The sequence below is a fragment of the Hyperolius riggenbachi genome, chromosome 9 (assembly GCF_040937935.1).
Source record: "Hyperolius riggenbachi isolate aHypRig1 chromosome 9, aHypRig1.pri, whole genome shotgun sequence".
NCBI lineage: Eukaryota > Metazoa > Chordata > Amphibia > Anura > Hyperoliidae > Hyperolius > Hyperolius riggenbachi.
In genome coordinates this window covers 67,745,788-68,322,503 of record NC_090654.1, presented here as the reverse complement: position 1 = coordinate 68,322,503, position 576,716 = coordinate 67,745,788, and the positions used below count along the sequence as shown (strand labels likewise).

The 576,716-nt window shown below is 44.1% G+C and overlaps 1 long non-coding RNA gene across 1 annotated transcript; it reads left to right on the top strand.

Annotated features, from left to right (window-relative positions):
* Window positions 1–96,076: 96,076 nt before the first annotated feature.
* Window positions 96,077–569,737, top strand: LOC137531624 (uncharacterized). Its single transcript, XR_011023685.1, has 5 exons — window positions 96,077–96,224; window positions 199,943–200,094; window positions 310,037–310,188; window positions 402,906–403,057; window positions 569,660–569,737. It is a non-coding gene; the product is annotated as an uncharacterized lncRNA (long non-coding RNA).
* The last annotated feature ends 6,979 nt before the right edge of the window (window positions 569,738–576,716 follow it).

The following is a 576,716-nucleotide window of genomic DNA, read 5'->3' as shown; positions in this document are numbered from 1 at the left end:
TCCAGAGAATGAGAATGGCGTTCTAACTGCCAGCAAAATGTTACACGCAGTGCACTTTTGCGATATACGCACATCACAGGCACTGCAAGGATTTACCGCAGTGCTTTGCTGAATACCGGCTATCAGCAAAGAGCAGAAAAACTACTTATAAAAGCACCCCAAGTGTGAACTGGCCCTTAAGAGAACTTTATTGGTGATTACAAATTGTTGCAACCTGCAATGTAGAACTCAGGGGCGTATTTAAAATGATTTAAATATACCCCCAAATTCTAATAATGGCCTCCTCCTCCCCATAGCCATACCAATCCTCACCAAAAAGGTACAAAGCATAGAACTGCAAACAAAACAAAAAAAGATGCAGGCCAACAATTGTAATTCTGGAAAATACCAATTGCACTAGCAAAAACCCGGCAATGCAATTCACATGTTCATCGCCGTGCTGTTGCTATTGGAAAAATGTGAACGATACAATTTTTAAATCGAAACATGCTTAATAAAAAAGGGCGCTAATTAGTTAATCTCCATCTAAGATAGTTTATTATATTCTTTTTTTAACAGAGTCCTTTGGCTAATCCAGTTGGCTAAAACTAAATCACATTTTGGCCAATAGGATTGTAAGCAGGCCCACCATGGTAAGGTAGACTCTATTAGGGCGGGTTAGGTGATGGGAGTGAGAGAGGAATAGAGTATAGCGTTTTGGAGAGGGAAGAGGGGGATAGGTGGTCTTAAAGGGTTCCACTCTTACACCATCAAGTGCAAAGTCGGGGAACACAACCACCACCTGATAAATAATTGGGATCCAGCTGGTCCCCCTGAGGCCGGGTTCAATACTGGGATTGCAAAAGGCAAATCGCAATCACCTATGGAGTGTAATTGCATTTCTACCAAGCAATTGTGGCTCCATGTTACAGTGATTGCGTTTTTCTGTCTCATTCCAGAGAATGAGAATGGCTTCTAACTGCCAGCAAAATGTTGCACGCAGTGCACTTTTGCGATATACGCACATCACAGGCACTGCAAGGATTTACCGCAGTGCTTTGCTGAATACCGGCTATCAGCAAAGAGCAGAAAAACTACTTATAAAAGCACCCCAAGTGTGAACTGGCCCTTAAGAGAACTTTATTGGTGATTACAAATTGTTGCAACCTGCAATGTAGAACTCAGGGGCGTATTTAAAATGATTTAAATATACCCCCAAATTCTAATAATGGCCTCCTCCTCCCCATAGCCATACCAATCCTCACCAAAAAGGTACAAAGCATAGAACTGCAAACAAAACAAAAAAAGATGCAGGCCAACAATTGTAATTCTGGAAAATACCAATTGCACTAGCAAAAACCCGGCAATGCAATTCACATGTTCATCGCCGTGCTGTTGCTATTGGAAAAATGGGAACGATACAATTTTTAAATCGAAACATGCTTAATAAAAAAGGGCGCTAATTAGTTAATCTCCATCTAAGATAGTTTATTATATTCTTTTTTTAACAGAGTCATTTGGCTAATCCAGTTGGCTAAAACTAAATCACATTTTGGCCAATAGGATTGCAAGCAGGCCCACCATGGTAAGGTAGACTCTATTAGGGCGGGTTAGGTGATGGGAGTGAGAGAGGAATAGAGTATAGCGTTTTGGAGAGGGAAGAGAGGGATAGGTGGTCTTAAAGGGTTCCACTCTTACACCATCAAGTGCACAGTCGGGGAACACAACGACCACCTGATAAATAATTGGGATCCAGCTGGTCCCCCTTAGGCCGGGTTCAATACTGGGATTGCAAAAGGCAAATCGCAATCACCTATGGAGTGTAATTGCATTTCTACCAAGCAATTGTGGCTCCATGTTACAGTGATTGCGTTTTTCTGTCTCATTCCAGAGAATGAGAATGGCTTCTAACTGCCAGCAAAATGTTGCACGCAGTGCACTTTTGCGATATACGCACATCACAGGCACTGCAAGGATTTACCGCAGTGCTTTGCTGAATACCGGCTATCAGCAAAGAGCAGAAAAACTACTTATTAAAGCACCCCAAGTGTAAACTGGCCCTCAAGAGAACTTTATTGGTGATTACAAATTGTTGCAACCTGCAGAGTAGAACTCAGGGGCATATTTAAAATGATTTAAATATACCCCCAAATTCTAATAATGGCCTCCTCCTCCCCATAGCTATACCAATCCTCACCAAAAAGGGTCAAAGCATAGAAACGCAAACAAAACAAAAAAAGATGCAGGCCAACAATTGTAATTCTGGAAAATACCAATTGCACTAGCAAAAACCCGGCAATGCAATTCACATGTTCATCGCCGTGCTGTTGCTATTGGCAAAATGGGAACGATACAATTTTTAAATCGAAACGTGCTTAATAAAAAGGGCCCTAATTACTTAATCTCCATCTAAGATAGTTTATTATATTCTTTTTTTAACAAAGTCCTTTGGCTAATCCAGTTGGCTAAAACTAAATCACATTTTGGCCAATAGGATTGTAAGCCGGCCCACCATGGTAAGGTAGACTCTATTAGGGCGGGTTAGGGAATAGGAGTGAGAGAGGAATAGGGGATAGCGTTTTGGAGAAGGAAGATGGGGATAGGTGGTCTTAAGGGGTACCACTCTTACACCATCAAGTGCAAAGTCGGGGAACACAGCGACCACCTGATAATTGGGATCCAGCTGGTCCCCCTTAGGCCGGGTTCAACACTGGGATCGCAAAAGGCAAATTGCAATCGCCTATGGAGTGTAATTGCATATCTACCAAGCAATTGTGGCTCCATGTTACAGTGATTGCGTTTTTCAGTCTCATTCCAGAGAATGAGAATGGCGTTCTAACTGCCAGCAAAATGTTACACGCAGTGCACTTTTGCGATATACGCACATCACAGGCACTGCAAGGATTTACCGCAGTGCTTTGCTGAATACCGGCTATCAGCAAAGAGCAGAAAAACTACTTATAAAAGCACCCCAAGTGTGAACTGGCCCTTAAGAGAACTTTATTGGTGATTACAAATTGTTGCAACCTGCAATGTAGAACTCAGGGGCGTATTTAAAATGATTTAAATATACCCCCAAATTCTAATAATGGCCTCCTCCTCCCCATAGCCATACCAATCCTCACCAAAAAGGTACAAAGCATAGAACTGCAAACAAAACAAAAAAAGATGCAGGCCAACAATTGTAATTCTGGAAAATACCAATTGCACTAGCAAAAACCCGGCAATGCAATTCACATGTTCATCGCCGTGCTGTTGCTATTGGAAAAATGTGAACGATACAATTTTTAAATCGAAACATGCTTAATAAAAAAGGGCGCTAATTAGTTAATCTCCATCTAAGATAGTTTATTATATTCTTTTTTTAACAGAGTCCTTTGGCTAATCCAGTTGGCTAAAACTAAATCACATTTTGGCCAATAGGATTGTAAGCAGGCCCACCATGGTAAGGTAGACTCTATTAGGGCGGGTTAGGTGATGGGAGTGAGAGAGGAATAGAGTATAGCGTTTTGGAGAGGGAAGAGGGGGATAGGTGGTCTTAAAGGGTTCCACTCTTACACCATCAAGTGCAAAGTTGGGGAACACAACGACCACCTGATAAATAATTGGGATCCAGCTGGTCCCCCTGAGGCCGGGTTCAATACTGGGATTGCAAAAGGCAAATCGCAATCACCTATGGAGTGTAATTGCATTTCTACCAAGCTATTGTGGCTCCATGTTACAGTGATTGCGTTTTTCTGTCTCATTCCAGAGAATGAGAATGGCTTCTAACTGCCAGCAAAATGTTGCACGCAGTGCACTTTTGCGATATACGCACATCACAGGCACTGCAAGGATTTACCGCAGTGCTTTGCTGAATACCGGCTATCAGCAAAGAGCAGAAAAACTACTTATAAAAGCACCCCAAGTGTGAACTGGCCCTTAAGAGAACTTTATTGGTGATTACAAATTGTTGCAACCTGCAATGTAGAACTCAGGGGCGTATTTAAAATGATTTAAATATACCCCCAAATTCTAATAATGGCCTCCTCCTCCCCATAGCCATACCAATCCTCACCAAAAAGGTACAAAGCATAGAACTGGAAACAAAACAAAAAAAGATGCAGGCCAACAATTGTAATTCTGGAAAATACCAATTGCACTAGCAAAAACCTGGCAATGCAATTCACATGTTCATCGCCGTGCTGTTGCTATTGGAAAAATGGGAACGATACAATTTTTAAATCGAAACATGCTTAATAAAAAAGGGCGCTAATTAGTTAATCTCCATCTAAGATAGTTTATTATATTCTTTTTTTTAACAGAGTCCTTTGGCTAATCCAGTTGGCTAAAACTAAATCACATTTTGGCCAATAGGATTGTAAGCAGGCCCACCATGGTAAGGTAGACTCTATTAGGGCGGGTTAGGTGATGGGAGTGAGAGAGGAATAGAGTATAGCATTTTGGAGAGGGAAGAGAGGGATAGGTGGTCTTAAAGGGTTCCACTCTTACACCATCAAGTGCACAGTCGGGGAACACAACGACCACCTGATAAATAATTGGGATCCAGCTGGTCCCCCTTAGGCCGGGTTCAATACTGGGATTGCAAAAGGCAAATCGCAATCACCTATGGAGTGTAATTGCATTTCTACCAAGCAATTGTGGCTCCATGTTACAGTGATTGCGTTTTTCTGTCTCATTCCAGAGAATGAGAATGGCTTCTAACTGCCAGCAAAATGTTGCACGCAGTGCACTTTTGCGATATACGCACATCACAGGCACTGCAAGGATTTACCGCAGTGCTTTGCTGAATACCGGCTATCAGCAAAGAGCAGAAAAACTACTTATTAAAGCACCCCAAGTGTAAACTGGCCCTCAAGAGAACTTTATTGGTGATAACAAATTGTTGCAACCTGCAGAGTAGAACTCAGGGGCATATTTAAAATGATTTAAATATACCCCCAAATTCTAATAATGGCCTCCTCCTCCCCATAGCCATACCAATCCTCACCAAAAAGGGTCAAAGCATAGAAACGCAAACAAAACAAAAAAAGATGCAGGCCAACAATTGTAATTCTGGAAAATACCAATTGCACTAGCAAAAACCCGGCAATGCAATTCACATGTTCATCGCCGTGCTGTTGCTATTGGCAAAATGGGAACGATACAATTTTTAAATCGAAACGTGCTTAATAAAAAGGGCCCTAATTACTTAATCTCCATCTAAGATAGTTTATTATATTATTTTTTTAACAGAGTCCTTTGGCTAATCCAGTTGGCTAAAACTGAATCACATTTTGGCCAATAGGATTGTAAGCCGGCCCACCATGGTAAGGTAGACTCTATTAGGGCGGGTTAGGGAATAGGAGTGAGAGAGGAATAGGGGATAGCGTTTTGGAGAAGGAAGATGGGGATAGGTGGTCTTAAGGGGTACCACTCTTACACCATCAAGTGCAAAGTCGGGGAACACAGCGACCACCTGATAATTGGGATCCAGCTGGTCCCTCTTAGGCCGGGTTCAACACTGGGATCGCAAAAGGCAAATCGCAATCGCCTATGTAGTGTAATTGCATATCTACCAAGCAATTGTGGCTCCATGTTACAGTGATTGCGTTTTTCAGTCTCATTCCAGAGAATGAGAATGGCGTTCTAACTGCCAGCAAAATGTTACACGCAGTGCACTTTTGCGATATACGCACATCACAGGCACTGCAAGGATTTACCGCAGTGCTTTGCTCAATACCGGCTATCAGCAAAGAGCAGAAAAACTACTTATAAAAGCACCCCAAGTGTGAACTGGCCCTTAAGAGAACTTTATTGGTGATTACAAATTGTTGCAACCTGCAATGTAGAACTCAGGGGCGTATTTAAAATGATTTAAATATACCCCCAAATTCTAATAATGGCCTCCTCCTCCCCATAGCCATACCAATCCTCACCAAAAAGGTACAAAGCATAGAACTGCAAACAAAACAAAAAAAGATGCAGGCCAACAATTGTAATTCTGGAAAATACCAATTGCACTAGCAAAAACCCGGCAATGCAATTCACATGTTCATCGCCGTGCTGTTGCTATTGGAAAAATGTAAACGATACAATTTTTAAATCGAAACATGCTTAATAAAAAAGGGCGCTAATTAGTTAATCTCCATCTAAGATAGTTTATTATATTCTATTTTTAACAGAGTCCTTTGGCTAATCCAGTTGGCTAAAACTAAATCACATTTTGGCCAATAGGATTGTAAGCCGGCCCACCATGGTAAGGTAGACTCTATTAGGGCGGGTTAGGTGATGGGAGTGAGAGAGGAATAGAGTATAGCGTTTTGGAGAGGGAAGAGGGGGATAGGTGGTCTTAAAGGGTTCCACTCTTACACCATCAAGTGCAAAGTCAGGGAACACAACCACCACCTGATAAATAATTGGGATCCAGCTGGTCCCCCTGAGGCCGGGTTCAATACTGGGATTGCAAAAGGCAAATCGCAATCACCTATGGAGTGTAATTGCATTTCTACCAAGCAATTGTGGCTCCATGTTACAGTGATTGCGTTTTTCTGTCTCATTCCAGAGAATGAGAATGGCTTCTAACTGCCAGCAAAATGTTGCACGCAGTGCACTTTTGCGATATACGCACATCACAGGCACTGCAAGGATTTACCGCAGTGCTTTGCTGAATACCGGCTATCAGCAAAGAGCAGAAAAACTACTTATAAAAGCATACCAAGTGTGAACTGGCCCTTAAGAGAACTTTATTGGTGATTACAAATTGTTGCAACCTGCAATGTAGAACTCAGGGGCGTATTTAAAATGATTTAAATATACCCCCAAATTCTAATAATGGCCTCCTCCTCCCCATAGCCATACCAATCCTCACCAAAAAGGTACAAAGCATAGAACTGCAAACAAAACAAAAAAAGATGCAGGCCAACAATTGTAATTCTGGAAAATACCAATTGCACTAGCAAAAACCCGGCAATGCAATTCACATGTTCATCGCCGTGCTGTTGCTATTGGAAAAATGGGAACGATACAATTTTTAAATCGAAACATGCTTAATAAAAAAGGGCGCTAATTAGTTAATCTCCATCTAAGATAGTTTATTATATTCTTTTTTTAACAGAGTCATTTGGCTAATCCAGTTGGCTAAAACTAAATCACATTTTGGCCAATAGGATTGCAAGCAGGCCCACCATGGTAAGGTAGACTCTATTAGGGCGGGTTAGGTGATGGGAGTGAGAGAGGAATAGAGTATAGCGTTTTGGAGAGGGAAGAGAGGGATAGGTGGTCTTAAAGGGTTCCACTCTTACACCATCAAGTGCACAGTCGGGGAACACAACGACCACCTGATAAATAATTGGGATCCAGCTGGTCCCCCTTAGGCCGGGTTCAATACTGGGATTGCAAAAGGCAAATCGCAATCACCTATGGAGTGTAATTGCATTTCTACCAAGCAATTGTGGCTCCATGTTACAGTGATTGCGTTTTTCTGTCTCATTCCAGAGAATGAGAATGGCTTCTAACTGCCAGCAAAATGTTGCACGCAGTGCACTTTTGCGATATACGCACATCACAGGCACTGCAAGGATTTACCGCAGTGCTTTGCTGAATACCGGCTATCAGCAAAGAGCAGAAAAACTACTTATTAAAGCACCCCAAGTGTAAACTGGCCCTCAAGAGAACTTTATTGGTGATTACAAATTGTTGCAACCTGCAGAGTAGAACTCAGGGGCATATTTAAAATGATTTAAATATACCCCCAAATTCTAATAATGGCCTCCTCCTCCCCATAGCTATACCAATCCTCACCAAAAAGGGTCAAAGCATAGAAACGCAAACAAAACAAAAAAAGATGCAGGCCAACAATTGTAATTCTGGAAAATACCAATTGCACTAGCAAAAACCCGGCAATGCAATTCACATGTTCATCGCCGTGCTGTTGCTATTGGCAAAATGGGAACGATACAATTTTTAAATCGAAACGTGCTTAATAAAAAGGGCCCTAATTACTTAATCTCCATCTAAGATAGTTTATTATATTCTTTTTTTAACAAAGTCCTTTGGCTAATCCAGTTGGCTAAAACTAAATCACATTTTGGCCAATAGGATTGTAAGCCGGCCCACCATGGTAAGGTAGACTCTATTAGGGCGGGTTAGGGAATAGGAGTGAGAGAGGAATAGGGGATAGCGTTTTGGAGAAGGAAGATGGGGATAGGTGGTCTTAAGGGGTACCACTCTTACACCATCAAGTGCAAAGTCGGGGAACACAGCGACCACCTGATAATTGGGATCCAGCTGGTCCCCCTTAGGCCGGGTTCAACACTGGGATCGCAAAAGGCAAATTGCAATCGCCTATGGAGTGTAATTGCATATCTACCAAGCAATTGTGGCTCCATGTTACAGTGATTGCGTTTTTCAGTCTCATTCCAGAGAATGAGAATGGCGTTCTAACTGCCAGCAAAATGTTACACGCAGTGCACTTTTGCGATATACGCACATCACAGGCACTGCAAGGATTTACCGCAGTGCTTTGCTGAATACCGGCTATCAGCAAAGAGCAGAAAAACTACTTATAAAAGCACCCCAAGTGTGAACTGGCCCTTAAGAGAACTTTATTGGTGATTACAAATTGTTGCAACCTGCAATGTAGAACTCAGGGGCGTATTTAAAATGATTTAAATATACCCCCAAATTCTAATAATGGCCTCCTCCTCCCCATAGCCATACCAATCCTCACCAAAAAGGTACAAAGCATAGAACTGCAAACAAAACAAAAAAAGATGCAGGCCAACAATTGTAATTCTGGAAAATACCAATTGCACTAGCAAAAACCCGGCAATGCAATTCACATGTTCATCGCCGTGCTGTTGCTATTGGAAAAATGTGAACGATACAATTTTTAAATCGAAACATGCTTAATAAAAAAGGGCGCTAATTAGTTAATCTCCATCTAAGATAGTTTATTATATTCTTTTTTTAACAGAGTCCTTTGGCTAATCCAGTTGGCTAAAACTAAATCACATTTTGGCCAATAGGATTGTAAGCAGGCCCACCATGGTAAGGTAGACTCTATTAGGGCGGGTTAGGTGATGGGAGTGAGAGAGGAATAGAGTATAGCGTTTTGGAGAGGGAAGAGGGGGATAGGTGGTCTTAAAGGGTTCCACTCTTACACCATCAAGTGCAAAGTCGGGGAACACAACCACCACCTGATAAATAATTGGGATCCAGCTGGTCCCCCTGAGGCCGGGTTCAATACTGGGATTGCAAAAGGCAAATCGCAATCACCTATGGAGTGTAATTGCATTTCTACCAAGCAATTGTGGCTCCATGTTACAGTGATTGCGTTTTTCTGTCTCATTCCAGAGAATGAGAATGGCTTCTAACTGCCAGCAAAATGTTGCACGCAGTGCACTTTTGCGATATACGCACATCACAGGCACTGCAAGGATTTACCGCAGTGCTTTGCTGAATACCGGCTATCAGCAAAGAGCAGAAAAACTACTTATAAAAGCACCCCAAGTGTGAACTGGCCCTTAAGAGAACTTTATTGGTGATTACAAATTGTTGCAACCTGCAATGTAGAACTCAGGGGCGTATTTAAAATGATTTAAATATACCCCCAAATTCTAATAATGGCCTCCTCCTCCCCATAGCCATACCAATCCTCACCAAAAAGGTACAAAGCATAGAACTGCAAACAAAACAAAAAAAGATGCAGGCCAACAATTGTAATTCTGGAAAATACCAATTGCACTAGCAAAAACCCGGCAATGCAATTCACATGTTCATCGCCGTGCTGTTGCTATTGGAAAAATGGGAACGATACAATTTTTAAATCGAAACATGCTTAATAAAAAAGGGCGCTAATTAGTTAATCTCCATCTAAGATAGTTTATTATATTCTTTTTTTAACAGAGTCATTTGGCTAATCCAGTTGGCTAAAACTAAATCACATTTTGGCCAATAGGATTGCAAGCAGGCCCACCATGGTAAGGTAGACTCTATTAGGGCGGGTTAGGTGATGGGAGTGAGAGAGGAATAGAGTATAGCGTTTTGGAGAGGGAAGAGAGGGATAGGTGGTCTTAAAGGGTTCCACTCTTACACCATCAAGTGCACAGTCGGGGAACACAACGACCACCTGATAAATAATTGGGATCCAGCTGGTCCCCCTTAGGCCGGGTTCAATACTGGGATTGCAAAAGGCAAATCGCAATCACCTATGGAGTGTAATTGCATTTCTACCAAGCAATTGTGGCTCCATGTTACAGTGATTGCGTTTTTCTGTCTCATTCCAGAGAATGAGAATGGCTTCTAACTGCCAGCAAAATGTTGCACGCAGTGCACTTTTGCGATATACGCACATCACAGGCACTGCAAGGATTTACCGCAGTGCTTTGCTGAATACCGGCTATCAGCAAAGAGCAGAAAAACTACTTATTAAAGCACCCCAAGTGTAAACTGGCCCTCAAGAGAACTTTATTGGTGATTACAAATTGTTGCAACCTGCAGAGTAGAACTCAGGGGCATATTTAAAATGATTTAAATATACCCCCAAATTCTAATAATGGCCTCCTCCTCCCCATAGCTATACCAATCCTCACCAAAAAGGGTCAAAGCATAGAAACGCAAACAAAACAAAAAAAGATGCAGGCCAACAATTGTAATTCTGGAAAATACCAATTGCACTAGCAAAAACCCGGCAATGCAATTCACATGTTCATCGCCGTGCTGTTGCTATTGGCAAAATGGGAACGATACAATTTTTAAATCGAAACGTGCTTAATAAAAAGGGCCCTAATTACTTAATCTCCATCTAAGATAGTTTATTATATTCTTTTTTTAACAAAGTCCTTTGGCTAATCCAGTTGGCTAAAACTAAATCACATTTTGGCCAATAGGATTGTAAGCCGGCCCACCATGGTAAGGTAGACTCTATTAGGGCGGGTTAGGGAATAGGAGTGAGAGAGGAATAGGGGATAGCGTTTTGGAGAAGGAAGATGGGGATAGGTGGTCTTAAGGGGTACCACTCTTACACCATCAAGTGCAAAGTCGGGGAACACAGCGACCACCTGATAATTGGGATCCAGCTGGTCCCCCTTAGGCCGGGTTCAACACTGGGATCGCAAAAGGCAAATTGCAATCGCCTATGGAGTGTAATTGCATATCTACCAAGCAATTGTGGCTCCATGTTACAGTGATTGCGTTTTTCAGTCTCATTCCAGAGAATGAGAATGGCGTTCTAACTGCCAGCAAAATGTTACACGCAGTGCACTTTTGCGATATACGCACATCACAGGCACTGCAAGGATTTACCGCAGTGCTTTGCTGAATACCGGCTATCAGCAAAGAGCAGAAAAACTACTTATAAAAGCACCCCAAGTGTGAACTGGCCCTTAAGAGAACTTTATTGGTGATTACAAATTGTTGCAACCTGCAATGTAGAACTCAGGGGCGTATTTAAAATGATTTAAATATACCCCCAAATTCTAATAATGGCCTCCTCCTCCCCATAGCCATACCAATCCTCACCAAAAAGGTACAAAGCATAGAACTGCAAACAAAACAAAAAAAGATGCAGGCCAACAATTGTAATTCTGGAAAATACCAATTGCACTAGCAAAAACCCGGCAATGCAATTCACATGTTCATCGCCGTGCTGTTGCTATTGGAAAAATGTGAACGATACAATTTTTAAATCGAAACATGCTTAATAAAAAAGGGCGCTAATTAGTTAATCTCCATCTAAGATAGTTTATTATATTCTTTTTTTAACAGAGTCCTTTGGCTAATCCAGTTGGCTAAAACTAAATCACATTTTGGCCAATAGGATTGTAAGCAGGCCCACCATGGTAAGGTAGACTCTATTAGGGCGGGTTAGGTGATGGGAGTGAGAGAGGAATAGAGTATAGCGTTTTGGAGAGGGAAGAGGGGGATAGGTGGTCTTAAAGGGTTCCACTCTTACACCATCAAGTGCAAAGTTGGGGAACACAACGACCACCTGATAAATAATTGGGATCCAGCTGGTCCCCCTTAGGCCGGGTTCAATACTGGGATTGCAAAAGGCAAATCGCAATCACCTATGGAGTGTAATTGCATTTCTACCAAGCAATTGTGGCTCCATGTTACAGTGATTGCGTTTTTCTGTCTCATTCCAGAGAATGAGAATGGCTTCTAACTGCCAGCAAAATGTTGCACGCAGTGCACTTTTGCGATATACGCACATCACAGGCACTGCAAGGATTTACCGCAGTGCTTTGCTGAATACCGGCTATCAGCAAAGAGCAGAAAAACTACTTATTAAAGCAACCCAAGTGTAAACTGGCCCTTAAGAGAACTTTATTGGTGATTACAAATTGTTGCAACCTGCAGAGTAGAACTCAGGGGCATATTTAAAATGATTTAAATATACCCCCAAATTCTAATAATGGCCTCCTCCTCCCCATAGCCATACCAATCCTCACCAAAAAGGGTCAAAGCATAGAAACGCAAACAAAACAAAAAAAGATGCAGGCCAACAATTGTAATTCTGGAAAATACCAATTGCACTAGCAAAAACCCGGCAATGCAATTTACATGTTCATCGCCGTGCTGTTGCTATTGGAAGAATGGGAACGATACAATTTTTAAATCGAAACGTGCTTAATAAAAAAGGGCCCTAATTACTTAATTTCCATCTAACATAGTTTATTATATTCTTTTTTTTAACAGAGTCCTTTGGCTCATCCAGTTGGCTAAAACTAAATCACATTTTGGCCAATAGGATTGTAAGCCGGCCCACCATGGTAAGGTAGACTCTATTAGGGCGGGTTCGGGAATAGGAGTGAGAGAGGAATAGGGGATAGCGTTTTGGAGAAGGAAGATGGGGATAGGTGGTCTTAAGGGGTACCACTCTTACACCATCAAGTGCAAAGTCGGGGAACACAGCGACCACCTGATAAATAATTGGGATCCAGCTGGTCCCCCTTAGGCCGGGATCAACACTGGGATCGCAAAAGGCAAATCGCAATCGCCTATGGAGTGTAATTGCATATCTACCAAGCAATTGTGGCTCCATGTTACAGTGATTGCGTTTTTCAGTCTCATTCCAGAGAATGAGAATGGCGTTCTAACTGCCAGCAAAATGTTACACGCAGTGCACTTTTGCGATATACGCACATCACAGGCACTGCAAGGATTTACCGCAGTGCTTTGCTGAATACCGGCTATCAGCAAAGAGCAGAAAAACTACTTATAAAAGCACCCCAAGTGTGAACTGGCCCTTAAGAGAACTTTATTGGTGATTACAAATTGTTGCAACCTGCAATGTAGAACTCATGGGCATATTTAAAATGATTTAAATATACCCCCAAATTCTAATAATGGCCTCCTCCTCCCCATAGCCATACCAATCCACACCAAAAAGGTACAAAGCATAGAACTGCAAACAAAACAAAAAAAGATGCAGGCCAACAATTGTAATTCTGGAAAATACCAATTGCACTAGCAAAAACCCGGCAATGCAATTCACATGTTCATCGCCGTGCTGTTGCTATTGGAAAAATGTGAACGATACAATTTTTAAATCGAAACATGCTTAATAAAAAAAGGGCGCTAATTAGTTAATCTCCATCTAAGATAGTTTATTATATTCTTTTTTTAACAGAGTCCTTTGGCTAATCCAGTTGGCTAAAACTAAATCACATTTTGGCCAATAGGATTGTAAGCAGGCCCACCATGGTAAGGTAGACTCTATTAGGGCGGGTTAGGTGATGGGAGTGAGAGAGGAATAGAGTATAGCGTTTTGGAGAGGGAAGAGGGGGATAGGTGGTCTTAAGGGGTTCCACTCTTACACCATCAAGTGCAAAGTCGGGGAACACAACGACCACCTGATAAATAATTGGGATCCAGCTGGTCCCCCTTAGGCCGGGTTCAATACTAGGGTTGCAAAAGGCAAATCGCAATCACCTATGGAGTGTAATTGCATTTCTACCAAGCAACTGTGGCTCCATGTTACAGTGATTGCGTTTTTCTGTCTCATTCCAGAGAATGAGAATGGCTTCTAACTGCCAGCAAAATGTTGCACGCAGTGCACTTTTGCGATATACGCACATCACAGGCACTGCAAGGATTTACCGCAGTGCTTTGCTGAATACCGGCTATCAGCAAAGAGCAGAAAAACTACTTATAAAAGCACCCCAAGTGTGAACTGGCCCTTAAGAGAACTTTATTGGTGATTACAAATTGTTGCAACCTGCAGAGTAGAACTCAGGGGCATATTTAAAATGATTTAAATATACCCCCAAATTCTAATAATGGCCTCCTCCTCCCCATAGCCATACCAATCCTCACCAAAAAGGGTCAAAGCATAGAAACGCAAACAAAACAAAAAAAGATGCAGGCCAACAATTGTAATTCTGGAAAATACCAATTGCACTAGCAAAAACCCGGCAATGCAATTCACATGTTCATCGCCGTGCTGTTGCTATTGGCAAAATGGGAACGATACAATTTTTAAATCGAAACGTGCTTAATAAAAAGGGCCCTAATTACTTAATCTCCATCTAAGATAGTTTATTATATTCTTTTTTTAACAGAGTCCTTTGGCTAATCCAGTTGGCTAAAACTAAATCACATTTTGGCCAATAGGATTGTAAGCCAGCCCACCATGGTAAGGTAGACTCTATTAGGGCGGGTTAGGGAATAGGAGTGAGAGAGGAATAGGGGATAGCGTTTTGGAGAAGGAAGATGGGGATAGGTGGTCTTAAGGGGTACCACTCTTACACCATCAAGTGCAAAGTCGGGGAACACAGCGACCACCTGATAATTGGGATCCAGCTGGTCCCTCTTAGGCCGGGTTCAACACTGGGATCGCAAAAGGCAAATCGCAATCGCCTATGGAGTGTAATTGCATATCTACCAAGCAATTGTGGCTCCATGTTACAGTGATTGCGTTTTTCAGTCTCATTCCAGAGAATGAGAATGGCGTTCTAACTGCCAGCAAAATGTTACACGCAGTGCACTTTTGCGATATACGCACATCACAGGCACTGCAAGGATTTACCGCAGTGCTTTGCTCAATACCGGCTATCAGCAAAGAGCAGAAAAACTACTTATAAAAGCACCCCAAGTGTGAACTGGCCCTTAAGAGAACTTTATTGGTGATTACAAATTGTTGCAACCTGCAATGTAGAACTCAGGGGCGTATTTAAAATGATTTAAATATACCCCCAAATTCTAATAATGGCCTCCTCCTCCCCATAGCCATACCAATCCTCACCAAAAAGGTACAAAGCATAGAACTGCAAACAAAACAAAAAAAGATGCAGGCCAACAATTGTAATTCTGGAAAATACCAATTGTACTAGCAAAAACCCGGCAATGCAATTCACATGTTCATCGCTGTGCTGTTGCTATTGGAAAAATGGGAACGATACAATGTTTAAATCGAAACATGCTTAATAAAAAAGGGCGCTAATTAGTTAATCTCCATCTAAGATAGTTTATTATATTCTTTTTTTAACAGAGTCCTTTGGCTAATCCAGTTGGCTAAAACTAAATCACATTTTGGCCAATAGGATTGCAAGCAGGCCCACCATGGTAAGGTAGACTCTATTAGGGCGGGTTAGGTGATGGGAGTGAGAGAGGAATAGAGTATAGCGTTTTGGAGAGGGAAGAGAGGGATAGGTGGTCTTAAAGGGTTCCACTCTTACACCATCAAGTGCACAGTCGGGGAACACAACGACCACCTGATAAATAATTGGGATCCAGCTGGTCCCCCTTAGGCCGGGTTCAATACTGGGATTGCAAAAGGCAAATCGCAATCACCTATGGAGTGTAATTGCATTTCTACCAAGCAATTGTGGCTCCATGTTACAGTGATTGCGTTTTTCTGTCTCATTCCAGAGAATGAGAATGGCTTCTAACTGCCAGCAAAATGTTGCACGCAGTGCACTTTTGCGATATACGCACATCACAGGCACTGCAAGGATTTACCGCAGTGCTTTGCTGAATACCGGCTATCAGCAAAGAGCAGAAAAACTACTTATTAAAGCACCCCAAGTGTAAACTGGCCCTCAAGAGAACTTTATTGGTGATTACAAATTGTTGCAACCTGCAGAGTAGAACTCAGGGGCATATTTAAAATGATTTAAATATACCCCCAAATTCTAATAATGGCCTCCTCCTCCCCATAGCCATACCAATCCTCACCAAAAAGGGTCAAAGCATAGAAACGCAAACAAAACAAAAAAAGATGCAGGCCAACAATTGTAATTCTGGAAAATACCAATTGCACTAGCAAAAACCCGGCAATGCAATTCACATGTTCATCGCCGTGCTGTTGCTATTGGCAAAATGGGAACGATACAATTTTTAAATCGAAACGTGCTTAATAAAAAGGGCCCTAATTACTTAATCTCCATCTAAGATAGTTTATTATATTCTTTTTTTAACAAAGTCCTTTGGCTAATCCAGTTGGCTAAAACTAAATCACATTTTGGCCAATAGGATTGTAAGTCGGCCCACCATGGTAAGGTAGACTCTATTAGGGCGGGTTAGGGAATAGGAGTGAGAGAGGAATAGGGGATAGCGTTTTGGAGAAGGAAGATGGGGATAGGTGGTCTTAAGGGGTACCACTCTTACACCATCAAGTGCAAAGTCGGGGAACACAGCGACCACCTGATAATTGGGATCCAGCTGGTCCCCCTTAGGCCGGGTTCAACACTGGGATCGCAAAAGGCAAATTGCAATCGCCTATGGAGTGTAATTGCATATCTACCAAGCAATTGTGGCTCCATGTTACAGTGATTGCGTTTTTCAGTCTCATTCCAGAGAATGAGAATGGCGTTCTAACTGCCAGCAAAATGTTACACGCAGTGCACTTTTGCGATATACGCACATCACAGGCACTGCAAGGATTTACCGCAGTGCTTTGCTGAATACCGGCTATCAGCAAAGAGCAGAAAAACTACTTATAAAAGCACCCCAAGTGTGAACTGGCCCTTAAGAGAACTTTATTGGTGATTACAAATTGTTGCAACCTGCAATGTAGAACTCAGGGGCGTATTTAAAATGATTTAAATATACCCCCAAATTCTAATAATGGCCTCCTCCTCCCCATAGCCATACCAATCCTCACCAAAAAGGTACAAAGCATAGAACTGCAAACAAAACAAAAAAAGATGCAGGCCAACAATTGTAATTCTGGAAAATACCAATTGCACTAGCAAAAACCCGGCAATGCAATTCACATGTTCATCGCCGTGCTGTTGCTATTGGAAAAATGTGAACGATACAATTTTTAAATCGAAACATGCTTAATAAAAAAGGGCGCTAATTAGTTAATCTCCATCTAAGATAGTTTATTATATTCTTTTTTTAACAGAGTCCTTTGGCTAATCCAGTTGGCTAAAACTAAATCACATTTTGGCCAATAGGATTGTAAGCAGGCCCACCATGGTAAGGTAGACTCTATTAGGGCGGGTTAGGTGATGGGAGTGAGAGAGGAATAGAGTATAGCGTTTTGGAGAGGGAAGAGGGGGATAGGTGGTCTTAAAGGGTTCCACTCTTACACCATCAAGTGCAAAGTTGGGGAACACAACGACCACCTGATAAATAATTGGGATCCAGCTGGTCCCTTTTAGGCCGGGTTCAATACTGGGATTGCAAAAGGCAAATCGCAATCACCTATGGAGTGTAATTGCATTTCTACCAAGCAATTGTGGCTCCATGTTACAGTGATTGCGTTTTTCTGTCTCATTCCAGAGAATGAGAATGGCTTCTAACTGCCAGCAAAATGTTGCACGCAGTGCACTTTTGCGATATACGCACATCACAGGCACTGCAAGGATTTACCGCAGTGCTTTGCTGAATACCGGCTATCAGCAAAGAGCAGAAAAACTACTTATTAAAGCACCCCAAGTGTAAACTGGCCCTTAAGAGAACTTTATTGGTGATTACAAATTGTTGCAACCTGCAGAGTAGAACTCAGGGGCATATTTAAAATGATTTAAATATACCCCCAAATTCTAATAATGGCCTCCTCCTCCCCATAGCCATACCAATCCTCACCAAAAAGGGTCAAAGCATAGAAACGCAAACAAAACAAAAAAAGATGCAGGCCAACAATTGTAATTCTGGAAAATACCAATTGCACTAGCAAAAACCCGGCAATGCAATTTACATGTTCATCGCCGTGCTGTTGCTATTGGAAGAATGGGAACGATACAATTTTTAAATCGAAACGTGCTTAATAAAAAAGGGCCCTAATTACTTAATTTCCATCTAAGATAGTTTATTATATTCTTTTTTTTAACAGAGTCCTTTGGCTAATCCAGTTGGCTAAAACTAAATCACATTTTGGCCAATAGGATTGTAAGCCGGCCCACCATGGTAAGGTAGACTCTATTAGGGCGGGTTCGGGAATAGGAGTGAGAGAGGAATAGGGGATAGCGTTTTGGAGAAGGAAGATGGGGATAGGTGGTCTTAAGGGGTACCACTCTTACACCATCAAGTGCAAAGTCGGGGAACACAGCGACCACCTGATAAATAATTGGGATCCAGCTGGTCCCCCTTAGGCCGGGATCAACACTGGGATCGCAAAAGGCAAATCGCAATCGCCTATGGAGTGTAATTGCATATCTACCAAGCAATTGTGGCTCCATGTTACAGTGATTGCGTTTTTCAGTCTCATTCCAGAGAATGAGAATGGCGTTCTAACTGCCAGCAAAATGTTACACGCAGTGCACTTTTGCGATATACGCACATCACAGGCACTGCAAGGATTTACCGCAGTGCTTTGCTGAATACCGGCTATCAGCAAAGAGCAGAAAAACTACTTATAAAAGCACCCCAAGTGTGAACTGGCCCTTAAGAGAACTTTATTGGTGATTACAAATTGTTGCAACCTGCAATGTAGAACTCAGGGGCATATTTAAAATGATTTAAATATACCCCCAAATTCTAATAATGGCCTCCTCCTCCCCATAGCCATACCAATCCACACCAAAAAGGTACAAAGCATAGAACTGCAAACAAAACAAAAAAAGATGCAGGCCAACAATTGTAATTCTGGAAAATACCAATTGCACTAGCAAAAACCCGGCAATGCAATTCACATGTTCATCGCCGTGCTGTTGCTATTGGAAAAATGTGAACGATACAATTTTTAAATCGAAACATGCTTAATAAAAAAGGGCGCTAATTAGTTAATCTCCATCTAAGATAGTTTATTATATTCTTTTTTTAACAGAGTCCTTTGGCTAATCCAGTTGGCTAAAACTAAATCACATTTTGGCCAATAGGATTGTAAGCAGGCCCACCATGGTAAGGTAGACTCTATTAGGGCGGGTTAGGTGATGGGAGTGAGAGAGGAATAGAGTATAGCGTTTTGGAGAGGGAAGAGGGGGATAGGTGGTCTTAAAGGGTTCCACTCTTACACCATCAAGTGCAAAGTCGGGGAACACAACGACCACCTGATAAATAATTGGGATCCAGCTGGTCCCCCTTAGGCCGGGTTCAATACTGGGGTTGCAAAAGGCAAATCGCAATCACCTATGGAGTGTAATTGCATTTCTACCAAGCAATTGTGGCTCCATGTTACAGTGATTGCGTTTTTCTGTCTCATTCCAGAGAATGAGAATGGCTTCTAACTGCCAGCAAAATGTTGCACGCAGTGCACTTTTGCGATATACGCACATCACAGGCACTGCAAGGATTTACCGCAGTGCTTTGCTGAATACCGGCTATCAGCAAAGAGCAGAAAAACTACTTATTAAAGCACCCCAAGTGTAAACTGGCCCTTAAGAGAACTTTATTGGTGATTACAAATTGTTGCAACCTGCAGAGTAGAACTCAGGGGCATATTTAAAATGATTTAAATATACCCCCAAATTCTAATAATGGCCTCCTCCTCCCCATAGCCATACCAATCCTCACCAAAAAGGGTCAAAGCATAGAAACGCAAACAAAACAAAAAAAGATGCAGGCCAACAATTGTAATTCTGGAAAATACCAATTGCACTAGCAAAAACCCGGCAATGCAATTCACATGTTCATCGCCGTGCTGTTGCTATTGGCAAAATGGGAACGATACAATTTTTAAATCGAAACGTGCTTAATAAAAAAGGGCCCTAATTACTTAATTTCCATCTAAGATAGTTTATTATATTCTTTTTTTTAACAGAGTCCTTTGGCTAATCCAGTTGGCTAAAACTAAATCACATTTTGGCCAATAGGATTGTAAGCCGGCCCACCATGGTAAGGTAGACTCTATTAGGGCGGGTTCGGGAATAGGAGTGAGAGAGGAATAGGGGATAGCGTTTTGGAGAAGGAAGATGGGGATAGGTGGTCTTAAGGGGTACCACTCTTACACCATCAAGTGCAAAGTCGGGGAACACAGCGACCACCTGATAAATAATTGGGATCCAGCTGGTCCCCCTTAGGCCGGGATCAACACTGGGATCGCAAAAGGCAAATCGCAATCGCCTATGGAGTGTAATTGCATATCTACCCAGCAATTGTGGCTCCATGTTACAGTGATTGCGTTTTTCAGTCTCATTCCAGAGAATGAGAATGGCGTTCTAACTGCCAGCAAAATGTTACACGCAGTGCACTTTTGCGATATACGCACATCACAGGCACTGCAAGGATTTACCGCAGTGCTTTGCTGAATACCGGCTATCAGCAAAGAGCAGAAAAACTACTTATAAAAGCACCCCAAGTGTGAACTGGCCCTTAAGAGAACTTTATTGGTGATTACAAATTGTTGCAACCTGCAATGTAGAACTCATGGGCATATTTAAAATGATTTAAATATACCCCCAAATTCTAATAATGGCCTCCTCCTCCCCATAGCCATACCAATCCACACCAAAAAGGTACAAAGCATAGAACTGCAAACAAAACAAAAAAAGATGCAGGCCAACAATTGTAATTCTGGAAAATACCAATTGCACTAGCAAAAACCCGGCAATGCAATTCACATGTTCATCGCCGTGCTGTTGCTATTGGAAAAATGTGAACGATACAATTTTTAAATCGAAACATACTTAATAAAAAAAGGGCGCTAATTAGTTAATCTCCATCTAAGATAGTTTATTATATTCTTTTTTTAACAGAGTCCTTTGGCTAATCCAGTTGGCTAAAACTAAATCACATTTTGGCCAATAGGATTGTAAGCAGGCCCACCATGGTAAGGTAGACTCTATTAGGGCGGGTTAGGTGATGGGAGTGAGAGAGGAATAGAGTATAGCGTTTTGGAGAGGGAAGATGGGGATAGGTGGTCTTAAGGGGTACCACTCTTACACCATCAAGTGCAAAGTCGGGGAACACAGCGACCACCTGATAATTGGGATCCAGCTGGTCCCTCTTAGGCCGGGTTCAACACTGGGATCGCAAAAGGCAAATCGCAATCGCCTATGGAGTGTAATTGCATATCTACCAAGCAATTGTGGCTCCATGTTACAGTGATTGCGTTTTTCAGTCTCATTCCAGAGAATGAGAATGGCGTTCTAACTGCCAGCAAAATGTTACACGCAGTGCACTTTTGCGATATACGCACATCACAGGCACTGCAAGGATTTACCGCAGTGCTTTGCTCAATACCGGCTATCAGCAAAGAGCAGAAAAACTACTTATAAAAGCACCCCAAGTGTGAACTGGCCCTTAGGAGAACTTTATTGGTGATTACAAATTGTTGCAACCTGCAATGTAGAACTCAGGGGCGTATTTAAAATGATTTAAATATACCCCCAAATTCTAATAATGGCCTCCTCCTCCCCATAGCCATACCAATCCTCACCAAAAAGATACAAAGCATAGAACTGCAAACAAAACAAAAAAAGATGCAGGCCAACAATTGTAATTCTGGAAAATACCAATTGCACTAGCAAAAACCCGGCAATGCAATTCACATGTTCATCGCCGTGCTGTTGCTATTGGAAAAATGTAAACGATACAATTTTTAAATCGAAACATGCTTAATAAAAAAGGGCGCTAATTAGTTAATCTCCATCTAAGATAGTTTATTATATTCTATTTTTAACAGAGTCCTTTGGCTAATCCAGTTGGCTAAAACTAAATCACATTTTGGCCAATAGGATTGTAAGCCGGCCCACCATGGTAAGGTAGACTCTATTAGGGCGGGTTAGGTGATGGGAGTGAGAGAGGAATAGAGTATAGCGTTTTGGAGAGGGAAGAGGGGGATAGGTGGTCTTAAAGGGTTCCACTCTTACACCATCAAGTGCAAAGTCGGGGAACACAACCACCACCTGATAAATAATTGGGATCCAGCTGGTCCCCCTGAGGCCGGGTTCAATACTGGGATTGCAAAAGGCAAATCGCAATCACCTATGGAGTGTAATTGCATTTCTACCAAGCTATTGTGGCTCCATGTTACAGTGATTGCGTTTTTCTGTCTCATTCCAGAGAATGAGAATGGCTTCTAACTGCCAGCAAAATGTTGCACGCAGTGCACTTTTGCGATATACGCACATCACAGGCACTGCAAGGATTTACCGCAGTGCTTTGCTGAATACCGGCTATCAGCAAAGAGCAGAAAAACTACTTATAAAAGCACCCCAAGTGTGAACTGGCCCTTAAGAGAACTTTATTGGTGATTACAAATTGTTGCAACCTGCAATGTAGAACTCAGGGGCGTATTTAAAATGATTTAAATATACCCCCAAATTCTAATAATGGCCTCCTCCTCCCCATAGCCATACCAATCCTCACCAAAAAGGTACAAAGCATAGAACTGCAAACAAAACAAAAAAAGATGCAGGCCAACAATTGTAATTCTGGAAAATACCAATTGTACTAGCAAAAACCCGGCAATGCAATTCACATGTTCATCGCTGTGCTGTTGCTATTGGAAAAATGGGAACGATACAATTTTTAAATCGAAACATGCTTAATAAAAAAGGGCGCTAATTAGTTAATCTCCATCTAAGATAGTTTATTATATTCTTTTTTTAACAGAGTCCTTTGGCTAATCCAGTTGGCTAAAACTAAATCACATTTTGGCCAATAGGATTGCAAGCAGGCCCACCATGGTAAGGTAGACTCTATTAGGGCGGGTTAGGTGATGGGAGTGAGAGAGGAATAGAGTATAGCGTTTTGGAGAGGGAAGAGAGGGATAGGTGGTCTTAAAGGGTTCCACTCTTACACCATCAAGTGCACAGTCGGGGAACACAACGACCACCTGATAAATAATTGGGATCCAGCTGGTCCCCCTTAGGCCGGGTTCAATACTGGGATTGCAAAAGGCAAATCGCAATCACCTATGGAGTGTAATTGCATTTCTACCAAGCAATTGTGGCTCCATGTTACAGTGATTGCGTTTTTCTGTCTCATTCCAGAGAATGAGAATGGCTTCTAACTGCCAGCAAAATGTTGCACGCAGTGCACTTTTGCGATATACGCACATCACAGGCACTGCAAGGATTTACCGCAGTGCTTTGCTGAATACCGGCTATCAGCAAAGAGCAGAAAAACTACTTATTAAAGCACCCCAAGTGTAAACTGGCCCTCAAGAGAACTTTATTGGTGATTACAAATTGTTGCAACCTGCAGAGTAGAACTCAGGGGCATATTTAAAATGATTTAAATATACCCCCAAATTCTAATAATGGCCTCCTCCTCCCCATAGCCATACCAATCCTCACCAAAAAGGGTCAAAGCATAGAAACGCAAACAAAACAAAAAAAGATGCAGGCCAACAATTGTAATTCTGGAAAATACCAATTGCACTAGCAAAAACCCGGCAATGCAATTCACATGTTCATCGCCGTGCTGTTGCTATTGGCAAAATGGGAACGATACAATTTTTAAATCGAAACGTGCTTAATAAAAAGGGCCCTAATTACTTAATCTCCATCTAAGATAGTTTATTATATTCTTTTTTTAACAAAGTCCTTTGGCTAATCCAGTTGGCTAAAACTAAATCACATTTTGGCCAATAGGATTGTAAGTCGGCCCACCATGGTAAGGTAGACTCTATTAGGGCGGGTTAGGGAATAGGAGTGAGAGAGGAATAGGGGATAGCGTTTTGGAGAAGGAAGATGGGGATAGGTGGTCTTAAGGGGTACCACTCTTACACCATCAAGTGCAAAGTCGGGGAACACAGCGACCACCTGATAATTGGGATCCAGCTGGTCCCCCTTAGGCCGGGTTCAACACTGGGATCGCAAAAGGCAAATTGCAATCGCCTATGGAGTGTAATTGCATATCTACCAAGCAATTGTGGCTCCATGTTACAGTGATTGCGTTTTTCAGTCTCATTCCAGAGAATGAGAATGGCGTTCTAACTGCCAGCAAAATGTTACACGCAGTGCACTTTTGCGATATACGCACATCACAGGCACTGCAAGGATTTACCGCAGTGCTTTGCTGAATACCGGCTATCAGCAAAGAGCAGAAAAACTACTTATAAAAGCACCCCAAGTGTGAACTGGCCCTTAAGAGAACTTTATTGGTGATTACAAATTGTTGCAACCTGCAATGTAGAACTCAGGGGCGTATTTAAAATGATTTAAATATACCCCCAAATTCTAATAATGGCCTCCTCCTCCCCATAGCCATACCAATCCTCACCAAAAAGGTACAAAGCATAGAACTGCAAACAAAACAAAAAAAGATGCAGGCCAACAATTGTAATTCTGGAAAATACCAATTGCACTAGCAAAAACCCGGCAATGCAATTCACATGTTCATCGCCGTGCTGTTGCTATTGGAAAAATGTGAACGATACAATTTTTAAATCGAAACATGCTTAATAAAAAAGGGCGCTAATTAGTTAATCTCCATCTAAGATAGTTTATTATATTCTTTTTTTAACAGAGTCCTTTGGCTAATCCAGTTGGCTAAAACTAAATCACATTTTGGCCAATAGGATTGTAAGCAGGCCCACCATGGTAAGGTAGACTCTATTAGGGCGGGTTAGGTGATGGGAGTGAGAGAGGAATAGAGTATAGCGTTTTGGAGAGGGAAGAGGGGGATAGGTGGTCTTAAAGGGTTCCACTCTTACACCATCAAGTGCAAAGTTGGGGAACACAACGACCACCTGATAAATAATTGGGATCCAGCTGGTCCCCCTTAGACCGGGTTCAATACTGGGATTGCAAAAGGCAAATCGCAATCACCTATGGAGTGTAATTGCATTTCTACCAAGCAATTGTGGCTCCATGTTACAGTGATTGCGTTTTTCTGTCTCATTCCAGAGAATGAGAATGGCTTCTAACTGCCAGCAAAATGTTGCACGCAGTGCACTTTTGCGATATACGCACATCACAGGCACTGCAAGGATTTACCGCAGTGCTTTGCTGAATACCGGCTATCAGCAAAGAGCAGAAAAACTACTTATTAAAGCAACCCAAGTGTAAACTGGCCCTTAAGAGAACTTTATTGGTGATTACAAATTGTTGCAACCTGCAGAGTAGAACTCAGGGGCATATTTAAAATGATTTAAATATACCCCCAAATTCTAATAATGGCCTCCTCCTCCCCATAGCCATACCAATCCTCACCAAAAAGGTACAAAGCATAGAACTGCAAACAAAACAAAAAAAGATGCAGGCCAACAATTGTAATTCTGGAAAATACCAATTGCACTAGCAAAAACCCGGCAATGCAATTCACATGTTCATCGCCGTGCTGTTGCTATTGGAAAAATGTAAACGATACAATTTTTAAATCGAAACATGCTTAATAAAAAAGGGCGCTAATTAGTTAATCTCCATCTAAGATAGTTTATTATATTCTTTTTTTAACAGAGTCCTTTGGCTAATCCAGTTGGCTAAAACTAAATCACATTTTGGCCAATAGGATTGTAAGCCGGCCCACCATGGTAAGGTAGACTCTATTAGGGCGGGTTAGGTGATGGGAGTGAGAGAGGAATAGAGTATAGCGTTTTGGAGAGGGAAGAGGGGGATAGGTGGTCTTAAAGGGTTCCACTCTTACACCATCAAGTGCAAAGTCGGGGAACACAACGACCACCTGATAAATAATTGGGATCCAGCTGGTCCCCCTTAGGCCGGGTTCAATACTGGGATTGCAAAAGGCAAATCGCAATCACCTATGGAGTGTAATTGCATTTCTACCAAGCAATTGTGGCTCCATGTTACAGTGATTGCGTTTTTCTGTCTCATTCCAGAGAATGAGAATGGCTTCTAACTGCCAGCAAAATGTTGCACGCAGTGCACTTTTGCGATATACGCACATCACAGGCACTGCAAGGATTTACCGCAGTGCTTTGCTGAATACCGGCTATCAGCAAAGAGCAGAAAAACTACTTATTAAAGCACCCCAAGTGTAAACTGGCCCTTAAGAGAACTTTATTGGTGATTACAAATTGTTGCAACCTGCAGAGTAGAACTCAGGGGCATATTTAAAATGATTTAAATATACCCCCAAATTCTAATAATGGCCTCCTCCTCCCCATAGCCATACCAATCCTCACCAAAAAGGGTCAAAGCATAGAAACGCAAACAAAACAAAAAAAGATGCAGGCCAACAATTGTAATTCTGGAAAATACCAATTGCACTAGCAAAAACCCGGCAATGCAATTTACATGTTCATCGCCGTGCTGTTGCTATTGGAAGAATGGGAATGATACAATTTTTAAATCGAAACGTGCTTAATAAAAAAGGGCCCTAATTACTTAATTTCCATCTAAGATAGTTTATTATATTCTTTTTTTTAACAGAGTCCTTTGGCTAATCCAGTTGGCTAAAACTAAATCACATTTTGGCCAATAGGATTGTAAGCCGGCCCACCATGGTAAGGTAGACTCTATTAGGGCGGGTTCGGGAATAGGAGTGAGAGAGGAATAGGGGATAGCGTTTTGGAGAAGGAAGATGGGGATAGGTGGTCTTAAGGGGTACCACTCTTACACCATCAAGTGCAAAGTCGGGGAACACAGTGACCACCTGATAAATAATTGGGATCCAGCTGGTCCCCCTTAGGCCGGGATCAACACTGGGATCGCAAAAGGCAAATCGCAATCGCCTATGGAGTGTAATTGCATATCTACCAAGCAATTGTGGCTCCATGTTACAGTGATTGCGTTTTTCAGTCTCATTCCAGAGAATGAGAATGGCGTTCTAACTGCCAGCAAAATGTTACACGCAGTGCACTTTTGCGATATACGCACATCACAGGCACTGCAAGGATTTACCGCAGTGCTTTGCTGAATACCGGCTATCAGCAAAGAGCAGAAAAACTACTTATAAAAGCACCCCAAGTGTGAACTGGCCCTTAAGAGAACTTTATTGGTGATTACAAATTGTTGCAACCTGCAATGTAGAACTCAGGGGCATATTTAAAATGATTTAAATATACCCCCAAATTCTAATAATGGCCTCCTCCTCCCCATAGCCATACCAATCCACACCAAAAAGGTACAAAGCATAGAACTGCAAACAAAACAAAAAAAGATGCAGGCCAACAATTGTAATTCTGGAAAATACCAATTGCACTAGCAAAAACCCGGCAATGCAATTCACATGTTCATCGCCGTGCTGTTGCTATTGGAAAAATGTGAACGATACAATTTTTAAATCGAAACATGCTTAATAAAAAAGGGCGCTAATTAGTTAATCTCCATCTAAGATAGTTTATTATATTCTTTTTTTAACAGAGTCCTTTGGCTAATCCAGTTGGCTAAAACTAAATCACATTTTGGCCAATAGGATTGTAAGCAGGCCCACCATGGTAAGGTAGACTCTATTAGGGCGGGTTAGGTGATGGGAGTGAGAGAGGAATAGAGTATAGCGTTTTGGAGAGGGAAGAGGGGGATAGGTGGTCTTAAAGGGTTCCACTCTTACACCATCAAGTGCAAAGTCGGGGAACACAACGACCACCTGATAAATAATTGGGATCCAGCTGGTCCCCCTTAGGCCGGGTTCAATACTGGGGTTGCAAAAGGCAAATCGCAATCACCTATGGAGTGTAATTGCATTTCTACCAAGCAATTGTGGCTCCATGTTACAGTGATTGCGTTTTTCTGTCTCATTCCAGAGAATGAGAATGGCTTCTAACTGCCAGCAAAATGTTGCACGCAGTGCACTTTTGCGATATACGCACATCACAGGCACTGCAAGGATTTACCGCAGTGCTTTGCTGAATACCGGCTATCAGCAAAGAGCAGAAAAACTACTTATTAAAGCACCCCAAGTGTAAACTGGCCCTCAAGAGAACTTTATTGGTGATTACAAATTGTTGCAACCTGCAGAGTAGAACTCAGGGGCATATTTAAAATGATTTAAATATACCCCCAAATTCTAATAATGGCCTCCTCCTCCCCATAGCCATACCAATCCTCACCAAAAAGGGTCAAAGCATAGAAACGCAAACAAAACAAAAAAAGATGCAGGCCAACAATTGTAATTCTGGAAAATACCAATTGCACTAGCAAAAACCCGGCAATGCAATTCACATGTTCATCGCCGTGCTGTTGCTATTGGCAAAATGGGAACGATACAATTTTTAAATCGAAACGTGCTTAATAAAAAGGGCCCTAATTACTTAATCTCCATCTAAGATAGTTTATTATATTCTTTTTTTAACAAAGTCCTTTGGCTAATCCAGTTGGCTAAAACTAAATCACATTTTGGCCAATAGGATTGTAAGCCGGCCCACCATGGTAAGGTAGACTCTATTAGGGCGGGTTAGGGAATAGGAGTGAGAGAGGAATAGGGGATAGCGTTTTGGAGAAGGAAGATGGGGATAGGTGGTCTTAAGGGGTACCACTCTTACACCATCAAGTGCAAAGTCGGATAATTGGGATCCAGCTGGTCCCCCTTAGGCCGGGTTCAACACTGGGATCGCAAAAGGCAAATTGCAATCGCCTATGGAGTGTAATTGCATATCTACCAAGCAATTGTGGCTCCATGTTACAGTGATTGCGTTTTTCAGTCTCATTCCAGAGAATGAGAATGGCGTTCTAACTGCCAGCAAAATGTTACACGCAGTGCACTTTTGCGATATACGCACATCACAGGCACTGCAAGGATTTACCGCAGTGCTTTGCTGAATACCGGCTATCAGCAAAGAGCAGAAAAACTACTTATAAAAGCACCCCAAGTGTGAACTGGCCCTTAAGAGAACTTTATTGGTGATTACAAATTGTTGCAACCTGCAATGTAGAACTCAGGGGCGTATTTAAAATGATTTAAATATACCCCCAAATTCTAATAATGGCCTCCTCCTCCCCATAGCCATACCAATCCTCACCAAAAAGGTACAAAGCATAGAACTGCAAACAAAACAAAAAAAGATGCAGGCCAACAATTGTAATTCTGGAAAATACCAATTGCACTAGCAAAAACCCGGCAATGCAATTCACATGTTCATCGCCGTGCTGTTGCTATTGGAAAAATGTGAACGATACAATTTTTAAATCGAAACATGCTTAATAAAAAAGGGCGCTAATTAGTTAATCTCCATCTAAGATAGTTTATTATATTCTTTTTTTAACAGAGTCCTTTGGCTAATCCAGTTGGCTAAAACTAAATCACATTTTGGCCAATAGGATTGTAAGCAGGCCCACCATGGTAAGGTAGACTCTATTAGGGCGGGTTAGGTGATGGGAGTGAGAGAGGAATAGAGTATAGCGTTTTGGAGAGGGAAGAGGGGGATAGGTGGTCTTAAAGGGTTCCACTCTTACACCATCAAGTGCAAAGTCGGGGAACACAACGACCACCTGATAAATAATTGGGATCCAGCTGGTCCCCCTTAGGCCGGGTTCAATACTGGGGTTGCAAAAGGCAAATCGCAATCACCTATGGAGTGTAATTGCATTTCTACCAAGCAATTGTGGCTCCATGTTACAGTGATTGCGTTTTTCTGTCTCATTCCAGAGAATGAGAATGGCTTCTAACTGCCAGCAAAATGTTGCACGCAGTGCACTTTTGCGATATACGCACATCACAGGCACTGCAAGGATTTACCGCAGTGCTTTGCTGAATACCGGCTATCAGCAAAGAGCAGAAAAACTACTTATTAAAGCACCCCAAGTGTAAACTGGCCCTCAAGAGAACTTTATTGGTGATTACAAATTGTTGCAACCTGCAGAGTAGAACTCAGGGGCATATTTAAAATGATTTAAATATACCCCCAAATTCTAATAATGGCCTCCTCCTCCCCATAGCCATACCAATCCTCACCAAAAAGGGTCAAAGCATAGAAACGCAAACAAAACAAAAAAAGATGCAGGCCAACAATTGTAATTCTGGAAAATACCAATTGCACTAGCAAAAACCCGGCAATGCAATTCACATGTTCATCGCCGTGCTGTTGCTATTGGAAAAATGGGAACGATACAATTTTTAAATCGAAACATGCTTAATAAAAAAGGGCGCTAATTAGTTAATCTCCATCTAAGATAGTTTATTATATTCTTTTTTTAACAGAGTCCTTTGGCTAATCCAGTTGGCTAAAACTAAATCACATTTTGGCCAATAGGATTGTAAGCCGGCCCACCATGGTAAGGTAGACTCTATTAGGGCGGGTTAGGTGATGGGAGTGAGAGAGGAATAGAGTATAGCGTTTTGGAGAGGGAAGAGGGGGATAGGTGGTCTTAAAGGGTTCCACTCTTACACCATCAAGTGCAAAGTCGGGGAACACAACGACCACCTGATAAATAATTGGGATCCAGCTGGTCCCCCTTAGGCCGGGTTCAATACTGGGATTGCAAAAGGCAAATCGCAATCACCTATGGAGTGTAATTGCATTTCTACCAAGCAATTGTGGCTCCATGTTACAGTGATTGCGTTTTTCTGTCTCATTCCAGAGAATGAGAATGGCTTCTAACTGCCAGCAAAATGTTGCACGCAGTGCACTTTTGCGATATACGCACATCACAGGCACTGCAAGGATTTACCGCAGTGCTTTGCTGAATACCGGCTATCAGCAAAGAGCAGAAAAACTACTTATTAAAGCACCCCAAGTGTAAACTGGCCCTTAAGAGAACTTTATTGGTGATTACAAATTGTTGCAACCTGCAGAGTAGAACTCAGGGGCATATTTAAAATGATTTAAATATACCCCCAAATTCTAATAATGGCCTCCTCCTCCCCATAGCCATACCAATCCTCACCAAAAAGGGTCAAAGCATAGAAACGCAAACAAAACAAAAAAAGATGCAGGCCAACAATTGTAATTCTGGAAAATACCAATTGCACTAGCAAAAACCCGGCAATGCAATTTACATGTTCATCGCCGTGCTGTTGCTATTGGAAGAATGGGAACGATACAATTTTTAAATCGAAACGTGCTTAATAAAAAAGGGCCCTAATTACTTAATTTCCATCTAAGATAGTTTATTATATTCTTTTTTTTAACAGAGTCCTTTGGCTAATCCAGTTGGCTAAAACTAAATCACATTTTGGCCAATAGGATTGTAAGCCGGCCCACCATGGTAAGGTAGACTCTATTAGGGCGGGTTCGGGAATAGGAGTGAGAGAGGAATAGGGGATAGCGTTTTGGAGAAGGAAGATGGGGATAGGTGGTCTTAAGGGGTACCACTCTTACACCATCAAGTGCAAAGTCGGGGAACACAGCGACCACCTGATAAATAATTGGGATCCAGCTGGTCCCCCTTAGGCCGGGATCAACACTGGGATCGCAAAAGGCAAATCGCAATCGCCTATGGAGTGTAATTGCATATCTACCAAGCAATTGTGGCTCCATGTTACAGTGATTGCGTTTTTCAGTCTCATTCCAGAGAATGAGAATGGCGTTCTAACTGCCAGCAAAATGTTACACGCAGTGCACTTTTGCGATATACGCACATCACAGGCACTGCAAGGATTTACCGCAGTGCTTTGCTGAATACCGGCTATCAGCAAAGAGCAGAAAAACTACTTATAAAAGCACCCCAAGTGTGAACTGGCCCTTAAGAGAACTTTATTGGTGATTACAAATTGTTGCAACCTGCAATGTAGAACTCAGGGGCATATTTAAAATGATTTAAATATACCCCCAAATTCTAATAATGGCCTCCTCCTCCCCATAGCCATACCAATCCACACCAAAAAGGTACAAAGCATAGAACTGCAAACAAAACAAAAAAAGATGCAGGCCAACAATTGTAATTCTGGAAAATACCAATTGCACTAGCAAAAACCCGGCAATGCAATTCACATGTTCATCGCCGTGCTGTTGCTATTGGAAAAATGTGAACGATACAATTTTTAAATCGAAACATGCTTAATAAAAAAGGGCGCTAATTAGTTAATCTCCATCTAAGATAGTTTATTATATTCTTTTTTTAACAGAGTCCTTTGGCTAATCCAGTTGGCTAAAACTAAATCACATTTTGGCCAATAGGATTGTAAGCAGGCCCACCATGGTAAGGTAGACTCTATTAGGGCGGGTTAGGTGATGGGAGTGAGAGAGGAATAGAGTATAGCGTTTTGGAGAGGGAAGAGGGGGATAGGTGGTCTTAAAGGGTTCCACTCTTACACCATCAAGTGCAAAGTCGTGGGAACACAACGACCACCTGATAAATAATTGGGATCCAGCTGGTCCCCCTTAGGCTGGGTTCAATACTGGGGTTGCAAAAGGCAAATCGCAATCACCTATAGAGTGTAATTGCATTTCTACCAAGCAATTGTGGCTCCATGTTACAGTGATTGCGTTTTTCTGTCTCATTCCAGAGAATGAGAATGGCTTCTAACTGCCAGCAAAATGTTGCACGCAGTGCACTTTTGCGATATACGCACATCACAGGCACTGCAAGGATTTACCGCAGTGCTTTGCTGAATACCGGCTATCAGCAAAGAGCAGAAAAACTACTTATTAAAGCACCCCAAGTGTAAACTGGCCCTTAAGAGAACTTTATTGGTGATTACAAATTGTTGCAACCTGCAGAGTAGAACTCAGGGGCATATTTAAAATGATTTAAATATACCCCCAAATTCTAATAATGGCCTCCTCCTCCCCATAGCCATACCAATCCTCACCAAAAAGGGTCAAAGCATAGAAACGCAAACAAAACAAAAAAAGATGCAGGCCAACAATTGTAATTCTGGAAAATACCAATTGCACTAGCAAAAACCCGGCAATGCAATTCACATGTTCATCGCCGTGCTGTTGCTATTGGCAAAATGGGAACGATACAATTTTTAAATCGAAACGTGCTTAATAAAAAAGGGCCCTAATTACTTAATTTCCATCTAAGATAGTTTATTATATTCTTTTTTTTAACAGAGTCCTTTGGCTAATCCAGTTGGCTAAAACTAAATCACATTTTGGCCAATAGGATTGTAAGCCGGCCCACCATGGTAAGGTAGACTCTATTAGGGCGGGTTCGGGAATAGGAGTGAGAGAGGAATAGGGGATAGCGTTTTGGAGAAGGAAGATGGGGATAGGTGGTCTTAAGGGGTACCACTCTTACACCATCAAGTGCAAAGTCGGGGAACACAGCGACCACCTGATAAATAATTGGGATCCAGCTGGTCCCCCTTAGGCCGGGATCAACACTGGGATCGCAAAAGGCAAATCGCAATCGCCTATGGAGTGTAATTGCATATCTACCAAGCAATTGTGGCTCCATGTTACAGTGATTGCGTTTTTCAGTCTCATTCCAGAGAATGAGAATGGCGTTCTAACTGCCAGCAAAATGTTACACGCAGTGCACTTTTGCGATATACGCACATCACAGGCACTGCAAGGATTTACCGCAGTGCTTTGCTGAATACCGGCTATCAGCAAAGAGCAGAAAAACTACTTATAAAAGCACCCCAAGTGTGAACTGGCCCTTAAGAGAACTTTATTGGTGATTACAAATTGTTGCAACCTGCAATGTAGAACTCAGGGGCGTATTTAAAATGATTTAAATATACCCCCAAATTCTAATAATGGCCTCCTCCTCCCCATAGCCATACCAATCCTCACCAAAAAGGTACAAAGCATAGAACTGTAAACAAAACAAAAAAAGATGCAGGCCAACAATTGTAATTCTGGAAAATACCAATTGCACTAGCAAAAACCCGGCAATGCAATTCACATGTTCATCTCCGTGCTGTTGCTATTGGAAAAATGTGAACGATACAATTTTTAAATCGAAACATGCTTAATAAAAAAGGGCGCTAATTAGTTAATCTCCATCTAAGATAGTTTATTATATTCTTTTTTTAACAGAGTCCTTTGGCTAATCCAGTTGGCTAAAACTAAATCACATTTTGGCCAATAGGATTGTAAGCAGGCCCACCATGGTAAGGTAGACTCTATTAGGGCGGGTTAGGTGATGGGAGTGAGAGAGGAATAGAGTATAGCGTTTTGGAGAGGGAAGAGGGGGATAGGTGGTCTTAAAGGGTTCCACTCTTACACCATCAAGTGCAAAGTCGGGGAACACAACGACCACCTGATAAATAATTGGGATCCAGCTGGTCCCCCTTAGGCCGGGTTCAATACTGGGGTTGCAAAAGGCAAATCGCAATCACCTATGGAGTGTAATTGCATTTCTACCAAGCAATTGTGGCTCCATGTTACAGTGATTGCGTTTTTCTGTCTCATTCCAGAGAATGAGAATGGCTTCTAACTGCCAGAAAAATGTTGCACGCAGTGCACTTTTGCGATATACGCACATCACAGGCACTGCAAGGATTTACCGCAGTGCTTTGCTGAATACCGGCTATCAGCAAAGAGCAGAAAAACTACTTATTAAAGCACCCCATGTGTAAACTGGCCCTTAAGAGAACTTTATTGGTGATTACAAATTGTTGCAACCTGCAGAGTAGAACTCAGGGGCATATTTAAAATGATTTAAATATACCCCCAAATTCTAATAATGGCCTCCTCCTCCCCATAGCCATACCAATCCTCACCAAAAAGGGTCAAAGCATAGAAACGCAAACAAAACAAAAAAAGATGCAGGCCAACAATTGTAATTCTGGAAAATACCAATTGCACTAGCAAAAACCCGGCAATGCAATTCACATGTTCATCGCCGTGCTGTTGCTATTGGCAAAATGGGAACGATACAATTTTTAAATCGAAACGTGCTTAATAAAAAGGGCCCTAATTACTTAATCTCCATCTAAGATAGTTTATTATATTCTATTTTTAACAGAGTCCTTTGGCTAATCCAGTTGGCTAAAACTAAATCACATTTTGGCCAATAGGATTGTAAGCCGGCCCACCATGGTAAGGTAGACTCTATTAGGGCGGGTTAGGGAATAGGAGTGAGAGAGGAATAGGGGATAGCGTTTTGGAGAAGGAAGATGGGGATAGGTGGTCTTAAGGGGTACCACTCTTACACCATCAAGTGCAAAGTCGGGGAACACAGCGACCACCTGATAATTGGGATCCAGCTGGTCCCTCTTAGGCCGGGTTCAACACTGGGATCGCAAAAGGCAAATCGCAATCGCCTATGGAGTGTAATTGCATATCTACCAAGCAATTGTGGCTCCATGTTACAGTGATTGCGTTTTTCAGTCTCATTCCAGAGAATGAGAATGGCGTTCTAACTGCCAGCAAAATGTTACACGCAGTGCACTTTTGCGATATACGCACATCACAGGCACTGCAAGGATTTACCGCAGTGCTTTGCTCAATACCGGCTATCAGCAAAGAGCAGAAAAACTACTTATAAAAGCACCCCAAGTGTGAACTGGCCCTTAAGAGAACTTTATTGGTGATTACAAATTGTTGCAACCTGCAATGTAGAACTCAGGGGCGTATTTAAAATGATTTAAATATACCCCCAAATTCTAATAATGGCCTCCTCCTCCCCATAGCCATACCAATCCTCACCAAAAAGGTACAAAGCATAGAACTGCAAACAAAACAAAAAAAGATGCAGGCCAACAATTGTAATTCTGGAAAATACCAATTGCACTAGCAAAAACCCGGCAATGCAATTCACATGTTCATCGCCGTGCTGTTGCTATTGGAAAAATGTAAACGATACAATTTTTAAATCGAAACATGCTTAATAAAAAAGGGCGCTAATTAGTTCATCTCCATCTAAGATAGTTTATTATATTCTATTTTTAACAGAGTCCTTTGGCTAATCCAGTTGGCTAAAACTAAATCACATTTTGGCCAATAGGATTGTAAGCCGGCCCACCATGGTAAGGTAGACTCTATTAGGGCGGGTTAGGGAATAGGAGTGAGAGAGGAATAGGGGATAGCGTTTTGGAGAAGGAAGATGGGGATAGGTGGTCTTAAGGGGTACCACTCTTACACCATCAAGTGCAAAGTCGGGGAACACAGCGACCACCTAATAAATAATTGGGATCCAGCTGGTCCCCCTTAGGCCGGGTTCAACACTGGGATCGCAAAAGGCAAATCGCAATCGCCTATGGAGTGTAATTGCATATCTATCAAGCAATTGTGGCTCCATGTTACAGTGATTGCGTTTTTCAGTCTCATTCCAGAGAATGAGAATGGCGTTCTAACTGCCAGCAAAATGTTACACGCAGTGCACTTTTGCGATATACGCACATCACAGGCACTGCAAGGATTTACCGCAGTGCTTTGCTGAATACCGGCTATCAGCAAAGAGCAGAAAAACTACTTATAAAAGCACCCCAAGTGTGAACTGGCCCTTAAGAGAACTTTATTGGTGATTACAAATTGTTGCAACCTGCAATGTAGAACTCAGGGGCGTATTTAAAATGATTTAAATATACCCCAAATTCTAATAATCGCCTCCTCATCCCCATAGCCATACCAATCCTCACCAAAAAGGTACAAAGCATAGAACTGCAAACAAAACAAAAAAAGATGCAGGCCAACAATTGTAATTCTGGAAAATACCAATTGCACTAGCAAAAACCCGGCAATGCAATTCACATGTTCATCGCCGTGCTGTAGCTATTGGAAAAATGTAAACGATACAATTTTTAAATCGAAACATGCTTAATAAAAAAGGGCGCTAATTAGTTAATCTCCATCTAAGATAGTTTATTATATTCTTTTTTTAACAGAGTCCTTTGGCTAATCCAGTTGGCTAAAACTAAATCACATTTTGGCCAATAGGATTGTAAGCCGGCCCACCATGGTAAGGTAGACTCTATTAGGGCGGGTTAGGTGATGGGAGTGAGAGAGGAATAGAGTATAGCGTTTTGGAGAGGGAAGAGGGGGATAGGTGGTCTTAAAGGGTTCCACTCTTACACCATCAAGTGCAAAGTCGGGGAACACAACGACCACCTGATAAATTATTGGGATCCAGCTGGTCCCCCTTAGGCCGGGTTCAATACTGGGATTGCAAAAGGCAAATCGCAATCACCTATGGAGTGTAATTGCATTTCTACCAAGCAATTGTGGCTCCATGTTACAGTGATTGTGTTTTTCTGTCTCATTCCAGAGAATGAGAATGGCTTCTAACTGCCAGCAAAATGTTGCACGCAGTGCACTTTTGCGATATACGCACATCACAGGCACTGCAAGGATTTACCGCAGTGCTTTGCTGAATACCGGCTATCAGCAAAGAGTAGAAAAACTACTTATTAAAGCACCCCAAGTGTAAACTGGCCCTTAAGAGAACTTTATTGGTGATTACAAATTGTTGCAACCTGCAGAGTAGAACTCAGGGGCATATTTAAAATGATTTAAATATACCCCCAAATTCTAATAATGGCCTCCTCCTCCCCATAGCCATACCAATCCTCACCAAAAAGGGTCAAAGCATAGAAACGCAAACAAAACAAAAAAAGATGCAGGCCAACAATTGTAATTCTGGAAAATACCAATTGCACTAGCAAAAACCCGGCAATGCAATTCACATGTTCATCGCCGTGCTGTTGCTATTGGCAAAATGGGAACGATACAATTTTTAAATCGAAACGTGCTTAATAAAAAAGGGCCCTAATTACTTAATCTCCATCTAAGATAGTTTATTATATTCTTTTTTTAACAGAGTCCTTTGGCTAATCCAGTTGGCTAAAACTAAATCACATTTTGGCCAATAGGATTGTAAGCCGGCCCACCATGGTAAGGTAGACTCTATTAGGGCGGGTTAGGGAATAGGAGTGAGAGAGGAATAGGGGATAGCGTTTTGGAGAAGGAAGATGGGGATAGGTGGTCTTAAGGGGTACCACTCTTACACCATCAAGTGCAAAGTCGGGGAACACAGCGACCACCTGATAAATAATTGGGATCCAGCTGGTCCCCCTTAGGCCGGGTTCAACACTGGGATCGCAAAAGGCAAATCGCAATCGCCTATGGAGTGTAATTGCATATCTACCAAGCAATTGTGGCTCCATGTTACAGTGATTGCGTTTTTCAGTCTCATTCCAGAGAATGAGAATGGCGTTCTAACTGCCAGCAAAATGTTGCACGCAGTGCACTTTTGCGATATACGCACATCACAGGCACTGCAAGGATTTACCGCAGTGCTTTGCTGAATACCGGCTATCAGCAAAGAGCAGAAAAACTACTTATAAAAGCACCCCAAGTGTGAACTGGCCCTTAAGAGAACTTTATTGGTGATTACACATTGTTGCAACCTGCAATGTAGAACTCAGGGGCGTATTTAAAATGATTTAAATATACCCCAAATTCTAATAATCGCCTCCTCATCCCCATAGCCATACCAATCCTCACCAAAAAGGTACAAAGCATAGAACTGCAAACAAAACAAAAAAAGATGCAGGCCAACAATTGTAATTCTGGAAAATACCAATTGCACTAGCAAAAACCCGGCAATGCAATTCACATGTTCATCGCCGTGCTGTTGCTATTGGAAAAATGTAAACGATACAATTTTTAAATCGAAACATGCTTAATAAAAAAGGGCGCTAATTAGTTAATCTCCATCTAAGATAGTTTATTATATTCTTTTTTTAACAGAGTCCTTTGGCTAATCCAGTTGGCTAAAACGAAATCACATTTTGGCCAATAGGATTGTAAGCCGGCCCACCATGGTAAGGTAGACTTTATTAGGGCGAGTTAGGGAATAGGAGTGAGAGAGGAATAGGGGATAGCGTTTTGGAGAAGGAAGATGGGGATAGGTGGTCTTAAGGGGTACCACTCTTACACCATCAAGAGCAAAGTCGGGGAACACAGCGACCACCTGATAAATAATTGGGATCCAGCTGGTCCCCCTTAGGCCGGGTTCAACACTGGGATCGCAAAAGGCAAATTGCAATCGCCTATGGAGTGTAATTGCATATCTACCAAGCAATTGTGGCTCCATGTTACAGTGATTGCGTTTTTCAGTCTCATTCCAGAGAATGAGAATGGCTTCTAACTGCCAGCAAAATGTTGCACGCAGTGCACTTTTGCGATATACGCACATCACAGGCACTGCAAGGATTTACCGCAGTGCTTTGCTGAATACCGGCTATCAGCAAAGAGCAGAAAAACTACTTATTAAAGCACCCCATGTGTAAACTGGCCCTTAAGAGAACTTTATTGGTGATTACAAATTGTTGCAACCTGCAGAGTAGAACTCAGGGGCATATTTAAAATGATTTAAATATACCCCCAAATTCTAATAATGGCCTCCTCCTCCCCATAGCCATACCAATCCTCACCAAAAAGGGTCAAAGCATAGAAACGCAAACAAAACAAAAAAAGATGCAGGCCAACAATTGTAATTCTGGAAAATACCAATTGCACTAGCAAAAACCCGGCAATGCAATTCACATGTTCATCGCCGTGCTGTTGCTATTGGCAAAATGGGAACGATACAATTTTTAAATCGAAACGTGCTTAATAAAAAGGGCCCTAATTACTTAATCTCCATCTAAGATAGTTTATTATATTCTTTTTTTAACAGAGTCCTTTGGCTAATCCAGTTGGCTAAAACTAAATCACATTTTGGCCAATAGGATTGTAAGCCGGCCCACCATGGTAAGGTAGACTCTATTAGGGCGGGTTAGGGAATAGGAGTGAGAGAGGAATAGGGGATAGCGTTTTGGAGAAGGAAGATGGGGATAGGTGGTCTTAAGGGGTACCACTCTTACACCATCAAGTGCAAAGTCGGGGAACACAGCGACCACCTGATAATTGGGATCCAGCTGGTCCCTCTTAGGCCGGGTTCAACACTGGGATCGCAAAAGGCAAATCGCAATCGCCTATGGAGTGTAATTGCATATCTACCAAGCAATTGTGGCTCCATGTTACAGTGATTGCGTTTTTCAGTCTCATTCCAGAGAATGAGAATGGCGTTCTAACTGCCAGCAAAATGTTACACGCAGTGCACTTTTGCGATATACGCACATCACAGGCACTGCAAGGATTTACCGCAGTGCTTTGCTCAATACCGGCTATCAGCAAAGAGCAGAAAAACTACTTATAAAAGCACCCCAAGTGTGAACTGGCCCTTAAGAGAACTTTATTGGTGATTACAAATTGTTGCAACCTGCAATGTAGAACTCAGTGGCGTATTTAAAATGATTTAAATATACCCCCAAATTCTAATAATGGCCTCCTCCTCCCCATAGCCATACCAATCCTCACCAAAAAGGTACAAAGCATAGAACTGCAAACAAAACAAAAAAAGATGCAGGCCAACAATTGTAATTCTGGAAAATACCAATTGCACTAGCAAAAACCCGGCAATGCAATTCACATGTTCATCGCCGTGCTGTTGCTATTGGAAAAATGTAAACGATACAATTTTTAAATCGAAACATGCTTAATAAAAAAGGGCGCTAATTAGTTAATCTCCATCTAAGATAGTTTATTATATTCTATTTTTAACAGAGTCCTTTGGCTAATCCAGTTGGCTAAAACTAAATCACATTTTGGCCAATAGGATTGTAAGCCGGCCCACCATGGTAAGGTAGACTCTATTAGGGCGGGTTAGGTGATGGGAGTGAGAGAGGAATAGAGTATAGCGTTTTGGAGAGGGAAGAGGGGGATAGGTGGTCTTAAAGGGTTCCACTCTTACACCATCAAGTGCAAAGTCGGGGAACACAACCACCACCTGATAAATAATTGGGATCCAGCTGGTCCCCCTGAGGCCGGGTTCAATACTGGGATTGCAAAAGGCAAATCGCAATCACCTATGGAGTGTAATTGCATTTCTACCAAGCAATTGTGGCTCCATGTTACAGTGATTGCGTTTTTCTGTCTCATTCCAGAGAATGAGAATGGCTTCTAACTGCCAGCAAAATGTTGCACGCAGTGCACTTTTGCGATATACGCACATCACAGGCACTGCAAGGATTTACCGCAGTGCTTTGCTGAATACCGGCTATCAGCAAAGAGCAGAAAAACTACTTATAAAAGCACCCCAAGTGTGAACTGGCCCTTAAGAGAACTTTATTGGTGATTACAAATTGTTGCAACCTGCAATGTAGAACTCAGGGGCGTATTTAAAATGATTTAAATATACCCCCAAATTCTAATAATGGCCTCCTCCTCCCCATAGCCATACCAATCCTCACCAAAAAGGTACAAAGCATAGAACTGCAAACAAAACAAAAAAAGATGCAGGCCAACAATTGTAATTCTGGAAAATACCAATTGCACTAGCAAAAACCCGGCAATGCAATTCACATGTTCATCGCCGTGCTGTTGCTATTGGAAAAATGGGATCGATACAATTTTTAAATCGAAACATGCTTAATAAAAAAGGGTGCTAATTAGTTAATCTCCATCTAAGATAGTTTATTATATTCTTTTTTTAACAGAGTCCTTTGGCTAATCCAGTTGGCTAAAACTAAATCACATTTTGGCCAATAGGATTGCAAGCAGGCCCACCATGGTAAGGTAGACTCTATTAGGGCGGGTTAGGTGATGGGAGTGAGAGAGGAATAGAGTATAGCGTTTTGGAGAGGGAAGAGAGGGATAGGTGGTCTTAAAGGGTTCCACTCTTACACCATCAAGTGCACAGTCGGGGAACACAACGACCATCTGATAAATAATTGGGATCCAGCTGGTCCCCCTTAGGCCGGGTTCAATACTGGGATTGCAAAAGGCAAATCGCAATCACCTATGGAGTGTAATTGCATTTCTACCAAGCAATTGTGGCTCCATGTTACAGTGATTGCGTTTTTCTGTCTCATTCCAGAGAATGAGAATGGCTTCTAACTGCCAGCAAAATGTTGCACGCAGTGCACTTTTGCGATATACGCACATCACAGGCACTGCAAGGATTTACCGCAGTGCTTTGCTGAATACCGGCTATCAGCAAAGAGCAGAAAAACTACTTATTAAAGCACCCCAAGTGTAAACTGGCCCTCAAGAGAACTTTATTGGTGATTACAAATTGTTGCAACCTGCAGAGTAGAACTCAGGGGCATATTTAAAATGATTTAAATATACCCCCAAATTCTAATAATGGCCTCCTCCTCCCCATAGCCATACCAATCCTCACCAAAAAGGGTCAAAGCATAGAAACGCAAACAAAACAAAAAAAGATGCAGGCCAACAATTGTAATTCTGGAAAATACCAATTGCACTAGCAAAAACCCGGCAATGCAATTCACATGTTCATCGCCGTGCTGTTGCTATTGGCAAAATGGGAACGATACAATTTTTAAATCGAAACGTGCTTAATAAAAAGGGCCCTAATTACTTAATCTCCATCTAAGATAGTTTATTATATTCTTTTTTTAACAAAGTCCTTTTGGCTAATCCAGTTGGCTAAAACTAAATCACATTTTGGCCAATAGGATTGTAAGCCGGCCCACCATGGTAAGGTAGACTCTATTAGGGCGGGTTAGGGAATAGGAGTGAGAGAGGAATAGGGGATAGCGTTTTGGAGAAGGAAGATGGGGATAGGTGGTCTTAAGGAGTACCACTCTTACACCATCAAGTGCAAAGTCGGGGAACACAGCGACCACCTGATAAATAATTGGGATCCAGCTGGTCCCCCTTAGGCCGGGTTCAACACTGGGATCGCAAAAGGCAAATCGCAATCGCCTATGGAGTGTAATTGCATATCTATCAAGCAATTGTGGCTCCATGTTACAGTGATTGCGTTTTTCAGTCTCATTCCAGAGAATGAGAATGGCGTTCTAACTGCCAGCAAAATGTTACACGCAGTGCACTTTTGCGATATACGCACATCACAGGCACTGCAAGGATTTACCGCAGTGCTTTGCTCAATACCGGCTATCAGCAAAGAGCAGAAAAACTACTTATAAAAGCACCCCAAGTGTGAACTGGCCCTTAAGAGAACTTTATTGGTGATTACAAATTGTTGCAACCTGCAATGTAGAACTCAGGGGCGTATTTAAAATGATTTAAATATACCCCCAAATTCTAATAATGGCCTCCTCCTCCCCATAGCCATACCAATCCTCACCAAAAAGGTACAAAGCATAGAACTGCAAACAAAACAAAAAAAGATGCAGGCCAACAATTGTAATTCTGGAAAATACCAATTGCACTAGCAAAAACCCGGCAATGCAATTCACATGTTCATCGCCGTGCTGTTGCTATTGGAAAAATGTAAACGATACAATTTTTAAATCGAAACATGCTTAATAAAAAAGGGCGCTAATTAGTTAATCTCCATCTAAGATAGTTTATTATATTCTATTTTTAACAGAGTCCTTTGGCTAATCCAGTTGGCTAAAACTAAATCACATTTTGGCCAATAGGATTGTAAGCCGGCCCACCATGGTAAGGTAGACTCTATTAGGGCGGGTTAGGTGATGGGAGTGAGAGAGGAATAGAGTATAGCGTTTTGGAGAGGGAAGAGGGGGATAGGTGGTCTTAAAGGGTTCCACTCTTACACCATCAAGTGCAAAGTCGGGGAACACAACCACCACCTGATAAATAATTGGGATCCAGCTGGTCCCCCTGAGGCCGGGTTCAATACTGGGATTGCAAAAGGCAAATCGCAATCACCTATGGAGTGTAATTGCATTTCTACCAAGCAATTGTGGCTCCATGTTACAGTGATTGCGTTTTTCTGTCTCATTCCAGAGAATGAGAATGGCTTCTAACTGCCAGCAAAATGTTGCACGCAGTGCACTTTTGCGATATACGCACATCACAGGCACTGCAAGGATTTACCGCAGTGCTTTGCTGAATACCGGCTATCAGCAAAGAGCAGAAAAACTACTTATAAAAGCACCCCAAGTGTGAACTGGCCCTTAAGAGAACTTTATTGGTGATTACAAATTGTTGCAACCTGCAATGTAGAACTCAGGGGCGTATTTAAAATGATTTAAATATACCCCCAAATTCTAATAATGGCCTCCTCCTCCCCATAGCCATACCAATCCTCACCAAAAAGGTACAAAGCATAGAACTGCAAACAAAACAAAAAAAAGATGCAGGCCAACAATTGTAATTCTGGAAAATACCAATTGCACTAGCAAAAACCCGGCAATGCAATTCACATGTTCATCGCCGTGCTGTTGCTATTGGAAAAATGGGAACGATACAATTTTTAAATCGAAACATGCTTAATAAAAAAGGGCGCTAATTAGTTAATCTCCATCTAAGATAGTTTATTATATTCTTTTTTTAACAGAGTCCTTTGGCTAATCCAGTTGGCTAAAACTAAATCACATTTTGGCCAATAGGATTGCAAGCAGGCCCACCATGGTAAGGTAGACTCTATTAGGGCGGGTTAGGTGATGGGAGTGAGAGAGGAATAGAGTATAGCGTTTTGGAGAGGGAAGAGAGGGATAGGTGGTCTTAAAGGGTTCCACTCTTACACCATCAAGTGCAAAGTCGGGGAACACAACGACCACCTGATAAATAATTGGGATCCAGCTGGTCCCCCTTAGGCCGGGTTCAATACTGGGATTGCAAAAGGCAAATCGCAATCACCTATGGAGTGTAATTGCATTTCTACCAAGCAATTGTGGCTCCATGTTACAGTGATTGCGTTTTTCTGTCTCATTCCAGAGAATGAGAATGGCTTCTAACTGCCAGCAAAATGTTGCACGCAGTGCACTTTTGCGATATACGCACATCACAGGCACTGCAAGGATTTACCGCAGTGCTTTGCTGAATACCGGCTATCAGCAAAGAGCAGAAAAACTACTTATTAAAGCACCCCAAGTGTAAACTGGCCCTCAAGAGAACTTTATTGGTGATTACAAATTGTTGCAACCTGCAGAGTAGAACTCAGGGGCATATTTAAAATGATTTAAATATACCCCCAAATTCTAATAATGGCCTCCTCCTCCCCATAGCCATACCAATCCTCACCAAAAAGGGTCAAAGCATAGAAACGCAAACAAAACAAAAAAAGATGCAGGCCAACAATTGTAATTCTGGAAAATACCAATTGCACTAGCAAAAACCCGGCAATGCAATTCACATGTTCATCGCCGTGCTGTTGCTATTGGCAAAATGGGAACGATACAATTTTTAAATCGAAACGTGCTTAATAAAAAGGGCCCTAATTACTTAATCTCCATCTAAGATAGTTTATTATATTCTTTTTTTAACAAAGTCCTTTTGGCTAATCCAGTTGGCTAAAACTAAATCACATTTTGGCCAATAGGATTGTAAGCCGGCCCACCATGGTAAGGTAGACTCTATTAGGGCGGGTTAGGGAATAGGAGTGAGAGAGGAATAGGGGATAGCGTTTTGGAGAAGGAAGATGGGGATAGGTGGTCTTAAGGAGTACCACTCTTACACCATCAAGTGCAAAGTCGGGGAACACAGCGACCACCTGATAAATAATTGGGATCCAGCTGGTCCCCCTTAGGCCGGGTTCAACACTGGGATCGCAAAAGGCAAATCGCAATCGCCTATGGAGTGTAATTGCATATCTACCAAGCAATTGTGGCTCCATGTTACAGTGATTGCGTTTTTCAGTCTCATTCCAGAGAATGAGAATGGCGTTCTAACTGCCAGCAAAATGTTACACGCAGTGCACTTTTGCGATATACGCACATCACAGGCACTGCAAGGATTTACCGCAGTGCTTTGCTGAATACCGGCTATCAGCAAAGAGCAGAAAAACTACTTATAAAAGCACCCCAAGTGTGAACTGGCCCTTAAGAGAACTTTATTGGTGATTACAAATTGTTGCAACCTGCAATGTAGAACTCAGGGGCGTATTTAAAATGATTTAAATATACCCCAAATTCTAATAATCGCCTCCTCATCCCCATAGCCATACCAATCCTCACCAAAAAGGTACAAAGCATAGAACTGCAAACAAAACAAAAAAAGATGCAGGCCAACAATTGTAATTCTGGAAAATACCAATTGCACTAGCAAAAACCCGGCAATGCAATTCACATGTTCATCACCGTGCTGTTGCTATTGGAAAAATGTGAACGATACAATTTTTAAATCGAAACATGCTTAATAAAAAAGGGCGCTAATTAGTTAATCTCCATCTAAGATAGTTTATTATATTCTTTTTTTAACAGAGTCCTTTGGCTAATCCAGTTGGCTAAAACTAAATCACATTTTGGCCAATAGGATTGTAAGCAGGCCCACCATGGTAAGGTAGACTCTATTAGGGCGGGTTAGGTGATGGGAGTGAGAGAGGAATAGAGTATAGCGTTTTGGAGAGGGAAGAGGGGGATAGGTGGTCTTAAAGGGTTCCACTCTTACACCATCAAGTGCAAAGTCGGGGAACACAACGACCACCTGATAAATAATTGGGATCCAGCTGGTCCCCCTTAGGCCGGGTTCAATACTGGGGTTGCAAAAGGCAAATCGCAATCACCTATGGAGTGTAATTGCATTTCTACCAAGCAATTGTGGCTCCATGTTACAGTGATTGCGTTTCTCTGTCTCATTCCAGAGAATGAGAATGGCTTCTAACTGCCAGCAAAATGTTGCACGCAGTGCACTTTTGCGATATACGCACATCACAGGCACTGCAAGGATTTACCGCAGTGCTTTGCTGAATACCGGCTATCAGCAAAGAGCAGAAAAACTACTTATTAAAGCACCCCATGTGTAAACTGGCCCTTAACCACCTTAGCGGTATGGACGAGCTCAGCTCGTCCATTACCGCCAGAGGGTGCCGCTCAGGCCCTGCTGGGCCGATTTACATGAAATAAAGAGCAGCACACGCAGCCGGCACTTTGCCAGCCGCGTGTGCTGCCCGATCGCCGCCGCTCTGCGGCGATCCGCCGCGAGCAGCGGCGAAAGAGGGTCCCCCCAGCCGCCTGAGCCCTGCGCAGCCGGAACAAATAGTTCCGGCCAGCGCTAAGGGCTGGATCGGAGGCGGCAGACGTCAGGACGTCGGCTGACGTCCATGACGTCACTCCGCTCGTCGCTATGGCGACGATCTAAGCAAGACAAGGAAGGCCGCTCATCGCGGCCTTCCTTGTTTATTCTGGGCGCCGGAGGCGATCGGAAGAACGCCTCCGGAGCGCCATCTAGTGGGCTTTCATGCAGCCAACTTTCAGTTGGCTGCATGAAATATTTTTTTTTTTATTTAAAAAAAACCCTCATGCAGCTGCCCTGGCGATCTTAATAGAACGCCAGGGTGGTTAAGAGAACTTTATTGGTGATTACAAATTGTTGCAACCTGCAGAGTAGAACTCAGGGGCATATTTAAAATGATTTAAATATACCCCCAAATTCTAATAATGGCCTCCTCCTCCCCATAGCCATACCAATCCTCACCAAAAAGGGTCAAAGCATAGAAACGCAAACAAAACAAAAAAAGATGCAGGCCAACAATTGTAATTCTGGAAAATACCAATTGCACTAGCAAAAACCCGGCAATGCAATTCACATGTTCATCGCCGTGCTGTTGCTATTGGCAAAATGGGAACGATACAATTTTTAAATCGAAACGTGCTTAATAAAAAGGGCCCTAATTACTTAATCTCCATCTAAGATAGTTTATTATATTCTTTTTTTAACAGAGTCCTTTGGCTAATCCAGTTGGCTAAAACTAAATCACATTTTGGCCAATAGGATTGTAAGCCGGCCCACCATGGTAAGGTAGACTCTATTAGGGCGGGTTAGGGAATAGGAGTGAGAGAGGAATAGGGGATAGCGTTTTGGAGAAGGAAGATGGGGATAGGTGGTCTTAAGGGGTACCACTCTTACACCATCAAGTGCAAAGTCGGGGAACACAGCGACCACCTGATAATTGGGATCCAGCTGGTCCCTCTTAGGCCGGGTTCAACACTGGGATCGCAAAAGGCAAATCGCAATCGCCTATGGAGTGTAATTGCATATCTACCAAGCATTTGTGGCTCCATGTTACAGTGATTGCGTTTTTCAGTCTCATTCCAGAGAATGAGAATGGCGTTCTAACTGCCAGCAAAATGTTACACGCAGTGCACTTTTGCGATATACGCACATCACAGGCACTGCAAGGATTTACCGCAGTGCTTTGCTCAATACCGGCTATCAGCAAAGAGCAGAAAAACTACTTATAAAAGCACCCCAAGTGTGAACTGGCCCTTAAGAGAACTTTATTGGTGATTACAAATTGTTGCAACCTGCAATGTAGAACTCAGGGGCGTATTTAAAATGATTTAAATATACCCCCAAATTCTAATAATGGCCTCCTCCTCCCCATAGCCATACCAATCCTCACCAAAAAGGTACAAAGCATAGAACTGCAAACAAAACAAAAAAAGATGCAGGCCAACAATTGTAATTCTGGAAAATACCAATTGCACTAGCAAAAACCCGGCAATGCAATTCACATGTTCATCGCCGTGCTGTTGCTATTGGAAAAATGTAAACGATACAATTTTTAAATCGAAACATGCTTAATAAAAAAGGGCGCTAATTAGTTAATCTCCATCTAAGATAGTTTATTATATTCTTTTTTTAACAGAGTCCTTTGGCTAATCCAGTTGGCTAAAACTAAATCACATTTTGGCCAATAGGATTGCAAGCAGGCCCACCATGGTAAGGTAGACTCTATTAGGGCGGGTTAGGTCATGGGAGTGAGAGAGGAATAGAGTATAGCGTTTTGGAGAGGGAAGAGAGGGATAGGTGGTCTTAAAGGGTTCCACTCTTACACCATCAAGTGCACAGTCGGGGAACACAACGACCACCTGATAAATAATTGGGATCCAGCTGGTCCCCCTTAGGCCGGGTTCAATACTGGGATTGCAAAAGGCAAATCGCAATCACCTATGGAGTGTAATTGCATTTCTACCAAGCAATTGTGGTTCCATGTTACAGTGATTGCGTTTTTCTGTCTCATTCCAGAGAATGAGAATGGCTTCTAACTGCCAGCAAAATGTTGCACGCAGTGCACTTTTGCGATATACGCACATCACAGGCACTGCAAGGATTTACCGCAGTGCTTTGCTGAATACCGGCTATCAGCAAAGAGCAGAAAAACTACTTATTAAAGCACCCCAAGTGTAAACTGGCCCTCAAGAGAACTTTATTGGTGATAACAAATTGTTGCAACCTGCAGAGTAGAACTCAGGGGCATATTTAAAATGATTTAAATATACCCCCAAATTCTAATAATGGCCTCCTCCTCCCCATAGCCATACCAATCCTCACCAAAAAGGGTCAAAGCATAGAAACGCAAACAAAACAAAAAAAGATGCAGGCCAACAATTGTAATTCTGGAAAATACCAATTGCACTAGCAAAAACCCGGCAATGCAATTCACATGTTCATCGCCGTGCTGTTGCTATTGGAAAAATGTAAACGATACAATTTTTAAATCGAAACATGCTTAATAAAAAAGGGCGCTAATTAGTTAATCTCCATCTAAGATAGTTTATTATATTCTTTTTTTAACAGAGTCCTTTGGCTAATCCAGTTGGCTAAAACGAAATCACATTTTGGCCAATAGGATTGTAAGCCGGCCCACCATGGTAAGGTAGACTTTATTAGGGCGAGTTAGGGAATAGGAGTGAGAGAGGAATAGGGGATAGCGTTTTGGAGAAGGAAGATGGGGATAGGTGGTCTTAAGGGGTACCACTCTTACACCATCAAGAGCAAAGTCGGGGAACACAGCGACCACCTGATAAATAATTGGGATCCAGCTGGTCCCCCTTAGGCCGGGTTCAACACTGGGATCGCAAAAGGCAAATTGCAATCGCCTATGGAGTGTAATTGCATATCTACCAAGCAATTGTGGCTCCATGTTACAGTGATTGCGTTTTTCAGTCTCATTCCAGAGAATGAGAATGGCTTCTAACTGCCAGCAAAATGTTGCACGCAGTGCACTTTTGCGATATACGCACATCACAGGCACTGCAAGGATTTACCGCAGTGCTTTGCTGAATACCGGCTATCAGCAAAGAGCAGAAAAACTACTTATTAAAGCACCCCATGTGTAAACTGGCCCTTAAGAGAACTTTATTGGTGATTACAAATTGTTGCAACCTGCAGAGTAGAACTCAGGGGCATATTTAAAATGATTTAAATATACCCCCAAATTCTAATAATGGCCTCCTCCTCCCCATAGCCATACCAATCCTCACCAAAAAGGGTCAAAGCATAGAAACGCAAACAAAACAAAAAAAGATGCAGGCCAACAATTGTAATTCTGGAAAATACCAATTGCACTAGCAAAAACCCGGCAATGCAATTCACATGTTCATCGCCGTGCTGTTGCTATTGGCAAAATGGGAACGATACAATTTTTAAATCGAAACGTGCTTAATAAAAAGGGCCCTAATTACTTAATCTCCATCTAAGATAGTTTATTATATTCTTTTTTTAACAGAGTCCTTTGGCTAATCCAGTTGGCTAAAACTAAATCACATTTTGGCCAATAGGATTGTAAGCCGGCCCACCATGGTAAGGTAGACTCTATTAGGGCGGGTTAGGGAATAGGAGTGAGAGAGGAATAGGGGATAGCGTTTTGGAGAAGGAAGATGGGGATAGGTGGTCTTAAGGGGTACCACTCTTACACCATCAAGTGCAAAGTCGGGGAACACAGCGACCACCTGATAATTGGGATCCAGCTGGTCCCTCTTAGGCCGGGTTCAACACTGGGATCGCAAAAGGCAAATCGCAATCGCCTATGGAGTGTAATTGCATATCTACCAAGCAATTGTGGCTCCATGTTACAGTGATTGCGTTTTTCAGTCTCATTCCAGAGAATGAGAATGGCGTTCTAACTGCCAGCAAAATGTTACACGCAGTGCACTTTTGCGATATACGCACATCACAGGCACTGCAAGGATTTACCGCAGTGCTTTGCTCAATACCGGCTATCAGCAAAGAGCAGAAAAACTACTTATAAAAGCACCCCAAGTGTGAACTGGCCCTTAAGAGAACTTTATTGGTGATTACAAATTGTTGCAACCTGCAATGTAGAACTCAGTGGCGTATTTAAAATGATTTAAATATACCCCCAAATTCTAATAATGGCCTCCTCCTCCCCATAGCCATACCAATCCTCACCAAAAAGGTACAAAGCATAGAACTGCAAACAAAACAAAAAAAGATGCAGGCCAACAATTGTAATTCTGGAAAATACCAATTGCACTAGCAAAAACCCGGCAATGCAATTCACATGTTCATCGCCGTGCTGTTGCTATTGGAAAAATGTAAACGATACAATTTTTAAATCGAAACATGCTTAATAAAAAAGGGCGCTAATTAGTTAATCTCCATCTAAGATAGTTTATTATATTCTATTTTTAACAGAGTCCTTTGGCTAATCCAGTTGGCTAAAACTAAATCACATTTTGGCCAATAGGATTGTAAGCCGGCCCACCATGGTAAGGTAGACTCTATTAGGGCGGGTTAGGTGATGGGAGTGAGAGAGGAATAGAGTATAGCGTTTTGGAGAGGGAAGAGGGGGATAGGTGGTCTTAAAGGGTTCCACTCTTACACCATCAAGTGCAAAGTCGGGGAACACAACCACCACCTGATAAATAATTGGGATCCAGCTGGTCCCCCTGAGGCCGGGTTCAATACTGGGATTGCAAAAGGCAAATCGCAATCACCTATGGAGTGTAATTGCATTTCTACCAAGCAATTGTGGCTCCATGTTACAGTGATTGCGTTTTTCTGTCTCATTCCAGAGAATGAGAATGGCTTCTAACTGCCAGCAAAATGTTGCACGCAGTGCACTTTTGCGATATACGCACATCACAGGCACTGCAAGGATTTACCGCAGTGCTTTGCTGAATACCGGCTATCAGCAAAGAGCAGAAAAACTACTTATAAAAGCACCCCAAGTGTGAACTGGCCCTTAAGAGAACTTTATTGGTGATTACAAATTGTTGCAACCTGCAATGTAGAACTCAGGGGCGTATTTAAAATGATTTAAATATACCCCCAAATTCTAATAATGGCCTCCTCCTCCCCATAGCCATACCAATCCTCACCAAAAAGGTACAAAGCATAGAACTGCAAACAAAACAAAAAAAGATGCAGGCCAACAATTGTAATTCTGGAAAATACCAATTGCACTAGCAAAAACCCGGCAATGCAATTCACATGTTCATCGCCGTGCTGTTGCTATTGGAAAAATGGGATCGATACAATTTTTAAATCGAAACATGCTTAATAAAAAAGGGTGCTAATTAGTTAATCTCCATCTAAGATAGTTTATTATATTCTTTTTTTAACAGAGTCCTTTGGCTAATCCAGTTGGCTAAAACTAAATCACATTTTGGCCAATAGGATTGCAAGCAGGCCCACCATGGTAAGGTAGACTCTATTAGGGCGGGTTAGGTGATGGGAGTGAGAGAGGAATAGAGTATAGCGTTTTGGAGAGGGAAGAGAGGGATAGGTGGTCTTAAAGGGTTCCACTCTTACACCATCAAGTGCACAGTCGGGGAACACAACGACCATCTGATAAATAATTGGGATCCAGCTGGTCCCCCTTAGGCCGGGTTCAATACTGGGATTGCAAAAGGCAAATCGCAATCACCTATGGAGTGTAATTGCATTTCTACCAAGCAATTGTGGCTCCATGTTACAGTGATTGCGTTTTTCTGTCTCATTCCAGAGAATGAGAATGGCTTCTAACTGCCAGCAAAATGTTGCACGCAGTGCACTTTTGCGATATACGCACATCACAGGCACTGCAAGGATTTACCGCAGTGCTTTGCTGAATACCGGCTATCAGCAAAGAGCAGAAAAACTACTTATTAAAGCACCCCAAGTGTAAACTGGCCCTCAAGAGAACTTTATTGGTGATTACAAATTGTTGCAACCTGCAGAGTAGAACTCAGGGGCATATTTAAAATGATTTAAATATACCCCCAAATTCTAATAATGGCCTCCTCCTCCCCATAGCCATACCAATCCTCACCAAAAAGGGTCAAAGCATAGAAACGCAAACAAAACAAAAAAAGATGCAGGCCAACAATTGTAATTCTGGAAAATACCAATTGCACTAGCAAAAACCCGGCAATGCAATTCACATGTTCATCGCCGTGCTGTTGCTATTGGCAAAATGGGAACGATACAATTTTTAAATCGAAACGTGCTTAATAAAAAGGGCCCTAATTACTTAATCTCCATCTAAGATAGTTTATTATATTCTTTTTTTAACAAAGTCCTTTTGGCTAATCCAGTTGGCTAAAACTAAATCACATTTTGGCCAATAGGATTGTAAGCCGGCCCACCATGGTAAGGTAGACTCTATTAGGGCGGGTTAGGGAATAGGAGTGAGAGAGGAATAGGGGATAGCGTTTTGGAGAAGGAAGATGGGGATAGGTGGTCTTAAGGAGTACCACTCTTACACCATCAAGTGCAAAGTCGGGGAACACAGCGACCACCTGATAAATAATTGGGATCCAGCTGGTCCCCCTTAGGCCGGGTTCAACACTGGGATCGCAAAAGGCAAATCGCAATCGCCTATGGAGTGTAATTGCATATCTATCAAGCAATTGTGGCTCCATGTTACAGTGATTGCGTTTTTCAGTCTCATTCCAGAGAATGAGAATGGCGTTCTAACTGCCAGCAAAATGTTACACGCAGTGCACTTTTGCGATATACGCACATCACAGGCACTGCAAGGATTTACCGCAGTGCTTTGCTCAATACCGGCTATCAGCAAAGAGCAGAAAAACTACTTATAAAAGCACCCCAAGTGTGAACTGGCCCTTAAGAGAACTTTATTGGTGATTACAAATTGTTGCAACCTGCAATGTAGAACTCAGGGGCGTATTTAAAATGATTTAAATATACCCCCAAATTCTAATAATGGCCTCCTCCTCCCCATAGCCATACCAATCCTCACCAAAAAGGTACAAAGCATAGAACTGCAAACAAAACAAAAAAAGATGCAGGCCAACAATTGTAATTCTGGAAAATACCAATTGCACTAGCAAAAACCCGGCAATGCAATTCACATGTTCATCGCCGTGCTGTTGCTATTGGAAAAATGTAAACGATACAATTTTTAAATCGAAACATGCTTAATAAAAAAGGGCGCTAATTAGTTAATCTCCATCTAAGATAGTTTATTATATTCTATTTTTAACAGAGTCCTTTGGCTAATCCAGTTGGCTAAAACTAAATCACATTTTGGCCAATAGGATTGTAAGCCGGCCCACCATGGTAAGGTAGACTCTATTAGGGCGGGTTAGGTGATGGGAGTGAGAGAGGAATAGAGTATAGCGTTTTGGAGAGGGAAGAGGGGGATAGGTGGTCTTAAAGGGTTCCACTCTTACACCATCAAGTGCAAAGTCGGGGAACACAACCACCACCTGATAAATAATTGGGATCCAGCTGGTCCCCCTGAGGCCGGGTTCAATACTGGGATTGCAAAAGGCAAATCGCAATCACCTATGGAGTGTAATTGCATTTCTACCAAGCAATTGTGGCTCCATGTTACAGTGATTGCGTTTTTCTGTCTCATTCCAGAGAATGAGAATGGCTTCTAACTGCCAGCAAAATGTTGCACGCAGTGCACTTTTGCGATATACGCACATCACAGGCACTGCAAGGATTTACCGCAGTGCTTTGCTGAATACCGGCTATCAGCAAAGAGCAGAAAAACTACTTATAAAAGCACCCCAAGTGTGAACTGGCCCTTAAGAGAACTTTATTGGTGATTACAAATTGTTGCAACCTGCAATGTAGAACTCAGGGGCGTATTTAAAATGATTTAAATATACCCCCAAATTCTAATAATGGCCTCCTCCTCCCCATAGCCATACCAATCCTCACCAAAAAGGTACAAAGCATAGAACTGCAAACAAAACAAAAAAAAGATGCAGGCCAACAATTGTAATTCTGGAAAATACCAATTGCACTAGCAAAAACCCGGCAATGCAATTCACATGTTCATCGCCGTGCTGTTGCTATTGGAAAAATGGGAACGATACAATTTTTAAATCGAAACATGCTTAATAAAAAAGGGCGCTAATTAGTTAATCTCCATCTAAGATAGTTTATTATATTCTTTTTTTAACAGAGTCCTTTGGCTAATCCAGTTGGCTAAAACTAAATCACATTTTGGCCAATAGGATTGCAAGCAGGCCCACCATGGTAAGGTAGACTCTATTAGGGCGGGTTAGGTGATGGGAGTGAGAGAGGAATAGAGTATAGCGTTTTGGAGAGGGAAGAGAGGGATAGGTGGTCTTAAAGGGTTCCACTCTTACACCATCAAGTGCAAAGTCGGGGAACACAACGACCACCTGATAAATAATTGGGATCCAGCTGGTCCCCCTTAGGCCGGGTTCAATACTGGGATTGCAAAAGGCAAATCGCAATCACCTATGGAGTGTAATTGCATTTCTACCAAGCAATTGTGGCTCCATGTTACAGTGATTGCGTTTTTCTGTCTCATTCCAGAGAATGAGAATGGCTTCTAACTGCCAGCAAAATGTTGCACGCAGTGCACTTTTGCGATATACGCACATCACAGGCACTGCAAGGATTTACCGCAGTGCTTTGCTGAATACCGGCTATCAGCAAAGAGCAGAAAAACTACTTATTAAAGCACCCCAAGTGTAAACTGGCCCTCAAGAGAACTTTATTGGTGATTACAAATTGTTGCAACCTGCAGAGTAGAACTCAGGGGCATATTTAAAATGATTTAAATATACCCCCAAATTCTAATAATGGCCTCCTCCTCCCCATAGCCATACCAATCCTCACCAAAAAGGGTCAAAGCATAGAAACGCAAACAAAACAAAAAAAGATGCAGGCCAACAATTGTAATTCTGGAAAATACCAATTGCACTAGCAAAAACCCGGCAATGCAATTCACATGTTCATCGCCGTGCTGTTGCTATTGGCAAAATGGGAACGATACAATTTTTAAATCGAAACGTGCTTAATAAAAAGGGCCCTAATTACTTAATCTCCATCTAAGATAGTTTATTATATTCTTTTTTTAACAAAGTCCTTTTGGCTAATCCAGTTGGCTAAAACTAAATCACATTTTGGCCAATAGGATTGTAAGCCGGCCCACCATGGTAAGGTAGACTCTATTAGGGCGGGTTAGGGAATAGGAGTGAGAGAGGAATAGGGGATAGCGTTTTGGAGAAGGAAGATGGGGATAGGTGGTCTTAAGGAGTACCACTCTTACACCATCAAGTGCAAAGTCGGGGAACACAGCGACCACCTGATAAATAATTGGGATCCAGCTGGTCCCCCTTAGGCCGGGTTCAACACTGGGATCGCAAAAGGCAAATCGCAATCGCCTATGGAGTGTAATTGCATATCTACCAAGCAATTGTGGCTCCATGTTACAGTGATTGCGTTTTTCAGTCTCATTCCAGAGAATGAGAATGGCGTTCTAACTGCCAGCAAAATGTTACACGCAGTGCACTTTTGCGATATACGCACATCACAGGCACTGCAAGGATTTACCGCAGTGCTTTGCTGAATACCGGCTATCAGCAAAGAGCAGAAAAACTACTTATAAAAGCACCCCAAGTGTGAACTGGCCCTTAAGAGAACTTTATTGGTGATTACAAATTGTTGCAACCTGCAATGTAGAACTCAGGGGCGTATTTAAAATGATTTAAATATACCCCAAATTCTAATAATCGCCTCCTCATCCCCATAGCCATACCAATCCTCACCAAAAAGGTACAAAGCATAGAACTGCAAACAAAACAAAAAAAGATGCAGGCCAACAATTGTAATTCTGGAAAATACCAATTGCACTAGCAAAAACCCGGCAATGCAATTCACATGTTCATCACCGTGCTGTTGCTATTGGAAAAATGTGAACGATACAATTTTTAAATCGAAACATGCTTAATAAAAAAGGGCGCTAATTAGTTAATCTCCATCTAAGATAGTTTATTATATTCTTTTTTTAACAGAGTCCTTTGGCTAATCCAGTTGGCTAAAACTAAATCACATTTTGGCCAATAGGATTGTAAGCAGGCCCACCATGGTAAGGTAGACTCTATTAGGGCGGGTTAGGTGATGGGAGTGAGAGAGGAATAGAGTATAGCGTTTTGGAGAGGGAAGAGGGGGATAGGTGGTCTTAAAGGGTTCCACTCTTACACCATCAAGTGCAAAGTCGGGGAACACAACGACCACCTGATAAATAATTGGGATCCAGCTGGTCCCCCTTAGGCCGGGTTCAATACTGGGGTTGCAAAAGGCAAATCGCAATCACCTATGGAGTGTAATTGCATTTCTACCAAGCAATTGTGGCTCCATGTTACAGTGATTGCGTTTCTCTGTCTCATTCCAGAGAATGAGAATGGCTTCTAACTGCCAGCAAAATGTTGCACGCAGTGCACTTTTGCGATATACGCACATCACAGGCACTGCAAGGATTTACCGCAGTGCTTTGCTGAATACCGGCTATCAGCAAAGAGCAGAAAAACTACTTATTAAAGCACCCCATGTGTAAACTGGCCCTTAACCACCTTAGCGGTATGGACGAGCTCAGCTCGTCCATTACCGCCAGAGGGTGCCGCTCAGGCCCTGCTGGGCCGATTTACATGAAATAAAGAGCAGCACACGCAGCCGGCACTTTGCCAGCCGCGTGTGCTGCCCGATCGCCGCCGCTCTGCGGCGATCCGCCGCGAGCAGCGGCGAAAGAGGGTCCCCCCAGCCGCCTGAGCCCTGCGCAGCCGGAACAAATAGTTCCGGCCAGCGCTAAGGGCTGGATCGGAGGCGGCAGACGTCAGGACGTCGGCTGACGTCCATGACGTCACTCCGCTCGTCGCTATGGCGACGATCTAAGCAAGACAAGGAAGGCCGCTCATCGCGGCCTTCCTTGTTTATTCTGGGCGCCGGAGGCGATCGGAAGAACGCCTCCGGAGCGCCATCTAGTGGGCTTTCATGCAGCCAACTTTCAGTTGGCTGCATGAAATATTTTTTTTTTTATTTAAAAAAAACCCTCATGCAGCTGCCCTGGCGATCTTAATAGAACGCCAGGGTGGTTAAGAGAACTTTATTGGTGATTACAAATTGTTGCAACCTGCAGAGTAGAACTCAGGGGCATATTTAAAATGATTTAAATATACCCCCAAATTCTAATAATGGCCTCCTCCTCCCCATAGCCATACCAATCCTCACCAAAAAGGGTCAAAGCATAGAAACGCAAACAAAACAAAAAAAGATGCAGGCCAACAATTGTAATTCTGGAAAATACCAATTGCACTAGCAAAAACCCGGCAATGCAATTCACATGTTCATCGCCGTGCTGTTGCTATTGGCAAAATGGGAACGATACAATTTTTAAATCGAAACGTGCTTAATAAAAAGGGCCCTAATTACTTAATCTCCATCTAAGATAGTTTATTATATTCTTTTTTTAACAGAGTCCTTTGGCTAATCCAGTTGGCTAAAACTAAATCACATTTTGGCCAATAGGATTGTAAGCCGGCCCACCATGGTAAGGTAGACTCTATTAGGGCGGGTTAGGGAATAGGAGTGAGAGAGGAATAGGGGATAGCGTTTTGGAGAAGGAAGATGGGGATAGGTGGTCTTAAGGGGTACCACTCTTACACCATCAAGTGCAAAGTCGGGGAACACAGCGACCACCTGATAATTGGGATCCAGCTGGTCCCTCTTAGGCCGGGTTCAACACTGGGATCGCAAAAGGCAAATCGCAATCGCCTATGGAGTGTAATTGCATATCTACCAAGCATTTGTGGCTCCATGTTACAGTGATTGCGTTTTTCAGTCTCATTCCAGAGAATGAGAATGGCGTTCTAACTGCCAGCAAAATGTTACACGCAGTGCACTTTTGCGATATACGCACATCACAGGCACTGCAAGGATTTACCGCAGTGCTTTGCTCAATACCGGCTATCAGCAAAGAGCAGAAAAACTACTTATAAAAGCACCCCAAGTGTGAACTGGCCCTTAAGAGAACTTTATTGGTGATTACAAATTGTTGCAACCTGCAATGTAGAACTCAGGGGCGTATTTAAAATGATTTAAATATACCCCCAAATTCTAATAATGGCCTCCTCCTCCCCATAGCCATACCAATCCTCACCAAAAAGGTACAAAGCATAGAACTGCAAACAAAACAAAAAAAGATGCAGGCCAACAATTGTAATTCTGGAAAATACCAATTGCACTAGCAAAAACCCGGCAATGCAATTCACATGTTCATCGCCGTGCTGTTGCTATTGGAAAAATGTAAACGATACAATTTTTAAATCGAAACATGCTTAATAAAAAAGGGCGCTAATTAGTTAATCTCCATCTAAGATAGTTTATTATATTCTTTTTTTAACAGAGTCCTTTGGCTAATCCAGTTGGCTAAAACTAAATCACATTTTGGCCAATAGGATTGCAAGCAGGCCCACCATGGTAAGGTAGACTCTATTAGGGCGGGTTAGGTCATGGGAGTGAGAGAGGAATAGAGTATAGCGTTTTGGAGAGGGAAGAGAGGGATAGGTGGTCTTAAAGGGTTCCACTCTTACACCATCAAGTGCACAGTCGGGGAACACAACGACCACCTGATAAATAATTGGGATCCAGCTGGTCCCCCTTAGGCCGGGTTCAATACTGGGATTGCAAAAGGCAAATCGCAATCACCTATGGAGTGTAATTGCATTTCTACCAAGCAATTGTGGTTCCATGTTACAGTGATTGCGTTTTTCTGTCTCATTCCAGAGAATGAGAATGGCTTCTAACTGCCAGCAAAATGTTGCACGCAGTGCACTTTTGCGATATACGCACATCACAGGCACTGCAAGGATTTACCGCAGTGCTTTGCTGAATACCGGCTATCAGCAAAGAGCAGAAAAACTACTTATTAAAGCACCCCAAGTGTAAACTGGCCCTCAAGAGAACTTTATTGGTGATAACAAATTGTTGCAACCTGCAGAGTAGAACTCAGGGGCATATTTAAAATGATTTAAATATACCCCCAAATTCTAATAATGGCCTCCTCCTCCCCATAGCCATACCAATCCTCACCAAAAAGGGTCAAAGCATAGAAACGCAAACAAAACAAAAAAAGATGCAGGCCAACAATTGTAATTCTGGAAAATACCAATTGCACTAGCAAAAACCCGGCAATGCAATTCACATGTTCATCGCCGTGCTGTTGCTATTGGCAAAATGGGAACGATACAATTTTTAAATCGAAACGTGCTTAATAAAAAGGGCCCTAATTACTTAATCTCCATCTAAGATAGTTTATTATATTCTTTTTTTAACAAAGTCCTTTGGCTAATCCAGTTGGCTAAAACTAAATCACATTTTGGCCAATAGGATTGTAAGCCGGCCCACCATGGTAAGGTAGACTCTATTAGGGCGGGTTAGGGAATAGGAGTGAGAGAGGAATAGGGGATAGCGTTTTGGAGAAGGAAGATGGGGATAGGTGGTCTTAAGGGGTACCACTCTTACACCATCAAGTGCAAAGTCGGGGAACACAGCGACCACCTGATAAATAATTGGGATCCAGCTGGTCCCCCTTAGGCCGGGTTCAACACTGGGATCGCAAAAGGCAAATCGCAATCGCCTATGGAGTGTAATTGCATATCTATCAAGCAATTGTGGCTCCATGTTACAGTGATTGCGTTTTTCAGTCTCATTCCAGAGAATGAGAATGGCTTCTAACTGCCAGCAAAATGTTGCACGCAGTGCACTTTTGCGATATACGCACATCACAGGCACTGCAAGGATTTACCGCAGTGCTTTGCTGAATACAGGCTATCAGCAAAGAGCAGAAAAACTACTTATTAAAGCACTCCAAGTGTAAACTGGCCCTTAAGAGAACTTTATTGGTGATTACAAATTGTTGCAACTTGCAGAGTAGAACTCAGGGGCATATTTAAAATGATTTAAATATACCCCCAAATTCTAATAATGGCCTCCTCCTCCCCATAGCCATACCAATCCTCACCAAAAAGGGTCAAAGCATAGAAACTCAAACAAAACAAAAAAAGAAAATACCAATTGCACTAGCAAAAACCCGGCAATGCAATTCACATGTTCATCGCCGTGCTGTTGCTATTGGCAAAATGGGAACGATACAATTTTTAAATCGAAACGTGCTTAATAAAAAAGGGCCCTAATTACTTAATCTCCATCTAAGATAGTTTATTATATTCTTTTTTTAACAGAGTCCTTTGGCTAATCCAGTTGGCTAAAACTAAATCACATTTTGGCCAATAGGATTGTAAGCCGGCCCACCATGGTAAGGTAGACTCTATTAGGGCGGGTTAGGGAATAGGAGTGAGAGAGGAATGGGGGATAGCGTTTTGGAGAAGGAAGATGGGGATAGGTGGTCTTAAGGGGTACCACTCTTTCACCATCAAGTGCAAAGTCGGGGAACACAGCGACCACCTGATAAATAATTGGGATCCAGCTGGTCCCCCTTAGGCCGGGTTCAACACTGGGATCGCAAAAGGCAAATCGCAATCGCCTATGGAGTGTAATTGCATATCTACCAAGCAATTATGGCTCCATGTTACAGTGATTGCGTTTTTCAGTCTCATTCCAGAGAATGAGAATGGCGTTCTAACTGCCAGCAAAATGTTACACGCAGTGCACTTTTGCGATATACGCACATCACAGGCACTGCAAGGATTTACCGCAGTGCTTTGCTGAATACCGGCTATCAGCAAAGAGCAGAAAAACTACTTATAAAAGCACCCCAAGTGTGAACTGGCCCTTAAGAGAACTTTATTGGTGATTACAAATTGTTGCAACCTGCAATGTAGAACTCAGGGGCGTATTTAAAATGATTTAAATATACCCCCAAATTCTAATAATGGCCTCCTCCTCCCCATAGCCATACCAATCCTCACCAAAAAGGTACAAAGCATAGAACTGCAAACAAAACAAAAAAAGATGCAGGCCAACAATTGTAATTCTGGAAAATACCAATTACACTAGCAAAAACCCGGCAATGCAATTCACATGTTCATCGCCGTGCTGTTGCTATTGGAAAAATGTGAACGATACAATTTTTAAATCGAAACATGCTTAATAAAAAAGGGCGCTAATTAGTTAATCTCCATCTAAGATAGTTTATTATATTATTTTTTTAACAGAGTCCTTTGGCTAATCCAGTTGGCTAAAACTAAATCACATTTTGGCCAATAGGATTGTAAGCAGGCCCACCATGGTAAGGTAGACTCTATTAGGGCGGGTTAGGTCATGGGAGTGAGAGAGGAATAGAGTATAGCGTTTTGGAGAGGGAAGAGGAGGATAGGTGGTCTTAAAGGGTTCCACTCTTACACCATCAAGTGCAAAGTCGGGGAACACAACGACCACCTGATAAATAATTGGGATCCAGCTTGTCCCCCTTAGGCCGGGTTCAACACTGGGATTGCAAAAGGCAAATTGCAATCACCTATGGAGTGTGATTGCATTTCTACCAAGCAATTGTGGCTCCATGTTACAGTGATTGCGTTTTTCTGTCTCATTCCAGAGAATGAGAATGGCTTCTAACTGCCAGCAAAATGTTGCACGCAGTGCACTTTTGCGATATACGCACATCACAGGCACTGCAAGGATTTACCGCAGTGCTTTGCTGAATACCGGCTATCAGCAAAGAGCAGAAAAACTACTTATTAAAGCACCCCAAGTGTAAACTGGCCCTTAAGAGAACTTTATTGGTGATTACAAATTGTTGCAACCTGCAGAGTAGAACTCAGGGGCATATTTAAAATGATTTAAATATACCCCCAAATTCTAATAATGGCCTCCTCCTCCCCATAGCCATACCAATCCTCACCAAAAAGGTACAAAGCATAGAAATGTAAACAAAACAAAAAAAGATGCAGGCCACCAATTGTAATTCTGGAAAATACCAATTGCACTAGCAAAAACCCGGCAATGCAATTCGCATGTTCATCACCGTGCTGTTGCTATTGGAAAAATGTAAACGGTACTATTTTTGAATCGAAACATGCTTAATAAAAAAGGGCGCTAATTAGTTAATATCCATCTAAGATAGTTTATTATATTCTTTTTTTAACAGAGTCCTTTGGCTAATCCAGTTGGCTAAAACGAAATCACATTTTGGCCAATAGGATTGTAAGCCGGCCCACCATAGTAAGGTAGACTCTATTAGGTCAGGTAATGGAATGGGAGTGAGAGAGGAATAGGGGATAGCGTTTTGGAGAGGGAAGAGGGGGATAGGTGGTCTTAAAGGGTACCACTCTTACACCCTCAAGTGCAAAGTCAGGGAAAACAACGACCACCTGATAAATAATTGGGATCCAGCTGGTCCGCCTTAGGCCGGGTTCAACACTGGGATCGCAAAAGGCAAATCGCAATCGCCTATGGAGTGTGATTGCTTTTCTACCAAGCAATTGTGGCTCCATGTGGCAGTGATTGAGTTTTTCAGTCACATTCCAGAGAATGAGAATGGTGTTCTAACTGCCAGCAAAATGTTGCACGCAGTGCACTTTTGCGATATACGCACATCACAGGCACTGCAAGGATTTACCGCAGTGCTTTGCTGAATACCGACTATCAGCAAAGAGCAGAAAAACCCCTTATTAAAGCACCCCAGGTGTGAACTGGCCCTTAAGAGAACTTTATTGGTGATTACAAATTGTTGCAACCTGCAGAGTAGAACTCAGGGGCAGATTTAAAATGAGTTAAATATACCCCCAAATTCTAATAATGGCCTCCTCCTCCCCATAGCCATACCAATCCTCACCAAAAAGGTACAAAGCATAGAAACGCAAACAAAACAAAAAAAGATGCAGGCCAACAATTGTAATTCTGGAAAATACCAATGGCACTAGCAAACACCCGGCAATGCAATTCACATGTTCATCGCCGTGCTGTTGCTATTGGCAAAATGGGAACAATACAATTTTTAAATCGAAACGTGCTTAATAAAAAAGGGCCCTAATTACTTAATCTCCATCTAAGATAGTTTATTATATTCTATTTTTAACAGAGTCCTTTGGCTAATCCAGTTGGCTAAAACTAAATCACATTTTGGCCAATAGGATTGAAAGCCGGCCCACCATGGTAAGGTAGACTCTATTAGGGCGGGTTAGGGAATGGGAGTGAGAGAAGAATAGGGGATAGCGTTTTGGAGAAGGAAGATGGGGATAGGTGGTCTTAAGGGGTACCACTCTTACACCATAAAGTGCAAAGTTGGGGAACACAACGACCACCTGATAAATAATTGGGATCCAGCTGGTCCCCCTTAGGCCGGGTTCAACACTGGGATCGCAAAAGGCAAATCGCAATCGCCTATGGAGTGTAATTGCATTTCTCCCAAGCAATATTGGCTCCATGTTACAGTGATTGCGTTTTTCGGTCTCATTCCAGAGAATGAGAATGACGTTCTAACTGCCAGCAAAATGTTGCACGCAGTGCACTTTTGCGATATACGCACATCACAGGCACTGCAAGGATTTACCACAGTGCTTTGCTGAATACCGGCTATCAGCAAAGAGCAGAAAAAATACTTATTAAAGCACCCCAAGTGTGAACTGGCCCTTAAGAGAACTTTATTGGTGATTACAAATTGTTGCAACCTGCAGAGTAGAACTCAGGGGCGTATTTAAAATGATTTAAATATACCCCCAAATTCTAATAATGGCCTCCTCCTCCCCATAGCCATACCAATCCTCACCAAAAAGATGCAGGTCAACAATTGTAATTCTGGAAAACACCAATTGCACTAGCAAAAACCCGGCAATGCAATTCACATGTTCATCGCCGTGCTGTTGCTATTGGAAAAATGTAAATGATAAAATTTTTAAATCGAAACATGCTTAATAAAAAAGGGTGCTAATTAGTTAATCTCCATCTAAGATAGTTTATTATATTATTTTTTTAACAGAGTCCTTTGGCTAATCCAGTTGGCTCAAACGAAATCACATTTTGGCCAATAGAATTGAAAGCCGGCCCACCATGGTAAGGTAGACTCTATTAGGGCGGGTTAGGGGATGGGAGTGAGAGAGGAATAGGGAATGGCGTTTTGGAGAGGGAAGATAGGGATAAGTGGTCTTAAGGGTACCACTCTTACACCCTCAAATGCAAAGTAGGGGAACACAACGACCACCTGATAAATAATTGGGATCCAGCTGGTCCCCCTTAGGCCGGGTTCAACACTGGGATCGCAAAAGGCAAATCGCAATCGCCTATGGAGTGTGATTGCATTATTACCAAGCAATTTTGGCTCCATGTTGCAGTGATTGCGTTTTTCGGTCTCATTCCAGAGAATGAGAATGGTGCATGCCAGCAAAATGTTGCATGCAGTGCACTTTTGCGATATACGCACATCACAGGCACTGCAAGGATTTACTGCAGTGCTTTGCTGAATACCGGCTATCAGCAAAGAAGAGAAACACTACCCACCAAAGCACCCCAAGTGTGAACTGGCCCTTAAGAGAACTTTATTGGTGATTAGAAATTGTTGCAACCTGCAGAGTAGAACTCAGGGGCATATTTAAAATGATTTAAATATACCCCCAAATTCTAATAATGGCCTCCTCCTCCCCATAGCCATACCAATCCTCACCAAAAGGTACAAAGCATAGAAACGCAAACAAAACAAAAAGAGATGCAGGCCAACAATTGTAATTCTGGAAAATACCAATTGCACTAGCAAAAACCCGGCAATGCAATTTACATGTTCATCGCCATGCTGTTGCTATTGGAAGAATGTGAATGATACAATTTTTAAATCGAAATGTGTTTAATAAAAAAAGGCCCTAATTAGTTAATCTCCATCTAAGATAGTTCAATATATTCTTTTTTTTAACAGAGTCCTTTGGCTAATCCAGTTGGCTAAAACTAAATCACATTTTGGCCAATAGGATTTTAAGCCGGCACACCATGGTAAGGTAGACTCTATTAGGGCGGGTTAGGGAATAGGAGTGAGAAAGGAATAGGGGATGGCGTTTTGTAGAGGAAAGAGGGGGATAGTTGGTCTTAAGGGGTACCACTCTTACACCCTCAAGTGCAAAGTCGGGGAACACAACGACCACCTGATAAATAATTGGGATCCAGCTGGTCCCCCTAAGGCCTGGTTTAACACTGGGATCGCAAAAGGCAAATCGCAATCGCCTGTGGAGTGTGATTTTTTTTTTGCACGATTGTGGCTCCATGTTTTCGATTACTATTCCAAAGAATGGGAATTGCATTCCAACTGCCAGCAAAATGTTGTATGGAGTGCGTCTTTGCTATATATGCACATCGCAAGCACTGCAGGGATTTACCAAAGTGCTTTGCTGAATACCGGCTATCAGCAAAGAGCAAAAACGTTCCCCACCAAAAGCACCCCAAATGCCAACAAATTTCTGTGTGCGATACAAAGTAAGGAAAAACATAGAGTGCATTGTAATACAGAAATTGGTAAACATCATAAATAAACACTGGCTCAAAATACAGAATTGGTTGACAAAGTAAGTACAGTGACAAATGTTACATGATGAATAAAATGTAGAACACATTACACACAAAATGGTGAGAGAGCCGTGTCCTTGTGAGCTTCCTATCTATGGGAATGGGAGGATGGGGTAGTAAACAATATGTATACCAAGAGGTGATGTGTTTTTAGGTTACCTAATGAGGAGCAAAACTTGGCCAAAGACTGATGAGGGAATGGCCTAAGTTGGAGTTTGTTTCTCTGTTGTATGAAAGAACTGGAAAATTATCGCCACCTTGTCATCCTTTAAGTTGTGACATCAGACTACTCTATTGAGTGTGACCATTATTTTAGGGCCATATACAGTTGTCAATCATTTGTGAATGGTGGTGATAAATGACTTTGGGTACCTCTTCCATTTGTAGTGCTGCAGGACTGTCTTACAGGATGTATTCTCTGCAGAATCCTGCACCTGGCCTCCAGTACTACAGAGTGACCAGGAGCTGCTTTCCATTCCTCCCTCTTCCCCAATGTGTATCCAGACTAGAAAAGCAGTGAAAAGCACCACCTGAGAGGGCGTGTGCCAGAGACTCCCAGCATCCTCTATCTATACCCAGCTTAGTATTGTGAGGCCATAAAGAAATCCCAGCATCCTCTATCTATACCCTGCTTAGTATTGTGAGGCCATAAAGAAATCCCAGCATCCTCCTAGCTGAGTATTGTGAGGCCATCAAGTAATCCCAGCATCCTCTATCTATACCCAGCTGAGTATTGTGAGGCCATCAGGTAATCCCAGCATCCTCTATCTATACCCAGCTTAGTATTGTGAGGCCATAAAGAAATCCCAGCATCCTCCTAGCTGAGTATTGTGAGGCCATCAAGTAATCCCAGCATCCTCTATCTATACCCAGCTGAGTATTGTGAGGCCATCAGGTAATCCCAGCATCCTCTATTTTTATCCAGCTGAGTATTGTGAGGTTATAAGGTAATCCCAGCATCCTCTTTTTATACCCAAGTTGAGTATTGTGAGGTCATCAGGTAATACATAAAACAGCTGTATCTGGTTGGTGATTTTTTTTTTAATCTGGAAACACATCAGGATTGCAGCACATCAGGATTGTTTGAATTTCATTGATAGTCTGTTCTGTATTGGAGATGGGCAATTTGATGCAAATAAAGCCAAGTTGGTGCAAAATTATGCAACTCTAATGCAAATATATGGCTTGACCAAATAAAGGAAGGCTAGGTGGGATTTGATTGCTTACTAAAGTTTGCATAATTCTGCATCAACTCAGAACTATTTGCATCTCATTGATCATCCTCATTCTGACCCAGATCATCCCATAACCAGACAGGAAGAAACAAGTGGGATAATACCTGACGTAATACCTATCACTTGAGGAGGTGGGAAATAATTCTGAATTGATGCAGAATTATGCATCTTAAAAATTGGCCTATTACATTCCCCCAAGGTGGAATACTATTGGTCCATTTTTAAAATGCATACATTCACATAATTCTACATCATCTTAGAATTATTTTTTTTAGAACTAGGTTAAGGTCAATGAGATGCAAAGAATTCCAACCTGATGCAAACTTTGTATGCTGCTAAAAAAAATTACCACTGGAATTCCAGCTTGTCAGGATTCTATTGGTCCATTTTCAAACTGCATAAATGTGCATACAAAACCTGCATCAACTCATAATTATTTGCATCTCAATTGCCACGCCCAATTCCTAACCTGACACTGTAGGAAAATATGATCTTCCTACCTTTCACAGGTTAAAAATGAAAAGCACCACCTAAGATTTCTAGTCTCTCACACTGTGTGGATCTGTGAGCAGAGACAGGGTGAAGTCCCCCTCAGGATAAAGACACCGATCATGTATATTTGCTATCAAAAGGAATTCAAGGCAGTTTGTTATGTTTTTCTTAAGTAATCGATCAGCTCAGGATAGCTGCCATAAACCCATTTCTGTTATTAGAAATCTAATGCTATCGCCTCTATCCTACCTCACTGTGTAATTCCTGCTACCGGCCGCTAGGAGGAGCTCCGGGATAACTGCTTGTTCCTTCCTGGAGCGTCTGCCGGAGAATTTCGGGCTGAGAGCTCCTGGCTATCGGGGATACAGAGAGAGACGCAGCACGTCTGTCTCTAATGCTGCCGCAGCTCTGTCTGCGAGGAGGATGAGTGCCTGGGTGACGTCATAGAAGCTATTGTGACGCATGTGTGCAGGTGGGCCTCACGTGTACCGCTGAGGATGGCACCTGCAGTGACACGTGACCACGCCCCTCTGCTATTGCTGTGACAATGCTAGTGGATGGAGGTGAGGCATTATGTGCAATAGGGAAAGGTGAGGGAGCGTGTGCTGCGCTGTATATTCTGCTGTACATGCATCATGCAGCTATGTACTCAGTGAAGTGCATATGCCTATCCACACTCAAGCTTGGTACACACATCCAATTTTGATTGGCCAATTGTATCACGGCCATGTCGTATGAGAGGCTTACTTGCACAAGCTGGTCTTAGTATTTAAAGTCTCTCACTCTACATTGAGGTGGTAAAAGTGGCTAGCAATTGGCCAATCAATTTTGGATGTGTGTATGCACCCAAAGTTACTTTCCCTCTATCTGCAATGCTGGGGTTATGTGATATACACAGGGCTCGGCTGTCTAGAGTACTCTGGCCCGCCCCTTAGAATGTGGCTGCTCCTCCCCTTCTTAGGCCTCTATTCATAAAACTTTTTCCGCCAGTTTAACGCTCAAAACAGCTGACTTTCCCGTCCATTTAGCAAAATGGGCATTCATAAAAGCTGTTTCCGCATGATAAGCTACAATTCCCCAGCAGAGCGAGAAATTTCCGCCTTGTGCTGTGTTTTTCTAGATTTATCTAGAAAAAGTTACAAAACGTCAGTTCATAAACATTAGAGGAAGTGGTATGCGGACGGGAAATGCTGCTTCCTCTGATGTAGCGAGAAGAGTTCGGATTACATGAAAGTGAATGGGACAGACCTCCCAGAGAGAGCAGCGCACGGAGGGACTGCCGGCTTCAGTGTTTCCGCATGCCTTCCGACAGCTTACCGTCAGCCTTCAGTGGGAGATCTCCGCACTTGTATCACAGCTGGCAAGATTTTTATGAATGACCACCCAGAAGTCTAAAATACCGCTGGGGTATTTTACCTCCACGAGTTTTTTCTCCACTTTTGTTTTATGAATAGAGGCCTTAGTGCTGTCAGACTGGGCAGCTCCACCCCCTGATCTCCAAACAATACAGCAGAAGCTGTCACCTTGTTAGCCACAGCTTGGCACTGACACACTGGCCTGCCCTTCAGTATGTCGCTGCTCCTCCCCTCCTCAATGCTGCTGGTGCACCCAGAGAAGCATATAGTAAAATATCTGTAGATTTAAGGCCTGTATACACTGAAAATCACCAAACGCAGTGTGGTGCATTTTGCTGAGGCTATCTGTTGCTGGTTTTGTGATTGTTACGTTATAAAATGCAATGAAAAGTACCAGTATGAGCTGCTGGGCGGCAGGGAGAGCACTCCTGTCTGCTCAGTGAGAGGCGCCCTACAGCCATACTACAGAGGCAGTATCAGGAAGCTTGGGAGGCCCCATTCACCTGTAGTGTCGGGGGTTGGGGTGAGCAGCACAGGCAGCCTGCTGTGGACAGTACTTCTTCCCTACAGTGACCTGCGCCACCAACACAGGCCTACCCTGCAGTCACTGATGTACCCAGCAGTCACCTTGCTTTGATGATTAAACCCCCATTGCACTGTGTTTACCTAAGCAGCCTGCCATGTGCAGCATCAGCGCCCCTGATCACGTGCAGCTCAGTCTGCAGCCACTTGCATCCATATACAGCCGCCCTGTCCCTTCCAGCAGCCTAACTACTGTATTCCCCAGACTCACACCATACACAGGTTCTCAGAGGGCTCCCATAGAACTGGCTCCTAACAGCATCTATTTACATCAATAAGACATTCTATAGCGGCCACACGGGGGAGCTCCGCACACAAGTTCCATGGACATTTTTACAGTCCGGCCACAAGAGGGAGCTCCACACACAATGCTGCCAGCTTACATACGCGATCCTGGTTCCTGGCTGCTCCGTTTGATGCCTCCAGAAGGTAGGCGGATTCTCTTCCTCGGCTGTGCAGAGCGGAGACTCGTCCACCTCCTCCGGCTGTCAGTCTCTTGAGCATGCTGTGTCCACGGAGGGCGTGTTTCCGGTCACCTCACCTGTTGCAGATGCCTCGCGCTTCCAGCTCACCCAGCCAGTGCTATATGTAATGTATGCAATAGCATTGCTGACTATACTGTAATATATATGCTGTATATTGATAGAAGATTAATACTAGGCACAGCATATATTGTCAGGCTGTATAATGGTAAAGCACAGCTTTTATGCAATGATTTAACACTTGTTTCTGCAACTGGGTTTACAATCATTGCCTTTGTGCTGTTACTGTGGACTTATCATTCTGGTGGACTATATTTACATTGATAACACAGTCCACTTCAGCTTATAGGAGGGCTATCTAACTCTGGGCTCACCTCCATCTCTTTCCCTGAACTCTAGCAATCATTAGGGCTCTTTCACATCACAGAACGTGTGCAGGAACCAATTTCGTGCACGCATTATTACCTGCGGCATGAAAGTCGGGAAGTTGCGGTGCAACGCTCATTAGTGGCGGTAGTTCTAATTCACCCGACGGGAGAACGCCGAGGCTGGACGTTACGAAGCTCCCACATGTGTTACAGCGTATTGGCTCTGGAATGCTTTGTCTAATGTGAAAGTTAACATGAAAGTCAAATAGGCTTTCATGTTACCTTCCTAAACACAGTCTAGGAGGGATCCGTCAAAACGCACAGTGCAGCTCCTAGTGTGAAAGAGCCCTTACTGGTTCAGCTGTATCACACTGTAGATCAAGTTGCACAGCTGCTGAGTCATAAAACATCACCTGCAATTCTTCTTAGGGCTCATTCACACTAAGTGCTGCGCTGTCAGTTTTGACGCATTGCACATAGTGTGCCATCCACATGGTTACATGAAAGCCCATAGACTTTCATGTTACTATTCACCGTACAGCTGTGCGTTCCCTGGCATTGCGATATAACGCGCCTGGGAACATCTTATCACACAATGAATGCGTTTTCCCAATGGGTTCTACTGTGTTGCTGCTGCCAATGTCTGCGCTTTGAGACCCCTCGATGTGCATTCCGTGCGATGGAGACGCATGCACAAAATCGCTTTCATGCATGTGTTCTGTAGTGTGACTGAGCCCTTAGCAATGGTGCTGGGGATATCATGTTTAATAGAGGACTCCTGACCTGAATCTCGGGCCTGTCACCTGGCATACTGTGATCTTCTGGGCTGTGTCTATAACCTGAGGTCTGTGTATGGGGCGATATTGAGCGATATTATACCTGAGGTCTGTGTATGGGGCGATATTGAGCGATATTATACCTGAGGTCTGTGTATGGGGCGATATTGAGCGATATTATACCTGAGGTCTGTGTATGGGGCGATACTGAGCGATATTATACCTGAGGTCCGTGTATGGGGCAATACTGAGCGATAATATACCTGAGGTCTGTGTATGGGGTGATGCTGAGCGATATTATACCTGAGGTCTGTGTATGGGGCGATGCTGAGCGATATTATACCTGAGGTCTGTGTATGGGGTGATGCTGAGCGATATTATACCTGAGTTCTGTGTATGGGGCGATGCTGAGCGATATTATACATGAGGTCTGTGTATGGGGCGATGCTGAGCGATATTATACCTGAGGTCTGTGTATGGGGTGATGCTGAGCGATATTATACCTGAGGTCTGTGTATGGGGTGATGCTGAGCGATATTATACCTGAGGTCTGTGTATGGGGCGATGCTGAGCGATATTATACCTGAGGTCTGTGTATGGGGTGATGCTGAGCGATATTATACATGAGGTCCGTGTATGGGGCAATGCTGAGTGATATTATACATGAGGTCTATGTATGGGGCGATGCTGAGCGATATTATACCTGAGGTCTGTGTATGGGGCCATGCTGAGCGATATTATACCTGAGGTCTGTGTATGAAGCCATGCTGAGCGATATTATACCTGAGGTCTGTGTATGGGGCGATGCTGAGCGATATTATACCTGAGGTCTGTGTATGGGGTGATGCTGAGTAATATTATACCTGAGGTCTGTGTATAGGGCGATACTGAGCGATATTATACCCGAGGTCTGTGTATGGGGTGATGCTGAGCGATATTATACCTGAGGTCTGTGTATGGGGTGATGCTGAGCGACATTATACCTGAGGTCTGTGTATGGGGCCATGCTGAGCGATATTATACCTGAGGTCTGTGTATGGGGTGATGCTGAGCGATATTATACCTGAGGTCTGTGTATGGGGCGATGCTGAGCGATATTATACCTGAGGTCCGTGTATGGGGCGATGCTGAGCGATATTATACCTGAGATCTGTGTATGGGGTGATGCTGAGCGATATTATACCTGAGGTCCGTGTATGGGGCGATGCTGAGCGATATTATACCTGAGGTCCGTGTATGGGGCCATGCTGAGCGATATTATACCTGAGGTCTGTGTATGGGGCGATGCTGAGCGATATTATACCTGAGGTCTGTGTATGGGGCGATGCTGAGCGATATTATACCTGAGGTCCGTGTATGGGGCGATGCTGAGCGATATTATACCTGAGTTCTGTGTATGGGGTGATGCTGAGCGATATTATACCTGAGGTCTGTGTATGGGGTGATGCTGAGCGATATTATACCTGAGGTCTGTGTATGGGGCGATGCTGAGCGATATTATACCTGAGGTCCGTGTATGGGGCGATGCTGAGCGATATACCTGAGGTCTGTGTATGGGGCGATGCTGAGCCATATTATGGTGCAGTTTGGGAAGGGGAGGTGGGGAGTTTAGCTGGCAGTGTGTAGGGCTGGAACATATTCCACAAGGTGGCTGCTATGGTTTCAATACGCTGAAGCTACGTACACACATGCGAGAAATGTCACCCATAAGAGATCGAGAAACGATCCCTCGGACAATAATTCGGGGAATGATGTTGTACAGACACGTCCCTAGCCTTGAGGCCAGCAATGTGCTCTGTTGCTATGTAGGAGGGCAGAGGGACAACAATCAGCGTATGACGGAGGTGCTTTAATTAATGGGCGGGGCTAGTAAAAAGCATTGTGAATAGTTGTGCTCAGGCATCGGGGATCGTTAAACATCCTACAGGACGGATCTTCAATGTTGCCCGAGCAATAGCGATCTGCAGCCTCTGTACACACATAATGATCGTCAGTTGAAACTGAAACAGCGGATAACGACAGACGCATGTTTGTGCGTAGCTTTAGGGTGCATATACACATGCAGTTTTGATTGGACAATAATTGACACATTTTTCCACCTCTATGTAGTGTGAGGGCCAATAGACTGCATAATATGAGCAGACTGTGTAGGTAAAACCTCATACTGCACGGAAGTAGTAAAATTGGTCGATCAGAAGTGAAGCAGGCACGTACAGGGAGCAGTTCTCATGCTCACTGTCCCCCCCCACCCCCATTCACCTCTATCCCCCTCTGTTCTCTCCTAAATGCCAGCAGAAGCTGCTTCAGGGTTGGTAGGCACTAGGCCCGGCGTGTGCGCGTCATTGACTTGTGCACAATGATGTGTGCTGCCGGGCCTAACGCTTGCGCACTGCTGCTGACCCGGAAGCAGCTTTTGCTGGCTTCTAGGAGAGAGCAGAGGGGGATAGAAGTGAATGTGGAGGGGGCGGGGGGGGGGGGGGGACAGTGGGCATGAGGACTACTCCCTGTACCTGCCTGCTTCAATTCTGATTGACCAATTTTACTACTTCCATGCAGTATGAGGTTTGAGGCTTAAGTGCCTCTTGAAAGCGGATCAGAGATGAAAAACTAACTATAACAAGTAACTTGTTTATATATCTTATCTAAAGTTTAGATATTTCACACAGCATATCTAGCTGCAAACAGCTTCAAAAGTTTATGATTATTTATTCCTATGATACAATGAGGGCAGCCATGTTCTGTTTGTCACATTGTCACTGGCTGAGGGCTGGAGATGCTATCAGTCTATAGCGGCGCTCAGTGAGTAACGTCGGCTCCGTCAGAAGACGGAGCCGAAGTTGCTTAAAAAACACAATAATTCGGCCTCCAGCAATCGCTGGAAGCCAAATTATTTCATTCCCCCACTATCCATGGCGGCCTGGAGGGGGAATAGTAATTAAAATGGCCCGGACTTGTGCAGCAGCAGGATCAGCCATATACCGCTGTATCCTGCGCCCAAGTCTACCGGCGCCGATTTGAAATGTACTGTATTGAGGAGCCGCATGTGCGCAGTGGCCAGTCATTCTGGAAGAGGATCGCTGAGGGGGACTGGAGGGCAGCTTAGTGATAGCGTGGGCACAGGGCAGCTGCAGGGGGCTGGTAGAAGCCCCAGGTAAATTAAACCTGGTTTGATTTCTTTTTTTTTTTTTTTTTACTTAATACGATTCCCTTTAACTCACCTCTCCAAGTTTGCATCCAGCTGCACACAAGCATATGACTGTAGGCGGAGCATAACAGACATTGGAGGTGGGGCTTATTGTGGACTAGCGGGGGACGAGGCTGTGGTTCGATTTAGAGGCAGAGATTTGCAAGGGGACATTGGGCTCTATTCTCAAAGACTTCCCGCATGCGGTAAAGTGCATGCGGGAAGTTACCGACCAAAACACCGCCACATTGAAATTCTGAAAAGGTTCCGCATGTTTTTCCGCATGCGGAAAAAGTGTGGTAAAAGTGCGGGATTCATGCGGAAAAATTTCCGCAAAAGTCGGTATTTTCCGCAATAAAAGATCAATTCTCAAAAATGTTCAGGCGCATCATTTCGGCGTTAATTACCGATTTTTCATCACCTACAAGTAGTAGGTGATATATTCCGCATCCCATTGACTTTAATGAAGTGTGGAGGCTTAAGGGCTGTGCTTGCTGGACTTTAACTTTTTTTTTTTAAACACATGAATAATGGCTGTTTCCGCATCTTTTTTTCCCGCATGCGTAAAACATGCGGAAAATATTAGTGAAATGTGGAAAAAATGCGGAGTTTACCGCTGGCGGGAATATAGCGGTAAAATTTTGCGGAAAATTTGGCTCTTTGAGAATAGAGCCCATTGTGGTCAATGACCGCTGCTCAGGGTAAAGTCCCCCTCAGGATAAAGACCCTGACCATGTATATTTGCTACCAAAACGAATTCAAGGCAGTTTTTTTTTTTAAGTAATTGGCCAGCCCAGGATGGGTGCCATAAACCTATTTCTGTTACTAGACATCTGATTGGATCGTATCCATCCTACCTCACTGTGTAATTCCTGCTACCGGCCGCTAGGGGGAGCTCCGGTATTACTGCTTGTTCCTTCCTGGAGCTTCTGCCTGAGAATGTCGGGGCTGAGAGCTCCTGGCTATCGGGGATACAGAGAGAGACGCCGCACGTCTGCCTCCGATGTTGCCGCTGCTCCGTCTGCGAGCCGAGGAGGCTGAGTACCGGGTGACGTCATAGAAGCTATTGTGACGCGTGTGCAGGTGGACCGCTCGAGACCGCTGAGGATGGCACCTGCAGTGACACGTGACCACGCCCCTCTGCTATTGCTGAGTCATGCTAGTGGATTGGTGAGGCATTATGTACAGTAGGGAAAGGTGAGGGAGCGCGTGTGCTGCGCTGTATATACTGCTGTACATGCATCATGCAGTTATGTACTCAGTGAGGTGCATATGCCTATCCACACTCAAGCTTGGGACACACATCCAATTTTGATTGGCCAATCATTGGCCAATTTTATCACAGCCATGTCACGAGAGGCTTACTTGCACAAGCTGGTCTCAGTATTTATAGTCTCTCACTCTACATTGAGGTGGTAAAAGTGGCTAGCAATTGGCCAATCAATGTTGGATGTGTGTATGCACCCTAAGTTACTTTCCCTCTATCTGCAATGATGGGGTTATGTGATATACACAGGGCCCGGCTGTCTAGAGTATTCTGGCCCGCTCCTTAGAATGTGGCTGCTCCTCCCCTCAGTGCTGTCATACTGGGTAGCTCCGCCCCCTGATCTCCCAGCAATACAGCAGAAGCTGTCACCTTGTTAGCCACAGCTTGGCACTGACACACTGGCCTGCCCTTCAGTATGTCGCTGCTGGTCCCCTCCTCAATGCTGCCGGTGCACCCAGAGCAGCATATAGTAACATGTCTGTAGATGTAAGGCCTGTATACAGTGAACATCACTAAACGCTAGGCCTGAACGATTTTAGGAAAAGATTGAATTGAACGATTTCTGCCAGAAATTGCGATTTCGATTCAATACACGATTTTCTACTCACAACGATGGATCAGATCGCTCTGACCATCCATGACACAAAACCTCAACGTGTGTGAACCCAGGCTTAACCCAGGTGTAGAATTTAGTAATAGGTGCCCCTTTTATGCAGCTTATTACTACTGGAAGAAAAAAATATATATAAGGCAGCACAGTGGTGTAGTGGTTAGTGCTCTTGCCTTGCAGCACTGGGTCCCTGGTTCAAATTCTAGCCTGGTCCTAGCCCTGCGAGGAGTTTGTATGTTCTCTCCATGTCTGTTTGGGTTTCCTCTGGACACTTCGGTTTCCCCCCACATCCAAAAAAACCTACAGTTAAGTTAATTGGCTACTGAAAATTGGCCCTATACTATGGTACATATATTGACATATGACTATGGTAGGAATTAGATTGTGAGCTCCTCTGAGGGACAGTTAAGTGACAAGACAATATACTCTGTACAGCGCTGCGTAAGAGATAGAGAGATAGAGATATATCTATATATTTATAATCTATATTACTATACATTTCTCAGTACTATGTGACATCACATGACAACAATGACTCCCCATGTAGCCTATCAGGGTGACATTTTCAGTGTCAGTCACTGTCACCCAGGCACGCAGCAGCACACACCACAGGGCATGCAGAGAGGGGACCACAGTAATAGTAGTTTGCTGACTGTCCCCTGCCAGGTAGAGAGCAGACAGAAGTGTTAATTAATTACTGCGTGAACGGTAGTGATGGGTCGTTCGCGAACGAGCCGGCTCTAAGAGCCAGCTCTTTGAAGTGAATCACAGGAGCCGATGCTCACTCTGAGAAGAGCCGATGCCTCAGCCGCCCCTTTTAGCTCTGCTTTGCTCCGTAATAAAGGGCGCTGAGGCATTCTGGGAGATGTAGTCCTCCTCTTGCAGCTTGTAGAAGTGTTTGGGGCGGAGCAGAGCAGTAGCAGGAGGGATTGCCTCAGTCAGAAAAGTAGTCTGGAGTTGGCATGGAGACGGGGGCGGGGCTTTTAATCCAATTCTGAGTTGTGTCTAGTGATATTTAATGAAGAGCCGATTCAGAGCCGTAAGAGCCGGCTCTTTAATAGGAGCCGATTCAGAAGTGCCGATTCTCTGAGAAGAGCCGGAATTCCCATCACTAGTGAACGGCTCGGCTCCCCGGGCAGTGCGTGCGTCTCTCAGGCTCTTCTCATTTTCCGGGCGACGGGGGGCGGGACAAGCCCATCCTTCCTGTGTATGCCTGTCTGCCCCATTAACCAGCCTGGCTGTCACCCGGAGAGGGAGCGGGAATGATCCGACTCATTAACCCCTCACTGGCCTCCTCTCCAGCACCTACAGGGAGCATTTCTGCTTTTGCTATACGCGACTGAGGAGGAGGGAGCCGGAAGCAGAGCAGGAATCAGCAGCTGCAAAAATCGCAGCTCTAATGATCTCAAGATCGTCACACTGCTGATCGCGATTTTCGGTTTAAAACCGAAAATCGTTCAGCCCTACTAAACGCAGTATGATGCAATGTTGCTGAGGCTATCTGTTGCTGGTTTCATAATTGTTAGGGCGCGTTCAGATCACAAATGCGGATGGCCAGCGTGCGGAACGCGTTTGGACCGCAACGCGTACGAACGCATGGCCATCCGCGTTTGTGTGCGTTGCGTGGCTGATCCCATCACTGAAAAGTGAATGGGACAGCCACGCGTTTTGTCAAAATCTGCGTGCAGCATGCGTTCCCGGACCGTACAGGTCCGGAACGCATGCAGTGTGAACATCAGACATTGCACTCTATGCAATGTCTGATGTCGTGCGTGTCGGCCTCCTGCACGCGTTTCCAAAACGCGGCTGAAAACGCGTGCAGTGTGAACGGATTATAAAACACAATGCAAAGTACCAGTATGGGCTGCTGGCCGGGGGAGAGCACTCCTGTCTGCTTAGCCTGCCATGTGCAGCAGCAGCGCCCCTGACCACGTGCAGCTCAGTCTGCAGCCACCTGCATCCATATACAGCAGCTCTGTCCCTTCCAGCAGCCTCACTCACTACTGTATTCCCCAGACTCACAATATATACACAGCCCTCCCATAGAACTGGCTCCTAACAGTGTCTGTGTACATCAATAAGACTTCTATAGCGGCCACACGGGGAAGCTCCGCACACAAGTTCCATGAACATTTTACAGTCCGGCCACAAGAGGGAGCTCCGCACACAATGTCGCCAGCTTACATACGCGATCCTGGTTCCTGGCTGCTCCGTGTGATGCCTCCAAGGGCGTAGGCGGGACTCTCCTCCTCGGCTGTGCAGAGCGGTGACTCGTCCACCTCCTCCGGCTGTCAGTGTCTCGAGCGTGCTGTGTCTGCGGAGGGCATGTTTCCGGTCACCTCACCTGCTGCAGATGCCTCGCGCTTCCAGCTCATCCGGCCAGTGCTATATGTAATGTATGCAATAGCATTGCTGACTATACTGTAATATATATGCTATATATTAATAGAAGATTAATACTAGGCACAGCATATATTGTCAGGCTGTATAATGGTAAAGCACAGCTTTTATGCAATGATGTAACACTTGTTTCTGCAACTAGGTTTACAATCATTACCTTTGTGCTGTTACTGTGGACTTATCATTCTGGTGGACTATATTTACATTGATAACACAGTCCACTTCAGCTTATAGGAGGGCTATCTAATTCTGGGCTCACCTCCATCTCTATACCTGAACTCTAGCAATCATTAGGGCTCTTTCACATCACAGAACGTGTGCAGGAACCAATTTCGTGCACGCATTATTACCTACAGGCGTGAACGTCGGGAAGTTGCGGTGCAACGCTCATTAGTGGCGGTAGTTCTAATTCACCCGACGGGAGAACGCCGAGGCTGGACGTTACAAAGCTCCCACATGTGTTACAGCGTATTTGCTCTGGAATGCTTTGTCTAATGTGAAAGTTAGCTTAAAAGTCAAATAGGCTTTCATGTTACCTCTCTAAACACAGCCAGGGAGCGATCCGTCAAAACGCACGGTGCAGCTCCTAGTGTGAAAGAGCCCTTACTGGTTCAGCTGTATCACACTGCAGATCAAGTTGCACAGCTGCTGAGCTATAAAACATCACCTGCAAGGGCTCATTCACACTAAGTGCTGCGCTGTCAGTTTTGACACATTGAACATAGTGTGCCATCGACATGGTCTATGGACTTTCATGTTACTTTTCACCGTACACATTTTCCCAATGGGTTCTATTGTGTTGCTGCTGGCAATGTCTGCGCTTTGAGACACCTCGATGTGCATTCCATGCAATTGAAACGCATGCACAAAATTGCATTCATGCATGTGTTCTGTAGTGTGAATGAGCCCTTAGCAATGATGCTGGGGATATCATGTTTAACAGAGGCCTCCTGACCTGAATCTCGGGCTTGTCATCTGGCATACTGTGATCTTCTGGGCTGTGTCTGTAACCTGAGGTCTGTGTATGGGGCGATGCTGAGCGATATTATACCTGAGGTCTCTGTATGGGGCGATGCTGAGCGATATTATACCTGAGGTCTGTGTATGGGGCCATGCTGAGCGATATTATACCTGAGGTCTGTGTATGGGGCCATGCTGAGCGATATTATGCATGAGGTCCGTGTATGGGGCGATGCTGAGCGATATTATACCTGAGGTCTGTGTATGGGGCGATGCTGAGCGATATTATACCTGAGGTCTGTGTATGGGGCCATGCTGAGCGATATTATACCTGAGGACTGTGTATGGGGCGATGCTGAGCGATATTATACCTGAGGTCTGTGTATGGGGCCATGCTGAGCGATATTATACCTGAGGTCTGTGTATGGGGCGATGCTGAGCGATATTATACCTGAGGTCTGTGTATGGGGCCATGCTGAGCGATATTATACCTGAGGTCTGTGTATGGGGCCATGCTGAGCGATATTATACCTGAGGTCTGTGTATGGGGCGATGCTGAGCGATATTATACCTGAGGTCTGTGTATGGGGCCATGCTGAGCGATATTTTACCTGAGGTCTGTGTATGGGGTGATGCTGAGCGATATTATACCTGAGGTCTCTGTATGGGGCGATGCTGAGCGATATTATACCTGAGGTCTGTGTATGGGGCGATGCTGAGCGATATTATACCTGAGGTCTGTGTATGGGGCCATGCTGAGCGATATTATACCTGAGGTCTGTGTATGGGGCGATGCTGAGCGATATTATACCTGAGGTCTGTGTATGGGGCAATGCTGAACGATATTATACCTGAGGTCTGTGTATGGGGCAATGCTGAACGATATTATACCCGAGGTCTGTGTATGGGGCAATACTGAGCGATATTTTACCTGAGGTCTGTGTATGGGGTGATGCTGAGCGATATTATACCTGAGGTCTCTGTATGGGGCGATGCTGAGCGATATTATACCTGAGGTCTGTGTATGGGGCGATGCTGAGCGATATTATACCTGAGGTCTGTGTATGGGGCCATGCTGAGCGATATTATACCTGAGGTCTGTGTATGGGGCGATGCTGAGCGATATTATACCTGAGGTCTGTGTATGGGGCAATGCTGAACGATATTATACCTGAGGTCTGTGTATGGGGCAATGCTGAACGATATTATACCCGAGGTCTGTGTATGGGGCAATACTGAGCGATATTATACCTGAGGTCTGTGTATGGGGCAATGCTGAGCGATATTATACCTGAGGTCTTTGTATGGGGCAATACTGAGCGATATTATACCTGAGGTCTGTGTATGGGGCAATGCTGAGCGATATTATACCTGAGGTCTGTGTATGGGGCAATACTGAGCGATATTATACCTGAGGTCTGTGTATAGGGCCATGCTGAGCGATATTATACCTGAGGTCTGTGTATGGGGCGATGCTGAGCGATATTATACCTGAGGTCTGTGTATGGGGAGATGCTCAGCGATATTATACCTGAGGTCTGTGTATGGGGCAATACTGAGCGATATTATACCTGAGGTCTGTGTATAGGGCCATGCTGAGCGATATTATACCTGAGGTCTGTGTATGGGGCGATGCTGAGCGATATTATACCTGAGGTCTGTGTATGGGGCAATGCTGAGCGATATTATACCTGAGGTCTGTGTATGGGGCAATACTGAGCGATATTATAACTGAGGTCTGTGTATAGGGCCATGCTGAGCGATATTATACCTGAGGTCTGTGTATGGGGCGATGCTGAGCGATATTATACCTGAGGTCTGTGTATGGGGCGATGCTGAGCGATATTATACCTGAGGTCTGTGTATAGGGCGATACTGAGCGATATTATACCTGAGGTCTGTGTATGGGGCGATGCTGAGCGATATTATACCTGAGGTCTGTGTATGGGGCGATGCTGAGCGATATTATACCTGAGGTCTGTGTATGGGGCGATGCTGAGCGATATTATACCTGAGGTCTGTGTATGGGGCGATGCTGAGCGATATTATACCTGAGGTCTGTGTATGGGGCGATGCTGAGCGATATTATACCTGAGGTCTGTGTATGGGGCGATGCTGAGCGATATTATACCTGAGGTCTGTGTATGGGGCGATGCTGAGCGATATTATACCTGAGGTCTGTGTACGGGGCAATGCTGAGCGATATTATACCTGAGGTCTGTGTATGGGGCAATGCTGAGCGATATTATACCTGAGGTCTGTGTATGGGGCAATGCTGAGCGATATTATACCTGAGGTCTGTGTATGGGGCGATGCTGAGCGATAATATACCTGAGGTCTGTGTATAGGGCGATACTGAGCGATATATTATACCTGAGGCCTGTGTATGGGGCGATGCTGAGCGATATTATACCTGAGGTCTGTGTATGGGGCGATGCTGAGCGATATTATACCTGAGGTCTGTGTATGGGGCGATGCTGAGCGATATTATACCTGAGGTCTGTGTATGGGGCCATGCTGAGCGATATTATACCTGAGGTCTGTGTATGGGGCGATGCTGAGCGATATTATACCTGAGGTCTCTGTATGGGGCGATGCTGAGCGATATTATACCTGAGGTCTGTGTATGGGGCGATACTGAGCGATATTATACCTGAGGTCTGTGTATGGGGCGATGCTGAGCGATATTATACCTGAGGTCTCTGTATGGGGCAATACTGAGCGATATTATACCTGAGGTCTGTGTATGGGGCAATGCTGAGCGATATTATACCTGAGGTCTGTGTATGGGGCAATACTGAACGATATTATACCTGAGGTCTGTGTATGGGGCAATACTGAGCGATATTATACCTGAGGTCTGTGTATGGGGCAATACTGAGCGATATTATACCTGAGGTCTGTGTATGGGGCAATGCTGAGCGATATTATACCTGAGGTCTGTGTATGGGGCAATACTGAGCGATATTATACCTGAGGTCTGTGTATGGGGCGATGCTGAGCGATATTATACCTGAGGTCTGTGTACGGGGCAATGCTGAGCGATATTATACCTGAGGTCTGTGTATGGGGCAATGCTGAGCGATATTATACCTGAGGTCTGTGTATGGGGCAATGCTGAGCGATATTATACCTGAGGTCTGTGTATGGGGCGATGCTGAGCGATAATATACCTGAGGTCTGTGTATAGGGCGATACTGAGCGATATATTATACCTGAGGTCTGTGTATGGGGCGATGCTGAGCGATATTATACCTGAGGTCTGTGTATGGGGCGATGCTGAGCGATATTATACCTGAGGTCTGTGTATGGGGCGATGCTGAGCGATATTATACCTGAGGTCTGTGTATGGGGCCATGCTGAGCGATATTATACCTGAGGTCTGTGTATGGGGTGATGCTGAGCGATATTATACCTGAGGTCTCTGTATGGGGCGATGCTGAGCGATATTATACCTGAGGTCTGTGTATAGGGCGATACTGAGCGATATTATACCTGAAGTCTGTGTATGGGGCGATGCTGAGCGATATTATACCTGAGGTCTCTGTATGGGGCAATACTGAGCGATATTATACCTGAGGTCTGTGTATGGGGCAATGCTGAGCGATATTATACCTGAGGTCTGTGTATGGGGCAATACTGAGCGATATTATACCTGAGGTCTGTGTATGGGGCAATGCTGAGCGATATTATACCTGAGGTCTGTGTATGGGGCAATACTGAGCGATATTATACCTGAGGTCTGTGTATAGGGCCATGCTGAGCGATATTATACCTGAGGTCTATGTATGGGGCGATGCTGAGCGATATTATACCTGAGGTCTGTGTATAGGGCCATGCTCAGCGATATTATACCTGAGGTCTGTGTATGGGGCAATACTGAGCGATATTATACCTGAGGTCTGTGTATAGGGCCATGCTGAGCGATATTATACCTGAGGTCTGTGTATGGGGCGATGCTGAGCGATATTATACCTGAGGTCTGTGTATGGGGCAATGCTGAGCGATATTATACCTGAGGTCTGTGTATGGGGCAATACTGAGCGATATTATACCTGAGGTCTGTGTATAGGGCCATGCTGAGCGATATTATACCTGAGGTCTGTGTATGGGGCGATGCTGTGCGATATTATACCTGAGGTCTGTGTATGGGGCGATGCTGAGCGATATTATACCTGAGGTCTGTGTATGGGGCGATGCTGAGCCATATTATACCTGAGGTCTGTGTATGGGGCGATACTGAGCGATATTATACCTGAGGTCTGTGTATGGGGCGATGCTGAGCGATATTATACCTGAGGTCTGTGTATGGGGCGATGCTGAGCGATATTATACCTGAGGTCTGTGTATGGGGCGATGCTGAGCGATATTATACCTGAGGTCTGTGTATGGGGCGATGCTGAGCGATATTATACCTGAGGTCTGTGTATGGGGCCATGCTGAGCGATATTATACCTGAGGTCTGTGTATGGGGTGATGCTGAGCGATATTATACCTGAGGTCTGTGTATGGGGCAATACTGAGCGATATTATACCTGAGGTCTGTGTATGGGGCGATGCTGAGCGATATTATACCTGAGGTCTATGTATGCGGCAATGCTGAACGATATTATACCTGAGGTCTGTGTATGGGGCAATGCTGAACGATATTATACCTGAGGTCTGTGTATGGGGCAATACTGAGCGATATTATACCTGAGGTCTGTGTATGGGGCAATGCTGAGCGATATTATACCTGAGGTCTGTGTATGGGGCAATGCTGAGCGATATTATACCTGAGGTCCGTGTATGGGGCCATGCTGAGCGATATTATACCTGAGGTCTGTGTATGGGGCGATGCTGAGCGATATTATACCTGAGGTCTGTGTATGGGGCAATACTGAGCGATATTATACCTGAGGTCTGTGTATGGGGCGATGCTGAGCGATATTATACCTGAGGTCTATGTATGCGGCAATGCTGAACGATATTATACCTGAGGTCTGTGTATGGGGCAATGCTGAACGATATTATACCTGAGGTCTGTGTATGGGGCAATGCTGAACGATATTATACCTGAGGTCTGTGTATGGGGCAATACTGAGCGATATTATACCTGAGGTCTGTATATAGGGCCATGCTGAGCGATATTATACCTGAGGTCTGTGTATGGGGCGATGCTGAGCGATATTATACCTGAGGTCTGTGTATGGGGCGATGCTGAGCGATATTATACCTGAGGTCTGTGTATGGGGCGATGCTGAGCGATATTATACCTGAGGTCTGTGTATAGGGCGATGCTGAGCGATATTATACCTGAGGTCTGTGTATGGGGCGATGCTCAGCGATATTATACCTGAGATCTGTGTATGGGGCAATACTGAGCGATATTATACCTGAGGTCTGTGTATAGGGCCATGCTGAGCGATATTATACCTGAGGTCTGTGTATGGGGCGATGCTGAGCGATATTATACCTGAGGTCTGTGTATGGGGCGATGCTGAGCGATATTATACCTGAGGTCTGTGTATGGGGCGGTGCTGAGCGATATTATACCTGAGGTCTGTGTATGGGGCGATGCTGAGCGATATTATACCTGAGGTCTTTGTACGGGGCAATGCTGAGCGATATTATACCTGAGGTCTGTGTACGGGGCAATGCTGAGCGATATTATATCTGAGGTCTGTGTATGGGGCAATGCTGAGCGATATTATACCTGAGGTCTGTGTATAGGGCGATACTGAGCGATATATTATACCTGAGGTCTGTGTATGGGGCGATGCTGAGCGAAATTATACCTGAGGTCTGTGTATGGGGCGATGCTGAGCGATATTATACCTGAGGTCTGTGTATGGGGCCATGCTGAGCGATATTATACCTGAGGTCTGTGTATGGGGCCATGCTGAGCGATATTATACCTGAGGTCTGTGTATGGGGTGATGCTGAGCGATATTATACCTGAGGTCTCTGTATGGGGCGATGCTGAGCGATATTATACCTGAGGTCTGTGTATAGGGCGATACTGAGCGATATTATACCTGAGGTCTGTGTATGGGGCGATGCTGAGCGATATTATACCTGAGGTCTCTGTATGGGGCAATACTGAGCGATATTATACCTGAGGTCTGTGTATGGGGCAATGCTGAGCGATATTATACCTGAGGTCTGTGTATGGGGCAATACTGAGCGATATTATACCTGAGGTCTGTGTATGGGGCAATACTGAGCGATATTATACCTGAGGTCTGTGTATGGGGCAATACTGAGCGATATTATACCTGAGGTCTGTGTATGGGGCAATGCTGAGCGATATTATACCTGAGGTCTGTGTATGGGGCAATCCTGAGCGATATTATACCTGAGCGATATTATACCTGAGGTCTATGTATGCGGCAATGCTGAACGATATTATACCTGAGGTCTGTGTATGGGGCAATGCTGAACGATATTATACCTGAGGTCTGTGTATGGGGCAATACTGAGCGATATTATACCTGAGGTCTGTGTATAGGGCCATGCTGAGCGATATTATACCTGAGGTCTGTGTATGGGGCGATGCTGAGCGATATTATACCTGAGGTCTGTGTATGGGGCGATGCTGAGCGATATTATACCTGAGGTCTGTGTATGGGGCGATGCTGAGCGATATTATACCTGAGGTCTGTGTATAGGGCGATGCTGAGCGATATTATACCTGAGGTCTGTGTATGGGGCGATGCTCAGCGATATTATACCTGAGATCTGTGTATGGGGCAATACTGAGCGATATTATACCTGAGGTCTGTGTATAGGGCCATGCTGAGCGATATTATACCTGAGGTCTGTGTATGGGGCGATGCTGAGCGATATTATACCTGAGGTCTGTGTATGGGGCGATGCTGAGCGATATTATACCTGAGGTCTGTGTATGGGGCGGTGCTGAGCGATATTATACCTGAGGTCTGTGTATGGGGCGATGCTGAGCGATATTATACCTGAGGTCTGTGTACGGGGCAATGCTGAGCGATATTATACCTGAGGTCTGTGTACGGGGCAATGCTGAGCGATATTATATCTGAGGTCTGTGTATGGGGCAATGCTGAGCGATATTATACCTGAGGTCTGTGTATAGGGCGATACTGAGCGATATATTATACCTGAGGTCTGTGTATGGGGCGATGCTGAGCGATATTATACCTGAGGTCTGTGTATGGGGCGATGCTGAGCGATATTATACCTGAGGTCTGTGTATGGGGCCATGCTGAGCGATATTATACCTGAGGTCTGTGTATGGGGCCATGCTGAGCGATATTATACCTGAGGTCTGTGTATGGGGTGATGCTGAGCGATATTATACCTGAGGTCTCTGTATGGGGCGATGCTGAGCGATATTATACCTGAGGTCTGTGTATAGGGCGATACTGAGCGATATTATACCTGAGGTCTGTGTATGGGGCGATGCTGAGCGATATTATACCTGAGGTCTCTGTATGGGGCAATACTGAGCGATATTATACCTGAGGTCTGTGTATGGGGCAATGCTGAGCGATATTATACCTGAGGTCTGTGTATGGGGCAATACTGAGCGATATTATACCTGAGGTCTGTGTATGGGGCAATACTGAGCGATATTATACCTGAGGTCTGTGTATAGGGCAATACTGAGCGATATTATACCTGAGGTCTGTGTATGGGGCAATGCTGAGCGATATTATACCTGAGGTCTGTGTATGGGGCAATCCTGAGCGATATTATACCTGAGGTCTGTGTATGGGGCCATGCTGAGCGATATTATACCTGAGGTCTGTGCATGGGGCGATGCTGAGCGATATTATACCTGAGGTCTGTGTATGGGGCGATGCTCAGCGATATTATACCTGAGGTCTGTGTATGGGGCAATACTGAGCGATATTATACCTGAGGTCTGTGTATGGGGCAATGCTGAGCGATATTATACCTGAGGTCTGTGTATGGGGCAATACTGAGCGATATTATACCTGAGGTCTGTGTATAGGGCCATGCTGAGCGATATTATACCTGAGGTCTGTGTATGGGGCGATGCTGAGCGATATTATACCTGAGGTCTGTGTATGGGGCGATGCTGAGCGATATTATACCTGAGGTCTGTGTATGGGGCGATGCTGAGCGATATTATACCTGAGGTCTGTGTATGGGGCAATGCTGAGCGATATTATACCTGAGGTCTGTGTATGGGGCAATACTGAGCGATATTATACCTGAGGTCTGTGTATAGGGCCATGCTGAGCGATATTATACCTGAGGTCTGTGTATGGGGCGATGCTGAGCGATATTATACCTGAGGTCTGTGTATGGGGCGATGCTGAGCGATATTATACCTGAGGTCTGTGTATGGGGCGATGCTGAGCGATATTATACCTGAGGTCTGTGTATGGGGCGATACTGAGCGATATTATACCTGAGGTCTGTGTATGGGGCGATGCTGAGCGATATTATACCTGAGGTCTGTGTATGGGGCGATGCTGAGCGATATTATACCTGAGGTCTGTGTATGGGGCGATGCTGAGCGATATTATACCTGAGGTCTGTGTATGGGGCGATGCTGAGCGATATTATACCTGAGGTCTGTGTATGGGGCGATGCTGAGCGATATTATACCTGAGGTCTGTGTATGGGGCGATGCTGAGCGATATTGTACCTGAGGTCTGTGTACGGGGCAATGCTGAGCGATATTATACCTGAGGTCTGTGTATGGGGCAATGCTGAGCGATATTATACCTGAGGTCTGAGTATGGGGCAATGCTGAGCGATATTATACCTGAGGTCTGTGTATGGGGCGATGCTGAGCGATAATATACCTGAGGTCTGTGTATGGGGCAATGCTGAGCGATATTATACCTGAGGTCTGTGTATGGGGCAATACTGAGCGATATTATACCTGAGGTCTGTGTATGGGGCAATGCTGAGCGATATTATACCTGAGGTCTGTGTATGGGGCAATACTGAGCGATATTATACCTGAGGTCTGTGTATAGGGCCATGCTGAGCGATATTATACCTGAGGTCTGTGTATGGGGTGATGCTGAGCGATATTATACCTGAGGTCTCTGTATGTTGCGATGCTGAGCGATATTATACCTGAGGTCTGTGTATAGGGCGATACTGAGCGATATTATACCTGAGGTCTGTGTATGGGGCGATGCTGAGCGATATTATACCTGAGGTCTCTGTATGGGGCAATACTGAGCGATATTATACCTGAGGTCTGTGTATGGGGCAATACTGAGCGATATTATACCTGAGGTCTGTGTATGGGGCAATGCTGAGCGATATTATACCTGAGGTCTGTGTATGGGGCAGTACTGAGCGATATTATACCTGAGGTCTGTGTATAGGGCCATGCTGAGCGATATTATACCTGAGGTCTGTGTATGGGGCGATGCTGAGCGATATTATACCTGAGGTCTGTGTATAGGGCCATGCTCAGCGATATTATACCTGAGGTCTGTGTATGGGGCAATACTGAGCGATATTATACCTGAGGTCTGTGTATAGGGCCATGCTGAGCGATATTATACCTGAGGTCTGTGTATGGGGCGATGCTGAGCGATATTATACCTGAGGTCTGTGTATAGGGCCATGCTCAGCGATATTATACCTGAGGTCTGTGTATGGGGCAATACTGAGCGATATTATACCTGAGGTCTGTGTATAGGGCCATGCTGAGCGATATTATACCTGAGGTCTGTGTATGGGGCGATGCTGAGCGATATTATACCTGAGGTCTGTGTATAGGGCGATACTGAGCGATATTATACCTGAGGTCTGTGTATGGGGCGATGCTGAGCGATATTATACCTGAGGTCTGTGTATGGGGCGATGCTGAGCGATATTATACCTGAGGTCTGTGTATGGGGTGATGCTGAGCGATATTATACCTGAGGTCTGTGTATGGGGCGATGCTGAGCGATATTATACCTGAGGTCTGTGTATGGGGCGATGCTGAGCGATATTATACCTGAGGTCTGTGTATGGGGCGATGCTCAGCGATATTATACCTGAGGTCTGTGTATGGGGCAATGCTGAGCGATATTATACCTGAGGTCTGTGTATGGGGCAATGCTGAGCGATATTATACCTGAGGTCTGTGTATGGGGCGATGCTGAGCGATAATATACCTGAGGTCTGTGTATAGGGCGATACTGAGCGATGTATTATACCTGAGGTCTGTGTATGGGGCGATGCTGAGCGATATTATACCTGAGGTCTGTGTATGGGGCGATGCTGAGCGATATTATATCTGAGGTCTGTGTATGGGGCAATGCTGAGCGATATTATACCTGAGGTCTGTGTATGGGGCCATGCTGAGCGATATTATACCTGAGGTCTGTGTATGGGGTGATGCTGAGCGATATTATACCTGAGGTCTCTGCATGGGGCCATGCTGAGCGATATTATACCTGAGGTCTGTGTATAGGGCGATACTGAGCGATATTATACCTGAGGTCTGTGTATGGGGCGATGCTGAGCGATATTATACCTGAGGTCTCTGTATGGGGCGATGCTGAGCGATATTATACCTGAGGTCTGTGTATGGGGCGATGCTGAGCGATATTATACCTGAGGTCTGTGTATGGGGTGATGCTGAGCGATATTATACCTGAGGTCTCTGTATGTTGCGATGCTGAGCGATATTATACCTGAGGTCTGTGTATAGGGCGATACTGAGCGATATTATACCTGAGGTCTGTGTATGGGGCGATGCTGAGCGATATTATACCTGAGGTCTCTGTATGGGGCAATACTGAGCGATATTATACCTGAGGTCTGTGTATGGGGCAATACTGAGCGATATTATACCTGAGGTCTGTGTATGGGGCAATGCTGAGCGATATTATACCTGAGGTCTGTGTATGGGGCAGTACTGAGCGATATTATACCTGAGGTCTGTGTATAGGGCCATGCTGAGCGATATTATACCTGAGGTCTGTGTATGGGGCGATGCTGAGCGATATTATACCTGAGGTCTGTGTATAGGGCCATGCTCAGCGATATTATACCTGAGGTCTGTGTATGGGGCAATACTGAGCGATATTATACCTGAGGTCTGTGTATAGGGCCATGCTGAGCGATATTATACCTGAGGTCTGTGTATGGGGCGATGCTGAGCGATATTATACCTGAGGTCTGTGTATAGGGCCATGCTCAGCGATATTATACCTGAGGTCTGTGTATGGGGCAATACTGAGCGATATTATACCTGAGGTCTGTGTATAGGGCCATGCTGAGCGATATTATACCTGAGGTCTGTGTATGGGGCGATGCTGAGCGATATTATACCTGAGGTCTGTGTATAGGGCGATACTGAGCGATATTATACCTGAGGTCTGTGTATGGGGCGATGCTGAGCGATATTATACCTGAGGTCTGTGTATGGGGCGATGCTGAGCGATATTATACCTGAGGTCTGTGTATGGGGTGATGCTGAGCGATATTATACCTGAGGTCTGTGTATGGGGCGATGCTGAGCGATATTATACCTGAGGTCTGTGTATGGGGCGATGCTGAGCGATATTATACCTGAGGTCTGTGTATGGGGCGATGCTCAGCGATATTATACCTGAGGTCTGTGTACGGGGCAATGCTGAGCGATATTATACCTGAGGTCTGTGTATGGGGCAATGCTGAGCGATATTATACCTGAGGTCTGTGTATGGGGCAATGCTGAGCGATATTATACCTGAGGTCTGTGTATGGGGCGATGCTGAGCGATAATATACCTGAGGTCTGTGTATAGGGCGATACTGAGCGATGTATTATACCTGAGGTCTGTGTATGGGGCGATGCTGAGCGATATTATACCTGAGGTCTGTGTATGGGGCGATGCTGAGCGATATTATATCTGAGGTCTGTGTATGGGGCAATGCTGAGCGATATTATACCTGAGGTCTGTGTATGGGGCCATGCTGAGCGATATTATACCTGAGGTCTGTGTATGGGGTGATGCTGAGCGATATTATACCTGAGGTCTCTGCATGGGGCCATGCTGAGCGATATTATACCTGAGGTCTGTGTATAGGGCGATACTGAGCGATATTATACCTGAGGTCTGTGTATGGGGCGATGCTGAGCGATATTATACCTGAGGTCTCTGTATGGGGCGATGCTGAGCGATATTATACCTGAGGTCTGTGTATGGGGCGATGCTGAGCGATATTATACCTGAGGTCTGTGTATGGGGCGATGCTGAGCGATATTATACCTGAGGTCTGTGTATGGGGCAATGCTGAGCGATATTATACCTGAGGTCTGTGTATGGGGCGATGCTGAGCGATATTATACCTGAGGTCTGTGTATAGGGCGATGCTGAGCGATATTATACCTGAGGTCTGTGTACGGGGCAATACTGAGCGATATTATACCTGAGGTCTGTGTATGGGGCAATGCTGAGCGATATTATACCTGAGGTCTGTGTATGGGGCGATGCTGAGCGATATTATACCTGAGGTCTGTGTATGGGGCGATGCTGAGCGATATTATACCTGAGGTCTGTGTATGGGGCGATGCTGAGCGATATTATACCTGAGGTCTGTGTATGGGGCGATGCTGAGCGATATTATACCTGAGGTCTGTGTATGGGGCGATGCTGAGCGATATTATACCTGAGGTCTGTGTATGGGGCGATGCTGAGCGATATTATACCTGAGGTCTGTGTATGGGGCGATGCTGAGCGATATTATACCTGAGGTCTGTGTATGGGGTGATGCTGAGCGATATTATACCTGAGGTCTGTGTATGGGGTGATGCTGAGCGATATTATACCTGAGGTCTGTGTATGGGGCGATGCTGAGCGATATTATACCTGAGGTCTGTGTATGGGGCGATGCTGAGCGATATTATACCTGAGGTCTGTGTATGGGGCGATGCTGAGCGATATTATACCTGAGGTCTGTGTATGGGGCCATACTGAGCGATATTATACCTGAGGTCTGTGTATGGGGTGATGCTGAGCGATATTATACCTGAGGTCTGTGTATGGGGCGATGCTGAGCGATATTATACCTGAGGTCTGTGTATAGGGCGATACTGAGCGATATTATACCTGAGGTCTGTGTATGGGGTGATGCTGAGCGATATTATACCTGAGGTCTGTGTATGAAGCCATGCTGAGCGATATTATACCTGAGGTCTGTGTATGGGGCGATGCTGAGCGATATTATACCTGAGGTCTGTGTATGGGGTGATGCTCAGCCATATTATGGTGCAGTTTGGGAAGGGGAGGTGGGGAGTTTAGCTGGCAGTGTGTAGGGCTGGCTCATATTGCACAAGGTGGCTGCTATGGCTTCGATATGCTGAAGCTATGTACACACATGCGAGAATTGTCGCCCATAAGAGATCGAGAAACGATCCCTCGGGCAATAATTCGGGGAATGATGTTGTACAGACATGCCTCTAGCCTTGAGGCCAGCAATGTGCTCTGTTGCTATGGAGGAGGGCAGAGGGGACGACAATCGGCGTATGACGGAGGCGCTTTAATTAGTGGGTGGGGCTAGTAAAAAGCATTGTGAATGGTTGTGCTTGGGCATCGGGGATCGTTAAAAATCCTACCGGACGGAACTGTACTCTTGCCCGAGCAATAGCGATCTGCGGCCTCTGCACACACATAATGATCGTCAGTTGAAACTGAAACAGCGGATAACGACAGACGCATGTGTGTCCCCATTCAACTCTATCCCCGTCTGTTCTCTCCTAAATGCCAGCAGGAGCTGCTTCAGGGTTGGCAGGCACTAGGCCCGGCGGCAGGGCCGGGCCGAGGCAGAGGCTGAAGAGGCTCCAGCCTCAGGGCGCAGTGTAGGAGGGGGTGCACAATTCATTCAGCTGTCATTCCCAATTGTGTTTGAAGCACAAAGAAATAACAAAAGGGCATACATAGCAGTGACTGCAAGCCAGATAACTAGAGATTAAGGTGTTGGGGACGCTGGGGGCCCTGGGGCGCCTCTTAGTCTAATAGCAATTAGTGTGTGATGGCTGGGGTGGGAGGGATGCAGGGGCGCACTTTGCTGTCTCTGCCTTGGGAGCTGAAGGACCTTGTCCCGGCTCTACCCGGCGGTGCGCGTCATTGACTTGTGCGCAATGATGTGTGCTGCCAGGCCTAACGCTTGTGCACTGCTGCTGACCCAGATCAGCTTTTGCTGGCTCCTAGGAGAGAGCAGAGGGGGATGGAAGTGAATGTGGAGGGGGGGGGGGGGCAGTGGGCATGAGGACTACTCACTGTACCTGCTTCAATTCTGATTGGCCAATTTTACTACTTCCATGCAGTATGAGGTTTGAGGCTTAAGTGCCTCTTTAAAGGACTTACGACGAGGCGAAATTAAGAAAAAAAGTTAATCACCTGCCTCATCTTTTAAGGCACGGAGGACGCTGTCCGCACCCTCCGTGCCGATCTGCCGGGTCCCCCCGCTCATTAGCCCCCCGGGCCGGCTGCCGACCCCACGGCCCGGGTCGGGCTCTCCTGCCTCTCGTAAAATGGCCGCTTGCTCTGGCCGCGGCTGCATAGCGTGGATCGGGGGGGATGGCCCTAGAGCTGCGCAGCCGCACTCGCGGCTATGCGGACTGCGCAGCCGCAGCCAGAGCAAGCGGCCATTTTACGAGAGGCAGGAGAGCTCGACCCGGGCCGTGGGGTCGGCAGCCGGCCCGGGGGGCTAATGAGCGGGGGGACCCGGCGGATCGGCACAGAGGGCGCGGACGGCGTCCTCCGTGCCTTAAAAGATGAGGCAGGTGATTAACTTTTTTTCTTAACTTCGCCTCGTAAGTCCTTTAAAGCAGATCTGAGATGAAAAACTAACTATAACAAGTAACTTGTCTATATATCTTATCTAAAGTTTAGATAGTTTACACAGCATATCTAGCTGCAAACAGCTTCAAACGTTTATGATTATTTATTCCTGTGATACAATGAGGGCAGCCATGTTCTGTTTGTCACATTGTCACAGGCTAAGGGCTGGAGATGCTATCAGCTTGCCTGTGTGTAAATGTAGTCCCCTCTCCTCCTCCATCCTCCCCTCTACCTCTGAAATCAATGTCTAGTAACAACCTCCTCCTCCTCCTGCCCAGACTGAGCTCCCATAAGCCCTTGCTACAGTGCCAAGGCACAATAGGAGCTGTGGGCGAGGCCTGTTTAGTTTTAGGGAATTTAGAGTATTAAAACAAAACAAAGTATTTGGCTTGAGGAATGCCCCATAAACTATATGAAAGGAACACAATTATGCAATGAGTAAAAGTTTATCTCGGATCCACGTTAAGTTTTGGGTAGGTTGGAAAATGAGAAGCGCCTTTAAAGACCCTTGATGTGACAGAAAATGAGAGAATGTATCTAGGATCCCGCAACTGAAAATTTAAAATGCAAATAAACTTTTTTATTGTTGATTGTGTCCTCACTTTTATAACAGTCCGGTATAACAGGGAGGTAGAGTGTGTAATATGTAGCTGCTGTAGCCCCCTTCTGGTTACTTATATTTTATTTAGTGACTTCAGATCCAGATAGACATCTGCTGATGGTTGTGTAGCCTTAGGGCTTCTTTCCATTGAAGCGCAGAGCCCAGTGGCTACACGTCACACTCGGCGGATGAGCGGGGCTTGCGACGGGCTAAAGCACCCCGAAATGCAGCAAACCATGAGCGATTCAGCGCTGAATCACCGTGCATGAATGGTAATGGCAGACAGTGCAGTCTATGCACTGTCTGCTGTCCCTGCGATTGCATTTCCATAAGTGTACATAAAAGTTCACTATATGGAAACGAGCCCTTATTTTGTATTTAGTGCCAGTAGAGAGGGTTAGCACACAGCTGACTTCCATGCATCCAGATTTGCTTGCCAATGCTGTCCCTTTCTTCTGTATCAATACAAATGTCTCTCAATTTCTGTTTTTGCCTAGAAAAAGTGTGATCACCTGACCAGTCTCCTCTTCTTCCTCCTACCCTAGACCGCTCCGCAATGTTCATCCCACTGGCATTCTGGGACATACAAATCTGCCATGGCACTCTATGGGGCTCTACATCATTACCTTTGGATGCAGCCCCTGGCTCACCAGAAACAAGATACACTGAGGACAACATTATCTCTGAGAAAAAAAAGGTATGAAAGACCATCTTTGAGTAAAACAAAGCAGAAAAAAATGAATACCTTAAGGCCCCTGTCCCCCCCCCCCCCCCCCCCGCCCACACCGCACAGGTTTACTGGGAGATATCCAGATAGCAACTATCCGGGCATCTCCCGGATCCGGATTTGAGCAGCACTGTTCACATGCACACATCTAAATTCAGAATTGCAGCCTATTGAAATCAATAGGCTGCTTCACAATTTGTGTGCATGAAGAAAAACAGAAGCACTGCTTTTCTTCTTTCTCTGCCTGAAAGAGGTAATATTGTATTATGCAACTAAAGGTGCCCATACATCAGGCTATTTGGCGGTCCATTGACCAACCAATTCGATTATTATCGAATTGGTTGAAAATCAGTGCCGTCAAGTGCAGACCCAATCGATGATACAACCCATTTAAGACCGAAAGTTGGTTGCTCGGGTGTGCGGCGGTATGGCGGCCGATTTTGAAATGAGCACGAAACCCCCGCCGCTGCCGCCTTAATGTATAAATGTGCCCACTTGTGTGTGCATTTATACATTACCTGTCCTGTAGCAGCCTCCTCACGGTGTCTGTAACCTCCGGGTAGCCTCCGTACACGCCACCAGCGCACAGCGTGTAACGCCAGACACTATGCGCCAGTGGCGTGTACAGAGAGCCGCTCGGACGTTACGGACACCGCGCAGAGGCTGCTAGAGGACAGGTAATTCATAAATGCACACACTGGGGGGGCACATTTATACATTAGGAGGGCAGCAGCGGGGCGGACGCGGTGGGCACAGCCGATTCCCTTAAGATTTCATGCTTAAATCGGACGGGAATTGGCCTGCAGTATATGGGCAGCTTTGGTTAACAGACAAATTTATCTAATCAGATTCGATTAGAGTTCAATTTGTCTCTTTGTCGAATCTGCCCATGATCTCCTGATGTATGGGCACCTTAACAGTTTTTCTCCAGTCAGGACCCAGTGCGACTACTGATAAGGAATTACAGCCATAAACTACTTTACTCTAGGAAGCCCAGTTCTCTGCCAGGAGAGGATAGAAATAAAAAAAGGTCAATATTTCATAGTGGCTCAACAGAGTACTAGTGGCTGGATAGTGTACTGGTTAAGGGCACTGCCTTTGACATGGGAGACCAGGGTTAGAATCCTGGCTAGGGTCAGTACCTATTCAGTAAGGATTTCAAGGCAAGACTCCCTAACACTGCAGGGTGGCCTCTTGAATGCGTCCCAGTGGTTGCAGCTCTTGAGCGCTTTGAGTCTGAAAGGAGAAAAGCGCTATATAAATGTTCGGATTATTATTATTATATATTTCAGCACTCTAAGGCAGGGGTCCCCAACCACCGGGCCGCGGCCCACTGCCGGTCCGTTGGCAGTTTCCAGCTGGGCCGCGGCGGGTCTGTCATCTTGCCCCTGGTCCCCCCCCCCCCGCGCCCGCCACTTCTGTTACATTATGTGCGGGCGGCCGCTTCCGGATTCCCCCAGGATGCATATCGCCGCTACAGGAAGCCGCTGCCCCGCCTCCTTCCCTCCTTACAGCAGACGCAAGACGCGCTGCTGTTATAGGAGGAGATAGTACTGCATGCATGAAGGAGAGCGGCGCCTGGGGGAATCCGGAAGCGGCCGCCCGCCCGCTCATAAGGTAACAGAAGCGGCGGCCGCGTGGGCACCACCTACCTATACTGGGCACTTTACTAGCCATGCTGGGCACTATACTAGCCATGCTGGGCACTATACTAGCCATGCTGGGACACTATACTAGCCATGCTGGGACACTATACTAGCCATGCTGGGACACTATACTAGCTATAGCTGGGCACTGTACTAGCCATGCTGGGCACTATACTAGCCATACTGGGGTAACCATACTAGCCATGCTGGGCACTTTACTAGCCATACTGGGGCACTATACTAGCTATACTGGGGTAACTATACTAGCCTAGCCATGCTGGGCACTTTACTAGCCATACTGGGGCACTATACTGGGCACTTTACTAGCTATACTGGGGCACTACCTACCCATACTGGACACTATATTAGCTATACTGGGCGCTATACTAGGGCACTACTGACCCATACTGGGACTATACTAGGTATACTGGTCACAATACTAGCTATACTGGGGTAACTATACTAGCCATACTGGGGCAACTAAACTCCCTATACTGAGGCAACTATGCTAGCTATGCCGCCGCACCCCAGCCCCTCCCCCCGTAACCCGCTGCGCACGACACTGTCCACTAGGTCGCGCGCGCAGTAACCCGCCCCCACCATATTTATAAATATGGCAGCCTCCATGTGCTGCTTTTATCATAATTTAGGCTTCGTCTTTTAATGGCGCCCAAATTACTGACTGAGCGCTGCTATAGCCGTAATTCACATGGCACCTATTGCAGCACCCAAATCTCCAGCGCTGTTCTTGCCCGATTACCCCTGAGACTGATCCCCGTCCGTCCAGGAAACTGCATACTGCATTAGAGGACCCTTTGTTTCTCATAAATCTACCCCCTTCGGGTCCCGAACCAGCTGCAGAGCGAACTCACCTGTCCGGCGACACGCTCCTCCATCAGTCCATGCGCTGCTGTCTTCCTCTCTGCAGGGGCGCCTCTGCACCGTGACCTGGCGGTATGTTGTTATGTAATAATATGCCATGAAGAGGCAGCTAGAGGAAAGACGGGAGCACACATACTGACGGAGGAGCGAGCCGGCCGGACAGGGGAGTTCACTTTGCAGCTGAACACTCTGCAGAGTACAAGAAAGTTGGGGAGACCTGGGGGTGTGGCAGCGGGCTCAGGGGCCCTTAGCTTTACCCTATGAAAATGCCGGCTCTGGGTTTGTGAGGCTGAACCTGAATTTTGCAGAAGCTAAACAGATATGGGAGCTGCAGAGTTACACCGCCGACAGATAACGCATCTTAATTGTACAGTTGTTCTGCACTCTCTATTAGTCGCTGTGCATTTTCCTGCACATTTGTATGTATTGGGCCATAATGCATAAAAAGTATATGCAGCAGTGCGTTGTGAAAAGCTTTTATTTAAAGGGATGCTGAGCAGTCGTAAAAAATTAAATTAATACTCACCTGGGGCTTCCTCCAGCCCACCATAGGCTGCAAGGTCCCCCGGTGTCCTACTGGCTCCTCTCCCAGCCCTGCTGGTGGCTCTGTTAATGGCGACTTTTGGGCTGAAAGTTGTCCGTATACTTCCAGGAAGACCATGCTCTGCGTCCTCATGCCAGCCGCTACGCATCATCACGCTGGCCGGAGTGACAGTCCTGCGTCAGACTGTAACATTGGCCGTCATGCTGACACAGAACGTGGACTTACTGGAAGTATATGGACAACTTTCAGCCCAAAAGTCACTGTTAACGGAGCCACCAGCAGGACTGGGAAAACAGTTCAGCTGAGGATGGGAGTGGCTACCAAAAACCAGGCCTGCTGCAATGCATAGATGCTGCCAGGTACACACTTTCATGAAGTCAAGAGGACCCTGGGGGACCTCGCAGCCTACAGTGGGCTGGAGGAAGCCCCAGGTAAGTACCAATTTCATTTTTAATTCAGGGTCCCTTTAAAACACATAGATGCAGGGCTGGTTTACACTGAATCAGCTGCTTTCAGCTATATCGCAATGTACAATTAATGCTCAGTGCAGGTAAAGGAATTTTCCATGTTTCCCTAAAGCCCGGTACACACTTTCAATCTTGATTGGCCAATCACTGACCAATTTTATCATCTCCATGTAGTATGAGTTTCAACAGATATTGAAAACTACGAACAGATTGGGTAGGTAATCTCTCATTACTACACCCATTTGGTAAAATTGGTCAGTGATTGGCCAATCATAATTGAAAGTGTGTATCTGGCAGTTTACATCTATGTTTTTGGTAGCCACTCCCATCCTTAGCTGAACTGTTTTCAGCTAAGGATGCCAGCAAAATGTTGCACGCAGTGCACTTTTGCGATATACGCACATCACAGGCACTGCAAGGATTTACCGCAGTGCTTTGCTGAATACAGGCTATCAGCAAAGAGCAGAAAAACTACTTATTAAAGCACCCCAAGTGTGAACTGGCCCTTAAGAGAACTTTATTGGTGATTACAAATTGTTGCAACCTGCAGAGTAGAACTAAAGGTGCGTACACACATGCGACTATAGTCGTTTGTAACGATCGTTCCCCGATCTTTACCAACGACGATCGTTACAAAAAACGAACCACCGACTATTAAGTCTAACGACGAACGAGCCAAATCGCTACAAAAGAAAGTTCTGTCTCGGCGGATTTTAACCAACGACGATCGTTTGCAAAAGTAGTACATCGTTGGAAACGATCGTTTGTACCAGGCTGGACATGCGCATTTCACTTTTTCTCCAGGGAACTTTACAATTTTATGCGCAGGCGCATTAAGTGCTTTTACGTGGTGTAACGTTCGTTCTAACGATGTGATCGTTACACACTTTTTAGAACTAACTTTACTCCGGTCGTTCTTTCGTCAATTAAAAGATCGTTCGTCGTTAACAACGAACGATCGTTGTCGCATGTGTGTACGTAGCATTAGGGGCATATTTAAAATGATTTAAATATACCATCAAATTCTAATAATGGCCTCCTCCTCCCCATAGCCATACCAATCCTCACCAAAAAGGTACAAAGCAAAGAAATGCAAACAAAACAAAAAAAGACGCAGGCCAACAATTGTAATTCTGGAAAATACCAATTGCACTAGCAAAAACACGGCAATGCAATTTACATGTTCATTGCCGTGCTGTTGCTATTGGAAAAATGTAAACGATACAATTTTTAAATCGAAACATGCTTAATAAAAAAGGGCGCTAATTAGTTAATTTCCATCTAAGATAGTTTATTATATTCTTTTTTTAACAGAGTCCTTTGGCTAATCCAGTTGGCTAAAACTAAATCACATTTTGGCCAATAGGATTGTAAGCCGGCCCACCATGGTAAGGTAGACTCTATTAGGTCGGGTAATGGAATGGGAGTGAGAGAGGAATAGGGGATAGCGTTTTGGAGAGGGAAGATGGGGATAGGTGGTCTTAAGGGGTACTACTCTTACACCATCAAGTGCAAAGTTGGGGAACACAACGACCACTTTATAGATGATTGGGATCCAGCTGGTCCCCCTTAGGCCGGGTTCAACACTTGGATTGCAAAAGGCAAATCGCAATCACCTATGGAGTGTAATTGCATTTCTACCAAGCAATTGTGGTTCCATGTTACAGTGATTGCGTTTTTCTGTCTCATTCCAGAGAATGAGAATGGCTTCTAACTGCCAGCAAAATGTTGCACGCAGTGAACTTTTGCGATATACGCACATCACAGGCACTGCAAGGATTTACCGCAGTGCTTTGCTGAATAACGGCTATCAGCAAAGAGCAGAAAAACTACCTATTAAAGCACCCCAAGTGTGAACTGGCCCTTAAGAGAACTTTATTGGTGATTGCAAATTGTTGCAACCTGCAATGTAGAACTCAGGGGCGTATTTAAAATGATTTAAATATACCCCCAAATTCTAATAATGGCCTCATCCTCCCAATAGCCATACCAATCCTCACCAAAAAGGTACAAAGCATAGACATGCAAACAAAACAAAAAAAGATGCAGGCCAACAATTGTAATTCTGGAAAATACCAATTGCACTAGCAAAAACCCGGCAATGCAATTCACATGTTCATCGCCGTGCTGTTGCTATTGGAAAAATGTAAACGATACAATTTTTAAATCGAAACATGCTTAATAAAAAAGGGCGCGAATTAGTTAATCTCCATCTAAGATAGTTTATTATATTCTTTTTTTAACAGAGTCTTTTGGCTAATCCAGTTGACTAAAACTAAATCACATTTTGGCCAATAGGATTGTAAGCCGGCCCACCATGGTAAGGTAGACTCTATTAGGGCGGGTTAGGTGATGGGAGTGAGAGAGGAATAGGGGATAGCGTTTTGGAGAAGGAAGATGGGGATAGGTGGTCTTAAGGGGTACCACTCTTAAACCATTAAGTGCAAAGTCGGGGAACACAACGACCACCTGATAAATAATTGGGATCCAGCTGGTCCCCCTTAGGCCGGGTTCAACACTGGGATCACAAAAGGCAAATCGCAATCACCTATGGAGTGTAATTGCATTTCTACCAAGCAATTGTGGCTCCATGTTGCAGTGATTGCGTTTTTCGGTCTCATTCCAGAGAATGAGAATGGCGTTCTAACTGCCAGCAAAATGTTGCACGCAGTGCACTTTTGCGAAATACGCAAATACAATTTTTAAATCGAAACATGCTTAATAAAAAAGGGCGCTAATTAGTTAATTTCCATCTAAGATAGTTTATTATATTCTTTTTTTAACAGACTCCTTTGGCTAATCCAGTTGGCTAAAACTAAATCACATTTTGACCAATAGGATTGTAAGCCGGCCCACCATGGTAAGGTAGACTCTATTAGGGCGGGTTAGGTAATGGGAGTGATAGAGGAATAGGGGATAGCGTTTTGGAGAAGGAAGATTGGGATAGGTGGTCTTAAGGGGTACCACTCTTACACCATCAAGTGCAAAGTCGGGGAACACAACGACCACCTGATAAATAATTGGGATCCAGCTGGTCCCCCTTAGGCCGGGTTCAACACTGGGATCGCAAAAGGCAAATTGCAATCGCCTATGGAGTGTAATTGCGTTTCTACCAAGCAATTGTGGCTCCATGTTGCAGTGATTGAGTTTTTCGGTCACATTCCAGAGAATGAGAATGGCGTTCTAACTGCCAGCAAAATGTTGCACGCAGTGCACTTTTGCGATATACGCACATCACAGGCACTGCAAGGATTTACCGCAGTGCTTTGCTGAATACCGGCTATCAGCAAAGAGCAGAAAAACTACTTATTAAAGCACCCCAAGTGTGAACTGGCCCTTAAGAGAACTTTATTGGTGATTACAAATTGTTGCAACCTGCAATGTAGAACTCAGGGGCGTATTTAAAATGATTTAAATATACCCCCAAATTCTAATAATGGCCTCCTCCTCCCCATAGCCATACCAATCCTCACCAAAAAGGTACAAAGCATAGAACTGCAAACAAAACAAAAAAAGATGCAGGCCAACAATTGTAATTCTGGAAAATACCAATTGCACTAGCAAAAACCCGGCAATGCAATTCACATGTTCATCGCCGTGCTGTTGCTATTGGCAAAATGGGAACGATACAACTTTTAAATCGAAACGTGCTTAATAAAAAAGGGCCCTAATTACTTAATCTCCATCTAAGATAGTTTATTATATTCTTTTTTTAACAGAGTCCTTTGGCTAATCCAGTTGGCTAAAACTAAATCACATTTTGGCCAATAGGATTGTAAGCCGGCCCACCATGGTAAGGTAGACTCTATTAGGGCGGGTTAGGGAATAGGAGTGAGAGGAATAGGGGATAGCGTTTTGGAGAGGGAAGATGGGGATAGGTGGTCTTAAGGGGTACCACTCTTACACCATCAAGTGCAAAGTCGGGGAACACAGCGACCACCTGATAAATAATTGGGATCCAGCTGGTCCCCCTTAGGCCGGGATCAACACTGGGATCGCAAAAGGCAAATCGCAATCGCCTATGGAGTGTAATTGCATATCTACCAAACAATTGTGGCTCCATGTTACAGTGATTGCGTTTTTCAGTCTCGTTCCAGAGAATGAGAATGGCTTCTAACTGCCAGCAAAATGTTGCACGCAGTGCACTTTTGCGATATACGCACATCACAGGCACTGCAAGGATTTACCGCAGTGCTTTGCTGAATACCGGCTATCAGCAAAGAGCAGAAAAACTACTTATTAAAGCACCCCAAGTGTAAACTGGCCCTTAAGAGAACTTTATTGGTGATTACAAATTGTTGCAACCTGCAGAGTAGAACTCAGGGGCATATTTAAAATGATTTAAATATACCCTCAAATTCTAATAATGGCCTCCTCCTCCCCATAGCCATACCAATCCTCACCAAAAAGGGTCAAAGCATAGAAACGCAAACAAAACAAAAAAAGATGCAGGCCAACAATTGTAATTCTGGAAAATACCAATTGCACTAGCAAAAACCCGGCAATGCAATTCACATGTTCATCGCCGTGCTGTTGCTATTGGCAAAATGGGAACGATACAATTTTTAAATCGAAACGTGCTTAATAAAAAAGGGCCCTAATTACTTAATCTCCATCTAAGATAGTTTATTATATTCTTTTTTAACAGAGTCCTTTGGCTAATCCAGTTGGCTAAAACTAAATCACATTTTGGCCAATAGGATTGTAAGCCGGCCCACCATGGTAAGGTAGACTCTATTAGGGCGGGTTAGGGAATAGGAGTGAGAGAGGAATAGGGGATAGCGTTTTGGAGAAGGAAGATGGGGATAGGTGGTCTTAAGGGGTACCACTCTTACACCATGAAGTGCAAAGTCGGGGAACACAGCGACCACCTGATAATTGGGATCCAGCTGGTCCCCCTTAGGCCGGGTTCAACACTGGGATCGCAAAAGGCAAATTGCAATCGCCTATGGAGTGTAATTGCATATCTACCAAGCAATTGTGGCTCCATGTTACAGTGATTGCGTTTTTCAGTCTCATTCCAGAGAATGAGAATGGCGTTCTAACTGCCAGCAAAATGTTACACGCAGTGCACTTTTGCGATATACGCACATCACAGGCACTGCAAGGATTTACCGCAGTGCTTTGCTGAATACCGGCTAACAGCAAAGAGCAGAAAAACTACTTATAAAAGCACCCCAAGTGTGAACTGGCCCTTAAGAGAACTTTATTGGTGATTACAAATTGTTGCAACCTGCAATGTAGAACTCAGGGGCGTATTTAAAATGATTTAAATATACCCCCAAATTCTAATAATGGCCTCCTCCTCCCCATAGCCATACCAATCCTCACCAAAAAGTTACAAAGCATAGAACTGCAAACAAAACAAAAAAAGATGCAGGCCAACAATTGTAATTCTGGAAAATACCAATTGCACTAGCAAAAACCCGGCAATGCAATTCACATGTTCATCGCCGTGCTGTTGCTATTGGAAAAATGTGAACGATACAATTTTTAAATCGAAACATGCTTAATAAAAAAGGTCGCTAATTAGTTAATCTCCATCTAAGATAGTTTATTATATTCTTTTTTTAACAGAGTCCTTTGGCTAATCCAGTTGGCTAAAACTAAATCACATTTTGGCCAATAGGATTGTAAGCAGGCCCACCATGGTAAGGTAGACTCTATTAGGGCGGGTTAGGTGATGGGAGTGAGAGAGGAATAGAGTATAGCGTTTTGGAGAGGGAAGAGGGGGATAGGTGGTCTTAAAGGGTTCCACTCTTACACCATCAAGTGCAAAGTCGGGGAACACAACGACCACCTGATAAATAATTGGGATCCAGCTGGTCCCCCTTAGGCCGGGTTCAATACTGGGATTGCAAAAGGCAAATCGCAATCACCTATGGAGTGTAATTGCATTTCTACCAAGCAATTGTGGCTCCATGTTACAGTGATTGCGTTTTTCTGTCTCATTCCAGAGAATGAGAATGGCTTCCAACTGCCAGCAAAATGTTGCACGCAGTGCACTTTTGCGATATACGCACATCACAGGCACTGCAAGGATTTACCGCAGTGCTTTGCTGAATACCGGCTATCAGCAAAGAGCAGAAAAACTACTTATTAAAGCAACCCAAGTGTAAACTGGCCCTTAAGAGAACTTTATTGGTGATTACAAATTGTTGCAACCTGCAGAGTAGAACTCAGGGGCATATTTAAAATGATTTAAATATACCCCCAAATTCTAATAATGGCCTCCTCCTCCCCATAGCCATACCAATCCTCACCAAAAAGGGTCAAAGCATAGAAACGCAAACAAAACAAAAAAAGATGCAGGCCAACAATTGTAATTCTGGAAAATACCAATTGCACTAGCAAAAACCCGGCAATGCAATTCACATGTTCATCGCCGTGCTGTTGCTATTGGCAAAATGGGAACGATACAATTTTTAAATCGAAACGTGCTTAATAAAAAGGGCCCTAATTACTTAATCTCCATCTAAGATAGTTTATTATATTCTTTTTTTAACAGAGTCCTTTGGCTAATCCAGTTGGCTAAAACTAAATCACATTTTGGCCAATAGGATTGTAAGCCGGCCCACCATGGTAAGGTAGACTCTATTAGGGCGGGTTAGGGAATAGGAGTGAGAGAGGAATAGGGGATAGCGTTTTGGAGAAGGAAGATGGGGATAGGTGGTCTTAAGGGGTACCACTCTTACACCATGAAGTGCAAAGTCGGGGAACACAGCGACCACCTGATAAATAATTGGGATCCAGCTGGTCCCCCTTAGGCCGGGATCAACACTGGGATCGCAAAAGGCAAATCGCAATCGCCTATGGAGTGTAATTGCATATCTACCAAGCAATTGTGGCTCCATGTTACAGTGATTGCGTTTTTCAGTCTCGTTCCAGAGAATGAGAATGGCGTTCTAACTGCCAGCAAAATGTTACACGCAGTGCACTTTTGCAATATACGCACATCACAGGCACTGCAAGGATTTACCGCAGTGCTTTGCTGAATACCGGCTATCAGCAAAGAGCAGAAAAACTACTTATAAAAGCACCCCAAGTGTGAACTGGCCCTTAAGAGAACTTTATTGGTGATTACAAATTGTTGCAACCTGCAATGTAGAACTCAGGGGCGTATTTAAAATGATTTAAATATACCCCCAAATTCTAATAATGGCCTCCTCCTCCCCATAGCCATACCAATCCTCACCAAAAAGGTACAAAGCATAGAACTGCAAACAAAACAAAAAAAGATGCAGGCCAACAATTGTAATTCTGGAAAATACCAATTGCACTAGCAAAAACCCGGCAATGCAATTCACATGTTCATCGCCGTGCTGTTGCTATTGGAAAAATGTAAACGATACAATTTTTAAATCGAAACATGCTTAATAAAAAAGGGCGCTAATTAGTTAATCTCCATCTAAGATAGTTTATTATATTCTTTTTTTAACAGAGTCCTTTGGCTAATCCAGTTGGCTAAAACTAAATCACATTTTGGCCAATAGGATTGTAAGCCGGCCCACCATGGTAAGGTAGACTCTATTAGGGCGGGTTAGGTGATGGGAGTGAGAGAGGAATAGAGTATAGCGTTTTGGAGAGGGAAGAGGGGGATAGGTGGTCTTAAAGGGTTCCACTCTTACACCATCAAGTGCAAAGTCGGGGAACACAACGACCACCTGATAAATAATTGGGATCCAGCTGGTCCCCCTTAGGCCGGGTTCAATACTGGGATTGCAAAAGGCAAATCGCAATCACCTATGGAGTGTAATTGCATTTCTACCAAGCAATTGTGGCTCCATGTTACAGTGATTGCGTTTTTCTGTCTCATTCCAGAGAATGAGAATGGCTTCTAACTGCCAGCAAAATGTTGCACGCAGTGCACTTGTGCGATATACGCACATCACAGGCACTACAAGGATTTACCGCAGTGCTTTGCTGAATACCGGCTATCAGCAAAGAGCAGAAAAACTACTTATTAAAGCACCCCAAGTGTAAACTGGCCCTTAAGAGAACTTTATTGGTGATTACAAATTGTTGCAACCTGCAGAGTAGAACTCAGGGGCATATTTAAAATGATTTAAATATACCCCCAAATTCTAATAATGGCCTCCTCCTCCCCATAGCCATACCAATCCTCACCAAAAAGGGTCAAAGCATAGAAACGCAAACAAAACAAAAAAAGATGCAGGCCAACAATTGTAATTCTGGAAAATACCAATTGCACTAGCAAAAACCCGGCAATGCAATTCACATGTTCATCGCCGTGCTGTTGCTATTGGCAAAATGGGAACGATACAATTTTTAAATCGAAACGTGCTTAATAAAAAGGGCCCTAATTACTTAATCTCCATCTAAGATAGTTTATTATATTCTTTTTTTAACAGAGTCCTTTGGCTAATCCAGTTGGCTAAAACTAAATCACATTTTGGCCAATAGGATTGTAAGCCGGCCCACCATGGTAAGGTAGACTCTATTAGGGCGGGTTAGGGAATAGGAGTGAGAGAGGAATAGGGGATAGCGTTTTGGAGAAGGAAGATGGGGATAGGTGGTCTTAAGGGGTACCACTCTTACACCATCAAGTGCAAAGTCGGGGAACACAGCGACCACCTGATAATTGGGATCCAGCTGGTCCCCCTTAGGCCGGGTTCAACACTGGGATCGCAAAAGGCAAATTGCAATCGCCTATGGAGTGTAATTGCATATCTACCAAGCAATTGTGGCTCCATGTTACAGTGATTGCATTTTTCAGTCTCATTCCAGAGAATGAGAATGGCGTTCTAACTGCCAGCAAAATGTTACACGCAGTGCACTTTTGCGATATACGCACATCACAGGCACTGCAAGGATTTACCGCAGTGCTTTGCTGAATACCGGCTATCAGCAAAGAGCAGAAAAACTACTTATAAAAGCACCCCAAGTGTGAACTGGCCCTTAAGAGAACTTTATTGGTGATTACAAATTGTTGCGAAATGCAATGTAGAACTCAGGGGCGTATTTTAAATGATTTAAATATACCCCCAAATTCTAATAATGGCCTCCTCCTCCCCATAGCCATACCAATCCTCACCAAAAAGGTACAAAGCATAGAACTGCAAACAAAACAAAAAAAGATGCAGGCCAACAATTGTAATTCTGGAAAATACCAATTGCACTAGCAAAAACCCGGCAATGCAATTCACATGTTCATCGCCGTGCTGTTGCTATTGGAAAAATGTGAACGATACAATTTTTAAATCGAAACATGCTTAATAAAAAAGGGCGCTAATTAGTTAATCTCCATCTAAGATAGTTTATTATATTCTTTTTTTAACAGAGTCCTTTGGCTAATCCAGTTGGCTAAAACTAAATCACATTTTGGCCAATAGGATTGTAAGCCGGCCCACCATGGTAAGGTAGACTCTATTAGGGCGGGTTAGGGAATAGGAGTGAGAGAGGAATAGGGGATAGCGTTTTGGAGAAGGAAGATGGGGATAGGTGGTCTTAAGGGGTACCACTCTTACACCATGAAGTGCAAAGTCAGGGAACACAGCGACCACCTGATAAATAATTGGGATCCAGCTGGTCCCCCTTAGGCCGGGATCAACACTGGGATCGCAAAAGGCAAATCGCAATCGCCTATGGAGTGTAATTGCATATCTACCAAGCAATTGTGGCTCCATGTTACAGTGATTGCGTTTTTCAGTCTCGTTCCAGAGAATGAGAATGGCGTTCTAACTGCCAGCAAAATGTTACACGCAGTGCACTTTTGCGATATACGCACATCACAGGCACTGCAAGGATTTACCGCAGTGCTTTGCTGAATACCGGCTATCAGCAAAGAGCAGAAAAACTACTTATAAAAGCACCCCAAGTGTGAACTGGCCCTTAAGAGAACTTTATTGGTGATTACAAATTGTTGCAACCTGCAATGTAGAACTCAGGGGCGTATTTTAAATGATTTAAATATACCCCCAAATTCTAATAATGGCCTCCTCCTCCCCATAGCCATACCAATCCTCACCAAAAAGGTACAAAGCATAGAACTGCAAACAAAACAAAAAAAGATGCAGGCCAACAATTGTAATTCTGGAAAATACCAATTGCACTAGCAAAAACCCGGCAATGCAATTCACATGTTCATCGCCGTGCTGTTGCTATTGGAAAAATGTGAACGATACAATTTTTAAATCGAAACATGCTTAATAAAAAAGGGCGCTAATTAGTTAATCTCCATCTAAGATAGTTTATTATATTCTTTTTTTAACAGAGTCCTTTGGCTAATCCAGTTGGCTAAAACTAAATCACATTTTGGCCAATAGGATTGTAAGCAGGCCCACCATGGTAAGGTAGACTCTATTAGGGCGGGTTAGGTGATGGGAGTGAGAGAGGAATAGAGTATAGCGTTTTGGAGAGGGAAGAGGGGGATAGGTGGTCTTAAAGGGTTCCACTCTTACACCATCAAGTGCAAAGTTGGGGAACACAACGACCACCTGATAAATAATTGGGATCCAGCTGGTCCCCCTTAGGCCGGGTTCAATACTGGGATTGCAAAAGGCAAATCGCAATCACCTATGGAGTGTAATTGCATTTCTACCAAGCAATTGTGGCTCCATGTTACAGTGATTGCGTTTTTCTGTCTCATTCCAGAGAATGAGAATGGCTTCTAACTGCCAGCAAAATGTTGCACGCAGTGCACTTTTGCGATATACGCACATCACAGGCACTGCAAGGATTTACCGCAGTGCTTTGCTGAATACCGGCTATCAGCAAAGAGCAGAAAAACTACTTATTAAAGCAACCCAAGTGTAAACTGGCCCTTAAGAGAACTTTATTGGTGATTACAAATTGTTGCAACCTGCAGAGTAGAACTCAGGGGCATATTTAAAATGATTTAAATATACCCCCAAATTCTAATAATGGCCTCCTCCTCCCCATAGCCATACCAATCCTCACCAAAAAGGGTCAAAGCATAGAAACGCAAACAAAACAAAAAAAAGATGCAGGCCAACAATTGTAATTCTGGAAAATACCAATTGCACTAGCAAAAACCCGGCAATGCAATTCACATGTTCATCGCCGTGCTGTTGCTATTGGCAAAATGGGAACGATACAATTTTTAAATCGAAACGTGCTTAATAAAAAGGGCCCTAATTACTTAATCTCCATCTAAGATAGTTTATTATATTCTTTTTTTAACAGAGTCCTTTGGCTAATCCAGTTGGCTAAAACTAAATCACATTTTGGCCAATAGGATTGTAAGCCGGCCCACCATGGTAAGGTAGACTCTATTAGGGCGGGTTAGGGAATAGGAGTGAGAGAGGAATAGGGGATAGCGTTTTGGAGAAGGAAGATGGGGATAGATGGTCTTAAGGGGTACCACTCTTACACCATGAAGTGCAAAGTCGGGGAACACAGCGACCACCTGATAAATAATTGGGATCCAGCTGGTCCCCCTTAGGCCGGGATCAACACTGGGATCGCAAAAGGCAAATCGCAATCGCCTATGGAGTGTAATTGCATATCTACCAAGCAATTGTGGCTCCATGTTACAGTGATTGCGTTTTTCAGTCTCGTTCCAGAGAATGAGAATGGCGTTCTAACTGCCAGCAAAATGTTACACGCAGTGCACTTTTGCGATATACGCACATCACAGGCACTGCAAGGATTTACCGCAGTGCTTTGCTGAATACCGGCTATCAGCAAAGAGCAGAAAAACTACTTATAAAAGCACCCCAAGTGTGAACTGGCCCTTAAGAGAACTTTATTGGTGATTACAAATTGTTGCAACCTGCAATGTAGAACTCAGGGGCGTATTTAAAATGATTTAAATATACCCCCAAATTCTAATAATGGCCTCCTCCTCCCCATAGCCATACCAATCCTCACCAAAAAGGTACAAAGCATAGAACTGCAAACAAAACAAAAAAAGATGCAGGCCAACAATTGTAATTCTGGAAAATACCAATTGCACTAGCAAAAACCCGGCAATGCAATTCACATGTTCATCGCCGTGCTGTTGCTATTGGAAAAATGTAAACGATACAATTTTTAAATCGAAACATGCTTAATAAAAAAGGGCGCTAATTAGTTAATCTCCATCTAAGATAGTTTATTATATTCTTTTTTTTAACAGAGTCCTTTGGCTAATCCAGTTGGCTAAAACTAAATCACATTTTGGCCAATAGGATTGTAAGCCGGCCCACCATGGTAAGGTAGACTCTATTAGGGCGGGTTAGGTGATGGGAGTGAGAGAGGAATAGAGTATAGCGTTTTGGAGAGGGAAGAGGGGGATAGGTGGTCTTAAAGGGTTCCACTCTTACACCATCAAGTGCAAAGTCGGGGAACACAACGACCACCTGATAAATAATTGGGATCCAGCTGGTCCCCCTTAGGCCGGGTTCAATACTGGGATTGCAAAAGGCAAATCGCAATCACCTATGGAGTGTAATTGCATTTCTACCAAGCAATTGTGGCTCCATGTTACAGTGATTGCGTTTTTCTGTCTCATTCCAGAGAATGAGAATGGCTTCTAACTGCCAGCAAAATGTTGCACGCAGTGCACTTTTGCGATATACGCACATCACAGGCACTGCAAGGATTTACCGCAGTGCTTTGCTGAATACCGGCTATCAGCAAAGAGCAGAAAAACTACTTATTAAAGCACCCCAAGTGTAAACTGGCCCTTAAGAGAACTTTATTGGTGATTACAAATTGTTGCAACCTACAGAGTAGAACTCAGGGGCATATTTAAAATGATTTAAATATACCCCCAAATTCTAATAATGGCCTCCTCCTCCCCATAGCCATACCAATCCTCACCAAAAAGGGTCAAAGCATAGAAACGCAAACAAAACAAAAAAAGATGCAGGCCAACAATTGTAATTCTGGAAAATACCAATTGCACTAGCAAAAACCCGGCAATGCAATTCACATGTTCATCGCCGTGCTGTTGCTATTGGCAAAATGGGAACGATACAATTTTTAAATCGAAACGTGCTTAATAAAAAAGGGCCCTAATTACTTAATCTCCATCTAAGATAGTTTATTATATTCTTTTTTTAACAGAGTCCTTTGGCTAATCCAGTTGGCTAAAACTAAATCACATTTTGGCCAATAGGATTGTAAGCCGGCCCACCATGGTAAGGTAGACTCTATTAGGGCGGGTTAGGGAATAGGAGTGAGAGAGGAATAGGGGATAGCGTTTTGGAGAAGGAAGATGGGGATAGATGGTCTTAAGGGGTACCACTCTTACACCATGAAGTGCAAAGTCGGGGAACACAGCGACCACCTGATAAATAATTGGGATCCAGCTGGTCCCCCTTAGGCCGGGATCAACACTGGGATCGCAAAAGGCAAATCGCAATCGCCTATGGAGTGTAATTGCATATCTACCAAGCAATTGTGGCTCCATGTTACAGTGATTGCGTTTTTCAGTCTCGTTCCAGAGAATGAGAATGGCGTTCTAACTGCCAGCAAAATGTTACACGCAGTGCACTTTTGCGATATACGCACATCACAGGCACTGCAAGGATTTACCGCAGTGCTTTGCTGAATACCGGCTATCAGCAAAGAGCAGAAAAACTACTTATAAAAGCACCCCAAGTGTGAACTGGCCCTTAAGAGAACTTTATTGGTGATTACAAATTGTTGCAACCTGCAATGTAGAACTCAGGGGCGTATTTAAAATGATTTAAATATACCCCCAAATTCTAATAATGGCCTCCTCCTCCCCATAGCCATACCAATCCTCACCAAAAAGGTACAAAGCATAGAACTGCAAACAAAACAAAAAAAGATGCAGGCCAACAATTGTAATTCTGGAAAATACCAATTGCACTAGCAAAAACCCGGCAATGCAATTCACATGTTCATCGCCGTGCTGTTGCTATTGGAAAAATGTGAACGATACAATTTTTAAATCGAAACATGCTTAATAAAAAAGGGCGCTAATTAGTTAATCTCCATCTAAGATAGTTTATTATATTCTTTTTTTAACAGAGTCCTTTGGCTAATCCAGTTGGCTAAAACTAAATCACATTTTGGCCAATAGGATTGTAAGCAGGCCCACCATGGTAAGGTAGACTCTATTAGGGCGGGTTAGGTGATGGGAGTGAGAGAGGAATAGAGTATAGCGTTTTGGAGAGGGAAGAGGGGGATAGGTGGTCTTAAAGGGTTCCACTCTTACACCATCAAGTGCAAAGTCGGGGAACACAACGACCACCTGATAAATAATTGGGATCCAGCTGGTCCCCCTTAGGCCGGGTTCAATACTGGGATTGCAAAAGGCAAATCGCAATCACCTATGGAGTGTAATTGCATTTCTACCAAGCAATTGTGGCTCCATGTTACAGTGATTGCGTTTTTCTGTCTCATTCCAGAGAATGAGAATGGCTTCTAACTGCCAGCAAAATGTTGCACGCAGTGCACTTTTGCGATATACGCACATCACAGGCACTGCAAGGATTTACCGCAGTGCTTTGCTGAATACCGGCTATCAGCAAAGAGCAGAAAAACTACTTATTAAAGCAACCCAAGTGTAAACTGGCCCTTAAGAGAACTTTATTGGTGATTACAAATTGTTGCAACCTGCAGAGTAGAACTCAGGGGCATATTTAAAATGATTTAAATATACCCCCAAATTCTAATAATGGCCTCCTCCTCCCCATAGCCATACCAATCCTCACCAAAAAGGGTCAAAGCATAGAAACGCAAACAAAACAAAAAAAGATGCAGGCCAACAATTGTAATTCTGGAAAATACCAATTGCACTAGCAAAAACCCGGCAATGCAATTCACATGTTCATCGCCGTGCTGTTGCTATTGGCAAAATGGGAACGATACAATTTTTAAATCGAAACGTGCTTAATAAAAAGGGCCCTAATTACTTAATCTCCATCTAAGATAGTTTATTATATTCTTTTTTTAACAGAGTCCTTTGGCTAATCCAGTTGGCTAAAACTAAATCACATTTTGGCCAATAGGATTGTAAGCCGGCCCACCATGGTAAGGTAGACTCTATTAGGGCGGGTTAGGGAATAGGAGTGAGAGAGGAATAGGGGATAGCGTTTTGGAGAAGGAAGATGGGGATAGGTGGTCTTAAGGGGTACCACTCTTACACCATGAAGTGCAAAGTCGGGGAACACAGCGACCACCTGATAAATAATTGGGATCCAGCTGGTCCCCCTTAGGCCGGGATCAACACTGGGATCGCAAAAGGCAAATCGCAATCGCCTATGGAGTGTAATTGCATATCTACCAAGCAATTGTGGCTCCATGTTACAGTGATTGCGTTTTTCAGTCTCGTTCCAGAGAATGAGAATGGCGTTCTAACTGCCAGCAAAATGTTACACGCAGTGCACTTTTGCGATATACGCACATCACAGGCACTGCAAGGATTTACCGCAGTGCTTTGCTGAATACTGGCTATCAGCAAAGAGCAGAAAAACTACTTATAAAAGCACCCCAAGTGTGAACTGGCCCTTAAGAGAACTTTATTGGTGATTACAAATTGTTGCAACCTGCAATGTAGAACTCAGGGGCGTATTTTAAATGATTTAAATATACCCCCAAATTCTAATAATGGCCTCCTCCTCCCCATAGCCATACCAATCCTCACCAAAAAGGTACAAAGCATAGAACTGCAAACAAAACAAAAAAAGATGCAGGCCAACAATTGTAATTCTGGAAAATACCAATTGCACTAGCAAAAACCCGGCAATGCAATTCACATGTTCATCGCCGTGCTGTTGCTATTGGAAAAATGTGAACGATACAATTTTTAAATCGAAACATGCTTAATAAAAAAGGGCGCTAATTAGTTAATCTCCATCTAAGATAGTTTATTATATTCTTTTTTTAACAGAGTCCTTTGGCTAATCCAGTTGGCTAAAACTAAATCACATTTTGGCCAATAGGATTGTAAGCAGGCCCACCATGGTAAGGTAGACTCTATTAGGGCGGGTTAGGTGATGGGAGTGAGAGAGGAATAGAGTATAGCGTTTTGGAGAGGGAAGAGGGGGATAGGTGGTCTTAAAGGGTTCTACTCTTACACCATCAAGTGCAAAGTTGGGGAACACAACGACCACCTGATAAATAATTGGGATCCAGCTGGTCCCCCTTAGGCCGGGTTCAATACTGGGATTGCAAAAGGCAAATCGCAATCACCTATGGAGTGTAATTGCATTTCTACCAAGCAATTGTGGCTCCATGTTACAGTGATTGCGTTTTTCTGTCTCATTCCAGAGAATGAGAATGGCTTCTAACTGCCAGCAAAATGTTGCACGCAGTGCACTTTTGCGATATACGCACATCACAGGCACTGCAAGGATTTACCGCAGTGCTTTGCTGAATACCGGCTATCAGCAAAGAGCAGAAAAACTACTTATTAAAGCACCCCAAGTGTAAACTGGCCCTTAAGAGAACTTTATTGGTGATTACAAATTGTTGCAACCTACAGAGTAGAACTCAGGGGCATATTTAAAATGATTTAAATATACCCCCAAATTCTAATAATGGCCTCCTCCTCCCCATAGCCATACCAATCCTCACCAAAAAGGGTCAAAGCATAGAAACGCAAACAAAACAAAAAAAGATGCAGGCCAACAATTGTAATTCTGGAAAATACCAATTGCACTAGCAAAAACCCGGCAATGCAATTCACATGTTCATCGCCGTGCTGTTGCTATTGGCAAAATGGGAACGATACAATTTTTAAATCGAAACGTGCTTAATAAAAAGGGCCCTAATTACTTAATCTCCATCTAAGATAGTTTATTATATTCTTTTTTTAACAGAGTCCTTTGGCTAATCCAGTTGGCTAAAACTAAATCACATTTTGGCCAATAGGATTGTAAGCCGGCCCACCATGGTAAGGTAGACTCTATTAGGGCGGGTTAGGGAATAGGAGTGAGAGAGGAATAGGGGATAGCGTTTTGGAGAAGGAAGATGGGGATAGGTGGTCTTAAGGGGTACCACTCTTACACCATCAAGTGCAAAGTCGGGGAACACAGCGACCACCTGATAATTGGGATCCAGCTGGTCCCCCTTAGGCCGGGTTCAACACTGGGATCGCAAAAGGCAAATTGCAATCGCCTATGGAGTGTAATTGCATATCTACCAAGCAATTGTGGCTCCATGTTACAGTGATTGCGTTTTTCAGTCTCATTCCAGAGAATGAGAATGGCGTTCTAACTGCCAGCAAAATGTTACACGCAGTGCACTTTTGCGATATACGCACATCACAGGCACTGCAAGGATTTACCGCAGTGCTTTGCTGAATACCGGCTATCAGCAAAGAGCAGAAAAACTACTTATAAAAGCACCCCAAGTGTGAACTGGCCCTTAAGAGAACTTTATTGGTGATTACAAATTGTTGCAACCTGCAATGTAGAACTCAGGGGCGTATTTAAAATGCTTTAAATATACCCTGAAATTCTAATAATGGCCTCCTCCTCCCCATAGCCATACCAATCCTCACCAAAAAGGTACAAAGCATAGAACTGCAAACAAAACAAAAAAAGATGCAGGCCAACAATTGTAATTCTGGAAAATACCAATTGCACTAGCAAAAACTCGGCAATGCAATTCACATGTTCATCGCCGTGCTGTTGCTATTGGAAAAATGTGAACGATACAATTTTTAAATCGAAACATGCTTAATAAAAAAGGGCGCTAATTAGTTAATCTCCATCTAAGATAGTTTATTATATTCTTTTTTTAACAGAGTCCTTTGGCTAATCCAGTTGGCTAAAACTAAATCACATTTTGGCCAATAGGATTGTAAGCAGGCCCACCATGGTAAGGTAGACTCTATTAGGTCGGGTTAGGTGATGGGAGCGAGAGAGGAATAGAGTATAGCGTTTTGGAGAGGGAAGAGGGGGATAGGTGGTCTTAAAGGGTTCCACTCTTACACCATCAAGTGCAAAGTTGGGGAACACAACGACCACCTGATAAATAATTGGGATCCAGCTGGTCCCCCTTAGGCCGGGTTCAATACTGGGATTGCAAAAGGCAAATCGCAATCACCTATGGAGTGTAATTGCATTTCTACCAAGCAATTGTGGCTCCATGTTACAGTGATTGCGTTTTTCTGTCTCATTCCAGAGAATGAGAATGGCTTCTAACTGCCAGCAAAATGTTGCACGCAGTGCACTTTTGCGATATACGCACATCACAGGCACTGCAAGGATTTACCGCAGTGCTTTGCTGAATACCGGCTATCAGCAAAGAGCAGAAAAACTACTTATTAAAGCAACCCAAGTGTAAACTGGCCCTTAAGAGAACTTTATTGGTGATTACAAATTGTTGCAACCTGCAGAGTAGAACTCAGGGGCATATTTAAAATGATTTAAATATACCCCCAAATTCTAATAATGGCCTCCTCCTCCCCATAGCCATACCAATCCTCACCAAAAAGGGTCAAAGCATAGAAACGCAAACAAAACAAAAAAAGATGCAGGCCAACAATTGTAATTCTGGAAAATACCAATTGCACTAGCAAAAACCCGGCAATGCAATTCACATGTTCATCGCCGTGCTGTTGCTATTGGCAAAATGGGAACGATACAATTTTTAAATCGTAACGTGCTTAATAAAAAGGGCCCTAATTACTTAATCTCCATCTAAGATAGTTTATTATATTCTTTTTTTTAACAGAGTCCTTTGGCTAATCCAGTTGGCTAAAACTAAATCACATTTTGGCCAATAGGATTTTAAGCCGGCCCACCATGGTAAGGTAGACTCTATTAGGGCGGGTTAGGGAATAGGAGTGAGAGAGGAATAGGGGATAGCGTTTTGGAGAAGGAAGATGGGGATAGGTGGTCTTAAGGGGTACCACTCTTACACCATGAAGTGCAAAGTCGGGGAACACAGCGACCACCTGATAAATAATTGGGATCCAGCTGGTCCCCCTTAGGCCGGGATCAACACTGGGATCGCAAAAGGCAAATCGCAATCGCCTATGGAGTGTAATTGCATATCTACCAAGCAATTGTGGCTCCATGTTACAGTGATTGCGTTTTTCAGTCTCGTTCCAGAGAATGAGAATGGCGTTCTAACTGCCAGCAAAATGTTACACGCAGTGCACTTTTGCGATATACGCACATCACAGGCACTGCAAGGATTTACCGCAGTGCTTTGCTGAATACCGGCTATCAGCAAAGAGCAGAAAAACTACTTATAAAAGCACCCCAAGTGTGAACTGGCCCTTAAGAGAACTTTATTGGTGATTACAAATTGTTGCAACCTGCAATGTAGAACTCAGGGGCGTATTTTAAATGATTTAAATATACCCTCAAATTCTAATAATGGCCTCCTCCTCCCCATAGCCATACCAATCCTCACCAAAAAGGTACAAAGCATAGAACTGCAAACAAAACAAAAAAAGATGCAGGCCAACAATTGTAATTCTGGAAAATACCAATTGCACTAGCAAAAACCCGGCAATGCAATTCACATGTTCATCGCCGTGCTGTTGCTATTGGAAAAATGTAAACGATACAATTTTTAAATCGAAACATGCTTAATAAAAAAGGGCGCTAATTAGTTAATCTCCATCTAAGATAGTTTATTATATTCTTTTTTTAACAGAGTCCTTTGGCTAATCCAGTTGGCTAAAACTAAATCACATTTTGGCCAATAGGATTGTAAGCCGGCCCACCATGGTAAGGTAGACTCTATTAGGGCGGGTTAGGTGATGGGAGTGAGAGAGGAATAGAGTATAGCGTTTTGGAGAGGGAAGAGGGGGATAGGTGGTCTTAAAGGGTTCCACTCTTACACCATCAAGTGCAAAGTCGGGGAACACAACCACCACCTGATAAATAATTGGGATCCAGCTGGTCCCCCTTAGGCCGGGTTCAATACTGGGATTGCAAAAGGCAAATCGCAATCACCTATGGAGTGTAATTGCATTTCTACCAAGCAATTGTGGCTCCATGTTACAGTGATTGCGTTTTTCTGTCTCATTCCAGAGAATGAGAATGGCTTCTAACTGCCAGCAAAATGTTGCACGCAGTGCACTTTTGCGATATACGCACATCACAGGCACTGCAAGGATTTACCGCAGTGCTTTGCTGAATACCGGCTATCAGCAAAGAGCAGAAAAACTACTTATTAAAGCACCCCAAGTGTAAACTGGCCCTTAAGAGAACTTTATTGGTGATTACAAATTGTTGCAACCTGCAGAGTAGAACTCAGGGGCATATTTAAAATGATTTAAATATACCCCCAAATTCTAATAATGGCCTCCTCCTCCCCATAGCCATACCAATCCTCACCAAAAAGGGTCAAAGCATAGAAACGCAAACAAAACAAAAAAAGATGCAGGCCAACAATTGTAATTCTGGAAAATACCAATTGCACTAGCAAAAACCCGGCAATGCAATTCACATGTTCATCGCCGTGCTGTTGCTATTGGCAAAATGGGAACGATACAATTTTTAAATCGAAACGTGCTTAATAAAAAAGGGCCCTAATTACTTAATCTCCATCTAAGATAGTTTATTATATTCTTTTTTTAACAGAGTCCTTTGGCTAATCCAGTTGGCTAAAACTAAATCACATTTTGGCCAATAGGATTGTAAGCCGGCCCACCATGGTAAGGTAGACTCTATTAGGGCGGGTTAGGGAATAGGAGTGAGAGAGGAATAGGGGATAGCGTTTTGGAGAAGGAAGATGGGGATAGGTGGTCTTAAGGGGTACCACTCTTACACCATCAAGTGCAAAGTCCGGGAACACAACGACCACCTGATAAATAATTGGGATCCAGCTGGTCCCTCTTAGGCCGGGTTCAACACTGGGATCGCAAAAGGCAAATCCCAATCGCCTATGGAGTGTAATTGCATATCTACCAAGCAATTGTGGCTCCATGTTACAGTGATTGCGTTTTTCAGTCTCATTCCAGAGAATGAGAATGGCATTCTAACTGCCAGCAAAATGTTACACGCAGTGCACTTTTGCGATATACGCACATCACAGGCACTGCAAGGATTTACCGCAGTGCTTTGCTCAATACCGGCTATCAGCAAAGAGCAGAAAAACTACTTATAAAAGCACCCCAAGTGTGAACTGGCCCTTAAGAGAACTTTATTGGTGATTACAAATTGTTGCAACCTGCAATGTAGAACTCAGGGGCGTATTTAAAATGATTTAAATATACCCCCAAATTCTAATAATGGCCTCCTCCTCCCCATAGCCATACCAATCCTCACCAAAAAGGTACAAAGCATAGAACTGCAAACAAAACAAAAAAAGATGCAGGCCAACAATTGTAATTCTGGAAAATACCAATTGCACTAGCAAAAACCCGGCAATGCAATTCACATGTTCATCGCCGTGCTGTTGCTATTGGAAAAATGTAAACGATACAATTTTTAAATCGAAACATGCTTAATAAAAAAGGGTGCTAATTAGTTAATCTCCATCTAAGATAGTTTATTATATTCTATTTTTAACAGAGTCCTTTGGCTAATCCAGTTGGCTAAAACTAAATCACATTTTGGCCAATAGGATTGTAAGCCGGCCCACCATGGTAAGGTAGACTCTATTAGGGCGGGTTAGGTGATGGGAGTGAGAGAGGAATAGAGTATAGCGTTTTGGAGAGGGAAGAGGGGGATAGGTGGTCTTAAAGGGTTCCACTCTTACACCATCAAGTGCAAAGTCGGGGAACACAACCACCACCTGATAAATAATTGGGATCCAGCTGGTCCCCCTGAGGCCGGGTTCAATACTGGGATTGCAAAAGGCAAATCGCAATCACCTATGGAGTGTAATTGCATTTCTACCAAGCAATTGTGGCTCCATGTTACAGTGATTGCGTTTTTCTGTCTCATTCCAGAGAATGAGAATGGCTTCTAACTGCCAGCAAAATGTTGCACGCAGTGCACTTTTGCGATATACGCACATCACAGGCACTGCAAGGATTTACCGCAGTGCTTTGCTGAATACCGGCTATCAGCAAAGAGCAGAAAAACTACTTATTAAAGCACCCCAAGTGTAAACTGGCCCTTAAGAGAACTTTATTGGTGATTACAAATTGTTGCAACCTGCAGAGTAGAACTCAGGGGCATATTTAAAATGATTTAAATATACCCCCAAATTCTAATAATTGCCTCCTCCTCCCCATAGCCATACCAATCCTCACCAAAAAGGGTCAAAGCATAGAAACGCAAACAAAACAAAAAAAGATGCAGGCCAACAATTGTAATTCTGGAAAATACCAATTGCACTAGCAAAAACCCGGCAATGCAATTCACATGTTCATCGCCGTGCTGTTGCTATTGGCAAAATGGGAACGATACAATTTTTAAATCGAAACATGCTTAATAAAAAAGGGCCCTAATTACTTAATCTCCATCTAAGATAGTTTATGATATTCTTTTTTTAACAGAGTCCTTTGGCTAATCCAGTTGGCTAAAACTAAATCACATTTTGGCCAATAGGATTGTAAGCCGGCCCACCATGGTAAGGTAGACTCTATTAGGGCGGGTTAGGGAATAGGAGTGAGAGAGGAATAGGGGATAGCGTTTTGGAGAAGGAAGATAGGGATAGGTGGTCTTAAGGGGTACCACTCTTACACCATGAAGTGCAAAGTCGGGGAACACAGCGACCACCTGATAAATAATTGGGATCCAGCTGGTCCCCCTTAGGCCGGGTTCAACACTGGGATCGCAAAAGGCAAATTGCAATCGCCTATGGAGTGTAATTGCATATCTACCAAGCAATTGTGGCTCCATGTTACAGTGATTGCGTTTTTCAGTCTCATTCCAGAGAATGAGAATGGCGTTCTAACTGCCAGCAAAATGTTACACGCAGTGCACTTTTGCGATATACGCACATCACAGGCACTGCAAGGATTTACCGCAGTGCTTTGCTGAATACCGGCTATCAGCAAAGAGCAGAAAAACTACTTATAAAAGCACCCCAAGTGTGAACTGGCCCTTAAGAGAACTTTATTGGTGATTACAAATTGTTGCAACCTGCAATGTAGAACTCAGGGGCGTATTTAAAATGATTTAAATATACCCCCAAATTCTAATAATGGCCTCCTCCTCCCCATAGCCATACCAATCCTCACCAAAAAGGTACAAAGCATAGAACTGGAAACAAAACAAAAAAAGATGCAGGCCAACAATTGTAATTCTGGAAAATACCAATTGCACTAGCAAAAACCTGGCAATGCAATTCACATGTTCATCGCCGTGCTGTTGCTATTGGAAAAATGGGAACGATACAATTTTTAAATCGAAACATGCTTAATAAAAAAGGGCGCTAATTAGTTAATCTCCATCTAAGATAGTTTATTATATTCTTTTTTTAACAGAGTCCTTTGGCTAATCCAGTTGGCTAAAACTAAATCACATTTTGGCCAATAGGATTGTAAGCCGGCCCACCATGGTAAGGTAGACTCTATTAGGGCGGGTTAGGTGATGGGAGTGAGAGAGGAATAGAGTATAGCGTGTTGGAGAGGGAAGAGGGGGATAGGTGGTCTTAAAGGGTTCCACTCTTACACCATCAAGTGCAAAGTCGGGGAACACAACCACCACCTGATAAATAATTGGGATCCAGCTGGTCCCCCTTAGGCCGGGTTCAATACTGGGATTGCAAAAGGCAAATCGCAATCACCTATGGAGTGTAATTGCATTTCTACCAAGCAATTGTGGCTCCATGTTACAGTGATTGCGTTTTTCTGTCTCATTCCAGAGAATGAGAATGGCTTCTAACTGCCAGCAAAATGTTGCACGCAGTGCACTTTTGCGATATACGCACATCACAGGCACTGCAAGGATTTACCGCAGTGCTTTGCTGAATACCGGCTATCAGCAAAGAGCAGAAAAACTACTTATTAAAGCACCCCAAGTGTAAACTGGCCCTTAAGAGAACTTTATTGGTGATTACAAATTGTTGCAACCTGCAGAGTAGAACTCAGGGGCATATTTAAAATGATTTAAATATACCCCCAAATTCTAATAATGGCCTCCTCCTCCCCATAGCCATACCAATCCTCACCAAAAAGGGTCAAAGCATAGAAACGCAAACAAAACAAAAAAAGATGCAGGCCAACAATTGTAATTCTGGAAAATACCAATTGCACTAGCAAAAACCCGGCAATGCAATTCACATGTTCATCGCCGTGCTGTTGCTATTGGCAAAATGGGAACGATACAATTTTTAAATCGAAACGTGCTTAATAAAAAAGGGCCCTAATTACTTAATCTCCATCTAAGATAGTTTATTATATTCTTTTTTTAACAGAGTCCTTTGGCTAATCCAGTTGGCTAAAACTAAATCACATTTTGGCCAATAGGATTGTAAGCCGGCCCACCATGGTAAGGTAGACTCTATTAGGGCGGGTTAGGGAATAGGAGTGAGAGAGGAATAGGGGATAGCGTTTTGGAGAAGGAAGATGGGGATAGGTGGTCTTAAGGGGTACCACTCTTACACCATCAAGTGCAAAGTCGGGGAACACAACGACCACCTGATAAATAATTGGGATCCAGCTAGTCCCTCTTAGGCCGGGTTCAACACTGGGATCGCAAAAGGCAAATCCCAATCGCCTATGGAGTGTAATTGCATATCTACCAAGCAATTGTGGCTCCATGTTACAGTGATTGCGTTTTTCAGTCTCATTCCAGAGAATGAGAATGGCATTCTAACTGCCAGCAAAATGTTACACGCAGTGCACTTTTGCGATATACGCACATCACAGGCACTGCAAGGATTTACCGCAGTGCTTTGCTGAATACCGGCTATCAGCAAAGAGCAGAAAAACTACTTATTAAAGCACCCCAAGTGTAAACTGGCCCTTAAGAGAACTTTATTGGTGATTACAAATTGTTGCAACCTGCAGAGTAGAACTCAGGGGCATATTTAAAATGATTTAAATATACCCCCAAATTCTAATAATGGCCTCCTCCTCCCCATAGCCATACCAATCCTCACCAAAAAGGGTCAAAGCATAGAAACGCAAACAAAACAAAAAAAGATGCAGGCCAACAATTGTAATTCTGGAAAATACCAATTGCACTAGCAAAAACCCGGCAATGCAATTCACATGTTCATCGCCGTGCTGTTGCTATTGGCAAAATGGGAACGATACAATTTTTAAATCGTAACGTGCTTAATAAAAAGGGCCCTAATTACTTAATCTCCATCTAAGATAGTTTATTATATTCTTTTTTTTAACAGAGTCCTTTGGCTAATCCAGTTGGCTAAAACTAAATCACATTTTGGCCAATAGGATTTTAAGCCGGCCCACCATGGTAAGGTAGACTCTATTAGGGCGGGTTAGGGAATAGGAGTGAGAGAGGAATAGGGGATAGCGTTTTGGAGAAGGAAGATGGGGATAGGTGGTCTTAAGGGGTACCACTCTTACACCATGAAGTGCAAAGTCGGGGAACACAGCGACCACCTGATAAATAATTGGGATCCAGCTGGTCCCCCTTAGGCCGGGATCAACACTGGGATCGCAAAAGGCAAATCGCAATCGCCTATGGAGTGTAATTGCATATCTACCAAGCAATTGTGGCTCCATGTTACAGTGATTGCGTTTTTCAGTCTCGTTCCAGAGAATGAGAATGGCGTTCTAACTGCCAGCAAAATGTTACACGCAGTGCACTTTTGCGATATACGCACATCACAGGCACTGCAAGGATTTACCGCAGTGCTTTGCTGAATACCGGCTATCAGCAAAGAGCAGAAAAACTACTTATAAAAGCACCCCAAGTGTGAACTGGCCCTTAAGAGAACTTTATTGGTGATTACAAATTGTTGCAACCTGCAATGTAGAACTCAGGGGCGTATTTTAAATGATTTAAATATACCCTCAAATTCTAATAATGGCCTCCTCCTCCCCATAGCCATACCAATCCTCACCAAAAAGGTACAAAGCATAGAACTGCAAACAAAACAAAAAAAGATGCAGGCCAACAATTGTAATTCTGGAAAATACCAATTGCACTAGCAAAAACCCGGCAATGCAATTCACATGTTCATCGCCGTGCTGTTGCTATTGGAAAAATGTAAACGATACAATTTTTAAATCGAAACATGCTTAATAAAAAAGGGCGCTAATTAGTTAATCTCCATCTAAGATAGTTTATTATATTCTTTTTTTAACAGAGTCCTTTGGCTAATCCAGTTGGCTAAAACTAAATCACATTTTGGCCAATAGGATTGTAAGCCGGCCCACCATGGTAAGGTAGACTCTATTAGGGCGGGTTAGGTGATGGGAGTGAGAGAGGAATAGAGTATAGCGTTTTGGAGAGGGAAGAGGGGGATAGGTGGTCTTAAAGGGTTCCACTCTTACACCATCAAGTGCAAAGTCGGGGAACACAACCACCACCTGATAAATAATTGGGATCCAGCTGGTCCCCCTTAGGCCGGGTTCAATACTGGGATTGCAAAAGGCAAATCGCAATCACCTATGGAGTGTAATTGCATTTCTACCAAGCAATTGTGGCTCCATGTTACAGTGATTGCGTTTTTCTGTCTCATTCCAGAGAATGAGAATGGCTTCTAACTGCCAGCAAAATGTTGCACGCAGTGCACTTTTGCGATATACGCACATCACAGGCACTGCAAGGATTTACCGCAGTGCTTTGCTGAATACCGGCTATCAGCAAAGAGCAGAAAAACTACTTATTAAAGCACCCCAAGTGTAAACTGGCCCTTAAGAGAACTTTATTGGTGATTACAAATTGTTGCAACCTGCAGAGTAGAACTCAGGGGCATATTTAAAATGATTTAAATATACCCCCAAATTCTAATAATGGCCTCCTCCTCCCCATAGCCATACCAATCCTCACCTAAAAGGGTCAAAGCATAGAAACGCAAACAAAACAAAAAAAGATGCAGGCCAACAATTGTAATTCTGGAAAATACCAATTGCACTAGCAAAAACCCGGCAATGCAATTCACATGTTCATCGCCGTGCTGTTGCTATTGGCAAAATGGGAACGATACAATTTTTAAATCGAAACGTGCTTAATAAAAAAGGGCCCTAATTACTTAATCTCCATCTAAGATAGTTTATTATATTCTTTTTTAACAGAGTCCTTTGGCTAATCCAGTTGGCTAAAACTAAATCACATTTTGGCCAATAGGATTGTAAGCCGGCCCACCATGGTAAGGTAGACTCTATTAGGGCGGGTTAGGGAATAGGAGTGAGAGAGGAATAGGGGATAGCGTTTTGGAGAAGGAAGATGGGGATAGGTGGTCTTAAGGGGTACCACTCTTACACCATGAAGTGCAAAGTCGGGGAACACAGCGACCACCTGATAATTGGGATCCAGCTGGTCCCTCTTAGGCCGGGTTCAACACTGGGATCGCAAAAGGCAAATTGCAATCGCCTATGGAGTGTAATTGCATATCTACCAAGCAATTGTGGCTCCATGTTACAGTGATTGCGTTTTTCAGTCTCATTCCAGAGAATGAGAATGGCATTCTAACTGCCAGCAAAATGTTACACGCAGTGCACTTTTGCGATATACGCACATCACAGGCACTGCAAGGATTTACCGCAGTGCTTTGCTCAATACCGGCTATCAGCAAAGAGCAGAAAAACTACTTATAAAAGCACCCCAAGTGTGAACTGGCCCTTAAGAGAACTTTATTGGTGATTACAAATTGTTGCAACCTGCAATGTAGAACTCAGGGGCGTATTTAAAATGATTTAAATATACCCCCAAATTCTAATAATGGCCTCCTCCTCCCCATAGCCATACCAATCCTCACCAAAAAGGTACAAAGCATAGAACTGCAAACAAAACAAAAAAAGATGCAGGCCAACAATTGTAATTCTGGAAAATACCAATTGCACTAGCAAAAACCCGGCAATGCAATTCACATGTTCATCGCCGTGCTGTTGCTATTGGAAAAATGTAAACGATACAATTTTTAAATCGAAACATGCTTAATAAAAAAGGGTGCTAATTAGTTAATCTCCATCTAAGATAGTTTATTATATTCTATTTTTAACAGAGTCCTTTGGCTAATCCAGTTGGCTAAAACTAAATCACATTTTGGCCAATAGGATTGTAAGCCGGCCCACCATGGTAAGGTAGACTCTATTAGGGCGGGTTAGGTGATGGGAGTGAGAGAGGAATAGAGTATAGCGTTTTGGAGAGGGAAGAGGGGGATAGGTGGTCTTAAAGGGTTCCACTCTTACACCATCAAGTGCAAAGTCGGGGAACACAACCACCACCTGATAAATAATTGGGATCCAGCTGGTCCCCCTGAGGCCGGGTTCAATACTGGGATTGCAAAAGGCAAATCGCAATCACCTATGGAGTGTAATTGCATTTCTACCAAGCAATTGTGGCTCCATGTTACAGTGATTGCGTTTTTCTGTCTCATTCCAGAGAATGAGAATGGCTTCTAACTGCCAGCAAAATGTTGCACGCAGTGCACTTTTGCGATATACGCACATCACAGGCACTGCAAGGATTTACCGCAGTGCTTTGCTGAATACCGGCTATCAGCAAAGAGCAGAAAAACTACTTATTAAAGCACCCCAAGTGTAAACTGGCCCTTAAGAGAACTTTATTGGTGATTACAAATTGTTGCAACCTGCAGAGTAGAACTCAGGGGCATATTTAAAATGATTTAAATATACCCCCAAATTCTAATAATTGCCTCCTCCTCCCCATAGCCATACCAATCCTCACCAAAAAGGGTCAAAGCATAGAAACGCAAACAAAACAAAAAAAGATGCAGGCCAACAATTGCAATTCTGGAAAATACCAATTGCACTAGCAAAAACCCGGCAATGCAATTCACATGTTCATCGCCGTGCTGTTGCTATTGGCAAAATGGGAACGATACAATTTTTAAATCGAAACATGCTTAATAAAAAAGGGCCCTAATTACTTAATCTCCATCTAAGATAGTTTATGATATTCTTTTTTTAACAGAGTCCTTTGGCTAATCCAGTTGGCTAAAACTAAATCACATTTTGGCCAATAGGATTGTAAGCCGGCCCACCATGGTAAGGTAGACTCTATTAGGGCGGGTTAGGGAATAGGAGTGAGAGAGGAATAGGGGATAGCGTTTTGGAGAAGGAAGATAGGGATAGGTGGTCTTAAGGGGTACCACTCTTACACCATGAAGTGCAAAGTCGGGGAACACAGCGACCACCTGATAAATAATTGGGATCCAGCTGGTCCCCCTTAGGCCGGGTTCAACACTGGGATCGCAAAAGGCAAATTGCAATCGCCTATGGAGTGTAATTGCATATCTACCAAGCAATTGTGGCTCCATGTTACAGTGATTGCGTTTTTCAGTCTCATTCCAGAGAATGAGAATGGCGTTCTAACTGCCAGCAAAATGTTACACGCAGTGCACTTTTGCGATATACGCACATCACAGGCACTGCAAGGATTTACCGCAGTGCTTTGCTGAATACCGGCTATCAGCAAAGAGCAGAAAAACTACTTATAAAAGCACCCCAAGTGTGAACTGGCCCTTAAGAGAACTTTATTGGTGATTACAAATTGTTGCAACCTGCAATGTAGAACTCAGGGGCGTATTTAAAATGATTTAAATATACCCCCAAATTCTAATAATGGCCTCCTCCTCCCCATAGCCATACCAATCCTCACCAAAAAGGTACAAAGCATAAAACTGGAAACAAAACAAAAAAAGATGCAGGCCAACAATTGTAATTCTGGAAAATACCAATTGCACTAGCAAAAACCTGGCAATGCAATTCACATGTTCATCGCCGTGCTGTTGCTATTGGAAAAATGGGAACGATACAATTTTTAAATCGAAACATGCTTAATAAAAAAGGGCGCTAATTAGTTAATCTCCATCTAAGATAGTTTATTATATTCTTTTTTTAACAGAGTCCTTTGGCTAATCCAGTTGGCTAAAACTAAATCACATTTTGGCCAATAGGATTGTAAGCCGGCCCACCATGGTAAGGTAGACTCTATTAGGGCGGGTTAGGTGATGGGAGTGAGAGAGGAATAGAGTATAGCGTGTTGGAGAGGGAAGAGGGGGATAGGTGGTCTTAAAGGGTTCCACTCTTACACCATCAAGTGCAAAGTCGGGGAACACAACCACCACCTGATAAATAATTGGGATCCAGCTGGTCCCCCTTAGGCCGGGTTCAATACTGGGATTGCAAAAGGCAAATCGCAATCACCTATGGAGTGTAATTGCATTTCTACCAAGCAATTGTGGCTCCATGTTACAGTGATTGCGTTTTTCTGTCTCATTCCAGAGAATGAGAATGGCTTCTAACTGCCAGCAAAATGTTGCACGCAGTGCACTTTTGCGATATACGCACATCACAGGCACTGCAAGGATTTACCGCAGTGCTTTGCTGAATACCGGCTATCAGCAAAGAGCAGAAAAACTACTTATTAAAGCACCCCAAGTGTAAACTGGCCCTTAAGAGAACTTTATTGGTGATTACAAATTGTTGCAACCTGCAGAGTAGAACTCAGGGGCATATTTAAAATGATTTAAATATACCCCCAAATTCTAATAATGGCCTCCTCCTCCCCATAGCCATACCAATCCTCACCAAAAAGGGTCAAAGCATAGAAACGCAAACAAAACAAAAAAAGATGCAGGCCAACAATTGTAATTCTGGAAAATACCAATTGCACTAGCAAAAACCCGGCAATGCAATTCACATGTTCATCGCCGTGCTGTTGCTATTGGCAAAATGGGAACGATACAATTTTTAAATCGAAACGTGCTTAATAAAAAAGGGCCCTAATTACTTAATCTCCATCTAAGATAGTTTATTATATTCTTTTTTTAACAGAGTCCTTTGGCTAATCCAGTTGGCTAAAACTAAATCACATTTTGGCCAATAGGATTGTAAGCCGGCCCACCATGGTAAGGTAGACTCTATTAGGGCAAGTTAGGGAATAGGAGTGAGAGAGGAATAGGGGATAGCGTTTTGGAGAAGGAAGATGGGGATAGGTGGTCTTAAGGGGTACCACTCTTACACCATCAAGTGCAAAGTCGGGGAACACAACGACCACCTGATAAATAATTGGGATCCAGCTGGTCCCTCTTAGGCCGGGTTCAACACTGGGATCGCAAAAGGCAAATCCCAATCGCCTATGGAGTGTAATTGCATATCTACCAAGCAATTGTGGCTCCATGTTACAGTGATTGCGTTTTTCAGTCTCATTCCAGAGAATGAGAATGGCGTTCTAACTGCCAGCAAAATGTTACACGCAGTGCACTTTTGCGATATACGCACATCACAGGCACTGCAAGGATTTACCGCAGTGCTTTGCTGAATACCGGCTATCAGCAAAGAGCAGAAAAACTACTTATAAAAGCACCCCAAGTGTGAACTGGCCCTTAAGAGAACTTTATTGGTGATTACAAATTGTTGCAACCTGCAATGTAGAACTCAGGGGCGTATTTAAAATGATTTAAATATACCCCCAAATTCTAATAATGGCCTCCTCCTCCCCATAGCCATACCAATCCTCACCAAAAAGGTACAAAGCATAGAACTGGAAACAAAACAAAAAAAGATGCAGGCCAACAATTGTAATTCTGGAAAATACCAATTGCACTAGCAAAAACCTGGCAATGCAATTCACATGTTCATCGCCGTGCTGTTGCTATTGGAAAAATGGGAACGATACAATTTTTAAATCGAAACATGCTTAATAAAAAAGGGCGCTAATTAGTTAATCTCCATCTAAGATAGTTTATTATATTCTTTTTTTTAACAGAGTCCTTTGGCTAATCCAGTTGGCTAAAACTAAATCACATTTTGGCCAATAGGATTGTAAGCAGGCCCACCATGGTAAGGTAGACTCTATTAGGGCGGGTTAGGTGATGGGAGTGAGAGAGGAATAGAGTATAGCATTTTGGAGAGGGAAGAGAGGGATAGGTGGTCTTAAAGGGTTCCACTCTTACACCATCAAGTGCACAGTCGGGGAACACAACGACCACCTGATAAATAATTGGGATCCAGCTGGTCCCCCTTAGGCCGGGTTCAATACTGGGATTGCAAAAGGCAAATCGCAATCACCTATGGAGTGTAATTGCATTTCTACCAAGCAATTGTGGCTCCATGTTACAGTGATTGCGTTTTTCTGTCTCATTCCAGAGAATGAGAATGGCTTCTAACTGCCAGCAAAATGTTGCACGCAGTGCACTTTTGCGATATACGCACATCACAGGCACTGCAAGGATTTACCGCAGTGCTTTGCTGAATACCGGCTATCAGCAATGAGCAGAAAAACTACTTATTAAAGCACCCCAAGTGTAAACTGGCCCTCAAGAGAACTTTATTGGTGATAACAAATTGTTGCAACCTGCAGAGTAGAACTCAGGGGCATATTTAAAATGATTTAAATATACCCCCAAATTCTAATAATGGCCTCCTCCTCCCCATAGCCATACCAATCCTCACCAAAAAGGGTCAAAGCATAGAAACGCAAACAAAACAAAAAAAGATGCAGGCCAACAATTGTAATTCTGGAAAATACCAATTGCACTAGCAAAAACCCGGCAATGCAATTCACATGTTCATCGCCGTGCTGTTGCTATTGGCAAAATGGGAACGATACAATTTTTAAATCGAAACGTGCTTAATAAAAAGGGCCCTAATTACTTAATCTCCATCTAAGATAGTTTATTATATTCTTTTTTTAACAAAGTCCTTTGGCTAATCCAGTTGGCTAAAACTAAATCACATTTTGGCCAATAGGATTATAAGCCGGCCCACCATGGTAAGGTAGACTCTATTAGGGCGGGTTAGGGAATAGGAGTGAGAGAGGAATAGGGGATAGCGTTTTGGAGAAGGAAGATGGGGATAGGTGGTCTTAAGGGGTACCACTCTTACACCATCAAGTGCAAAGTCGGGGAACACAACGACCACCTGATAAATAATTGGGATCCAGCTGGTCCCCCTTAGGCCGGGTTCAATACTGGGATTGCAAAAGGCAAATCGCAATCACCTATGGAGTGTAATTGCTTTTCTACCAAGCAATTGCGGCTCCATGTTACAGTGATTGCGTTTTTCTGTCTCATTCCAGAGAATGAGAATGGCGTTCTAACTGCCAGCAAAATGTTACACGCAGTGCACTTTTGCGATATACGCACATCACAGGCACTGCAAGGATTTACCGCAGTGCTTTGCTGAATGCCGGCTATCAGCTAAGAGCAGAAAAACTACTTATAAAAGCACCCCAAGTGTGAACTGGCCCTTAAGAGAACTTTATTGGTGATTACAAATTGTTGCAACCTGCAATGTAGAACTCAGGGGCGTATTTAAAATGATTTAAATATACCCCCAAATTCTAATAATGGCCTCCTCCTCCCCATAGCCATACCAATCCTCACCAAAAAGGTACAAAGCATAGAACTGCAAACAAAACAAAAAAAGATGCAGGCCAACAATTGTAATTCTGGAAAATACCAATTGCACTAGCAAAAACCCGGCAATGCAATTCACATGTTCATCGCCGTGCTGTTGCTATTGGCAAAATGGGAACGATACAATTTTTAAATCGAAACATGCTTAATAAAAAAGGGCGCTAATTAGTTAATCTCCATCTAAGATAGTTTATTATATTCTTTTTTTTAACAGAGTCCTTTGGCTAATCCAGTTGGCTAAAACTAAATCACATTTTGGCCAATAGGATTGTAAGCAGGCCCACCATGGTAAGGTAGACTCTATTAGGGCGGGTTAGGTGATGGGAGTGAGAGAGGAATAGAGTATAGCATTTTGGAGAGGGAAGAGAGGGATAGGTGGTCTTAAAGGGTTCCACTCTTACACCATCAAGTGCACAGTCGGGGAACACAACGACCACCTGATAAATAATTGGGATCCAGCTGGTCCCCCTTAGGCCGGGTTCAATACTGGGATTGCAAAAGGCAAATCGCAATCACCTATGGAGTGTAATTGCATTTCTACCAAGCAATTGTGGCTCCATGTTACAGTGATTGCGTTTTTCTGTCTCATTCCAGAGAATGAGAATGGCTTCTAACTGCCAGCAAAATGTTGCACGCAGTGCACTTTTGCGATATACGCACATCACAGGCACTGCAAGGATTTACCGCAGTGCTTTGCTGAATACCGGCTATCAGCAAAGAGCAGAAAAACTACTTATTAAAGCACCCCAAGTGTAAACTGGCCCTCAAGAGAACTTTATTGGTGATAACAAATTGTTGCAACCTGCAGAGTAGAACTCAGGGGCATATTTAAAATGATTTAAATATACCCCCAAATTCTAATAATGGCCTCCTCCTCCCCATAGCCATACCAATCCTCACCAAAAAGGGTCAAAGCATAGAAACGCAAACAAAACAAAAAAAGATGCAGGCCAACAATTGTAATTCTGGAAAATACCAATTGCACTAGCAAAAACCCGGCAATGCAATTCACATGTTCATCGCCGTGCTGTTGCTATTGGCAAAATGGGAACGATACAATTTTTAAATCGAAACGTGCTTAATAAAAAGGGCCCTAATTACTTAATCTCCATCTAAGATAGTTTATTATATTCTTTTTTTAACAAAGTCCTTTGGCTAATCCAGTTGGCTAAAACTAAATCACATTTTGGCCAATAGGATTATAAGCCGGCCCACCATGGTAAGGTAGACTCTATTAGGGCGGGTTAGGGAATAGGAGTGAGAGAGGAATAGGGGATAGCGTTTTGGAGAAGGAAGATGGGGATAGGTGGTCTTAAGGGGTACCACTCTTACACCATCAAGTGCAAAGTCGGGGAACACAACGACCACCTGATAAATAATTGGGATCCAGCTGGTCCCCCTTAGGCCGGGTTCAATACTGGGATTGCAAAAGGCAAATCGCAATCACCTATGGAGTGTAATTGCTTTTCTACCAAGCAATTGCGGCTCCATGTTACAGTGATTGCGTTTTTCTGTCTCATTCCAGAGAATGAGAATGGCGTTCTAACTGCCAGCAAAATGTTACACGCAGTGCACTTTTGCGATATACGCACATCACAGGCACTGCAAGGATTTACCGCAGTGCTTTGCTGAATGCCGGCTATCAGCTAAGAGCAGAAAAACTACTTATAAAAGCACCCCAAGTGTGAACTGGCCCTTAAGAGAACTTTATTGGTGATTACAAATTGTTGCAACCTGCAATGTAGAACTCAGGGGCGTATTTAAAATGATTTAAATATACCCCCAAATTCTAATAATGGCCTCCTCCTCCCCATAGCCATACCAATCCTCACCAAAAAGGTACAAAGCATAGAACTGCAAACAAAACAAAAAAAGATGCAGGCCAACAATTGTAATTCTGGAAAATACCAATTGCACTAGCAAAAACCCGGCAATGCAATTCACATGTTCATCGCCGTGCTGTTGCTATTGGAAAAATGTGAACGATACAATTTTTAAATCGAAACATGCTTAATAAAAAAGGGCGCTAATTAGTTAATCTCCATCTAAGATAGTTTATTATATTATTTTTTTAACAGAGTCCTTTGGCTAATCCAGTTGGCTAAAACGAAATCACATTTTGGCCAATAGGATTGTCAGCAGGCCCACCATAGTAAGGTAGACTCTATTAGGGCGGGTTAGGTGATGGGAGTGAGAGAGGAATAGGGGATAGCGTTTTGGAGAGGGAAGATGGGGATAGGTGGTCTTAAGGGGTACCACTCTTACACCATCAAGTGCAAAGTTGGGGAACACAACGACCACTTTATGGATAATTGGGATCCAGCTGGTCCCCCTTAGGCCGGGTTCAACACTGGGATTGCAAAAGGCAAATCGCAATCACCTATGGAGTGTAATTGCATTTCTACCAAGCAATTGTGGCTCCATGTTACAGTGATTGCGTTTTTCTGTCTCATTCCAGAGAATGAGAATGGCTTCTAACTGCCAGCAAAATGTTGCACGCAGTGCACTTTTGCGATATACGCACATCACAGGCACTGCAAGGATTTACCGCAGTGCTTTGCTGAATACCGGCTATCAGCAAAGAGCAGAAAAACTACTTATTAAAGCAACCCAAGTGTAAACTGGCCCTTAAGAGAACTTTATTGGTGATTACAAATTGTTGCAACCTGCAGAGTAGAACTCAGGGGCATATTTAAAATGATTTAAATATACCCCCAAATTCTAATAATGGCCTCCTCCTCCCCATAGCCATACCAATCCTCACCAAAAAGGTACAAAGCATAGAAATGTAAACAAAACAAAAAAAGATGCAGGCCAACAATTGTAATTCTGGAAAATACCAATTGCACTAGCAAAAACCCGGCAATGCAATTCGCATGTTCATCACCGTGCTGTTGCTATTGGAAAAATGTAAACGGTACTATTTTTGAATCGAAACATGCTTAATAAAAAAGGGCGCTAATTAGTTAATATCAATCTAAGATAGTTTATTATATTCTTTTTTTAACAAAGTCCTTTGGCTAATCCAGTTGGCTAAAACGAAATCACATTTTGGCCAATAGGATTGTAAGCCGGCCCACCATAGTAAGGTAGACTCTATTAGGTCAGGTAATGGAATGGGAGTGAGAGAGGAATAGAGTATAGCGTTTTGGAGAGGGAAGAGGTGGATAGGTGGTCTTAAAGGGTTCCACTCTTACACCATCAAGTGCAAAGTCGGGGAACACAACGACCACCTGATAAATAATTGGGATCCAGCTGGTCCCCCTTAGGCCGGGTTCAATACTGGGATTGCAAAAGGCAAATCGCAATCACCTATGGAGTGTAATTGCATTTCTACCAAGCAATTGTGGCTCCATGTTACAGTGATTGCGTTTTTCTGTCTCATTCCAGAGAATGAGAATGGCTTCTAACTGCCAGCAAAATGTTGCACGCAGTGCACTTTTGCTATATACGCACATCACAGGCACTGCAAGGATTTACCGCAGTGCTTTGCTGAATACCGGCTATCAGCAAAGAGCAGAAAAACTACTTATTAAAGCAACCCAAGTGTAAACTGGCCCTTAAGAGAACTTTATTGGTGATTACAAATTGTTGCAACCGGCAGAGTAGAACTCAGGGGCATATTTAAAATGATTTAAATATACCCCCAAATTCTAATAATGGCCTCCTCCTCCCCATAGCCATACCAATCCTCACCAAAAAGGGTCAAAGCATAGAAACGCAAACAAAACAAAAAAAGATGCAGGCCAACAATTGTAATTCTGGAAAATACCAATTGCACTAGCAAAAACCCGGCAATGCAATTCACATGTTCATCGCCGTGCTGTTGCTATTGGCAAAATGGGAACGATACAATTTTTAAATCGAAACGTGCTTAATAAAAAGGGCCCTAATTACTTAATCTCCATCTAAGATAGTTTATTATATTCTTTTTTTAACAGAGTCCTTTGGCTAATCCAGTTGGCTAAAACTAAATCACATTTTGGCCAATAGGATTGTAAGCCGGCCCACCATGGTAAGGTAGACTCTATTAGGGCGGGTTAGGGAATAGGAGTGAGAGAGGAATAGGGGATAGCGTTTTGGAGAAGGAAGATGGGGATAGGTGGTCTTAAGGGGTACCACTCTTACACCATGAAGTGCAAAGTCGGGGAACACAGCGACCACCTGATAAATAATTGGGATCCAGCTGGTCCCCCTTAGGCCGGGATCAACACTGGGATCGCAAAAGGCAAATCGCAATCGCCTATGGAGTGTAATTGCATATCTACCAAGCAATTGTGGCTCCATGTTACAGTGATTGCGTTTTTCAGTCTCGTTCCAGAGAATGAGAATGGCGTTCTAACTGCCAGCAAAATGTTACATGCAGTGCACTTTTGCGATATACGCACATCACAGGCACTGCAAGGATTTACCGCAGTGCTTTGCTGAATACCGGCTATCAGCAAAGAGCAGAAAAACTACTTATAAAAGCACCCCAAGTGTGAACTGGCCCTTAAGAGAACTTTATTGGTGATTACAAATTGTTGCAACCTGCAATGTAGAACTCAGGGGCGTATTTTAAATGATTTAAATATACCCCCAAATTCTAATAATGGCCTCCTCCTCACCATAGCCATACCAATCCTCACCAAAAAGGTACAAAGCATAGAACTGCCAACAAAACAAAAAAAGATGCAGGCCAACAATTGTAATTCTGGAAAATACCAATTGCACTAGCAAAAACCCGGCAATGCAATTCACATGTTCATCGCCGTGCTGTTGCTATTGGAAAAATATAAACGATACAATTTTTAAATCGAAACATGCTTAATAAAAAAGGGCGCTAATTAGTTAATCTCCATCTAAGATAGTTTATTATATTCTTTTTTTAACAGAGTCCTTTGGCTAATCCAGTTGGCCAAAACTAAATCACATTTTGGCCAATAGGATTGTAAGCCGCCCCACCATGCTAAGGTAGACTCTATTAGGGCGGGTTAGGTGATGGGAGTGAGAGAGGAATAGAGTATAGCGTTTTGGAGAGGGAAGAGGGGGATAGGTGGTCTTAAAGGGTTCCATTCTTACACCATCAAGTGCAAAGTCGGGGAACACAACGACCACCTGATAAATAATTGGGATCCGGCTGGTCCCCCTTAGGCCGGGTTCAATACTGGGATTGCAAAAGGCAAATCGCAATCACCTATGGAGTGTAATTGCATTTCTACCAAGCAATTGTGGCTCCATGTTACAGTGATTGCGTTTTTCTGTCTCATTCCAGAGAATGAGAATGGCTTCTAACTGCCAGCAAAATGTTGCACGCAGTGCACTTTTGCGATATACGCACATCACAGGCACTGCAAGGATTTACCGCAGTGCTTTGCTGAATACCGGCTATCAGCAAAGAGCAGAAAAACTACTTATTAAAGCACCCCAAGTGTAAACTGGCCCTTAAGAGAACTTTATTGGTGATTACAAATTGTTGCAACCTGCAGAGTAGAACTCAGGGGCATATTTAAAATGATTTAAATATACCCCCAAATTCTAATAATGGCCTCCTCCTCCCCATAGCCATACCAATCCTCACCAAAAAGGGTCAAAGCATAGAAACGCAAACAAAACAAAAAAAGATGCAGGCCAACAATTGTAATTCTGGAAAATACCAATTGCACTAGCAAAAACCCGGCAATGCAATTCACATGTTCATCGCCGTGCTGTTGCTATTGGCAAAATGGGAACGATACAATTTTTAAATCGAAACGTGCTTAATAAAAAAGGGCCCTAATTACTTAATCTCCATCTAAGATAGTTTATTATATTCTTTTTTTAACAGAGTCCTTTGGCTAATCCAGTTGGCTAAAACTAAATCACATTTTGGCCAATAGGATTGTAAGCCGGCCCACCATGGTAAGGTAGACTCTATTAGGACGGGTTAGGTGATGGGAGTGAGAGAGGAATAGAGTATAGCGTTTTGGAGAGGGAAGAGGGGGATAGGTGGTCTTAAAGGGTTCCACTCTTACACCATCAAGTGCAAAGTCGGGGAACACAACGACCACCTGATAAATAATTGGGATCCAGCTGGTCCCCCTTAGGCCGGGTTCAATACTGGGATTGCAAAAGGCAAATCGCAATCACCTATGGAGTGTAATTGCTTTTCTACCAAGCAATTGCGGCTCCATGTTACAGTGATTGCGTTTTTCTGTCTCATTCCAGAGAATGAGAATGGCGTTCTAACTGCCAGCAAAATGTTACACGCAGTGCACTTTTGCGATATACGCACATCACAGGCACTGCAAGGATTTACCGCAGTGCTTTGCTGAATGCCGGCTATCAGCTAAGAGCAGAAAAACTACTTATAAAAGCACCCCAAGTGTGAACTGGCCCTTAAGAGAACTTTATTGGTGATTACAAATTGTTGCAACCTGCAATGTAGAACTCAGGGGCGTATTTAAAATGATTTAAATATACCCCCAAATTCTAATAATGGCCTCCTCCTCCCCATAGCCATACCAATCCTCACCAAAAAGGTACAAAGCATAGAACTGCAAACAAAACAAAAAAAGATGCAGGCCAACAATTGTAATTCTGGAAAATACCAATTGCACTAGCAAAAACCCGGCAATGCAATTCACATGTTCATCGCCGTGCTGTTGCTATTGGAAAAATGTGAACGATACAATTTTTAAATCGAAACATGCTTAATAAAAAAGGGCGCTAATTAGTTAATCTCCATCTAAGATAGTTTATTATATTATTTTTTTAACAGAGTCCTTTGGCTAATCCAGTTGGCTAAAACGAAATCACATTTTGGCCAATAGGATTGTCAGCAGGCCCACCATAGTAAGGTAGACTCTATTAGGGCGGGTTAGGTGATGGGAGTGAGAGAGGAATAGGGGATAGCGTTTTGGAGAGGGAAGATGGGGATAGGTGGTCTTAAGGGGTACCACTCTTACACCATCAAGTGCAAAGTTGGGGAACACAACGACCACTTTATGGATAATTGGGATCCAGCTGGTCCCCCTTAGGCCGGGTTCAACACTGGGATTGCAAAAGGCAAATCGCAATCACCTATGGAGTGTAATTGCATTTCTACCAAGCAATTGTGGCTCCATGTTACAGTGATTGCGTTTTTCTGTCTCATTCCAGAGAATGAGAATGGCTTCTAACTGCCAGCAAAATGTTGCACGCAGTGCACTTTTGCGATATACGCACATCACAGGCACTGCAAGGATTTACCGCAGTGCTTTGCTGAATACCGGCTATCAGCAAAGAGCAGAAAAACTACTTATTAAAGCAACCCAAGTGTAAACTGGCCCTTAAGAGAACTTTATTGGTGATTACAAATTGTTGCAACCTGCAGAGTAGAACTCAGGGGCATATTTAAAATGATTTAAATATACCCCCAAATTCTAATAATGGCCTCCTCCTCCCCATAGCCATACCAATCCTCACCAAAAAGGTACAAAGCATAGAAATGTAAACAAAACAAAAAAAGATGCAGGCCAACAATTGTAATTCTGGAAAATACCAATTGCACTAGCAAAAACCCGGCAATGCAATTCGCATGTTCATCACCGTGCTGTTGCTATTGGAAAAATGTAAACGGTACTATTTTTGAATCGAAACATGCTTAATAAAAAAGGGCGCTAATTAGTTAATATCAATCTAAGATAGTTTATTATATTCTTTTTTTAACAGAGTCCTTTGGCTAATCCAGTTGGCTAAAACGAAATCACATTTTGGCCAATAGGATTGTAAGCCGGCCCACCATAGTAAGGTAGACTCTATTAGGTCAGGTAATGGAATGGGAGTGAGAGAGGAATAGAGTATAGCGTTTTGGAGAGGGAAGAGGTGGATAGGTGGTCTTAAAGGGTTCCACTCTTACACCATCAAGTGCAAAGTCGGGGAACACAACGACCACCTGATAAATAATTGGGATCCAGCTGGTCCCCCTTAGGCCGGGTTCAATACTGGGATTGCAAAAGGCAAATCGCAATCACCTATGGAGTGTAATTGCATTTCTACCAAGCAATTGTGGCTCCATGTTACAGTGATTGCGTTTTTCTGTCTCATTCCAGAGAATGAGAATGGCTTCTAACTGCCAGCAAAATGTTGCACGCAGTGCACTTTTGCTATATACGCACATCACAGGCACTGCAAGGATTTACCGCAGTGCTTTGCTGAATACCGGCTATCAGCAAAGAGCAGAAAAACTACTTATTAAAGCAACCCAAGTGTAAACTGGCCCTTAAGAGAACTTTATTGGTGATTACAAATTGTTGCAACCGGCAGAGTAGAACTCAGGGGCATATTTAAAATGATTTAAATATACCCCCAAATTCTAATAATGGCCTCCTCCTCCCCATAGCCATACCAATCCTCACCAAAAAGGGTCAAAGCATAGAAACGCAAACAAAACAAAAAAAGATGCAGGCCAACAATTGTAATTCTGGAAAATACGAATTGCACTAGCAAAAACCCGGCAATGCAATTCACATGTTCATCGCCGTGCTGTTGCTATTGGCAAAATGGGAACGATACAATTTTTAAATCGAAACGTGCTTAATAAAAAGGGCCCTAATTACTTAATCTCCATCTAAGATAGTTTATTATATTCTTTTTTTAACAGAGTCCTTTGGCTAATCCAGTTGGCTAAAACTAAATCACATTTTGGCCAATAGGATTGTAAGCCGGCCCACCATGGTAAGGTAGACTCTATTAGGGCGGGTTAGGGAATAGGAGTGAGAGAGGAATAGGGGATAGCGTTTTGGAGAAGGAAGATGGGGATAGGTGGTCTTAAGGGGTACCACTCTTACACCATGAAGTGCAAAGTCGGGGAACACAGCGACCACCTGATAAATAATTGGGATCCAGCTGGTCCCCCTTAGGCCGGGATCAACACTGGGATCGCAAAAGGCAAATCGCAATCGCCTATGGAGTGTAATTGCATATCTACCAAGCAATTGTGGCTCCATGTTACAGTGATTGCGTTTTTCAGTCTCGTTCCAGAGAATGAGAATGGCGTTCTAACTGCCAGCAAAATGTTACATGCAGTGCACTTTTGCGATATACGCACATCACAGGCACTGCAAGGATTTACCGCAGTGCTTTGCTGAATACCGGCTATCAGCAAAGAGCAGAAAAACTACTTATAAAAGCACCCCAAGTGTGAACTGGCCCTTAAGAGAACTTTATTGGTGATTACAAATTGTTGCAACCTGCAATGTAGAACTCAGGGGCGTATTTTAAATGATTTAAATATACCCCCAAATTCTAATAATGGCCTCCTCCTCACCATAGCCATACCAATCCTCACCAAAAAGGTACAAAGCATAGAACTGCAAACAAAACAAAAAAAGATGCAGGCCAACAATTGTAATTCTGGAAAATACCAATTGCACTAGCAAAAACCCGGCAATGCAATTCACATGTTCATCGCCGTGCTGTTGCTATTGGAAAAATGTGAACGATACAATTTTTAAATCGAAACATGCTTAATAAAAAAGGGCGCTAATTAGTTAATCTCCATCTAAGATAGTTTATTATATTCTTTTTTTAACAGAGTCCTTTGGCTAATCCAGTTGGCTAAAACGAAATCACATTTTGGCCAATAGGATTGTAAGCAGGCCCACCATGGTAAGGTAGACTCTATTAGGGCGGGTTAGGTGATGGGAGTGAGAGAGGAATAGAGTATAGCGTTTTGGAGAGGGAAGAGGGGGATAGGTGGTCTTAAAGGGTTCCACTCTTACACCATCAAGTGCAAAGTCGGGGAACACAACGACCACCTGATAAATAATTGGGATCCAGCTGGTCCCCCTTAGGCCGGGTTCAATACTGGGGTTGCAAAAGGCAAATCGCAATCACCTATGGAGTGTAATTGCATTTCTACCAAGCAATTGTGGCTCCATGTTACAGTGATTGCGTTTTTCAGTCTCATTCCAGAGAATGAGAATGGCTTCTAACTGCCAGCAAAATGTTGCACGCAGTGCACTTTTGCGATATACGCACATCACAGGCACTGCAAGGATTTACCGCAGTGCTTTGCTGAATACCGGCTATCAGCAAAGAGCAGAAAAACTACTTATTAAAGCACCCCATGTGTAAACTGGCCCTTAAGAGAACTTTATTGGTGATTACAAATTGTTGCAACCTGCAATGTAGAACTCAGGGGCGTATTTAAAATGATTTAAATATACCCCCAAATTCTAATAATGGCCTCCTCCTCCCCATAGCCATACCAATCCTCACCAAAAAGGTACAAAGCATAGAACTGCAAACAAAACAAAAAAAGATGCAGGCCAACAATTGTAATTCTGGAAAATACCAATTGCACTAGCAAAAACCCGGCAATGCAATTCACATGTTCATCGCCGTGCTGTTGCTACTGGCAAAATGGGAACGATACAATTTTTAAATCGAAACGTGCTTAATAAAAAAGGGCCCTAATTACTTAATCTCCATCTAAGATAGTTTATTATATTCTTTTTTTAACAGAGTCCTTTGGCTAATCCAGTTGGCTAAAACTAAATCACATTTTGGCCAATAGGATTGTAAGCCGGCTCACCATGGTAAGGTAGACTCTATTAGGGCGGGTTAAGGAATAGGAGTGAGAGAGGAATAGGGGATAGCGTTTTGGAGAAGGAAGATGGGGATAGGTGGTCTTAAGGGGTACCACTCTTACACCATCAAGTGCAAAGTCGGGGAACACAGCGACCACCTGATAATTGGGATCCAGCTGGTCCCTCTTAGGCCGGGTTCAACACTGGGATCGCAAAAGGCAAATCGCAATCGCCTATGGAGTGTAATTGCATATCTACCAAGCAATTGTGGCTCCATGTTACAGTGATTGCGTTTTTCAGTCTCATTCCAGAGAATGAGAATGGCGTTCTAACTGCCAGCAAAATGTTACACGCAGTGCACTTTTGCGATATACGCACATCACAGGCACTGCAAGGATTTACCGCAGTGCTTTGCTCAATACCGGCTATCAGCAAAGAGCAGAAAAACTACTTATAAAAGCACCCCAAGTGTGAACTGGCCCTTAAGAGAACTTTATTGGTGATTACAAATTGTTGCAACCTGCAATGTAGAACTCAGGGGCGTATTTAAAATGATTTAAATATACCCCCAAATTCTAATAATGGCCTCCTCCTCCCCATAGCCATACCAATCCTCACCAAAAAGGTACAAAGCATAGAACTGCAAACAAAACAAAAAAAGATGCAGGCCAACAATTGTAATTCTGGAAAATACCAATTGCACTAGCAAAAACCCGGCAATGCAATTCACATGTTCATCGCCGTGCTGTTGCTATTGGAAAAATGTAAACGATACAATTTTTAAATCGAAACATGCTTAATAAAAAAGGGCGCTAATTAGTTAATCTCCATCTGAGATAGTTTATTATATTCTATTTTTAACAGAGTCCTTTGGCTAATCCAGTTGGCTAAAACTAAATCACATTTTGGCCAATAGGATTGTAAGCCGGCCCACCATGGTAAGGTAGACTCTATTAGGGCGGGTTAGGTGATGGGAGTGAGAGAGGAATAGAGTATAGCGTTTTGGAGAGGGAAGAGGGGGATAGGTGGTCTTAAAGGGTTCCACTCTTACACCATCAAGTGCAAAGTCGGGGAACACAACCACCACCTGATAAATAATTGGGATCCAGCTGGTCCCCCTGAGGCCGGGTTCAATACTGGGATTGCAAAAGGCAAATCGCAATCACCTATGGAGTGTAATTGCATTTCTACCAAGCAATTGTGGCTCCATGTTACAGTGATTGCGTTTTTCTGTCTCATTCCAGAGAATGAGAATGGCTTCTAACTGCCAGCAAAATGTTGCACGCAGTGCACTTTTGCGATATACGCACATCACAGGCACTGCAAGGATTTACCGCAGTGCTTTGCTGAATACCGGCTATCAGCAAAGAGCAGAAAAACTACTTATTAAAGCACCCCAAGTGTAAACTGGCCCTTAAGAGAACTTTATTGGTGATTACAAATTGTTGCAACCTGCAGAGTAGAACTCAGGGGCATATTTAAAATGATTTAAATATACCCCCAAATTCTAATAATGGCCTCCTCCTCCCCATAGCCATACCAATCCTCACCAAAAAGGGTCAAAGCATAGAAACGCAAACAAAACAAAAAAAGATGCAGGCCAACAATTGTAATTCTGGAAAATACGAATTGCACTAGCAAAAACCCGGCAATGCAATTCACATGTTCATCGCCGTGCTGTTGCTATTGGCAAAATGGGAACGATACAATTTTTAAATCGAAACGTGCTTAATAAAAAGGGCCCTAATTACTTAATCTCCATCTAAGATAGTTTATTATATTCTTTTTTTAACAGAGTCCTTTGGCTAATCCAGTTGGCTAAAACTAAATCACATTTTGGCCAATAGGATTGTAAGCCGGCCCACCATGGTAAGGTAGACTCTATTAGGGCGGGTTAGGGAATAGGAGTGAGAGAGGAATAGGGGATAGCGTTTTGGAGAAGGAAGATGGGGATAGGTGGTCTTAAGGGGTACCACTCTTACACCATGAAGTGCAAAGTCGGGGAACACAGCGACCACCTGATAAATAATTGGGATCCAGCTGGTCCCCCTTAGGCCGGGATCAACACTGGGATCGCAAAAGGCAAATCGCAATCGCCTATGGAGTGTAATTGCATATCTACCAAGCAATTGTGGCTCCATGTTACAGTGATTGCGTTTTTCAGTCTCGTTCCAGAGAATGAGAATGGCGTTCTAACTGCCAGCAAAATGTTACATGCAGTGCACTTTTGCGATATACGCACATCACAGGCACTGCAAGGATTTACCGCAGTGCTTTGCTGAATACCGGCTATCAGCAAAGAGCAGAAAAACTACTTATAAAAGCACCCCAAGTGTGAACTGGCCCTTAAGAGAACTTTATTGGTGATTGCAAATTGTTGCAACCTGCAATGTAGAACTCAGGGGCGTATTTTAAATGATTTAAATATACCCCCAAATTCTAATAATGGCCTCCTCCTCACCATAGCCATACCAATCCTCACCAAAAAGGTACAAAGCATAGAACTGCAAACAAAACAAAAAAAGATGCAGGCCAACAATTGTAATTCTGGAAAATACCAATTGCACTAGCAAAAACCCGGCAATGCAATTCACATGTTCATCGCCGTGCTGTTGCTATTGGAAAAATGTGAACGATACAATTTTTAAATCGAAACATGCTTAATAAAAAAGGGCGCTAATTAGTTAATCTCCATCTAAGATAGTTTATTATATTCTTTTTTTAACAGAGTCCTTTGGCTAATCCAGTTGGCTAAAACGAAATCACATTTTGGCCAATAGGATTGTAAGCAGGCCCACCATGGTAAGGTAGACTCTATTAGGGCGGGTTAGGTGATGGGAGTGAGAGAGGAATAGAGTATAGCGTTTTGGAGAGGGAAGAGGGGGATAGGTGGTCTTAAAGGGTTCCACTCTTACACCATCAAGTGCAAAGTCGGGGAACACAACGACCACCTGATAAATAATTGGGATCCAGCTGGTCCCCCTTAGGCCGGGTTCAATACTGGGGTTGCAAAAGGCAAATCGCAATCACCTATGGAGTGTAATTGCATTTCTACCAAGCAATTGTGGCTCCATGTTACAGTGATTGCGTTTTTCAGTCTCATTCCAGAGAATGAGAATGGCTTCTAACTGCCAGCAAAATGTTGCACGCAGTGCACTTTTGCGATATACGCACATCACAGGCACTGCAAGGATTTACCGCAGTGCTTTGCTGAATACCGGCTATCAGCAAAGAGCAGAAAAACTACTTATTAAAGCACCCCATGTGTAAACTGGCCCTTAACCTGCTGGGCGGTCTGGACGAGCACAGCTCGTCCAGTACCGCCGGAGGCTGCCGCTCAGGCCCTGCTGGGCCGATTTGGCTGAAATAAAAAGCAGCACACGCAGCCGGCACTTTGCCAGCCGCGTGTGCTGCCTGATCGCCGCCGCTCTGCGGCGATTCGCCGCGAGCAGCGGCGAAAGAGGGCCCCCCTAGCCGCCTGAGCCCTGCGCAGCCGGAACAAAAAGTTCCGGCCAGCGCTAAGGGCTGGATCGGAGGCGGCTGACGTCACGACGTCGGCTGACGTCGATGACGTCACTCCGCTCGTCGCTATGGCGACGATATAAGCAAAACAAGGAAGGCCGCTCATTGCGGCCTTCCTTGTTTATTCTGGGCGCCGGAGGCGATCGGAAGATCGCCTCCGGAGCGCCCTCTAGTGGGCTTTCATGCAGCCAACTTTCAGTTGGCTGCATGAAATAGTTTTTTTTTTATTAAAAAAAAACCCTCCCGCAGCCTGCCTGGCGATCTTAATAGAACGCCAGGCAGGTTAAGAGAACTTTATTGGTGATTACAAATTGTTGCAACCTGCAATGTAGAACTCAGGGGCGTATTTAAAATGATTTAAATATACCCCCAAATTCTAATAATGGCCTCCTCCTCCCCATAGCCATACCAATCCTCACCAAAAAGGTACAAAGCATAGAACTGCAAACAAAACAAAAAAAGATGCAGGCCAACAATTGTAATTCTGGAAAATACCAATTGCACTAGCAAAAACCCGGCAATGCAATTCACATGTTCATCGCCGTGCTGTTGCTACTGGCAAAATGGGAACGATACAATTTTTAAATCGAAACGTGCTTAATAAAAAAGGGCCCTAATTACTTAATCTCCATCTAAGATAGTTTATTATATTCTTTTTTTAACAGAGTCCTTTGGCTAATCCAGTTGGCTAAAACTAAATCACATTTTGGCCAATAGGATTGTAAGCCGGCTCACCATGGTAAGGTAGACTCTATTAGGGCGGGTTAAGGAATAGGAGTGAGAGAGGAATAGGGGATAGCGTTTTGGAGAAGGAAGATGGGGATAGGTGGTCTTAAGGGGTACCACTCTTACACCATCAAGTGCAAAGTCGGGGAACACAGCGACCACCTGATAATTGGGATCCAGCTGGTCCCTCTTAGGCCGGGTTCAACACTGGGATCGCAAAAGGCAAATCGCAATCGCCTATGGAGTGTAATTGCATATCTACCAAGCAATTGTGGCTCCATGTTACAGTGATTGCGTTTTTCAGTCTCATTCCAGAGAATGAGAATGGCGTTCTAACTGCCAGCAAAATGTTACACGCAGTGCACTTTTGCGATATACGCACATCACAGGCACTGCAAGGATTTACCGCAGTGCTTTGCTCAATACCGGCTATCAGCAAAGAGCAGAAAAACTACTTATAAAAGCACCCCAAGTGTGAACTGGCCCTTAAGAGAACTTTATTGGTGATTACAAATTGTTGCAACCTGCAATGTAGAACTCAGGGGCGTATTTAAAATGATTTAAATATACCCCCAAATTCTAATAATGGCCTCCTCCTCCCCATAGCCATACCAATCCTCACCAAAAAGGTACAAAGCATAGAACTGCAAACAAAACAAAAAAAGATGCAGGCCAACAATTGTAATTCTGGAAAATACCAATTGCACTAGCAAAAACCCGGCAATGCAATTCACATGTTCATCGCCGTGCTGTTGCTATTGGAAAAATGTAAACGATACAATTTTTAAATCGAAACATGCTTAATAAAAAAGGGCGCTAATTAGTTAATCTCCATCTGAGATAGTTTATTATATTCTATTTTTAACAGAGTCCTTTGGCTAATCCAGTTGGCTAAAACTAAATCACATTTTGGCCAATAGGATTGTAAGCCGGCCCACCATGGTAAGGTAGACTCTATTAGGGCGGGTTAGGTGATGGGAGTGAGAGAGGAATAGAGTATAGCGTTTTGGAGAGGGAAGAGGGGGATAGGTGGTCTTAAAGGGTTCCACTCTTACACCATCAAGTGCAAAGTCGGGGAACACAACCACCACCTGATAAATAATTGGGATCCAGCTGGTCCCCCTGAGGCCGGGTTCAATACTGGGATTGCAAAAGGCAAATCGCAATCACCTATGGAGTGTAATTGCATTTCTACCAAGCAATTGTGGCTCCATGTTACAGTGATTGCGTTTTTCTGTCTCATTCCAGAGAATGAGAATGGCTTCTAACTGCCAGCAAAATGTTGCACGCAGTGCACTTTTGCGATATACGCACATCACAGGCACTGCAAGGATTTACCGCAGTGCTTTGCTGAATACCGGCTATCAGCAAAGAGCAGAAAAACTACTTATTAAAGCACCCCAAGTGTAAACTGGCCCTTAAGAGAACTTTATTGGTGATTACAAATTGTTGCAACCTGCAGAGTAGAACTCAGGGGCATATTTAAAATGATTTAAATATACCCCCAAATTCTAATAATGGCCTCCTCCTCCCCATAGCCATACCAATCCTCACCAAAAAGGGTCAAAGCATAGAAACGCAAACAAAACAAAAAAAGATGCAGGCCAACAATTGTAATTCTGGAAAATACCAATTGCACTAGCAAAAACCCGGCAATGCAATTCACATGTTCATCGCCGTGCTGTTGCTATTGGCAAAATGGGAACGATACAATTTTTAAATCGAAACGTGCTTAATAAAAAGGGCCCTAATTACTTAATCTCCATCTAAGATAGTTTATTATATTCTTTTTTTAACAAAGTCCTTTGGCTAATCCAGTTGGCTAAAACTAAATCACATTTTGGCCAATAGGATTGTAAGCCGGCCCACCTTGGTAAGGTAGACTCTATTAGGGCGGGTTAGGGAATAGGAGTGAGAGAGGAATAGGGGATAGCGTTTTGGAGAAGGAAGATGGGGATAGGTGGTCTTAAGGGGTACCACTCTTACACCATCAAGTGCAAAGTCGGGGAACACAGCGACCACCTGATAAATAATTGGGATCCAGCTGGTCCCCCTTAGGCCGGGTTCAACACTGGGATCGCAAAAGGCAAATCGCAATCGCCTATGGAGTGTAATTGCATATCTATCAAGCAATTGTGGCTCCATGTTACAGTGATTGCGTTTTTCAGTCTCATTCCAGAGAATGAGAATGGCGTTCTAACTGCCAGCAAAATGTTACACGCAGTGCACTTTTGCGATATACGCACATCACAGGCACTGCAAGGATTTACCGCAGTGCTTTGCTCAATACCTGCTATCAGCAAAGAGCAGAAAAACTACTTATAAAAGCACCCCAAGTGTGAACTGGCCCTTAAGAGAACTTTATTGGTGATTACAAATTGTTGCAACCTGCAATGTAGAACTCAGGGGCGTATTTAAAATGATTTAAATATACCCCCAAATTCTAATAATGGCTTCCTCCTCCCCATAGCCATACCAATCCTCACCAAAAAGGTACAAAGCATAGAACTGCAAACAAAACAAAAAAAGATGCAGGCCAACAATTGTAATTCTGGAAAATACCAATTGCACTAGCAAAAACCCGGCAATGCAATTCACATGTTCATCGCCGTGCTGTTGCTATTGGAAAAATATAAACGATACAATTTTTAAATCGAAACATGCTTAATAAAAAGGGCCCTAATTACTTAATCTCCATCTAAGATAGTTTATTATATTCTTTTTTTAACAAAGTCCTTTGGCTAATCCAGTTGGCTAAAACTAAATCACATTTTGGCCAATAGGATTGTAAGCCGGCCCACCTTGGTAAGGTAGACTCTATTAGGGCGGGTTAGGGAATAGGAGTGAGAGAGGAATAGGGGATAGCGTTTTGGAGAAGGAAGATGGGGATAGGTGGTCTTAAGGGGTACCACTCTTACACCATCAAGTGCAAAGTCGGGGAACACAGCGACCACCTGATAAATAATTGGGATCCAGCTGGTCCCCCTTAGGCCGGGTTCAACACTGGGATCGCAAAAGGCAAATCGCAATCGCCTATGGAGTGTAATTGCATATCTATCAAGCAATTGTGGCTCCATGTTACAGTGATTGCGTTTTTCAGTCTCATTCCAGAGAATGAGAATGGCGTTCTAACTGCCAGCAAAATGTTACACGCAGTGCACTTTTGCGATATACGCACATCACAGGCACTGCAAGGATTTACCGCAGTGCTTTGCTCAATACCTGCTATCAGCAAAGAGCAGAAAAACTACTTATAAAAGCACCCCAAGTGTGAACTGGCCCTTAAGAGAACTTTATTGGTGATTACAAATTGTTGCAACCTGCAATGTAGAACTCAGGGGCGTATTTAAAATGATTTAAATATACCCCCAAATTCTAATAATGGCTTCCTCCTCCCCATAGCCATACCAATCCTCACCAAAAAGGTACAAAGCATAGAACTGCAAACAAAACAAAAAAAGATGCAGGCCAACAATTGTAATTCTGGAAAATACCAATTGCACTAGCAAAAACCCGGCAATGCAATTCACATGTTCATCGCCGTGCTGTTGCTATTGGAAAAATATAAACGATACAATTTTTAAATCGAAACATGCTTAATAAAAAAGGGCGCTAATTAGTTAATCTCCATCTAAGATAGTTTATTATATTCTTTTTTTAACAGAGTCCTTTGGCTAATCCAGTTGGCCAAAACTAAATCACATTTTGGCCAATAGGATTGTAAGCCGCCCCACCATGCTAAGGTAGACTCTATTAGGGCGGGTTAGGTGATGGGAGTGAGAGAGGAATAGAGTATAGCGTTTTGGAGAGGAAAGAGGGGGATAGGTGGTCTTAAAGGGTTCCATTCTTACACCATCAAGTGCAAAGTCGGGGAACACAACGACCACCTGATAAATAATTGGGATCCAGCTGGTCCCCCTTAGGCCGGGTTCAATACTGGGATTGCAAAAGGCAAATCGCAATCACCTATGGAGTGTAATTGCATTTCTACCAAGCAATTGTGGCTCCATGTTACAGTGATTGCGTTTTTCTGTCTCATTCCAGAGAATGAGAATGGCTTCTAACTGCCAGCAAAATGTTGCACGCAGTGCACTTTTGCGATATACGCACATCACAGGCACTGCAAGGATTTACCGCAGTGCTTTGCTGAATACCGGCTATCAGCAAAGAGCAGAAAAACTACTTATTAAAGCACCCCAAGTGTAAACTGGCCCTTAAGAGAACTTTATTGGTGATTACAAATTGTTGCAACCTGCAGAGTAGAACTCAGGGGCATATTTAAAATGATTTAAATATACCCCCAAATTCTAATAATGGCCTCCTCCTCCCCATAGCCATACCAATCCTCACCAAAAAGGGTCAAAGCATAGAAACGCAAACAAAACAAAAAAAGATGCAGGCCAACAATTGTAATTCTGGAAAATACCAATTGCACTAGCAAAACCCGGCAATGCAATTCACATGTTCATCGCCGTGCTGTTGCTATTGGCAAAATGGGAACGATACAATTTTTAAATCGAAACGTGCTTAATAAAAAAGGGCCCTAATTACTTAATCTCCATCTAAGATAGTTTATTATACTCTTTTTTTAACAGAGTCCTTTGGCTAATCCAGTTGGCTAAAACTAAATCACATTTTGGCCAATAGGATTGTAAGCCGGCCCACCATGGTAAGGTAGACTCTATTAGGGCGGGTTAGGGAATAGGAGTGAGAGAGGAATAGGGGATAGCGTTTTGGAGAAGGAAGATGGGGATAGGTGGTCTTAAGGGGTACCACTCTTACACCATCAAGTGCAAAGTCGGGGAACACAGCGACCACCTGATAAATAATTGGGATCCAGCTGGTCCCCCTTAGGCCGGGTTCAACACTGGGATCGCAAAAGGCAAATCGCAATCGCCTATGGAGTGTAATTGCATATCTACCAAGCAATTGTGGCTCCATGTTACAGTGATTGCGTTTTTCAGTCTCATTCCAGAGAATGAGAATGGCGTTCTAACTGCCAGCAAAATGTTACACGCAGTGCACTTTTGCGATATAAGCACATCACAGGCACTGCAAGGATTTACCGCAGTGCTTTGCTGAATACCGGCTATCAGCAAAGAGCAGAATAACTACTTATAAAAGCACCCCAAGTGTGAACTGGCCCTTAAGAGAACTTTATTGGTGATTACAAATTGTTGCAACCTGCAATGTAGAACTCAGGGGCGTATTTAAAATGATTTAAATATACCCCAAATTCTAATAATCGCCTCCTCATCCCCATAGCCATACCAATCCTCACCAAAAAGGTACAAAGCATAGAACTGCAAACAAAACAAAAAAAGATGCAGGCCAACAATTGTAATTCTGGAAAATACCAATTGCACTAGCAAAAACCCGGCAATGCAATTCACATGTTTATCGCCGTGCTGTTGCTATTGGAAAAATGTAAACGATACAATTTTTAAATCGAAACATGCTTAATAAAAAAGGGCGCTAATTAGTTAATCTCCATCTAAGATAGTTTATTATATTCTTTTTTTAACAGAGTCCTTTGGCTAATCCAGTTGGCTAAAACTAAATCACATTTTGGCCAATAGGATTGTAAGCCGGCCCACCATGGTAAGGTAGACTCTATTAGGGCGGGTTAGGTGATGGGAGTGAGAGAGGAATAGAGTATAGCGTTTTGGAGAGGGAAGAGGGGGATAGGTGGTCTTAAAGGGTTCCACTCTTACACCATCAAGTGCAAAGTTGGGGAACACAACAACCACTTTATAGATAATTGGGATCCAGCTGGTCCCCCTTAGGCCGGGTTCAACACTGGGATTGCAAAAGGCAAATCGCAATCACCTATGGAGTGTAATTGCATTTCTACCAAGCAATTGTGGCTCCATGTTACAGTGATTGCGTTTTTCTGTCTCATTCCAGAGAATGAGAATGGCTTCTAACTGCCAGCAAAATGTTGCACGCAGTGCACTTTTGCGATATACGCACATCACAGGCACTGCAAGGATTTACCGCAGTGCTTTGCTGAATACCGGCTATCAGCAAAGAGCAGAAAAACTACTTATTAAAGCACCCCAAGTGTGAACTGGCCCTTAAGAGAACTTTATTGGTGATTACAAATTGTTGCAACCTGCAGAGTAGAACTGAGGGGCATATTTAAAATGATTTAAATATACCCCCAAATTCTAATAATGGCCTCCTCCTCCCCATAGCCATACCAATCCTCACCAAAAAGGTACAAAGCATAGAAATGTAAACAAAACAAAAAAAGATGCAGGCCAACAATTGTAATTCTGGAAAATACCAATTGCACTAGCAAAAACCCGGCAATGCAATTCGCATGTTCATCACCGTGCTGTTGCTATTGGAAAAATGTAAACGGTACTATTTTTGAATCGAAACATGCTTAATAAAAAAGGGCGCTAATTAGTTAATATCCATCTAAGATAGTTTATTATATTCTTTTTTTAACAGAGTCCTTTGGCTAATCCAGTTGGCTAAAACGAAATCACATTTTGGCCAATAGGATTGTAAGCCGGCCCACCATGGTAAGGTAGACTCTATTAGGTCAGGTAATGGAATGGGAGTGAGAGAGGAATAGGGGATAGCGTTTTGGAGAGGGAAGAGGGGGATAGGTGGTCTTAAAGGGTACCACTCTTACACCCTCAAGTGCAAAGTCGGGGAAAACAACGACCACCTGATAAATAATTGGGATCCAGCTGGTCCGCCTTAGGCCGGGTTCAACACTGGGATCGCAAAAGGCAAATCGCAATCGCCTATGGAGTGTGATTTCATATCTACCAAGCAATTGATGCTCCATGTGGCAGTGATTGAGTTTTTCAGTCACATTCCAGAGAATGAGAATGGTGTTCTAACTGCCAGCAAAATGTTGCACGCAGTGCACTTTTGCGATATACGCACATCACAGGCACTGCAAGGATTTACCGCAGTGCTTTGCTGAATACCGACTATCAGCAAAGAGCAGAAAAACCCCTTATTAAAGCACCCCAGGTGTGAACTGGCCCTTAAGAGAACTTTATTGGTGATTACAAATTGTTGCAACCTGCAGAGTAGAACTCAGGGGCAGATTTAAAATGAGTTAAATATACCCCCAAATTCTAATAATGGCCTCCTCCTCCCCATAGCCATACCAATCCTCACCAAAAAGGTACAAAGCATAGAAACGCAAACAAAACAAAAAAAGATGCAGGCCAACAATTGTAATTCTGGAAAATACCAATGGCACTAGCAAACACCCGGCAATGCAATTCACATGTTCATCGCCGTGCTGTTGCTATTGGCAAAATGGGAACAATACAATTTTTAAATCGAAACGTGCTTAATAAAAAAGGGCCCTAATTACTTAATCTCCATCTAAGATAGTTTATTATATTCTATTTTTAACAGAGTCCTTTGGCTAATCCAGTTGGCTAAAACTAAATCACATTTTGGCCAATAGGATTGAAAGCCGGCCCACCATGGTAAGGTAGACTCTATTAGGGCGGGTTAGGGAATGGGAGTGAGAGAAGAATAGGGGATAGCATTTTGGAGAAGGAAGATGGGGATAGGTGGTCTTAAGGGGTACCACTCTTACACCATAAAGTGCAAAGTTGGGGAACACAACGACCACCTGATAAATAATTGGGATCCAGCTGGTCCCCCTTAGGCCGGGTTCAACACTGGGATCGCAAAAGGCAAATCGCAATCGCCTATGGAGTGTAATTGCATTTCTCCCAAGCAATATTGGCTCCATGTTACAGTGATTGCGTTTTTCGGTCTCATTCCAGAGAATGAGAATGACGTTCTAACTGCCAGCAAAATGTTGCACGCAGTGCACTTTTGCGATATACGCACATCACAGGCACTGCAAGGATTTACCACAGTGCTTTGCTGAATACCGGCTATCAGCAAAGAGCAGAAAAACTACTTATAAAAGCACCCCAAGTGTGAACTGGCCCTTAAGAGAACTTTATTGGTGATTACAAATTGTTGCAACCTGCAGAGTAGAACTCAGGGGCAGATTTAAAATGAGTTAAATATACCCCCAAATTCTAATAATGGCCTCCTCCTCCCCATAGCCATACCAATCCTCACCAAAAAGGTACAAAGCATAGAAACGCAAACAAAACAAAAAAAGATGCAGGCCAACAATTGTAATTCTGGAAAATACCAATGGCACTAGCAAACACCCGGCAATGCAATTCACATGTTCATCGCCGTGCTGTTGCTATTGGCAAAATGGGAACAATACAATTTTTAAATCGAAACGTGCTTAATAAAAAAGGGCCCTAATTACTTAATCTCCATCTAAGATAGTTTATTATATTCTATTTTTAACAGAGTCCTTTGGCTAATCCAGTTGGCTAAAACTAAATCACATTTTGGCCAATAGGATTGAAAGCCGGCCCACCATGGTAAGGTAGACTCTATTAGGGCGGGTTAGGGAATGGGAGTGAGAGAAGAATAGGGGATAGCGTTTTGGAGAAGGAAGATGGGGATAGGTGGTCTTAAGGGGTACCACTCTTACACCATAAAGTGCAAAGTTGGGGAACACAACGACCACCTGATAAATAATTGGGATCCAGCTGGTCCCCCTTAGGCCGGGTTCAACACTGGGATCGCAAAAGGCAAATCGCAATCGCCTATGGAGTGTGATTGCATTATTACCAAGCAATTTTGGCTCCATGTTGCAGTGATTGCGTTTTTCGGTCTCATTCCAGAGAATGAGAATGGTGTTCTAACTGCCAGCAAAATGTTGCATGCAGTGCACTTTTGCGATATACGCACATCACAGGCACTGCAAGGATTTACTGCAGTGCTTTGCTGAATACCGGCTATCAGCAAAGAAGAGAAACACTACCCACCAAAGCACCCCAAGTGTGAACTGGCCCTTAAGAGAACTTGATTGGTGATTAGAAATTGTTGCAACCTGCAGAGTAGAACTCAGGGGCATATTTAAAATGATTTAAATATACCCCCAAATTCTAATAATGGCCTCCTCCTCCCCATAGCCTTACCAATCCTCACCAAAAGGTACAAAGCATAGAAACGCAAACAAAACAAAAAGAGATGCAGGCCAACAATTGTAATTCTGGAAAATACCAATTGCACTAGCAAAAACCCGGCAATGCAATTTACATGTTCATTGCCGTGCTGTTGCTATTGGAAGAATGTGAATGATACAATTTTTAAATCGAAATGTGTTTAATAAAAAAAGGCCCTAATTAGTTAATCTCCATCTAAGATAGTTCAATATATTCTTTTTTTTAACAGAGTCCTTTGGCTAATCCAGTTGGCTAAAACTAAATCACATTTTGGCCAATAGGATTTTAAGCCGGCACACCATGGTAAGGTAGACTCTATTAGGGCGGGTTAGGGAATAGGAGTGAGAGAGGAATAGGGGATGGCGTTTTGGAGAGGAAAGAGGGGGATAGTTGGTCTTAAGGGGTACCACTCTTACACCTTCAAGTGCAAAGTCGGGGAACACAACGACCACCTGATAAATAATTGGGATCCAGCTGGTCCCCCTAAGGCCTGGTTTAACACTGGGATCGCAAAAGGCAAATCGCAATCGCCTGTGGAGTGTGATTTTTTTTTGCACGATTGTGGCTCCATGTTTTCGATTACTATTCCAAAGAATGGGAATTGCATTCCAACTGCCAGCAAAATGTTGTATGGAGTGCGTCTTTGCTATATATGCACATCGCAAGCACTGCAGGGATTTACCAAAGTGCTTTGCTGAATACCGGCTATCAGCAAAGAGCAAAAACGTTCCCCACCAAAAGCACCCCAAATGCCAACAAATTTCTGTGTGCGATACAAAGTAAGGAAAAACATAGAGTGCATTGTAATACAGAAATTGGTAAACATCATAAATAAACACTGGCTCAAAATACAGAATTGGTTGACAAAGTAAGTACAGTGACAAATGTTACATGATGAATAAAATGTAGAACACATTACACACAAAATGGTGAGAGAGCCGTGTCCTTGTGAGCTTCCTATCTACGGGAATGGGAGGATGGGGTAGTAAACAATATGTATACCAAGAGGTGATGTGTTTTTAGGTTACCTAATGAGGAGCAAAACTTGGCCAAAGACTGATGAGGGAATGGCCTAAGTTGGAGTTTGTTTCTCTGTTGTATGAAAGAACTGGAAAATTATCGCCACCTTGTCATCCTTTAAGTTGTGACATCAGACTACTCTATTGAGTGTGACCATTATTTTAGGGCCATATACAGTTGTCAATCATTTGTGAATGGTGGTGATAAATGACTTTGGGTACCTCTTCCATTTGTAGTGCTGCAGGACTGTCTTACAGGATGTATTCTCTGCAGAATCCTGCACCTGGCCTCCAGTACTACAGAGTGACCAGGAGCTGCTTTCCATTCCTCCCTCTTCCCCAATGTGTATCCAGACTAGAACAGCAGTGAAAAGCACCACCTGAGAGGGCGTGTGCCAGAGACTCCCAGCATCCTCTATCTATACCCAGCTTAGTATTGTGAGGCCATAAAGAAATCCCAGCATCCTCTATCTATACCCTGCTTAGTATTGTGAGGCCATAAAGAAATCCCAGCATCCTCCTAGCTGAGTATTGTGAGGCCATCAAGTAATCCCAGCATCCTCTATCTATACCCAGCTGAGTATTGTGAGGCCATCAGGTAATCCCAGCATCCTCTATCTATACCCAGCTTAGTATTGTGAGGCCATAAAGAAATCCCAGCATCCTCCTAGCTGAGTATTGTGAGGCCATCAAGTAATCCCAGCATCCTCTATCTATACCCAGCTGAGTATTGTGAGGCCATCAGGTAATCCCAGCATCCTCTATTTTTATCCAGCTGAGTATTGTGAGGTTATAAGGTAATCCCAGCATCCTCTTTTTATACCCAAGTTGAGTATTGTGAGGTCATCAGGTAATACATAAAACAGCTGTATCTGGTTGGTGATTTTTTTTTTAATCTGGAAACACATCAGGATTGCAGCACATCAGGATTGTTTGAATTTCATTGATAGTCTGTTCTGTATTGGAGATGGGCAATTTGATGCAAATAAAGCCAAGTTGGTGCAAAATTATGCAACTCTAATGCAAATATATGGCTTGACCAAATAAAGGAAGGCTAGGTGGGATTTGATTGCTTACTAAAGTTTGCATAATTCTGCATCAACTCAGAACTATTTGCATCTCATTGATCATCCTCATTCTGACCCAGATCATCCCATAACCAGACAGGAAGAAACAAGTGGGATAATACCTGACGTAATACCTATCACTTGAGGAGGTGGGAAATAATTCTGAATTGATGCAGAATTATGCATCTTAAAAATTGGCCTATTACATTCCCCCAAGGTGGAATACTATTGGTCCATTTTTAAAATGCATACATTCACATAATTCTACATCATCTTAGAATTATTTTTTTTAGAACTAGGTTAAGGTCAATGAGATGCAAAGAATTCCAACCTGATGCAAACTTTGTATGCTGCTAAAAAAATTACCACTGGAATTCCAGCTTGTCAGGATCCTATTGGTCCATTTTCAAACTGCATAAATGTGCATACAAAACCTGCATCAACTCATAATTATTTGCATCTCAATTGCCACGCCCAATTTCTAACCTGACACTGTAGGAAAATATGATCTTCCTACCTTTCACAGGTTAAAAATGAAAAGCACCACCTAAGATTTCTGGTCTCTCACACTGTGTGGATCTGTGAGCAGAGACAGGGTGAAGTCCCCCTCAGGATAAAGACACCGATCATGTATATTTGCTATCAAAAGGAATTCAAGGCAGTTTGTTATGTTTTTCTTAAGTAATCGATCAGCTCAGGATAGCTGCCATAAACCCATTTCTGTTATTAGAAATCTAATGCTATCGCCTCTATCCTACCTCACTGTGTAATTCCTGCTACCGGCCGCTAGGAGGAGCTCCGGGATAACTGCTTGTTCCTTCCTGGAGCGTCTGCCGGAGAATTTCGGGGCTGAGAGCTCCTGGCTATCGGGGATACAGAGAGAGACGCAGCACGTCTGTCTCTAATGCTGCCGCAGCTCTGTCTGCGAGGAGGATGAGTGCCTGGGTGACGTCATAGAAGCTATTGTGACGCATGTGTGCAGGTGGGCCTCACGTGTACCGCTGAGGATGGCACCTGCAGTGACACGTGACCACGCCCCTCTGCTATTGCTGTGACAATGCTAGTGGATGGAGGTGAGGCATTATGTGCAATAGGGAAAGGTGAGGGAGCGTGTGCTGCGCTGTATATTCTGCTGTACATGCATCATGCAGCTATGTACTCAGTGAAGTGCATATGCCTATCCACACTCAAGCTTGGTACACACATCCAATTTTGATTGGCCAATTTTATCACGGCCATGTCGTATGAGAGGCTTACTTGCACAAGCTGGTCTTAGTATTTAAAGTCTCTCACTCTACATTGAGGTGGTAAAAGTGGCTAGCAATTGGCCAATCAATTTTGGATGTGTGTATGCACCCAAAGTTACTTTCCCTCTATCTGCAATGCTGGGGTTATGTGATATACACAGGGCTCGGCTGTCTAGAGTACTCTGACCCGCCCCTTAGAATGTGGCTGCTCCTCCCCTTCTTAGGCCTCTATTCATAAAACTTTTTCCGCCAGTTTAACGCTCAAAACAGCTGACTTTCCCGTCCATTTAGCAAAATGGGCATTCATAAAAGCTGTTTCCGCATGATAAGCTACAATTCCCCAGCAGAGCGAGAAATTTCCGCCTTGTGCTGTGTTTTTCTAGATTTATCTAGAAAAAGTTACAAAACGTCAGTTCATAAACATTAGAGGAAGTGGTATGCGGACGGGAAATGCTGCTTCCTCTGATGTAGCGAGAAGAGTTCGGATTACATGAAAGTGAATGGGACAGACCTCCCAGAGAGAGCAGCGCACGGAGGGACTGCCGGCTTCAGTGTTTCCGCATGCCTTCCGACAGCTTACCGTCAGCCTTCAGTGGGAGATCTCCGCACTTGTATCACAGCTGGCAAGATTTTTATGAATGACCACCCAGAAGTCTAAAATACCGCTGGGGTATTTTACCTCCACGAGTTTTTTCTCCACTTTTGTTTTATGAATAGAGGCCTTAGTGCTGTCAGACTGGGCAGCTCCACCCCCTGATCTCCAAACAATACAGCAGAAGCTGTCACCTTGTTAGCCACAGCTTGGCACTGACACACTGGCCTGCCCTTCAGTATGTCGCTGCTCCTCCCCTCCTCAATGCTGCTGGTGCACCCAGAGAAGCATATAGTAAAATATCTGTAGATTTAAGGCCTGTATACACTGAAAATCACCAAACGCAGTGTGGTGCATTTTGCTGAGGCTATCTGTTGCTGGTTTTGTGATTGTTACGTTATAAAATGCAATGAAAAGTACCAGTATGAGCTGCTGGGCGGCAGGGAGAGCACTCCTGTCTGCTCAGTGAGAGGCGCCCTACAGCCATACTACAGAGGCAGTATCAGGAAGCTTGGGAGGCCCCATTCACCTGTAGTGTCGGGGGTTGGGGTGAGCAGCACAGGCAGCCTGCTGTGGACAGTACTTCTTCCCTGCAGTGACCTGCGCCACCAACACAGGCCTACCCTGCAGTCACTGATGTACCCAGCAGTCACCTTGCTTTGATGATTAAACCCCCATTGCACTGTGTTTACCTAAGCAGCCTGCCATGTGCAGCATCAGCGCCCCTGATCACGTGCAGCTCAGTCTGCAGCCACTTGCATCCATATACAGCCGCCCTGTCCCTTCCAGCAGCCTAACTACTGTATTCCCCAGACTCACACCATACACAGGTTCTCAGAGGGCTCCCATAGAACTGGCTCCTAACAGCATCTATTTACATCAATAAGACATTCTATAGCGGCCACACGGGGGAGCTCCGCACACAAGTTCCATGGACATTTTTACAGTCCGGCCACAAGAGGGAGCTCCACACACAATGCTGCCAGCTTACATACGCGATCCTGGTTCCTGGCTGCTCCGTTTGATGCCTCCAGAAGGTAGGCGGATTCTCGTCCTCGGCTGTGCAGAGCGGAGACTCGTCCACCTCCTCCGGCTGTCAGTCTCTTGAGCATGCTGTGTCCACGGAGGGCGTGTTTCCGGTCACCTCACCTGTTGCAGATGCCTCGCACTTCCAGCTCACCCAGCCAGTGCTATATGTAATGTATGCAATAGCATTGCTGACTATACTGTAATATATATGCTGTATATTGATAGAAGATTAATACTAGGCACAGCATATATTGTCAGGCTGTATAATGGTAAAGCACAGCTTTTATGCAATGATTTAACACTTGTTTCTGCAACTGGGTTTACAATCATTGCCTTTGTGCTGTTACTGTGGACTTATCATTCTGGTGGACTATATTTACATTGATAACACAGTCCACTTCAGCTTATAGGAGGGCTATCTAACTCTGGGCTCACCTCCATCTCTTTCCCTGAACTCTAGCAATCATTAGGGCTCTTTCACATCACAGAACGTGTGCAGGAACCAATTTCGTGCACGCATTATTACCTGCGGCATGAAAGTCGGGAAGTTGCGGTGCAACGCTCATTAGTGGCGGTAGTTCTAATTCACCCGACGGGAGAACGCCGAGGCTGGACGTTACGAAGCTCCCACATGTGTTACAGCGTATTTGCTCTGGAATGCTTTGTCTAATGTGAAAGTTAACATGAAAGTCAAATAGGCTTTCATGTTACCTTCCTAAACACAGTCTAGGAGGGATCCGTCAAAACGCACAGTGCAGCTCCTAGTGTGAAAGAGCCCTTACTGGTTCAGCTGTATCACACTGCAGATCAAGTTGCACAGCTGCTGAGTCATAAAACATCACCTGCAATTCTTCTTAGGGCTCATTCACACTAAGTGCTGCGCTGTCAGTTTTGACGCATTGCACATAGTGTGCCATCCACATGGTTACATGAAAGCCCATAGACTTTCATGTTACTATTCACCGTACAGCTGTGCGTTCCCTGGCATTGCGATATAACGCGCCTGGGAACATCTTATCACACAACGAATGCGTTTTCCCAATGGGTTCTACTGTGTTGCTGCTGCCAATGTCTGCGCTTTGAGACCCCTCGATGTGCATTCCGTGCGATGGAGACGCATGCACAAAATCGCTTTCATGCATGTGTTCTGTAGTGTGACTGAGCCCTTAGCAATGGTGCTGGGGATATCATGTTTAATAGAGGACTCCTGACCTGAATCTCGGGCCTGTCACCTGGCATACTGTGATCTTCTGGGCTGTGTCTATAACCTGAGGTCTGTGTATGGGGCGATATTGAGCGATATTATACCTGAGGTCTGTGTATGGGGCGATATTGAGCGATATTATACCTGAGGTCTGTGTATGGGGCGATACTGAGCGATATTATACCTGAGGTCTGTGTATGGGGTGATGCTGAGCGATATTATACCTGAGGTCTGTGTATGGGGCGATGCTGAGCGATATTATACCTGAGGTCCGTGTATGGGGCAATACTGAGCGATAATATACCTGAGGTCTGTGTATGGGGTGATGCTGAGCGATATTATACCTGAGGTCTGTGTATGGGGCGATGCTGAGCGATATTATACCTGAGGTCTGTGTATGGGGTGATGCTGAGCGATATTATACATGAGGTCCGTGTATGGGGCGATGCTGAGCGATATTATACATGAGGTCTATGTATGGGGCGATGCTGAGCGATATTATACCTGAGGTCTGTGTATGGGGCCATGCTGAGCAATATTATACCTGAGGTCTGTGTATGAAGCCATGCTGAGCGATATTATACCTGAGGTCTGTGTATGGGGCGATGCTGAGCGATATTATACCTGAGGTCTGTGTATGGGGTGATGCTGAGTAATATTATACCTGAGGTCTGTGTATAGGGCGATACTGAGCGATATTATACCCGAGGTCTGTGTATGGGGTGATGCTGAGCGATATTATACCTGAGGTCTGTGTATGGGGTGATGCTGAGCGACATTATACCTGAGGTCTGTGTATGGGGCCATGCTGAGCGATATTATACCTGAGGTCTGTGTATGGGGTGATGCTGAGCGATATTATACCTGAGGTCTGTGTATGGGGCGATGCTGAGCGATATTATACCTGAGGTCCGTGTATGGGGCGATGCTGAGTGATATTATACCTGAGATCTGTGTATGGGGTGATGCTGAGCGATATTATACCTGAGGTCTGTGTATGGGGTGATGCTGAGCGATATTATACCTGAGGTCCGTGTATGGGGCGATGCTGAGCGATATTATACCTGAGGTCCGTGTATGGGGCGATGCTGAGCGATATACCTGAGGTCTGTGTATGGGGCGATGCTGAGCCATATTATGGTGCAGTTTGGGAAGGGGAGGTGGGGAGTTTAGCTGGCAGTGTGTAGGGCTGGATCATATTCCACAAGGTGGCTGCTATGGTTTCAATACGCTGAAGCTACGTACACACATGCGAGAAATGTCACCCATAAGAGATCGAGAAACGATCCCTCGGACAATAATTCGGGGAATGATGTTGTACAGACACGTCCCTAGCCTTGAGGCCAGCAATGTGCTCTGTTGCTATGTAGGAGGGCAGAGGGACAACAATCAGCGTATGACGGAGGTGCTTTAATTAATGGGCGGGGCTAGTAAAAAGCATTGTGAATAGTTGTGCTCAGGCATCGGGGATCGTTAAACATCCTACAGGACGGATCTTCAATGTTGCCCGAGCAATAGCGATCTGCAGCCTCTGTACACACATAATGATCGTCAGTTGAAACTGAAACAGCGGATAACGACAGACGCATGTGTGTGCGTAGCTTTAGGGTGCATATACACATGCAGTTTTGATTGGACAATAATTGACACATTTTTCCACCTCTATGTAGTGTGAGGGCCAATAGACTGCATAATATGAGCAGACTGTGTAGGTAAAACCTCATACTGCACGGAAGTAGTAAAATTGGTCGATCAGAAGTGAAGCAGGCACGTACAGGGAGCAGTTCTCATGCTCACTGTCCCCCCCCACCCCCATTCACCTCTATCCCCCTCTGTTCTCTCCTAAATGCCAGCAGAAGCTGCTTCAGGGTTGGTAGGCACTAGGCCCGGCGTGTGCGCGTCATTGACTTGTGCACAATGATGTGTGCTGCCGGGCCTAACGCTTGCGCACTGCTGCTGACCCGGAAGCAGCTTTTGCTGGCTTCTGGGAGAGAGCAGAGGGGGATAGAAGTGAATGTGGAGGGGGCGGGGGGGGGGGGGGGGGACAGTGGGCATGAGGACTACTCCCTGTACCTGCCTGCTTCAATTCTGATTGGCCAATTTTACTACTTCCATGCAGTATGAGGTTTGAGGCTTAAGTGCCTCTTGAAAGCGGATCAGAGATGAAAAACTAACTATAACAAGTAACTTGTTTATATATCTTATCTAAAGTTTAGATAGTTCACACAGCATATCTAGCTGCAAACAGCTTCAAAAGTTTATGATTATTTATTCCTATGATACAATGAGGGCAGCCATGTTCTGTTTGTCACATTGTCACTGGCTGAGGGCTGGAGATGCTATCAGTCTATAGCGGCGCTCAGTGAGTAACGTCGGCTCCGTCAGAAGACGGAGCCGAAGTTGCTTAAAAAACACAATAATTCGGCCTCCAGCAATCGCTGGAAGCCAAATTATTTCATTCCCCCACTATCCATGGCGGCCTGGAGGGGGAATAGTAATTAAAATGGCCCGGACTTGTGCAGCAGCAGGATCAGCCATATACCGCTGTATCCTGCGCCCAAGTCTACCGGCGCCGATTTGAAATGTACTGTATTGAGGAGCCGCATGTGCGCAGTGGCCAGTCAGTCTGGAAGAGGATCGCTGAGGGGGACTGGAGGGCAGCTTAGTGATAGCGTGGGCACAGGGCAGCTGCAGGGGGCTGGTAGAAGCCCCAGGTAAATTAAACCTGGTTTGATTTCTTTTTTTTTTTTTTTTACTTAATACGATTCCCTTTAACTCACCTCTCCAAGTTTGCATCCAGCTGCACACAAGCATATGACTGTAGGCGGAGCATAACAGACATTGGAGGTGGGGCTTATTGTGGACTAGCGGGGGACGAGGCTGTGGTTCGATTTAGAGGCAGAGATTTGCAAGGGGACATTGGGCTCTATTCTCAAAGACTTCCCGCATGCGGTAAAGTGCATGCGGGAAGTTACCGACCAAAACACCGCCACATTGAAATTCTGAAAAGGTTCCGCATGTTTTTCCGCATGCGGAAAAAGTGTGGTAAAAGTGCGGGATTCATGCGGAAAAATTTCCGCAAAAGCCGGTATTTTCCGCAATAAAAGATCAATTCTCAAAAATGTTCAGGCGCATCATTTCGTCGTTAATTACCGATTTTTCATCACCTACAAGTAGTAGGTGATATATTCCGCATCCCATTGACTTTAATGAAGTGTGGAGGCTTAAGGGCTGTGCTTGCTGGACTTTAACTTTTTTTTTTTAAACACATGAATAATGGCTGTTTCCGCATCTTTTTTTCCCGCATGCGTAAAACATGCGGAAAATATTAGTGAAATGTGGAAAAAATGCGGAGTTTACCGCTGGCGGGAATATAGCGGTAAAATTTTGCGGAAAATTTGGCTCTTTGAGAATAGAGCCCATTGTGGTCAATGACCGCTGCTCAGGGTAAAGTCCCCCTCAGGATAAAGACCCTGACCATGTATATTTGCTACCAAAACGAATTCAAGGCAGTTTTTTTTTTAAGTAATTGGCCAGCCCAGGATGGGTGCCATAAACCTATTTCTGTTACTAGACATCTGATTGTATCGTATCCATCCTACCTCACTGTGTAATTCCTGCTACCGGCCGCTAGGGGGAGCTCCGGTATTACTGCTTGTTCCTTCCTGGAGCTTCTGCCTGAGAATGTCGGGGCTGAGAGCTCCTGGCTATCGGGGATACAGAGAGAGACGCCGCACGTCTGCCTCCGATGTTGCCGCTGCTCCGTCTGCGAGCCGAGGAGGCTGAGTACCGGGTGACGTCATAGAAGCTATTGTGACGCGTGTGCAGGTGGACCGCTCGAGACCGCTGAGGATGGCACCTGCAGTGACACGTGACCACGCCCCTCTGCTATTGCTGTGTCATGCTAGTGGATGGAGGTGACGTCATAGCAGCTATTGTGACGCGCGTGTGCAGGTGGGCAGCTGGAGCACCGCTGAGGATGGCACCTGCAGTGACACGTGACCACGCCCCTCTGCTATTGCTGAGTCATGCTAGTGGATTGGTGAGGCATTATGTACAGTAGGGAAAGGTGAGGGAGCGCGTGTGCTGCGCTGTATATACTGCTGTACATGCATCATGCAGTTATGTACTCAGTGAGGTGCATATGCCTATCCACACTCAAGCTTGGGACACACATCCAATTTTGATTGGCCAATCATTGGCCAATTTTATCACAGCCATGTCACGAGAGGCTTACTTGCACAAGCTAGTCTCAGTATTTATAGTCTCTCACTCTACATTGAGGTGGTAAAAGTGGCTAGCAATTGGCCAATCAATGTTGGATGTGTGTATGCACCCTAAGTTACTTTCCCTCTATCTGCAATGATGGGGTTATGTGATATACACAGGGCCCGGCTGTCTAGAGTATTCTGGCCCGCTCCTTAGAATGTGGCTGCTCCTCCCCTCAGTGCTGTCATACTGGGTAGCTCCGCCCCCTGATCTCCCAGCAATACAGCAGAAGCTGTCACCTTGTTAGCCACAGCTTGGCACTGACACACTGGCCTGCCCTTCAATATGTCGCTGCTGGTCCCCTCCTCAATGCTGCCGGTGCACCCAGAGCAGCATATAGTAACATGTCTGTAGATGTAAGGCCTGTATACAGTGAACATCACTAAACGCTAGGCCTGAACGATTTTAGGAAAAGATTGAATTGAACGATTTCTGCCAGAAATTGCGATTTCGATTCAATACACGATTTTCTACTCACAACGATGGATCAGATCGCTCTGACCATCCATGACACAAAACCTCAACGTGTGTGAACCCAGGCTTAACCCAGGTGTAGAATTTAGTAATAGGTGCCCCTTTTATGCAGCTTATTACTACTGGAAGAAAAAAAATATATATAAGGCAGCACAGTGGTGTAGTGGTTAGTGCTCTTGCCTTGCAGCGCTGGGTCCCTGGTTCAAATTCTAGCCTGGTCCTAGCCCTGCGAGGAGTTTGTATGTTCTCTCCATGTCTGTTTGGGTTTCCTCTGGACACTTCGGTTTCCCCCCACATCCAAAAAAACCTACAGTTAAGTTAATTGGCTACTGAAAATTGGCCCTATACTATGGTACATATATTGACATATGACTATGGTAGGAATTAGATTGTGAGCTCCTCTGAGGGACAGTTAAGTGACAAGACAATATACTCTGTACAGCGCTGCGTAAGAGATAGAGAGATAGAGATATATCTATATATTTATAATCTATATTACTATACATTTCTCAGTACTATGTGACATCACATGACAACAATGACTCCCCATGTAGCCTATCAGGGTGACATTTTCAGTGTCAGTCACTGTCACCCAGGCACGCAGCAGCACACACCACAGGGCATGCAGAGAGGGGACCACAGTAATAGTAGTTTGCTGACTGTCCCCTGCCAGGTAGAGAGCAGACAGAAGTGTTAATTAATTACTGCGTGAACGGTAGTGATGGGTCGTTCGCGAACGAGCCGGCTCTAAGAGCCAGCTCTTTGAAGTGAATCACAGGAGCCGATGCTCACTCTGAGAAGAGCCGATGCCTCAGCCGCCCCTTTTAGCTCTGCTTTGCTCCGTAATAAAGGGCGCTGAGGCATTCTGGGAGATGTAGTCCTCCTCTTGCAGCTTGTAGAAGTGTTTGGGGCGGAGCAGAGCAGTAGCAGGAGGGATTGCCTCAGTCAGAAAAGTAGTCTGGAGTTGGCATGGAGACGGGGGCGGGGCTTTTAATCCAATTCTGAGTTGTGTCTAGTGATATTTAATAAAGAGCCGATTCAGAGCCGTAAGAGCCGGCTCTTTAATAGGAGCTGATTCAGAAGTGCCGATTCTCTGAGAAGAGCCGGAATTCCCATCACTAGTGAACGGCTCGGCTCCCCGGGCAGTGCGTGCGTCTCTCAGGCTCTTCTCATTTTCCGGGCGACGGGGGGCGGGACAAGCCCATCCTTCCTGTGTATGCCTGTCTGCCCCATTAACCAGCCTGGCTGTCACCCGGAGAGGGAGCGGGAATGATCCGACTCATTAACCCCTCACTGGCCTCCTCTCCAGCACCTACAGGGAGCATTTCTGCTTTTGCTATACGCGACTGAGGAGGAGGGAGCCGGAAGCAGAGCAGGAATCAGCAGCTGCAAAAATCGCAGCTCTAACGATCTCAAGATCGTCACACTGCTGATCGCGATTTTCGGTTTAAAACCGAAAATCGTTCAGCCCTACTAAACGCAGTGTGATGCAATGTTGCTGAGGCTATCTGTTGCTGGTTTCATAATTGTTAGGGCGCGTTCAGATCACAAATGCGGATGGCCAGCGTGCGGAACGCGTGCGGACCGCAACGCGTACGAACGCATGGCCATCCGCGTTTGTGTGCGTTGCGTGGCTGATCCCATCACTGAAAAGTGAATGGGACAGCCACGCGTTTTGTCAAAATCTGCGTGCAGCATGCGTTCCCGGACCGTACAGGTCCGGAACGCATGCAGTGTGAACATCAGACATTGCACTCTATGCAATGTCTGATGTCGTGCGTGTCGGCCTCCTGCACGCGTTTCCAAAACTCGGCTGAAAACGCGTGCAGTGTGAACGGATTATAAAACACAATGCAAAGTACCAGTATGGGCTGCTGGCCGGGGGAGAGCACTCCTGTCTGCTTAGCCTGCCATGTACAGCAGCAGCGCCCCTGACCACATGCAGCTCAGTCTGCAGCCACCTGCATCCATATACAGCAGCTCTGTCCCTTCCAGCAGCCTCACTCACTACTGTATTCCCCAGACTCACAATATATACACAGCCATCCCATAGAACTGGCTCCTAACAGTGTCTGTGTACATCAATAAGACTTCTATAGCGGCCACACGGGGAAGCTCCGCACACAAGTTCCATGAACATTTTACAGTCCGGCCACAAGAGGGAGCTCCGCACACAATGTCGCCAGCTTACATACGCGATCCTGGTTCCTGGCTGCTCCGTGTGATGCCTCCAAGGGCGTAGGCGGGACTCTCCTCCTCGGCTGTGCAGAGCGGTGACTCGTCCACCTCCTCCGGCTGTCAGTGTCTCGAGCGTGCTGTGTCTGCGGAGGGCATGTTTCCGGTCACCTCACCTGCTGCAGATGCCTCGCGCTTCCAGCTCATCCGGCCAGTGCTATATGTAATGTATGCAATAGCATTGCTGACTATACTGTAATATATATGCTATATATTAATAGAAGATTAATACTAGGCACAGCATATATTGTCAGGCTGTATAATGGTAAAGCACAGCTTTTATGCAATGATGTAACACTTGTTTCTGCAACTAGGTTTACAATCATTACCTTTGTGCTGTTACTGTGGACTTATCATTCTGGTGGACTATATTTACATTGATAACACAGTCCACTTCAGCTTATAGGAGGGCTATCTAATTCTGGGCTCACCTCCATCTCTATACCTGAACTCTAGCAATCATTAGGGCTCTTTCACATCACAGAACGTGTGCAGGAACCAATTTCGTGCACGCATTATTACCTACAGGCGTGAACGTCGGGAAGTTGCGGTGCAACGCTCATTAGTGGCGGTAGTTCTAATTCACCCGACGGGAGAACGCCGAGGCTGGACGTTACAAAGCTCCCACATGTGTTACAGCGTATTTGCTCTGGAATGCTTTGTCTAATGTGAAAGTTAGCTTAAAAGTCAAATAGGCTTTCATGTTACCTCTCTAAACACAGCCAGGGAGCGATCCGTCAAAACGCACGGTGCAGCTCCTAGTGTGAAAGAGCCCTTACTGGTTCAGCTGTATCACACTGCAGATCAAGTTGCACAGCTGCTGAGCTATAAAACATCACCTGCAATTCTTCTTAGGGCTCATTCACACTAAGTGCTGCGCTGTCAGTTTTGACACATTGAACATAGTGTGCCATCGACATGGTCTATGGACTTTCATGTTACTTTTCACCGTACACATTTTCCCAATGGGTTCTATTGTGTTGCTGCTGGCAATGTCTGCGCTTTGAGACACCTCGATGTGCATTCCATGCAAATGAAACGCATGCACAAAATTGCATTCATGCATGTGTTCTGTAGTGTGAATGAGCCCTTAGCAATGATGCTGGGGATATCATGTTTAACAGAGGCCTCCTGACCTGAATCTCGGGCTTGTCATCTGGCATACTGTGATCTTCTGGGCTGTGTCTGTAACCTGAGGTCTGTGTATGGGGCGATGCTGAGCGATATTATACCTGAGGTCTCTGTATGGGGCGATGCTGAGCGATATTATACCTGAGGTCTGTGTATGGGGCCATGCTGAGCGATATTATACCTGAGGTCTGTGTATGGGGCCATGCTGAGCGATATTATGCATGAGGTCCGTGTATGGGGCGATGCTGAGCGATATTATACCTGAGGTCTGTGTATGGGGCGATGCTGAGCGATATTATACCTGAGGTCTGTGTATGGGGCCATGCTGAGCGATATTATACCTGAGGACTGTGTATGGGGCGATGCTGAGCGATATTATACCTGAGGTCTGTGTATGGGGCCATGCTGAGCGATATTATACCTGAGGTCTGTGTATGGGGCGATGCTGAGCGATATTATACCTGAGGTCTGTGTATGGGGCCATGCTGAGCGATATTATACCTGAGGTCTGTGTATGGGGCGATGCTGAGCGATATTATACCTGAGGTCTGTGTATGGGGCCATGCTGAGCGATATTTTACCTGAGGTCTGTGTATGGGGTGATGCTGAGCGATATTATACCTGAGGTCTCTGTATGGGGCGATGCTGAGCGATATTATACCTGAGGTCTGTGTATGGGGCGATGCTGAGCGATATTATACCTGAGGTCTGTGTATGGGGCCATGCTGAGCGATATTATACCTGAGGTCTGTGTATGGGGCGATGCTGAGCGATATTATACCTGAGGTCTGTGTATGGGGCAATGCTGAACGATATTATACCTGAGGTCTGTGTATGGGGCAATGCTGAACGATATTATACCCGAGGTCTGTGTATGGGGCAATACTGAGCGATATTATACCTGAGGTCTGTGTATGGGGCAATGCTGAGCGATATTATACCTGAGGTCTGTGTACGGGGCAATGCTGAGCGATATTATACCTGAGGTCTGTGTATGGGGCAATGCTGAGCGATATTATACCTGAGGTCTGTGTATGGGGCGATGCTGAGCGATATTATACCTGAGGTCTGTGTATGGGGCGATGCTGAGCGATAATGTACCTGAGGTCTGTGTATAGGGCGATACTGAGCGATATATTATACCTGAGGTCTGTGTATGGGGCGATGCTGAGCGATATTATACCTGAGGTCTGTGTATGGGGCGATGCTGAGCGATATTATACCTGAGGTCTGTGTATGGGGCGATGCTGAGCGATATTATACCTGAGGTCTGTGTATGGGGCCATGCTGAGCGATATTATACCTGAGGTCTGTGTATGGGGCGATGCTGAGCGATATTATACCTGAGGTCTGTGTATGGGGCCATGCTGAGCGATATTATACCTGAGGTCTCTGTATGGGGCAATACTGAGCGATATTATACCTGAGGTCTGTGTATGGGGCAATGCTGAGCGATATTATACCTGAGGTCTGTGTATGGGGCAATACTGAGCGATATTATACCTGAGGTCTGTGTATGGGGCAATACTGAGCGATATTATACCTGAGGTCTGTGTATGGGGCAATACTGAGCGATATTATACCTGAGGTCTGTGTATGGGGCAATGCTGAGCGATATTATACCTGAGGTCTGTGTATGGGGCGATACTGAGCGATATTATACCTGAGGTCTGTGTATGGGGCGATGCTGAGCGATATTATACCTGAGGTCTGTGTATGGGGCGATGCTGAGCGATATTATACCTGAGGTCTATGTATGCGGCAATGCTGAACGATATTATACCTGAGGTCTGTGTATGGGGCAATGCTGAACGATATTATACCTGAGGTCTGTGTATGGGGCAATACTGAGCGATATTATACCTGAGGTCTGTGTATGGGGCAATACTGAGCGATATTATACCTGAGGTCTGTGTATAGGGCCATGCTGAGCGATATTATACCTGAGGTCTGTGTATGGGGCGATGCTGAGCGATATTATACCTGAGGTCTGTGTATGGGGCGATGCTGAGCGATATTATACCTGAGGTCTGTGTATGGGGCGATGCTGAGCGATATTATACCTGAGGTCTGTGTATAGGGCGATGCTGAGCGATATTATACCTGAGGTCTGTGTATGGGGCGATGCTCAGCGATATTATACCTGAGATCTGTGTATGGGGCGATGCTGAGCGATATTATACCTGAGGTCTGTGTATGGGGCGATGCTGAGCGATATTATACCTGAGGTCTGTGTATGGGGCGATGCTGAGCGATATTATACCTGAGGTCTGTGTATGGGGCGATGCTGAGCGATATTATACCTGAGGTCTGTGTATGGGGCCATGCTGAGCGATATTATACCTGAGGTCTGTGTATGGGGTGATGCTGAGCGATATTGTACCTGAGGTCTCTGTATGGGGCGATGCTGAGCGATATTATACCTGAGGTCTGTGTATAGGGCGATACTGAGCGATATTATACCTGAAGTCTGTGTATGGGGCGATGCTGAGCGATATTATACCTGAGGTCTCTGTATGGGGCAATACTGAGCGATATTATACCTGAGGTCTGTGTATGGGGCAATGCTGAGCGATTTTATACCTGAGGTCTGTGTATGGGGCAATACTGAGCGATATTATACCTGAGGTCTGTGTATGGGGCAATGCTGAGCGATATTATACCTGAGGTCTGTGTATGGGGCAATACTGAGCGATATTATACCTGAGGTCTGTGTATAGGGCCATGCTGAGCGATATTATACCTGAGGTCTGTGTATGGGGCGATGCTGAGCGATATTATACCTGAGGTCTGTGTATAGGGCCATGCTCAGCGATATTATACCTGAGGTCTGTGTATGGGGCAATACTGAGCGATATTATACCTGAGGTCTGTGTATAGGGCCATGCTGAGCGATATTATACCTGAGGTCTGTGTATGGGGCGATGCTGAGCGATATTATACCTGAGGTCTGTGTATGGGCCGATGCTGAGCGATATTATACCTGAGGTCTGTGTATGGGGCGATGCTGAGCGATATTATACCTGAGGTCTGTGTATGGGGCGATACTGAGCGATATTATACCTGAGGTCTGTGTATGGGGCGATGCTGAGCGATATTATACCTGAGGTCTGTGTATGGGGCGATGCTGAGCGATATTATACCTGAGGTCTGTGTATGGGGCGATGCTGAGCGATATTATACCTGAGGTCTGTGTATGGGGCGATGCTGAGCGATATTATACCTGAGGTCTGTGTATGGGGCGATGCTGAGCGATATTATACCTGAGGTCTGTGTATGGGGCGATGCTGAGCGATATTATACCTGAGGTCTGTGTATGGGGCGATGCTGAGCGATATTATACCTGAGGTCTGTGTATGGGGCGATGCTGAGCGATATTATACCTGAGGTCTGTGTATGGGGCCATGCTGAGCGATATTATACCTGAGGTCTGTGTATGGGGTGATGCTGAGCGATATTATACCTGAGGTCTGTGTATGGGGCAATACTGAGCGATATTATACCTGAGGTCTGTGTATGGGGCGATGCTGAGCGATATTATACCTGAGGTCTATGTATGCGGCAATGCTGAACGATATTATACCTGAGGTCAGTGTATGGGGCAATGCTGAACGATATTATACCTGAGGTCTGTGTATGGGGCAATACTGAGCGATATTATACCTGAGGTCTGTGTATGGGGCAATGCTGAGCGATATTATACCTGAGGTCTGTGTATGGGGCAATACTGAGCGATATTATACCTGAGGTCTGTGTATGGGGCGATGCTGAGCGATATTATACCTGAGGTCCGTGTATGGGGCGATGCTGAGCGATATTATACCTGAGGTCTGTGTATGGGGCCATGCTGAGCGATATTATACCTGAGGTCTGTGTATGGGGCGATGCTGAGCGATATTATACCTGAGGTCTGTGTATGGGGCAATACTGAGCGATATTATACCTGAGGTCTGTGTATGGGGCGATGCTGAGCGATATTATACCTGAGGTCTATGTATGCGGCAATGCTGAACGATATTATACCTGAGGTCTGTGTATGGGGCAATGCTGAACGATATTATACCTGAGGTCTGTGTATGGGGCAATACTGAGCGATATTATACCTGAGGTCTGTGTATGGGGCAATACTGAGCGATATTATACCTGAGGTCTGTGTATAGGGCCATGCTGAGCGATATTATACCTGAGGTCTGTGTATGGGGCGATGCTGAGCGATATTATACCTGAGGTCTGTGTATGGGGCGATGCTGAGCGATATTATACCTGAGGTCTGTGTATGGGGCGATGCTGAGCGATATTATACCTGAGGTCTGTGTATAGGGCGATGCTGAGCGATATTATACCTGAGGTCTGTGTATGGGGCGATGCTCAGCGATATTATACCTGAGATCTGTGTATGGGGCAATACTGAGCGATATTATACCTGAGGTCTGTGTATAGGGCCATGCTGAGCGATATTATACCTGAGGTCTGTGTATGGGGCGATGCTGAGCGATATTATACCTGAGGTCTGTGTATGGGGCGATGCTGAGCGATATTATACCTGAGGTCTGTGTATGGGGCGGTGCTGAGCGATATTATACCTGAGGTCTGTGTATGGGGCGAAGCTGAGCGATATTATACCTGAGGTCTGTGTACGGGGCAATGCTGAGCGATATTATACCTGAGGTCTGTGTACGGGGCAATGCTGAGCGATATTATATCTGAGGTCTGTGTATGGGGCAATGCTGAGCGATATTATACCTGAGGTCTGTGTATGGGGCGATGCTGAGCGATAATATACCTGAGGTCTGTGTATAGGGCGATACTGAGCGATATATTATACCTGAGGTCTGTGTATGGGGCGATGCTGAGCGATATTATACCTGAGGTCTGTGTATGGGGCGATGCTGAGCGATATTATACCTGAGGTCTGTGTATGGGGCGATGCTGAGCGATATTATACCTGAGGTCTGTGTATGGGGCCATGCTGAGCGATATTATACCTGAGGTCTGTGTATGGGGTGATGCTGAGCGATATTATACCTGAGGTCTCTGTATGGGGCGATGCTGAGCGATATTATACCTGAGGTCTGTGTATAGGGCGATACTGAGCGATATTATACCTGAGGTCTGTGTATGGGGCGATGCTGAGCGATATTATACCTGAGGTCTGTGTATGGGGCGATGCTGAGCGATATTATACCTGAGGTCTGTGTATGGGGCGATGCTGAGCGATATTATACCTGAGGTCTGTGTATGGGGCGATGCTGAGCGATATTATACCTGAGGTCTGTGTACGGGGCAATGCTGAGCGATATTATACCTGAGGTCTGTGTATAGGGCCATGCTGAGCGATATTATACCTGAGGTCTGTGTATGGGGCGATGCTGAGCGATATTATACCTGAGGTCTGTGTATAGGGCCATGCTGAGCGATATTATACCTGAGGTCTGTGTATGGGGCGATGCTGAGCGATATTATACCTGAGGTCTGTGTATGGGGCGATGCTGATCGATATTATACCTGAGGTCTGTGTATGGGGCGATGCTGAGCGATATTATACCTGAGGTCTGTGTATGGGGCGATGCTGAGCGATATTATACCTGAGGTCTGTGTATGGGGCGATGCTGAGCGATATTATACCTGAGGTCTGTGTATGGGGCGATGCTGAGCAATATTATACCTGAGGTCTGTGTATGGGGCGATGCTGAGCGATATTATACCTGAGGTCTGTGTATGGGGCAATACTGAGCGATATTATACCTGAGGTCTGTGTATGGGGCGATGCTCAGCGATATTATACCTGAGGTCTGTGTATGGGGCGATGCTGAGCGATATTATACCTGAGGTCTCTGTATGGGGCAATACTGAGCGATATTATACCTGAGGTCTGTGTATGGGGCAATGCTGAGCGATATTATACCTGAGGTCTGTGTATGGGGCAATACTGAGCGATATTATACCTGAGGTCTGTGTATGGGGCAATACTGAGCGATATTATACCTGAGGTCTGTGTATGGGGCAATACTGAGCGATATTATACCTGAGGTCTGTGTATGGGGCAATGCTGAGCGATATTATACCTGAGGTCTGTGTATGGGGCAATCCTGAGCGATATTATACCTGAGGTCTGTGTATAGGGCCATGCTGAGCGATATTATACCTGAGGTCTGTGTATGGGGCGATGCTGAGCGATATTATACCTGAGGTCTGTGTATGGGGCGATGCTCAGCGATATTATACCTGAGGTCTGTGTATGGGGCAATACTGAGCGATATTATACCTGAGGTCTGTGTATGGGGCAATGCTGAGCGATATTATACCTGAGGTCTGTGTATGGGGCAATGCTGAGCGATATTATACCTGAGGTCTGTGTATGGGGCAATACTGAGCGATATTATACCTGAGGTCTGTGTATAGGGCCATGCTGAGCGATATTATACCTGAGGTCTGTGTATGGGGCGATGCTGAGCGATATTATACCTGAGGTCTGTGTATGGGGCGATGCTGATCGATATTATACCTGAGGTCTGTGTATGGGGCGATGCTGAGCGATATTATACCTGAGGTCTGTGTATGGGGCGATGCTGAGCGATATTATACCTGAGGTCTGTGTATGGGGCGATGCTGAGCGATATTATACCTGAGGTCTGTGTATGGGGCGATGCTGAGCAATATTATACCTGAGGTCTGTGTATGGGGTGATGCTGAGCGATATTATACCTGAGGTCTGTGTATGGGGCGATGCTGAGCGATATTATACCTGAGGTCTGTGTATGGGGCAATGCTGAGCGATATTATACCTGAGGTCTGTGTATGGGGCGATGCTGAGCGATATTATACCTGAGGTCTGTGTATGGGGCGATGCTGAGCGATATTATACCTGAGGTCTGTGTACGGGGCAATGCTGAGCGATATTATACCTGAGGTCTGTGTATAGGGCCATGCTGAGCGATATTATACCTGAGGTCTGTGTATGGGGCGATGCTGAGCGATATTATACCTGAGGTCTGTGTATGGGGCGATGCTGAGCGATATTATACCTGAGGTCTGTGTATGGGGCGATGCTGAGCGATATTATACCTGAGGTCTGTGTATGGGGCGATGCTGAGCGATATTATACCTGAGGTCTGTGTATGGGGCGATGCTGAGCGATATTATACCTGAGGTCTGTGTATGGGGCGATGCTGAGCGATATTATACCTGAGGTCTGTGTACGGGGCAATGCTGAGCGATATTATACCTGAGGTCTGTGTACGGGGCAATGCTGAGCGATATTATACCTGAGGTCTGTGTATGGGGCAATGCTGAGCGATATTATACCTGAGGTCTGTGTATGGGGCGATGCTGAGCGATAATATACCTGAGGTCTGTGTATAGGGCGATACTGAGCGATATATTATACCTGAGGTCTGTGTATGGGGCGATGCTGAGCGATATTATACCTGAGGTCTGTGTATGGGGCGATGCTGAGCGATATTATACCTGAGGTCTGTGTATGGGGCGATGCTGAGCGATATTATACCTGAGGTCTGTGTATGGGGCCATGCTGAGCGATATTATACCTGAGGTCTGTGTATGGGGTGATGCTGAGCGATATTATACCTGAGGTCTCTGTATGGGGCGATGCTGAGCGATATTATACCTGAGGTCTGTGTATAGGGCGATACTGAGCGATATTATATCTGAAGTCTGTGTATGGGGCGATGCTGAGCGATATTATACCTGAGGTCTCTGTATGGGGCAATACTGAGCGATATTATACCTGAGGTCTGTGTATGGGGCAATGCTGAGCGATTTTATACCTGAGGTCTGTGTATGGGGCAATACTGAGCGATATTATACCTGAGGTCTGTGTATGGGGCAATGCTGAGCGATATTATACCTGAGGTCTGTGTATGGGGCAATACTGAGCGATATTATACCTGAGGTCTGTGTATAGGGCCATGCTGAGCGATATTATACCTGAGGTCTGTGTATGGGGCGATGCTGAGCGATATTATACCTGAGGTCTGTGTATAGGGCCATGCTCAGCGATATTATACCTGAGGTCTGTGTATGGGGCAATACTGAGCGATATTATACCTGAGGTCTGTGTATAGGGCCATGCTGAGTGATATTATACCTGAGGTCTGTGTATGGGGCGATGCTGAGCGATATTATACCTGAGGTCTGTGTATGGGGCAATGCTGAGCGATATTATACCTGAGGTCTGTGTATGGGGCAATACTGAGCGATATTATACCTGAGGTCTGTGTATAGGGCCATGCTGAGCGATATTATACCTGAGGTCTGTGTATGGGGCGATGCTGAGCGATATTATACCTGAGGTCTGTGTATGGGGCGATGCTGAGCGATATTATACCTGAGGTCTGTGTATGGGGCGATGCTGAGCGATATTATACCTGAGGTCTGTGTATGGGGCGATACTGAGCGATATTATACCTGAGGTCTGTGTATGGGGCGATGCTGAGCGATATTATACCTGAGGTCTGTGTATGGGGCGATGCTGAGCGATATTATACCTGAGGTCTGTGTATGGGGCGATGCTGAGCAATATTATACCTGAGGTCTGTGTATGGGGCGATGCTGAGCGATATTATACCTGAGGTCTGTGTATGGGGCCATGCTGAGCGATATTATACCTGAGGTCTGTGTATGGGGTGATGCTGAGCGATATTATACCTGAGGTCTCTGTATGGGGCGATGCTGAGCGATATTATACCTGAGGTCTGTGTATAGGGCGATACTGAGAGATATTATATCTGAAGTCTGTGTATGGGGCGATGCTGAGCGATATTATACCTGAGGTCTCTGTATGGGGCAATACTGAGCGATATTATACCTGAGGTCTGTGTATGGGGCAATGCTGAGCGATTTTATACCTGAGGTCTGTGTATGGGGCAATACTGAGCGATATTATACCTGAGGTCTGTGTATGGGGCAATGCTGAGCGATATTATACCTGAGGTCTGTGTATGGGGCAATACTGAGCGATATTATACCTGAGGTCTGTGTATAGGGCCATGCTGAGCGATATTATACCTGAGGTCTGTGTATGGGGCGATGCTGAGCGATATTATACCTGAGGTCTGTGTATAGGGCCATGCTCAGCGATATTATACCTGAGGTCTGTGTATGGGGCAATACTGAGCGATATTATACCTGAGGTCTGTGTATAGGGCCATGCTGAGCGATATTATACCTGAGGTCTGTGTATGGGGCGATGCTGAGCGATATTATACCTGAGGTCTGTGTATGGGGCAATGCTGAGCGATATTATACCTGAGGTCTGTGTATGGGGCAATACTGAGCGATATTATACCTGAGGTCTGTGTATAGGGCCATGCTGAGCGATATTATACCTGAGGTCTGTGTATGGGGCGATGCTGAGCGATATTATACCTGAGGTCTGTGTATGGGGCGATGCTGAGCGATATTATACCTGAGGTCTGTGTATGGGGCGATGCTGAGCGATATTATACCTGAGGTCTGTGTATGGGGCGATGCTGAGCGATATTATACCTGAGGTCTGTGTATGGGGCGATGCTGAGCGATATTATACCTGAGGTCTGTGTATGGGGCGATGCTGAGCGATATTATACCTGAGGTCTGTGTATGGGGCGATGCTGAGCGATATTATACCTGAGGTCTGTGTATGGGGCGATGCTGAGCGATATTATACCTGAGGTCTGTGTATGGGGCGATGCTGAGCGATATTATACCTGAGGTCTGTGTATGGGGCGATGCTGAGCGATATTATACCTGAGGTCTGTGTATGGGGCGATGCTGAGCGATATTATACCTGAGGTCTGTGTATGGGGCGATGCTGAGCGATATTATACCTGAGGTCTGTGTATGGGGCCATGCTGAGCGATATTATACCTGAGGTCTGTGTATGGGGTGATGCTGAGCGATATTATACCTGAGGTCTGTGTATGGGGCGATACTGAGCGATATTATACCTGAGGTCTGTGTATGGGGCGATGCTGAGCGATATTATACCTGAGGTCTATGTATGCGGCAATGCTGAACGATATTATACCTGAGGTCTGTGTATGGGGCAATGCTGAACGATATTATACCTGAGGTCTGTGTATGGGGCAATACTGAGCGATATTATACCTGAGGTCTGTGTATGGGGCAATGCTGAGCGATATTATACCTGAGGTCTGTGTATGGGGCAATACTGAGCGATATTATACCTGAGGTCTGTGTATGGGGCGATGCTGAGCGATATTATACCTGAGGTCCGTGTATGGGGCGATGCTGAGCGATATTATACCTGAGGTCTGTGTATGGGGCCATGCTGAGCGATATTATACCTGAGGTCTGTGTATGGGGCGATGCTGAGCGATATTATACCTGAGGTCTGTGTATGGGGCAATACTGAGCGATATTATACCTGAGGTCTGTGTATGGGGCGATGCTGAGCGATATTATACCTGAGGTCTATGTATGCGGCAATGCTGAACGATATTATACCTGAGGTCTGTGTATGGGGCAATGCTGAACGATATTATACCTGAGGTCTGTGTATGGGGCAATACTGAGCGATATTATACCTGAGGTCTGTGTATGGGGCAATACTGAGCGATATTATACCTGAGGTCTGTGTATAGGGCCATGCTGAGCGATATTATACCTGAGGTCTGTGTATGGGGCGATGCTGAGCGATATTATACCTGAGGTCTGTGTATGGGGCGATGCTGAGCGATATTATACCTGAGGTCTGTGTATGGGGCGATGCTGAGCGATATTATACCTGAGGTCTGTGTATAGGGCGATGCTGAGCGATATTATACCTGAGGTCTGTGTATGGGGCGATGCTCAGCGATATTATACCTGAGATCTGTGTATGGGGCGATGCTGAGCGATATTATACCTGAGGTCTGTGTATGGGGCGATGCTGAGCGATATTATACCTGAGGTCTGTGTATGGGGCGATGCTGAGCGATATTATACCTGAGGTCTGTGTATGGGGCGATGCTGAGCGATATTATACCTGAGGTCTGTGTATGGGGCCATGCTGAGCGATATTATACCTGAGGTCTGTGTATGGGGTGATGCTGAGCGATATTATACCTGAGGTCTCTGTATGGGGCGATGCTGAGCGATATTATACCTGAGGTCTGTGTATAGGGCGATACTGAGCGATATTATACCTGAAGTCTGTGTATGGGGCGATGCTGAGCGATATTATACCTGAGGTCTCTGTATGGGGCAATACTGAGCGATATTATACCTGAGGTCTGTGTATGGGGCAATGCTGAGCGATTTTATACCTGAGGTCTGTGTATGGGGCAATACTGAGCGATATTATACCTGAGGTCTGTGTATGGGGCAATGCTGAGCGATATTATACCTGAGGTCTGTGTATGGGGCAATACTGAGCGATATTATACCTGAGGTCTGTGTATAGGGCCATGCTGAGCGATATTATACCTGAGGTCTGTGTATGGGGCGATGCTGAGCGATATTATACCTGAGGTCTGTGTATAGGGCCATGCTCAGCGATATTATACCTGAGGTCTGTGTATGGGGCAATACTGAGCGATATTATACCTGAGGTCTGTGTATAGGGCCATGCTGAGCGATATTATACCTGAGGTCTGTGTATGGGGCGATGCTGAGCGATATTATACCTGAGGTCTGTGTATAGGGCCATGCTCAGCGATATTATACCTGAGGTCTGTGTATGGGGCAATACTGAGCGATATTATACCTGAGGTCTGTGTATGGGGCCATGCTGAGCGATATTATACCTGAGGTCTGTGTATGGGGCGATGCTGAGCGATATTATACCTGAGGTCTGTGTATGGGGCGATGCTGAGCGATATTATACCTGAGGTCTGTGTATGGGGCGATGCTGAGCGATATTATACCTGAGGTCTGTGTATGGGGCGATACTGAGCGATATTATACCTGAGGTCTGTGTATGGGGCGATGCTGAGCGATATTATACCTGAGGTCTGTGTATGGGGCGATGCTGAGCGATATTATACCTGAGGTCTGTGTATTGGGCGATGCTGAGCGATATTATACCTGAGGTCTGTGTATGGGGCGATGCTGAGCGATATTATACCTGAGGTCTGTGTATGGGGCGATGCTGAGCGATATTATACCTGAGGTCTGTGAATGGGGCGATGCTGAGCGATATTATACCTGAGGTCTGTGTATGGGGCGATGCTGAGCGATATTATACCTGAGGTCTGTGTATGGGGCGATGCTGAGCGATATTATACCTGAGGTCTGTGTATGGGGCCATGCTGAGCGATATTATACCTGAGGTCTGTGTATGGGGTGATGCTGAGCGATATTATACCTGAGGTCTGTGTATGGGGCAATACTGAGCGATATTATACCTGAGGTCTGTGTATGGGGCGATGCTGAGCGATATTATACCTGAGGTCTGTGTATGGGGCAATACTGAGCGATATTATACCTGAGGTCTGTGTATGGGGCGATGCTGAGCGATATTATACCTGAGGTCCGTGTATGGGGCGATGCTGAGCGATATTATACCTGAGGTCTGTGTATGGGGCCATGCTGAGCGATATTATACCTGAGGTCTGTGTATGGGGCAATGCTGAGCGATATTATACCTGAGGTCTGTGTATGGGGCAATACTGAGCGATATTATACCTGAGGTCTGTGTATGGGGCGATGCTGAGCGATATTATACCTGAGGTCCGTGTATGGGGCGATGCTGAGCGATATTATACCTGAGGTCTGTGTATGGGGCCATGCTGAGCGATATTATACCTGAGGTCTGTGTATGGGGCGATGCTGAGCGATATTATACCTGAGGTCTGTGTATGGGGCAATACTGAGCGATATTATACCTGAGGTCTGTGTATGGGGCGATGCTGAGCGATATTATACCTGAGGTCTATGTATGCGGCAATGCTGAACGATATTATACCTGAGGTCTGTGTATGGGGCAATGCTGAACGATATTATACCTGAGGTCTGTGTATGGGGCAATACTGAGCGATATTATACCTGAGGTCTGTGTATGGGGCAATACTGAGCGATATTATACCTGAGGTCTGTGTATAGGGCCATGCTGAGCGATATTATACCTGAGGTCTGTGTATGGGGCGATGCTGAGCGATATTATACCTGAGGTCTGTGTATGGGGCGATGCTGAGCGATATTATACCTGAGGTCTGTGTATGGGGCGATGCTGAGCGATATTATACCTGAGGTCTGTGTATAGGGCGATGCTGAGCGATATTATACCTGAGGTCTGTGTATGGGGCGATGCTCAGCGATATTATACCTGAGATCTGTGTATGGGGCGATGCTGAGCGATATTATACCTGAGGTCTGTGTATGGGGCGATGCTGAGCGATATTATACCTGAGGTCTGTGTATGGGGCGATGCTGAGCGATATTATACCTGAGGTCTGTGTATGGGGCGATGCTGAGCGATATTATACCTGAGGTCTGTGTATGGGGCCATGCTGAGCGATATTATACCTGAGGTCTGTGTATGGGGTGATGCTGAGCGATATTATACCTGAGGTCTCTGTATGGGGCGATGCTGAGCGATATTATACCTGAGGTCTGTGTATAGGGCGATACTGAGCGATATTATACCTGAGGTCTGTGTATGGGGCAATACTGAGCGATATTATACCTGAGGTCTGTGTATAGGGCCATGCTGAGCGATATTATACCTGAGGTCTGTGTATGGGGCGATGCTGAGCGATATTATACCTGAGGTCTGTGTATAGGGCCATGCTCAGCGATATTATACCTGAGGTCTGTGTATGGGGCAATACTGAGCGATATTATACCTGAGGTCTGTGTATAGGGCCATGCTGAGCGATATTATACCTGAGGTCTGTGTATGGGGCGATGCTGAGCGATATTATACCTGAGGTCTGTGTATAGGGCCATGCTCAGCGATATTATACCTGAGGTCTGTGTATGGGGCAATACTGAGCGATATTATACCTGAGGTCTGTGTATAGGGCCATGCTGAGCGATATTATACCTGAGGTCTGTGTATGGGGCGATGCTGAGCGATATTATACCTGAGGTCTGTGTATGGGGCAATGCTGAGCGATATTATACCTGAGGTCTGTGTATGGGGCAATACTGAGCGATATTATACCTGAGGTCTGTGTATGGGGCCATGCTGAGCGATATTATACCTGAGGTCTGTGTATGGGGCGATGCTGAGCGATATTATACCTGAGGTCTGTGTATGGGGCGATGCTGAGCGATATTATACCTGAGGTCTGTGTATGGGGCGATGCTGAGCGATATTATACCTGAGGTCTGTGTATGGGGCGATACTGAGCGATATTATACCTGAGGTCTGTGTATGGGGCGATGCTGAGCGATATTATACCTGAGGTCTGTGTATGGGGCGATGCTGAGCGATATTATACCTGAGGTCTGTGTATGGGGCGATGCTGAGCGATATTATACCTGAGGTCTGTGTATGGGGCGATGCTGAGCGATATTATACCTGAGGTCTGTGTATGGGGCGATGCTGAGCGATATTATACCTGAGGTCTGTGTATGGGGCGATGCTGAGCGATATTATACCTGAGGTCTGTGTATGGGGCGATGCTGAGCGATATTATACCTGAGGTCTGTGTATGGGGCGATGCTGAGCGATATTATACCTGAGGTCTGTGTATGGGGCCATGCTGAGCGATATTATACCTGAGGTCTGTGTATGGGGTGATGCTGAGCGATATTATACCTGAGGTCTGTGTATGGGGCAATACTGAGCGATATTATACCTGAGGTCTGTGTATGGGGCGATGCTGAGCGATATTATACCTGAGGTCTGTGTATGGGGCGATGCTGAGCGATATTATACCTGAGGTCTGTGTATGGGGCGATGCTGAGCGATATTATACCTGAAGTCTGTGTATGGGGCGATGCTGAGCGATATTATACCTGAGGTCTGTGTATGGGGCGATGCTGAGCGATATTATACCTGAGGTCTGTGTATGGGGCGATGCTGAGCGATATTATACCTGAGGTCTGTGTATGGGGCGATGCTGAGCGATATTATACCTGAGGTCTGTGTATGGGGCGATGCTGAGCGATATTATACCTGAGGTCTGTGTATGGGGCCATGCTGAGCGATATTATACCTGAGGTCTGTGTATGGGGTGATGCTGAGCGATATTATACCTGAGGTCTGTGTATGGGGCAATACTGAGCGATATTATACCTGAGGTCTGTGTATGGGGCGATGCTGAGCGATATTATACCTGAGGTCTATGTATGCGGCAATGCTGAACGATATTATACCTGAGGTCTGTGTATGGGGCAATGCTGAACGATATTATACCTGAGGTCTGTGTATGGGGCAATACTGAGCGATATTATACCTGAGGTCTGTGTATGGGGCAATGCTGAGCGATATTATACCTGAGGTCTGTGTATGGGGCAATACTGAGCGGTATTATACCTGAGGTCTGTGTATGGGGCGATGCTGAGCGATATTATACCTGAGGTCCGTGTATGGGGCGATGCTGAGCGATATTATACCTGAGGTCTGTGTATGGGGCCATGCTGAGCGATATTATACCTGAGGTCTGTGTATGGGGCGATGCTGAGCGATATTATACCTGAGGTCTGTGTATGGGGCAATACTGAGCGATATTATACCTGAGGTCTGTGTATGGGGCGATGCTGAGCGATATTATACCTGAGGTCTATGTATGCGGCAATGCTGAACGATATTATACCTGAGGTCTGTGTATGGGGCAATGCTGAACGATATTATACCTGAGGTCTGTGTATGGGGCAATACTGAGCGATATTATACCTGAGGTCTGTGTATGGGGCAATACTGAGCGATATTATACCTGAGGTCTGTGTATAGGGCCATGCTGAGCGATATTATACCTGAGGTCTGTGTATGGGGCGATGCTGAGCGATATTATACCTGAGGTCTGTGTATGGGGCGATGCTGAGCGATATTATACCTGAGGTCTGTGTATGGGGCGATGCTGAGCGATATTATACCTGAGGTCTGTGTATAGGGCGATGCTGAGCGATATTATACCTGAGGTCTGTGTATGGGGCGATGCTCAGCGATATTATACCTGAGATCTGTGTATGGGGCGATGCTGAGCGATATTATACCTGAGGTCTGTGTATGGGGCGATGCTGAGCGATATTATACCTGAGGTCTGTGTATGGGGCGATGCTGAGCGATATTATACCTGAGGTCTGTGTATGGGGCGATGCTGAGCGATATTATACCTGAGGTCTGTGTATGGGGCCATGCTGAGCGATATTATACCTGAGGTCTGTGTATGGGGCGATGCTGAGCGATATTATACCTGAGGTCTCTGTATGGGGCGATGCTGAGCGATATTATACCTGAGGTCTGTGTATAGGGCGATACTGAGCGATATTATACCTGAAGTCTGTGTATGGGGCGATGCTGAGCGATATTATACCTGAGGTCTCTGTATGGGGCAATACTGAGCGATATTATACCTGAGGTCTGTGTATGGGGCAATGCTGAGCGATTTTATACCTGAGGTCTGTGTATGGGGCAATACTGAGCGATATTATACCTGAGGTCTGTGTATGGGGCAATGCTGAGCGATATTATACCTGAGGTCTGTGTATGGGGCAATACTGAGCGATATTATACCTGAGGTCTGTGTATAGGGCCATGCTGAGCGATATTATACCTGAGGTCTGTGTATGGGGCGATGCTGAGCGATATTATACTTGAGGTCTGTGTATAGGGCCATGCTCAGCGATATTATACCTGAGGTCTGTGTATGGGGCAATACTGAGCGATATTATACCTGAGGTCTGTGTATAGGGCCATGCTGAGCGATATTATACCTGAGGTCTGTGTATGGGGCGATGCTGAGCGATATTATACCTGAGGTCTGTGTATAGGGCCATGCTCAGCGATATTATACCTGAGGTCTGTGTATGGGGCAATACTGAGCGATATTATACCTGAGGTCTGTGTATAGGGCCATGCTGAGCGATATTATACCTGAGGTCTGTGTATGGGGCGATGCTGAGCGATATTATACCTGAGGTCTGTGTATGGGGCAATGCTGAGCGATATTATACCTGAGGTCTGTGTATGGGGCAATACTGAGCGATATTATACCTGAGGTCTGTGTATAGGGCCATGCTGAGCGATATTATACCTGAGGTCTGTGTATGGGGCGATGCTGAGCGATATTATACCTGAGGTCTGTGTATGGGGCGATGCTGAGCGATATTATACCTGAGGTCTGTGTATGGGGCGATGCTGAGCGATATTATACCTGAGGTCTGTGTATGGGGCGATACTGAGCGATATTATACCTGAGGTCTGTGTATGGGGCGATGCTGAGCGATATTATACCTGAGGTCTGTGTATGGGGCGATGCTGAGCGATATTATACCTGAGGTCTGTGTATGGGGCGATGCTGAGCGATATTATACCTGAGGTCTGTGTATGGGGCGATGCTGAGCGATATTATACCTGAGGTCTGTGTATGGGGCGATGCTGAGCGATATTATACCTGAGGTCTGTGTATGGGGCGATGCTGAGCGATATTATACCTGAGGTCTGTGAATGGGGCGATGCTGAGCGATATTATACCTGAGGTCTGTGTATGGGGCGATGCTGAGCGATATTATACCTGAGGTCTGTGTATGGGGCCATGCTGAGCGATATTATACCTGAGGTCTGTGTATGGGGTGATGCTGAGCGATATTATACCTGAGGTCTGTGTATGGGGCAATACTGAGCGATATTATACCTGAGGTCTGTGTATGGGGCGATGCTGAGCGATATTATACCTGAGGTCTATGTATGCGGCAATGCTGAACGATATTATACCTGAGGTCAGTGTATGGGGCAATGCTGAACGATATTATACCTGAGGTCTGTGTATGGGGCAATACTGAGCGATATTATACCTGAGGTCTGTGTATGGGGCAATGCTGAGCGATATTATACCTGAGGTCTGTGTATGGGGCAATACTGAGCGATATTATACCTGAGGTCTGTGTATGGGGCGATGCTGAGCGATATTATACCTGAGGTCCGTGTATGGGGCGATGCTGAGCGATATTATACCTGAGGTCCGTGTATGGGGCCATGCTGAGCGATATTATACCTGAGGTCTGTGTATGGGGCGATGCTGAGCGATATTATACCTGAGGTCTGTGTATGGGGCAATACTGAGCGATATTATACCTGAGGTCTGTGTATGGGGCGATGCTGAGCGATATTATACCTGAGGTCTATGTATGCGGCAATGCTGAACGATATTATACCTGAGGTCTGTGTATGGGGCAATGCTGAACGATATTATACCTGAGGTCTGTGTATGGGGCAATACTGAGCGATATTATACCTGAGGTCTGTGTATGGGGCAATACTGAGCGATATTATACCTGAGGTCTGTGTATAGGGCCATGCTGAGCGATATTATACCTGAGGTCTGTGTATGGGGCGATGCTGAGCGATATTATACCTGAGGTCTGTGTATGGGGCGATGCTGAGCGATATTATACCTGAGGTCTGTGTATGGGGCGATGCTGAGCGATATTATACCTGAGGTCTGTGTATAGGGCGATGCTGAGCGATATTATACCTGAGGTCTGTGTATGGGGCGATGCTCAGCGATATTATACCTGAGGTCTGTGTATGGGGCGATGCTGAGCGATATTATACCTGAGGTCTGTGTATAGGGCCATGCTGAGCGATATTATACCTGAGGTCTGTGTATGGGGCGATGCTGAGCGATATTATACCTGAGGTCTGTGTATGGGGCGATGCTGAGCGATATTATACCTGAGGTCTGTGTATGGGGCGATGCTGGGCGATATTATACCTGAGGTCTGTGTATAGGGCGATGCTGAGCGATATTATACCTGAGGTCTGTGTATGGGGCGATGCTCAGCGATATTATACCTGAGATCTGTGTATGGGGCAATACTGAGCGATATTATACCTGAGGTCTGTGTATAGGGCCATGCTGAGCGATATTATACCTGAGGTCTGTGTATGGGGCGATGCTGAGCGATATTATACCTGAGGTCTGTGTATGGGGCGATGCTGAGCGATATTATACCTGAGGTCTGTGTATGGGGCGGTGCTGAGCGATATTATACCTGAGGTCTGTGTATGGGGCGATGCTGAGCGATATTATACCTGAGGTCTGTGTACGGGGCAATGCTGAGCGATATTATACCTGAGGTCTGTGTACGGGGCAATGCTGAGCGATATTATATCTGAGGTCTGTGTATGGGGCAATGCTGAGCGATATTATACCTGAGGTCTGTGTATGGGGCGATGCTGAGCGATAATATACCTGAGGTCTGTGTATAGGGCGATACTGAGCGATATATTATACCTGAGGTCTGTGTATGGGGCGATGCTGAGCGATATTATACCTGAGGTCTGTGTATGGGGCGATGCTGAGCGATATTATACCTGAGGTCTGTGTATGGGGCGATGCTGAGCGATATTATACCTGAGGTCTGTGTATGGGGCCATGCTGAGCGATATTATACCTGAGGTCTGTGTATGGGGCCATGCTGAGCGATATTATACCTGAGGTCTGTGTATGGGGTGATGCTGAGCGATATTATACCTGAGGTCTCTGTATGGGGCGATGCTGAGCGATATTATACCTGAGGTCTGTGTATAGGGCGATACTGAGCGATATTATACCTGAGGTCTGTGTATGGGGCGATGCTGAGCGATATTATACCTTAGGTCTCTGTATGGGGCAATACTGAGCGATATTATACCTGAGGTCTGTGTATGGGGCAATGCTGAGCGATATTATACCTGAGGTCTGTGTATGGGGCAATACTGAGCGATATTATACCTGAGGTCTGTGTATGGGGCAATACTGAGCGATATTATACCTGAGGTCTGTGTATGGGGCAATACTGAGCGATATTATACCTGAGGTCTGTGTATGGGGCAATGCTGAGGGATATTATACCTGAGGTCTGTGTATGGGGCAATCCTGAGCGATATTATACCTGAGGTCTGTGTATAGGGCCATGCTGAGCGATATTATACCTGAGGTCTGTGTATGGGGCGATGCTGAGCGATATTATACCTGAGGTCTGTGTATGGGGCGATGCTGAGCGATATTATACCTGAGGTCTGTGTATGGGGCAATACTGAGCGATATTATACCTGAGGTCTGTGTATGGGGCAATGCTGAGCGATATTATACCTGAGGTCTGTGTATGGGGCAATACTGAGCGATATTATACCTGAGGTCTGTGTATGGGGCCATGCTGAGCGATATTATACCTGAGGTCTGTGTATGGGGCGATGCTGAGCGATATTATACCTGAGGTCTGTGTATGGGGCGATGCTGATCGATATTATACCTGAGGTCTGTGTATGGGGCGATGCTGAGCGATATTATACCTGAGGTCTGTGTATGGGGCAATGCTGAGCGATATTATACCTGAGGTCTGTGTATGGGGCAATACTGAGCGATATTATACCTGAGGTCTGTGTATAGGGCCATGCTGAGCGATATTATACCTGAGGTCTGTGTATGGGGCGATGCTGAGCGATATTATACCTGAGGTCTGTGTATGGGGCGATGCTGAGCGATATTATACCTGAGGTCTGTGTATGGGGCGATGCTGAGCGATATTATACCTGAGGTCTGTGTATGGGGCGATACTGAGCGATATTATACCTGAGGTCTGTGTATGGGGCGATGCTGAGCGATATTATACCTGAGGTCTGTGTATGGGGCGATGCTGAGCGATATTATACCTGAGGTCTGTGTATGGGGCGATGCTGAGCGATATTATACCTGAGGTCTGTGTATGGGGCGATGCTGAGCGATATTATACCTGAGGTCTGTGTATGGGGCGATGCTGAGCGATATTATACCTGAGGTCTGTGTATGGGGCGATGCTGAGCGATATTATACCTGAGGTCTGTGTACGGGGCAATGCTGAGCGATATTATACCTGAGGTCTGTGTACGGGGCAATGCTGAGCGATATTATACCTGAGGTCTGTGTATGGGGCAATGCTGAGCGATATTATACCTGAGGTCTGTGTATGGGGCGATGCTGAGCGATATTATACCTGAGGTCTGTGTACGGGGCAATGCTGAGCGATATTATACCTGAGGTCTGTGTATGGGGCGATGCTGAGCGATATTATACCTGAGGTCTGTGTATGGGGCCATGCTGAGCGATATTATACCTGAGGTCTGTGTATGGGGTGATGCTGAGCGATATTATACCTGAGGTCTCTGTATGGGGCGATGCTGAGCGATATTATACCTGAGGTCTGTGTATAGGGCGATACTGAGCGATATTATACCTGAGGTCTGTGTATGGGGCAATACTGAGCGATATTATACCTGAGGTCTGTGTATGGGGCAATGCTGAGCGATATTATACCTGAGGTCTGTGTATGGGGCAATACTGAGCGATATTATACCTGAGGTCTGTGTATAGGGCCATGCTGAGCGATATTATACCTGAGGTCTGTGTATGGGGCGATGCTGAGCGATATTATACCTGAGGTCTGTGTATAGGGCCATGCTCAGCGATATTATACCTGAGGTCTGTGTATGGGGCAATACTGAGCGATATTATACCTGAGGTCTGTGTATAGGGCCATGCTGAGCGATATTATACCTGAGGTCTGTGTATGGGGCGATGCTGAGCGATATTATACCTGAGGTCTGTGTATGGGGCAATGCTGAGCGATATTATACCTGAGGTCTGTGTATGGGGCAATACTGAGCGATATTATACCTGAGGTCTGTGTATAGGGCCATGCTGAGCGATATTATACCTGAGGTCTGTGTATGGGGCGATGCTGAGCGATATTATACCTGAGGTCTGTGTATGGGGCGATACTGAGCGATATTATACCTGAGGTCTGTGTATGGGGCGATGCTGAGCGATATTATACCTGAGGTCTGTGTATGGGGCGATGCTGAGCGATATTATACCTGAGGTCTGTGTATGGGGCGATGCTGAGCGATATTATACCTGAGGTCTGTGTATGGGGCGATGCTGAGCGATATTATACCTGAGGTCTGTGTATGGGGCGATGCTGAGCGATATTATACCTGAGGTCTGTGTATGGGGCGATGCTGAGCGATATTATACCTGAGGTCTGTGTATGGGGCAATGCTGAGCGATATTATACCTGAGGTCTGTGTACGGGGCAATGCTGAGCGATATTATACCTGAGGTCTGTGTATGGGGCAATGCTGAGCGATATTATACCTGAGGTCTGTGTATGGGGCGATGCTGAGCGATAATATACCTGAGGTCTGTGTATAGGGCGATACTGAGCGATATATTATACCTGAGGTCTGTGTATGGGGCGATGCTGAGCGATATTATACCTGAGGTCTGTGTATGGGGCGATGCTGAGCGATATTATACCTGAGGTCTGTGTATGGGGCGATGCTGAGCGATATTATACCTGAGGTCTGTGTATGGGGCCATGCTGAGCGATATTATACCTGAGGTCTGTGTATGGGGTGATGCTGAGCGATATTATACCTGAGGTCTCTGTATGGGGCGATGCTGAGCGATATTATACCTGAGGTCTGTGTATAGGGCGATACTGAGCGATATTATACCTGAGGTCTGTGTATGGGGCGATGCTGAGCGATATTATACCTGAGGTCTCTGTATGGGGCAATACTGAGCGATATTATACCTGAGGTCTGTGTATGGGGCAATGCTGAGCGATATTATACTTGAGGTCTGTGTATGGGGCAATACTGAGCGATATTATACCTGAGGTCTGTGTATGGGGCAATGCTGAGCGATATTATACCTGAGGTCTGTGTATGGGGCAATACTGAGCGATATTATACCTGAGGTCTGTGTATAGGGCCATGCTGAGCGATATTATACCTGAGGTCTGTGTATGGGGCGATGCTGAGCGATATTATACCTGAGGTCTGTGTATAGGGCCATGCTCAGCGATATTATACCTGAGGTCTGTGTATGGGGCAATACTGAGCGATATTATACCTGAGGTCTGTGTATAGGGCCATGCTGAGCGATATTATACCTGAGGTCTGTGTATGGGGCGATGCTGAGCGATATTATACCTGAGGTCTGTGTATGGGGCAATGCTGAGCGATATTATACCTGAGGTCTGTGTATGGGGCAATACTGAGCGATATTATACCTGAGGTCTGTGTATAGGGCCATGCTGAGCGATATTATACCTGAGGTCTGTGTATGGGGCGATGCTGAGCGATATTATACCTGAGGTCTGTGTATGGGGCGATGCTGAGCGATATTATACCTGAGGTCTGTGTATGGGGCGATGCTGAGCGATATTATACCTGAGGTCTGTGTACGGGGCAATGCTGAGCGATATTATACCTGAGGTCTGTGTATGGGGCAATGCTGAGCGATATTATACCTGAGGTCTGTGTATGGGGCGATGCTGAGCGATAATATACCTGAGGTCTGTGTATAGGGCGATACTGAGCGATATATTATACCTGAGGTCTGTGTATGGGGCGATGCTGAGCGATATTATACCTGAGGTCTGTGTATGGGGCGATGCTGAGCGATATTATACCTGAGGTCTGTGTATGGGGCGATGCTGAGCGATATTATACCTGAGGTCTGTGTATGGGGCCATGCTGAGCGATATTATACCTGAGGTCTGTGTATGGGGTGATGCTGAGCGATATTCTACCTGAGGTCTCTGTATGGGGCGATGCTGAGCGATATTATACCTGAGGTCTGTGTATAGGGCGATACTGAGCGATATTATACCTGAGGTCTGTGTATGGGGCGATGCTGAGCGATATTATACCTGAGGTCTCTGTATGGGGCAATACTGAGCGATATTATACCTGAGGTCTGTGTATGGGGCAATGCTGAGCGATATTATACCTGAGGTCTGTGTATGGGGCAATACTGAGCGATATTATACCTGAGGTCTGTGTATGGGGCAATGCTGAGCGATATTATACCTGAGGTCTGTGTATGGGGCAATACTGAGCGATATTATACCTGAGGTCTGTGTATAGGGCCATGCTGAGCGATATTATACCTGAGGTCTGTGTATGGGGCGATGCTGAGCGATATTATACCTGAGGTCTGTGTATAGGGCCATGCTCAGCGATATTATACCTGAGGTCTGTGTATGGGGCAATACTGAGCGATATTATACCTGAGGTCTGTGTATAGGGCCATGCTGAGCGATATTATACCTGAGGTCTGTGTATGGGGCGATGCTGAGCGATATTATACCTGAGGTCTGTGTATGGGGCAATGCTGAGCGATATTATACCTGAGGTCTGTGTATGGGGCAATACTGAGCGATATTATACCTGAGGTCTGTGTATAGGGCCATGCTGAGCGATATTATACCTGAGGTCTGTGTATGGGGCGATGCTGAGCGATATTATACCTGAGGTCTGTGTATGGGGCGATGCTGAGCGATATTATACCTGAGGTCTGTGTATGGGGCGATGCTGAGCGATATTATACCTGAGGTCTGTGTATAGGGCGATACTGAGCGATATTATACCTGAGGTCTGTGTATGGGGCGATGCTGAGCGATATTATACCTGAGGTCTGTGTATGGGGCGATGCTGAGCGATATTATACCTGAGGTCTGTGTATGGGGTGATGCTGAGCGATATTATACCTGAGGTCTGTGTATGGGGCGATGCTGAGCGATATTATACCTGAGGTCTGTGTATGGGGCGATGCTGAGCGATATTATACCTGAGGTCTGTGTATGGGGCGATGCTGAGCGATATTATACCTGAGGTCTGTGTACGGGGCAATGCTGAGCGATATTATACCTGAGGTCTGTGTATGGGGCAATGCTGAGCGATATTATACCTGAGGTCTGTGTATGGGGCAATGCTGAGCGATATTATACCTGAGGTCTGTGTATGGGGCGATGCTGAGCGATAATATACCTGAGGTCTGTGTATAGGGCGATACTGAGCGATATATTATACCTGAGGTCTGTGTATGGGGCGTTGCTGAGCGATATTATACCTGAGGTCTGTGTATGGGGCGATGCTGAGCGATATTATATCTGAGGTCTGTGTATGGGGCGATGCTGAGCGATATTATACCTGAGGTCTGTGTATGGGGCCATGCTGAGCGATATTATACCTGAGGTCTGTGTATGGGGTGATGCTGAGCGATATTATACCTGAGGTCTCTGCATGGGTCCATGCTGAGCGATATTATACCTGAGGTCTGTGTATAGGGCGATACTGAGCGATATTATACCTGAGGTCTGTGTATGGGGCGATGCTGAGCGATATTATACCTGAGGTCTCTGTATGGGGCGATGCTGAGCGATATTATACCTGAGGTCTGTGTATGGGGCGATGCTGAGCGATATTATACCTGAGGTCTGTGTATGGGGCGATGCTGAGCGATATTATACCTGAGGTCTGTGTATGGGGCAATGCTGAGCGATATTATACCTGAGGTCTGTGTATGGGGCGATGCTGAGCGATATTATACCTGAGGTCTGTGTATAGGGCGATGCTGAGCGATATTATACCTGAGGTCTGTGTATGGGGCGATGCTGAGCGATATTATACCTGAGGTCTGTGTATGGGGCGATGCTGAGCGATGTTATACCTGAGGTCTGTGTATGGGGCGATGCTGAGCGATATTATACCTGAGGTCTGTGTATGGGGCCATGCTGAGCGATATTATACCTGAGGTCTGTGTATGGGGTGATGCTGAGCGATATTATACCTGAGGTCTCTGTATGGGGCGATGCTGAGCGATATTATACCTGAGGTCTGTGTATAGGGCGATACTGAGCGATATTATACCTGAGGTCTGTGTATGGGGCGATGCTGAGCGATATTATACCTGAGGTCTGTGTATAGGGAGATACTGAGCGATATTATACCTGAGGTCTGTGTATGGGGTGATGCTGAGCGATATTATACCTGAGGTCTGTGTATGAAGCCATGCTGAGCGATATTATACCTGAGGTCTGTGTATGGCGCAATGCTGAGCGATATTATACCTGAGGTCTGTGTATGGGGTGATGCTCAGCCATATTATGGTGCAGTTTGGGAAGGGGAGGTGGGGAGTTTAGCTGGCAGTGTGTAGGGCTGGCTCATATTCCACAAGGTGGCTGCTATGGCTTCGATATGCTGAAGCTATGTACACACATGCGAGAATTGTCGCCCATAAGAGATCGAGAAACGATCCCTCGGGCAATAATTCGGGGAATGATGTTGTACAGACATGCCTCTAGCCTTGAGGCCAGCAATGTGCTCTGTTGCTATGGAGGAGGGCAGAGGGGACGACAATCGGCGTATGACGGAGGCGCTTTAATTAGTGGGTGGGGCTAGTAAAAAGCATTGTGAATGGTTGTGCTTGGGCATCGGGGATCGTTAAAAATCCTACCGGACGGAACTGTACTCTTGCCCGAGCAATAGCGATCTGCGGCCTCTGCACACACATAATGATCGTCAGTTGAAACTGAAACAGCGGATAACGACAGACGCATGTGTGTCCCCATTCAACTCTATCCCCGTCTGTTCTCTCCTAAATGCCAGCAGGAGCTGCTTCAGGGTTGGCAGGCACTAGGCCCGGCGGCAGGGCCGGGCCGAGGCAGAGGCTGAAGAGGCTCCAGCCTCAGGGCGCAGTGTAGGAGGGGGTGCACAATTCATTCAGCTGTCATTCCCAATTGTGTTTGAAGCACAAAGAAATAACAAAAGGGCATACATAGCAGTGACTGCAAGCCAGATAACTAGAGATTAAGGTGTTGGGGACGCTGGGGGCCCTGGGGCGCCTCTTAGTCTAATAGCAATTAGTGTGTGATGGCTGGGGTGGGAGGGATGCAGGGGCGCACTTTGCTGTCTCTGCCTTGGGAGCTGAAGGACCTTGTCCCGGCTCTACCCGGCGGTGCGCGTCATTGACTTGTGCGCAATGATGTGTGCTGCCAGGCCTAACGCTTGTGCACTGCTGCTGACCCAGATCAGCTTTTGCTGGCTCCTAGGAGAGAGCAGAGGGGGATGGAAGTGAATGTGGAGGGGGGGCAGTGGGCATGAGGACTACTCACTGTACCTGCTTCAATTCTGATTGGCCAATTTTACTACTTCCATGCAGTATGAGGTTTGAGGCTTAAGTGCCTCTTTAAAGGACTTACGACGAGGCGAAATTAAGAAAAAAAGTTAATCACCTGCCTCATCTTTTAAGGCACGGAGGACGCTGTCCGCACCCTCCGTGCCGATCTGCCGGGTCCCCCCGCTCATTAGCCCCCCGGGCCGGCTGCCGACCCCACGGCCCGGGTCGGGCTCTCCTGCCTCTCGTAAAATGGCCGCTTGCTCTGGCCGCGGCTGCATAGCGTGGATCGGGGGGGATGGCCCTAGAGCTGCGCAGCCGCACTCGCGGCTATGCGGACTGCGCAGCCGCAGCCAGAGCAAGCGGCCATTTTACGAGAGGCAGGAGAGCTCGACCCGGGCCGTGGGGTCGGCAGCCGGCCCGGGGGGTTAATGAGCGGGGAGACCCGGCGGATCGGCACAGGGGGCGCGGACGGCGTCCTCCGTGCCTTAAAAGATGAGGCAGGTGATTAACTTTTTTTCTTAACTTCGCCTCGTAAGTCCTTTAAAGCAGATCTGAGATGAAAAACTAACTATAACAAGTAACTTGTCTATATATCTTATCTAAAGTTTAGATAGTTTACACAGCATATCTAGCTGCAAACAGCTTCAAACGTTTATGATTATTTATTCCTGTGATACAATTAGGGCAGCCATGTTCTGTTTGTCACATTGTCACAGGCTAAGGGCTGGAGATGCTATCAGCTTGCCTGTGTGTAAATGTAGTCCCCTCTCCTCCTCCATCCTCCCCTCTACCTCTGAAATCAATGTCTAGTAACAACCTCCTCCTCCTCCTGCCCAGACTGAGCTCCCATAAGCCCTTGCTACAGTGCCAAGGCACAATAGGAGCTGTGGGCGAGGCCTGTTTAGTTTTAGGGAATTTAGAGTATTAAAACAAAACAAAGTATTTGGCTTGAGGAATGCCCCATAAACTATATGAAAGGAACACAATTATGCAATGAGTAAAAGTTTATCTCGGATCCACGTTAAGTTTTGGGTAGGTTGGAAAATGAGAAGCGCCTTTAAAGACCCTTGATGTGACAGAAAATGAGAGAATGTATCTAGGATCCCGCAACTGAAAATTTAAAATGCAAATAAACTTTTTTATTGTTGATTGTGTCCTCACTTTTATAACAGTCCGGTATAACAGGGAGGTAGAGTGTGTAATATGTAGCTGCTGTAGCCCCCTTCTGGTTACTTATATTTTATTTAGTGACTTCAGATCCAGATAGACATCTGCTGATGGTTGTGTAGCCTTAGGGCTTCTTTCCATTGAAGCGCAGAGCCCAGTGGCTACACGTCACACTCGGCGGATGAGCGGGGCTTGCGACGGGCTAAAGCACCCCGAAATGCAGCAAACCATGAGCGATTCAGCGCTGAATCACCGTGCATGAATGGTAATGGCAGACAGTGCAGTCTATGCACTGTCTGCTGTCCCTGCGATTGCATTTCCATAAGTGTACATAAAAGTGCACTATATGGAAACGAGCCCTTATTTTGTATTTAGTGCCAGTAGAGAGGGTTAGCACACAGCTGACTTCCATGCATCCAGATTTGCTTGCCAATGCTGTCCCTTTCTTCTGTATCAATACAAATGTCTCTCAATTTCTGTTTTTGCCTAGAAAAAGTGTGATCACCTGACCAGTCTCCTCTTCTTCCCCCTACCCTAGACCGCTCCGCAATGTTCATCCCACTGGCATTCTGGGACATACAAATCTGCCATGGCACTCTATGGGGCTCTACATCATTACCTTTGGATGCAGCCCCTGGCTCACCAGAAACAAGATACACTGAGGACAACATTATCTCTGAGAAAAAAAAGGTATGAAAGACCATCTTTGAGTAAAACAAAGCAGAAAAAAATGAATACCTTAAGGCCCCTGTCCCCCCCCCCCCCCCCCACCCACACCGCACAGGTTTACTGGGAGATATCCAGATAGCAACTATCCGGGCATCTCCCGGATCCGGATTTGAGCAGCACTGTTCACATGCACACATCTAAATTCAGAATTGCAGCCTATTGAAATCAATAGGCTGCTTCACAATTTGTGTGCATGAAGAAAAACAGAAGCACTGCTTTTCTTCTTTCTCTGCCTGAAAGAGGTAATATTGTATTATGCAACTAAAGGTGCCCATACATCAGGCTATTTGGCGGTCCATTGACCAACCAATTCGATTATTATCGAATTGGTTGAAAATCAGTGCCGTCAAGTGCAGACCCAATCGATGATACAACCCATTTAAGACCGAAAGTTGGTTGCTCGGGTGTGCGGCGGTATGGCGGCCGATTTTGAAATGAGCACGAAACCCCCGCCGCTGCCGCCTTAATGTATAAATGTGCCCACTTGTGTGTGCATTTATACATTACCTGTCCTGTAGCAGCCTCCTCACGGTGTCTGTAACCTCCGGGTAGCCTCCGTACACGCCACCAGCGCACAGCGTGTAACGCCAGACACTATGCGCCAGTGGCGTGTACAGAGAGCCGCTCGGACGTTACGGACACCGCGCAGAGGCTGCTAGAGGACAGGTAATTCATAAATGCACACACTGGGGGGGCACATTTATACATTAGGAGGGCAGCAGCGGGGCGGACGCGGTGGGCACAGCCGATTCCCTTAAGATTTCATGCTTAAATCGGACGGGAATTGGCCTGCAGTATATGGGCAGCTTTGGTTAACAGACAAATTTATCTAATCAGATTCGATTAGAGTTCAATTTGTCTCTTTGTCGAATCTGCCCATGATCTCCTGATGTATGGGCACCTTAACAGTTTTTCTCCAGTCAGGACCCAGTGAGACTACTGATAAGGAATTACAGCCATAAACTACTTTACTCTAGGAAGCCCAGTTCTCTGCCAGGAGAGGATAGAAATAAAAAAAGGTCAATATTTCATAGTGGCTCAACAGAGTACTAGTGGCTGGATAGTGTACTGGTTAAGGGCACTGCCTTTGACATGGGAGACCAGGGTTTGAATCCTGGCTAGGGTCAGTACCTATTCAGTAAGGATTTCAAGGCAAGACTCCCTAACACTGCAGGGTGGCCTCTTGAATGCGTCCCAGTGGTTGCAGCTCTTGAGCGCTTTGAGTCTGAAAGGAGAAAAGCGCTATATAAATGTTCGGATTATTATTATTATATATTTCAGCACTCTAAGGCAGGGGTCCCCAACCACCGGGCCGCGGCCCACTGCCGGTCCGTTGGCAGTTTCCAGCTGGGCCGCGGCGGGTCTGTCATCTTGCCCCTGGTCCCCCCCCCCGCGCCCGCCACTTCTGTTACTTTATGTGCGGGCGGCCGCTTCCGGATTCCCCCAGGATGCATATCGCCACTACAGGAAGCCGCTGCCCCGCCTCCTTCCCTCCTTACAGCAGACGCAAGACGCGCTGCTGTTATAGGAGGAGATAGTACTGCATGCATGAAGGAGAGCGGCGCCTGGGGGAATCCGGAAGCGGCCGCCCGCCCGCTCATAAGGTAACAGAAGCGGCGGCCGCGTGGGCACCACCTACCTATACTGGGCACTTTACTAGCCATGCTGGGCACTATACTAGCCATGCTGGGCACTATACTAGCCATGCTGGGACACTATACTAGCCATGCTGGGACACTAAACTAGCCATGCTGGGACACTATACTAGCTATAGCTGGGCACTGTACTAGCCATGCTGGGCACTATACTAGCCATGCTGGGCACTATACTAGCCATGCTGGGGCACTATACTAGCCATACTGGGGTAACCATACTAGCCATGCTGGGCACTTTACTAGCCATACTGGGGCACTATAGTAGCTATACTGGGGTAACTATACTAGCCTAGCCATGCTGGGCACTTTACTAGCCATACTGGGGCACTATACTGGGCACTTTACTAGCTATACTGGGGCACTACCTACCCATACTGGACACTATATTAGCTATACTGGGCGCTATACTAGGGCACTACTGACCCATACTGGGACTATACTAGGTATACTGGTCACAATACTAGCTATACTGGGGTAACTATACTAGCCATACTGGGGCAACTAAACTCCCTATACTGAGGCAACTATGCTAGCTATGCCGCCGCACCCCAGCCCCTCCCCCCGTAACCCGCTGCGCACGACACTGTCCACTAGGTCGCGCGCGCAGTAACCCGCCCCCACCATATTTATAAATATGGCAGCCTCCATGTGCTGCTTTTATCATAATTTAGGCTTCGTCTTTTAATGGCGCCCAAATTACTGACTGAGCGCTGCTATAGCCGTAATTCACATGGCACCTATTGCAGCACCCAAATCTCCAGCGCTGTTCTTGCCCGATTACCCCTGAGACTGATCCCCGTCCGTCCAGGAAACTGCATACTGCATTAGAGGACCCTTTGTTTCTCATAAATCTACCCCCTTCGGGTCCCGAACCAGCTGCAGAGCGAACTCACCTGTCCGGCGACACGCTCCTCCATCAGTCCATGCGCTGCTGTCTTCCTCTCTGCAGGGGCGCCTCTGCACCGTGACCTGGCGGTATGTTGTTATGTAATAATATGCCATGAAGAGGCAGCTAGAGGAAAGACGGGAGCACACATACTGACGGAGGAGCGAGCCGGCCGGACAGGGGAGTTCACTTTGCAGCTGAACACTCTGCAGAGTACAAGAAAGTTGGGGAGACCTGGGGGTGTGGCAGCGGGCTCAGGGGCCCTTAGCTTTACCCTATGAAAATGCCGGCTCTGGGTTTGTGAGGCTGAACCTGAATTTTGCAGAAGCTAAACAGATATGGGAGCTGCAGAGTTACACCGCCGACAGATAACGCATCTTAATTGTACAGTTGTTCTGCACTCTCTATTAGTCGCTGTGCATTTTCCTGCACATTTGTATGTATTGGGCCATAATGCATAAAAAGTATATGCAGCAGTGCGTTGTGAAAAGCTTTTATTTAAAGGGATGCTGAGCAGTCGTAAAAAATTAAATTAATACTCACCTGGGGCTTCCTCCAGCCCACCATAGGCTGCAAGGTCCCCCGGTGTCCTACTGGCTCCTCTCCCAGCCCTGCTGGTGGCTCTGTTAATGGCGACTTTTGGGCTGAAAGTTGTCCGTATACTTCCAGGAAGACCATGCTCTGCGTCCTCATGCCAGCCGCTACGCATCATCACGCTGGCCGGAGTGACAGTCCTGCGTCAGACTGTAACATTGGCCGTCATGCTGACACAGAACGTGGACTTACTGGAAGTATATGGACAACTTTCAGCCCAAAAGTCACTGTTAACGGAGCCACCAGCAGGACTGGGAAAACAGTTCAGCTGAGGATGGGAGTGGCTACCAAAAACCAGGCCTGCTGCAATGCATAGATGCTGCCAGGTACACACTTTCATGAAGTCAAGAGGACCCTGGGGGACCTCGCAGCCTACAGTGGGCTGGAGGAAGCCCCAGGTAAGTACCAATTTCATTTTTAATTCAGGGTCCCTTTAAAACACATAGATGCAGGGCTGGTTTACACTGAATCAGCTGCTTTCAGCTATATCGCAATGTACAATTAATGCTCAGTGCAGGTAAAGGAATTTTCCATGTTTCCCTAAAGCCCGGTACACACTTTCAATCTTGATTGGCCAATCACTGACCAATTTTATCATCTCCATGTAGTATGAGTTTCAACAGATATTGAAAACTACGAACAGATTGGGTAGGTAATCTCTCATTACTACACCCATTTGGTAAAATTGGTCAGTGATTGGCCAATCATAATTGAAAGTGTGTATCTGGCAGTTTACATCTATGTTTTTGGTAGCCACTCCCATCCTTAGCTGAACTGTTTTCAGCTAAGGATGCCAGCAAAATGTTGCACGCAGTGCACTTTTGCGATATACGCACATCACAGGCACTGCAAGGATTTACCGCAGTGCTTTGCTGAATACAGGCTATCAGCAAAGAGCAGAAAAACTACTTATTAAAGCACCCCAAGTGTGAACTGGCCCTTAAGAGAACTTTATTTGTGATTACAAATTGTTGCAACCTGCAGAGTAGAACTAAGGGGCATATTTAAAATGATTTAAATATACCATCAAATTCTAATAATGGCCTCCTCCTCCCCATAGCCATACCAATCCTCACCAAAAAGGTACAAAGCAAAGAAATGCAAACAAAACAAAAAAAGACGCAGGCCAACAATTGTAATTCTGGAAAATACCAATTGCACTAGCAAAAACACGGCAATGCAATTTACATGTTCATTGCCGTGCTGTTGCTATTGGAAAAATGTAAACGATACAATTTTTAAATCGAAACATGCTTAATAAAAAAGGGCGCTAATTAGTTAATTTCCATCTAAGATAGTTTATTATATTCTTTTTTTAACAGAGTCCTTTGGCTAATCCAGTTGGCTAAAACTAAATCACATTTTGGCCAATAGGATTGTAAGCCGGCCCACCATGGTAAGGTAGACTCTATTAGGTCGGGTAATGGAATGGGAGTGAGAGAGGAATAGGGGATAGCGTTTTGGAGAGGGAAGATGGGGATAGGTGGTCTTAAGGGGTACCACTCTTACACCATCAAGTGCAAAGTTGGGGAACACAACGACCACTTTATAGATGATTGGGATCCAGCTGGTCCCACAGAGGTGCTAAGCCTGCTCAGGACCTATAGCTGTGTGATACTCCTATCGTTTAATGCCTGAAGAAGCGGGTTTTGTATGCCCGTGAAACGCGTCGCAGTGTATGTTTTGGAGTATGTGAATAAATTTTCGTTGACTTTAATTGACAGCATCGTGTCTATATTGGGTTGGTCGGTCCACCGCCACCACCTAGTTATTTTAAACTTTTTAGTACTTTTTATCCTACTGGCGCCTCTGTACATCGATTGATCCAGTGAACCACTCTTGGTGGATGGGTGATATACCCTCTTTTCCTCTATCACGGAGAGCGACATTTTATTCCTGAGTGGGGACAGGTTTTTACTCCCCACCTGCCTATACAGTGGTTGCCTTAGCGGTAACCCAGTTTTGTAAGTATAATACTTACCCTTCATCTCCATTCATTTGGGCTAATACCTACTACACTATATTGGGCTCTCGGTTTGTCTTTTTACACCATGGTAAGGTAGACTCTATTAGGGCGGGTTAGGTGATGGGAGTGAGAGAGGAATAGGGGATAGCGTTTTGGAGAAGGAAGATGGGGATAGGTGGTCTTAAGGGGTACCACTCTTACACCATTAAGTGCAAAGTCGGAGAACACAACGACCACCTGATAAATAATTGGGATCCAGCTGGTCCCCCTTAGGCCGGGTTCAACACTGGGATCACAAAAGGCAAATCGCAATCACCTATGGAGTGTAATTGCATTTCTACCAAGCAATTGTGGCTCCATGTTGCAGTGATTGCGTTTTTCGGTCTCATTCCAGAGAATGAGAATGGCTTCTAACTGCCAGCAAAATGTTGCACGCAGTGAACTTTTGCGATATACGCACATCACAGGCACTGCAAGGATTTACCGCAGTGCTTTGCTGAATACCGGCTATCAGCAAAGAGCAGAAAAACTACTTATTAAAGCACCCCAAGTGTGAACTGGCCCTTAAGAGTACTTTATTGGTGATTACAAATTGTTGCAACCTGCAATGTAGAACTCAGGGGCGTATTTAAAATGATTTAAATATACCCCCAAATTCTAATAATGGCCTCATCCTCCCAATAGCCATACCAATCCTCACCAAAAAGGTACAAAGCATAGAAATGCAAACAAAACAAAAAAAGATGCAGGCCAACAATTGTAATTCTGGAAAATACCAATTGCACTAGCAAAAACCCGGCAATGCAATTCACATGTTCATCGCCGTGCTGTTGCTATTGGAAAAATGTAAACGATAAAATTTTTAAATCGAAACATGCTTGATAAAAAAGGGCGCGAATTAGTTAATCTCCATCTAAGATAGTTTATTATATTCTTTTTTTAACAGAGTCTTTTGGCTAATCCAGTTGGCTAAAACTAAATCACATTTTGGCCAATAGGATTGTAAGCCGGCCCACCATGGTAAGGTAGACTCTATTAGGGCGGGTTAGGTGATGGGAGTGAGAGAGGAATAGAGTATAGCGTTTTGGAGAGGGAAGAGGGGGATAGGTGGTCTTAAAGGGTTCCACTCTTACACCATCAAGTGCAAAGTCGGGGAACACAACAACCACCTGATAAATAATTGGGATCCAGCTGGTCCCCCTTAGGCCGGGTTCAATACTGGGATTGCAAAAGGCAAATCGCAATCACCTATGGAGTGTAATTGCATTTCTACCAAGCAATTGTGGCTCCATGTTACAGTGATTGCGTTTTTCTGTCTCATTCCAGAGAATGAGAATGGCTTCTAACTGCCAGCAAAATGTTGCACGCAGTGCACTTTTGCGATATACGCACATCACAGGCACTGCAAGGATTTACCGCAGTGCTTTGCTGAATACCGGCTATCAGCAAAGAGCAGAAAAACTACTTATTAAAGCACCCCAAGTGTAAACTGGCCCTTAAGAGAACTTTATTGGTGATTACAAATTGTTGCAACCTGCAGAGTAGAACTCAGGGGCATATTTAAAATGATTTAAATATACCCCCAAATTCTAATAATGGCCTCCTCCTCCCCATAGCCATACCAATCCTCACCAAAAAGGGTCAAAGCATAGAAACGCAAACAAAACAAAAAAAGATGCAGGCCAACAATTGTAATTCTGGAAAATACCAATTGCACTAGCAAAAACCCGGCAATGCAATTCACATGTTCATCGCCGTGCTGTTGCTATTGGCAAAATGGGAACGATACAATTTTTAAATCGAAACGTGCTTAATAAAAAAGGGCCCTAATTACTTAATCTCCATCTAAGATAGTTTATTATATTCTTTTTTTAACAGAGCCCTTTGGCTAATCCAGTTGGCTAAAACTAAATCACATTTTGGCCAATAGGATTGTAAGCCGGCCCACCATGGTAAGGTAGACTCTATTAGGGCGGGTTAGGGAATAGGAGTGAGAGAGGAATAGGGGATAGCGTTTTGGAGAAGGAAGATGGGGATAGGTGGTCTTAAGGGGTACCACTCTTACACCATCAAGTGCAAAGTCGGGGAACACAGCGACCACCTGATAAATAATTGGGATCCAGCTGGTCCCCCTTAGGCCGGGTTCAACACTGGGATCGCAACAGGCAAATCGCAATCGCCTATGGAGTGTAATTGCATATCTACCAAGCAATTGTGGCTCCATGTTACAGTGATTGCGTTTTTCAGTCTCATTCCAGAGAATGAGAATGGCGTTCTAACTGCCAGCAAAATGTTACACGCAGTGCACTTTTGCGATATACGCACATCACAGGCACTGCAAGGATTTACCGCAGTGCTTTGCTCAATACCGGCTATCAGCAAAGAGCAGAAAAACTACTTATAAAAGCACCCCAAGTGTAAACTGGCCCTTAAGAGAACTTTATTGGTGATTACAAATTGTTGCAACCTGCAGAGTAGAACTCAGGGGCATATTTAAAATGATTTAAATATACCCCCAAATTCTAATAATGGCCTCCTCCTCCCCATAGCCATACCAATCCTCACCAAAAAGGGTCAAAGCATAGAAACGCAAACAAAACAAAAAAAGATGCAGGCCAACAATTGTAATTCTGGAAAATACCAATTGCACTAGCAAAAACCCGGCAATGCAATTCACATGTTCATGGCCGTGTTGTTGCTATTGGCTAAATGGGAACGATACAATTTTTAAATCGAAACGTGCTTAATAAAAAGGGCCCTAATTACTTAATCTCCATCTAAGATAGTTTATTATATTCTTTTTTTAACAGAGTCCTTTGGCTAATCCAGTTGGCTAAAACTAAATCACATTTTGGCCAATAGGATTGTAAGCCGGCCCACCATGGTAAGGTAGACTCTATTAGGGCGGGTTAGGGAATAGGAGTGAGAGAGGAATAGTGGATAGCGTTTTGGAGAAGGAAGATGGGGATAGGTGGTCTTAAGGGGTACCACTCTTACACCATCAAGTGCAAAGTCGGGGAACACAGCGACCACCTGATAAATAATTGGGATCCAGCTGGTCCCCCTTAGGCCGGGTTCAACACTGGGATCGCAAAAGGCAAATCGCAATCGCCTATGGAGTGTAATTGCATATCTACCAAGCAATTGTGGCTCCATGTTACAGTGATTGCGTTTTTCAGTCTCATTCCAGAGAATGAGAATGGCGTTCTAACTGCCAGCAAAATGTTACACGCAGTGCACTTTTGCGATATACGCACATCACAGGCACTGCAAGGATTTACCGCAGTGCTTTGCTGAATACCGGCTATCAGCAAAGAGCAGAAAAACTACTTATGAAAGCACCCCAAGTGTGAACTGGCCCTTAAGAGAACTTTATTGGTGATTACAAATTGTTGCAACCTGCAATGTAGAACTCAGGGGCGTATTTTAAATGATTTAAATATACCCCCAAATTCTAATAATCGCCTCCTCCTCCCCATAGCCATACCAATCCTCACCAAAAAGGTACAAAGCATAGAACTGCAAACAAAACAAAAAAAGATGCAGGCCAACAATTGTAATTCTGGAAAATACCAATTGCACTAGCAAAAACCCGGCAATGCAATTCACATGTTCATCGCCGTGCTGTTGCTATTGGAAAAATGTAAACGATACAATTTTTAAATCGAAACATGCTTAATAAAAAAGGGCGCTAATTAGTTAATCTCCATCTAAGATAGTTTATTATATTCTTTTTTTAACAGAGTCCTTTGGCTAATCCAGTTGGCTAAAACTAAATCACATTTTGGCCAATAGGATTGTAAGCCGGCCCACCATGGTAAGGTAGACTCTATTAGGGCGGGTTAGGTGATGGGAGTGAGAGAGGAATAGAGTATAGCGTTTTGGAGAGGGAAGAGGGGGATAGGTGGTCTTAAAGGGTTCCACTCTTACACCATCAAGTGCAAAGTCGGGGAACACAACCACCACCTGATAAATAATTGGGATCCAGCTGGTCCCCCTGAGGCCGGGTTCAATACTGGGATTGCAAAAGGCAAATCGCAATCACCTATGGAGTGTAATTGCATTTCTACCAAGCAATTGTGGCTCCATGTTACAGTGATTGCGTTTTTCTGTCTCATTCCAGAGAATGAGAATGGCTTCTAACTGCCAGCAAAATGTTGCACGCAGTGCACTTTTGCGATATACGCACATCACAGGCACTGCAAGGATTTACCGCAGTGCTTTGCTGAATACCGGCTATCAGCAAAGAGCAGAAAAACTACTTATTAAAGCACCCCAAGTGTAAACTGGCCCTTAAGAGAACTTTATTGGTGATTACAAATTGTTGCAACCTGCAGAGTAGAACTCAGGGGCATATTTAAAATGATTTAAATATACCCCCAAATTCTAATAATGGCCTCCTCCTCCCCATAGCCATACCAATCCTCACCAAAAAGGGTCAAAGCATAGAAACGCAAACAAAACAAAAAAAGATGCAGGCCAACAATTGTAATTCTGGAAAATACCAATTGCACTAGCAAAAACCCGGCAATGCAATTCACATGTTCATCGCCGTGCTGTTGCTACTGGCAAAATGGGAACGATACAATTTTTAAATCGAAACGTGCTTAATAAAAAAGGGCCCTAATTACTTAATCTCCATCTAAGATAGTTTATTATATTCTTTTTTTAACAGAGTCCTTTGGCTAATCCAGTTGGCTAAAACTAAATCACATTTTGGCCAATAGGATTGTAAGCCGGCCCACCATGGTAAGGTAGACTCTATTAGGGCGGGTTAGGGAATAGGAGTGAGAGGAATAGGGGATAGCGTTTTGGAGAAGGAAGATGGGGATAGGTGGTCTTAAGGGGTACCACTCTTACACCATGAAGTGCAAAGTCGGGGAACACAGCGACCACCTGATAAATAATTGGGATCCAGCTGGTCCCCCTTAGGCCGGGATCAACACTGGGATCGCAAAAGGCAAATCGCAATCGCCTATGGAGTGTAATTGCATATCTACCAAGCGATTGTGGCTCCATGTTACAGTGATTGCGTTTTTCAGTCTCGTTCCAGAGAATGAGAATGGCGTTCTAACTGCCAGCAAAATGTTACACGCAGTGCACTTTTGCGATATACACACATCACAGGCACTGCAAGGATTTACCGCAGTGCTTTGCTGAATACCGGCTATCAGCAAAGAGCAGAAAAACTACTTATAAAAGCACCCCAAGTGTGAACTGGCCCTTAAGAGAACTTTATTGGTGATTACAAATTGTTGCAACCTGCAATGTAGAACTCAGGGGCGTATTTTAAATGATTTAAATATACCCCCAAATTCTAATAATGGCCTCCTCCTCCCCATAGCCATACCAATCCTCACCAAAAAGGTACAAAGCATAGAACTGCAAACAAAACAAAAGAAGATGCAGGCCAACAATTGTAATTCTGGAAAATACCAATTGCACTAGCAAAAACCCGGCAATGCAATTCACATGTTCATCGCCGTGCTGTTGCTATTGGAAACATGTAAACGATACAATTTTTAAATCGAAACATGCTTAATAAAAAAGGGCGCTAATTAGTTAATCTCCATCTAAGATAGTTTATTATATTCTTTTTTTAACAGAGTCCTTTGGCTAATCCAGTTGGCTAAAACTAAATCACATTTTGGCCAATAGGATTGTAAGCCGGCCCACCATGGTAAGGTAGACTCTATTAGGGCGGGTTAGGTGATGGGAGTGAGAGAGGAATAGAGTATAGCGTTTTGGAGAGGGAAGAGGGGGAAACAGCCCTTACCAAAGTGGCCAATGACCTTCTTACAGCCAAATCCAAAGGTCAATTTTCCATACTCATCCTTCTTGACCTGTCATCAGCATTTGATACTGTCGACCACACCTTACTCCTACAAATACTTTCAAATGTCGGAATAAAGGGCCTTGCTCTCACATGGTTATCTTCCTACCTCTCTGGAAGGTCCTTCACAGTCTCCTACTCAGATCAGATCTCTTCTCCTCATGCTTTGTCTGTCGGGGTTCCCCAAGGCTCTGTCCTTGGTCCCCTCCTCTTTTCCATCTACATGCATGGTCTTGGTGATTTAATCAACTCATTCGGGTTTCAATACCACCTCTATGCAGACGATACACAACTGTACCTCTCTGCCCCAGACCTTAACTCCCTCCTTAAACGTGTTCCTGACTGCTTGTCTGCTATATCCTCCTTCATGTCTTCTCGCTTCCTAAAACTTAACATGAGTAAAACGGAACTAATAATTTTTCCACCGTCTCTGTCCACCTCCCTGCCTGAAGTAACAATAAATGTTAATAACACTCCCATAACTTCAGTTCCCAAAGCTCGGTGCTTGGGGGTGATATTCGATTCATCTCTCTCTTTTATTCCTCATGTTCACTCCATAACCAGCTCCTGCCATCTCCAACTCAAAAACATATCTCGCATCCGTCCCTTTCTCACTCAAGACACAACTAAAATGTTAATACATGCTCTCATAATTTCTCGTCTGGACTACTGCAACGTACTACTTTGTGGACTACCGTCTAACAAACTGGCCCCGCTCCAGTCAGTACTGAACTCAGCTGCTCGTCTCATTCATCTCTCTTCTCGATCTTCCTCTGCCGACCCTCTTTGTCAAGCTCTTCACTGGCTGCCAATTAACCAGAGGATTCAGTTCAAACTCCTAACCCTAACCTACAAAGCTCTCCACGATCTCTCCCCCCGGTACATATCCTCATTAATCTCCAGATACAAACCCAATCGCAATCTCAGATCGGCACATGATCTTCTGTTGTCCTCCTCTAGAATCAACTCCTCACATTCACGTTTACAAGACTTCGCACGCGCTTCACCCCTCCTCTGGAATGCCCTCCCACAACACATCCGTCACTCGCCAACCTTTGCTACCTTTAAACGCTCTCTAAAAACACACTTGTTCCGACAAGCATATGCTCTACCTTAGGCCACTTCCCTTTGTACTAAGACCAAATTGCACTCCTACTAGGTATCCTAAAACACAAAGCCTCTATATATTTGCTGCATACTACCCCTCCTCTTGTTTCCCCCCATTCCCTTTAGATTGTAAGCTCGCAAGGGCAGGGCTCTCTCCCCCTTTTGTGTCTTGGTAACCATTATACATTTTATTCATCATGTTAATTTTATCACTGTCATTACCAATTCTATAATTTGTATTTTGTATCATTCTTTGTATTTTGTCACTAATTATGTATCTTGTATATTGGTGTACACCATTGTCTGTATTATTATGTACCCCATGTTTGTTTCTTACTTTGTACAGCGCCACGGAATATGTTGGCGCTTTATAAATCAATAATAATAATAATAATAATAATAGGTGGTCTTAAAGGGTTCCACTCTTACACCATCAAGTGCAAAGTCGGGGAACACAACGACCACCTGATAAATAATTGGGATCCAGCTGGTCCCCCTTAGGCCGGGTTCAATACTGGGATTGCAAAAGGCAAATCGCAATCACCTATGGAGTGTAATTGCATTTCTACCAAGCAATTGTGGCTCCATGTTACAGTGATTGCGTTTTTCTGTCTCATTCCAGAGAATGAGAATGGCTTCTAACTGCCAGCAAAATGTTGCACGCAGTGCACTTTTGCGATATACGCACATCACAGGCACTGCAAGGATTTACCGCAGTGCTTTGCTGAATACCGGCTATCAGCAAAGAGCAGAAAAACTACTTATTAAAGCACCCCAAGTGTAAACTGGCCCTTAAGAGAACTTTATTGGTGATTACAAATTGTTGCAACCTGCAGAGTAGAACTCAGGGGCATATTTAAAATGATTTAAATATACCCCCAAATTCTAATAATGGCCTCCTCCTCCCCATAGCCATACCAATCCTCACCAAAAAGGATCAAAGCATAGAAACGCACACAAAACAAAAAAAGATGCAGGCCAACAATTGTAATTCTGGAAAATACCAATTGCACTAGCAAAAACCCGGCAATGCAATTCACATGTTCATCGCCGTGCTGTTGCTATTGGCAAAATGGGAACGATACAATTTTTAAATCGAAACGTGCTTAATAAAAAAGGGCCCTAATTACTTAATCTCCATCTAAGATAGTTTATTATATTCTTTTTTTAACAGAGCCCTTTGGCTAATCCAGTTGGCTAAAACTAAATCACATTTTGGCCAATAGGATTGTAAGCCGGCCCACCATGGTAAGGTAGACTCTATTAGGGCGGGTTAGGGAATAGGAGTGAGAGAGGAATAGGGGATAGCGTTTTGGAGAAGGAAGATGGGGATAGGTGGTCTTAAGGGGTACCACTCTTACACCATCAAGTGCAAAGTCGGGGAACACAGCGACCACCTGATAAATAATTGGGATCCAGCTGGTCCCCCTTAGGCCGGGTTCAACACTGGGATCGCAAAAGGCAAATCGCAATCGCCTATGGAGTGTAATTGCATATCTACCAAGCAATTGTGGCTCCATGTTACAGTGATTGCGTTTTTCAGTCTCATTCCAGAGAATGAGAATGGCGTTCTAACTGCCAGCAAAATGTTACACGCAGTGCACTTTTGCGATATACGCACATCACAGGCACTGCAAGGATTTACCGCAGTGCTTTGCTCAATACCGGCTATCAGCAAAGAGCAGAAAAACTACTTATAAAAGCACCCCAAGTGTAAACTGGCCCTTAAGAGAACTTTATTGGTGATTACAAATTGTTGCAACCTGCAGAGTAGAACTCAGGGGCATATTTAAAATGATTTAAATATACCCCCAAATTCTAATAATGGCCTCCTCCTCCCAATAGCCATACCAATCCTCACCAAAAAGGGTCAAAGCATAGAAACGCAAACAAAACAAAAAAAGATGCAGGCCAACAATTGTAATTCTGGAAAATACCAATTGCACTAGCAAAAACCCGGCAATGCAATTCACATGTTCATCGCCGTGCTGTTGCTATTGGCAAAATGGGAACGATACAATTTTTAAATCGAAACGTGCTTAATAAAAAGGGCCCTAATTACTTAATCTCCATCTAAGATAGTTTATTATATTCTTTTTTTAACAGAGCCCTTTGGCTAATCCAGTTGGCTAAAACTAAATCACATTTTGGCCAATAGGATTGTAAGCCGGCCCACCATGGTAAGGTAGACTCTATTAGGGCGGGTTAGGGAATAGGAGTGAGAGAGGAATAGGGGATAGCGTTTTGGAGAAGGAAGATGGGGATAGGTGGTCTTAAGGGGTACCACTCTTACACCATCAAGTGCAAAGTCGGGGAACACAGCGACCACCTGATAAATAATTGGGATCCAGCTGGTCCCCCTTAGGCCGGGTTCAACACTGGGATCGCAACAGGCAAATCGCAATCGCCTATGGAGTGTAATTGCATATCTACCAAGCAATTGTGGCTCCATGTTACAGTGATTGCGTTTTTCAGTCTCATTCCAGAGAATGAGAATGGCGTTCTAACTGCCAGCAAAATGTTACACGCAGTGCACTTTTGCGATATACGCACATCACAGGCACTGCAAGGATTTACCGCAGTGCTTTGCTCAATACCGGCTATCAGCAAAGAGCAGAAAAACTACTTATAAAAGCACCCCAAGTGTAAACTGGCCCTTAAGAGAACTTTATTGGTGATTACAAATTGTTGCAACCTGCAGAGTAGAACTCAGGGGCATATTTAAAATGATTTAAATATACCCCCAAATTCTAATAATGGCCTCCTCCTCCCCATAGCCATACCAATCCTCACCAAAAAGGGTCAAAGCATAGAAACGCAAACAAAACAAAAAAAGATGCAGGCCAACAATTGTAATTCTGGAAAATACCAATTGCACTAGCAAAAACCCGGCAATGCAATTCACATGTTCATGGCCGTGTTGTTGCTATTGGCTAAATGGGAACGATACAATTTTTAAATCGAAACGTGCTTAATAAAAAGGGCCCTAATTACTTAATCTCCATCTAAGATAGTTTATTATATTCTTTTTTTAACAGAGTCCTTTGGCTAATCCAGTTGGCTAAAACTAAATCACATTTTGGCCAATAGGATTGTAAGCCGGCCCACCATGGTAAGGTAGACTCTATTAGGGCGGGTTAGGGAATAGGAGTGAGAGAGGAATAGTGGATAGCGTTTTGGAGAAGGAAGATGGGGATAGGTGGTCTTAAGGGGTACCACTCTTACACCATCAAGTGCAAAGTCGGGGAACACAGCGACCACCTGATAAATAATTGGGATCCAGCTGGTCCCCCTTAGGCCGGGTTCAACACTGGGATCGCAAAAGGCAAATCGCAATCGCCTATGGAGTGTAATTGCATATCTACCAAGCAATTGTGGCTCCATGTTACAGTGATTGCGTTTTTCAGTCTCATTCCAGAGAATGAGAATGGCGTTCTAACTGCCAGCAAAATGTTACACGCAGTGCACTTTTGCGATATACGCACATCACAGGCACTGCAAGGATTTACCGCAGTGCTTTGCTGAATACCGGCTATCAGCAAAGAGCAGAAAAACTACTTATGAAAGCACCCCAAGTGTGAACTGGCCCTTAAGAGAACTTTATTGGTGATTACAAATTGTTGCAACCTGCAATGTAGAACTCAGGGGCGTATTTTAAATGATTTAAATATACCCCCAAATTCTAATAATCGCCTCCTCCTCCCCATAGCCATACCAATCCTCACCAAAAAGGTACAAAGCATAGAACTGCAAACAAAACAAAAAAAGATGCAGGCCAACAATTGTAATTCTGGAAAATACCAATTGCACTAGCAAAAACCCGGCAATGCAATTCACATGTTCATCGCCGTGCTGTTGCTATTGGAAAAATGTAAACGATACAATTTTTAAATCGAAACATGCTTAATAAAAAAGGGCGCTAATTAGTTAATCTCCATCTAAGATAGTTTATTATATTCTTTTTTTAACAGAGTCCTTTGGCTAATCCAGTTGGCTAAAACTAAATCACATTTTGGCCAATAGGATTGTAAGCCGGCCCACCATGGTAAGGTAGACTCTATTAGGGCGGGTTAGGTGATGGGAGTGAGAGAGGAATAGAGTATAGCGTTTTGGAGAGGGAAGAGGGGGATAGGTGGTCTTAAAGGGTTCCACTCTTACACCATCAAGTGCAAAGTCGGGGAACACAACCACCACCTGATAAATAATTGGGATCCAGCTGGTCCCCCTGAGGCCGGGTTCAATACTGGGATTGCAAAAGGCAAATCGCAATCACCTATGGAGTGTAATTGCATTTCTACCAAGCAATTGTGGCTCCATGTTACAGTGATTGCGTTTTTCTGTCTCATTCCAGAGAATGAGAATGGCTTCTAACTGCCAGCAAAATGTTGCACGCAGTGCACTTTTGCGATATACGCACATCACAGGCACTGCAAGGATTTACCGCAGTGCTTTGCTGAATACCGGCTATCAGCAAAGAGCAGAAAAACTACTTATTAAAGCACCCCAAGTGTAAACTGGCCCTTAAGAGAACTTTATTGGTGATTACAAATTGTTGCAACCTGCAGAGTAGAACTCAGGGGCATATTTAAAATGATTTAAATATACCCCCAAATTCTAATAATGGCCTCCTCCTACCCATAGCCATACCAATCCTCACCAAAAAGGGTCAAAGCATAGAAACGCAAACAAAACAAAAAAAGATGCAGGCCAACAATTGTAATTCTGGAAAATACCAATTGCACTAGCAAAAACCCGGCAATGCAATTCACATGTTCATCGCCGTGCTGTTGCTACTGGCAAAATGGGAACGATACAATTTTTAAATCGAAACGTGCTTAATAAAAAAGGGCCCTAATTACTTAATCTCCATCTAAGATAGTTTATTATATTCTTTTTTTAACAGAGTCCTTTGGCTAATCCAGTTGGCTAAAACTAAATCACATTTTGGCCAATAGGATTGTAAGCCGGCCCACCATGGTAAGGTAGACTCTATTAGGGCGGGTTAGGGAATAGGAGTGAGAGGAATAGGGGATAGCGTTTTGGAGAAGGAAGATGGGGATAGGTGGTCTTAAGGGGTACCACTCTTACACCATGAAGTGCAAAGTCGGGGAACACAGCGACCACCTGATAAATAATTGGGATCCAGCTGGTCCCCCTTAGGCCGGGATCAACACTGGGATCGCAAAAGGCAAATCGCAATCGCCTATGGAGTGTAATTGCATATCTACCAAGCAATTGTGGCTCCATGTTACAGTGATTGCGTTTTTCAGTCTCGTTCCAGAGAATGAGAATGGCGTTCTAACTGCCAGCAAAATGTTACACGCAGTGCACTTTTGCGATATACACACATCACAGGCACTGCAAGGATTTACCGCAGTGCTTTGCTGAATACCGGCTATCAGCAAAGAGCAGAAAAACTACTTATAAAAGCACCCCAAGTGTGAACTGGCCCTTAAGAGAACTTTATTGGTGATTACAAATTGTTGCAACCTGCAATGTAGAACTCAGGGGCGTATTTTAAATGATTTAAATATACCCCCAAATTCTAATAATGGCCTCCTCCTCCCCATAGCCATACCAATCCTCACCAAAAAGGTACAAAGCATAGAACTGCAAACAAAACAAAAGAAGATGCAGGCCAACAATTGTAATTCTGGAAAATACCAATTGCACTAGCAAAAACCCGGCAATGCAATTCACATGTTCATCGCCGTGCTGTTGCTATTGGAAACATGTAAACGATACAATTTTTAAATCGAAACATGCTTAATAAAAAAAGGGCGCTAATTAGTTAATCTCCATCTAAGATAGTTTATTATATTCTTTTTTTAACAGAGTCCTTTGGCTAATCCAGTTGGCTAAAACTAAATCACATTTTGGCCAATAGGATTGTAAGCCGGCCCACCATGGTAAGGTAGACTCTATTAGGGCGGGTTAGGTGATGGGAGTGAGAGAGGAATAGAGTATAGCGTTTTGGAGAGGGAAGAGGGGGAAACAGCCCTTACCAAAGTGGCCAATGACCTTCTTACAGCCAAATCCAAAGGTCAATTTTCCATACTCATCCTTCTTGACCTGTCATCAGCATTTGATACTGTCGACCACACCTTACTCCTACAAATACTTTCAAATGTCGGAATAAAGGGCCTTGCTCTCACATGGTTATCTTCCTACCTCTCTGGAAGGTCCTTCACAGTCTCCTACTCAGATCAGATCTCTTCTCCTCATGCTTTGTCTGTCGGGGTTCCCCAAGGCTCTGTCCTTGGTCCCCTCCTCTTTTCCATCTACATGCATGGTCTTGGTGATTTAATCAACTCATTCGGGTTTCAATACCACCTCTATGCAGACGATACACAACTGTACCTCTCTGCCCCAGACCTTAACTCCCTCCTTAAACGTGTTCCTGACTGCTTGTCTGCTATATCCTCCTTCATGTCTTCTCGCTTCCTAAAACTTAACATGAGTAAAACGGAACTAATAATTTTTCCACCGTCTCTGTCCACCTCCCTGCCTGAAGTAACAATAAATGTTAATAACACTCCCATAACTTCAGTTCCCAAAGCTCGGTGCTTGGGGGTGATATTCGATTCATCTCTCTCTTTTATTCCTCATATTCACTCCATAACCAGCTCCTGCCATCTCCAACTCAAAAACATATCTCGCATCCGTCCCTTTCTCACTCAAGACACAACTAAAATGTTAATACATGCTCTCATAATTTCTCGTCTGGACTACTGCAACGTACTACTTTGTGGACTACCGTCTAACAAACTGGCCCCGCTCCAGTCAGTACTGAACTCAGCTGCTCGTCTCATTCATCTCTCTTCTCGATCTTCCTCTGCCGACCCTCTTTGTCAAGCTCTTCACTGGCTGCCAATTAACCAGAGGATTCAGTTCAAACTCCTAACCCTAACCTACAAAGCTCTCCACGATCTCTCCCCCCGGTACATATCCTCATTAATCTCCAGATACAAACCCAATCGCAATCTCAGATCGGCACATGATCTTCTGTTGTCCTCCTCTAGAATCAACTCCTCACATTCACGTTTACAAGACTTCGCACGCGCTTCACCCCTCCTCTGGAATGCCCTCCCACAACACATCCGTCACTCGCCAACCTTTGCTACCTTTAAACGCTCTCTAAAAACACACTTGTTCCGACAAGCATATGCTCTACCTTAGGCCACTTCCCTTTGTACTAAGACCAAATTGCACTCCTACTAGGTATCCTAAAACACAAAGCCTCTATATATTTGCTGCATACTACCCCTCCTCTTGTTTCCCCCCATTCCCTTTAGATTGTAAGCTCGCAAGGGCAGGGCTCTCTCCCCCTTTTGTGTCTTGGTAACCATTATACATTTTATTCATCATGTTAATTTTATCACTGTCATTACCAATTCTATAATTTGTATTTTGTATCATTCTTTGTATTTTGTCACTAATTATGTATCTTGTATATTGGTGTACACCATTGTCTGTATTATTATGTACCCCATGTTTGTTTCTTACTTTGTACAGCGCCACGGAATATGTTGGCGCTTTATAAATCAATAATAATAATAATAATAATAGGTGGTCTTAAAGGGTTCCACTCTTACACCATCAAGTGCAAAGTCGGGGAACACAACGACCACCTGATAAATAATTGGGATCCAGCTGGTCCCCCTTAGGCCGGGTTCAATACTGGGATTGCAAAAGGCAAATCGCAATCACCTATGGAGTGTAATTGCATTTCTACCAAGCAATTGTGGCTCCATGTTACAGTGATTGCGTTTTTCTGTCTCATTCCAGAGAATGAGAATGGCTTCTAACTGCCAGCAAAATGTTGCACGCAGTGCACTTTTGCGATATACGCACATCACAGGCACTGCAAGGATTTACCGCAGTGCTTTGCTGAATACCGGCTATCAGCAAAGAGCAGAAAAACTACTTATTAAAGCACCCCAAGTGTAAACTGGCCCTTAAGAGAACTTTATTGGTGATTACAAATTGTTGCAACCTGCAGAGTAGAACTCAGGGGCATATTTAAAATGATTTAAATATACCCCCAAATTCTAATAATGGCCTCCTCCTCCCCATAGCCATACCAATCCTCACCAAAAAGGGTCAAAGCATAGAAACGCAAACAAAACAAAAAAAGATGCAGGCCAACAATTGTAATTCTGGAAAATACCAATTGCACTACCAAAAACCCGGCAATGCAATTCACATGTTCATCGCCGTGCTGTTGCTATTGGCAAAATGGGAACGATACAATTTTTAAATCGAAACGTGCTTAATAAAAAAGGGCCCTAATTACTTAATCTCCATCTAAGATAGTTTATTATATTCTTTTTTTAACAGAGTCCTTTGGCTAATCCAGTTGGCTAAAACTAAATCACATTTTGGCCAATAGGATTGTAAGCCGGCCCACCATGGTAAGGTAGACTCTATTAGGGCGGGTTAGGGAATAGGAGTGAGAGAGGAATAGGGGATAGCGTTTTGGAGAAGGAAGATGGGGATAGGTGGTCTTAAGGGGTACCACTCTTACACCATGAAGTGCAAAGTCGGGGAACACAGCGACCACCTGATAAATAATTGGGATCCAGCTGGTCCCCCTTAGGCCGGGTTCAACACTGGGATCGCAAAAAGCAAATTGCAATCGCCTATGGAGTGTAATTGCATATCTACCAAGCAATTGTGGCTCCATGTTACAGTGATTGCGTTTTTCAGTCTCGTTCCAGAGAATGAGAATGGCGTTCTAACTGCCAGCAAAATGTTACACGCAGTGCACTTTTGCGATATACGCACATCACAGGCACTGCAAGGATTTACCGCAGTGCTTTGCTGAGTACCGGCTATCAGCAAAGAGCAGAAAAACTACTTATAAAAGCACCCCAAGTGCGAACTGGCCCTTAAGAGAACTTTATTGGTGATTACAAATTGTTGCAACCTGCAATGTAGAACTCAGGGGCGTATTTAAAATGATTTAAATATACCCCCAAATTCTAATAATGGCCTCCTCCTCCCCATAGCCATACCAATCCTCACCAAAAAGGTAAAAAGCATAGAACTGCAAACAAAACAAAAAAAGATGCAGGCCAACAATTGTAATTCTGGAGAATACCAATTGCACTAGCAAAAACCCGGCAATGCAATTCACATGTTCATCGCCGTGCTGTTGCTATTGGAAAAATGTGAACGATACAATTTTTAAATCGAAACATGCTTAATAAAAAAGGGCGCTAATTAGTTAATCTCCATCTAAGATAGTTTATTATATTCTTTTTTTAACAGAGTCCTTTGGCTAATCCAGTTGGCTAAAACTAAATCACATTTTGGCCAATAGGATTGTAAGCAGGCCCACCATGGTAAGGTAGACTCTATTAGGGCGGGTTAGGTAATGGGAGTGAGAGAGGAATAGAGTATAGCGTTTTGGAGAGGGAAGAGGGGGATAGGTGGTCTTAAAGGGTTCCACTCTTACACCATCAAGTGCAAAGTCGGGGAACACAACCACCACCTGATAAATAATTGGGATCCAGCTGGTCCCCCTGAGGCCGGGTTCAATACTGGGATTGCAAAAGGCAAATCGCAATCACCTATGGAGTGTAATTGCATTTCTACCAAGCAATTGTGGCTCCATGTTACAGTGATTGCGTTTTTCTGTCTCATTCCAGAGAATGAGAATGGCTTCTAACTGCCAGCAAAATGTTGCACGCAGTGCACTTTTGCGATATACGCACATCACAGGCACTGCAAGGATTTACCGCAGTGCTTTGCTGAATATCGGCTATCAGCAAAGAGCAGAAAAACTACTTATTAAAGCACCCCAAGTGTAAACTGGCCCTTAAGAGAACTTTATTGGTGATTACAAATTGTTGCAACCTGCAGAGTAGAACTCAGGGGCATATTTTAAATGATTTAAATATACCCCCAAATTCTAATAATGGCCTCCTCCTCCCCATAGCCATACCAATCCTCACCAAAAAGGGTCAAAGCATAGAAACGCAAACAAAACAAAAAAAGATGCAGGCCAACAATTGTAATTCTGGAAAATACCAATTGCACTAGCAAAAACCCGGCAATGCAATTCACATGTTCATCGCCGTGCTGTTGCTATTGGCAAAATGGGAACGATACAATTTTTAAATCGAAACGTGCTTAATAAAAAAGGGCCATAATTACTTAATCTCCATCTAAGATAGTTTATTATATTCTTTTTTTAACAGAGTCCTTTGGCTAATCCAGTTGGCTAAAACTAAATCACATTTTGGCCAATAGGATTGTAAGCCGGCCCACCATGGTAAGGTAGACTCTATTAGGGCGGGTTAGGGAATAGGAGTGAGAGGAATAGGGGATAGCGTTTTGGAGAGGGAAGATGGGGATAGGTGGTCTTAAGGGGTACCACTCTTACACCATCAAGTGCAAAGTCGGGGAACACAGCGACCACCTGATAAATAATTGGGATCCAGCTGGTCCCCCTTAGGCCGGGATCAACACTGGGATCGCAAAAGGCAAATCGCAATCGCCTATGGAGTGTAATTGCATATCTACCAAGCAATTGTGGCTCCATGTTACAGTGATTGCGTTTTTCAGTCTCGTTCCAGAGAATGAGAATGGCGTTCTAACTGCCAGCAAAATGTTACACGCAGTGCACTTTTGCGATATACGCACATCACAGGCACTGCAAGGATTTACCGCAGCGCTTTGCTGAATACCGGCTATCAGCAAAGAGCAGAAAAACTACTTATAAAAGCACCCCAAGTGTGAACTGGCCCTTAAGAGAACTTTATTGGTGATTACAAATTGTTGCAACCTGCAATGTAGAACTCAGGGGCGTATTTTAAATGATTTAAATATACCCCCAAATTCTAATAATGGCCTCCTCCTCCCCATAGCCATACCAATCCTCACCAAAAAGGTACAAAGCATAGAACTGCAAACAAAACAAAAAAAGATGCAGGCCAACAATTGTAATTCTGGAAAATACCAATTGCACTAGCAAAAACCCGGCAATGCAATTCACATGTTCATCGCCGTGCTGTTGCTATTAGAAAAATGTAAATGATACAATTTTTAAATCGAAACATGCTTAATAAAAAAGGGCGCTAATTACTTAATCTCCATCTAAGATAGTTTATTATATTCTTTTTTTAACAGAGTCCTTTGGCTAATCCAGTTGGCTAAAACTAAATCACATTTTGGCCAATAGGATTGTAAGCCGGCCCACCATGGTAAGGTAGACTTTATTAGGGCGGGTTAGGGAATAGGAGTGAGAGAGGAATAGGGGATAGCGTTTTGGAGAAGGAAGATGGGGATAGGTGGTCTTAAGGGGTACCACTCTTACACCATGAAGTGCAAAGTCGGGGAACACAGCGACCACCTGATAATTGGGATCCAGCTGGTCCCCCTTAGGCCGGGTTCAACACTGGGATCGCAAAAGGCAAATTGCAATCGCCTATGGAGTGTAATTGCATATCTACCAAGCAAATGTGGCTCCATGTTACAGTGATTGCGTTTTTCAGTCTCATTCCAGAGAATGAGAATGGCGTTCTAACTGCCAGCAAAATGTTACACGCAGTGCACTTTTGCGATATACGCACATCACAGGCACTGCAAGGATTTACCGCAGTGCTTTGCTGAATACCGGCTATCAGCAAAGAGCAGAAAAACTACTTATAAAAGCACCCCAAGTGTGAACTGGCCCTTAAGAGAACTTTATTGGTGATTACAAATTGTTGCAACCTGCAATGTAGAACTCAGGGGCGTATTTAAAATGATTTAAATATACCCCCAAATTCTAATAATGGCCTCCTCCTCCCCATAGCCATACCAATCCTCACCAAAAAGGTACAAAGCATAGAACTGCAAACAAAACAAAAAAAGATGCAGGCCAACAATTGTAATTCTGGAAAATACCAATTGCACTAGCAAAAACCCGGCAATGCAATTCACATGTTCATCGCCGTGCTGTTGCTATTGGAAAAATGTGAACGATACAATTTTTAAATCGAAACATGCTTAATAAAAAAGGGCGCTAATTAGTTAATCTCCATCTAAGATAGTTTATTATATTCTTTTTTTAACAGAGTCCTTTGGCTAATCCAGTTGGCTAAAACTAAATCACATTTTGGCCAATAGGATTGTAAGCAGGCCCACCATGGTAAGGTAGACTCTATTAGGGCGGGTTAGGTGATGGGAGTGAGAGAGGAATAGAGTATAGCGTTTTGGAGAGGGAAGAGGGGGATAGGTGGTCTTAAAGGGTTCCACTCTTACACCATCAAGTGCAAAGTCGGGGAACACAACGACCACCTGATAAATAATTGGGATCCAGCTGGTCCCCCTTAGGCCGGGTTCAATACTGGGATTGCAAAAGGCAAATCGCAATCACCTATGGAGTGTAATTGCATTTCTACCAAGCAATTGTGGCTCCATGTTACAGTGATTGCGTTTTTCTGTCTCATTCCAGAGAATGAGAATGGCTTCTAACTGCCAGCAAAATGTTGCACGCAGTGCACTTTTGCGATATACGCACATCACAGGCACTGCAAGGATTTACCGCAGTGCTTTGCTGAATACCGGCTATCAGCAAAGAGCAGAAAAACTACTTATTAAAGCAACCCAAGTGTAAACTGGCCCTTAAGAGAACTTTATTGGTGATTACAAATTGTTGCAACCTGCAGAGTAGAACTCAGGGGCATATTTAAAATGATTTAAATATACCCCCAAATTCTAATAATGGCCTCCTCCTCCCCATAGCCATACCAATCCTCACCAAAAAGGGTCAAAGCATAGAAACGCAAACAAAACAAAAAAAGATGCAGGCCAACAATTGTAATTCTGGAAAATACCAATTGCACTAGCAAAAACCCGGCAATGCAATTCACATGTTCATCGCCGTGCTGTTGCTATTGGCAAAATGGGAACGATACAATTTTTAAATCGAAACGTGCTTAATAAAAAGGGCCCTAATTACTTAATCTCCATCTAAGATAGTTTATTATATTCTTTTTTTAACAGAGTCCTTTGGCTAATCCAGTTGGCTAAAACTAAATCACATTTTGGCCAATAGGATTGTAAGCCGGCCCACCATGGTAAGGTAGACTCTATTAGGGCGGGTTAGGGAATAGGAGTGAGAGAGGAATAGGGGATAGCGTTTTGGAGAAGGAAGATGGGGATAGGTGGTCTTAAGGGGTACCACTCTTACACCATGAAGTGCAAAGTCGGGGAACACAGCGACCACCTGATAAATAATTGGGATCCAGCTGGTCCCCCTTAGGCCGGGATCAACACTGGGATCGCAAAAGGCAAATCGCAATCGCCTATGGAGTGTAATTGCATATCTACCAAGCAATTGTGGCTCCATGTTACAGTGATTGCGTTTTTCAGTCTCGTTCCAGAGAATGAGAATGGCGTTCTAACTGCCAGCAAAATGTTACACGCAGTGCACTTTTGCGATATACGCACATCACAGGCACTGCAAGGATTTACCGCAGTGCTTTGCTGAATACCGGCTATCAGCAAAGAGCAGAAAAACTACTTATAAAAGCACCCCAAGTGTGAACTGGCCCTTAAGAGAACTTTATTGGTGATTACAAATTGTTGCAACCTGCAATGTAGAACTCAGGGGCGTATTTTAAATGATTTAAATATACCCCCAAATTCTAATAATGGCCTCCTCCTCCCCATAGCCATACCAATCCTCACCAAAAAGGTACAAAGCATAGAACTGCAAACAAAACAAAAAAAGATGCAGGCCAACAATTGTAATTCTGGAAAATACCAATTGCACTAGCAAAAACCCGGCAATGCAATTCACATGTTCATCGCCGTGCTGTTGCTATTGGAAAAATGTAAACGATACAATTTTTAAATCGAAACATGCTTAATAAAAAAGGGCGCTAATTAGTTAATCTCCATCTAAGATAGTTTATTATATTCTTTTTTTAACAGAGTCCTTTGGCTAATCCAGTTGGCTAAAACTAAATCACATTTTGGCCAATAGGATTGTAAGCCGGCCCACCATGGTAAGGTAGACTCTATTAGGGCGGGTTAGGTGATGGGAGTGAGAGAGGAATAGAGTATAGCGTTTTGGAGAGGGAAGAGGGGGATAGGTGGTCTTAAAGGGTTCCACTCTTACACCATCAAGTGCAAAGTCGGGGAACACAACGACCACCTGATAAATAATTGGGATCCAGCTGGTCCCCCTTAGGCCGGGTTCAATACTGGGATTGCAAAAGGCAAATCGCAATCACCTATGGAGTGTAATTGCATTTCTACCAAGCAATTGTGGCTCCATGTTACAGTGATTGCGTTTTTCTGTCTCATTCCAGAGAATGAGAATGGCTTCTAACTGCCAGCAAAATGTTGCACGCAGTGCACTTTTGCGATATACGCACATCACAGGCACTGCAAGGATTTACCGCAGTGCTTTGCTGAATACCGGCTATCAGCAAAGAGCAGAAAAACTACTTATTAAAGCACCCCAAGTGTAAACTGGCCCTTAAGAGAACTTTATTGGTGATTACAAATTGTTGCAACCTGCAGAGTAGAACTCAGGGGCATATTTAAAATGATTTAAATATACCCCCAAATTCTAATATTGGCCTCCTCCTCCCCATAGCCATACCAATCCTCACCAAAAAGGGTCAAAGCATAGAAACGCAAACAAAACTAAAAAAAGATGCAGGCCAACAATTGTAATTCTGGAAAATACCAATTGCACTAGCAAAAACCCGGCAATGCAATTCACATGTTCATCGCCGTGCTGTTGCTATTGGCAAAATGGGAACGATACAAATTTTAAATCGAAACTTGCTTAATAAAAAGGGCCCTAATTACTTAATCTCCATCTAAGATAGTTTATTATATTCTTTTTTTAACAGAGTCCTTTGGCTAATCCAGTTGGCTAAAACTAAATCACATTTTGGCCAATAGGATTGTAAGCCGGCCCACCATGGTAAGGTAGACTCTATTAGGGCGGGTTAGGGAATAGGAGTGAGAGAGGAATAGGGGATAGCGTTTTGGAGAAGGAAGATGGGGATAGGTGGTCTTAAGGGGTACCACTCTTACATCATGAAGTGCAAAGTCGGGGAACACAGCGACCACCTGATAAATAATTGGGATCCAGCTGGTCCCCCTTAGGCCGGGATCAACACTGGGATCGCAAAAGGCAAATCGCAATCGCCTATGGAGTGTAATTGCATATCTACCAAGCAATTGTGGCTCCATGTTACAGTGATTGCGTTTTTCAGTCTCGTTCCAGAGAATGAGAATGGCGTTCTAACTGCCAGCAAAATGTTACACGCAGTGCACTTTTGCGATATACGCACATCACAGGCACTGCAAGGATTTACCGCAGTGCTTTGCTGAATACCGGCTATCAGCAAAGAGCAGAAAAACTACTTATAAAAGCACCCCAAGTGTGAACTGGCCCTTAAGAGAACTTTATTGGTGATTACAAATTGTTGCAACCTGCAGAGTAGAACTCAGGGGCATATTTAAAATGATTTAAATATACCCCCAAATTCTAATAATGGCCTCCTCCTCCCCATAGCCATACCAATCCTCACCAAAAAGGTACAAAGCATAGAACTGCAAACAAAACAAAAAAAGATGCAGGCCAACAATTGTAATTCTGGAAAATACCAATTGCACTAGCAAAAACCCGGCAATGCAATTCACATGTTCATCGCCGTGCTGTTGCTATTGGAAAAATGTAAACGATACAATTTTTAAATCGAAACATGCTTAATAAAAAAGGGCGCTAATTAGTTAATCTCCATCTAAGATAGTTTATTATATTCTTTTTTTAACAGAGTCCTTTGGCTAATCCAGTTGGCTAAAACTAAATCACATTTTGGCCAATAGGATTGTAAGCCGGCCCACCATGGTAAGGTAGACTCTATTAGGGCGGGTTAGGTGATGGGAGTGAGAGAGGAATAGAGTATAGCGTTTTGGAGAGGGAAGAGGGGGATAGGTGGTCTTAAAGGGTTCCACTCTTACACCATCAAGTGCAAAGTCGGGGAACACAACGACCACCTGATAAATAATTGGGATCCAGCTGGTCCCCCTTAGGCCGGGTTCAATACTGGGATTGCAAAAGGCAAATCGCAATCACCTATGGAGTGTAATTGCATTTCTACCAAGCAATTGTGGCTCCATGTTACAGTGATTGCGTTTTTCTGTCTCATTCCAGAGAATGAGAATGGCTTCTAACTGCCAGCAAAATGTTGCACGCAGTGCACTTTTGCGATATACGCACATCACAGGCACTGCAAGGATTTACCGCAGTGCTTTGCTGAATACCGGCTATCAGCAAAGAGCAGAAAAACTACTTATAAAAGCACCCCAAGTGTAAACTGGCCCTTAAGAGAACTTTATTGGTGATTACAAATTGTTGCAACCTGCAGAGTAGAACTCAGGGGCATATTTAAAATGATTTAAATATACCCCCAAATTCTAATAATGGCCTCCTCCTCCCCATAGCCATACCAATCCTCACCAAAAAGGGTCAAAGCATAGAAACGCAAACAAAACAAAAAAAGATGCAGGCCAACAATTGTAATTCTGGAAAATACCAATTGCACTAGCAAAAACCCGGCAATGCAATTCACATGTTCATCGCCGTGCTGTTGCTATTGGCAAAATGGGAACGATACAATTTTTAAATCGAAACGTGCTTAATAAAAAAGGGCCCTAATTACTTAATCTCCATCTAAGATAGTTTATTATATTCTTTTTTTAACAGAGTCCTTTGGCTAATCCAGTTGGCTAAAACTAAATCACATTTTGGCCAAGAGGATTGTAAGCCGGCCCACCATGGTAAGGTAGACTCTATTAGGGCGAGTTAGGGAATAGGAGTGAGAGAGGAATAGGGGATAGCGTTTTGGAGAAGGAAGATGGGGATAGGTGGTCTTAAGGGGTACCACTCTTACACCATCAAGAGCAAAGTCGGGGAACACAGCGACCACCTGATAAATAATTGGGATCCAGCTGGTCCCCCTTAGGCCGGGTTCAACACTGGGATCGCAAAAGGCAAATTGCAATCGCCTATGGAGTGTAATTGCATATCTACCAAGCAATTGTGGCTCCATGTTACAGTGATTGCGTTTTTCAGTCTCGTTCCAGAGAATGAGAATGGCTTCTAACTGCCAGCAAAATGTTGCACGCAGTGCACTTTTGCGATATACGCACATCACAGGCACTGCAAGGATTTACCGCAGTGCTTTGCTGAATACCGGCTATCAGCAAAGAGCAGAAAAACTACTTATTAAAGCACCCCATGTGTAAACTGGCCCTTAAGAAAACTTTATTGGTGATTACAAATTGTTGCAACCTGCAGAGTAGAACTCAGGGGCATATTTAAAATGATTTAAATATACCCCCAAATTCTAATAATGGCCTCCTCCTCCCCATAGCCATACCAATCCTCACCAAAAAGGGTGAAAGCATAGAAACGCAAACAAAACAAACAAAGATGCAGGCCAACAATTGTAATTCTGGAAAATACCAATTGCACTACCAAAAACCCGGCAATGCAATTCACATGTTCATCGCCGTGCTGTTGCTATTGGCAAAATGGGAACGATACAATTTTTAAATCGAAACGTGCTTAATAAAAAAGGGCCCTAATTACTTAATCTCCATCTAAGATAGTTTATTATATTCTTTTTTTAACAGAGTCCTTTGGCTAATCCAGTTGGCTAAAACTAAATCACATTTTGGCCAATAGGATTGTAAGCCGGCCCACCATGGTAAGGTAGACTCTATTAGGGCGGGTTAGGGAATAGGAGTGAGAGAGGAATAGGGGATAGCGTTTTGGAGAAGGAAGATGGGGATAGGTGGTCTTAAGGGGTACCACTCTTACACCATGAAGTGCAAAGTCGGGGAACACAGCGACCACCTGATAAATAATTGGGATCCAGCTGGTCCCCCTTAGGCCGGGTTCAACACTGGGATCGCAAAAAGCAAATTGCAATCGCCTATGGAGTGTAATTGCATATCTACCAAGCAATTGTGGCTCCATGTTACAGTGATTGCGTTTTTCAGTCTCGTTCCAGAGAATGAGAATGGCGTTCTAACTGCCAGCAAAATGTTACACGCAGTGCACTTTTGCGATATACGCACATCACAGGCACTGCAAGGATTTACCGCAGTGCTTTGCTGAGTACCGGCTATCAGCAAAGAGCAGAAAAACTACTTATAAAAGCACCCCAAGTGTGAACTGGCCCTTAAGAGAACTTTATTGGTGATTACAAATTGTTGCAACCTGCAATGTAGAACTCAGGGGCGTATTTAAAATGATTTAAATATACCCCCAAATTCTAATAATGGCCTCCTCCTCCCCATAGCCATACCAATCCTCACCAAAAAGGTACAAAGCATAGAACTGCAAACAAAACAAAAAAAGATGCAGGCCAACAATTGTAATTCTGGAGAATACCAATTGCACTAGCAAAAACCCGGCAATGCAATTCACATGTTCATCGCCGTGCTGTTGCTATTGGAAAAATGTGAACGATACAATTTTTAAATCGAAACATGCTTAATAAAAAAGGGCGCTAATTAGTTAATCTCCATCTAAGATAGTTTATTATATTCTTTTTTTAACAGAGTCCTTTGGCTAATCCAGTTGGCTAAAACTAAATCACATTTTGGCCAATAGGATTGTAAGCAGGCCCACCATGGTAAGGTAGACTCTATTAGGGCGGGTTAGGTAATGGGAGTGAGAGAGGAATAGAGTATAGCGTTTTGGAGAGGGAAGAGGGGGATAGGTGGTCTTAAAGGGTTCCACTCTTACACCATCAAGTGCAAAGTCGGGGAACACAACCACCACCTGATAAATAATTGGGATCCAGCTGGTCCCCCTGAGGCCGGGTTCAATACTGGGATTGCAAAAGGCAAATCGCAATCACCTATGGAGTGTAATTGCATTTCTACCAAGCAATTGTGGCTCCATGTTACAGTGATTGCGTTTTTCTGTCTCATTCCAGAGAATGAGAATGGCTTCTAACTGCCAGCAAAATGTTGCACGCAGTGCACTTTTGCGATATACGCACATCACAGGCTCTGCAAGGATTTACCGCAGTGCTTTGCTGAATATCGGCTATCAGCAAAGAGCAGAAAAACTACTTATTAAAGCACCCCAAGTGTAAACTGGCCCTTAAGAGAACTTTATTGGTGATTACAAATTGTTGCAACCTGCAGAGTAGAACTCAGGGGCATATTTTAAATGATTTAAATATACCCCCAAATTCTAATAATGGCCTCCTCCTCCCCATAGCCATACCAATCCTCACCAAAAAGGGTCAAAGCATAGAAACGCAAACAAAACAAAAAAAGATGCAGGCCAACAATTGTAATTCTGGAAAATACCAATTGCACTAGCAAAAACCCGGCAATGCAATTCACATGTTCATCGCCGTGCTGTTGCTATTGGCAAAATGGGAACGATACAATTTTTAAATCGAAACGTGCTTAATAAAAAAGGGCCCTAATTACTTAATCTCCATCTAAGATAGTTTATTATATTCTTTTTTTAACAGAGTCCTTTGGCTAATCCAGTTGGCTAAAACTAAATCACATTTTGGCCAATAGGATTGTAAGCCGGCCCACCATGGTAAGGTAGACTCTATTAGGGCGGGTTAGGGAATAGGAGTGAGAGGAATAGGGGATAGCGTTTTGGAGAGGGAAGATGGGGATAGGTGGTCTTAAGGGGTACCACTCTTACACCATCAAGTGCAAAGTCGGGGAACACAGCGACCACCTGATAAATAATTGGGATCCAGCTGGTCCCCCTTAGGCCGGGATCAACACTGGGATCGCAAAAGGCAAATCGCAATCGCCTATGGAGTGTAATTGCATATCTACCAAGCAATTGTGGCTCCATGTTACAGTGATTGCGTTTTTCAGTCTCGTTCCAGAGAATGAGAATGGCGTTCTAACTGCCAGCAAAATGTTACACGCAGTGCACTTTTGCGATATACGCACATCACAGGCACTGCAAGGATTTACCGCAGCGCTTTGCTGAATACCGGCTATCAGCAAAGAGCAGAAAAACTACTTATAAAAGCACCCCAAGTGTGAACTGGCCCTTAAGAGAACTTTATTGGTGATTACAAATTGTTGCAACCTGCAATGTAGAACTCAGGGGCGTATTTTAAATGATTTAAATATACCCCCAAATTCTAATAATGGCCTCCTCCTCCCCATAGCCATACCAATCCTCACCAAAAAGGTACAAAGCATAGAACTGCAAACAAAACAAAAAAAGATGCAGGCCAACAATTGTAATTCTGGAAAATACCAATTGCACTAGCAAAAACCCGGCAATGCAATTCACATGTTCATCGCCGTGCTGTTGCTATTAGAAAAATGTAAATGATACAATTTTTAAATCGAAACATGCTTAATAAAAAAGGGCGCTAATTACTTAATCTCCATCTAAGATAGTTTATTATATTCTTTTTTTAACAGAGTCCTTTGGCTAATCCAGTTGGCTAAAACTAAATCACATTTTGGCCAATAGGATTGTAAGCCGGCCCACCATGGTAAGGTAGACTTTATTAGGGCGGGTTAGGGAATAGGAGTGAGAGAGGAATAGGGGATAGCGTTTTGGAGAAGGAAGATGGGGATAGGTGGTCTTAAGGGGTACCACTCTTACACCATGAAGTGCAAAGTCGGGGAACACAGCGACCACCTGATAATTGGGATCCAGCTGGTCCCCCTTAGGCCGGGTTCAACACTGGGATCGCAAAAGGCAAATTGCAATCGCCTATGGAGTGTAATTGCATATCTACCAAGCAAATGTGGCTCCATGTTACAGTGATTGCGTTTTTCAGTCTCATTCCAGAGAATGAGAATGGCGTTCTAACTGCCAGCAAAATGTTACACGCAGTGCACTTTTGCGATATACGCACATCACAGGCACTGCAAGGATTTACCGCAGTGCTTTGCTGAATACCGGCTATCAGCAAAGAGCAGAAAAACTACTTATAAAAGCACCCCAAGTGTGAACTGGCCCTTAAGAGAACTTTATTGGTGATTACAAATTGTTGCAACCTGCAATGTAGAACTCAGGGGCGTATTTAAAATGATTTAAATATACCCCCAAATTCTAATAATGGCCTCCTCCTCCCCATAGCCATACCAATCCTCACCAAAAAGGTACAAAGCATAGAACTGCAAACAAAACAAAAAAAGATGCAGGCCAACAATTGTAATTCTGGAAAATACCAATTGCACTAGCAAAAACCCGGCAATGCAATTCACATGTTCATCGCCGTGCTGTTGCTATTGGAAAAATGTGAACGATACAATTTTTAAATCGAAACATGCTTAATAAAAAAGGGCGCTAATTAGTTAATCTCCATCTAAGATAGTTTATTATATTCTTTTTTTAACAGAGTCCTTTGGCTAATCCAGTTGGCTAAAACTAAATCACATTTTGGCCAATAGGATTGTAAGCAGGCCCACCATGGTAAGGTAGACTCTATTAGGGCGGGTTAGGTGATGGGAGTGAGAGAGGAATAGAGTATAGCGTTTTGGAGAGGGAAGAGGGGGATAGGTGGTCTTAAAGGGTTCCACTCTTACACCATCAAGTGCAAAGTCGGGGAACACAACGACCACCTGATAAATAATTGGGATCCAGCTGGTCCCCCTTAGGCCGGGTTCAATACTGGGATTGCAAAAGGCAAATCGCAATCACCTATGGAGTGTAATTGCATTTCTACCAAGCAATTGTGGCTCCATGTTACAGTGATTGCGTTTTTCTGTCTCATTCCAGAGAATGAGAATGGCTTCTAACTGCCAGCAAAATGTTGCACGCAGTGCACTTTTGCGATATACGCACATCACAGGCACTGCAAGGATTTACCGCAGTGCTTTGCTGAATACCGGCTATCAGCAAAGAGCAGAAAAACTACTTATTAAAGCAACCCAAGTGTAAACTGGCCCTTAAGAGAACTTTATTGGTGATTACAAATTGTTGCAACCTGCAGAGTAGAACTCAGGGGCATATTTAAAATGATTTAAATATACCCCCAAATTCTAATAATGGCCTCCTCCTCCCCATAGCCATACCAATCCTCACCAAAAAGGGTCAAAGCATAGAAACGCAAACAAAACAAAAAAAGATGCAGGCCAACAATTGTAATTCTGGAAAATACCAATTGCACTAGCAAAAACCCGGCAATGCAATTCACATGTTCATCGCCGTGCTGTTGCTATTGGCAAAATGGGAACGATACAATTTTTAAATCGAAACGTGCTTAATAAAAAGGGCCCTAATTACTTAATCTCCATCTAAGATAGTTTATTATATTCTTTTTTTAACAGAGTCCTTTGGCTAATCCAGTTGGCTAAAACTAAATCACATTTTGGCCAATAGGATTGTAAGCCGGCCCACCATGGTAAGGTAGACTCTATTAGGGCGGGTTAGGGAATAGGAGTGAGAGAGGAATAGGGGATAGCGTTTTGGAGAAGGAAGATGGGGATAGGTGGTCTTAAGGGGTACCACTCTTACACCATGAAGTGCAAAGTCGGGGAACACAGCGACCACCTGATAAATAATTGGGATCCAGCTGGTCCCCCTTAGGCCGGGATCAACACTGGGATCGCAAAAGGCAAATCGCAATCGCCTATGGAGTGTAATTGCATATCTACCAAGCAATTGTGGCTCCATGTTACAGTGATTGCGTTTTTCAGTCTCGTTCCAGAGAATGAGAATGGCGTTCTAACTGCCAGCAAAATGTTACACGCAGTGCACTTTTGCGATATACGCACATCACAGGCACTGCAAGGATTTACCGCAGTGCTTTGCTGAATACCGGCTATCAGCAAAGAGCAGAAAAACTACTTATAAAAGCACCCCAAGTGTGAACTGGCCCTTAAGAGAACTTTATTGGTGATTACAAATTGTTGCAACCTGCAATGTAGAACTCAGGGGCGTATTTTAAATGATTTAAATATACCCCCAAATTCTAATAATGGCCTCCTCCTCCCCATAGCCATACCAATCCTCACCAAAAAGGTACAAAGCATAGAACTGCAAACAAAACAAAAAAAGATGCAGGCCAACAATTGTAATTCTGGAAAATACCAATTGCACTAGCAAAAACCCGGCAATGCAATTCACATGTTCATCGCCGTGCTGTTGCTATTGGAAAAATGTAAACGATACAATTTTTAAATCGAAACATGCTTAATAAAAAAGGGCGCTAATTAGTTAATCTCCATCTAAGATAGTTTATTATATTCTTTTTTTAACAGAGTCCTTTGGCTAATCCAGTTGGCTAAAACTAAATCACATTTTGGCCAATAGGATTGTAAGCCGGCCCACCATGGTAAGGTAGACTCTATTAGGGCGGGTTAGGTGATGGGAGTGAGAGAGGAATAGAGTATAGCGTTTTGGAGAGGGAAGAGGGGGATAGGTGGTCTTAAAGGGTTCCACTCTTACACCATCAAGTGCAAAGTCGGGGAACACAACGACCACCTGATAAATAATTGGGATCCAGCTGGTCCCCCTTAGGCCGGGTTCAATACTGGGATTGCAAAAGGCAAATCGCAATCACCTATGGAGTGTAATTGCATTTCTACCAAGCAATTGTGGCTCCATGTTACAGTGATTGCGTTTTTCTGTCTCATTCCAGAGAATGAGAATGGCTTCTAACTGCCAGCAAAATGTTGCACGCAGTGCACTTTTGCGATATACGCACATCACAGGCACTGCAAGGATTTACCGCAGTGCTTTGCTGAATACCGGCTATCAGCAAAGAGCAGAAAAACTACTTATTAAAGCACCCCAAGTGTAAACTGGCCCTTAAGAGAACTTTATTGGTGATTACAAATTGTTGCAACCTGCAGAGTAGAACTCAGGGGCATATTTAAAATGATTTAAATATACCCCCAAATTCTAATATTGGCCTCCTCCTCCCCATAGCCATACCAATCCTCACCAAAAAGGGTCAAAGCATAGAAACGCAAACAAAACTAAAAAAAGATGCAGGCCAACAATTGTAATTCTGGAAAATACCAATTGCACTAGCAAAAACCCGGCAATGCAATTCACATGTTCATCGCCGTGCTGTTGCTATTGGCAAAATGGGAACGATACAAATTTTAAATCGAAACGTGCTTAATAAAAAGGGCCCTAATTACTTAATCTCCATCTAAGATAGTTTATTATATTCTTTTTTTAACAGAGTCCTTTGGCTAATCCAGTTGGCTAAAACTAAATCACATTTTGGCCAATAGGATTGTAAGCCGGCCCACCATGGTAAGGTAGACTCTATTAGGGCGGGTTAGGGAATAGGAGTGAGAGAGGAATAGGGGATAGCGTTTTGGAGAAGGAAGATGGGGATAGGTGGTCTTAAGGGGTACCACTCTTACACCATGAAGTGCAAAGTCGGGGAACACAGCGACCACCTGATAAATAATTGGGATCCAGCTGGTCCCCCTTAGGCCGGGATCAACACTGGGATCGCAAAAGGCAAATCGCAATCGCCTATGGAGTGTAATTGCATATCTACCAAGCAATTGTGGCTCCATGTTACAGTGATTGCGTTTTTCAGTCTCGTTCCAGAGAATGAGAATGGCGTTCTAACTGCCAGCAAAATGTTACACGCAGTGCACTTTTGCGATATACGCACATCACAGGCACTGCAAGGATTTACCGCAGTGCTTTGCTGAATACCGGCTATCAGCAAAGAGCAGAAAAACTACTTATAAAAGCACCCCAAGTGTGAACTGGCCCTTAAGAGAACTTTATTGGTGATTACAAATTGTTGCAACCTGCAGAGTAGAACTCAGGGGCATATTTAAAATGATTTAAATATACCCCCAAATTCTAATAATGGCCTCCTCCTCCCCATAGCCATACCAATCCTCACCAAAAAGGTACAAAGCATAGAACTGCAAACAAAACAAAAAAAGATGCAGGCCAACAATTGTAATTCTGGAAAATACCAATTGCACTAGCAAAAACCCGGCAATGCAATTCACATGTTCATCGCCGTGCTGTTGCTATTGGAAAAATGTAAACGATACAATTTTTAAATCGAAACATGCTTAATAAAAAAGGGCGCTAATTAGTTAATCTCCATCTAAGATAGTTTATTATATTCTTTTTTTAACAGAGTCCTTTGGCTAATCCAGTTGGCTAAAACTAAATCACATTTTGGCCAATAGGATTGTAAGCCGGCCCACCATGGTAAGGTAGACTCTATTAGGGCGAGTTAGGGAATAGGAGTGAGAGAGGAATAGGGGATAGCGTTTTGGAGAAGGAAGATGGGGATAGGTGGTCTTAAGGGGTACCACTCTTACACCATCAAGAGCAAAGTCGGGGAACACAGCGACCACCTGATAAATAATTGGGATCCAGCTGGTCCCCCTTAGGCCGGGTTCAACACTGGGATCGCAAAAGGCAAATTGCAATCGCCTATGGAGTGTAATTGCATATCTACCAAGCAATTGTGGCTCCATGTTACAGTGATTGCGTTTTTCAGTCTCATTCCAGAGAATGAGAATGGCTTCTAACTGCCAGCAAAATGTTGCACGCAGTGCACTTTTGCGATATACGCACATCACAGGCACTGCAAGGATTTACCGCAGTGCTTTGCTGAATACCGGCTATCAGCAAAGAGCAGAAAAACTACTTATTAAAGCACCCCATGTGTAAACTGGCCCTTAAGAGAACTTTATTGGTGATTACAAATTGTTGCAACCTGCAGAGTAGAACTCAGGGGCATATTTAAAATGATTTAAATATACCCCCAAATTCTAATAATGGCCTCCTCCTCCCCATAGCCATACCAATCCTCACCAAAAAGGGTCAAAGCATAGAAACGCAAACAAAACAAAAAAAGATGCAGGCCAACAATTGTAATTCTGGAAAATACCAATTGCACTAGCAAAAACCCGGCAATGCAATTCACATGTTCATCGCCGTGCTGTTGCTATTGGAAAAATGGGAATGATACAATTTTTAAATCGAAACATGCTTAATAAAAAAGGGCGCTAATTAGTTAATCTCCATCTAAGATAGTTTATTATATTCTTTTTTTAACAGAGTCCTTTGGCTAATCCAGTTGGCTAAAACTAAATCACATTTTGGCCAATAGGATTGCAAGCAGGCCCACCATGGTAAGGTAGACTCTATTAGGGCGGGTTAGGTGATGGGAGTGAGAGAGGAATAGAGTATAGCGTTTTGGAGAGGGAAGAGAGGGATAGGTGGTCTTAAAGGGTTCCACTCTTACACCATCAAGTGCACAGTCGGGGAACACAACGACCACCTGATAAATAATTGGGATCCAGCTGGTCCCCCTTAGGCCGGGTTCAATACTGGGATTGCAAAAGGCAAATCGCAATCACCTATGGAGTGTAATTGCATTTCTACCAAGCAATTGTGGCTCCATGTTACAGTGATTGCGTTTTTCAGTCTCATTCCAGAGAATGAGAATGGCTTCTAACTGCCAGCAAAATGTTGCACGCAGTGCACTTTTGCGATATACGCACATCACAGGCACTGCAAGGATTTACCGCAGTGCTTTGCTGAATACCGGCTATCAGCAAAGAGCAGAAAAACTACTTATTAAAGCACCCCAAGTGTAAACTGGCCCTCAAGAGAACTTTATTGGTGATAACAAATTGTTGCAACCTGCAGAGTAGAACTCTAGGGCATATTTAAAATGATTTAAATATACCCCCAAATTCTAATAATGGCCTCCTCCTCCCCATAGCCATACCAATCCTCACCAAAAAGGGTCAAAGCATAGAAACGCAAACAAAACAAAAAAAGATGCAGGCCAACAATTGTAATTCTGGAAAATACCAATTGCACTAGCAAAAACCCGGCAATGCAATTCACATGTTCATCGCCGTGCTGTTGCTATTGGCAAAATGGGAACGATACAATTTTTAAATCGAAACGTGCTTAATAAAAAGGGCCCTAATTACTTAATCTCCATCTAAGATAGTTTATTATATTCTTTTTTTAACAGAGTCCTTTGGCTAATCCAGTTAGCTAAAACTAAATCACATTTTGGCCAATAGGATTGTAAGCCGGCCCACCATGGTAAGGTAGACTCTATTAGGGCGGGTTAGGGAATAGGAGTGAGAGAGGAATAGGGGATAGCGTTTTGGAGAGGGAAGAGGGGGATAGGTGGTCTTAAAGGGTTCCACTCTTACACCATCAAGTGCAAAGTCGGGGAACACAACCACCACCTGATAAATAATTGGGATCCAGCTGGTCCCCCTGAGGCCGGGTTCAATACTGGGATTGCAAAAGGCAAATCGCAATCACCTATGGAGTGTAATTGCATTTCTACCAAGCATTTGTGGCTCCATTTTACAGTGATTGCGTTTTTCTGTCTCATTCCAGAGAATGAGAATGGCTTCTAACTGCCAGCAAAATGTTGCACGCAGTGCACTTTTGCGATATACGCACATCACAGGCACTGCAAGGATTTACCGCAGTGCTTTGCTGAATACCGGCTATCAGCAAAGAGCAGAAAAACTACCTATAAAAGCACCCCAAGTGTGAACTGGCCCTTAAGAGAACTTTATTGGTGAATACAAATTGTTGCAACCTGCAATGTAGAACTCAGGGGCGTATTTAAAATGATTTAAATATACCCCCAAATTCTAATAATGGCCTCCTCCTCCCCATAGCCATACCAATCCTCACCAAAAAGGTACAAAGCATAGAACTGCAAACAAAACAAAAAAAGATGCAGGCCAACAATTGTAATTCTGGAAAATACCAATTGCACTAGCAAAAACCCAGCAATGCAATTCACATGTTCATCGCCGTGCTGTTGCTATTGGAAAAATGTAAACGATACAATTTTTAAATCGAAACATGCTTAATAAAAAAGGGCGCTAATTAGTTAATCTCCATCTAAGATAGTTTATTATATTCTTTTTTTAACAGAGTCCTTTGGCTAATCCAGTTGGCTAAAACTAAATCACTCTGTAGTCTCAGCACTACAGTCCTGCGATGCTTTCTCGGGTCACTTGGATAAGTGCCCCCCTTTCTTTTTTCTTTTTTTCATTGTTTTATTTACAGCTTAATGCTAGGAATAACGTTATACTGTTATATGCTGTTTCTGTTCTAGGTGGTTCCTCCCCGGGCCAACGGGACCTTAATAGGCCCGGTTGCTTTATCTTCACCTTAAACTCTCTTTTTATTTCCATTTGTTTATGTCGGATCGCCGTAGTTTTAAAATATGTAGGACCGACTATATATATATATTTTTTGGGGATGTTCGGGTGGTAGTTTTATGGTTTTTTATTTGTTTCTGCCTCTCTACCTGAACCATGGCCACACCAATAGCAACTTCTGATAGCCCCCCTAGATCCTCAGCCACTGAGGCTCCCTTCCCTGCGTATACAGATCCCCCTGCCCCCATGACCATTATTACTCACAACGTCAAGGGACTAAACGCCCCCCAGAAAAGACGTTTAGCATGCCAGTATTATAAAAACGCCAATGCTGATATCATCTTTCTGCAAGAAACTCACTACACCTCTAAAAAAGAACCTAAATACTGGCATAAACTTTACCCCCAGGTTTATTATGCTTCCGCCCTCCAGAAGAGATGTGGTGTGGCTGTGGTTCTTCATAAGAGACTTAACTTTAAGATACACAAAACTATCCGAGATCCTGAGGGGAGATACCTAATTTTAGTCGGGGACTCTAACGGATTGCTGTTAACATTAGTAGCTGTCTATGCTCCCTCCGAGGGGCTACGCCCCTTCCTTGCTAACCTATCTTCCAAAATTTCTACCCACAGAGTAGGTAAACTCCTGTTAGCGGGAGACTTCAATGCCTCATTGGACGGAGGGCAGGGTCGTCATCGTACCCCCCCTAAATGCCTACTGAAATTTCTATCTGACACTGGGACGTCTGGAGGGCGCTTCACCCTGGGGAGAGGGGGCACACCTTCTACTCTCACCCACATGACACATATTCACGAATTGACTTTATTTTTATGGACGCCACACTCCTATCAGAAGTAATTAAGGCTGACCACTCTGAGATTTCATGGTCAGACCATGCGTCTGTCTCTGTACAGTTTTCTTCCCTGACCCCTAGACCTAAAAGCACTTGGCGCATTAATGAATCCTTGCTGGTCAATAGCGAGACCAGACTTAAAGTGGCCTCTGAAATCTCCTCCTTTTTTAAGATTAATAAGGAGGGTGACACCTCCCAAGGGATCAGATGGGCAGCCCATAAAGTAACTATTAGAGGAGAATTGATTAAGATCTCATCTATTAAACGTAAATTGGCAATGACCAGGATAACGGAATTAAAAAAGGAGATCAGAAGCATGGAGCTTAAGCATGCGGCTGGGGCACCCTCTGTGTCTTTTTCCCATCTCACCACCCTGAGATCTGAGCTCAAATCTCTTCTATTTCAGAAGGCAGATAGGGCCATGCGCCTGACCGCCCAAAAATTCTATGAAAAAGGAGATAAACCAGACACTATGTTAGCTAGGAAACTGAGCAGTCGCCTAACACTAAACAGATTACACCCTGTCAGAAACAGCTCGGGTACTTTGATACACGACCCTAACGCCATAGTGAAGGAATTCCAGAAATATTACGCCCAACTGTATGATGGCACTACTACGGACAAGATCCGCACCCCAATAAGTCATATCCAGGAATATCTACATGATATCCCTATCCCTAAATTACCGTTAGATAGCAGCCTCTTATTAAACTCTCCTATTACTGTTAAGGAAGTTCTATCTGTCATTAAGGGCTTAAAGTCATCCAAGGCCCCTGGTCCGGATGGATACACTGCCTCGTACTATAAAACCTTTAAACAACTGCTAGCTCCAGAACTATCTACTTTCTTTAACAACATCCTGAAGGGGAAGGAAGATTTTCCCCCTGACTTGTCCAGAGCATCCATAGTCGTTATACCCAAACCGGGCAGAGACCCGGCGGAGGTTACCAACTACAGACCGATCTCCCTTATCAACATTGACGTCAAGATATTCTCTAAAATCTTGGCGAACAGACTGAATCCCCTCTTACCAAGTGTCATCCATCCGGACCAGACAGGCTTTATCCTGGGGAGACAAACTACGGATAACGTCCGTAGGATCACCGGGTTGATTGCTGAGATGAAGCGCTGTCGGACGCCTTCTCTGCTCCTATCTTTGGATGCGGAGAAGGCGTTCGACAGGGTGGACTGGAGGTACCTCAGATCGGTTTTGCTCAAATATGGTATAGGGGGTGAATTCTTGAACGGGGTACGAAGCCTATACACTAACCCCACGGCTTCGGTGTGCAACATGGGCATTACCTCCCCTTCCTTCTCTATTAAGAACGGCACTAGGCAGGGGTGCCCCCTCTCCCCTCTGCTATTCGCCTTATGTATTGAGCCTTTGGCTATCAGGGTCAGGCGCTCCTCGGACGTTACTGGGATTTCAGTTGGCAGATCTGTTTTCAAAACCGCCCTTTTTGCAGATGACACAATTTTTACTCTCTCCAACCCCTTAATCTCGGTCCCAAACCTATTCAAGGAAATTGAATGCTTCTGCACCCACTCAGGGTTTAAGATCAACAATTCAAAATCTGAAGCGATCCCGTTCGGTCTCACAGAGGCACATCAGACTTCTCTCTCTCACTCCTTTGGCTTCAAATTTAGGCCCAATGGACTGAAATACCTTGGTGTCACAGTCTCCCAGGATCTCGGAGATCTCTACAAGCTCAACTATGTACCTATGCTTAAAAAACTACATAGACTCCTAGATGATTGGCAGCATTTTCGCATTTCTTTGCAAGGTCGTATATACGCAGTCAAAATGACACTGCTCCCCAAAATCCTGTACCTCTTTAGGGCCCTACCCATAAGAATTAACAAAAGAGATATCGAGGGGCTGCAATCCAGGATCACTAACTTTGTATGGGAGGGACGCAGACCCCGCATCAAATACACCAACTTGGCCCGCCACAAACTGCAGGGGGGATTGGGTGCCCCCAACCTCCTACACTATTACTACGCTGCTAGACTCTCACAGCTCCTTCAATGGTCCTCCCCCAGAGGAGTGGTAAGATGGGTTGACCTAGAGCAGGAGCTCATCTATCCCTTCCCAATAAAGACACTCCTATGGACCCCTAAACCCTGCCTGGGTCCAAACTCCTCATCTTTCCCAATACACGAGTCCTTGTTGATTAAAAGGACATTGAAAAACTTCCTGACCCCTGAGGGCCATCCCTCTGCCCTCGAATCTTTATTATATAATGAAGATTTCCCCCCTGGGGTTTGTGGTTTGGCCTGGGGGAATTGGAGAACTGGAGGGGTTCACACTGTCAATGACATGGTGTCAGATGGGACCTTGCTCCCCTGGCCACAACTTAAGGAAAAATTGGACTGGCCAGATTCTGAATTATATAAATACCTACAAGTTTGCCATTTTATCCAGTCTCGTCAAACTGCAGGATTACAATTAAAGCGCTCCCCCATTGAGTCTATCTCTTGTTCTCACCCTTTGCCACAAGGCCTTATCTCCACTATATATTATGACATTTGGTACACTAAATACTCAACCCCCTCCACAGCCATGGTAAAATGGTTAGAGAGACTCAATGGACCTGAGGACGAGGAACACTGGGAACATATATTTAGCGCCATGGCCAGCTCCTCCAAACATACTCTCACTAAAGAACGCAGCTACAGAATCTTCTATGACTGGTTCCGTACCCCAGTCCAGCTTGCTAAATGGGGACTAATCCCCACTAGCTTATGCTTTAGGGGTTGCCAGACAGAGGCGGATCAAATCCATTGCTGGTGGTCCTGCCCATGTGTGGCAAACTTCTGGGACATGAGCTTCTCTCTAGCCTCAGAAGTATTAGGCCTAGAAATCCCACTGAACCCCTGGTCAGCCCTTTTCCATAAACCCCTTCCTCAACTTAGCAAATCCCAAAACAAATGGCTAGGCCAAGTTTGCAACGCAGCTAAAACCCTCCTAGCTAAAAGTTGGAAGACACTTCCCCCTTCCAAACCTGAGCTGATCAACAAAATCCAATCAATTTATATAATGGAAAAAATAACCTCCACAATCAGAGAAACTACCCCATTATTTGATAAGATTTGGGACCCTTGGGAAACATGGCTCTCCTCTCGGTCCTGAACCCCCCTTATATCACTCTCCTCATCTTAGAATGCCATGGCGAATACCAATCTACTGGCCCGGATGGAACCCCACCTGATGTTAGTTCTTTTCCTCCCCCCCCCCCCCTCCCCCTCACTTGTCCGCTCGGTTTATAGCGGCCCCAACCAACCTGTTAAATTTATACTGCTTTGTTTCTGGTACTAACTATGGACAATGTGTCTGAATATAATGCCATAGTACTTTTGATACAATGTATGACACCAATTGCCTTTTTCCCAGGTTTTCTGGGCCTTTGTCTGTATTTGTTATATGATAATTCAAATAAAACAAAGTTGAAAAAACTAAATCACATTTTGGCCAATAGGATTGTAAGGCGGCCCACCATGGTAAGGTAGACTCTATTAGGGCGGGTTAGGGAATAGGAGTGAGAGAGGAATAGGGGATAGCGTTTTGGAGAAGGAAGATGGGGATAGGTGGTCTTAAGGGGTACCACTCTTACACCATCAAGTGCAAAGTCGGGGAACACAACGACCACCTGATAAATAATTGGGATCCAGCTGGTCCCCCTTAGGCCGGGTTCAATACTGGGATTGCAAAAGGCAAATCGCAATCACCTATGGAGTGTAATTGCATTTCTACCAAGCAATTGTGGCTCCATGTTACAGTGATTGCGTTTTTCTGTCTCATTCCAGAGAATGAGAATGGCTTCTAACTGCCAGCAAAATGTTGCACGCAGTGCACTTTTGCGATATACGCACATCACAGGCACTGCAAGGATTTACCGCAGTGCTTTGCTGAATACCGGCTATCAGCAAAGAGTAGAAAAACTACTTATTAAAGCACCCCAAGTGTAAACTGGCCCTTAAGAGAACTTTATTGGTGATTACAAATTGTTGCAACTTGCAGAGTAGAACTCAGGGGCATATTTAAAATGATTTAAATATACCCCCAAATTCTAATAATGGCCTCCTCCTCCCCGTAGCCATACCAATCCTCACCAAAAAGGGTGAAAGCATAGAAACGCAAACAAAACAAAAAAAGATGCAGGCCAACAATTGTAATTCTGGAAAATACCAATTGCACTAGCAAAAACCCGGCAATGCAATTCACATGTTCATCGCCGTGCTGTTGCTATTGGCAAAATGGGAACGATACAATTTTTAAATCGAAACGTGCTTAATAAAAAAGGGCCCTAATTACTTAATCTCCATCTAAGATAGTTTATTATATTCTTTTTTTAACAGAGTCCTTTGGCTAATCCAGTTGGCTAAAACTAAATCACATTTTGGCCAATAGGATTGTAAGCCGGCCCACCATGGTAAGGTAGACTCTATTAGGGCGGGTTAGGGAATAGGAGTGAGAGAGGAATAGGGGATAGCGTTTTGGAGAAGGAAGATGGGGATAGGTGGTCTTAAGGGGTACCACTCTTACACCATCAAGTGCAAAGTCGGGGAACACAGCGACCACCTGATAAATAATTGGGATCCAGCTGGTCCCCCTTAGGCCGGGTTCAACACTGGGATCGCAAAAGGCAAATCGCAATCGCCTATGGAGTGTAATTGCATATCTACCAAGCAATTGTGGCTCCATGTTACAGTGATTGCGTTTTTCAGTCTCATTCCAGAGAATGAGAATGGCGTTCTAACTGCCAGCAAAATGTTACACGCAGTGCACTTTTGCGATATATACGCACATCACAGGCACTGCAAGGATTTACCGCAGTGCTTTGCTCAATACCGGCTATCAGCAAAGAGCAGAAAAACTACTTATAAAAGCACCCCAAGTGTGAACTGGCCCTTAAGAGAACTTTATTGGTGATTACAAATTGTTGCAACCTGCAATGTAGAACTCAGGGGCGTATTTAAAATGATTTAAATATACCCCCAAATTCTAATAATCGCCTCCTCCTCCCCATAGCCATACCAATCCTCACCAAAAAGGTACAAAGCATAGAACTGCAAACAAAACAAAAAAAGATGCAGGCCAACAATTGTAATTCTGGAAAATACCAATTGCACTAGCAAAAACCCGGCAATGCAATTCACATGTTCATCGCCGTGCTGTTGCTATTGGAAACATGTAAACGATACAATTTTTAAATCGAAACATGCTTAATAAAAAAGGGCGCTAATTAGTTAATCTCCATCTAAGATAGTTTATTATATTCTTTTTTTAACAGAGTCCTTTGGCTAATCCAGTTGGCTAAAACTAAATCACATTTTGGCCAATAGGATTGTAAGCCGGCCCACCATGGTAAGGTAGACTCTATTAGGGCGGGTTAGGTGATGGGAGTGAGAGAGGAATAGAGTATAGCGTTTTGGAGAGGGAAGAGGGGGATAGGTGGTCTTAAAGGGTTCCACTCTTACACCATCAAGTGCAAAGTCGGGGAACACAACCACCACCTGATAAATAATTGGGATCCAGCTGGTCCCCCTGAGGCCGGGTTCAATACTGGGATTGCAAAAGGCAAATCGCAATCACCTATGGAGTGTAATTGCATTTCTACCAAGCAATTGTGGCTCCATGTTACAGTGATTGCGTTTTTCTGTCTCATTCCAGAGAATGAGAATGGCTTCTAACTGCCAGCAAAATGTTGCACGCAGTGCACTTTTGCGATATACGCACATCACAGGCACTGCAAGGATTTACCGCAGTGCTTTGCTGAATACCGGCTATCAGCAAAGAGCAGAAAAACTACTTATTAAAGCACCCCAAGTGTAAACTGGCCCTTAAGAGAACTTTATTGGTGATTACAAATTGTTGCAACCTGCAGAGTAGAACTCAGGGGCATATTTAAAATGATTTAAATATACCCCCAAATTCTAATAATGTCCTCCTCCTCCCCATAGCCATACCAATCCTCACCAAAAAGGGTCAAAGCATAGAAACGCAAACAAAACAAAAAAAGATGCAGGCCAACAATTGTAATTCTGGAAAATACCAATTGCACTAGCAAAAACCCGGCAATGCAATTCACATGTTCATCGCCGTGCTGTTGCTATTGGCAAAATGGGAACGATACAATTTTTAAATCGAAACGTGCTTAATAAAAAAGGGCCCTAATTACTTAATCTCCATCTAAGATAGTTTATTATATTCTTTTTTTAACAGAGTCCTTTGGCTAATCCAGTTGGCTAAAACTAAATCACATTTTGGCCAATAGGATTGTAAGCCGGCCCACCATGGTAAGGTAGACTCTATTAGGGCGGGTTAGGTGATGGGAGTGAGAGAGGAATAGAGTATAGCGTTTTGGAGAGGGAAGAGGGGGATAGGTGGTCTTAAAGGGTTCCACTCTTACACCATCAAGTGCAAAGTCGGGGAACACAACGACCACCTGATAAATAATTGGGATCCAGCTGGTCCCCCTTAGGCCGGGTTCAATACTGGAATTGCAAAAGGCAAATCGCAATCACCTATGGAGTGTAATTGCATTTCTACCAAGCAATTGTGGCTCCATGTTACAGTGATTGCGTTTTTCTGTCTCATTCCAGAGAATGAGAATGGCTTCTAACTGCCAGCAAAATGTTGCACGCAGTGCACTTTTGCGATATACGCACATCACAGGCACTGCAAGGATTTACCGCAGTGCTTTGCTGAATACCGGCTATCAGCAAAGAGCAGAAAAACTACTTATTAAAGCACCCCAAGTGTAAACTGGCCCTTAAGAGAACTTTATTGGTGATTACAAATTGTTGCAACCTGCAGAGTAGAACTCAGGGGCATATTTAAAATGATTTAAATATACCCCCAAATTCTAATAATGGCCTCCTCCTCCCCATAGCCATACCAATCCTCACCAAAAAGGGTCAAAGCATAGAAACGCAAACAAAACAAAAAAAGATGCAGGCCAACAATTGTAATTCTGGAAAATACCAATTGCACTAGCAAAAACCTGGCAATGCAATTCACATGTTCATCGCCGTGCTGTTGCTATTGGCAAAATGGGAACGATACAATTTTTAAATCGAAACGTGCTTAATAAAAAAGGGCCCTAATTACTTAATCTCCATCTAAGATAGTTTATTATATTCTTTTTTTAACAGAGTCCTTTGGCTAATCCAGTTGGCTAAAACTAAATCACATTTTGGCCAATAGGATTGTAAGCCGGCCCACCATGGTAAGGTAGACTCTATTAGGGCGGGTTCGGGAATAGGAGTGAGAGAGGAATAGGGGATAGCGTTTTGGAGAAGGAAGATGGGGATAGGTGGTCTTAAGGGGTACCACTCTTACACCATCAAGTGCAAAGTCGGGGAACACAGCGACCACCTGATAAATAATTGGGATCCAGCTGGTCCCCCTTAGGCCGGGATCAACACTGGGATCGCAAAAGGCAAATCGCAATCGCCTATGGAGTGTAATTGCATATCTACCAAGCAATTGTGGCTCCATGTTACAGTGATTGCGTTTTTCAGTCTCGTTCCAGAGAATGAGAATGGCGTTCTAACTGCCAGCAAAATGTTACACGCAGTGCACTTTTGCGATATACGCACATCACAGGCACTGCAAGGATTTACCGCAGTGCTTTGCTGAATACCGGCTATCAGCAAAGAGCAGAAAAACTACTTATAAAAGCACCCCAAGTGTGAACTGGCCCTTAAGAGAACTTTATTGGTGATTACAAATTGTTGCAACCTGCAATGTAGAACTCAGGGGCGTATTTTAAATGATTTAAATATACCCCCAAATTCTAATAATGGCCTCCTCCTCCCCATAGCCATACCAATCCTCACCAAAAAGGTACAAAGCATAGAACTGCAAACAAAACAAAAAAAGATGCAGGCCAACAATTGTAATTCTGGAAAATACCAATTGCACTAGCAAAAACCCGGCAATGCAATTCACATGTTCATCGCCGTGCTGTTGCTATTGGAAAAATGTAAACTATACAATTTTTAAATCGAAACATGCTTAATAAAAAAGGGCGCTAATTAGTTAATCTCCATCTAAGATAGTTTATTATATTCTTTTTTTAACAGAGTCCTTTGGCTAATCCAGTTGGCTAAAACTAAATCACATTTTGGCCAATAGGATTGTAAGCAGGCCCACCATGGTAAGGTAGACTCTATTAGGGCGGGTTAGGTGATGGGAGTGAGAGAGGAATAGAGTATAGCGTTTTGGAGAGGGAAGAGGGGGATAGGTGGTCTTAAAGGGTTCCACTCTTACACCATCAAGTGCAAAGTCGGGGAACACAACCACCACCTGATAAATAATTGGGATCCAGCTGGTCCCCCTTAGGCCGGGTTCAATACTGGGATTGCAAAAGGCAAATCGCAATCACCTATGGAGTGTAATTGCATTTCTACCAAGCAATTGTGGCTCCATGTTACAGTGATTGCGTTTTTCTGTCTCATTCCAGAGAATGAGAATGGCTTCTAACTGCCAGCAAAATGTTGCACGCAGTGCACTTTTGCGATATACGCACATCACAGGCACTGCAAGGATTTACCGCAGTGCTTTGCTGAATACCGGCTATCAGCAAAGAGCAGAAAAACTACTTATTAAAGCACCCCAAGTGTAAACTGGCCCTTAAGAGAACTTTATTGGTGATTACAAATTGTTGCAACCTGCAGAGTAGAACTCAGGGGCATATTTAAAATGATTTAAATATACCCCCAAATTCTAATAATGGCCTCCTCCTCCCCATAGCCATACCAATCCTCACCAAAAAGGGTCAAAGCATAGAAACGCAAACAAAACAAAAAAAGATGCAGGCCAATAATTGTAATTCTGGAAAATACCAATTGCACTAGCAAAAACCCGGCAATGCAATTCACATGTTCATCGCCGTGCTGTTGCTATTGGCAAAATGGGAACGATACAATTTTTAAATCGAAACGTGCTTAATAAAAAAGGGCCCTAATTACTTAATCTCCATCTAAGATAGTTTATTATATTCTTTTTTTAACAGAGTCCTTTGGCTAATCCAGTTGGCTAAAACTAAATCACATTTTGGCCAATAGGATTGTAAGCCGGCCCACCATGGTAAGGTAGACTCTATTAGGGCGGGTTAGGGAATAGGAGTGAGAGAGGAATAGAGGATAGCGTTTTGGAGACGGAAGATGGGGATAGGTGGTCTTAAGGGGTACCACTCTTACACCATGAAGTGCAAAGTCGGGGAACACAGCGACCACCTGATAAATAATTGGGATCCAGCTGGTCCCCCTTAGGCCGGGATCAACACTGGGATCGCAAAAGGCAAATCGCAATCGCCTATGGAGTGTAATTGCATATCTACCAAGCAATTGTGGCTCCATGTTACAGTGATTGCGTTTTTCAGTCTCGTTCCAGAGAATGAGAATGGCGTTCTAACTGCCAGCAAAATGTTACACGCAGTGCACTTTTGCGATATACGCACATCACAGGCACTGCAAGGATTTACCGCAGTGCTTTGCTCAATACCGGCTATCAGCAAAGAGCAGAAAAACTACTTATAAAAGCACCCCAAGTGTGAACTGGCCCTTAAGAGAACTTTATTGGTGATTACAAATTGTTGCAACCTGCAATGTAGAACTCAGGGGCGTATTTTAAATGATTTAAATATACCCCCAAATTCTAATAATGGCCTCCTCCTCCCCATAGCCATACCAATCCTCACCAAAAAGGTACAAAGCATAGAACTGCAAACAAAACAAAAAAAGATGCAGGCCAACAATTGTAATTCTGGAAAATACCAATTGCACTAGCAAAAACCCGGCAATGCAATTCACATGTTCATCGCCGTGCTGTTGCTATTGGAAAAATGTAAACGATACAATTTTTAAATCGAAACATGCTTAATAAAAAAGGGCGCTAATTAGTTAATCTCCATCTAAGATAGTTTATTATATTCTTTTTTTAACAGAGTCCTTTGGCTAATCCAGTTGGCTAAAACTAAATCACATTTTGGCCAATAGGATTGTAAGCCGGCCCACCATGGTAAGGTAGACTCTATTAGGGCGGGTTAGGTGATGGGAGTGAGAGAGGAATAGAGTATAGCGTTTTGGAGAGGGAAGAGGGGGATAGGTGGTCTTAAAGGGTTCCACTCTTACACCATCAAGTGCAAAGTCGGGGAACACAACGACCACCTGATAAATAATTGGGATCCAGCTGGTCCCCCTTAGGCCGGGTTCAATACTGGGATTGCAAAAGGCAAATCGCAATCACCTATGGAGTGTAATTGCATTTCTACCAAGCAATTGTGGCTCCATGTTACAGTGATTGCGTTTTTCTGTCTCATTCCAGAGAATGAGAATGGCTTCTAACTGCCAGCAAAATGTTGCACGCAGTGCACTTTTGCGATATACGCACATCACAGGCACTGCAAGGATTTACCGCAGTGCTTTGCTGAATACCGGCTATCAGCAAAGAGCAGAAAAACTACTTATTAAAGCACCCCAAGTGTAAACTGGCCCTTAAGAGAACTTTATTGGTGATTACAAATTGTTGCAACCTGCAGAGTAGAACTCAGGGGCATATTTAAAATGATTTAAATATACCCCCAAATTCTAATAATGGCCTCCTCCTCCCCATAGCCATACCAATCCTCACCAAAAAGGGTCAAAGCATAGAAACGCAAACAAAACAAAAAAAGATGCAGGCCAACAATTGTAATTCTGGAAAATACCAATTGCACTAGCAAAAACCTGGCAATGCAATTCACATGTTCATCGCCGTGCTGTTGCTATTGGCAAAATGGGAACGATACAATTTTTAAATCGAAACGTGCTTAATAAAAAAGGGCCCTAATTACTTAATCTCCATCTAAGATAGTTTATTATATTCTTTTTTTAACAGAGTCCTTTGGCTAATCCAGTTGGCTAAAACTAAATCACATTTTGGCCAATAGGATTGTAAGCCGGCCCACCATGGTAAGGTAGACTCTATTAGGGCGGGTTCGGGAATAGGAGTGAGAGAGGAATAGGGGATAGCGTTTTGGAGAAGGAAGATGGGGATAGGTGGTCTTAAGGGGTACCACTCTTACACCATCAAGTGCAAAGTCGGGGAACACAGCGACCACCTGATAAATAATTGGGATCCAGCTGGTCCCCCTTAGGCCGGGATCAACACTAGGATCGCAAAAGGCAAATCGCAATCGCCTATGGAGTGTAATTGCATATCTACCAAGCAATTGTGGCTCCATGTTACAGTGATTGCGTTTTTCAGTCTCGTTCCAGAGAATGAGAATGGCGTTCTAACTGCCAGCAAAATGTTACACGCAGTGCACTTTTGCGATATACGCACATCACAGGCACTGCAAGGATTTACCGCAGTGCTTTGCTGAATACCGGCTATCAGCAAAGAGCAGAAAAACTATTTATAAAAGCACCCCAAGTGTGAACTGGCCCTTAAGAGAACTTTATTGGTGATTACAAATTGTTGCAACCTGCAATGTAGAACTCAGGGGCGTATTTTAAATGATTTAAATATACCCCCAAATTCTAATAATGGCCTCCTCCTCCCCATAGCCATACCAATCCTCACCAAAAAGGTACAAAGCATAGAACTGCAAACAAAACAAAAAAAGATGCAGGCCAACAATTGTAATTCTGGAAAATACCAATTGCACTAGCAAAAACCCGGCAATGCAATTCACATGTTCATCGCCGTGCTGTTGCTATTGGAAAAATGTAAACTATACAATTTTTAAATCGAAACATGCTTAATAAAAAAGGGCGCTAATTAGTTAATCTCCATCTAAGATAGTTTATTATATTCTTTTTTTAACAGAGTCCTTTGGCTAATCCAGTTGGCTAAAACTAAATCACATTTTGGCCAATAGGATTGTAAGCAGGCCCACCATGGTAAGGTAGACTCTATTAGGGCGGGTTAGGTGATGGGAGTGAGAGAGGAATAGAGTATAGCGTTTTGGAGAGGGAAGAGGGGGATAGGTGGTCTTAAAGGGTTCCACTCTTACACCATCAAGTGCAAAGTCGGGGAACACAACGACCACCTGATAAATAATTGGGATCCAGCTGGTCCCCCTTAGGCCGGGTTCAATACTGGGATTGCAAAAGGCAAATCGCAATCACCTATGGAGTGTAATTGCATTTCTACCAAGCAATTGTGGCTCCATGTTACAGTGATTGCGTTTTTCTGTCTCATTCCAGAGAATGAGAATGGCTTCTAACTGCCAGCAAAATGTTGCACGCAGTGCACTTTTGCGATATACGCACATCACAGGCACTGCAAGGATTTACCGCAGTGCTTTGCTGAATACCGGCTATCAGCAAAGAGCAGAAAAACTACTTATTAAAGCACCCCAAGTGTAAACTGGCCCTTAAGAGAACTTTATTGGTGATTACAAATTGTTGCAACCTGCAGAGTAGAACTCAGGGGCATATTTAAAATGATTTAAATATACCCCCAAATTCTAATAATGGCCTCCTCCTCCCCATAGCCATACCAATCCTCACCAAAAAGGGTCAAAGCATAGAGACGCAAACAAAACAAAAAAAGATGCAGGCCAACAATTGTAATTCTGGAAAATACCAATTGCACTAGCAAAAACCTGGCAATGCAATTCACATGTTCATCGCCGTGCTGTTGCTATTGGCAAAATGGGAACGATACAATTTTTAAATCGAAACGTGCTTAATAAAAAAGGGCCCTAATTACTTAATCTCCATCTAAGATAGTTTATTATATTCTTTTTTTAACAGAGTCCTTTGGCTAATCCAGTTGGCTAAAACTAAATCACATTTTGGCCAATAGGATTGTAAGCCGGCCCACCATGGTAAGGTAGACTCTATTAGGGCGGGTTCGGGAATAGGAGTGAGAGAGGAATAGGGGATAGCGTTTTGGAGAAGGAAGATGGGGATAGGTGGTCTTAAGGGGTACCACTCTTACACCATCAAGTGCAAAGTCGGGGAACACAGCGACCACCTGATAAATAATTGGGATCCAGCTGGTCCCCCTTAGGCCGGGATCAAAACTAGGATCGCAAAAGGCAAATCGCAATCGCCTATGGAGTGTAATTGCATATCTACCAAGCAATTGTGGCTCCATGTTACAGTGATTGCGTTTTTCAGTCTCGTTCCAGAGAATGAGAATGGCGTTCTAACTGCCAGCAAAATGTTACACGCAGTGCACTTTTGCGATATACGCACATCACAGGCACTGCAAGGATTTACCGCAGTGCTTTGCTCAATACCGGCTATCAGTAAAGAGCAGAAAAACTACTTATAAAAGCACCCCAAGTGTGAACTGGCCCTTAAGAGAACTTTATTGGTGATTACAAATTGTTGCAACCTGCAATGTAGAACTCAGGGGCGTATTTTAAATGATTTAAATATACCCCCAAATTCTAATAATGGCCTCCTCCTCCCCATAGCCATACCAATCCTCACCAAAAAGGTACAAAGCATAGAACTGCAAACAAAACAAAAAAAGATGCAGGCCAACAATTGTAATTCTGGAAAATACCAATTGCACTAGCAAAAACCCGGCAATGCAATTCACATGTTCATCGCCGTGCTGTTGCTATTGGAAAAATGTAAACTATACAATTTTTAAATCGAAACATGCTTAATAAAAAAGGGCGCTAATTAGTTAATCTCCATCTAAGATAGTTTATTATATTCTTTTTTTAACAGAGTCCTTTGGCTAATCCAGTTGGCTAAAACTAAATCACATTTTGGCCAATAGGATTGTAAGCAGGCCCACCATGGTAAGGTAGACTCTATTAGGGCGGGTTAGGTGATGGGAGTGAGAGAGGAATAGAGTATAGCGTTTTGGAGAGGGAAGAGGGGGATAGGTGGTCTTAAAGGGTTCCACTCTTACACCATCAAGTGCAAAGTCGGGGAACACAACGACCACCTGATAAATAATTGGGATCCAGCTGGTCCCCCTTAGGCCGGGTTCAATACTGGGATTGCAAAAGGCAAATCGCAATCACCTATGGAGTGTAATTGCATTTCTACCAAGCAATTGTGGCTCCATGTTACAGTGATTGCGTTTTTCTGTCTCATTCCAGAGAATGAGAATGGCTTCTAACTGCCAGCAAAATGTTGCACGCAGTGCACTTTTGCGATATACGCACATCACAGGCACTGCAAGGATTTACCGCAGTGCTTTGCTGAATACCGGCTATCAGCAAAGAGCAGAAAAACTACTTATAAAAGCACCCCAAGTGTAAACTGGCCCTTAAGAGAACTTTATTGGTGATTACAAATTGTTGCAACCTGCAGAGTAGAACTCAGGGGCATATTTAAAATGATTTAAATATACCCCCAAATTCTAATAATGGCCTCCTCCTCCTCATAGCCATACCAATCCTCACCAAAAAGGGTCAAAGCATAGAAACGCAAACAAAACAAAAAAAGATGCAGGCCAACAATTGTAATTCTGGAAAATACCAATTGCACTAGTAAAAACCCGGCAATGCAATTCACATGTTCATCGCCGTGCTGTTGCTATTGGCAAAATGGGAACGATACAATTTTTAAATCGAAACGTGCTTAATAAAAAAGGGCCCTAATTACTTAATCTCCATCTAAGATAGTTTATTATATTCTTTTTTTAACAGAGTCCTTTGGCTAATCCAGTTGGCTAAAACTAAATCACATTTTGGCAAATAGGATTGTAAGCAGGCCCACCATGGTAAGGTAGACTCTATTAGGGCGGGTTAGGTGATGGGAGCGAGAGAGGAATAGAGTATAGCATTTTGGAGAGGGAAGAGGGGGATAGGTGGTCTTAAAGGGTTCCACTCTTACACCATCAAGTGCAAAGTCGGGGAACACAACGACCACCTGATAAATAATTGGGATCCAGCTGGTCCCCCTTAGGCCGGGTTCAATACTGGGGTTGCAAAAGGCAAATCGCAATCACCTATGGAGTGTAATTGCATTTCTACCAAGCAATTGTGGCTCCATGTTACAGTGATTGCGTTTTTCTGTCTCATTCCAGAGAATGAGAATGGCTTCTAACTGCCTGCAAAATGTTGCACGCAGTGCACTTTTGCGATATACGCACATCACAGGCACTGCAAGGATTTACCGCAGTGCTTTGCTGAATACCGGCTATCAGCAAAGAGCAGAAAAACTACTTATTAAAGCACCCCATGTGTAAACTGGCCCTTAAGAGAACTTTATTGGTGATTACAAATTGTTGCAACCTGCAGAGTAGAACTCAGGGGCATATTTAAAATGATTTAAATATACCCCCAAATTCTAATAATGGCCTCCTCCTCCCCATAGCCATACCAATCCTCACCAAAAAGGGTCAAAGCATAGAAACGCAAACAAAACAAAAAAAGATGCAGGCCAACAATTGTAATTCTGGAAAATACCAATTGCACTAGCAAAAACCCGGCAATGCAATTCACATGTTCATCACCGTGCTGTTGCTATTGGCAAAATGGGAACGATACAATTTTTAAATCGAAACGTGCTTAATAAAAAGGGCCCTAATTACTTAATCTCCATCTAAGATAGTTTATTATATTCTTTTTTTAACAGAGTCCTTTGGCTAATCCAGTTGGCTAAAACTAAATCACATTTTGGCCAATAGGATTGTAAGCCGGCCCACCATGGTAAGGTAGACTCTATTAGGGCAGGTTAGGGAATAGGAGTGAGAGAGGAATAGGGGATAGCGTTTTGGAGAAGGAAGATGGGGATAGGTGGTCTTAAGGGGTACCACTCTTACACCATGAAGTGCAAAGTCGGGGAACACAACGACCACCTGATAAATAATTGGGATCCAGCTGGTCCCTCTTAGGCCGGGTTCAACACTGGGATCGCAAAAGGCAAATCGCAATCGCCTATGGAGTGTAATTGCATATCTACCAAGCAATTGTGGCTCCATGTTACAGTGATTGCGTTTTTCAGTCTCATTCCAGAGAATGAGAATGGCGTTCTAACTGCCAGCAAAATGTTACACGCAGTGCACTTTTGCGATATACGCACATCACAGGCACTGCAAGGATTTACCGCAGTGCTTTGCTGAATACCGGCTATCAGCAAAGAGCAGAAAAACTACTTATAAAAGCACCCCAAGTGTGAACTGGCCCTTAAGAGAACTTTATTGGTGATTACAAATTGTTGCAACCTGCAATGTAGAACTCAGGGGCGTATTTAAAATGATTTAAATATACCCCCAAATTCTAATAATGGCCTCCTCCTCCCCATAGCCATACCAATCCTCACCAAAAAGGTACAAAGCATAGAACTGCAAACAAAACAAAAAAAGATGCAGGCCAACAATTGTAATTCTGGAAAATACCAATTGCACTAGCAAAAACCCGGCAATGCAATTCACATGTTCATCGCCGTGCTGTTGCTATTGGAAAAATGTAAACGATACAATTTTTAAATCGAAACATGCTTAATAAAAAAGGGCGCTAATTAGTTAATCTCCATCTAAGATAGTTTATTATATTCTATTTTTAACAGAGTCCTTTGGCTAATCCAGTTGGCTAAAACTAAATCACATTTTGGCCAATAGGATTGTAAGCCGGCCCACCATGGTAAGGTAGACTCTATTAGGGCGGGTTAGGTGATGGGAGTGAGAGAGGAATAGAGTATAGCGTTTTGGAGAGGGAAGAGGGGGATAGGTGGTCTTAAAGGGTTCCACTCTTACACCATCAAGTGCAAAGTCGGGGAACACAACCACCACCTGATAAATAATTGGGATCCAGCTGGTCCCCCTGAGGCCGGGTTCAATACTGGGATTGCAAAAGGCAAATCGCAATCACCTATGGAGTGTAATTGCATTTCTACCAAGCAATTGTGGCTCCATGTTACAGTGATTGCGTTTTTCTGTCTCATTCCAGAGAATGAGAATGGCTTCTAACTGCCAGCAAAATGTTGCACGCAGTGCACTTTTGCGATATACGCACATCACAGGCACTGCAAGGATTTACCGCAGTGCTTTGCTGAATACCGGCTATCAGCAAAGAGCAGAAAAACTACTTATTAAAGCACCCCAAGTGTAAACTGGCCCTTAAGAGAACTTTATTGGTGATTACAAATTGTTGCAACCTGCAGAGTAGAACTCAGGGGCATATTTAAAATGATTTAAATATACCCCCAAATTCTAATAATGGCCTCCTCCTCCCCATAGCCATACCAATCCTCACCAAAAAGGGTCAAAGCATAGAAACGCAAACAAAACAAAAAAAGATGCAGGCCAACAATTGTAATTCTGGAAAATACCAATTGCACTAGCAAAAACCCGGCAATGCAATTCACATGTTCATCGCCGTGCTGTTGCTATTGGCAAAATGGGAACGATACAATTTTTAAATCGAAACATGCTTAATAAAAAAGGGCCCTAATTACTTAATCTCCATCTAAGATAGTTTATGATATTCTTTTTTTAACAGAGTCCTTTGGCTAATCCAGTTGGCTAAAACTAAATCACATTTTGGCCAATAGGATTGTAAGCCGGCCCACCATGGTAAGGTAGACTCTATTAGGGCGGGTTAGGGAATAGGAGTGAGAGAGGAATAGGGGATAGCGTTTTGGAGAAGGAAGATAGGGATAGGTGGTCTTAAGGGGTACCACTCTTACACCATCAAGTGCAAAGTCGGGGAACACAGCGACCACCTGATAAATAATTGGGATCCAGCTGGTCCCCCTTAGGCCGGGTTCAACACTGGGATCGCAAAAGGCAAATCGCAATCGCCTATGGAGTGTAATTGCATATCTATCAAGCAATTGTGGCTCCATGTTACAGTGATTGCGTTTTTCAGTCTCATTCCAGAGAATGAGAATGGCGTTCTAACTGCCAGCAAAATGTTACACGCAGTGCACTTTTGCGATATACGCACATCACAGGCACTGCAAGGATTTACCGCAGTGCTTTGCTGAATACCGGCTATCAGCAAAGAGCAGAAAAACTACTTATAAAAGCACCCCAAGTGTGAACTGGCCCTTAAGAGAACTTTATTGGTGATTACAAATTGTTGCAACCTGCAATGTAGAACTCAGGGGCGTATTTAAAATGATTTAAATATACCCCCAAATTCTAATAATGGCCTCCTCCTCCCCATAGCCATACCAATCCTCACCAAAAAGGTACAAAGCATAGAACTGCAAACAAAACAAAAAAAGATGCAGGCCAACAATTGTAATTCTGGAAAATACCAATTGCACTAGCAAAAACCCGGCAATGCAATTCACATGTTCATCGCCGTGCTGTTGCTATTGGAAAAATATAAACGATACAATTTTTAAATCGAAACATGCTTAATAAAAAAGGGCGCTAATTAGTTAATCTCCATCTAAGATAGTTTATTATATTCTTTTTTTAACAGAGTCCTTTGGCTAATCCAGTTGGCCAAAAGTAAATCACATTTTGGCCAATAGGATTGTAAGCCGGCCCACCATGGTAAGGTAAACTCTATTAGGGCGGGTTAGGTGATGGGAGTGAGAGAGGAATAGAGTATAGCGTTTTGGAGAGGGAAGAGGGGGATAGGTGGTCTTAAAGGGTTCCATTCTTACACCATCAAGTGCAAAGTCGGGGAACACAACGACCACCTGATAAATAATTGGGATCCAGCTGGTCCCCCTTAGGCCGGGTTCAATACTGGGATTGCAAAAGGCAAATCGCAATCACCTATGGAGTGTAATTGCATTTCTACCAAGCAATTGTGGCTCCATGTTACAGTGATTGCGTTTTTCTGTCTCATTCCAGAGAATGAGAATGGCTTCTAACTGCCAGCAAAATGTTGCACGCAGTGCACTTTTGCGATATACGCACATCACAGGCACTGCAAGGATTTACCGCAGTGCTTTGCTGAATACCGGCTATCAGCAAAGAGCAGAAAAACTACTTATAAAAGCACCCCAAGTGTGAACTGGCCCTTAAGAGAACTTTATTGGTGATTACAAATTGTTGCAACCTGCAGAGTAGAACTCAGGGGCATATTTAAAATGATTTAAATATACCCCCAAATTCTAATAATGGCCTCCTCCTCCCCATAGCCATACCAATCCTCACCAAAAAGGGTCAAAGCATAGAAACGCAAACTAAACAAAAAAAGATGCAGGCCAACAATTGTAATTCTGGAAAATACCAATTGCACTAGCAAAAACCCGGCAATGCAATTCACATGTTCATCGCCGTGCTGTTGCTATTGGCAAAATGGGAACGATACAATTTTTAAATCGAAACGTGCTTAATAAAAAAGGGCCCTAATTACTTAATCTCCATCTAAGATAGTTTATTATATTCTTTTTTTAACAGAGTCCTTTGGCTAATCCAGTTGGCTAAAACTAAATCACATTTTGGCCAATAGGATTGTAAGCCGGCCCACCATGGTAAGGTAGACTCTATTAGGGCGGGTTAGGGAATAGGAGTGAGAGAGGAATAGGGGATAGCGTTTTGGAGAAGGAAGATGGGGATAGGTGGTCTTAAGGGGTACCACTCTTACACCATCAAGTGCAAAGTCGGGGAACACAGCGACCACCTGATAATTGGGATCCAGCTGGTCCCCCTTAGGCCGGGTTCAACACTGGGATCGCAAAAGGCAAATTGCAATCGCCTATGGAGTGTAATTGCATATCTACCAAGCAATTGTGGCTCCATGTTACAGTGATTGCGTTTTTCAGTCTCATTCCAGAGAATGAGAATGGCGTTCTAACTGCCAGCAAAATGTTGCACGCAGTGCACTTTTGCGATATACGCACATCACAGGCACTGCAAGGATTTACCGCAGTGCTTTGCTGAATACCGGCTATCAGCAAAGAGCAGAAAAACTACTTATAAAAGCACCCCAAGTGTGAACTGGCCCTTAAGAGAACTTTATTGGTGATTACAAATTGTTGCAACCTGCAATGTAGAACTCAGGGGCGTATTTAAAATGCTTTAAATATACCCCCAAATTCTAATAATGGCCTTCTCCTCCCCATAGCCATACCAATCCTCACCAAAAAGGGTCAAAGCATAGAAACGCAAACAAAACAAAAAAGATGCAGGCCAACAATTGTAATTCTGGAAAATACCAATTGCACTAGCAAAAACCCGGCAATGCAATTCACATGTTCATCGCCGTGCTGTTGCTATTGGCAAAATGGGAACGATACAATTTTTAAATCGAAACGTGCTTAATAAAAAGGGCCCTAATTACTTAATCTCCATCTAAGATAGTTTATTATATTCTTTTTTTAACAGAGTCCTTTGGCTAATCCAGTTGGCTAAAACTAAATCACATTTTGGCCAATAGGATTGTAAGCCGGCCCACCATGGTAAGGTAGACTCTATTAGGGCGGGTTAGGGAATAGGAGTGAGAGAGGAATAGGGGATAGCGTTTTGGAGAAGGAAGATGGGGATAGGTGGTCTTAAGGGGTACCACTCTTACACCATGAAGTGCAAAGTCGGGGAACACAACGACCACCTGATAAATAATTGGGATCCAGCTGGTCCCTCTTAGGCCGGGTTCAACACTGGGATCGCAAAAGGCAAATCGCAATCGCCTATGGAGTGTAATTGCATATCTACCAAGCAATTGTGGCTCCATGTTACAGTGATTGCGTTTTTCAGTCTCATTCCAGAGAATGAGAATGGCGTTCTAACTGCCAGCAAAATGTTACACGCAGTGCACTTTTGCGATATACGCACATCACAGGCACTGCAAGGATTTACCGCAGTGCTTTGCTCAATACCGGCTATCAGCAAAGAGCAGAAAAACTACTTATAAAAGCACCCCAAGTGTGAACTGGCCCATAAGAGAACTTTATTGGTGATTACAAATTGTTGCAACCTGCAATGTAGAACTCAGGGGCGTATTTAAAATGATTTAAATATACCCCCAAATTCTAATAATGGCCTCCTCCTCCCCATAGCCATACCAATCCTCACCAAAAAGGTACAAAGCATGGAACTGCAAACAAAACAAAAAAAGATGCAGGCCAACAATTGTAATTCTGGAAAATACCAATTGCACTAGCAAAAACCCGGCAATGCAATTCACATGTTCATCGCCGTGCTGTTGCTATTGGAAAAATGTAAACGATACAATTTTTAAATCGAAACATGCTTAATAAAAAAGGGCGCTAATTAGTTAATCTCCATCTAAGATAGTTTATTATATTCTATTTTTAACAGAGTCCTTTGGCTAATCCAGTTGGCTAAAACTAAATCACATTTTGGCCAATAGGATTGTAAGCCGGCCCACCATGGTAAGGTAGACTCTATTAGGGCGGGTTAGGTGATGGGAGTGAGAGAGGAATAGAGTATAGCGTTTTGGAGAGGGAAGAGGGGGATAGGTGGTCTTAAAGGGTTCCACTCTTACACCATCAAGTGCAAAGTCGGGGAACACAACCACCACCTGATAAATAATTGGGATCCAGCTGGTCCCCCTGAGGCCGGGTTCAATACTGGGATTGCAAAAGGCAAATCGCAATCACCTATGGAGTGTAATTGCATTTCTACCAAGCAATTGTGGCTCCATGTTACAGTGATTGCGTTTTTCTGTCTCATTCCAGAGAATGAGAATGGCTTCTAACTGCCAGCAAAATGTTGCACGCAGTGCACTTTTGCGATATACGCACATCACAGGCACTGCAAGGATTTACCGCAGTGCTTTGCTGAATACCGGCTATCAGCAAAGAGCAGAAAAACTACTTATTAAAGCACCCCAAGTGTAAACTGGCCCTTAAGAGAACTTTATTGGTGATTACAAATTGTTGCAACCTGCAGAGTAGAACTCAGGGGCATATTTAAAATGATTTAAATATACCCCCAAATTCTAATAATGGCCTCCTCCTCCCCATAGCCATACCAATCCTCACCAAAAAGGGTCAAAGCATAGAAACGCAAACAAAACAAAAAAAGATGCAGGCCAACAATTGTAATTCTGGAAAATACCAATTGCACTAGCAAAAACCCGGCAATGCAATTCACATGTTCATCGCCGTGCTGTTGCTATTGGCAAAATGGGAACGATACAATTTTTAAATCGAAACGTGCTTAATAAAAAAGGGCCCTAATTACTTAATCTCCATCTAAGATAGTTTATTATATTCTTTTTTTAACAGAGTCCTTTGGCTAATCCAGTTGGCTAAAACTAAATCACATTTTGGCCAATAGGATTGTAAGCCGGCCCACCATGGTAAGGTAGACTCTATTAGGGCGGGTTAGGGAATAGGAGTGAGAGAGGAATAGGGGATAGCGTTTTGGAGAAGGAAGATGGGGATAGGTGGTCTTAAGGGGTACCACTCTTACACCATCAAGTGCAAAGTCGGGGAACACAACGACCACCTGATAAATAATTGGGATCCAGCTGGTCCCTCTTAGGCCGGGTTCAACACTGGGATCGCAAAAGGCAAATCGCAATCGCCTATGGAGTGTAATTGCATATCTACCAAGCAATTGTGGCTCCATGTTACAGTGATTGCGTTTTTCAGTCTCATTCCAGAGAATGAGAATGGCGTTCTAACTGCCAGCAAAATGTTACACGCAGTGCACTTTTGCGATATACGCACATCACAGGCACTGCAAGGATTTACCGCAGTGCTTTGCTCAATACCGGCTATCAGCAAAGAGCAGAAAAACTACTTATAAAAGCACCCCAAGTGTGAACTGGCCCTTAAGAGAACTTTATTGGTGATTACAAATTGTTGCAACCTGCAATGTAGAACTCAGGGGCGTATTTAAAATGATTTAAATATACCCCCAAATTCTAATAATGGCCTCCTCCTCCCCATAGCCATACCAATCCTCACCAAAAAGGTACAAAGCATAGAACTGCAAACAAAACAAAAAAAGATGCAGGCCAACAATTGTAATTCTGGAAAATACCAATTGCACTAGCAAAAACCCGGCAATGCAATTCACATGTTCATCGCCGTGCTGTTGCTATTGGAAAAATGTAAACGATACAATTTTTAAATCGAAACATGCTTAATAAAAAAGGGCGCTAATTAGTTAATCTCCATCTAAGATAGTTTATTATATTCTATTTTTAACAGAGTCCTTTGGCTAATCCAGTTGGCTAAAACTAAATCACATTTTGGCCAATAGGATTGTAAGCCGGCCCACCATGGTAAGGTAGACTCTATTAGGGCGGGTTAGGTGATGGGAGTGAGAGAGGAATAGAGTATAGCGTTTTGGAGAGGGAAGAGGGGGATAGGTGGTCTTAAAGGGTTCCACTCTTACACCATCAAGTGCAAAGTCGGGGAACACAACCACCACCTGATAAATAATTGGGATCCAGCTGGTCCCCCTGAGGCCGGGTTCAATACTGGGATTGCAAAAGGCAAATCGCAATCACCTATGGAGTGTAATTGCATTTCTACCAAGCAATTGTGGCTCCATGTTACAGTGATTGCGTTTTTCAGTCTCATTCCAGAGAATGAGAATGGCGTTCTAACTGCCAGCAAAATGTTACACGCAGTGCACTTTTGCGATATACGCACATCACAGGCACTGCAAGGATTTACCGCAGTGCTTTGCTGAATACCGGCTATCAGCAAAGAGCAGAAAAACTACTTATAAAAGCACCCCAAGTGTGAACTGGCCCTTAAGAGAACTTTATTGGTGATTACAAATTGTTGCAACCTGCAATGTAGAACTCAGGGGCGTATTTAAAATGATTTAAATATACCCCCAAATTCTAATAATGGCCTCCTCCTCCCCATAGCCATACCAATCCTCACCAAAAAGGTACAAAGCATAGAACTGCAAACAAAACAAAAAAAGATGCAGGCCAACAATTGTAATTCTGGAAAATACCAATTGCACTAGCAAAAACCTGGCAATGCAATTCACATGTTCATCGCCGTGCTGTTGCTATTGGAAAAATGGGAACGATACAATTTTTAAATCGAAACATGCTTAATAAAAAAGGGCGCTAATTAGTTAATCTCCATCTAAGATAGTTTATTATATTCTTTTTTTAACAGAGTCCTTTGGCTAATCCAGTTGGCTAAAACTAAATCACATTTTGGCCAATAGGATTGTAAGCAGGCCCACCATGGTAAGGTAGACTCTATTAGGGCGGGTTAGGTGATGGGAGTGAGAGAGGAATAGAGTATAGCGTTTTGGAGAGGGAAGAGAGGGATAGGTGGTCTTAAAGGGTTCCACTCTTACACCATCAAGTGCACAGTCGGGGAACACAACGACCACCTGATAAATAATTGGGATCCAGCTGGTCCCCCTTAGGCCGGGTTCAATACTGGGATTGCAAAAGGCAAATCGCAACCACCTATGGAGTGTAATTGCATTTCTACCAAGCAATTGTGGCTCCATGTTACAGTGATTGCGTTTTTCTGTCTCATTCCAGAGAATGAGAATGGCTTCTAACTGCCAGCAAAATGTTACACGCAGTGCACTTTTGCGATATACGCACATCACAGGCACTGCAAGGATTTACCGCAGTGCTTTGCTGAATACCGGCTATCAGCAAAGAGCAGAAAAACTACTTATAAAAGCACCCCAAGTGTGAACTGGCCCTTAAGAGAACTTTATTGGTGATTACAAATTGTTGCAACCTGCAATGTAGAACTCAGGGGCGTATTTAAAATGATTTAAATATACCCCCAAATTCTAATAATGGCCTCCTCCTCCCCATAGCCATACCAATCCTCACCAAAAAGGTACAAAGCATAGAACTGCAAACAAAACAAAAAAAGATGCAGGCCAACAATTGTAATTCTGGAAAATACCAATTGCACTAGCAAAAACCTGGCAATGCAATTCACATGTTCATCGCCGTGCTGTTGCTATTGGAAAAATGGGAACGATACAATTTTTAAATCGAAACATGCTTAATAAAAAAGGGCGCTAATTAGTTAATCTCCATCTAAGATAGTTTATTATATTCTTTTTTTAACAGAGTCCTTTGGCTAATCCAGTTGGCTAAAACTAAATCACATTTTTGCCAATAGGATTGTAAGCAGGCCCACCATGGTAAGGTAGACTCTATTAGGGCGGGTTAGGTGATGGGAGTGAGAGAGGAATAGAGTATAGCGTTTTGGAGAGGGAAGAGAGGGATAGGTGGTCTTAAAGGGTTCCACTCTTACACCATCAAGTGCACAGTCGGGGAACACAACGACCACCTGATAAATAATTGGGATCCAGCTGGTCCCCCTTAGGCCGGGTTCAATACTGGGATTGCAAAAGGCAAATCGCAATCACCTATGGAGTGTAATTGCATTTCTACCAAGCAATTGTGGCTCCATGTTACAGTGATTGCGTTTTTCTGTCTCATTCCAGAGAATGAGAATGGCTTCTAACTGCCAGCAAAATGTTGCACGCAGTGCACTTTTGCGATATACGCACATCACAGGCACTGCAAGGATTTACCGCAGTGCTTTGCTGAATACCGGCTATCAGCAAAGAGCAGAAAAACCCCTTATTAAAGCACCCCAGGTGTGAACTGGCCCTTAAGAGAACTTTATTGGTGATTACAAATTGTTGCAACCTGCAGAGTAGAACTCAGGGGCAGATTTAAAATGATTTAAATATACCCCCAAATTCTAATAATGGCCTCCTCCTCCCCATAGCCATACCAATCCTCACCAAAAAGGTACAAAGCATAGAAACGCAAACAAAACAAAAAAAGATGCAGGCCAACAATTGTAATTCTGGAAAATACCAATTGCACTAGCAAAAACCCGGCAATGCAATTCACATGTTCATCGCCGTGCTGTTGCTATTGGCAAAATGGGAACAATACAATTTTTAAATCGAAACGTGCTTAATAAAAAAGGGCCCTAATTACTTAATCTCCATCTAAGATAGTTTATTATATTCTATTTTTAACAGAGTCCTTTGGCTAATCCAGTTGGCTAAAACTAAATCACATTTTGGCCAATAGGATTGAAAGCCGGCCCACCATGGTAAGGTAGACTCTATTAGGGCGGGTTAGGGAATGGGAGTGAGAGAAGAATAGGGGATAGCGTTTTGGAGAAGGAAGATGGGGATAGGTGGTCTTAAGGGGTACCACTCTTACACAATAAAGTGCAAAGTTGGGGAACACAACGACCACCTGATAAATAATTGGGATCCAGCTGGTCCCCCTTAGGCCGGGTTCAACACTGGGATCGCAAAAGGCAAATCGCAATCACCTATGGAGTGTAATTGCATTTCTCCCAAGCAATATTGGCTCCATGTTACAGTGATTGCGTTTTTCGGTCTCATTCCAGAGAATGAGAATGACGTTCTAACTGCCAGCAAAATGTTGCACGCAGTGCACTTTTGCGATATACGCACATCACAGGCACTGCAAGGATTTACCACAGTGCTTTGCTGAATACCAGCTATCAGCAAAGAGCAGAAAAAATACTTATTAAAGCACCCCAAGTGTGAACTGGCCCTTAAGAGAACTTTATTGGTGATTACAAATTGTTGCAACCTGCAGAGTAGAACTCAGGGGCGTATTTAAAATGATTTAAATATACCCCCAAATTCTAATAATGGCCTCCTCCTCCCCATAGCCATACCAATCCTCACCAAAAAGGTACAAAGCATAGAACTGCAAACAAAACAAAAAAAGATGCAGGTCAACAATTGTAATTCTGGAAAACACCAATTGCACTAGCAAAAACCCGGCAATGCAATTCACATGTTCATCGCCGTGCTGTTGCTATTGGAAAAATGTAAATGATACAATTTTTAAATCGAAACATGCTTAATAAAAAAGGGTGCTAATTAGTTAATCTCCATCTAAGATAGTTTATTATATTATTTTTTTAACAGAGTCCTTTGGCTAATCCAGTTGGCTCAAACGAAATCACATTTTGGCCAATAGAATTGAAAGCCGGCCCACCATGGTAAGGTAGACTCTATTAGGGCGGGTTAGGGGATGGGAGTGAGAGAGGAATAGGGAATGGCGTTTTGGAGAGGGAAGATAGGGATAAGTGGTCTTAAGGGTACCACTCTTACACCCTCAAATGCAAAGTAGGGGAACACAACGACCACCTGATAAATAATTGGGATCCAGCTGGTCCCCCTTAGGCCGGGTTCAACACTGGGATCGCAAAAGGCAAATCGCAATCGCCTATGGAGTGTGATTGCATTATTACCAAGCAATTTTGGCTCCATGTTGCAGTGATTGCGTTTTTCGGTCTCATTCCAGAGAATGAGAATGGTGTTCTAACTGCCAGCAAAATGTTGCATGCAGTGCACTTTTGCGATATACGCACATCACAGGCACTGCAAGGATTTACTGCAGTGCTTTGCTGAATACCGGCTATCAGCAAAGAAGAGAAACACTACCCACCAAAGCACCCCAAGTGTGAACTGGCCCTTAAGAGAACTTGATTGGTGATTAGAAATTGTTGCAACCTGCAGAGTAGAACTCAGGGGCATATTTAAAATGATTTAAATATACCCCCAAATTCTAATAATGGCCTCCTCCTGCCCATAGCCATACCAATCCTCACCAAAAGGTACAAAGCATAGAAACGCAAACAAAACAAAAAGAGATGCAGGCCAACAATTGTAATTCTGGAAAATACCAATTGCACTAGCAAAAACCCGGCAATGCAATTTACATGATCATCGCCGTGCTGTTGCTATTGGAAGAATGTGAATGATACAATTTTTAAATCGAAATGTGTTTAATAAAAAAAGGCCCTAATTAGTTAATCTCCATCTAAGATAGTTCAATATATTCTTTTTTTTAACAGAGTCCTTTGGCTAATCCAGTTGGCTAAAACTAAATCACATTTTGGCCAATAGGATTTTAAGCCGGCACACCATGGTAAGGTAGACTCTATTAGGGCGGGTTAGGGAATGGGAGTGAGAGAGGAATAGGGGATGGCGTTTTGGAGAAGGAAGATGGGGATAGGTGGTCTTAAGGGGTACCACTCTTACACAATAAAGTGCAAAGTCGGGGAACACAACGACCACCTGATAAATAATTGGGATCCAGCTGGTCCCCCTAAGGCCTGGTTTAACACTGGGATCGCAAAAGGCAAATCGCAATCGCCTGTGGAGTTTTTTTTTTTTTGCACGATTGTGGCTCCATGTTATCGATTACTATTCCAAAGAATGGGAATTGCATTCCAACTGCCAGCAAAATGTTGTATGGAGTGCGTCTTTGCTATATATGCACATCGCAAGCACTGCAGGGATTTACCAAAGTGCTTTGCTGAATACCGGCTATCAGCAAAGAGCAAAAACGTTCCCCACCAAAAGCACCCCAAATGCCAACAAATTTCTGTGTGCGATACAAAGTAAGGAAAAACATAGAGTGCATTGTAATACAGAAATTGGTAAACATCATAAATAAACACTGGCTCAAAATACAGAATTGGTTGACAAAGTAAGTACAGTGACAAATGTTACATGATGAATAAAATGTAGAACACATTACACACAAAATGGTGAGAGAGCCGTGTCCTTGTGAGCTTCCTATCTACGGGAATGGGAGGATGGGGTAGTAAACAATATGTATACCAAGAGGTGATGTGTTTTTAGGTTACCTAATGAGGAGCAAAACTTGGCCAAAGACTGATGAGGGAATGGTTTAAGTTGGAGTTTGTTTCTCTGTTGTATGAAAGAACTGGAAAATTATCGCCACCTTGTCATCCTTTAAGTTGTGACATCAGACTACTCTATTGAGTGTGACCATTATTTTAGGGCCATATACAGTTGTCAATCATTTGTGAATGGTGGTGATAAATGACTTTGGGTACCTCTTCCATTTGTAGTGCTGCAGGACTGTCTTACAGGATGTATTCTCTGCAGAATCCTGCACCTGGCCTCCAGTACTACAGAGTGACCAGGAGCTGCTTTCCATTCCTCCCTCTTCCCCAATGTGTATCCAGACTAGAAAAGCAGTGAAAAGCACCACCTGAGAGGGCGTGTGCCAGAGACTCCCAGCATCCTCTATCTATACCCAGCTTAGTATTGTGAGGCCATAAAGAAATCCCAGCATCCTCTATCTATACCCTGCTTAGTATTGTGAGGCCATAAAGAAATCCCAGCATCCTCCTAGCTGAGTATTGTGAGGCCATCAAGTAATCCCAGCATCCTCTATCTATACCCAGCTGAGTATTGTGAGGCCATCAGGTAATCCCAGCATCCTCTATCTATACCCAGCTTAGTATTGTGAGGCCATAAAGAAATCCCAGCATCCTCCTAGCTGAGTATTGTGAGGCCATCAAGTAATCCCAGCATCCTCTATCTATACCCAGCTGAGTATTGTGAGGCCATCAGGTAATCCCAGCATCCTCTATTTTTATCCAGCTGAGTATTGTGAGGTTATAAGGTAATCCCAGCATCCTCTTTTTATACCCAAGTTGAGTATTGTGAGGTCATCAGGTAATACATAAAACAGCTGTATCTGGTTGGTGATTTTTTTTTAAATCTGGAAACACATCAGGATTGCAGCACATCAGGATTGTTTGAATTTCATTGATAGTCTGTTCTGTATTGGAGATGGGCAATTTGATGCAAATAAAGCCAAGTTGGTGCAAAATTATGCAACTCTAATGCAAATATATGGCTTGACCAAATAAAGGAAGGCTAGGTGGGATTTGATTGCTTACTAAAGTTTGCATAATTCTGCATCAACTCAGAACTATTTGCATCTCATTGATCATCCTCATTCTGACCCAGATCATCCCATAACCAGACAGGAAGAAACAAGTGGGATAATACCTGACGTAATACCTATCACTTGAGGAGGTGGGAAATAATTCTGAATTGATGCAGAATTATGCATCTTAAAAATTGGCCTATTACATTCCCCCAAGGTGGAATACTATTGGTCCATTTTTAAAATGCATACATTCACATAATTCTACATCATCTTAGAATTATTTTTTTTAGAACTAGGTTAAGGTCAATGAGATGCAAAGAATTCCAACCTGATGCAAACTTTGTATGCTGCTAAAAAAAATTACCACTGGAATTCCAGCTTGTCAGGATTCTATTGGTCCATTTTCAAACTGCATAAATGTGCATACAAAACCTGCATCAACTCATAATTATTTGCATCTCAATTGCCACGCCCAATTTCTAACCTGACACTGTAGGAAAATATGATCTTCCTACCTTTCACAGGTTAAAAATGAAAAGCACCACCTAAGATTTCTAGTCTCTCACACTGTGTGGATCTGTGAGCAGAGACAGGGTGAAGTCCCCCTCAGGATAAATACACCGATCATGTATATTTGCTATCAAAAGGAATTCAAGGCAGTTTGTTATGTTTTTCTTAAGTAATCGATCAGCTCAGGATAGCTGCCATAAACCCATTTCTGTTATTAGAAATCTAATGCTATCGCCTCTATCCTACCTCACTGTGTAATTCCTGCTACCGGCCGCTAGGAGGAGCTCCGGGATAACTGCTGGTTCCTTCCTGGAGCTTCTGCCGGAGAATGTCGGGGCTGAGAGCTCCTGGCTATCGGGGATACAGAGAGAGACGCTGCACGTCTGTCTCTAATGCTGCCGCAGCTCTGTCTGCGAGGAGGATGAGTGCCTGGGTGACGTCATAGAAGCTATTGTGACGCATGTGTGCAGGTGGGCCTCACGTGTACCGCTGAGGATGGCACCTGCAGTGACACGTGACCACGCCCCTCTGCTATTGCTGTGACAATGCTAGTGGATGGAGGTGAGGCATTATGTGCAATAGGGAAAGGTGAGGGAGCGTGTGCTGCGCTGTATATTCTGCTGTACATGCATCATGCAGCTATGTACTCAGTGAAGTGCATATGCCTATCCACACTCAAGCTTGGTACACACATCCAATTTTGATTGGCCAATTTTATCACGGCCATGTCGTATGAGAGGCTTACTTGCACAAGCTGGTCTTAGTATTTAAAGTCTCTCACTCTACATTGAGGTGGTAAAAGTGGCTAGCAATTGGCCAATCAATTTTGGATGTGTGTATGCACCCAAAGTTACTTTCCCTCTATCTGCAATGCTGGGGTTATGTGATATACACAGGGCTCGGCTGTCTAGAGTACTCTGACCCGCCCCTTAGAATGTGGCTGCTCCTCCCCTTCTTAGGCCTCTATTCATAAAACTTTTTCCGCCAGTTTAACGCTCAAAACAGCTGACTTTCCCGTCCATTTAGCAAAATGGGCATTCATAAAAGCTGTTTCCGCATGATAAGCTACAATTCCCCAGCAGAGCGAGAAATTTCCGCCTTGTGCTGTGTTTTTCTAGATTTATCTAGAAAAAGTTACAAAACGTCAGTTCATAAACATTAGAGGAAGTGGTATGCGGACGGGAAATGCTGCTTCCTCTGATGTAGCGAGAAGAGTTCGGATTACATGAAAGTGAATGGGACAGACCTCCCAGAGAGAGCAGCGCACGGAGGGACTGCCGGCTTCAGTGTTTCCGCATGCCTTCCGACAGCTTACCGTCAGCCTTCAGTGGGAGATCTCCGCACTTGTATCACAGCTGGCAAGATTTTTATGAATGACCACCCAGAAGTCTAAAATACCGCTGGGGTATTTTACCTCCACGAGTTTTTTCTCCACTTTTGTTTTATGAATAGAGGCCTTAGTGCTGTCAGACTGGGCAGCTCCACCCCCTGATCTCCAAACAATACAGCAGAAGCTGTCACCTTGTTAGCCACAGCTTGGCACTGACACACTGGCCTGCCCTTCAGTATGTCGCTGCTCCTCCCCTCCTCAATGCTGCTGGTGCACCCAGAGAAGCATATAGTAAAATATCTGTAGATTTAAGGCCTGTATACACTGAAAATCACCAAACGCAGTGTGGTGCATTTTGCTGAGGCTATCTGTTGCTGGTTTTGTGATTGTTACGTTATAAAATGCAATGAAAAGTACCAGTATGAGCTGCTGGGCGGCAGGGAGAGCACTCCTGTCTGCTCAGTGAGAGGCGCCCTACAGCCATACTACAGAGGCAGTATCAGGAAGCTTGGGAGGCCCCATTCACCTGTAGTGTCGGGGGTTGGGGTGAGCAGCACAGGCAGCCTGCTGTGGACAGTACTTCTTCCCTGCAGTGACCTGCGCCACCAACACAGGCCTACCCTGCAGTCACTGATGTACCCAGCAGTCACCTTGCTTTGATGATTAAACCCCCATTGCACTGTGTTTACCTAAGCAGCCTGCCATGTGCAGCATCAGCGCCCCTGATCACGTGCAGCTCAGTCTGCAGCCACTTGCATCCATATACAGCCGCCCTGTCCCTTCCAGCAGCCTAACTACTGTATTCCCCAGACTCACACCATACACAGGTTCTCAGAGGGCTCCCATAGAACTGGCTCCTAACAGCATCTATTTACATCAATAAGACATTCTATAGCGGCCACACGGGGGAGCTCCGCACACAAGTTCCATGGACATTTTTACAGTCCGGCCACAAGAGGGAGCTCCACACACAATGCTGCCAGCTTACATACGCGATCCTGGTTCCTGGCTGCTCCGTTTGATGTCTCCAGAAGGTAGGCGGATTCTCGTCCTCGGCTGTGCAGAGCGGAGACTCGTCCACCTCCTCCGGCTGTCAGTCTCTTGAGCATGCTGTGTCCACGGAGGGCGTGTTTCCGGTCACCTCACCTGTTGCAGATGCCTCGCGCTTCCAGCTCACCCAGCCAGTGCTATATGTAATGTATGCAATAGCATTGCTGACTATACTGTAATATATATGCTGTATATTGATAGAAGATTAATACTAGGCACAGCATATATTGTCAGGCTGTATAATGGTAAAGCACAGCTTTTATGCAATGATTTAACACTTGTTTCTGCAACTGGGTTTACAATCATTGCCTTTGTGCTGTTACTGTGGACTTATCATTCTGGTGGACTATATTTACATTGATAACACAGTCCACTTCAGCTTATAGGAGGGCTATCTAACTCTGGGCTCACCTCCATCTCTTTCCCTGAACTCTAGCAATCATTAGGGCTCTTTCACATCACAGAACGTGTGCAGGAACCAATTTCGTGCATGCATTATTACCTGCGGCATGAAAGTCGGGAAGTTGCGGTGCAACGCTCATTAGTGGCGGTAGTTCTAATTCACCCGACGGGAGAACGCCGAGGCTGGACGTTACGAAGCTCCCACATGTGTTACAGCGTATTTGCTCTGGAATGCTTTGTCTAATGTGAAAGTTAACATGAAAGTCAAATAGGCTTTCATGTTACCTTCCTAAACACAGTCTAGGAGGGATCCGTCAAAACGCACAGTGCAGCTCCTAGTGTGAAAGAGCCCTTACTGGTTCAGCTGTATCACACTGCAGATCAAGTTGCACAGCTGCTGAGTCATAAAACATCACCTGCAATTCTTCTTAGGGCTCATTCACACTAAGTGCTGCGCTGTCAGTTTTGACGCATTGCACATAGTGTGCCATCCACATGGTTACATGAAAGCCCATAGACTTTCATGTTACTATTCACCGTACAGCTGTGCGTTCCCTGGCATTGCGATATAACGCGCCTGGGAACATCTTATCACACAACGAATGCGTTTTCCCAATGGGTTCTACTGTGTTGCTGCTGCCAATGTCTGCGCTTTGAGACCCCTCGATGTGCATTCCGTGCGATGGAGACGCATGCACAAAATCGCTTTCATGCATGTGTTCTGTAGTGTGACTGAGCCCTTAGCAATGGTGCTGGGGATATCATGTTTAATAGAGGACTCCTGACCTGAATCTCGGGCCTGTCACCTGGCATACTGTGATCTTCTGGGCTGTGTCTATAACCTGAGGTCTGTGTATGGGGCGATATTGAGCGATATTATACCTGAGGTCTGTGTATGGGGCGATATTGAGCGATATTATACCTGAGGTCTGTGTATGGGGCGATACTGAGCGATATTATACCTGAGGTCTGTGTATGGGGTGATGCTGAGCGATATTATACCTGAGGTCTGTGTATGGGGCGATGCTGAGCGATATTATACCTGAGGTCCGTGTATGGGGCAATACTGAGCGATAATATACCTGAGGTCTGTGTATGGGGTGATGCTGAGCGATATTATACCTGAGGTCTGTGTATGGGGCGATGCTGAGCGATATTATACCTGAGGTCTGTGTATGGGGTGATGCTGAGCGATATTATACCTGAGTTCTGTGTATGGGGCGATGCTGAGCGATATTATACATGAGGTCTGTGTATGGGGCGATGCTGAGCGATATTATACCTGAGGTCTGTGTATGGGGTGATGCTGAGCGATATTATACCTGAGGTCTGTGTATGGGGTGATGCTGAGCGATATTATACCTGAGGTCTGTGTATGGGGCGATGCTGAGCGATATTATACCTGAGGTCTGTGTATGGGGTGATGCTGAGCGATATTATACATGAGGTCCGTGTATGGGGCGATGCTGAGCGATATTATACCTGAGGTCTGTGTATGGGGCCATGCTGAGCGATATTATACCTGAGGTCTGTGTATGAAGCCATGCTGAGCGATATTATACCTGAGGTCTGTGTATGGGGCGATGCTGAGCGATATTATACCTGAGGTCTGTGTATGGGGTGATGCTGAGTAATATTATACCTGAGGTCTGTGTATAGGGCGATACTGAGCGATATTATACCCGAGGTCTGTGTATGGGGTGATGCTGAGCGATATTATGCCTGAGGTCTGTGTATGGGGTGATGCTGAGCGACATTATACCTGAGGTCTGTGTATGGGGCCATGCTGAGCGATATTATACCTGAGGTCTGTGTATGGGGTGATGCTGAGCGATATTATACCTGAGGTCTGTGTATGGGGCGATGCTGAGCGATATTATACCTGAGGTCCGTGTATGGGGCGATGCTGAGCGATATTATACCTGAGATCTGTGTATGGGGTGATGCTGAGCGATATTATACCTGAGGTCTGTGTATGGGGTGATGCTGAGCGATATTATACCTGAGGTCCGTGTATGGGGCGATGCTGAGCGATATTATACCTGAGGTCCGTGTATGGGGCCATGCTGAGCGATATTATACCTGAGGTCTGTGTATGGGGCGATGCTGAGCGATATTATACCTGAGGGCTGTGTATGGGGCGATGCTGAGCGATATTATACCTGAGGTCTGTGTATGGGGCGATGCTGAGCGATATTATACCTGAGGTCCGTGTATGGGGCGATGCTGAGCGATATTATACCTGAGTTCTGTGTATGGGGTGATGCTGAGCGATATTATACCTGAGGTCTGTGTATGGGGTGATGCTGAGCGATATTATACCTGAGGTCTGTGTATGGGGCGATGCTGAGCGATATTATACCTGAGGTCCGTGTATGGGGCGATGCTGAGCGATTTACCTGAGGTCTGTGTATGGGACGATGCTGAGCCATATTATGGTGCAGTTTGGGAAGGGGAGGTGGGGAGTTTAGCTGGCAGTGTGTAGGGCTGGATCATATTCCACAAGGTGGCTGCTATGGTTTCAATACGCTGAAGCTACGTACACACATGCGAGAAATGTCACCCATAAGAGATCGAGAAACGATCCCTCGGACAATAATTCGGGGAATGATGTTGTACAGACACGTCCCTAGCCTTGAGGCCAGCAATGTGCTCTGTTGCTATGTAGGAGGGCAGAGGGACAACAATCAGCGTATGACGGAGGTGCTTTAATTAATGGGCGGGGCTAGTAAAAAGCATTGTGAATAGTTGTGCTCAGGCATCGGGGATCGTTAAACATCCTACAGGACGGATCTTCAATGTTGCCCGAGCAATAGCGATCTGCAGCCTCTGTACACACATAATGATCGTCAGTTGAAACTGAAACAGCGGATAACGACAGACGCATGTGTGTGCGTAGCTTTAGGGTGCATATACACATGCAGTTTTGATTGGACAATAATTGACACATTTTTCCACCTCTATGTAGTGTGAGGGCCAATAGACTGCATAATATGAGCAGACTGTGTAGGTAAAACCTCATACTGCACGGAAGTAGTAAAATTGGTCGATCAGAAGTGAAGCAGGCACGTACAGGGAGCAGTTCTCATGCTCACTGTCCCCCCCCCCCCACCCCCATTCACCTCTATCCCCCTCTGTTCTCTCCTAAATGCCAGCAGAAGCTGCTTCAGGGTTGGTAGGCACTAGGCCCGGCGTGTGCGCGTCATTGACTTGTGCACAATGATGTGTGCTGCCGGGCCTAACGCTTGCGCACTGCTGCTGACCCGGAAGCAGCTTTTGCTGGCTTCTAGGAGAGAGCAGAGGGGGATAGAAGTGAATGTGGAGGGGGCGGGGGGGGGACAGTGGGCATGAGGACTACTCCCTGTACCTGCCTGCTTCAATTCTGATTGGCCAATTTTACTACTTCCATGCAGTATGAGGTTTGAGGCTTAAGTGCCTCTTGAAAGCGGATCAGAGATGAAAAACTAACTATAACAAGTAACTTGTTTATATATCTTATCTAAAGTTTAGATAGTTCACACAGCATATCTAGCTGCAAACAGCTTCAAAAGTTTATGATTATTTATTCCTATGATACAATGAGGGCAGCCATGTTCTGTTTGTCACATTGTCACTGGCTGAGGGCTGGAGATGCTATCAGTCTATAGCGGCGCTCAGTGAGTAACGTCGGCTCCGTCAGAAGACGGAGCCGAAGTTGCTTAAAAAACACAATAATTCGGCCTCCAGCAATCGCTGGAAGCCAAATTATTTCATTCCCCCACTATCCATGGCGGCCTGGAGGGGGAATAGTAATTAAAATGGCCCGGACTTGTGCAGCAGCAGGATCAGCCATATACCGCTGTATCCTGCGCCCAAGTCTACCGGCGCCGATTTGAAATGTACTGTATTGAGGAGCCGCATGTGCGCAGTGGCCAGTCAGTCTGGAAGAGGATCGCTGAGGGGGACTGGAGGGCAGCTTAGTGATAGCGTGGGCACAGGGCAGCTGCAGGGGGCTGGTAGAAGCCCCAGGTAAATTAAACCTGGTTTGATTTCTTTTTTTTTTTTTTTTTTACACTTAATACGATTCCCTTTAACTCACCTCTCCAAGTTTGCATCCAGCTGCACACAAGCATATGACTGTAGGCGGAGCATAACAGACATTGGAGGTGGGGCTTATTGTGGACTAGCGGGGGACGAGGCTGTGGTTCGATTTAGAGGCAGAGATTTGCAAGGGGACATTGGGCTCTATTCTCAAAGACTTCCCGCATGCGGTAAAGTGCATGCGGGAAGTTACCGACCAAAACACCGCCACATTGAAATTCTGAAAAGGTTCCGCATGTTTTTCCGCATGCGGAAAAAGTGTTGTAAAAGTGCGGGATTCATGCGGAAAAATTTCTGCAAAAGTCGGTATTTTCCGCAATAAAAGATCAATTCTCAAAAATGTTCAGGCGCATCATTTCGTCGTTAATTACCGATTTTTCATCACCTACAAGTAGTAGGTGATATATTCCGCATCCCATTGACTTTAATGAAGTGTGGAGGCTTAAGGGCTGTGCTTGCTGGACTTTAACTTTTTTTTTTTAAACACATGAATAATGGCTGTTTCCGCATCTTTTTTTCCCGCATGCGAAAAACATGCGGAAAATATTAGTGAAATGTGGAAAAAATGCGGAGTTTACCGCTGGCGGGAATATAGCGGTAAAATTTTGCGGAAAATTTGGCTCTTTGAGAATAGAGCCCATTGTGGTCAATGACCGCTGCTCAGGGTAAAGTCCCCCTCAGGATAAAGACCCTGACCATGTATATTTGCTACCAAAACGAATTCAAGGCAGTTTTTTTTTTAAGTAATTGGCCAGCCCAGGATGGGTGCCATAAACCTATTTCTGTTACTAGACATCTGATTGTATCGTATCCATCCTACCTCACTGTGTAATTCCTGCTACCGGCCGCTAGGGGGAGCTCCGGTATTACTGCTTGTTCCTTCCTGGAGCTTCTGCCTGAGAATGTCGGGGCTGAGAGCTCCTGGCTATCGGGGATACAGAGAGAGACGCCGCACGTCTGCCTCCGATGTTGCCGCTGCTCCGTCTGCGAGCCGAGGAGGCTGAGTACCGGGTGACGTCATAGAAGCTATTGTGACGTGTGTGCAGGTGGACCGCTCGAGACCGCTGAGGATGGCACCTGCAGTGACACATGACCACGCCCCTCTGCTATTGCTGTGTCATGCTAGTGGATGGAGGTGACGTCATAGCAGCTATTGTGACGCGCGTGTGCAGGTGGGCAGCTGGAGCACCGCTGAGGATGGCACCTGCAGTGACACGTGACCACGCCCCTCTGCTATTGCTGAGTCATGCTAGTGGATTGGTGAGGCATTATGTACAGTAGGGAAAGGTGAGGGAGCGCGTGTGCTGCGCTGTATATACTGCTGTACATGCATCATGCAGTTATGTACTCAGTGAGGTGCATATGCCTATCCACACTCAAGCTTGGGACACACATCCAATTTTGATTGGCCAATCATTGGCCAATTTTATCACAGCCATGTCACGAGAGGCTTACTTGCACAAGCTGGTCTCAGTATTTATAGTCTCTCACTCTACATTGAGGTGGTAAAAGTGGCTAGCAATTGGCCAATCAATGTTGGATGTGTGTATGCACCCAAAGTTACTTTCCCTCTATCTGCAATGATGGGGTTATGTGATATACACAGGGCCCGGCTGTCTAGAGTATTCTGGCCCGCTCCTTAGAATGTGGCTGCTCCTCCCCTCAGTGCTGTCATACTGGGTAGCTCCGCCCCCTGATCTCCCAGCAATACAGCAGAAGCTGTCACCTTGTTAGCCACAGCTTGGCACTGACACACTGGCCTGCCCTTCAATATGTCGCTGCTGGTCCCCTCCTCAATGCTGCCGGTGCACCCAGAGCAGCATATAGTAACATGTCTGTAGATGTAAGGCCTGTATACAGTGAACATCACTAAACGCTAGGCCTGAACGATTTTAGGAAAAGATTGAATTGAACGATTTCTGCCAGAAATTGCGATTTCGATTCAATACACGATTTTCTACTCACAACGATGGATCAGATCGCTCTGACCATCCATGACACAGAACCTCAACGTGTGTGAACCCAGGCTTAACCCAGGTGTAGAATTTAGTAATAGGTGCCCCTTTTATGCAGCTTATTACTACTGGAAGAAAAAAATATATATAAGGCAGCACAGTGGTGTAGTGGTTAGTGCTCTTGCCTTGCAGCACTGGGTCCCTGGTTCAAATTCTAGCCTGGTCCTAGCCCTGCGAGGAGTTTGTATGTTCTCTCCATGTCTGTTTGGGTTTCCTCTGGACACTTCGGTTTCCCCCCACATCCAAAAAAACCTACAGTTAAGTTAATTGGCTACTGAAAATTGGCCCTATACTATGGTACATATATTGACATATGACTATGGTAGGAATTAGATTGTGAGCTCCTCTGAGGGACAGTTAAGTGACAAGACAATATACTCTGTACAGCGCTGCGTAAGAGATAGAGAGATAGAGATATATCTATATATTTATAATCTATATTACTATACATTTCTCAGTACTATGTGACATCACATGACAACAATGACTCCCCATGTAGCCTATCAGGGTGACATTTTCAGTGTCAGTCACTGTCACCCAGGCACGCAGCAGCACACACCACAGGGCATGCAGAGAGGGGACCACAGTAATAGTAGTTTGCTGACTGTCCCCTGCCAGGTAGAGAGCAGACAGAAGTGTTAATTAATTACTGCGTGAACGGTAGTGATGGGTCGTTCGCGAACGAGCCGGCTCTAAGAGCCAGCTCTTTGAAGTGAATCACAGGAGCCGATGCTCACTCTGAGAAGAGCCGATGCCTCAGCCGCCCCTTTTAGCTCTGCTTTGCTCCGTAATAAAGGGCGCTGAGGCATTCTGGGAGATGTAGTCCTCCTCTTGCAGCTTGTAGAAGTGTTTGGGGCGGAGCAGAGCAGTAGCAGGAGGGATTGCCTCAGTCAGAAAAGTAGTCTGGAGTTGGCATGGAGACGGGGGCGGGGCTTTTAATCCAATTCTGAGTTGTGTCTAGTGATATTTAATGAAGAGCCGATTCAGAGCCGTAAGAGCCGGCTCTTTAATAGGAGCTGATTCAGAAGTGCCGATTCTCTGAGAAGAGCCGGAATTCCCATCACTAGTGAACGGCTCGGCTCCCCGGGCAGTGCGTGCGTCTCTCAGGCTCTTCTCATTTTCCGGGCGACGGGGGGCGGGACAAGCCCATCCTTCCTGTGTATGCCTGTCTGCCCCATTAACCAGCCTGGCTGTCACCCGGAGAGGGAGCGGGAATGATCCGACTCATTAACCCCTCACTGGCCTCCTCTCCAGCACCTACAGGGAGCATTTCTGCTTTTGCTATACGCGACTGAGGAGGAGGGAGCCGGAAGCAGAGCAGGAATCAGCAGCTGCAAAAATCGCAGCTCTAACGATCTCAAGATCGTCACACTGCTGATCGCGATTTTCGGTTTAAAACCGAAAATCGTTCAGCCCTACTAAACGCAGTGTGATGCAATGTTGCTGAGGCTATCTGTTGCTGGTTTCATAATTGTTAGGGCGCGTTCAGATCACAAATGCGGATGGCCAGCGTGCGGAACGCGTGCGGACCGCAACGCGTACGAACGCATGGCCATCCGCGTTTGTGTGCGTTGCGTGGCTGATCCCATCACTGAAAAGTGAATGGGACAGCCACGCGTTTTGTCAAAATCTGCGTGCAGCATGCGTTCCCGGACCGTACAGGTCCGGAACGCATGCAGTGTGAACATCAGACATTGCACTCTATGCAATGTCTGATGTCGTGCGTGTCGGCCTCCTGCACGCGTTTCCAAAACGCGGCTGAAAACGCGTGCAGTGTGAACGGATTATAAAACACAATGCAAAGTACCAGTATGGGCTGCTGGCCGGGGGAGAGCACTCCTGTCTGCTTAGCCTGCCATGTGCAGCAGCAGCGCCCCTGACCACGTGCAGCTCAGTCTGCAGCCACCTGCATCCATATACAGCAGCTCTGTCCCTTCCAGCAGCCTCACTCACTACTGTATTCCCCAGACTCACAATATATACACAGCCCTCCCATAGAACTGGCTCCTAACAGTGTCTGTGTACATCAATAAGACTTCTATAGCGGCCACACGGGGAAGCTCCGCACACAAGTTCCATGAACATTTTACAGTCCGGCCACAAGAGGGAGCTCCGCACACAATGTCGCCAGCTTACATACGCGATCCTGGTTCCTGGCTGCTCCGTGTGATGCCTCCAAGGGCGTAGGCGGGACTCTCCTCCTCGGCTGTGCAGAGCGGTGACTCGTCCACCTCCTCCGGCTGTCAGTGTCTCGAGCGTGCTGTGTCTGCGGAGGGCATGTTTCCGGTCACCTCACCTGCTGCAGATGCCTCGCGCTTCCAGCTCATCCGGCCAGTGCTATATGTAATGTATGCAATAGCATTGCTGACTATACTGTAATATATATGCTATATATTAATAGAAGATTAATACTAGGCACAGCATATATTGTCAGGCTGTATAATGGTAAAGCACAGCTTTTATGCAATGATGTAACACTTGTTTCTGCAACTAGGTTTACAATCATTACCTTTGTGCTGTTACTGTGGACTTATCATTCTGGTGGACTATATTTACATTGATAACACAGTCCACTTCAGCTTATAGGAGGGCTATCTAATTCTGGGCTCACCTCCATCTCTATACCTGAACTCTAGCAATCATTAGGGCTCTTTCACATCACAGAACGTGTGCAGGAACCAATTTCGTGCACGCATTATTACCTACAGGCGTGAACGTCGGGAAGTTGCGGTGCAACGCTCATTAGTGGCGGTAGTTCTAATTCACCCGACGGGAGAACGCCGAGGCTGGACGTTACAAAGCTCCCACATGTGTTACAGCGTATTTGCTCTGGAATGCTTTGTCTAATGTGAAAGTTAGCTTAAAAGTCAAATAGGCTTTCATGTTACCTCTCTAAACACAGCCAGGGAGCGATCCGTCAAAACGCACGGTGCAGCTCCTAGTGTGAAAGAGCCCTTACTGGTTCAGCTGTATCACACTGCAGATCAAGTTGCACAGCTGCTGAGCTATAAAACATCACCTGCAATTCTTCTTAGGGCTCATTCACACTAAGTGCTGCGCTGTCAGTTTTGACACATTGAACATAGTGTGCCATCGACATGGTCTATGGACTTTCATGTTACTTTTCACCGTACACATTTTCCCAATGGGTTCTATTGTGTTGCTGCTGGCAATGTCTGCGCTTTGAGACACCTCGATGTGCATTCCATGCAACTGAAACGCATGCACAAAATTGCATTCATGCATGTGTTCTGTAGTGTGAATGAGCCCTTAGCAATGATGCTGGGGATATCATGTTTAACAGAGGCCTCCTGACCTGAATCTCGGGCTTGTCATCTGGCATACTGTGATCTTCTGGGCTGTGTCTGTAACCTGAGGTCTGTGTATGGGGCGATGCTGAGCGATATTATACCTGAGGTCTCTGTATGGGGCGATGCTGAGCGATATTATACCTGAGGTCTGTGTATGGGGCCATGCTGAGCGATATTATACCTGAGGTCTGTGTATGGGGCCATGCTGAGCGATATTATGCATGAGGTCCGTGTATGGGGCGATGCTGAGCGATATTATACCTGAGGTCTGTGTATGGGGCGATGCTGAGCGATATTATACCTGAGGTCTGTGTATGGGGCCATGCTGAGCGATATTATACCTGAGGACTGTGTATGGGGCGATGCTGAGCGATATTATACCTGAGGTCTGTGTATGGGGCCATGCTGAGCGATATTATACCTGAGGTCTGTGTATGGGGCGATGCTGAGCGATATTATACCTGAGGTCTGTGTATGGGGCCATGCTGAGCGATATTATACCTGAGGTCTGTGTATGGGGCCATGCTGAGCGATATTATACCTGAGGTCTGTGTATGGGGCCATGCTGAGCGATATTATACCTGAGGTCTGTGTATGGGGCCATGCTGAGCGATATTTTACCTGAGGTCTGTGTATGGGGTGATGCTGAGCGATATTATACCTGAGGTCTCTGTATGGGGCGATGCTGAGCGATATTATACCTGAGGTCTGTGTATGGGGCGATGCTGAGCGATATTATACCTGAGGTCTGTGTATGGGGCCATGCTGAGCGATATTATACCTGAGGTCTGTGTATGGGGCGATGCTGAGCGATATTATACCTGAGGTCTGTGTATGGGGTGATGCTGAGCGATATTATACCTGAGGTCTGTGTATGGGGCGATGCTGAGCGATATTATACCTGAGGTCTGTGTATGGGGCGATGCTGAGCGATATTATACCTGAAGTCTGTGTATGGGGCGATGCTGAGCGATATTATACCTGAGGTCTGTGTATGGGGCGATGCTGAGCGATATTATACCTGAGGTCTGTGTACGGGGCAATGCTGAGCGATATTATACCTGAGGTCTGTGTATGGGGCAATGCTGAGCGATATTATACCTGAGGTCTGTGTATGGGGCAATGCTGAGCGATATTATACCTGAGGTCTGTGTATGGGGCGATGCTGAGCGATAATATACCTGAGGTCTGTGTATAGGGCGATACTGAGCGATAATATACCTGAGGTCTGTGTATAGGGCGATACTGAGCGATATATTATACCTGAGGTCTGTGTATGGGGCGATGCTGAGCGATAATATACCTGAGGTCTGTGTATAGGGCGATACTGAGCGATATATTATACCTGAGGTCTGTGTATGGGGCGATGCTGAGCGATATTATACCTGAGGTCTGTGTATGGGGCGATGCTGAGCGATATTATACCTGAGGTCTGTGTACGGGGCAATGCTAAGCGATATTATACCTGAGGTCTGTGTACGGGGCAATACTGAGCGATATTATACCTGAGGTCTGTGTATGGGGCAATACTGAGCGATATTATACCTGAGGTCTGTGTATGGGGCAATACTGAGCGATATTATACCTGAGGTCTGTGTATGGGGCAATGCTAAGCGATATTATACCTGAGGTCTGTGTATGGGGCAATACTGAGCGATATTATACCTGAGGTCTGTGTATGGGGCGATGCTGAGCGATATTATACCTGAGGTCTGTGTATGGGGCGATGCTGAGCGATATTATACCTGAGGTCTGTGTATGGGGCGATGCTGAGCGATATTATACCTGAGGTCTGTGTACGGGGCAATGCTGAGCGATATTATACCTGAGGTCTGTGTATGGGGCAATGCTGAGCGATATTATACCTGAGGTCTGTGTATGGGGCAATGCTGAGCGATATTATACCTGAGGTCTGTGTATGGGGCGATGCTGAGCGATAATATACCTGAGGTCTGTGTATAGGGCGATACTGAGCGATATATTATACCTGAGGTCTGTGTATGGGGCGATGCTGAGCGATATTATACCTGAGGTCTGTGTATGGGGCGATGCTGAGCGATATTATACCTGAGGTCTGTGTATGGGGCGATGCTGAGCGATATTACACCTGAGGTCTGTGTATGGGGCCATGCTGAGCGATATTATACCTGAGGTCTGTGTATGGGGTGATGCTGAGCGATATTATACCTGAGGTCTCTGTATGGGGCGATGCTGAGCGATATTATACCTGATGTCTGTGTATAGGGCGATACTGAGCGATATTATACCTGAAGTCTGTGTATGGGGCGATGCTGAGCGATATTATACCTGAGGTCTCTGTATGGGGCAATACTGAGCGATATTATACCTGAGGTCTGTGTATGGGGCAATGCTGAGCGATTTTATACCTGAGGTCTGTGTATGGGGCAATACTGAGCGATATTATACCTGAGGTCTGTGTATGGGGCAATGCTGAGCGATATTATACCTGAGGTCTGTGTATGGGGCAATACTGAGCGATATTATACCTGAGGTCTGTGTATAGGGCCATGCTGAGCGATATTATACCTGAGGTCTGTGTATGGGGCGATGCTGAGCGATATTATACCTGAGGTCTGTGTATAGGGCCATGCTCAGCGATATTATACCTGAGGTCTGTGTATGGGGCAATACTGAGCGATATTATACCTGAGGTCTGTGTATAGGGCCATGCTGAGCGATATTATACCTGAGGTCTGTGTATGGGGCGATGCTGAGCGATATTATACCTGAGGTCTGTGTATGGGGCAATGCTGAGCGATATTATACCTGAGGTCTGTGTATGGGGCAATACTGAGCGATATTATACCTGAGGTCTGTGTATAGGGCCATGCTGAGCGATATTATACCTGAGGTCTGTGTATGGGGCGATGCTGAGCGATATTATACCTGAGGTCTGTGTATGGGGCGATGCTGAGCGATATTATACCTGAGGTCTGTGTATGGGGCGATGCTGAGCGATATTATACCTGAGGTCTGTGTATGGGGCGATGCTGAGCGATATTATACCTGAGGTCTGTGTATGGGGCGATGCTGAGCGATATTATACCTGAGGTCTGTGTATGGGGCGATGCTGAGCGATATTATACCTGAGGTCTGTGTATGGGGCGATGCTGAGCGATATTATACCTGAGGTCTGTGTATGGGGCGATGCTGAGCGATATTATACCTGAGGTCTGTGTATGGGGCGATGCTGAGCGATATTATACCTGAGGTCTGTGTATGGGGCGATGCTGAGCGATATTATACCTGAGGTCTGTGTATGGGGCGATGCTGAGCGATATTATACCTGAGGTCTGTGTATGGGGCGATGCTGAGCGATATTATACCTGAGGTCTGTGTATGGGGCCATGCTGAGCGATATTATACCTGAGGTCTGTGTATGGGGTGATGCTGAGCGATATTATACCTGAGGTCTGTGTATGGGGCAATACTGAGCGATATTATACCTGAGGTCTGTGTATGGGGCGATGCTGAGCGATATTATACCTGAGGTCTATGTATGCGGCAATGCTGAACGATATTATACCTGAGGTCTGTGTATGGGGCAATGCTGAACGATATTATACCTGAGGTCTGTGTATGGGGCAATACTGAGCGATATTATACCTGAGGTCTGTGTATGGGGCAATGCTGAGTGATATTATACCTGAGGTCTGTGTATGGGGCAATACTGAGCGATATTATACCTGAGGTCTGTGTATGGGGCGATGCTGAGCGATATTATACCTGAGGTCCGTGTATGGGGCGATGCTGAGCGATATTATACCTGAGGTCTGTGTATGGGGCCATGCTGAGCGATATTATACCTGAGGTCTGTGTATGGGGCGATGCTCAGCGATATTATACCTGAGGTCTGTGTATGGGGCAATACTGAGCGATATTATACCTGAGGTCTGTGTATGGGGCGATGCTGAGCGATATTATACCTGAGGTCTGTGTATGGGGCCATGCTGAGCGATATTATACCTGAGGTCTGTGTATGGGGCCATGCTGAGCGATATTATACCTGAGGTCTGTGTATGGGGCGATGCTGAGCGATATTATACCTGAGGTCTGTGTATGGGGCGATGCTGAGCGATATTATACCTGAGGTCTGTGTATAGGGCGATGCTGAGCGATATTATACCTGAGGTCTGTGTATGGGGCGATGCTCAGCGATATTATACCTGAGATCTGTGTATGGGGCGATGCTGAGCGATATTATACCTGAGGTCTGTGTATGGGGCGATGCTGAGCGATATTATACCTGAGGTCTGTGTATGGGGCGATGCTGAGCGATATTATACCTGAGGTCTGTGTATGGGGCGATGCTGAGCGATATTATACCTGAGGTCTGTGTATGGGGCCATGCTGAGCGATATTATACCTGAGGTCTGTGTATGGGGCGATGCTGAGCGATATTATACCTGAGGTCTGTGTATAGGGCCATGCTCAGCGATATTATACCTGAGGTCTGTGTATGGGGCAATACTGAGCGATATTATACCTGAGGTCTGTGTATAGGGCCATGCTGAGCGATATTATACCTGAGGTCTGTGTATGGGGCGATGCTGAGCGATATTATACCTGAGGTCTGTGTATGGGGCAATGCTGAGCGATATTATACCTGAGGTCTGTGTATGGGGCAATACTGAGCGATATTATACCTGAGGTCTGTGTATAGGGCCATGCTGAGCGATATTATACCTGAGGTCTGTGTATGGGGCGATGCTGAGCGATATTATACCTGAGGTCTGTGTATGGGGCGATGCTGAGCGATATTATACCTGAGGTCTGTGTATGGGGCGATGCTGAGCGATATTATACCTGAGGTCTGTGTATGGGGCGATACTGAGCGATATTATACCTGAGGTCTGTGTATGGGGCGATGCTGAGCGATATTATACCTGAGGTCTGTGTATGGGGCGATGCTGAGCGATATTATACCTGAGGTCTGTGTATGGGGCGATGCTGAGCGATATTATACCTGAGGTCTGTGTATGGGGCGATGCTGAGCGATATTATACCTGAGGTCTGTGTATGGGGCGATGCTGAGCGATATTATACCTGAGGTCTGTGTATGGGGCGATGCTGAGCGATATTATACCTGAGGTCTGTGTATGGGGCGATGCTGAGCGATATTATACCTGAGGTCTGTGTATGGGGCGATGCTGAGCGATATTATACCTGAGGTCTGTGTATGGGGCCATGCTGAGCGATATTATACCTGAGGTCTGTGTATGGGGCCATGCTGAGCGATATTATACCTGAGGTCTGTGTATGGGGTGATGCTGAGCGATATTATACCTGAGGTCTGTGTATGGGGCAATACTGAGCGATATTATACCTGAGGTCTGTGTATGGGGCGATGCTGAGCGATATTATACCTGAGGTCTATGTATGCGGCAATGCTGAACGATATTATACCTGAGGTCAGTGTATGGGGCAATGCTGAACGATATTATACCTGAGGTCTGTGTATGGGGCAATGCTGAGCGATATTATACCTGAGGTCTGTGTATGGGGCAATGCTGAGCGATATTATACCTGAGGTCTGTGTATGGGGCAATACTGAGCGATATTATACCTGAGGTCTGTGTATGGGGCGATGCTGAGCGATATTATACCTGAGGTCCGTGTATGGGGCGATGCTGAGCGATATTATACCTGAGGTCTGTGTATGGGGCCATGCTGAGCGATATTATACCTGAGGTCTGTGTATGGGGCGATGCTGAGCGATATTATACCTGAGGTCTGTGTATGGGGCAATACTGAGCGATATTATACCTGAGGTCTGTGTATGGGGCGATGCTGAGCGATATTATACCTGAGGTCTATGTATGCGGCAATGCTGAACGATATTATACCTGAGGTCTGTGTATGGGGCAATGCTGAACGATATTATACCTGAGGTCTGTGTATGGGGCAATACTGAGCGATATTATACCTGAGGTCTGTGTATGGGGCAATACTGAGCGATATTATACCTGAGGTCTGTGTATAGGGCCATGCTGAGCGATATTATACCTGAGGTCTGTGTATGGGGCGATGCTGAGCGATATTATACCTGAGGTCTGTGTATGGGGCGATGCTGAGCGATATTATACCTGAGGTCTGTGTATGGGGCGATGCTGAGCGATATTATACCTGAGGTCTGTGTATAGGGCGATGCTGAGCGATATTATACCTGAGGTCTGTGTATGGGGCGATGCTCAGCGATATTATACCTGAGATCTGTGTATGGGGCAATACTGAGCGATATTATACCTGAGGTCTGTGTATAGGGCCATGCTGAGCGATATTATACCTGAGGTCTGTGTATGGGGAGATGCTGAGCGATATTATACCTGAGGTCTGTGTATGGGGCGATGCTGAGCGATATTATACCTGAGGTCTGTGTATGGGGCGGTGCTGAGCGATATTATACCTGAGGTCTGTGTATGGGGCGATGCTGAGCGATATTATACCTGAGGTCTGTGTACGGGGCAATGCTGAGCGATATTATACCTGAGGTCTGTGTACGGGGCAATGCTGAGCGATATTATATCTGAGGTCTGTGTATGGGGCAATGCTGAGCGATATTATACCTGAGGTCTGTGTATGGGGCGATGCTGAGCGATAATATACCTGAGGTCTGTGTATAGGGCGATACTGAGCGATATATTATACCTGAGGTCTGTGTATGGGGCGATGCTGAGCGATATTATACCTGAGGTCTGTGTATGGGGCGATGCTGAGCGATATTATACCTGAGGTCTGTGTATGGGGCGATGCTGAGCGATATTATACCTGAGGTCTGTGTATGGGGCCATGCTGAGCGATATTATACCTGAGGTCTGTGTATGGGGCGATGCTGAGCGATATTATACCTGAGGTCTCTGTATGGGGCAATACTGAGCGATATTATACCTGAGGTCTGTGTATGGGGCAATGCTGAGCGATATTATACCTGAGGTCTGTGTATGGGGCAATACTGAGCGATATTATACCTGAGGTCTGTGTATGGGGCAATACTGAGCGATATTATACCTGAGGTCTGTGTATGGGGCAATACTGAGCGATATTATACCTGAGGTCTGTGTATGGGGCAATGCTGAGCGATATTATACCTGAGGTCTGTGTATGGGGCAATCCTGAGCGATATTATACCTGAGGTCTGTGTATAGGGCCATGCTGAGCGATATTATACCTGAGGTCTGTGTATGGGGCGATGCTGAGCGATATTATACCTGAGGTCTGTGTATGGGGCGATGCTCAGCGATATTATACCTGAGGTCTGTGTATGGGGCAATGCTGAGCGATATTATACCTGAGGTCTGTGTATGGGGCAATGCTGAGCGATATTATACCTGAGGTCTGTGTATGGGGCAATGCTGAGCGATATTATACCTGAGGTCTGTGTATGGGGCAATACTGAGCGATATTATACCTGAGGTCTGTGTATAGGGCCATGCTGAGCGATATTATACCTGAGGTCTGTGTATGGGGCGATGCTGAGCGATATTATACCTGAGGTCTGTGTATGGGGCGATGCTGATCGATATTATACCTGAGGTCTGTGTATGGGGCGATGCTGAGCGATATTATACCTGAGGTCTGTGTATGGGGCAATGCTGAGCGATATTATACCTGAGGTCTGTGTATGGGGCGATGCTGAGCGATATTATACCTGAGGTCTGTGTATGGGGCGATGCTGAGCGATATTATACCTGAGGTCTGTGTATGGGGTGATGCTGAGCGATATTATACCTGAGGTCTGTGTATGGGGCGATGCTGAGCGATATTATACCTGAGGTCTGTGTATGGGGCAATGCTGAGCGATATTATACCTGAGGTCTGTGTATGGGGCGATGCTGAGCGATATTATACCTGAGGTCTGTGTATGGGGCGATGCTGAGCGATATTATACCTGAGGTCTGTGTACGGGGCAATGCTGAGCGATATTATACCTGAGGTCTGTGTACGGGGCAATACTGAGCGATATTATACCTGAGGTCTGTGTATGGGGCAATACTGAGCGATATTATACCTGAGGTCTGTGTATGGGGCAATGCTGAGCGATATTATACCTGAGGTCTGTGTATGGGGCAATACTGAGCGATATTATACCTGAGGTCTGTGTATGGGGCGATGCTGAGCGATATTATACCTGAGGTCTGTGTATGGGGCGATGCTGAGCGATATTATACCTGAGGTCTGTGTATGGGGCGATGCTGAGCGATATTATACCTGAGGTCTGTGTACGGGGCAATGCTGAGCGATATTATACCTGAGGTCTGTGTACGGGGCAATGCTGAGCGATATTATACCTGAGGTCTGTGTATGGGGCAATGCTGAGCGATATTATACCTGAGGTCTGTGTATGGGGCAATGCTGAGCGATAATATACCTGAGGTCTGTGTATAGGGCGATGCTGAGCGATATTATACCTGAGGTCTGTGTATGGGGCAATGCTGAGCGATATTATACCTGAGGTCTGTGTACGGGGCAATGCTGAGCGATATTATACCTGAGGTCTGTGTATGGGGCAATACTGAGCGATATTATACCTGAGGTCTGTGTATGGGGCGATGCTGAGCGATATTATACCTGAGGTCTGTGTATGGGGCGATGCTGAGCGATATTATACCTGAGGTCTGTGTATGGGGCGATGCTGAGCGATATTATACCTGAGGTCTGTGTATAGGGCCATGCTCAGCGATATTATACCTGAGGTCTGTGTATGGGGCAATACTGAGCGATATTATACCTGAGGTCTGTGTATAGGGCCATGCTGAGCGATATTATACCTGAGGTCTGTGTATGGGGCGATGCTGAGCGATATTATACCTGAGGTCTGTGTATGGGGCAATGCTGAGCGATATTATACCTGAGGTCTGTGTATGGGGCAATACTGAGCGATATTATACCTGAGGTCTGTGTATAGGGCCATGCTGAGCGATATTATACCTGAGGTCTGTGTATGGGGCGATGCTGAGCGATATTATACCTGAGGTCTGTGTATGGGGCGATGCTGAGCGATATTATACCTGAGGTCTGTGTATGGGGCGATGCTGAGCGAAATTATACCTGAGGTCTGTGTATGGGGCGATGCTGAGCGATATTATACCTGAGGTCTGTGTATGGGGCGATGCTGAGCGATATTATACCTGAGGTCTGTGTATGGGGCGATGCTGAGCGATATTATACCTGAGGTCTGTGTATGGGGCGATGCTGAGCGATATTATACCTGAGGTCTGTGTATGGGGCGATGCTGAGCGATATTATACCTGAGGTCTGTGTATGGGGCGATGCTGAGCGATATTATACCTGAGGTCTGTGTATGGGGCGATGCTGAGCGATATTATACCTGAGGTCTGTGTATGGGGCGATGCTGAGCGATATTATACCTGAGGTCTGTGTATGGGGCCATGCTGAGCGATATTATACCTGAGGTCTGTGTATGGGGTGATGCTGAGCGATATTATACCTGAGGTCTGTGTATGGGGCAATACTGAGCGATATTATACCTGAGGTCTGTGTATGGGGCGATGCTGAGCGATATTATACCTGAGGTCTATGTATGCGGCAATGCTGAACGATATTATACCTGAGGTCTGTGTATGGGGCAATGCTGAACGATATTATACCTGAGGTCTGTGTATGGGGCAATACTGAGCGATATTATACCTGAGGTCTGTGTATGGGGCAATGCTGAGTGATATTATACCTGAGGTCTGTGTATGGGGCAATACTGAGCGATATTATACCTGAGGTCTGTGTATGGGGCGATGCTGAGCGATATTATACCTGAGGTCCGTGTATGGGGCGATGCTGAGCGATATTATACCTGAGGTCTGTGTATGGGGCCATGCTGAGCGATATTATACCTGAGGTCTGTGTATGGGGCGATGCTCAGCGATATTATACCTGAGGTCTGTGTATGGGGCAATACTGAGCGATATTATACCTGAGGTCTGTGTATGGGGCGATGCTGAGCGATATTATACCTGAGGTCTGTGTATGGGGCCATGCTGAGCGATATTATACCTGAGGTCTGTGTATGGGGCCATGCTGAGCGATATTATACCTGAGGTCTGTGTATGGGGCGATGCTGAGCGATATTATACCTGAGGTCTGTGTATGGGGCGATGCTGAGCGATATTATACCTGAGGTCTGTGTATAGGGCGATGCTGAGCGATATTATACCTGAGGTCTGTGTATGGGGCGATGCTCAGCGATATTATACCTGAGATCTGTGTATGGGGCGATGCTGAGCGATATTATACCTGAGGTCTGTGTATGGGGCGATGCTGAGCGATATTATACCTGAGGTCTGTGTATGGGGCGATGCTGAGCGATATTATACCTGAGGTCTGTGTATGGGGCGATGCTGAGCGATATTATACCTGAGGTCTGTGTATGGGGCCATGCTGAGCGATATTATACCTGAGGTCTGTGTATGGGGCGATGCTGAGCGATATTATACCTGAGGTCTGTGTATAGGGCCATGCTCAGCGATATTATACCTGAGGTCTGTGTATGGGGCAATACTGAGCGATATTATACCTGAGGTCTGTGTATAGGGCCATGCTGAGCGATATTATACCTGAGGTCTGTGTATGGGGCGATGCTGAGCGATATTATACCTGAGGTCTGTGTATGGGGCAATGTTGAGCGATATTATACCTGAGGTCTGTGTATGGGGCAATACTGAGCGATATTATACCTGAGGTCTGTGTATAGGGCCATGCTGAGCGATATTATACCTGAGGTCTGTGTATGGGGCGATGCTGAGCGATATTATACCTGAGGTCTGTGTATGGGGCGATGCTGAGCGATATTATACCTGAGGTCTGTGTATGGGGCGATGCTGAGCGATATTATACCTGAGGTCTGTGTATGGGGCGATACTGAGCGATATTATACCTGAGGTCTGTGTATGGGGCGATGCTGAGCGATATTATACCTGAGGTCTGTGTATGGGGCGATGCTGAGCGATATTATACCTGAGGTCTGTGTATGGGGCGATGCTGAGCGATATTATACCTGAGGTCTGTGTATGGGGCGATGCTGAGCGATATTATACCTGAGGTCTGTGTATGGGGCGATGCTGAGCGATATTATACCTGAGGTCTGTGTATGGGGCGATGCTGAGCGATATTATACCTGAGGTCTGTGTATGGGGCGATGCTGAGCGATATTATACCTGAGGTCTGTGTATGGGGCGATGCTGAGCGATATTATACCTGAGGTCTGTGTATGGGGCCATGCTGAGCGATATTATACCTGAGGTCTGTGTATGGGGCCATGCTGAGCGATATTATACCTGAGGTCTGTGTATGGGGTGATGCTGAGCGATATTATACCTGAGGTCTGTGTATGGGGCAATACTGAGCGATATTATACCTGAGGTCTGTGTATGGGGCGATGCTGAGCGATATTATACCTGAGGTCTATGTATGCGGCAATGCTGAACGATATTATACCTGAGGTCAGTGTATGGGGCAATGCTGAACGATATTATACCTGAGGTCTGTGTATGGGGCAATGCTGAGCGATATTATACCTGAGGTCTGTGTATGGGGCAATGCTGAGCGATATTATACCTGAGGTCTGTGTATGGGGCAATACTGAGCGATATTATACCTGAGGTCTGTGTATGGGGCGATGCTGAGCGATATTATACCTGAGGTCCGTGTATGGGGCGATGCTGAGCGATATTATACCTGAGGTCTGTGTATGGGGCCATGCTGAGCGATATTATACCTGAGGTCTGTGTATGGGGCGATGCTGAGCGATATTATACCTGAGGTCTGTGTATGGGGCAATACTGAGCGATATTATACCTGAGGTCTGTGTATGGGGCGATGCTGAGCGATATTATACCTGAGGTCTATGTATGCGGCAATGCTGAACGATATTATACCTGAGGTCTGTGTATGGGGCAATGCTGAACGATATTATACCTGAGGTCTGTGTATGGGGCAATACTGAGCGATATTATACCTGAGGTCTGTGTATGGGGCAATACTGAGCGATATTATACCTGAGGTCTGTGTATAGGGCCATGCTGAGCGATATTATACCTGAGGTCTGTGTATGGGGCGATGCTGAGCGATATTATACCTGAGGTCTGTGTATGGGGCGATGCTGAGCGATATTATACCTGAGGTCTGTGTATGGGGCGATGCTGAGCGATATTATACCTGAGGTCTGTGTATAGGGCGATGCTGAGCGATATTATACCTGAGGTCTGTGTATGGGGCGATGCTCAGCGATATTATACCTGAGATCTGTGTATGGGGCAATACTGAGCGATATTATACCTGAGGTCTGTGTATAGGGCCATGCTGAGCGATATTATACCTGAGGTCTGTGTATGGGGAGATGCTGAGCGATATTATACCTGAGGTCTGTGTATGGGGCGATGCTGAGCGATATTATACCTGAGGTCTGTGTATGGGGCGGTGCTGAGCGATATTATACCTGAGGTCTGTGTATGGGGCGATGCTGAGCGATATTATACCTGAGGTCTGTGTACGGGGCAATGCTGAGCGATATTATACCTGAGGTCTGTGTACGGGGCAATGCTGAGCGATATTATATCTGAGGTCTGTGTATGGGGCAATGCTGAGCGATATTATACCTGAGGTCTGTGTATGGGGCGATGCTGAGCGATAATATACCTGAGGTCTGTGTATAGGGCGATACTGAGCGATATATTATACCTGAGGTCTGTGTATGGGGCGATGCTGAGCGATATTATACCTGAGGTCTGTGTATGGGGCGATGCTGAGCGATATTATACCTGAGGTCTGTGTATGGGGCGATGCTGAGCGATATTATACCTGAGGTCTGTGTATGGGGCCATGCTGAGCGATATTATACCTGAGGTCTGTGTATGGGGCGATGCTGAGCGATATTATACCTGAGGTCTCTGTATGGGGCAATACTGAGCGATATTATACCTGAGGTCTGTGTATGGGGCAATGCTGAGCGATATTATACCTGAGGTCTGTGTATGGGGCAATACTGAGCGATATTATACCTGAGGTCTGTGTATGGGGCAATACTGAGCGATATTATACCTGAGGTCTGTGTATGGGGCAATACTGAGCGATATTATACCTGAGGTCTGTGTATGGGGCAATGCTGAGCGATATTATACCTGAGGTCTGTGTATGGGGCAATCCTGAGCGATATTATACCTGAGGTCTGTGTATAGGGCCATGCTGAGCGATATTATACCTGAGGTCTGTGTATGGGGCGATGCTGAGCGATATTATACCTGAGGTCTGTGTATGGGGCGATGCTCAGCGATATTATACCTGAGGTCTGTGTATGGGGCAATACTGAGCGATATTATACCTGAGGTCTGTGTATGGGGCAATGCTGAGCGATATTATACCTGAGGTCTGTGTATGGGGCAATGCTGAGCGATATTATACCTGAGGTCTGTGTATGGGGCAATACTGAGCGATATTATACCTGAGGTCTGTGTATAGGGCCATGCTGAGCGATATTATACCTGAGGTCTGTGTATGGGGCGATGCTGAGCGATATTATACCTGAGGTCTGTGTATGGGGCGATGCTGATCGATATTATACCTGAGGTCTGTGTATGGGGCGATGCTGAGCGATATTATACCTGAGGTCTGTGTATGGGGCAATGCTGAGCGATATTATACCTGAGGTCTGTGTATGGGGCGATGCTGAGCGATATTATACCTGAGGTCTGTGTATGGGGCGGTGCTGAGCGATATTATACCTGAGGTCTGTGTATGGGGCGATGCTGAGCGATATTATACCTGAGGTCTGTGTACGGGGCAATGCTGAGCGATATTATACCTGAGGTCTGTGTACGGGGCAATGCTGAGCGATATTATATCTGAGGTCTGTGTATGGGGCAATACTGAGCGATATTATACCTGAGGTCTGTGTATGGGGCAATGCTGAGCGATATTATACCTGAGGTCTGTGTATGGGGCAATCCTGAGCGATATTATACCTGAGGTCTGTGTATAGGGCCATGCTGAGCGATATTATACCTGAGGTCTGTGTATGGGGCGATGCTGAGCGATATTATACCTGAGGTCTGTGTATGGGGCAATCCTGAGCGATATTATACCTGAGGTCTGTGTATAGGGCCATGCTGAGCGATATTATACCTGAGGTCTGTGTACGGGGCAATGCTGAGCGATATTATACCTGAGGTCTGTGTACGGGGCAATACTGAGCGATATTATACCTGAGGTCTGTGTATGGGGCAATACTGAGCGATATTATACCTGAGGTCTGTGTATGGGGCAATGCTGAGCGATATTATACCTGAGGTCTGTGTATGGGGCAATACTGAGCGATATTATACCTGAGGTCTGTGTATGGGGCGATGCTGAGCGATATTATACCTGAGGTCTGTGTATGGGGCGATGCTGAGCGATATTATACCTGAGGTCTGTGTATGGGGCGATGCTGAGCGATATTATACCTGAGGTCTGTGTACGGGGCAATGCTGAGCGATATTATACCTGAGGTCTGTGTACGGGGCAATGCTGAGCTATATTATACCTGAGGTCTGTGTATGGGGCAATGCTGAGCGATATTATACCTGAGGTCTGTGTATGGGGCAATGCTGAGCGATAATATACCTGAGGTCTGTGTATAGGGCGATACTGAGCGATATATTATACCTGAGGTCTGTGTATGGGGCGATGCTGAGCGATATTATACCTGAGGTCTGTGTATGGGGCGATGCTGAGCGATATTATACCTGAGGTCTGTGTATGGGGCGATGCTGAGCGATATTATACCTGAGGTCTGTGTATGGGGCGATGCTGAGCGATATTATACCTGAGGTCTGTGTATGGGGCCATGCTGAGCGATATTATACCTGAGGTCTGTGTATGGGGTGATGCTGAGCGATATTATACCTGAGGTCTCTGTATGGGGCGATGCTGAGCGATATTATACCTGAGGTCTGTGTATAGGGCGATACTGAGCGATATTATACCTGAAGTCTGTGTATGGGGCGATGCTGAGCGATATTATACCTGAGGTCTCTGTATGGGGCAATACTGAGCGATATTATACCTGAGGTCTGTGTATGGGGCAATGCTGAGCGATTTTATACCTGAGGTCTGTGTATGGGGCAATACTGAGCGATATTATACCTGAGGTCTGTGTATGGGGCAATGCTGAGCGATATTATACCTGAGGTCTGTGTATGGGGCAATACTGAGCGATATTATACCTGAGGTCTGTGTATAGGGCCATGCTGAGCGATATTATACCTGAGGTCTGTGTATGGGGCGATGCTGAGCGATATTATACCTGAGGTCTGTGTATGGGGCAATACTGAGCGATATTATACCTGAGGTCTGTGTATGGGGCAATGCTGAACGATATTATACCTGAGGTCTGTGTATGGGGCAATACTGAGCGATATTATACCTGAGGTCTGTGTATAGGGCCATGCTGAGCGATATTATACCTGAGGTCTGTGTATGGGGCGATGCTGAGCGATATTATACCTGAGGTCTGTGTATGGGGCAATGCTGAGCGATATTATACCTGAGGTCTGTGTATGGGGCAATACTGAGCGATATTATACCTGAGGTCTGTGTATAGGGCCATGCTGAGCGATATTATACCTGAGGTCTGTGTATGGGGCGATGCTGAGCGATATTATACCTGAGGTCTGTGTATGGGGCGATGCTGAGCGATATTATACCTGAGGTCTGTGTATGGGGCGATGCTGAGCGATATTATACCTGAGGTCTGTGTATGGGGCGATACTGAGCGATATTATACCTGAGGTCTGTGTATGGGGCGATGCTGAGCGATATTATACCTGAGGTCTGTGTATGGGGCGATGCTGAGCGATATTATACCTGAGGTCTGTGTATGGGGCGATGCTGAGCGATATTATACCTGAGGTCTGTGTATGGGGCGATGCTGAGCGATATTATACCTGAGGTCTGTGTATGGGGCGATGCTGAGCGATATTATACCTGAGGTCTGTGTATGGGGCGATGCTGAGCGATATTATACCTGAGGTCTGTGTATGGGGCGATGCTGAGCGATATTATACCTGAGGTCTGTGTATGGGGCGATGCTGAGCGATATTATACCTGAGGTCTGTGTATGGGGCGATGCTGAGCGATATTATACCTGAGGTCTGTGTATGGGGCCATGCTGAGCGATATTATACCTGAGGTCTGTGTATGGGGTGATGCTGAGCGATATTATACCTGAGGTCTGTGTATGGGGCAATACTGAGCGATATTATACCTGAGGTCTGTGTATGGGGCGATGCTGAGCGATATTATACCTGAGGTCTATGTATGCGGCAATGCTGAACGATATTATACCTGAGGTCAGTGTATGGGGCAATGCTGAACGATATTATACCTGAGGTCTGTGTATGGGGCAATACTGAGCGATATTATACCTGAGGTCTGTGTATGGGGCAATGCTGAGCGATATTATACCTGAGGTCTGTGTATGGGGCAATACTGAGCGATATTATACCTGAGGTCTGTGTATGGGGCGATGCTGAGCGATATTATACCTGAGGTCTGTGTATGGGGCGATGCTGAGCGATATTATACCTGAGGTCTGTGTATGGGGCGATGCTGAGCGATATTATACCTGAGGTCTGTGTATAGGGCGATGCTGAGCGATATTATACCTGAGGTCTGTGTATGGGGCGATGCTCAGCGATATTATACCTGAGATCTGTGTATGGGGCAATACTGAGCGATATTATACCTGAGGTCTGTGTATAGGGCCATGCTGAGCGATATTATACCTGAGGTCTGTGTATGGGGCGATGCTGAGCGATATTATACCTGAGGTCTGTGTATGGGGCGATGCTGAGCGATATTATACCTGAGGTCTGTGTATGGGGCGGTGCTGAGCGATATTATACCTGAGGTCTGTGTATGGGGCGATGCTGAGCGATATTATACCTGAGGTCTGTGTACGGGGCAATGCTGAGCGATATTATACCTGAGGTCTATGTACGGGGCAATGCTGAGCGATATTATATCTGAGGTCTGTGTATGGGGCAATGCTGAGCGATATTATACCTGAGGTCTGTGTATGGGGCGATGCTGAGCGATAATATACCTGAGGTCTGTGTATAGGGCAATACTGAGCGATATATTATACCTGAGGTCTGTGTATGGGGCGATGCTGACTGAGCGATATTATACCTGAGGTCTGTGTATGGGGCGATGCTGAGCGATATTATACCTGAGGTCTGTGTATGGGGCGATGCTGAGCGATATTATACCTGAGGTCTGTGTATGGGGCCATGCTGAGCGATATTATACCTGAGGTCTGTGTATGGGGTGATGCTGAGCGATATTATACCTGAGGTCTCTGTATGGGGCGATGCTGAGCGATATTATACCTGAGGTCTGTGTATAGGGCGATACTGAGCGATATTATACCTGAGGTCTGTGTATGGGGCGATGCTGAGCGATATTATACCTGAGGTCTCTGTATGGGGCAATACTGAGCGATATTATACCTGAGGTCTGTGTATGGGGCAATGCTGAGCGATATTATACCTGAGGTCTGTGTATGGGGCGATACTGAGCGATATTATACCTGAGGTCTGTGTATGGGGCAATACTGAGCGATATTATACCTGAGGTCTGTGTATGGGGCAATACTGAGCGATATTAGACCTGAGGTCTGTGTATGGGGTGATGCTGAGCGATATTATACCTGAGGTCTCTGTATGGGGCGATGCTGAGCGATATTATACCTGAGGTCTGTGTATAGGGCGATACTGAGCGATATTATACCTGAGGTCTGTGTATGGGGCGATGCTGAGCGATATTATACCTGAGGTCTCTGTATGGGGCAATACTGAGCGATATTATACCTGAGGTCTGTGTATGGGGCAATGCTGAGCGATATTATACCTGAGGTCTGTGTATGGGGCGATACTGAGCGATATTATACCTGAGGTCTGTGTATGGGGCAATACTGAGCGATATTATACCTGAGGTCTGTGTATGGGGCAATACTGAGCGATATTAGACCTGAGGTCTGTGTATGGGGCAATGCTGAGCAATATTATACCTGAGGTCTGTGTATGGGGCAATCCTGAGCGATATTATACCTGAGGTCTGTGTATGGGGCGATGCTGAGCGATATTATACCTGAGGTCTGTGTATGGGGCGATGCTGAGCGATATTATACCTGAGGTCTGTGTATGGGGCGATGCTCAGCGATATTATACCTGAGGTCTGTGTATGGGGCGATGCTGAGCGATATTATACCTGAGGTCTGTGTATGGGGCAATACTGAGCGATATTATACCTGAGGTCTGTGTATAGGGCCATGCTGAGCGATATTATACCTGAGGTCTGTGTATGGGGCGATGCTGAGCGATATTATACCTGAGGTCTGTGTATGGGGCGATGCTGAGCGATATTATACCTGAGGTCTGTGTATGGGGCGATGCTGAGCGATATTATACCTGAGGTCTGTGTATGGGGCGATACTGAGCGATATTATACCTGAGGTCTGTGTATGGGGCGATGCTGAGCGATATTATACCTGAGGTCTGTGTATGGGGCGATGCTGAGCGATATTATACCTGAGGTCTGTGTATGGGGCGATGCTGAGCGATATTATACCTGAGGTCTGTGTATGGGGCGATGCTGAGCGATATTATACCTGAGGTCTGTGTATGGGGCGATGCTGAGCGATATTATACCTGAGGTCTGTGTACGGGGCGATGCTGAGCGATATTATACCTGAGGTCTGTGCATGGGGCAATGCTGAGCGATATTATACCTGAGGTCTGTGTATGGGGCAATGCTGAGCGATATTATACCTGAGGTCTGTGTATGGGGCGATGCTGAGCGATAATATACCTGAGGTCTGTGTATGGGGCGATACTGAGCGATATATTATACCTGAGGTCTGTGTATGGGGCGATGCTGAGCGATATTATACCTGAGGTCTGTGTATGGGGCGATGCTGAGCGATATTATACCTGAGGTCTGTGTATGGGGCGATGCTGAGCGATATTATACCTGAGGTCTGTGTATGGGGCGATGCTGAGCGATATTATACCTGAGGTCTCTGTATGGGGCAATACTGAGCGATATTATACCTGAGGTCTGTGTATGGGGCAATGCTGAGCGATATTATACCTGAGGTCTGTGTATGGGGCAATACTGAGCGATATTATACCTGAGGTCTGTGTATGGGGCAATGCTGAGCGATATTATACCTGAGGTCTGTGTATGGGGCAATACTGAGCGATATTATACCTGAGGTCTGTGTATAGGGCCATGCTGAGCGATATTATACCTGAGGTCTGTGTATGGGGCGATGCTGAGCGATATTATACCTGAGGTCTGTGTATAGGGCCATGCTCAGCGATATTATACCTGAGGTCTGTGTATGGGGCAATACTGAGCAATATTATACCTGAGGTCTGTGTATAGGGCCATGCTGAGCGATATTATACCTGAGGTCTGTGTATGGGGCGATGCTGAGCGATATTATACCTGAGGTCTGTGTATGGGGCAATGCTGAGCGATATTATACCTGAGGTCTGTGTATGGGGCAATACTGAGCGATATTATACCTGAGGTCTGTGTATGGGGCCATGCTGAGCGATATTATACCTGAGGTCTGTGTATGGGGCGATGCTGAGCGATATTATACCTGAGGTCTGTGTATGGGGCGATGCTGAGCGATATTATACCTGAGGTCTGTGTATGGGGCGATGCTGAGCGATATTATACCTGAGGTCTGTGTACGGGGCAATGCTGAGCGATATTATACCTGAGGTCTGTGTATGGGGCAATGCTGAGCGATATTATACCTGAGGTCTGTGTATGGGGCGATGCTGAGCGATAATATACCTGAGGTCTGTGTATAGGGCGATACTGAGCGATATATTATACCTGAGGTCTGTGTATGGGGCTATGCTGAGCGATATTATACCTGAGGTCTGTGTATGGGGCGATGCTGAGCGATATTATACCTGAGGTCTGTGTATGGGGCTATGCTGAGCGATATTATACCTGAGGTCTGTGTATGGGGCCATGCTGAGCGATATTATACCTGAGGTCTGTGTATGGGGTGATGCTGAGCGATATTATACCTGAGGTCTCTGTATGGGGCGATGCTGAGCGATATTATACCTGAGGTCTGTGTATAGGGCGATACTGAGCGATATTATACCTGAGGTCTGTGTATGGGGCGATGCTGAGCGATATTATACCTGAGGTCTCTGTATGGGGCAATACTGAGCGATATTATACCTGAGGTCTGTGTATGGGGCAATGCTGAGCGATATTATACCTGAGGTCTGTGTATGGGGCAATACTGAGCGATATTATACCTGAGGTCTGTGTATGTGGCAATGCTGAGCGATATTATACCTGAGGTCTGTGTATGGGGCAATACTGAGCGATATTATACCTGAGGTCTGTGTATAGGGCCATGCTGAGCGATATTATACCTGAGGTCTGTGTATGGGGCGATGCTGAGCGATATTATACCTGAGGTCTGTGTATAGGGCCATGCTCAGCGATATTATACCTGAGGTCTGTGTATGGGGCAATACTGAGCGATATTATACCTGAGGTCTGTGTATAGGGCCATGCTGAGCGATATTATACCTGAGGTCTGTGTATGGGGCGATGCTGAGCGATATTATACCTGAGGTCTGTGTATGGGGCAATGCTGAGCGATAATATACCTGAGGTCTGTGTATGGGGCAATACTGAGCGATATTATACCTGAGGTCTGTGTATAGGGCCATGCTGAGCGATATTATACCTGAGGTCTGTGTATGGGGCGATGCTGAGCGATATTATACCTGAGGTCTGTGTATGGGGCGATGCTGAGCGATATTATACCTGAGGTCTGTGTATGGGGCGATGCTGAGCGATATTATACCTGAGGTCTGTGTATAGGGCGATACTGAGCGATATTATACCTGAGGTCTGTGTATGGGGCGATGCTGAGCGATATTATACCTGAGGTCTGTGTATGGGGCGATGCTGAGCGATATTATACCTGAGGTCTGTGTATGGGGTGATGCTGAGCGATATTATACCTGAGGTCTGTGTATGGGGCGATGCTGAGCGATATTATACCTGAGGTCTGTGTATGGGGCGATGCTGAGCGATATTATACCTGAGGTCTGTGTATGGGGCGATGCTGAGCGATATTATACCTGAGGTCTGTGTACGGGGCAATGCTGAGCGATATTATACCTGAGGTCTGTGTATGGGGCAATGCTGAGCGATATTATACCTGAGGTCTGTGTATGGGGCAATGCTGAGCGATATTATACCTGAGGTCTGTGTATGGGGCGATGCTGAGCGATAATATACCTGAGGTCTGTGTATAGGGCGATACTGAGCGATATATTATACCTGAGGTCTGTGTATGGGGCGATGCTGAGCGATATTATACCTGAGGTCTGTGTATGGGGCGATGCTGAGCGATATTATATCTGAGGTCTGTGTATGGGGCGATGCTGAGCGATATTATACCTGAGGTCTGTGTATGGGGCCATGCTGAGCGATATTATACCTGAGGTCTGTGTATGGGGTGATGCTGAGCGATATTATACCTGAGGTCTCTGCATGGGGCCATGCTGAGCGATATTATACCTGAGGTCTGTGTATGGGGCCATGCTGAGCGATATTATACCTGAGGTCTGTGTATGGGGTGATGCTGAGCGATATTATACCTGAGGTCTCTGCATGGGGCCATGCTGAGCGATATTATACCTGAGGTCTGTGTATAGGGCGATACTGAGCGATATTATACCTGAGGTCTGTGTATGGGGCGATGCTGAGCGATATTATACCTGAGGTCTCTGTATGGGGCGATGCTGAGCGATATTATACCTGAGGTCTGTGTATGGGGCGATGCTGAGCGATATTATACCTGAGGTCTGTGTATGGGGCGATGCTGAGCGATATTATACCTGAGGTCTGTGTATGGGGCAATGCTGAGCGATATTATACCTGAGGTCTGTGTATGGGGCGATGCTGAGCGATATTATACCTGAGGTCTGTGTATGGGGCGATGCTGAGCGATAATATACCTGAGGTCTGTGTATAGGGCGATACTGAGCGATATATTATACCTGAGGTCTGTGTATGGGGCGATGCTGAGCAATATTATACCTGAGGTCTGTGTATGGGGCGATGCTGAGCGATATTATATCTGAGGTCTGTGTATGGGGCGATGCTGAGCGATATTATACCTGAGGTCTGTGTATGGGGCCATGCTGAGCGATATTATACCTGAGGTCTGTGTATGGGGTGATGCTGAGCGATATTATACCTGAGGTCTCTGCATGGGGCCATGCTGAGCGATATTATACCTGAGGTCTGTGTATAGGGCGATACTGAGCGATATTATACCTGAGGTCTGTGTATGGGGCGATGCTGAGCGATATTATACCTGAGGTCTCTGTATGGGGCGATGCTGAGCGATATTATACCTGAGGTCTGTGTATGGGGCGATGCTGAGCGATATTATACCTGAGGTCTGTGTATGGGGCGATGCTGAGCGATATTATACCTGAGGTCTGTGTATGGGGCAATGCTGAGCGATATTATACCTGAGGTCTGTGTATGGGGCGATGCTGAGCGATATTATACCTGAGGTCTGTGTATAGGGCGATGCTGAGCGATATTATACCTGAGGTCTGTGTATGGGGCGATGCTGAGCGATATTATACCTGAGGTCTGTGTATGGGGCGATGCTGAGCGATGTTATACCTGAGGTCTGTGTATGGGGCGATGCTGAGCGATATTATACCTGAGGTCTGTGTATGGGGCCATGCTGAGCGATATTATACCTGAGGTCTGTGTATGGGGTGATGCTGAGCGATATTATACCTGAGGTCTCTGTATGGGGCGATGCTGAGCGATATTATACCTGAGGTCTGTGTATAGGGCGATACTGAGCGATATTATACCTGAGGTCTGTGTATGGGGCGATGCTGAGCGATATTATACCTGAGGTCTGTGTATAGGGAGATACTGAGCGATATTATACCTGAGGTCTGTGTATGGGGTGATGCTGAGCGATATTATACCTGAGGTCTGTGTATGAAGCCATGCTGAGCGATATTATACCTGAGGTCTGTGTATGGGGCAATGCTGAGCGATATTATACCTGAGGTCTGTGTATGGGGCGATGCTGAGCGATATTATACCTGAGGTCTCTGTATGGGGCGATGCTGAGCGATAATATACCTGAGGTCTGTGTATGGGGTGATGCTGAGCGATATTATACCTGAGGTCTGTGTATGGGGCGATGCTGAGCGATAATATACCTGAGGTCTGTGTATGGGGTGATGCTGAGCGATATTATACCTGAGGTCTGTGTATGGGGTGATGCTGAGCGATATTATACCTGAGGTCTGTGTATGAAGCCATGCTGAGCGATATTATACCTGAGGTCTGTGTATGGGGCGATGCTGAGCGATATTATACCTGAGGTCTGTGTATGGGGCCATGCTGAGCGATATTATACCTGAGGTCTGTGTATGAAGCCATGCTGAGCGATATTATACCTGAGGTCTGTGTATGGGGCGATGCTGAGCGATATTATACCTGAGGTCTGTGTATGAAGCCATGCTGAGCGATATTATACCTGAGGTCTGTGTATGGGGCGATGCTGAGCGATATTATACCTGAGGTCTGTGTATGGGGCCATGCTGAGCGATATTATACCTGAGGTCTGTGTATGAAGCCATGCTGAGCGATATTATACCTGAGGTCTGTGTATGGGGCAATGCTGAGCGATATTATACCTGAGGTCTGTGTATGAAGCCATGCTGAGCGATATTATACCTGAGGTCTGTGTATGGGGCGATGCTGAGCGATATTATACCTGAGGTCTGTGTATGGGGTGATGCTCAGCCATATTATGGTGCAGTTTGGGAAGGGGAGGTGGGGAGTTTAGCTGGCAGTGTGTAGGGCTGGCTCATATTCCACAAGGTGGCTGCTATGGCTTCGATATGCTGAAGCTATGTACACACATGCGAGAATTGTCGCCCATAAGAGATCGAGAAACGATCCCTCGGGCAATAATTCGGGGAATGATGTTGTACAGACATGCCTCTAGCCTTGAGGCCAGCAATGTGCTCTGTTGCTATGGAGGAGGGCAGAGGGGACGACAATCGGCGTATGACGGAGGCGCTTTAATTAGTGGGTGGGGCTAGTAAAAAGCATTGTGAATGGTTGTGCTTGGGCATCGGGGATCGTTAAAAATCCTACTGGACGGAACTGTACTCTTGCCCGAGCAATAGCGATCTGCGGCCTCTGCACACACATAATGATCGTCAGTTGAAACTGAAACAGCGGATAACGACAGACGCATGTGTGTCCCCATTCAACTCTATCCCCGTCTGTTCTCTCCTAAATGCCAGCAGGAGCTGCTTCAGGGTTGGCAGGCACTAGGCCCGGCGGCAGGGCCGGGCCGAGGCAGAGGCTGAAGAGGCTCCAGCCTCAGGGCGCAGTGTAGGAGGGGGTGCACAATTCATTCAGCTGTCATTCCCAATTGTGTTTGAAGCACAAAGAAATAACAAAAGGGCATACATAGCAGTGACTGCAAGCCAGATAACTAGAGATTAAGGTGTTGGGGACGCTGGGGGCCCTGGGGCGCCTCTTAGTCTAATAGCAATTAGTGTGTGATGGCTGGGGTGGGAGGGATGCAGGGGCGCACTTTGCTGTCTCTGCCTTGGGAGCTGAAGGACCTTGTCCCGGCTCTACCCGGCGGTGCGCGTCATTGACTTGTGCGCAATGATGTGTGCTGCCAGGCCTAACGCTTGTGCACTGCTGCTGACCCAGATCAGCTTTTGCTGGCTCCTAGGAGAGAGCAGAGGGGGATGGAAGTGAATGTGGAGGGGAGGGGGGGGGGCAGTGGGCATGAGGACTACTCACTGTACCTGCTTCAATTCTGATTGGCCAATTTTACTACTTCCATGCAGTATGAGGTTTGAGGCTTAAGTGCCTCTTTAAAGGACTTACGACGAGGCGAAATTAAGAAAAAAAGTTAATCACCTGCCTCATCTTTTAAGGCACGGAGGACGCTGTCCGCACCCTCCGTGCCGATCTGCCGGGTCCCCCCGCTCATTAGCCCCCCGGGCCGGCTGCCGACCCCACGGCCCGGGTCGGGCTCTCCTGCCTCTCGTAAAATGGCCGCTTGCTCTGGCCGCGGCTGCATAGCGTGGATCGGGGGGGATGGCCCTAGAGCTGCGCAGCCGCACTCGCGGCTATGCGGACTGCGCAGCCGCAGCCAGAGCAAGCGGCCATTTTACGAGAGGCAGGAGAGCTCGACCCGGGCCGTGGGGTCGGCAGCCGGCCCGGGGGGCTAATGAGCGGGGAGACCCGGCGGATCGGCACAGAGGGCGCGGACGGCGTCCTCCGTGCCTTAAAAGATGAGGCAGGTGATTAACTTTTTTTCTTAACTTCGCCTCGTAAGTCCTTTAAAGCAGATCTGAGATGAAAAACTAACTATAACAAGTAACTTGTCTATATATCTTATCTAAAGTTTAGATAGTTTACACAGCATATCTAGCTGCAAACAGCTTCAAACGTTTATGATTATTTATTCCTGTGATACAATTAGGGCAGCCATGTTCTGTTTGTCACATTGTCACAGGCTAAGGGCTGGAGATGCTATCAGCTTGCCTGTGTGTAAATGTAGTCCCCTCTCCTCCTCCATCCTCCCCTCTACCTCTGAAATCAATGTCTAGTAACAACCTCCTCCTCCTCCTGCCCAGACTGAGCTCCCATAAGCCCTTGCTACAGTGCCAAGGCACAATAGGAGCTGTGGGCGAGGCCTGTTTAGTTTTAGGGAATTTAGAGTATTAAAACAAAACAAAGTATTTGGCTTGAGGAATGCCCCATAAACTATATGAAAGGAACACAATTATGCAATGAGTAAAAGTTTATCTCGGATCCACGTTAAGTTTTGGGTAGGTTGGAAAATGAGAAGCGCCTTTAAAGACCCTTGATGTGACAGAAAATGAGAGAATGTATCTAGGATCCCGCAACTGAAAATTTAAAATGCAAATAAACTTTTTTATTGTTGATTGTGTCCTCACTTTTATAACAGTCCGGTATAACAGGGAGGTAGAGTGTGTAATATGTAGCTGCTGTAGCCCCCTTCTGGTTACTTATATTTTATTTAGTGACTTCAGATCCAGATAGACATCTGCTGATGGTTGTGTAGCCTTAGGGCTTCTTTCCATTGAAGCGCAGAGCCCAGTGGCTACACGTCACACTCGGCGGATGAGCGGGGCTTGCGACGGGCTAAAGCACCCCGAAATGCAGCAAACCATGAGCGATTCAGCGCTGAATCACCGTGCATGAATGGTAATGGCAGACAGTGCAGTCTATGCACTGTCTGCTGTCCCTGCGATTGCATTTCCATAAGTGTACATAAAAGTGCACTATATGGAAACGAGCCCTTATTTTGTATTTAGTGCCAGTAGAGAGGGTTAGCACACAGCTGACTTCCATGCATCCAGATTTGCTTGCCAATGCTGTCCCTTTCTTCTGTATCAATACAAATGTCTCTCAATTTCTGTTTTTGCCTAGAAAAAGTGTGATCACCTGACCAGTCTCCTCTTCTTCCCCCTACCCTAGACCGCTCCGCAATGTTCATCCCACTGGCATTCTGGGACATACAAATCTGCCATGGCACTCTATGGGGCTCTACATCATTACCTTTGGATGCAGCCCCTGGCTCACCAGAAACAAGATACACTGAGGACAACATTATCTCTGAGAAAAAAAAGGTATGAAAGACCATCTTTGAGTAAAACAAAGCAGAAAAAAATGAATACCTTAAGGCCCCTGTCCCCCCCCCCCCCCCCCGCCCACACCGCACAGGTTTACTGGGAGATATCCAGATAGCAACTATCCGGGCATCTCCCGGATCCGGATTTGAGCAGCACTGTTCACATGTACACATCTAAATTCAGAATTGCAGCCTATTGAAATCAATAGGCTGCTTCACAATTTGTGTGCATGAAGAAAAACAGAAGCACTGCTTTTCTTCTTTCTCTGCCTGAAAGAGGTAATATTGTATTATGCAACTAAAGGTGCCCATACATCAGGCTATTTGGCGGTCCATTGACCAACCAATTCGATTATTATCGAATTGGTTGAAAATCAGTGCCGTCAAGTGCAGACCCAATCGATGATACAACCCATTTAAGACCGAAAGTTGGTTGCTCGGGTGTGCGGCGGTATGGCGGCCGATTTTGAAATGAGCACGAAACCCCCGCCGCTGCCGCCTTAATGTATAAATGTGCCCACTTGTGTGTGCATTTATACATTACCTGTCCTGTAGCAGCCTCCTCACGGTGTCTGTAACCTCCGGGTAGCCTCCGTACACGCCACCAGCGCACAGCGTGTAACGCCAGACACTATGCGCCAGTGGCGTGTACAGAGAGCCGCTCGGACGTTACGGACACCGCGCAGAGGCTGCTAGAGGACAGGTAATTCATAAATGCACACACTGGGGGGGCACATTTATACATTAGGAGGGCAGCAGCGGGGCGGACGCGGTGGGCACAGCCGATTCCCTTAAGATTTCATGCTTAAATCGGACGGGAATTGGCCTGCAGTATATGGGCAGCTTTGGTTAACAGACAAATTTATCTAATCAGATTCGATTAGAGTTCAATTTGTCTCTTTGTCGAATCTGCCCATGATCTCCTGATGTATGGGCACCTTAACAGTTTTTCTCCAGTCAGGACCCAGTGAGACTACTGATAAGGAATTACAGCCATAAACTACTTTACTCTAGGAAGCCCAGTTCTCTGCCAGGAGAGGATAGAAATAAAAAAAGGTCAATATTTCATAGTGGCTCAACAGAGTACTAGTGGCTGGATAGTGTACTGGTTAAGGGCACTGCCTTTGACATGGGAGACCAGGGTTTGAATCCTGGCTAGGGTCAGTACCTATTCAGTAAGGATTTCAAGGCAAGACTCCCTAACACTGCAGGGTGGCCTCTTGAATGCGTCCCAGTGGTTGCAGCTCTTGAGCGCTTTGAGTCTGAAAGGAGAAAAGCGCTATATAAATGTTCGGATTATTATTATTATATATTTCAGCACTCTAAGGCAGGGGTCCCCAACCACCGGGCCGCGGCCCACTGCCGGTCCGTTGGCAGTTTCCAGCTGGGCCGCGGCGGGTCTGTCATCTTGCCCCTGGTCCCCCCCCCCCCCCCCGCGCCCGCCACTTCTGTTACTTTATGTGCGGGCGGCCGCTTCCGGATTCCCCCAGGATGCATATCGCCGCTACAGGAAGCCGCTGCCCCGCCTCCTTCCCTCCTTACAGCAGACGCAAGACGCGCTGCTGTTATAGGAGGAGATAGTACTGCATGCATGAAGGAGAGCGGCGCCTGGGGGAATCCGGAAGCGGCCGCCCGCCCGCTCATAAGGTAACAGAAGCGGCGGCCGCGTGGGCACCACCTACCTATACTGGGCACTTTACTAGCCATGCTGGGCACTATACTAGCCATGCTGGGACACTATACTAGCCATGCTGGGACACTATACTAGCCATGCTGGGACACTATACTAGCCATGCTGGGACACTATACTAGCTATAGCTGGGCACTGTACTAGCCATGCTGGGCACTATACTAGCCATGCTGGGCACTATACTAGCCATGCTGGGGCACTATACTAGCCATACTGGGGTAACCATACTAGCCATGCTGGGCACTTTACTAGCCATACTGGGGCACTATAGTAGCTATACTGGGGTAACTATACTAGCCTAGCCATGCTGGGCACTTTACTAGCCATACTGGGGCACTATACTGGGCACTTTACTAGCTATACTGGGGCACTACCTACCCATACTGGACACTATATTAGCTATACTGGGCGCTATACTAGGGCACTACTGACCCATACTGGGACTATACTAGGTATACTGGTCACAATACTAGCTATACTGGGGTAACTATACTAGCCATACTGGGGCAACTAAACTCCCTATACTGAGGCAACTATGCTAGCTATGCCGCCGCACCCCAGCCCCTCCCCCCGTAACCCGCTGCGCACGACACTGTCCACTAGGTCGCGCGCGCAGTAACCCGCCCCCACCATATTTATAAATATGGCAGCCTCCATGTGCTGCTTTTATCATAATTTAGGCTTCGTCTTTTAATGGCGCCCAAATTACTGACTGAGCGCTGCTATAGCCGTAATTCACATGGCACCTATTGCAGCACCCAAATCTCCAGCGCTGTTCTTGCCCGATTACCCCTGAGACTGATCCCCGTCCGTCCAGGAAACTGCATACTGCATTAGAGGACCCTTTGTTTCTCATAAATCTACCCCCTTCGGGTCCCGAACCAGCTGCAGAGCGAACTCACCTGTCCGGCGACATGCTCCTCCATCAGTCCATGCGCTGCTGTCTTCCTCTCTGCAGGGGCGCCTCTGCACCGTGACCTGGCGGTATGTTGTTATGTAATAATATGCCATGAAGAGGCAGCTAGAGGAAAGACGGGAGCACACATACTGACGGAGGAGCGAGCCGGCCGGACAGGGGAGTTCACTTTGCAGCTGAACACTCTGCAGAGTACAAGAAAGTTGGGGAGACCTGGGGGTGTGGCAGCGGGCTCAGGGGCCCTTAGCTTTACCCTATGAAAATGCCGGCTCTGGGTTTGTGAGGCTGAACCTGAATTTTGCAGAAGCTAAACAGATATGGGAGCTGCAGAGTTACACCGCCGACAGATAACGCATCTTAATTGTACAGTTGTTCTGCACTCTCTATTAGTCGCTGTGCATTTTCCTGCACATTTGTATGTATTGGGCCATAATGCATAAAAAGTATATGCAGCAGTGCGTTGTGAAAAGCTTTTATTTAAAGGGATGCTGAGCAGTCGTAAAAAATTAAATTAATACTCACCTGGGGCTTCCTCCAGCCCACCATAGGCTGCAAGGTCCCCCGGTGTCCTACTGGCTCCTCTTTCAGCCCTGCTGGTGGCTCTGTTAATGGCGACTTTTGGGCTGAAAGTTGACCGTATACTTCCAGGAAGACCATGCTCTGCGTCCTCATGCCAGCCGCTACGCATCATCACGCTGGCCGGAGTGACAGTCCTGCGTCAGACTGTAACATTGGCCGTCATGCTGACACAGAACGTGGACTTACTGGAAGTATATGGACAACTTTCAGCCCAAAAGTCACTGTTAACGGAGCCACCAGCAGGACTGGGAAAACAGTTCAGCTGAGGATGGGAGTGGCTACCAAAAACCAGGCCTGCTGCAATGCATAGATGCTGCCAGGTACACACTTTCATGAAGTCAAGAGGACCCTGGGGGACCTCGCAGCCTACAGTGGGCTGGAGGAAGCCCCAGGTAAGTACCAATTTCATTTTTAATTCAGGGTCCCTTTAAAACACATAGATGCAGGGCTGGTTTACACTGAATCAGCTGCTTTCAGCTATATCGCAATGTACAATTAATGCTCAGTGCAGGTAAAGGAATTTTCCATGTTTCCCTAAAGCCCGGTACACACTTTCAATCTTGATTGGCCAATCACTGACCAATTTTATCATCTCCATGTAGTATGAGTTTCAACAGATATTGAAAACTACGAACAGATTGGGTAGGTAATCTCTCATTACTACACCCATTTGGTAAAATTGGTCAGTGATTGGCCAATCATAATTGAAAGTGTGTATCTGGCAGTTTACATCTATGTTTTTGGTAGCCACTCCCATCCTTAGCTGAACTGTTTTCAGCTAAGGATGCCAGCAAAATGTTGCACGCAGTGCACTTTTGCGATATACGCACATCACAGGCACTGCAAGGATTTACCGCAGTGCTTTGCTGAATACAGGCTATCAGCAAAGAGCAGAAAAACTACTTATTAAAGCACCCCAAGTGTGAACTGGCCCTTAAGAGAACTTTATTGGTGATTACAAATTGTTGCAACCTGCAGAGTAGAACTAAAGGTGCGTACACACATGCGACTATAGTCGTTTGTAACGATCGTTCCCCGATCTTTACCAACGACGATCGTTACAAAAAACGAACCACCGACTATTAAGTCTAACGACGAACGAGCCAAATCGCTACAAAAGAAAGTTCTGTCTCGGCGGATTTTAACCAACGACGATCGTTTGCAAAAGTAGTACATCGTTGGAAACGATCGTTTGTACCAGGCTGGACATGCGCATTTCACTTTTTCTCCAGGGAACTTTACAATTTTATGCGCAGGCGCATTAAGTGCTTTTACGTGGTGTAACGTTCGTTCTAACGATGTGATCGTTACACACTTTTTAGAACTAACTTTACTCCGGTCGTTCTTTCGTCAATTAAAAGATCGTTCGTCGTTAACAACGAACGATCGTTGTCGCATGTGTGTACGTAGCATTAGGGGCATATTTAAAATGATTTAAATATACCATCAAATTCTAATAATGGCCTCCTCCTCCCCATAGCCATACCAATCCTCACCAAAAAGGTACAAAGCAAAGAAATGCAAACAAAACAAAAAAAGACGCAGGCCAACAATTGTAATTCTGGAAAATACCAATTGCACTAGCAAAAACCCGGCAATGCAATTCACATGTTCATCGCCGTGCTGTTGCTATTGGAAAAATGTAAACGATACAATTTTTAAATCGAAACATGCTTAATAAAAAAGGGCGCGAATTAGTTAATCTCCATCTAAGATAGTTTATTATATTCTTTTTTTAACAGAGTCTTTTGGCTAATCCAGTTGGCTAAAACTAAATCACATTTTGGCCAATAGGATTGTAAGCCGGCCCACCATGGTAAGGTAGACTCTATTAGGGCGGGTTAGGTGATGGGAGTGAGAGAGGAATAGGGGATAGCGTTTTGGAGAAGGAAGATGGGGATAGGTGGTCTTAAGGGGTACCACTCTTACACCATTAAGTGCAAAGTCGGGGAACACAACGACCACCTGATAAATAATTGGGATCCAGCTGGTCCCCCTTAGGCCGGGTTCAATACTGGGATTGCAAAAGGCAAATCGCAATCACCTATGGAGTGTAATTGCATTTCTACAAAGCAATTGTGGCTCCATGTTACAGTGATTGCGTTTTTCTGTCTCATTCCAGAGAATGAGAATGGTTTCTAACTGCCAGCAAAATGTTGCACGCAGTGCAGTTTTGCGATATACGCACATCACAGGCACTGCAAGGATTTACCGCAGTGCTTTGCTGAATACCGGCTATCAGCAAAGAGCAGAAAAACTACTTATTAAAGCACCCCAAGTGTAAACTGGCCCTTAAGAGAACTTTATTGGTGATTACAAATTGTTGCAACCTGCAGAGTAGAACTCAGGGGCATATTTAAAATGATTTAAATATACCCCCAAATTCTAATAATGGCCTCCTCCTCCCCATAGCCATACCAATCCTCACCAAAAAGGGTCAAAGCATAGAAACGCAAACAAAACAAAAAAAGATGCAGGCCAACAATTGTAATTCTGGAAAATACCAATTGCACTAGCAAAACCCGGCAATGCAATTCACATGTTCATCGCCGTGCTGTTGCTATTGGCAAAATGGGAACGATACAATTTTTAAATCGAAACGTGCTTAATAAAAAAGGGCCCTAATTACTTAATCTCCATCTAAGATAGTTTATTATATTCTTTTTTTAACAGAGCCCTTTGGCTAATCCAGTTGGCTAAAACTAAATCACATTTTGGCCAATAGGATTGTAAGCCGGCCCACCATGGTAAGGTAGACTCTATTAGGGCGGGTTAGGGAATAGGAGTGAGAGAGGAATAGGGGATAGCGTTTTGGAGAAGGAAGATGGGGATAGGTGGTCTTAAGGGGTACCACTCTTACACCATCAAGTGCAAAGTCGGGGAACACAGCGACCACCTGATAAATAATTGGGATCCAGCTGGTCCCCCTTAGGCCGGGTTCAACACTGGGATCGCAAAAGGCAAATCGCAATCGCCTATGGAGTGTAATTGCATATCTACCAAGCAATTGTGGCTCCATGTTACAGTGATTGCGTTTTTCAGTCTCATTCCAGAGAATGAGAATGGCGTTCTAACTGCCAGCAAAATGTTACACGCAGTGCACTTTTGCGATATACGCACATCACAGGCACTGCAAGGATTTACCGCAGTGCTTTGCTCAATACCGGCTATCAGCAAAGAGCAGAAAAACTACTTATAAAAGCACCCCAAGTGTAAACTGGCCCTTAAGAGAACTTTATTGGTGATTACAAATTGTTGCAACCTGCAGAGTAGAACTCAGGGGCATATTTAAAATGATTTAAATATACCCCCAAATTCTAATAATGGCCTCCTCCTCCCCATAGCCATACCAATCCTCACCAAAAAGGGTCAAAGCATAGAAACGCAAACAAAACAAAAAAAGATGCAGGCCAACAATTGTAATTCTGGAAAATACCAATTGCACTAGCAAAAACCCGGCAATGCAATTCACATGTTCATCGCCGTGCTGTTGCTATTGGCAAAATGGGAACGATACAATTTTTAAATCGAAACGTGCTTAATAAAAAAGGGCCCTAATTACTTAATCTCCATCTAAGATAGTTTATTATATTCTTTTTTTAACAGAGCCCTTTGGCTAATCCAGTTGGCTAAAACTAAATCACATTTTGGCCAATAGGATTGTAAGCCGGCCCACCATGGTAAGGTAGACTCTATTAGGGCGTGTTAGGGAATAGGAGTGAGAGAGGAATAGGGGATAGCGTTTTGGAGAAGGAAGATGGGGATAGGTGGTCTTAAGGGGTACCACTCTTACACCATCAAGTGCAAAGTCGGGGAACACAGCGACCACCTGATAAATAATTGGGATCCAGCTGGTCCCCCTTAGGCCGGGTTCAACACTGGGATCGCAAAAGGCAAATCGCAATCGCCTATGGAGTGTAATTGCATATCTACCAAGCAATTGTGGCTCCATGTTACAGTGATTGCGTTTTTCAGTCTCATTCCAGAGAATGAGAATGGCGTTCTAACTGCCAGCAAAATGTTGCACGCAGTGCACTTTTGCGATATACGCACATCACAGGCACTGCAAGGATTTACCGCAGTGCTTTGCTGAATACCGGCTATCAGCAAAGAGCAGAAAAACTACTTATAAAAGCACCCCAAGTGTGAACTGGCCCTTAAGAGAACTTTATTGGTGATTACAAATTGTTGCAACCTGCAATGTAGAACTCAGGGGCATATTTAAAATGATTTAAATATACCCCAAATTCTAATAATCGCCTCCTCATCCCCATAGCCATACCAATCCTCACCAAAAAGGTACAAAGCATAGAACTGCAAACAAAACAAAAAAAGATGCAGGCCAACAATTGTAATTCTGGAAAATACCAATTGCACTAGCAAAAACCCAGCAATGCAATTCACATGTTCATCGCCGTGCTGTTGCTATTGGAAAAATGTAAACGATACAATTTTTAAATCGAAACATGCTTAATAAAAAAGGGCGCTAATTAGTTAATCTCCATCTAAGATAGTTTATTATATTCTTTTTTTAACAGAGTCCTTTGGCTAATCCAGTTGGCTAAAACTAAATCACATTTTGGCCAATAGGATTGTAAGCCGGCCCACCATGGTAAGGTAGACTCTATTAGGGCGGGTTAGGTGATGGGAGTGAGAGAGGAATAGAGTATAGCGTTTTGGAGAGGGAAGAGGGGGATAGGTGGTCTTAAAGGGTTCCACTCTTACACCATCAAGTGCAAAGTCGGGGAACACAACGACCACCTGATAAATAATTGGGATCCAGCTGGTCCCCCTTAGGCCGGGTTCAATACTGGGATTGCAAAAGGCAAATCGCAATCACCTATGGAGTGTAATTGCATTTCTACCAAGCAATTGTGGCTCCATGTTACAGTGATTGCGTTTTTCTGTCTCATTCCAGAGAATGAGAATGGCTTCTAACTGCCAGCAAAATGTTGCACGCAGTGCACTTTTGCGATATACGCACATCACAGGCACTGCAAGGATTTACCGCAGTGCTTTGCTGAATACCGGCTATCAGCAAAGAGTAGAAAAACTACTTATTAAAGCACCCCAAGTGTAAACTGGCCCTTAAGAGAACTTTATTGGTGATTACAAATTGTTGCAACTTGCAGAGTAGAACTCAGGGGCATATTTAAAATGATTTAAATATACCCCCAAATTCTAATAATGGCCTCCTTCTCCCCATAGCCATACCAATCCTCACCAAAAAGGGTGAAAGCATAGAAACGCAAACAAAACAAAAAAAGATGCAGGCCAACAATTGTAATTCTGGAAAATACCAATTGCACTAGCAAAAACCCAGCAATGCAATTCACATGTTCATCGCCGTGCTGTTGCTATTGGCAAAATGGGAACGATACAATTTTTAAATCGAAACGTGCTTAATAAAAAAGGGCCCTAATTACTTAATCTCCATCTAAGATAGTTTATTATATTCTTTTTTTAACAGAGTCCTTTGGCTAATCCAGTTGGCTAAAACTAAATCACATTTTGGCCAATAGGATTGTAAGCCGGCCCACCATGGTAAGGTAGACTCTATTAGGGCGGGTTAGGGAATAGGAGTGAGAGAGGAATAGGGGATAGCGTTTTGGAGAAGGAAGATGGGGATAGGTGGTCTTAAGGGGTACCACTCTTACACCATCAAGTGCAAAGTCGGGGAACACAGCGACCACCTGATAAATAATTGGGATCCAGCTGGTCCCCCTTAGGCCGGGTTCAACACTGGGATTGCAAAAGGCAAATCGCAATCGCCTATGGAGTGTAATTGCATATCTACCAAGCAATTGTGGCTCCATGTTACAGTGATTGCGTTTTTCAGTCTCATTCCAGAGAATGAGAATGGCGTTCTAACTGCCAGCAAAATGTTACACGCAGTGCACTTTTGCGATATATACGCACATCACAGGCACTGCAAGGATTTACCGCAGTGCTTTACTCAATACCGGCTATCAGCAAAGAGCAGAAAAACTACTTATAAAAGCACCCCAAGTGTGAACTGGCCCTTAAGAGAACTTTATTGGTGATTACAAATTGTTGCAACCTGCAATGTAGAACTCAGGGGCGTATTTAAAATGATTTAAATATACCCCCAAATTCTAATAATCGCCTCCTCCTCCCCATAGCTATACCAATCCTCACCAAAAAGGTACAAAGCATAGAACTGCAAACAAAACAAAAAAAGATGCAGGCCAACAATTGTAATTCTGGAAAATACCAATTGCACTAGCAAAAACCCGGCAATGCAATTCACATGTTCATCGCCGTGCTGTTGCTATTGGAAACATGTAAACGATACAATTTTTAAATCGAAACATGCTTAATAAAAAAGGGCGCTAATTAGTTAATCTCCATCTAAGATAGTTTATTATATTTTTTTTTTAACAGAGTCCTTTGGCTAATCCAGTTGGCTAAAACTAAATCACATTTTGGCCAATAGGATTGTAAGCCGGCCCACCATGGTAAGGTAGACTCTATTAGGGCGGGTTAGGGAATAGGAGTGAGAGAGGAATAGGGGATAGCGTTTTGGAGAAGGAAGATGGGGATAGGTGGTCTTAAGGGGTACCACTCTTACACCATCAAGTGCAAAGTCGGGGAACACAGCGACCACCTGATAAATAATTGGGATCCAGCTGGTCCCCCTTAGGCCGGGTTCAACACTGGGATCGCAAAAGGCAAATCGCAATCGCCTATGGAGTGTAATTGCATATCTACCAAGCAATTGTGGCTCCATGTTACAGTGATTGCGTTTTTCAGTCTCATTCCAGAGAATGAGAATGGCGTTCTAACTGCCAGCAAAATGTTACACGCAGTGCACTTTTGCGATATACGCACATCACAGGCACTGCAAGGATTTACCGCAGTGCTTTGCTGAATACCGGCTATCAGCAAAGAGCAGAAAAACTACTTATAAAAGCACCCCAAGTGTGAACTGGCCCTTAAGAGAACTTTATTGGTGATTACAAATTGTTGCAACCTGCAATGTAGAACTCAGGGGCGTATTTAAAATGATTTAAATATACCCCAAATTCTAATAATCGCCTCCTCATCCCCATAGCCATACCAATCCTCACCAAAAAGGTACAAAGCATAGAACTGCAAACAAAACAAAAAAAGATGCAGGCCAACAATTGTAATTCTGGAAAATACCAATTGCACTAGCAAAAACCCAGCAATGCAATTCACATGTTCATCGCCGTGCTGTTGCTATTGGAAAAATGTAAACGATACAATTTTTAAATCGAAACATGCTTAATAAAAAAGGGCGCTAATTAGTTAATCTCCATCTAAGATAGTTTATTATATTCTTTTTTTAACAGAGTCCTTTGGCTAATCCAGTTGGCTAAAACTAAATCACATTTTGGCCAATAGGATTGTAAGCCGGCCCACCATGGTAAGGTAGACTCTATTAGGGCGGGTTAGGTGATGGGAGTGAGAGAGGAATAGAGTATAGCGTTTTGGAGAGGGAAGAGGGGGATAGGTGGTCTTAAAGGGTTCCACTCTTACACCATCAAGTGCAAAGTCGGGGAACACAACGACCACCTGATAAATAATTGGGATCCAGCTGGTCCCCCTTAGGCCGGGTTCAATACTGGGATTGCAAAAGGCAAATCGCAATCACCTATGGAGTGTAATTGCATTTCTACCAAGCAATTGTGGCTCCATGTTACAGTGATTGCGTTTTTCTGTCTCATTCCAGAGAATGAGAATGGCTTCTAACTGCCAGCAAAATGTTGCACGCAGTGCACTTTTGCGATATACGCACATCACAGGCACTGCAAGGATTTACCGCAGTGCTTTGCTGAATACCGGCTGTCAGCAAAGAGTAGAAAAACTACTTATTAAAGCACCCCAAGTGTAAACTGGCCCTTAAGAGAACTTTATTGGTGATTACAAATTGTTGCAACTTGCAGAGTAGAACTCAGGGGCATATTTAAAATGATTTAAATATACCCCCAAATTCTAATAATGGCCTCCTCCTCCCCATAGCCATACCAATCCTCACCAAAAAGGGTGAAAGCATAGAAACGCAAACAAAACAAAAAAAGATGCAGGCCAACAATTGTAATTCTGGAAAATACCAATTGCACTAGCAAAAACCCAGCAATGCAATTCACATGTTCATCGCCGTGCTGTTGCTATTGGCAAAATGGGAACGATACAATTTTTAAATCGAAACGTGCTTAATAAAAAAGGGCCCTAATTACTTAATCTCCATCTAAGATAGTTTATTATATTCTTTTTTTAACAGAGTCCTTTGGCTAATCCAGTTGGCTAAAACTAAATCACATTTTGGCCAATAGGATTGTAAGCCGGCCCACCATGGTAAGGTAGACTCTATTAGGGCGGGTTAGGGAATAGGAGTGAGAGAGGAATAGGGGATAGCGTTTTGGAGAAGGAAGATGGGGATAGGTGGTCTTAAGGGGTACCACTCTTACACCATCAAGTGCAAAGTCGGGGAACACAGCGACCACCTGATAAATAATTGGGATCCAGCTGGTCCCCCTTAGGCCGGGTTCAACACTGGGATTGCAAAAGGCAAATCGCAATCGCCTATGGAGTGTAATTGCATATCTACCAAGCAATTGTGGCTCCATGTTACAGTGATTGCGTTTTTCAGTCTCATTCCAGAGAATGAGAATGGCGTTCTAACTGCCAGCAAAATGTTACACGCAGTGCACTTTTGCGATATATACGCACATCACAGGCACTGCAAGGATTTACCGCAGTGCTTTACTCAATACCGGCTATCAGCAAAGAGCAGAAAAACTACTTATAAAAGCACCCCAAGTGTGAACTGGCCCTTAAGAGAACTTTATTGGTGATTACAAATTGTTGCAACCTGCAATGTAGAACTCAGGGGCGTATTTAAAATGATTTAAATATACCCCCAAATTCTAATAATCGCCTCCTCCTCCCCATAGCTATACCAATCCTCACCAAAAAGGTACAAAGCATAGAACTGCAAACAAAACAAAAAAAGATGCAGGCCAACAATTGTAATTCTGGAAAATACCAATTGCACTAGCAAAAACCCGGCAATGCAATTCACATGTTCATCGCCGTGCTGTTGCTATTGGCAAAATGGGAACGATACAATTTTTAAATCGAAACGTGCTTAATAAAAAGGGCCCTAATTACTTAATCTCCATCTAAGATAGTTTATTATATTCTTTTTTTAACAGAGTCCTTTGGCTAATCCAGTTGGCTAAAACTAAATCACATTTTGGCCAATAGGATTGTAAGCCGGCCCACCATGGTAAGGTAGACTCTATTAGGGCGGGTTAGGGAATAGGAGTGAGAGAGGAATAGGGGATAGCGTTTTGGAGAGGGAAGAGGGGGATAGGTGGTCTTAAAGGGTTCCACTCTTACACCATCAAGTGCAAAGTCGGGGAACACAACCACCACCTGATAAATAATTGGGATCCAGCTGGTCCCCCTGAGGCCGGGTTCAATACTGGGATTGCAAAAGGCAAATCGCAATCACCTATGGAGTGTAATTGCATTTCTACCAAGCAATTGTGGCTCCATGTTACAGTGATTGCGTTTTTCTGTCTCATTCCAGAGAATGAGAATGGCTTCTAACTGCCAGCAAAATGTTGCACGCAGTGCACTTTTGCGATATACGCACATCACAGGCACTGCAAGGATTTACCGCAGTGCTTTGCTGAATACCGGCTATCAGCAAAGAGCAGAAAAACTACTTATAAAAGCACCCCAAGTGTGAACTGGCCCTTAAGAGAACTTTATTGGTGATTACAAATTGTTGCAACCTGCAATGTAGACCTCAGGGGCGTATTTAAAATGATTTAAATATACCCCCAAATTCTAATAATGGCCTCCTCCTCCCCATAGCCATACCAATCCTCACCAAAAAGGTACAAAGCATAGAACTGCAAACAAAACAAAAAAAGATGCAGGCCAACAATTGTAATTCTGGAAAATACCAATTGCACTAGCAAAAACCCGGCAATGCAATTCACATGTTCATCGCCGTGCTGTTGCTATTGGAAAAATGTAAACGATACAATTTTTAAATCGAAACATGCTTAATAAAAAAGGGCGCTAATTAGTTAATCTCCATCTAAGATAGTTTATTATATTCTTTTTTTAACAGAGTCCTTTGGCTAATCCAGTTGGCTAAAACTAAATCACATTTTGGCCAATAGGATTGTAAGCCGGCCCACCATGGTAAGGTAGACTCTATTAGGGCGGGTTAGGTGATGGAAGTGAGAGAGGAATAGAGTATAGCATTTTGGAGAGGGAAGAGGGGGATAGGTGGTCTTAAAGGGTTCCACTCTTACACCATCAAGTGCAAAGTCGGGGAACACAACGACCACCTGATAAATAATTGGGATCCAGCTGGTCCCCCTTAGGCCGGGTTCAATACTGGGATTGCAAAAGGCAAATCGCAATCACCTATGGAGTGTAATTGCATTTCTACCAAGCAATTGTGGCTCCATGTTACAGTGATTGCGTTTTTCTGTCTCATTCCAGAGAATGAGAATGGCTTCTAACTGCCAGCAAAATGTTGCACGCAGTGCACTTTTGCGATATACGCACATCACAGGCACTGCAAGGATTTACCGCAGTGCTTTGCTGAATACCGGCTATCAGCAAAGAGCAGAAAAACTACTTATTAAAGCACCCCAAGTGTAAACTGGCCCTTAAGAGAACTTTATTGGTGATTACAAATTGTTGCAACCTGCAGAGTAGAACTCAGGGGCATATTTAAAATGATTTAAATATACCCCCAAATTCTAATAATGGCCTCCTCCTCCCCATAGCCATACCAATCCTCACCAAAAAGGGTCAAAGCATAGAAACGCAAACAAAACAAAAAAAGATGCAGGCCAACAATTGTAATTCTGGAAAATACCAATTGCACTAGCAAAAACCCGGCAATGCAATTCACATGTTCATCGCCGTGCTGTTGCTATTGGCAAAATGGGAACGATACAATTTTTAAATCGAAACGTGCTTAATAAAAAAGGGCCCTAATTACTTAATTTCCATCTAAGATAGTTTATTATATTCTTTTTTTAACAGAGTCCTTTGGCTAATCCAGTTGGCTAAAACTAAATCACATTTTGGCCAATAGGATTGTAAGCCGGCCCACCATGGTAAGGTAGACTCTATTAGGGCGGGTTCGGGAATAGGAGTGAGAGAGGAATAGGGGATAGCGTTTTGGAGAAGGAAGATGGGGATAGGTGGTCTTAAGGGGTACCACTCTTACACCATCAAGAGCAAAGTCGGGGAACACAGCGACCACCTGATAAATAATTGGGATCCAGCTGGTCCCCCTTAGGCCGGGTTCAACACTGGGATCGCAAAAGGCAAATTGCAATCGCCTATGGAGTGTAATTGCATATCTACCAAGCAATTGTGGCTCCATGTTACAGTGATTGCGTTTTTCAGTCTCATTCCAGAGAATGAGAATGGCTTCTAACTGCCAGCAAAATGTTGCACGCAGTGCACTTTTGCGATATACGCACATCACAGGCACTGCAAGGATTTACCGCAGTGCTTTGCTGAATACCGGCTATCAGCAAAGAGCAGAAAAACTACTTATTAAAGCACCCCATGTGTAAACTGGCCCTTAAGAGAACTTTATTGGTGATTACAAATTGTTGCAACCTGCAGAGTAGAACTCAGGGGCATATTTAAAATGATTTAAATATACCCCCAAATTCTAATAATGGCCTCCTCCTCCCCATAGCCATACCAATCCTCACCAAAAAGGGTCAAAGCATAGAAACGCAAACAAAACAAAAAAAGATGCAGGCCAACAATTGTAATTCTGGAAAATACCAATTGCACTAGCAAAAACCCGGCAATGCAATTCACATGTTCATCGCCGTGCTGTTGCTATTGGCAAAATGGGAACGATACAATTTTTAAATCGAAACGTGCTTAATAAAAAGGGCCCTAATTACTTAATCTCCATCTAAGATAGTTTATTATATTCTTTTTTTAACAGAGTCCTTTGGCTAATCCAGTTGGCTAAAACTAAATCACATTTTGGCCAATAGGATTGTAAGCCGGCCCACCATGGTAAGGTAGACTCTATTAGGGCGGGTTAGGGAATAGGAGTGAGAGAGGAATAGAGTATAGCGTTTTGGAGAGGGAAGAGGGGGATAGGTGGTCTTAAAGGGTTCCACTCTTACACCATCAAGTGCAAAGTCGGGGAACACAACCACCACCTGATAAATAATTGGGATCCAGCTGGTCCCCCTGAGGCCGGGTTCAATACTGGGATTGCAAAAGGCAAATCGCAATCACCTATGGAGTGTAATTGCATTTCTACCAAGCAATTGTGGCTCCATGTTACAGTGATTGCGTTTTTCTGTCTCATTCCAGAGAATGAGAATGGCTTCTAACTGCCAGCAAAATGTTGCACGCAGTGCACTTTTGCGATATACGCACATCACAGGCACTGCAAGGATTTACCGCAGTGCTTTGCTGAATACCGGCTATCAGCAAAGAGCAGAAAAACTACTTATAAAAGCACCCCAAGTGTGAACTGGCCCTTAAGAGAACTTTATTGGTGATTACAAATTGTTGCAACCTGCAATGTAGAACTCAGGGGCGTATTTAAAATGATTTAAATATACCCCCAAATTCTAATAATGGCCTCCTCCTCCCCATAGCCATACCAATCCTCACCAAAAAGGTACAAAGCATAGAACTGCAAACAAAACAAAAAAAGATGCAGGCCAACAATTGTAATTCTGGAAAATACCAATTGCACTAGCAAAAACCCGGCAATGCAATTCACATGTTCATCGCCGTGCTGTTGCTATTGGAAAAATGGGAACGATACAATTTTTAAATCGAAACATGCTTAATAAAAAAGGGCGCTAATTAGTTAATCTCCATCTAAGATAGTTTATTATATTCTTTTTTTAACAGAGTCCTTTGGCTAATCCAGTTGGCTAAAACTAAATCACATTTTGGCCAATAGGATTGCAAGCAGGCCCACCATGGTAAGGTAGACTCTATTAGGGCGGGTTAGGTGATGGGAGTGAGAGAGGAATAGAGTATAGCGTTTTGGAGAGGGAAGAGAGGGATAGGTGGTCTTAAAGGGTTCCACTCTTACACCATCAAGTGCACAGTCGGGGAACACAACGACCACCTGATAAATAATTGGGATCCAGCTGGTCCCCCTTAGGCCGGGTTCAATACTGGGATTGCAAAAGGCAAATCGCAATCACCTATGGAGTGTAATTGCATTTCTACCAAGCAATTGTGGCTCCATGTTACAGTGATTGCGTTTTTCTGTCTCATTCCAGAGAATGAGAATGGCTTCTAACTGCCAGCAAAATGTTGCACGCAGTGCACTTTTGCGATATACGCACATCACAGGCACTGCAAGGATTTACCGCAGTGCTTTGCTGAATACCGGCTATCAGCAAAGAGCAGAAAAACTACTTATTAAAGCACCCCAAGTGTAAACTGGCCCTCAAGAGAACTTTATTGGTGATAACAAATTGTTGCAACCTGCAGAGTAGAACTCTAGGGCATATTTAAAATGATTTAAATATACCCCCAAATTCTAATAATGGCCTCCTCCTCCCCATAGCCATACCAATCCTCACCAAAAAGGGTCAAAGCATAGAAACGCAAACAAAACAAAAAAAGATGCAGGCCAACAATTGTAATTCTGGAAAATACCAATTGCACTAGCAAAAACCCGGCAATGCAATTCACATGTTCATCGCCGTGCTGTTGCTATTGGCAAAATGGGAACGATACAATTTTTAAATCGAAACGTGCTTAATAAAAAAGGGCCCTAATTACTTAATCTCCATCTAAGATAGTTTATTATATTCTTTTTTTAACAGAGTCCTTTGGCTAATCCAGTTGGCTAAAACTAAATCACATTTTGGCCAATAGGATTGTAAGCCGGCCCACCATGGTAAGGTAGACTCTATTAGGGCGAGTTAGGGAATAGGAGTGAGAGAGGAATAGAGGATAGCGTTTTGGAGAAGGAAGATGGGGATAGGTGGTCTTAAGGGGTACCACTCTTACACCATCAAGAGCAAAGTCGGGGAACACAGCGACCACCTGATAAATAATTGGGATCCAGCTGGTCCCCCTTAGGCCGGGTTCAACACTGGGATCGCAAAAGGCAAATTGCAATCGCCTATGGAGTGTAATTGCATATCTACCAAGCAATTGTGGCTCCATGTTACAGTGATTGCGTTTTTCAGTCTCATTCCAGAGAATGAGAATGGCTTCTAACTGCCAGCAAAATGTTGCACGCAGTGCACTTTTGCGATATACGCACATCACAGGCACTGCAAGGATTTACCGCAGTGCTTTGCTGAATACCGGCTATCAGCAAAGAGCAGAAAAACTACTTATTAAAGCACCCCATGCAGTGTTCTCCCCAGAGCCTTTTAACTGGGCGGAGCGCCCGGCTGGTGGTCAGTCCCCGCCCGGCTGCTGTGATCACTATCACTAATCCCTGTCTACGGCATATTTGCCGTCCTCCACACTCATCCAGCACAAGTGCGCAGCGGCTTTGGCATTGGAGCTGGCCGCTGTCACTCTGATACAATCTCCGCCCTCCTCCTCAGCTCCTGACATTACAAGCCAGCCAGACCGCGGGAGCTTTGAAGAGGTCGGGGCACACAGAGAAAGAGCCGAGAGAACGTGGGCTTGCTGTGTTCCCTCTGAGTCACTGATCTGCCCGAGTAGTGCAGAGAACGGGCTCTCCTCCTTCTGTCTTACCATCATGCAGGAATTTTCTCAGCACGTTCCCCAGCCTCCCCCGATCAGAGGTCACAGCACAGGGAACAGCGTGGAGCAGCGCTCATTCATGCCGGGGAGAGCAGCAGCAGGGCAGATGGTTATCTGATATCAGTAATGGCCCCCCAGCAAAGGAATCCTTGTGACTCAGCTGCCGTCTCTCAAGACAGGTATTAGAAAACTTTACAGCTAGCTACTACTGCTTCCCTTCCCCCACTGCTCTGCCTGGAGAGGTTACATAGCTAGCTGTCCTGGACATCAGTCTGCAGACTTCCTGCAGTGTGCTGTGCACTCACATTTTCTTTTCTGCATTAGTCTGTTTCTCACTCTCCCTCTTAAACATTTCCCTCTGTCTCTTACACACTTTCTCCCTCTTTTTTTCTTTCCCCTTTCCCAGTCCTTTTCACACACACTCTCTCTGTCCCTCAAAGACAATCTATCTCCCAGACTCACACCTATTCCTCTTCCCTTCAGTTTGTATTCACCTTTTTCTACTCAACCCCCCTCTGTCCTCTATATACTGTATTTCCTGTATACAGTATGTATGTCTGCTTACCAGTACTTGATTTTGTTTAAGGGTAGAAGCCACAGCAGAAACCCCCAAGCACTTTTATGTTCCTTTGTAGTGCATGTTTAGCATGGACAAACAACAAGCATGTCTACACTGGGTTTACTACTACTGTCAGCCAAAATTATTGTGAGACTTTTTGAATGAGATAACAAAACAGTCTGTGGGGATGTGTGGTTTTGGCCCTAATTAGTCACCCTGTCCACAGCCCCTTTCTGGCATTAATCAGGCTTTGGCAGCACTTTATCTGATTGCCCATCAAAACAGCACCACTCAGTGCAAGATGCCTCTTTCTCCATTAGCATCATTTAGTGTAATCCTCTACCCCTATCAGCAGTGGCTTGCATGACTACCTCACCAGGTAACAACCAGCGTGCTCCACCTACTCTTCTCCCCAGCAAGCAGCACCCAGCATGATCCTCCCTCTCCATTCTCACCTAGTAGTAGCAGACAACATCACCCTCCTTCCCCACACATGGTGACCGTAAAGGGAACCAGAGAGGAAGGATAGGGAAAATTAGGAAAAGGTTTTATACATACCTGGGGCTTCCTCCAGCCCCATAAGCCTGGATTGCTCCCACGCCGCAATCCTCTGCTTCCTGTATCGCCGGTACCGGGCCCTGTCACTTCCGGCGGGCGCGACCAATTGTCCGCATCACAGGGGCTCCCTCCATACCCTTACGCATGCGGCTGCACAGTTTGCAGCCGCATGCGTAGGTATATGGAGGGAGCCCCTGTGATGCAAACAATTGGCCGCGTCCTACGGCCGACTCGCGGAAATGACAAGACCCGGTACCGGCAGATCTAGGCAGCGGGGGACGTGGCGTGGGAGCGATCCAGGCTTATGGGGCTGGAGGAAGCCCCAGGTATGTATAAAACCTTTCCCACAACGTCTCTGGTTCCCTTTAATTTCCCACCCGGCTACTTTTTCATGCCACCCGGCTGGAAAAAAATTCTGGGGAGAACACTGCCATGTGTAAACTGGCCCTTAAGAGAACTTTATTGGTGATTACAAATTGTTGCAACCTGCAGAGTAGAACTCAGGGGCATATTTAAAATGATTTAAATATACCCCCAAATTCTAATAATGGCCTCCTCCTCCCCATAGCCATACCAATCCTCACCAAAAAGGGTCAAAGCATAGAAACGCAAACAAAACAAAAAAAGATGCAGGCCAACAATTGTAATTCTGGAAAATACCAATTGCACTAGCAAAAACCCGGCAATGCAATTCACATGTTCATCGCCGTGCTGTTGCTATTGGCAAAATGGGAACGATACAATTTTTAAATCGAAACGTGCTTAATAAAAAGGGCCCTAATTACTTAATCTCCATCTAAGATAGTTTATTATATTCTTTTTTTAACAGAGTCCTTTGGCTAATCCAGTTGGCTAAAACTAAATCACATTTTGGCCAATAGGATTGTAAGCCGGCCCACCATGGTAAGGTAGACTCTATTAGGGCGGGTTAGGGAATAGGAGTGAGAGAGGAATAGGGGATAGCGTTTTGGAGAGGGAAGAGGGGGATAGGTGGTCTTAAAGGGTTCCACTCTTACACCATCAAGTGCAAAGTCGGGGAACACAACCACCACCTGATAAATAATTGGGATCCAGCTGGTCCCCCTGAGGCCGGGCTCAATACTGGGATTGCAAAAGGCAAATCGCAATCACCTATGGAGTGTAATTGCATTTCTACCAAGCAATTGTGGCTCCATGTTACAGTGATTGCGTTTTTCTGTCTCATTCCAGAGAATGAGAATGGCTTCTAACTGCCAGCAAAATGTTGCACGCAGTGCACTTTTGCGATATACGCACATCACAGGCACTGCAAGGATTTACCGCAGTGCTTTGCTGAATACCGGCTATCAGCAAAGAGCAGAAAAACTACTTGTAAAAGCACTCCAAGTGTAAACTGGCCCTTAAGAGAACTTTATTGGTGATTACAAATTGTTGCAACCTGCAATGTAGAACTCAGGGGCGTATTTAAAATGATTTAAATATACCCCCAAATTCTAATAATGGCCTCCTCCTCCCCATAGCCATACCAATCCTCACCAAAAAGGTACAAAGCATAGAACTGCAAACAAAACAAAAAAAGATGCAGGCCAACAATTGTAATTCTGGAAAATACCAATTGCACTAGCAAAAACCCGGCAATGCAATTCACATGTTCATCGCCGTGCTGTTGCTATTGGAAAAATGGGAACGATACAATTTTTAAATCGAAACATGCTTAATAAAAAAGGGCGCTAATTAGTTAATCTCCATCTAAGATAGTTTATTATATTCTTTTTTTAACAGAGTCCTTTGGCTAATCCAGTTGGCTAAAACTAAATCACATTTTGGCCAATAGGATTGCAAGCAGGCCCACCATGGTAAGGTAGACTCTATTAGGGCGGGTTAGGTGATGGGAGTGAGAGAGGAATATAGTATAGCGTTTTGGAGAGGGAAGAGAGGGATAGGTGGTCTTAAAGGGTTCCACTCTTACACCATCAAGTGCACAGTCGGGGAACACAACGACCACCTGATAAATAATTGGGATCCAGCTGGTCCCCCTTAGGCCGGGTTCAATACTGGGATTGCAAAAGGCAAATCGCAATCACCTATGGAGTGTAATTGCATTTCTACCAAGCAATTGTGGCTCCATGTTACAGTGATTGCGTTTTTCTGTCTCATTCCAGAGAATGAGAATGGCTTCTAACTGCCAGCAAAATGTTGCACGCAGTGCACTTTTGCGATATACGCACATCACAGGCACTGCAAGGATTTACCGCAGTGCTTTGCTGAATACCGGCTATCAGCAGAGAGCAGAAAAACTACTTATTAAAGCACCCCAAGTGTAAACTGGCCCTCAAGAGAACTTTATTGGTGATAACAAATTGTTGCCACCTGCAGAGTAGAACTCTAGGGCATATTTAAAATGATTTAAATATACCCCCAAATTCTAATAATGGCCTCCTCCTCCCCATAGCCATACCAATCCTCACCAAAAAGGGTCAAAGCATAGAAACGCAAACAAAACAAAAAAAGATGCAGGCCAACAATTGTAATTCTGGAAAATACCAATTGCACTAGCAAAAACCCGGCAATGCAATTCACATGTTCATCGCCGTGCTGTTGCTATTGGCAAAATGGGAACGATACAATTTTTAAATCGAAACGTGCTTAATAAAAAAGGGCCCTAATTACTTAATCTCCATCTAAGATAGTTTATTATATTCTTTTTTTAACAGAGTCCTTTGGCTAATCCAGTTGGCTAAAACTAAATCACATTTTGGCCAATAGGATTGTAAGCCGGCCCACCATGGTAAGGTAGACTCTATTAGGGCGAGTTAGGGAATAGGAGTGAGAGAGGAATAGGGGATAGCGTTTTGGAGAAGGAAGATGGGGATAGGTGGTCTTAAGGGGTACCACTCTTACACCATCAAGAGCAAAGTCGGGGAACACAGCGACCACCTGATAAATAATTGGGATCCAGCTGGTCCCCCTTAGGCCGGGTTCAACACTGGGATCGCAAAAGGCAAATTGCAATCGCCTATGGAGTGTAATTGCATATCTACCAAGCAATTGTGGCTCCATGTTACAATGATTGCGTTTTTCAGTCTCATTCCAGAGAATGAGAATGGCTTCTAACTGCCAGCAAAATGTTGCACGCAGTGCACTTTTGCGATATACGCACATCACAGGCACTGCAAGGATTTACCGCAGTGCTTTGCTGAATACCGGCTATCAGCAAAGAGCAGAAAAACTACTTATTAAAGCACCCCATGTGTAAACTGGCCCTTAAGAGAACTTTATTGGTGATTACAAATTGTTGCAACCTGCAGAGTAGAACTCAGGGGCATATTTAAAATGATTTAAATATACCCCCAAATTCTAATAATGGCCTCCTCCTCCCCATAGCCATACCAATCCTCACCAAAAAGGGTCAAAGCATAGAAACGCAAACAAAACAAAAAAAGATGCAGGCCAACAATTGTAATTCTGGAAAATACCAATTGCACTAGCAAAAACCCGGCAATGCAATTCACATGTTCATCGCCGTGCTGTTGCTATTGGCAAAATGGGAACGATACAATTTTTAAATCGAAACGTGCTTAATAAAAAGGGCCCTAATTACTTAATCTCCATCTAAGATAGTTTATTATATTCTTTTTTTAACAGAGTCCTTTGGCTAATCCAGTTGGCTAAAACTAAATCACATTTTGGCCAATAGGATTGTAAGCCGGCCCACCATGGTAAGGTAGACTCTATTAGGGCGGGTTAGGGAATAGGAGTGAGAGAGGAATAGGGGATAGCGTTTTGGAGAGGGAAGAGGGGGATAGGTGGTCTTAAAGGGTTCCACTCTTACACCATCAAGTGCAAAGTCGGGGAACACAACCACCACCTGATAAATAATTGGGATCCAGCTGGTCCCCCTGAGGCCGGGTTCAATACTGGGATTGCAAAAGGCAAATCGCAATCACCTATGGAGTGTAATTGCATTTCTACCAAGCAATTGTGGCTCCATGTTACAGTGATTGCGTTTTTCTGTCTCATTCCAGAGAATGAGAATGGCTTCTAACTGCCAGCAAAATGTTGCACGCAGTGCACTTTTGCGATATACGCACATCACAGGCACTGCAAGGATTTACCGCAGTGCTTTGCTGAATACCGGCTATCAGCAAAGAGCAGAAAAACTACTTATAAAAGCACCCCAAGTGTGAACTGGCCCTTAAGAGAACTTTATTGGTGATTACAAATTGTTGCAACCTGCAATGTAGAACTCAGGGGCGTATTTAAAATGATTTAAATATACCCCCAAATTCTAATAATGGCCTCCTCCTCCCCATAGCCATACCAATCCTCACCAAAAAGGTACAAAGCATAGAACTGCAAACAAAACAAAAAAAGATGCAGGCCAACAATTGTAATTCTGGAAAATACCAATTGCACTAGCAAAAACCCGGCAATGCAATTCACATGTTCATCGCCGTGCTGTTGCTATTGGAAAAATGGGAACGATACAATTTTTAAATCGAAACATGCTTAATAAAAAAGGGCGCTAATTAGTTAATCTCCATCTAAGATAGTTTATTATATTCTTTTTTTAACAGAGTCCTTTGGCTAATCCAGTTGGCTAAAACTAAATCACATTTTGGCCAATAGGATTGCAAGCAGGCCCACCATGGTAAGGTAGACTCTATTAGGGCGGGTTAGGTGATGGGAGTGAGAGAGCAATATAGTATAGCGTTTTGGAGAGGGAAGAGAGGGATAGGTGGTCTTAAAGGGTTCCACTCTTACACCATCAAGTGCACAGTCGGGGAACACAACGACCACCTGATAAATAATTGGGATCCAGCTGGTCCCCCTTAGGCCGGGTTCAATACTGGGATTGCAAAAGGCAAATCGCAATCACCTATGGAGTGTAATTGCATTTCTACCAAGCAATTGTGGCTCCATGTTACAGTGATTGCGTTTTTCTGTCTCATTCCAGAGAATGAGAATGGCTTCTAACTGCCAGCAAAATGTTGCACGCAGTGCACTTTTGCGATATACGCACATCACAGGCACTGCAAGGATTTACCGCAGTGCTTTGCTGAATACCGGCTATCAGCAAAGAGCAGAAAAACTACTTATTAAAGCACCCCAAGTGTAAACTGGCCCTCAAGAGAACTTTATTGGTGATAACAAATTGTTGCAACCTGCAGAGTAGAACTCTAGGGCATATTTAAAATGATTTAAATATACCCCCAAATTCTAATAATGGCCTCCTCCTCCCCATAGCCATACCAATCCTCACCAAAAAGGGTCAAAGCATAGAAACGCAAACAAAACAAAAAAAGATGCAGGCCAACAATTGTAATTCTGGAAAATACCAATTGCACTAGCAAAAACCCGGCAATGCAATTCACATGTTCATCGCCGTGCTGTTGCTATTGGCAAAATGGGAACGATACAATTTTTAAATCGAAACGTGCTTAATAAAAAAGGGCCCTAATTACTTAATCTCCATCTAAGATAGTTTATTATATTCTTTTTTTAACAGAGTCCTTTGGCTAATCCAGTTGGCTAAAACTAAATCACATTTTGGCCAATAGGATTGTAAGCCGGCCCACCATGGTAAGGTAGACTCTATTAGGGCGAGTTAGGGAATAGGAGTGAGAGAGGAATAGGGGATAGCGTTTTGGAGAAGGAAGATGGGGATAGGTGGTCTTAAGGGGTACCACTCTTACACCATCAAGAGCAAAGTCGGGGAACACAGCGACCACCTGATAAATAATTGGGATCCAGCTGGTCCCCCTTAGGCCGGGTTCAACACTGGGATCGCAAAAGGCAAATTGCAATCGCCTATGGAGTGTAATTGCATATCTACCAAGCAATTGTGGCTCCATGTTACAATGATTGCGTTTTTCAGTCTCATTCCAGAGAATGAGAATGGCTTCTAACTGCCAGCAAAATGTTGCACGCAGTGCACTTTTGCGATATACGCACATCACAGGCACTGCAAGGATTTACCGCAGTGCTTTGCTGAATACCGGCTATCAGCAAAGAGCAGAAAAACTACTTATTAAAGCACCCCATGTGTAAACTGGCCCTTAAGAGAACTTTATTGGTGATTACAAATTGTTGCAACCTGCAGAGTAGAACTCAGGGGCATATTTAAAATGATTTAAATATACCCCCAAATTCTAATAATGGCCTCCTCCTCCCCATAGCCATACCAATCCTCACCAAAAAGGGTCAAAGCATAGAAACGCAAACAAAACAAAAAAAGATGCAGGCCAACAATTGTAATTCTGGAAAATACCAATTGCACTAGCAAAAACCCGGCAATGCAATTCACATGTTCATCGCCGTGCTGTTGCTATTGGCAAAATGGGAACGATACAATTTTTAAATCGAAACGTGCTTAATAAAAAGGGCCCTAATTACTTAATCTCCATCTAAGATAGTTTATTATATTCTTTTTTTAACAGAGTCCTTTGGCTAATCCAGTTGGCTAAAACTAAATCACATTTTGGCCAATAGGATTGTAAGCCGGCCCACCATGGTAAGGTAGACTCTATTAGGGCGGGTTAGGGAATAGGAGTGAGAGAGGAATAGGGGATAGCGTTTTGGAGAGGGAAGAGGGGGATAGGTGGTCTTAAAGGGTTCCACTCTTACACCATCAAGTGCAAAGTCGGGGAACACAACCACCACCTGATAAATAATTGGGATCCAGCTGGTCCCCCTGAGGCCGGGTTCAATACTGGGATTGCAAAAGGCAAATCGCAATCACCTATGGAGTGTAATTGCATTTCTACCAAGCAATTGTGGCTCCATGTTACAGTGATTGCGTTTTTCTGTCTCATTCCAGAGAATGAGAATGGCTTCTAACTGCCAGCAAAATGTTGCACGCAGTGCACTTTTGCGATATACGCACATCACAGGCACTGCAAGGATTTACCGCAGTGCTTTGCTGAATACCGGCTATCAGCAAAGAGCAGAAAAACTACTTATAAAAGCACCCCAAGTGTGAACTGGCCCTTAAGAGAACTTTATTGGTGATTACAAATTGTTGCAACCTGCAATGTAGAACTCAGGGGCGTATTTAAAATGATTTAAATATACCCCCAAATTCTAATAATGGCCTCCTCCTCCCCATAGCCATACCAATCCTCACCAAAAAGGTACAAAGCATAGAACTGCAAACAAAACAAAAAAAGATGCAGGCCAACAATTGTAATTCTGGAAAATACCAATTGCACTAGCAAAAACCCGGCAATGCAATTCACATGTTCATCGCCGTGCTGTTGCTATTGGAAAAATGGGAACGATACAATTTTTAAATCGAAACATGCTTAATAAAAAAGGGCGCTAATTAGTTAATCTCCATCTAAGATAGTTTATTATATTCTTTTTTTAACAGAGTCCTTTGGCTAATCCAGTTGGCTAAAACTAAATCACATTTTGGCCAATAGGATTGCAAGCAGGCCCACCATGGTAAGGTAGACTCTATTAGGGCGGGTTAGGTGATGGGAGTGAGAGAGCAATATAGTATAGCGTTTTGGAGAGGGAAGAGAGGGATAGGTGGTCTTAAAGGGTTCCACTCTTACACCATCAAGTGCACAGTCGGGGAACACAACGACCACCTGATAAATAATTGGGATCCAGCTGGTCCCCCTTAGGCCGGGTTCAATACTGGGATTGCAAAAGGCAAATCGCAATCACCTATGGAGTGTAATTGCATTTCTACCAAGCAATTGTGGCTCCATGTTACAGTGATTGCGTTTTTCTGTCTCATTCCAGAGAATGAGAATGGCTTCTAACTGCCAGCAAAATGTTGCACGCAGTGCACTTTTGCGATATACGCACATCACAGGCACTGCAAGGATTTACCGCAGTGCTTTGCTGAATACCGGCTATCAGCAAAGAGCAGAAAAACTACTTATTAAAGCACCCCAAGTGTAAACTGGCCCTCAAGAGAACTTTATTGGTGATAACAAATTGTTGCAACCTGCAGAGTAGAACTCTAGGGCATATTTAAAATGATTTAAATATACCCCCAAATTCTAATAATGGCCTCCTCCTCCCCATAGCCATACCAATCCTCACCAAAAAGGGTCAAAGCATAGAAACGCAAACAAAACAAAAAAAGATGCAGGCCAACAATTGTAATTCTGGAAAATACCAATTGCACTAGCAAAAACCCGGCAATGCAATTCACATGTTCATCGCCGTGCTGTTGCTATTGGCAAAATGGGAACGATACAATTTTTAAATCGAAACGTGCTTAATAAAAAAGGGCCCTAATTACTTAATCTCCATCTAAGATAGTTTATTATATTCTTTTTTTAACAGAGTCCTTTGGCTAATCCAGTTGGCTAAAACTAAATCACATTTTGGCCAATAGGATTGTAAGCCGGCCCACCATGGTAAGGTAGACTCTATTAGGGCGAGTTAGGGAATAGGAGTGAGAGAGGAATAGGGGATAGCGTTTTGGAGAAGGAAGATGGGGATAGGTGGTCTTAAGGGGTACCACTCTTACACCATCAAGAGCAAAGTCGGGGAACACAGCGACCACCTGATAAATAATTGGGATCCAGCTGGTCCCCCTTAGGCCGGGTTCAACACTGGGATCGCAAAAGGCAAATTGCAATCGCCTATGGAGTGTAATTGCATATCTACCAAGCAATTGTGGCTCCATGTTACAGTGATTGCGTTTTTCAGTCTCATTCCAGAGAATGAGAATGGCTTCTAACTGCCAGCAAAATGTTGCACGCAGTGCACTTTTGCGATATACGCACATCACAGGCACTGCAAGGATTTACCGCAGTGCTTTGCTGAATACCGGCTATCAGCAAAGAGCAGAAAAACTACTTATTAAAGCACCCCATGTGTAAACTGGCCCTTAAGAGAACTTTATTGGTGATTACAAATTGTTGCAACCTGCAGAGTAGAACTCAGGGGCATATTTAAAATGATTTAAATATACCCCCAAATTCTAATAATGGCCTCCTCCTCCCCATAGCCATACCAATCCTCACCAAAAAGGGTCAAAGCATAGAAACGCAAACAAAACAAAAAAAGATGCAGGCCAACAATTGTAATTCTGGAAAATACCAATTGCACTAGCAAAAACCCGGCAATGCAATTCACATGTTCATCGCCGTGCTGTTGCTATTGGCAAAATGGGAACGATACAATTTTTAAATCGAAACGTGCTTAATAAAAAAGGGCCCTAATTACTTAATCTCCATCTAAGATAGTTTATTATATTCTTTTTTTAACAGAGTCCTTTGGCTAATCCAGTTGGCTAAAACGAAATCACATTTTGGCCAATAGGATTGTAAGCCGGCCCACCATGGTAAGGTAGACTCTATTAGGGCGGGTTAGGGAATAGGAGTGAGAGAGGAATAGGGGATAGCGTTTTGGAGAGGGAAGAGGGGGATAGGTGGTCTTAAAGGGTTCCACTCTTACACCATCAAGTGCAAAGTCGGGGAACACAACCACCACCTGATAAATAATTGGGATCCAGCTGGTCCCCCTGAGGCCGGGTTCAATACTGGGATTGCAAAAGGCAAATCGCAATCACCTATGGAGTGTAATTGCATTTCTACCAAGCAATTGTGGCTCCATGTTACAGTGATTGCGTTTTTCTGTCTCATTCCAGAGAATGAGAATGGCTTCTAACTGCCAGCAAAATGTTGCACGCAGTGCACTTTTGCGATATACGCACATCACAGGCACTGCAAGGATTTACCGCAGTGCTTTGCTGAATACCGGCTATCAGCAAAGAGCAGAAAAACTACTTATAAAAGCACCCCAAGTGTGAACTGGCCCTTAAGAGAACTTTATTGGTGATTACAAATTGTTGCAACCTGCAATGTAGAACTCAGGGGCGTATTTAAAATGATTTAAATATACCCCCAAATTCTAATAATGGCCTCCTCCTCCCCATAGCCATACCAATCCTCACCAAAAAGGGTCAAAGCATAGAAACGCAAACAAAACAAAAAAAGATGCAGGCCAACAATTGTAATTCTGGAAAATACCAATTGCACTAGCAAAAACCCGGCAATGCAATTCACATGTTCATCGCCGTGCTGTTGCTATTGGCAAAATGGGAACGATACAATTTTTAAATCGAAACGTGCTTAATAAAAAAGGGCCCTAATTACTTAATCTCCATCTAAGATAGTTTATTATATTCTTTTTTTAACAGAGTCCTTTGGCTAATCCAGTTGGCTAAAACTAAATCACATTTTGGCCAATAGGATTGTAAGCCGGCCCACCATGGTAAGGTAGACTCTATTAGGGCGAGTTAGGGAATAGGAGTGAGAGAGGAATAGGGGATAGCGTTTTGGAGAAGGAAGATGGGGATAGGTGGTCTTAAGGGGTACCACTCTTACACCATCAAGAGCAAAGTCGGGGAACACAGCGACCACCTGATAAATAATTGGGATCCAGCTGGTCCCCCTTAGGCCGGGTTCAATACTGGGATTGCAAAAGGCAAATCGCAATCACCTATGGAGTGTAATTGCATTTCTACCAAGCAATTGTGGCTCCATGTTACAGTGATTGCGTTTTTCTGTCTCATTCCAGAGAATGAGAATGGCTTCTAACTGCCAGCAAAATGTTGCACGCAGTGCACTTTTGCGATATACGCACATCACAGGCACTGCAAGGATTTACCGCAGTGCTTTGCTGAATACCGGCTATCAGCAAAGAGCAGAAAAACTACTTATAAAAGCACCCCAAGTGTGAACTGGCCCTTAAGAGAACTTTATTGGTGATTACAAATTGTTGCAACCTGCAATGTAGAACTCAGGGGCGTATTTAAAATGATTTAAATATACCCCCAAATTCTAATAATGGCCTCCTCCTCCCCATAGCCATACCAATCCTCACCAAAAAGGGTCAAAGCATAGAAACGCAAACAAAACAAAAAAAGATGCAGGCCAACAATTGTAATTCTGGAAAATACCAATTGCACTAGCAAAAACCCGGCAATGCAATTCACATGTTCATCGCCGTGCTGTTGCTATTGGCAAAATGGGAACGATACAATTTTTAAATCGAAACGTGCTTAATAAAAAAGGGCCCTAATTACTTAATCTCCATCTAAGATAGTTTATTATATTCTTTTTTTAACAGAGTCCTTTGGCTAATCCAGTTGGCTAAAACTAAATCACATTTTGGCCAATAGGATTGTAAGCCGGCCCACCATGGTAAGGTAGACTCTATTAGGGCGGGTTAGGGAATAGGAGTGAGAGAGGAATAGGGGATAGCGTTTTGGAGAGGGAAGAGGGGGATAGGTGGTCTTAAAGGGTTCCACTCTTACACCATCAAGTGCAAAGTCGGGGAACACAACCACCACCTGATAAATAATTGGGATCCAGCTGGTCCCCCTGAGGCCGGGTTCAATACTGGGATTGCAAAAGGCAAATCGCAATCACCTATGGAGTGTAATTGCATTTCTACCAAGCAATTGTGGCTCCATGTTACAGTGATTGCGTTTTTCTGTCTCATTCCAGAGAATGAGAATGGCTTCTAACTGCCAGCAAAATGTTGCACGCAGTGCACTTTTGCGATATACGCACATCACAGGCACTGCAAGGATTTACCGCAGTGCTTTGCTGAATACCGGCTATCAGCAAAGAGCAGAAAAACTACTTATAAAAGCACCCCAAGTGTGAACTGGCCCTTAAGAGAACTTTATTGGTGATTACAAATTGTTGCAACCTGCAATGTAGAACTCAGGGGCGTATTTAAAATGATTTAAATATACCCCCAAATTCTAATAATGGCCTCCTCCTCCCCATAGCCATACCAATCCTCACCAAAAAGGTACAAAGCATAGAACTGCAAACAAAACAAAAAAAGATGCAGGCCAACAATTGTAATTCTGGAAAATACCAATTGCACTAGCAAAAACCCGGCAATGCAATTCACATGTTCATCGCCGTGCTGTTGCTATTGGAAAAATGGGAACGATACAATTTTTAAATCGAAACATGCTTAATAAAAAAGGGCGCTAATTAGTTAATCTCCATCTAAGATAGTTTATTATATTCTTTTTTTAACAGAGTCCTTTGGCTAATCCAGTTGGCTAAAACTAAATCACATTTTGGCCAATAGGATTGCAAGCAGGCCCACCATGGTAAGGTAGACTCTATTAGGGCGGGTTAGGTGATGGGAGTGAGAGAGGAATAGAGTATAGCGTTTTGGAGAGGGAAGAGAGGGATAGGTGGTCTTAAAGGGTTCCACTCTTACACCATCAAGTGCACAGTCGGGGAACACAACGACCACCTGATAAATAATTGGGATCCAGCTGGTCCCCCTTAGGCCGGGTTCAATACTGGGATTGCAAAAGGCAAATCGCAATCACCTATGGAGTGTAATTGCATTTCTACCAAGCAATTGTGGCTCCATGTTACAGTGATTGCGTTTTTCTGTCTCATTCCAGAGAATGAGAATGGCTTCTAACTGCCAGCAAAATGTTGCACGCAGTGCACTTTTGCGATATACGCACATCACAGGCACTGCAAGGATTTACCGCAGTGCTTTGCTGAATACCGGCTATCAGCAAAGAGCAGAAAAACTACTTATTAAAGCACCCCAAGTGTAAACTGGCCCTCAAGAGAACTTTATTGGTGATAACAAATTGTTGCAACCTGCAGAGTAGAACTCTAGGGCATATTTAAAATGATTTAAATATACCCCCAAATTCTAATAATGGCCTCCTCCTCCCCATAGCCATACCAATCCTCACCAAAAAGGGTCAAAGCATAGAAACGCAAACAAAACAAAAAAAGATGCAGGCCAACAATTGTAATTCTGGAAAATACCAATTGCACTAGCAAAAACCCGGCAATGCAATTCACATGTTCATCGCCGTGCTGTTGCTATTGGCAAAATGGGAACGATACAATTTTTAAATCGAAACGTGCTTAATAAAAAAGGGCCCTAATTACTTAATCTCCATCTAAGATAGTTTATTATATTCTTTTTTTAACAGAGTCCTTTGGCTAATCCAGTTGGCTAAAACTAAATCACATTTTGGCCAATAGGATTGTAAGCCGGCCCACCATGGTAAGGTAGACTCTATTAGGGCGAGTTAGGGAATAGGAGTGAGAGAGGAATAGGGGATAGCGTTTTGGAGAAGGAAGATGGGGATAGGTGGTCTTAAGGGGTACCACTCTTACACCATCAAGAGCAAAGTCGGGGAACACAGCGACCACCTGATAAATAATTGGGATCCAGCTGGTCCCCCTTAGGCCGGGTTCAACACTGGGATCGCAAAAGGCAAATTGCAATCGCCTATGGAGTGTAATTGCATATCTACCAAGCAATTGTGGCTCCATGTTACAGTGATTGCGTTTTTCAGTCTCATTCCAGAGAATGAGAATGGCTTCTAACTGCCAGCAAAATGTTGCACGCAGTGCACTTTTGCGATATACGCACATCACAGGCACTGCAAGGATTTACCGCAGTGCTTTGCTGAATACCGGCTATCAGCAAAGAGCAGAAAAACTACTTATTAAAGCACCCCATGTGTAAACTGGCCCTTAAGAGAACTTTATTGGTGATTACAAATTGTTGCAACCTGCAGAGTAGAACTCGGGCATATTTAAAATGATTTAAATATACCCCCAAATTCTAATAATGGCCTCCTCCTCCCCATAGCCATACCAATCCTCACCAAAAAGGGTCAAAGCATAGAAACGCAAACAAAACAAAAAAAGATGCAGGCCAACAATTGTAATTCTGGAAAATACCAATTGCACTAGCAAAAACCCGGCAATGCAATTCACATGTTCATCGCCGTGCTGTTGCTATTGGCAAAATGGGAACGATACAATTTTTAAATCGAAACGTGCTTAATAAAAAGGGCCCTAATTACTTAATCTCCATCTAAGATAGTTTATTATATTCTTTTTTTAACAGAGTCCTTTGGCTAATCCAGTTGGCTAAAACTAAATCACATTTTGGCCAATAGGATTGTAAGCCGGCCCACCATGGTAAGGTAGACTCTATTAGGGCGGGTTAGGGAATAGGAGTGAGAGAGGAATAGGGGATAGCGTTTTGGAGAGGGAAGAGGGGGATAGGTGGTCTTAAAGGGTTCCACTCTTACACCATCAAGTGCAAAGTCGGGGAACACAACCACCACCTGATAAATAATTGGGATCCAGCTGGTCCCCCTGAGGCCGGGTTCAATACTGGGATTGCAAAAGGCAAATCGCAATCACCTATGGAGTGTAATTGCATTTCTACCAAGCAATTGTGGCTCCATGTTACAGTGATTGCGTTTTTCTGTCTCATTCCAGAGAATGAGAATGGCTTCTAACTGCCAGCAAAATGTTGCACGCAGTGCACTTTTGCGATATACGCACATCACAGGCACTGCAAGGATTTACCGCAGTGCTTTGCTGAATACCGGCTATCAGCAAAGAGCAGAAAAACTACTTATAAAAGCACCCCAAGTGTGAACTGGCCCTTAAGAGAACTTTATTGGTGATTACAAATTGTTGCAACCTGCAATGTAGAACTCAGGGGCGTATTTAAAATGATTTAAATATACCCCCAAATTCTAATAATGGCCTCCTCCTCCCCATAGCCATACCAATCCTCACCAAAAAGGTACAAAGCATAGAACTGCAAACAAAACAAAAAAAGATGCAGGCCAACAATTGTAATTCTGGAAAATACCAATTGCACTAGCGAAAACCCGGCAATGCAATTCACATGTTCATCGCCGTGCTGTTGCTATTGGAAAAATGGGAACGATACAATTTTTAAATCGAAACATGCTTAATAAAAAAGGGCGCTAATTAGTTAATCTCCATCTAAGATAGTTTATTATATTCTTTTTTTAACAGAGTCCTTTGGCTAATCCATTTGGCTAAAACTAAATCACATTTTGGCCAATAGGATTGTAAGCCGGCCCACCATGGTAAGGTAGACTCTATTAGGGCGGGTTAGGGAATAGGAGTGAGAGAGGAATAGGGGATAGCGTTTTGGAGAAGGAAGATGGGGATAGGTGGTCTTAAGGGGTACCACTCTTACACCATCAAGTGCAAAGTCGGGGAACACAGCGACCACCTGATAAATAATTGGGATCCAGCTGGTCCCCCTTAGGCCGGGTTCAACACTGGGATCGCAAAAGGCAAATCGCAATCGCCTATGGAGTGTAATTGCATATCTATCAAGCAATTGTGGCTCCATGTTACAGTGATTGCGTTTTTCAGTCTCATTCCAGAGAATGAGAATGGCGTTCTAACTGCCAGAAAAATGTTACACGCAGTGCACTTTTGCGATATACGCACATCTCAGGCACTGCAAGGATTTACCGCAGTGCTTTGCTCAATACCGGCTATCAGCAAAGAGCAGAAAAACTACTTATAAAAGCACCCCAAGTGTGAACTGGCCCTTAAGAGAACTTTATTGGTGATTACAAATTGTTGCAACCTGCAATGTAGAACTCAGGGGCGTATTTAAAATGATTTAAATATACCCCCAAATTCTAATAATGGCCTCCTCCTCCCCATAGCCATACCAATCCTCACCAAAAAGGTACAAAGCATAGAACTGCAAACAAAACAAAAAAAGATGCAGGCCAACAATTGTAATTCTGGAAAATACCAATTGCACTAGCAAAAACCCGGCAATGCAATTCACATGTTCATCGCCGTGCTGTTGCTATTGGAAAAATGTAAACGATACAATTTTTAAATCGAAACATGCTTAATAAAAAAGGGCGCTAATTAGTTAATCTCCATCTAAGATAGTTTATTATATTCTTTTTTTAACAGAGTCCTTTGGCTAATCCAGTTGGCTAAAACTAAATCACATTTTGGCCAATAGGATTGTAAGCCGGCCCACCATGGTAAGGTAGACTCTATTAGGGCGGGTTAGGGAATAGGAGTGAGAGAGGAATAGGGGATAGCGTTTTGGAGAGGGAAGAGGGGGATAGGTGGTCTTAAAGGGTTCCACTCTTACACCATCAAGTGCAAAGTCGGGGAACACAACCACCACCTGATAAATAATTGGGATCCAGCTGGTCCCCCTGAGGCCGGGTTCAATACTGGGATTGCAAAAGGCAAATCGCAATCACCTATGGAGTGTAATTGCATTTCTACCAAGCAATTGTGGCTCCATTTTACAGTGATTGCGTTTTTCTGTCTCATTCCAGAGAATGAGAATGGCTTCTAACTGCCAGCAAAATGTTGCACGCAGTGCACTTTTGCGATATACGCACATCACAGGCACTGCAAGGATTTACCGCAGTGCTTTGCTGAATACCGGCTATCAGCAAAGAGCAGAAAAACTACTTATAAAAGCACCCCAAGTGTGAACTGGCCCTTAAGAGAACTTTATTGGTGATTACAAATTGTTGCAACCTGCAATGTAGAACTCAGGGGCGTATTTAAAATGATTTAAATATACCCCCAAATTCTAATAATGGCCTCCTCCTCCCCATAGCCATACCAATCCTCACCAAAAAGGTACAAAGCATAGAACTGCAAACAAAACAAAAAAAGATGCAGGCCAACAATTGTAATTCTGGAAAATACCAATTGCACTAGCAAAAACCCGGCAATGCAATTCACATGTTCATCGCCGTGCTGTTGCTATTGGAAAAATGGGAACGATACAATTTTTAAATCGAAACATGCTTAATAAAAAAGGGCGCTAATTAGTTAATCTCCATCTAAGATAGTTTATTATATTCTTTTTTTAACAGAGTCCTTTGGCTAATCCAGTTGGCTAAAACTAAATCACATTTTGGCCAATAGGATTGCAAGCAGGCCCACCATGGTAAGGTAGACTCTATTAGGGCGGGTTAGGTGATGGGAGTGAGAGAGGAATAGAGTATAGCGTTTTGGAGAGGGAAGAGAGGGATAGGTGGTCTTAAAGGGTTCCACTCTTACACCATCAAGTGCACAGTCGGGGAACACAACGACCACCTGATAAATAATTGGGATCCAGCTGGTCCCCCGTAGGCCGGGTTCAATACTGGGATTGCAAAAGGCAAATCGCAATCACCTATGGAGTGTAATTGCATTTCTACCAAGCAATTGTGGCTCCATGTTACAGTGATTGCGTTTTTCTGTCTCATTCCAGAGAATGAGAATGGCTTCTAACTGCCAGCAAAATGTTGCACGCAGTGCACTTTTGCGATATACGCACATCACAGGCACTGCAAGGATTTACCGCAGTGCTTTGCTGAATACCGGCTATCAGCAAAGAGCAGAAAAACTACTTATTAAAGCACCCCAAGTGTAAACTGGCGCTCAAGAGAACTTTATTGGTGATAACAAATTGTTGCAACCTGCAGAGTAGAACTCTAGGGCATATTTAAAATGATTTAAATATACCCCCAAATTCTAATAATGGCCTCCTCCTCCCCATAGCCATACCAATCCTCACCAAAAAGGGTCAAAGCATAGAAACGCAAACAAAACAAAAAAAGATGCAGGCCAACAATTGTAATTCTGGAAAATACCAATTGCACTAGCAAAAACCCGGCAATGCAATTCACATGTTCATCGCTGTGCTGTTGCTATTGGCAAAATGGGAACGATACAATTTTTAAATCGAAACGTGCTTAATAAAAAGGGCCCTAATTACTTAATCTCCATCTAAGATAGTTTATTATATTCTTTTTTTAACAAAGTCCTTTGGCTAATCCAGTTGGCTAAAACTAAATCACATTTTGGCCAATAGGATTGTAAGCCGGCCCACCATGGTAAGGTAGACTCTATTAGGGCGGGTTAGGGAATAGGAGTGAGAGAGGAATAGGGGATAGCGTTTTGGAGAAGGAAGATGGGGATAGGTGGTCTTAAGGGGTACCACTCTTACACCATCAAGTGCAAAGTCGGGGAACACAGCGACCACCTGATAAATAATTGGGATCCAGCTGGTCCCCCTTAGGCCGGGTTCAACACTGGGATCGCAAAAGGCAAATCGCAATCGCCTATGGAGTGTAATTGCATATCTATCAAGCAATTGTGGCTCCATGTTACAGTGATTGCGTTTTTCAGTCTCATTCCAGAGAATGAGAATGGCGTTCTAACTGCCAGCAAAATGTTACACGCAGTGCACTTTTGCGATATACGCACATCTCAGGCACTGCAAGGATTTACCGCAGTGCTTTGCTCAATACCGGCTATCCGCAAAGAGCAGAAAAACTACTTATAAAAGCACCCCAAGTGTGAACTGGCCCTTAAGAGAACTTTATTGGTGATTACAAATTGTTGCAACCTGCAATGTAGAACTCAGGGGCGTATTTAAAATGATTTAAATATACCCCCAAATTCTAATAATGGCCTCCTCCTCCCCATAGCCATACCAATCCTCACCAAAAAGGTACAAAGCATAGAACTGCAAACAAAACAAAAAAAGATGCAGGCCAACAATTGTAATTCTGGAAAATACCAATTGCACTAGCAAAAACCCGGCAATGCAATTCACATGTTCATCGCCGTGCTGTTGCTATTGGCAAAATGGGAACGATACAATTTTTAAATCGAAACATGCTTAATAAAAAAGGGCCCTAATTACTTAATCTCCATCTAAGATAGTTTATTATATTCTTTTTTTAACAGAGTCCTTTGGCTAATCCAGTTGGCTAAAACTAAATCACATTTTGGCCAATAGGATTGTAAGCCGGCCCACCATGGTAAGGTAGACTCTATTAGGGCGGGTTAGGGAATAGGAGTGAGCGAGGAATAGGGGATAGCGTTTTGGAGAAGGAAGATGGGGATAGGTGGTCTTAAGGGGTACCACTCTTACACCATCAAGTGCAAAGTCGGGGAACACAGCGACCACCTGATAAATAATTGGGATCCAGCTGGTCCCCCTTAGGCCGGGTTCAACACTGGGATCGCAAAAGGCAAATCGCAATCGCCTATGGAGTGTAATTGCATATCTACCAAGCAATTGTGGCTCCATGTTACAGTGATTGCGTTTTTCAGTCTCATTCCAGAGAATGAGAATGGCGTTCTAACTGCCAGCAAAATGTTACACGCAGTGCACTTTTGCGATATACGCACATCACAGGCACTGCAAGGATTTACCGCAGTGCTTTGCTGAATACCGGCTATCAGCAAAGAGCAGAAAAACTACTTATAAAAGCACCCCAAGTGTGAACTGGCCCTTAAGAGAACTTTATTGGTGATTACAAATTGTTGCAACCTGCAATGTAGAACTCAGGGGCGTATTTAAAATGATTTAAATATACCCCAAATTCTAATAATCGCCTCCTCATCCCCATAGCCATACCAATCCTCACCAAAAAGGTACAAAGCATAGAACTGCAAACAAAACAAAAAAAGATGCAGGCCAACAATTGTAATTCTGGAAAATACCAATTGCACTAGCAAAAACCCAGCAATGCAATTCACATGTTCATCGCCGTGCTGTTGCTATTGGAAAAATGTAAACAATACAATTTTTAAATCGAAACATGCTTAATAAAAAAGGGCGCTAATTAGTTAATCTCCATCTAAGATAGTTTATTATATTCTTTTTTTAACAGAGTCCTTTGGCTAATCCAGTTGGCTAAAACTAAATCACATTTTGGCCAATAGGATTGTAAGCCGGCCCACCATGGTAAGGTAGACTCTATTAGGGCGGGTTAGGTGATGGGAGTGAGAGAGGAATAGAGTATAGCGTTTTGGAGAGGGAAGAGGGGGATAGGTGGTCTTAAAGGGTTCCACTCTTACACCATCAAGTGCAAAGTCGGGGAACACAACGACCACCTGATAAATAATTGGGATCCAGCTGGTCCCCCTTAGGCCGGGTTCAATACTGGGATTGCAAAAGGCAAATCGCAATCACCTATGGAGTGTAATTGCATTTCTACCAAGCAATTGTGGCTCCATGTTACAGTGATTGCGTTTTTCTGTCTCATTCCAGAGAATGAGAATGGCTTCTAACTGCCAGCAAAATGTTGCACGCAGTGCACTTTTGCGATATACGCACATAACAGGCACTGCAAGGATTTACCGCAGTGCTTTGCTGAATACCGGCTATCAGCAAAGAGTAGAAAAACTACTTATTAAAGCACCCCAAGTGTAAACTGGCCCTTAAGAGAACTTTATTGGTGATTACAAATTGTTGCAACTTGCAGAGTAGAACTCAGGGGCATATTTAAAATGATTTAAATATACCCCCAAATTCTAATAATGGCTTCCTCCTCCCCATAGCCATACCAATCCTCACCAAAAAGGGTGAAAGCATAGAAACGCAAACAAAACAAAAAAAGATGCAGGCCAACAATTGTAATTCTGGAAAATACCAATTGCACTAGCAAAAACCCAGCAATGCAATTCACATGTTCATCGCCGTGCTGTTGCTATTGGCAAAATGGGAACGATACAATTTTTAAATCGAAACGTGCTTAATAAAAAAGGGCCCTAATTACTTAATCTCCATCTAAGATAGTTTATTATATTCTTTTTTTAACAGAGTCCTTTGGCTAATCCAGTTGGCTAAAACTAAATCACATTTTGGCCAATAGGATTGTAAGCCGGCCCACCATGGTAAGGTAGACTCTATTAGGGCGGGTTAGGGAATAGGAGTGAGAGAGGAATAGGGGATAGCGTTTTGGAGAAGGAAGATGGGGATAGGTGGTCTTAAGGGGTACCACTCTTACACCATCAAGTGCAAAGTCGGGGAACACAGCGACCACCTGATAAATAATTGGGATCCAGCTGGTCCCCCTTAGGCCGGGTTCAACACTGGGATCGCAAAAGGCAAATCGCAATCGCCTATGGAGTGTAATTGCATATCTACCAAGCAATTGTGGCTCCATGTTACAGTGATTGCGTTTTTCAGTCTCATTCCAGAGAATGAGAATGGCGTTCTAACTGCCAGCAAAATGTTACACGCAGTGCACTTTTGCGATATATACGCACATCACAGGCACTGCAAGGATTTACCGCAGTGCTTTACTCAATACCGGCTATCAGCAAAGAGCAGAAAAACTACTTATTAAAGCACCCCAAGTGTGAACTGGCCCTTAAGAGAACTTTATTGGTGATTACAAATTGTTGCAACCTGCAATGTAGAACTCAGGGGCGTATTTAAAATGATTTAAATATACCCCCAAATTCTAATAATCGCCTCCTCCTCCCCATAGCCATACCAATCCTCACCAAAAAGGTACAAAGCATAGAACTGCAAACAAAACAAAAAAAGATGCAGGCCAACAATTGTAATTCTGGAAAATACCAATTGCACTAGCAAAAACCCGGCAATGCAATTCACATGTTCATCGCCGTGCTGTTGCTATTGGAAACATGTAAACGATACAATTTTTAAATCGAAACATGCTTAATAAAAAAGGGCGCTAATTAGTTAATCTCCATCTAAGATAGTTTATTATATTCTTTTTTTAACAGAGTCCTTTGGCTAATCCAGTTGGCTAAAACTAAATCACATTTTGGCCAATAGGATTGTAAGCCGGCCCACCATGGTAAGGTAGACTCTATTAGGGCGGGTTAGGTGATGGGAGTGAGAGAGGAATAGAGTATAGCGTTTTGGAGAGGGAAGAGGGGGATAGGTGGTCTTAAAGGGTTCCACTCTTACACCATCAAGTGCAAAGTCGGGGAACACAACCACCACCTGATAAATAATTGGGATCCAGCTGGTCCCCCTGAGGCCGGGTTCAATACTGGGATTGCAAAAGGCAAATCGCAATCACCTATGGAGTGTAATTGCATTTCTACCAAGCAATTGTGGCTCCATGTTACAGTGATTGCGTTTTTCTGTCTCATTCCAGAGAATGAGAATGGCTTCTAACTGCCAGCAAAATGTTGCACGCAGTGCACTTTTGCGATATACGCACATCACAGGCACTGCAAGGATTTACCGCAGTGCTTTGCTGAATACCGGCTATCAGCAAAGAGCAGAAAAACTACTTATTAAAGCACCCCAAGTGTAAACTGGCCCTTAAGAGAACTTTATTGGTGATTACAAATTGTTGCAACCTGCAGAGTAGAACTCAGGGGCATATTTAAAATGATTTAAATATACCCCCAAATTCTAATAATGGCCTCCTCCTCCCCATAGCCATACCAATCCTCACCAAAAAGGGTCAAAGCATAGAAACGCAAACAAAACAAAAAAAGATGCAGGCCAACAATTGTAATTCTGGAAAATACCAATTGCACTAGCAAAAACCCGGCAATGCAATTCACATGTTCATCGCCGTGCTGTTGCTATTGGCAAAATGGGAACGATACAATTTTTAAATCGAAACGTGCTTAATAAAAAAGGGCCCTAATTACTTAATCTCCATCTAAGATAGTTTATTATATTCTTTTTTTAACAGAGTCCTTTGGCTAATCCAGTTGGCTAATACTAAATCACATTTTGGCCAATAGGATTGTAAGCAGGCCCACCATGGTAAGGTAGACTCTATTAGGGCGGGTTAGGTGATGGGAGTGAGAGAGGAATAGAGTATAGCGTTTTGGAGAGGGAAGAGGGGGATAGGTGGTCTTAAAGGGTTCCACTCTTACACCATCAAGTGCAAAGTCGGGGAACACAACGACCACCTGATAAATAATTGGGATCCAGCTGGTCCCCCTTAGGCCGGGTTCAATACTGGGATTGCAAAAGGCAAATCGCAATCACCTATGGAGTGTAATTGCATTTCTACCAAGCAATTGTGGCTCCATGTTACAGTGATTGCGTTTTTCTGTCTCATTCCAGAGAATGAGAATGGCTTCTAACTGCCAGCAAAATGTTGCGCGCAGTGCACTTTTGCGATATACGCACATCACAGGCACTGCAAGGATTTACCGCAGTGCTTTGCTGAATACCGGCTATCAGCAAAGAGCAGAAAAACTACTTATTAAAGCACCCCAAGTGTAAACTGGCCCTTAAGAGAACTTTATTGGTGATTACAAATTGTTGCAACCTGCAGAGTAGAACTCAGGGGCATATTTAAAATGATTTAAATATACCCCCAAATTCTAATAATGGCCTCCTCCTCCCCATAGCCATACCAATCCTCACCAAAAAGGGTCAAAGCATAGATACGCAAACAAAACAAAAAAAGATGCAGGCCAACAATTGTAATTCTGGATAATACCAATTGCACTAGCAAAAACCCGGCAATGCAATTCACATGTTCATCGCCGTGCTGTTGCTATTGGCAAAATGGGAACGATACAATTTTTAAATCGAAACGTGCTTAATAAAAAGGGCCCTAATTACTTAATCTCCATCTAAGATAGTTTATTATATTCTTTTTTTAACAGAGTCCTTTGGCTAATCCAGTTGGCTAAAACTAAATCACATTTTGGCCAATAGGATTGTAAGCCGGCCCACCAGGGTAAGGTAGACTCTATTAGGGCGGGTTAGGGAATAGGAGTGAGAGAGGAATAGGGGATAGCGTTTTGGAGAAGGAAGATGGGGATAGGTGGTCTTAAGGGGTACCACTCTTACACCATCAAGTGCAAAGTCGGGGAACACAGCGACCACCTGATAAATAATTGGGATCCAGCTGGTCCCCCTTAGGCCGGGTTCAACACTGGGATCGCAAAAGGCAAATCGCAATCGCCTATGGAGTGTAATTGCATATCTACCAAGCAATTGTGGCTCCATTTTACAGTGATTGCGTTTTTCAGTCTCATTCCAGAGAATGAGAATGGCGTTCTAACTGCCAGCAAAATGTTACACGCAGTGCACTTTTGCGATATACGCACATCACAGGCACTGCAAGGATTTACCGCAGTGCTTTGCTCAATACCGGCTATCAGCAAAGAGCAGAAAAACTACTTATAAAAGCACCCCAAGTGTGAACTGGCCCTTAAGAGAACTTTATTGGTGATTACAAATTGTTGCAACCTGCAATGTAGAACTCAGGGGCGTATTTAAAATGATTTAAATATACCCCCAAATTCTAATAATCGCCTCCTCCTCCCCATAGCCATACCAATCCTCACCAAAAAGGTACAAAGCATAGAACTGCAAACAAAACAAAAAAAGATGCAGGCCAACAATTGTAATTCTGGAAAATACCAATTGCACTAGCAAAAACCCGGCAATGCAATTCACATGTTCATCGCCGTGCTGTTGCTATTGGAAACATGTAAACGATACAATTTTTAAATCGAAACATGCTTAATAAAAAAGGGCGCTAATTAGTTAATCTCCATCTAAGATAGTTTATTATATTCTTGTTTTAACAGAGTCCTTTGGCTAATCCAGTTGGCTAAAACTAAATCACATTTTGGCCAATAGGATTGTAAGCCGGCCCACCATGGTAAGGTAGACTCTATTAGGGCGGGTTAGGTGATGGGAGTGAGAGAGGAATAGAGTATAGCGTTTTGGAGAGGGAAGAGGGGGATAGGTGGTCTTAAAGGGTTCCACTCTTACACCATCAAGTGCAAAGTCGGGGAACACAACCACCACCTGATAAATAATTGGGATCCAGCTGGTCCCCCTGAGGCCGGGTTCAATACTGGGATTGCAAAAGGCAAATCGCAATCACCTATGGAGTGTAATTGCATTTCTACCAAGCAATTGTGGCTCCATGTTACAGTGATTGCGTTTTTCTGTCTCATTCCAGAGAATGAGAATGGCTTCTAACTGCCAGCAAAATGTTGCACGCAGTGCACTTTTGCGATATACGCACATCACAGGCACTGCAAGGATTTACCGCAGTGCTTTGCTGAATACCGGCTATCAGCAAAGAGCAGAAAAACTACTTATTAAAGCACCCCAAGTGTAACCTGGCCCTTAAGAGAACTTTATTGGTGATTACAAATTGTTGCAACCTGCAGAGTAGAACTCAGGGGCATATTTAAAATGATTTAAATATACCCCCAAATTCTAATAATGGCCTCCTCCTCCCCATAGCCATACCAATCCTCACCAAAAAGGGTCAAAGCATAGAAGCGCAAACAAAACAAAAAAAGATGCAGGCCAACAATTGTAATTCTGGAAAATACCAATTGCACTAGCAAAAACCCGGCAATGCAATTCACATGTTCATCGCCGTGCTGTTGCTATTGGCAAAATGGGAACGATACAATTTTTAAATCGAAACGTGCTTAATAAAAAAGGGCCCTAATTACTTAATCTCCATCTAAGATAGTTTATTATATTCTTTTTTTAACAGAGTCCTTTGGCTAATCCAGTTGGCTAAAACTAAATCACATTTTGGCCAATAGGATTGTAAGCAGGCCCACCATGGTAAGGTAGACTCTATTAGGGCGGGTTAGGTGATGGGAGTGAGAGAGGAATAGAGTATAGCGTTTTGGAGAGGGAAGAGGGGGATAGGTGGTCTTAAAGGGTTCCACTCTTACACCATCAAGTGCAAAGTCGGGGAACACAACGACCACCTGATAAATAATTGGGATCCAGCTGGTCCCCCTTAGGCCGGGTTCAATACTGGGATTGCAAAAGGCAAATCGCAATCACCTATGGAGTGTAATTGCATTTCTACCAAGCAATTGTTCCTCCATGTTACAGTGATTGCGTTTTTCTGTCTCATTCCAGAGAATGAGAATGGCTTCTAACTGCCAGCAAAATGTTGCACGCAGTGCACCTTTGCGATATACGCACATCACAGGCACTGCAAGGATTTACCGCAGTGCTTTGCTGAATACCGGCTATCAGCAAAGAGCAGAAAAACTACTTATTAAAGCACCCCAAGTGTAAACTGGCCCTTAAGAGAACTTTATTGGTGATTACAAATTGTTGCAACCTGCAGAGTAGAACTCAGGGGCATATTTAAAATGATTTAAATATACCCCCAAATTCTAATAATGGCCTCCTCCTCCCCATAGCCATACCAATCCTCACCAAAAAGGGTCAAAGCATAGATACGCAAACAAAACAAAAAAAGATGCAGGCCAACAATTGTAATTCTGGATAATACCAATTGCACTAGCAAAAACTCGGCAATGCAATTCACATGTTCATCGCCGTGCTGTTGCTATTGGCAAAATGGGAACGATACAATTTTTAAATCGAAACGTGCTTAATAAAAAGGGCCCTAATTACTTAATCTCCATCTAAGATAGTTTATTATATTCTTTTTTTAACAGAGTCCTTTGGCTAATCCAGTTGGCTAAAACTAAATCACATTTTGGCCAATAGGATTGTAAGCCGGCCCACCATGGTAAGGTAGACTCTATTAGGGCGGGTTAGGGAATAGGAGTGAGAGAGGAATAGGGGATAGCGTTTTGGAGAAGGAAGATGGGGATAGGTGGTCTTAAGGGGTACCACTCTTACACCATCAAGTGCAAAGTCGGGGAACACAGCGACCACCTGATAAATAATTGGGATCCAGCTGGTCCCCCTTAGGCCGGGTTCAACACTGGGATCGCAAAAGGCAAATCGCAATCGCCTATGGAGTGTAATTGCATATCTACCAAGCAATTGTGGCTCCATGTTACAGTGATTGCGTTTTTCAGTCTCATTCCAGAGAATGAGAATGGCGTTCTAACTGCCAGCAAAATGTTACACGCAGTGCACTTTTGCGATATACGCACATCACAGGCACTGCAAGGATTTACCGCAGTGCTTTGCTCAATACCGGCTATCAGCAAAGAGCAGAAAAACTACTTATAAAAGCACCCCAAGTGTGAACTGGCCCTTAAGAGAACTTTATTGGTGATTACAAATTGTTGCAACCTGCAATGTAGAACTCAGGGGCGTATTTAAAATGATTTAAATATACCCCCAAATTCTACTAATCGCCTCCTCCTCCCCATAGCCATACCAATCCTCACCAAAAAGGTACAAAGCATAGAACTGCAAACAAAACAAAAAAAGATGCAGGCCAACAATTGTAATTCTGGAAAATACCAATTGCACTAGCAAAAACCCGGCAATGCAATTCACATGTTCATCGCCGTGCTGTTGCTATTGGAAACATGTAAACGATACAATTTTTAAATCGAAACATGCTTAATAAAAAAGGGCGCTAATTAGTTAATCTCCATCTAAGATAGTTTATTATATTCTTTTTTTAACAGAGTCCTTTGGCTAATCCAGTTGGCTAAAACTAAATCACATTTTGGCCAATAGGATTGTAAGCCGGCCCACCATGGTAAGGTAGACTCTATTAGGGCGGGTTAGGTGATGGGAGTGAGAGAGGAATAGAGTATAGCGTTTTGGAGAGGGAAGAGGGGGATAGGTGGTCTTAAAGGGTTCCACTCTTACACCATCAAGTGCAAAGTCCAGGAACACAACGACCACCTGATAAATAATTGGGATCCAGCTGGTCCCCCTGAGGCCGGGTTCAATACTGGGATTGCAAAAGGCAAATCGCAATCACCTATGGAGTGTAATTGCATTTCTACCAAGCAATTGTGGCTCCATGTTACAGTGATTGCGTTTTTCTGTCTCATTCCAGAGAATGAGAATGGCTTCTAACTGCCAGCAAAATGTTGCACGCAGTGCACTTTTGCGATATACGCACATCACAGGCACTGCAAGGATTTACCGCAGTGCTTTGCTGAATACCGGCTATCAGCAAAGAGCAGAAAAACTACTTATTAAAGCACCCCAAGTGTAAACTGGCCCTTAAGAGAACTTTATTGGTGATTACAAATTGTTGCAACCTGCAGAGTAGAACTCAGGGGCATATTTAAAATGATTTAAATATACCCCCAAATTCTAATAATGGCCTCCTCCTCCCCATAGCCATACCAATCCTCACCAAAAAGGGTCAAAGCATAGAAACGCAAACAAAACAAAAAAAGATGCAGGCCAACAATTGTAATTCTGGAAAATACCAATTGCACTAGCAAAAACCCGGCAATGCAATTCACATGTTCATCGCCGTGCTGTTGCTATTGGCAAAATGGGAACGATACAATTTTTAAATCGAAACGTGCTTAATAAAAAAGGGCCCTAATTACTTAATCTCCATCTAAGATAGTTTATTATATTCTTTTTTTAACAGAGCCCTTTGGCTAATCCAGTTGGCTAAAACTAAATCACATTTTGGCCAATAGGATTGTAAGCCGGCCCACCATGGTAAGGTAGACTCTATTAGGGCGGGTTAGGGAATAGGAGTGAGAGAGGAATAGGGGATAGCGTTTTGGAGAAGGAAGATGGGGATAGGTGGTCTTAAGGGGTACCACTCTTACACCATCAAGTGCAAAGTCGGGGAACACAGCGACCACCTGATAAATAATTGGGATCCAGCTGGTCCCCCTTAGGCCGGGATCAACACTGGGATCGCAAAAGGCAAATCGCAATCGCCTATGGAGTGTAATTGCATATCTACCAAGCAATTGTGGCTCCATGTTACAGTGATTGCGTTTTTCAGTCTCGTTCCAGAGAATGAGAATGGCGTTCTAACTGCCAGCAAAATGTTGCACGCAGTGCACTTTTGCGATATACGCACATCACAGGCACTGCAAGGATTTACCGCAGTGCTTTGCTGAATACCGGCTATCAGCAAAGAGCAGAAAAACTACTTATTAAAGCACCCCAAGTGTAAACTGGCCCTTAAGAGAACTTTATTGGTGATTACAAATTGTTGCAACCTGCAGAGTAGAACTCAGGGGCATATTTAAAATGATTTAAATATACCCCCAAATTCTAATAATGGCCTCCTCCTCCCCATAGCCATACCAATCCTCACCAAAAAGGGTCAAAGCATAGAAACGCAAACAAAACAAAAAAAGATGCAGGCCAACAATTGTAATTCTGGAAAATACCAATTGCACTAGCAAAAACCCGGCAATGCAATTCACATGTTCATCGCCGTGCTGTTGCTATTGGCAAAATGGGAACGATACAATTTTTAAATCGAAACGTGCTTAATAAAAAGGGCCCTAATTACTTAATCTCCATCTAAGATAGTTTATTATATTCTTTTTTTAACAGAGTCCTTTGGCTAATCCAGTTGGCTAAAACTAAATCACATTTTGGCCAATAGGATTGTAAGCCGGCCCACCATGGTAAGGTAGACTCTATTAGGGCGGGTTAGGGAATAGGAGTGAGAGAGGAATAGGGGATAGCGTTTTGGAGAAGGAAGATGGGGATAGGTGGTCTTAAGGGGTACCACTCTTACACCATCAAGTGCAAAGTCGGGGAACACAGCGACCACCTGATAATTGGGATCCAGCTGGTCCCCCTTAGGCCGGGTTCAACACTGGAATCGCAAAAGGCAAATCGCAATCGCCTATGGAGTGTAATTGCATATCTACCAAGCAATTGTGGCTCCATGTTACAGTGATTGCGTTTTTCAGTCTCATTCCAGAGAATGAGAATGGCGTTCTAACTGCCAGCAAAATGTTACACGCAGTGCACTTTTGCGATATACGCACATCACAGGCACTGCAAGGATTTACCGCAGTGCTTTGCTCAATACCGGCTATCAGCAAAGAGCAGAAAAACTACTTATAAAAGCACCCCAAGTGTGAACTGGCCCTGAAGAGAACTTTATTGGTGATTACAAATTGTTGCAACCTGCAGAGTAGAACTCAGGGGCATATTTAAAATGATTTAAATATACCCCCAAATTCTAATAATGGCCTCCTCCTCCCCATAGCCATACCAATCCTCACCAAAAAGGGTCAAAGCATAGAAACGCAAACAAAACAAAAAAAGATGCAGGCCAACAATTGTAATTCTGGAAAATACCAATTGCACTAGCAAAAACCCGGCAATGCAATTCACATGTTCATCGCCGTGCTGTTGCTATTGGCAAAATGGGAACGATACAATTTTTAAATCGAAACGTGCTTAATAAAAAAGGGCCCTAATTACTTAATCTCCATCTAAGATAGTTTATTATATTCTTTTTTTAACAGAGTCCTTTGGCTAATCCAGTTGGCTAAAACTAAATCACATTTTGGCCAATAGGATTGTAAGCCGGCCCACCATGGTAAGGTAGACTCTATTAGGGCGGGTTAGGGAATAGGAGTGAGAGGAATAGGGGATAGCGTTTTGGAGAGGGAAGATGGGGATAGGTGGTCTTAAGGGGTACCACTCTTACACCATCAAGTGCAAAGTCGGGGAACACAGCGACCACCTGATAAATAATTGGGATCCAGCTGGTCCCCCTTAGGCCGGGTTCAATACTGGGGTTGCAAAAGGCAAATCGCAATCACCTATGGAGTATAATTGCATTTCTACCAAGCAATTGTGGCTCCATGTTACAGTGATTGCGTTTTTCTGTCTCATTCCAGAGAATGAGAATGGCTTCTAACTGCTAGCAAAATGTTGCACGCAGTGCACTTTTGCGATATACGCACATCACAGGCACTGCAAGGATTTACCGCAGTGCTTTGCTGAATACCGGCTATCAGCAAAGAGCAGAAAAACTACTTATTAAAGCAACCCAAGTGTAAACTGGCCCTTAAGAGAACTTTATTGGTGATTACAAATTGTTGCAACCTGCAGAGTAGAACTCAGGGGCATATTTAAAATGATTTAAATATACCCCCAAATTCTAATAATGGCCTCCTCCTCCCCATAGCCATACCAATCCTCACCAAAAAGGGTCAAAGCATAGAAACGCAAACAAAACAAAAAAAGATGCAGGCCAACAATTGTAATTCTGGAAAATACCAATTGCACTAGCAAAAACCCGGCAATGCAATTCACATGTTCATCGCCGTGCTGTTGCTATTGGCAAAATGAGAACGATACAATTTTTAAATCGAAACGTGCTTAATAAAAAGGGCCCTAATTACTTAATCTCCATCTAAGATAGTTTATTATATTCTTTTTTTAACAGAGTCCTTTGGCTAATCCAGTTGGCTAAAACTAAATCACATTTTGGCCAATAGGATTGTAAGCCGGCCCACCATGGTAAGGTAGACTCTATTAGGGCGGGTTAGGGAATAGGAGTGAGAGAGGAATAGGGGATAGCGTTTTGGAGAAGGAAGATGGGGATAGGTGGTCTTAAGGGGTACCACTCTTACACCATCAAGTGCAAAGTCGGGGAACACAGCGACCACCTGATAATTGGGATCCAGCTGGTCCCTCTTAGGCCGGGTTCAACACTGGGATCGCAAAAGGCAAATCGCAATCGCTTATGGAGTGTAATTGCATATCTACCAAGCAATTGTGGCTCCATGTTACAGTGATTGCGTTTTTCAGTCTCATTCCAGAGAATGAGAATGGCGTTCTAACTGCCAGCAAAATGTTACACGCAGTGCACTTTTGCGATATACGCACATCACAGGCACTGCAAGGATTTACCGCAGTGCTTTGCTCAATACCGGCTATCAGCAAAGAGCAGAAAAACTACTTATAAAAGCACCCCAAGTGTGAACTGGCCCTTAAGAGAACTTTATTGGTGATTACAAATTGTTGCAACCTGCAATGTAGAACTCAGGGGCGTATTTAAAATGATTTAAATATACCCCCAAATTCTAATAATGGCCTCCTCCTCCCCATAGCCATACCAATCCTCACCAAAAAGGTACAAAGCATAGAACTGCAAACAAAACAAAAAAAGATGCAGGCCAACAATTGTAATTCTGGAAAATACCAATTGCACTAGCAAAAACCCGGCAATGCAATTCACATGTTCATCGCCGTGCTGTTGCTATTGGAAAAATGTAAACGATACAATTTTTAAATCGAAACATGCTTAATAAAAAAGGGCGCTAATTAGTTAATCTCCATCTAAGATAGTTTATTATATTCTATTTTTAACAGAGTCCTTTGGCTAATCCAGTTGGCTAAAACTAAATCACATTTTGGCCAATAGGATTGTAAGCCGGCCCACCATGGTAAGGTAGACTCTATTAGGGCGGGTTAGGTGAAGGGAGTGAGAGAGGAATAGAGTATAGCGTTTTGGAGAGGGAAGAGGGGGATAGGTGGTCTTAAAGGGTTCCACTCTTACACCATCAAGTGCAAAGTCGGGGAACACAACCACCACCTGATAAATAATTGGGATCCAGCTGGTCCCCCTGAGGCCGGGTTCAATACTGGGATTGCAAAAGGCAAATCGCAATCACCTATGGAGTGTAATTGCATTTCTACCAAGCAATTGTGGCTCCATGTTACAGTGATTGTGTTTTTCTGTCTCATTCCAGAGAATGAGAATGGCGTTCTAACTGCCAGCAAAATGTTACACGCAGTGCACTTTTGCGATATACGCACATCACAGGCACTGCAAGGATTTACCGCAGTGCTTTGCTCAATACCGGCTATCAGCAAAGAGCAGAAAAACTACTTATAAAAGCACCCCAAGTGTGAACTGGCCCTTAAGAGAACTTTATTGGTGATTACAAATTGTTGCAACCTGCAATGTAGAACTCAGGGGCGTATTTAAAATGATTTAAATATACCCCCAAATTCTAATAATGGCCTCCTCCTCCCCATAGCCATACCAATCCTCACCAAAAATGTACAAAGCATAGAACTGCAAACAAAACAAAAAAAGATGCAGGCCAACAATTGTAATTCTGGAAAATACCAATTGCACTAGCAAAAACCCGGCAATGCAATTCACATGTTCATCGCCGTGCTGTTGCTATTGGAAAAATGTAAACGATACAATTTTTAAATCGAAACATGCTTAATAATAAAGGGCGCTAATTAGTTAATCTCCATCTAAGATAGTTTATTATATTCTATTTTTAACAGAGTCCTTTGGCTAATTCAGTTGGCTAAAACTAAATCACATTTTGGCCAATAGGATTGTAAGCCGGCCCACCATGGTAAGGTAGACTCTATTAGGGCGGGTTAGGGAATAGGAGTGAGAGAGGAATAGGGGATAGCGTTTTGGAGAAGGAAGATGGGGATAGGTGGTCTTAAGGGGTACCACTCTTACACCATCAAGTGCAAAGTCGGGGAACACAACCACCACCTGATAAATAATTGGGATCCAGCTGGTCCCCCTTAGGCCGGGTTCAATACTGGGATTGCAAAAGGCAAATCGCAATCACCTATGGAGTGTAATTGCATTTCTACCAAGCAATTGTGGCTCCATGTTACAGTGATTGCGTTTTTCTGTCTCATTCCAGAGAATGAGAATGGCTTCTAACTGCCAGCAAAATGTTGCACGCAGTGCACTTTTGCGATATACGCACATCACAGGCACTGCAAGGATTTACCGCAGTGCTTTGCTGAATACCGGCTATCAGCAAAGAGCAGAAAAACTACTTATTAAAGCACCCCAAGTGTAAACTGGCCCTTAAGAGAACTTTATTGGGGATTACAAATTGTTGCAACCTGCAGAGTAGAACTCAGGGGCATATTTAAAATGATTTAAATATACCCCCAAATTCTAATAATGGCCTCCTCCTCCCCATAGCCATACCAATCCTCACCAAAAAGGGTCAAAGCATAGAAACGCAAACAAAACAAAAAAAGATGCAGGCCAACAATTGTAATTCTGGAAAATACCAATTGCACTAGCAAAAACCCGGCAATGCAATTCACATGTTCATCGCCGTGCTGTTGCTATTGGCAAAATGGGAACGATACAATTTTTAAATCGAAACGTGCTTAATAAAAAGGGCCCTAATTACTTAATCTCCATCTAAGATAGTTTATTATATTCTTTTTTTAACAAAGTCCTTTGGCTAATCCAGTTGGCTAAAACTAAATCACATTTTGGCCAATAGGATTGTAAGCCGGCCCACCATGGTAAGGTAGACTCTATTAGGGCGGGTTAGGGAATAGGAGTGAGAGAGGAATAGGGGATAGCGTTTTGGAGAAGGAAGATGGGGATAGGTGGTCTTAAGGGGTACCACTCTTACACCATCAAGTGCAAAGTCGGGGAACACAGCGACCACCTGATAAATAATTGGGATCCAGCTGGTCCCCCTTAGGCCGGGTTCAACACTGGGATCGCAAAAGGCAAATCGCAATCGCCTATGGAGTGTAATTGCATATCTATCAAGCAATTGTGGCTCCATGTTACAGTGATTGCGTTTTTCAGTCTCATTCCAGAGAATGAGAATGGCGTTCTAACTGCCAGCAAAATGTTACACGCAGTGCACTTTTGCGATATACGCACATCACAGGCACTGCAAGGATTTACCGCAGTGCTTTGCTCAATACCTGCTATCAGCAAAGAGCAGAAAAACTACTTATAAAAGCACCCCAAGTGTGAACTGGCCCTTAAGAGAACTTTATTGGTGATTACAAATTGTTGCAACCTGCAATGTAGAACTCAGGGGCGTATTTAAAATGATTTAAATATACCCCCAAATTCTAATAATGGCCTCCTCCTCCCCATAGCCATACCAATCCTCACCAAAAAGGTACAAAGCATAGAACTGCAAACAAAACAAAAAAAGATGCAGGCCAACAATTGTAATTCTGGAAAATACCAATTGCACTAGCAAAAACCCGGCAATGCAATTCACATGTTCATCGCCGTGCTGTTGCTATTGGCAAAATGGGAACGATACAATTTTTAAATCGAAACGTGCTTAATAAAAAAGGGCCCTAATTACTTAATCTCCATCTAAGATAGTTTATTATATTCTTTTTTTAACAGAGTCCTTTGGCTAATCCAGTTGGCTAAAACTAAATCACATTTTGGCCAATAGGATTGTAAGCAGGCCCACCATGGTAAGGTAGACTCTATTAGGGCGGGTTAGGTGATGGGAGTGAGAGAGGAATAGAGTATAGCGTTTTGGAGAGGGAAGAGGGGGATAGGTGGTCTTAAAGGGTTCCACTCTTACACCATCAAGTGCAAAGTCGGGGAACACAACGACCTCCTGATAAATAATTGGGATCCAGCTGGTCCCCCTTAGGCCGGGTTCAATACTGGGGTTGCAAAAGGCAAATCGCAATCACCTATGGAGTGTAATTGCATTTCTACCAAGCAATTGTGGCTCCATGTTACAGTGATTGCGTTTTTCTGTCTCATTCCAGAGAATGAGAATGGCTTCTAACTGCCAGCAAAATGTTGCACGCAGTGCACTTTTGCGATATACGCACATCACAGGCACTGCAAGGATTTACCGCAGTGCTTTGCTGAATACCGGCTATCAGCAAAGAGCAGAAAAACTACTTATTAAAGCACCCCATGTGTAAACTGGCCCTTAAGAGAACGTTATTGGTGATTACAAATTGTTGCAACCTGCAGAGTAGAACTCAGGGGCATATTTAAAATGATTTAAATATACCCCCAAATTCTAATAATGGCCTCCTCCTCCCCATAGCCATACCAATCCTCACCAAAAAGGGTCAAAGCATAGAAACGCAAACAAAACAAAAAAAGATGCAGGCCAACAATTGTAATTCTGGAAAATACCAATTGCACTAGCAAAAACCCGGCAATGCAATTCACATGTTCATCGCCGTGCTGTTGCTATTGGCAAAATGGGAACGATACAATTTTTAAATCGAAACGTGCTTAATAAAAAGGGCCCTAATTACTTAATCTCCATCTAAGATAGTTTATTATATTCTTTTTTTAACAGAGTCCTTTGGCTAATCCAGTTGGCTAAAACTAAATCACATTTTGGCCAATAGGATTGTAAGCCGGCCCACCATGGTAAGGTAGACTCTATTAGGGCGGGTTAAGGAATAGGAGTGAGAGAGGAATAGGGGATAGCGTTTTGGAGAAGGAAGATGGGGATAGGTGGTCTTAAGGGGTACCACTCTTACACCATGAAGTGCAAAGTCGGGGAACACAGCGACCACCTGATAAATAATTGGGATCCAGCTGGTCCCCCTTAGGCCGGGATTAACACTGGGATCGCAAAAGGCAAATCGCAATCGCCTATGGAGTGTAATTGCATATCTACCAAGCAATTGTGGCTCCATGTTACAGTGATTGCGTTTTTCAGTCTCGTTCCAGAGAATGAGAATGGCGTTCTAACTGCCAGCAAAATGTTACACGCAGTGCACTTTTGCGATATACGCACATCACAGGCACTGCAAGGATTTACCGCAGTGCTTTGCTGAATACCGGCTATCAGCAAAGAGCAGAAAAACTACTTATAAAAGCACCCCAAGTGTGAACTGGCCCTTAAGAGAACTTTATTGGTGATTACAAATTGTTGCAACCTGCAATGTAGAACTCAGGGGCGTATTTTAAATGATTTAAATATACCCCCAAATTCTAATAATGGCCTCCTCCTCCCCATAGCCATACCAATCCTCACCAAAAAGGTACAAAGCATAGAACTGCAAACAAAACAAAAAAAGATGCAGGCCAGCAATTGTAATTCTGGAAAATACCAATTGCACTAGCAAAAACCCGGCAATGCAATTCACGTTCATCGCCGTGCTGTTGCTATTGGAAAAATGTAAACGATACAATTTTTAAATCGAAACATGCTTAATAAAAAAGGGCGCTAATTAGTTAATCTCCATCTAAGATAGTTTATTATATTCTTTTTTTAACAGAGTCCTTTGGCTAATCCAGTTGGCTAAAACTAAATCACATTTTGGCCAATAGGATTGTAAGCCGCCCCACCATGCTAAGGTAGACTCTATTAGGGCGGGTTAGGTGATGGGAGTGAGAGAGGAATAGAGTATAGCGTTTTGGAGAGGGAAGAGGGGGATAGGTGGTCTTAAAGGGTTCCACTCTTACACCATCAAGTGCAAAGTCGGGGAACACAACGACCACCTGATAAATAATTGGGATCCAGCTGGTCCCCCTTAGGCCGGGTTCAATACTGGGATTGCAAAAGGCAAATCGCAATCACCTATGGAGTGTAATTGCATTTCTACCAAGCAATTGTGGCTCCATGTTACAGTGATTGCGTTTTTCTGTCTCATTCCAGAGAATGAGAATGGCTTCTAACTGCCAGCAAAATGTTGCACGCAGTGCACTTTTGCGATATACGCACATCACAGGCACTGCAAGGATTTACCGCAGTGCTTTGCTGAATACCGGCTATCAGCAAAGAGCAGAAAAACTACTTATTAAAGCACCCCAAGTGTAAACTGGCCTTTAAGAGAACTTTATTGGTGATTACAAATTGTTGCAACCTGCAGAGTAGAACTCAGGGGCATATTTAAAATGATTTAAATATACCCCCAAATTCTAATAATGGCCTCCTCCTCCCCATAGCCATACCAATCCTCACCAAAAAGGGTCAAAGCATAGAAACGCAAACAAAACAAAAAAAGATGCAGGCCAACAATTGTAATTCTGGAAAATACCAATTGCACTAGCAAAAACCCAGCAATGCAATTCACATGTTCATCGCCGTGCTGTTGCTATTGGAAAAATGTGAACGATACAATTTTTAAATCGAAACATGCTTAATAAAAAAGGGCGCTAATTAGTTAATCTCCATCTAAGATAGTTTATTATATTCTTTTTTTAACAGAGTCCTTTGGCTAATCCAGTTGGCTAAAACTAAATCACATTTTGGCCAATAGGATTGTAAGCAGGCCCACCATGGTAAGGTAGACTCTATTAGGGCGGGTTAGGTGATGTGAGTGAGAGAGGAATAGAGTATAGCGTTTTGGAGAGGGAAGAGGGGGATAGGTGGTCTTAAAGGGTTCCACTCTTACACCATCAAGTGCAAAGTCGGGGAACACAACGACCACCTGATAAATAATTGGGATCCAGCTGGTCCCCCTTAGGCCGGGTTCAATACTGGGGTTGCAAAAGGCAAATCGCAATCACCTATGGAGTGTAATTGCATTTCTACCAAGCAATTGTGGCTCCATGTTACAGTGATTGCGTTTTTCTGTCTCATTCCAGAGAATGAGAATGGCTTCTAACTGCCAGCAAAATGTTGCACGCAGTGCACTTTTGCGATATACGCACATCACAGGCACTGCAAGGATTTACCGCAGTGCTTTGCTGAATACCGGCTATCAGCAAAGAGCAGAAAAACTACTTATTAAAGCAACCCAAGTGTAAACTGGCCCTTAAGAGAACTTTATTGGTGATTACAAATTGTTGCAACCTGCAGAGTAGAACTCAGGGGCATATTTAAAATGATTTAAATATACCCCCAAATTCTAATAATGGCCTCCTCCTCCCCATAGCCATACCAATCCTCACCAAAAAGGGTCAAAGCATAGAAACGCAAACAAAACAAAAAAAGATGCAGGCCAACAATTGTAATTCTGGAAAATACCAATTGCACTAGCAAAAACCCGGCAATGCAATTCACATGTTCATCGCCGTGCTGTTGCTATTGGCAAAATGGGAACGATACAATTTTTAAATCGAAACGTGCTTAATAAAAAGGGCCCTAATTACTTAATCTCCATCTAAGATAGTTTATTATATTCTTTTTTTAACAGAGTCCTTTGGCTAATCCAGTTGGCTAAAACTAAATCACATTTTGGCCAATAGGATTGTAAGCCGGCCCACCATGGTAAGGTAGACTCTATTAGGGCGGGTTAGGGAATAGGAGTGAGAGAGGAATAGGGGATAGCGTTTTGGAGAAGGAAGATGGGGATAGGTGGTCTTAAGGGGTACCACTCTTACACCATCAAGTGCAAAGTCGGGGAACACAGCGACCACCTGATAATTGGGATCCAGCTGGTCCCCCTTAGGCCGGGTTCAACACTGGGATCGCAAAAGGCAAATCGCAATCGCCTATGGAGTGTAATTGCATATCTACCAAGCAATTGTGGCTCCATGTTACAGTGATTGCGTTTTTCAGTCTCATTCCAGAGAATGAGAATGGCGTTCTAACTGCCAGCAAAATGTTACACGCAGTGCACTTTTGCGATATACGCACAGCACATCACAGGCACTGCAAGGATTTACCGCAGTGCTTTGCTCAATACCGGCTATCAGCAAAGAGCAGAAAAACTACTTATAAAAGCACCCCAAGTGTGAACTGGCCCTTAAGAGAACTTTATTGGTGATTACAAATTGTTGCAACCTGCAATGTAGAACTCAGGGGCGTATTTTAAATGATTTAAATATACCCCCAAATTCTAATAATGGCCTCCTCCTCCCCATAGCCATACCAATCCTCACCAAAAAGGTACAAAGCATAGAACTGCAAACAAAACAAAAAAAGATGCAGGCCAACAATTGTAATTCTGGAAAATACCAATTGCACTAGCAAAAACCCGGCAATGCAATTCACATGTTCATCGCCGTGCTGTTGCTATTGGAAAAATGTAAACGATACAATTTTTAAATCGAAACATGCTTAATAAAAATGGGCGCTAATTAGTTAATCTCCATCTAAGATAGTTTATTGAATTCTATTTTTAACAGAGTCCTTTGGCTAATCCAGTTGGCTAAAACTAAATCACATTTTGGCCAATAGGATTGTAAGCCGGCCCACCATGGTAAGGTAGACTCTATTAGGGCGGGTTAGGTGATGGGAGTGAGAGAGGAATAGAGTATAGCGTTTTGGAGAGGGAAGAGGGGGATAGGTGGTCTTAAAGGGTTCCACTCTTACACCATCAAGTGCAAAGTCGGGGAACACAACCACCACCTGATAAATAATTGGGATCCAGCTGGTCCCCCTGAGGCCGGGTTCAATACTGGGATTGCAATAGGCAAATCGCAATCACCTATGGAGTGTAATTGCATTTTTACCAAGCAATTGTGGCTCCATGTTACAGTGATTGCGTTTTTCTGTCTCATTCCAGAGAATGAGAATGGCTTCTAACTGCCAGCAAAATGTTGCACGCAGTGCACTTTTGCGATATACGCACATCACAGGCACTGCAAGGATTTACCGCAGTGCTTTGCTGAATACCGGCTATCAGCAAAGAGCAGAAAAACTACTTATTAAAGCACCCCAAGTGTAAACTGGCCCTTAAGAGAACTTTATTGGTGATTACAAATTGTTGCAACCTGCAGAGTAGAACTCAGGGGCATATTTAAAATGATTTAAATATACCCCCAAATTCTAATAATGGCCTCCTCCTCCCCATAGCCATACCAATCCTCACCAAAAAGGGTCAAAGCATAGAAACGCAAACAAAACAAAAAAAGATGCAGGCCAACAATTGTAATTCTGGAAAATACAAATTGCACTAGCAAAAACCCGGCAATGCAATTCACATGTTCATCGCCGTGCTGTTGCTATTGGCAAAATGGGAACAATACAATTTTTAAATCGAAACGTGCTTAATAAAAAAGGGCACTAATTAGTTAATCTCCATCTAAGATAGTTTATTATATTCTATTTTTAACAGAGTCCTTTGGCTAATCCAGTTGGCTAAAACTAAATCACATTTTGGCCAATAGGATTGTAAGCCGGCCCACCATGGTAAGGTAGACTCTATTAGGGCGGGTTAGGGAATAGGAGTGAGAGGAATAGGGGATAGCGTTTTGGAGAAGGAAGATGGGGATAGGTGGTCTTAAGGGGTACCACTCTTACACCATGAAGTGCAAAGTCGGGGAACACAGCGACCACCTGATAAATAATTGGGATCCAGCTGGTCCCCCTTAGGCCGGGATCAACACTGGGATCGCAAAAGGCAAATCGCAATCGCCTATGGAGTGTAATTGCATATCTACCAAGCAATTGTGGCTCCATGTTACAGTGATTGCGTTTTTCAGTCTCGTTCCAGAGAATGAGAATGGCGTTCTAACTGCCAGCAAAATGTTACACGCAGTGCACTTTTGCGATATACGCACATCACAGGCACTGCAAGGATTTACCGCAGTGCTTTGCTGAATACCGGCTATCAGCAAAGAGCAGAAAAACTACTTATAAAAGCACCCCAAGTGTGAACTGGCCCTTAAGAGAACTTTATTGGTGATTACAAATTGTTGCAACCTGCAATGTAGAACTCAGGGGCGTATTTAAAATGATTTAAATATACCCCCAAATTCTAATAATGGCCTCCTCCTCCCCATAGCCATACCAATCCTCACCAAAAAGGTACAAAGCATAGAACTGCAAACAAAACAAAAAAAGATGCAGGCCAACAATTGTAATTCTGGAAAATACCAATTGCACTAGCAAAAACCCGGCAATGCAATTCACATGTTCATCGCCGTGCTGTTGCTATTGGAAAAATGTAAACGATACAATTTTTAAATCGAAACATGCTCAATAAAAAAGGGCGCTAATTAGTTAATCTCCATCTAAGATAGTTTATTATATTCTTTTTTTAACAGAGTCCTTTGGCTAATCCAGTTGTCTAAAACTAAATCACATTTTGGCCAATAGGATTGTAAGCCGGCCCACCATGGTAAGGTAGACTCTATTAGGGCGGGTTAGGTGATGGGAGTGAGAGAGGAATAGAGTATAGCGTTTTGGAGAGGGACGAGGGGGATAGGTGGTCTTAAAGGGTTCCACTCTTACACCATCAAGTGCAAAGTCGGGGAACACAACGACCACCTGATAAATAATTGGGATCCAGCTGGTCCCCCTTAGGCCGGGTTCAATACTGGGATTGCAAAAGGCAAATCGCAATCACCTATGGAGTGTAATTGCATTTCTACCAAGCAATTGTGGCTCCATGTTACAGTGATTGCGTTTTTCTGTCTCATTCCAGAGAATGAGAATGGCTTCTAACTGCCAGCAAAATGTTGCACGCAGTTTACTTTTGCGATATACGCACATCACAGGCACTGCAAGGATTTACCGCAGTGCTTTGCTGAATACCGGCTATCAGCAAAGAGTAGAAAAACTACTTATTAAAGCACCCCAAGTGTAAACTGGCCCTTAAGAGAACTTTATTGGTGATTACAAATTGTTGCAACTTGCAGAGTAGAACTCAGGGGCATATTTAAAATGATTTAAATATACCCCCAAATTCTAATAATGGCCTCCTCCTCCCCATAGCCATACCAATCCTCACCAAAAAGGGTGAAAGCATAGAAACGCAAACAAAACAAAAAAAGATGCAGGCCAACAATTGTAATTCTGGAAAATACCAATTGCACTAGCAAAAACCCGGCAATGCAATTCACATGTTCATCGCCGTGCTGTTGCTATTGGCAAAATGGGAACGATACAATTTTTAAATCGAAACGTGCTTAATAAAAAAGGGCCCTAATTACTTAATCTCCATCTAAGATAGTTTATTATATTCTCTTTTTAACAGAGTCCTTTGGCTAATCCAGTTGGCTAAAACTAAATCACATTTTGGCCAATAGGATTGTAAGCCGGCCCACCATGGTAAGGTAGACTCTATTAGGGCGGGTTAGGGAATAGGAGTGAGAGAGGAATGGGGGATAGCGTTTTGGAGAAGGAAGATGGGGATAGGTGGTCTTAAGGGGTACCACTCTTACACCATCAAGTGCAAAGTCGGGGAACACAGCGACCACCTGATAAATAATTGGGATCCAGCTGGTCCCCCTTAGGCCGGGTTCAACACTGGGATCGCAAAAGGAAAATCGCAATCGCCTATGGAGTGTAATTGCATATCTACCAAGCAATTATGGCTCCATGTTACAGTGATTGCGTTTTTCAGTCTCATTCCAGAGAATGAGAATGGCGTTCTAACTGCCAGCAAAATGTTACACGCAGTGCACTTTTGCGATATACGCACATCACAGGCACTGCAAGGATTTACCGCAGTGCTTTGCTGAATACCGGCTATCAGCAAAGAGCAGAAAAACTACTTATAAAAGCACCCCAAGTGTGAACTGGCCCTTAAGAGAACTTTATTGGTGATTACAAATTGTTGCAACCTGCAATGTAGAACTCAGGGGCGTATTTAAAATGATTTAAATATACCCCCAAATTCTAATAATGGCCTCCTCCTCCCCATAGCCATACCAATCCTCACCAAAAAGGTACAAAGCATAGAACTGCAAACAAAACAAAAAAAGATGCAGGCCAACAATTGTAATTCTGGAAAATACCAATTACACTAGCAAAAACCCGGCAGTGCAATTCACATGTTCATCGCCGTGCTGTTGCTATTGGAAAAATGTGAACAATACAATTTTTAAATCGAAACATGCTTAATAAAAAAGGGCGCTAATTAGTTAATCTCCATCTAAGATAGTTTATTATATTATTTTTTTAACAGAGTCCTTTGGCTAATCCAGTTGGCTAAAACTAAATCACATTTTGGCCAATAGGATTGTAAGCAGGCCCACCATAGTAAGGCAGACTCTATTAGGTCGGGTAATGGAATGGGAGTGAGAGAGGAATAGGGGATAGCGTTTTGGAGAGGGAAGATGGGGATAGGTGGTCTTAAGGGGTACCACTCTTACACCATAAAGTGCAAAGTTGGGGAACACAACGACCACCTGATAAATAATTGGGATCCAGCTGGTCCCCCTTAGGCCGGGTTCAACACTGGGATCGCAAAAGGCAAATCGCAATCGCCTATGGAGTGTGATTGCATTATTACCAAGCAATTTTGGCTCCATGTTGCAGTGATTGCGTTTTTCGGTCTCATTCCAGAGAATGAGAATGGTGTTCTAACTGCCAGCAAAATGTTGCATGCAGTGCACTTTTGCGATATACGCACATCACAGGCACTGCAAGGATTTACTGCAGTGCTTTGCTGAATACCGGCTATCAGCAAAGAAGAGAAACACTACCCACCAAAGCACCCCAAGTGTGAACTGGCCCTTAAGAGAACTTGATTGGTGATTAGAAATTGTTGCAACCTGCAGAGTAGAACTCAGGGGCATATTTAAAATGATTTAAATATACCCCCAAATTCTAATAATGGCCTCCTCCTCCCCATAGCCTTACCAATCCTCACCAAAAGGTACAAAGCATAGAAACGCAAACAAAACAAAAAGAGATGCAGGCCAACAATTGTAATTCTGGAAAATACCAATTGCACTAGCAAAAACCCATCAATGCAATTTACATGTTCATCGCCGTGCTGTTGCTATTGGAAGAATGTGAATGATACAATTTTTAAATCGAAATGTGTTTAATAAAAAAGGCCCTAATTAGTTAATCTCCATCTAAGATAGTTCAATATATTCTTTTTTTTAACAGAGTCCTTTGGCTAATCCAGTTGGCTAAAACTAAATCACATTTTGGCCAATAGGATTTTAAGCCGGCACACCATGGTAAGGTAGACTCTATTAGGGCGGGTTAGGGAATAGGAGTGAGAGAGGAATAGGGGATGGCGTTTTGGAGAGGAAAGAGGGGGATAGTTGGTCTTAAGGGGTACCACTCTTACACCTTCAAGTGCAAAGTCGGGGAACACAACGACCACCTGATAAATAATTGGGATCCAGCTGGTCCCCCTAAGGCCTGGTTTAACACTGGGATCGCAAAAGGCAAATCGCAATCGCCTGTGGAGTGTGATTTTTTTTTGCACGATTGTGGCTCCATGTTTTCGATTACTATTCCAAAGAATGGGAATTGCATTCCAACTGCCAGCAAAATGTTGTATGGAGTGCGTCTTTGCTATATATGCACATCGCAAGCACTGCAGGGATTTACCAAAGTGCTTTGCTGAATACCGGCTATCAGCAAAGAGCAAAAACGTTCCCCACCAAAAGCACCCCAAATGCCAACAAATTTCTGTGTGCGATACAAAGTAAGGAAAAACATAGAGTGCATTGTAATACAGAAATTGGTAAACATCATAAATAAACACTGGCTCAAAATACAGAATTGGTTGACAAAGTAAGTACAGTGACAAATGTTACATGATGAATAAAATGTAGAACACATTACACACAAAATGGTGAGAGAGCCGTGTCCTTGTGAGCTTCCTATCTATGGGAATGGGAGGATGGGGTAGTAAACAATATGTATACCAAGAGGTGATGTGTTTTTAGGTTACCTAATGAGGAGCAAAACTTGGCCAAAGACTGATGAGGGAATGGCCTAAGTTGGAGTTTGTTTCTCTGTTGTATGAAAGAACTGGAAAATTATCGCCACCTTGTCATCCTTTAAGTTGTGACATCAGACTACTCTATTGAGTGTGACCATTATTTTAGGGCCATATACAGTTGTCAATCATTTGTGAATGGTGGTGATAAATGACTTTGGGTACCTCTTCCATTTGTAGTGCTGCAGGACTGTCTTACAGGATGTATTCTCTGCAGAATCCTGCACCTGGCCTCCAGTACTACAGAGTGACCAGGAGCTGCTTTCCATTCCTCCCTCTTCCCCAATGTGTATCCAGACTAGAACAGCAGTGAAAAGCACCACCTGAGAGGGCGTGTGCCAGAGACTCCCAGCATCCTCTATCTATACCCAGCTTAGTATTGTGAGGCCATAAAGAAATCCCAGCATCCTCTATCTATACCCTGCTTAGTATTGTGAGGCCATAAAGAAATCCCAGCATCCTCCTAGCTGAGTATTGTGAGGCCATCAAGTAATCCCAGCATCCTCTATCTATACCCAGCTGAGTATTGTGAGGCCATCAGGTAATCCCAGCATCCTCTATCTATACCCAGCTTAGTATTGTGAGGCCATAAAGAAATCCCAGCATCCTCCTAGCTGAGTATTGTGAGGCCATCAAGTAATCCCAGCATCCTCTATCTATACCCAGCTGAGTATTGTGAGGCCATCAGGTAATCCCAGCATCCTCTATTTTTATCCAGCTGAGTATTGTGAGGTTATAAGGTAATCCCAGCATCCTCTTTTTATACCCAAGTTGAGTATTGTGAGGTCATCAGGTAATACATAAAACAGCTGTATCTGGTTGGTGATTTTTTTTTTAATCTGGAAACACATCAGGATTGCAGCACATCAGGATTGTTTGAATTTCATTGATAGTCTGTTCTGTATTGGAGATGGGCAATTTGATGCAAATAAAGCCAAGTTGGTGCAAAATTATGCAACTCTAATGCAAATAGATGGCTTGACCAAATAAAGGAAGGCTAGGTGGGATTTGATTGCTTACTAAAGTTTGCATAATTCTGCATCAACTCAGAACTATTTGCATCTCATTGATCATCCTCATTCTGACCCAGATCATCCCATAACCAGACAGGAAGAAACAAGTGGGATAATACCTGACGTAATACCTATCACTTGAGGAGGTGGGAAATAATTCTGAATTGATGCAGAATTATGCATCTTAAAAATTGGCCTATTACATTCCCCCAAGGTGGAATACTATTGGTCCATTTTTAAAATGCATACATTCACATAATTCTACATCATCTTAGAATTATTTTTTTTAGAACTAGGTTAAGGTCAATGAGATGCAAAGAATTCCAACCTGATGCAAACTTTGTATGCTGCTAAAAAAATTACCACTGGAATTCCAGCTTGTCAGGATCCTATTGGTCCATTTTCAAACTGCATAAATGTGCATACAAAACCTGCATCAACTCATAATTATTTGCATCTCAATTGCCACGCCCAATTTCTAACCTGACACTGTAGGAAAATATGATCTTCCTACCTTTCACAGGTTAAAAATGAAAAGCACCACCTAAGATTTCTGGTCTCTCACACTGTGTGGATCTGTGAGCAGAGACAGGGTGAAGTCCCCCTCAGGATAAAGACACCGATCATGTATATTTGCTATCAAAAGGAATTCAAGGCAGTTTGTTATGTTTTTCTTAAGTAATCGATCAGCTCAGGATAGCTGCCATAAACCCATTTCTGTTATTAGAAATCTAATGCTATCGCCTCTATCCTACCTCACTGTGTAATTCCTGCTACCGGCCGCTAGGAGGAGCTCCGGGATAACTGCTTGTTCCTTCCTGGAGCGTCTGCCGGAGAATTTCGGGGCTGAGAGCTCCTGGCTATCGGGGATACAGAGAGAGACGCAGCACGTCTGTCTCTAATGCTGCCGCAGCTCTGTCTGCGAGGAGGATGAGTGCCTGGGTGACGTCATAGAAGCTATTGTGACGCATGTGTGCAGGTGGGCCTCACGTGTACCGCTGAGGATGGCACCTGCAGTGACACGTGACCACGCCCCTCTGCTATTGCTGTGACAATGCTAGTGGATGGAGGTGAGGCATTATGTGCAATAGGGAAAGGTGAGGGAGCGTGTGCTGCGCTGTATATTCTGCTGTACATGCATCATGCAGCTATGTACTCAGTGAAGTGCATATGCCTATCCACACTCAAGCTTGGTACACACATCCAATTTTGATTGGCCAATTTTATCACGGCCATGTCGTATGAGAGGCTTACTTGCACAAGCTGGTCTTAGTATTTAAAGTCTCTCACTCTACATTGAGGTGGTAAAAGTGGCTAGCAATTGGCCAATCAATTTTGGATGTGTGTATGCACCCAAAGTTACTTTCCCTCTATCTGCAATGCTGGGGTTATGTGATATACACAGGGCTCGGCTGTCTAGAGTACTCTGACCCGCCCCTTAGAATGTGGCTGCTCCTCCCCTTCTTAGGCCTCTATTCATAAAACTTTTTCCGCCAGTTTAACGCTCAAAACAGCTGACTTTCCCGTCCATTTAGCAAAATGGGCATTCATAAAAGCTGTTTCCGCATGATAAGCTACAATTCCCCAGCAGAGCGAGAAATTTCCGCCTTGTGCTGTGTTTTTCTAGATTTATCTAGAAAAAGTTACAAAACGTCAGTTCATAAACATTAGAGGAAGTGGTATGCGGACGGGAAATGCTGCTTCCTCTGATGTAGCGAGAAGAGTTCGGATTACATGAAAGTGAATGGGACAGACCTCCCAGAGAGAGCAGCGCACGGAGGGACTGCCGGCTTCAGTGTTTCCGCATGCCTTCCGACAGCTTACCGTCAGCCTTCAGTGGGAGATCTCCGCACTTGTATCACAGCTGGCAAGATTTTTATGAATGACCACCCAGAAGTCTAAAATACCGCTGGGGTATTTTACCTCCACGAGTTTTTTCTCCACTTTTGTTTTATGAATAGAGGCCTTAGTGCTGTCAGACTGGGCAGCTCCACCCCCTGATCTCCAAACAATACAGCAGAAGCTGTCACCTTGTTAGCCACAGCTTGGCACTGACACACTGGCCTGCCCTTCAGTATGTCGCTGCTCCTCCCCTCCTCAATGCTGCTGGTGCACCCAGAGAAGCATATAGTAAAATATCTGTAGATTTAAGGCCTGTATACACTGAAAATCACCAAACGCAGTGTGGTGCATTTTGCTGAGGCTATCTGTTGCTGGTTTTGTGATTGTTACGTTATAAAATGCAATGAAAAGTACCAGTATGAGCTGCTGGGCGGCAGGGAGAGCACTCGTGTCTGCTCAGTGAGAGGCGCCCTACAGCCATACTACAGAGGCAGTATCAGGAAGCTTGGGAGGCCCCATTCACCTGTAGTGTCGGGGGTTGGGGTGAGCAGCACAGGCAGCCTGCTGTGGACAGTACTTCTTCCCTGCAGTGACCTGCGCCACCAACACAGGCCTACCCTGCAGTCACTGATGTACCCAGCAGTCACCTTGCTTTGATGATTAAACCCCCATTGCACTGTGTTTACCTAAGCAGCCTGCCATGTGCAGCATCAGCGCCCCTGATCACGTGCAGCTCAGTCTGCAGCCACTTGCATCCATATACAGCCGCCCTGTCCCTTCCAGCAGCCTAACTACTGTATTCCCCAGACTCACACCATACACAGGTTCTCAGAGGGCTCCCATAGAACTGGCTCCTAACAGCATCTATTTACATCAATAAGACATTCTATAGCGGCCACACGGGGGAGCTCCGCACACAAGTTCCATGGACATTTTTACAGTCCGGCCACAAGAGGGAGCTCCACACACAATGCTGCCAGCTTACATACGCGATCCTGGTTCCTGGCTGCTCCGTTTGATGCCTCCAGAAGGTAGGCGGATTCTCGTCCTCGGCTGTGCAGAGCGGAGACTCGTCCACCTCCTCCGGCTGTCAGTCTCTTGAGCATGCTGTGTCCACGGAGGGCGTGTTTCCGGTCACCTCACCTGTTGCAGATGCCTCGCGCTTCCAGCTCACCCAGCCAGTGCTATATGTAATGTATGCAATAGCATTGCTGACTATACTGTAATATATATGCTGTATATTGATAGAAGATTAATACTAGGCACAGCATATATTGTCAGGCTGTATAATGGTAAAGCACAGCTTTTATGCAATGATTTAACACTTGTTTCTGCAACTGGGTTTACAATCATTGCCTTTGTGCTGTTACTGTGGACTTATCATTCTGGTGGACTATATTTACATTGATAACACAGTCCACTTCAGCTTATAGGAGGGCTATCTAACTCTGGGCTCACCTCCATCTCTTTCCCTGAACTCTAGCAATCATTAGGGCTCTTTCACATCACAGAACATGTGCAGGAACCAATTTCGTGCACGCATTATTACCTGCGGCATGAAAGTCGGGAAGTTGCGGTGCAACGCTCATTAGTGGCGGTAGTTCTAATTCACCCGACGGGAGAACGCCGAGGCTGGACGTTACGAAGCTCCCACATGTGTTACAGCGTATTTGCTCTGGAATGCTTTGTCTAATGTGAAAGTTAACATGAAAGTCAAATAGGCTTTCATGTTACCTTCCTAAACACAGTCTAGGAGGGATCCGTCAAAACGCACAGTGCAGCTCCTAGTGTGAAAGAGCCCTTACTGGTTCAGCTGTATCACACTGCAGATCAAGTTGCACAGCTGCTGAGTCATAAAACATCACCTGCAATTCTTCTTAGGGCTCATTCACACTAAGTGCTGCGCTGTCAGTTTTGACGCATTGCACATAGTGTGCCATCCACATGGTTACATGAAAGCCCATAGACTTTCATGTTACTATTCACCGTACAGCTGTGCGTTCCCTGGCATTGCGATATAACGCGCCTGGGAACATCTTATCACACAACGAATGCGTTTTCCCAATGGGTTCTACTGTGTTGCTGCTGCCAATGTCTGCGCTTTGAGACCCCTCGATGTGCATTCCGTGCGATGGAGACGCATGCACAAAATCGCTTTCATGCATGTGTTCTGTAGTGTGACTGAGCCCTTAGCAATGGTGCTGTGGATATCATGTTTAATAGAGGACTCCTGACCTGAATCTCGGGCCTGTCACCTGGCATACTGTGATCTTCTGGGCTGTGTCTATAACCTGAGGTCTGTGTATGGGGCGATATTGAGCGATATTATACCTGAGGTCTGTGTATGGGGCGATATTGAGCGATATTATACCTGAGGTCTGTGTATGGGGCAATACTGAGCGATAATATACCTGAGGTCTGTGTATGGGGTGATGCTGAGCGATATTATACCTGAGGTCTGTGTATGGGGCGATGCTGAGCGATATTATACCTGAGGTCTGTGTATGGGGTGATGCTGAGCGATATTATACCTGAGTTCTGTGTATGGGGCGATGCTGAGCGATATTATACATGAGGTCTGTGTATGGGGCGATGCTGAGCGATATTATACCTGAGGTCTGTGTATGGGGTGATGCTGAGCGATATTATACCTGAGGTCTGTGTATGGGGTGATGCTGAGCGATATTATACCTGAGGTCTGTGTATGGGGCGATGCTGAGCGATATTATACCTGAGGTCTGTGTATGGGGTGATGCTGAGCGATATTATACATGAGGTCCGTGTATGGGGCGATGCTGAGCGATATTATACATGAGGTCTATGTATGGGGCGATGCTGAGCGATATTATACCTGAGGTCTGTGTATGGGGCCATGCTGAGCGATATTATACCTGAGGTCTGTGTATGAAGCCATGCTGAGCGATATTATACCTGAGGTCTGTGTATGGGGCGATGCTGAGCGATATTATACCTGAGGTCTGTGTATGGGGTGATGCTGAGTAATATTATACCTGAGGTCTGTGTATAGGGCGATACTGAGCGATATTATACCCGAGGTCTGTGTATGGGGTGATGCTGAGCGATATTATACCTGAGGTCTGTGTATGGGGTGATGCTGAGCGACATTATACCTGAGGTCTGTGTATGGGGCCATGCTGAGCGATATTATACCTGAGGTCTGTGTATGGGGTGATGCTGAGCGATATTATACCTGAGGTCTGTGTATGGGGCGATGCTGAGCGATATTATACCTGAGGTCCGTGTATGGGGCGATGCTGAGCGATATTATACCTGAGATCTGTGTATGGGGTGATGCTGAGCGATATTATACCTGAGGTCTGTGTATGGGGTGATGCTGAGCGATATTATACCTGAGGTCCGTGTATGGGGCGATGCTGAGCGATATTATACCTGAGGTCCGTGTATGGGGCGATGCTGAGCGATATACCTGAGGTCTGTGTATGGGGCGATGCTGAGCCATATTATGGTGCAGTTTGGGAAGGGGAGGTGGGGAGTTTAGCTGGCAGTGTGTAGGGCTGGATCATATTCCACAAGGTGGCTGCTATGGTTTCAATACGCTGAAGCTACGTACACACATGCGAGAAATGTCACCCATAAGAGATCGAGAAACGATCCCTCGGACAATAATTCGGGGAATGATGTTGTACAGACACGTCCCTAGCCTTGAGGCCAGCAATGTGCTCTGTTGCTATGTAGGAGGGCAGAGGGACAACAATCAGCGTATGACGGAGGTGCTTTAATTAATGGGCGGGGCTAGTAAAAAGCATTGTGAATAGTTGTGCTCAGGCATCGGGGATCGTTAAACATCCTACAGGACGGATCTTCAATGTTGCCCGAGCAATAGCGATCTGCAGCCTCTGTACACACATAATGATCGTCAGTTGAAACTGAAACAGCGGATAACGACAGACGCATGTGTGTGCGTAGCTTTAGGGTGCATATACACATGCAGTTTTGATTGGACAATAATTGACACATTTTTCCACCTCTATGTAGTGTGAGGGCCAATAGACTGCATAATATGAGCAGACTGTGTAGGTAAAACCTCATACTGCACGGAAGTAGTAAAATTGGTCGATCAGAAGTGAAGCAGGCACGTACAGGGAGCAGTTCTCATGCTCACTGTCCCCCCCCACCCCCATTCACCTCTATCCCCCTCTGTTCTCTCCTAAATGCCAGCAGAAGCTGCTTCAGGGTTGGTAGGCACTAGGCCCGGCGTGTGCGCGTCATTGACTTGTGCACAATGATGTGTGCTGCCGGGCCTAACGCTTGCTCACTGCTGCTGACCCGGAAGCAGCTTTTGCTGGCTTCTGGGAGAGAGCAGAGGGGGATAGAAGTGAATGTGGAGGGGGCGGGGGGGGGGGGGGGGGACAGTGGGCATGAGGACTACTCCCTGTACCTGCCTGCTTCAATTCTGATTGGCCAATTTTACTACTTCCATGCAGTATGAGGTTTGAGGCTTAAGTGCCTCTTGAAAGCGGATCAGAGATGAAAAACTAACTATAACAAGTAACTTGTTTATATATCTTATCTAAAGTTTAGATAGTTCACACAGCATATCTAGCTGCAAACAGCTTCAAAAGTTTATGATTATTTATTCCTATGATACAATGAGGGCAGCCATGTTCTGTTTGTCACATTGTCACTGGCTGAGGGCTGGAGATGCTATCAGTCTATAGCGGCGCTCAGTGAGTAACGTCGGCTCCGTCAGAAGACGGAGCCGAAGTTGCTTAAAAAACACAATAATTCGGCCTCCAGCAATCGCTGGAAGCCAAATTATTTCATTCCCCCACTATCCATGGCGGCCTGGAGGGGGAATAGTAATTAAAATGGCCCGGACTTGTGCAGCAGCAGGATCAGCCATATACCGCTGTATCCTGCGCCCAAGTCTACCGGCGCCGATTTGAAATGTACTGTATTGAGGAGCCGCATGTGCGCAGTGGCCAGTCAGTCTGGAAGAGGATCGCTGAGGGGGACTGGAGGGCAGCTTAGTGATAGCGTGGGCACAGGGCAGCTGCAGGGGGCTGGTAGAAGCCCCAGGTAAATTAAACCTGGTTTGATTTCTTTTTTTTTTTTTTTACTTAATACGATTCCCTTTAACTCACCTCTCCAAGTTTGCATCCAGCTGCACACAAGCATATGACTGTAGGCGGAGCATAACAGACATTGGAGGTGGGGCTTATTGTGGACTAGCGGGGGACGAGGCTGTGGTTCGATTTAGAGGCAGAGATTTGCAAGGGGACATTGGGCTCTATTCTCAAAGACTTCCCGCATGCGGTAAAGTGCATGCGGGAAGTTACCGACCAAAACACCGCCACATTGAAATTCTGAAAAGGTTCCGCATGTTTTTCCGCATGCGGAAAAAGTGTGGTAAAAGTGCGGGATTCATGCGGAAAAATTTCCGCAAAAGTCGGTATTTTCCGCAATAAAAGATCAATTCTCAAAAATGTTCAGGCGCATCATTTCGTCGTTAATTACCGATTTTTCATCACCTACAAGTAGTAGGTGATATATTCCGCATCCCATTGACTTTAATGAAGTGTGGAGGCTTAAGGGCTGTGCTTGCTGGACTTTAACTTTTTTTTTTTAAACACATGAATAATGGCTGTTTCCGCATCTTTTTTTCCCGCATGCGTAAAACATGCGGAAAATATTAGTGAAATGTGGAAAAAATGCGGAGTTTACCGCTGGCGGGAATATAGCGGTAAAATTTTGCGGAAAATTTGGCTCTTTGAGAATAGAGCCCATTGTGGTCAATGACCGCTGCTCAGGGTAAAGTCCCCCTCAGGATAAAGACCCTGACCATGTATATTTGCTACCAAAACGAATTCAAGGCAGTTTTTTTTTTAACCTCTTGAAGACCAGCTAACGCCGATTGGCGTAAACTGGTCGTCTGCTGGTTTCCATGGAAACGGCCGCTCGTTCGCGCGGGCTTTCCATGTCCGTTCACGGAGGGTGTCTCCGTGAACAGCCGGAGAGCCGCCGATAGCGGCTCGCCGGCAAAATGTAAACACGCGGGGAAGAAATCCCCGCTGTTTACATTATACGGCGCTGCTGCGCAGCAGCGCCGAAAGGCAGATCGGCGATCCCCGGCCTCTGATTGGCCGGGGATCGCCGGCCTATGATAGGCTGAAGCCTATCCTTCAATGCGCAGGCCGGATGTCCGTCCTGCGCAGCTCACAGGGGGAGGGAGAGGGACGGAGCGCAGAGAACGCTGCGGAGGGGGGCTTTGAAGAGCCCCCCCACAAAGCGCAGCAAGCCGGCGGTGATCAGACCCCCACAGCAGTACATCCCCCTAGTGGGGAAAAAAGGGGGTAAGTCTGATCGCCCTGGCTCTATCCTGATCTGTGCTGCGGGCTGGAGAGCCCACGCAGCACAGATCAGCCATAAATCCCCTGGTCGTCAAGTGGTTAAGTAATTGGCCAGCCCAGGATGGGTGCCATAAACCTATTTCTGTTACTAGACATCTGATTGTATCGTATCCATCCTACCTCACTGTGTAATTCCTGCTACCGGCCGCTAGGGGGAGCTCCGGTATTACTGCTTGTTCCTTCCTGGAGCTTCTGCCTGAGAATGTCGGGGCTGAGAGAGCTCCTGGCTATCGGGGATACAGAGAGAGACGCCGCACGTCTGCCTCCGATGTTGCCGCTGCTCCGTCTGCGAGCCGAGGAGGCTGAGTACCGGGTGACGTCATAGAAGCTATTGTGACGTGTGTGCAGGTGGACCGCTCGAGACCGCTGAGGATGGCACCTGCAGTGACACGTGACCACGCCCCTCTGCTATTGCTGTGTCATGCTAGTGGATGGAGGTGACGTCATAGCAGCTATTGTGACGCGCGTGTGCAGGTGGGCAGCTGGAGCACCGCTGAGGATGGCACCTGCAGTGACACGTGACCACGCCCCTCTGCTATTGCTGAGTCATGCTAGTGGATTGGTGAGGCATTATGTACAGTAGGGAAAGGTGAGGGAGCGCGTGTGCTGCGCTGTATATACTGCTGTACATGCATCATGCAGTTATGTACTCAGTGAGGTGCATATGCCTATCCACACTCAAGCTTGGGACACACATCCAATTTTGATTGGCCAATCATTGGCCAATTTTATCACAGCCATGTCACGAGAGGCTTACTTGCACAAGCTGGTCTCAGTATTTATAGTCTCTCACTCTACATTGAGGTGGTAAAAGTGGCTAGCAATTGGCCAATCAATGTTGGATGTGTGTATGCACCCTAAGTTACTTTCCCTCTATCTGCAATGATGGGGTTATGTGATATACACAGGGCCCGGCTGTCTAGAGTATTCTGGCCCGCTCCTTAGAATGTGGCTGCTCCTCCCCTCAGTGCTGTCATACTGGGTAGCTCCGCCCCCTGATCTCCCAGCAATACAGCAGAAGCTGTCACCTTGTTAGCCACAGCTTGGCACTGACACACTGGCCTGCCCTTCAATATGTCGCTGCTGGTCCCCTCCTCAATGCTGCCGGTGCACCCAGAGCAGCATATAGTAACATGTCTGTAGATGTAAGGCCTGTATACAGTGAACATCACTAAACGCTAGGCCTGAACGATTTTAGGAAAAGATTGAATTGAACGATTTCTGCCAGAAATTGCGATTTCGATTCAATACACGATTTTCTACTCACAACGATGGATCAGATCGCTCTGACCATCCATGACACAAAACCTCAACGTGTGTGAACCCAGGCTTAACCCAGGTGTAGAATTTAGTAATAGGTGCCCCTTTTATGCAGCTTATTACTACTGGAAGAAAAAAATATATATAAGGCAGCACAGTGGTGTAGTGGTTAGTGCTCTTGCCTTGCAGCACTGGGTCCCTGGTTCAAATTCTAGCCTGGTCCTAGCCCTGCGAGGAGTTTGTATGTTCTCTCCATGTCTGTTTGGGTTTCCTCTGGACACTTCGGTTTCCCCCCACATCCAAAAAAAACCTACAGTTAAGTTAATTGGCTACTGAAAATTGGCCCTATACTATGGTACATATATTGACATATGACTATGGTAGGAATTAGATTGTGAGCTCCTCTGAGGGACAGTTAAGTGACAAGACAATATACTCTGTACAGCGCTGCGTAAGAGATAGAGAGATAGAGATATATCTATATATTTATAATCTATATTACTATACATTTCTCAGTACTATGTGACATCACATGACAACAATGACTCCCCATGTAGCCTATCAGGGTGACATTTTCAGTGTCAGTCACTGTCACCCAGGCACGCAGCAGCACACACCACAGGGCATGCAGAGAGGGGACCACAGTAATAGTAGTTTGCTGACTGTCCCCTGCCAGGTAGAGAGCAGACAGAAGTGTTAATTAATTACTGCGTGAACGGTAGTGATGGGTCGTTCGCGAACGAGCCGGCTCTAAGAGCCAGCTCTTTGAAGTGAATCACAGGAGCCGATGCTCACTCTGAGAAGAGCCGATGCCTCAGCCGCCCCTTTTAGCTCTGCTTTGCTCCGTAATAAAGGGCGCTGAGGCATTCTGGGAGATGTAGTCCTCCTCTTGCAGCTTGTAGAAGTGTTTGGGGCGGAGCAGAGCAGTAGCAGGAGGGATTGCCTCAGTCAGAAAAGTAGTCTGGAGTTGGCATGGAGACGGGGGCGGGGCTTTTAATCCAATTCTGAGTTGTGTCTAGTGATATTTAATGAAGAGCCGATTCAGAGCCGTAAGAGCCGGCTCTTTAATAGGAGCCGATTCAGAAGTGCCGATTCTCTGAGAAGAGCCGGAATTCCCATCACTAGTGAACGGCTCGGCTCCCCGGGCAGTGCGTGCGTCTCTCAGGCTCTTCTCATTTTCCGGGCGACGGGGGGCGGGACAAGCCCATCCTTCCTGTGTATGCCTGTCTGCCCCATTAACCAGCCTGGCTGTCACCCGGAGAGGGAGCGGGAATGATCCGACTCATTAACCCCTCACTGGCCTCCTCTCCAGCACCTACAGGGAGCATTTCTGCTTTTGCTATACGCGACTGAGGAGGAGGGAGCCGGAAGCAGAGCAGGAATCAGCAGCTGCAAAAATCGCAGCTCTAACGATCTCAAGATCGTCACACTGCTGATCGCGATTTTCGGTTTAAAACCGAAAATCGTTCAGCCCTACTAAACGCAGTGTGATGCAATGTTGCTGAGGCTATCTGTTGCTGGTTTCATAATTGTTAGGGCGCGTTCAGATCACAAATGCGGATGGCCAGCGTGCGGAACGCGTGCGGACCGCAACGCGTACGAACGCATGGCCATCCGCGTTTGTGTGCGTTGCGTGGCTGATCCCTTCACTGAAAAGTGAATGGGACAGCCACGCGTTTTGTCAAAATCTGCGTGCAGCATGCGTTCCCGGACCGTACAGGTCCGGAACGCATGCAGTGTGAACATCAGACATTGCACTCTATGCAATGTCTGATGTCGTGCGTGTCGGCCTCCTGCACGCGTTTCCAAAACGCGGCTGAAAACGCGTGCAGTGTGAACGGATTATAAAACACAATGCAAAGTACCAGTATGGGCTGCTGGCCGGGGGAGAGCACTCCTGTCTGCTTAGCCTGCCATGTGCAGCAGCAGCGCCCCTGACCACGTGCAGCTCAGTCTGCAGCCACCTGCATCCATATACAGCAGCTCTGTCCCTTCCAGCAGCCTCACTCACTACTGTATTCCCCAGACTCACAATATATACACAGCCCTCCCATAGAACTGGCTCCTAACAGTGTCTGTGTACATCAATAAGACTTCTATAGCGGCCACACGGGGAAGCTCCGCACACAAGTTCCATGAACATTTTACAGTCCGGCCACAAGAGGGAGCTCCGCACACAATGTCGCCAGCTTACATACGCGATCCTGGTTCCTGGCTGCTCCGTGTGATGCCTCCAAGGGCGTAGGCGGGACTCTCCTCCTCGGCTGTGCAGAGCGGTGACTCGTCCACCTCCTCCGGCTGTCAGTGTCTCGAGCGTGCTGTGTCTGCGGAGGGCATGTTTCCGGTCACCTCACCTGCTGCAGATGCCTCGCGCTTCCAGCTCATCCGGCCAGTGCTATATGTAATGTATGCAATAGCATTGCTGACTATACTGTAATATATATGCTATATATTAATAGAAGATTAATACTAGGCACAGCATATATTGTCAGGCTGTATAATGGTAAAGCACAGCTTTTATGCAATGATGTAACACTTGTTTCTGCAACTAGGTTTACAATCATTACCTTTGTGCTGTTACTGTGGACTTATCATTCTGGTGGACTATATTTACATTGATAACACAGTCCACTTCAGCTTATAGGAGGGCTATCTAATTCTGGGCTCACCTCCATCTCTATACCTGAACTCTAGCAATCATTAGGGCTCTTTCACATCACAGAACGTGTGCAGGAACCAATTTCGTGCACGCATTATTACCTACAGGCGTGAACGTCGGGAAGTTGCGGTGCAACGCTCATTAGTGGCGGTAGTTCTAATTCACCCGACGGGAGAACGCCGAGGCTGGACGTTACAAAGCTCCCACATGTGTTACAGCGTATTTGCTCTGGAATGCTTTGTCTAATGTGAAAGTTAGCTTAAAAGTCAAATAGGCTTTCATGTTACCTCTCTAAACACAGCCAGGGAGCGATCCGTCAAAACGCACGGTGCAGCTCCTAGTGTGAAAGAGCCCTTACTGGTTCAGCTGTATCACACTGCAGATCAAGTTGCACAGCTGCTGAGCTATAAAACATCACCTGCAATTCTTCTTAGGGCTCATTCACACTAAGTGCTGCGCTGTCAGTTTTGACACATTGAACATAGTGTGCCATCGACATGGTCTATGGACTTTCATGTTACTTTTCACCGTACACATTTTCCCAATGGGTTCTATTGTGTTGCTGCTGGCAATGTCTGCGCTTTGAGACACCTCGATGTGCATTCCATGCAATTGAAACGCATGCACAAAATTGCATTCATGCATGTGTTCTGTAGTGTGAATGAGCCCTTAGCAATGATGCTGGGGATATCATGTTTAACAGAGGCCTCCTGACCTGAATCTCGGGCTTGTCATCTGGCATACTGTGATCTTCTGGGCTGTGTCTGTAACCTGAGGTCTGTGTATGGGGCGATGCTGAGCGATATTATACCTGAGGTCTCTGTATGGGGCGATGCTGAGCGATATTATACCTGAGGTCTGTGTATGGGGCCATGCTGAGCGATATTATACCTGAGGTCTGTGTATGGGGCCATGCTGAGCGATATTATGCATGAGGTCCGTGTATGGGGCGATGCTGAGCGATATTATACCTGAGGTCTGTGTATGGGGCCATGCTGAGCGATATTATACCTGAGGTCTGTGTATGGGGCCATGCTGAGCGATATTATACCTGAGGACTGTGTATGGGGCGATGCTGAGCGATATTATACCTGAGGTCTGTGTATGGGGCCATGCTGAGCGATATTATACCTGAGGTCTGTGTATGGGGCGATGCTGAGCGATATTATACCTGAGGTCTGTGTATGGGGCCATGCTGAGCGATATTATACCTGAGGTCTGTGTATGGGGCCATGCTGAGCGATATTATACCTGAGGTCTGTGTATGGGGCGATGCTGAGCGATATTATACCTGAGGTCTGTGTATGGGGCCATGCTGAGCGATATTTTACCTGAGGTCTGTGTATGGGGTGATGCTGAGCGATATTATACCTGAGGTCTCTGTATGGGGCGATGCTGAGCGATATTATACCTGAGGTCTGTGTATGGGGCGATGCTGAGCGATATTATACCTGAGGTCTGTGTATGGGGCCATGCTGAGCGATATTATACCTGAGGTCTGTGTATGGGGCGATGCTGAGCGATATTATACCTGAGGTCTGTGTATGGGGCCATGCTGAGCGATATTATACCTGAGGTCTGTGTATGGGGCGATGCTGAGCGATATTATACCTGAGGTCTGTGTATGGGGCAATGCTGAACGATATTATACCTGAGGTCTGTGTATGGGGCAATGCTGAACGATATTATACCCGAGGTCTGTGTATGGGGCAATACTGAGCGATATTATACCTGAGGTCTGTGTATGGGGCAATGCTGAGCGATATTATACCTGAGGTCTGTGTATGGGGCAATACTGAGCGATATTATACCTGAGGTCTGTGTATGGGGCAATACTGAGCGATATTATACCTGAGGTCTGTGTATGGGGCAATGCTGAGCGATATTATACCTGAGGTCTGTGTATGGGGCAATACTGAGCGATATTATACCTGAGGTCTGTGTATAGGGCCATGCTGAGCGATATTATACCTGAAGTCTGTGTATGGGGCGATGCTGAGCGATATTATACCTGAGGTCTGTGTATGGGGCGATGCTCAGCGATATTATACCTGAGGTCTGTGTATGGGGCAATACTGAGCGATATTATACCTGAGGTCTGTGTATAGGGCCATGCTGAGCGATATTATACCTGAGGTCTGTGTATGGGGCGATGCTGAGCGATATTATACCTGAGGTCTGTGTATGGGGCAATGCTGAGCGATATTATACCTGAGGTCTGTGTATGGGGCAATACTGAGCGATATTATAGTTGAGGTCTGTGTATAGGGCCATGCTGAGCGATATTATACCTGAGGTCTGTGTATGGGGCGATGCTGAGCGATATTATACCTGAGGTCTGTGTATGGGGCGATGCTGAGCGATATTATACCTGAGGTCTGTGTATGGGGCGATGCTGAGCGATATTATACCTGAGGTCTGTGTATAGGGCGATACTGAGCGATATTATACCTGAGGTCTGTGTATGGGGCGATGCTGAGCGATATTATACCTGAGGTCTGTGTATGGGGCGATGCTGAGCGATATTATACCTGAGGTCTGTGTATGGGGTGATGCTGAGCGATATTATACCTGAGGTCTGTGTATGGGGCGATGCTGAGCGATATTATACCTGAGGTCTGTGTATGGGGCGATGCTGAGCGATATTATACCTGAGGTCTGTGTATGGGGCGATGCTGAGCGATATTATACCTGAGGTCTGTGTATGGGGCGATGCTGAGATATATTATACCTGAGGTCTGTGTACGGGGCAATGCTGAGCGATATTATACCTGAGGTCTGTGTATGGGGCAATGCTGAGCGATATTATACCTGAGGTCTGTGTATGGGGCAATGCTGAGCGATATTATACCTGAGGTCTGTGTATGGGGCGATGCTGAGCGATAATATACCTGAGGTCTGTGTATAGGGCGATACTGAGCGATATATTATACCTGAGGTCTGTGTATGGGGCGATGCTGAGCGATATTATACCTGAGGTCTGTGTATGGGGCGATGCTGAGCGATATTATACCTGAGGTCTGTGTATGGGGCGATGCTGAGCGATATTATACCTGAGGTCTGTGTATGGGGCCATGCTGAGCGATATTATACCTGAGGTCTGTGTATGGGGTGATGCTGAGCGATATTATACCTGAGGTCTCTGTATGGGGCGATGCTGAGCGATATTATACCTGAGGTCTGTGTATGGGGCGATACTGAGCGATATTATACCTGAGGTCTGTGTATGGGGCGATGCTGAGCGATATTATACCTGAGGTCTCTGTATGGGGCAATACTGAGCGATATTATACCTGAGGTCTGTGTATGGGGCAATACTGAGCGATATTATACCTGAGGTCTGTGTATGGGGCAATACTGAGCGATATTATACCTGAGGTCTGTGTATGGGGCAATACTGAGCGATATTATACCTGAGGTCTGTGTATGGGGCAATGCTGAGCGATATTATACCTGAGGTCTGTGTATGGGGCAATACTGAGCGATATTATACCTGAGGTCTGTGTATGGGGCGATGCTGAGCGATATTATACCTGAGGTCTGTGTATGGGGCGATGCTGAGCGATAATATACCTGAGGTCTGTGTATGGGGCGATGCTGAGCGATATTATACCTGAGGTCTGTGTACGGGGCAATGCTGAGCGATATTATACCTGAGGTCTGTGTATGGGGCAATGCTGAGCGATATTATACCTGAGGTCTGTGTATGGGGCAATGCTGAGCGATATTATACCTGAGGTCTGTGTATGGGGCGATGCTGAGCGATAATATACCTGAGGTCTGTGTATAGGGCGATACTGAGCGATATATTATACCTGAGGTCTGTGTATGGGGCGATGCTGAGCGATATTATACCTGAGGTCTGTGTATGGGGCGATGCTGAGCGATATTATACCTGAGGTCTGTGTATGGGGCGATGCTGAGCGATATTATACCTGAGGTCTGTGTATGGGGCCATGCTGAGCGATATTATACCTGAGGTCTGTGTATGGGATGATGCTGAGCGATATTATACCTGAGGTCTCTGTATGGGGCGATGCTGAGCGATATTATACCTGAGGTCTGTGTATAGGGCGATACTGAGCGATATTATACCTGAAGTCTGTGTATGGGGCGATGCTGAGCGATATTATACCTGAGGTCTCTGTATGGGGCAATACTGAGCGATATTATACCTGAGGTCTGTGTATGGGGCAATGCTGAGCGATTTTATACCTGAGGTCTGTGTATGGGGCAATACTGAGCGATATTATACCTGAGGTCTGTGTATGGGGCAATGCTGAGCGATATTATACCTGAGGTCTGTGTATGGGGCAATACTGAGCGATATTATACCTGAGGTCTGTGTATAGGGCCATGCTGAGCGATATTATACCTGAGGTCTGTGTATGGTGCGATGCTGAGCGATATTATACCTGAGGTCTGTGTATAGGGCCTTGCTCAGCGATATTATACCTGAGGTCTGTGTATGGGGCAATACTGAGCGATATTATACCTGAGGTCTGTGTATGGGGCCATGCTGAGCGATATTATACCTGAGGTCTGTGTATGGGGCGATGCTGAGCGATATTATACCTGAGGTCTGTGTATGGGGCAATGCTGAGCGATATTATACCTGAGGTCTGTGTATGGGGCAATACTGAGCGATATTATACCTGAGGTCTGTGTATAGGGCCATGCTGAGCGATATTATACCTGAGGTCTGTGTATGGGGCGATGCTGAGCGATATTATACCTGAGGTCTGTGTATGGGGCGATGCTGAGCGATATTATACCTGAGGTCTGTGTATGGGGCGATGCTGAGCGATATTATACCTGAGGTCTGTGTATGGGGCGATGCTGAGCGATATTATACCTGAGGTCTGTGTATGGGGCGATGCTGAGCGATATTATACCTGAGGTCTGTGTATGGGGCGATGCTGAGCGATATTATACCTGAGGTCTGTGTATGGGGCGATGCTGAGCGATATTATACCTGAGGTCTGTGTATGGGGCGATGCTGAGCGATATTATACCTGAGGTCTGTGTATGGGGCGATGCTGAGCGATATTATACCTGAGGTCTGTGTATGGGGCGATGCTGAGCGATATTATACCTGAGGTCTGTGTATGGGGCGATGCTGAGCGATATTATACCTGAGGTCTGTGTATGGGGCGATGCTGAGCGATATTATACCTGAGGTCTGTGTATGGGGTGATGCTGAGCGATATTATACCTGAGGTCTGTGTATGGGGCAATACTTAGCGATATTATACCTGAGGTCCGTGTATGGGGCGATGCTGAGCGATATTATACCTGAGGTCTGTGTATGGGGCCATGCTGAGCGATATTATACCTGAGGTCTGTGTATGGGGCGATGCTGAGCGATATTATACCTGAGGTCTGTGTATGGGGCAATACTGAGCGATATTATACCTGAGGTCTGTGTATGGGGCGATGCTGAGCGATATTATACCTGAGGTCTATGTATGCGGCAATGCTGAACGATATTATACCTGAGGTCTGTGTATGGGGCAATGCTGAACGATATTATACCTGAGGTCTGTGTATGGGGCAATACTGAGCGATATTATACCTGAGGTCTGTGTATGGGGCAATACTGAGCGATATTATACCTGAGGTCTGTGTATAGGGCCATGCTGAGCGATATTATACCTGAGGTCTGTGTATGGGGCGATGCTGAGCGATATTATACCTGAGGTCTGTGTATGGGGCGATGCTGAGCGATATTATACCTGAGGTCTGTGTATGGGGCGATGCTGAGCGATATTATACCTGAGGTCTGTGTATAGGGCGATGCTGAGCGATATTATACCTGAGGTCTGTGTATGGGGCGATGCTCAGCGATATTATACCTGAGATCTGTGTATGGGGCGATGCTGAGCGATATTATACCTGAAGTCTGTGTATGGGGCGATGCTGAGCGATATTATACCTGAGGTCTCTGTATGGGGCAATACTGAGCGATATTATACCTGAGGTCTGTGTATGGGGCAATGCTGAGCGATTTTATACCTGAGGTCTGTGTATGGGGCAATACTGAGCGATATTATACCTGAGGTCTGTGTATGGGGCAATGCTGAGCGATATTATACCTGAGGTCTGTGTATGGGGCAATACTGAGCGATATTATACCTGAGGTCTGTGTATAGGGCCATGCTGAGCGATATTATACCTGAGGTCTGTGTATAGGGCCATGCTCAGCGATATTATACCTGAGGTCTGTGTATGGGGCAATACTGAGCGATATTATACCTGAGGTCTGTGTATAGGGCCATGCTGAGTGATATTATACCTGAGGTCTGTGTATGGGGCGATGCTGAGCGATATTATACCTGAGGTCTGTGTATGGGGCAATGCTGAGCGATATTATACCTGAGGTCTGTGTATGGGGCAATACTGAGCGATATTATACCTGAGGTCTGTGTATAGGGCCATGCTGAGCGATATTATACCTGAGGTCTGTGTATGGGGCGATGCTGAGCGATATTATACCTGAGGTCTGTGTATGGGGCGATGCTGAGCGATATTATACCTGAGGTCTGTGTATAGGGCGATGCTGAGCGATATTATACCTGAGGTCTGTGTATGGGGCGATACTGAGCGATATTATACCTGAGGTCTGTGTATGGGGAGATGCTGAGCGATATTATACCTGAGGTCTGTGTATGGGGCGATGCTGAGCGATATTATACCTGAGGTCTGTGTATGGGGCGATGCTGAGCGATATTATACCTGAGGTCTGTGTATGGGGCGATGCTGAGCGATATTATACCTGAGGTCTGTGTATGGGGCGATGCTGAGCGATATTATACCTGAGGTCTGTGTATGGGGCGATGCTGAGCGATATTATACCTGAGGTCTGTGTATGGGGCGATGCTGAGCGATATTATACCTGAGGTCTGTGTATGGGGCGATGCTGAGCGATATTATACCTGAGGTCTGTGTATGGGGCCATGCTGAGCGATATTATACCTGAGGTCTGTGTATGGGGTGATGCTGAGCGATATTATACCTGAGGTCTGTGTATGGGGCAATACTGAGCGATATTATACCTGAGGTCTGTGTATGGGGCGATGCTGAGCGATATTATACCTGAGGTCTATGTATGCGGCAACGCTGAACGATATTATACCTGAGGTCTGTGTATGGGGCAATGCTGAACGATATTATACCTGAGGTCTGTGTATTGGGCAATACTGAGCGATATTATACCTGAGGTCTGTGTATGGGGCAATGCTGAGCGATATTATACCTGAGGTCTGTGTATGGGGCAGTACTGAGCGATATTATACCTGAGGTCTGTGTATGGGGCGATGCTGAGCGATATTATACCTGAGGTCCGTATATGGGGCGATGCTGAGCGATATTATACCTGAGGTCTGTGTATGGGGCCATGCTGAGCGATATTATACCTGAGGTCTGTGTATGGGGCGATGCTGAGCGATATTATACCTGAGGTCTGTGTATGGGGCAATACTGAGCGATATTATACCTGAGGTCTGTGTATGGGGCGATGCTGAGCGATATTATACCTGAGGTCTATGTATGCGGCAATGCTGAACGATATTATACCTGAGGTCTGTGTATGGGGCAATGCTGAACGATATTATACCTGAGGTCTGTGTATGGGGCAATACTGAGCGATATTATACCTGAGGTCTGTGTATGGGGCAATACTGAGCGATATTATACCTGAGGTCTGTGTATAGGGCCATGCTGAGCGATATTATACCTGAGGTCTGTGTATGGGGCGATGCTGAGCGATATTATACCTAAGGTCTGTGTATGGGGCGATGCTGAGCGATATTATACCTGAGGTCTGTGTATGGGGCGATGCTGAGCGATATTATACCTGAGGTCTGTGTATAGGGCGATGCTGAGCGATATTATACCTGAGGTCTGTGTATGGGGCGATGCTCAGCGATATTATACCTGAGATCTGTGTATGGGGCAATACTGAGCGATATTATACCTGAGGTCTGTGTATAGGGCCATGCTGAGCGATATTATACCTGAGGTCTGTGTATGGGGCGATGCTGAGCGATATTGTACCTGAGGTCTGTGTATGGGGCGATGCTGAGCGATATTATACCTGAGGTCTGTGTATGGGGCGGTGCTGAGCGATATTATACCTGAGGTCTGTGTATGGGGCGATGCTGAGCGATATTATACCTGAGGTCTGTGTACGGGGCAATGCTGAGCGATATTATACCTGAGGTCTGTGTACGGGGCAATGCTGAGCGATATTATACCTGAGGTCTGTGTATGGGGCAATACTGAGCGATATTATACCTGAGGTCTGTGTATGGGGCAATACTGAGCGATATTATACCTGAGGTCTGTGTATGGGGCAATACTGAGCGATATTATACCTGAGGTCTGTGTATGGGGCGATGCTGAGCGATATTATACCTGAGGTCTGTGTATGGGGCGATGCTGAGCGATATTATACCTGAGGTCTGTGTATGGGGCGATGCTGAGCGATATTATACCTGAGGTCTGTGTATGGGGCGATGCTGAGCGATATTATACCTGAGGTCTGTGTATGGGGCGATGCTGAGCGATATTATACCTGAGGTCTGTGTATGGGGCCATGCTGAGCGATATTATACCTGAGGTCTGTGTATGGGGTGATGCTGAGCGATATTATACCTGAGGTCTCTGTATGGGGCGATGCTGAGCGATATTATACCTGAGGTCTGTGTATAGGGCGATACTGAGCGATATTATACCTGAGGTCTGTGTATGGGGCGATGCTGAGCGATATTATACCTGAGGTCTCTGTATGGGGCAATACTGAGCGATATTATACCTGAGGTCTGTGTATGGGGCAATGCTGAGCGATATTATACCTGAGGTCTGTGTATGGGGCAATACTGAGCGATATTATACCTGAGGTCTGTGTATGGGGCAATACTGAGCGATATTATACCTGAGGTCTGTGTATGGGGCAATACTGAGCGATATTATACCTGAGGTCTGTGTATGGGGCGATGCTGAGCGATATTATACCTGAGGTCTGTGTATGGGGCGATGCTGAGCGATATTATACCTGAGGTCTGTGTATGGGGCGATGCTGAGCGATATTATACCTGAGGTCTGTGTATGGGGCGATGCTGAGCGATATTATACCTGAGGTCTGTGTATGGGGCGATGCTGAGCGATATTATACCTGAGGTCTGTGTATGGGGCGATGCTGAGCGATATTATACCTGAGGTCTGTGTACGGGGCAATGCTGAGCGATATTATACCTGAGGTCTGTGTATGGGGCAATGCTGAGCGATATTATACCTGAGGCCTGTGTATGGGGCAATGCTGAGCGATATTATACCTGAGGTCTGTGTATGGGGCGATGCTGAGCGATAATATACCTGAGGTCTGTGTATAGGGCGATACTGAGCGATATATTATACCTGAGGTCTGTGTATGGGGCGATGCTGAGCGATATTATACCTGAGGTCTGTGCATAGGGCCATGCTCAGCGATATTATACCTGAGGTCTGTGTATGGGGCAATACTGAGCGATATTATACCTGAGGTCTGTGTATAGGGCCATGCTGAGCGATATTATACCTGAGGTCTGTGTATGGGGCGATGCTGAGCGATATTATACCTGAGGTCTGTGTATGGGGCCATGCTGAGCGATATTATACCTGAGGTCTGTGTATGGGGCGATGCTGAGCGATATTATACCTGAGGTCTCTGTATGGGGCGATGCTGAGCGATATTATACCTGAGGTCTGTGTATAGGGCGATACTGAGCGATATTATACCTGAGGTCTGTGTATGGGGCGATGCTGAGCGATATTATACCTGAGGTCTCTGTATGGGGCAATACTGAGCGATATTATACCTGAGGTCTGTGTATGGGGCAATGCTGAGCGATATTATACCTGAGGTCTGTGTATGGGGCAATACTGAGCGATATTATACCTGAGGTCTGTGTATGGGGCAATGCTGAGCGATATTATACCTGAGGTCTGTGTATGGGGCAATACTGAGCGATATTATACCTGAGGTCTGTGTATAGGGCCATGCTGAGCGATATTATACCTGAGGTCTGTGTATGGGGCGATGCTGAGCGATATTATACCTGAGGTCTGTGTATAGGGCCATGCTCAGCGATATTATACCTGAGGTCTGTGTATGGGGCAATACTGAGCGATATTATACCTGAGGTCTGTGTATAGGGCCATGCTGAGCGATATTATACCTGAGGTCTGTGTATGGGGCGATGCTGAGCGATATTATACCTGAGGTCTGTGTATGGGGCAATGCTGAGCGATATTATACCTGAGGTCTGTGTATGGGGCAATACTGAGCGATATTATACCTGAGGTCTGTGTATAGGGCCATGCTGAGCGATATTATACCTGAGGTCTGTGTATGGGGCGATGCTGAGCGATATTATACCTGAGGTCTGTGTATGGGGCGATGCTGAGCGATATTATACCTGAGGTCTGTGTATGGGGCGATGCTGAGCGATATTATACCTGAGGTCTGTGTACGGGGCAATGCTGAGCGATATTATACCTGAGGTCTGTGTATGGGGCAATGCTGAGCGATATTATACCTGAGGTCTGTGTATGGGGCGATGCTGAGCGATAATATACCTGAGGTCTGTGTATAGGGCGATACTGAGCGATATATTATACCTGAGGTCTGTGTATGGGGCGATGCTGAGCGATATTATACCTGAGGTCTGTGTATGGGGCGATGCTGAGCGATATTATACCTGAGGTCTGTGTATGGAGCGATGCTGAGCGATATTATACCTGAGGTCTGTGTATGGGGCCATGCTGAGCGATATTATACCTGAGGTCTGTGTATGGGGTGATGCTGAGCGATATTATACCTGAGGTCTCTGTATGGGGCGATGCTGAGCGATATTATACCTGAGGTCTGTGTATAGAGCGATACTGAGCGATATTATACCTGAGGTCTGTGTATGGGGCGATGCTGAGCGATATTATACCTGAGGTCTCTGTATGGGGCAATACTGAGCGATATTATACCTGAGGTCTGTGTATGGGGCAATGCTGAGCGATATTATACCTGAGGTCTGTGTATGGGGCAATACTGAGCGATATTATACCTGAGGTCTGTGTATGGGGCAATGCTGAGCGATATTATACCTGAGGTCTGTGTATGGGGCAATACTGAGCGATATTATACCTGAGGTCTGTGTATAGGGCCATGCTGAGCGATATTATACCTGAGGTCTGTGTATGGGGCGATGCTGAGCGATATTATACCTGAGGTCTGTGTATAGAGCCATGCTCAGCGATATTATACCTGAGGTCTGTGTATGGGGCAATACTGAGCGATATTATACCTGAGGTCTGTGTATAGGGCCATGCTGAGCGATATTATACCTGAGGTCTGTGTATGGGGCGATGCTGAGCGATATTATACCTGAGGTCTGTGTATGGGGCAATGCTGAGCGATATTATACCTGAGGTCAGTGTATGGGGCAATACTGAGCGATATTATACCTGAGGTCTGTGTATTGGGCCATGCTGAGCGATATTATACCTGAGGTCTGTGTATGGGGCGATGCTGAGCGATATTATACCTGAGGTCTGTGTATGGGGCGATGCTGAGCGATATTATACCTGAGGTCTGTGTATGGGGCGATGCTGAGCGATATTATACCTGAGGTCTGTGTATAGGGCGATACTGAGCGATATTATACCTGAGGTCTGTGTATGGGGCGATGCTGAGCGATATTATACCGGAGGTCTGTGTATGGGGCGATGCTGAGCGATATTATACCTGAGGTCTGTGTATGGGGCGATGCTGAGCGATATTATACCTGAGGTCTGTGTATGGGGCGATGCTGAGCGATATTATACCTGAGGTCTGTGTATGGGGCGATGCTGAGCGATATTATACCTGAGGTCTGTGTATGGGGCGATGCTGAGCGATATTATACCTGAGGTCTGTGTACGGGGCAATGCTGAGCGATATTATACCTGAGGTCTGTGTATGGGGCAATGCTGAGCGATATTATACCTGAGGTCTGTGTATGGGGCAATGCTGAGCGATATTATACCTGAGGTCTGTGTATGGGGCGATGCTGAGCGATAATATACCTGAGGTCTGTGTATAGGGCGATACTGAGCGATATATTATACCTGAGGTCTGTGTATGGGGCGATGCTGAGCGATATTATACCTGAGGTCTGTGTATGGGGCGATGCTGAGCGATATTATATCTGAGGTCTGTGTATGGGGCGATGCTGAGCGATATTATACCTGAGGTCTGTGTATGGGGCCATGCTGAGCGATATTATACCTGAGGTCTGTGTATGGGGTGATGCTGAGCGATATTATACCTGAGGTCTGTGTATGGGGCCATGCTGAGCGATATTATACCTGAGGTCTGTGTATAGGGCGATACTGAGCGATATTATACCTGAGGTCTGTGTATGGGGCGATGCTGAGCGATATTATACCTGAGGTCTCTGTATGGGGCGATGCTGAGCGATATTATACCTGAGGTCTGTGTATGGGGCGATGCTGAGCGATATTATACCTGAGGTCTGTGTATGGGGCGATGCTGAGCGATATTATACCTGAGGTCTGTGTATGGGGCAATGCTGAGCGATATTATACCTGAGGTCTGTGTATGGGGCGATGCTGAGCGATATTATACCTGAGGTCTGTGTATAGGGCGATGCTGAGCGATATTATACCTGAGGTCTGTGTATGGGGCGATGCTGAGCGATATTATACCTGAGGTCTGTGTATGGGGCGATGCTGAGCGATATTATACCTGAGGTCTGTGTATGGGGCCATGCTGAGCGATATTATACCTGAGGTCTGTGTATGGGGCCATGCTGAGCGATATTATACCTGAGGTCTGTGTATGGGGTGATGCTGAGCGATATTATACCTGAGGTCTCTGTATGGGGCGATGCTGAGCGATATTATACCTGAGGTCTGTGTATAGGGCGATACTGAGCGATATTATACCTGAGGTCTGTGTATGGGGCGATGCTGAGCGATATTATACCTGAGGTCTGTGTATAGGGAGATACTGAGCGATATTATACCTGAGGTCTGTGTATGGGGTGATGCTGAGCGATATTATACCTGAGGTCTGTGTATGAAGCCATGCTGAGCGATATTATACCTGAGGTCTGTGTATGGGGCAATGCTGAGCGATATTATACCTGAGGTCTGTGTATGGGGTGATGCTCAGCCATATTATGGTGCAGTTTGGGAAGGGGAGGTGGGGAGTTTAGCTGGCAGTGTGTAGGGCTGGCTCATATTCCACAAGGTGGCTGCTATGGCTTCGATATGCTGAAGCTATGTACACACATGCGAGAATTGTCGCCCATAAGAGATCGAGAAACGATCCCTCGGGCAATAATTCGGGGAATGATGTTGTACAGACATGCCTCTAGCCTTGAGGCCAGCAATGTGCTCTGTTGCTATGGAGGAGGGCAGAGGGGACGACAATCGGCGTATGACGGAGGCGCTTTAATTAGTGGGTGGGGCTAGTAAAAAGCATTGTGAATGGTTGTGCTTGGGCATCGGGGATCGTTAAAAATCCTACCGGACGGAACTGTACTCTTGCCCGAGCAATAGCGATCTGCGGCCTCTGCACACACATAATGATCGTCAGTTGAAACTGAAACAGCGGATAACGACAGACGCATGTGTGTCCCCATTCAACTCTATCCCCGTCTGTTCTCTCCTAAATGCCAGCAGGAGCTGCTTCAGGGTTGGCAGGCACTAGGCCCGGCGGCAGGGCCGGGCCGAGGCAGAGGCTGAAGAGGCTCCAGCCTCAGGGCGCAGTGTAGGAGGGGGTGCACAATTCATTCAGCTGTCATTCCCAATTGTGTTTGAAGCACAAAGAAATAACAAAAGGGCATACATAGCAGTGACTGCAAGCCAGATAACTAGAGATTAAGGTGTTGGGGACGCTGGGGGCCCTGGGGCGCCTCTTAGTCTAATAGCAATTAGTGTGTGATGGCTGGGGTGGGAGGGATGCAGGGGCGCACTTTGCTGTCTCTGCCTTGGGAGCTGAAGGACCTTGTCCCGGCTCTACCCGGCGGTGCGCGTCATTGACTTGTGCGCAATGATGTGTGCTGCCAGGCCTAACGCTTGTGCACTGCTGCTGACTCAGATCAGCTTTTGCTGGCTCCTAGGAGAGAGCAGAGGGGGATGGAAGTGAATGTGGAGGGGGGGGGGGGGGGGGGCAGTGGGCATGAGGACTACTCACTGTACCTGCTTCAATTCTGATTGGCCAATTTTACTACTTCCATGCAGTATGAGGTTTGAGGCTTAAGTGCCTCTTTAAAGGACTTACGACGAGGCGAAATTAAGAAAAAAAGTTAATCACCTGCCTCATCTTTTAAGGCACGGAGGACGCTGTCCGCACCCTCCGTGCCGATCTGCCGGGTCCCCCCGCTCATTAGCCCCCCGGGCCGGCTGCCGACCCCACGGCCCGGGTCGGGCTCTCCTGCCTCTCGTAAAATGGCCGCTTGCTCTGGCCGCGGCTGCATAGCGTGGATCGGGGGGGATGGCCCTAGAGCTGCGCAGCCGCACTCGCGGCTATGCGGACTGCGCAGCCGCAGCCAGAGCAAGCGGCCATTTTACGAGAGGCAGGAGAGCTCGACCCGGGCCGTGGGGTCGGCAGCCGGCCCGGGGGGCTAATGAGCGGGGAGACCCGGCGGATCGGCACAGAGGGCGCGGACGGCGTCCTCCGTGCCTTAAAAGATGAGGCAGGTGATTAACTTTTTTTCTTAACTTCGCCTCGTAAGTCCTTTAAAGCAGATCTGAGATGAAAAACTAACTATAACAAGTAACTTGTCTATATATCTTATCTAAAGTTTAGATAGTTTACACAGCATATCTAGCTGCAAACAGCTTCAAACGTTTATGATTATTTATTCCTGTGATACAATGAGGGCAGCCATGTTCTGTTTGTCACATTGTCACAGGCTAAGGGCTGGAGATGCTATCAGCTTGCCTGTGTGTAAATGTAGTCCCCTCTCCTCCTCCATCCTCCCCTCTACCTCTGAAATCAATGTCTAGTAACAACCTCCTCCTCCTCCTGCCCAGACTGAGCTCCCATAAGCCCTTGCTACAGTGCCAAGGCACAATAGGAGCTGTGGGCGAGGCCTGTTTAGTTTTAGGGAATTTAGAGTATTAAAACAAAACAAAGTATTTGGCTTGAGGAATGCCCCATAAACTATATGAAAGGAACACAATTATGCAATGAGTAAAAGTTTATCTCGGATCCACGTTAAGTTTTGGGTAGGTTGGAAAATGAGAAGCGCCTTTAAAGACCCTTGATGTGACAGAAAATGAGAGAATGTATCTAGGATCCCGCAACTGAAAATTAAAAATGCAAATAAACTTTTTTATTGTTGATTGTGTCCTCACTTTTATAACAGTCCGGTATAACAGGGAGGTAGAGTGTGTAATATGTAGCTGCTGTAGCCCCCTTCTGGTTACTTATATTTTATTTAGTGACTTCAGATCCAGATAGACATCTGCTGATGGTTGTGTAGCCTTAGGGCTTCTTTCCATTGAAGCGCAGAGCCCAGTGGCTACACGTCACACTCGGCGGATGAGCGGGGCTTGCGACGGGCTAAAGCACCCCGAAATGCAGCAAACCATGAGCGATTCAGCGCTGAATCACCGTGCATGAATGGTAATGGCAGACAGTGCAGTCTATGCACTGTCTGCTGTCCCTGCGATTGCATTTCCATAAGTGTACATAAAAGTGCACTATATGGAAACGAGCCCTTATTTTGTATTTAGTGCCAGTAGAGAGGGTTAGCACACAGCTGACTTCCATGCATCCAGATTTGCTTGCCAATGCTGTCCCTTTCTTCTGTATCAATACAAATGTCTCTCAATTTCTGTTTTTGCCTAGAAAAAGTGTGATCACCTGACCAGTCTCCTCTTCTTCCCCCTACCCTAGACCGCTCCGCAATGTTCATCCCACTGGCATTCTGGGACATACAAATCTGCCATGGCACTCTATGGGGCTCTACATCATTACCTTTGGATGCAGCCCCTGGCTCACCAGAAACAAGATACACTGAGGACAACATTATCTCTGAGAAAAAAAAGGTATGAAAGACCATCTTTGAGTAAAACAAAGCAGAAAAAAATGAATACCTTAAGGCCCCTGTCCCCCCCCCCCCCCCCCCCCGCCCACACCGCACAGGTTTACTGGGAGATATCCAGATAGCAACTATCCGGGCATCTCCCGGATCCGGATTTGAGCAGCACTGTTCACATGCACACATCTAAATTCAGAATTGCAGCCTATTGAAATCAATAGGCTGCTTCACAATTTGTGTGCATGAAGAAAAACAGAAGCACTGCTTTTCTTCTTTCTCTGCCTGAAAGAGGTAATATTGTATTATGCAACTAAAGGTGCCCATACATCAGGCTATTTGGCGGTCCATTGACCAACCAATTCGATTATTATCGAATTGGTTGAAAATCAGTGCCGCCAAGTGCAGACCCAATCGATGATACAACCCATTTAAGACCGAAAGTTGGTTGCTCGGGTGTGCGGCGGTATGGCGGCCGATTTTGAAATGAGCACGAAACCCCCGCCGCTGCCGCCTTAATGTATAAATGTGCCCACTTGTGTGTGCATTTATACATTACCTGTCCTGTAGCAGCCTCCTCACGGTGTCTGTAACCTCCGGGTAGCCTCCGTACACGCCACCAGCGCACAGCGTGTAACGCCAGACACTATGCGCCAGTGGCGTGTACAGAGAGCCGCTCGGACGTTACGGACACCGCGCAGAGGCTGCTAGAGGACAGGTAATTCATAAATGCACACACTGGGGGGGCACATTTATACATTAGGAGGGCAGCAGCGGGGCGGACGCGGTGGGCACAGCCGATTCCCTTAAGATTTCATGCTTAAATCGGACGGGAATTGGCCTGCAGTATATGGGCAGCTTTGGTTAACAGACAAATTTATCTAATCAGATTCGATTAGAGTTCAATTTGTCTCTTTGTCGAATCTGCCCATGATCTCCTGATGTATGGGCACCTTAACAGTTTTTCTCCAGTCAGGACCCAGTGAGACTACTGATAAGGAATTACAGCCATAAACTACTTTACTCTAGGAAGCCCAGTTCTCTGCCAGGAGAGGATAGAAATAAAAAAAGGTCAATATTTCATAGTGGCTCAACAGAGTACTAGTGGCTGGATAGTGTACTGGTTAAGGGCACTGCCTTTGACATGGGAGACCAGGGTTTGAATCCTGGCTAGGGTCAGTACCTATTCAGTAAGGATTTCAAGGCAAGACTCCCTAACACTGCAGGGTGGCCTCTTGAATGCGTCCCAGTGGTTGCAGCTCTTGAGCGCTTTGAGTCTGAAAGGAGAAAAGCGCTATATAAATGTTCGGATTATTATTATTATATATTTCAGCACTCTAAGGCAGGGGTCCCCAACCACCGGGCCGCGGCCCACTGCCGGTCCGTTGGCAGTTTCCAGCTGGGCCGCGGCGGGTCTGTCATCTTGCCCCTGTTCCCCCCCCCCCCCCCCCCCGCGCCCGCCACTTCTGTTACTTTATGTGCGGGCGGCCGCTTCCGGATTCCCCCAGGATGCATATCGCCGCTACAGGAAGCCGCTGCCCCGCCTCCTTCCCTCCTTACAGCAGACGCAAGACGCGCTGCTGTTATAGGAGGAGATAGTACTGCATGCATGAAGGAGAGCGGCGCCTGGGGGAATCCGGAAGCGGCCGCCCGCCCGCTCATAAGGTAACAGAAGCGGCGGCCGCGTGGGCACCACCTACCTATACTGGGCACTTTACTAGCCATGCTAGGCACTATACTAGCCATGCTGGGCACTATACTAGCCATGCTGGGACACTATACTAGCCATGCTGGGACACTATACTAGCCATGCTGGGACACTATACTAGCTATAGCTGGGCACTGTACTAGCCATGCTGGGCACTATACTAGCCATGCTGGGGCACTATACTAGCCATACTGGGGTAACCATACTAGCCATGCTGGGCACTTTACTAGCCATACTGGGGCACTATACTAGCTATACTGGGGTAACTATACTAGCCTAGCCATGCTGGGCACTTTACTAGCCATACTGGGGCACTATACTGGGCACTTTACTAGCTATACTGGGGCACTACCTACCCATACTGGACACTATATTAGCTATACTGGGCGCTATACTAGGGCACTACTGACCCATACTGGGACTATACTAGGTATACTGGTCACAATACTAGCTATACTGGGGTAACTATACTAGCCATACTGGGGCAACTAAACTCCCTATACTAAGGCAACTATGCTAGCTATGCCGCCGCACCCCAGCCCCTCCCCCCGTAACCCGCTGCGCACGACACTGTCCACTAGGTCGCGCGCGCAGTAACCCGCCCCCACCATATTTATAAATATGGCAGCCTCCATGTGCTGCTTTTATCATAATTTAGGCTTCGTCTTTTAATGGCGCCCAAATTACTGACTGAGCGCTGCTATAGCCGTAATTCACATGGCACCTATTGCAGCACCCAAATCTCCAGCGCTGTTCTTGCCCGATTACCCCTGAGACTGATCCCCGTCCGTCCAGGAAACTGCATACTGCATTAGAGGACCCTTTGTTTCTCATAAATCTACCCCCTTCGGGTCCCGAACCAGCTGCAGAGCGAACTCACCTGTCCGGCGACACGCTCCTCCATCAGTCCATGCGCTGCTGTCTTCCTCTCTGCAGGGGCGCCTCTGCACCGTGACCTGGCGGTATGTTGTTATGTAATAATATGCCATGAAGAGGCAGCTAGAGGAAAGACGGGAGCACACATACTGACGGAGGAGCGAGCCGGCCGGACAGGGGAGTTCACTTTGCAGCTGAACACTCTGCAGAGTACAAGAAAGTTGGGGAGACCTGGGGGTGTGGCAGCGGGCTCAGGGGCCCTTAGCTTTACCCTATGAAAATGCCGGCTCTGGGTTTGTGAGGCTGAACCTGAATTTTGCAGAAGCTAAACAGATATGGGAGCTGCAGAGTTACACCGCCGACAGATAACGCATCTTAATTGTACAGTTGTTCTGCACTCTCTATTAGTCGCTGTGCATTTTCCTGCACATTTGTATGTATTGGGCCATAATGCATAAAAAGTATATGCAGCAGTGCGTTGTGAAAAGCTTTTATTTAAAGGGATGCTGAGCAGTCGTAAAAAATTAAATTAATACTCACCTGGGGCTTCCTCCAGCCCACCATAGGCTGCAAGGTCCCCCGGTGTCCTACTGGCTCCTCTCCCAGCCCTGCTGGTGGCTCTGTTAATGGCGACTTTTGGGCTGAAAGTTGTCCGTATACTTCCAGGAAGACCATGCTCTGCGTCCTCATGCCAGCCGCTACGCATCATCACGCTGGCCGGAGTGACAGTCCTGCGTCAGACTGTAACATTGGCCGTCATGCTGACACGGAACGTGGACTTACTGGAAGTATATGGACAACTTTCAGCCCAAAAGTCACTGTTAACGGAGCCACCAGCAGGACTGGGAAAACAGTTCAGCTGAGGATGGGAGTGGCTACCAAAAACCAGGCCTGCTGCAATGCATAGATGCTGCCAGGTACACACTTTCATGAAGTCAAGAGGACCCTGGGGGACCTCGCAGCCTACAGTGGGCTGGAGGAAGCCCCAGGTAAGTACCAATTTCATTTTTAATTCAGGGTCCCTTTAAAACACATAGATGCAGGGCTGGTTTACACTGAATCAGCTGCTTTCAGCTATATCGCAATGTACAATTAATGCTCAGTGCAGGTAAAGGAATTTTCCATGTTTCCCTAAAGCCCGGTACACACTTTCAATCTTGATTGGCCAATCACTGACCAATTTTATCATCTCCATGTAGTATGAGTTTCAACAGATATTGAAAACTACGAACAGATTGGGTAGGTAATCTCTCATTACTACACCCATTTGGTAAAATTGGTCAGTGATTGGCCAATCATAATTGAAAGTGTGTATCTGGCAGTTTACATCTATGTTTTTGGTAGCCACTCCCATCCTTAGCTGAACTGTTTTCAGCTAAGGATGCCAGCAAAATGTTGCACGCAGTGCACTTTTGCGATATACGCACATCACAGGCACTGCAAGGATTTACCGCAGTGCTTTGCTGAATACAGGCTATCAGCAAAGAGCAGAAAAACTACTTATTAAAGCACCCCAAGTGTGAACTGGCCCTTAAGAGAACTTTATTGGTGATTACAAATTGTTGCAACCTGCAGAGTAGAACTAAGGGGCATATTTAAAATGATTTAAATATACCATCAAATTCTAATAATGGCCTCCTCCTCCCCATAGCCATACCAATCCTCACCAAAAAGGTACAAAGCAAAGAAATGCAAACAAAACAAAAAAAGACGCAGGCCAACAATTGTAATTCTGGAAAATACCAATTGCACTAGCAAAAACACGGCAATGCAATTTACATGTTCATTGCCGTGCTGTTGCTATTGGAAAAATGTAAACGATACAATTTTTAAATCGAAACATGCTTAATAAAAAAGGGCGCTAATTAGTTAATTTCCATCTAAGATAGTTTATTATATTCTTTTTTTAACAGAGTCCTTTGGCTAATCCAGTTGGCTAAAACTAAATCACATTTTGGCCAATAGGATTGTAAGCCGGCCCACCATGGTAAGGTAGACTCTATTAGGTCGGGTAATGGAATGGGAGTGAGAGAGGAATAGGGGATAGCGTTTTGGAGAGGGAAGATGGGGATAGGTGGTCTTAAGGGGTACCACTCTTACACCATCAAGTGCAAAGTTGGGGAACACAACGACCACTTTATAGATGATTGGGATCCAGCTGGTCCCCCTTAGGCCGGGTTCAACACTGGGATTGCAAAAGGCAAATCGCAATCACCTATGGAGTGTAATTGCATTTCTACCAAGCAATTGTGGTTCCATGTTACAGTGATTGCGTTTTTCTGTCTCATTCCAGAGAATGAGAATGGCTTCTAACTGCCAGCAAAATGTTGCACGCAGTGAACTTTTGCGATATACGCACATCACAGGCACTGCAAGGATTTACCGCAGTGCTTTGCTGAATACCGGCTATCAGCAAAGAGCAGAAAAACTACCTATTAAAGCACCCCAAGTGTGAACTGGCCCTTAAGAGAACTTTATTGGTGATTGCAAATTGTTGCAACCTGCAATGTAGAACTCAGGGGCGTATTTAAAATGATTTAAATATACCCCCAAATTCTAATAATGGCCTCATCCTCCCAATAGCCATACCAATCCTCACCAAAAAGGTACAAAGCATAGAAATGCAAACAAAACAAAAAAAGATGCAGGCCAACAATTGTAATTCTGGAAAATACCAATTGCACTAGCAAAAACCCGGCAATGCAATTCACATGTTCATCGCCGTGCTGTTGCTATTGGAAAAATGTAAACGATACAATTTTTAAATCGAAACATGCTTAATAAAAAAGGGCGCGAATTAGTTAATCTCCATCTAAGATAGTTTATTATATTCTTTTTTTAACAGAGTCTTTTGGCTAATCCAGTTGGCTAAAACTAAATCACATTTTGGCCAATAGGATTGTAAGCCGGCCCACCATGGTAAGGTAGACTCTATTAGGGCGGGTTAGGGAATAGGAGTGAGAGGAATAGGGGATAGCGTTTTGGAGAAGGAAGATGGGGATAGGTGGTCTTAAGGGGTACCACTCTTACACCATCAAGTGCAAAGTCGGGGAACACAGCGACCACCTGATAAATAATTGGGATCCAGCTGGTCCCCCTTAGGCCGGGTTCAACACTGGGATCGCAAAAGGCAAATCGCAATCGCCTATGGAGTGTAATTGCATATCTACCAAGCAATTGTGGCTCCATGTTACAGTGATTGCGTTTTTCAGTCTCATTCCAGAGAATGAGAATGGCGTTCTAACTGCCAGCAAAATGTTACACGCAGTGCACTTTTGCGATATACGCACATCACAGGCACTGCAAGGATTTACCGCAGTGCTTTGCTGAATACCGGCTATCAGCAAAGAGCAGAAAAACTACTTATGAAAGCACCCCAAGTGTGAACTGGCCCTTAAGAGAACTTTATTGGTGATTACAAATTGTTGCAACCTGCAATGTAGAACTCAGGGGCGTATTTTAAATGATTTAAATATACCCCCAAATTCTAATAATCGCCTCCTCCTCCCCATAGCCATACCAATCCTCACCAAAAAGGTACAAAGCATAGAACTGCAAACAAAACAAAAAAAGATGCAGGCCCACAATTGTAATTCTGGAAAATACCAATTGCACTAGCAAAAACCCGGCAATGCAATTCACATGTTCATCGCCGTGCTGTTGCTATTGGCAAAATGGGAACGATACAATTTTTAAATCGAAACATGCTTAATAAAAAAGGGCGCTAATTAGTTAATCTCCATCTAAGATAGTTTATTATATTCTTTTTTTAACAGAGTCCTTTGGCTAATCCAGTTGGCTAAAACTAAATCACATGTTGGCCAATAGGATTGTAAGCAGGCCCACCATGGTAAGGTAGACTCTATTAGGGCGGGTTAGGTGATGGGAGTGAGAGAGGAATAGAGGATAGCGTTTTGGAGAGGGAAGAGGGGGATAGGTGGTCTTAAAGGGTTCCACTCTTACACCATCAAGTGCAAAGTCGGGGAACACAACGACCACCTGATAAATAATTGGGATCCAGCTGGTCCCCCTTAGGCCGGGTTCAATACTGGGATTGCAAAAGGCAAATCGCAATCACCTATGGAGTGTAATTGCATTTCTACCAAGCAATTGTGGCTCCATGTTACAGTGATTGCGTTTTTCTGTCTCATTCCAGAGAATGAGAATGGCTTCTAACTGCCAGCAAAATGTTGCACGCAGTGCACTTTTGCGATATACGCACATCACAGGCACTGCAAGGATTTACCGCAGTGCTTTGCTGAATACCGGCTATCAGCAAAGAGCAGAAAAACTACTTATTAAAGCACCCCAAGTGTAAACTGGCCCTTAAGAGAACTTTATTGGTGATTACAAATTGTTGCAACCTGCAGAGTAGAACTCAGGGGCATATTTAAAATGATTTAAATATACCCCCAAATTCTAATAATGGCCTCCTCCTCCCCATAGCCATACCAATCCTCACCAAAAAGGGTCAAAGCATAGAAACGCAAACAAAACAAAAAAAGATGCAGGCCAACAATTGTAATTCTGGAAAATACCAATTGCACTAGCAAAAATCCGGCAATGCAATTCACATGTTCATCGCCGTGCTGTTGCTATTGGCAAAATGGGAACGATACAATTTTTAAATCGAAACGTGCTTAATAAAAAAGGGCCCTAATTACTTAATCTCCATCTAAGATAGTTTATTATATTCTTTTTTTAACAGAGTCCTTTGGCTAATCCAGTTGGCTAAAACTAAATCACATTTTGGCCAATAGGATTGTAAGCAGGCCCACCATGGTAAGGTAGACTCTATTAGGGCGGGTTAGGTGATGGGAGTGAGAGAGGAATAGAGTATAGCGTTTTGGAGAGGGAAGAGGGGGATAGGTGGTCTTAAAGGGTTCCACTCTTACACCATCAAGTGCAAAGTCGGGGAACACAACGACCACCTGATAAATAATTGGGATCCAGCTGGTCCCCCTTAGGCCGGGTTCAATACTGGGATTGCAAAAGGCAAATCGCAATCACCTATGGAGTGTAATTGCATTTCTACCAAGCAATTGTGGCTCCATGTTACAGTGATTGCGTTTTTCTGTCTCATTCCAGAGAATGAGAATGGCTTCTAACTGCCAGCAAAATGTTGCACGCAGTGCACTTTTGCGATATACGCACATCACAGGCACTGCAAGGATTTACCGCAGTGCTTTGCTGAATACCAGCTATCAGCAAAGAGCAGAAAAACTACTTATTAAAGCACCCCAAGTGTAAACTGGCCCTTAAGAGAACTTTATTGGTGATTACAAATTGTTGCAACCTGCAGAGTAGAACTCAGGGGCATATTTAAAATGATTTAAATATACCCCCAAATTCTAATAATGGCCTCCTCCTCCCCATAGCCATACCAATCCTCACCAAAAAGGGTGAAAGCATAGAAACGCAAACAAAACAAAAAAAGATGCAGGCCAACAATTGTAATTCTGGATAATACCAATTGCACTAGCAAAAACCCGGCAATGCAATTCACATGTTCATCGCCGTGCTGTTGCTATTGGCAAAATGGGAACGATACAATTTTTAAATCGAAACGTGCTTAATAAAAAGGGCCCTAATTACTTAATCTCCATCTAAGATAGTTTATTATATTCTTTTTTTAACAGAGTCCTTTGGCTAATCCAGTTGGCTAAAACTAAATCACATTTTGGCCAATAGGATTGTAAGCCGGCCCACCATGGTAAGGTAGACTCTATTAGGGCGGGTTAGGGAATAGGAGTGAGAGGAATAGGGGATAGCGTTTTGGAGAAGGAAGATGGGGATAGGTGGTCTTAAGGGGTACCACTCTTACACCATGAAGTGCAAAGTCGGGGAACACAGCGACCACCTGATAAATAATTGGGATCCAGCTGGTCCCCCTTAGGCCGGGATCAACACTGGGATCGCAAAAGGCAAATCGCAATCGCCTATGGAGTGTAATTGCATATCTACCAAGCAATTGTGGCTCCATGTTACAGTGATTGCGTTTTTCAGTCTCGTTCCAGAGAATGAGAATGGCGTTCTAACTGCCAGCAAAATGTTACACGCAGTGCACTTTTGCGATATATGCACATCACAGGCACTGCAAGGATTTACCGCAGTGCTTTGCTGAATACCGGCTATCAGCAAAGAGCAGAAAAACTACTTATTAAAGCACCCCAAGTGTAAACTGGCCCTTAAGAGAACTTTATTGGTGATTACAAATTGTTGCAACCTGCAGAGTAGAACTCAGGGGCATATTTAAAATGATTTAAATATACCCCCAAATTCTAATAATGGCCTCCTCCTCCCCATAGCCATACCAATCCTCACCAAAAAGGGTCAAAGCATAGAAACGCAAACAAAACAAAAAAAGATGCAGGCCAACAATTGTAATTCTGGAAAATACCAATTGCACTAGCAAAAACCCGGCAATGCAATTCACATGTTCATCGCCGTGCTGTTGCTACTGGCAAAATGGGAACGATACAATTTTTAAATCGAAACGTGCTTAATAAAAAAGGGCCCTAATTACTTAATCTCCATCTAAGATAGTTTATTATATTCTTTTTTTTAACAGAGTCCTTTGGCTAATCCAGTTGGCTAAAACTAAATCACATTTTGGCCAATAGGATTGTAAGCCGGCCCACCATGGTAAGGTAGACTCTATTAGGGCGGGTTAGGGAATAGGAGTGAGAGGAATAGGGGATAGCGTTTTGGAGAAGGAAGATGGGGATAGGTGGTCTTAAGGGGTACCACTCTTACACCATGAAGTGCAAAGTCGGGGAACACAGCGACCACCTGATAAATAATTGGGATCCAGCTGGTCCCCCTTAGGCCGGGATCAACACTGGGATCGCAAAAGGCAAATCGCAATCGCCTATGGAGTGTAATTGCATATCTACCAAACAATTGTGGCTCCATGTTACAGTGATTGCGTTTTTCAGTCTCGTTCCAGAGAATGAGAATGGCGTTCTAACAGCCAGAAAAATGTTACACGCAGTGCACTTTTGCGATATACGCACATCACAGGCACTGCAAGGATTTACCGCAGTGCTTTGCTGAATACCGGCTATCAGCAAAGAGCAGAAAAACTACTTATAAAAGCACCCCAAGTGTGAACTGGCCCTTAAGAGAACTTTATTGGTGATTACAAATTGTTGCAACCTGCAATGTAGAACTCAGGGGCGTATTTAAAATGATTTAAATATACCCCCAAATTCTAATAATGGCCTCCTCCTCCCCATAGCCATACCAATCCTCACCAAAAAGGTACAAAGCATAGAACTGCAAACAAAACAAAAAAAGATGCAGGCCAACAATTGTAATTCTGGAAAATACCAATTGCACTAGCAAAAACCCGGCAATGCAATTCACGTTCATCGCCGTGCTGTTGCTATTGGAAAAATGTAAACGATACAATTTTTAAATCGAAACATGCTTAATAAAAAAGGGCGCTAATTAGTTAATCTCCATCTAAGATAGTTTATTATATTCTTTTTTTAACAGAGTCCTTTGGCTAATCCAGTTGGCTAAAACTAAATCACATTTTGGCCAATAGGATTGTAAGCCGGCCCACCATGCTAAGGTAGACTCTATTAGGCGGGTTAGGTGATGGGAGTGAGAGAGGAATAGAGTATAGCGTTTTGGAGAGGGAAGAGGGGGATAGGTGGTCTTAAAGGGTTCCACTCTTACACCATCAAGTGCAAAGTCGGGGAACACAACGACCACCTGATAAATAATTGGGATCCAGCTGGTCCCCCTTAGGCCGGGTTCAATACTGGGATTGCAAAAGGCAAATCGCAATCACCTATGGAGTGTAATTGCATTTCTACCAAGCAATTGTGGCTCCATGTTACAATGATTGCGTTTTTCTGTCTCATTCCAGAGAATGAGAATGGCGTTCTAACTGCCAGCAAAATGTTGCACGCAGTGCACTTTTGCGATATACGCACATCACAGGCACTGCAAGGATTTACCGCAGTGCTTTGCTGAATACCAGCTATCAGCAAAGAGCAGAAAAACTACTTATTAAAGCACCCCAAGTGTAAACTGGCCCTTAAGAGAACTTTATTGGTGATTACAAATTGTTGCAACCTGCAGAGTAGAACTCAGTAGCATATTTAAAATGATTTAAATATACCCCCAAATGCTAATAATGGCCTCCTCCTCCCCATAGCCATACCAATCCTCACCAAAAAGGGTGAAAACATAGAAACGCAAACCAAACAAAAAAGATGCAGGCCAACAATTGTAATTCTGGAAAATACCAATTGCACTAGCAAAAACCCGGCAATGCAATTCACATGTTCATCGCCGTGCTGTTGCTATTGGCAAAATGGGAACGATACAATTTTTAAATCGAAACGTGCTTAATAAAAAAGGGCCCTAATTACTTAATCTCCATCTAAGATAGTTTATTATATTCTTTTTTTAACAGAGTCCTTTGGCTAATCCAGTTGGCTAAAACTAAATCACATTTTGGCCAATAGGATTGTAAGCCGGCCCACCATGGTAAGGTAGACTCTATTAGGGCGGGTTACGGAATAGGAGTGAGAGAGGAATAGGGGATAGCGTTTTGGAGAAGGAAGATGGGGATAGGTGGTCTTAAGGGGTACCACTCTTACACCATCAAGTGCAAAGTCGGGGAACACAGCGACCACCTGATAAATAATTGGGATCCAGCTGGTCCCCCTTAGGCCGGGTTCAACACTGGGATCGCAAAAGGCAAATTGCAATCGCCTATGGAGTGTAATTGCATATCTACCAAGCAATTGTGGCTCCATGTTACAGTGATTGCGTTTTTCAGTCTCGTTCCAGAGAATGAGAATGGCGTTCTAACTGCCAGCAAAATGTTACACGCAGTGCACTTTTGCGATATACGCACATCACAGGCACTGCAAGGATTTACCGCAGTGCTTTGCTGAGTACCGGCTATCAGCAAAGAGCAGAAAAACTACTTATAAAAGCACCCCAAGTGTGAACTGGCCCTTAAGAAAACTTTATTGGTGATTACAAATTGTTGCAACCTGCAATGTAGAACTCAGGGGCGTATTTTAAATGATTTAAATATACCCCCAAATTCTAATAATGGCCTCCTCCTCCCCATAGCAATACCAATCCTCACCAAAAAGGTACAAAGCATAGAACTGCAAACAAAACAAAAAAAGATGCAGGCCAACAATTGTAATTCTGGAAAATACCAATTGCACTAGCAAAAACCCGGCAATGCAATTCACATGTTCATCGCCGTGCTGTTGCTATTGGAAAAATGTAAACGATACAATTTTTAAATCGAAACATGATTAATAAAAAAGGGCGCTAATTAGTTAATCTCCATCTAAGATAGTTTATTATATTCTTTTTTTAACAGAGTCCTTTGGCTAATCCAGTTGGCTAAAACTAAATCACATTTTGGCCAATAGGATTGAAAGCCGGCCCACCATGGTAAGGTAGACTCTATTAGGGCGGGTTAGGTGATGGGAGTGAGAGAGGAATAGAGTATAGCGTTTTGGAGAGGGAAGAGGGGGATAGGTGGTCTTAAAGGGTTCCACTCTTACACCATCAAGTGCAAAGTCGGGGAACACAACCACCACCTGATAAATAATTGGGATCCAGCTGGTCCCCCTGAGGCCGGGTTCAATACTGGGATTGCAAAAGGCAAATCGCAATCACCTATGGAGTGTAATTGCATTTCTACCAAGCAATTGTGGCTCCATGTTACAGTGATTGCGTTTTTCTGTCTCATTCCAGAGAATGAGAATGGCTTCTAACTGCCAGCAAAAGGTTGCACGCAGTGCACTTTTGCGATATACGCACATCACAGGCACTGCAAGGATTTACCGCAGTGCTTTGCTGAATACCGGCTATCAGCAAAGAGCAGAAAAACTACTTATTAAAGCACCCCAAGTGTAAACTGGCCCTTAAGAGAACTTTATTGGTGATTACAAATTGTTGCAACCTGCAGAGTAGAACTCAGGGGCATATTTAAAATGATTTAAATATACCCCCAAATTCTAATAATGGCCTCCTCCTCCCCATAGCCATACCAATCCTCACCAAAAAGGGTGAAAGCATAGAAACGCAAACAAAACAAAAAAAGATGCAGGCCAACAATTGTAATTCTGGAAAATACCAATTGCACTAGCAAAAACCCGGCAATGCAATTCACATGTTCATCGCCGTGCTGTTGCTACTGGCAAAATGGGAACGATACAATTTTTAAATCGAAACGTGCTTAATAAAAAAGGGCCCTAATTACTTAATCTCCATCTAAGATAGTTTATTATATTCTTTTTTTAACAGAGTCCTTTGGCTAATCCAGTTGGCTAAAACTAAATCACATTTTGGCCAATAGGATTGTAAGCCGGCCCACCATGGTAAGGTAGACTCTATTAGGGCGGGTTAGGGAATAGGAGTGAGAGGAATAGGGGATAGCGTTTTGGAGAAGGAAGATGGGGATAGGTGGTCTTAAGGGGTACCACTCTTACACCATGAAGTGCAAAGTCGGGGAACACAACGACCACCTGATAAATAATTGGGATCCAGCTGGTCCCCCTTAGGCCGGGTTCAATACTGGGATTGCAAAAGGCAAATCGCAATCACCTATGGAGTGTAATTGCATTTCTACCAAGCAATTGTGGCTCCATGTTACAGTGATTGCGTTTTTCTGTCTCATTCCAGAGAATGAGAATGGCTTCTAACTGCCAGCAAAATGTTGCACGCAGTGCACTTTTGCGATATACGCACATCACAGGCACTGCAAGGATTTACCGCAGTGCTTTGCTGAATACCGGCTATCAGCAAAGAGCAGAAAAACTACTTATTAAAGCACCCCAAGTGTAAACTGGCCCTTAAGAGAACTTTATTGGTGATTACAAATTGTTGCAACCTGCAGAGTAGAACTCAGGGGCATATTTAAAATGATTTAAATATACCCCCAAATTCTAATAATGGCCTCCTCCTCCCCATAGCCATACCAATCCTCACCAAAAAGGGTCAAAGCATAGAAACGCAAACAAAACAAAAAAAGATGCAGGCCAACAATTGTAATTCTGGAAAATACCAATTGCACTAGCAAAAATCCGGCAATGCAATTCACATGTTCATCGCCGTGCTGTTGCTATTGGCAAAATGGGAACGATACAATTTTTAAATCGAAACGTGCTTAATAAAAAAGGGCCCTAATTACTTAATCTCCATCTAAGATAGTTTATTATATTCTTTTTTTAACAGAGTCCTTTGGCTAATCCAGTTGGCTAAAACTAAATCACATTTTGGCCAATAGGATTGTAAGCAGGCCCACCATGGTAAGGTAGACTCTATTAGGGCGGGTTAGGTGATGGGAGTGAGAGAGGAATAGAGTATAGCGTTTTAGAGAGGGAAGAGGGGGATAGGTGGTCTTAAAGGGTTCCACTCTTACACCATCAAGTGCAAAGTCGGGGAACACAACGACCACCTGATAAATAATTGGGATCCAGCTGGTCCCCCTTAGGCCGGGTTCAATACTGGGATTGCAAAAGGCAAATCGCAATCACCTATGGAGTGTAATTGCATTTCTACCAAGCAATTGTGGCTCCATGTTACAGTGATTGCGTTTTTCTGTCTCATTCCAGAGAATGAGAATGGCTTCTAACTGCCAGCAAAATGTTGCACGCAGTGCACTTTTGCGATATACGCACATCACAGGCACTGCAAGGATTTACCGCAGTGCTTTGCTGAATACCGGCTATCAGCAAAGAGCAGAAAAACTACTTATTAAAGCACCCCAAGTGTAAACTGGCCCTTAAGAGAACTTTATTGGTGATTACAAATTGTTGCAACCTGCAGAGTAGAACTCAGGGGCATATTTAAAATGATTTAAATATACCCCCAAATTCTAATAATGGCCTCCTCCTCCCCATAGCCATACCAATCCTCACCAAAAAGGGTCAAAGCATAGAAACGCAAACAAAACAAAAAAAGATGCAGGCCAACAATTGTAATTCTGGATAATACCAATTGCACTAGCAAAAACCCGGCAATGCAATTCACATGTTCATCGCCGTGCTTTTGCTATTGGCAAAATGGGAACGATACAATTTTTAAATCGAAACGTGCTTAATAAAAAGGGCCCTAATTACTTAATCTCCATCTAAGATAGTTTATTATATTCTTTTTTTAACAGAGTCCTTTGGCTAATCCAGTTGGCTAAAACTAAATCACATTTTGGCCAATAGGATTGTAAGCCGGCCCACCATGGTAAGGTAGACTCTATTAGGGCGGGTTAGGGAATAGGAGTGAGAGAGGAATAGGGGATAGCGTTTTGGAGAAGGAAGATGGGGATAGGTGGTCTTAAGGGGTACCACTCTTACACCATCAAGTGCAAAGTCGGGGAACACAGCGACCACCTGATAAATAATTGGGATCCAGCTGGTCCCCCTTAGGCCGGGTTCAACACTGGGATCGCAAAAGGCAAATCGCAATCGCCTATGGAGTGTAATTGCATATCTACCAAGCAATTGTGGCTCCATGTTACAGTGATTGCGTTTTTCAGTCTCATTCCAGAGAATGAGAATGGCGTTCTAACTGCCAGCAAAATGTTACACGCAGTGCACTTTTGCGATATACGCACATCACAGGCACTGCAAGGATTTACCGCAGTGCTTTGCTCAATACCGGCTATCAGCAAAGAGCAGAAAAACTACTTATAAAAGCACCCCAAGTGTGAACTGGCCCTTAAGAGAACTTTATTGGTGATTACAAATTGTTGCAACCTGCAATGTAGAACTCAGGGGCGTATTTAAAATAATTTAAATATACCCCCAAATTCTAATAATCGCCTCCTCCTCCCCATAGCCATACCAATCCTCACCAAAAAGGTACAAAGCATAGAACTGCAAACAAAACAAAAAAAGATGCAGGCCAACAATTGTAATTCTGGAAAATACCAATTGCACTAGCAAAAACCCGGCAATGCAATTCACATGTTCATCGCCGTGCTGTTGCTATTGGAAACATGTAAACGATACAATTTTTAAATCGAAACATGCTTAATAAAAAAGGGCGCTAATTAGTTAATCTCCATCTAAGATAGTTTATTATATTCTTTTTTTAACAGAGTCCTTTGGCTAATCCAGTTGGCTAAAACTAAATCACATTTTGGCCAATAGGATTGTAAGCCGGCCCACCATGGTAAGGTAGACTCTATTAGGGCAGGTTAGGTGATGGGAGTGAGAGAGGAATAGAGTATAGCGTTTTGGAGAGGGAAGAGGGGGATAGGTGGTCTTAAAGGGTTCCACTCTTACACCATCAAGTGCAAAGTCGGGGAACACAACGACCACCTGATAAATAATTGGGATCCAGCTGGTCCCCCTTAGGCCGGGTTCAATACTGGGATTGCAAAAGGCAAATCGCAATCACCTATGGAGTGTAATTGCATTTCTACCAAGCAATTGTGGCTCCATGTTACAGTGATTGCGTTTTTCTGTCTCATTCCAGAGAATGAGAATGGCTTCTAACTGCCAGCAAAATGTTGCACGCAGTGCACTTTTGCGATATACGCACATCACAGGCACTGCAAGGATTTACCGCAGTGCTTTGCTGAATACCGGCTATCAGCAAAGAGCAGAAAAACTACTTATTAAAGCACCCCAAGTGTAAACTGGCCCTTAAGAGAACTTTATTGGTGATTACAAATTGTTGCAACCTGCAGAGTAGAACTCAGGGGCATATTTAAAATGATTTAAATATACCCCCAAATTCTAATAATGGCCTCCTCCTCCCCATAGCCATACCAATCCTCACCAAAAAGGGTCAAAGCATAGAAACGCAAACAAAACAAAAAAAGATGCAGGCCAACAATTGTAATTCTGGATAATACCAATTGCACTAGCAAAAACCCGGCAATGCAATTCACATGTTCATCGCCGTGCTGTTGCTATTGGCAAAATTAGAACGATACAATTTTTAAATCGAAACGTGCTTAATAAAAAGGGCCCTGATTACTTAATCTCCATCTAAGATAGTTTATTATATTCTTTTTTTAACAGAGTCCTTTGGCTAATCCAGTTGGCTAAAACTAAATCACATTTTGGCCAATAGGATTGTAAGCCGGCCCACCATGGTAAGGTAGACTCTATTAGGGCGGGTTAGGGAATAGGAGTGAGAGAGGAATAGGGGATAGCGTTTTGGAGAAGGAAGATGGGGATAGGTGGTCTTAAGGGGTACCACTCTTACACCATCAAGTGCAAAGTCGGGGAACACAGCGACCACCTGATAAATAATTGGGATCCAGCTGGTCCCCCTTAGGCTGGGTTCAACACTGGGATCGCAAAAGGCAAATCGCAATCGCCTATGGAGTGTAATTGCATATCTACCAAGCAATTGTGGCTCCATGTTACAGTGATTGTGTTTTTCAGTCTCATTCCAGAGAATGAGAATGGCGTTCTAACTGCCAGCAAAATGTTACACGCAGTGCACTTTTGCGATATACGCACATCACAGGCACTGCAAGGATTTACCGCAGTGCTTTGCTCAATACCGGCTATCAGCAAAGAGCAGAAAAACTACTTATAAAAGCACCCCAAGTGTGAACTGGCCCTTAAGAGAACTTTATTGGTGATTACAAATTGTTGCAACCTGCAATGTAGAACTCAGGGGCGTATTTAAAATGATTTAAATATACCCCCAAATTCTAATAATCGCCTCCTCCTCCCCATAGCCATACCAATCCTCACCAAAATGGTACAAAGCATAGAACTGCAAACAAAACAAAAAAAAGATGCAGGCCAACAATTGTAATTCTGGAAAATACCAATTGCACTAGCAAAAACCCGGCAATGCAATTCACATGTTCATCGCCGTGCTGTTGCTATTGGAAAAATGTAAACGATACAATTTTTAAATCGAAACATGCTTAATAAAAAAGGGCGCTAATTAGTTAATCTCCATCTAAGATAGTTTATTATATTCTATTTTTAACAGAGTCCTTTGGCTAATCCAGTTGGCTAAAACTAAATCACATTTTGGCCAATAGGATTGTAAGCTGGCCCACCATGGTAAGGTAGACTCTATTAGGGCGGGTTAGGTGATGGGAGTGAGAGAGGAATAGAGTATAGCGTTTTGGAGAGGGAAGAGGGGGATAGGTGGTCTTAAAGGGTTCCACTCTTACACCATCAAGTGCAAAGTCGGGGAACACAACGACCACCTGATAAATTATTGGGATCCAGCTGGTCCCCCTGAGGCCGGGTTCAATACTGGGATTGCAAAAGGCAAATCGCAATCACCTATGGAGTGTAATTGCATATCTACCAAGCAATTGTGGCTCCATGTTACAGTGATTGCGTTTTTCAGTCTCATTCTAGAGAATGAGAATGGCGTTCTAACTGCCAGCAAAATGTTACACGCAGTGCACTTTTGCGATATACGCACATCACAGGCACTGCAAGGATTTACCGCAGTGCTTTGCTCAATACCGGCTATCAGCAAAGAGCAGAAAAACTACTTATAAAAGCACCCCAAGTGTGAACTGGCCCTTAAGAGAACTTTATTGGTGATTACAAATTGTTGCAACCTGCAATGTAGAACTCAGGGGCGTATTTAAAATGATTTAAATATACCCCCAAATTCTAATAATCGCCTCCTCCTCCCCATAGCCATACCAATCCTCACCAAAAAGGTACAAAGCATAGAACTGCAAACAAAACAAAAAAAGATGCAGGCCAACAATTGTAATTCTGGAAAATACCAATTGCACTAGCAAAAACCCGGCAATGCAATTCACATGTTCATCGCCGTGCTGTTGCTATTGGAAACATGTAAACGATACAATTTTTAAATCGAAACATGCTTAATAAAAAAGGGCGCTAATTAGTTAATCTCCATCTAAGATAGTTTATTATATTCCTTTTTTAACAGAGTCCTTTGGCTAATCCAGTTGGCTAAAACTAAATCACATTTTGGCCAATAGGATTGTAAGCCGGCCCACCATGGTAAGGTAGACTCTATTAGGGCGGGTTAGGTGATGGGAGTGAGAGAGGAATAGAGTATAGCGTTTTGGAGAGGGAAGAGGGGGATAGGTGGTCTTAAAGGGTTCCACTCTTACACCATCAAGTGCAAAGTCGGGGAACACAACCACCACCTGATAAATAATTGGGATCCAGCTGGTCCCCCTGAGGCCGGGTTCAATACTGGGATTGCAAAAGGCAAATCGCAATCACCTATGGAGTGTAATTGCATTTCTACCAAGCAATTGTGGCTCCATGTTACAGTGATTGCGTTTTTCTGTCTCATTCCAGAGAATGAGAATGGCTTCTAACTGCCAGCAAAATGTTGCACGCAGTGCACTTTTGCGATATACGCACATCACAGGCACTGCAAGGATTTACCGCAGTGCTTTGCTGAATACCGGCTATCAGCAAAGAGCAGAAAAACTACTTATTAAAGCACCCCAAGTGTAAACTGGCCCTTAAGAGAACTTTATTGGTGATTACAAATTGTTGCAACCTGCAGAGTAGAACTCAGGGGCATATTTAAAATGATTTAAATATACCCCCAAATTCTAATAATGGCCTCCTCCTCCCCATAGCCATACCAATCCTCACCAAAAAGGGTCAAAGCATAGAAACGCAAACAAAACAAAAAAAGATGCAGGCCAACAATTGTAATTCTGGAAAATACCAATTGCACTAGCAAAAACCCGGCAATGCAATTCACATGTTCATCGCCGTGCTGTTGCTATTGGCAAAATGGGAACGATACAATTTTTAAATCGAAACGTGCTTAATAAAAAAGGGCCCTAATTACTTAATCTCCATCTAAGATAGTTTATTATATTCTTTTTTTAACAGAGTCCTTTGGCTAATCCAGTTGGCTAAAACTAAATCACATTTTGGCCAATAGGATTGTAAGCAGGCCCACCATGGTAAGGTAGACTCTATTAGGGCGGGTTAGGTGATGGGAGTGAGAGAGGAATAGAGTATAGCGTTTTGGAGAGGGAAGAGGGGGATAGGTGGTCTTAAAGGGTTCCACTCTTACACCATCAAGTGCAAAGTCGGGGAACACAGCGACCACCTGATAAATAATTGGGATCCAGCTGGTCCCCCTTAGGCCGGGATCAACACTGGGATCGCAAAAGGCAAATCGCAATCGCCTATGGAGTGTAATTGCATATCTACCAAGCAATTGTGGCTCCATGTTACAGTGATTGCGTTTTTCAGTCTCGTTCCAGAGAATGAGAATGGCGTTCTAACTGCCAGCAAAATGTTACACGCAGTGCACTTTTGCGATATACGCACATCACAGGCACTGCAAGGATTTACCGCAGCGCTTTGCTGAATACCGGCTATCAGCAAAGAGCAGAAAAACTACTTATAAAAGCACCCCAAGTGTGAACTGGCCCTTAAGAGAACTTTATTGGTGATTACAAATTGTTGCAACCTGCAATGTAGAACTCAGGGGCGTATTTTAAATGATTTAAATATACCCCCAAAATCTAATAATGGCCTCCTCCTCCCCATAGCCATACCAATCCTCACCAAAAAGGTACAAAGCATAGAACTGCAAACAAAACAAAAAAAGATGCAGGCCAACAATTGTAATTCTGGAAAATACCAATTGCACTAGCAAAAACCCGGCAATGCAATTCACATGTTCATCGCCGTGCTGTTGCTATTGGAAAAATGTAAACGATAAAATTTTTAAATCGAAACATGCTTAATAAAAAAGGGCGCTAATTAGTTAATCTCCATCTAAGATAGTTTATTATATTCTTTTTTTAACAGAGTCCTTTGGCTAATCCAGTTGGCTAAAACTAAATCACATTTTGGCCAATAGGATTGTAAGCAGGCCCACCATGGTAAGGTAGACTCTATTAGGGCGGGTTAGGTGATGGGAGTGAGAGAGGAATAGAGTATAGCGTTTTGGAGAGGGAAGAGGGGGATAGGTGGTCTTAAAGGGTTCCATTCTTACACCATCAAGTGCAAAGTCCTGGAACACAACCACCACCTGATAAATAATTGGGATCCAGCTGGTCCCCCTGAGGCCGGGTTCAATACTGGGATTGCAAAAGGCAAATCGCAATCACCTATGGGGTGTAATTGCATTTCTACCAAGCAATTGTGGCTCCATGTTACAGTGATTGCGTTTTTCTGTCTCATTCCAGAGAATGAGAATGGCTTCTAACTGCCAGCAAAATGTTGCACGCAGTGCACTTTTGCGATATACGCACATCACAGGCACTGCAAGGATTTACCGCAGTGCTTTGCTGAATACCGGCTATCAGCAAAGAGCAGAAAAACTACTTATTAAAGCACCCCAAGTGTAAACTGGCCCTTAAGAGAACTTTATTGGTGATTACAAATTGTTGCAACCTGCAGAGTAGAACTCAGGGGCATATTTAAAATGATTTAAATATACCCCCAAATTCTAATAATGGCCTCCTCCTCCCCATAGCCATACCAATCCTCACCAAAAAGGGTCAAAGCATAGAAACGCAAACAAAACAAAAAAAGATGCAGGCCAACAATTGTAATTCTGGAAAATACCAATTGCACTAGCAAAAACCCGGCAATGCAATTCACATGTTCATCGCCGTGCTGTTGCTATTGGCAAAATGGGAACGATACAATTTTTAAATCGAAACGTGCTTAATAAAAAAGGGCCATAATTACTTAATCTCCATCTAAGATAGTTTATTATATTCTTTTTTTAACAGAGTCCTTTGGCTAATCCAGTTGGCTAAAACTAAATCACATTTTGGCCAATAGGATTGTAAGCCGGCCCACCATGGTAAGGTAGACTCTATTAGGGCGGGTTAGGGAATAGGAGTGAGAGAGGAATAGGGGATAGCGTTTTGGAGAAGGAAGATGGGGATAGGTGGTCTTAAGGGGTAGCACTCTTACACCATCAAGTGCAAAGTCGGGGAACACAGCGACCACCTGATAATTGGGATCCAGCTGGTCCCCCTTAGGCTGGGTTCAACACTGGGATCGCAAAAGGCAAATTGCAATCGCCTATGGAGTGTAATTGCATATCTACCAAGCAATTGTGGCTCCATGTTACAGTGATTGCGTTTTTCAGTCTCATTCCAGAGAATGAGAATGGCGTTCTAACTGCCAGCAAAATGTTACACGCAGTGCACTTTTGCGATATACGCACATCACAGGCACTGCAAGGATTTACCGCAGTGCTTTGCTGAATACCGGCTATCAGCAAAGAGCAGAAAAACTACTTATAAAAGCACCCCAAGTGTGAACTGGCCCTTAAGAGAACTTTATTGGTGATTACAAATTGTTGCAACCTGCAATGTAGAACTCAGGGGCGTATTTAAAATGATTTAAATATACCCCCAAATTCTAATAATGGCCTCCTCCTCCCCATAGCCATACCAATCCTCACCAAAAAGGTACAAAGCATAGAACTGCAAACAAAACAAAAAAAGATGCAGGCCAACAATTGTAATTCTGGAAAATACCAATTGCACTAGCAAAAACCCGGCAATGCAATTCACATGTTCATCGCCGTGCTGTTGCTATTGGAAAAATGTGAACGATACAATTTTTAAATCGAAACATGCTTAATAAAAAAGGGCGCTAATTAGTTAATCTCCATCTAAGATAGTTTATTACATTCTTTTTTTAACAGAGTCATTTGGCTAATCCAGTTGGCTAAAACTAAATCACATTTTGGCCAATAGGATTGTAAGCAGGCCCACCATGGTAAGGTAGACTCTATTAGGGCGGGTTAGGTAATGGGAGTGAGAGAGGAATAGAGTATAGCGTTTTGGAGAGGGAAGAGGGGGATAGGTGGTCTTAAAGGGTTCCACTCTTACACCATCAAGTGCAAAGTCGGGGAACACAACCACCACCTGATAAATAATTGGGATCCAGCTGGTCCCCCTGAGGCCGGGTTCAATACTGGGATTGCAAAAGGCAAATCGCAATCACCTATGGAGTGTAATTGCATTTCTACCAAGCAATTGTGGCTCCATGTTACAGTGATTGCGTTTTTCTGTCTCATTCCAGAGAATGAGAATGGCTTCTAACTGCCAGCAAAATGTTGCACGCAGTGCACTTTTGCGATATACGCACATCACAGGCACTGCAAGGATTTACCGCAGTGCTTTGCTGAATACCGGCTATCAGCAAAGAGCAGAAAAACTACTTATTAAAGCAACCCAAGTGTAAACTGGCCCTTAAGAGAACTTTATTGGTGATTACAAATTGTTGCAACCTGCAGAGTAGAACTCAGGGGCATATTTAAAATGATTTAAATATACCCCCAAATTCTAATAATGGCCTCCTCCTCCCCATAGCCATACCAATCCTCACCAAAAAGGGTCAAAGCATAGAACTGCAAACAAAACAAAAAAAGATGCAGGCCAACAATTGTAATTCTGGAAAATACCAATTGCACTAGCAAAAACCCGGCAATGCAATTCACATGTTCATCGCCGTGCTGTTGCTATTGGAAAAATGTAAACGATACAATTTTTAAATCGAAACATGCTTAATAAAAAAGGGCGCTAATTAGTTAATCTCCATCTAAGATAGTTTATTATATTCTTTTTTTAACAGAGTCCTTTGGCTAATCCAGTTGGCTAAAACTAAATCACATTTTGGCCAATAGGATTGTAAGCCGGCCCACCATGGTAAGGTAGACTCTATTAGGGCGGGTTAGGTGATGGGAGTGAGAGAGGAATAGAGTATAGCGTTTTGGAGAGGGAAGAGGGGGATAGGTGGTCTTAAAGGGTTCCACTCTTACACCATCAAGTGCAAAGTCGGGGAACACAACGACCACCTGATAAATAATTGGGATCCAGCTGGTCCCCCTTAGGCCGGGTTCAATACTGGGATTGCAAAAGGCAAATCGCAATCACCTATGGAGTGTAATTGCATTTCTACCAAGCAATTGTGGCTCCATGTTACAGTGATTGCGTTTTTCTGTCTCATTCCAGAGAATGAGAATGGCTTCTAACTGCCAGCAAAATGTTGCACGCAGTGCACTTTTGCGATATACGCACATCACAGGCACTGCAAGGATTTACCGCAGTGCTTTGCTGAATACCGGCTATCAGCAAAGAGCAGAAAAACTACTTATTAAAGCAACCCAAGTGTAAACTGGCCCTTAAGAGAACTTTATTGGTGATTACAAATTGTTGCAACCTGCAGAGTAGAACTCAGGGGCGTATTTTAAATGATTTAAATATACCCCCAAATTCTAATAATGGCCTCCTCCTCCCCATAGCCATACCAATCCTCACCAAAAAGGTACAAAGCATAGAACTGCAAACAAAACAAAAAAAGATGCAGGCCAACAATTGTAATTCTGGAAAATACCAATTGCACTAGCAAAAACCCGGCAATGCAATTCACATGTTCATCGCCGTGCTGTTGCTATTGGAAAAATGTAAACGATACAATTTTTAAATCGAAACATGCTTAATAAAAAAGGGCGCTAATTAGTTAATCTCCATCTAAGATAGTTTATTATATTCTTTTTTTAACAGAGTCCTTTGGCTAATCCAGTTGGCTAAAACTAAATCACATTTTGGCCAATAGGATTGTAAGCAGGCCCACCATGGTAAGGTAGACTCTATTAGGGCGGGTTAGGTGATGGGAGTGAGAGAGGAATAGAGTATAGCGTTTTGGAGAGGGAAGAGGGGGATAGGTGGTCTTAAAGGGTTCCACTCTTACACCATCAAGTGCAAAGTTGGGGAACACAACGACCACCTGATAAATAATTGGGATCCAGCTGGTCCCCCTTAGGCCGGGTTCAATACTGGGATTGCAAAAGGCAAATCGCAATCACCTATGGAGTGTAATTGCATTTCTACCAAGCAATTGTGGCTCCATGTTACAGTGATTGCGTTTTTCTGTCTCATTCCAGAGAATGAGAATGGCTTCTAACTGCCAGCAAAATGTTGCACGCAGTGCACTTTTGCGATATACGCACATCACAGGCACTGCAAGGATTTACCGCAGTGCTTTGCTGAATACCGGCTATCAGCAAAGAGCAGAAAAACTACTTATTAAAGCACCCCAAGTGTAAACTGGCCCTTAAGAGAACTTTATTGGTGATTACAAATTGTTGCAACCTGCAGAGTAGAACTCAGGGGCATATTTAAAATGATTTAAATATACCCCCAAATTCTAATAATGGCCTCCTCCTCCCCATAGCCATACCAATCCTCACCAAAAAGGGTCAAAGCATAGAAACGCAAACAAAACAAAAAAAGATGCAGGCCAACAATTGTAATTCTGGAAAATACCAATTGCACTAGCAAAAACCCGGCAATGCAATTCACATGTTCATCGCCGTGCTGTTGCTATTGGCAAAATGGGAACGATACAATTTTTAAATCGAAACGTGCTTAATAAAAAAGGGCCCTAATTACTTAATCTCCATCTAAGATAGTTTATTATATTCTTTTTTTAACAGAGTCCTTTGGCTAATCCAGTTGGCTAAAACTAAATCACATTTTGGCCAATAGGATTGCAAGCAGGCCCACCATGGTAAGGTAGACTCTATTAGGGCGGGTTAGGTGATGGGAGTGAGAGAGGAATAGAGTATAGCGTTTTGGAGAGGGAAGAGAGGGATAGGTGGTCTTAAAGGGTTCCACTCTTACACCATCAAGTGCAAAGTCGGGGAACACAACCACCACCTGATAAATAATTGGGATCCAGCTGGTCCCTCTGAGGCCGGGTTCAATACTGGGATTGCAAAAGGCAAATCGCAATCACCTATGGAGTGTAATTGCATTTCTACCAAGCAATTGTGGCTCCATGTTACAGTGATTGCGTTTTTCTGTCTCATTCCAGAGAATGAGAATGGCTTCTAACTGCCAGCAAAATGTTGCACGCAGTGCACTTTTGCGATATACGCACATCACAGGCACTGCAAGGATTTACCGCAGTGCTTTGCTGAATACCGGCTATCAGCAAAGAGCAGAAAAACTACTTATTAAAGCACCCCAAGTGTAAACTGGCCCTCAAGAGAACTTTATTGGTGATTACAAATTGTTGCAACCTGCAGAGTAGAACTCAGGGGCATATTTAAAATGATTTAAATATACCCCCAAATTCTAATAATGGCCTCCTCCTCCCCATAGCCATACCAATCCTCACCAAAAAGGGTCAAAGCATAGAAACGCAAACAAAACAAAAAAAGATGCAGGCCAACAATTGTAATTCTGGAAAATACCAATTGCACTAGCAAAAACCCGGCAATGCAATTCACATGTTCATCGCCGTGCTGTTGCTATTGGCAAAATGGGAACGATACAATTTTTAAATCGAAACGTGCTTAATAAAAAGGGCCCTAATTACTTAATCTCCATCTAAGATAGTTTATTATATTCTTTTTTTAACAAAGTCCTTTGGCTAATCCAGTTGGCTAAAACTAAATCACATTTTGGCCAATAGGATTGTAAGCCGGCCCACCATGGTAAGGTAGACTCTATTAGGGCGGGTTAGGGAATAGGAGTGAGAGAGGAATAGGGGATAGCGTTTTGGAGGAGGAAGATGGGGATAGGTGGTCTTAAGGGGTACCTCTCTTACACCATCAAGTGCAAAGTCGGGGAACACAGCGACCACCTGATAAATAATTGGGATCCAGCTGGTCCCCCTTAGGCCGGGTTCAACACTGGGATCGCAAAAGGCAAATCGCAATCACCTATGGAGTGTAATTGCATTTCTACCAAGCAATTGTGGCTCCATGTTACAGTGATTGCGTTTTTCTGTCTCATTCCAGAGAATGAGAATGGCTTCTAACTGCCAGCAAAATGTTGCACGCAGTGCACTTTTGCGATATACGCACATCACAGGCACTGCAAGGATTTACCGCAGTGCTTTGCTGAATACCGGCTATCAGCAAAGAGCAGAAAAACTACTTATAAAAGCACCCCAAGTGTGAACTGGCCCTTAAGAGAACTTTATTGGTGATTACAAATTGTTGCAACCTGCAATGTAGAACTCAGGGGCGTATTTAAAATGATTTAAATATACCCCCAAATTCTAATAATGGCCTCCTCCTCCCCATAGCCATACCAATCCTCACCAAAAAGGTACAAAGCATAGAACTGCAAACAAAACAAAAAAAGATGCAGGCCAACAATTGTAATTCTGGAAAATACCAATTGCACTAGCAAAAACCCGGCAATGCAATTCACATGTTCATCGCCGTGCTGTTGCTATTGGAAAAATGGGAACGATACAATTTTTAAATCGAAACATGCTTAATAAAAAAGGGCGCTAATTAGTTAATCTCCATCTAAGATAGTTTATTATATTCTTTTTTTAACAGAGTCCTTTGGCTAATCCAGTTGGCTAAAACTAAATCACATTTTGGCCAATAGGATTGCAAGCAGGCCCACCATGGTAAGGTAGACTCTATTAGGGCGGGTTAGGTGATGGGAGTGAGAGAGGAATAGAGTATAGCGTTTTGGAGAGGGAAGAGAGGGATAGGTGGTCTTAAAGGGTTCCACTCTTACACCATCAAGTGCAAAGTCGGGGAACACAACCACCACCTGATAAATAATTGGGATCCAGCTGGTCCCCCTGAGGCCGGGTTCAATACTGGGATTGCAAAAGGCAAATCGCAATCACCTATGGAGTGTAATTGCATTTCTACCAAGCAATTGTGGCTCCATGTTACAGTGATTGCGTTTTTCTGTCTCATTCCAGAGAATGAGAATGGCTTCTAACTGCCAGCAAAATGTTGCACGCAGTGCACTTTTGCGATATACGCACATCACAGGCACTGCAAGGATTTACCGCAGTGCTTTGCTGAATACCGGCTATCAGCAAAGAGCAGAAAAACTACTTATAAAAGCACCCCAAGTGTGAACTGGCCCTTAAGAGAACTTTATTGGTGATTACAAATTGTTGCAACCTGCAATGTAGAACTCAGGGGCGTATTTAAAATGATTTAAATATACCCCCAAATTCTAATAATGGCCTCCTCCTCCCCATAGCCATACCAATCCTCACCAAAAAGGGTCAAAGCATAGAAACGCAAACAAAACAAAAAAAGATGCAGGCCAACAATTGTAATTCTGGAAAATACCAATTGCACTAGCAAAAACCCGGCAATGCAATTCACATGTTCATCGCCGTGCTGTTGCTATTGGCAAAATGGGAACGATACAATTTTTAAATCGAAACGTGCTTAATAAAAAGGGCCCTAATTACTTAATCTCCATCTAAGATAGTTTATTATATTCTTTTTTTAACAAAGTCCTTTGGCTAATCCAGTTGGCTAAAACTAAATCACATTTTGGCCAATAGGATTGTAAGCCGGCCCACCATGGTAAGGTAGACTCTATTAGGGCGGGTTAGGGAATAGGAGTGAGAGAGGAATAGGGGATAGCGTTTTGGAGAAGGAAGATGGGGATAGGTGGTCTTAAGGGGTACCACTCTTACACCATCAAGTGCAAAGTCGGGGAACACAGCGACCACCTGATAAATAATTGGGATCCAGCTGGTCCCCCTTAGGCCGGGTTCAACACTGGGATCGCAAAAGGCAAATCGCAATCGCCTATGGAGTGTAATTGCATATCTACCAAGCAATTGTGGCTCCATGTTACAGTGATTGCGTTTTTCAGTCTCATTCCAGAGAATGAGAATGGCGTTCTAACTGCCAGCAAAATGTTACACGCAGTGCACTTTTGCGATATACGCACATCACAGGCACTGCAAGGATTTACCGCAGTGCTTTGCTCAATACCGGCTATCAGCAAAGAGCAGAAAAACTACTTATAAAAGCACCCCAAGTGTGAACTGGCCCTTAAGAGAACTTTATTGGTGATTACAAATTGTTGCAACCTGCAATGTAGAACTCAGGGGCGTATTTAAAATGATTTAAATATACCCCCAAATTCTAATAATGGCCTCCTCCTCCCCATAGCCATACCAATCCTCACCAAAAAGGTACAAAGCATAGAACTGCAAACAAAACAAAAAAAGATGCAGGCCAACAATTGTAATTCTGGAAAATACCAATTGCACTAGCAAAAACCCGGCAATGCAATTCACATGTTCATCGCCGTGCTGTTGCTATTGGAAAAATGTAAACGATACAATTTTTAAATCGAAACATGCTTAATAAAAAAGGGCGCTAATTAGTTAATCTCCATCTAAGATAGTTTATTATATTCTATTTTTAACAGAGTCCTTTGGCTAATCCAGTTGGCTAAAACTAAATCACATTTTGGCCAATAGGATTGTAAGCCGGCCCACCATGGTAAGGTAGACTCTATTAGGGCGGGTTAGGTGATGGGAGTGAGAGAGGAATAGAGTATAGCGTTTTGGAGAGGGAAGAGGGGGATAGGTGGTCTTAAAGGGTTCCACTCTTACACCATCAAGTGCAAAGTCGGGGAACACAACCACCACCTGATAAATAATTGGGATCCAGCTGGTCCCCCTGAGGCCGGGTTCAATACTGGGATTGCAAAAGGCAAATCGCAATCACCTATGGAGTGTAATTGCATTTCTACCAAGCAATTGTGGCTCCATGTTACAGTGATTGCGTTTTTCTGTCTCATTCCAGAGAATGAGAATGGCTTCTAACTGCCAGCAAAATGTTGCACGCAGTGCACTTTTGCGATATACGCACATCACAGGCACTGCAAGGATTTACCGCAGTGCTTTGCTGAATACCGGCTATCAGCAAAGAGCAGAAAAACTACTTATAAAAGCACCCCAAGTGTGAACTGGCCCTTAAGAGAACTTTATTGGTGATTACAAATTGTTGCAACCTGCAATGTAGAACTCAGGGGCGTATTTAAAATGATTTAAATATACCCCCAAATTCTAATAATGGCCTCCTCCTCCCCATAGCCATACCAATCCTCACCAAAAAGGTACAAAGCATAGAACTGCAAACAAAACAAAAAAAGATGCAGGCCAACAATTGTAATTCTGGAAAATACCAATTGCACTAGCAAAAACCCGGCAATGCAATTCACATGTTCATCGCCGTGCTGTTGCTATTGGATAAATGGGAACGATACAATTTTTAAATCGAAACATGCTTAATAAAAAAGGGCGCTAATTAGTTAATCTCCATCTAAGATAGTTTATTATATTCTTTTTTTAACAGAGTCCTTTGGCTAATCCAGTTGGCTAAAACTAAATCACATTTTGGCCAATAGGATTGCAAGCAGGCCCACCATGGTAAGGTAGACTCTATTAGGGCGGGTTAGGTGATGGGAGTGAGAGAGGAATAGAGTATAGCGTTTTGGAGAGGGAAGAGAGGGATAGGTGGTCTTAAAGGGTTCCACTCTTACACCATCAAGTGCAAAGTCGGGGAACACAACCACCACCTGATAAATAATTGGGATCCAGCTGGTCCCCCTGAGGCCGGGTTCAATACTGGGATTGCAAAAGGCAAATCGCAATCACCTATGGAGTGTAATTGCATTTCTACCAAGCAATTGTGGCTCCATGTTACAGTGATTGCGTTTTTCTGTCTCATTCCAGAGAATGAGAATGGCTTCTAACTGCCAGCAAAATGTTGCACGCAGTGCACTTTTGCGATATACGCACATCACAGGCACTGCAAGGATTTACCGCAGTGCTTTGCTGAATACCGGCTATCAGCAAAGAGCAGAAAAACTACTTATTAAAGCACCCCAAGTGTAAACTGGCCCTCAAGAGAACTTTATTGGTGATTACAAATTGTTGCAACCTGCAGAGTAGAACTCAGGGGCATATTTAAAATGATTTAAATATACCCCCAAATTCTAATAATGGCCTCCTCCTCCCCATAGCCATACCAATCCTCACCAAAAAGGGTCAAAGCATAGAAACGCAAACAAAACAAAAAAAGATGCAGGCCAACAATTGTAATTCTGGAAAATACCAATTGCACTAGCAAAAACCCGGCAATGCAATTCACATGTTCATCGCCGTGCTGTTGCTATTGGCAAAATGGGAACGATACAATTTTTAAATCGAAACGTGCTTAATAAAAAGGGCCCTAATTACTTAATCTCCATCTAAGATAGTTTATTATATTCTTTTTTTAACAAAGTCCTTTGGCTAATCCAGTTGGCTAAAACTAAATCACATTTTGGCCAATAGGATTGTAAGCCGGCCCACCATGGTAAGGTAGACTCTATTAGGGCGGGTTAGGGAATAGGAGTGAGAGAGGAATAGGGGATAGCGTTTTGGAGAAGGAAGATGGGGATAGGTGGTCTTAAGGGGTACCACTCTTACACCATCAAGTGCAAAGTCGGGGAACACAGCGACCACCTGATAAATAATTGGGATCCAGCTGGTCCCCCTTAGGCCGGGTTCAACACTGGGATCGCAAAAGGCAAATCGCAATCGCCTATGGAGTGTAATTGCATATCTATCAAGCAATTGTGGCTCCATGTTACAGTGATTGCGTTTTTCAGTCTCATTCCAGAGAATGAGAATGGCGTTCTAACTGCCAGCAAAATGTTACACGCAGTGCACTTTTGCGATATACGCACATCACAGGCACTGCAAGGATTTACCGCAGTGCTTTGCTGAATACCGGCTATCAGCAAAGAGCAGAAAAACTACTTATAAAAGCACCCCAAGTGTGAACTGGCCCTTAAGAGAACTTTATTGGTGATTACAAATTGTTGCAACCTGCAATGTAGAACTCAGGGGCGTATTTAAAATGATTTAAATATACCCCCAAATTCTAATAATGGCCTCCTCCTCCCCATAGCCATACCAATCCTCACCAAAAAGGGTCAAAGCATAGAAACGCAAACAAAACAAAAAAAGATGCAGGCCAACAATTGTAATTCTGGAAAATACCAATTGCACTAGCAAAAACCCGGCAATGCAATTCACATGTTCATCGCCGTGCTGTTGCTATTGGCAAAATGGGAACGATACAATTTTTAAATCGAAACGTGCTTAATAAAAAGGGCCCTAATTACTTAATCTCCATCTAAGATAGTTTATTATATTCTTTTTTTAACAAAGTCCTTTGGCTAATCCAGTTGGCTAAAACTAAATCACATTTTGGCCAATAGGATTGTAAGCCGGCCCACCATGGTAAGGTAGACTCTATTAGGGCGGGTTAGGGAATAGGAGTGAGAGAGGAATAGGGGATAGCGTTTTGGAGAAGGAAGATGGGGATAGGTGGTCTTAAGGGGTACCACTCTTACACCATCAAGTGCAAAGTCGGGGAACACAGCGACCACCTGATAAATAATTGGGATCCAGCTGGTCCGCCTGAGGCCGGGTTCAATACTGGGATTGCAAAAGGCAAATCGCAATCACCTATGGAGTGTAATTTCATTTCTACCAAGCAATTGTGGCTCCATGTTACAGTGATTGCGTTTTTCTGTCTCATTCCAGAGAATGAGAATGGCTTCTAACTGCCAGCAAAATGTTGCACGCAGTGCACTTTTGCGATATACGCACATCACAGGCACTGCAAGGATTTACCGCAGTGCTTTGCTGAATACCGGCTATCAGCAAAGAGCAGAAAAACTACTTATAAAAGCACCCCAAGTGTGAACTGGCCCTTAAGAGAACTTTATTGGTGATTACAAATTGTTGCAACCTGCAATGTAGAACTCAGGGGCGTATTTAAAATGATTTAAATATACCCCCAAATTCTAATAATGGCCTCCTCCTCCCCATAGCCATACCAATCCTCACCAAAAAGGTACAAAGCATAGAAACGCAAACAAAACAAAAAAAGATGCAGGCCAACAATTGTAATTCTGGAAAATACCAATTGCACTAGCAAAAACCCGGCAATGCAATTCACATGTTCATCGCCGTGCTGTTGCTATTGGAAACATGTAAACGATACAATTTTTAAATCGAAACATGCTTAATAAAAAAGGGCGCTAATTAGTTAATCTCCATCTAAGATAGTTTATTATATTCTTTTTTTAACAGAGTCCTTTGGCTAATCCAGTTGGCTAAAACTAAATCACATTTTGGCCAATAGGATTGTAAGCCGGCCCACCATGGTAAGGTAGACTCTATTAGGGCGGGTTAGGTGATGGGAGTGAGAGAGGAATAGAGTATAGCGTTTTGGAGAGGGAAGAGGGGGATAGGTGGTCTTAAAGGGTTCCACTCTTACACCATCAAGTGCAAAGTCGGGGAACACAACCACCACCTGATAAATAATTGGGATCCAGCTGGTCCCCCTTAGGCCGGGTTCAATACTGGGATTGCAAAAGGCAAATCGCAATCACCTATGGAGTGTAATTGCATTTCTACCAAGCAATTGTGGCTCCATGTTACAGTGATTGCGTTTTTCTGTCTCATTCCAGAGAATGAGAATGGCTTCTAACTGCCAGCAAAATGTTGCACGCAGTGCACTTTTGCGATATACGCACATCACAGGCACTGCAAGGATTTACCGCAGTGCTTTGCTGAATACCGGCTATCAGCAAAGAGCAGAAAAACTACTTATTAAAGCACCCCAAGTGTAAACTGGCCCTTAAGAGAACTTTATTGGTGATTACAAATTGTTGCAACCTGCAGAGTAGAACTCGGGCATATTTAAAATGATTTAAATATACCCCCAAATTCTAATAATGGCCTCCTCCTCCCCATAGCCATACCAATCCTCACCAAAAAGGGTCAAAGCATAGAAACGCAAACAAAACAAAAAAAGATGCAGGCCAACAATTGTAATTCTGGATAATACCAATTGCACTAGCAAAAACCCGGCAATGCAATTCACATGTTCATCGCCGTGCTGTTGCTATTGGCAAAATTAGAACGATACAATTTTTAAATCGAAACGTGCTTAATAAAAAGGGCCCTGATTACTTTATCTCCATCTAAGATAGTTTATTATATTCTTTTTTTAACAGAGTCCTTTGGCTAATCCAGTTGGCTAAAACTAAATCACATTTTGGCCAATAGGATTGTAAGCCGGCCCACCATGGTAAGGTAGACTCTATTAGGGCGGGTTAGGGAATAGGAGTGAGAGAGGAATAGGGGATAGCGTTTTGGAGAAGGAAGATGGGGATAGGTGGTCTTAAGGGGTACCACTCTTACACCATCAAGTGCAAAGTCGGGGAACACAGCGACCACCTGATAAATAATTGGGATCCAGCTGGTCCCCCTGAGGCCGGGTTCAATACTGGGATTGCAAAAGGCAAATCGCAATCACCTATGGAGTGTAATTTCATTTCTACCAAGCAATTGTGGCTCCATGTTACAGTGATTGCGTTTTTCTGTCTCATTCCAGAGAATGAGAATGGCTTCTAACTGCCAGCAAAATGTTGCACGCAGTGCACTTTTGCGATATACGCACATCACAGGCACTGCAAGGATTTACCGCAGTGCTTTGCTGAATACCGGCTATCAGCAAAGAGCAGAAAAACTACTTATAAAAGCACCCCAAGTGTGAACTGGCCCTTAAGAGAACTTTATTGGTGATTACAAATTGTTGCAACCTGCAATGTAGAACTCAGGGGCGTATTTAAAATGATTTAAATATACCCCCAAATTCTAATAATGGCCTCCTCCTCCCCATAGCCATACCAATCCTCACCAAAAAGGTACAAAGCATAGAAACGCAAACAAAACAAAAAAAGATGCAGGCCAACAATTGTAATTCTGGAAAATACCAATTGCACTAGCAAAAACCCGGCAATGCAATTCACATGTTCATCGCCGTGCTGTTGCTATTGGCAAAATGGGAACGATACAATTTTTAAATCGAAACGTGCTTAATAAAAAAGGGCCCTAATTACTTAATCTCCATCTAACATAGTTTATTATATTCTTTTTTTAACAGAGTCCTTTGGCTAATCCAGTTGGCTAAAACCAAATCACATTTTGGCCAATAGGATTGTAAGCAGGCCCACCATGGTAAGGTAGACTCTATTAGGGCGGGTTAGGTGATGGGAGTGAGAGAGGAATAGAGTATAGCGTTTTGGAGAGGGAAGAGGGGGATAGGTGGTCTTAAAGGGTTCCACTCTTACACCATCAAGTGCAAAGTCGGGGAACACAACCACCACCTGATAAATAATTGGGATCCAGCTGGTCCCCCTGAGGCCGGGTTCAATACTGGGATTGCAAAAGGCAAATCGCAATCACCTATGGAGTGTAATTGCATTTCTACCAAGCAATTGTGGCTCCATGTTACAGTGATTGCGTTTTTCTGTCTCATTCCAGAGAATGAGAATGGCTTCTAACTGCCAGCAAAATGTTGCACGCAGTGCACTTTTGCGATATACGCACATCACAGGCACTGCAAGGATTTACCGCAGTGCTTTGCTGAATACCGGCTATCAGCAAAGAGCAGAAAAACTACTTATTAAAGCACCCCAAGTGTAAACTGGCCCTTAAGAGAACTTTATTGGTGATTACAAATTGTTGCAACCTGCAGAGTAGAACTCAGGGGCATATTTAAAATGATTTAAATATACCCCCAAATTCTAATAATGGCCTCCTCCTCCCCATAGCCATACCAATCCTCACCAAAAAGGGTCAAAGCATAGAAACGCAAACAAAACAAAAAAAGATGCAGGCCAACAATTGTAATTCTGGAAAATACCAATTGCACTAGCAAAAACCCGGCAATGCAATTCACATGTTCATCGCCGTGCTGTTGCTATTGGCAAAATGGGAACGATACAATTTTTAAATCGAAACGTGCTTAATAAAAAGGGCCCTAATTACTTAATCTCCATCTAAGATAGTTTATTATATTCTTTTTTTAACAGAGTCCTTTGGCTAATCCAGTTGGCTAAAACTAAATCACATTTTGGCCAATAGGATTGTAAGCCGGCCCACCATGGTAAGGTAGACTCTATTAGGGCGGGTTAGGGAATAGGAGTGAGAAAGGAATAGGGGATAGCGTTTTGGAGAAGGAAGATGGGGATAGGTGGTCTTAAGGGGTACCACTCTTACACCATCAAGTGCAAAGTCGGGGAACACAGCGACCACCTGATAAATAATTGGGATCCAGCTGGACCCCCTTAGGCCGGGTTCAACACTGGGATCGCAAAAGGCAAATCGCAATCGCCTATGGAGTGTAATTGCATATCTACCAAGCAATTGTGGCTCCATGTTACAGTGATTGCGTTTTTCAGTCTCATTCCAGAGAATGAGAATGGCGTTCTAACTGCCAGCAAAATGTTACACGCAGTGCACTTTTGCGATATACGCACATCACAGGCACTGCAAGGATTTACCGCAGTGCTTTGCTCAATACCGGCTATCAGCAAAGAGCAGAAAAACTACTTATAAAAGCACCCCAAGTGTGAACTGGCCCTTAAGAGAACTTTATTGGTGATTACAAATTGTTGCAACCTGCAATGTAGAACTCAGGGGCGTATTTAAAATGATTTAAATATACCCCCAAATTCTAATAATCGCCTCCTCCTCCCCATAGCCATACCAATCCTCACCAAAAAGGTACAAAGCATAGAACTGCAAACAAAACAAAAAAAGATGCAGGCCAACAATTGTAATTCTGGAAAATACCAATTGCACTAGCAAAAACCCGGCAATGCAATTCACATGTTCATCGCCGTGCTGTTGCTATTGAAAACATGTAAACGATACAATTTTTAAATCGAAACATGCTTAATAAAAAAGGGCGCTAATTAGTTAATCTCCATCTAAGATAGTTTATTATATTCTTTTTTTAACAGAGTCCTTTGGCTAATCCAGTTGGCTAAAACTAAATCACATTTTGGCCAATAGGATTGTAAGCCGGCCCACCATGGTAAGGTAGACTCTATTAGGGCGGGTTAGGTGATGGGAGTGAGAGAGGAATAGAGTATAGCGTTTTGGAGAGGGAAGAGGGGGATAGGTGGTCTTAAAGGGTTCCACTCTTACACCATCAAGTGCAAAGTCGGGGAACACAACGACCACCTGATAAATAATTGGGATCCAGCTGGTCCCCCTTAGGCCGGGTTCAATACTGGGATTGCAAAAGGCAAATCGCAATCACCTATGGAGTGTAATTGCATTTCTACCAAGCAATTGTGGCTCCATGTTACAGTGATTGCGTTTTTCTGTCTCATTCCAGAGAATGAGAATGGCTTCTAACTGCCAGCAAAATGTTGCACACAGTGCACTTTTGCGATATACGCACATCACAGGCACTGCAAGGATTTACCGCAGTGCTTTGCTGAATACCGGCTATCAGCAAAGAGCAGAAAAACTACTTATTAAAGCACCCCAAGTGTAAACTGGCCCTTAAGAGAACTTTATTGGTGATTACAAATTGTTGCAACCTGCAGAGTAGAACTCAGGGGCATATTTAAAATGATTTAAATATACCCCCAAATTCTAATAATGGCCTCCTCCTCCCCATAGCCATACCAATCCTCACCAAAAAGGGTCAAAGCATAGAAACGCAAACAAAACAAAAAAAGATGCAGGCCAACAATTGTAATTCTGGATAATACCAATTGCACTAGCAAAAACCCGGCAATGCAATTCACATGTTCATCGCCGTGCTGTTGCTATTGGCAAAATTAGAACGATACAATTTTTAAATCGAAACGTGCTTAATAAAAAGGGCCCTGATTACTTAATCTCCATCTAAGATAGTTTATTATATTCTTTTTTTAACAGAGTCCTTTGGCTAATCCAGTTGGCTAAAACTAAATCACATTTTGGCCAATAGGATTGTAAGCCGGCCCACCATGGTAAGGTAGACTCTATTAGGGCGGGTTAGGGAATAGGAGTGAGAGAGGAATAGGGGATAGCGTTTTGGAGAAGGAAGATGGGGATAGGTGGTCTTAAGGGGTAGCACTCTTACACCATCAAGTGCAAAGTCGGGGAACACAGCGACCACCTGATAATTGGGATCCAGCTGGTCCCCCTTAGGCCGGGTTCAACACTGGGATCGCAAAAGGCAAATTGCAATCGCCTATGGAGTGTAATTGCATATCTACCAAGCAATTGTGGCTCCATGTTACAGTGATTGCGTTTTTCAGTCTCATTCCAGAGAATGAGAATGGCGTTCTAACTGCCAGCAAAATGTTACACGCAGTGCACTTTTGCGATATACGCACATCACAGGCACTGCAAGGATTTACCGAAGTGCTTTGCTGAATACCGGCTATCAGCAAAGAGCAGAAAAACTACTTATAAAAGCACCCCAAGTGTGAACTGGCCCTTAAGAGAACTTTATTGGTGATTACAAATTGTTGCAACCTGCAATGTAGAACTCAGGGGCGTATTTAAAATGATTTAAATATACCCCCAAATTCTAATAATGGCCTCCTCCTCCCCATAGCCATACCAATCCTCACCAAAAAGGTACAAAGCATAGAACTGCAAACAAAACAAAAAAAGATGCAGGCCAACAATTGTAATTCTGGAAAATACCAATTGCACTAGCAAAAACCCGGCAATGCAATTCACATGTTCATCGCCGTGCTGTTGCTATTGGAAAAATGTGAACGATACAATTTTTAAATCGAAACATGCTTAATAAAAAAGGGCGCTAATTAGTTAATCTCCATCTAAGATAGTTTATTATATTCTTTTTTTAACAGAGTCCTTTGGCTAATCCAGTTGGCTAAAACTAAATCACATTTTGGCCAATAGGATTGTAAGCAGGCCCACCATGGTAAGGTAGACTCTATTAGGGCGGGTTAGGTAATGGGAGTGAGAGAGGAATAGAGTATAGCGTTTTGGAGAGGGAAGAGGGGGATAGGTGGTCTTAAAGGGTTCCACTCTTACACCATCAAGTGCAAAGTCGGGGAACACAACCACCACCTGATAAATAATTGGGATCCAGCTGGTCCCCCTGAGGCCGGGTTCAATACTGGGATTGCAAAAGGCAAATCGCAATCACCTATGGAGTGTAATTGCATTTCTACCAAGCAATTGTGGCTCCATGTTACAGTGATTGCGTTTTTCTGTCTCATTCCAGAGAATGAGAATGGCTTCTAACTGCCAGCAAAATGTTGCACGCAGTGCACTTTTGCGATATACACACATCACAGGCACTGCAAGGATTTACCGCAGTGCTTTGCTGAATACCGGCTATCAGCAAAGAGCAGAAAAACTACTTATTAAAGCACCCCAAGTGTAAACTGGCCCTTAAGAGAACTTTATTGGTGATTACAAATTGTTGCAACCTGCAGAGTAGAACTCAGGGGCATATTTAAAATGATTTAAATATACCCCCAAATTCTAATAATGGCCTCCTCCTCCCCATAGCCATACCAATCCTCACCAAAAAGGGTCAAAGCATAGAAACGCAAACAAAACAAAAAAAGATGCAGGCCAACAATTGTAATTCTGGAAAATACCAATTGCACTAGCAAAAACCCGGCAATGCAATTCACATGTTCATCGCCGTGCTGTTGCTATTGGAAAAATGTAAACGATACAATTTTTAAATCGAAACATGCTTAATAAAAAAGGGCGCTAATTAGTTAATCTCCATCTAAGATAGTTTATTATATTCTTTTTTTAACAGAGTCCTTTGGCTAATCCAGTTGGCTAAAACTAAATCACATTTTGGCCAATAGGATTGTAAGCCGGCCCACCATGGTAAGGTAGACTCTATTAGGGCGGGTTCGGGAATAGGAGTGAGAGAGGAATAGGGGATAGCGTTTTGGAGAAGGAAGATGGGGATAGGTGGTCTTAAGGGGTACCACTCTTACACCATCAAGTGCAAAGTCGGGGAACACAGCGACCACCTGATAAATAATTGGGATCCAGCTGGTCCCCCTTAGGCCGGGATCAACACTGGGATCGCAAAAGGCAAATCGCAATCGCCTATGGAGTGTAATTGCATATCTACCAAGCAATTGTGGCTCCATGTTACAGTGATTGCGTTTTTCAGTCTCATTCCAGAGAATGAGAATGGCGTTCTAACTGCCAGCAAAATGTTACACGCAGTGCACTTTTGCGATATACGCACATCACAGGCACTGCAAGGATTTACCGCAGTGCTTTGCTGAATACCGGCTATCAGCAAAGAGCAGAAAAACTACTTATAAAAGCACCCCAAGTGTGAACTGGCCCTTAAGAGAACTTTATTGGTGATTACAAATTGTTGCAACCTGCAATGTAGAACTCAGGGGCGTATTTAAAATGATTTAAATATACCCCCAAATTCTAATAATGGCCTCCTCCTCCCCATAGCCATACCAATCCTCACCAAAAAGGTACAAAGCATAGAACTGCAAACAAAACAAAAAAAGATGCAGGCCAACAATTGTAATTCTGGAAAATACCAATTGCACTAGCAAAAACCCGGCAATGCAATTCACATGTTCATCGCCGTGCTGTTGCTATTGGAAAAATGTGAACGATACAATTTTTAAATCGAAACATGCTTAATAAAAAAGGGCGCTAATTAGTTAATCTCCATCTAAGATAGTTTATTATATTCTTTTTTTAACAGAGTCCTTTGGCTAATCCAGTTGGCTAAAACTAAATCACATTTTGGCCAATAGGATTGTAAGCAGGCCCACCATGGTAAGGTAGACTCTATTAGGGCGGGTTAGGTGATGGGAGTGAGAGAGGAATAGAGTATAGCGTTTTGGAGAGGGAAGAGGGGGATAGGTGGTCTTAAAGGGTTCCACTCTTACACCATCAAGTGCAAAGTCGGGGAACACAACGACCACCTGATAAATAATTGGGATCCAGCTGGTCCCCCTTAGGCCGGGTTCAATACTGGGGTTGCAAAAGGCAAATCGCAATCACCTATGGAGTGTAATTGCATTTCTACCAAGCAATTGTGGCTCCATGTTACAGTGATTGCGTTTTTCTGTCTCATTCCAGAGAATGAGAATGGCTTCTAACTGCCAGCAAAATGTTGCACGCAGTGCACTTTTGCGATATACGCACATCACAGGCACTGCAAGGATTTACCGCAGTGCTTTGCTGAATACCGGCTATCAGCAAAGAGCAGAAAAACTACTTATTAAAGCACCCCATGTGTAAACTGGCCCTTAAGAGAACTTTATTGGTGATTACAAATTGTTGCAACCTGCAGAGTAGAACTCAGGGGCATATTTAAAATGATTTAAATATACCCCCAAATTCTAATAATGGCCTTCTCCTCCCCATAGCCATACCAATCCTCACCAAAAAGGGTCAAAGCATAGAAACGCAAACAAAACAAAAAAAGATGCAGGCCAACAATTGTAATTCTGGAAAATACCAATTGCACTAGCAAAAACCCGGCAATGCAATTCACATGTTCATCGCCGTGCTGTTGCTATTGGCAAAATGGGAACGATACAATTTTTAAATCGAAACGTGCTTAATAAAAAGGGCCCTAATTACTTAATCTCCATCTAAGATAGTTTATTATATTCTTTTTTTAACAGAGTCCTTTGGCTAATCCAGTTGGCTAAAACTAAATCACATTTTGGCCAATAGGATTGTAAGCCGGCCCACCATGGTAAGGTAGACTCTATTAGGGCGGGTTAGGGAATAGGAGTGAGAGAGGAATAGGGGATAGCGTTTTGGAGAAGGAAGATGGGGATAGGTGGTCTTAAGGGGTACCACTCTTACACCATCAAGTGCAAAGTCGGGGAACACAGCGACCACCTGATAATTGGGATCCAGCTGGTCCCTCTTAGGCCGGGTTCAACACTGGGATCGCAAAAGGCAAATCGCAATCGCCTATGGAGTGTAATTGCATATCTACCAAGCAATTGTGGCTCCATGTTACAGTGATTGCGTTTTTCAGTCTCATTCCAGAGAATGAGAATGGCGTTCTAACTGCCAGCAAAATGTTACACGCAGTGCACTTTTGCGATATACGCACATCACAGGCACTGCAAGGATTTACCGCAGTGCTTTGCTCAATACCGGCTATCAGCAAAGAGCAGAAAAACTACTTATAAAAGCACCCCAAGTGTGAACTGGCCCTTAAGAGAACTTTATTGGTGATTACAAATTGTTGCAACCTGCAATGTAGAACTCAGGGGCGTATTTAAAATGATTTAAATATACCCCCAAATTCTAATAATGGCCTCCTCCTCCCCATAGCCATACCAATCCTCACCAAAAAGGTACAAAGCATAGAACTGCAAACAAAACAAAAAAAGATGCAGGCCAACAATTGTAATTCTGGAAAATACCAATTGCACTAGCAAAAACCCGGCAATGCAATTCACATGTTCATCGCCGTGCTGTTGCTATTGGAAAAATGTAAACGATACAATTTTTAAATCGAAACATGCTTAATAAAAAAGGGCGCTAATTAGTTAATCTCCATCTAAGATAGTTTATTATATTCTATTTTTAACAGAGTCCTTTGGCTAATCCAGTTGGCTAAAACTAAATCACATTTTGGCCAATAGGATTGTAAGCCGGCCCACCATGGTAAGGTAGACTCTATTAGGGCGGGTTAGGTGATGGGAGTGAGAGAGGAATAGAGTATAGCGTTTTGGAGAGGGAAGAGGGGGATAGGTGGTCTTAAAGGGTTCCACTCTTACACCATCAAGTGCAAAGTCGGGGAACACAACCACCACCTGATAAATAATTGGGATCCAGCTGGTCCCCCTGAGGCCGGGTTCAATACTGGGATTGCAAAAGGCAAATCGCAATCACCTATGGAGTGTAATTGCATTTCTACCAAGCAATTGTGGCTCCATGTTACAGTGATTGCGTTTTTCTGTCTCATTCCAGAGAATGAGAATGGCTTCTAACTGCCAGCAAAATGTTGCACGCAGTGCACTTTTGCGATATACGCACATCACAGGCACTGCAAGGATTTACCGCAGTGCTTTGCTGAATACCGGCTATCAGCAAAGAGCAGAAAAACTACTTATAAAAGCACCCCAAGTGTGAACTGGCCCTTAAGAGAACTTTATTGGTGATTACAAATTGTTGCAACCTGCAATGTAGAACTCAGGGGCATATTTAAAATGATTTAAATATACCCCCAAATTCTAATAATGGCCTCCTCCTCCCCATAGCCATACCAATCCTCACCAAAAAGGTACAAAGCATAGAACTGCAAACAAAACAAAAAAAGATGCAGGCCAACAATTGTAATTCTGGAAAATACCAATTGCACTAGCAAAAACCCGGCAATGCAATTCACATGTTCATCGCCGTGCTGTTGCTATTGGAAAAATGGGAACGATACAATTTTTAAATCGAAACATGCTTAATAAAAAAGGGCGCTAATTAGTTAATCTCCATCTAAGATAGTTTATTATATTCTTTTTTTAACAGAGTCCTTTGGCTAATCCAGTTGGCTAAAACTAAATCACATTTTGGCCAATAGGATTGCAAGCAGGCCCACCATGGTAAGGTAGACTCTATTAGGGCGGGTTAGGTGATGGGAGTGAGAGAGGAATAGAGTATAGCGTTTTGGAGAGGGAAGAGAGGGATAGGTGGTCTTAAAGGGTTCCACTCTTACACCATCAAGTGCAAAGTCGGGGAACACAACCACCACCTGATAAATAATTGGGATCCAGCTGGTCCCCCTGAGGCCGGGTTCAATACTGGGATTGCAAAAGGCAAATCGCAATCACCTATGGAGTGTAATTGCATTTCTACCAAGCAATTGTGGCTCCATGTTACAGTGATTGCGTTTTTCTGTCTCATTCCAGAGAATGAGAATGGCTTCTAACTGCCAGCAAAATGTTGCACGCAGTGCACTTTTGCGATATACGCACATCACAGGCACTGCAAGGATTTACCGCAGTGCTTTGCTGAATACCGGCTATCAGCAAAGAGCAGAAAAACTACTTATTAAAGCACCCCAAGTGTAAACTGGCCCTCAAGAGAACTTTATTGGTGATTACAAATTGTTGCAACCTGCAGAGTAGAACTCAGGGGCATATTTAAAATGATTTAAATATACCCCCAAATTCTAATAATGGCCTCCTCCTCCCCATAGCCATACCAATCCTCACCAAAAAGGGTCAAAGCATAGAAACGCAAACAAAACAAAAAAAGATGCAGGCCAACAATTGTAATTCTGGAAAATACCAATTGCACTAGCAAAAACCCGGCAATGCAATTCACATGTTCATCGCCGTGCTGTTGCTATTGGCAAAATGGGAACGATACAATTTTTAAATCGAAACGTGCTTAATAAAAAGGGCCCTAATTACTTAATCTCCATCTAAGATAGTTTATTATATTCTTTTTTTAACAAAGTCCTTTGGCTAATCCAGTTGGCTAAAACTAAATCACATTTTGGCCAATAGGATTGTAAGCCGGCCCACCATGGTAAGGTAGACTCTATTAGGGCGGGTTAGGGAATAAGAGTGAGAGAGGAATAGGGGATAGCGTTTTGGAGAAGGAAGATGGGGATAGGTGGTCTTAAGGGGTACCACTCTTACACCATCAAGTGCAAAGTCGGGGAACACAGCGACCACCTGATAAATAATTGGGATCCAGCTGGTCCCCCTTAGGCCGGGTTCAACACTGGGATCGCAAAAGGCAAATCGCAATCGCCTATGGAGTGTAATTGCATATCTATCAAGCAATTGTGGCTCCATGTTACAGTGATTGCGTTTTTCAGTCTCATTCCAGAGAATGAGAATGGCGTTCTAACTGCCAGCAAAATGTTACACGCAGTGCACTTTTGCGATATACGCACATCACAGGCACTGCAAGGATTTACCGCAGTGCTTTGCTGAATACCGGCTATCAGCAAAGAGCAGAAAAACTACTTATAAAAGCACCCCAAGTGTGAACTGGCCCTTAAGAGAACTTTATTGGTGATTACAAATTGTTGCAACCTGCAATGTAGAACTCAGGGGCGTATTTAAAATGATTTAAATATACCCCCAAATTCTAATAATGGCCTCCTCCTCCCCATAGCCATACCAATCCTCACCAAAAAGGGTCAAAGCATAGAAACGCAAACAAAACAAAAAAAGTTGCAGGCCAACAATTGTAATTCTGGAAAATACCAATTGCACTAGCAAAAACCCGGCAATGCAATTCACATGTTCATCGCCGTGCTGTTGCTATTGGCAAAATGGGAACGATACAATTTTTAAATCGAAACGTGCTTAATAAAAAGGGCCCTAATTACTTAATCTCCATCTAAGATAGTTTATTATATTCTTTTTTTAACAAAGTCCTTTGGCTAATCCAGTTGGCTAAAACTAAATCACATTTTGGCCAATAGGATTGTAAGCCGGCCCACCATGGTAAGGTAGGCTCTATTAGGGCGGGTTAGGGAATAGGAGTGAGAGAGGAATAGGGGATAGCGTTTTGGAGAAGGAAGATGGGGATAGGTGGTCTTAAGGGGTACCACTCTTACACCATCAAGTGCAAAGTCGGGGAACACAGCGACCACCTGATAAATAATTGGGATCCAGCTGGTCCCCCTTAGGCCGGGTTCAACACTGGGATCGCAAAAGGCAAATCGCAATCGCCTATGGAGTGTAATTGCATATCTATCAAGCAATTGTGGCTCCATGTTACAGTGATTGCGTTTTTCAGTCTCATTCCAGAGAATGAGAATGGCGTTCTAACTGCCAGCAAAATGTTACACGCAGTGCACTTTTGCGATATACGCACATCACAGGCACTGCAAGGATTTACCGCAGTGCTTTGCTGAATACCGGCTATCAGCAAAGAGCAGAAAAACTACTTATAAAAGCACCCCAAGTGTGAACTGGCCCTTAAGAGAACTTTATTGGTGATTACAAATTGTTGCAACCTGCAATGTAGAACTCAGGGGCGTATTTAAAATGATTTAAATATACCCCCAAATTCTAATAATGGCCTCCTCCTCCCCATAGCCATACCAATCCTCACCAAAAAGGTACAAAGCATAGAACTGCAAACAAAACAAAAAAAGATGCAGGCCAACAATTGTAATTCTGGAAAATACCAATTGCACTAGCAAAAACCCGGCAATGCAATTCACATGTTCATCGCCGTGCTGTTGCTATTGGAAAAATGTGAACGATACAATTTTTAAATCGAAACATGCTTAATAAAAAAGGGCGCTAATTAGTTAATCTCCATCTAAGATAGTTTATTATATTCTTTTTTTAACAGAGTCCTTTGGCTAATCCAGTTGGCTAAAACTAAATCACATTTTGGCCAATAGGATTGTAAGCAGGCCCACCATGGTAAGGTAGACTCTATTAGGGCGGGTTAGGTAATGGGAGTGAGAGAGGAATAGAGTATAGCGTTTTGGAGAGGGAAGAGGGGGATAGGTGGTCTTAAAGGGTTCCACTCTTACACCATCAAGTGCAAAGTCGGGGAACACAACCACCACCTGATAAATAATTGGGATCCAGCTGGTCCCCCTGAGGCCGGGTTCAATACTGGGATTGCAAAAGGCAAATCGCAATCACCTATGGAGTGTAATTGCATTTCTACCAAGCAATTGTGGCTCCATGTTACAGTGATTGCGTTTTTCTGTCTCATTCCAGAGAATGAGAATGGCTTCTAACTGCCAGCAAAATGTTGCACGCAGTGCACTTTTGCGATATACGCACATCACAGGCACTGCAAGGATTTACCGCAGTGCTTTGCTGAATACCGGCTATCAGCAAAGAGCAGAAAAACTACTTATTAAAGCACCCCAAGTGTAAACTGGCCCTTAAGAGAACTTTATTGGTGATTACAAATTGTTGCAACCTGCAGAGTAGAACTCAGGGGCATATTTAAAATGATTTAAATATACCCCCAAATTCTAATAATGGCCTCCTCCTCCCCATAGCCATACCAATCCTCACCAAAAAGGGTCAAAGCATAGAAACGCAAACAAAACAAAAAAAGATGCAGGCCAACAATTGTAATTCTGGAAAATACCAATTGCACTAGCAAAAACCCGGCAATGCAATTCACATGTTCATCGCCGTGCTGTTGCTATTGGAAAAATGTAAACGATACAATTTTTAAATCGAAACATGCTTAATAAAAAAGGGCGCTAATTAGTTAATCTCCATCTAAGATAGTTTATTATATTCTTTTTTTAACAGAGTCCTTTGGCTAATCCAGTTGGCTAAAACTAAATCACATTTTGGCCAATAGGATTGTAAGCCGGCCCACCATGGTAAGGTAGACTCTATTAGGGCGGGTTCGGGAATAGGAGTGAGAGAGGAATAGGGGATAGCGTTTTGGAGAAGGAAGATGGGGATAGGTGGTCTTAAGGGGTACCACTCTTACACCATCAAGTGCAAAGTCGGGGAACACAGCGACCACCTGATAAATAATTGGGATCCAGCTGGTCCCCCTTAGGCCGGGATCAACACTGGGATCGCAAAAGGCAAATCGCAATCGCCTATGGAGTGTAATTGCATATCTACCAAGCAATTGTGGCTCCATGTTACAGTGATTGCGTTTTTCAGTCTCATTCCAGAGAATGAGAATGGCGTTCTAACTGCCAGCAAAATGTTACACGCAGTGCACTTTTGCGATATACGCACATCACAGGCACTGCAAGGATTTACCGCAGTGCTTTGCTGAATACCGGCTATCAGCAAAGAGCAGAAAAACTACTTATAAAAGCACCCCAAGTGTGAACTGGCCCTTAAGAGAACTTTATTGGTGATTACAAATTGTTGCAACCTGCAATGTAGAACTCAGGGGCGTATTTAAAATGATTTAAATATACCCCCAAATTCTAATAATGGCCTCCTCCTCCCCATAGCCATACCAATCCTCACCAAAAAGGTACAAAGCATAGAACTGCAAACAAAACAAAAAAAGATGCAGGCCAACAATTGTAATTCTGGAAAATACCAATTGCACTAGCAAAAACCCGGCAATGCAATTCACATGTTCATCGCCGTGCTGTTGCTATTGGAAAAATGTGAACGATACAATTTTTAAATCGAAACATGCTTAATAAAAAAGGGCGCTAATTAGTTAATCTCCATCTAAGATAGTTTATTATATTCTTTTTTTAACAGAGTCCTTTGGCTAATCCAGTTGGCTAAAACTAAATCACATTTTGGCCAATAGGATTGTAAGCAGGCCCACCATGGTAAGGTAGACTCTATTAGGGCGGGTTAGGTGATGGGAGTGAGAGAGGAATAGAGTATAGCGTTTTGGAGAGGGAAGAGGGGGATAGGTGGTCTTAAAGGGTTCCACTCTTACACCATCAAGTGCAAAGTCGGGGAACACAACGACCACCTGATAAATAATTGGGATCCAGCTGGTCCCCCTTAGGCCGGGTTCAATACTGGGGTTGCAAAAGGCAAATCGCAATCACCTATGGAGTGTAATTGCATTTCTACCAAGCAATTGTGGCTCCATGTTACAGTGATTGCGTTTTTCTGTCTCATTCCAGAGAATGAGAATGGCTTCTAACTGCCAGCAAAATGTTGCACGCAGTGCACTTTTGCGATATACGCACATCACAGGCACTGCAAGGATTTACCGCAGTGCTTTGCTGAATACCGGCTATCAGCAAAGAGCAGAAAAACTACTTATTAAAGCACCCCATGTGTAAACTGGCCCTTAAGAGAACTTTATTGGTGATTACAAATTGTTGCAACCTGCAGAGTAGAACTCAGGGGCATATTTAAAATGATTTAAATATACCCCCAAATTCTAATAATGGCCTCCTCCTCCCCATAGCCATACCAATCCTCACCAAAAAGGGTCAAAGCATAGAAACGCAAACAAAACAAAAAAAGATGCAGGCCAACAATTGTAATTCTGGAAAATACCAATTGCACTAGCAAAAACCCGGCAATGCAATTCACATGTTCATCGCCGTGCTGTTGCTATTGGCAAAATGGGAACGATACAATTTTTAAATCGAAACGTGCTTAATAAAAAGGGCCCTAATTACTTAATCTCCATCTAAGATAGTTTATTATATTCTTTTTTTAACAGAGTCCTTTGGCTAATCCAGTTGGCTAAAACTAAATCACATTTTGGCCAATAGGATTGTAAGCCGGCCCACCATGGTAAGGTAGACTCTATTAGGGCGGGTTAGGGAATAGGAGTGAGAGAGGAATAGGGGATAGCGTTTTGGAGAAGGAAGATGGGGATAGGTGGTCTTAAGGGGTACCACTCTTACACCATCAAGTGCAAAGTCGGGGAACACAGCGACCACCTGATAATTGGGATCCAGCTGGTCCCTCTTAGGCCGGGTTCAACACTGGGATCGCAAAAGGCAAATCGCAATCGCCTATGGAGTGTAATTGCATATCTACCAAGCAATTGTGGCTCCATGTTACAGTGATTGCGTTTTTCAGTCTCATTCCAGAGAATGAGAATGGCGTTCTAACTGCCAGCAAAATGTTACACGCAGTGCACTTTTGCGATATACGCACATCACAGGCACTGCAAGGATTTACCGCAGTGCTTTGCTCAATACCGGCTATCAGCAAAGAGCAGAAAAACTACTTATAAAAGCACCCCAAGTGTGAACTGGCCCTTAAGAGAACTTTATTGGTGATTACAAATTGTTGCAACCTGCAATGTAGAACTCAGGGGCGTATTTAAAATGATTTAAATATACCCCCAAATTCTAATAATGGCCTCCTCCTCCCCATAGCCATACCAATCCTCACCAAAAAGGTACAAAGCATAGAACTGCAAACAAAACAAAAAAAGATGCAGGCCAACAATTGTAATTCTGGAAAATACCAATTGCACTAGCAAAAACCCGGCAATGCAATTCACATGTTCATCGCCGTGCTGTTGCTATTGGAAAAATGTAAACGATACAATTTTTAAATCGAAACATGCTTAATAAAAAAGGGCGCTAATTAGTTAATCTCCATCTAAGATAGTTTATTATATTCTATTTTTAACAGAGTCCTTTGGCTAATCCAGTTGGCTAAAACTAAATCACATTTTGGCCAATAGGATTGTAAGCCGGCCCACCATGGTAAGGTAGACTCTATTAGGGCGGGTTAGGTGATGGGAGTGAGAGAGGAATAGAGTATAGCGTTTTGGAGAGGGAAGAGGGGGATAGGTGGTCTTAAAGGGTTCCACTCTTACACCATCAAGTGCAAAGTCGGGGAACACAACCACCACCTGATAAATAATTGGGATCCAGCTGGTCCCCCTGAGGCCGGGTTCAATACTGGGATTGCAAAAGGCAAATCGCAATCACCTATGGAGTGTAATTGCATTTCTACCAAGCAATTGTGGCTCCATGTTACAGTGATTGCGTTTTTCTGTCTCATTCCAGAGAATGAGAATGGCTTCTAACTGCCAGCAAAATGTTGCACGCAGTGCACTTTTGCGATATACGCACATCACAGGCACTGCAAGGATTTACCGCAGTGCTTTGCTGAATACCGGCTATCAGCAAAGAGCAGAAAAACTACTTATAAAAGCACCCCAAGTGTGAACTGGCCCTTAAGAGAACTTTATTGGTGATTACAAATTGTTGCAACCTGCAATGTAGAACTCAGGGGCATATTTAAAATGATTTAAATATACCCCCAAATTCTAATAATGGCCTCCTCCTCCCCATAGCCATACCAATCCTCACCAAAAAGGTACAAAGCATAGAACTGCAAACAAAACAAAAAAAGATGCAGGCCAACAATTGTAATTCTGGAAAATACCAATTGCACTAGCAAAAACCCGGCAATGCAATTCACATGTTCATCGCCGTGCTGTTGCTATTGGAAAAATGGGAACGATACAATTTTTAAATCGAAACATGCTTAATAAAAAAGGGCGCTAATTAGTTAATCTCCATCTAAGATAGTTTATTATATTCTTTTTTTAACAGAGTCCTTTGGCTAATCCAGTTGGCTAAAACTAAATCACATTTTGGCCAATAGGATTGCAAGCAGGCCCACCATGGTAAGGTAGACTCTATTAGGGCGGGTTAGGTGATGGGAGTGAGAGAGGAATAGAGTATAGCGTTTTGGAGAGGGAAGAGAGGGATAGGTGGTCTTAAAGGGTTCCACTCTTACACCATCAAGTGCAAAGTCGGGGAACACAACCACCACCTGATAAATAATTGGGATCCAGCTGGTCCCCCTGAGGCCGGGTTCAATACTGGGATTGCAAAAGGCAAATCGCAATCACCTATGGAGTGTAATTGCATTTCTACCAAGCAATTGTGGCTCCATGTTACAGTGATTGCGTTTTTCTGTCTCATTCCAGAGAATGAGAATGGCTTCTAACTGCCAGCAAAATGTTGCACGCAGTGCACTTTTGCGATATACGCACATCACAGGCACTGCAAGGATTTACCGCAGTGCTTTGCTGAATACCGGCTATCAGCAAAGAGCAGAAAAACTACTTATTAAAGCACCCCAAGTGTAAACTGGCCCTCAAGAGAACTTTATTGGTGATTACAAATTGTTGCAACCTGCAGAGTAGAACTCAGGGGCATATTTAAAATGATTTAAATATACCCCCAAATTCTAATAATGGCCTCCTCCTCCCCATAGCCATACCAATCCTCACCAAAAAGGGTCAAAGCATAGAAACGCAAACAAAACAAAAAAAGATGCAGGCCAACAATTGTAATTCTGGAAAATACCAATTGCACTAGCAAAAACCCGGCAATGCAATTCACATGTTCATCGCCGTGCTGTTGCTATTGGCAAAATGGGAACGATACAATTTTTAAATCGAAACGTGCTTAATAAAAAGGGCCCTAATTACTTAATCTCCATCTAAGATAGTTTATTATATTCTTTTTTTAACAAAGTCCTTTGGCTAATCCAGTTGGCTAAAACTAAATCACATTTTGGCCAATAGGATTGTAAGCCGGCCCACCATGGTAAGGTAGACTCTATTAGGGCGGGTTAGGGAATAAGAGTGAGAGAGGAATAGGGGATAGCGTTTTGGAGAAGGAAGATGGGGATAGGTGGTCTTAAGGGGTACCACTCTTACACCATCAAGTGCAAAGTCGGGGAACACAGCGACCACCTGATAAATAATTGGGATCCAGCTGGTCCCCCTTAGGCCGGGTTCAACACTGGGATCGCAAAAGGCAAATCGCATTCGCCTATGGAGTGTAATTGCATATCTATCAAGCAATTGTGGCTCCATGTTACAGTGATTGCGTTTTTCAGTCTCATTCCAGAGAATGAGAATGGCGTTCTAACTGCCAGCAAAATGTTACACGCAGTGCACTTTTGCGATATACGCACATCACAGGCACTGCAAGGATTTACCGCAGTGCTTTGCTGAATACCGGCTATCAGCAAAGAGCAGAAAAACTACTTATAAAAGCACCCCAAGTGTGAACTGGCCCTTAAGAGAACTTTATTGGTGATTACAAATTGTTGCAACCTGCAATGTAGAACTCAGGGGCGTATTTAAAATGATTTAAATATACCCCCAAATTCTAATAATGGCCTCCTCCTCCCCATAGCCATACCAATCCTCACCAAAAAGGGTCAAAGCATAGAAACGCAAACAAAACAAAAAAAGTTGCAGGCCAACAATTGTAATTCTGGAAAATACCAATTGCACTAGCAAAAACCCGGCAATGCAATTCACATGTTCATCGCCGTGCTGTTGCTATTGGCAAAATGGGAACGATACAATTTTTAAATCGAAACGTGCTTAATAAAAAGGGCCCTAATTACTTAATCTCCATCTAAGATAGTTTATTATATTCTTTTTTTAACAAAGTCCTTTGGCTAATCCAGTTGGCTAAAACTAAATCACATTTTGGCCAATAGGATTGTAAGCCGGCCCACCATGGTAAGGTAGACTCTATTAGGGCGGGTTAGGGAATAGGAGTGAGAGAGGAATAGGGGATAGCGTTTTGGAGAAGGAAGATGGGGATAGGTGGTCTTAAGGGGTACCACTCTTACACCATCAAGTGCAAAGTCGGGGAACACAGCGACCACCTGATAAATAATTGGGATCCAGCTGGTCCCCCTTAGGCCGGGTTCAACACTGGGATCGCAAAAGGCAAATCGCAATCGCCTATGGAGTGTAATTGCATATCTATCAAGCAATTGTGGCTCCATGTTACAGTGATTGCGTTTTTCAGTCTCATTCCAGAGAATGAGAATGGCGTTCTAACTGCCAGCAAAATGTTACACGCAGTGCACTTTTGCGATATACGCACATCACAGGCACTGCAAGGATTTACCGCAGTGCTTTGCTGAATACCGGCTATCAGCAAAGAGCAGAAAAACTACTTATAAAAGCACCCCAAGTGTGAACTGGCCCTTAAGAGAACTTTATTGGTGATTACAAATTGTTGCAACCTGCAATGTAGAACTCAGGGGCGTATTTAAAATGATTTAAATATACCCCCAAATTCTAATAATGGCCTCCTCCTCCCCATAGCCATACCAATCCTCACCAAAAAGGTACAAAGCATAGAACTGCAAACAAAACAAAAAAAGATGCAGGCCAACAATTGTAATTCTGGAAAATACCAATTGCACTAGCAAAAACCCGGCAATGCAATTCACATGTTCATCGCCGTGCTGTTGCTATTGGAAAAATGTGAACGATACAATTTTTAAATCGAAACATGCTTAATAAAAAAGGGCGCTAATTAGTTAATCTCCATCTAAGATAGTTTATTATATTCTTTTTTTAACAGAGTCCTTTGGCTAATCCAGTTGGCTAAAACTAAATCACATTTTGGCCAATAGGATTGTAAGCAGGCCCACCATGGTAAGGTAGACTCTATTAGGGCGGGTTAGGTGATGGGAGTGAGAGAGGAATAGAGTATAGCGTTTTGGAGAGGGAAGAGGGGGATAGGTGGTCTTAAAGGGTTCCACTCTTACACCATCAAGTGCAAAGTCGGGGAACACAACGACCACCTGATAAATAATTGGGATCCAGCTGGTCCCCCTTAGGCCGGGTTCAATACTGGGGTTGCAAAAGGCAAATCGCAATCACCTATGGAGTGTAATTGCATTTCTACCAAGCAATTGTGGCTCCATGTTACAGTGATTGCGTTTCTCTGTCTCATTCCAGAGAATGAGAATGGCTTCTAACTGCCAGCAAAATGTTGCACGCAGTGCACTTTTGCGATATACGCACATCACAGGCACTGCAAGGATTTACCGCAGTGCTTTGCTGAATACCGGCTATCAGCAAAGAGCAGAAAAACTACTTATTAAAGCACCCCATGTGTAAACTGGCCCTTAAGAGAACTTTATTGGTGATTACAAATTGTTGCAACCTGCAGAGTAGAACTCAGGGGCATATTTAAAATGATTTAAATATACCCCCAAATTCTAATAATGGCCTCCTCCTCCCCATAGCCATACCAATCCTCACCAAAAAGGGTCAAAGCATAGAAACGCAAACAAAACAAAAAAAGATGCAGGCCAACAATTGTAATTCTGGAAAATACCAATTGCACTAGCAAAAACCCGGCAATGCAATTCACATGTTCATCGCCGTGCTGTTGCTATTGGCAAAATGGGAACGATACAATTTTTAAATCGAAACGTGCTTAATAAAAAGGGCCCTAATTACTTAATCTCCATCTAAGATAGTTTATTATATTCTTTTTTTAACAGAGTCCTTTGGCTAATCCAGTTGGCTAAAACTAAATCACATTTTGGCCAATAGGATTGTAAGCCGGCCCACCATGGTAAGGTAGACTCTATTAGGGCGGGTTAGGGAATAGGAGTGAGAGAGGAATAGGGGATAGCGTTTTGGAGAAGGAAGATGGGGATAGGTGGTCTTAAGGGGTACCACTCTTACACCATCAAGTGCAAAGTCGGGGAACACAGCGACCACCTGATAATTGGGATCCAGCTGGTCCCTCTTAGGCCGGGTTCAACACTGGGATCGCAAAAGGCAAATCGCAATCGCCTATGGAGTGTAATTGCATATCTACCAAGCAATTGTGGCTCCATGTTACAGTGATTGCGTTTTTCAGTCTCATTCCAGAGAATGAGAATGGCGTTCTAACTGCCAGCAAAATGTTACACGCAGTGCACTTTTGCGATATACGCACATCACAGGCACTGCAAGGATTTACCGCAGTGCTTTGCTCAATACCGGCTATCAGCAAAGAGCAGAAAAACTACTTATAAAAGCACCCCAAGTGTGAACTGGCCCTTAAGAGAACTTTATTGGTGATTACAAATTGTTGCAACCTGCAATGTAGAACTCAGGGGCGTATTTAAAATGATTTAAATATACCCCCAAATTCTAATAATGGCCTCCTCCTCCCCATAGCCATACCAATCCTCACCAAAAAGGTACAAAGCATAGAACTGCAAACAAAACAAAAAAAGATGCAGGCCAACAATTGTAATTCTGGAAAATACCAATTGCACTAGCAAAAACCCGGCAATGCAATTCACATGTTCATCGCCGTGCTGTTGCTATTGGAAAAATGTAAACGATACAATTTTTAAATCGAAACATGCTTAATAAAAAAGGGCGCTAATTAGTTAATCTCCATCTAAGATAGTTTATTATATTCTTTTTTTAACAGAGTCCTTTGGCTAATCCAGTTGGCTAAAACTAAATCACATTTTGGCCAATAGGATTGTAAGCCGGCCCACCATGGTAAGGTAGACTCTATTAGGGCGGGTTAGGTGATGGGAGTGAGAGAGGAATAGAGTATAGCGTTTTGGAGAGGGAAGAGGGGGATAGGTGGTCTTAAAGGGTTCCACTCTTACACCATCAAGTGCAAAGTCGGGGAACACAACCACCACCTGATAAATAATTGGGATCCAGCTGGTCCCCCTGAGGCCGGGTTCAATACTGGGATTGCAAAAGGCAAATCGCAATCACCTATGGAGTGTAATTTCATTTCTACCAAGCAATTGTGGCTCCATGTTACAGTGATTGCGTTTTTCTGTCTCATTCCAGAGAATGAGAATGGCTTCTAACTGCCAGCAAAATGTTGCACGCAGTGCACTTTTGCGATATACGCACATCACAGGCACTGCAAGGATTTACCGCAGTGCTTTGCTGAATACCGGCTATCAGCAAAGAGCAGAAAAACTACTTATAAAAGCACCCCAAGTGTGAACTGGCCCTTAAGAGAACTTTATTGGTGATTACAAATTGTTGCAACCTGCAATGTAGAACTCAGGGGCGTATTTAAAATGATTTAAATATACCCCCAAATTCTAATAATGGCCTCCTCCTCCCCATAGCCATACCAATCCTCACCAAAAAGGTACAAAGCATAGAACTGCAAACAAAACAAAAAAAGATGCAGGCCAACAATTGTAATTCTGGAAAATACCAATTGCACTAGCAAAAACCCGGCAATGCAATTCACATGTTCATCGCCGTGCTGTTGCTATTGGAAAAATGGGAACGATACAATTTTTAAATCGAAACATGCTTAATAAAAAAGGGCGCTAATTAGTTAATCTCCATCTAAGATAGTTTATTATATTCTTTTTTTAACAGAGTCCTTTGGCTAATCCAGTTTGCTAAAACTAAATCACATTTTGGCCAATAGGATTGCAAGCAGGCCCACCATGGTAAGGTAGACTCTATTAGGGCGGGTTAGGTGATGGGAGTGAGAGAGGAATAGAGTATAGCGTTTTGGAGAGGGAAGAGGGGGATAGGTGGTCTTAAAGGGTTCCACTCTTACACCATCAAGTGCACAGTCGGGGAACACAACGACCACCTGATAAATAATTGGGATCCAGCTGGTCCCCCTTAGGCTGGGTTCAATACTGGGATTGCAAAAGGCAAATCGCAATCACCTATGGAGTGTAATTGCATTTCTACCAAGCAATTGTGGCTCCATGTTACAGTGATTGCGTTTTTCTGTCTCATTCCAGAGAATGAGAATGGCTTCTAACTGCCAGCAAAATGTTGCACGCAGTGCACTTTTGCGATATACGCACATCACAGGCACTGCAAGGATTTACCGCAGTGCTTTGCTGAATACCGGCTATCAGCAAAGAGCAGAAAAACTACTTATTAAAGCACCCCAAGTGTAAACTGGCCCTTAAGAGAACTTTATTGGTGATTACAAATTGTTGCAACCTGCAGAGTAGAACTCAGGGGCATATTTAAAATGATTTAAATATACCCCCAAATTCTAATAATGGCCTCCTCCTCCCCATAGCCATACCAATCCTCACCAAAAAGGGTCAAAGCATAGAAACGCAAACAAAACAAAAAAAGATGCAGGCCAACAATTGTAATTCTGGAAAATACCAATTGCACTAGCAAAAACCCGGCAATGCAATTCACATGTTCATCGCCGTGCTGTTGCTATTGGAAAAATGTGAACGATACAATTTTTAAATCGAAACATGCTTAATAAAAAAGGGCGCTAATTAGTTAATCTCCATCTAAGATAGTTTATTATATTCTTTTTTTAACAGAGTCCTTTGGCTAATCCAGTTGGCTAAAACTAAATCACATTTTGGCCAATAGGATTGTAAGCAGGCCCACCATGGTAAGGTAGACTCTATTAGGGCGGGTTAGGTGATGGGAGTGAGAGAGGAATAGAGTATAGCGTTTTGGAGAGGGAAGAGGGGGATAGGTGGTCTTAAAGGGTTCCACTCTTACACCATCAAGTGCAAAGTCGGGGAACACAACGACCACCTGATAAATAATTGGGATCCAGCTGGTCCCCCTTAGGCCGGGTTCAATACTGGGGTTGCAAAAGGCAAATCGCAATCACCTATGGAGTGTAATTGCATTTCTACCAAGCAATTGTGGCTCCATGTTACAGTGATTGCGTTTCTCTGTCTCATTCCAGAGAATGAGAATGGCTTCTAACTGCCAGCAAAATGTTGCACGCAGTGCACTTTTGCGATATACGCACATCACAGGCACTGCAAGGATTTACCGCAGTGCTTTGCTGAATACCGGCTATCAGCAAAGAGCAGAAAAACTACTTATTAAAGCACCCCATGTGTAAACTGGCCCTTAAGAGAACTTTATTGGTGATTACAAATTGTTGCAACCTGCAGAGTAGAACTCAGGGGCATATTTAAAATGATTTAAATATACCCCCAAATTCTAATAATGGCCTCCTCCTCCCCATAGCCATACCAATCCTCACCAAAAAGGGTCAAAGCATAGAAACGCAAACAAAACAAAAAAAGATGCAGGCCAACAATTGTAATTCTGGAAAATACCAATTGCACTAGCAAAAACCCGGCAATGCAATTCACATGTTCATCGCCGTGCTGTTGCTATTGGCAAAATGGGAACGATACAATTTTTAAATCGAAACGTGCTTAATAAAAAGGGCCCTAATTACTTAATCTCCATCTAAGATAGTTTATTATATTCTTTTTTTAACAGAGTCCTTTGGCTAATCCAGTTGGCTAAAACTAAATCACATTTTGGCCAATAGGATTGTAAGCCGGCCCACCATGGTAAGGTAGACTCTATTAGGGCGGGTTAGGGAATAGGAGTGAGAGAGGAATAGGGGATAGCGTTTTGGAGAAGGAAGATGGGGATAGGTGGTCTTAAGGGGTACCACTCTTACACCATCAAGTGCAAAGTCGGGGAACACAGCGACCACCTGATAATTGGGATCCAGCTGGTCCCTCTTAGGCCGGGTTCAACACTGGGATCGCAAAAGGCAAATCGCAATCACCTATGGAGTGTAATTGCATATCTACCAAGCAATTGTGGCTCCATGTTACAGTGATTGCGTTTTTCAGTCTCATTCCAGAGAATGAGAATGGCGTTCTAACTGCCAGCAAAATGTTACACGCAGTGCACTTTTGCGATATACGCACATCACAGGCACTGCAAGGATTTACCGCAGTGCTTTGCTCAATACCGGCTATCAGCAAAGAGCAGAAAAACTACTTATAAAAGCACCCCAAGTGTGAACTGGCCCTTAAGAGAACTTTATTGGTGATTACAAATTGTTGCAACCTGCAATGTAGAACTCAGGGGCGTATTTAAAATGATTTAAATATACCCCCAAATTCTAATAATGGCCTCCTCCTCCCCATAGCCATACCAATCCTCACCAAAAAGGTACAAAGCATAGAACTGCAAACAAAACAAAAAAAGATGCAGGCCAACAATTGTAATTCTGGAAAATACCAATTGCACTAGCAAAAACCCGGCAATGCAATTCACATGTTCATCGCCGTGCTGTTGCTATTGGAAAAATGGGAACGATACAATTTTTAAATCGAAACATGCTTAATAAAAAAGGGCGCTAATTAGTTAATCTCCATCTAAGATAGTTTATTATATTCTTTTTTTAACAGAGTCCTTTGGCTAATCCAGTTGGCTAAAACTAAATCACATTTTGGCCAATAGGATTGCAAGCAGGCCCACCATGGTAAGGTAGACTCTATTAGGGCGGGTTAGGTGATGGGAGTGAGAGAGGAATAGAGTATAGCGTTTTGGAGAGGGAAGAGGGGGATAGGTGGTCTTAAAGGGTTCCACTCTTACACCATCAAGTGCACAGTCGGGGAACACAACGACCACCTGATAAATAATTGGGATCCAGCTGGTCCCCCTTAGGCTGGGTTCAATACTGGGATTGCAAAAGGCAAATCGCAATCACCTATGGAGTGTAATTGCATTTCTACCAAGCAATTGTGGCTCCATGTTACAGTGATTGCGTTTTTCTGTCTCATTCCAGAGAATGAGAATGACTTCTAACTGCCAGCAAAATGTTGCACGCAGTGCACTTTTGCGATATACGCACATCACAGGCACTGCAAGGATTTACCGCAGTGCTTTGCTGAACACCGGCTATCAGCAAAGAGCAGAAAAACTACTTATTAAAGCACCCCAAGTGTAAACTGGCCCTTAAGAGAACTTTATTGGTGATTACAAATTGTTGCAACCTGCAGAGTAGAACTCAGGGGCATATTTAAAATGATTTAAATATACCCCCAAATTCTAATAATGGCCTCCTCCTCCCCATAGCCATACCAATCCTCACCAAAAAGGGTCAAAGCATAGAAACGCAAACAAAACAAAAAAAGATGCAGGCCAACAATTGTAATTCTGGAAAATACCAATTGCACTAGCAAAAACCCGGCAATGCAATTCACATGTTCATCGCCGTGCTGTTGCTATTGGAAAAATGGGAACGATACAATTTTTAAATCGAAACATGCTTAATAAAAAAGGGCGCTAATTAGTTAATCTCCATCTAAGATAGTTTATTATATTCTTTTTTTAACAGAGTCCTTTGGCTAATCCAGTTGGCTAAAACTAAATCACATTTCGGCCAATAGGATTGCAAGCAGGCCCACCATGGTAAGGTAGACTCTATTAGGGCGGGTTAGGTGATGGGAGTGAGAGAGGAATAGAGTATAGCGTTTTGGAGAGGGAAGAGAGGGATAGGTGGTCTTAAAGGGTTCCACTCTTACACCATCAAGTGCAAAGTCGGGGAACACAACCACCACCTGATAAATAATTGGGATCCAGCTGGTCCCCCTGAGGCCGGGTTCAATACTGGGATTGCAAAAGGCAAATCGCAATCACCTATGGAGTGTAATTGCATTTCTACCAAGCAATTGTGGCTCCATGTTACAGTGATTGCGTTTTTCTGTCTCATTCCAGAGAATGAGAATGGCTTCTAACTGCCAGCAAAATGTTGCACGCAGTGCACTTTTGCGATATACGCACATCACAGGCACTGCAAGGATTTACCGCAGTGCTTTGCTGAATACCGGCTATCAGCAAAGAGCAGAAAAACTACTTATTAAAGCACCCCAAGTGTAAACTGGCCCTCAAGAGAACTTTATTGGTGATTACAAATTGTTGCAACCTGCAGAGTAGAACTCAGGGGCATATTTAAAATGATTTAAATATACCCCCAAATTCTAATAATGGCCTCCTCCTCCCCATAGCCATACCAATCCTCACCAAAAAGGGTCAAAGCATAGAAACGCAAACAAAACAAAAAAAGATGCAGGCCAACAATTGTAATTCTGGAAAATACCAATTGCACTAGCAAAAACCCGGCAATGCAATTCACATGTTCATCGCCGTGCTGTTGCTATTGGCAAAATGGGAACGATACAATTTTTAAATCGAAACGTGCTTAATAAAAAGGGCCCTAATTACTTAATCTCCATCTAAGATAGTTTATTATATTCTTTTTTTAACAAAGTCCTTTGGCTAATCCAGTTGTCTAAAACTAAATCACATTTTGGCCAATAGGATTGTAAGCCGGCCCACCATGGTAAGGTAGACTCTATTAGGGCGGGTTAGGGAATAGGAGTGAGAGAGGAATAGGGGATAGCGTTTTGGAGAAGGAAGATGGGGATAGGTGGTCTTAAGGGGTACCACTCTTACACCATCAAGTGCAAAGTCGGGGAACACAGCGACCACCTGATAAATAATTGGGATCCAGCTGGTCCCCCTTAGGCCGGGTTCAACACTGGGATCGCAAAAGGCAAATCGCAATCGCCTATGGAGTGTAATTGCATATCTATCAAGCAATTGTGGCTCCATGTTACAGTGATTGCGTTTTTCAGTCTCATTCCAGAGAATGAGAATGGCGTTCTAACTGCCAGCAAAATGTTACACGCAGTGCACTTTTGCGATATACGCACATCACAGGCACTGCAAGGATTTACCGCAGTGCTTTGCTGAATACCGGCTATCAGCAAAGAGCAGAAAAACTACTTATAAAAGCACCCCAAGTGTGAACTGGCCCTTAAGAGAACTTTATTGGTGATTACAAATTGTTGCAACCTGCAATGTAGAACTCAGGGGCGTATTTAAAATGATTTAAATATACCCCAAATTCTAATAATCGCCTCCTCATCCCCATAGCCATACCAATCCTCACCAAAAAGGTACAAAGCATAGAACTGCAAACAAAACAAAAAAAGATGCAGGCCAACAATTGTAATTCTGGAAAATACCAATTGCACTAGCAAAAACCCGGCAATGCAATTCACATGTTCATCGCCGTGCTGTAGCTATTGGAAAAATGTAAACGATACAATTTTTAAATCGAAACATGCTTAATAAAAAAGGGCGCTAATTAGTTAATCTCCATCTAAGATAGTTTATTATATTCTTTTTTTAACAGAGTCCTTTGGCTAATCCAGTTGGCTAAAACTAAATCACATTTTGGCCAATAGGATTGTAAGCCGGCCCACCATGGTAAGGTAGACTCTATTAGGGCGGGTTAGGTGATGGGAGTGAGAGAGGAATAGAGTATAGCGTTTTAGAGAGGGAAGAGGGGGATAGGTGGTCTTAAAGGGTTCCACTCTTACACCATCAAGTGCAAAGTCGGGGAACACAACGACCACCTGATAAATAATTGGGATCCAGCTGGTCCCCCTTAGGCCGGGTTCAATACTGGGATTGCAAAAGGCAAATCGCAATCACCTATGGAGTGTAATTGCATTTCTACCAAGCAATTGTGGCTCCATGTTACAGTGATTGCGTTTTTCTGTCTCATTCCAGAGAATGAGAATGGCTTCTAACTGCCAGCAAAATGTTGCACGCAGTGCACTTTTGCGATATACGCACATCACAGGCACTGCAAGGATTTACCGCAGTGCTTTGCTGAATACCGGCTATCAGCAAAGAGTAGAAAAACTACTTATTAAAGCACCCCAAGTGTAAACTGGCCCTTAAGAGAACTTTATTGGTGATTACAAATTGTTGCAACCTGCAGAGTAGAACTCAGGGGCATATTTAAAATGATTTAAATATACCCCCAAATTCTAATAATGGCCTCCTCCTCCCCATAGCCATACCAATCCTCACCAAAAAGGGTCAAAGCATAGAAACGCAAACAAAACAAAAAAAGATGCAGGCCAACAATTGTAATTCTGGAAAATACCAATTGCACTAGCAAAAACCCGGCAATGCAATTCACATGTTCATCGCCGTGATGTTGCTATTGGAAAAATGTGAACGATACAATTTTTAAATCGAAACATGCTTAATAAAAAAGGGCGCTAATTAGTTAATCTCCATCTAAGATAGTTTATTATATTCTTTTTTTAACAGAGTCCTTTGGCTAATCCAGTTGGCTAAAACTAAATCACATTTTGGCCAATAGGATTGTAAGCAGGCCCACCATGGTAAGGTAGACTCTATTAGGGCGGGTTAGGTGATGGGAGTGAGAGAGGAATAGAGTATAGCGTTTTGGAGAGGGAAGAGGGGGATAGGTGGTCTTAAAGGGTTCCACTCTTACACCATCAAGTGCAAAGTCGGGGAACACAACGACCACCTGATAAATAATTGGGATCCAGCTGGTCCCCCTTAGGCCGGGTTCAATACTGGGGTTGCAAAAGGCAAATCGCAATCACCTATGGAGTGTAATTGCATTTCTACCAAGCAATTGTGGCTCCATGTTACAGTGATTGCGTTTCTCTGTCTCATTCCAGAGAATGAGAATGGCTTCTAACTGCCAGCAAAATGTTGCACGCAGTGCACTTTTGCGATATACGCACATCACAGGCACTGCAAGGATTTACCGCAGTGATTTGCTGAATACCGGCTATCAGCAAAGAGCAGAAAAACTACTTATTAAAGCACCCCAAGTGTAAACTGGCCCTTAAGAGAACTTTATTGGTGATTACAAATTGTTGCAACTTGCAGAGTAGAACTCAGGGGCATATTTAAAATGATTTAAATATACCCCCAAATTCTAATAATGGCCTCCTCCTCCCCATAGCCATACCAATCCTCACCAAAAAGGGTCAAAGCATAGGAACGCAAACAAAACAAAAAAAGATGCAGGCCAACAATTGTAATTCTGGAAAATACCAATTGCACTAGCAAAAACCCGGCAATGCAATTCACATGTTCATCGCCGTGCTGTTGCTATTGGCAAAATGGGAACGATACAATTTTTAAATCGAAACGTGCTTAATAAAAAAGGGCCCTAATTACTTAATCTCCATCTAAGATAGTTTATTATATTCTTTTTTTAACAGAGTCCTTTGGCTAATCCAGTTGGCTAAAACTAAATCACATTTTGGCAAATAGGATTGTAAGCCGGCCCACCATGGTAAGGTAGACTCTATTAGGGCGAGTTAGGGAATAGGAGTGAGAGAGGAATAGGGGATAGCGTTTTGGAGAAGGAAGATGGGGATAGGTGGTCTTAAGGGGTACCACTCTTACACCATCAAGAGCAAAGTCGGGGAACACAGCGACCACCTGATAAATAATTGGGATCCAGCTGGTCCCCCTTAGGCCGGGTTCAACACTGGGATCGCAAAAGGCAAATTGCAATCGCCTATGGAGTGTAATTGCATATCTACCAAGCAATTGTGGCTCCATGTTACAGTGATTGCGTTTTTCAGTCTCATTCCAGAGAATGAGAATGGCGTTCTAACTGCCAGCAAAATGTTACACGCAGTGCACTTTTGCGATATACGCACATCACAGGCACTGCAAGGATTTACCGCAGTGCTTTGCTGAATACCGGCTATCAGCAAAGAGCAGAAAAACTACTTATAAAAGCACCCCAAGTGTGAACTGGCCCTTAAGAGAACTTTATTGGTGATTACAAATTGTTGCAACCTGCAATGTAGAACTCAGGGGCGTATTTAAAATGATTTAAATATACCCCCAAATTCTAATAATGGCCTCCTCCTCCCCATAGCCATACCAATCCTCACCAAAAAGGGTCAAAGCATAGAAACGCAAACAAAACAAAAAAAGATGCAGGCGAACAATTGTAATTCTGGAAAATACCAATTGCACTAGCAAAAACCCGGCAATGCAATTCACATGTTCATCGCCGTGCTGTTGCTATTGGCAAAATGGGAACGATACAATTTTTAAATCGAAACGTGCTTAATAAAAAGGGCCCTAATTACTTAATCTCCATCTAAGATAGTTTATTATATTCTTTTTTTAACAGAGTCCTTTGGCTAATCCAGTTGGCTAAAACTAAATCACATTTTGGCCAATAGGATTGTAAGCCGGCCCACCATGGTAAGGTAGACTCTATTAGGGCGGGTTAGGGAATAGGAGTGAGAGAGGAATAGGGGATAGCGTTTTGGAGAGGGAAGAGGGGGATAGGTGGTCTTAAAGGGTTCCACTCTTACACCATCAAGTGCAAAGTCGGGGAACACAACCACCACCTGATAAATAATTGGGATCCAGCTGGTCCCCCTGAGGCCGGGTTCAATACTGGGATTGCAAAAGGCAAATCGCAATCACCTATGGAGTGTAATTGCATTTCTACCAAGCAATTGTGGCTCCATGTTACAGTGATTGCGTTTTTCTGTCTCATTCCAGAGAATGAGAATGGCTTCTAACTGCCAGCAAAATGTTGCACGCAGTGCACTTTTGCGATATACGCACATCACAGGCACTGCAAGGATTTACCGCAGTGCTTTGCTCAATACCGGCTATCAGCAAAGAGCAGAAAAACTACTTATAAAAGCACCCCAAGTGTGAACTGGCCCTTAAGAGAACTTTATTGGTGATTACAAATTGTTGCAACCTGCAATGTAGAACTCAGGGGCGTATTTAAAATGATTTAAATATACCCCCAAATTCTAATAATGGCCTCCTCCTCCCCATAGCCATACCAATCCTCACCAAAAAGGTACAAAGCATAGAACTGCAAACAAAACAAAAAAAGATGCAGGCCAACAATTGTAATTCTGGAAAATACCAATTGCACTAGCAAAAACCCGGCAATGCAATTCACATGTTCATCGCCGTGCTGTTGCTATTGGAAAAATGTAAACGATACAATTTTTAAATCGAAACATGCTTAATAAAAAAGGGCGCTAATTAGTTAATCTCCATCTAAGATAGTTTATTATATTCTTTTTTTAACAGAGTCCTTTGGCTAATCCAGTTGGCTAAAACTAAATCACATTTTGGCCAATAGGATTGTAAGCCGGCCCACCATGGTAAGGTAGACTCTATTAGGGCGGGTTAGGTGATGGGAGTGAGAGAGGAATAGAGTATAGCGTTTTGGAGAGGGAAGAGGGGGATAGGTGGTCTTAAAGGGTTCCACTCTTACACCATCAAGTGCAAAGTCGGGGAACACAACCACCACCTGATAAATAATTGGGATCCAGCTGGTCCCCCTGAGGCCGGGTTCAATACTGGGATTGCAAAAGGCAAATCGCAATCACCTATGGAGTGTAATTGCATTTCTACCAAGCAATTGTGGCTCCATGTTACAGTGATTGCGTTTTTCTGTCTCATTCCAGAGAATGAGAATGGCTTCTAACTGCCAGCAAAATGTTGCACGCAGTGCACTTTTGCGATATACGCACATCACAGGCACTGCAAGGATTTACCGCAGTGCTTTGCTGAATACCGGCTATCAGCAAAGAGCAGAAAAACTACTTATTAAAGCACCCCATGTGTAAACTGGCCCTTAAGAGAACTTTATTGGTGATTACAAATTGTTGCAACCTGCAGAGTAGAACTCAGGGGCATATTTAAAATGATTTAAATATACCCCCAAATTCTAATAATGGCCTCCTCCTCCCCATAGCCATACCAATCCTCACCAAAAAGGGTCAAAGCATAGAAACGCAAACAAAACAAAAAAAGATGCAGGCCAACAATTGTAATTCTGGAAAATACCAATTGCACTAGCAAAAACCCGGCAATGCAATTCACATGTTCATCGCCGTGCTGTTGCTATTGGCAAAATGGGAACGATACAATTTTTAAATCGAAACGTGCTTAATAAAAAGGGCCCTAATTACTTAATCTCCATCTAAGATAGTTTATTATATTCTTTTTTTAACAGAGTCCTTTGGCTAATCCAGTTGGCTAAAACTAAATCACATTTTGGCCAATAGGATTGTAAGCCGGCCCACCATGGTAAGGTAGACTCTATTAGGGCGGGTTAGGGAATAGGAGTGAGAGAGGAATAGGGGATAGCGTTTTGGAGAAGGAAGATGGGGATAGGTGGTCTTAAGGGGTACCACTCTTACACCATCAAGTGCAAAGTCGGGGAACACAGCGACCACCTGATAATTGGGATCCAGCTGGTCCCTCTAAGGCCGGGTTCAACACTGGGATCGCAAAAGGCAAATCGCAATCGCCTATGGAGTGTAATTGCATATCTACCAAGCAATTGTGGCTCCATGTTACAGTGATTGCGTTTTTCAGTCTCGATCCAGAGAATGAGAATGGCTTCTAACTGCCAGAAAAATGTTGCACGCAGTGCACTTTTGCGATATACGCACATCACAGGCACTGCAAGGATTTACCGCAGTGCTTTGCTGAATACCGGCTATCAGCAAAGAGCAGAAAAACTACTTATTAAAGCACTTCAAGTGTGAACTGGCCCTTAAGAGAACTTTATTGGTGATTACAAATTGTTGCAACCTGCAATGTAGAACTCAGGGGCGTATTTAAAATGATTTAAATATACCCCCAAATTCTAATAATGGCCTCCTCCTCCCCATAGCCATACCAATGCTCACCAAAAAGGTACAAAGCATAGAACTGCAAACAAAACAAAAAAAGATGCAGGCCAACAATTGTAATTCTGGAAAATACCAATTGCACTAGCAAAAACCCGGCAATGCAATTCACATGTTCATCGCCGTGCTGTTGCTATTGGCAAAATGGGAACGATACAATTTTTAAAGAGAACCCGAGGTGTGTTTAAAGAATGTTATCTGCATACAGAGCCTGGATCTGCCTATACAGCCCAGCCTCTGTTGCTATCCCAAACCCCACTAAGGTCCCGCTGCACTCTGCAATCCCTCATAAATCACAGCCATGCTGTGAGGCTGTGTTTACATCTGTAGTGTCAGTCTCAGCTGCTCCCCCGCCTCCTGCATAGCTCCGGTCCCTGCCCCCGTCCCTTCCCTCCAATCAGCAGGGAGGGAAGGGATGCAGGCGGGGACTGGAGTTCTGCAGGAGGCAGGGAGAGCAGCAGACTGACACTATAGAGATAAACACAGCCAGCTCTGACAAGCTGTTTGTCAGCAGCGTGGCTGTGATTTATGAGGGATTGCAGAGTGCAGGGGGACCTTAGGGGGGTTTGGGATAGCAACAGAGGCTGGGCTGTATAGGCAGATCCAGCCTCTGTATGCAGATAATATTCTTCAAACCCACCTCGGGTTCTCTTTAAATCGAAACGTGCTTAATAAAAAAGGGCCCTAATTACTTAATCTCCATCTAAGATAGTTTATTATATTCTTTTTTTAACAGAGTCCTTTGGCTAATCCAGTTGGCTAAAACTAAATCACATTTTGGCCAATAGGATTGTAAGCCGGCCCACCATGGTAAGGTAGACTCTATTAGGGCGGGTTAGGGAATAGGAGTGAGAGAGGAATAGGGGATAGCGTTTTGGAGAAGGAAGATGGGGATAGGTGGTCTTAAGGGGTACCACTCTTACACCATCAAGTGCAAAGTCGGGGAACACAGCGACCACCTGATAATCAATTGGGATCCAGCTGGTCCCCCTTAGGCCTGGTTCAACACTGGGATCGCAAAAGGCAAATCGCAATCGCCTATGGAGTGTAATTGCATATCTACCAAGCAATTGTGGCTCCATGTTACAGTGATTGCGTTTTTCAGTCTCATTCCAGAGAATGAGAATGGCGTTCTAACTGCCAGCAAAATGTTACACGCAGTGCACTTTTGCGATATACGCACATCACAGGCACTGCAAGGATTTACCGCAGTGCTTTGCTGAATACCGGCTATCAGCAAAGAGCAGAAAAACTACTTATAAAAGCACCCCAAGTGTGAACTGGCCCTTAAGAGAACTTTATTGTTGATTACAAATTGTTGCAACCTGCAATGTAGAACTCAGGGGCGTATTTAAAATGATTTAAATATACCCCAAATTCTAATAATCGCCTCCTCCTCCCCATAGCCATACCAATCCTCACCAAAAAGGTACAAAGCATAGAACTGCAAACAAAACAAAAAAAGATGCAGGCCAACAATTGTAATTCTGGAAAATACCAATTGCACTAGCAAAAACCCGGCAATGCAATTCACATGTTCATTGCCGTGCTGTTGCTATTGGAAAAATGTAAACGATACAATTTTTAAATCGAAACATGCTTAATAAAAAAGGGCGCTAATTAGTTAATCTCCATCTAAGATAGTTTATTATATTCTATTTTTAACAGAGTCCTTTGGCTAATCCAGTTGGCTAAAACTAAATCACATTTTGGCCAATAGGATTGTAAGCCGGCCCACCATGGTAAGGTAGACTCTATTAGGGCGGGTTAGGTGATGGGAGTGAGAGAGGAATAGAGTATAGCGTTTTGGAGAGGGAAGAGGGGGATAGGTGGTCTTAAAGGGTTCCACTCTTACACCATCAAGTGCAAAGTCGGGGAACACAACGACCACGTGATAAATAATTGGGATCCAGCTGGTCCCCCTTAGGCCGGGTTCAATACTGGGATTGCAAAAGGCAAATCGCAATCACCTATGGAGTGTAATTGCATTTCTACCAAGCAATTGTGGCTCCATGTTACAGTGATTGCGTTTTTCTGTCTCATTCCAGAGAATGAGAATGGCTTCTAACTGCCAGCAAAATGTTGCACGCAGTGCACTTTTGCGATATACGCACATCACAGGCACTGCAAGGATTTACCGCAGTGCTTTGCTGAATACCGGCTATCAGCAAAGAGCAGAAAAACTACTTATTAAAGCACCCCAAGTGTAAACTGGCCCTTAAGAGAACTTTATTGGTGATTACAAATTGTTGCAACCTGCAGAGTAGAACTCAGGGGCATATTTAAAATGATTTAAATATACCCCCAAATTCTAATAATGGCCTCCTCCTCCCCATAGCCATACCAATCCTCACCAAAAAGGGTGAAAGCATAGAAACGCAAACAAAACAAAAAAAGATGCAGGCCAACAATTGTAATTCTGGAAAATACCAATTGCACTAGCAAAAACCCGGCAATGCAATTCACATGTTCATCGCCGTGCTGTTGCTATTGGCAAAATGGGAACGATACAATTTTTAAATCGAAACGTGCTTAATAAAAAAGGGCCCTAATTACTTAATCTCCATCTAAGATAGTTTATTATATTCTTTTTTTAACAGAGTCCTTTGGCTAATCCAGTTGGCTAAAACTAAATCACATTTTGGCCAATAGGATTGTAAGCCGGCCCACCATGGTAAGGTAGACTCCATTAGGGCGGGTTAGGGAATAGGAGTGAGAGAGGAATAGGGGATAGCGTTTTGGAGAAGGAAGATGGGGATAGGTGGTCTTAAGGGGTACCACTCTTACACCATCAAGTGCAAAGTCGGGGAACACAGCGACCACCTGATAAATAATTGGGATCCAGCTGGTCCCCCTTAGGCCGGGTTCAACACTGGGATCGCAAAAGGCAAATCGCAATCGCCTATGGAGTGTAATTGCATTTCTACCAAGCAATTGTTGCTCCATGTTACAGTGATTGCGTTTTTCTGTCTCATTCCAGAGAATGAGAATGGCTTCTAACTGCCAGCAAAATGTTGCACGCAGTGCACTTTTGCGATATACGCACATCACAGGCACTGCAAGGATTTACCGCAGTGCTTTGCTGAATACCGGCTATCAGCAAAGAGCAGAAAAACTACTTATTAAAGCACCCCAAGTGTGAACTGGCCCTTAAGAGAACTTTATTGGTGATTACAAATTGTTGCAACCTGCAGAGTAGAACTAAGGGGCATATTTAAAATGATTTAAATATACCATCAAATTCTAATAATGGCCTCCTCCTCCCCATAGCCATACCAATCCTCACCAAAAAGGTACAAAGCATAGAAACGCAAACAAAACAAAAAAAGATGCAGGCCAACAATTGTAATTCTGGAAAATACCAATTGCACTAGCAAAAACTCGGCAATGCAATTTACATGTTCACTGCCGTGCTGTTGCTATTGGAAAAATGTAAACGATACAATTTTTAAATCGAAACATGCTTAATAAAAAAGGGCGCTAATTAGTTAATCTCCATCTAAGATAGTTTATTATATTCTTTTTTTAACAGAGTCCTTTGGCTAATCCAGTTGGCTAAAACTAAATCACATTTTGGCCAATAGGATTGTAAGCCGGCCCACCATAGTAAGGTAGACTCTATTAGGTCAGGTAATGGAATGGGAGTGAGAGAGGAATAGGGGATAGCGTTTTGGAGAGGGAAGAGGGGGATAGGTGGTCTTAAGGGGTACCACTCTTACACCATCAAGTGCAAAGTTGGGGAACACAACGACCACTTTATAGATAATTGGGATCCAGCTGGTCCCCCTTAGGCCGGGTTCAACACTGGGATTGCAAAAGGCAAATCGCAATCACCTATGGAGTGTAATTTCATTTCTACCAAGCAATTGTGGCTCCATGTTACAGTGATTGCGTTTTTCTGTCTCATTCCAGAGAATGAGAATGGCTTCTAACTGCCAGCAAAATGTTGCACGCAGTGCACTTTTGCGATATACGCACATCACAGGCACTGCAAGGATTTACCGCAGTGCTTTGCTGAATACCGGCTATCAGCAAAGAGCAGAAAAACTACTTATTAAAGCAACCCAAGTGTAAACTGGCCCTTAAGAGAACTTTATTGGTGATTACAAATTGTTGCAACCTGCAGAGTAGAACTCAGGGGCATATTTAAAATGATTTAAATATACCCCCAAATTCTAATAATGGCCTCCTCCTCCCCATAGCCATACCAATCCTCACCAAAAAGGTACAAAGCATAGAAATGTAAACAAAACAAAAAAAGATGCAGGCCAACAATTGTAATTCTGGAAAATACCAATTGCACTAGCAAAAACCCGGCAATGCAATTCGCATGTTCATCACCGTGCTGTTGCTATTGGAAAAATGTAAACGGTACTATTTTTGAATCGAAACATGCTTAATAAAAAAGGGCGCTAATTAGTTAATATCCATCTAAGATAGTTTATTATATTCTTTTTTTAACAGAGTCCTTTGGCTAATCCAGTTGGCTAAAACGAAATCACATTTTGGCCAATAGGATTGTAAGCCGGCCCACCATAGTAAGGTAGACTCTATTAGGTCAGGTAATGGAATGGGAGTGAGAGAGGAATAGGGGATAGCGTTTTGGAGAGGGAAGAGGTGGATAGGTGGTCTTAAAGGGTACCACTCTTACACCCTCAAGTGCAAAGTCGGGGAAAACAACGACCACCTGATAAATAATTGGGATCCAGCTGGTCCGCCTTAGGCCGGGTTCAACACTGGGATCGCAAAAGGCAAATCGCAATCGCCTATGGAGTGTGATTGCTTTTCTACCAAGCAATTGTGGCTCCATGTGGCAGTGATTGAGTTTTTCAGTCACATTCCAGAGAATGAGAATGGTGTTCTAACTGCCAGCAAAATGTTGCACGCAGTGCACTTTTGCGATATACGCACATCACAGGCACTGCAAGGATTTACCGCAGTGCTTTGCTGAATACCGGCTATCAGCAAAGAGCAGAAAAACTACTTATAAAAGCACCCCAAGTGTGAACTGGCCCTTAAGAGAACTTTATTGGTGATTACAAATTGTTGCAACCTGCAATGTAGAATTTAGGGGCGTATTTTAAATGATTTAAATATACCCCCAAATTCTAATAATGGCCTCCTCCTCCCCATAGCCATACCAATCCTCACCAAAAAGGGTCAAAGCATAGAAACGCAAACAAAACAAAAAAAGATGCAGGCCAACAATTGTAATTCTGGAAAATACCAATTGCACTAGCAAAAACCCGGCAATGCAATTCACATGTTCATCGCCGTGCTGTTGCTATTGGCAAAATGGGAACGATACAATTTTTAAATCGAAACGTGCTTAATAAAAAAGGGCCCTAATTACTTAATCTCCATCTAAGATAGTTTATTATATTCTTTTTTTAACAGAGTCCTTTGGCTAATCCAGTTGGCTAAAACTAAATCACATTTTGGCCAATAGGATTGTAAGCCGGCCCACCATGGTAAGGTAGACTCTATTAGGGCGAGTTAGGGAATAGGAGTGAGAGAGGAATAGGGGATAGCGTTTTGGAGAAGGAAGATGGGGATAGGTGGTCTTAAGGGGTACCACTCTTACACCATCAAGTGCAAAGTCGGGGAACACAGCGACCACCTGATAAATAATTGGGATCCAGCTGGTCCCCCTTAGGCCGGGTTCAACACTGGGATCGCAAAAGGCAAATCGCAATCGCCTATGGAGTGTAATTGCATATCTACCAAGCAATTGTGGCTCCATGTTACAGTGATTGCGTTTTTCAGTCTCATTCCAGAGAATGAGAATGGCGTTCTAACTGCCAGCAAAATTTTACACGCAGTGCACTTTTGCGATATACGCACATCACAGGCACTGCAAGGATTTACCGCAGTGCTTTGCTGAATACCGGCTATCAGCAAAGAGCAGAAAAACTACTTATAAAAGCACCCCAAGTGTGAACTGGCCCTTAAGAGAACTTTATTGGTGATTACAAATTGTTGCAACCTGCAATGTAGAACTCAGGGGCGTATTTAAAATGATTTAAATATACCCCCAAATTCTAATAATGGCCTCTTCCTCCCCATAGCCATACCAATCCTCACCAAAAAGGTACAAAGCATAGAACTGCAAACAAAACAAAAAAAGATGCAGGCCAACAATTGTAATTCTGGAAAATACCAATTGCACTAGCAAAAACCCGGCAATGCAATTCACATGTTCATCGCCGTGCTGTTGCTATTGGAAAAATGTGAACGATACAATTTTTAAATCGAAACATGCTTAATAAAAAAGGGCGCTAATTAGTTAATCTCCATCTAAGATAGTTTATTATATTCTTTTTTTAACAGAGTCCTTTGGCTAATCCAGTTGGCTAAAACTAAATCACATTTTGGCCAATAGGATTGTAAGCAGGCCCACCATGGTAAGGTAGACTCTATTAGGGCGGGTTAGGTAATGGGAGTGAGAGAGGAATAGAGTATAGCGTTTTGGAGAGGGAAGAGGGGGATAGGTGGTCTTAAAGGGTTCCACTCTTACACCATCAAGTGCAAAGTCGGGGAACACAACCACCACCTGATAAATAATTGGGATCCAGCTGGTCCCCCTGAGGCCGGGTTCAATACTGGGATTGCAAAAGGCAAATCGCAATCACCTATGGAGTGTAATTGCATTTCTACCAAGCAATTGTGGCTCCATGTTACAGTGATTGCGTTTTTCTGTCTCATTCCAGAGAATGAGAATGGCTTCTAACTGCCAGCAAAATGTTGCACGCAGTGCACTTTTGCGATATACGCACATCACAGGCACTGCAAGGATTTACCGCAGTGCTTTGCTGAATACCGGCTATCAGCAAAGAGCAGAAAAACTACTTATTAAAGCAACCCAAGTGTAAACTGGCCCTTAAGAGAACTTTATTGGTGATTACAAATTGTTGCAACCTGCAGAGTAGAACTCAGGGGCATATTTAAAATGATTTAAATATACCCCCAAATTCTAATAATGGCCTCCTCCTCCCCATAGCCATACCAATCCTCACCAAAAAGGGTCAAAGCATAGAACTGCAAACAAAACAAAAAAAGATGCAGGCCAACAATTGTAATTCTGGAAAATACCAATTGCACTAGCAAAAACCCGGCAATGCAATTCACATGTTCATCGCCGTGCTGTTGCTATTGGAAAAATGTAAACGATACAATTTTTAAATCGAAACATGCTTAATAAAAAAGGGCGCTAATTAGTTAATCTCCATCTAAGATAGTTTATTATATTCTTTTTTTAACAGAGTCCTTTGGCTAATCCAGTTGGCTAAAACTAAATCACATTTTGGCCAATAGGATTGTAAGCCGGCCCACCATGGTAAGGTAGACTCTATTAGGGCGGGTTAGGTGATGGGAGTGAGAGAGGAATAGAGTATAGCGTTTTGGAGAGGGAAGAGGGGGATAGGTGGTCTTAAAGGGTTCCACTCTTACACCATCAAGTGCAAAGTCGGGGAACACAACGACCACCTGATAAATAATTGGGATCCAGCTGGTCCCCCTTAGGCCGGGTTCAATACTGGGATTGCAAAAGGCAAATCGCAATCACCTATGGAGTGTAATTGCATTTCTACCAAGCAATTGTGGCTCCATGTTACAGTGATTGCGTTTTTCTGTCTCATTCCAGAGAATGAGAATGGCTTCTAACTGCCAGCAAAATGTTGCACGCAGTGCACTTTTGCGATATACGCACATCACAGGCACTGCAAGGATTTACCGCAGTGCTTTGCTGAATACCGGCTATCAGCAAAGAGCAGAAAAACCACTTATTAAAGCAACCCAAGTGTAAACTGGCCCTTAAGAGAACTTTATTGGTGATTACAAATTGTTGCAACCTGCAGAGTAGAACTCAGGGGCGTATTTTAAATGATTTAAATATACCCCCAAATTCTAATAATGGCCTCCTCCTCCCCATAGCCATACCAATCCTCACCAAAAAGGTACAAAGCATAGAACTGCAAACAAAACAAAAAAAGATGCAGGCCAACAATTGTAATTCTGGAAAATACCAATTGCACTAGCAAAAACCCGGCAATGCAATTCACATGTTCATCGCCGTGCTGTTGCTATTGGAAAAATGTAAACGATACAATTTTTAAATCGAAACATGCTTAATAAAAAAGGGCGCTAATTAGTTAATCTCCATCTAAGATAGTTTATTATATTCTTTTTTTAACAGAGTCCTTTGGCTAATCCAGTTGGCTAAAACTAAATCACATTTTGGCCAATATGATTGTAAGCAGGCCCACCATGGTAAGGTAGACTCTATTAGGGCGGGTTAGGTGATGGGAGTGAGAGAGGAATAGAGTATAGCGTTTTGGAGAGGGAAGAGGGGGATAGGTGGTCTTAAAGGGTTCCACTCTTACACCATCAAGTGCAAAGTTGGGGAACACAACGACCACCTGATAAATAATTGGGATCCAGCTGGTCCCCCTTAGGCCGGGTTCAATACTGGGATTGCAAAAGGCAAATCGCAATCACCTATGGAGTGTAATTGCATTTCTACCAAGCAATTGTGGCTCCATGTTACAGTGATTGCGTTTTTCTGTCTCATTCCAGAGAATGAGAATGGCTTCTAACTGCCAGCAAAATGTTGCACGCAGTGCACTTTTGCGATATACGCACATCACAGGCACTGCAAGGATTTACCGCAGTGCTTTGCTGAATACCGGCTATCAGCAAAGAGCAGAAAAACTACTTATTAAAGCACCCCAAGTGTAAACTGGCCCTTAAGAGAACTTTATTGGTGATTACAAATTGTTGCAACCTGCAGAGTAGAACTCAGGGGCATATTTAAAATGATTTAAATATACCCCCAAATTCTAATAATGGCCTCCTCCTCCCCATAGCCATACCAATCCTCACCAAAAAGGTACAAAGCATAGAACTGCAAACAAAACAAAAAAAGATGCAGGCCAACAATTGTAATTCTGGAAAATACCAATTGCACTAGCAAAAACCCGGCAATGCAATTCACATGTTCATCGCCGTGCTGTTGCTATTGGAAAAATGTAAACGATACAATTTTTAAATCGAAACATGCTTAATAAAAAAGGGCGCTAATTAGTTAATCTCCATCTAAGATAGTTTATTATATTCTTTTTTTAACAGAGTCCTTTGGCTAATCCAGTTGGCTAAAACTAAATCACATTTTGGCCAATAGGATTGTAAGCCGGCCCACCATGGTAAGGTAGACTCTATTAGGGCGGGTTAGGTGATGGGAGTGAGAGAGGAATAGAGTATAGCGTTTTGGAGAGGGAAGAGGGGGATAGGTGGTCTTAAAGGGTTCCACTCTTACACCATCAAGTGCAAAGTCGGGGAACACAACCACCACCTGATAAATAATTGGGATCCAGCTGGTCCCCCTGAGGCCGGGTTCAATACTGGGATTGCAAAAGGCAAATCGCAATCACCTATGGAGTGTAATTGCATTTCTACCAAGCAATTGTGGCTCCATGTTACAGTGATTGCGTTTTTCTGTCTCATTCCAGAGAATGAGAATGGCTTCTAACTGCCAGCAAAATGTTGCACGCAGTGCACTTTTGCGATATACGCACATCACAGGCACTGCAAGGATTTACCGCAGTGCTTTGCTGAAAACCGGCTATCAGCAAAGAGCAGAAAAACTACTTATTAAAGCACCCCATGTGTAAACTGGCCCTTAAGAGAACTTTATTGGTGATTACAAATTGTTGCAACCTGCAGAGTAGAACTCAGGGGCATATTTAAAATGATTTAAATATACCCCCAAATTCTAATAATGGCCTCCTCCTCCCCATAGCCATACCAATCCTCACCAAAAAGGGTCAAAGCATAGAAACGCAAACAAAACAAAAAAAGATGCAGGCCAACAATTGTAATTCTGGAAAATACCAATTGCACTAGCAAAAACCCGGCAATGCAATTCACATGTTCATCGCCGTGCTGTTGCTATTGGCAAAATGGGAACGATACAATTTTTAAATCGAAACGTGCTTAATAAAAAGGGCCCTAATTACTTAATCTCCATCTAAGATAGTTTATTATATTCTTTTTTTAACAGAGTCCTTTGGCTAATCCAGTTGGCTAAAACTAAATCACATTTTGGCCAATAGGATTGTAAGCCGGCCCACCATGGTAAGGTAGACTCTATTAGGGCGGGTTAGGGAATAGGAGTGAGAGAGGAATAGGGGATAGCGTTTTGGAGAAGGAAGATGGGGATAGGTGGTCTTAAGGGGTACCACTCTTACACCATCAAGTGCAAAGTCGGGGAACACAGCGACCACCTGATAATTGGGATCCAGCTGGTCCCTCTTAGGCCGGGTTCAACACTGGGATCGCAAAAGGCAAATCGCAATCGCCTATGGAGTGTAATTGCATATCTACCAAGCAATTGTGGCTCCATGTTACAGTGATTGCGTTTTTCAGTCTCATTCCAGAGAATGAGAATGGCTTCTAACTGCCAGCAAAATGTTGCACGCAGTGCACTTTTGCGATATACGCACATCACAGGCACTGCAAGGATTTACCGCAGTGCTTTGCTGAATACCGGCTATCAGCAAAGAGCAGAAAAACTACTTATTAAAGCACTTCAAGTGTGAACTGGCCCTTAAGAGAACTTTATTGGTGATTACAAATTGTTGCAACCTGCAATGTAGAACTCAGGGGCGTATTTAAAATGATTTAAATATACCCCCAAATTCTAATAATGGCCTCCTCCTCCCCATAGCCATACCAATGCTCACCAAAAAGGTACAAAGCATAGAACTGCAAACAAAACAAAAAAAGATGCAGGCCAACAATTGTAATTCTGGAAAATACCAATTGCACTAGCAAAAACCCGGCAATGCAATTCACATGTTCATCGCCGTGCTGTTGCTATTGGCAAAATGGGAACGATACAATTTTTAAATCGAAACGTGCTTAATAAAAAAGGGCCCTAATTACTTAATCTCCATCTAAGATAGTTTATTATATTCTTTTTTTAACAGAGTCCTTTGGCTAATCCAGTTGGCTAAAACTAAATCACATTTTGGCCAATAGGATTGTAAGCCGGCCCACCATGGTAAGGTAGACTCTATTAGGGCGGGTTAGGGAATAGGAGTGAGAGAGGAATAGGGGATAGCGTTTTGGAGAAGGAAGATGGGGATAGGTGGTCTTAAGGGGTACCACTCTTACACCATCAAGTGCAAAGTCGGGGAACACAGCGACCACCTGATAATCAATTGGGATCCAGCTGGTCCCCCTTAGGCCTGGTTCAACACTGGGATCGCAAAAGGCAAATCGCAATCGCCTATGGAGTGTAATTGCATATCTACCAAGCAATTGTGGCTCCATGTTACAGTGATTGCGTTTTTCAGTCTCATTCCAGAGAATGAGAATGGCGTTCTAACTGCCAGCAAAATGTTACACGCAGTGCACTTTTGCGATATACGCACATCACAGGCACTGCAAGGATTTACCGCAGTGCTTTGCTGAATACCGGCTATCAGCAAAGAGCAGAAAAACTACTTATAAAAGCACCCCAAGTGTGAACTGGCCCTTAAGAGAACTTTATTGTTGATTACAAATTGTTGCAACCTGCAATGTAGAACTCAGGGGCGTATTTAAAATGATTTAAATATACCCCAAATTCTAATAATCGCCTCCTCCTCCCCATAGCCATACCAATCCTCACCAAAAAGGTACAAAGCATAGAACTGCAAACAAAACAAAAAAAGATGCAGGCCAACAATTGTAATTCTGGAAAATACCAATTGCACTAGCAAAAACCCGGCAATGCAATTCACATGTTCATCGCCGTGCTGTTGCTATTGGAAAAATGTAAACGATACAATTTTTAAATCGAAACATGCTTAATAAAAAAGGGCGCTAATTAGTTAATCTCCATCTAAGATAGTTTATTATATTCTTTTTTTAACAGAGTCTTTTGGCTAATCCAGTTGGCTAAAACTAAATCACATTTTGGCCAATAGGATTGTAAGCCGGCCCACCATGGTAAGGTAGACTCTATTAGGGCGGGTTAGGTGATGGGAGTGAGAGAGGAATAGAGAATAGCGTTTTGGAGAGGGAAGAGGGGGATAGGTGGTCTTAAAGGGTTCCACTCTTACACCATCAAGTGCAAAGTCGGGGAACACAACGACCACGTGATAAATAATTGGGATCCAGCTGGTCCCCCTTAGGCCGGGTTCAATACTGGGATTGCAAAAGGCAAAATCGCAATCACCTATGGAGTGTAATTGCATTTCTACCAAGCAATTGTGGCTCCATGTTACAGTGATTGCGTTTTTCTGTCTCATTCCAGAGAATGAGAATGGCTTCTAACTGCCAGCAAAATGTTGCACGCAGTGCACTTTTGCGATATACGCACATCACAGGCACTGCAAGGATTTACCGCAGTGCTTTGCTGAATACCGGCTATCAGCAAAGAGCAGAAAAACTACTTATTAAAGCACCCCAAGTGTAAACTGGCCCTTAAGAGAACTTTATTGGTGATTACAAATTGTTGCAACCTGCAGAGTAGAACTCAGGGGCATATTTAAAATGATTTAAATATACCCCCAAATTCTAATAATGGCCTCCTCCTCCCCATAGCCATACCAATCCTCACCAAAAAGGGTGAAAGCATAGAAACGCAAACAAAACAAAAAAAGATGCAGGCCAACAATTGTAATTCTGGAAAATACCAATTGCACTAGCAAAAACCCGGCAATGCAATTCACATGTTCATCGCCGTGCTGTTGCTATTGGCAAAATGGGAACGATACAATTTTTAAATCGAAACGTGCTTAATAAAAAAGGGCCCTAATTACTTAATCTCCATCTAAGATAGTTTATTATATTCTTTTTTTAACAGAGTCCTTTGGCTAATCCAGTTGGCTAAAACTAAATCACATTTTGGCCAATAGGATTGTAAGCCGGCCCACCATGGTAAGGTAGACTCCATTAGGGCGGGTTAGGGAATAGGAGTGAGAGAGGAATAGGGGATAGCGTTTTGGAGAAGGAAGATGGGGATAGGTGGTCTTAAGGGGTACCACTCTTACACCATCAAGTGCAAAGTCGGGGAACACAGCGACCACCTGATAAATAATTGGGATCCAGCTGGTCCCCCTTAGGCCGGGTTCAACACTGGGATCGCAAAAGGCAAATCGCAATCGCCTATGGAGTGTAATTGCATTTCTACCAAGCAATTGTTGCTCCATGTTACAGTGATTGCGTTTTTCTGTCTCATTCCAGAGAATGAGAATGGCTTCTAACTGCCAGCAAAATGTTGCACGCAGTGCACTTTTGCGATATACGCACATCACAGGCACTGCAAGGATTTACCGCAGTGCTTTGCTGAATACCGGCTATCAGCAAAGAGCAGAAAAACTACTTATTAAAGCACCCCAAGTGTGAACTGGCCCTTAAGAGAACTTTATTGGTGATTACAAATTGTTGCAACCTGCAGAGTAGAACTAAGGGGCATATTTAAAATGATTTAAATATACCATCAAATTCTAATAATGGCCTCCTCCTCCCCATAGCCATACCAATCCTCACCAAAAAGGTACAAAGCATAGAAACGCAAACAAAACAAAAAAAGATGCAGGCCAACAATTGTAATTCTGGAAAATACCAATTGCACTAGCAAAAACTCGGCAATGCAATTTACATGTTCACTGCCGTGCTGTTGCTATTGGAAAAATGTAAACGATACAATTTTTAAATCGAAACATGCTTAATAAAAAAGGGCGCAAATTAGTTAATCTCCATCTAAGATAGTTTATTATATTCTTTTTTTAACAGAGTCCTTTGGCTAATCCAGTTGGCTAAAACTAAATCACATTTTGGCCAATAGGATTGTAAGCCGGCCCACCATAGTAAGGTAGACTCTATTAGGTCAGGTAATGGAATGGGAGTGAGAGAGGAATAGGGGATAGCGTTTTGGAGAGGGAAGAGGGGGATAGGTGGTCTTAAGGGGTACCACTCTTACACCATCAAGTGCAAAGTTGGGGAACACAACGACCACTTTATAGATAATTGGGATCCAGCTGGTCCCCCTTAGGCCGGGTTCAACACTGGGATTGCAAAAGGCAAATCGCAATCACCTATGGAGTGTAATTTCATTTCTACCAAGCAATTGTGGCTCCATGTTACAGTGATTGCGTTTTTCTGTCTCATTCCAGAGAATGAGAATGGCTTCTAACTGCCAGCAAAATGTTGCACGCAGTGCACTTTTGCGATATACGCACATCACAGGCACTGCAAGGATTTACCGCAGTGCTTTGCTGAATACCGGCTATCAGCAAAGAGCAGAAAAACTACTTATTAAAGCAACCCAAGTGTAAACTGGCCCTTAAGAGAACTTTATTGGTGATTACAAATTGTTGCAACCTGCAGAGTAGAACTCAGGGGCATATTTAAAATGATTTAAATATACCCCCAAATTCTAATAATGGCCTCCTCCTCCCCATAGCCATACCAATCCTCACCAAAAAGGTACAAAGCATAGAAATGTAAACAAAACAAAAAAAGATGCAGGCCAACAATTGTAATTCTGGAAAATACCAATTGCACTAGCAAAAACCCGGCAATGCAATTCGCATGTTCATCACCGTGCTGTTGCTATTGGAAAAATGTAAACGGTACTATTTTTGAATCGAAACATGCTTAATAAAAAAGGGCGCTAATTAGTTAATATCCATCTAAGATAGTTTATTATATTCTTTTTTTAACAGAGTCCTTTGGCTAATCCAGTTGGCTAAAACGAAATCACATTTTGGCCAATAGGATTGTAAGCCGGCCCACCATAGTAAGGTAGACTCTATTAGGTCAGGTAATGGAATGGGAGTGAGAGAGGAATAGGGGATAGCGTTTTGGAGAGGGAAGAGGGGGATAGGTGGTCTTAAAGGGTACCACTCTTACACCCTCAAGTGCAAAGTCGGGGAAAACAACGACCACCTGATAAATAATTGGGATCCAGCTGGTCCGCCTTAGGCCGGGTTCAACACTGGGATCGCAAAAGGCAAATCGCAATCGCCTATGGAGTGTGATTGCTTTTCTACCAAGCAATTGTGGCTCCATGTGGCAGTGATTGAGTTTTTCAGTCACATTCCAGAGAATGAGAATGGTGTTCTAACTGCCAGCAAAATGTTGCACGCAGTGCACTTTTGCGATATACGCACATCACAGGCACTGCAAGGATTTACCGCAGTGCTTTGCTGAATACCGGCTATCAGCAAAGAGCAGAAAAACTACTTATAAAAGCACCCCAAGTGTGAACTGGCCCTTAAGAGAACTTTATTGGTGATTACAAATTGTTGCAACCTGCAATGTAGAACTCAGGGGCGTATTTTAAATGATTTAAATATACCCCCAAATTCTAATAATGGCCTCCTCCTCCCCATAGCCATACCAATCCTCACCAAAAAGGGTCAAAGCATAGAAACGCAAACAAAACAAAAAAAGATGCAGGCCAACAATTGTAATTCTGGAAAATACCAATTGCACTAGCAAAAACCCGGCAATGCAATTCACATGTTCATCGCCGTGCTGTTGCTATTGGCAAAATGGGAACGATACAATTTTTAAATCGAAACGTGCTTAATAAAAAAGGGCCCTAATTACTTAATCTCCATCTAAGATAGTTTATTATATTCTTTTTTTAACAGAGTCCTTTGGCTAATCCAGTTGGCTAAAACTAAATCACATTTTGGCCAATAGGATTGTAAGCCGGCCCACCATGGTAAGGTAGACTCTATTAGGGCGAGTTAGGGAATAGGAGTGAGAGAGGAATAGGGGATAGCGTTTTGGAGAAGGAAGATGGGGATAGGTGGTCTTAAGGGGTACCACTCTTACACCATCAAGTGCAAAGTCGGGGAACACAGCGACCACCTGATAAACAATTGGGATCCAGCTGGTCCCCCTTAGGCCGGGTTCAACACTGGGATCGCAAAAGGCAAATTGCAATCGCCTATGGAGTGTAATTGCATATCTACCAAGCAATTGTGGCTCCATGTTACAGTGATTGCGTTTTTCAGTCTCATTCCAGAGAATGAGAATGGCGTTCTAACTGCCAGCAAAATGTTACACGCAGTGCACTTTTGCGATATACGCACATCACAGGCACTGCAAGGATTTACCGCAGTGCTTTGCTGAATACCGGCTATCAGCAAAGAGCAGAAAAACTACTTATAAAAGCACCCCAAGTGTGAACTGGCCCTTAAGAGAACTTTATTGGTGATTACAAATTGTTGCAACCTGCAATGTAGAACTCAGGGGCGTATTTAAAATGATTTAAATATACCCCCAAATTCTAATAATGGCCTCCTCCTCCCCATAGCCATACCAATGCTCACCAAAAAGGTACAAAGCATAGAACTGCAAACAAAACAAAAAAAGATGCAGGCCAACAATTGTAATTCTGGAAAATACCAATTGCACTAGCAAAAACCCGGCAATGCAATTCACATGTTCATCGCCGTGCTGTTGCTATTGGCAAAATGGGAACGATACAATTTTTAAATCGAAACGTGCTTAATAAAAAAGGGCCCTAATTACTTAATCTCCATCTAAGATAGTTTATTATATTCTTTTTTTAACAGAGTCCTTTGGCTAATCCAGTTGGCTAAAACTAAATCACATTTTGGCCAATAGGATTGTAAGCCGGCCCACCATGGTAAGGTAGACTCTATTAGGGCGGGTTAGGGAATAGGAGTGAGAGAGGAATAGGGGATAGCGTTTTGGAGAAGGAAGATGGGGATAGGTGGTCTTAAGGGGTACCACTCTTACACCATCAAGTGCAAAGTCGGGGAACACAGCGACCACCTGATAATCAATTGGGATCCAGCTGGTCCCCCTTAGGCCTGGTTCAACACTGGGATCGCAAAAGGCAAATCGCAATCGCCTATGGAGTGTAATTGCATATCTACCAAGCAATTGTGGCTCCATGTTACAGTGATTGCGTTTTTCAGTCTCATTCCAGAGAATGAGAATGGCGTTCTAACTGCCAGCAAAATGTTACACGCAGTGCACTTTTGCGATATACGCACATCACAGGCACTGCAAGGATTTACCGCAGTGCTTTGCTGAATACCGGCTATCAGCAAAGAGCAGAAAAACTACTTATAAAAGCACCCCAAGTGTGAACTGGCCCTTAAGAGAACTTTATTGTTGATTACAAATTGTTGCAACCTGCAATGTAGAACTCAGGGGCGTATTTAAAATGATTTAAATATACCCCAAATTCTAATAATCGCCTCCTCCTCCCCATAGCCATACCAATCCTCACCAAAAAGGTACAAAGCATAGAACTGCAAACAAAACAAAAAAAGATGCAGGCCAACAATTGTAATTCTGGAAAATACCAATTGCACTAGCAAAAACCCGGCAATGCAATTCACATGTTCATCGCCGTGCTGTTGCTATTGGAAAAATGTAAACGATACAATTTTTAAATCGAAACATGCTTAATAAAAAAGGGCGCTAATTAGTTAATCTCCATCTAAGATAGTTTATTATATTCTTTTTTTAACAGAGTCTTTTGGCTAATCCAGTTGGCTAAAACTAAATCACATTTTGGCCAATAGGATTGTAAGCCGGCCCACCATGGTAAGGTAGACTCTATTAGGGCGGGTTAGGTGATGGGAGTGAGAGAGGAATAGAGTATAGCGTTTTGGAGAGGGAAGAGGGGGATAGGTGGTCTTAAAGGGTTCCACTCTTACACCATCAAGTGCAAAGTCGGGGAACACAACGACCACGTGATAAATAATTGGGATCCAGCTGGTCCCCCTTAGGCCGGGTTCAATACTGGGATTGCAAAAGGCAAATCGCAATCACCTATGGAGTGTAATTGCATTTCTACCAAGCAATTGTGGCTCCATGTTACAGTGATTGCGTTTTTCTGTCTCATTCCAGAGAATGAGAATGGCTTCTAACTGCCAGCAAAATGTTGCACGCAGTGCACTTTTGCGATATACGCACATCACAGGCACTGCAAGGATTTACCGCAGTGCTTTGCTGAATACCGGCTATCAGCAAAGAGCAGAAAAACTACTTATTAAAGCACCCCAAGTGTAAACTGGCCCTTAAGAGAACTTTATTGGTGATTACAAATTGTTGCAACCTGCAGAGTAGAACTCAGGGGCATATTTAAAATGATTTAAATATACCCCCAAATTCTAATAATGGCCTCCTCCTCCCCATAGCCATACCAATCCTCACCAAAAAGGGTGAAAGCATAGAAACGCAAACAAAACAAAAAAAGATGCAGGCCAACAATTGTAATTCTGGAAAATACCAATTGCACTAGCAAAAACCCGGCAATGCAATTCACATGTTCATCGCCGTGCTGTTGCTATTGGCAAAATGGGAACGATACAATTTTTAAATCGAAACGTGCTTAATAAAAAAGGGCCCTAATTACTTAATCTCCATCTAAGATAGTTTATTATATTCTTTTTTTAACAGAGTCCTTTGGCTAATCCAGTTGGCTAAAACTAAATCACATTTTGGCCAATAGGATTGTAAGCCGGCCCACCATGGTAAGGTAGACTCCATTAGGGCGGGTTAGGGAATAGGAGTGAGAGAGGAATAGGGGATAGCGTTTTGGAGAAGGAAGATGGGGATAGGTGGTCTTAAGGGGTACCACTCTTACACCATCAAGTGCAAAGTCGGGGAACACAGCGACCACCTGATAAATAATTGGGATCCAGCTGGTCCCCCTTAGGCCGGGTTCAACACTGGGATCGCAAAAGGCAAATCGCAATCGCCTATGGAGTGTAATTGCATTTCTACCAAGCAATTGTTGCTCCATGTTACAGTGATTGCGTTTTTCTGTCTCATTCCAGAGAATGAGAATGGCTTCTAACTGCCAGCAAAATGTTGCACGCAGTGCACTTTTGCGATATACGCACATCACAGGCACTGCAAGGATTTACCGCAGTGCTTTGCTGAATACCGGCTATCAGCAAAGAGCAGAAAAACTACTTATTAAAGCACCCCAAGTGTGAACTGGCCCTTAAGAGAACTTTATTGGTGATTACAAATTGTTGCAACCTGCAGAGTAGAACTAAGGGGCATATTTAAAATGATTTAAATATACCATCAAATTCTAATAATGGCCTCCTCCTCCCCATAGCCATACCAATCCTCACCAAAAAGGTACAAAGCATAGAAACGCAAACAAAACAAAAAAAGATGCAGGCCAACAATTGTAATTCTGGAAAATACCAATTGCACTAGCAAAAACTCGGCAATGCAATTTACATGTTCACTGCCGTGCTGTTGCTATTGGAAAAATGTAAACGATACAATTTTTAAATCGAAACATGCTTAATAAAAAAGGGCGCAAATTAGTTAATCTCCATCTAAGATAGTTTATTATATTCTTTTTTTAACAGAGTCCTTTGGCTAATCCAGTTGGCTAAAACTAAATCACATTTTGGCCAATAGGATTGTAAGCCGGCCCACCATAGTAAGGTAGACTCTATTAGGTCAGGTAATGGAATGGGAGTGAGAGAGGAATAGGGGATAGCGTTTTGGAGAGGGAAGAGGGGGATAGGTGGTCTTAAGGGGTACCACTCTTACACCATCAAGTGCAAAGTTGGGGAACACAACGACCACTTTATAGATAATTGGGATCCAGCTGGTCCCCCTTAGGCCGGGTTCAACACTGGGATTGCAAAAGGCAAATCGCAATCACCTATGGAGTGTAATTTCATTTCTACCAAGCAATTGTGGCTCCATGTTACAGTGATTGCGTTTTTCTGTCTCATTCCAGAGAATGAGAATGGCTTCTAACTGCCAGCAAAATGTTGCACGCAGTGCACTTTTGCGATATACGCACATCACAGGCACTGCAAGGATTTACCGCAGTGCTTTGCTGAATACCGGCTATCAGCAAAGAGCAGAAAAACTACTTATTAAAGCAACCCAAGTGTAAACTGGCCCTTAAGAGAACTTTATTGGTGATTACAAATTGTTGCAACCTGCAGAGTAGAACTCAGGGGCATATTTAAAATGATTTAAATATACCCCCAAATTCTAATAATGGCCTCCTCCTCCCCATAGCCATACCAATCCTCACCAAAAAGGTACAAAGCATAGAAATGTAAACAAAACAAAAAAAGATGCAGGCCAACAATTGTAATTCTGGAAAATACCAATTGCACTAGCAAAAACCCGGCAATGCAATTCGCATGTTCATCACCGTGCTGTTGCTATTGGAAAAATGTAAACGGTACTATTTTTGAATCGAAACATGCTTAATAAAAAAGGGCGCTAATTAGTTAATATCCATCTAAGATAGTTTATTATATTCTTTTTTTAACAGAGTCCTTTGGCTAATCCAGTTGGCTAAAACGAAATCACATTTTGGCCAATAGGATTGTAAGCCGGCCCACCATAGTAAGGTAGACTCTATTAGGTCAGGTAATGGAATGGGAGTGAGAGAGGAATAGGGGATAGCGTTTTGGAGAGGGAAGAGGGGGATAGGTGGTCTTAAAGGGTACCACTCTTACACCCTCAAGTGCAAAGTCGGGGAAAACAACGACCACCTGATAAATAATTGGGATCCAGCTGGTCCGCCTTAGGCCGGGTTCAACACTGGGATCGCAAAAGGCAAATCGCAATCGCCTATGGAGTGTGATTGCTTTTCTACCAAGCAATTGTGGCTCCATGTGGCAGTGATTGAGTTTTTCAGTCACATTCCAGAGAATGAGAATGGTGTTCTAACTGCCAGCAAAATGTTGCACGCAGTGCACTTTTGCGATATACGCACATCACAGGCACTGCAAGGATTTACCGCAGTGCTTTGCTGAATACCGGCTATCAGCAAAGAGCAGAAAAACTACTTATAAAAGCACCCCAAGTGTGAACTGGCCCTTAAGAGAACTTTATTGGTGATTACAAATTGTTGCAACCTGCAATGTAGAACTCAGGGGCGTATTTTAAATGATTTAAATATACCCCCAAATTCTAATAATGGCCTCCTCCTCCCCATAGCCATACCAATCCTCACCAAAAAGGGTCAAAGCATAGAAACGCAAACAAAACAAAAAAAGATGCAGGCCAACAATTGTAATTCTGGAAAATACCAATTGCACTAGCAAAAACCCGGCAATGCAATTCACATGTTCATCGCCGTGCTGTTGCTATTGGCAAAATGGGAACGATACAATTTTTAAATCGAAACGTGCTTAATAAAAAAGGGCCCTAATTACTTAATCTCCATCTAAGATAGTTTATTATATTCTTTTTTTAACAGAGTCCTTTGGCTAATCCAGTTGGCTAAAACTAAATCACATTTTGGCCAATAGGATTGTAAGCCGGCCCACCATGGTAAGGTAGACTCTATTAGGGCGAGTTAGGGAATAGGAGTGAGAGAGGAATAGGGGATAGCGTTTTGGAGAAGGAAGATGGGGATAGGTGGTCTTAAGGGGTACCACTCTTACACCATCAAGTGCAAAGTCGGGGAACACAGCGACCACCTGATAAATAATTGGGATCCAGCTGGTCCCCCTTAGGCCGGGTTCAACACTGGGATCGCAAAAGGCAAATTGCAATCGCCTATGGAGTGTAATTGCATATCTACCAAGCAATTGTGGCTCCATGTTACAGTGATTGCGTTTTTCAGTCTCATTCCAGAGAATGAGAATGGCGTTCTAACTGCCAGCAAAATGTTACACGCAGTGCACTTTTGCGATATACGCACATCACAGGCACTGCAAGGATTTACCGCAGTGCTTTGCTGAATACCGGCTATCAGCAAAGAGCAGAAAAACTACTTATAAAAGCACCCCAAGTGTGAACTGGCCCTTAAGAGAACTTTATTGGTGATTACAAATTGTTGCAACCTGCAATGTAGAACTCAGGGGCGTATTTAAAATGATTTAAATATACCCCCAAATTCTAATAATGGCTTCCTCCTCCCCATAGCCATACCAATCCTCACCAAAAAGGTACAAAGCATAGAACTGCAAACAAAACAAAAAAGGATGCAGGCCAACAATTGTAATTCTGGAAAATACCAATTGCACTAGCAAAAACCCGGCAATGCAATTCACATGTTCATCGCCATGCTGTTGCTATTGGAAAAATGTAAACGATACAATTTTTAAATCGAAACATGCTTAATAAAAAAAGGGCGCTAATTAGTTAATCTCCATCTAAGATAGTTTATTATATTCTTTTTTTAACAGAGTCCTTTGGCTAATCCAGTTGGCTAAAACTAAATCACATTTTGGCCAATAGGATTGTAAGCCGGCCCACCATGGTAAGGTAGACTCTATTAGGGCGGGTTAGGGAATAGGAGTGATAGAGGAATAGGGGATAGCGTTTTGGAGAAGGAAGATGGGGATAGGTGGTCTTAAGGGGTACCACTCTTACACCATCAAGTGCAAAGTCGGGGAACACAACGACCACCTGATAAATAATTGGGATCCAGCTGGTCCCCCTTAGGCCGGGTTCAACACTGGGATCGCAAAAGGCAAATCGCAATCGCCTATGGAGTGTGATTGCGTTTCTACCAAGCAATTGTGGCTCCATGTTGCAGTGATTGAGTTTGTCGGTCACATTCCAGAGAATGAGAATGGTGTTCTAACTGCCAGCAAAATGTTGCACGCAGTGCACTTTTGCGTTATACGCACATCACAGGCACTGCAAGGATTTACCGCAGTGCTTTGCTGTATACCGGCTATCAGCAAAGAGCAGAAAAACTACTTATTAAAGCACCGCAAGTGTGAACTGGCCCTTAAGAGAACTTTATTGGTGATTACAAATTGTTGCAACCTGCAGAGTAGAACTCAGGGGCATATTTAAAATGATTTAAATATACCCCCAAATTCTAATAATGGCCTCCTCCTCCCCATAGCCATACCAATCCTCACCAAAAAGGTACAAAGCATAGAAACGCAAACAAAACAAAAAAAGATGCAGGCCAACAATTGTAATTCTGGAAAATACCAATTGCACTAGCAAAAACCCGGCAATGCAATTCACATGTTCATCGCCGTGCTGTTGCTATTGGCAAAATGGGAACGATACAATTTTTAAATCGAAACGTGCTTAATAAAAAAGGGCCCTAATTACTTAATCTCCATCTAAGATAGTTTATTATATTCTTTTTTTAACAGAGTCCTTTGGCTAATCCAGTTGGCTAAAACTAAATCACAGTTTGGCCAATAGGATTGTAAGCCGGCCCACCATGGTAAGGTAGACTCTATTAGGGCGGGTTAGGGAATAGGAGTGAGAGAGGAATAGGGGTTAGCGTTTTGGAGAAGGAAGATGGGGATAGGTGGTCTTAAGGGGTACCACTCTTACACCATCAAGTGCAAAGTCGGGGAACACAACGACCACCTGATAAATAATTGGGATCCAGCTGGTCCCCCTTAGGCCGGGTTCAACACTGGGATCGCAAAAGGCAAATCGCAATCGCCTATGGAGTGTAATTGCATTTCTACCAAGCAATTGTGGCTCCATGTTACAGTGATTGCTTTTTTCAGTCTCATTCCAGAGAATGAGAATGGCGTTCTAACTGCCAGCAAAATGTTACACGCAGTGCACTTTTGCGATATACGCACATCACAGGCACTGCAAGGATTTCCCGCAGTGCTTTGCTGAATACCGGCTATCAGCAAAGAGCAGAAAAACTACTTATTAAAGCACCCCAAGTGTAAACTGGCCCTTAAGAGAACTTTATTGGTGATTACAAATTGTTGCAACCTGCAGAGTAGAACTCAGGGGCATATTTAAAATGATTTAAATATACCCCCAAATTCTAATAATGGCCTCCTCCTCCCCATAGCCATACCAATCCTCACCAAAAAGGTACAAAGCATAGAAACGCAAACAAAACAAAAAAAGATGCAGGCCAACAATTGTAATTCTGGAAAATACCAATTGCACTAGCAAAAACCCGGCAATGCAATTCACATGTTCATCGCCGTGCTGTTGCTATTGGCAAAATGGGAACGATACAATTTTTAAATCGAAACATGCTTAATAAAAAAGGGCGCTAATTAGTTAATCTCCATCTAAGATAGTTTATTATATTCTTTTTTTAACAGAGTCCTTTGGCTAATCCAGTTGGCTAAAACTAAATCACATTTTGGCCAATAGGATTGTAAGCCGGCCCACCATGGTAAGGTAGACTCTATTAGGGCGGGTTAGGTGATGGGAGTGAGAGAGGAATAGAGTATAGCGTTTTGGAGAGGGAAGAGGGGGATAGGTGGTCTTAAAGGGTTCCACTCTTACACCATCAAGTGCAAAGTCGGGGAACACAACGACCACTTTATAGATAATTGGGATCCAGCTGGTCCCCCTTAGGCCGGGTTCAACACTGGGATTGCAAAACGCAAATCGCAATCACCTATGGAGTGTAATTGCATTTCTACCAAGCAATTGTGGCTCCATGTTACAGTGATTGCGTTTTTCTGTCTCATTCCAAAGAATGAGAATGGCGTTCTAACTGCCAGCAAAATGTTACACGCAGTGCACTTTTGCGATATACGCACATCACAGGCACTGCAAGGATTTACCGCAGTGCTTTGCTGAATACCGGCTATCAGCAAAGAGCAGAAAAACTACTTATAAAAGCACCCCAAGTGTGAACTGGCCCTTAAGAGAACTTAATTGGTGATTACAAATTGTTGCAACCTGCAATGTAGAACTCAGGGGCGTATTTAAAATGATTTAAATATACCCCCAAATTCTAATAATGGCCTCCTCCTCCCCATAGCCATACCAATCCTCACCAAAAAGGTACAAAGCATAGAACTGCAAACAAAACAAAAAAAAAGATGCAGGCCAACAATTGTAATTCTGGAAAATACCAATTGCACTAGCAAAAACCCGGCAATGCAATTCACATGTTCATCGCCGTGCTGTTGCTATTGGAAAAATGTAAACGATACAATTTTTAAATCGAAACATGCTTAATAAAAAAGGGCGCTAATTAGTTAATCTCCATCTAAGATAGTTTATTATATTCTTTTTTAACAGAGTCCTTTGGCTAATCCAGTTGGCTAAAACTAAATCACATTTTGGCCAATAGGATTGTAAGCCGGCCCACCATGGTAAGGTAGACTCTATTAGGGCGGGTTAGGTGATGGGAGTGAGAGAGGAATAGAGTATAGCGTTTTGGAGAGGGAAGAGGGGGATAGGTGGTCTTAAAGGGTTCCACTCTTACACCATCAAGTGCAAAGTCGGGGAACACAGCGACCACCTGATAAATAATTGGGATCCAGCTGGTCCCCCTTAGGCCGGGTTCAACACTGGGATCGCAAAAGGCAAATCGCAATCGCCTATGGAGTGTAATTGCATATCTACCAAGCAATTGTGGCTCCATGTTACAGTGATTGCGTTTTTCAGTCTCATTCCAGAGAATGATTATGGCGTTCTAACTGCCAGCAAAATGTTACACGCAGTGCACTTTTGCGACATACGCACATCACAGGCACTGCAAGGATTTACCGCAGTGCTTTGCTGAATACCGGCTATCAGCAAAGAGCAGAAAAACTACTTATAAAAGCACCCCAAGTGTGAACTGGCCCTTAAGAGAACTTTATTGGTGATTACAAATTGTTGCAACCTGCAATGTAGAACTCAGGGGCGTATTTAAAATGATTTAAATATACCCCCAAATTCTAATAATGGCTTCCTCCTCCCCATAGCCATACCAATCCTCACCAAAAAGGTACAAAGCATAGAACTGCAAACAAAACAAAAAAAGATGCAGGCCAACAATTGTAATTCTGGAAAATACCAATTGCACTAGCAAAAACCCGGCAATGCAATTCACATGTTCATCGCCGTGCTGTTGCTATTGGCAAAATGGGAACGATACAATTTTTAAATCGAAACGTGCTTAATAAAAAAGGGCCCTAATTACTTAATCTCCATCTAAGATAGTTTATTATATTCTTTTTTTAACAGAGTCCTTTGGCTAATCCAGTTGGCTAAAACTAAATCACATTTTGGCCAATAGGATTGTAAGCCGGCCCACCATGGTAAGGTAGACTCTATTAGGGCGGGTTAGGGAATAGGAGTGAGAGAGGAATAGGGGTTAGCGTTTTGGAGAAGGAAGATGGGGATAGGTGGTCTTAAGGGGTACCACTCTTACACCATCAAGTGCAAAGTCGGGGAACACAACGACCACCTGATAAATAATTGGGATCCAGCTGGTCCCCCTTAGGCCGGGTTCAACACTGGGATCGCAAAAGGCAAATCGCAATCGCCTATGGAGTGTAATTGCATATCTACCAAGCAATTGTGGCTCCATGTTACAGTGATTGCGTTTTTCAGTCTCATTCCAGAGAATGAGAATGGCGTTCTAACTGCCAGCAAAATGTTACACGCAGTGCACTTTTGCGATATACGCACATCACAGGCACTGCAAGGATTTACCGCAGTGCTTTGCTGAATACCGGCTATCAGCAAAGAACAGAAAAACTACTTATTAAAGCACCCCAAGTGTGAACTGGCCCTTAAGAGAACTTTATTGGTGATTACAAATTGTTGCAACCTGCAATGTAGAACTCAGGGGCGTATTTAAAATGATTTAAATATACCCCCAAATTCTAATAATGGCCTCCTCCTCCCCATAGCCATACCAATCCTCACCAAAAAGGTACAAAGCATAGAAACGCAAACAAAACAAAAAAAGATGCAGGCCAACAATTGTAATTCTGGAAAATACCAATTGCACTAGCAAAAACCCGGCAATGCAATTCACATGTTCATCGCCGTGCTGTTGCTATTGGCAAAATGGGAACGATACAATTTTTAAATCGAAACATGCTTAATAAAAAAGGGCGCTAATTAGTTAATCTCCATCTAAGATAGTTCATTATATTCTTTTTTTAACAGAGTCCTTTGGCTAATCCAGTTGGCTAAAACTAAATCACATTTTGGCCAATAGGATTGTAAGCCGGCCCACCATGGTAAGGTAGACTCTATTAGGGCGGGTTAGGGAATAGGAGTGAGAGAGGAATAGGGGTTAGCGTTTTGGAGAAGGAAGATGGGGATAGGTGGTCTTAAGGGGTACCACTCTTACACCATCAAGTGCAAAGTCAGGGAACACAACGACCACCTGATAAATAATTGGGATCCAGCTGGTCCCCCTTAGGCCGGGTTCAACACTGGGATCGCAAAAGGCAAATCGCAATCGCCTATGGAGTGTGATTGCGTTTCTACCAAGCAATTGTGACTCCATGTTGCAGTGATTGAGTTTGTCGGTCACATTCCAGAGAATGAGAATGGTGCTCTAACTGCCAGCAAAATGTTGCACGCAGTGCACTTTTGCGTTATACGCACATCACAGGCACTGCAAGGATTTACCGCAGTGCTTTGCTGAATACCGGCTATCAGCAAAGAGCAGAAAAACTACTTATAAAAGCACCCCAAGTGTGAACTGGCCCTTAAGAGAACTTTATTGGTGATTACAAATTGTTGCAACCTGCAATATAGAACTCAGGGGCGTATTTAAAATGATTTAAATATACCCCCAAATTCTAATAATGGCCTCCTCCTCCCCATAGCCATACCAATCCTCACCAAAAAGGTACAAAGCATAGAACTGCAAACAAAACAAAAAAAGATGCAGGCCAACAATTGTAATTCTGGAAAATACCAATTGCACTAGCAAAAACCCGGCAATGCAATTCACATGTTCATCGCCGTGCTGTTGCTATTGGCAAAATGTAAACGATACAATTTTTAAATCGAAACATGCTTAATAAAAAAGGGCGCTAATTAGTTAATCTCCATCTAAGATAGTTTATTATATTATTTTTTTAACAGAGTCCTTTGGCTAATCCAGTTGGCTAAAACTAAATCACATTTTGGCCAATAGGATTGTAAGCCGGCCCACCATGGTAAGGTAGACTCTATTAGGGCGGGTTAGGGAATAGGAGTGAGAGAGGAATAGGGGATAGCGTTTTGGAGAAGGAAGATGGGGATAGGTGGTCTTAAGGGGTACCACTCATACACCATCAAGTGCAAAGTCGGGGAACACAACGACCACCTGATAAATAATTGGGATCCAGCTGGTCCCCCTTAGGCCGGGTTCAACACTGGGATCGCAAAAGGCAAATCGCAATCGCCTATGAAGTGTAATTGCATTTCTACCAAGCAATTGTGGCTCCATGTTACAGTGATTGCGTTTTTCGGTCTCATTCCAGAGAATGAGAATGGCGTTCTAACTGCCAGCAAAATGTTACACGCAGTGCACTTTTGCGATATACGCACATCACAGGCACTGCAAGGATTTACCGCAGTGCTTTGCTGAATACCGGCTATCAGCAAAGAGCAGAAAAACTACTTATAAAAGCACCCCAAGTGTGAACTGGCCCTTAAGAGAACTTTATTGGTGATTACAAATTGTTGCAACCTGCAATATAGAACTCAGGGGCGTATTTAAAATGATTTAAATATACCCCCAAATTCTAATAATGGCCTCCTCCTCCCCATAGCCATACCAATCCTCACCAAAAAGGTACAAAGCATAGAACTGCAAACAAAACAAAAAAAGATGCAGGCCAACAATTGTAATTCTGGAAAATACCAATTGCACTAGCAAAAACCCGGCAATGCAATTCACATGTTCATCGCCGTGCTGTTGCTATTGGCAAAATGTAAACGATACAATTTTTAAATCGAAACATGCTTAATAAAAAAGGGCGCTAATTAGTTAATCTCCATCTAAGATAGTTTATTATATTATTTTTTTAACAGAGTCCTTTGGCTAATCCAGTTGGCTAAAACTAAATCACATTTTGGCCAATAGGATTGTAAGCCGGCCCACCATGGTAAGGTAGACTCTATTAGGGCGGGTTAGGGAATAGGAGTGAGAGAGGAATAGGGGATAGCGTTTTGGAGAAGGAAGATGGGGATAGGTGGTCTTAAGGGGTACCACTCATACACCATCAAGTGCAAAGTCGGGGAACACAACGACCACCTGATAAATAATTGGGATCCAGCTGGTCCCCCTTAGGCCGGGTTCAACACTGGGATCGCAAAAGGCAAATCGCAATCGCCTATGAAGTGTAATTGCATTTCTACCAAGCAATTGTGGCTCCATGTTACAGTGATTGCGTTTTTCGGTCTCATTCCAGAGAATGAGAATGGCGTTCTAACTGCCAGCAAAATGTTACACGCAGTGCACTTTTGCGATATACGCACATCACAGGCACTGCAAGGATTTACCGCAGTGCTTTGCTGAATACCGGCTATCAGCAAAGAGCAGAAAAACTACCTATTAAAGCACCCCAAGTGTGAACTGGCCCTTAAGAGAACTTTATTGGTGATTACAAATTGTTGCAACCTGCAATGTAGAACTCAGGGGCGTATTTAAAATGTTTTAAATATACCCCCAAATTCTAATAATGGCCTCCTCCTCCCCATAGCCATACCAATCCTCACCAAAAAGGTACAAAGCATAGAAACACAAACAAAACAAAAAAAGATGCAGGCCAACATTTGTAATTCTGGAAAATACCAATTGCACTAGCAAAAACCCGGCAATGCAATTCACATGTTCATCGCCGTGCTGTTGCTATTGGAAAAATGGGAACGATACAATTTTTAAATCGAAACGTGCTTAATAAAAAAGGGCCCTAATTACTTAATCTCCATCTAAGATAGTTTATTATATTATTTTTTTAGCAGAGTCCTTTGGCTAATCCAGTTGGCTAAAACGAAATCACATTTTAGCAAATAGGATTGTAAGCCGGCCCACCATGGTAAGGTAGACTCTATTAGGGCGGGTTAGGTAATGGGAGTGAGAGAGGAATAGAGTATAGCATTTTGAAGAGGGAAGAGGGGGATAGGTGGTCTTAAAGGGTACCACTCTTACACCCTCAAGTGCAAAGTCGGGGAAAACAACGACCACCTGATAAATAATTGGGATCCAGCTGGTCCCCCTTAGGCCGGGTTCAACACTGGGATCGCAAAAGGCAAATCGCAATCGCCTATGGAGTGTAATTGCATTTCTACCAAGCAATTGTGGCTCCATGTTACAGTGATTGTGTTTTTCGGTCTCATTCCAGAGAATGAGAATGGCGTTCTAACTGCCAGCAAAATTTTGCACGCAGTGCACTTTTGCGATATACGCACATCACAGGCACTGCAAGGATTTACCGCAGTGCTTTGCTGAATACCGGCTATCAGCAAAGAGCAGAAAAACTACTTATTAAAGCACCGCAAGTGTGAACTGGCCCTTAAGAGAACTTTATTGGTGATTACAAATTGTTGCAACTTGCAGAGTAGAACTCAGGGGCATATTTAAAATGATTTAAATATACCCCCAATTTCTAATAATGGCCTCCTCCTCCCCATAGCCATACCAATCCTCACCAAAAAGGTACAAAGCATAGAAACGCAAACAAAACAAAAAAAGATGCAGGCCAACAATTGTAATTCTGGAAAATACCAATTGCACTAGCAAAAACCCGGCAATGCAATTCACATGTTCATCGCCGTGCTGTTGCTATTGGCAAAATGGGAACGATACAATTTTTAAATTGAAACGTGCTTAATAAAAAAGGGCCCTAATTACTTAAACTCCATCTAAGATAGTTTATTATATTCTTTTTTTAACAGAGTCCTTTGGCTAATCCAGTTGGCTAAAACTAAATCACAGTTTGGCCAATAGGATTGTAAGCCGTCCCACCATGGTAAGGTAGACTCTATTAGGGCGGGTTAGGGAATAGGAGTGAGAGAGGAATAGGGGTTAGCGTTTTGGAGAAGGAAGATGGGGATAGGTGGTCTTAAGGGGTACCACTCTTACACCATCAAGTGCAAAGTCGGGGAACACAACGACCACCTGATAAATAATTGGGATCCAGCTGGTCCCCCTTAGGCCGGGTTCAACACTGGGATCGCAAAAGGCAAATCGCAATCGCCTATGGAGTGTAATTGCATTTCTACCAAGCAATTGTGGCTCCATGTTACAGTGATTGCTTTTTTCAGTCTCATTCCAGAGAATGAGGATGGCGTTCTAACTGCCAGCAAAATGTTACACGCAGTGCACTTTTGCGATATACGCACATCACAGGCACTGCAAGGATTTACCGCAGTGCTTTGCTGAATACCGGCTATCAGCAAAGAGCAGAAAAACTACTTATTAAAGCACCCCAAGTGTGAACTGGCCCTTAACCTCCTGAGCGATAATCCCGAGCTGAGCTCGGGGTATGTCGCGCAGGAGGATTTCTCAGGCCCCGCTGGGCCGATTTGCATAATTTTTTTTTGTTACACGCAGCTAGCACTTTGCTAGCTGCCTGTAACTTCCGATCACCGCCGCTCGCCGCCGATCCGCCGCTACCCGCCGTTCCGCGCAGCCCCCCCTCCCCAACCCCTTGCGCAGCCTGGCCAATCAGTGCCAGGCAGCGCTCAGGGGTGGATCGGAACTCCCTATGACGTCACGACGTCCATGACGTCGGTGACGTCATCCCGCCCCGTCGCCATGGCGACCAGGGAAGCCCAGCAGGAAATCCCGTTCTGAACGGGATTTCCTGCTTACTCTGATCGCCTAAGGCGATCGGAGTGGGTGGGGGGATGCCGCTGCGCTGCGGCTATCATGTAGCGAGCCCTGGGCTCGCTACATGATTTAAAAAATAAAAAAAATTAAAAAATAGTGCTGCGCCACCTCTTGGGCGATATAATTGTATCGCCCAGAGGGTTAAGAGAACTTTATTGGTGATTACAAATTGTTGCAACCTGCAATGTAGAACTCAGGGGCATATTTATAATGATTTAAATATACCCCCAAATTCTAATAATGGCCTCCTCCTCCCCATAGCCATACCAATCCTCACCAAAAAGGTACAAAGCATAGAACTGCAAACAAAACAAAAAAAGATGCAGGCCAACAATTGTAATTCTGGAAAATACCAATTGCACTAGCAAAAACCCGGCAATGCAATTCACATGTTCATCGCCGTGCTGTTGCTATTGGAAAAATGTAAACGATACAATTTTTAAATCGAAACATGCTTAATAAAAAAGGGCGCTAATTAGTTAATCTCCATCTAAGATAGTTGATTATATTCTTTTTTTAACAGAGTCCTTTGGCTAATCCAGTTGGCTAAAACTAAATCACATTTTGGCCAATAGGATTGTAAGCCGGCCCACCATGGTAAGGTAGACTCTATTAGGGCGGGTTAGGTGATGGGAGTGAGAGAGGAATAGAGTATAGCGTTTTGGAGAGGGAAGAGGGGGATAGGTGGTCTTAAAGGGTTCCACTCTTACACCATCAAGTGCAAAGTCGGGGAACACAACGACCACTTTATAGATAATTGGAATCCAGCTGGTCCCCCTTAGGCCGGGTTCAACACTGGGATTGCAAAAGGCAAATCGCAATCACCTATGGAGTGTAATTGCATTTCTACCAAGCAATTGTGGCTCCATGTTACAGTGATTGCGTTTTTCTCTCTCATTCCAGAGAATGAGAATGGCTTCTAACTGCCAGCAAAATGTTGCACGCAGTGCACTTTTGCGATATACGCACATCACAGGCACTGCAAGGATTTACCGCAGTGCTTTGCTGAATACCGGCTATCAGCAAAGAGCAGAAAAACTACTTATTAAAGCACCCCAAGTGTAAACTGGCCCTTAAGAGAACTTTATTGGTGATTACAAATTGTTGCAACCTGCAGAGTAGAACTCAGGGGCATATTTAAAATGATTTAAATATACCCCCAAATTCTAATAATGGCCTCCTCCTCCCCATAGCCATACCAATCCTCACCAAAAAGGTACAAAGCATAGAAACGCAAACAAAACAAAAAAAGATGCAGGCCAACAATTGTAATTCTGGAAAATACCAATTGCACTAGCAAAAACCCGGCAATGCAATTCACATGTTCAGCGCCGTGCTGTTGCTATTGGCAAAATGGGAACGATACATCTTTTAAATCGAAACGTGCTTAATAAAAAAGGGCCCTAATTACTTAATCTCCATCTAAGATAGTTTATTATATTCTTTTTTTAACAGAGTCCTTTGGCTAATCCAGTTGGCTAAAACTAAATCACATTTTGGCCAATAGGATTGTAAGCCGGCCCACCATGGTAAGGTAGACTCTATTAGGGCGGGTTAGGGAATAGGAGTGAGAGAGGAATAGGGGATAGCGTTTTGGAGAAGGAAGATGGGGATAGGTGGTCTTAAGGGGTACCACTCTTACACCATCAAGTGCAAAGTCGGGTAACACAGCGACCACCTGATAAATAATTGGGATCCAGCTGGTCCCCCTTAGGCCGGGTTCAACACTGGGATCGCAAAAGGCAAATCGCAATCGCCTATGGAGTGTAATTGCATATCTACCAAGCAATTGTGGCTCCATGTTACAGTGATTGCGTTTTTCAGTCTCATTCCAGAGAATAATTTATGGCGTTCTAACTGCCAGCAAAATGTTGCACGCAGTGCACTTTTGCGTTATACGCACATCACAGGCACTGCAAGGATTTACCGCAGTGCTTTGCTGAATACCGGCTATCAGCAAAGAGCAGAAAAACTACTTATTAAAGCACCGCAAGTGTGAACTGGCCCTTTATTGTCACCACTCTTTATTGGTGATTAAAAATGGTTGCAACCTGCAATATAGAACTCAGGGGCGTATTTAAAATGATTTAAATATACCCCCAAATTCTAATAATGGCCTCCTCCTCCCCATAGCCATACCAATCCTCACCAAAAAGGTACAAAGCATAGAACTGCAAACAAAACAAAAAAAGATGCAGGCCAACAATTGTAATTCTGGAAAATACCAATTGCACTAGCAAAAACCCGGCAATGCAATTCACATGTTCACCGCCGTGCTGTTGCTATTGGAAAAATGTAAACGATACAATTTTTAAATCGAAACATGCTTAATAAAAAAGGGCGCTAATTAGTTAATCTCCATCTAAGATAGTTGATTATATTCTTTTTTTAACAGAGTCCTTTGGCTAATCCAGTTGGCTAAAACTAAATCACATTTTGGCCAATAGGATTGTAAGCCGGCCCACCATGGTAAGGTAGACTCTATTAGGGCGGGTTAGGTAATGGGAGTGAGAGAGGAATAGAGTATAGCATTTTGAAGAGGGAAGAGGGAAGAGGGGGATAGGTGGTCTTAAAGGGTACCACTCTTACACCCTCAAGTGCAAAGTCGGGGAAAACAACGACCACCTGATAAATAATTGGGATCCAGCTGGTCCCCCTTAGGCTGGGTTCAACACTGGGATCGCAAAAGGCAAATTGCAATCGCCTATGGAGTGTAATTGCATTTCTACCAAGCAATTGTGGCTCCATGTTACAGTGATTGCGTTTTTCGGTCTCATTCCAGAGAATGAGAATGGCGTTCTAACTGCCAGCAAAATGTTGCACGCAGTGCACTTTTGCGATATACGCACATCACAGGCACTGCAAGGATTTACCGCAGTGCTTTGCTGAATACCGGCTATCAGCAAAGAGCAGAAAAACTACTTATTAAAGCACCCCAAGTGTGAACTGGCCCTTAAGAGAACTTTATTGGTGATTAAAAATGGTTGCAACCTGCAGAGTAGAACTCAGGGGCATATTTAAAATGATTTAAATATACCACCAAATTCTAATAATGGCCTCCTCCTCCCCATAGCCATACCAATCCTCACCAAAAAGGTACAAAGCATAGAACTGCAAACAAAACAAAAAAAGATGCAGGCCAACAATTGTAATTCTGGAAAATACCAATTGCACTAGCAAAAACCCGGCAATGCAATTCACATGTTCATCGCCGTGCTGTTGCTATTGGCAAAATGGGAACGATAACATTTTTAAATCGAAACGTGCTTAATAAAAAAGGGCCCTAATTACTTAATCTCCATCTAAGATAGTTTATTATATTCTTTTTTGAACAGAGCCCTTTGGCTAATCCAGTTGGCTAAAACTAAATCACATTTTGGCCAATAGGATTGTAAGCCGGCCCACCATGGTAAGGTAGACTCTATTAGGGCGGGTTAGGGAATAGGAGTGATAGAGGAATAGGGGATAGCGTTTTGGAGAAGGAAGATGGGGATAGGTGGTCTTAAGGGTACCACTCTTACACCATCAAGTGCAAAGTCGGGGAACACAACGACCACCTGATAAATAATTGGGATCCAGCTGGTCCCCCTTAGGCCGGGTTCAACACTGGGATCGCAAAAGGCAAATCGCAATCGCCTATGGAGTGTAATTGCATTTCTACCAAGCAATTGTGGCTCCATGTTACAGTGATTGCTTTTTTCAGTCTCATTCCAGAGAATGAGAATGGCGTTCTAACTGCCAGCAAAATGTTACACGCAGTGCACTTTTGCGATATACGCACATCACAGGCACTGCAAGGATTTCCCGCAGTGCTTTGCTGAATACCGGCTATCAGCAAAGAGCAGAAAAACTACTTATTAAAGCACCCCAAGTGTAAACTGGCCCTTAAGAGAACTTTATTGGTGATTACAAATTGTTGCAACCTGCAGAGTAGAACTCAGGGGCATATTTAAAATGATTTAAATATACCCCCAAATTCTAATAATGGCCTCCTCCTCCCCATAGCCATACCAATCCTCACCAAAAAGGTACAAAGCATAGAAACGCAAACAAAACAAAAAAAGATGCAGGCCAACAATTGTAATTCTGGAAAATACCAATTGCACTAGCAAAAACCCGGCAATGCAATTCACATGTTCATCGCCGTGCTGTTGCTATTGGCAAAATGGGAACGATACAATTTTTAAATCGAAACATGCTTAATAAAAAGGGCGCTAATTAGTTAATCTCCATCTAAGATAGTTTATTATATTCTTTTTTTAACAGAGTCCTTTGGCTAATCCAGTTGGCTAAAACTAAATCACATTTTGGCCAATAGGATTGTAAGCCGGCCCACCATGGTAAGGTAGACTCTATTAGGGCGGGTTAGGTGATGGGAGTGAGAGAGGAATAGAGTATAGCGTTTTGGAGAGGGAAGAGGGGGATAGGTGGTCTTAAAGGGTTCCACTCTTACACCATCAAGTGCAAAGTCGGGGAACACAACGACCACTTTATAGATAATTGGGATCCAGCTGGTCCCCCTTAGGCCGGGTTCAACACTGGGATTGCAAAACGCAAATCGCAATCACCTATGGAGTGTAATTGCATTTCTACCAAGCAATTGTGGCTCCATGTTACAGTGATTGCGTTTTTCTGTCTCATTCCAAAGAATGAGAATGGCGTTCTAACTGCCAGCAAAATGTTACACGCAGTGCACTTTTGCGATATACGCACATCACAGGCACTGCAAGGATTTACCGCAGTGCTTTGCTGAATACCGGCTATCAGCAAAGAGCAGAAAAACTACTTATAAAAGCACCCCAAGTGTGAACTGGCCCTTAAGAGAACTTAATTGGTGATTACAAATTGTTGCAACCTGCAATGTAGAACTCAGGGGCGTATTTAAAATGATTTAAATATACCCCCAAATTCTAATAATGGCCTCCTCCTCCCCATAGCCATACCAATCCTCACCAAAAAGGTACAAAGCATAGAACTGCAAACAAAACAAAAAAAAAGATGCAGGCCAACAATTGTAATTCTGGAAAATACCAATTGCACTAGCAAAAACCCGGCAATGCAATTCACATGTTCATCGCCGTGCTGTTGCTATTGGAAAAATGTAAACGATACAATTTTTAAATCGAAACATGCTTAATAAAAAAGGGCGCTAATTAGTTAATCTCCATCTAAGATAGTTTATTATATTCTTTTTTAACAGAGTCCTTTGGCTAATCCAGTTGGCTAAAACTAAATCACATTTTGGCCAATAGGATTGTAAGCCGGCCCACCATGGTAAGGTAGACTATTAGGGCGGGTTAGGTGATGGGAGTGAGAGAGGAATAGAGTATAGCGTTTTGGAGAGGGAAGAGGGGGATAGGTGGTCTTAAAGGGTTCCACTCTTACACCATCAAGTGCAAAGTCGGGGAACACAACGACCACCTGATAAATAATTGGGATCCAGCTGGTCCCCCTTAGGCCGGGTTCAATACTGGGATTGCAAAAGGCAAATCGCAATCACCTATGGAGTGTAATTGCATTTCTACCAAGCAATTGTGGCTCCATGTTACAGTGATTGCGTTTTTTGGTCTCATTCCAGAGAATGAGAATGGCGTTCTAATTGCCAGCAAAATGTTACACGCAGTGCACTTTTGCAAAATACGTACATCACAGGCACTGCAAGGATTTACCGCAGTGCTTTGCTGAATACCGGCTATCAGCAAAGAGCAGAAAAACTACTTATTAAAGCACCCCAAGTGTAAACTGGCCCTTAAGAGAACTTTATTGGTGATTACAAATTGTTGCAACCTGCAGAGTAGAACTCAGGGGCATATTTAAAATGATTTAAATATACCCCCAAATTCTAATAATGGCCTCCTCCTCCCCATAGCCATACCAATCCTCACCAAAAAGGTACAAAGCATAGAAACGCAAACAAAACAAAAAAAGATGCAGGCCAACAATTGTAATTCTGGAAAATACCAATTGCACTAGCAAAAACCCGGCAATGCAATTCACATGTTCATCGCCGTGCTGTTGCTATTGGAAAAATGTAAACGATACAATTTTTAAATCGAAACATGCTTAATAAAAAAGGGCGCTAATTAGTTAATCTCCATCTAAGATAGTTGATTATATTCTTTTTTTAACAGAGTCCTTTGGCTAATCCAGTTGGCTAAAACTAAATCACATTTTGGCCAATAGGATTGTAAGCCTGCCCACCATGGTAAGGTAGACTCTATTAGGGCGGGTTAGGGAATAGGAGTGAGAGAGGAATAGGGGATAGCGTTTTGGAAAAGGAAGATGGGGATAGGTGGTCTTAAGGGGTACCACTCTTACACCATCAAGTGCAAAGTCGGGGAACACAGCGACCACCTGATAAATAATTGGGATCCAGCTGGTCCCCCTTAGGCCGGGTTCAACACTGGGATCGCAAAAGGCAAATCGCAATCGCCTATGGAGTGTAATTGCATATCTACCAAGCAATTGTGGCTCCATGTTACAGTGATTGCGTTTTTCAGTCTCATTCCAAAGAATGAGAATGGCGTTCTAACTGCCAGCAAAATGTTACACGCAGTGCACTTTTGCGATATACGCACATCACAGGCACTGCAAGGATTTACCGCAGTGCTTTGCTGAATACCGGCTATCAGCAAAGAGCAGAAAAACTACTTATTAAAGCACCCCAAGTGTGAACTGGCCCTTAAGAGAACTTTATTGGTGATTACAAATTGTTGCAACCTGCAATGTAGAACTCAGGGGCATATTTAAAATGATTTAAATATACCCCCAAATTCTAATAATGGCCTCCTCCTCCCCATAGCCATACCAATCCTCACCAAAAAGGTACAAAGCATAGAACTGCAAACAAAACAAAAAAAGATGCAGGCCAACAATTGTAATTCTGGAAAATACCAATTGCACTAGCAAAAACCCGGCAATGCAATTCACATGTTCATCGCCGTGCTGTTGCTATTGGAAAAATGTAAACGATACAATTTTTAAATCGAAACATGCTTAATAAAAAAGGGCGCTAATTAGTTAATCTCCATCTAAGATAGTTGATTATATTCTTTTTTTAACAGAGTCCTTTGGCTAATCCAGTTGGCTAAAACTAAATCACATTTTGGCCAAAAGGATTGTAAGCCGGCCCACCATGGTAAGGTAGACTCTATTAGGGCGGGTTAGGGAATAGGAGTGAGAGAGGAATAGGGGATAGTGTTTTGGAGAAGGAAGATGGGGATAGGTGGTCTTAAGGGGTACCACTCTTACACCATCAAGTGCAAAGTCGGGGAACACAGCGACCACCTGATAAATAATTGGGATCCAGCTGGTCCCCCTTAGGCCGGGTTCAACACTGGGATCGCAAAAGGCAAATCGCAATCGCCTATGGAGTGTAATTGCATATCTACCAAGCAATTGTGGCTCCATGTTACAGTGATTGCGTTTTTCAGTCTCATTCCAGAGAATGAGAATGGCGTTCTAACTGCCATCAAAATGTTACACGCAGTGCACTTTTGCGATATACGCACATCACAGGCACTGCAAGGATTTACCGCAGTGCTTTGCTGAATACCGGCTATCAGCAAAGAGCAGAAAAACTACTTATTAAAGCACCCCAAGTGTAAACTGGCCCTTAAGAGAACTTTATTGGTGATTACAAATTGTTGCAACCTGCAGAGTAGAACTCAGGGGCATATTTAAAATGATTTAAATATACCCCCAAATTCTAATAATGGCCTCCTCCTCCCCATAGCCATACCAATCCTCACCAAAAAGGTACAAAGCATAGAAACGCAAACAAAACAAAAAAAGATGCAGGCCAACAATTGTAATTCTGGAAAATACCAATTGCACTAGCAAAAACCCGGCAATGCAATTCACATGTTCATCGCCGTGCTGTTGCTATTGGCAAAATGGGAACGATACAATTTTTAAATTGAAACGTGCTTAATAAAAAAGTGCCCTAATTACTTAATCTCCATCTAAGATAGTTTATTATATTCTTTTTTTAACAGAGTCCTTTGGCTAATCCAGTTGGCTAAAACTAAATCACATTTTGGCCAATAGGATTGTAAGCCGGCCCACCATGGTAAGGTAGACTCTATTAGGGCGGGTTAGGGAATAGGAGTGAGAGAGGAATAGGGGATAGCGTTTTGGAGAAGGAAGATGGGGATAGGTTGTCTTAAGGGGTACCACTCTTACACCATCAAGTGCAAAGTCGGGGAACACAACGACCACCTGATAAATAATTGGGATCCAGCTGGTCCCCCTTAGGCCGGGTTCAACACTGGGATCGCAAAAGGCAAATCGCAATCGCCTATATAGTGTAATTGCATTTCTACCAAGCAATTGTGGCTCCATGTTACAGTGATTGCGTTTTTTGGTCTCATTCCAGAGAATGAGAATGGCGTTCTAACTGCCAGCAAAATGTTACACGCAGTGCACTTTTGCGATATACGCACATCGCAGACACTGCAAGGATTTACCGCAGTGCTTTGCTGAATACCGGCTATCAGCAAAGAGCAGAAAAACTAGCTATTAAAGCACCCCAAGTGTGAACTGGCCCTTAAGAGAACTTTATTGGTGATTACAAATTGTTGCAACCTGCAATGTAGAACTCAGGGGCGTATTTAAAATGTTTTAAATATACCCCCAAATTCTAATAATGGCCTCCTCCTCCCCATAGCCATACCAATCCTCACCAAAAAGGTACAAAGCATAGAAACACAAACAAAACAAAAAAAGATGCAGGCCAACATTTGTAATTCTGGAAAATACCAATTGCACTAGCAAAAACCCGGCAATGCAATTCACATGTTCATCGCCGTGCTGTTGCTATTGGCAAAATGGGAACGATAAAATTTTTAAATCGAAACATGCTTAATAAAAAAGGGCGCTAATTAGTTAATCTCCATCTAAGATAGTTTATTATATTATTTTTTTAACAGAGTCCTTTGGCTAATCCAGTTGGCTAAAACTAAATCACATTTTGGCCAATAGAATTGTAAGCCGGCCCACCATGGTAAGGTAGACTCTATTAGGGCGGGTTAGGTGATGGGAGTGAGAGAGGAATAGAGTATAGCGTTTTGGAGAGGGAAGAGGGGGATAGGTGGTCTTAAAGGGTTCCACTCTTACACCATCAAGTGCAAAGTCGGGGAACACAACGACCACCTGATAAATAATTGGGATCCAGCTGGTCCCCCTTAGGCCGGGTTCAATACTGGGATTGCAAAAGGCAAATCGCAATCACCTATGGAGTGTAATTGCATTTCTACCAAGCAATTGTGGCTCCATGTTACAGTGATTGCGTTTTTCTGTCTCATTCCAGAGAATGAGAATGGCTTCTAACTGCCAGCAAAATGTTGCACGCAGTGCACTTTTGCGATATACGCACATCACAGGCACTGCAAGGATTTACCGCAGTGCTTTGCTGAATACCGGCTATCAGCAAAGAGCAGAAAAACTACTTATTAAAGCACCCCAAGTGTAAACTGGCCCTTAAGAGAACTTTATTGGTGATTACAAATTGTTGCAACCTGCAGAGTAGAACTCAGGGGCATATTTAAAATGATTTAAATATACCCCCAAATTCTAATAATGGCCTCCTCCTCCCCATAGCCATACCAATCCTCACCAAAAAGGTACAAAGCATAGAACTGCAAACAAAACAAAAAAAGATGCAGGCCAACAATTGTAATTCTGGAAAATACCAATTGCACTAGCAAAAACCCGGCAATGCAATTCACATGTTCATCGCCGTGCTGTTGCTATTGGAAAAATGTAAACGATACAATTTTTAAATCGAAACGCGCTTAATAAAAAAGAGCCCTAATTAGTTAATCTCCATCTAAGATAGTTTATTATATTCTTTTTTTAACAGAGTCCTTTGGCTAATCCAGTTGGCTAAAACTAAATCACATTTTGGCCAATAGGATTGTAAGCCGACCCACCATGGTAAGGTAGACTCTATTAGGGCGGGTTAGGTGATGGGAGTGAGAGAGGAATAGAGTATAGCGTTTTGGAGAGGGAAGAGGGGGATAGGTGGTCTTAAAGGGTACCACTCTTACACCCTCAAGTGCAAAGTCGGGGAACACAACGACCACCTGATAAATAATTGGGATACAGCTGGTCCCCCTTAGGCCGGGTTCAACACTGAGATCGCAAAAGGCAAATCGCAATCACCTATGGAGTGTAATTGCATTTCTACCAAGCAATTGTGGCTCCATGTTACAATGATTGCGTTTTTTGGTCTCATTCCAGAGAATGAGAATGGCTTCTAACTGCCAGCAAAATGTTGCACGCAGTGCATTTTTGCGATATACGCACATCACAGGCACTGCAAGGATTTACCGCAGTGCTTTGCTGAATACCGGCTATCAGCAAAGAGCAGAAAATTAACTTATTAAAGCACCCCAGGTGTGAACTGGCCCTTAAGAGAACTTTATTGGTGATTACAAATTGTTGCAACCTGCAGAGTAGAACTCAGGGGCATATTTAAAATGATTTAAATATACCCCCAAATTCTAATAATGGCCTCCTCCTCCCCATAGCCATACCAATCCTCACCAAAAAGGTACAAAGCATTGAAACGCAAACAAAACAAAAGATGCAGGCCAACAATTGTAATTCTGGAAAATACCAATTGCACTAGCAAAAACCTGGCAATGCAATTTACATGTTCATCGCCGTGCTGTTGCTATTGGAAAAATGGGAACGATACAATTTTTAAATCGAAACGTGCTTAATAAAAAAGGGCCCTAATTAGTTAATCTCCATCTAATATAGTTTATTATATTCTTTTTTTAACAGAGTCCTTTGGCTAATCCAGTTGGCTAAAACTAAATCACATTTTGGCCAATAGGATTGTAAGCCGGCCCACCATAGTAAGGTAGACTCTATTAGGTCGGGTTAGGGAATGGGAGTGAGAGAGGAATAGGGGATAGCGTTTTGGAGAGGGAAGATGGGGATAGGTGGTCTTAAGGGGTACCACTCTTACACCATCAAGTGCAAAGTCGGGGAACACAACGACCACCTGATAAATAATTGGGATCCAGCTGGTCCCCCTTAGGCCGGGTTCAACACTGGGATCGCAAAAGGCAAATCGCAATCACCTATGCAGTGTAATTGCATTTCTACCAAGCAATTGTGGCTCCATGTTAACAGTGATTGCGTTTTTCGGTCACATTCCAGAGAATGAGAATGGCGTTCTAACTGCCAGCAAAATGTTACACGCAGTGCACTTTTGCGATATACGCACATCACAGGCACTGCAAGGATTTACCGCAGTGCTTTGCTGAATACCGGCTATCAGCAAAGAGCAGAAAAACTACTTATTAAAGCACCCCAAGTGTGAACTGGCCCTTAAGAGAACTTAATTGGTGATTACAAATTGTTGCAACCTGCAATGTAGAACTCAGGGGCATATTTAAAATGATTTAAATATACCCCCAAATTCTAATAATGGCCTCCTCCTCCCCATAGCCATACCAATCCTCACCAAAAAGGTACAAAGCATAGAACTGCAGACAAAACAAAAAAAGATGCAGGCCAACAATTGTAATTCTGGAAAATACCAATTGCACTAGCAAAAACCCGGCAATGCAATTCACATGTTCATCGCCGTGCTGTTGCTATTGGAAAAATGTAAACGATACAATTTTTAAATCGAAACATGCTTAATAAAAAAGGGCGCTAATTAGTTAATCTCCATCTAAGATAGTTTATTATATTCTTTTTTTAACAGAGTCCTTTGGCTAATCCAGTTGGCTAAAACTAAATCACATTTTGGCCAATAGGATTGTAAGCCGGCCCACCATGGTAAGGTAGACTCTATTAGGGCGGGTTAGGTGATGGGAGTGAGAGAGGAATAGAGTATAGCGTTTTGGAGAGGGAAGAGGGGGATAGGTGGTCTTAAAGGGTTCCACTCTTACACCATCAAGTGCAAAGTCGGGGAACACAACGACCACCTGATAAATAATTGGGATCCAGCTGGTCCCCCTTAGGCCGGGTTCAATACTGGGATTGCAAAAGGCAAATCGCAATCACCTATGGAGTGTAATTGCATTTCTACCAAGCAATTGTGGCTCCATGTTACAGTGATTGCGTTTTTTGGTCTCATTCCAGAGAATGAGAATGGCGTTCTAACTGCCAGCAAAATGTTACACGCAGTGCACTTTTGCAAAATACGTACATCACAGGCACTGCAAGGATTTACCGCAGTGCTTTGCTGAATACCGGCTATCAGCAAAGAGCAGAAAAACTACTTATTAAAGCACCCCAAGTGTGAACTGGCCCTTAAGAGAACTTTATTGGTGATTACAAATTGTTGCAACCTGCAATGTAGAACTCAGGGGCATATTTAAAATGATTTAAATATACCCCCAAATTCTAATAATGGCCTCCTCCTCCCCATAGCCATACCAATCCTCACCAAAAAGGTACAAAGCATAGAACTGCAAACAAAACAAAAAAAGATGCAGGCCAACAATTGTAATTCTGGAAAATACCAATTGCACTAGCAAAAACCCGGCAATGCAATTCACATGTTCATCGCCGTGCTGTTGCTATTGGAAAAATGTAAACGATACAATTTTTAAATCGAAACATGCTTAATAAAAAAGGGCGCTAATTAGTTAATCTCCATCTAAGATAGTTGATTATATTCTTTTTTTAACAGAGTCCTTTGGCTAATCCAGTTGGCTAAAACTAAATCACATTTTGGCCAAAAGGATTGTAAGCCGGCCCACCATGGTAAGGTAGACTCTATTAGGGCGGGTTAGGGAATAGGAGTGAGAGAGGAATAGGGGATAGTGTTTTGGAGAAGGAAGATGGGGATAGGTGGTCTTAAGGGGTACCACTCTTACACCATCAAGTGCAAAGTCGGGGAACACAGCGACCACCTGATAAATAATTGGGATCCAGCTGGTCCCCCTTAGGCCGGGTTCAACACTGGGATCGCAAAAGGCAAATCGCAATCGCCTATGGAGTGTAATTGCATATCTACCAAGCAATTGTGGCTCCATGTTACAGTGATTGCGTTTTTCAGTCTCATTCCAGAGAATGAGAATGGCGTTCTAACTGCCATCAAAATGTTACACGCAGTGCACTTTTGCGATATACGCACATCACAGGCACTGCAAGGATTTACCGCAGTGCTTTGCTGAATACCGGCTATCAGCAAAGAGCAGAAAAACTACTTATTAAAGCACCCCAAGTGTAAACTGGCCCTTAAGAGAACTTTATTGGTGATTACAAATTGTTGCAACCTGCAGAGTAGAACTCAGGGGCATATTTAAAATGATTTAAATATACCCCCAAATTCTAATAATGGCCTCCTCCTCCCCATAGCCATACCAATCCTCACCAAAAAGGTACAAAGCATAGAAACGCAAACAAAACAAAAAAAGATGCAGGCCAACAATTGTAATTCTGGAAAATACCAATTGCACTAGCAAAAACCCGGCAATGCAATTCACATGTTCATCGCCGTGCTGTTGCTATTGGCAAAATGGGAACGATACAATTTTTAAATTGAAACGTGCTTAATAAAAAAGTGCCCTAATTACTTAATCTCCATCTAAGATAGTTTATTATATTCTTTTTTTAACAGAGTCCTTTGGCTAATCCAGTTGGCTAAAACTAAATCACATTTTGGCCAATAGGATTGTAAGCCGGCCCACCATGGTAAGGTAGACTCTATTAGGGCGGGTTAGGGAATAGGAGTGAGAGAGGAATAGGGGATAGCGTTTTGGAGAAGGAAGATGGGGATAGGTTGTCTTAAGGGGTACCACTCTTACACCATCAAGTGCAAAGTCGGGGAACACAACGACCACCTGATAAATAATTGGGATCCAGCTGGTCCCCCTTAGGCCGGGTTCAACACTGGGATCGCAAAAGGCAAATCGCAATCGCCTATATAGTGTAATTGCATTTCTACCAAGCAATTGTGGCTCCATGTTACAGTGATTGCGTTTTTTGGTCTCATTCCAGAGAATGAGAATGGCGTTCTAACTGCCAGCAAAATGTTACACGCAGTGCACTTTTGCGATATACGCACATCGCAGACACTGCAAGGATTTACCGCAGTGCTTTGCTGAATACCGGCTATCAGCAAAGAGCAGAAAAACTAGCTATTAAAGCACCCCAAGTGTGAACTGGCCCTTAAGAGAACTTTATTGGTGATTACAAATTGTTGCAACCTGCAATGTAGAACTCAGGGGCGTATTTAAAATGTTTTAAATATACCCCCAAATTCTAATAATGGCCTCCTCCTCCCCATAGCCATACCAATCCTCACCAAAAAGGTACAAAGCATAGAAACACAAACAAAACAAAAAAAGATGCAGGCCAACATTTGTAATTCTGGAAAATACCAATTGCACTAGCAAAAACCCGGCAATGCAATTCACATGTTCATCGCCGTGCTGTTGCTATTGGCAAAATGGGAACGATAAAATTTTTAAATCGAAACATGCTTAATAAAAAAGGGCGCTAATTAGTTAATCTCCATCTAAGATAGTTTATTATATTATTTTTTTAACAGAGTCCTTTGGCTAATCCAGTTGGCTAAAACTAAATCACATTTTGGCCAATAGAATTGTAAGCCGGCCCACCATGGTAAGGTAGACTCTATTAGGGCGGGTTAGGTGATGGGAGTGAGAGAGGAATAGAGTATAGCGTTTTGGAGAGGGAAGAGGGGGATAGGTGGTCTTAAAGGGTTCCACTCTTACACCATCAAGTGCAAAGTCGGGGAACACAACGACCACCTGATAAATAATTGGGATCCAGCTGGTCCCCCTTAGGCCGGGTTCAATACTGGGATTGCAAAAGGCAAATCGCAATCACCTATGGAGTGTAATTGCATTTCTACCAAGCAATTGTGGCTCCATGTTACAGTGATTGCGTTTTTCTGTCTCATTCCAGAGAATGAGAATGGCTTCTAACTGCCAGCAAAATGTTGCACGCAGTGCACTTTTGCGATATACGCACATCACAGGCACTGCAAGGATTTACCGCAGTGCTTTGCTGAATACCGGCTATCAGCAAAGAGCAGAAAAACTACTTATTAAAGCACCCCAAGTGTAAACTGGCCCTTAAGAGAACTTTATTGGTGATTACAAATTGTTGCAACCTGCAGAGTAGAACTCAGGGGCATATTTAAAATGATTTAAATATACCCCCAAATTCTAATAATGGCCTCCTCCTCCCCATAGCCATACCAATCCTCACCAAAAAGGTACAAAGCATAGAACTGCAAACAAAACAAAAAAAGATGCAGGCCAACAATTGTAATTCTGGAAAATACCAATTGCACTAGCAAAAACCCGGCAATGCAATTCACATGTTCATCGCCGTGCTGTTGCTATTGGAAAAATGTAAACGATACAATTTTTAAATCGAAACGCGCTTAATAAAAAAGAGCCCTAATTAGTTAATCTCCATCTAAGATAGTTTATTATATTCTTTTTTTAACAGAGTCCTTTGGCTAATCCAGTTGGCTAAAACTAAATCACATTTTGGCCAATAGGATTGTAAGCCGACCCACCATGGTAAGGTAGACTCTATTAGGGCGGGTTAGGTGATGGGAGTGAGAGAGGAATAGAGTATAGCGTTTTGGAGAGGGAAGAGGGGGATAGGTGGTCTTAAAGGGTACCACTCTTACACCCTCAAGTGCAAAGTCGGGGAACACAACGACCACCTGATAAATAATTGGGATACAGCTGGTCCCCCTTAGGCCGGGTTCAACACTGAGATCGCAAAAGGCAAATCGCAATCACCTATGGAGTGTAATTGCATTTCTACCAAGCAATTGTGGCTCCATGTTACAATGATTGCGTTTTTCGGTCTCATTCCAGAGAATGAGAATGGCTTCTAACTGCCAGCAAAATGTTGCACGCAGTGCATTTTTGCGATATACGCACATCACAGGCACTGCAAGGATTTACCGCAGTGCTTTGCTGAATACCGGCTATCAGCAAAGAGCAGAAAATTAACTTATTAAAGCACCCCAGGTGTGAACTGGCCCTTAAGAGAACTTTATTGGTGATTACAAATTGTTGCAACCTGCAGAGTAGAACTCAGGGGCATATTTAAAATGATTTAAATATACCCCCAAATTCTAATAATGGCCTCCTCCTCCCCATAGCCATACCAATCCTCACCAAAAAGGTACAAAGCATTGAAACGCAAACAAAACAAAAGATGCAGGCCAACAATTGTAATTCTGGAAAATACCAATTGCACTAGCAAAAACCTGGCAATGCAATTTACATGTTCATCGCCGTGCTGTTGCTATTGGAAAAATGGGAACGATACAATTTTTAAATCGAAACGTGCTTAATAAAAAAGGGCCCTAATTAGTTAATCTCCATCTAATATAGTTTATTATATTCTTTTTTTAACAGAGTCCTTTGGCTAATCCAGTTGGCTAAAACTAAATCACATTTTGGCCAATAGGATTGTAAGCCGGCCCACCATAGTAAGGTAGACTCTATTAGGTCGGGTTAGGGAATGGGAGTGAGAGAGGAATAGGGGATAGCGTTTTGGAGAGGGAAGATGGGGATAGGTGGTCTTAAGGGGTACCACTCTTACACCATCAAGTGCAAAGTCGGGGAACACAACGACCACCTGATAAATAATTGGGATCCAGCTGGTCCCCCTTAGGCCGGGTTCAACACTGGGATCGCAAAAGGCAAATCGCAATCACCTATGCAGTGTAATTGCATTTCTACCAAGCAATTGTGGCTCCATGTTAACAGTGATTGCGTTTTTCGGTCACATTCCAGAGAATGAGAATGGCGTTCTAACTGCCAGCAAAATGTTACACGCAGTGCACTTTTGCGATATACGCACATCACAGGCACTGCAAGGATTTACCGCAGTGCTTTGCTGAATACCGGCTATCAGCAAAGAGCAGAAAAACTACTTATTAAAGCACCCCAAGTGTGAACTGGCCCTTAAGAGAACTTAATTGGTGATTACAAATTGTTGCAACCTGCAATGTAGAACTCAGGGGCATATTTAAAATGATTTAAATATACCCCCAAATTCTAATAATGGCCTCCTCCTCCCCATAGCCATACCAATCCTCACCAAAAAGGTACAAAGCATAGAACTGCAGACAAAACAAAAAAAGATGCAGGCCAACAATTGTAATTCTGGAAAATACCAATTGCACTAGCAAAAACCCGGCAATGCAATTCACATGTTCATCGCCGTGCTGTTGCTATTGGAAAAATGTAAACGATACAATTTTTAAATCGAAACATGCTTAATAAAAAAGGGCGCTAATTAGTTAATCTCCATCTAATATAGTTGATTATATTCTTTTTTTAACAGAGTCCTTTGGCTAATCCAGTTGGCTAAAACTAAATCACATTTTGGCCAATAGGATTGTAAGCCGGCCCACCATGGTAAGGTAGACTCTATTAGGGCGGGTTAGGTGATGGGAGTGAGAGAGGAATAGAGTATAGCGTTTTGGAGAGGGAAGAGGGGGATAGGTGGTCTTAAAGGGTTCCACTCTTACACCATCAAGTGCAAAGTCGGGGAACACAACGACCACTTTATAGATAATTGGGATCCAGCTGGTCCCCCTTAGGCAGGGTTCAACACTGGGATTGCAAAAGGCAAATCGCAATCACCTATGGAGTGTAATTGCATTTCTACCAAGCAATTGTGGCTCCATGTTACAGTGATTGCGTTTTTCTGTCTCATTCCAGAGAATGAGAATGGCTTCTAACTGCCAGCAAAATGTTGCACGCAGTGCACTTTTGCGATATACGCACATCACAGGCACTGCAAGGATTTACCGCAGTGCTTTGCTAAATACCGGCTATCAGCAAAGAGCAGAAAAACTACTTATAAAAGCACCCCAAGTGTGAACTGGCCCTTAAGAGAACTTTATTGGTGATTACAAATTGTTGCAACCTGCAATGTAGAACTCAGGGGCATATTTAAAATGATTTAAATATACCCCCAAATTCTAATAATGGCCTCCTCCTCCCCATAGCCATACCAATCCTCACCAAAAAGGTACAAAGCATAGAACTGCAAACAAAACAAAAAAAGATGCAGGCCAACAATTGTAATTCTGGAAAATACCAATTGCACTAGCAAAAACCCGGCAATGCAATTCACATGTTCATCGCCGTGCTGTTGCTATTGGAAAAATGTAAACGATACAATTTTTAAATCGAAACATGCTTAATAAAAAAGGGCGCTAATTAGTTAATCTCCATCTAAGATAGTTGATTATATTCTTTTTTTAACAGAGTCCTTTGGCTAATCCAGTTGGCTAAAACTAAATCACATTTTGGCCAAAAGGATTGTAAGCCGGCCCACCATGGTAAGGTAGACTCTATTAGGGCGGGTTAGGGAATAGGAGTGAGAGAGGAATAGGGGATAGTGTTTTGGAGAAGGAAGATGGGGATAGGTGGTCTTAAGGGGTACCACTCTTACACCATCAAGTGCAAAGTCGGGGAACACAGCGACCACCTGATAAATAATTGGGATCCAGCTGGTCCCCCTTAGGCCGGGTTCAACACTGGGATCGCAAAAGGCAAATCGCAATCGCCTATGGAGTGTAATTGCATATCTACCAAGCAATTGTGGCTCCATGTTACAGTGATTGCGTTTTTCAGTCTCATTCCAGAGAATGAGAATGGCGTTCTAACTGCCATCAAAATGTTACACGCAGTGCACTTTTGCGATATACGCACATCACAGGCACTGCAAGGATTTACCGCAGTGCTTTGCTGAATACCGGCTATCAGCAAAGAGCAGAAAAACTACTTATTAAAGCACCCCAAGTGTAAACTGGCCCTTAAGAGAACTTTATTGGTGATTACAAATTGTTGCAACCTGCAGAGTAGAACTCAGGGGCATATTTAAAATGATTTAAATATACCCCCAAATTCTAATAATGGCCTCCTCCTCCCCATAGCCATACCAATCCTCACCAAAAAGGTACAAAGCATAGAAACGCAAACAAAACAAAAAAAGATGCAGGCCAACAATTGTAATTCTGGAAAATACCAATTGCACTAGCAAAAACCCGGCAATGCAATTCACATGTTCATCGCCGTGCTGTTGCTATTGGCAAAATGGGAACGATACAATTTTTAAATTGAAACGTGCTTAATAAAAAAGTGCCCTAATTACTTAATCTCCATCTAAGATAGTTTATTATATTCTTTTTTTAACAGAGTCCTTTGGCTAATCCAGTTGGCTAAAACTAAATCACATTTTGGCCAATAGGATTGTAAGCCGGCCCACCATGGTAAGGTAGACTCTATTAGGGCGGGTTAGGGAATAGGAGTGAGAGAGGAATAGGGGATAGCGTTTTGGAGAAGGAAGATGGGGATAGGTTGTCTTAAGGGGTACCACTCTTACACCATCAAGTGCAAAGTCGGGGAACACAACGACCACCTGATAAATAATTGGGATCCAGCTGGTCCCCCTTAGGCCGGGTTCAACACTGGGATCGCAAAAGGCAAATCGCAATCGCCTATATAGTGTAATTGCATTTCTACCAAGCAATTGTGGCTCCATGTTACAGTGATTGCGTTTTTTGGTCTCATTCCAGAGAATGAGAATGGCGTTCTAACTGCCAGCAAAATGTTACACGCAGTGCACTTTTGCGATATACGCACATCGCAGACACTGCAAGGATTTACCGCAGTGCTTTGCTGAATACCGGCTATCAGCAAAGAGCAGAAAAACTAGCTATTAAAGCACCCCAAGTGTGAACTGGCCCTTAAGAGAACTTTATTGGTGATTACAAATTGTTGCAACCTGCAATGTAGAACTCAGGGGCGTATTTAAAATGTTTTAAATATACCCCCAAATTCTAATAATGGCCTCCTCCTCCCCATAGCCATACCAATCCTCACCAAAAAGGTACAAAGCATAGAAACACAAACAAAACAAAAAAAGATGCAGGCCAACATTTGTAATTCTGGAAAATACCAATTGCACTAGCAAAAACCCGGCAATGCAATTCACATGTTCATCGCCGTGCTGTTGCTATTGGCAAAATGGGAACGATAAAATTTTTAAATCGAAACATGCTTAATAAAAAAGGGCGCTAATTAGTTAATCTCCATCTAAGATAGTTTATTATATTATTTTTTTAACAGAGTCCTTTGGCTAATCCAGTTGGCTAAAACTAAATCACATTTTGGCCAATAGGATTGTAAGCCGGCCCACCATGGTAAGGTAGACTCTATTAGGGCGGGTTAGGTGATGGGAGTGAGAGAGGAATAGAGTATAGCGTTTTGGAGAGGGAAGAGGGGGATAGGTGGTCTTAAAGGGTTCCACTCTTACACCATCAAGTGCAAAGTCGGGGAACACAACGACCACCTGATAAATAATTGGGATCCAGCTGGTCCCCCTTAGGCCGGGTTCAATACTGGGATTGCAAAAGGCAAATCGCAATCACCTATGGAGTGTAATTGCATTTCTACCAAGCAATTGTGGCTCCATGTTACAGTGATTGCGTTTTTCTGTCTCATTCCAGAGAATGAGAATGGCGTTCTAACTGCCAGCAAAATGTTACACGCAGTGCACTTTTGCGATATACGCACATCACAGGCACTGCAAGGATTTACCGCAGTGCTTTGCTGAATACCGGCTATCAGCAAAGAGCAGAAAAACTACTTATAAAAGCACCCCAAGTGTGAACTGGCCCTTAAGAGAACTTAATTGGTGATTACAAATTGTTGCAACCTGCAATGTAGAACTCAGGGGCATATTTAAAATGATTTAAATATACCCCCAAATTCTAATAATGGCCTCCTCCTCCCCATAGCCATACCAATCCTCACCAAAAAGGTACAAAGCATAGAACTGCAAACAAAACAAAAAAAGATGCAGGCCAACAATTGTAATTCTGGAAAATACCAATTGCACTAGCAAAAACCCGGCAATGCAATTCACATGTTCATCGCCGTGCTGTTGCTATTGGAAAAATGTAAACGATACAATTTTTAAATCGAAACATGCTTAATAAAAAAGGGCGCTAATTAGTTAATCTCCATCTAAGATAGTTTATTATATTCTTTTTTTAACAGAGTCCTTTGGCTAATCCAGTTGGCTAAAACTAAATCACATTTTGGCCAATAGGATTGTAAGCCGGCCCACCATGGTAAGGTAGACTCTATTAGGGCGGGTTAGGTGATGGGAGTGAGAGAGGAATAGAGTATAGCGTTTTGGAGAGGGAAGAGGGGGATAGGTGGTCTTAAAGGGTTCCACTCTTACACCATCAAGTGCAAAGTCGGGGAACACAACGACCACCTGATAAATAATTGGGATCCAGCTGGTCCCCCTTAGGCCGGGTTCAATACTGGGATTGCAAAAGGCAAATCGCAATCACCTATGGAGTGTAATTGCATTTCTACCAAGCAATTGTGGCTCCATGTTACAGTGATTGCGTTTTTTGGTCTCATTCCAGAGAATGAGAATGGCGTTCTAACTGCCAGCAAAATGTTACACGCAGTGCACTTTTGCAAAATACGTACATCACAGGCACTGCAAGGATTTACCGCAGTGCTTTGCTGAATACCGGCTATCAGCAAAGAGCAGAAAAACTACTTATTAAAGCACCCCAAGTGTGAACTGGCCCTTAAGAGAACTTTATTGGTGATTACAAATTGTTGCAACCTGCAATGTAGAACTCAGGGGCATATTTAAAATGATTTAAATATACCCCCAAATTCTAATAATGGCCTCCTCCTCCCCATAGCCATACCAATCCTCACCAAAAAGGTACAAAGCATAGAACTGCAAACAAAACAAAAAAAGATGCAGGCCAACAATTGTAATTCTGGAAAATACCAATTGCACTAGCAAAAACCCGGCAATGCAATTCACATGTTCATCGCCGTGCTGTTGCTATTGGAAAAATGTAAACGATACAATTTTTAAATCGAAACATGCTTAATAAAAAAGGGCGCTAATTAGTTAATCTCCATCTAAGATAGTTGATTATATTCTTTTTTTAACAGAGTCCTTTGGCTAATCCAGTTGGCTAAAACTAAATCACATTTTGGCCAAAAGGATTGTAAGCCGGCCCACCATGGTAAGGTAGACTCTATTAGGGCGGGTTAGGGAATAGGAGTGAGAGAGGAATAGGGGATAGTGTTTTGGAGAAGGAAGATGGGGATAGGTGGTCTTAAGGGGTACCACTCTTACACCATCAAGTGCAAAGTCGGGGAACACAGCGACCACCTGATAAATAATTGGGATCCAGCTGGTCCCCCTTAGGCCGGGTTCAACACTGGGATCGCAAAAGGCAAATCGCAATCGCCTATGGAGTGTAATTGCATATCTACCAAGCAATTGTGGCTCCATGTTACAGTGATTGCGTTTTTCAGTCTCATTCCAGAGAATGAGAATGGCGTTCTAACTGCCAGCAAAATGTTACACGCAGTGCACTTTTGCGATATACGCACATCACAGGCACTGCAAGGATTTACCGCAGTGCTTTGCTGAATACCGGCTATCAGCAAAGAGCAGAAAAACTACTTATTAAAGCACCCCAAGTGTAAACTGGCCCTTAAGAGAACTTTATTGGTGATTACAAATTGTTGCAACCTGCAGAGTAGAACTCAGGGGCATATTTAAAATGATTTAAATATACCCCCAAATTCTAATAATGGCCTCCTCCTCCCCATAGCCATACCAATCCTCACCAAAAAGGTACAAAGCATAGAAACGCAAACAAAACAAAAAAAGATGCAGGCCAACAATTGTAATTCTGGAAAATACCAATTGCACTAGCAAAAACCCGGCAATGCAATTCACATGTTCATCGCCGTGCTGTTGCTATTGGCAAAATGGGAACGATACAATTTTTAAATTGAAACGTGCTTAATAAAAAAGTACCCTAATTACTTAATCTCCATCTAAGATAGTTTATTATATTCTTTTTTTAACAGAGTCCTTTGGCTAATCCAGTTGGCTAAAACTAAATCACATTTTGGCCAATAGGATTGTAAGCCGGCCCACCATGGTAAGGTAGACTCTATTAGGGCGGGTTAGGGAATAGGAGTGAGAGAGGAATAGGGGATAGCGTTTTGGAGAAGGAAGATGGGGATAGGTTGTCTTAAGGGGTACCACTCTTACACCATCAAGTGCAAAGTCGGGGAACACAACGACCACCTGATAAATAATTGGGATCCAGCTGGTCCCCCTTAGGCCGGGTTCAACACTGGGATCGCAAAAGGCAAATCGCAATCGCCTATATAGTGTAATTGCATTTCTACCAAGCAATTGTGGCTCCATGTTACAGTGATTGCGTTTTTTGGTCTCATTCCAGAGAATGAGAATGGCGTTCTAACTGCCAGCAAAATGTTACACGCAGTGCACTTTTGCGATATACGCACATCGCAGACACTGCAAGGATTTACCGCAGTGCTTTGCTGAATACCGGCTATCAGCAAAGAGCAGAAAAACTAGCTATTAAAGCACCCCAAGTGTGAACTGGCCCTTAAGAGAACTTTATTGGTGATTACAAATTGTTGCAACCTGCAATGTAGAACTCAGGGGCGTATTTAAAATGTTTTAAATATACCCCCAAATTCTAATAATGGCCTCCTCCTCCCCATAGCCATACCAATCCTCACCAAAAAGGTACAAAGCATAGAAACACAAACAAAACAAAAAAAGATGCAGGCCAACATTTGTAATTCTGGAAAATACCAATTGCACTAGCAAAAACCCGGCAATGCAATTCACATGTTCATCGCCGTGCTGTTGCTATTGGCAAAATGGGAACGATAAAATTTTTAAATCGAAACATGCTTAATAAAAAAGGGCGCTAATTAGTTAATCTCCATCTAAGATAGTTTATTATATTATTTTTTTAACAGAGTCCTTTGGCTAATCCAGTTGGCTAAAACTAAATCACATTTTGGCCAATAGAATTGTAAGCCGGCCCACCATGGTAAGGTAGACTCTATTAGGGCGGGTTAGGTGATGGGAGTGAGAGAGGAATAGAGTATAGCGTTTTGGAGAGGGAAGAGGGGGATAGGTGGTCTTAAAGGGTTCCACTCTTACACCATCAAGTGCAAAGTCGGGGAACACAACGACCACCTGATAAATAATTGGGATCCAGCTGGTCCCCCTTAGGCCGGGTTCAATACTGGGATTGCAAAAGGCAAATCGCAATCACCTATGGAGTGTAATTGCATTTCTACCAAGCAATTGTGGCTCCATGTTACAGTGATTGCGTTTTTCTGTCTCATTCCAGAGAATGAGAATGGCTTCTAACTGCCAGCAAAATGTTGCACGCAGTGCACTTTTGCGATATACGCACATCACAGGCACTGCAAGGATTTACCGCAGTGCTTTGCTGAATACCGGCTATCAGCAAAGAGCAGAAAAACTACTTATTAAAGCACCCCAAGTGTAAACTGGCCCTTAAGAGAACTTTATTGGTGATTACAAATTGTTGCAACCTGCAGAGTAGAACTCAGGGGCATATTTAAAATGATTTAAATATACCCCCAAATTCTAATAATGGCCTCCTCCTCCCCATAGCCATACCAATCCTCACCAAAAAGGTACAAAGCATAGAACTGCAAACAAAACAAAAAAAGATGCAGGCCAACAATTGTAATTCTGGAAAATACCAATTGCACTAGCAAAAACCCGGCAATGCAATTCACATGTTCATCGCCGTGCTGTTGCTATTGGAAAAATGTAAACGATACAATTTTTAAATCGAAACGCGCTTAATAAAAAAGAGCCCTAATTAGTTAATCTCCATCTAAGATAGTTTATTATATTCTTTTTTTAACAGAGTCCTTTGGCTAATCCAGTTGGCTAAAACTAAATCACATTTTGGCCAATAGGATTGTAAGCCGACCCACCATGGTAAGGTAGACTCTATTAGGGCGGGTTAGGTGATGGGAGTGAGAGAGGAATAGAGTATAGCGTTTTGGAGAGGGAAGAGGGGGATAGGTGGTCTTAAAGGGTACCACTCTTACACCCTCAAGTGCAAAGTCGGGGAACACAACGACCACCTGATAAATAATTGGGATACAGCTGGTCCCCCTTAGGCCGGGTTCAACACTGAGATCGCAAAAGGCAAATCGCAATCACCTATGGAGTGTAATTGCATTTCTACCAAGCAATTGTGGCTCCATGTTACAATGATTGCGTTTTTCGGTCTCATTCCAGAGAATGAGAATGGCTTCTAACTGCCAGCAAAATGTTGCACGCAGTGCATTTTTGCGATATACGCACATCACAGGCACTGCAAGGATTTACCGCAGTGCTTTGCTGAATACCGGCTATCAGCAAAGAGCAGAAAATTAACTTATTAAAGCACCCCAGGTGTGAACTGGCCCTTAAGAGAACTTTATTGGTGATTACAAATTGTTGCAACCTGCAGAGTAGAACTCAGGGGCATATTTAAAATGATTTAAATATACCCCCAAATTCTAATAATGGCCTCCTCCTCCCCATAGCCATACCAATCCTCACCAAAAAGGTACAAAGCATTGAAACGCAAACAAAACAAAAGATGCAGGCCAACAATTGTAATTCTGGAAAATACCAATTGCACTAGCAAAAACCTGGCAATGCAATTTACATGTTCATCGCCGTGCTGTTGCTATTGGAAAAATGGGAACGATACAATTTTTAAATCGAAACGTGCTTAATAAAAAAGGGCCCTAATTAGTTAATCTCCATCTAATATAGTTTATTATATTCTTTTTTTAACAGAGTCCTTTGGCTAATCCAGTTGGCTAAAACTAAATCACATTTTGGCCAATAGGATTGTAAGCCGGCCCACCATAGTAAGGTAGACTCTATTAGGTCGGGTTAGGGAATGGGAGTGAGAGAGGAATAGGGGATAGCGTTTTGGAGAGGGAAGATGGGGATAGGTGGTCTTAAGGGGTACCACTCTTACACCATCAAGTGCAAAGTCGGGGAACACAACGACCACCTGATAAATAATTGGGATCCAGCTGGTCCCCCTTAGGCCGGGTTCAACACTGGGATCGCAAAAGGCAAATCGCAATCACCTATGCAGTGTAATTGCATTTCTACCAAGCAATTGTGGCTCCATGTTAACAGTGATTGCGTTTTTCGGTCACATTCCAGAGAATGAGAATGGCGTTCTAACTGCCAGCAAAATGTTACACGCAGTGCACTTTTGCGATATACGCACATCACAGGCACTGCAAGGATTTACCGCAGTGCTTTGCTGAATACCGGCTATCAGCAAAGAGCAGAAAAACTACTTATTAAAGCACCCCAAGTGTGAACTGGCCCTTAAGAGAACTTAATTGGTGATTACAAATTGTTGCAACCTGCAATGTAGAACTCAGGGGCATATTTAAAATGATTTAAATATACCCCCAAATTCTAATAATGGCCTCCTCCTCCCCATAGCCATACCAATCCTCACCAAAAAGGTACAAAGCATAGAACTGCAGACAAAACAAAAAAAGATGCAGGCCAACAATTGTAATTCTGGAAAATACCAATTGCACTAGCAAAAACCCGGCAATGCAATTCACATGTTCATCGCCGTGCTGTTGCTATTGGAAAAATGTAAACGATACAATTTTTAAATCGAAACATGCTTAATAAAAAAGGGCGCTAATTAGTTAATCTCCATCTAATATAGTTGATTATATTCTTTTTTTAACAGAGTCCTTTGGCTAATCCAGTTGGCTAAAACTAAATCACATTTTGGCCAATAGGATTGTAAGCCGGCCCACCATGGTAAGGTAGACTCTATTAGGGCGGGTTAGGTGATGGGAGTGAGAGAGGAATAGAGTATAGCGTTTTGGAGAGGGAAGAGGGGGATAGGTGGTCTTAAAGGGTTCCACTCTTACACCATCAAGTGCAAAGTCGGGGAACACAACGACCACTTTATAGATAATTGGGATCCAGCTGGTCCCCCTTAGGCAGGGTTCAACACTGGGATTGCAAAAGGCAAATCGCAATCACCTATGGAGTGTAATTGCATTTCTACCAAGCAATTGTGGCTCCATGTTACAGTGATTGCGTTTTTCTGTCTCATTCCAGAGAATGAGAATGGCTTCTAACTGCCAGCAAAATGTTGCACGCAGTGCACTTTTGCGATATACGCACATCACAGGCACTGCAAGGATTTACCGCAGTGCTTTGCTAAATACCGGCTATCAGCAAAGAGCAGAAAAACTACTTATAAAAGCACCCCAAGTGTGAACTGGCCCTTAAGAGAACTTTATTGGTGATTACAAATTGTTGCAACCTGCAATGTAGAACTCAGGGGCATATTTAAAATGATTTAAATATACCCCCAAATTCTAATAATGGCCTCCTCCTCCCCATAGCCATACCAATCCTCACCAAAAAGGTACAAAGCATAGAACTGCAAACAAAACAAAAAAAGATGCAGGCCAACAATTGTAATTCTGGAAAATACCAATTGCACTAGCAAAAACCCGGCAATGCAATTCACATGTTCATCGCCGTGCTGTTGCTATTGGAAAAATGTAAACGATACAATTTTTAAATCGAAACATGCTTAATAAAAAAGGGCGCTAATTAGTTAATCTCCATCTAAGATAGTTGATTATATTCTTTTTTTAACAGAGTCCTTTGGCTAATCCAGTTGGCTAAAACTAAATCACATTTTGGCCAAAAGGATTGTAAGCCGGCCCACCATGGTAAGGTAGACTCTATTAGGGCGGGTTAGGGAATAGGAGTGAGAGAGGAATAGGGGATAGTGTTTTGGAGAAGGAAGATGGGGATAGGTGGTCTTAAGGGGTACCACTCTTACACCATCAAGTGCAAAGTCGGGGAACACAGCGACCACCTGATAAATAATTGGGATCCAGCTGGTCCCCCTTAGGCCGGGTTCAACACTGGGATCGCAAAAGGCAAATCGCAATCGCCTATGGAGTGTAATTGCATATCTACCAAGCAATTGTGGCTCCATGTTACAGTGATTGCGTTTTTCAGTCTCATTCCAGAGAATGAGAATGGCGTTCTAACTGCCATCAAAATGTTACACGCAGTGCACTTTTGCGATATACGCACATCACAGGCACTGCAAGGATTTACCGCAGTGCTTTGCTGAATACCGGCTATCAGCAAAGAGCAGAAAAACTACTTATTAAAGCACCCCAAGTGTAAACTGGCCCTTAAGAGAACTTTATTGGTGATTACAAATTGTTGCAACCTGCAGAGTAGAACTCAGGGGCATATTTAAAATGATTTAAATATACCCCCAAATTCTAATAATGGCCTCCTCCTCCCCATAGCCATACCAATCCTCACCAAAAAGGTACAAAGCATAGAAACGCAAACAAAACAAAAAAAGATGCAGGCCAACAATTGTAATTCTGGAAAATACCAATTGCACTAGCAAAAACCCGGCAATGCAATTCACATGTTCATCGCCGTGCTGTTGCTATTGGCAAAATGGGAACGATACAATTTTTAAATTGAAACGTGCTTAATAAAAAAGTGCCCTAATTACTTAATCTCCATCTAAGATAGTTTATTATATTCTTTTTTTAACAGAGTCCTTTGGCTAATCCAGTTGGCTAAAACTAAATCACATTTTGGCCAATAGGATTGTAAGCCGGCCCACCATGGTAAGGTAGACTCTATTAGGGCGGGTTAGGGAATAGGAGTGAGAGAGGAATAGGGGATAGCGTTTTGGAGAAGGAAGATGGGGATAGGTTGTCTTAAGGGGTACCACTCTTACACCATCAAGTGCAAAGTCGGGGAACACAACGACCACCTGATAAATAATTGGGATCCAGCTGGTCCCCCTTAGGCCGGGTTCAACACTGGGATCGCAAAAGGCAAATCGCAATCGCCTATATAGTGTAATTGCATTTCTACCAAGCAATTGTGGCTCCATGTTACAGTGATTGCGTTTTTTGGTCTCATTCCAGAGAATGAGAATGGCGTTCTAACTGCCAGCAAAATGTTACACGCAGTGCACTTTTGCGATATACGCACATCGCAGACACTGCAAGGATTTACCGCAGTGCTTTGCTGAATACCGGCTATCAGCAAAGAGCAGAAAAACTAGCTATTAAAGCACCCCAAGTGTGAACTGGCCCTTAAGAGAACTTTATTGGTGATTACAAATTGTTGCAACCTGCAATGTAGAACTCAGGGGCGTATTTAAAATGTTTTAAATATACCCCCAAATTCTAATAATGGCCTCCTCCTCCCCATAGCCATACCAATCCTCACCAAAAAGGTACAAAGCATAGAAACACAAACAAAACAAAAAAAGATGCAGGCCAACATTTGTAATTCTGGAAAATACCAATTGCACTAGCAAAAACCCGGCAATGCAATTCACATGTTCATCGCCGTGCTGTTGCTATTGGCAAAATGGGAACGATAAAATTTTTAAATCGAAACATGCTTAATAAAAAAGGGCGCTAATTAGTTAATCTCCATCTAAGATAGTTTATTATATTATTTTTTTAACAGAGTCCTTTGGCTAATCCAGTTGGCTAAAACTAAATCACATTTTGGCCAATAGGATTGTAAGCCGGCCCACCATGGTAAGGTAGACTCTATTAGGGCGGGTTAGGTGATGGGAGTGAGAGAGGAATAGAGTATAGCGTTTTGGAGAGGGAAGAGGGGGATAGGTGGTCTTAAAGGGTTCCACTCTTACACCATCAAGTGCAAAGTCGGGGAACACAACGACCACCTGATAAATAATTGGGATCCAGCTGGTCCCCCTTAGGCCGGGTTCAATACTGGGATTGCAAAAGGCAAATCGCAATCACCTATGGAGTGTAATTGCATTTCTACCAAGCAATTGTGGCTCCATGTTACAGTGATTGCGTTTTTCTGTCTCATTCCAGAGAATGAGAATGGCTTCTAACTGCCAGCAAAATGTTGCACGCAGTGCACTTTTGCGATATACGCACATCACAGGCACTGCAAGGATTTACCGCAGTGCTTTGCTGAATACCGGCTATCAGCAAAGAGCAGAAAAACTACTTATTAAAGCACCCCAAGTGTAAACTGGCCCTTAAGAGAACTTTATTGGTGATTACAAATTGTTGCAACCTGCAGAGTAGAACTCAGGGGCATATTTAAAATGATTTAAATATACCCCCAAATTCTAATAATGGCCTCCTCCTCCCCATAGCCATACCAATCCTCACCAAAAAGGTACAAAGCATAGAAACGCAAACAAAACAAAAAAAGATGCAGGCCAACAATTGTAATTCTGGAAAATACCAATTGCACTAGCAAAAACCTGGCAATGCAATTCACATGTTCATCGCCGTGCTGTTGCTATTGGCAAAATGGGAACGATACAATTTTTAAATCGAAACGTGCTTAATAAAAAAGGGCCCTAATTACTTAATCTCCATCTAAGATAGTTTATTATATTCTTTTTTTAACAGAGTCATTTGGCTAATCCAGTTGGCTAAAACTAAATCACATTTTGGCCAATAGGATTGTAAGCCGGCCCACCATGGTAAGGTAGACTCTATTAGGGCGGGTTAGGGAATAGGAGTGAGAGAGGAATAGGGGATAGCGTTTTGGAGAAGGAAGATGGGGATAGGTGGTCTTAAGGGGTACCACTCTTACACCATCAAGTGCAAAGTCGGGGAACACAGCGACCACCTGATAAATAATTGGGATCCAGCTGGTCCCCCTTAGGCCGGGTTCAACACTGGGATCGCAAAAGGGAAATCGCAATCGCCTATGGAGTGTAATTGCATATCTACCAAGCAATTGTGGCTCCATGTTACAGTGATTGCGTTTTTCAGTCTCATTCCAGAGAATGAGAATGGCGTTCTAACTGCCAGCAAAATGTTACACGCAGTGCACTTTTGCGATATACGCACATCACAGGCACTGCAAGGATTTACCGCAGTGCTTTGCTGAATACCGGCTATCAGCAAAGAGCAGAAAAACTACTTATAAAAGCACCCCAAGTGTGAACTGGCCCTTAAGAGAACTTTATTGGTGATTACAAATTGTTGCAACCTGCAATGTAGAACTCAGGGGCGTATTTAAAATGATTTAAACATACCCCCAAATTCTAATAATGGCCTCCTCCTCCCCATAGCCATACCAATCCTCACCAAAAAGGTACAAAGCATAGAACTGCAAACAAAACAAAAAAAGATGCAGGCCAACAATTGTAATTCTGGAAAATACCAATTGCACTAGCAAAAACCCGGCAATGCAATTCACATGTTCATCGCCGTGCTGTTGCTATTGGAAAAATGTAAACAATACAATTTTTAAATCGAAACATGCTTAATAAAAAAGGGCGCTAATTAGTTAATCTCCATCTAAGATAGTTTATTATATTCTTTTTTTAACAGAGTCCTTTGGCTAATCCAGTTGGCTAAAACTAAATCACATTTTGGCCAATAGGATTGTAAGCCGGCCCACCATGGTAAGGTAGACTCTATTAGGGCGGGTTAGGTGATGGGAGTGAGAGAGGAATAGAGTATAGCGTTTTGGAGAGGGAAGAGGGGGATAGGTGGCCTTAAAGGGTTCCACTCTTACACCATCAAGTGCAAAGTCGGGGAACACAACGACCACTTTATAGATAATTGGGATCCAGCTGGTCCCCCTTAGGCCGGGTTCAACACTGGGATTGCAAAAGGCAAATCGCAATCACCTATGGAGTGTAATTGCATTTCTACCAAGCAATTGTGGCTCCATGTTACAATGATTGCGTTTTTCGGTCTCATTCCACAGAATGAGAATGGCGTTCTAACTGCCAGCAAAATGTTGCACGCAGTGCACTTTTGCGATATACGCACATCACAGGCACTGCAAGGATTTACCGCAGTGCTTTGCTGAATACCGGCTATCAGCAAAGAGCAGAAAATTAACTTATTAAAGCACCCCAGGTGTGAACTGGCCCTTAAGAGAACTTAATTGGTGATTACAAATTGTTGCAACCTGCAATGTAGAACTCAGGGGCATATTTAAAATGATTTAAATATACCCCCAAATTCTAATAATGGCCTCCTCCTCCCCATAGCCATACCAATCCTCACCAAAAAGGTACAAAGCATAGAACTGCAAACAAAACAAAAAAAGATGCAGGCCAACAATTGTAATTCTGGAAAATACCAATTGCACTAGCAAAAACCCGGCAATGCAATTCACATGTTCATCGCCGTGCTGTTGCTATTGGAAAAATGTAAACGATACAATTTTTAAATCGAAACATGCTTAATAAAAAAGGGCGCTAATTAGTTAATCTCCATCTAAGATAGTTTATTATATTCTTTTTTTAACAGAGTCCTTTGGCTAATCCAGTTGGCTAAAACTAAATCACATTTTGGCCAATAGGATTGTAAGCCGGCCCACCATGGTAAGGTAGACTCTATTAGGGCGGGTTAGGTGATGGGAGTGAGAGAGGAATAGAGTATAGCGTTTTGGAGAGGGAAGAGGGGGATAGGTGGTCTTAAAGGGTTCCACTCTTACACCATCAAGTGCAAAGTCGGGGAACACAACGACCACCTGATAAATAATTGGGATCCAGCTGGTCCCCCTTAGGCCGGGTTCAATACTGGGATTGCAAAAGGCAAATCGCAATCACCTATGGAGTGTAATTGCATTTCTACCAAGCAATTGTGGCTCCATGTTACAGTGATTGCGTTTTTTGGTCTCATTCCAGAGAATGAGAATGGCGTTCTAACTGCCAGCAAAATGTTACACGCAGTGCACTTTTGCAAAATACGTACATCACAGGCACTGCAAGGATTTACCGCAGTGCTTTGCTGAATACCGGCTATCAGCAAAGAGCAGAAAAACTACTTATTAAAGCACCCCAAGTGTGAACTGGCCCTTAAGAGAACTTTATTGGTGATTACAAATTGTTGCAACCTGCAATGTAGAACTCAGGGGCATATTTAAAATGATTTAAATATACCCCCAAATTCTAATAATGGCCTCCTCCTCCCCATAGCCATACCAATCCTCACCAAAAAGGTACAAAGCATAGAACTGCAAACAAAACAAAAAAAGATGCAGGCCAACAATTGTAATTCTGGAAAATACCAATTGCACTAGCAAAAACCCGGCAATGCAATTCACATGTTCATCGCCGTGCTGTTGCTATTGGAAAAATGTAAACGATACAATTTTTAAATCGAAACATGCTTAATAAAAAAGGGCGCTAATTAGTTAATCTCCATCTAAGATAGTTGATTATATTCTTTTTTTAACAGAGTCCTTTGGCTAATCCAGTTGGCTAAAACTAAATCACATTTTGGCCAATAGGATTGTAAGCCGGCCCACCATGGTAAGGTAGACTCTATTAGGGCGGGTTAGGGAATAGGAGTGAGAGAGGAATAGGGGATAGTGTTTTGGAGAAGGAAGATGGGGATAGGTGGTCTTAAGGGGTACCACTCTTACACCATCAAGTGCAAAGTCGGGGAACACAGCGACCACCTGATAAATAATTGGGATCCAGCTGGTCCCCCTTAGGCCGGGTTCAACACTGGGATCGCAAAAGGCAAATCGCAATCGCCTATGGAGTGTAATTGCATATCTACCAAGCAATTGTGGCTCCATGTTACAGTGATTGCGTTTTTCAGTCTCATTCCAGAGAATGAGAATGGCGTTCTAACTGCCATCAAAATGTTACACGCAGTGCATTTTTGCGATATACGCACATCACAGGCACTGCAAGGATTTACCGCAGTGCTTTGCTGAATACCGGCTATCAGCAAAGAGCAGAAAAACTACTTATTAAAGCACCCCAAGTGTAAACTGGCCCTTAAGAGAACTTTATTGGTGATTACAAATTGTTGCAACCTGCAGAGTAGAACTCAGGGGCATATTTAAAATGATTTAAATATACCCCCAAATTCTAATAATGGCCTCCTCCTCCCCATAGCCATACCAATCCTCACCAAAAAGGTACAAAGCATAGAAACGCAAACAAAACAAAAAAAGATGCAGGCCAACAATTGTAATTCTGGAAAATACCAATTGCACTAGCAAAAACCCGGCAATGCAATTCACATGTTCATCGCCGTGCTGTTGCTATTGGCAAAATGGGAACGATACAATTTTTAAATTGAAACGTGCTTAATAAAAAAGTGCCCTAATTACTTAATCTCCATCTAAGATAGTTTATTATATTCTTTTTTTAACAGAGTCCTTTGGCTAATCCAGTTGGCTAAAACTAAATCACATTTTGGCCAATAGGATTGTAAGCCGGCCCACCATGGTAAGGTAGACTCTATTAGGGCGGGTTAGGGAATAGGAGTGAGAGAGGAATAGGGGATAGCGTTTTGGAGAAGGAAGATGGGGATAGGTTGTCTTAAGGGGTACCACTCTTACACCATCAAGTGCAAAGTCGGGGAACACAACGACCACCTGATAAATAATTGGGATCCAGCTGGTCCCCCTTAGGCCGGGTTCAACACTGGGATCGCAAAAGGCAAATCGCAATCGCCTATATAGTGTAATTGCATTTCTACCAAGCAATTGTGGCTCCATGTTACAGTGATTGCGTTTTTTGGTCTCATTCCAGAGAATGAGAATGGCGTTCTAACTGCCAGCAAAATGTTACACGCAGTGCACTTTTGCGATATACGCACATCGCAGACACTGCAAGGATTTACCGCAGTGCTTTGCTGAATACCGGCTATCAGCAAAGAGCAGAAAAACTAGCTATTAAAGCACCCCAAGTGTGAACTGGCCCTTAAGAGAACTTTATTGGTGATTACAAATTGTTGCAACCTGCAATGTAGAACTCAGGGGCGTATTTAAAATGTTTTAAATATACCCCCAAATTCTAATAATGGCCTCCTCCTCCCCATAGCCATACCAATCCTCACCAAAAAGGTACAAAGCATAGAAACACAAACAAAACAAAAAAAGATGCAGGCCAACATTTGTAATTCTGGAAAATACCAATTGCACTAGCAAAAACCCGGCAATGCAATTCACATGTTCATCGCCGTGCTGTTGCTATTGGCAAAATGGGAACGATAAAATTTTTAAATCGAAACATGCTTAATAAAAAAGGGCGCTAATTAGTTAATCTCCATCTAAGATAGTTTATTATATTATTTTTTTAACAGAGTCCTTTGGCTAATCCAGTTGGCTAAAACTAAATCACATTTTGGCCAATAGAATTGTAAGCCGGCCCACCATGGTAAGGTAGACTCTATTAGGGCGGGTTAGGTGATGGGAGTGAGAGAGGAATAGAGTATAGCGTTTTGGAGAGGGAAGAGGGGGATAGGTGGTCTTAAAGGGTTCCACTCTTACACCATCAAGTGCAAAGTCGGGGAACACAACGACCACCTGATAAATAATTGGGATCCAGCTGGTCCCCCTTAGGCCGGGTTCAATACTGGGATTGCAAAAGGCAAATCGCAATCACCTATGGAGTGTAATTGCATTTCTACCAAGCAATTGTGGCTCCATGTTACAGTGATTGCGTTTTTCTGTCTCATTCCAGAGAATGAGAATGGCTTCTAACTGCCAGCAAAATGTTGCACGCAGTGCACTTTTGCGATATACGCACATCACAGGCACTGCAAGGATTTACCGCAGTGCTTTGCTGAATACCGGCTATCAGCAAAGAGCAGAAAAACTACTTATTAAAGCACCCCAAGTGTAAACTGGCCCTTAAGAGAACTTTATTGGTGATTACAAATTGTTGCAACCTGCAGAGTAGAACTCAGGGGCATATTTAAAATGATTTAAATATACCCCCAAATTCTAATAATGGCCTCCTCCTCCCCATAGCCATACCAATCCTCACCAAAAAGCTACAAAGCATAGAAACGCAAACAAAACAAAAAAAGATGCAGGCCAACAATTGTAATTCTGGAAAATACCAATTGCACTAGCAAAAACCTGGCAATGCAATTCACATGTTCATCGCCGTGCTGTTGCTATTGGCAAAATGTGAACGATACAATTTTTAAATCGAAACGTGCTTAATAAAAAAGGGCCCTAATTACTTAATCTCCATCTAAGATAGTTTATTATATTCTTTTTTTAACAGAGTCATTTGGCTAATCCAGTTGGCTAAAACTAAATCACATTTTGGCCAATAGGATTGTAAGCCGGCCCAACATGGTAAGGTAGACTCTATTAGGGCGGGTTAGGGAATAGGAGTGAGAGAGGAATAGGGGATAGCGTTTTGGAGAAGGAAGATGGGGATAGGTGGTCTTAAGGGGTACCACTCTTACACCATCAAGTGCAAAGTCGGGGAACACAGCGACCACCTGATAAATAATTGGGATCCAGCTGGTCCCCCTTAGGCCGGGTTCAACACTGGGATCGCAAAAGGCAAATCGCAATCGCCTATGGAGTGTAATTGCATATCTACCAAGCAATTGTGGCTCCATGTTACAGTGATTGCGTTTTTCAGTCTCATTCCAGAGAATGAGAATGGCGTTCTAACTGCCAGCAAAATGTTACACGCAGTGCACTTTTGCGATATACGCACATCACAGGCACTGCAAGGATTTACCGCAGTGCTTTGCTGAATACCGGCTATCAGCAAAGAGCAGAAAAACTACTTATAAAAGCACCCCAAGTGTGAACTGGCCCTTAAGAGAACTTTATTGGTGATTACAAATTGTTGCAACCTGCAATGTAGAACTCAGGGGCGTATTTAAAATGATTTAAACATACCCCCAAATTCTAATAATGGCCTCCTCCTCCCCATAGCCATACCAATCCTCACCAAAAAGGTACAAAGCATAGAACTGCAAACAAAACAAAAAAAGATGCAGGCCAACAATTGTAATTCTGGAAAATACCAATTGCACTAGCAAAAACCCGGCAATGCAATTCACATGTTCATCGCCGTGCTGTTGCTATTGGAAAAATGTAAACAATACAATTTTTAAATCGAAACATGCTTAATAAAAAAGGGCGCTAATTAGTTAATCTCCATCTAAGATAGTTTATTATATTCTTTTTTTAACAGAGTCCTTTGGCTAATCCAGTTGGCTAAAACTAAATCACATTTTGGCCAATAGGATTGTAAGCCGGCCCACCATGGTAAGGTAGACTCTATTAGGGCGGGTTAGGTGATGGGAGTGAGAGAGGAATAGAGTATAGCGTTTTGGAGAGGGAAGAGGGGGATAGGTGGCCTTAAAGGGTTCCACTCTTACACCATCAAGTGCAAAGTCGGGGAACACAACGACCACTTTATAGATAATTGGGATCCAGCTGGTCCCCCTTAGGCCGGGTTCAACACTGGGATTGCAAAAGGCAAATCGCAATCACCTATGGAGTGTAATTGCATTTCTACCAAGCAATTGTGGCTCCATGTTACAATGATTGCGTTTTTCGGTCTCATTCCAGAGAATGAGAATGGCGTTCTAACTGCCAGCAAAATGTTGCACGCAGTGCACTTTTGCGATATACGCACATCACAGGCACTGCAAGGATTTACCGCAGTGCTTTGCTGAATACCGGCTATCAGCAAAGAGCAGAAAATTAACTTATTAAAGCACCCCAGGTGTGAACTGGCCCTTAAGAGAACTTTATTGGTGATTACAAATTGTTGCAACCTGCAGAGTAGAACTCAGGGGCATATTTAAAATGATTTAAATATACCCCCAAATTCTAATAATGGCCTCCTCCTCCCCATAGCCATACCAATCCTCACCAAAAAGGTACAAAGCATTGAAACGCAAACAAAACAAAAGATGCAGGCCAACAATTGTAATTCTGGAAAATACCAATTGCACTAGCAAAAACCTGGCAATGCAATTTACATGTTCATCGCCGTGCTGTTGCTATTGGAAAAATGGGAACGATACAATTTTTAAATCGAAACGTGCTTAATAAAAAAGGGCCCTAATTAGTTAATCTCCATCTAATATAGTTTATTATATTCTTTTTTTAACAGAGTCCTTTGGCTAATCCAGTTGGCTAAAACTAAATCACATTTTGGCCAATAGGATTGTAAGCCGGCCCACCATAGTAAGGTAGACTCTATTAGGTCGGGTTAGGGAATGGGAGTGAGAGAGGAATAGGGGATAGCGTTTTGGAGAGGGAAGATGGGGATAGGTGGTCTTAAGGGGTACCACTCTTACACCATCAAGTGCAAAGTCGGGGAACACAACGACCACCTGATAAATAATTGGGATCCAGCTGGTCCCCCTTAGGCCGGGTTCAACACTGGGATCGCAAAAGGCAAATCGCAATCACCTATGCAGTGTAATTGCATTTCTACCAAGCAATTGTGGCTCCATGTTAACAGTGATTGCGTTTTTCGGTCACATTCCAGAGAATGAGAGTGGCGTTCTAACTGCCAGCAAAATGTTGCACGCAGTGCACTTTTGCAATATACGCACATCACAGGCACTGCAAGGATTTACCGCAGTGCTTTGCTGAATACCGGCTATCAGCAAAGAGCAGAAAAACTACTTATTAAAGCACCCAAAGTGTGAACTGGCCCTTAAGAGAACTTTATTGGTGATTACAAATTGTTGCAACCTGCAGAGTAGAACTCAGGGGCATATTTAAAATGATTTAAATATACCCCCAAATTCTAATAATGGCCTCCTCCTCCCCATAGCCATACCAATCCTCACCAAAAAGGTACAAAGCATAGAAACGCAAACAAAACAAAAAAAGATGCAGGCCAACAATTGTATATCTGGAAAATACCAATTGCACTAGCAAAAACCCGGCAATGCAATTCACATGTTCATCGCCGTGCTGTTGCTATTGGCAAAATGGGAACGATACAATTTTTAAATCGAAACGTGCTTAATAAAAAAGGGCCCTAATTACTTAATCTCCATCTAAGATAGTTTATTATATTCTTTTTTTAACAGAGTCCTTTGGCTAATCCAGTTGGCTAAAACTAAATCACATTTTGGCCAATAGGATTGTAAGCCTGCCCACCATGGTAAGGTAGACTCTATTAGGGCGGGTTAGGGAATAGGAGTGAGAGAGGAATAGGGGATAGCGTTTTGGAGAAGGAAGATGGGGATAGGTGGTCTTAAGGGGTACCACTCTTACACCATCAAGTGCAAAGTCGGGGAACACAGCGACCACCTGATAAATAATTGGGATCCAGCTGGTCCCCCTTAGGCCGGGTTCAACACTGGGATCGCAAAAGGCAAATCGCAATCGCCTATATAGTGTAATTGCATTTCTACCAAGCAATTGTGGCTCCATGTTACAGTGATTGCGTTTTTTGGTCTCATTCCAGAGAATGAGAATGGCGTTCTAACTGCCAGCAAAATGTTACACGCAGTGCACTTTTGCGATATACGCACATCGCAGACACTGCAAGGATTTACCGCAGTGCTTTGCTGAATACCGGCTATCAGCAAAGAGCAGAAAAACTAGCTATTAAAGCACCCCAAGTGTGAACTGGCCCTTAAGAGAACTTTATTGGTGATTACAAATTGTTGCAACCTGCAATGTAGAACTCAGGGGCGTATTTAAAATGTTTTAAATATACCCCCAAATTCTAATAATGGCCTCCTCCTCCCCATAGCCATACCAATCCTCACCAAAAAGGTACAAAGCATAGAAACACAAACAAAACAAAAAAAGATGCAGGCCAACATTTGTAATTCTGGAAAATACCAATTGCACTAGCAAAAACCCGGCAATGCAATTCACATGTTCATCGCCGTGCTGTTGCTATTGGCAAAATGGGAACGATAAAATTTTTAAATCGAAACATGCTTAATAAAAAAGGGCGCTAATTAGTTAATCTCCATCTAAGATAGTTTATTATATTATTTTTTTAACAGAGTCCTTTGGCTAATCCAGTTGGCTAAAACTAAATCACATTTTGGCCAATAGGATTGTAAGCCGGCCCACCATGGTAAGGTAGACTCTATTAGGGCGGGTTAGGTGATGGGAGTGAGAGAGGAATAGAGTATAGCGTTTTGGAGAGGGAAGAGGGGGATAGGTGGTCTTAAAGGGTTCCACTCTTACACCATCAAGTGCAAAGTCGGGGAACACAACGACCACCTGATAAATAATTGGGATCCAGCTGGTCCCCCTTAGGCCGGGTTCAATACTGGGATTGCAAAAGGCAAATCGCAATCACCTATGGAGTGTAATTGCATTTCTACCAAGCAATTGTGGCTCCATGTTACAGTGATTGCGTTTTTCTGTCTCATTCCAGAGAATGAGAATGGCTTCTAACTGCCAGCAAAATGTTGCACGCAGTGCACTTTTGCGATATACGCACATCACAGGCACTGCAAGGATTTACCGCAGTGCTTTGCTGAATACCGGCTATCAGCAAAGAGCAGAAAAACTACTTATTAAAGCACCCCAAGTGTAAACTGGCCCTTAAGAGAACTTTATTGGTGATTACAAATTGTTGCAACCTGCAGAGTAGAACTCAGGGGCATATTTAAAATGATTTAAATATACCCCCAAATTCTAATAATGGCCTCCTCCTCCCCATAGCCATACCAATCCTCACCAAAAAGGTACAAAGCATAGAAACGCAAACAAAACAAAAAAAGATGCAGGCCAACAATTGTAATTCTGGAAAATACCAATTGCACTAGCAAAAACCTGGCAATGCAATTCACATGTTCATCGCCGTGCTGTTGCTATTGGCAAAATGGGAACGATACAATTTTTAAATCGAAACGTGCTTAATAAAAAAGGGCCCTAATTACTTAATCTCCATCTAAGATAGTTTATTATATTCTTTTTTTAACAGAGTCATTTGGCTAATCCAGTTGGCTAAAACTAAATCACATTTTGGCCAATAGGATTGTAAGCCGGCCCACCATGGTAAGGTAGACTCTATTAGGGCGGGTTAGGGAATAGGAGTGAGAGAGGAATAGGGGATAGCGTTTTGGAGAAGGAAGATGGGGATAGGTGGTCTTAAGGGGTACCACTCTTACACCATCAAGTGCAAAGTCGGGGAACACAGCGACCACCTGATAAATAATTGGGATCCAGCTGGTCCCCCTTAGGCCGGGTTCAACACTGGGATCGCAAAAGGCAAATCGCAATCGCCTATGGAGTGTAATTGCATATCTACCAAGCAATTGTGGCTCCATGTTACAGTGATTGCGTTTTTCAGTCTCATTCCAGAGAATGAGAATGGCGTTCTAACTGCCAGCAAAATGTTACACGCAGTGCACTTTTGCGATATACGCACATCACAGGCACTGCAAGGATTTACCGCAGTGCTTTGCTGAATACCGGCTATCAGCAAAGAGCAGAAAAACTACTTATAAAAGCACCCCAAGTGTGAACTGGCCCTTAAGAGAACTTTATTGGTGATTACAAATTGTTGCAACCTGCAATGTAGAACTCAGGGGCGTATTTAAAATGATTTAAACATACCCCCAAATTCTAATAATGGCCTCCTCCTCCCCATAGCCATACCAATCCTCACCAAAAAGGTACAAAGCATAGAACTGCAAACAAAACAAAAAAAGATGCAGGCCAACAATTGTAATTCTGGAAAATACCAATTGCACTAGCAAAAACCCGGCAATGCAATTCACATGTTCATCGCCGTGCTGTTGCTATTGGAAAAATGTAAACAATACAATTTTTAAATCGAAAACATGCTTAATAAAAAAGGGCGCTAATTAGTTAATCTCCATCTAAGATAGTTTATTATATTCTTTTTTTAACAGAGTCCTTTGGCTAATCCAGTTGGCTAAAACTAAATCACATTTTGGCCAATAGGATTGTAAGCCGGCCCACCATGGTAAGGTAGACTCTATTAGGGCGGGTTAGGTGATGGGAGTGAGAGAGGAATAGAGTATAGCGTTTTGGAGAGGGAAGAGGGGGATAGGTGGCCTTAAAGGGTTCCACTCTTACACCATCAAGTGCAAAGTCGGGGAACACAACGACCACTTTATAGATAATTGGGATCCAGCTGGTCCCCCTTAGGCCGGGTTCAACACTGGGATTGCAAAAGGCAAATCGCAATCACCTATGGAGTGTAATTGCATTTCTACCAAGCAATTGTGGCTCCATGTTACAATGATTGCGTTTTTCGGTCTCATTCCACAGAATGAGAATGGCGTTCTAACTGCCAGCAAAATGTTGCACGCAGTGCACTTTTGCGATATACGCACATCACAGGCACTGCAAGGATTTACCGCAGTGCTTTGCTGAATACCGGCTATCAGCAAAGAGCAGAAAATTAACTTATTAAAGCACCCCAGGTGTGAACTGGCCCTTAAGAGAACTTTATTGGTGATTACAAATTGTTGCAACCTGCAGAGTAGAACTCAGGGGCATATTTAAAATGATTTAAATATACCCCCAAATTCTAATAATGGCCTCCTCCTCCCCATAGCCATACCAATCCTCACCAAAAAGGTACAAAGCATAGAACTGCAAACAAAACAAAAAAAGATGCAGGCCAACAATTGTAATTCTGGAAAATACCAATTGCACTAGCAAAAACCCGGCAATGCAATTCACATGTTCATCGCCGTGCTGTTGCTATTGGAAAAATGTAAACGATACAATTTTTAAATCGAAACGCGCTTAATAAAAAAGAGCCCTAATTAGTTAATCTCCATCTAAGATAGTTTATTATATTCTTTTTTTAACAGAGTCCTTTGGCTAATCCAGTTGGCTAAAACTAAATCACATTTTGGCCAATAGGATTGTAAGCCGACCCACCATGGTAAGGTAGACTCTATTAGGGCGGGTTAGGTGATGGGAGTGAGAGAGGAATAGAGTATAGCGTTTTGGAGAGGGAAGAGGGGGATAGGTGGTCTTAAAGGGTACCACTCTTACACCCTCAAGTGCAAAGTCGGGGAACACAACGACCACCTGATAAATAATTGGGATACAGCTGGTCCCCCTTAGGCCGGGTTCAACACTGAGATCGCAAAAGGCAAATCGCAATCACCTATGGAGTGTAATTGCATTTCTACCAAGCAATTGTGGCTCCATGTTACAATGATTGCGTTTTTCGGTCTCATTCCAGAGAATGAGAATGGCTTCTAACTGCCAGCAAAATGTTGCACGCAGTGCATTTTTGCGATATACGCACATCACAGGCACTGCAAGGATTTACCGCAGTGCTTTGCTGAATACCGGCTATCAGCAAAGAGCAGAAAATTAACTTATTAAAGCACCCCAGGTGTGAACTGGCCCTTAAGAGAACTTTATTGGTGATTACAAATTGTTGCAACCTGCAGAGTAGAACTCAGGGGCATATTTAAAATGATTTAAATATACCCCCAAATTCTAATAATGGCCTCCTCCTCCCCATAGCCATACCAATCCTCACCAAAAAGGTACAAAGCATTGAAACGCAAACAAAACAAAAGATGCAGGCCAACAATTGTAATTCTGGAAAATACCAATTGCACTAGCAAAAACCTGGCAATGCAATTTACATGTTCATCGCCGTGCTGTTGCTATTGGAAAAATGGGAACGATACAATTTTTAAATCGAAACGTGCTTAATAAAAAAGGGCCCTAATTAGTTAATCTCCATCTAATATAGTTTATTATATTCTTTTTTTAACAGAGTCCTTTGGCTAATCCAGTTGGCTAAAACTAAATCACATTTTGGCCAATAGGATTGTAAGCCGGCCCACCATAGTAAGGTAGACTCTATTAGGTCGGGTTAGGGAATGGGAGTGAGAGAGGAATAGGGGATAGCGTTTTGGAGAGGGAAGATGGGGATAGGTGGTCTTAAGGGGTACCACTCTTACACCATCAAGTGCAAAGTCGGGGAACACAACGACCACCTGATAAATAATTGGGATCCAGCTGGTCCCCCTTAGGCCGGGTTCAACACTGGGATCGCAAAAGGCAAATCGCAATCACCTATGCAGTGTAATTGCATTTCTACCAAGCAATTGTGGCTCCATGTTAACAGTGATTGCGTTTTTCGGTCACATTCCAGAGAATGAGAGTGGCGTTCTAACTGCCAGCAAAATGTTGCACGCAGTGCACTTTTGCAATATACGCACATCACAGGCACTGCAAGGATTTACCGCAGTGCTTTGCTGAATACCGGCTATCAGCAAAGAGCAGAAAAACTACTTATTAAAGCACCCAAAGTGTGAACTGGCCCTTAAGAGAACTTTATTGGTGATTACAAATTGTTGCAACCTGCAGAGTAGAACTCAGGGGCATATTTAAAATGATTTAAATATACCCCCAAATTCTAATAATGGCCTCCTCCTCCCCATAGCCATACCAATCCTCACCAAAAAGGTACAAAGCATAGAAACGCAAACAAAACAAAAAAAGATGCAGGCCAACAATTGTATATCTGGAAAATACCAATTGCACTAGCAAAAACCCGGCAATGCAATTCACATGTTCATCGCCGTGCTGTTGCTATTGGCAAAATGGGAACGATACAATTTTTAAATCGAAACGTGCTTAATAAAAAAGGGCCCTAATTACTTAATCTCCATCTAAGATAGTTTATTATATTCTTTTTTTAACAGAGTCCTTTGGCTAATCCAGTTGGCTAAAACTAAATCACATTTTGGCCAATAGGATTGTAAGCCGGCCCACCATGGTAAGGTAGACTATTAGGGCGGGTTAGGGAATAGGAGTGAGAGAGGAATAGGGGATAGCGTTTTGGAGAAGGAAGATGGGGATAGGTGGTCTTAAGGGGTACCACTCTTACACCATCAAGTGCAAAGTCGGGGAACACAGCGACCACCTGATAAATAATTGGGATCCAGCTGGTCCCCCTTAGGCCGGGTTCAACACTGGGATCGCAAAAGGCAAATCGCAATCGCCTATGGAGTGTAATTGCATTTCTACCAAGCAATTGTGGCTCCATGTTACAGTGATTGCGTTTTTCGGTCTCATTCCAGAGAATGAGAATGGCGTTCCAACTGCCAGCAAAATGTTGCACGCAGTGCACTTTTGCGATATACGCACATCACAGGCACTGCAAGGATTTACCGCAGTGCTTTGCTGAATACCGGCTATCAGCAAAGAGCAGAAAAACTACTTATTAAAGCACCCCAAGTGTGAACTGGCCCTTAAGAGAACTTTATTGGTGATTACAAATTGTTGCAACCTGCAATGTAGAACTCAGGGGCATATTTAAAATGATTTAACCACCCTGGCGTTCTGATTAAATCGCCAGGGTGGCTGCGGGAGGGTTTTTTTTAAATAAAAAAAAAACTATTTCATGCAGCCAACTGAAAGTTGGCTGCATGAAAGCCCACTAGAGGGCGCTCCGGAGGCGTTCTTCCGATCGCCTCCGGCGCCCAGAATAAACAAGGAAGGCCGCAATGAGCGGCCTTCCTTGTTTTGCTTAGATCGTCGCCATAGCGACGAGCGGAGTGACGTCATCGACGTCAGCCGACGTCCTGACGTCAGCCGCCTCCGATCCAGCCCTTAGCGCTGGCCGGAACTTTTTGTTCCGGCTACGCTGGGCTCAGGCGGCTGGGGGGACCCTCTTTCGCCGCTGCTCGCGGCGGATCGCCGCAAAGCGGCGGCGATCAGGCAGCACACGCGGCTGGCAAAGTGCCGGCTGCGTGTGCTGCTTTTTATTTTACGAAAATCGGCCCAGCAGGGCCTGAGCGGCAGCCTCTGGCGGTGTTGGACGAGCTGAGCTCGTCCAAACCGCTCAGCAGGTTAAATATACCCCTAAATTCTAATAATGGCCTCCTCCTCCCCATAGCCATACCAATCCTCACCAAAAAGGTACAAAGCATAGAAACGCAAACAAAACAAAAAAAGATGCAGGCCAACAATTGTAATTCTGGAAAATACCAATTGCACTAGCAAAAACCAGGCAATGCAATTTACATGTTCATCGCCGTGCTGTTGCTATTGGAAAAATGTAAACGATACACTTTTTAAATCGAAACATGCTTAATAAAAAAGGGCGCTAATTAGTTAATCTCCATCTAAGATAGCTTATTATATTCTTTTTTTAACAGAGTCCTTTGGCTAATCCAGTTGGCTAAAACGAAATCACATTTTAGCAAATAGGATTGTAAGCCGGCCCACCATGGTATGGTTGACTCTATTAGGGCGGGTTAGGTAATGGGAGTGAGAGAGGAATAGAGTATAGGGTTTTGGAGAGGGAAGAGGGGGATAGGTGGTCTTAAGGGGTACCACTCTTACACCATCAAGTGCAAAGTCGGGGAACACAACGACCACCTGATAAATAATTAGGATCCAGCTGGTCCCCCTTAGGCCGGGTTCAACACTGGGATCGCAAAAGGCAAATCGCAATCGCCTATGGAGTGTAATTGCGTTTCTACCAAGCAATTGTGGCTCCATGTTGCAGTGATTGCGTTTTTCGGTCTAATGCCAGAGAATGAGAATGGCGTTTTGGAGAAGGAAGATGGGGATAGGTGGTCTTAAGGGGTACCACTCTTACACCATCAAGTGCAAAGTCGGGGAACACAACGACCACCTGATAAATAATTGGGATCCAGCTGGTCCCCCTTAGGCCGGGTTCAACACTGGGATCGCAAAAGGCAAATCGCAATCGCCTATGGAGTGTAATTGCGTTTCTACCAAGCAATTGTGGCTACATGTTGCAGTGATTGAGTTTTTCGGTCACATTCCAGAGAATGAGAATGGCGTTCTAACTGCCAGCAAAATGTTGCACGCAGTGCACTTTTGCGATATACGCACATCACGGGCACTGCAAGGATTTACCGCAGTGCTTTGCTGAATACCGGCTATCAGCAAAGAGCAGAAAAGCTACTTATTAAAGCACCCCAAGTGTGAACTGGCCCTTAAGAGAACTTTATTGGTGATTACAAATTGTTGCAACCTGCAATGTAGAACTCAGGGGCGTATTTAAAATGATTTAAATATACCCCCAAATTCTAATAATGGCCTCTTCCTCCCCATAGCCATACCAATCCTCACCAAAAAGGTACAAAGCAAAGAAGTGCAAACAAAACAAAAAAAGATGCAGGCCAACAATTGTAATTCTTGAAAATACCAATTGCACTAGCAAAAACCCGGCAATGCAATTCACATGTTCATCGCCGTGCTGTTGCTATTGGAAAAATGGGAACGATACAATTTTTAAATCGAAACGTGCTTAATAAAAAAGGGCCCTAATTAGTTAATCTCCATCTAAGATAGTTTATTATATTCTTTTTTTAACAGAGACCTTTGGCTAATCCAGTTGGCTAAAACTAAATCACATTTTGGCCAATAGGATTGTAAGCCGGCCCACCATGGTAAGGTAGACTCTATTAGGGCGGGTCAGGGAATGGGAGTAAGAGAGGAATAGGGGATAGCGTTTTGGAGAGGGAAGATGGGTATAGGTGGTCTTAAGGGGTACCACTCTTACACCATCAAGTGCAAAGTCGGGGAACACAACGACCACCTGATAAATAATTGGGATCCAGCTGGTCCCCCTTAGGCCGGGTTCAACACTGGGATCGCAAAAGGCAAATCGCAATCACCTATGGAGTGTAATTGCATTTCTACCAAGCAATTGTGGCTCCATGTTACAATGATTGCGTTTTTCGGTCTCATTCCAGAGAATGAGAATGGCGTTCTAACTGCCAGCAAAATGTTGCACGCAGTGCACTTTTGCGATATACGCACATCACAGGCACTGTAAGGATTTACCGCAGTGCTTTGCTGAATACCCGCTATCAGCAAAGAGCAGAAACACTACCCACCAAAGCACCCCAAGTGTGAACTGGCCCTTAAGAGAACTTGATTGGTGATTACAAATTGTTGCAACCTGCAGAGTAGAACTCAGGGGCATATTTAAAATGATTTAAATAGACCCCCAAATTGTACGTATAGCCTCCTTCTCCCCATAGCCATACCAATCCTCACCAAAAAGTTCAAGGCATAGAAGCGCAAACAAACAAAAAAAGATGCAGGCTAACAATTGTAATTCTGGAAAATACCAATTGCACTAGCAAAAACCCGGCAATGCAATTTACATGTTCATCGCCGTGCTGTTGCTATTGGCAAAATGTGAACGATACAATTTTTAAAAAATGTGCTTAATAAAAAGGGCCCTAATTAGTTTATCTCCATCTAAGATAGTTTATTATATTTTTTTGTTAACAGAGTGCTTTGGCTATCCAGTTGGCTAAAACTAAATCACATTTTGGCCAATAGGATTGTAAGCCGGCCCACCATGGTAAGATAAACTCTATTAGGGCGGGTTAGGGGATGGGAGTGAGAGAGGAATAGGGGATAGCGTTTTGGAGAAGGAAGATGGGGATAGGTGGTCTTAAGTGGTACCACTCTTACACCCTCAAGTGCAAAGTCGGGGAACACAACGACCACCTGATAAATAATTGGGATCCAGCTGGTCCCCCTTAGGCCTGGTTCAACACTGGGATCGCAAAAGGCAAATCGCAATCGCCTGTGGAGTGTGATTGCATTTTTGTGGCACGATTGTGGCTCCATGTTTTCGATTTCTATTCCAAAGAATGGGAATTGCATTCCAACTGCCAGCAAAATGTTGTATGGAGTGCGTCTTTGCTATATATGCACATCGCAAGCACTGCAGGGATATACCGCAGTGCTTTGCTGAATACCGGCTATCAGCAAAGAGCAAAAACGTTCCCCACCAAAAGCACCCCAAATGCCAACACATTTCTGTGTGCGATACAAAGTAAGGAAAAACAGAGTGCATTGTAATACAGAAATTGGTATACTTCATATATAAACACTGGCTCAAAATACAGAATTGGTTGACAAAGTAAGTACAGTGACAAATGTTACATGATGAATAAAATGTAGAACACATTACACACAAAATGGTGAGAGAGCCGTGTCCTTGTGAGCTTCCTATCTACGGGAATGGGAGGATGGGGTAGTAAACAATATGTATACCAAGAGGTGATGTGTTTTTAGGTTACCTAATGAGGAGCAAAACTTGGCCAAAGACTGATGAGGGAATGGCCTAAGTTGGAGTTTGTTTCTCTGTTGTATGAAAGAACTGGAAAATTATCGCCACCTTGTCATCCTTTAAGTTGTGACATCAGACTACTCTATTGAGTGTGACTAATATTTTAGGGCCATATACAGTTGTCAGTCATTTGTAAATGGTGGTGATAAATGACTTTGGGTGCCTCTTCCATTTGTAGTGCTGCAGGACTGTCTTACAGGATGTATTCTCTGCAGAATCCTGCACCTGGCCTCCAGTACTACAGAGTGACCAGGAGCTGCTTTCCATTCCCCCCTCTTCCCCAATGTGTATCCAGACTAGAACAGCAGTGAAAAGCACCACCTGAGAGGGTGTGTGCCAGAGACTCCCAGCATCCTCTATCTATACCCAGCTTAGTATTGTGAGGCCATAAAGAAATCCCAGCATCCTCCTAGCTGAGTATTGGGAGGCCATCAAGTAATCCTAGCATCATCCATCTATACCCAGCTGAGTATTGTGAGGCCATCAGGTAATCCCAGCATTAACCATCTATACCCAGCTGAGTATTGTGAGGCCATCAGGTAATCCCAGCATTAACCATCTATACCCAGCTGAGTATTGTGAGGCCATCAGGTAATCCCAGCATCCTCTATTTGTATCCAGCTGAGTATTGTGAGGTTATAAAGTAATCCCCAAAGTAAAGTAATACCCAAACTGAGTATTGTGAGGTCATCAGGAAATACATAAAACAGCTGTATCTGGTTGGTGATTTTTTTTTTAATCTGGAAACACAATTTACAGCACATCAGGATTGTTTGAATTTCATTGATAGTCTGTTCTGTTGGAGATGGGAAATTTGATGCAAATAAAGCCAAGTTGTTGCAAAATTATGCAACTCTAATGCAAATATATGGCTTGACCAAATAAATGAAGACTAGGTGGGATTTGATTGCTTACTAAAGTGTGCATAATTCTGCATCAACTCAGAACTATTTGCATCTCATTGATCATCCTCATTCTGACCCAGATCATCCCATAACCAGACAGGAAGAAACAAGTGGGATAACCTGATGTAATATACCGTATATACTCGGCTATAAGTCGAGAAATTTAGGACTGACTCAAAGTTTAAAAGTGGGGGGGTGGACTTATACGTGAGTAGTCGTAGTCCTAAATTTCCCAACTTAAAGCCAATATGCCAGTGTGCCCCCTCCGTCCCACTCACCATCACCCAATGGGAGCCGTCTGCATTAATGCCCTACTTGCACTTTGTAATCCTGTGGCAAAGTGATTCCCACGGCAGAAGCAGTCACCCCCCATCAGCGTGCGCTGGTTTCTCTCTTCTCTTTTCCCTCGCGCTGACCTCCGTGCTTTAGCGTAGCCCCGCCTCCTGATGTCAGAAGACGGAGCTACACTAAAGCATGGAGGTCAGCGCGAGTGAAGGGAGAGAGGAGGCACCGCACGCTGATGAGGGGTGAAGCCTTCTGCCGCGGGAATCACTTTGCCACAGGATTACAAAGCGCAAGTAGGACATTGATGCAGACGGCTCCCAGGATTACAAAGCGCAAGTAGGAAATTTATATAAAGGCTCCCATTGGGTGATGGTGGGTGGGGGAGGGTAATTATAAGCCTCAAATGCTTGGGTAATGGTGGGAAGAAGGGGTGCAATGGAGACCGGGTCAGGGACCCCTTATGGGTGATGGTGGGTGGGAGGGGTGATTTAGAGGCAGCAAACATGTGGGTGATGGTGTGTGGGAGGGAGGTGGTAATTAATTGCATCAAGTGTTGTGATAGTGGGAGGGAGGGATGGGGGAATTACAAGCAGCATGGGTAGGGAAAATGAAAAATTCCAGCTTATGAGGGTCAAATATTGGGGTCGACTTATACACGAGGTCGACTTGTATCCGAGTATATACGGTACCTATCACTTGAGGAGGTGGGAAATAATTCTGCATTGATGCAGAATTATGCAGCTTAAAAATTGACCTATTACATTCCCCCAAGGTGGAATCCTATTGGTCCATTTTAAAATGCATAAATTCACATAATTCTACATCATCTTAGGGCTCGTTTCCACTATAGCGAATCTGCATGCGGGCACCACAGGCAGTGACATGGTTAAATTCGCCTGCTTCTTAGCCATGCGGAATCGCGGGGAAACCGCATGCAGAATCGCATCCGCATGCGATTTCGTCCGCGGTGGAAACCAGGCGATTCCGCACCGCAACAGTGAAAACGAGCCCTTAGAATTATTCATTTAGAACTAGGTTATGGTCAATGAGATGCAAAGAATTCCAACCTGATGCAAACTTTGTATGCAGCTAAAAATAATGACCACTGGAATTCCAGCTTGTCAGGATTCTATTGGTCCATTTTCAAACTGCATAAATGTGCATACAAAACCTGCATCAACTCGTAATTATTTGCATCTCAATTGCCATGCCCAATTTCTAACCTGACACTGTAGGAAAATATGATCTTCCTACCTTTCACAGGTTAAAAATGAAAAGCATCACCTCAGATTTCTGGTCTCTCACACTGTGTGGATCTGTGAGCAGAGACAGGGTGAAGTCCCCCTCAGGATAAAGACCCTGATCATGTATATTTGCTATCAAAAGGAATTCAAGGCAGTTTTTTTTTTTAAGTAATCGATCAGCTCAGGATAGCTGCCATAAACCCATTTCTGTTATTAGAAATCTAATTTTATCGCCTCTATCCTACCTCACTGTGTAATTCCTGCTATCAGCCGCTAGGGGGAACTCCGGGATAACTGCTTGTTCCTTCCTAGAGCGTCTGCCGGAGAATGTCGGGGCTGAGAGCTCCTGGCTATCGGGGATACAGAGAGAGAGGCCGCGGCTGCCTCCGATTCTGCCGTCAAGGAGGATGAGTGACGGGGTGACGTCATAGCAGCTATTGTGACGTGTGCAGGTGGGCCTCACGTGTACCGCTGAGGATGGCACCTGCAGTGACACGTGACCACGCCCCTCTGCTATTGCTGTGCCATGCTAGTGGATGGAGGTGAGGCATTATGTGCAACAGGGAAAGGTGAGGGCGCTTGTGCTGCACTGTATATACTGCTGTACATGCATCATGCAGTTATGTACTCAGTGAAGTGCATTTGCCTATCCATACTCAAGCTTGGTACACACATCCAATTTTGATTGGCCAATTTTATCACTGCCATGTCGTATGAGAGGCTTACTTGCACAAGCTGGTCTTAGTATTTAAAGTCTCTCACTCTACAGTTAGGTAGTAAAAGTGGCTAGCAATTGGCCAATCAATTTTGGATGTGTGTATGCACCCTAAGTTACTTTCCCTCTATCTGCAATGATGCGTTTATGTGATATACACAGGGCCCGGCTGTCTAGAGTACTCTGGCCCGCCCCTTAGAATATGGCTGCTCCTCCCCTCCTTAGTGCTGTCAGACTGGGCAGCTCCGCCCCCTGATCTCCAAGCAATACAGCAGAAGCTGTCACCTTGTTAGCCACAGCTTGGCACTGAAACACTGGCCTGCCCTTCAATATGTCGCTGCTCCTCCCCTCCTCAATGCTGCTGGTCCACCCAGAGAAGCATGTAGTAAAATATCTGTAGATTTAAGGCCTGTATACACTGAAAATCACCAAAGGCAGTGTGGTGCAATTTTGCTGAGGCTATATGTTGCTGGTTTCATGATTGTTCAATTATAAAACGCAGCCTGCCATGTGCAGCAGCAGCACCACTGATCACGTGCAGCTCAGTCTGCAGCCACCTGCATCCATTTACAGCTGCCATGTCCCTTCCAGCAGCCTAACTACTGTATTCCCCACACTCACACCATACACAGGTTCTCAGAGGGCTCCCATAGACCTGGCTCCTAACAGCATCTATTTACATCAATAAGACATTCTATAGCGGCCACACGGGGGAGCTCCGCACACATGTTCCATGGACATTTTACAGTCTGGCCACAAGAGGGAGCTCCGCACACAATGCTGCCAGCTTACATACGGGCTCCTGGTTCCTGGCTGCTCCGTTTGATGCCTTCAGAGGGTTCGCGTCCTCGGCTGTGCAGGGCGGAGACTCTTCCGGCTGTCAGTGTCTTGAGCGTGCTGTGTCCGCGGAGTTCGTGTTTCCGGTCACCTCACCTGCTGCAGATGCCTCGCGCTTCCAGCTCACCCGGCCAGTGCTATATGTAATGTATGCAAGTGGCTGTGCACTGTATAAGAGTCAGCCTGCAGCTGATTTAGAAAAATGTCTGGCTGTTTTTTTTTTGGATGTTCTCTTCTGTGCCTGTAGTGTTATGCTGTCTGTGTTCAGGCAGAAGACACACAACGCTGGCACAACCAGTGGTCCTCAAACTAAGGCCCGTGGGCCGAATATGGCCCCCTGAGGCTTTTTTACCGGCCTTCCACACACAAAATGTATTATAGATGTGGTCAGCTACATCTTTAAATATTGGTGGTCCGCATATAGAATGAAACCAAAAAGCAGTAATTCACTGGTTTCCAATCAAATTCCACATCAGGTGACACTGTTGTCCAATTGGACTGCAGGTTGTCACATGGGTATGCTTCACTGTCTGGCCCGCAAAGATTTCTACATCATTTTATGTATACTCCGGCCCCCCAGCAGTCAGAAGTATGTTGACCCAGCCCTCGACCCAAAACGTTTGGGGACCCCTGCTCTATACGCTGCTTTTACCCCCTGCCCCTCACAGACACAAATGATGTGCTGCCCAGCAACCAGAACATCACCCTCTCCTCTCCACCTGACTGTCCCAGGATCCCCAAAACAACCAGCCAAAAGGTCATAGAAACAGTAGAAGCTTAGAAGTATGGGGAGCAGTGAAGGTGAATTGTCTTTTTTTGTGTGTGTGTGTGCAATTCCCAATAACAAACCTCTCTCCATTTACTTTCTTCTCTTCCTCACCTCTCTGTCTCTCTTACCCATCTCTCCCCATATCTCTCTCACTATAGCGATCACTCTTTCCCTCTCTTTCTCCCTTTCTCTTTGCTCTTCCTTAACCTTTTGGGGACCGACGTAGGTTGAATCTACGTCCAGCAGGTGGTGCTGCCTCCCTGACTGGACGTCGATTCAACGTCCACGCTAAAGAACCGTCCGAACGCGATTGTGCGCACCGGAGACGGGAGATTAAGCTGTCATATGACAGCTGACATCTCCCCTCAGTGATCATAGCGTATGGCTGCTGATCACTATGACCGCCGGCGGATCATAGTGATCACTTACAGAGCTGCGGCGGTAGGGGAAAAAGAAGAGGATCCACTCACCTTCCTGCCATTCCCCTGACGATCGGCGCTCCCCTCCACTTTGGCCAGCATTCCTGCTGTATTGACGCTAAGTGCCGGATCCTGGCTTGATGACGTCATCAAGTGGCGACCCGGGACTTAGCGTCAGTACAAGCCGGGAAGCCAGAGAGAGCAGAGGGGTCCACAGCAGCTCATCAATGGAGCCTGGGAGGTGAGTAAAGGCTGCCATCAAACGGGGGACACCTGGCCACCCAGGGGAGACCAAAGCTAAGTGCCCACAGTAGGGATCCGGCTGCCTGGGCCCCGCCCAAATGCACTACACGATATAAACATTGACATATGACTATGGTAGAGATTAGATTGTGAGCTCCTCTGAGGGACAGTTAAGTGACAAGATCATATACTCTGTACAGCGCTGTGAAACATGTCTGGGGCATCTACCAGCCCCCTGCAGCTGCCCTGTGCCCGCACCGGGACAAACCCATCCTCCGGTGCCCTGCAGCACCCTACTTTCATTCTAATAAGCGCCTCTGATCCGCTCGCAGCCTAATCGCGCTCCCATGGATGGGAGCACTCTGCGGATTTGCAGCACTAAAAAATATCTACTGCACATAGATGAGTGCGTTATTGAGGAGCCGCACATGCGCAGTGGCCAGTCAGTCTGGAAGAAGATCGCTGAGGGGGACTGCAGGGCAGCTTAGTGACAGCGTGGACACAGGGCAGCTGCACGGGGCTGGTAGAAGCCCCAGGTAAGTTAAACCTATTTTTTCTCTTTTTTTACTTAATAAGGTTCCCTTTAACTCACCTCTCCAGGTTCCCAGCCGGCTGCACACAAACATATGACTGTAGGCGGAGCTTAATGGCCATTGGAGGCGGGGCTTATCGTGGACTAGTGGGGGACGGGGCTGCGGTTCAATTTAGAGGCGGAGCTTTGCAGGATTCCGGGGTCGCTTTGTAAGGGGACATTGTGATCAATGACTTCTGCTCAGTGTAAAGTACCCCTCAGGATAAAGACCCTGACCATGTATATATGCTACCAAGAGGAATTCAAGGCAGTTTGTTTTGTTTTTTTAAGTAATCGATCAGCTCAGGATAGCTGCCATAAACCCATTTCTGTAATTAAAAATCTAATTCTATCCCCTCTATCCTACCTCCTGCTACCGGCCGCTAGGGGGAGCTCCAGGATAACTGCTTGTTCCTACCTGGAGCTTCTGCCGGAGAATGTCGTGGCTGAGAGCTCCTGAGAGAGAGGCCGCGGCTGCCTCCGATGCTGCTGCTCCATCTGTGAGGAGGATGAGTGCCGGGGTGACGTCATAGCTGCTATTGTGACGTGCGTGTGCAGGTGGACCGCTCGAGCACCGCTGAGGATGGCACCTGCAGTCAATGACACGTGACCACGCCCCTCTGCTTTTGCTGAGTCATGCTAGTGGATGGAGGTGAGGCATTATGTGCAACAGGGAAAGGTGAGGGAGCGTGTGCTGCACTGTATATACTGCTGTACATGCATCATGCAGTTATGTACTCAGTGAGGTGCATATGCCTATCCATACTCAAGCGTGTGACACACATCCAATTTTGATTGGCCAATTTTATCTCTGCCATGTCGTATAAGAGGCTTACTTGCACAAGCTGGTCTTACTATTTATAGTCTCTCACTCTACATTGAGGTGGTAAAAGTGGCTAGCAATTGGCCAATCAATTTTGGATGTGTGTATGCACCCAAAGTTACTTTCCCTCTATCTGCAATGCTGGGGTTATGTGATATACACAGGGCTCGGCTGTCTAGAGTACTCTGACCCGCCCCTTAGAATATGGCTGCTCCTCCCCTCCTTAGTGCTGTCAGACTGGGCAGCTCCGCCCCCTGATCTCCCAGCAATACAGCAGAAGCTGTCACCTTGTTAGCCACAGCTTGGCACTGACACACTGGCCTGCCCTTCAGTATGTCGCTGCTCCTCCCCTCCTCAATGCTGCTGGTCCACCCAGAGAAGCATGTAGTAAAATATCTGTAGATTTAAGGCCTGTATACACTGAAAATCACCAAACGCAGTGTGATGCAATTTTGCTGAGGCTATCTGTTGCTGGTTTTGTGATTGTTACATTATAAAACGCAATTAAAAGTACCAGTATGGGCTGCTGGCCGGTGGGGAGAAGCACACCTGTCTGCTCAGTGAGAGGCGCCCTGCAGCCATACTACAGAGGCAGTATCAGGAAGCTTGGGAGGCTCCTTTCACCTGTAGTGTCGGGGGTTGGTGTGAGCAGCACAGGCAGCCTGCTGTGGACAGTACGTCTTCCCTGCAGTGACCTGTGCCACCAACACAGGCCGCCGCCTAACCTGCAGTCACTGATGTACCCAGCAGTCACCTTGCTTTGATGAGTAACCCCCCTATTGTACTGTTTTTACCTAAGCAGCCTGCCATGTGCAGCAGCAGCGCCCCTGATCATGTGCAGCTCTGTCTGCAGCCATCTGCTTCCATATACAGCCGCCCTGTCCCTTCCAGCAGCCTAACTACTGTATTCCCCAGACTCACACCATACACAGGTTCTCAGAGGGCTCCCATCTGTCCCTTTTTGGGAGCCCTGTCCCTCTTTCTATGTAAATATATATATATATTTCTCTACTAAACATGTGTTTGACTCTAAACTTTATTCCCAACCTTTAAATTGATATATTACTAATTTTAAAATGTTACTATGAAGGAAAATGAACCAGGATAGGAAGGACCAGTGTGGTTTGAATTATAAAACAACATATGTTTCTTATGAAATATTTATGGTATGCGTGACTAGAGGTGTGGTGAGGGCGTGGCCAGGGGTGTGACTTAAGTGTCCCTTTTTCTCATCTCAAAAGGTTGGGAGGTATGTAGACCTGGCTCCTAACAGCATCTATTTACATCAATAAGACATTCTATAGCGGCCACATGGGGGAGCTCCGCACACAAGTTCCATGGACATTTTACAGTCCGGCCACAAGAGGGAGCTCCGCGCACAATGCTGCCAACTTACATACGGGCTCCTGGTTCCCGGCTGCTTCGTTTGATGCCTCCAGAGGGTAGGCGGATTCTCATCCTCGGCTGTGCAGAGCGGAGACTCGTCCACCTCCTCCGGCTGTCAGTGTCTCCAGCGTGCTGTGTCCGCGAAGTTCGTGTTTTCGGTCACCTCACCTGCTGCAGGTGCCTCGCGCTTCCAGCTCACCCGGCCAGTGCTATATGTAATGTATGCAAGTGGCTGTGCACTGTATAAGAGTCAGCCTGCAGCGGATTTAGAAAAATGTCTGGCTGTTTTTTTTTTTTTTTGGGATGCTCTCTTCTGTACCTGTAGTGTTATGCTGTCTGTGTTCAAGCAGAAGACACACAGCGCTGTCTCTGCCTGAACTTTTGACCCTCTATACCAGGCATGGGCAAACTTGGCCCTCCAGATGTTGAGGAACTACAAGTCCCACAATGCATTGCAGGAGTCTGACAGCCACAGTCATGACTCATAAAGGCAAATGAATTGTGGGATTTGTAGTTCCTTAACAGCTGGAGGGCCAAGTTTGCCCATGCCTGCTCTATATGCTGCTTTTATCCCGACATTTGTGGTCAATGACTGCTGCTCAGGGTAAAGTCCCCCTCAGGATAAAGACCCTGACCATGTATATATGCTACCAAAAGGAATTCAAGGCAGTTTGTTTTGTTTCTTTAAGTAATCGATCAGCCCAGGATGGGTGCCATAAACCCATTTCTGTTATTAGAAATCTAATTCTATCGCCTCCATCCTACCTCACTGTGTAATTCCTGCTACCGGCCGCTAGGGGGAGCTCCGGGATATAACTGTTCGTTCCTTCCTGGAGCTTCTGCTGGAGAATGTCAAGGCTGAGAGCTCCTGGCTATCGGGGATACAGAGAGAGTGGCCACGAGGAGGATGAGTGCCGGGGTGACGTCATAGCAGCTATTGTGACGCACGTGTTCAGGTGGGCCTCACGTGTACCGCTGAGGATGGCACCTGCAGTAATGCGTGACCACGCCCCTCTGCTATAACTGTGCCATGCTAGTGGATGGAGGTGAGGCATTATGTGCAACAGGGAAAGGTGAGGGAGCGTGTGCTGCGCTGTATATACTGCTGTACATGCATCATGCAGTTATGTACTCAGTGAAGTGCATATGTCTATCCATACTCAAGCTTGGGACACACATCCAATTTTGATTGGCCAATCATTGGCCAATTTTATCACTGCCATGTCGTATGAGAGGCTTACTTGCACAAGCTGCTTTCACTCTACATTGAGGTGGTAAAAGTGGCTAGCAATTGGCCAATCAATGTTGGATGTGTGTATGCACCCTAAGTTATTTTCCCTCTATCTGCAATGCTGGGGTTATGTGATATACACAGGGCTCGGCTGTCTAGAGTACTCTGGCCCGCCCCTTAGAATATGGCTGCTCCTCCCCTCCTTAGTGCTGTCAGACTGGGCAGCTCCGCCCTGATCTCCAAGCAATACAGCTGAAGCTGTCGCCTCGTTAGCCACAGCTTGGCACTGAAACACTGGCCTGCCCTTCAATATGTCGCTGCTCCTCCCCTCCTCAATGCTGCTGGTGCACCCAGAGAAACATATAGTAAAATGTCTGTAGATGTAAGGCCTGTATACACTGAAAATCACCAAAGGCAATGTGATGCAATTTTGCTGAGGCTATATGTTGCTGGTTTCATGATTGTTCTATTATAAAACGCAGCCTGCCACGTGCAGCAGCAGCGCCCCTGATCACGTGCAGCTCTGTCTGCAGCCACCTGCATCCATTTACAGCTGCCCTGTCCCTTCCAGCAGCCTCACTACTGTATTCCATACGGGCTCCTAGTTCCCGGCTGCTCCGTTTGATGTCTCTAGAGCAGGGTTCTCAAACTCAATTTACCTGGGGGCCGCAGGAGGCAAAGTTAGTAACTTAACAGAAATGCAAGCGTTGCGGAAAACGCTGCGTTTTTGCCGCTAATGAAAGTCTATGGGCCTCATGAAAAAAAACATAAAAAACACATATGCGCTTTGTATGCGTGCATTTTTAAAAACGCTGATTTTGTTGCATACTTCTCAAAAACGCATAAAAATGCACATAATGAAAGTCAACGGGAACACAATGTATTGAGTTTTGTATGCGTTTTTTATATGCGTTTTTAAAAAAATTTGTTTTGTGATGTATTTCCACTTCCTGCTGTCTTACTAGTGATTTTCATAAAACGCAATGTAAAAACGCATACAAAACGCATATGCGTTTTGTATATGCGAATCACGAATGCGTACAAACGCGCGCAAAATGCTAGAAAAATGCATATGGGGAATAGAACGCAAACGCCCTAAAAACGCACACAAAAAAGAAAACGTACATGACCGAAAACGCGACCTTTCACGCTCTGTTATGCGTGCACCCAGCCTGAAAGTGGAGATTCCATTCTACAATGGGGGACAGTTTTATTTACATAGTTGTGTCTTATTTTGTTCCATCTTATAGCTGCTTATTAATGTTACTTTCTCTTTATGGTTATGATTGGCTCACAAAATATATTCTCTACCATAGAGTCCTGTTATAGGTATTTGATGGTTATATATAATGGTCCTTTCTGATATAATGTGGTATATCTATTTATATAACTTGCTATTTGGCTACTGATTACCATAGTTTCTGTATACAGATCACAAATATAATGATTTGATGATCTGAAAACTAATAACACCAAGCGGGTCAATCACGGCTGCTAAATACACAGCTATGGATACTAATGCACTTATACTCCGCTCATACTTAGTGCTTAATACTGACTGTATAATGTCCTCTTTTCCATATACTTTTTCTTCCTATATGCATGCTCTATCTATACCCAACTGAGTATTGTGAGGTCATCAGGTAATCCCAGCATCCTATATCTGTACCCAGTTGAGGATTGTGAGGTCATCAGGTAACCCCAGCAACCTCTATCTATACCCAGATAAGTTTTGTGAGGTCATCAGGTAAACACAGAATGCTCTTTCTATACCCAGCTGAGTATTGTGACGTCATCAGGTGGGAAAAACAGCTGTAACTGATCAGTCAAGTTTTCATCTGGAAAGACAATTTACAGCAGGTGAGGACTGTTTGCATGTAATTGATAATCTATTCTGTACTAGGGACGTGATTATATTTACTTCTTTTAATAATTCACACTGATGTAACACTTCCTGAGTGAGGTTCGTTGGCTTTTTCGCATATAATGACTGCTTACCTTTTCAATAAAACGTTTTATATTTAATTACCATGATTGCTGTATTGAAATCCTTATGTGACGCTATGGTTGTTGTGTAAATAATAAAATAAACAATAATTACAAATATATTCCTCCCTTCTTCGGGTTGCGGCATCGGAGCTGCGATCAGCAGCAGAGGCTCCCACTCGGCTTGGCAGTCTGTAGGCGAGTGCCTCGCTCCTGCAGCGGAGCTGCCTTATAAAGCCACAGAGTGGACCACGTTGAGAACAGACACAGCCCCTGCCCGCCGCTGTGCTAGACTTGTGCTTCTTCTCCAGCCTTTTTGCGGGTTTTCAGGCAATCGGTGACCCCCCAAACCCGGGACCACCGGCTCCTCTCCATCTCCGGACTCCGCCCTGAAGATCTGAACAGGAATCCCGGAGGAATGCCGCCGCTTTTATGTGGATATCTCCCGATCCAGGGGCGCCCCCTGGCGGTCACAGCGCTAGCGACGGGGAGGCAGCTGTTCGGGGGCAGATTGCTGGGGTGAGAGGGGGGCATAGAGGGGAGATCGCTGCTGGGGGTGGAGGAGGAGTTTCTGGCAGGCACGAGTGATGCAATTCGGGGCCTCCAGGGGGCGGTGTTGGGAAGCTATGAGGAGTTTGATGTGACAGGAGAAGCACAGAGCCTGTCACGTGACTCCTATAACTGCAGGCAGATGGGGATGGAGGCTCGCAACCTGCTACGTCACAGGAGAGAGGCACGTGCAGAGGGAGGCAGATGAGGATTTCTGCACTGGAGGCTCGCAACCTGCAACGTCACAGGAGGGAGGCAGATGGGGATTTCGGCACTGGAGGCTCGCAAGCTGCTACGTCACATGTTTTTACATACAACAAAAGTGCTCCGTTGGCCGCGAGAGGCCACGCCCCCGTCGCTAGAAGCTCCGCCCCCATCCAGGCCACTTTGGAGAGGCAGACCTGACAGGAATGTGGGAGCAGGTGAGAATGTCCATCCCTGGTAGCAGCACCCACACTGATCTCCTTCCACCCATTGCCCACACTGACCCCCCCCCCCCCCCCGCCCCAGGACCCACAGTAACTTCTCCATCATCCACACACACACAGACACACACACTGACCTCTCCCTCCACCCACACTAACCTCTTCCTCCCCCATCACCCACACTGACCTTTCCCTCCCCCCAACACCCACACTGACCTCTCCCTTCCCCCAGCACCCACACTGACCTCTCCCCCCCCCACTGACCTCTACCTCCCCCCACACTGACCTCCCCCACCCCCACACTGACCTCTCTTTTCCCCCACCACCACACTATCCTCTCCCACCCCTAGAACCCACACTAACCTCTCCCTTCTCTGACAACCGCGCTGACCTCTCCCTTCCCCCGCCCCTACACTAACCTCTCCCACCCCCCACAGCCAACACTAATCTCTCCCTTCCCTGATAACCACACTGACCTTTCCCTTCCCCCACCCCCTACACTAACCTCTCTCACCCCCCAGAACCCACATTAACCTCTCCCTTCCCCGACAACCACAGTAACCTCTCCCTCCCCCGACACCCACACTGACTTCTCCCTTCTCCCACCCCCTACACTAACCTCTCACAACCCACACTAACCTCTCCCTTCCCCGATAACCACAGTGACCTCTCCCTTTCCCCACTCCCTACAATAACCTCTTCCACCCCCCACAACCCACACTAACCTCTCCCTTCCTCGACAACCACAGTGACCTCCCCCGACACCCACACTGACCTCTCCCTTCCCCCACCCCCTACACTAACCTCTCCCTTCCCCGATAATTACACTGACCTTTCCCTTCACCCACCCCCTACACTAACCTCTCCCACCCCCTAGAACCCACACTAACCTCTCCCTTACCCGACAACCGCAGTGACCTCTCCCTTCCCTGACACCCAAACTGACCCCCTCCCAGCACCCATCCTGACCTCTTCCCAGCACCCACACTGAGTTCTCCCACCTCCAGCACAAGTGGCATAGGAATCACCATAGAAGCCATAGTGGCTGCTATGGTGCCCTTAGCCAAGGGCCCTATTCTCTTTTCCGGCAATAGGGGGGTCTGCTGTGGGACTCATGGAGACCCATGGCGGTTCCCCTGAAGTGTACAGCTAGCAAAAGGGGGACATTTCACCCTGGGCCGGCTCCACCGCTGTAATAAAAAATGCGGCTATAGCACCGCGACCACTCGATTAGCTCCGCCCCAGTCCACCTGGCTGTACCAGTCCACCTGGCTGTCATGCCTCCTTGCTGCTTCCCGTGTTGGGTGCCAGAGATGTGATGCTCCTGTCATGCTCCTGCTATTCGCTGCTGTGGTGCTTTGCTCCGCCCCTCCGCCCTGGTATTTTCAAACTGGAAACCGTGGCGCAAGTGCCACATGTAACATTGCTGCATTTTCCATATGGTCTAACGTGCTGCATTTTCCATATGGTCTAACGTGCTGCATTTTATATATTGGCTAATGTGCTGCACTTTATATATGAGCCAATATGCTGCATTTTATATATGGGCTAACATGCTATATTTTGTATATTGGCTAAGTAGCTGCATTTTATGACAGGGCTAACGTTGCTGCATTTTGTATATGGGCTAACATTCTGAAATAGAGATGGGAAGTTCGGATCTTTTCAATGATCCGGATGATTCGAATCGGATCATTGAAAAGATCCGGATCTTTGATCCGAATCTCGGATCATTTGACTATGGAAGCATTTCGGGGGTGAAATGACTAGCAGGACAGGAGAAGGGGAGGGGGGTGGACACACAGAGAAGGGTAGAAGATGGACAGAGGGCAGGGAGTGGACAGAGAAGGGAGGAGGGACGAGCAGAGAGCAGAAATGTTTGCTTGCACACAATACCCACATGCTGCAATCATATGCTTTACATGTATTTCACCTATATGTTCATCTGTGTACTTTGTATGCAAACGTCGCACAGTGAAAGAAAGCATTCCCCAAAGTAAAGTGCAGCTGTTTAGGAGGATCATATTGCACAGCAATCAGTGCCTGCAAAGTTACTGAGCTGTGCTGAGCCAAAAAGTTTCCAATGTGATCACTGTGCACAACTACGGAACAGACAGCCTGTAATGAGCAGCACGTTATAGCCAGTATGTGTGCTCTACACATATCTGGCAGTGGCACCGATGTCCCCTCTCTCTCATCTACCTGTCCCTGCAAGGCTAACTCCCATCCAACAGAGCGATCCATCTCAGCTCTGCTTCCAGGACCCCGCTGCCCGCTGAGAGGGGGCGTGTCGCTCCTGGCCCCGCCCCCTTTGCGATCCGAATCACTCATTTTGATGATTCGGATGATTCGACTCACAAAATAGATTCGGATCAAAGATCCGAATCGTTCATGATCCGGACAACACTATTTTATATATGGTCTAAAATGCTTCTTTTCTATGTGGGCTAACGTGCGATGTGCTGCATTTTATATATGGGCTAAGATGCTGCATTTTTGTATAATGGCCAATGTGCTGCATTTTGTATATTGGCTAAGATGCTGCATTTAATATCATGGCTAATTTTATATATGGGCTAACGTGCTGCATTTTGTATATGCGCAAATGTGCTGCATTTTATATATCGTTTAAAATGATGCATTTTCTATGTGGGCTAATGTGCTGCATTTTGTATATGGACTGCATTTTCTATATGGGCTAACGTGCTCATTTTATTTGTGGGCTAACCTACTGTACTTATTTTTCATATAGGCTAATGTGCTGCATTTTCAATATGGTCTATCGTGCTGTATTTTATATGTGGACTGCATTTTCTATGTGGACTTACATGCTACATTCTCTATATGGGTTAACGTGCTGCATTTTATATAAGAGCTAACATGCTTCATTTTCTATATAGGCTAACTAGCTAATGACCCAGTGTTGCCCTGTATGCATTTGGCTGGTGTTGGCTCTGCTCACTTTTTCTAACCCTAACACACTTACTCAATTGCTCAATGACCTAGTTTGTGAGCTTTGTGGTCTTTGGCATCAGTAATTTGCATTGAAATGAAACAAATCTGATTGGCTGTACCTCCACCCCTTTTTCTGAATTTGAACCCCGGTCACCCAATGACCAACTGTACCAGGTTTGAGGCTTGTACCATTAACAGTGCAAGAATGGCAGCAATTAAATATTTCCCTTGAAAATCAATAGGTGAATTTTGATTGGCTTTAGTAGGCTCCACCCACTTTTCTGAATATTAATCCCAGTCACTCAGTGACCAACTGGGCAAAGTTTGAGAATCCTACCATTAACAGTGTAAGAATGGCTGCAGTGTACATTTTTCCAGTGAAATTTGTATTTGTCTCCACCCACTGATGATCCAGCATTGCCCGGGTATGTATTTGGCTGGTGTTGGCTGCACTTACTTTTTCTAACCCTAACACACAATTACTGAATTACTCAATGACCAAGTTTGTGAGCTTTGCGGTCTTTGGCATCAATAATTTGCATTGAAATGAAACAAATCTGATTGGCTGTTTGTGGCTCCATCCCCTTTTCTGAATTTGAACCCCCAGTGACCCAATGACCAACTGTACCAGGTTTGAGGCTAGTGCCATTAACAGTGCAAGAATGGCAGCAATTAAATATTCTCCTTGAAAATCAATAGGTGCACTTTGATTGGCTTTTGTAGGCTCCACCCACTTTTTTGAATATTAATCCCAGTCACTCAGTGACCAACTGTGCAAAGTTTGAGAACCCTGGCTGCAGTTTACACTTTCCCAGTGAAATTTGTATTTGTCTCTGCCCACTTTTTGGTTATGGGGATAAAAAGTATCCCATATTTTATTCCAGGTAATGTACTATGTGTGTGCCTAATTTCATTCAAATTGGTTCAACCATTTTTGCGTAATTGAGTAACTAACAAACATCAAAAAATCCGAACTTTCCCATTTATAATGTTAGTAGGATATGCTGCATTTTGTATATGGACTGCATTTTCTATATGGGCTAATATGCTCAGTTTATGTGTGGGCTAATCTGATTTTCTATATGGGCTAACGTGCTCCATTTTCTGTATGGGCTAATGTGCTGCAATTCATATATAGGCTGCATTCTCTATATGGATTAACATGCTTATTTTCTACAGGGAGTGCAGAATTATTAGGCAAATAGAGTATTTTGACCACATCATCCTCTTTATGCATGTTGTCTTAGGGCCCGTTTCCACTATCGCGAATCCGCATGCGTTGCCCGCATGCGGATTCATACAGCCAATACAAATGGATGGGCCTGTTTCCACTTGTGCATTGTGCGGAGCGGTTTTCTGTGCAGGATTTTTCTGCACGGCAGAGCCCTCAGAATTCGCCTGCGTGTGGAATGCAGGCGAATCGCACACAATGTATTTAATAGGGAAATCGCATGCGTTTTCCCCATGCGTTCTTTGCCGCGAATTTTCATAGGTACCAATGTAAATTCACACAGGCAGTGATAGGTGCACTGAACAGTGAACAGGTGCAGTGATTGGGATGGGATTACAAATCTGCAGCTGCCTGTCACACACACAGATAGTCACTGAATGTGCTGGGCCTGACAGTGGCACAGTAGGAATTACCCCAAAGGCCAGCTGCGACTGACTGACAGGGTGGTATATAAGTGGGCCACACAAAAAAAAAATAGATCACAAGGACAAGATTAGCTCTCAAAAGAGCTGTTGAGGGGTGCTTTTTTAGCTAAAAGAATCAGCAAGGAGCAAACTAACAAGCCTACAAGAGCCTAACTAAGCTTTCCCTATGTGAGTCTATGTGCAGCAGCTCTCCCTTCTCTAATTACTGCAGGCACATTTTATAAGGGGGGGGGGGGGCTCCAGGTCTTAGGTATATCCAAAAAAGGGATTAGGAACAGTCCGCGAGACAGGTTCGCCTCACATTGTGAGTCACCGCCATCACACCTTCAAGATCGAGCACTCACCCTTATATATTGACCCTCTATGAGATTGGGACCACAGTGCCTTCGGGGTAGTTGAGGCCTCCCCCTGCCTGTCACGCGCTTTCCCACTCCTTTTCAGAGCTCAATAAGGTCTTAAAGCGGACCTCAACTCAGAACTTCCTCTCTGATCTAAAAGATGTGCAACAGCATAATAGCCTTTTACTGTTATTACTTCCTGCTTTTATGGAAGCAGACATATTGTTAACATTCTGTGCTTTCAAATGAGCTTATCTGCCATGGCAGTCATGTGACACGGGGAGAGATCAATTACAACTTGTAATTAGACATAAATGAGGGGGAATTAAACAGGCTAAACTCTCTAAATACATACAGCGTGCATTTCTCCTTCTGTCCTGTGCAAGAGTTCGGCTCCACTTTAAAGGGAAGGTTCAAGCAAAATAAAAAACTGAGTTTCACTTACCTGGGGCTTCTACCAGCCCCATGCATCCATCCTGTGCCCTCGTAGTCACTCACTGCTGCTCCAGTCCCCCACTGGCAGCTTGCCGACCTCGGAGGTCAGCGGGCCGCATTGCGTCCATTTTTACGCATTCCCGCTAGTGCACGAACATTAACACATACATTTTTACGCATTACTGGTTCAATGCGTAAATTTTTATGCATTAAACCAGTAATGCGTAAAAATGTATGTGTTAATGTTCCTGCACTAGCGGGAATGCGTAAAAATGTATGCAATGCGGCCCGCCGACCTCCGAGGTCGGCAAGCTGCCAGTGGGGGACTGGAGCAGCAGTGAGTGACTCCGAGGGCACAGGATGGCTGCATGGGGCTGGTAGAAGCCCCAGGTAAGTGAAACTAATTTTTTTTTATTTTGCTTGAACCTTCCCTTTAAAGGAATACTTAAGTCAAAAAAAAAAAATGACATTTACTCACCTGGGGCATCCCTCAGCACCCCGAAGCTGGATGGTGCCCTCGCAGCCCCGCTCCGATCGTCCTGTCCCCGCCGGCGGCTACTTCCGGTTCGGCGACAGCCACCGACAGGCTGGGAACGCGGCTGATTTACCGCGTTCCCAGCCGCTGCTATCACCCTCTATGCTGCTATAGCGTATATATAGCGTATATATATACGCTATAGCAGCATAGAGGGTGATAGCAGCGTCTGGGAACGCGGAAAATCAGCCGCGTTCCCAGCCTGTCGGCGGCTGTCGCCGAACCGGAAGTAGCCGCCGGCGGGGACAGGGCGATCGGAGCGGGGCTGCGAGGGCACCATCCAGCTTCGGGGTGCTGAGGGATGCCCCAGGTGAGTAAATGTCATTTTTTTTTTTTTTGACTTAAGTATTCCTTTAAGCATAAGCAATTCACCTCATATATAAACCAATAGCCTCCATAGTGTAAAATCGTAAAGGGAATTGATTGAACACTCACATACTGGTAATGGGCTCAACCTCGATCGTGGGCCGTCTGGCTGGCTCTCAGCTGCGCCGTACTAGCGCTAGGCTAGCTACATGATTTAAAAACATTTTTAAAAGTGCTATGCCGCCCCCTGCCGTTTTTTTTTTTTTTTTTGAAACGGCAGGGGGGTTAAAGAGAACCTGAACTGAAAATAAAAAGTCAAAATAACCATACACAGGTCATACTTACCTCCTGTGCAGTCTACTACTCGATCTCTTTCTCCTCTCCTACACCCCATTTGTCCACTGTGATCAATGCATTTCTCTGTCCTCCATTTTAAAAATGGCCATTACCCCATAAGAGCTTTCTGGTCAGCACACTTTTAAACTGTAATATGACCCACTCGAGCCATAGGGAAACATGGACATTACCTTGCACATTCAGTTGTAACTGACAGCTGCTGATATATAACTGACAGCAACTGGTATATTCCAGTTCTGACCAAATATTGTCAGAACTGGAAGGGATCACTGTAAGAAGCAAATGGTAAGCTGAGAGGAACTGATGGTGAGGTTAGTATGTAATATTCATTTGCAGCTACGTCATGTCTTTATTTTAAATAATTTTCCTTGCTTCAGGTTCCCTTTAAAAAACATTTTTGATACTTTGGCCCATATGCAATTAACTTTTTCTCCCGAGTTTTCTTCCAGGTGATATTTTCATACCTTGAAAATAAAATGCCTTCTAAACCACCAGCAAGCAAGGAAATACTAAAAATAATAGTGGATAGTACTTTTTCACCTTCTTTTTGCTACTTTTCCTATTGCAAAGTGCTGAAAAGTTATTTTAGAGAGGAAATAAAAATGATCTAAGAAAACTCAGGAGAAAAAGTGAATGGAATAAAGGTCTTCATCTCCTAATGTTAACATTTTGAATCTTTACAGGTGTGGCTAGATTTGGACCTTGGACTCAATACACAGAAGGCACAAATATCTACTTTGTCCACTCTCTGTCGTTTGTCCACTTAGGTAAGTATGGTAAGCTAGAGACTATTTTGATAGCAATACAGTGAATATCGTAAATATAATCTGTATATAGTGTACTGGTTAAGGGCTCTGCCTTTGACATGGGAGACCAGGGTTCAAATCCTGGCTAGGTCAAGTACCTATTCAGTAAGGAGTTCAAGGCAAGACTCCCTAACACTGCAGGGTGACCTCCTGAGCGCGTCCCAGTGGCTGCAGCTCTTGAGCGCTTTGAGTCAGACAGGAGAAAAGCGCTATACAAATGTTCAGATTATTATTATTATTATTATTATATATTCTAAAAAGTCCAAAAATGGCACTTAAAAACCTCTACACAGGTGCACCTCTATGTTAGCCATGGCAGGCTTCTCTGTAAATCCTTGCTTCCCTGTAAATCTAGTAGACAGCCCTCAACAGTGTTCCTCTATCCACCTAACACCCCTTGAGGTAATCGACTCACCCTGTTTATATGAGCACTGCTAGACTGGCCATACAGCGCTCAGTAAGTAACCAGCATCTAACTCTGTAGGTTGTCAGCTCCTCCCACATCGGCGTGTAGATGTTATGTGGACCCAACAAACATTATACCATTTTGAAGCTCTTTTTTTCCTATGCCTTTAACTTTTTGTTTTCGGCGGTTTATAGATCAATGGAAAGAGGAAAAAAAGAGCTTCAAAATGGTATAATGTTTGTTGGGTCCACATAACATCTACACGCCAATGTGGGAGGAGCTGACAACCTACAGAGTTGGATGCTGGATACTTACTGAGCGCTGTATGACCAGTCTAGCAGTGCTCATATAAACGGGGTAAGTCTATTCCCTCATGGGGTGTTAGGTGGTGGATAGAGGAACACTGTTGAGTGCTGTCTACTAAGTATGGTAAGCTGGTAAGTATGTGATTTTTGCAAGTACGGCCACGCCTGCGAAGTAGCATGAAGAGGAGGATAGCCCGGATTTTCAATCCAAAAACCTCTTAAGTCGTATTTCTTTGGTGGTCAGTGCTTGGCAACAGGAGTTCCGAGGACAGCATAGGAAGCGTGTACAGGATCCAGAGGCTTTCCTCATTTTAGCTAAGTTTGTGGTTTTTGACCTGAGGTTCATCTCGGGTACACTTGAATGCCTGGTACACACCATAGAAATTCCCATCAGATTCATGGGTCAGATTGATTATTTCTGTCATGTCCAATCTGTTCCCGATCAAGAACGGGATCGATTTTGTGCACGAATGAACTGAAAATCAATCCCGTTGTCAAACGGGAGCAGAACAGACATGGCGAAAATTACCGATTCGACCCATCGATCTCATGGGAAATTGCATAGTGTATAATAATTCCAGCAAAGCGCTTAGGGGGCAGCCACAAGGGCGCACTCAAGAGGCCATCCTGAAGTGTTAGGGAGTCTTGTGCCTAAGAACTCCTTACTGAATAGGACGGTGCTGGCTTACTGGATTGCAAGAGCCAAAATTAGAAGGCAGGCCTTCAATGTCAGAGGCAGCGCTCTTAAAGGACAACTGATGCGAGAGCTATATGGAGGTTGCCATATTTCTGACATTTTTGCCAAATCTGACAAGATTAGCAGCATGCTTGCTTCAGATGTAATTCAGACACTACTGCAGCCAAATAGATCAGCAGGGCTGTCAGGCAACTGGTATTGCTTAAAGAAGACTTCCTCTCTGCTCTAAAACATAAGCACTAGCATAATAACCTTTAAAGAAAAACATTTCTTTGTTACAGCTGATGCAAATTCTGCAATAAATCTGTAGTGTGTCTACTTCCTGCTTCCATGGAAGTAGGCATAGGGTTAACATCTTGTGCTTACAAATAAGCTGCTCTGCCGATGAAGCCAGCTGAAACAACTGAGAGATCAAATTACAACTTGTGATTAGTCACAGATGAGGGGGAATTAGACAGGCTAAACTCTCTAAATACATACAGGTTGCATTTCTCTGTGTTTTACTTCTGTCCTGTGCAAGAGTCAGCCTCCATATCGCTCTTGCTACAGTTGTCCTTTAAAGAGGAGCTGTCAGCCATACTATCTCAGAAAAAAAACCAGACATATAAGTAGATAAATACTTGATCTACTTACATAACACATGTATTGTACTGTCTTTTCTACAGTAAAAAAAAAAAAAAAAAAAGAGAAAATCCTTCTACGCATTTCCCATTTTAAGGCCCGATGCACACCAAAAACCGCTAGCAGATCCGCAAAATGCTAGCAGATTTTGAAACGCTTTTTCTTATTTTTCTGTAGCGTTTCAGCTAGTGTTTTGCGGTTTTGTGAAGCGTTTTTGGTGTAGTAGATTTCATGTATTGTTACAGTAAAGCTGTTACTGAACAGCTACTGTAACAAAAAACGCCGGCAAACCGCTCTGAACTGCCGTTTTTCAGAGCGGTTTGCGTTTTTCCTATACTTAACATTGAGGCAGAAACGCATCTGCAATCCAAAATCTGCAGCAGCCCGGGAGTATGCGTTTCTGCAAAACGCCTCCCGCTCTGGTGTGCACCAGCCCATTGAAATACATTACCCTAGCGGATCCGCACCCGCAAGCGGATCGCAAACCGCAACCGAACCGCTCTGGTGTGCACTAGGACTATGTGTGGCTATTTTGAAGCCAATCCTTTTGTAATTTCCTCCCTTACTCTCCTCTGCCTGATTATGTATGCATTGCCTGCCCTCCACTATAGAAAGTGCATTGTCTCAGCATGAGAAATATTGGCCAATCAGAGAGGAACAGAGGTGTGGGAGGGGAAAACAGGAGGGAAAGAGGCTTCAGACAATCAGGCTGCATTAGTTAAGTCTGAGGGTAAAGTAGAGTAGAGAAGCAAAAAAGGATAACCCAGCATGCACTGCAACTTCCTTTGTGCGTACCAAATTTTGTGTGTACCAAATAAGAGTCAGGTAAACCGGGGAATGATCATTTATTAGCGAGAAAAGTAATAGTGATTTTAACTTTTGGATTGCCTGGTTAGCATCCTTATTACTTGTTTACCAGTTAAAAATAAGGAATTGATTTTATGCCCGACAGTTAGATTTTAAAGGACAACTGTAACGAGGGGGATAAGGAAGATGCAATAGTTATTTCCTTTTAAAACAATACCAGTTACCTAACTGTCCTGCTGATCCTCTGCCTCTAATACTTTTAGCCATAGACCTTGAGCAAGCATGCAGCAGATCACCTGTTTTTAGTTTCAAACATTTTTATTAACCGAAAATGTTTATGAACAGTACAGCAATTCAATTGTCCCTAATAAGGGAGAAATCATTGTGATAGAATAATAGAACAAAGAACATAAACTGGTAACTGTAACGATTGCGGGTTTCTACTTCCGTGGTCAGCGCACAAGATGCGCGCTGACACAGCGGAAATCCTCCACAAGCATATAATAGATAGTGCCCAGCTTAGGTGCAATGCACCAGTAGAGGGCAATTCCCACCGGCAGATGGAGCTGTGGAGTGCAGACGAGCACAGCCTCTGCACAGCCACAGATGCCAGATGGGAATTGTACAGATAAAGACAAAGTAGGGCACGATAGCCCTCTAAGAGAGAGAGCACAGAGACAGACTAAATGTTTGTTCCCCAATCTAGTCGCCACCCAGCGACGGCGAACACACATCCGCAGAAACAAAGCAGGAACGCAATCGAAAGAGATGCGATTGCCAGAGGTGATAGAAGGCAGAACAGAACAGAGCTCGAGAGTAGCAAAGGCACAGCAAACAACAATGAGAAGATAAAGAAAATAACAAACGCTAGCTAAACGCGAACACCGCACTCATTCGCAACAGCGAACGCGTTTCTTCACGATCACCGCGCGTTAGGTGCCCAGTGATAAGCGTGCCACCCTAACTAACCAATGACACACAAACACAAGGTAGAAAACGCGAACACTTGCTAACGGTTACCTCACCGAGCCTACAGCAAGCGTCCGTACAAGACAGGACAGAGAGGAGGAGCGGCCCGCAGCAACCGCAGCTCTGGCCTACACTCCCAGACAGAGTTCAGAAGCAACCACCGCTGCTACCGCTAGAGCGAGTGCGATCCAGACAGACAAACAGATGGGCATACCAGTAGCAACCGCTGCTCTGGTTAGCACCCCTGAGGCAGAATACAGAAGGAGGCACTGCCACTACCACTAGGGTGAGTGCGATCCAGACAGATAAATAGATGGGGCTACCAGTAGCAACCACTGCTCTGGTTAGCACCCCTGGACAGACAGAACGATTCCCTGTCGACCGCCGCTGGCGACAAGGCAATCGAGACACAAAGACTGTACAGGCAAAACAGATAATGCAACCTGACTGCACTAGCTGCCGAGTGCAGTCCCCAGGAATTACTCTAAGATAAACTTTAACAAACAAACAGGGCTGATACTCTAGGAGAGTTCATCAGTAACAAACCATGAGGATGACCAGCAAGGGATTCTGGGAGAACATGGTATTTATACTGCCAGCCTTCAAAGGAGGCAGCTAGGAAATCTGCATAACAAATATATGCAAATTCCCCAGCAGCAGAGCAGGTCTGAAACTTACAAAGTAAAGACAGGTCTATTTTTCAGAGACCTGCAGCCCTCAGACTTAAGGAATGGTCAAACAGCTGTCTGTCTGTGCAGACAGCTGAGCGGATCATTACAGTAACAAAGTATACAGTTATGTGAGGATTGTAGGTAGCATGTCAGATTGCATTAAGGTGAGAGGGTCAAAACATTTAAGTAGTAATAGACTACCAAAAGAACAACATACAGATCATACTGAGAAGGCACAGGCGCGAAGTCCCAAAAGATTTGCTGTGGAGAGCCAAGGCTGCTAGGTTTTAATAAATGATTCAAAAGTGTCTTTAGCAATAGCCAGTAGACGTTCTGATATTAATACCGTATGTCAGTTATAATGTTGTCAGTTAGTTGGATCGAGAGGGAAGGTTGAAACCATTGTCTAGCAATGTGGGACCTGGGGACTTGGCTATGTGATGGGCTAGGCGATGGTGTGGGTGTTTCTCATCTTGGAGGTTTGTTACCTAAAGGTGGCCATTCACTTGTTAGATTAGCAGCAGATAGATCATCAGATAGATTTCTGATCTATCTGATGTGTTTAGGAACATTTTTTTAGTAGGAACAGTTTTCCAATAGATTTCAGTTCTATTGAAAATCGATCTGATGGCATTTTTTTCCATCAGATTTGCATTGGGGCCAATGCAAATTGATAAGCAATCTCTTCAGATCGATTTTGATTTTCCACCCTGGCCGATTGATTGAAATCGATCAAAATCGGCCGCAAATCGATCGACTCAGAAAACGATTTAAAATCGATCGATTTCGATCGATCGGCCATTAATTGGCTGAGTGTATGGGCCTCTTAAGAGTAGGAGATAAGGATCAGGGCCTAGAGATGTTCGTAGAAGTAGTAATTAGTGAAGTTATCTCAGCCCAGAATTTTTTCACGACTGGGCAGTACCACCATATATGAGATTTGTTGCCTACTCTACCACAATTTCGGAAGCATAGTTTAGATTTAGTTGGGTCAATATTATGCAGCCTAGACCTAGAAGGTGTGATATATGCATTGTGGAGAAACTTATAGTTGGTCTCAATATGAGAAAAGTAATTGCTGCTCTTGGTTAGCATAGCACAACATTTTGACCATCTTTCTGGGGTGAGGGTTATGCCTAAATCTTTTTCCCATTCAAGCATGGGTTTCAAATTGTTTACCTCCAAAGGTTGAGATATAATAGAATATAGGTATGAAATTAATCCACCCTCCAGAGGTTGGAGATCACACCAGACTTCCTACATTGGGTAACAGGAGTGGTTCTAGAAGAAAAGGATGTAATGAATTGGTAGGGTTGCATTGCTGAAAAATATTCTGATGGGGGAAAACCAGGGCTGTGAAGTCAGTACAAAAATCTTCCGACTCCTCAGTTTATGAAACCACCGACTCCGGGTACCCAAAATGACTCTGACTCCTCGACTCTGACTCCTCAGTCTAATTTGTACAAAAGCTATGGATTTGGTTTAATAATCAGCCGACTCTGAACTTTATTGAAACCACAGACTCCGACTCCAGGTACCCAAAATTGTTCAGACTCCTCGACTCTGACTCCACAGCCCTGGGGAAAACCTGTGTGTGTTCAAAATTGTACCCAAGTGGGGATCTTGTAATTTATAATTAAGTGTTTAACAAGGGTAAACCCATTGGTTTTTTCCATCATCTGAAGGCTCCTGGGTTGAGGCCTGGAGGGAACATGGGGCAGCCATATAGTGAGAGGAGCATTGGTGTCATAGTTTGTAGGCCTTTGGTGAACCTGAGTGACCGTCATGAGGATAGAGAGTGGGCTAACAGAGGGGAGGTGCTTTTAATTGAGGTTGGTAAGTGACCATTGCAGGGCCGAGAGGGTAAAGGGGGCTAAAAGGTCGTTTTCTATTTCGGCCCATAATGGGGGATTAAATTTGGAATGCATTTGAGCCAGCTGTGCTACTTGAGCTGCTTTATAGTAAGTGAAGAGGTATGGAATTCCCAGGCCCCCTCTCATTCTGTTCAAAGTCAATAATTTTCAGTTAATGCGACTCTTAAATTGATTACTATTTGTAAGTATCTGAGTTTTTTGGGGGTGACCAGTATTAGTAAGGTGCGAAAGAGATACAAGAGCCGGGGCAAGAGATCATACGAACTGCCTGAACTCTACCAGTCCATGAGATAGCAGGAGAGCCCCATGTTATTAAGTCTTGTTTTAATCTAAACAGCATGGGTTTATAATTTAGGTCAAATAATTCTTTAGGGTCAGCTGATATACCGTATTTACTCCTAAGTATGTGATGTATTTGCGTTGATGAACAAGCCCCAGGGCCGAGATCAGACATGGACGCTTGACGTGGGGTGAAGTTGGCAAAGAGAATTTCTGTGTTAGAGATATTTAGACAAATTCCAAAAACGGCACCAAACTTTTTTACTTGTGCAAGAAGGTTGGGAATGTGTGTGGTGTTGTAAGAG